Below are 576,716 nucleotides of genomic sequence, written 5' to 3'. Positions count from 1 at the left end.
TTGTCATGACAAGGGCATGGAGCATGGTGATTACAGTGTCTTGGAGCATTGTGATGACAAGTGTCATGGAGTCTTGTGATGACAAGGCCGTGGAACCTTGTGATGCCAGGGGTCATGGAGCATTGTTATGACAGGAGTAATGGAGCATTGTGATGACAAGGGCATGGAGCATTGGTCTGAAAAGTTTCATGGATTATTGTGATGAGAGTGTGCATAGAGCATTATGATGACAAGAGCAAGGTACACTTTGATACATGGATCATGGAGGATTGTAATGACAATGTCATGGAGCATTGTGATGAGAAGGGCATAGAGCATTGTGATGACAAGCGTCTTGGAGATTTGTGCTGACAAGGGCATGGAGCAATATGATGAGAGGCTTCATGGAGCATTGTGATGACAATGGCATGGAGCACTGTGATTCCAAGGGTCATGGAGCTTTGTGATGACAAAGGTCATGTAGCATTTTGATGACAAGTGAGTGGTACATTGTGACGATAAGGGCATGTAGCATTGTGATGACTGGGGTCATGGAACATTGTGATGAAAGGGTTTAGGGAGTATTGTGATGATTAGTGATGGAACATTGTGATATCAGTGGTGAGAGAGCATTTTCTTGAGAAGTGCATGGAGTATTGTGATGTACAAGTTTTATGGTGCATTGTGATGACAAAGATGTGAAGCATTTTATTGACAAGCGCATGGCGCCTTGTGATGACATCGGTCATGGAGCAGTGTGCTGACAAACTCATGGAGCATTGTGAAGACAAGGGTCATGGAGCATTGTGCTGACAAAGGTCACAGAGCTTTGTGTGACGAGGTCATGGACCATTGTGATGACAAATGTCATGAAGCATTGTGATGACTGAAGTCACGGAGCATTGTGATAACAGTGGTCTTGGAGCATTGTGATGAAAAGGGAATGGACCGTTTTGATGAAATAGGCATGGATCCTTGTAATGACAGTGTTCAAGGAGCATAGTGATGACAAGTGTCAGGGAGCTTTGTGATGACAAGTGTATTGAGCATTGTGATGACAAATGTCATGGAGCATTGTGATGAGAAGACCATTGATAATTGTGATGACGAGCGTAATGGGGCATTGTGATGACAACTGTTATGGAACATTGTGATCACAAGGGTTGGGAACATTGTGATGACAGAGGTCATGGAGCATTTTGATTTCATTGTGATGAAAATAGCATGAAGCATTATGATGATGGGCATGGATCATTGTGATGGCAGGGTTCATGGAGCATTGAGATGAAAAGGGGCAAGGAGCATTGTGATTAAAGGGATCTTGGAGCATTGTGATGAGAAGGTCATGGAGCATTGGGCTGAAAATATTCATGGAGTATTGTGATGGCAGGGATCATTGAGCATTGTGATGACAAGGGTCATGGAGTTCTGTGATGAAAAGCGTCATGGAGCATTCTGATTACAGGGGTCATGGAGCATTGGGATGACAGGGTTCATGGGGCATTGGTCTGATAAATTTCTTGGATTATTGTGATGACAGTGGGCATTGCGCATTGTGATAAAAAGGGCATGAAGCATTGTTATGACAAGGTCATAGATTATTGTGAAGACAGGTGTCAGGGAGCATTGTGGTGACATATGTCATGATCCATTGTGATGCCAATGGCATGGAGCACTGTGATGCCAAGTGTCATGGAGAAATGTGATGACAAATATAATGGAGCATTTTGATAACAAGGGCTTGGAACCTTGTGATGACAAGGGTTATGGAGCATTGTGATGACAAGGGAATGGATCATTGTGATGACAAGTGTCATGGAGCATTTTGATGACAAGAGTCCAGTATCATTGTGTTGTCAGGAGTAATAGATTGTTGTGATGACCGTGGTCATGGAGCATAGTGATGACTGGGTTCATGGGGCATTGTGAAGAGAAGGTCATGGAGCATTGGGCTGTAATATTCATGGAGAATTTTGATGACATGGGTCATGGAGCATTTTGATGACAAGGGAATAGAGCATTGTGATGAAAAGGGCATGGAGCATGTTGATGAGAAGGCAATGGAGCATTTTGAAGACATGCTTCATTAAGCATTGTGATGACAAGGGCATGGAGCATTGTGATTACAGGGGTCTTGGTGTATTGTGATGAAAAGTGCAAGGATTATTGTGATGAAAAATGCATGGAGCCTTGTCATGACAGGTTTAAAGGAGCATATTGACGACCATTGTCAGGGAGCATTGTGATGACAAGTTTATTGAGCATTGTGATGACAATGGTCATGGAGTATTGTGAATAAAATACCATGAATAATAGTGATGATGAGCGTCATGTGGCCTTGTGATGACAAGTGTTATGGAACATTTTGATCACAAGTGTTTAGAGCATTGTGATCACAGAGGTCATGGAGCATTTTGATTTCATTGTGATGACAATAGCATGAAGCATTATGATGATGGGCATGGTGCACTGTGATGACAGGGTTCATGGTGCATTGAGATGAAAAGGGGCATGGAGCATTGTGATTAGAGGTGTCTTGGAGCATTGCGATGACCAGGTCATGGAGCATTGTGATGAGAAGGCGAAGGTGCATCCTGATGACATGCGTCATGGAGCTTTGTGATGACAAAGGCATGGAGCATTGTGATTACAGGTGTCTTGGAGCATTGTGATGACAAGGGTCATGGAGCCTTGTGATGAGAAGGCCGTGGAACATTGTAATGGCAGTTTTTATGGAGCATTGTTATAACAGGGGTAATGGAGCATTTTCATGACAAGGGCATGGAGCATTGGTCTGAAAATTTTCATGGATTATTGTGATGAGAGGGGGCATGGAGCATTGTGATGACAAGGGCACGGAACACTGTGATACATGGGTCATGGAGGATTGTAATGACAAGCCTTGGAGCTTTGTGTTAAGAAGAGCATCGAGCATTGTGATGAAAAGTATCACGGAGCGTGTGATGACTAGGACATGTAACAATGTGATGAGAGGGTTCATGGAGCATTTTGATGACAATGGCATGGAGCATTGTGATGCCAAGGTCACGGAGCTTTGTGATGACAAAGGTCATGGAGGGTTTTGATGACAAGGGCATGGTGTACTGTGATGAGAAGGGCAGTGAGCATTGTGATGAAAGGGTCATGGAGCAATTTGATGAAAAGTGTCATGGGACATTTTGATGACAGGGGTTATGGAACATTGTGATGTCAGGGGTCAGGGAGCATTGTGATGAAAAGGGTCATGGAGCATTGTGATGACAGGTGTCATGGAACATTGTGATGACAGGGGTGAGCGAGTATTGTGATGACAAGTGATGGAACATTATGATATCAGTGATGGGAGAGCATTTTGATGGGAAGTGCATGGAGCATTATGACAACAAGCTTTATCGAGAACTGTGATGACAAGGTTGTGGAGCATTGTGATGACAAGCACATGTCGCATTGTTATGACACAGGTCATGGGGCATTTTGCGGACAAGTGCATGGAGCATTGTGATGACAAGTGTCATGGAGCATTGTGCTGACAAAGGCATGGAGCATAGTTATGACATGAGTAAGAGAACATTGTGAGGAAAATATCATGGAGAATTGTGGTAACAAATGTCACAGAGCCTTTTGATGACGAGGGCATGGACCATTGTGATGACAGGGGTCATGGAGCATTTTGATGACTGTGGTCATGGAGCATTGTGAAGACATGGGTCATGAAGCATTGTAAAGAGACGGTAATTGAGCATTGGGCTGAAAATGTACATGTAGTACTGTGATGACAGGGGTCATGGAGCATTGTGATGACAAGGGAATGGAGCACTGTGATGACAAGTTCCTGGAGCATTGTGATGAGAGGACCATGGAGCCTTGTGATGACAAGTGTCATGGAGCATTCTGATGAAAAGGTGCATGGAGCATTGTGATTACAGGGGTTTTGTAGCATTGTGATGACAAGGGCATATAGCATTGTGATGCGAAGGCCATGGAGCATTCTGATGACATGCGTCATGGAGCTTCGTGATGACAAGGACATGGAGCATTGTGATTACAGGAGTCTTGGAGCATTGTGATGAAAAGGGCATGGATTATTGTGATGAAAATTGCATGGAGCCTTGTCATGACAGTGTTCAAGGAGCATACTGATGAGAAGTGTCAGGGAGCATTGTGATGATAAGTGTATTGAGCCTTGTGATCACAAAGATCATGGAGCATTGTGATGAGAAGACCTTTGATAGTTGTGATGACCAGCCTCATGGGGCATTGTGATGAAAAGAGTTTTGGAACATTGTGATCAGAAGGGTTTGGAGCATTTTGATGACAGAGGTCATTGAGCATTTTGATTTCATAGTGATGACAATAGCATGAAATATTATGGTGATGGGCATGGTGCATTTTGATGACAGGGTTCATGGTGCATTGAGATGAAAATGGGCATGGAGCACTGTGATTACAGTGGTCTTGGAGTATTGTGATCACAAGGCCATGGAGCATTGTGATGAGAAGGCCATGGAGCATTCTGATGACTTGCGTCATGGAGCTTTGTGATGACAAGGGCATGGAACATTTGATTAGAGGGGTCTTGGAGCATTGTGATGACAAGGTTCATGGAGGCTTGTGATGACAAGGCCGTGGAACTTTGTGATGGCAGGGGTCATGGAGCATTGTTATGACAAGGGCACGGAACACGGTGATACATAGATCATGCAGGATTGCAATGACAAGGACATGTACCTTTGTGATGAGAAGGGCATCGAGCGTTGTGATGACAAGCCTCATGGAGATTTGTGATGACAAGTGCATGGAGCAATGTGATGAGAGTTTTCATGGAGCATTGTGATGACAATGGAATGGAGCATTGTGATGCCAAGTGTCATGGAACTTTGTTATGACAAAGGTCATGGAGCATTTTGATAACAAGTGTGTGGTGCATTGTGATGAGAAATGCAGGGAGCATTGTGATGACTTGGGTTATGGAGCATTGTGCTTACACGCGCATCGAGCATTGTGCTGAAAACGGTCATGGAGCATTGTGCTGACAATGGCATGGAGCTTTGTGATGACAAGGGTCACAGAGCACTGTGATGAATAGTTCATGGAGCATTGTGGTGACAAAGGTCACAAAGCCTTGTGTGACGAGGTCATGGAACATTGTAATGACAAATGTCATGAAGCACTGTGATGACTGTAGTCACGGAGCATTGTGATGACAGTGTACTTGGAGCATTGTGATGCCAAGGGCATGGAGCATTGTGATGAGAATGCCATGGAGCATTCAGATGACATGTGTCATGGAGCTTTGTGATGACAAGGGCAGGGAGCATTGTGATTACAGGGGTCTTGCAGCATTGTGATGAAAAGGGAAAGGATCATTGTGATGAAAAAGGCATGGAGCCTTTTCATGACATGGTTCATGGAGCATACGGATGACAAATGTCAGGGAGCATTGTGGTGATAAGTGTATTGAGGATTGTGGTGACAAAGGTCATGCAGCACTGTGATGATTAAACCATTCATAATTGTGATGATGAGCGTCATGGGGCATTGTGATGACAAGCGTTATGGAACATTCTGATCACAAGGGTTTTTAGCATTGTGATGACAGATGTCATGGAGCATTTTGATTTCATTGTGATGGCAAAAGAATGAAGCATTATGATGATCTGCATGGTGCATTGTGATGACAGGGTTCATGGAGCATTGAGATAAAAAGGGGCATGGAGCACTGTGATTACAGGGGTCTTGGAGCATTGTGATGACAAGGGCATGGAGCATTGTGATGAGAAGGCCATGGAGCATTCTGATGACATGCGTCATAGATCTTTGTGATGATACCGGCATGGAGCATTGTGATTACAGGGGTCTTGGAGCATTGTTATGACAAGGGTCATGGAGCCTTGGATGACAAGGCCGTGGAACATTGTGATGGCAGGGATCATGGAGCATTGTTATGACAGGGGTTATGGAGCATTGTGATGACAAAGGCATGGAGCATTGTGATGACAGGGGCATGGAACTTTGGTCTGACAAGTTTCATGGATTATTGTGATGACAGTGGGCATGACACATTGTGATGACAAGGGCATGGAGCATTGTGATGACAAGGTCAGGGAATATTGTGAAGACAGGTGTCAGGGAGCCTTTTGATTAAATATGTCATGGTCCATTGTGATGACAATTGCATGGAGCATTGTAATGCCAAGTGTCATGGAGGATTGTGATGACAAACGTAATGGAGCATTTTGATGACAAGGGTTTAGAGCATCGTGATGACAAGGGTTTTGGAGCATTGTGATGACAAGTGCATGGAGCATTGTTATGACAGGGGCATGGAACATTGGTCTGACAAGTTTCATGGATTATTGTGATGACAGTGGGCATGGCACATTGTGATGACAAGAACATGGAGCATTGTGGTGACAAAGGTCACAGAGCCTTGTGTGACGTGGGCATGGAACATTGTGATGACAAAAGTCATAAAGCATTGTGATGACTGGAGTCACGGAGCATTGTGATGACAGGGTTCATGGAGAATTGTGATGACAAGGCATAGAGCACTGTGATGACAGGGCCATGGAACATTGGTCTGAGAAGTTTCATGGATTATTGTGATGACAGCGGGCATGGCTCATTGTGATGACAAGGGCATGGAGCATTGTGAAAACAAGGTCATGGAGTATTGTGAAGACAGGTGTCAGGGAACATAGTGATGACATATGTCATGGTCCATTGTGATGACAAAGGTAATGGAGCATTTTGATGACTAGGGTTTGGAGCACCGTGATGACAAGGGTCATGGAGCATTGTGATGACAAGGGCATGGAGCATTGTAATGAAACTTGTGATGAGAAGTGCATCGTGCGTTGTGATGACAAGCCTCATGGAGATTTGTGATGACAAGCGCATGGTGCATTGTGATGACATGGGTCATGGAGCATTGTGCTGACAAGCGCATGGAGCATTGTGATGACAAGGGTCATGGAGGCTTGTGATGACAAGCGCATGGAGCATTGTGATGACAAGGGTCATGGAGGCTTGTGATGACAAAGCCGTTGAACATTGTGATGGCATTGGTCATGGAGCATTGTTATGATAGGGGTAATGGAGCATTGTGATGACAAGTGCATGGGGCATTGGTGTGAAAATTTTCATGGATTATTGTGATGAGAGTGGTCATGGAACATTGTGATGAAAAGGGCAGGGAACACTGTGATACATAGGTGATGCAGGATTGTAATGACAATGGCATGGAGCATTGTGATGAGAAGGGCATCGAGCATTGTGATGACAAGCGTCATGGAGATGTGGGATGAAAAGTGCATGGAGCGATGTGATGAGAGGGTTCATGGAGCATTGTGATGACAAGGGACACAGAGCATTGTGATGAAAAGTTCATGGAGCATTGTGGTGACAAAGATCACAGAGCCTTGTGTGAAGCGTTCCTGGATCATTGGTCTGAAAAGTTTCATGGATTATTGTGATGACAGTGGGCATGGAAAATTGTGATGACAAGGATATGGAGCATTGTGGTGACAAAGGTCACAGAGCCTTTTGTGACGAAGGCATGGACCATTGTGATGACAAAGGTCATGAAACATTGTGATGATGGCAGTCAGGGAGAATTGTGATGACCGGGGTCATGGAGCATTGTGATGACAAGGGCATGGAGCATTGTGAGGACAGGGGCATGGAACATTGGTCTGACATGTTTCATGGATTATTGTGATGAGAGTGGGCATGGCACATTGTGATGACAAGGGCATGGAACATTGTGGTGACAAGGTCATGGAGTATTGTGAAGACAGGTGTCAGGGAGCACTGTGATGAAATATGTCATTGTCCATTGGGATGACAATGGCATGGAGCATTGTGATACCAAGTGTCATGGAGGATTGTGATGACAAATGAAATGGAACATTTTGATGACAAATGCTTGGAACATTGTGATGAAAAGGGCCATTGAGAATTTTGATGACCACGTCGTGAAGCATTGTGATGATAAGCGCATGGAGCTTGCTATGACAGGGGTAATAGAGCATTGCGATGACAAGTGCATGGAGAATTTTGATGACAAGATCATGTAACATTGTGATGAGAAGTGTCACGGAGCATTGTGATGACAAGGACGTGGAGAATTGTAATGACATGGGACAGGGAGCATTGTAATCAACAGGGCATGGAAAATTGTGATGGCAAGACCGTGGAACATTGTGATTAAAAGACCATGGATAATTATGATGAAGAGCGTCATGGATCACTGTAATGAAAAGGGGCATGGAGCATTGTGATGACAGGTGTCATGGAGCACTGTGATGAGAAGGGTCGTGGAGCATTGTGATGACAAGGGTCATGGAGCATTGTGATGAGAAGGTCATGGAGCATTGGGCTGAAAATGTTCATGGTGTATCGTGACGACAGTGGTCAAGGAGCATTTTGATGACAAGGGAATGGAGCATTGTGATGACAAGGTCCAGGTGCACTATGATGAGAAGACCATGGAGCCTTGTGATGACAAGTCTCATGGAGCATTCTGATGAATAAGGGCATGGAGCATTGTGATTACAGGGGTCTTGGAGCATTGTGATGACAAGGGCATGGAGCATTGTGATGAGAAGGCCATGGAGCATTCTGATGACATGCATCATGGATATTTGTGACGACAAGGGCATGGAGCATTGTGATTAGAGGGGTCTAGGATCACTGTGATTACAAGGGTAATGGAGCCTTGGATGACAAGGCCTTGGAACATATTGATGGCAGGGGTCATGGAGCATTGTTATGACAGGGGTAATGGAGCATTTTTATGAGAGGGGTAATGGAGCATTGTGATGACAAGGGCATGGAACATTGGTCTGAAAATTTCATGGATTTTTGTGATGAGATTCGGCATGGAGCACTGTGATGACTAGGGCACGAAACACTGTGATACATGTGTCATGGAGGATTGTAATGACAAGGGCATGGAGCATTGTGATGAGAAGAGTATTGAGCACTGTGATGACAAGCCTCATGGAGCATTGTGGTGACAAGGGCATGGAGCAATGTGATGAGAGATTTCATGTAGCATTGTGATGAAATGGCATGGAGCATTGTGGTGATAAATGTCACAGAGCCTTGTGTGAAGACGGCATGGACAACAGTGATGACAAAGTCATGACGGATTGTGATGACTGGAGACAGGGAGCATTGTGATGACAGGGGTCATGGAGCATTGTGCTGACAAGCACATGGAGCATTTTGATGACAAGTGTCATGGAGCATTGTGCTGACAAAGCATGGAGCATTGTGATGACAAGGGACACAAAGCATTGTGATGAAAAGTTCATGGAGCATTGTGGCGACAAAGATCACAGAGCCTTGTGTGACGAGGGCATGGACCATTGGTCAGACAATTTTCATAGATTATTGTGATGACAGTGGGCATGTAGCATTGTGATGACAAGGGCATGAAGCATTTTGGTGACAAAGGTCACAGAGCCTTGTGTGACAACGGCATGGACCATTGTGATGACAAATGTCATGAAGCATTATGATGACTGGAGTCACGGAGCATTGTGATGACAGGGGTCATGGAGCCTTGTGATGACAAGTGCATGGAGCATTGTGATGACAAGGCATGGAGCATTGTGATGACAAGTTCATGGAGTATTGTGAAGACAGTTGTCAGGGAGCATTGTGATGACATATGTCATTGTCCATTGTGATGAAAATGGCATGGAACATTGTGATACCAAGTGTCATGGAGGATTGTGATGACAAAGGTAATGGAGCATTTTGAGGACAAGGTTGTGGTGCATTGTGATGAGAAAGGCAAGGAGCATTGTGATGACAGGGTCATGGAGCAAATTTATGAAAAGGGTCATGGAACATTTTGATTACAGGGTTTATGGAACATTGTGATGTCAGGGGTCATAGAGCATTTTGATGAAAAGGGTCATGGAGCATTCTGATGAAAAGTTGCATGGAGCATTGTGATTACAGGGGTTTTGAAGCAATGTGAAGACAAGGGCATGGAGCATTGTGATGAGAAGGCAATGGAGCATTCTGATGACATGCGTCATGGAGCTTTGTGATGACAAAGACATGGAGCCATGTGATTACAGGTGTCTTGGAGCATTGTGATGAAAAGGGAATGGATCATTGTGATGAAAAATGCATGGAGCCTTGTCATGACAGGGTTCAAGGAGCATACTGATGACAACTGTCAGGGAGCATTGTGATGATAAGTGTATTGAGCATTGTCATGACAAAGATCATGGAGCATTGTGATGAGAAGACTTTGCATAATTGTGATGACCAGCGTCATGGGACTTTGTGATGACAAGTGTTATGGAACATTGTGATCAGAAGGGTTTGGTGCATTGTGATGACAGAGGTCACTGAGCATTTTGATTTCATTGTGATGACAATAGCATGAAAAATTATGGTGATGGGCACGGTGCATTGTGATGACAGTGTTCATGGAGCATTGAGATGAAAAGGGGCATGGAGCACGGTGATTACAGGGGTCTTGGAGCATTGTGATGACAATGGCATGGAGCATTGTGATGAGCAGGCCATGGAGCATTCTGACGACATGCGTCATGGAGCTTTGTGATGCCAAGGTCATGGAGCATTGTGATTAGAGGGGTCTTGGAACATTGTGATGACAAGGGTCATGGAGGCTTGCGATGACAAGGCCGTGGAACCTTGTGATGGCCGGGGTCATGGATCATTGTTATGAGAGGTGTAATGGAGCATTGTGATGACAAGGGCATGGAACACTGTGATATATAGATCATGCAGTATTGTAAAGACAAGGGCATGGAGCACTGTGATGTGAAGTGCATCCAGCGTTGTGATGACAAGCCTCATGGAGATTTGTGATGACAAGCACATGGCGCATTCTGATGACATGGGTCATGGAGCATTGTGCTGACAAAGGCATCGTGCATTTTGATGACAAAGGTCACAGCGCATTGTGATGAAATATTCATGGATCATTCTGGTGACAAAGGTCACAGAGCCTTGTATGACAATGGCATGGACCATTGTGATGACAAAAGTCATGAAGCATTGTGATGACTGGAGTCACGGAGCATTCTGATGACAGGGGTCATGGAGCATTGTGATGACAGGGTTCATGGGGCATTGTGATGAGAAAGTCATGGAGCATTGGGCTGAACATATTCATGATGTATTATGATGACAGGTGTCATGGGGCATTTTGATGACATGGGAATGGACCATTGTGATGAAAAGGGCATGGAGCATGGTGAAGAGAAAGCCTTGGAGCATTCTGAAGACATGTGTCATGAAGCTTTGTGATCACAATGGCATAGAGCATTGTGATTCCAGGGGTCTTCGAGCATTGTGAGGAAAAGGGCATGGATCATTGTGTTGAAAAATGCATGGAGCCTTGTCATGACATTGTTCAAGGAGCACACTGACGTCCAGTGTCAGGGAGCATTGTGATGACAAGTGTATTGAGCATTGTGATGACAAAGGTAATGGAGTATTGTGAATAGAAGTACATGGATAATTGTGATGATGAGAGTCATGGGGCGTTGTGTTGACAAGTGCTATGGAACATTGTGATCACAAGGGTTTGGAGCATTGTGATGACAGAGGTCATGGAGCATTTGGATTCCATTTTGATGACAATAGCATGAAGCATTTTGATGTTGGGCATAGTGCACTGTGATGACACGGTTCATGGAGCATTGAGATGAAAAGGAGCATAGAGCATTGTGATTACAGGGTCCTTGGAGCATTGTGATGACAAGGGCATGGAGCATTGTGATGAGAAAGCCATGGAGCATTCTGATGACATGTGTCATGGAGCTTTGTGATGACAAGTGTATGGGGAATTGTGATTACAGTGTCTTGAAGCATTGTGATGACGAGTGTCATTGAGTCTTGTGATGACAAGGCCGTGAAACCTCGTGAAGGCAGGTGTCATGGAGCATTGTTATGACAGGGGTAATGGAGCATTGTGATGAGAAGGGCATGGAGCACTGGTCTGAAATGTTACATGGATTATTGTGATGAGAGTGGCCAGGGAGCATTGTGATGACAAGGGCACAGAACACTTTGATACATGAGTCATGGAGGATTGTAATGACATGTTCATGGAGCATTGTAATGAGAAGGGCATCGAGCATTGGGAAGACAAGTGTCATGGAGCTTTGTGATGACAAGGACATTGAGCAATGTGATGAGAGGTTTCATGGAGCATTGTGATGACAATGGCATGGAGCATTGTGATGCCAAGGGTCATGGAGCTTTGTGATGACAAAGGTCATGGGGCATTTTGATGACAAGGGCATGGTGCATTGTGATGACAAGGGCAGGGAGCATTGGTCTAACAGGGTCATGGAGCAATTTGGTGAAAAATGTCATGGGATATTTTAATGAGTGGTTATGGAAAATTGTGATATTGGGGTCATGGAGCATTGTGATGAAAAGGGTAATGGAGCATTTTGATGCCAGGGATTATGGAACATTGTGATGTCAGAAGTCATGGAGCATTTTGATGATAAGGGCATGTAGCATAGTGATGATAGGGGTCATGGAATATTGTGATGACAGTGGTGACGGAGTATTGTGAAGACTAGTGGTGGAACATTGTGATATCAGGGGTGAGAGAGCATTTTAATGAGAAGTGCATGGAGCATTGTGATGACAAGGTTTATGGAGCATTGTGATGATAAGGATGTGGAGCACTGTGATGACAAGCGCATGGTGCATTGTGATGACATGGGTCAAGGAGGATTGTGCTGAAAAGCACATGGAGCACTGTGATGACAAGTGTCATGGATCATTGTGCTGACAAAGGCATGGTGCATTGTGATGCCTAGAGTCACGGAGCATTGTGATGAAAAGGGCATGGATCATTGTGATGCAAAATTCATGGAGCCTTGTCATGACAGGTTTCAAGGAGCATACATCTGACAAGTTTCAGGGAGCATTGTGATGACAAGCGTATTGAGCATTGTGATGACAATGGTCATGGAGTATTGTGAATAGAAGGCCATGGATAATTGTGAAGATGAACGTCATGAGGCGTTGTGATGACAAGTGTTATGGAACATTGTGATCACAAGGGTTTGGAGCATTGTGATGACAGAGGTCATGGAGCATTTTGATTTCATTGTGATGACAATAGCATGAAGCATTATGTTGATGGGCATGGTGCATTGTGATGACACGGTTCATGGAGCATTGAGATGAAAAGGGGCATTGAGCATTGTGATTACAGGGGTCTAGGAAAATTGTGATGACAAGGGCATGGAGCATTGTGAATGAGAAGGCCATGGAGCATTCTGATGACATGCGTCATGGTGCTTTGTGATGACAGGGGCCATGGAGCATTGTGATGACAAGGGCATGAAGCATTGTGATGACAGGGGCATCGAACATTGGTCTGACAAGTTTCATGGATTATTGTGATGAAAAGGGGCATGGAGCATTGTGATTACAGGGGTGTTGGAGCATTGTGATGACAAGGGCATGGGGCATTGTGTAGAGAATGCCATGGAGCATTCTGATGACATGCGTCATGGAGCTTTGTGATGACAAGGACATGGAGCACTGTGATTACAGGGGTCTTGGAGCATTGTGATGACAAGGGTCATGGAGGCTTGTGATGACAAGGCCGTGGAAACTTGTGATGGCAGGGGTCATGGAGCACTGTTATGACAGGGGTAATGGAGCTTTGTGATGATAATGGTCATGGGGCATTTTGATGACAAGGGCGTGGCGCACTGTGATGAGAAGGGCAGGGCACATTGTGATGACAGCATCATGGGGCAATCTGATGAAAAGTGTCAATGAATAATTTGATCATAGGGGTTATGGAACATTCTGATGTCAGGGGTCCTGAAGCATTGTGATGAAATGGGTCATGGAACATTTTGTGACAGGGGTTATGAAACATTGTGATGTCAGTGGTCATGGAGCATTGTGATGATAAGTGCATGTAGCATTGTAATAACGGTGGTCATGGAACATTGTGATGACAGGTGTGAGCGAGAATTGTGATGACTAGTGATGGAACATTGTGATATATGTGGTGAGAGAGCATTTTGATGAGAAGTGCATGGAGCATTGTGATGACAAGTTTTATGGAGCATAGCGATGAAAAGCATGTGGAGCATTGTGATGAAAAGCGCATGGTGCAATGTGATGATATGGGTCATGGAACATTGTGCTGACAAAGGCATAGAGCATTGGGATGACAAGGTACACAGAGTATTGTGATGAAAAGTTGATGGAGCATTGTGGTGACAAAGATCACAGAGCCTTGTGTGAAGACAGCATGGATCATTGGTCTGACAAGTTTCATGGATTATTGTGATGACAGTGGGCATGGAGTAAATTGATGAAAAGGGTCATGGAACATTTTGATAACAGGGGTTATGGAACATTGTGATGTCAGGGGTCATGGAGCATTTTGATGAAAAGGGTCATGGAGCATTCTGATGAAAAGGTGCATGGAGCATTGTGATTACAGGGGTTTTGAAGCATTGTGATGACAAGGGCATGGATCATTGTGATGAGAAGGCAATGGAGCATTCTGATGACATGTGTCATTCAGCTTTGTGATGACAAGGACATGGAGCATTGTGATTACAGGGGTCTTGGAGCATTTTGATGAAAAGTGAATGGATCATTGTGATGAAAAATGCATGGAGCCTTGTCATGACAGGCTTCAAGGAGCATACAGATGACAACAGTCAGGGAGCATTGTGGTGATAAGTGTATTGAGCATTGTGATGACAAAGATCATGGAGCATTGTGATGAGAAGTCCATGGATAATTTTGATGACCAGCGTCATGCGGCATTGTGATGACAAGAGTTATGGAACATTGTGATCACAAGGGTTTGGTGCATTGTGATGACAGAGGTCATGGAGCATTTTGATTTCATTTTTATGACAATAGCATGAAGCATTATGATGATGGGCATGGTACATTGTGATGACACGGTTTATGGAGCATTGAGATGAAAAGGGCCATGGAGCATTGTGATTACAGGGGTCTAGGAGAATTGTGATGACAATGGCATGGAGCATCGAGAATGAGAAGGCCATGGTGCATACTGATGACAGGGGCATGGATCATTAGTCTGACAAGTTTCATGGATTATTGTGATGACTGTGTGCATGGCGCATTGTGATGACAAGGGCATGAAACATTCTGTTGACAAGGTCATGGAGTACTGTGAAGACAGGTGTCAGGGAGCATTGTGATGACATATGTCATTGTCCATTGTGATGACAATGGCATGGAGCATTGTGATACCAAGTGTCATGGAGGATAGTGATGACAAAGTTAATGGAGAATTTTGATGACAAGGGGTTGGGACATTGTGATGACAAGCGTCATGGAGCATTGTGATGACAAGGGCCATTGAGAATTTTGATGACAACGTCGTGAAGCATTGTGATGACAAGCGCATGGAGCCTGCTATGACAGGGGTCATAGGGCATTGCGATGACAATTCCCTGGAGAATTGTGATGAAAAGATCATGTAATATTGTGATAAGAAGTGTCATGGAGCATTGTGATGACAAGGACGTGGAGAATTGTCATGACATGGGACATGGAGCATGGTGATGACCAGGGCATGGAGCATTGTGATGGCAAGACCGTGGAGCATTGTGATGAGAAGATCACGGATAATTGTGATGACGAGCGTCATGGAGCACTGTAATGACAAGGGGCATGGATCATTGTGATTACAGGGGTCTTGGAGCATTGTGATGACAAGGGCATGGAACATTGTGATGGCAGGGGTCATGGAGCATTGTCATGACAGGGGTAATGGAGCATTGTGATGACAAGGGCATGGAACAATAGTCTGAAATTTTCATGGATTCTTGTGTTGAGTTTCGGCATGGAGCATTGTGATGACTAGGGATCGGAACACTGTGATACATGTGTTAGGGGGGATTGTAATGACAAGGGCATGGAGGATTGTGATGAGAAGAGTATCGAGCATTGTGATGACAAGCGTCATGGAGCATTCTGCTGACAAGGGCATGGAGCTATGTGATGAGAGGTTTCATGTAGCATTGTGATGAAATGGCATGGAGCATTGTGATGCCAAGGGTCATGGAGCTTTGTGATGACAAAGGTCATGGAGCATTTTGATGACAAGGTCGTGGTGCATTTTGATGAGAAGGGCAGGGAGCATTGTGATGACAGGGTCATGGAACAAATTGATGAAAAGGTTCATGGAACATTTTAATTACAGGGGTTAGGGAACATTGTGATGTCAGGGGTCATGGAGCATTTTTATGAAAAGTGTCATGGAGCATTCTGATGAAAAGGTGCATGGAGCCTTGTGATTACAGGGGTTTTGAAAAATTGTGATGACAAGGGCAAGGAGCATTTTGATGAGAATGCAAAGGAGCATTCTGATGAAATGCGTCATGGAGCTTTGTGATGAGAAGGACATGGAGCATTGTGGTGTCAAAGGTCACAGAGCATTGGGTGACGAGGGCATGGACCATTGTGATGACAAAGGTCATGAAGCATTCTGATGACTGGTGTCACGGAGCATTGTGATGACAGGGGTCATGGAGCATTGTGATGAAAAGGGCATGGAGCATGGCGATGACAGGGGCATGGAACATTGGTCTGACAAGTTTCATGGATTCTTGTGATGACAGTGGGCATGGCGCATTGTGATGACAGGGGCATGGAACATTGTGATGACAAGGTCATGGAGTATTGTGAAGAGAGGTGTCAGGGATCATTGTAATGACATATATCAATGCCCATTGTGATGAAAATGGCATGGAGCATTGTGATACTAAGTGTCATGGAGGATTGCGATGACAAAGGTAATGTAGCATTTTGATGACAAGAGCTTGGGATATTGTGATGACAAGCGTCATGGAGCATTGTGATGACAAGGGCATGGAGCATTGTGATGACAAGCACATGGAGCATTGTGATTACAGGGGTCTTGGATCATCGTGATGAAAGGGGAATGGATCATTCTGATGAATAATGCATGGAGCCTTGTCATGACATTGTTCAAGTAGCATACTGATGATAAGTGTCCGGGAGCATTGTGATGATAAGTGTATTGAGCATTGTGATGATAAAGGTCATGGAGCATTGTGATGAGAAGACCATGGATAATTGTGAGGACCAGGCTCATGGGGCATTGTGATAACAAGTGTTATGGAACATTGTGATCACAAGCGTTTGGTGCATTGTGATGACAGAGGTCATTGAGCATTTTGATTTCATTCTGATGACAATAGCATGAAATATTATGGTGATGGGCACGATGCATTGTGATGACAGTGTTCATGGAGCATTGAGATGAAAAGGGGCTTTGAGCATTGTGATTACAGGGGTGTTGGGGCACTGTGACGACAAGGGCATGTAGCACTGTGATGTGAAGGCCATAGAGCATTCTGATGACATGCGTCATGGAGCTTTGTGATGACAAGTGAATGGAGCATTGTGATTACAGGGTTCTTGGAGCATGTGATGACAAGTGCATGGAGCATTGTGATGAGAAGGCCATGGAGCATTTTGATGACATGCGTCAAGGATCTTTGTGACGACAAGGGCATAGAGCATTGTGATTACAGGGGTCTTGGAGCAATATGATGACAAGGGTCATGTAACCTTGGATGACAAGGATGTGGATCACTGTGATGGCAGGGTCATGGAGCATTGTTATGACAGGGGTATGGGAGCATTGTGATGACAAGGGCATGGAACATTGGTCTGAAAATTTCATGGATTATTGTGATGAGATTCGGCATGGAGCATTGTGATGACTAAGGCACGGAACACTGTGATAAATGTGTCATGGAGGACTGTTATGACAAGGGCATGGAGCATTGTGATGAGAAGAGTATCGAGCATTGTGATGACAAGCATCATGGAGCATTGTGCTTACAATGGCATGGGGCAATGTGATGAGATGTTTCATGTAGCATTGTGATGAAATGGCATGGAGCATTGTGATGCCAAAGGTCATGGAGCTTTGTGATGACAAAGGTCATGGAGCATTTTGATGACAAGTCGTGGTGCATTGTGATGAGAAGGGCAGGGAGCATTGTGATGACAGGGTCATGGAGCAAATTGATGAAAAGTGTCATGGAACATTTTGATAACAAGGGTTATGGAAAATTGTGATGTGAGGGTTAATGGAGCATTTTGATGAAAAGGGTCATGGAGCATTCTGATGAAAAGGTGCATGGAGCATTGTGATTAAAAGGGTTTTGAAGCATTGTCATGACAAGGGCATGGAGTATTGTGATGAGAAGGCAATGGAGCATTCTGATGACATGCGTCATGGAGTTTTGTGATGACAAGGACATGGAGCATTGTGATTACAGGGGTCTTGGAGCATTGTGATGAAAAGGGAATGGATCATTGTGATGAAAAATGCATGGAGCCTTGTCATGACAGGGTTCAAGGAGCATACTGATGATAAGAGTCCGGGAGCATTGTGATGATAAGTGTATTGAGCATTGTAATGACAAAGGTCATGGAGCATTGTGATGAGAAGACCATGGATAATTGTGAGGACCAGGCTCATGGGGCATTGTGATGACAAGTGATATGGAACATTGTGATCACAAGGGTTTGGTGCATTGTGATGACAGAGGTCATTGAGCATTTTAATTTCATTGTGATGACAATAGCATGAAATATTATGGTGATGGGCAAGGTGCATTCTGATGACAGGGTTCATGGAGCATTGAGATGAAAACTGGCATGGAGCATTGTGATTACAGTGGTGTTGGGGCATTGTGACGACAAGTGCATGGAGCATTGTGATGTAAAGGCCATGGAGCATTCTGATGACATGCGTCATGGAGCTTTGTGATGACAAGTGAATGGATCACTGTGATTACAGGGGTCTTGGAGCATTGTGATGATAAGGGTCATGGAGGCTTGTGATGACAAGGCCGTTGATACTTGTGATGACATTGGTCATGGAGCATTGTTATGACAGGGGTAATGGAGCATTGTGATGACAAGTGCATGGGGCAATTGTATGAAATTTTTCATGGATTATTGTGATGAGAGTGGGAATGGAGCATTCTGATGACAAGGGCACGGAACACTGTGATGCATAGATCATGCAGGATTGTAATATCAGTCGCATGGAGCATTGTGAGGAGAAGGGCATCGAGCATTGTGATGACAAGCGTCATGGAGATTTGGGATGGAAAGTGCAAGGAGCGTTGTGATGAGGGGGTTCATGGAGCATTGTGATGACAATGGAATGGAGCATTGTGATGCTAGGTCATGGACCTTTGTGATGATAAAGGTCATGGAGCATTTTGATGACAAGGGTGTGGTGCATTGTGATGAGAAGGGCAGGGAGCATTGTGATTACAGGGGTCTTGGAGCATGTGATGACAAGTGCATGGAGCATTGTGGTGAGAAGGCCACGGAGCATTCTGATGACATGCATCATGAATCTTTGTGACGAAAAACGCATGGAGCATTGTGATTACAGGGGTCTTGGAGAACTGTGATGACAAGGGTCATGGAGCCTTGGATGACAAGGCCGTGGAACATTGTGATGAGAAGGCCACGGAGCATTCTGATGATATGCGTCATGAATCTTTGTGACGAAAAAGGCATGGAGCATTTGATTACAGGGGTCTTGGAGAACTGTGATTACAAGGGTCATGGAGCCTTGGATGACAAGGCCGTGGAACATTGTGATGGCAGTGCTCATGGAACATTGTTATGACAGGGGTAATGGAGCATTGTGATGACAAGGGCATGGGACATTAGTCTGTAAATTTCATGGATTATTGTGATTAGATTCGGCATGGAGCATTGTGATGACTAGGTCTACGGAACACTGTGATACCTGTGTCATGGGGGATTGTAGTGACAAGGGCATGGAGCATTGTGATGAGAAGAGTATCGAGCATTGTGATGACAAGTGTCATGGAGCATTGTGCTGACAAGGGCATGGAGCAATGTGATGAGAAGTTTCATGTAGCATTGTGATGAAATGGCATGGAGCATTGTTATGCCAATCGTCATGGAGCTTTGTGATGACAAAGGTCAAGGAGAATTTTGATGACAAGGTCGTGGTGCATTGTGATGAGAAGGGAAGGGAGCATTGTGATGAAAAGGTCATGGAGCAAATTGATGAAAACTGTCATGGATCATTTTGATAACAGGGGTTATGGAACATTGTGATGTCATGGGTCATGGAGTACTTTGATGAAAAGGGTCATGGAGCATTCTGATGAAAAGGTGCATGTAGCATTGTGATTACAGGAGTTTTGAAGCATTGAGATGACAAGGGCAAGGAACATTGTGATGAGAAGGCAATGGAGCTTTCTGATGACATGCGTCATGGAGCTTTGTGATGACAAGGACATGGAGCATTGTGGGGACAAAGGTCACAGAGCCTTGTGTGACGAGGGCATGGAACATTGTGATGACAAAGGTCATGAAGCATTGTGATGACTGGAGTCACGGAGCATTGTGATGACCGTGGTCATTGAGCATTGTGATGACAAGGGCATGGAGCATTGGTCTGACATGTTTCATGGATTATTGTGATGACAGTGGGCATGGTGCATTGTGATGACAAGGGCATGGAACATTGTGATGACGAGGTTATGGAGTATTGTGAAGACATGTGTCAGGGAGCATTGTGATGACATATGTCATGGTCCATTGTGATGACAATGGCATGGAGCATTGTGATACCAAGTGTCATGGAGGATTGCGATGACAAAGGTAATGGAGCATTTTGATGACAAATGCTTGGAACATTGCGATGACAAGGATCATGGAGCATTGTGATGACAAGGGCATGGAGTATTGTGATGACAAGGGCCATTGAGAATTTTGATGACAATGTCGTGAAGCATTGTGATGACAAGCTCATGGAGCTTGCTATGACAGGGATCATAGAGCATTCCGATGACAAGTGCATGGAGAATTGTGATGGCAAGATCATGTAACATTGTGATAAGAAGTGTCATGGCGCATTGTGATGACAAGGACGTGGAGAATTGTGATGACATGGGACATGGAGCATTGTGATGACCAGGGCATGGAGCATTGTGATGGCAAGACCGTGGAGCATTGTGATGAGAAGATCACGGATAATTGTGATGACGAGCGTCATGGAGAACTTTAATGACAAGGGGTATGGAGCATTTTGAATCCAGGGTTCCTGGAGCATTGTGATGACAAGGGAATGGGGCATTTTCATGAGAAGGCCATGGAGCATTCTGATGACATGCATCATGAATCATTGTGACGACAAGGGCATGGAGCATTGTGATTACAGAGGTCTTGGAGCACTATGATGACAAGGGTCATGGAGCTTTGTATGACAAGGCCGTGGATCATTGTGATGGCAGGGGTAATGGAGCATGGTTATGACATGGGCAATGGAGGATTGTGATGACAAGGGCATCGAGCATTGGTCTGAAAACTTTCATGGATTACTGTGATGAGAGTGGGCATAGAGCATTGTGATGACAAGGGCACGGAACACTGTGATACATGGATCATGGAGGTTTGTAATGAAAAGGGAATGGAGCAATGTGAATAGAGGCTTCATGGAGCATTGTGATGACAAGGGCATGGAGCATTGTGATGACAAGGGTCATGGAGAATTTTGAATACAAAATTCCCATATCATTGTGTTGTCAGGGGTCATGGAGCTCTGTGATGACAGTGGTCATGGAGCATTGTGATGACAGGTCCTGGAGCATTGTGATAAGAAGGTCATGGAGCATTGGGCTGAAAATGTTCATGGAGTATTGTGATGACAGGGTAATGGTGCACTGTGATGACATGGTCCTGGGGAATTGTGATGAGAAAACCATGGAGCCTTGGGATGACAAGTCTCATGGAGCATTCTGATGAAAATGTGCATGGAGCATTGTGATTACAGGGGTCATGAAACATTGTGATGAAAATGGCATGGAGCATTGTGATGCCAAGGGTCATGGAGTTTGTGATGACAAAGTTCATGGAGCATTTTGATGACAAGGTCGTGGTGCATTGTGATGAGAAGGGCAGGGATCATTTTGATGACAGGGTCATGGAGCTATTTGATGAAAAGTATCATGGAATATTTTGATGACAGTGTTTATGGAACATTGTGATGTCAGGGGACATGGAGGATTGTGATGAAAAGGGTCATGGAGCAGTTTGATGACAGGGGTTATGGAACATTGTGATGTCAGTGTTCATGGAGCATTGTGATGATAAGGTCATGTAACATTGTCATGACACGGATCATGGAACATTGAGATGACAGAGGGGAGAGAGCATTTTAATGAGAAGTGCATGGAGCATTGTGATGACAAGGTTTTTGGAGCACTGTAATGACAAGGATGTGGAGCATTGTGATGACAATCGCATGGCACATTGTGATGACATGGCTTGTGGAGCATTGTGCTCACAAGCACATGGAACATTGTGATGACAAGGGTCATGGAGCATTGTGCTGACAAAGGCATGGAGCATGTTGATGACAAGGATCACAGAGCATTGTGATGAAAAGTTCATGGAGCATTGTGGTGAGAAAGGTCACAGAGCCCTGTGTGACGAGGACATAGACCATTGTGATGACAAATATCATGAAGCCTTGTGATGACTGGAGTCACAGAACATTGAGATGACAGGGGTCTTGGAGCACTGTGATGACAAGGACATGGAGCAATGTGATGAGAAGGCCATGGAGCATTCTGATGACATGCATCATGGAGCTTTGTGATTAAAGGTCATGGAGCATTGTGATTACAGTCGTCTTGGAGCATTGTGATGAAAATGGTATGGATCATTAGTGATGAAAAAGGCATGGAGCCTTGTCATGACAGGGTTCAAGGAGCATACTGATGACAAGTGTCAGGGAGCATTGTGATGACAAGTGTATTGAGCATTGTGATGACAAAGGTCATGGAGCACTGTGATGAGAAGACCATGGATAATTGTTATGATGAGCGTCATGGTGCATTGTGATGACAATGGTAATGGAACATTGTGATCACAAGGGTTTGGTGCATTTTGATGACAGAGGTCATGGAGCGTATTGATTTCATTGTGATGACAATAGCATGAAGCATTATGATGATGGACATGGTGCATTGTGATGACAGGATCATGGAGCAATTTGATGAAAAGGGTCATGGAACATTTTGATGACAGTGGTTATGGAACATTGTGATGTCAGTGGTCTTGGAGCATTGTGATGAAAACGGTGATGGAGCATTCTGATGACAGAGGATATGGAACATTTTGATGTCAGGGGTCAGGGAGCATTGTGATGATATGGCATGTGGCATTGTGATGACAGAGGTCATGGAAAATTGTGATGACAGTGGTGAGGGAGTATTGTGATGACTACTGATGGAACATTGTGATATCAGTGGTGAGAAAGCATTTTGATGAGAAGTGCATGGAGCATTGTGATGACAAGGTTTATGGAGCATTGTGATGACAAGGCTGTGGAGCATTGTGTTGACAATTGCATGGCGCATTTTGATGACATGGGTCATGGAGCATTGTGCTGAGAAGCGCATGGATCATTGTGATGACAAGGGTCATGGAGCATTGTGCTGACAAATTCATGGAACCTTGTGATGACAACGGTCACAGAGCATTGTGATGAAAAGTTCATGGAGCATTGTGGTGACAATGGTCACAGAGCCTTGTGATGACGAGGTTAAGTACCATTGTGATGACAAAGGTCATGAAGCATTGTGATGACAGGAGTCACGGAACATTGTGATGACAAGGGTATGAAGCATTCTGATGACAGGGGCATGGTGCATTGGTCTGACAAGTTTCATTGTTTATTGTGATGACAGTGGGCAAGGCGCATTCTGATGAGAAGAGCATGGAGCATTGTGATGAGAAGGTCATGGAGTACTGTGAAGACAGGGGTCTGGGGGCATTGTGATGACATATGTCATGGTCCATTGTGATCACAATGGCATGGAGTATTGTGATGCCAAGTGTCATGGAGGAATGTGATGACAAAGTTAATGAAGCATTGTGATAACAAGGGCAAGGAGTATTGTGATGACAGACATCATGGAGCGTTGTGATGACAATTGTTATGGAACATTGTGATCACAAGGGTTTGGAGCATTGTGAGGACACAGGTCATGGATCATTTTGATTTCAAGAATCACGGAGCATTGTGATGACAAGGGCATGAAACAATGTGATCCCAAGGGTCACAGAGGATTTTGATGACACTGGTAAAGGAGAATTGTGATGACAATTGCATGGAACATTGTGATGACAAGGTCATGTAGCATTTTGCTGACAAAGGCATGGAGAATTGTGATGACAAGTGTCATGGAGCTCTGTGACGACAAGTGTCAATGAGCATTTTGATTACAGGGGTCATGGAGCATTGGGATGACAAGCACATGGAACATTCTGATGACAAGTGGCATGGATCATTTTGATGACTGTGGTCATGTAGCATTGTGATGACATGGGTCATGGAGCTTTGTGATGAGAATGTCATGGAGCATTTGGCTGAAAATGTTCATGGAGTACTGTGATGACAGGGGTCATGGAGCATTGTCATGAGAAGGGAATGGAGCAATGTGATGAGAAGGTCCTGGAGCATTGTGATGAGAGGGCCATGGAGCCTTGTGATGACAAGGGTCATGGAGCATGCTGATGAAATGGTGCATGGAGCATTGAGATTGCAGGGGTTTTGAAGCATTATGATGACAAGGGCATGGAGCATTGTGATGACAAAGCAATGGAGCATTCTGATGACATGTGTCATGGAGCTTTGTGATGACAAGGACATGGAGCATTGTGATTACAGGGGTCTTGGAGCATTGTGATGAAAAGGGAATGGATCATTGTGATGAAAAATGCATGGAGCCTTGTCATGACAGGGTTGAATGAGCATACTGATGACAACTGTCAGCGAGCATTGTGATGATAAGTGTATTGAGCATTTTGATGACAAAGATCATTGACCATTGTGATAAGAAGTCCATGGATAACTGTAATGACCAGCTTCATGGGGCATTGTGATGACAAGTTGTTATGGAACATTGTGATCAGAAGCGTTTGGTGCATTGTGATGACAGTGGTCATTGAGCGTTTTGATTTCATTGTGATGACAATAGCATGAAATATTATGGTGATGGACACGGTGCATTGTGATGACAGGGTTCATGGAGCATTGAAATGAAAAGGGGCATGGAGAATTGTGATTACAGGGGTGTTGGAGCATTGTGATGACAAGGGTCATGGAGGCTTGTGATGAAAAGGCTGTGGAAACTTGTGATGGCAGGGGTCATGGATCATTGTTATGACAGGGGTAATGGAGCTTTGTGATGACAAAGGTCTTGGGGCCTTTTGATGACAAATGCGTGGAGCATTGTGATGACAAAGGTCATGGAGCATTTTGATGACAGGGTCATTGTGCATTGTGATGAGAAGCTCAGGGAGCATTGTGATGAGAGGGTCTTGGAGAAAATTGATGAAAAATGTCTTGGAACATTTTGATAAGAGGGGTTATGGAACATTGTGATGACAAGGGCATGGAGTATTGTGATGAGGAGGCAATGGAGCATTGTGATGACAAGGGCCACTGAGAATTTTGATGACAACGTTGTGAAGCATTGTGATGACAAACGCATGGAGCTTGCTATAAGATGGGTCATAGAGCATTGCAATGACAAGGGCATGGAGAATTGTGATGACAAGATCATGTAACATTGTGAAAAGAAGTGTCATGGAGCATTGTGATGACAAAGACGTGGAGAATTGTGATGACATGGGACATGGAGCATTGTGATGAGAGGGGTCATGGAGCATTGTGATGACAATGGAATGGAGCATTGTGATGCTATGGTCACGGACCTTTGTGATGATAAAGGTCATGGAGCATTTTGATGACAAGGGCGTGGTGCATTGTGATGAGAAGGGCAGGGAGCATTGTGATTACAGGGTTCTTGGAGCATGTGATGACAAGTGCATTGAGCATTGTGATGAGAAGGCCATGGAGCATTTTGATGACATGCGTCAAGGATCTTTGTGACGACAATGGCATAGAGCATTGTGATTACAGGGGTCTTGGAGCAATGTGATGACAAGGGTCATGTAACCCTGGATGACAAGGCCGTGGATCATTGTGATGGCAAGGGTCATGGAGCATTATTATGACAGGGGTAATGGAGCATTGTGATGACAAGGGCATGGAACATTGCTCTGAAAATTTCATGGATTATTGTGATGATATTCAGCATGGAGCATTGTGATGACTAAGGCACGGAACACTGTGATACATGTGTCATAGAGGATTGTAATGACAAGGGCATGGAGCATTGTGATGAGAAGAGTATCGAGCATTGTGATGACAAGCATCATGGAGCATTGTGCTGACATTGGCATGGAGCAATGTGATGAGAGGTTTCATGTAGCATTGTGATGAAATGGCATGGAGCATTGTGATGCCAAGGGTCATGGATCTTTGTGATGACAAAGGTCATGGAGCATTTTGATGACAAGGTCGTGGTGCATTGTGATGAGAAGGTCAGGGAGCATTGTGATGACAGTGTGATGGAGAAAATTGATGAAAAGTGTCATGGAACATTTTGATAACAGGGGTTATGGAACATTGTGATGTGAGGGCTAATGGAGCATTTTGATGAAAAGGGTCATGGAGCATTCTGATGAAAATGTGCATGGAGCATTGTGATTACAAGGGTTTTGAAGCATTGTGATGACAAGGGCATGGAGCATTGTGATGAAAAGCCAATGGAGCATTCTGATTACATGCGTCATGGAGCTTTGTGATGACAAGGACATGGAGCATTGTGATTACAGGGGTCTTGGAGCATTGTGATGAAAAGGGAATGGATCATTGTGATGAAAAATGCATGGAGCCTTGTCATGACAGGGTTCAAGGAGCATACTGATGACAACTGTCAGGGAGCATTGTGATGATAAGTGTATTGAGCATTGTGATGACAAAGATCATGGAGCATTGTGATGAGAAGTCTATTGATAATTGTGATGACCAGCGTCATAGGGCATTGTGATGACAAGTGTTATGGAACATTGTGATCAGAAGGGTTTGGTGCATTGTGATGACAGAGGTCATTGAGCATTTTGATTTCATTGTGATGACAATAGCATGAAATATTATGGTGATGGGCACGGTGCATTGTGATGACAGTGTTCATGGAGCATTGAGATGAAAAGGGGCATGGAGCATTTTGATTATAGGGCTGTTGGAGCATTGTGATGACAAGGGCATTGAGCATTGTGATGAGAAGGCCATGGAGCATTCAGATGACATGCGTCATGGAGCTTTGAGATGACAAGGGCATGGAGCCTTGTGATTTCAGGGGTCTTGGAGCATTGTGATGACAAGGGTCATCGAGGCTTGTGATGACAAGGCCGCGGAACCTTGTGATGGCAGGGGTCATGGATCATTGTTATGCCAGGGGTAATGGAACTTTGTGATGACAAAGGTCATGGGGCATTTTGATGACAAGGTCGTGGTGCATTGTGATGAGAAGTGCAGGGAGCATTGTGATGACAGCATCATGGAGCAATTTGATGAAAAGTGTCATGGAATATTTTGATGACAGGGGTTATGGAACATTGTGATGTCTGGGGTCATGAAGCATTGTGATGAAATGGGTCATGGAGAATTTTGTGACAGGGTTTATGGAACATTGTGATGTCAGGGGTCATGGAGCATTGTGATGATAAGGGCCTGTAGCACTGTGATGACAGGGGTCATGGAACATTGTGATGACAGGTGTGAGGGAGTATTGTGATGACTAGTGATGGAACATTGTGTTATATGTGTTGAGAGAGCATTTTGATGAGAAGTGCATGGAGCATTGTGATGACAAGTTTTATGGAGCATAGCCATGAAAATGATGTGGAGCATTGTGATGACAAGCACATGGCACATTATGATGACATAGGTCAAGGAGCATTGTTCTGACAAGCGCATGGAGCATTTTGATGACAAGTGTCATGGAGCATTGTGGTGACAAAGGCATGGAGCATTGTGATGAGTAGGGACAAAGAGCATTGTGATGAAAATTTCATGGAGCATTGTGGTGACAATGATTACAGAGCCTTGTGTGAAGAGGGCATGGATCATTGGTCTGACAAGTTTCATGGAATATTGTGATGACAGTGGGCATGGAGCATTGTGATGACAAGGGCATGGAGCATTGTGGTGACAAAGGTCATGAAGCATTGTGATGACTGGAGTCACGGAGCATTTTGATACCAAGTGTCATTGAGGATTGTGATGACAAAGGTAATGAAGCATTTTGATGACAAGGGATTGGGACGTTGTGATGACAAGTGCCATCGAGGATTATGATGACAACGTCGGGAAGCATTGTGATAAAAAGCGCATGGAGCTTGCTATGAGAGGTGTCATAGAGCATTGCGATGATAAGTGCATGGAGAATTGTGATGAAAATATCATGTAACATTGTGATAAGAAGTGTCATGGAGCATTGTGATGACAAGGACGTGGAGAATTGTGATGACATGAGACATGGAGCATTGTGATGACCGGGGCATGGAGCATTGTAATGGCAAGACCGTGGAGCATTGTGATGAGAAGATCACGGATAATTGTGATGACGAGTGTCATGGAGCACTGTAATGACAAGGGGCATGGAGCATTGTGATTGCAGGGGTCTTGGAGCATTGTGATGAAAAGGGAATGGATCATTGTGGTGAAAAATGCATGGAGCCTTGTCATGACAGGTTTCAAGGAGCATACTGATGACAACAGTCAGGGAGCATTGTGATGATAAGTGTATTGATCATTGTGATGACAAAGATCATGGAGCATTGTGATGAGAAGACCATGGATAATTGTGATGACCAGCGTCATTGGGCATTGTGATGACAAGTGTTATGGAACATTGTGATCAGAAGGGTTTGGTGCATTGTGATGACAGAGGTCATTGAGCATTTTGATTTCATTGTGATGACAATAGCATGAAATATTATGGTGAAGGACACGGTGCATTGCGATGACAGGGTTCATGGAGCATTGAGATTAAAAGGGGCATGGAGCTTTGTGATTACAGAGCTGTTGGAGAATAGTGATGACAAGGGCATGGAGCATTGTGATGAGAAGGCCACGGAGCATTCAGATGACATGCGTCATAGAGCTTTGTGATGACAAGGGCATGGAGCATTGTGATTACAGGGGCCTTCTAGCATTGTGATGACAAGGGTCATGGAGGCTTGTGATGACAAGGCCACGGAACATTTTGATGGTAGGGGTCATGGATCATTGTTATGACAGGGGTAATGGAGCTTTGTGATGTCAAATGTCATGGGGCATTTTGATGACAAGGGCGTGGTGCATTGTGATGAGAAGGGCAGGGAGCATTGTGATGACAGCGTCATGGAGCAATTTGATGAAAATGGTCATGGAATATTTTGATGACAGGGGTTATGGAACATTGTGATGTCAGGGGTCATGGAGCATTGTGATGATAAGGGCATATAGCACTATGATGACAGGGGCATGGAACATTGGTCTGACAAGTTTCATGGATTATTGTGATGATAGTCGGCATGGCACATTGTGATGAGAAGGGCATGGAACATTGTGATGACAAGGTCATGGAGTATCGTGAAGACAGGTATCAGGGAGCATTGTGATGACATATGTCATTGTCCATTGTGATGACAATGGCATGGAGCATTGTGATACCAAGTGTCATGGAGGATTGTGATGACACAGGTAATGGAGCATTTTGATGACAAGTGCTGGGAACATTGCGATGACAAGGGTCAAGGAGCATTGTGATGACAAGGGCATGGAGCATTCTGATGAAAATTTGCATGGAGCATTGGGATTACAGGGGTTTTGAAGCAATGTGATTACAAGGGCTTGGAGCATTGTGATGAGAAGGTAATGGAGCATTCTGATGACATGCTTCATGGAGCTTTGTGATGACAAGGACCTGGAGCATTGTGATTACAGGGGTCTTGGAGCATTGTGATGAAAAGGGAATGGATCATTGTGATGAAAAATGCATGGAGCCTTGTCATGACAGGGTTCAATGAGCATACTGATGACAACTCTCAGGAAGCATTGTGATGATAAGTGTATTGAGCATTGTGATGACAAAGATCATGGAGCATTGTGATGAGAAGACCATGGATAATTGTGATGACCAGCGTCATGGGGCATTGTGATGACAAGTGTTATGGAACATTTTGATCAGAAGGGTTTGGTGCATTGTGATGACAGAGGGCATTGAGCATTTTGATTTCATTGTGATGACAATAGCATGAAATATTATGGTGATGGACACGGTGTATTGTGATGACAGGGTTCATGGAGCATTGAGATGAAAAGTGTCATGGCACATTGTGATTACAGGGGTGTTGGAGCATTGTGATGTCAAGGGCATGGAGCATTGTGATGAGAAGGCCATGGAGCATTCTGGTGACATGCGTCATGGAGCTTTGTGATGACAATGGCATGGAGAATTGTGATTACAGGGGTCAGGGAATATTGAGGTGACAGGGGTGAGGGAGTATTGTGATGACTAGTGATGGAACATTGTGATATCAGTGGTGAGAAAGCATTTTGAGTAGAAGTGCCTGGAGCATTGTGATGACAAGGTTTATGGAGCATTTTGATGACAAGGATGTGGAGCATTGTGATGAAAAGTGCATGGTGCATTGTGATGACATGGGTTATGGAGCATTGTGCTGACACACACATCGAGCATTGTGATGACAAGGTTCATGGAGCATTGTGCTGACAAAGGCATGGAGCTTTGTGATGACAAGAGTCACAGAGCATTTTGATAATATTTCATGGAGCATTGTGATGACAAAGGTCACAGAGCTTTGTATGACGAGGTCATGGACCATTGTGATGACAAATATCATGAAGCATTGTGATGAATGGAGTCACGGAGCTTTGTGATATCAGTGGTCTTGGAGCATTGTGATGAAAATGGAATGGATCATTGTGATGAAAAAGGCATGGAGCCTTGTTATGACAGTGTTCAAGGAGCATACTGATGACAAGTGTCAGCGAGCATTGTGGTGACAAAGGTCATGGAGCATTGTGATGAGAAGACCTTGCATAATTGTGATGACGAGCGTCATGGGGCATGTGATGACAAGTGTTATGGAACATTGTGATCAGAAGGGTTTGGAGCATTGTGATGACAGAGGACATGGAGCATTTTGTTTTCATTGTGATGACAATAGCATGAAGCATTATGATGATGGGCATGGTTCATTGTGATGACAGTGTTCATGGAGCATTGAGATGAAAAGTGGCATGGAGAATTGTGATTACAGAGGTCTTGGTGCATTGTGTTGACAAGGGTCATGGAGCCATGTGATGACAAGGCCGTGGATCATTGTGATGGCAGGGGTCATGGAGCATTGTTATGACAGGTGTAATGGAGCATTGTGATGACAAAGGCATGGAGCAATGTGATGAGAGATTTCACTGAGCATTGTGATGACAATGGCATGGAGCATTGTGATGCTAAGTGTCATGGAACATTGTGATGACAATGGTCATGGGGCATTTTGACGACAAGGGCATAGTGCATTGATATTAGAAGGACAGGGAGCATTGTGATGACAGGTTCATGGAGCAATTTGATGAAAAGGGTCATGGAATATTTTGATGAGAGGGCTTATGGAACTTTGTGATGTCAGGGGTCATGAAGCATTGTGATGAAATGGGTCATGGAGCATTTTGTGACAGGGGTTATGGAACATTGTGATATCAGGGGTCATGGAGCATTTTGATGATAATGGCATGTAGCACTGTGATGACAGGGGTCATGGAACACTGTGATGACAGGGGTGAAGGAGTATTGTGGTGACTAGTGATGTAACATTGTGACATATGTGGTGAGAGAGCATTTTGATGAGAAGTGCATGGAGCATTAGGATGACAAGTGTTATGGAGCATAGCAATGATAAGGATGTGGAGTATTGTGATGACAAGCGCAAGGCACATTGTGATGACATGGGTCATGGAGCACTGTGCTGACAAGCACATGGAGCATTTTGATGACAAGTGTCATGGAGCATTTTTCTTACAAAGGCATGGAGCATTTTGATGACAAGTGTCACAGAGCATTGTGATGAAATATTCATGGAGCATTGTGGTGAAAAAGATCACAGAGCCTTGTGTGACGAGGGCATGGACCATAGTGATGAGATAGGTCATGAAGCATTGTGACGACTGGAGTCACGGAGCATTGTGATGAAAGGGGTCATGGAGCATTGTGATGACAAGGACATGGAGCAATGTGAAGACAGGGGCATGGAACATTGGTCTGACAAGTTTCATGGATTATTGTGATGACAGTGGTCATGGAGCATTGTGATGACAAGGGCATGGAGCATTGTGGTGACAAAGGCATGGAGCATTTTGAAGACAAGGGACACAGAGCATTGCGACGAAATATTCGTGGAGCATTGTGGTGTAAATGATCACAGAGCCTTGTTTGAAGAGGTCATGGACCACTGTGATGACTAAGGTCATGAAGCATTGTTATGACTGGAGTCACGGAGCATTGTGATGACAGGGGTCATGGAGCATTGCTCTGACAAGATTATGGATTATTGTGATGAGAGTGGGCATGGCGCATTGTGATGACAAGGTCATGGAACATTGTGATGACCAGGTCATGGATTATTGTGAAGACAGTTGTCAGGGAGCATTGTGATGACATATGTCATTGTCCATTGTGATGACAATGGCATGGAGCATTGTGATACCAAGTGTCATGGAGGATTGTGATGACAAAGGTAATGGAGCATTTTGATTAAAAGGGGTGGAACATTGTGATGACTAGGTTCATGGAGCATTGTGATGACCAGGGCATGGAGCATTGTGATGACAAGGGCCATTGAGAATTTTGATGACAACGTCGTGAAGCAATGTGATGACAAGCGCATGGAGCTTGCTATGCCAGTGGTCATAGAGCATTGCGATGACAAGTGCATGGATAATTGTGATGACAAGATCATATAACATTGTGATCAGAAGTGTCACGTAGCATTGTGATGACAAGGACGTGGAGAATTGTAATGACTTGGGATATGGAGCATTGAGATGAACAGGGCAAGGAGAATTGTGATAGCAAGACCGTGGAGCATTGTGATGAAAAGACCATTGATAATTATGACGAAGAACGTCATAAATCACTGTAATGACAAGGGGCATGGAGCATTGTGATGACAGGTGTCATGGAGCATTGTGATGAGAGGGGTCATGCAGCATTGTGATGACAAGTGTAAGGGAGCATTGTGATGAGAGGTGTCATGGAGCATTGTGATGACAAGGGTAATGGAGCATTGTGATGAGAAGGTCATGGAGCATTGGCCTGAAAATGTTCATGGAGTATTGTGATTACAGTGGTCAAGGAGCATTGTGATGACAAGGGAAAAGAGCATTTTGATGACAAGGTCCTGGAGCAGTGTGATGAGAAGACCATGGAGCCATGTGATGACAAGTCTAATGGAGCATTCTGATGAATATGGGCATGGAGCATTGTGATTAGAGGGGTCTTGGAGAATTGTGACGACAAGTTCAGGGAGCATAATGATGAGAAGGCCATGGAGCATTCTGATGACATGTGTCATGGATCTTTGTGATGACAGGGGCATGGAGCATTGTAATTACAGGGGTCTTGGAGCATTGTGATGACAACGGACATGGAGCTTTGGATGCCAAAGCGGTGGAACACTGTGATGGCAGGGGTCATGGAGCAATGTTATGACAGGGGTAATGGAGCATTGTGATGACTAGGGCACGGAAAACTGTGATACATGTGTCATGGAGTATTGTAATGACAAGGGCATGGAGCATAGTGATGAGAATAGTATCGAGCACTGTGATGACATGTGTCATGTAGCATTGTGGTGACAAGGGCATGGAGCAATATGATGAGAGGTTTCATGCAGCATTGTGATGAAATGACATGGAGCATTGTGATGCAAAGGGTCATGGAGCTTTGTGATGACAAAGGTCATGGAGCATTTTGATGACAAGGTCGTGGTGCATTGTGATGAGAAGGGCAGGGAGCATTGTGATGACAGGGTCATGGAGCAAATTGATGAAAATTGTCATGGAACATTTTGATGACAGGGGTAATGGAACATTGAGATTTCAGGGGTCATGGAGCATTTTAATGAAAAGGGTCATGGAGCATTCTGATGAAAATGTGCATGGAGCATTGAGATTACAGGGGTTTTGAAGCAATCTGATGACCAGGGCATAGAGCATTGTGATGAGAAGGCAATTGATCATTCTGATGACATGCGTCATGGAGCTCTGTGATGACAAGGACATGGAGCATTGCGATTACAGGGGTCTTGGAGCATTGTGATGAAAAGGGAATGGATCATTGTGATGAAAAATGCATGGAGCCTTTTCATGACAGGGTTCAAGGAGCATACTGATGACAACTGTCAGGGAGCATTGTGATGATAAGTGTATTGAGCATTGTGATGACAAAGATCATGGAGCATTGTGATGAGAAGACCATGGAAAATTGTGATGACCAGCGTCATGGGGCATTGTGATGACAAGTGTTATGGAACATTGTGATCAGAAGGGTTTGGTGCATTGTGATGACAGAGGTCATTGAGAATTTTAATTTCATTGTGATGACAATAGCATGACATATTATGGTGATGGGCATGGTGCATTGTGATGACAAGGTTCATGGAGCATTGAGATGAAAAGTGGCATGGAGCATTGTGATTACAGGGGTGTTGGAGCATTGTGATGACAAGGGCATGGAGCATTGTGGTGAGAAGGCCATCGAGCATTCTGATGACATGCGTCATGGAGCTTTGTGATTACAAACGCATGGAGAATTGTGATTACAGGGGTCATGGAATATTGTGATGACATGGGTGAGGGAGTATTGTGATGACTAGTGATGGAATATTGTGATGACATGGGTGAGGGAGTATTGTGATGACTAGTGATGGAACATTGTGATATCAGTGGTGAGAAGGCATTTTGAGGAGAAGTGCATGGAGCATTGTGATGACAAGATTTATGGAGCATAGCGATGACAAGGATGTGGAGCATTGTGATGAAAAGAGCATGGCACATTGTGATGACATGTGTCATGGAGCATTGTGCTGACAAGCGCATGGAGCATTTTGAAGACAAGTGTCATGGAGCATTGTGCTGACAAAGGCATGGAGCATTGTGATGACAAGGGACACAGAGCATTGTGATGAAAATTTCATGGAGCATTGTGGTGACAAAGATCACAGAGCATTGTGTGACGAGGGCATGGATCATTTTGAGGACAAAGGTCATGAATCATTGTGATGACTGGAGTCACGGAGCATTGTGATGACAGGGGTCTGGGAGCATTGTGATGACTTATGTCATTGTCCATTGTGATGACAATGGCATGGAGCATTGTGATACCAAGTGTCATGGAGGATTGTGATGACAAAGGTAATGGAGCATTTTGATGACAAGGGCTTGGAATATTGCTATGACAAGGGTCATGGAGCATTGTGATGACAAGGGCATGGAGCATTGTGATGACATGGGTTATGGAGCATTGTGCTGACATGCACATCGAGCATTGTGATGACAAAGGTCATGGAGCATTGTGCTGACAAAGGCATGGAGCTTTGTGATGACAAGGGTCAGAGAGCATTGTTATAAAAATTTCATAGAGCATTGTGGTGACAAATGTCACAGAGCTTTGTGTGATGAGGTCATGGACCATTGTGATGACAAATGTCATGAAGCATTGTGATGACTGGAGTCACGGAGCATTGTGATAACAGGGTTCTTGGAGCATTGTGATGAAAAGGGAATGGATCATTGTGATGAAAAAGGCATGGAGCCTTTTCGTGACAGTGTTCAAGGAGCATACTGATGACAAGTGTCAGCGAGCACTGTGATGCCAAGTTTATTGAGCATTGTGGTGACAAAGGTCATGGAGCATTGTGATGAGAAGACCTTGCATAATTGTGATGACGAGCGTCATGGGGCATGTGATGACAAGTGATATGGAACATTGTGATCAGAAGGGTTTGGAGCATTGTGATGACAGAGGACATTGAGCATTTTGATTTCATTGTGATGACAATAGCATGAATCATTATGATGATGGGCATGGTGCTTTGTGATGACAGTGTTCATGGAGCATTGAGATGAAAAGTGGCATGGAGAATTGTGATTACACAGGTCTTGGAGCATTGTGATGACAAGGGTCATGGAGCCTTGTAATGACAAGTCCGTGGAACATTGTGATGGCAGGGGTCATGGAGCATTGTTATGACAGGTGTAATGGAGCATTGTGATGACAAGGGCATGGAGCAATGTGATGAGAGATTTCATTGAGCATTGTGATGACAATGGCATGGAGCATTGTGAGGCCAAGGGTCATGGAGCTTTGTGATGACAAATGTCATGGGGCATTTTGATGACAAGGGCGTGGTGCATTGTGATGAGAAGGGCAGGGAGCATTGTGATGACAGTGTCATTGAGCAATTTGAATAAAAGTGTCATGGAATATTTTGATGACCGGGGATATGGAACATTGTGATGTCAGGGGTCATGAAGCATTGTGATGAAATGTGTCATGGAGCATTTTGGGACAGGGGTTATGGAACATTGTGATGTAAGGGGTCATGGAGCATTGTGATGATAGTGGTCATGGAACATTGTGATGACAGGGGTGCGTGAGTATTGTGATGACTAGTAATGGAACATTGTGATATATGTGGTGAGAGAGCATTTTGATGAGAAGTGCATGGAGCATTGTGATGACAAGTTTTATGGAGCATAGCGATGAAAAGGATGTGGAGCTTTGTGATGAAAAGAGCATGGCACATTGTGATGACATGTGTCATGGAGAATTGTGCTGACAAGAGCATGGAGCATTTTGATGACAAGTGTCATGGAGCATTGTGCTGACAAAGCCATGGAGCATTGTGATCACAAGGGAAACAGAGGATTGTGATGAAAATTTCATGGAGCATTGTGATGACAATGGCATGGAGCAATATGATGACAGGGACATGGAACATTGGTCTGACAATTTTCGTGGATTATTGTGATGACAGTGGGCATGGAGCATTGAGATGACAAGGGCATGGAGCATTGTGGGCAGAAAGGTCACAGAGCCTTGTGTGACGAGGGCATGGAACATTGTGAGGACAAAGGTCATGAAGCATTGTGATGACTGGAGTCACGGAGCATTGTGATGACAGGGGTCATGGAGCATTGTGATGACAAGGGCATGGAGCATTGTGATGACAGGGGCATGGAACATTGGTCTGACATGTTTCATGGATTATTGTGATGACAGTGGGCATGGCGCATTGTGATGACAAGGGCATGGAACATTGTGATGACAAGGTCATGGAATATTGTGAAGACAGGTGTCAGGGAGCATTGTGATGACATATGTCATTGTTCATTGTGATGACAATGGCATGGAGCATTGTGATACCAAGTGTCATGGAGGATTGTGATGACAAATGTAATGGAGCATTTTGATGACAAGGCCTTGGAACATTGCGATGACAATGGTCATGGAGCATTGTGATGAAAATATCATGGAGCATGGTGCTGAAAAAGCCATGGAGCATTCTGAAGACATTTGTCATGAAGCTGTGTGATGACAACGGCATGGAGCATTGTGATTACAGTGGTCTTGGAGCATTTTGAGGAAAGGGGCATGGATCACTGTGATGAAAAATGCATGGAGCCTTGTGATGCCAGGGTTCAAGGAGCATACTGACGACAAGTGTCAGGGAGCATTGTGATGACAAGTGTATTGAGAATTGTGATGACAAGTGTATTGAGCATTGTGATGACAAGGTCATGGAGTATTGTGAAGACAGGTGTCAAGGAGCATTGTGATGACATATGTCATGTTCCATTGCGATGACAGTGGCATGGGGAATTGTGATGCCAAGTGTCATGGAGGATTGTGATGACAAAGATAATGGGGCATTGTGATGATTAGGGCTTGGAACATTATGACGACAAGGGACATTGAGAATTTTGATGAGGAGGTCGTGAAGCATTGTGATGAGAAGGTCCTCGAGCATTGTGATGAGAAGACCATGGAGCCTTGTGAAGAGAAGTCTCATGGACCACACTGATGACAAGGGGCATGGAGCATTGTGATTACTGGGGTATTGGACCTTTGTGATGACAAGGGTCATGGAGCCTTGTGATGACAAGGCCGTGGAACATTGTCATGACAGGGGTGAGGGAGTATTGTAATGACTAGTGATGGAACATTTTGATATCAGTGGTGAAAGAGCATTTTGATGAGAAGTGCATGGAGCTTTGTGATGACAATGTTTACGGAGCATTGTGATGATGAGGTTGTGGAATATTGTGATGACAAGCGCATGGCACATTGTGATGACATGGGTAATGGAGCATTGTTCTGACAAGCGCATGGAGCATTGTGATGCCAAGGGTCATGGAGCACTCTGCTGACAAAGGCATGGAGCATTGTGATGACAAGGGTCAGAGAGCATTGTGAAGAAAATTCCTTGGAGCATTATGGTGACAAATTTCAAAGAACACTGTGATGAGGAGGGCATGGACCATTGTGATGACAAAGGTCGTGAAGCAATGTGATGACTGGAGTCACGGAGCACTGTGATGACAATGGCATGGAGCATTGTGATGACACGGGCATTGAGCATTGGTCTGACAAGTTTCATGGATTATTGTGATGATAGTGGGCATGGCACATTGTGATGACAAGGGCATGGAGCATTGTTATGACCAGGTCATGGAATATTGTGAAGACAGGTGTCAGGGAGCATTGTGATGACATATGTCATGGTGCATTGTGATGACAATGACATGGAGCATTGTGAAGCCAAGTGTCATGGAGGAATGTGATGACAACGGTAATGGAGCATTGTGATGACAAGGGCCATTGAGAATTGTGATGACAAGTTCGTGAAGCACTGTGATGAAAAGCACATGGAGCTTCCTATGACAGGGGTCATGGAGCATTGCAATGACAAGTGCATGGAGAATTGTGATGACAAGAGCATGTAACATTGTGATGAGAAGTTTCATGGAGCATTGTGATGGCAAGACCGTGGAGCACTGTGATGAGAAGACCATGGATAATTGTGATGACGAGCGTCATGGAGCATTGTGATGACAAGGGCCATTGAGAATTTTGATGCCAACGTCGTGAAGCAATGTGATGACAAGCGCATGGAGCTTGCTATGACAGGGGACATGGAGCATTGTGATGAAAAGTGCATGGAGAATTGTGATGACAGGGGTCATAGAGCATTGTGATGAAAATGGCATGGAGCATTGTGATGGAAAAGGCATGGATGTCTTCATGAAAGTGTTCAAGGAGCATTCTGACGACAAGTTTCAGTGAGTATTGTGATGACAAGTGTACTGTGCATTGTGATGACAAAGTTCATGGAGCATTGTGATGACACGGGCATGGAGTATTGTGATGACAGGTATCACAGAGCGTTGCAATGACAAGTGTTGTGGAACAATGTGATCACAAGGGTTGGAGCATTGTGATGACAGTGGTCATGGAGCATTTTGATTTCATTTTGATGACAATAGCATGAAGCATTATGATGATGGGCATGGTGCATTGTGATGACACGGTTCATGGAACATTGAGATGAAAAGGGGCATGGAGCATTGTGATTACAGGGGTCTAGGAGAATTGTGATGACAAGGGCATGGAGCATCGTGAGTGAGAAGGCCATGGAGCATTCTGATGACATGCGTCATGGAGCTTTGTGATGACAAGGACATGGAGCATTGTGATGACAAGAGTTATGGAGTCTTGTGATGATAAGGCCGTGGAACATTGTAATGGCAGGTGTCCTGGAGCATTGTTATAACAGGGGTAAGGGAGCATTTTGATGACACGGGCATGGAGCATTGGTCTGAAAAGTTTCATGGATTATTGTGATGAGAGGGGGCATGGAGCATTGTGATGACAAGGGCATGGAACACTGTGATACATGGGTCATGGCGGATTGTAATGAAAAGTGCATGGAGCATTGTGTTAAGAAGACCATCGAGCATTTTGATGAAAAGCATCATGGAGCCTGTGATGACAACTGCATGGAACAATGTGATGAGAGTTTTCATGGAGCATTTTGATGACAATGGCATGGAGCATTGTGATGCCAAGGGTCATGGAGGAATGTGATGACAAAGTTAATGGAGCATTGTGATGACAGGGGTTTGGAGCATTGTGAGGACAAGGGTCATGGAGCATTTTGATGACAAGGGCATGGAGGATTGTGATGACAAGGGCCATTGAGAATTTTGATGACAATTTCGTGAAGCATTGTGATGAAAAGCACATGGAGCTTGCTATGACAGGTGTCATGGAGCATTGCGATGACAAGTGCATGGAGAATTGTGATGACAAGAGCATGTATCATTGTGATGAGAAGTGTCATGGAGCATTGTGATGGAAAGACCGTGGAGCATTGTGATGAGAAGATCATGGATATTTGTGATGACGAGCGTCATTGAGCACTGTAATGACAAGGGGCATGGAGCATTGTGATGACAGGTGTCATGGAGCATTGTGATGACAGGGATCATGGAGCATTGTGATGACAAGGGTCTTGGAGCATTCTGATGACAAGCTTGTGGAGTACTGTGATGACAATGGCATGGAGCCTTGTGAGAAAAAGGGCATGGAGCATTGTGATGAAAAAGGCATGGAGCCTTTTCATGACAGGGTTCAAAGAGCATAGGGAGGAAAAGTGTCAGGGAGCATTGTGATGACAGGTGTATTGAGCATTGTGATGACAAAGTTGATGGAGCATTGTGATGACAAGGGCATGGAGTATTGTGATGACAGGCATCATGGAGCGTTGTGATGACAAGTGTAATGGAACATGGTGATCACAAGTGTTTGGAGCATTGTGATGACAGAGGTCATGGATCATTTTGATTTCAAGTATCATGGAGCATTGTGATGACAAGGGCATGAAGCAATGTGATCCCAAGGTTCATGGAGGATTGTGATGACACTGGTAATGGAGAATTGTGAGGACAAGTGCATGGAGCATTGTGATGTCAAGGTCATGTAGCACTTTGCTGACAAAGGCATGGAGCACCGTGATGACAAGTGTCATGGAGCTCTGTGACGACAAGCGTCAAGGACCATTGTGATTACAGGGGTCATGGAGCATGGGGATAACAAGCTCATGGAATATTCTGATGACAAGTGGCATGGATCATTTTGATGCCAGTGGTCATGTAGCATTGTGATGACATAGGTCATGGAGCATTGTGATGAGAAAGTCATGGAGCATTGGGCTGAAAATATTCATGGAGTACTGTGATGACAGGTGTCATGGAGCATTGTGATGAGAAGGGAATGGAGCAATGCGATGAGAAGGTCTTGGAGCATTGTGATGAGAGTGCCATGGAGCCTTGTGATGACAAGTGTCATGGATCATACTGATAAAAAGGTTCATGGAACATTGTGATTACAGGGGTTTTGTAGCATTGTGAAGACCAGGGCATGGAGCATTGTGATGAGAAGGCCATGGAGCATTCTGATGACATGCGTCATGGAGTTTTGTGATGACAGGGACATGGAGCATTGTGATTTGAGGGGTCTTGGAGGATTGTGATGAAAAGGGAATGGATCATTGTGATGAAAAATGCATGGAGCCTTGTCATGACAGTGTTCAAGGAGCATACTGATGATAAGTGTCCGGGAGATTTGTGATGACAAAGGTCATGGAGCATTGTGATGAGAAGACCATGGATAATTGTAATGACCAGCGTCATGGGGAATTGTGATGACAAGTGTTATGGAACATTGTGATCACAAGGATTTGGAGCATTGTGATGACAGAGGTCATGGAACATTTTGATTTCATTGTGATGACAATAGCATGAAGCATTATGATGATGGGCATGGTGCATTGTGATGACAGGTTTCATGGAGCATTGAGATGAAAAGGGGCATGGAGCATTGTGATTACAGTGGTGTTGGAGCATTGTGATGACAAGGGCATGGAGCATTGTGATGAGAGTGCCATGGAGCTTTCTGATGACATCCATCATGGAGCTTTGTGATGACAAAGAAATGGAGCATTGTGATTAGAGGGGTCTTGGAGCATTGTGATGACAAGGGTCATGGAGGCTTGTGATGACAAGGCCATGGAACCTTGTGATGGCAAGTGTCATAGAGCATTATTATGACAGGGGTAATGGAGCATTGTGATGACAAGGACATGGAGCACTGGTCTGAAATGTTTCATGGATTATTGTGATGAGAGTGGGCATGGAGCATTGTGATGACAAGGGCACGGAACACTATAATACATGGTTCATGGAGGATTGTAATGATAAGGGCATGGAGCATTCTGATGAGAAGGACATCGAGCACTGTGATGACAAGCGTCATGGAGCTTTGTGATCAGAAGTGCATGGAGCAATGTGATGAGAGGGTTAAAGAAGCATTTGATGATAATGGCATGGAGCACTGTAATGCCAATGGTCATGTAGATTTGTGATGAAAAATGTCATGGAGCATTTTGATGACAAGGCCGTGGTGCATTGTGATGAGAAGTGCAGGGAGCATTGTGATGACAGTGTCATGGAGCAATTTGATGAAAAGGTTCATGGAACATTTTGATGAGAGGGGTTATGGAAAATTTTGATGTCAGGTGTCATGGAGCATTGTGATGAAAAGAGTCATGGAGCATTTTGTGACAGGGATTACTGAACATTCTGATGTCAGGGGGCATGGAGCATTGTGATGAAACGGGTCATTGAGCATTTTGATGACAGATGTCATGGAGCATTGTGATGATAAGTGTATTGAGGATTGTGGTGACAGAGGTCATGGAGCATTGTGATGAGAAAACCATTCAAAATAGTGATGACGAGCGTCAAGGGGCATTTTGATGACAACTGTTATGGAACACTGTGATCACAAGGATTTGGAGCATTGTGATGACAGATGTCATGGAGCATTTTGATTTCATTGTGATGACAATAGCATGAAGCATTATGATGATAGGCATGGTGCATTGTGATGACAGGGTTCATGGAGCATTGAGATGAAAAGGGGCATGGAGCATTGTGATTACAGGGGTGTTGGAGCATTCTGATGACAAGGGCATGGAGCATTGTGATGAGAAGGCCATGGAGCATTCTGATGACATGCGTCATGGAGCTTTGTGATGACAAGTCATGGAGAATTGTGATTACAGGGATCATGGAATATTGTGATGACAGGTGTGAGGGAGTATTGTGATGACTAGTGATGGAACATTGTGATATCAGTGGAGAGAAAGCATTCTGAGGAGAAGTGCATGGAGCATTGTGATGACAAGGTTTATGGAGCATTTTGATGACAAGGATGTGGAGCATTGTGATGAAAAGTGCATGGTGCATTGTGATGACATGGGTTATGGAGCATTTTGCTGACACGCGCATCGAGCATTGTGATGACAAGGGTCATGGAGCATTGTGCTGACAAAGGCATGGAGCTTTGTGATGACAAGGGTCACAGAGCATTGTGATAAATATTTCATGGAGCATTGTGGTGACAAAGGTCACAGAGCTTTGTGTGACGAGGTCATGGACCATTGTGATGACAAATGTCATGAAGTATTGTGATGACTGGAGTCACGGAGCATTGTGAAAACAGGGGTCTTGGAGCATTGTGATGAAAAGGGAATGGATCATTGTGATGAAAAAGGCATGGAGCCTTGTCGTGACAGTGTTCAAGGAGCATACTGATGACAAGTGTCAGCGAGCATTGTGATGCCAAGTGTATTGAGCATTGTGGTGACAAAGGTCATGGAGCATTGTGATGAGAAGACCTGGCATAATTGTGATGACGAGCGTCATGGGGTATGTGATGACAAGTATTATGGAACATTGTGATCAGAAGGGTTTGGAGCATTGTGATGAAGAGGACATGGAGAATTTTGATTTCATTGTGATGACAATAGCATGAATCATTATGATGATGGGCATGGTGCATTGTGATGCCAGTGTTCATGGAGCATTGAGATGAAAAGTGGCATGGAGAATTGTGATTACAGAGGTCTTGGAGCATTGTGATGACAAGGGTCATGGAGCCTTGTGATGAGAGATTTCATTGAGCATTGTGATGACAATGGCATGGAGCATTGTGAGGCCAAGGGTCATGGAGCTTTGTGATGACAAATGTCATGGGGCATTTTGATGACAAGGGCGTGGTGCATTGTGATGGGAAGGGCAGAGAGCATTGTGATGACAGTGTCATTGAGCAATTTGAATAAAAGTGTCATGGAATATTTTGATGACCGGGGATATGGAACATTGTGATGTCAGGGGTCATGAAGCATTGTGATGAAATGTGTCATGGAGCATTTTGGGGCAGGGGTTATGGAACATTGTGATGTAAGGGGTCATGGAGCATTGTGGTGATAAGTGTATTGAGGATTGTGGTGACAGAGGTCATGGAGCATTGTGATGAGAAAACCATTCATAATAGTGATAATGAGCGTCAAGGGGCATTTTGATGACAAGTGTTATGGAACACTGTGATCACAAGGATTTGGAGCATTGTGATGACAGATGTCATGGAGCATTTTGATTTCATTGTGATGACAATAGCATGAAGCATTATGATGATAGGCATTGTGCATTGTGATGACAGGGTTCATGGAGCATTGAGATGAAAAGTGGCATGGAGCATTGTGATTACAGAGGTCTTGGAGCATTGTGATGACAAGGGCATGGAGCATTGTGATTACAGGTGTCTTGGGGCATTGTGATGACAAGGGTCATGGAGCCTTGTGATGACAAGGCCGTGGAACATTGTGATGGCAGGGGTCATGGAGCATTGTATGACAGGTGTAATGGAGCATTGTGATGACAAGGGCATGGAGCAATGTGATTAGAGATTTCATTGATCATTGTGATGACAAAGGCATGAAGCATTGTGATGCAAAGGGTCTTGGAGCTTTGTGATGACAAATTCATGGGCCATTAGGTGACAAGGGCGTGGTGCATTGAGATGAGAAGGGCAGGGAGCATTGTGATGACAGGGTCATGGAGAAATTTGATGAAAAGTGTCATGGAATATTTTGATAACAGGGGTTATGGAACATTGTAATGTCAGGGGTCATGAAGCATTGTGATGAAATGGGTCATGGAGCATTTTCTGACAGGGTTTATGGAACATTGTGATGTCAGTGGTCATGGTGCATTATGAAGATAAGGGCATGTAGCACTCTGATGACAGGGGTCATGGAACACTGTGATGACAGGGGTGAGGGAGTATTGTGATGACTAGTGATAGAACATTGTGATATATGTGGTGAGAGAGCATTTTGATGAGAAGTGCATGGAGAATTGTGATGACAAGGGCAAGGAGCAATGTGATGACAGGGGCATGGAACATTGGTCTGACAAGTTTCATGGATTATTGTGATGACAGTGAGCTTGGAGCATTGTGATGAAAATGGCATGCAGCATTGTGGTGACAAAGGTCACAGAGCGTTGTGTGACGAGGTCATGCACCATTGTGATGACAAAGGTAATGAAGCATTGTGATAACTGGAGTCACAGAGCACTGTGATGACAGGGGTCATGGAGCATTGTGATGACAAGGGCATGGAACATTGTGATGACAAGGTCATGGAGTATTTTGAAGACAGGTGTCAGGGAGCATTGTGATGACATATGTCATTGTCCATTGTGATGACAATGGCATGGAGCATTGTGATACCAAGTGTGCTGGAGGATTTTGATGACAAAGGTACTGGAGCATTTTGATGACAAGGGCTTGGAACATTGTGATGACAATGGTCATGGAGCATTGTGATGGCAAGGGAATGGAGCATTGTGATGACAAGGGCCATTGAGAATTTTGATGAAAACGTCGTGAAGCATTGTGATGAAAACACATGGAGCTTGCTATGACTGTGGTCATAGAGCATTGCGATGACAAGTGCATGGAGAATTGTGAAGACAAGATCATGTAACATTGTTATGAGAAGTGTTAAGGATCATTGTGATGACAAGGACATGGAGTATTGTAATGATAATGCACATGGAGCATTGTGATGGCAAGACCGTGGAGCACTGAGATGAGAAGACCATGTATAATTTTGATGATGAGCATCATGGAGCACTGTAATGACAAGGGGCATGGAGCATTGTGATGACAGGGGTTATGGAGCATTTTGATGACAAGTGTCATGGAGGATACTGATGACAAGCTTGTGAAGTATTGTGATGACAATGGCATCGAGCATTGTGATGAAAGGGGCATGGAGCCTTTTCATGACACGGTTCAAGGAGCATTCTGATGAGAAGGGACAGGGAACATTGTGATGACAAGTGTATTGAGCACTGTGATGACAAATGTCATGGAGCATTGTCATGAGAAGTCCATGGATAATTGTGATGACAGGCATCAAAGTGTGTTGTGATGGCAAGTGTTATAGAACATTGTGATCACAAGTGTTTGGAGCATTGTGATGACAGAGGTCATGGATCATTTTGATTTCAAGGACCATGGAGTATTATGATGACAAGGGCATGAAGCAATGTGAACCCAAGGTTCATGGAGGATTGTGATGACACAGGTCATGGAGCATTGTGGTGCCAATGGTCATGGAGCTTTGTGATGACAAATGTTATGGAGCATTATGATGACATGTGTTATGGAGCATTGTGAGGTCAGGGTTCATGGTGCATTGTGATGAAAAGGGTCATGGAGCATTTTGATTACATGGGTTATGGAGCATTTTGATGTCAGGGGTCATGGAGCACTGTGATGATAAGGGCATGTAGTATTGTGATGACAGAGGTCAGGGAAAATTGTGATGACAAGGGTGAGGGAGTATTGTTATGACTAGTGATGGAACATTGTGATATCAGTGGTGACGGATCATTTTGATGAGAAGTGCATGCGGCATTGTGATGACAAGCTGGTGGAGCATTTTGCTGACAAGCGCATGGAGCATTGTGATGACAAGGGTCATTGAGTATTGTGCTGAGAAAGGCATGGAGCATTGTGATGAAAAGGGTCATGGAGCATTGTGATGAAAAGTTCATGGAGCATTGTGGTGACACAGGTCACAGAGCCTTGTGATGACGAGGGCATTTACCATTGTGATGACAAAGATCATGAAGCATTGTGGTGAATGGAGTGACGGAGCATTGTGATGACAGAGGTCATGGAGCATAGGGATGTCAAGGGCATGGAGCATTGTGATGAGAAGACCATGGATAATTGTGATGACGAGCATCATGGAGCTTTATGATGAAAAGAGCCATGGAGACTTTGACATAAGATATCACTTATGAAGGAAATGTAAACATGGCTAAACATGAACTGAATTAGGAAAGAGAACAGAGTCTCACCTTTAGAAAACATACTTATGGCTGCTTAGGGGAAAAAAAGGTGGGAAGATGCACAAAACCAGAGTTGGATATTAGCACAGGTACCGTTCAATAATCCAAATACAGAATAGACAAGACCTACTCCTTCCTCAGTGAACGGGACTCAACACCCCTATTCCCCACAGAGGAATATATCTGATTAGTAAGAATCTTTTTTTCTTTTTTTTTTTTTTTTTTTTTTTGCGGTATGTGGGCCTCTCACTGATGTGGCCTCTCCCGTTGCGGAGCACAGGCTCCGAACAAGCAGGCTCAATGGCCATGGCTCATGGGCCAAGCCGCTCCGCGGCATGTGGGATCCTCCCAGACCGGGGCACGAACCCGTGTCCCCTGCATCGGCCAGTGGACTCTCAACCACTGTGCAACCAGGGAAGCCCCTGATTAGTAAGAATCTTAAAACCTATGTATCGATATGTCTCCTTAAGGGAATAAAGTCTGTCTAGACCGGCATAAACACGTCAGTGAAAATCAGCTCAACTTCATTATAAAAATGAATTTCAAAAACAAAACCAAAAAAAAAAGCGAAATTCTAACACAATTCCTTCAGGTGTTATGATAAAACCTGTAATAACCCTATCTAAAACGACAGCTGGATGAGACATAAGGCTGGTCACTTGGGACTGAGAGGACTGGTGAAATTGGGTGAGAAAATGCAGACGCTTTAAAGCAATAATGCATTCCACCAATTCCATGGGTCCCAACTCTCCAGATAGAAGGGAATATCACTACAGTTATAACATGTATGGGAAACGTAGAGAAAGTACACACTGTGAATTCTAAAGGATTCTAAAACTCAACTAATCGTCCCTCTCCTGGTGCTCCAGTTTGACATTCCAACTGCTTTACTATCAATCTCCCAAATTGGAGAGACAGCCCATTTAACCTCCTGATTCGCACTGGTTGCCAATTTGGCAGAGGATGAAAGGGAAGAGGGAGAACCAATGAGAGAGTAGCTGTTAGGCATTTGGATGGGCACATGTCACTCTAATTTCCCGGCAGGAAGAAGAATTAACCAAAGTCTCAGCCAGCCGCCGGCAACAAGTATAGGTCCTGAACCAAAATTTTGGACTTGTGGTCAGCTCACAAAAAAAGAGTTGAAAAATGGAGGTCAGGGGCACAGCAATTCACAAACTGGCAGAGTAATAAAGGACAACTCTCATCAAAAAATCTGTTGCGGGAAGGCAACGAGGCAGACTTGAAAGCGATCCAGAATAGCAGGAAACAGATTTAAAGAGGTACATTGGAATTGCCTTTAAAGCACAGGAAGAGGGGCACAACTTCGACAATGATGCACTTGGCCAAAAAGTGCGTATGCGTTTCCTCCTGAATATATTCAGGAGGAAACGCATACGCCCTGTTTGGCCAAGCAAGCAAGCGGGCAATGCAATTCGGCACTGCAAAGAAGTATCACTTCCCACCGTTCAAAAGTGACATCCGCAAAATGTGGAAAAACAAGAAAGGCAAGAAAGGCCTTGGAGAACAGGGAGCCTCATTATGCTGATGGGCAGGATGTAAATTGCAAACTGCCTCTCTGGAGGAGTGCATTGTGCTCCCTAATACAAGTAAACAACAGAGCTACAGAGCCAAGGGAACTTCCAGTCTAGCGAATATAACTTGGGAAAACTGAAAATCAATAAGAAAGAGCCACCCCAAAATTTAGGGCTGCACTGCTTAGAAGACCCTCAACCTGGATACACATTAAATATCCCAGGAAAGACAAAAATGGTTCAAGAATTCTGTTACTTACGTACGATGGAATATCCCTCATCCATGAAATCAATGTTATAAGGCCAGTAGCAGCAAAATGAGAGGATTCAGGTACGATGACTCTAAGTGAAATAAGTCACAGAGAAAAAGAAACTTATCATAAGATATCACTTATGAAGTTCCTGAAAAACATGGCTACACATGAACTGAGTTAGGAAAGAGAACAGAGTCTCAAATTTAGAAAACACTCTTCTGCCTTCTTAAGGGGGAAGGAGAGGTGGGGTGATGCATAAAACCAGAGTTTGATATTAGTACAGGTACCATTCCAAAAACCAACTATGGAATAGACAAGACCTACACCTTCCTCAGTGAAAGGGACTCAAAACCCCATATTTCCCGCAGAGGAATATACCTGACTAGTAAGAAACTTAAAACCTATTTATTGATATTTCTTCATAAGGGAATCAAGTGTGTCTAGAGTGGCATAAACATGGCAGTGAGAATCAGCTCAAACCCAATATAAAAATGAAATTCAAAAACAAAACCAAAAAAAAACAGGGAAATTCTTTAGAATTCCTTCAGGGTCTCTGATGAAACCTGGAATGACTCTATCTACAACGACAGCTGGATGTGGCATAAGGCTGGACATTTGGGACTGAGAGGATTGGTGAGATTGGGTCAGCAAATGCAGACAATTAAAGGCAATAATGCGTGGCACACATTCCAAGGGTCCCAACTCTCCAGGTTGTAGAGAATATTACTACAGCTATAACATATATGGGAAACGTAGAGAATGGACACACTGTGAATATGAAAGATTTCTAAAACTCAACTAATAGGTCCTCTCCTGCTGATCCGTTTTGAATTTCCAACTGCTTTACTATCAACCTCCCAACTTGGAGAGACAGCCCCTTTAAATTCCTGGTTCTCACAGGTTGCCAATTTGGTAGAGGATGAAAGGGAAGAGGGAGAACCAATGAGAGAGTAGCTGTTAGGCATTTGGACGGGCACATGTCACTCAAATTTCCCTTCAGGAAGAAGAATTAACCAAAGTCTCAGCCACCCGCCGGGAACCAGTATAGGTCCTGAACCAAAATTTTGGACTTCTGGTCAGCTCACAAAAAACGAGTTGAAAAATGGAGTGCAGGGGCTGAGCAATTCACAAACTAGCAGAGAAATAAAGGACAACTATCGTTCAAAAATCTGTTGACCGAAGCAACGAGGAAGACTTGAAAGCGAACCAGAATAGTAGGAAACAGATTTCAAGAGATACATTGGAATCGCCTTTAAAGCACAGGAAGAGGGGCACAACTTCAACAATGATGCACTTGGCCAAAAGAGGCGTATGCGTTTTCTCTGGAATATATTCAGGAGAAAACACATACGCCCTTTTTGGCCAAGCAAGCATGTGGACAATGCAAATCTGCTCTACAAAGAAGTATCACTTCCCACCGGTCAAAAGGGACATCCGCAATATGTGTAAAAACCAGAAAGACAAGACAGGCCTTGGAGAATGGGGAGCCTAGTTATGTTGATGGGTAGGATGTAAATTGCCTACTGCCTCTTTGGCGGAGTGCATTGTGTTCCCTAAAACAAGTAAAAAACAGAGCTTCAGAGCCAAGCGCACTTCCAGTCTAGAGAAGATACCTTGGGAAAACTGAAAATCAATAAGACAGAGCCACCCCAAAATTTAGGGCTGCACTGCTCACAAGAATCTCAACTTGGGTACACCCTAAATATCACAGGAAAGACAAAAATGGTTCAAGAAATTGTGTTACTTACATACGATGGAATATCCCTCAGTCATGAAATCATTGTTATAAGACCAGTAGCAGCAAAATGAGTGGATTCATGTACGATGATTCTAAGTGAAATAAGTCACAGAGAAAAACAAACTTATCATAAGATATCACTTATGAAGGTCCTTTAAACATGGCTACACATGAACTGAGTTAGGAAAGAGAACAGAGTCTCACATTTGGAAAACACCCTTATGCTTGCTTAAGGTGGAAGGAGAGGTGGGGTGATGCATAAAACAAGATTTTCATATTAGTACATGTACCGTTCCAAAAACCAAATACGGAATAGACAATACCTACACTTTCCTCAGTGAAAGGGACTCAAAATCCCATATTTCTCGCAGAGCAATATATCTCACTAGTAAGTATCTCAAAACCTATGTATTTATATGTCTCTGTAAGGGAATCAAATGTGTCTAGACTGGCATAAACATGGCAGTGAGAATCAGCTCAAACCCACTATAAAAAGGAATTTCAAAAACAAAAAAAAATAACATGGAAATTTTTACAATTCCTTCAGGGAATCTGATGAAACCTGGAATGACCCTATCTACAACGACACCTAGATGTGGCATAATGCTGGACACTTGGGACTGAGAGGATTGGTGACATTGTGTGAGCAAATGCAGACCCTTTAAAGCAATAATGCGTGGCACACATTCCAAGGGTCCCAACTCTCCAGGTTGAAGGGAATATTACTACAGCTATAATATGTACGGGTAACCTAGATAATGGACACACTGTGAATAAGAAAGGTTTCTAAAACTCAACTAACAGTCCCTCTCCTAGTGCTCCAGTTTGAATTTCCAACTGCTTTTCTATGAATCTTCCAACTTGGAGAGGTAGCCTCTTTAATCTCTGGGTTCAAACAGGATGCCGATTTTGCAGAGGATGAAAGGCAAGAGGGAGAACAAATGAGAGAGTAGCTGTTACGCATTTAGACGGCAAATGTCACTCTAATTTCCCGGCAGGAAGAAGAATTAACCAAAGTTCAGCCACCTGCTGGGAACCAGTTTAGGTCCTGGACCAAAATTTTGGACTTGCGGTCAGCTCACAAAATACGAGTTGAAAATGTATCTCAGGGGCTCAGCAATTCACAAACTGGCAGAGTAATGAAGGACAACTATCATCCAAAAATCTGTTGAGGGAAGGCAACGAGGTGGACTTGCAAGGGAGCCGGAATAGCAGGAACCGGATTTCAAGAGGTACATTGGAATTGCCTTCAAACCACAGGAAGAGGGGAACAACTTCGACGATGATGCACTTGGCCAAAAAGGGCGTATGCGTTTTCTCCTGAATATATTCAGGAGAAAATGCATACGCCCTTTTTGGCCAAGCAAGCAAGCGGGAAATGCAAATTTAAGTACAATATGTATCACTTCAAACCGGTCAAAAGGGACATCCGCAAAATGTGTAAAAACCAGAAAGGCAAGACAGGCCCTGGAGAACAGGGAGCCTAGTTATGCTGATGGGCAGAAGGTAAACTGACAACTGCATCTCTGGAGGAGTGCATTGTGTTCTCTCAAACAAGTAAACAACAGAGCTACAGAGCCAAGGGCACTTCCAGTGTAGGGAATATACCTTGGGAAAACTGAAAATCAATAAGACAGAGCCACCCCAAAATTTAGGGCTGCACTGCTTACAAGAACCTCAACTTGGGTACACCTTAAATATCCGAGGAAAGACAAAATTGTTTCAAGAAACTGTGTTACTTATGTACGATGGAATATCCCTCAGCCATGAAATCAATGTCATAAGGCCAGTAGCAGCAAAAAGAGTGGATTCAGGTACGATGTTTCTAAGTGAAATAAGTCACAGAAAAAAAGAAACTTATAATAAGATATCACTTATGAAGGTCCTGTAAACATGGCTACACATGAACTGAGTTAGGAAAGAGAACAGAGTCTCACATTTAGGAACGACTCTTATGACTGCTTAAGGGGGAAGGAGAGGTGGGGTGATGCATAAAACCAGAGTTTGATAGTAGTACAGGTACCGTTCCAAAAACCAAATATGGAATAGACAAGACCTACACATTCCTCACTGAAGGGACACAAAACACCATATTTCCCGCAGAGGAATATATCTGACTAGTAAGAATATTAAAACCTATGTATTGATATGTCCTGTAAGGGAACCAATTGTGACTAGACTGGCATAAACATGGCAGTGAGAATCAGCTCAAACCCACTATAAAAAGGAATTTCAAAAACAAAACACAAAAACAGGGAAATTCTTTACAATTCCTTCAAGGGCTCTAATGAAACCTGGAATGACCCTATCTACAACGACACCTGGATGTGGCATAAGGCTGGATACTTGGGACTGAGAGGATTTGCGAGATTTAGTGAGCAAATGCAGACGATTTAAAGCAATAATGTGTATCAAACATTCCAAGGGTCCCAACTCTCCAGGTTGAAGGGAATATTACTACAGCTATAACATGTACGGGAATCCTAGAGAGTGGACACATTGTGAATACGAAAGGATTCTAAAGCTCAACTAATGTCCCTCTCCTGGTGCTCCGGTTTCTATTTCCAAATGCTTTACTCTCAATCTCCCAAATTGGAGAGACAGCCCCTTTAGCCTCCTGGTTAGCACACGTTGCCAATTTGGGAGAGGATGAAAGGGAAGAGGGAGACCCAATGAGAGAGTAGCTATTAGGCATTTGGACGGGCACATGTCACTCTAATTTCCCGGCAGGAAGAAGAATTAATCAAAGTCTCAGCCACCCACTGGGAACCTGTATAGTTCCTGAACCAAAATTTTGGACTTGCGGTCAGCGCACAAAAAACGAGTTGAAAAATGGAGCTCAGGGGCACAGAAATTCACAAACTGGCAAAGTGCTAAAGGGCAAGTATCGTCCAAAAATCTGTTGAGGGAAGGCAACGAGGCGGACTTGAAAGGGAGCCAGAATAGCAGGAAACAGATTTAATGAGGTACATTGGAATCGCCTTTAAAGCACAGGAAGAGGGCACAATTTCGACCATGATGCACTTGCACAAAAAGGGCGTATGCGTTTCCTCCTGAATATAATCAGGAGGAAACGCATACGCCCTTTTTGGCCAAGTATGCAAGCGGGCAATGATATTCTGCAGTAAAAAGAAGTATCACTTCCCAGTGGTCAAAAGGGACATCTGCAAAATGCGTAAAAACCAGAAAGGCAAGACAGGCCCTGGAGGACACGGAGCCTAGTTATGCTGATGGGCAGGATGTAAATTGCCAACCGCCTCTCTGTAGGAGTGCAATGTGTTCCCTAAAACAATTAAACAACAGAGCTACAGAGCCAAGGGCACTTCCAGTCTAGGGAATATACCTTGGGAAAACTGAAAATCAATAAGCCAGAGCCACCCCAAAATTTAGGGCTGCACTGTTTACAAGAACCTCAACTTGGTTACACCTTAAATATCCCAGGAAAGACAAAATTGGTTCAAGAAATTTTGGTACTTACGTACGATGGATTATCCCTCAGCCATGAAATCAATGTCATAAGGCCAGTAGCAGCAAAATGAGTGGATTCAGGTACGATGATTGTAAGTGAAATAAGTCACAGAGAAAAAGAAACTTATCATAAGATATCACTTATGAAGGTCCTGTAAACATGGCTACACATGAACAGAGTTAGGAAAGAGAAAAGAGCCTCTCATCTAGAAAACATTCTTATGCCTGCTTAAAGGGAAAGGAGAGGAGGGGAGATGCATAAAACCAGAGTTTGATATTCGTACAGGTACCATTCCAAAAACCAAATATGGAATAGACAAGACCTACACCTTCCTCAGGGAAAGGGACTCAAAACACCATATTTCCCGCAGAGGAATATATCTGACTAGTAATAATCTTAAAACCTATATATTGATATGTCTCCATAAGGGAATCACGTGTGTCTAGACTGGCATTAACATGGCAGTGAGAATCACCTCAAACCCACCATAAAAAGGAATTTCAAAAACAAAAACAAAAACAAAAAACCCGGGAAATTCTTTACAATTCCTTCAGGGGTTCAGATGAAACCTAGAATGACAGTATCTACAACGACAGCTGGATGTGGCATAAGGCTGGACACTTGAGACTGAGAGGATTGGTGAGATTGGGTCAGCAAATGCAGACCATTTAAAGCAATAATGCGTGGCACACATTCCACGGGTCCCAACTTTCCAGGTTGAAGGGAATATTACTACAACTATAACATGTACGGGAAACCTATAAAATGGACACAGTGTGAATACGAAAGGTTTCTAGAACTCAACTAATAGTCCCTCTCCTGGTTCTCAACCTAGAATTTCCAACTGCTTTACTATTAATCTCCCAACTTGGAGAGACAGCCCCTTAAGCTCCTGGTTCGCACAGTTGCCAATTTGGCTGAGGATGAAATGGAAGAGGGAGAACCAATGAGAGGATAGCTGTTAGGCATTTGGACGGGCATATGTCACTCTAATTTCCCAGCAGGAAGAAGAATTAACCAAAGTCTCAGCCAACCGCATGGAACCAGTATAGGTCCTGAACCAAAATTTTGGATTTGCGGTCAGCTCATAAAAAAAGAAGGGGAAAAATGGAGCTCAGGGTCACAGCAATTCACAAACTGGCAGAGTAATAAAGGACAACTATAGTTGAAAAACCTGTTGAGGGAAAGCCACCAGGCTGACTTGAAAGCGAGCCAGAAATACAGGAAACAGATTTAAAGAGGTACATTGGAATCGCCTTTAAAACACAGGAAGAGGGGCACAATTTCGACAATGATGCACTTGGCCAAACAGGGCGTATGCATTTTCTCCTATTCAGGAGAAAATGAATACGCCCTATATGGCCAAGCAAGCAAGCGGGCAATGCAAATCTGCACTACAAGAAGTATCAGTACCCACCAGTCAAAACGGACATTGCAAAATGTGTAAAAACCAGAAAGGCAAGACATGCCCTGGAGAACAGGGAGCCTAGGTATGCTGATGGGCTGGATGTAAATTGCCAAATGCCTCTCTGGAGGAGTGCATTGTGTTCGCTAAAACAAGTAAAAAACAGAGCTACAGAGCCGAGGGCACTTCCTGTCTATGGAATATACCTTGGTAGAACTGAAAATCAATAAGACAGAGCCACCCCAAAATTTAGGGCTGCACTGCTTACAAGAACCTCAACTTGGGTACACCTTAAATATCCCAGGAAAGACAAAAATGGTTCAAGAAATTGTCTTACTAACGTACGATGGAATATCTCTAAGCCATGAAATCAATGTCATAGGCCAGTAGCAGCAAAATGAGTGGATTCAGGTACGATGATTCTAAGTGAAATAAGTCACAGAGAAAAAGAAACTTATCATAAGATATCACTTATGAATGTCCTGTAAACATGGCTACACATGAACTGAGTTCGGAAAAAGTACAGAGTAACGAATCTTATCATAAGATATGACTCATAGCTGGAATGTACACATGGCTACACATGAACTGAACTACAAACACAACAGAGTCACACATTTAGAAAACAATCTTCTAACTGCTTAAGGGGAAAGGCGAGGTGGGCTAATGCATAAAACCACAGTTTTAAATTAGCACAGATACCGATACTTAAACCAAGTATGTAATAGACAACACCTACTCCCAGCACAATGAACTGGACTCAACACCCCCTATTCATTGCAGAGGAATATATCTGACTTTAAGGATTTTAAAACATATGTATTCTCATGTCTCCATAAAGGAATCATGTGTGTGTATAACGGCATGAACACTGCATTGAAATTCAGCTAAACCCCCCGTATAAAAATAAATTTGAAAAGCAAAATGCAAAAACAGTGAAACAGAGAAAAATTCTTAAAAATTACGTTCAGGGCCTATAATGCAACGTGGACTGACCAACTTTACACCCACCTCTGGATGAGACAGAAGACTGGACACTTGGAGCTGACAAGATTGCTGAGGTTGTGTGAGCAAAAGAACACCACTTAGAGCAATACTTTGTGCTACCCATTCTAGTGGTCCCAACACACCAGGTTTAAGGGAATCTTCCTACAGTTAAAAATGCATGGGAAACCCAGTGGTTGGTACACTGTGTAATCGGGAAAGTTTTCTAAAAGGTACCTCATTTTTCCTTTCATCGTGCTCGGCTTCGCCATTCCATCTGCATTACTGAATATCTCCCCACTTGGAGTTTCAGTGGCTTTACCCTCCTGTTATGCACAGTTTGCAAATTGTGCAGAGGATGAACAGGAAGAGGGGAAACAAATGAGAGATTAGCTGTAGGTGTTTGGATGGGCACATGTCTCTCTAGTTTCACCTCAGGAAGAAGAATTAACCAAAGGCTCAGCCTGAAGCCCCAGAACCAGCCTAGGGCCTAAAGCCATCCTGCGGTATTGCAGCCAGCTCACAAATAGGCGAGTTGAAAAATGGAAATCAGGGGCACAGCAATTCACAAACTTGAAGAGTAACAAAGGACAACTATCATCCAGAAATATATTGAGGTAAGGCAGTGAAGAGGATTTGAATGCAAGGCAGAATTTAAGGAAACAGATTTCAAGAGGTAGATTGGAGTCGTCTTTAAAGCACATGAAAAGCGACAGAACTTCGACAATGATGTCCTTGGCCAAAAAGGGAGTATGTGTATTTTCTTGAATATATTCGGGAAAAAATGCATACGCCCTTTTTGGCCAAGCAAGCCATCAGGCATTGCAAATCCACACTACATAGAAGTGTCACTTACCTCCGGTCAAAAGGGCCATCCGCAAATAGTGTAAAAATCACAAATACAAGACAGGCCATGGAGAAAAGGGAGCCTGGTTACACCGATGGACAGAATGTAAATTGTCAACAGCCTCTCTGGAGAAATGTATGTTGTTTTCTAAAACAGAGCTACAGAGCATAGCACACTTCCACTCATGGGCGTGTATTTTGGGAAAACTAAAAATCCACAACACACAGCCACCCCAAAGTTTAGGGCTGCTCTGTTTACAAGAACCTCAACTTCAGTACACTTTAAATACCCAGGAAAGGAAAAAAAATAATGGATAAAGATATTGTGGTACTTATATACAATGGAATGTCACTCAGACATAAAATCAATGTCATAAGGCCAATAGCAGCATAATGAGTGGCTTTAGGTATGATGATGCTAATTGAAATGAGCCACAAAGAAAAAGAAACATACTGTAATATATCACTTATAGAGGGAATGTAAACATGGATACACATGAACTGAATTTCAAAAGAGAACAGAGTTACACATTTAGAAAACACACTTATGCCTCCTTAAGGGGAAATGTGACGTGGGGTGATGTGTAAAAGCAGAGTTTGAAATTAGCACAGATACCATTCCATATACCAAATATGTAGTAGACAAGACCTACTCCTTTCTCAATGAACTGGACACAAAACACCCTATTCACTGAAGAGGAATATATCTGACTGGTAATAATCTTGAAACCGATGAATTTTTATGTCTCCATAATGGAATCAAGTGTATGTAGATTGGCATAAACACAGATCAAAGGAACAGGACAGAAAGCTCAGAGATAAACCTACATACTTATGGCTATCTCATCTATGACAAAGGAGCTAAGGATATACAATGGAGAAAAGACAGTCTCTTCAGTAATTGGTGTTGTGAAAACTGGACCCCTAAACATAAAAGAATGAAATTAGAACACTCCATAACACCATACACAAAAATAAACTCTAAATTGATTAGAGATCTAAATATAAGGACACACACTATAAAACACTTAGAGGAAACCATAGGCAGAACACTCTATGACATAAATCACAGCAAGATCCTTTTTGACCCACCTCCTAGAGAAATGGAAATAAAAACAGAAATCAACAAATGGGACCTAATGAAACTTAAAAGCTTTTACACAGTACAGGAAAACATAAACAAGATGCAAAAACAACCCTCAGAATGGGAGAAAATATTTTCAAATGAAGCAATTGACAAAGGATTAATCTCCAAACTTTACAAGCACCTCATGTAGCTCAATATCACAAAAACAAACAACCCAATCCAAAATCGGGCAGAAGACCTAAATAGACATTTCTCCAAAGAAGATATACAGATTACCAAGAAACACATGAAAGGATGCTGAACATCACTAATCATTAGAGAAATGCAAATCAAAACTACCGTGAGGTATCACCTCACAGCACTCAGAGTGGCAATCATCAAAAAAAATCTAGAAAACAATAAATTCTGGAGAGGCCTTTATTGGAGAAAAGGGAACACAGTTGCACTGTGTGTGGGAACGTAAATTGATATGGGCACTAGGGAGAACAGTACGGAGGTTCCTTTAAATAACTAACAATAGAAGTACCAAACGACACAACAATCCAACTACTGGGCATTTGCCTTGTGAAAACCATAATTCAAAAAGAGTTATGTACGAAAATGTTCATTTCAGCTCTATTTACAATAGCCAGGACATGGAAGCAACCTAAGTGTCCATCGACAGATGAATGGATAAAGAAGATCTGGCACATATATACAATGGAATATTACTCAGCCATAAAAAGAAGCAAAACTGACTTATTTGTACTGAGGTGGATGGACTTAGAATCTGTCCTACACAGTGAAGTAAGTCAGAAAGGGAAAAACAAATACTGTATATTAACAGAGATATACGGAATCTAATGAAGAAAAAAAAAAAAGATTTTGAAGAACTTAGTGGCAGGACAGGATTAAGGACACAGAAGTAGAGAAAGGACTTGAGGACACCGGAAGGGTGATGGGTAAGCTGGGACGAAGTGAGAGAGTGGCATGGACATAAATACATTACCAAATGTAACACTGATAGCTACTGGGAGGCTGCCACATAGAAGAGGGAGATCAGCTCGGTGCTTTGTGACCACCTAAAGGTGTGGGATATGGAGTGTGGGAGGGAGGTTTAAGAGGGAGGGGATCTGGTGACATTTGTATATGTATAGCTGATTCACTTTGTTATACAGCAAAATCAAACACTCCATTGTAAAGCAATTATACTCCAATAAACGTGTAAAAGGAAAAAAAAAAAAAAGAAAGCCCAGGGATAAACCTACACACCTATGGTCAACTAATCTATGACAAAGGAGGCAAGACTATACAATGGAGATAAGACAGTCTCTTCAATCAGTGGTGCTGGGAAATATGGACAGCTACATGTAAAAGAATGAAATTAGAACACTCCCCAACACCATATATAAAAATATATTCAAAATGGATTAGAGACTTTAATGTAAGACTGGACAGTATAAAACACTGAGAGGAAAACCTACCAAAAATACTCTGACGTAAATCACAGCAAGATCTTTTTTGATCCACCTCCTATACTAATGAAATAAAAAAGAAAACTAAACAGCTGGGACCTAATGAAACGTAAAAGCTTTTGCAAAGCAAAGGAAACTACAAACAAGACGAAAAGACAACCCTCAGAATGGCAGAAAATATTTGCAAAAGAATCAACGGACAATTGCTTAATCTCCAATATATATAAACAGCTCATGCAGCTCAATATTAATAAAACAAACAACCCAATACAAAAATGGAAGAAGATCTAAATAGACATTTATTCCAAGAAGACATAGAGATGGCCAAGACACACATGAAAATCTGCTCAACATCTCTAATTATTAGAGAAATGGAAATCGAAACTACAATGAGGTATCACGTCACACCTGTTAAAATGGGCATCATCAGAAAATCTACAAGCAACAAATGCTGGAGAGGGTGTGGAGATAAGGAACCTTCTTCCACTATTGTTGGGAATGTAAATCAATACAATCTATATGGAGAACAGTATGGAGGTTCCTTTAAAAACTAAAAATAGAATTACCATATAATCCAGGAATCCCACTACTGGGCATATACCCAGAGAAAACCGTAAATCAAAAAGACACATTCACCACAATGTTCATTGCAGCACTATTTACAATAGCCAGGTAATGAAAGCAACCTAAGTGCCCACAGACAGACGAATGGATAAAGATGTGGTACATATATACAATGGAATATTACTCAGCCATACATAGGAATGAAATTGGGTCATTTGTAGAGACCTTGATGGATCTAGAGACTGTCATACAGAGTGAAGTAAGTCAGAAAGAGAAAAACAAATATTGTATATTAATGCATATATGTGGAACCTAGAAAAATGGTACAGGTGAACCGGTTTGCAGGGCAGAGATAGAGACACAGATGTAGAGAACAAACATATGGACACCAAGGGGGGAATGCCATGTGAGGGTGGTGGTGGGATGAATTGGGAGACTGGGATTCACATGTGCACATTTATATGTATAAAATAGATGTCCAAAAAGAACCTGCTGTATAAAAGAAATAAATAAATTTTTTAAAAAAATTAAAAATAAATAAATAACATTTATTAAAAAAAAACAGAAAAAAAGTTTTCCTCTTCATATAGACCTCTTTATATTAATGCATTATTTCCATGTTTATATTTGTGAATTTAAAAAAAGAGGAATAAATAAAACGTACCTTGAACCAAAAAGTAAAAAAGAAAAAAAAAAAAAAAACAGAACCTACCAGTTATACAGAGGAAAATTGTATCAGGGCACTTGCTCCAGTGGTAAAAATTCTTAAGTTGGTCAGAGGTGTGAAATCGTCTCCCATGCAGTCAGCAGTGCTCACCCCCACAAGGAGCATCCTCATTGCAAAGCTGGGGGACAGTGTCGAGGAGTCTGTGAGTAAATGTGAGCTGAGCCCCAGTCCTGCTGCAGCTGAACTCTTCCCACCCTTTCCAGGTAAAACACCTGAATATGTACAAGAACTTGCAAGCCTAGAGGAAGGGCTGTGGAGTCACACAAGCGACAGCACGTAGGGGGACTTGGTGCCTGCAGGCCAGCCAGGATGGTCCTGGCAACAGATGCTCTTCTGGAAGCTTTCCATTTCCCTGCCTGAGATACCCCTCCTGCCACGGCCCCCACTGCTTTTTTACTTCCACACCACTGCCTGGGGAGAAATTCCAGCGGCAGGTATGGGTGACACATCCTCTTCTTTAGCAGGTGGCAACCTGGCAACTCCTGCAGAATGTCCATGAGAGCGCCCCTCAAACTGGGCCACCCACAAAGCCACGGACCCTCACTCCCTCCCACCACCCCAGCCCTAGCACTGCTGACGGGGCTGAGAATATGGCGCCAGGCACAGCAACAGGGTCTCTTGCAGACTGGAGAGGTGTTTATATTGACCTCAACCAAGGCACACCTGGGGAGGGCTGGCAGGCAGTGTCAGGCTGCCCAAATCAGCCAATCCTCACCCCTCAGGGGCTCACAGTTGCAGAAAATGAAACTTGCTAAACGGGCCAGGCCCAAGGAACAGGTGTGGGCTCCTGAGAGTCTGGATAGACAAGGGGCTGCAGCTGCGGCTTGTTTTCTTATCATTTTATCTGGTCTATGAGTGGAAAACAACTTCACGAAGACCCTATCCTAATGAGAGGAACTCAGGAGTCAGGGAGAGGAGTGATGGTGGGTGGAGACAGTGGCCTGGTGCCCTGGCTGGAGTGGAAGTGTCTGGAAGACCAGGCAGAGAGAGGCTGCACAGAGTGATACCCAGGGTCACAGACCTGTCAGAGCTGCTGTTTGTTAGTTCAAGTCCTGCTCTGAGGTGTTCTGTGTCAGCTGTGAGCGACAGGTGAGCTGGGGGTCCTCTGCAAGGTGGGCTATGTGCACAGTTCCTTTGTGTCCATCCCTGCTGGGGTACCCGCCCAGGGGAGCTCTGTATCCTGGGAAGGGCCTGACTAGGAGAGCCCCATGGGCTGCTGGGTAGCTGCACAGGTGAGCTCCATACCCTGGGAGGGACTTAACCACGAGAGACCCGTGGGCTGTGGGGTGGGCGGCTCAGCCCAGGTGAGCTCCATATCCTGGGATTGGCCTGACCACGAGAGCCCCATGGGCTGCTGGAGACCTGGTAAAGTATATCAGGACAGTCAGTGAACCCACCGAGGATATACATCCAGTAGCTCCTATTTTCTACACCCTGCTGGTCATTCTACCATCCACCAGGCCATGGCATTCTGTATTAGACTTCAATGATACCTTCCTCTGTATTCCATTCATCTCAGAGTCACAAGAACTTTTTGCTTGTGAGTGGCAGGACACAACATGCAACAAAAGCAATAATGCTGGGCCGTCCTGCCCCAATGGTTCAAAAATCCCCACACCATCATTGGGGAAATGTCCTCTAAAGACCTAAAAGTTCTACCTCTGTAAAAGGGAACCCTCCTTCAATATGCAGATGACATTCTGATCGCCAGGCCTACTAAAGACGACTCTGAACTACCTAGCCAAGAAAGGATAGAAGGTGTCCAAGGAAAAGGCTCAAATATCCCAGCCTAAGGTGACATGCCTGGGCTTCATTCTCACAGATATTCGGAGAAACGCATCCCAGGATAGGGAAGAAGCCATTTGCAGCCTTACCTCTTCTAAAACTAGAAGACAGCTTAGGGGTTCCTGGGGAGGCCAAGGTTTTATGCATCTGGATCCCTAACTACAGTCTAATAGCTGGGCCTCTACATGAAACACTGACACGAAATGATGATGAATCTTTTGAATAGAATCCAGAAGCAGCCTTTCAACAATGGACACAGCAGTCAATTCATGCCCTTGCCCAGGAACTCCCTAATTTAGCTAAACCCTATGACCTTTACATACCCGGTCAAAGGTTAATCGCCCTTGGAGTCTTAGTGCAAAAACTGGGACCACTTGAAATGGAGCAACACAAGAATGCCCTTCAGGTTTGATAAACTATGTTCACCAAGGGCTATGCCCACTGCCCCATCAGGCCAGGATACTGGGGTATCTAAAACGCTGGAAATCAGCAGCCCGCAAGGCCAGCTCCCTACTAAGGGAAAAGGACCCCACGTGGTGATCCTAACCACCCATCATTCCCTGAAGTTACAGTGGTCGCGCTGCGGACACACTGACGTGGAGTGAGGAGGCCCTCCAACTCCAACCTCCAGAGAGACAAACGGGGGCAATGGGCTCCCAAGATGACGCGTGTGACCATCACTTGACCTGGTGTTTCTCTCAGAAAACAAGTCTGTGCCCCGAAAGAGCAGACTACTGCTTGCAGGACTTACTGCACCCAGACGGGAGCTAACAAGCTTGGCGGAGGAAACATATATCACGATTTCACCATAGAAAACCCTACAGACACCGCGGTGATGGTGGCCAGTATGACCGGCTGGACTTCTGGCTACTTCAAAAGGCCGTTGACTCAGTGGACGTCATGGTCCTGCATCACCACCGACACTGGACTGTCTGGGAGTTGAGCGAGCAGGGCTTTGACACATGGTGCTGTGTGTACATTAATTCAGGGACCTAATTAAAGAAAGCACAGACTACTGGTCAGAGCATCTAGGCTGGCAAATCCGTCAGCCTAAGGTCACCGAACAAATGTGGGGTGGGGTGAAACCTGCCACAGCAGCATCTCTGTGCATCTCTTTCCTGGAACCTTAAAGGTCATTAGAATCTATAACACTTCCAATGCTGGTGCTCAGGTGGACGAGCAGTGAGGCAGGAGGCCTTGGGACAATCAACCTTACCTGGAGGCTGCTGGGGAGAAGTTTTGCCCCTCCCCCCGTGTATGAGGGCTCCCACCTCAGCATGAAGCAGTTACAAAAGAGGGGTCTGCACCCTCTGCACCCCAAGAATGAGGAACGGGACAAAAAGCAGAGGAGGTGTTCGTCTCCGGCAACGTTCATTAAAAATTCCTGGGAGATAAAAAGAGAATCTGGGCAATAAAATAAAGTCTAACCTGTTTTTCCTTTGTGCTTTGTCTAATTTCACGTGCTCCTAGGGTTCCGCATGCAGAGTTCCCACACCCGGCACTTCAGACCCGATTTCCGAGTGCAGAATGGCTGGGTCGACACCTCAGCTAGCGGGGTCCCATGCAGACTCTGCGACATAGAGCCTGAGCTGCAGCCAACCCAGCCCTCGAGAGCTCCAACCCCTCCCTCCCGCTGACGCTGCCGGGATCCCTACACAGCAGCCCAGCCCACAGCCCGCGGGGGAGTGCACGCTCTCACCTCTCCATTCTGTTTTCAAAATATAAAGTTTCCTTTGCTTCTGAACCAAACTCAGTCTTGATCTGTTGGCTCCAATGACACTGGGCACGGGGACTCCTGTTGAGGTCCACTCTGGAGGATCAGTAACAGAAATTGAGAACATTGTAACTTCAATGAACAGATGTGTGAGCCAAACTGTAGTCAACCTAGAGCAGTGTGTAAGGCTCGGGTAAAATAAGATGTTTCTAAGACTTACATTTGATATTTCCATCACTTTATTATAAGTAAGTTTAGTGAAGATGTCTGTCTTATTTGTCAGGTCAACATTAGAGAAATGAAGTGATTTATTCCCAAGGATGTACATCGAATACTCTTGGCTGAAGCTTTAATCTTGTTTTGAATGCTTTTCCATTGAAAATGATACCTCTCTTTCAGCTTCCCCATTTCTGAGAAGTATAAAATCTTATAATTTATTATTACCAAAGGGGAAAGGTAGGAGAAGGCATAAATTAACAGTTTGGGATTAACACATACACACTGCTATGTATAAAACACATCATCAACAAGGAACTACTGTATAGCACAGGGAACTACACTGAATATTTTGCAATAACCTATAAGGGGAAATTATCTGAAAAAGAATAGATATTTTTATTGACATCATCTATCAATGACAGATAAAATGTAACCTAAACAAGGCCGATGGTGAGCACTTCTGACTCTGAAGATTTCAATCATCTAAAGTTTGGACTCTGCCTATTTCCCAAGGCTCTTAATGGACATATATGTAGCCATAGCTTAAAAATTCCTCAGTTTGGGGTTCAGGGAGGCACTGATTTGGAAAAATCCCTGGTGCTCTCCTTACACGCATGGGACCATTCCTACGGCTAAAACATGCCTGTCACACCTAGAGGATGGTACACCGTTTGATCGGAAACAGTTTGGAAAAGGCACCTCATCTCCTCATCGCCTGGTGCTCGGGTTCACCCCTCCATAATATTTCCTAACAATCTCCTCATTTGGGGATATCAGCACCGTCAACATCCTGTTGAACACAGTTTGGAATTTGTCCAGAGGATGAAGCGGAAGGATGAGAAAAATTATAGACAAGTCCTAGGTGTTCGGACAGGCACATGCCACTCTAACTTCCAATCAGGAAGACTAATTCATCAAAGGCTAGAATTGCCCACGGAAACAGAATATGGCTAGAGGAAATCCTGCAGTTTTCTGTCCAGGTTCCAAAAACACAAGTTGAAAAATGGAACTCAGGGGCACTAAAATTCATGAAACTGCAGAGTTGAAAATATCTATCATCAAAAAATGTCTTGAGGTAAGTCACAGAAAAGGACTTGTAAGCAAGGGAGAGTGGCAGGAAACAGATTTGAAGAGGTGGAAAGGACTCCCCATTAAAGCAAAGAAAAGGGGCTGAACATCGCCAATGATGCAGTTGGCCGAAAAGGGCATATGCATTTTTTCTGAATATATTCAAGTAAAGGCCATACACACTTTTTATCCAACCAAACAGGTGGGCACTGGAAATCAATACTACAAAATGTATCGCTTCACATCAGTCAGAAGGGCCATCCACATAAAGTGTAAACACCCGAAATGCAGGACAGAGTGAGGAGAGAAGGGAGCCCTGTGAGGCTGATAGTGCAAATGTAATTTGCCAACGGCCACTCTGGAGAAGTGTATTGTGTTTGCTAAAACATCGAAAAAATGAGCTACAGAGCATAGGGCACTTGCACTCATGGGCGTATACCTTGGGAAAAACAAAAATCGACAGAAAACAGGCACCCCAACGTTTACCACCTCTCTGTTAAAAAGGGCCTCAACTTGGATATAAAATAAATGTCCCTGGAAGGATAAAATGGATAAAAGAGATGGGGTACTTATGTAGAGTGGAATATTACTCATCCAGAAATCAATGAAATAAGGCCAGATGTAACAACTCTGTAGGAGATACATAAGATCATTCTAAGTGAGGTATGTCAGAAAGAAAAAGACACATATCATAAGATGTCACTTAAAGGTGGAATCAAAAATGGCTACACATGAAATAAATTACAAAACAGAAACATAGTCAAATATGTAGAAAATAGACATAAGGCTGCTAAATGGGAAAGGTGGGGAAGCGTGAGGTATTATCCAGGAGGTTGAAATTAGCAAAGATACCATTACAAGTACCATATTGAATAACTGACAAGGCCTACACGGTACCTCAAAGACCTGCACTCAGCCCACTCAAGTCACTGGAAAATAATACATATGACTGGTAAGCATCTGAAAAAGAATTTATTGTTTTCTCACAGTACATGAATCAAGTGGATGCACAGCAGCAAAAAACAGAGCTTTGAAAATCAGCTGTAACCAATATAAAAATAAATTTAAAAATATGTATAAAAACAGTGAGACAGACAAAAATTCTTACAACTTTTGTTGAAGGGCTACGATGTAACATGGATTGAACACATGTAGACCCACAGCAGGATGATATATAAGGCTGGAAGCTATGCACGCTAAGACATGTTAGAGAGGCTGGGTGAGGAAATGCAGACCTTTTAAAGTAATACTGCCTGGTACCCATTCCATGGGTCCCAAATCTGCAGGTTCAAGGGAATCTTCTGACAGCTAAAACATGCCTGGAAAACCAAGATGAACGTACACCGTGTGCTCAGGAAAGGTGTCTACAATGCACCTCATTTTTGATCTCCTGTTGCTGGGGTTCCCCATTCCAGCCACATTATTAACAATCTCCCCACTTGGAGAATCAGCACCTTTAACCTCCTGTTTCACACAGTTTGCAATTTGTGCAGAGGATAAACGGGAAAATGGGTACACAATGAGAGACTAGCTGTAGGAGTTTTGACAGGCACATGTCACTCTAATTTCCCATTAGGAAGAAGAATTAACCAAAGGCACAGCCTGCCTCCCCAGAACCAAAATAGGGCTGGAAGCAATACAATGGTTTGGCGGCCAGCTCACAAAAAATGCGAGTTGAAAAATGGAGCTCAGGAGCAGACAATTCAAAGACCTGCAAAGATGTAAATGATAACCAACATCCAAAAACATATTCAGGTAAGGCAACGAAGAGGATCTGAATGAGCGGCAGAATTGCAGGAAACAGATTTCAAAAGGTAGATTGTACTCACAGTTAAAGCATATGAAAAGCAGCAGAATTTCTAAAATGATGCAGTTGGGAAAAAGGGTGTATGCGTTTTTTTCGTGAATATCTTCAGGAAAAAAACACATACAGAGTTTTTGGCCAACCAAGCAAGCGGGAAATGCAAGTCCGCTCAACAAAGAAGTCTCAATTTCCACTGCTCAGAAAGGCCATCCAAAAAATGTGTACAAACCAGAAATGCAGGAGAGGCCATGGAGAACCCGGAGCCTGGTCACGCTGATGGGTGGGGTATAAATATCCAAGAGCCACTCTGAAGAAGTGTATGCTGTTTCCTAAAACATCTAAAATACAAAGCCCCCGAGTAAAGGGGACTTCAACTCATGGGCATATGACTTGGGAAGACTAAATACCAACAATACACAGGCACCCCAAAATTTAGGGCTGCTCTGCATACAAGTACCTCCACTTCGGTACACATAAAATATCCCAGGAAAAAGAGAAATGCATAAACAACTTGTGGTAATTTTGTACAACGGAATATCACTCAGACGTGATATCAATGCCATAAGGCCAGTAGCAGCATAATGAGTGGATTAAGATACGATGATTCTAAGTGCAATAAGTCACACAGAAAAAGAATCTAATCATAAGATATCACTTATAGAGGTAATGTCAACATCACAACACAAAAACTGAATAAGGAAAGAGAACAGAGTCTCACATTTAGAAAACACTCTTATGCCTGCTTAAGGGGAAAGTAGAGGTGGGGTGATGCATAAAACCAGAGTTTGATGTTAGCACAGGTACCATTCCATAAACCAAATACAGAATAGACAAGACCTACACTTTCCTCAGTGAACGGGCCTCAACACCCCTATTCCACACAGAGGAATATATCTGACTAGTAAACAATCTTAAAACCTATGTATTGATATATCTCTGTAAGGGAATCAATTGTATCTAGACCGGCATAAACACGTCCGTGAAAATCAGTTCAACCCCATTATAAAAATGAATTTCAAAAACAAAACAAAATAACAGCGAAATTCTTACACAATTCCTTCAGGTGTTCTGATGAAACCTGGAATGACCCTATCTGCAAAGACAGCTGGATGAGACATAAGGCTGGAATCCGGGGAATGAGAGGACTGGTGAGATTGGGAGAGAAAATGCAGACCCTTTAAAGTAGTAATGCATGCCACCATTCCATGGGTCCCAAATCTCCAGGTAGAAGGGAATATCACTACAGTTATAACATGTATGGGAAACCTAGAGAATGAACACACTGTTTTGGCGAAAGGTTTCTAAACGTCTCAATTTTTCCTCTCCTTGTGCTCCAATTTGGCATTCCAACTTCTTTACTATCAATCTCCCAACTATGGAGAGTCAACCCCTATAACCTCCTGGTTCGCACAGTTTGCTAATTGTGCAGAGGATGAAAGGGAAGAGGGAGAACCAATCAGAGAGTAGATGAAGGCATTTGGACAGGCACATGTCACTCTAATTTCCCGTTCAGGAAGAAGAATTAACTAAAGCCTCAGCCAACAGCAGGGAACCAGTATAGCCACCCCTGGAACCAGTATAGGTCCTGAAGCAATAGTGTGGATTTGCGGTCAGCTCACAAAAATGGGATTTCAAAATTGGAGCTCAGGGGCACAGAAATTCACAAACCTGCAGTTATAAAGAACTACTCAATTCCAAGAATCTGTTGAGGAAAGCCAAAGAAGTGGACTTGAAAATGAGGCAGAATTGCACAAAACATATTTCAAGAGGTAAATTAGAATCACATTTAAAGCTCAGGAAAAGCATCACAACTTCGACAATGATGCACTCGGCCAAAAAGGGCGTATGACTTTTCTCCTGAATATATTCAGGAGGAAACACATACGCCCTGTTTGGCCAAGCAAGCAAGCGGGTAATGCAATTCGGCACTGCAAAGAAGTATCACTTCCCACCGTTCAAAAGTGACATCCGCAAAATGTGGAAAAACAAGAAAGGCAAGAAAGGCCCTGGAGAACAGGGAGCCTCATTATGCTGATAGGCAGGATGAAATTTCCAACTGCCTCTCTGGAGGAGTGCATTGTGCTCCCTAAAACAGGTAAACAACAGAGGTACAGAGCCACGGTCACTTCCAGTCTAGGGAATATAACTTGGGAAAATTGAAAAATCAATAAGACAGAGCCACCCCAAAATTTAGGGCTGCACTGCTTACAAGAACCTCAACTTGGGTACACCATATATATGCCAGGAAAGACAAAAATGGTTCAAGAAATTGTGTTCCTTACGTAGGATGGAATATCCCTCAGCCATGAAATCATTGTCATAAGGCCAGTAGCAGCAAAATGAGTGGATTCAGGTAAGATGATTCTAAATGAAATAAGTCACAGAGAAAAAGATACTAATCATAAGATATCACTTATGAAGGTCCTGTAACATGGCTAAACATGAACTGAGTTAGGAAAGAGAGCAGAGTCTCATATTTAGAAAACACACTTATGACTGCTTAAGGGGGAAGGAGAGGAGGGGTGATGCATAAAACCAAAGTTTGATATTAAGTCAGGTACCGTTCCAAAAACCAAATACGTAATAGACAAGACCTACACTTTCCTTAGTGAAAGGGACTCAAAACCACATATTTTGCGCAGAGGAATATATCTGACTAGTAAGAATCTTAAAACCTATGTATTCATATGTCTCCATAAGGGAATCAAGTGTGTCTAGACTGGCATAAACATGGCAATGAGAATCACCTCAAACCCACTATGAAAAGGAATTTCAAAAACAAAACAAAAAAACAGCGAAATTCTTTGCAATTCCTTCACGGGCACTGATGAAACCTTTAATGACCCTATCTACAATGACAGCTGGATGTGGCATAAGCCTGGACACTTGGGACTGAGAGGATTGGTGAGATTGGGTGAGCAAATGCAGACCATTTAAAGCAATAATGTGTGGCACACATTCCAAGGGTCCCAACTCTCCAGGTTGAAGGGAATATTACTACAGCTATAACATGTACTGGAAACCTAGAGAATGGACACACTGTGAATATGAAAGGTTTCTAAAACTCATCAAAAATTCCCTCTCCTCGTGCTCAGGTTTGAGTTTTCAACTGCTTTACTATCAATCTCCCAACGTGGAGAGACAGCCCATTTAACCTCCTAGTTCTCACAGGTTGCCAATTTGGCAGAGGATGAAAGGGAAGATGGAGAACCAATGAGAGAATAGCTGGTACGCCTTTGGACGGGCACATGTCACTCCAATTTCCCGGCAGGAAGAAAAATTAATCAAAGTCTCAGCCAACCGCCGGGAACCAGTATTGGTCCTGAACCAAAATTTTGGACTTGCGGTCAGCTCACAAAAAACGAGTTGAAAAATGGAGCTCAGGGGCAGAGCAATTCACAAACTGGCAGAGTAATAAAGGACAAGTATTGACCAAAAATCTGTTGAGGGAAGGCAACGAGGCAGAATTGAATGCGAGCCAGAATAGCAGGAAACAGATTTCAAGAGGTACATTGGAATTGCCTTCAATGCACAGGAAGAGGGACACAATTTCGACAATGATGCACTTGACCAAAAAGGTCATATGCGTTTTCTCCTGTATATATTCAGGAGAAAATGCATACGCCCTTTTTGGCCAAGCAAGCAAGCAGGCAATGCCAATCTGCTCTGAAAAGAAGTATCACTTCTCACGGGTCAAAAGGGACATCCGCAAAATGTGTAAAAACCAGAAAGGCAAGGCAGGCCTTGGAGAACAGGGAGCCTAGTTATGCTGATTGGCGGGATGTAAATTTCCAACTGCCTGTATGGGGGAGGGCATTGTGTTCCCTAAAACAAGTAAACAACACAGCTACAGTGCCAAGGGCACATCCAGTCTAGGGAATACACCTTGGGAAAACTGAAAATCAATAAGCAGTGCCACCCCAAAATTTACTTCTGCACTGCCTACAAGAACCTCAACTTGGGTACACCTTAAATATCCCAGGAAAGACAAAATTGGTTCAAGAAATTGTACTTACGTATGATGGAATATCCCTCAGCCATGAAATCAATATCATAAGGCCAGTAGCAGCAAAATGATTGTATTCAGGTACGATGATTCTAAGTGAAATAAGTCACAGAGAAAAAGAAACTTATAATAAGATATCACTTATGAAGTTCCTGTAAACATGGCTACACAGGAACTGAGTTAGGAAAGAGAACAGAGTCTCACGTTTAGAAAACACTCTTATGCCTGCTTAAGGGGAAAGGAGAGGAGGGGTGATGCATAAAACCAGAGTTTGATATTCGTACAGCTACCGTTCCAAAACCCAAATATGGAATAGACAAGACCTACTCCTTCCTCAGTGAAAGGGACACAAAACCCCATATTTTCCGCAGAGGAATATATCTGACTAGTAATAATCTTAAAACGTATGTATTGATATGTGTCCGTAAGGGAATGAAGTGGGTCAAGACTGGCATAAACATGGCAGTGAGAATCAGCTCAAACCCAGTATAAAAAGGAATTTCAAAAACAAAACAAAAAAACAGGGAAATTCTTTACAATTCCTACAGGGGCTCTGATGAAACCTGGAATGACCCGCTCTACAAGGTCAGCTGGATGTGGCATAAGCCTGGACACCTGGGACTGAGAGGTTTGTTGATATTCAGTGAGCAAATGCAGACCATTTAAAGCAATAATGCGTGGCACACATTCCAAGGGTCCCAACTCTCCAGGTTGAAGGGAATATTACTACAGCTATAACATGTACGGGAAACCCAGAGAATGGACACACTCTGAATACAAAAGGTTTCTAGAACTCAACTAATTGTCCCTCTCCTGGTTCTCCAGCTAGAATTTCCAACTGCTTTACTATCAATCTCCCAACTTGGAGAGACAGCCCCTTTAACCTCCTGGTTCGCACAATTTGTCAATTTGGCAGAGGATGAAAGGGAAGAGGGAGAACCAATGAGAGAGTAGCTGTTAGGCATTTGGACGGGCACGTGTCACTCTAATTTCCCAGCAGGAGGAAGAATTAGCAAAACGTCAGCCACCCACCGGGAACCAGTATAGGTCTTGAACCAAAATTTTGAAGTTGCGGTCAGCTCACAAAAAAACAAGTTGAAAAATGGAGCTCAGGGTCACAGCAATTCACAAACTGGCAGAGTAATAAAGGACAACTATTGTCCAAAAACCTGTTGAGGGAAGGCAACCAGGCGGACTTGAAAGCTAGCCAGTATAGCAGGAAACAGATTTCAAGAGGTACATTGGAATCGCCTTTAAAGCAGAGGAAGTGGGAGCACAACTTCGACAATGATGCACTTGGCCAAAAAGGGCGTATGCGTTTTCTCCTGAATATATTTAGGAGAAAACGCATACGCCCTTTTTGGCCAAGCAAGCAAGCGGGCAATGCAACTCTGCACTACAAAGAAGTATCACTTCCCACCGGTCAAAAGGGATATCTGAAAAATGTGTAAAAATCAGAGAGGCAAGACAGGCCCTGGAGAACAGGAAGCCTAGTTATGCTGATGGGCAGGATGTAAACTGCCAACTGCCTCTCTGGAGTAGTGCATTGTGTTCCATCAAACAAGTAAACAACAGAGCTACAGAGCCAAGGGCACTTCCAGTCTAGGGAATATACCTTGGGAAAACTGAAAATCAATAAGACAGAGCCACCCCAAAATTTAGGGCTGCACTGCTTACAAGAACCTCAACTTGGGTACACCTTAAATATCCGAGGAAAGACAAAAATGTTTCAAGAAATAGTGTTACTTACGTATGATGGAATATCCCTCAGCCATGAAATCAATGTCATAAGGCCAGTAGCAGCAAAATGATTGGATTCAGGTACGATGATTCTAAGTGAAATAAGTCACAGAGAAGAAGAAACTTATCATAAGATATCACTTAAGAAGGTCCTGTAAACATGGCTACACATGAACTGAGTTAGGAAAGAGAACAGAGTCTCACATTTAGAAAACACTTTTATGCCTGCCTAAGGGGGAAGGAGAGGTGGAGTGATGAATAAAACCAGAGTTTGATATTAGTACAGGTACCGTTCCAAAAACCAACTATGGATTATACAAGTCCTACACCTTCGTCAGTGAAAGGGACTCAAAACCCCATATTTCCCGCAGAGGAATATATCTGACTAGTAATAATCTTAAAACCTATGTATTGATATGTCTCTGTAAGGGAATCAAGTGTGTCTAGACTGGCATAAACATGGCAGTAAGAATCAGCTCAAACCCACTATAAAAAGGAATTTCAAAACCAAACAAAAAAACAGGGAAATTCTTTACAATTCCTTCACGGGCTCTGATGAAAACTGGAATGACCCTATGTACAACGACAGCTGGATGTGGCATAAGGCTGGACACTTGGGACTGAGAGGATTGGGGATATTGGGTCAGCAAAAGCAGGCCTTTTAAAGCAATAATGCGTGGAACACATTCCAAGGGTCCCAACTCTCCAGGTTGAAGGGAATATTACTGCAGCTATAACATGTAAGGGAAACCTAGAGAATGGACACAGTGTGAATATGAAAGGTTTCTAAAACTCAACTAAGAGTCCCTCTCCTGGTGCTCCGGTTTGACTTTCCAACTGCTTTACTATCAATCTCCCAACTTGGAGAGACAGCCCCTTTAACCTCCTGGTTCTCACAGGTTGCCAATTTGGCAGAGGATGAAAGGGAAGATGGAGAACCAATGAGAGAATAGCTGGTAGGCCTGAGGACGGGCACATGTCACTCCAATTTCCCGGCAGGAAGAAAAATTAATCAAAGTCTCAGCCAACCGCCGGGAACCAGTATTGGTCCTGAACCAAAATTTTGGACTTGCGGTCAGCTCACAAAATACGAGTTGAAACATGGAGCTCAGGGGCACAGCAATTCACAAACTGGCAGAGTAATAAAGGACAAGTATCGACCAAAAATCTGTTGAGGGAAAGAAAAGAGGCAGACTTGAATGCGAGCCAGAATAGCAGGAAACAGATTTCAAGAGGTACATTGGAATTGCCTTCAATGCACAGGAAGAGGGACACAATTTTGACAATGATGCACTTGGCCAAAAAGGTCGTATGCGTTTTCTCCTGAATATATTCAGGAGAAAACGCATACGCCCTTTTTGGCCAAGCAAGCAAGAAGGCAATGCAAATCTGTACTACAAAGAAGTATCACTACCCACGGGTCAAAAGGGACATCCGCAAAATGTGTAAAAACCAGAAAGGCAAGGCAGGCCCTGGAGAACAGGGAGCCTAGTTATGTTGATGGGTGGGATGTAAATTACCAACTGCCTGTATGGGGGAGTGCATTGTGTTCCCTAAAACAAGTAAACAACACAGCTACAGTGCCAAGGGCACTTCCAGTCTAGGGAATATACCTTGGGAAAACTGAAAATCAATAAGACAGAGCCACCCCAAAATTTAGGGCTGCACTGCCTACAAGAACCTCAACTTGGGTACACCTTAAATATCCCAGGAAAGACAAAATTGGTTCAGGAAATTGTACTTACGTACGATGGAATATCCCTCAGCCATGAAATCAATGTCATAAGGCCAGTAGCAGCAAAATGATTGGATTCATGTACGATGATTCTAAGTGAAATAAGTCACAGAGAAAAAGAAACTTATAATAAGATATCCCTTATGAAGTTCCTGTAAACATGTCTGCACATGAACTGAGTTAGGAAAGAGAAGAGAGTCTCACGTTTAGAAAACACTCTTATGCCTGCTCAAGGTGGAAAGAGAAGTGGGGTGATGCATAAAACCAGAGTTTGATATTAGTACAGGTACCGTTACAGAAACAAAATACGGAATAGACAAGACCTACACCTTCTTCAGGGAATGGGACTCCAAACCACATATTTCCCTCAGAGGAATATATCTGATTAGTAATAATCTTAAACCTATGTATAGATATGTCTCCATAAGGGAATCAAGAGTGTGTAGACTGGCATAAACATGGCAGTGAGAATCAGCTCAAACCCAGTATAAAAAGGAATTTCAAAAACAAAACAAAAAACAGGGAAATTGTTTACAATTCCTTCAGGGGCTCTGATGAAACATGGAATGACCATATCTACAACAACAGCTGGATTTGGCATAAGGCTGGACACTTGGGACTGAGAGGAATGGTGAGATTCAGTGAGCAAATGCAGACCATTTAAAGCAATAATGCGTGTCACACATTCCAAGGGTCCCAACTCTCCAGGTTGAAGGGAATATTACTACAGCTATAACATGTATGGCAAACCTAGAGAATGGACACACTGTGAATATGAATGGTTTCTAAAACTCAACATATAATCCCTCACCTGCTGCTCCGGTTTGACTTTCGAACTGCTTTACTATCAATCTCCCTACTTGGAGAGACAGCCCCTTTAACCTCCTGTTTCGCACAGGTTGCCAATTTGGCAGAGGCTGAAAGAGCAGACATAGAACCAATAAAAGAGTAGCTGTTAGGCATTTAGACGGGCACATGCCACTCTAATTTCCTGGCAGGAAGAAGAATTAATCAAATTCTCAGCCACCCACTGGGAAACTGTATAGGCCCTGAACCAAAATTTTGGACTTGTGGTCAGCGCACAAAAAACGAGTTGAAAAATGGAGCTCAGGGGCACAGCAATTCACAAAATGGCAGAGGACTAAACGGCAACTATCGTCCAAAAATCTGTTGAGGGAAGGCAACGAGGCGGACTTGAAAGCGAGCCGGAATAACAGGAAACAGATTTCAAGAGGTACATTGGAATCGTCTTCAAAGCACAGGAAGAGGGGCACAACTTCGACAATGTTGCACTTGGCAAAAAAGTGTGTATGTGTTTTCCCCTGAATATATTCAGGAGAAAACACATACGCCCTTTTTGGCCAAGCAAGCAAGCGGGCAATGCACATCTGCACTAAAAAGAAGTATCACTTCCCAGCGGTCAAAAGGGACATCCGCAAAATGTGTAAAAACCAGAAAGGAAAGACAGGCCCTGGAGAACAGGGAGCCGTTTTATGCTGATGTGCGGGATGTAAATTGCCAACTCCCTCTCTGGAGGAGTGCATTGTGTTCCCTAAAACAGGTAAACACCAGAGTTACAGAGCCAAGGGCACTTCCAGTCTAGGGAATATACCTTGGGCATACTGAAAATCAATAAGACAGGGCCACCCCAAAATTTAGGGCTGCACTGCTTACACGAACCTCAACTTGGTTACACCTTAAATATCGCAGGAAAGACAAAAATGGTACAAGAAAATGTGTTACTAAAGTACGATGGAATATCCCTAAGCCATGAAATCAATGTCATAGGCCAGTAGCAGCAAAATGAGTGGATTCAGGTACGATGATTCTAAGTGAAATATGACACAGAGAAAAAGAAACTTATCATAAGATATCACTTATGAAGGTCCTGTAACATGGCTACACATGAACTGAGTTAGGAAACAGAAAAGAGTCTCACATTTAGAAAACACTCTTATGTCTGCTTAAGGGGGAAGGAGAGGTGGGGTGATGCATAAAACAAGAGTTTGATATTAGTACAGGTAACGTTCCAAAAACCAACTACAGAATAGACAAGACCTACCCTTTCGTCAGTGAAAGGGACTCAAAACCCCATATTCCTGCAGAGGAATATATCTGACTAGTAAGAATATTAAAACATTTGTATTGATATCTCTCTGTAAGGGAATCAAGTGTGTCTAGACTGGCATAAACATGGCAGTGAGAATCAGCTCAAACGCACTATAAAGAGGAATTTCAAAAACAAAATACATAAACAGGGAAATTCTTTACAATTCCTTCAGGGGCTCTGATGAAACCAAGAATGACCCAATCTACAACGACAGCTGGATGTGGCATAAGGCTGGACACTTGGGACTGAGAGGATTTGCGAGATTCAGTGAGCAAATGCAGACCATTTAAAGCAATAATGCGTGGAACACATTCCAAGGGTCCCAACTCTCCAGGTTGAAGGGAATATTACTACAGATATAACATGTACTGGAAACCTAGAGAATGGACACAGTGTGAATATGAAAGGTTTCTAAAACTCATTAAAAGTCCCTCTCCTGGTGTTCCGGTTTGAGTTTCCAACTGCTTTACTATCAATCTCCCAACTTGGAGAGACAGCCCCTTTAACCTCCTCGTTCTCACAGGTTGCCAATTTGGCAGAGGATGAAAGGGAAGATGGAGAACCAATGAGAGAATAGCTGTTAGGCATTTGGACGGGCACATGTCACTCCAATATCCCGGCAGGAAGAAGAATTAATCAAAGTCTCAGCCAACCGCCGGGAACCAGTATTGGTCCTGAACCAAAATTTTGGACTTGCAGTCAGCTCACAAAAAACCAGTTGAAAAAATGGATCTCAGGGGATCAGCAGTTCACAAACTGGCAGAGTAATAAAGGACAACTATCGACAAAAATCTGTTGAGGGAAGCAACGAGGCAGACTTGAATGCGAGCCAGAATAGCAGGAAACAGATTTCAAGAGGTACATTGGAATTGCCTTCAATGAACAGGAAAAGGGGCACAATTTCGACAATGATGCACTTGGCCAAAAAGGTCGTATGCATTTTCTCCTGAATATATTCAGGAGAAAAATGCATACGCCCATTTTGGCAAAGCAAGCAAGCAGGCAATGAAAATCTGCACTACAAAGAAGTATCACTTCCCACGGGTCAAAACGGACATCCGCAAAATGTGTAAAAACCAGAAAGGCAAGGCAGGCCCTGGAGAACAGGGAGCCTAGTTATGCTGATGGGCGGCATGTAAATTACCAACTGCCTGTATGGGGGAGGTCATTGTGTTCCCTAAAACAAGTAAACAACACAGCTACAGTGCCAAAGGCACTCCCAGTCTAGGGAATATACCTTGGGAAAACTGAAAATCAGTAAGATAGAGCAACACCAAAATTGAGGTCTGCACTGCTTACAGGAACGTCAACTTGGGTACACCTTAAATATCCCAGGAAAGACAAAAATGGTTCAAGAAATTGTGTTAATATAGTACAATGGAATAACCCTCAGACATGAAATCAATGTCATAAGGCCAGTAGCAGCAAAATGAGTGGATTCAGGCACGATGATTCTAAGTGAAATAAGTCACAGAGAAAAAGAAACTTATCATAAGATATCACTTTTGAAGGTACTGTAAACATGGCTACACATGAACTGAGTTAGGAAAGAGAACAGAGTCTCACATTTAGAAAACACTCTTATGCCTGACTAAGGGGGAAGGATAGGTGGGGTGTTGCATAAAACCAGAGTTTGATATTAGTACAGGTACCGTTCCAAAAACCAACTATGGATTATACAAGGCCTACACCTTCGCCAGTGAAAGGGACTCAAAACCCCATATTTCCCGCAGGGGAATATATCTGACTAGTAAGAATCTTAAAACCTATGTATTGATATGTCTCCGTAAGTGGATCAAGTTTGTCTAGACTTGCATAAACATGGCAGTGAGAATCAGTTCAAACCCACTATAAAAAGGAATTTAAAAACAAAACAAAAAAAGAGGGAAATTCTTTACATTTCCTTCAGGGGCTCTGATGAAACCTGGAATGACCCTATCTACAACGACAGCTGGATGTGGCATAAGGCTGGACTCTTCGGACTGAGAGGATTGGTGAGATTCGGTGAGCAAATGCAGACCCTTTATAGCAATAACGCGTGGCACACATTCCAAGGTTCCCAACTATCCAGGTTGAAGGAAATATTACTACAGCTATAACATGTACGGGAAACCTAGAGAATGTACACAAAGTGAATACGAATGATTTCTAAAACTCAACTAATAATCCCTCTGCTCGTGCTCTGGTTTGACTTTCCAACTGCTTTACTATCAATCTCCCAACTTGGAGAGATAGCCCCTTTAACCTCCTGGTTTGCATATGTTTCCAATTTGGCAGAGGATGAAAGGGAAGAGGGAGAACCAATGAGAGAATAGCTGTTAGGCATTTGGACGGGCACATGTCACACTAATTTCCAGGCAGGAAGAAGAATTAACCAAAGTCTCAGACACCCGCTGGGAACAAGTATAGGTCCTGAACCAAAATTTTGGACTTGCGGTCAGCTCACAAAAAACAAGTTGAAAAATGGAGCTCAGAGCCACAGCAATTCACAAACTGGCAGAGTAATAAAGGACAACAATCGTCCAAATATCTGTTGAGAGAATGCAATGAGGCGGACTTGAAAGCGATCCAGAATATCAGGAAACAGATTTCAAGAGGTACATTGGAATCGCCTTTAAAGCACAGGAATTGGAGCACAACTTCGACTATGATGCACTTGGCCAAAAAGGGCTTATGCGTTTTCTCGTGAATATATTCAGGAGAAAACGCATACGCCCTTTTTGGCCAAGCAAGCAAGCGGGCAATGCAAATCTGCACCACAAAGAAGTATCATTTCCCCCAGTCAAAAGGGACATCCGCAAAATATGTAAAAGCCAGAAAGGCAAGACAGGCAATGGAGAACAGGGAGCCTAGTTATGCTGATGGGCAGGATGTAAATTGCCAACTGCCTCTCTGGAGGAGTGGATTGTGTTCCCTAAAACAAGAAAACAACAGAGTTACAGAGCCAAGGGCACTTCCAGGCTAGGGAATATACATTGGGAAAACTGAAAATCAATAAGATAGAGCCGCCCTAAAATTTAGGGCTGCACTGCTTACAAGAACCTCAACTGGGTACACCTTAAATATCCCAGGAAAGACAAAAATGGTTCAAAAAATTGTGGTATTTACATACGTTGTTATATCCTTCAGCCATGAAATCAATGTCATAATGTCAGTAGCAGCAAAAAGAGTGGATTCAGGTACGATGATTCTAAGAGAAATAAGTCACAGAGAAAAAGAAATTTATCATACGATATCCCTTATGAAGGTCCTCTAAACATGGCTACACATGAACTGATTTAGGAAAGAGAACAGAGCCTCACATTTAGAAAACTCTCTTGTGCCTCCTTAAGGGGGAAGGAGAGGTGGAGTGATGCATAAAACCAGAGTTAGATATTAGTACAGATACCGTTCCAAAAACCAAATACGGAATAGACAAGACCTACACTTTCCTCAGTGAAAGGGACTCAAAACCCCATATTTCCCGCAGAAGAATATATCTGACTGGTAAGAATCTTAAAGTCTATGTATTGATATGTCTCCGTAAGGGAATCAAGTTTGTCTAGACTGGCATAAACATGGCAGTGAGAATCAGTTAAAACCCACTATAAAAAGGAATTTCAAAAACAAAACAAAAATCAGGGAAATTCTTTACAATTCATTCAGGGGCTCTGATGAAACCTGAATGACCCTTTCTACAACGACAGCTGGATGTGGCATAAGGCTGGACACTTGGGACTGAGAGGATTGGTGAGATTCGGTGAGCAATCCAGACCCTTTAAATCAATAATGCATGGCACACATTCGAAGGGTCCCAACTCTCCAGGTTGAAGGGAATACTACTACAGCTATAACATGTACGGGAAACCTAGAGAATGTACACACTGTGAATACGAAAGGTTTCTAAAACCCAACTAATAATCCCTCTCCTTGTGCTCCGGTTTGACTTTCCACCTGCTTTACTATCAATCTCCCACCTTGGAGAGACAGCCCCTTTAAGCTCCTGGTTCTCACAGTTGGCCAATTTGGCAGGGGATGAAAGGGAAGAGGGAGAACCAATGAGAGAGTAACTGTTAGGCATTTGGATGGGCACATGTCATTCTAATTTCCCAGCAGGAAGAAGAATTAACCAAAGTCTCAGACACCCGCCGGGAACCAGTATAGGTCCTGAATCAAAATTTTGGACTTGCGGTCAGCTCACAAAAAACGAGTTGAAAAATGGAGCTCAGGGCCACAGCAATTCACAAACTTGCAAAGTAATAAAGGACAACAATCGTCCCATAATCTGTTGAGGGAAAACAACGAGGCGGACTTGAAAGCGAGCCAGAATAGCAGGAAACAGATTTTAAGAGGTACATTGCAATCGACTTTAAAGCACAGGAATAGGGGCACAACTTCGACAATGTTGCACTTGGCTCAAAAAGCGCGTATGCGTTTTCTCCTGAATATATTCAGGAGAAAACGCATACGCGCTTTTTGGCCAAGCAAGCAAGCGGCCAATGCAAATCTGCACTACAATGAAGTATCACATCCCACCGGTCAAAAGGGACATCCGCAAAATGTGTAAAAACCAGAAAGGCAATATAGGCCCTGGAGAACAGGTAGCCTATTTATGCTGACGGAAAGGATGTAAATTGCCAAATGCCTCTCTGGAGGAGTGCACTGTGTTCCCTAAAACAAGGAAACAACAGAGCTACAGAGCCAAGGGCAATTACAGTCTAGGGAATATACATTGGGAATACAGAAAATCAATAAGACAGAGCCACCCGAAAATTTAAGGCTGCACTGCTTACAAGTACCTCAACTTGGGTACAACTTAAATATCCCAGGAAAGACAAAAATGTTTCAAGAAATTGTGTTACATATGTACGATGGAATATCAGTCAGCCATGAAATCAATGTCATAAGGCCAGTAGCTGCAAAATGAGTGGATTCAGGTACGATGATTCTAAGTGAAATACGTCACAGAGAAAAAGAAACTTATGATAAGATATCACTTATGAACGTCCTGTATACATGGCTACATATGAATTGAGTTAGGAAAGAGAACAGAGTTTCACATTTAGAAAACACTCTTATGCCTGCTTAAGGGGGAAGGAGAGGTCGGGTGATGCATAAAACCAGAGTTTGATATTAGTCCAGGTACTGTTCCAAAAACCAAATACGGAATAGACAAGACCTACACTTTCCTCAGTGAAAGGGACTCAAAACCCCATATTTCCCGCAGAGGAATATATGTGACTGGTAAGAATCTTAAAACCTATGTATTGATATGTCTCCGTAAGGGAATCAAGTGTTTCTAGACTGGCATAAACATGGCAGTGAGAATCAGTTCAAACCGACTATAAAAATGAATTTCAAAAACAAAACAAAAAAACAGGGTAATTCTTTACAATTCCTTCAGGGGCTCTGATGAAACCTGGAATGACCCTATCTACAATGTCAGCTGGATGTGGCATAAGGCTGGACACTTGGGACTGAGAGGATTGGTGAGATTCGGTGTGCAAATGCAGACCCCTTAAAGCAATAATGCGTGGCAAACATTCCAAGGGTCCCAACTCTCCAGGTTGAAGGGAATATTACTACAGCTATAACATGTACTGGAAACCTAGAGAATGGACACACTGTGAATACGAAAGGTTTCCTAAAACTCAACTAATAACCCCTCTCCTGGTGATCCAGGTTGACTTTCCAACTGCTTTACTATCAATCTCCCAACTTGGAGAGACAGGCCCTTTAACCTCCTGGTTCTCACATGTGGCCAATTTTGTAGAGGATGAAAGGGAAGAGGGAGAACTAATGAGAGAGTAGCTGTTAGGAATTTGGACGGGCGCATGTCATTCTAATTTCCCAGCAGGAAGAATAATTAACCAAAGTCTCAGACACCCGCTGGGAACCAGTATAGGTCCTGCACCAAAATTTTGGACTTGCGGTCAGCTCACAAAAAACGAGTTGAAAAATGGAGCTCAGGGGCACAACAATGCACAAACTGGCAGAGAAATAAAGGACAACTCTCTTCCAAAAATCTGTTGAGGGAAGGCAACGAAGCAGACTTGAAAATGAGGCAGAATTGCACAAAACATATTTCAAGTGGTAAATTGGAATCGCCTTTAAAGCACAGGAAAAGCGTAACAACTTCGACAATGATGCACTTGGCCAAAAAGGGCGTATGTATTTTCTGCTGAATATATCCAGGAGAAAATGAATACGCCCTTTTTGGCCAATCAAGCAAGCCCGCAATGCAAATCCACACTACAAAGAATTGTCACTTCCCACCGGTAAAAAGGGACATCTGAAAATCTGTAAAAACCAGAAAATAAAGACAGAGATAACAACAGCATGTTGCAATGTGATCCCAAGGGTCATGGGGGACTGTGATGACAAGGTCATGGAGCTTTTTGCTGACAAAGGCATGGAGCATTGTTTTGACAAGTGTCACGGAGCACTGTGATGACAAGCGTCACGGAGCATTGTGATTACAGGGGTCATGGAGCATTGGGATGACAAGGGCATGGATCATTGTGATGACAAGGGTTATGGAGCATTTTGATGACAAGAGTCCCGGATCACTGTGTTGTCAGGGGTCATGGAGGGTTGTGATGACAGTGGTCATGGAGCATTGTGATGACAAGGGTCATGTAGAAGTGAGAAGAGAAGGTCATGGAGCTTTGGGATGAAAATGTTCATGGAGTATTGTGATGACATGGGTCATGGAGCATTGTGATGACAACGTCCTGGAGCATTGTAATGAGAAGACCATGGAGCCTTGTGATGACAAGTCTCATGGAGCATTCTGATGAAAATGTGCATGGAGAATGTGATTACAGGGGTCTTGGAGCATTGTGATGACAAGGGCATGGAGCATTTGGAAGAGAAGACCATGGAGCATTCTGATGATATGCGTCATGGAGCTTTGTGATGACAAGGGCATGGAGCATTGTGATTACAGGGGTCTTGGAGCATTGTGATGAAAAGGGCATGGATCATTGTGATGGAAAAGGCATGGAGCCTTGTCATGTCAGGGTTCAAGGAGCATACTGATGACAAGTGTCAGGGAGCATTGTGATGACAAGTGTATTGAGCATTGTGATGACAAATTTCATGGAGCATTGTGATGAGAAGACCATGGATAATTGTGATGACGAGCATCATGGGGCGTTGTGATGACAAGTTTTATGAAACATTGTGATCACAAGGGTTTGGAACATTGTGATGACAGAGGTCATGGAGAATTTTGATTTCATTTTGATGACAATAGCATGAAGCATTATGATGATGGGCATGGTGCATTGTGATGACAGGGTTCATGGAGCATTGAGATGAAAAGGGGCATGGAGCATAGTGATTAAAGTTGTCTTGGAGCAATGTGATGACAAGGGCATGGAGCATTGTGATGAGAAGGCAATGGAGCATTCTGATGACATGTGTCATGGAGCTTTGTGATGACAAGTCATGGAGCATTTTGATGACACTGGCATTCAAAATTGGTCTAACAAGTTTCATTGATTATTGTGATGACGGTGGGCATGGTGCATTTTCATAACAAGGGCATGGAGCATTGTGATTTCAAAGTCATGGAATATTGTGAAGACAGGTGACAGGGAGTGTTGTGATGACATATGTCATGGTCCATTGCGATGACAATGTCATGGAGCATTGTGATACCAAGTGTCATGGAGGATTGTGATGAGAAAGTAATGGAGCATTGTGATGACAAGGGCTTGGAGCATCGTGATGACAAGGGTCATGGAGCACTGTGATGACAAGATCTTGGAGCATTGTGAGGAGAAGGGCCATTGAGAATTTTGATGAGAAGGTCGTGAAGCATTGTGATGAAAAGCGCACCGAGCTTGCTATGACAGGGGTCATGGAGCATTGCGATGACAAGTGCATGGAGAATTGTGATGACAAGAGCATGTAACATTGTGATGAGAAGTGTCATGGAGCATTTTGATGATAAGGACCTGTAGAATTTTGATGACCAGTGCGTGGAGCATTGTGATGGAAAGACCATGCAGCAATGTGATGAGAAGACCATGGATAATTGTGATGATGAGCGTCATGGAGCACTGTAATGACAAGGGGCATAGAGCATTGTGATGACAGGTGTCATGGGTCATTGTGATGACAAGTGTCATGGACCATAATGATGAGAAGCTTGTGGAGTACTGTGATGACAATGGCATGGAGCATTGTGAGGAAAAGGGCATGGAGCATTGTGATGAAAAATGTTTGGAGCCTTTTCATGACAGGGTTCAAGGAGCATTCTGATGACAAGTGTCAGGGAGCATTGTGATGACAAGTGTATTGAGCATTGGGATGACAAAGGTCATGGAGCATTGTGATGACAGGCATCATGGAGCGTTGTGATGACAAATGTTATGGAACATTGTGATCACAAGGGTTTTGAGCATTGTGATGACAGAAGTCATGTATCATTTTCATTTCAAGGTGCATGGAGCATTGTGATGACAAGGGCATGAAGCATTGTGAACCCAAGATTCATGGAGGGTTTTGATGACAATGGGAATGGAGTATTGTGATGACAAGCGACTGGAGCATTGTGATGACAAGGTCATGTAGCATTTTGCTGACCAATGCATGGAACATTTTGATGACAAGGGTCATGGAACACTGTGATGACAAGCGTCATGGAGCATTGTGATTACAGCGGTCACGGAGCATTGGGACGGCAAGGGCATTGATCATTGTGATGACAAGGGTCATGGAGCATTTTGATGACAAGAGTCCTGGATCATTGTGTTGTCCGGTGTCATGGAGCACTGTGATGACAGTGGTCATGGAGCCTTGTGATGAGAAGTGTCATGGAGCATTCTGATGAAAAGGGGTGTGGAGCATTGTGATTACATGGGTATTGGAGAATTGTGATGAAAATGGCATGGATGATTGTGATGCAAAATGCATGGAGCCTTGTCATGACAGGGTTCAAGGAGCATACTGATGACAAGTGTCAGGGAGCATTGTAATGACAAGTGTATTGAGCATTGTGATGACAAAGGTCATGGAGCATTGTGATGAGAAGACCATGGATAATTGTGATGATGAGCATCATGGGGCGTTGTGATGACAAGTGTTATGGAACATTGTGATCACAAGGGTTTGGAGCATTGTGTTGACAGAGGTTATGGAGCATTCTGATTTCATTGTGATGACAATAGCATGAAGCATTATGATGATGGGCATGGTTCATTGTGATTACAGAGTTCATGGAGCATTGAGATGAAAAGTGGCATGGAGCATTTTGATTACAGTTGTCTTGGAGCATTGTGATGGCAAGGGCATGGAGCATTGTGATGAGAAGGCCATGGAGCAGATTGCTGACATGCGTCATGGAGCTTTGTGATGACAATAGCATGGAGCATTGTGATTACAGGGGTCTTGGAGCATTGTGATGACAAGGGTCATGGAGCCTTGTGATGACAAGGCCGTGGAACATTGTCATGACAGCGGTGAGGGAGTATTGTGATGACTAGTGATGGAACATTTTGATATCAGTGGTGAGAGAGCATTTTGATGAGAAGTACATGGAGCATTGTGATGACAAGTTTTATGGAGCATTCTGATGACAAGTTTGTGGAAAATTTTGATAACAAGCGCATGGAGCATTTTGATAACAAGGGTCATGGAGCACTCTGCTGACAAAGGCATGGAGCAATGTGTTGGCAAGTGTCACAGAGCATTGTGAATGAAAAGTTCATGGAGCATTATGGTGACAATTTTCACAGAGCCCTGTTATGACGAGGGCATGGACCATTTTGATGCCAAAGGTCATGGAGCACTGTGATGACAATGGCATGGAGCACTGTGATGACAACGGCCATTGAGAATTTTGATGACAATGTCGTGAAGCACTGTGATGAAAAGCACTTGGAGCTTGCTATGACAGGGTTCATGGAGCATTGCGATGACAAGTGCATGGAGAATTTTGATGACAAGATCATGTAACATTGTGATGAGAAGTGTCATGGAGCATTGTGATGGCAAGACCGTGGAGCACTGTGATGAGAAGACCATGGATAATTGTGATGTCGAGCATCATGCAGCACTGTAATGACAAAGGGCATGGAGCATTGTGATGACAGGGGTCATGGAGCACTGTGATGAGAAGTTCATGGAGCATTGGGCTGAAAATATTCATTGAGTATTGTGATGGCAGAGGTCATGGATCATTGCGATGACAATGGAATGGAGCATTGTGATGACAAGGTCCTGGATCATTGTGAGGAGAAGACCATGGAGACTTGTGATGACAAGTGTCATGGAGCATTCTGATGAAAAGGGGTGTGGAGCATTGTGATTACATGGGTCTTGGAGCATTGTGATGAAAATGGCATGGGTGATTGTGATGCAAATGGCATGGATTCTTGTAATGACAGGGTTCAAGGAGCATACTGACGACAAGTGTCAGGGAGCATTGTAATGACAAGTGTATTGAGCATTGTGATGACAAAGGTCATGGAGCATTGTGATGAGAAGAACATGGATAATTGTGATGAAGAGCATCATGAGGCATTGTGATGACAAGTGTTATGGAACATTGTGATCACAAGGGTTTGGAGCATTGTGTTGACAGAGTCTATGGAACATTCTGATTTCATTGTGATGACAATAGCATGAAGCATTATGATGATGGGCATGGTTCATTGTGATTACAAAGTTCATGGAGCATTGAGATGAAAAGTGGCATGGAGCATTTTGATTACAGTTGTCTTGGAGCATTTTGATGACAAGGGTATGAAGCATTGTGATGAGACGGCCATGGAGCAGATTGATGACATGCGTCATGGAGCTTTGTGATGACAATAGAATGGAGCATTGTGATTACAGGGGTCTTGGAGCATTGTGATGACAAGGGTCATGGAGCCTTGTGATGACAAGGCCGTGGAACATTGTCATGACAGGGGTGAGGGAGTATTGTGATGACTAGTGATGGAACATTTTGATATCAGTGGTGAGAGAGCATTTTGATGAGAAGTACATGGAGCATTGTGATGACAAGTTTTATGGAGCATTCTGATGACAAGTTTGTGGAAAATTTTGATAACAAGCGCATGAAGCATTGTGATAACAAGGGTCATGGAGCACTCTGCTGACAAAGGCCTGGAGCATTGTGATGGCAAGGGTCACAGTGCATTGTGAATGAAAATTTCATGGAGCATTATGGTGACAAATTTCACAGAGCCCTGTGATGACGAGGGCATGGACCATTTTGATGGCAAAGGTCATGAAGCATTGTGATGACCGGAATCACGGAGCATTGTGATGACAAGGGCATGGAGCATTGTGATGACAGGGGCATGGAACATTGGTCTGACAAGTTTCATGGATTATTGAGATGACAGTGGGCATGGCGCATTGTGATGACAAGGGCATGCAGCATTGTTATGAGAAGGTCATGGAGTACTGTGCAGACAGGTTCAGGGAGCATTGTGATGACATATGTCTTGGTGCATTGTGATGACAATGGCACGGAGCATTGTGAAGCCAAGTGTCATGGAGGATTGTGATGACAAATGTAATGGAGCATTGTGATGACAAGGGCTTGGAGCTTTTTGATGACAATGGTCATGGAGCACTGTGATGACAAGGGCATGGAGCACTGTGATGACAACCGCCATTGAGAATTTTGATGACAATGTCGTGAAGCACTGTGATGAAAAGCACTTGGAGCTTGCTATGACAGGGGTCATGGAGCATTGGGATGACAAGTGCATGGAGAATTGTGATGACAAGATCATGTAACATTGTGATGAGAAGTGTCATGGAGCATTGTTATGGCAAAACTGTGGAGCACTGTGATGAGAAGACCATGGATAATTGTGATGTCGAGCGTCATGCAGCACTGTAGTGAAAGGGGCATGGAGCATTGTGATGACAGGGATCATGGAGCATTGTGAAGACATGGGTCATGGAGCATTGTGATGACAAGGGTCGTGGAGCATTCTGATGACAAGCTTGTGGAGTAATGTGATGACAATATCATGGAGCATTGTGATGAAAAGGGCATGGAGCATTGTGATGTAAAAGGCATGGAGGCTTTTAATGACAGCGTTCAAGGGGCATTATGACGACAAGTGTCAAGGAGCATTGTGATGACAAGTGTATTGAGCATTGTGATGACAAAGGTCATGGAGCATTGTGAAGACACGGGCATGGAGTATTATGATGACAGGCATCATGGAGCGTTGTGCTGACAAGTGTTGTGGAACAATGTGATCACAAGGGTTTGGAGCATTGTGATGACAGAGGTCATGGATCATTTTGATTTCAAGGAGCACGGAGGGTTGTGATGACAGGGATCATGGAGCATTGTGATGAGAAGATCATGGAGCATTGGGCTGAAAATATTCATGGAATATTGTGATGACAGGGGTCTTGGAGCACTGTGAAAACAAGGGCATGGAGCATTGTGATGAGAAGGCCATGGAGCATTCTGATGACATGTGTCATGGATGTTTGTGATGAAAAGGGGAATGGAGCATTGTGATTACAGGGGACTTTGAGCATTGTGATGAAAAGGGCATGGATCATTGTGATGAAAAAGGCATGGAGCCTTGTCAGGGCAGGTTTCAAGGAGCATACTCTCGACAAATGTCAGGGAGCATTATGATGACAATTGTATTGAGCATTGTGATGACAAAGTTCATGGAGCATTGTGATGAGAAGACCATGGTTAACTGTGATGAGGAGCGTCATGGGGCATTGTGATGACAAGTGTTATGGAACATTGTGATCACAAGTGTTTGGAGCATTGTGATGACAGAAGTCATGGAGCATATTGATTTCATTGTCATGACAATAGCATGAATCATTATGATGATGGGCATGGTGCATGGGATGACAGGGTTCTTGGAGCATTGAGATTAAAAGGGGCATGGAGCATTGTGATTACATGGGTCTTGGAGCATTGTGATGAAAAGGGCATGGTGCATAGTGAATGAGAAGTTCACGGAGCATTCTAATGACATGCGTCATGGAGATTTCTGATGACAATTGCATGGAGCATTGTGATTACAGGGTCTTGGAGAATTGTGATGAAAAGGGTCATGGAGTCTTGTGATGACAAGGCTGTGGATCCTTGTGATGGCAGGTGTCATGGAGAATTGTTATGACAGGGGGAATGGAGCATTGTGATGACAAGGGAATGGAGCATTGGTCTGAAAAGTTTCATGGATTATTGTGATGAGAGTGGGCATGGAGCATTGTGATGACAAGCGTCATGGAGCTTTGTGATGACAATGTCATGGAGCAATGTGATGAGAGGGTTCATGGAGCATTGTGATGACAATGGCATGGAGCATTGTGATGCCCAGGGTTATGGAGCTTTGTGATGACAAATGTCATGGAGCATTCTGATGACAAGGGTGAGGTGCATTGTGATGAGAAGGGCAGGGAGCATTGTGATGACAGGGTGATTGAGTAATTTGGTGAAAAGGGTCATGGAACATTTTGATTACAGTGGTTATGGAATATTGTGATGTCAGGGGTCATGGTGCTTTGTGATGAAAAGTGTCATGGAGCATTTTGATGACAGGGGTTATGGAATATTGTGATGTCAGGGGTCATCGAAAATTGTGATGATAAGCGCATGTAGCATTTTAATGACGGAGGTCATGGAACATTGTGATGACAGGGGTGATGGAGTATTGGAATGAATAGTGATGGAACATTGTGATATCAGTGGTGAGAGAGCATTTTGATGAGAAGTGCATGGAGCGCTGTAATGACAAGGTTTAAGCAGCATTGCGATGAAAAGGATGTGGAGCATTGTGATGACAAGCACATGTCGCGTTGTGATGACGTGGGTCATGGAATATTGTGCTGAGAAGCGCATGGAGCATTGTGATGACAAGGGTCATGGAGCATTGTGCTGAGAAAGGCATAGAGCACTGTGATGACACGCGTCATGGAGCTTTGTGATGACAAGGGCATGGAGCATTGTGATGACAAGGGTCACAGAGCATTGTGATGAAAAGTTCATGGAGCATTGTGGTGACAAACGTCACAGAGACTTGTGATGACGAGGGCATGGACCATTTTGATGAGAAAGGTCATGAACATTGTGATGACTGGAGTCACAGAGCATTGTGATGACAGGGGTCATGGAGCATTGAGATGACAAGGGCATGGAGCATTGTGATGACAGGGGCATGGAGCATTGGTCCTACAAGTTTCATGGATTATTGTGATGACAGTTGGAATAGCGTATTGCAATGACAATGGCAAGAAGCATAGTGATGACAAAGTCATGCAGTATTATGAAGACAGGTGTCAGGGAGCATTGTGAAGACCTAAGTCATGGACCATTTTGATGACAATGGCATGGAGCATTGTGATTCCAAGTGTCATGGAGGATTGTGATGACAAAGGTAATGGAGCATTGTGATGACAATGGCTTGGAGCATTGTGATGACCAAGGTCATGGAGCACTGTGCTCACAAGGTCATGGAGCATTGTGATGACAAGGTTCATGGAGCATTGTGGGGACAAATGTCACAGAGCCTTGTGATTACGAGGGCATGGACCATTGTGATGACCAAGGTCATGAAGCATTTTGATTACTGGAGTCATGGATCATTGTGAAGACAATGGCATGGAGCATTGTGATGACAGAGGCATGGAGCTTTGGTCTGACAATTTTCATGGATTATTGTGATGGCAATGGGCATGGCTCCTTGTGATGACAAGGGCATGGAGCATGCTGATGACACCATCATGAGGAATTGTGAAGACAGGTGTCAGGAAGCATTGTGATGACCTATGTCATGGACAATAGTGATGACAATGGCTTGGAGCATTGTGATGCCAAGTGTCATGGAGGATTGTGATGACAAAGGTAATGGAGCATTGTGATGACAAGGGCTTGGAGAATTGTGATGACAAGGGCCATTGAGAATTTTGATGACAAATTCGTGAAGCACTGTGATGACAAGCGCATGAGGCTTGCTATGACAGGGGTCATGGAGCATTGCAATGACAAGGGCATGGAAAATTTTGATGAAAAGAGCATGTAAAATTGTGATGAGATGTGTCAAAGAGCATTGTGATGACAAGGACGTGGAGAATACAGATGACCAGGGCATGGAGCATTGTGATGGAAAGACCTGGGAGCATTGTGATGTGTAGACCATGGATAATTGTGATGATGGGTGTCAGGGAGCACTGTAGTGACAAGGGGCATGGAGCATTGTGATAAATGGTGTCATGGAGCATTGTGATGACAGGGGTCATGGAGCATTGTGATGACAAGGTTCATGGAGCATTCGGACAACAAGCTTGTGGAGTATTATGATGACAATTGCATGGAGCATTGTGATGAAAAGGCCATTGAGCATTGTGATGACAAGGGCAAGGAGTAATGTGATGAGAGTGTTCATGGAGCATTGTGATGACAATGGAATGGAGTATTGTGATGCCAAGGGTCATGGAGCTTTGTGATGACAAAGGTCATGGAGCATTTTGATGACAAGTGCGTGGTGCATTGTGATGAGAAGTGCAGGGAGCATTGTGATGACAGGGTCATGGAGCAATTTGATGAAAAGGGTCAGGGAACATTTTGATGACAGGGGTCATGGAACATTTTGATGTCAGTGGTCATGGAGCATTGTGATGATAAGGGCATGTAGCATTTTGATGACAGGGGTCATGGAACATTGTGATGACAGGGGTGAGGGAGTATTGTGATGAGTAGTGATGGAACATTGTGATATCAGTGGTGAGAGAGCATTTAGATGAGAAGTGCATGGAGCATTGTGATAAAAAGGTTTATGGAGCATTTTGATGACAAGGTTGTGGAGCATTGTGATGACAAGTGCATGGCTCATTGTGATGACATGTGTCTTGGGACATTGTGCTGAGAAGCACATGGAGCATTGTGATGACAAGGGTCATGGAGCATTGTGCTGACAAAGTCATGGAGCATTGTGATGACAAGTGTTACAGAGCATTGTGATGAGGGGATGGACCATTGTGATGACAAAGGTCATAAAGCATTTTGATGACTGGAGTCAAGGAACATTATGATGTGAGGGGTAATGGAGAATTGTGATTAAAAGGGCATGGAACATTGTGATGACAGGGGCATGGAGCATTGGTCTGACAAGTTTCATGGACTATTGCTATGACAGTGGGCATGGAGCATTGTGATGACAGAGGTCATGGATCATTTTCATTTCAAGGACCATGGCGCATTGTGATGACAAGGGCATCAAGCAATGTGAACCCAAGTTACATCGAGGATTTTGATGACAATGGGAATGGAACATTGTGATGACAAGTTCATGAAGAAATTTGCTGACACATGCATGGAACATTTTGATGACAAGGGTTATGGAGCACTGTGATGACAAGCGTCACTGAACATTGTGATTACAGGGGTCATGGAGCATTGGGATAACAAGGGCAAGGATCATTGTGATGACAAGGGTCATGGAGCATTTTGATGACAAGAGTCCCGGATCATTGTGTTGTGAGGGGTGATGGATCGTTGTGATGACTGTGGTCATGGAGCATTGTGATGACAGGGGTCATGGAGCATTGTGATTACAAGGGCATGGTGCATTGAGAATGAGAAGGCCATGGAGCATTCTGATGACATGCGTCATGGAGCTTTGTGATGACAAGGGCATGGAGCATTGTGATTACAGGGTCTTGGAGCATTGTGATGAGAAGTGTCATGGAGCATTGTGCTGAATATATTCATGGAGTACTGTGATGACATGGGTCATGGAGCATTGTGATGAGAAGGGCATCGAGCATTTTGATGACAAGCGTCTTGAAGCTCTGTGATAACAAGGGCATGGAGCAATATGATGAGAGGCTTCTTGGAGCATTGTGATGACAATGGCATGGAGCATTGTGATGCCAAGGGTCAAGGATCTTTGTGATGACAAAGGTCATGTACATTTTGATGAAAAGGGAGTGGTACATTGTGACGATAAGGGCATGCAGCATTGTGATGACTGGGGTCATGGAACATTGTGATGAAAGGGGTGAGGGAGTATTATGATGATTAGTGATGGAACATTGTGATATCAGTGGTGAGAGATCATTTTCTTGAGAAGTGCATGGAGTATTGTGATGACAAGTTTTATGGTGCATTGTGATGACAAAGATGTGAAGCATTGTGTTGACAAGCGCATGGCACCTTGTGATGACATCGGCCATGGAGCAGTGTGCTGACAAGCTCATGGAGCATTGTGATGCCAAGGGTCACAGAGCATTGTGATGAAAAGTTCATGGAGCATTGTGGTGACAAAGGTCACAGAGATTTATGTGACGAGGTCATGGACCATTGTGATGACAAATGTCATGAAGCATTGTGATGACTGAAGTCACGGAGCATTGTGATAACAGTGGTCTTGGACCATTGTGATGAAAAGGGAATGGATCATTGTGATGAAATAGGCATGGATTCTTGTCATGACAGTGTTCAAGGAGCATACTGATGACAAGTGTCAGGGAGCATTGTGCTGACAAGCTCATGGAGCATTGTGATGACAAGTGTATTGAGCATTGTGATGACAAATGTCATGGAGCATTGTGATGAGAAGATCATTGATAATTGTGATGACGAGCGTAATGGGGCGTTGTGATGACAACTGTTATGGAACACTGTGATCACAAGGGTTGGGAACATTGTGATGACAGAGGTCATGGAGCATTTTGATTTCATTGTGATGAAAACAGCATGAAACATTATGATGATGGGCATGGTTCATTGTGATGACAGGGTTCATGGAGCATTGAGATGAAAAGGGGCAAGGAGCATTGTGATTAAAGGGATCTTGGAGCATTGTGATGAGAAGGTCATGGAACATTGGGCTGAAAATATTCATGGAGTATTGTGATGGCAGGGGTCATGGAGCATTGTGATGACAAGGGTCATGGAGATATGTGATGAAAAGCGTCATGGGTCATTCTGATTACAGGGGTCATGGAGCATTGGGATGACAGGGTTCATGGGGCATTGGTCTGATAAATTTCTTGGATTATTGTGATGACAGTGGGCATGGCGCATTGTGATAAAAAGGGCATGAAGCATTGTTATGACAAGGTCATAAATTATTGTGAAGACAGGTGTCAGGGAGCATTGTGGTGACATATGTCATGATCCATTGTGATGACAATGGCATGGAGCACTGTGATGCCAAGTGTCATGGAGAAATGTGATGACAAATATAATGGAGCATTTTGATGACAAGGGCTTGGAGCCTTGTGATGACAAGGGTTATGGAGCATTGTGATGACAAGGGAATGCATCATTGTGATGACAAGTGTCATGGAGCATTTGATGACAAGTGTCCTGTATCATTGTGTTGTCAGGGGTCATGGATCGTTGTGATGACAGTGGTCATGGAGCATAATGATGAGAGGGTTCATGGGGAATTGTGAAGAGAAGGTCATGGAGCATTGGGCTGTAAATATTCATTGAGTATTGTGATGACACGGGTCATGGAGCATTTTGATGACAAGGGAATGGAGCATTGTGATGAAAAGGGCATGGAGCATGTTGATGAGAAGGCAATGGAGCATTTTGAAGACATGCTTCATTAAGCATTGTGATGACAAGGGCATGGAGCATTGTGATTACAGGGATCTTGGAGTATTGTGATGAAAAGTGCAAGGATTATTGTGATTAAAAATGCATGGAGCCTTGTCATGACAGGTTTCAAGGAGCACATTGACGACCATTGTCAGGGAGCATTGTGATGACAAGTTTATTGACCATTGTGATGACAAAGGTCATGGAGTATTGTGAATAAAATACCATGGATAATTGTGATGATGAGCGTCATGGGGCGTTGTGATGACAAGTGTTATGGAACATTGTGATCACAAGGGTTTAGAGCATTGTGATGACAGAGGTCATGGAGCATTTTGATTTCATTGTGATGACAATATCATGAAGCATTATGATGATGGGCATGGTGCACTGTGATGACAGGGTTCATGGAGCATTGAGATGAAAAGGGGCATGGAGCATTGTGATTACAGGGGTCTTGGAGCATTGCGATGACCAGGTCATGGAGCATTGTGATGAGAAGGCGAAGGTGCATTCTAATGACATGTGTCATGGAGCTTTGTAATGACAAAGGCATGGAGCATTGTGATTACAGGTGTCTTGGAGCATTGTGATGACAAGGGTCATGGAGCCTTGTGATGAGAAGGCCGTGGAACATTGTAATGGCAGTTTTTATGGAACATTGTTATAACAGGGGTAATGGAGCATTTTCATGACAAGGGCATGGAGCATTGTTCTGAAAATTTTCATGGATTATTGTGGTGAGAGGGGGCATGGAGCATTGTGATGACAAGGACACGGAACACTGTGATACATGGGTCATGGAGGATTATAATGACAAGCCTTGGAGCTTTGTGTTAAGAAGAGCATCGAGCATTGTGATGAAAATCATCATGGAGCCTGTGATGACTAGGACATGTAACAATGTGATGAGAGGGTTCATGGAGCATTTTGATGACAATGGCATGGAGCATTGTGATGCCAAGGGTCACGGAGCTTTGTGATGACAAAGGTCATGGAGGGTTTTGATGACAAGGGCGTGGTGTACTGTGATGAGAAGGGCAGTGAGCATTGTGATGAAAGGGTCATGGAGCAATTTGATGAAAAGTGTCATGGGACATTTTGATGACAGGGGTTATGGAACATTGTGATGTCAGGGGTCAGGGAGCATTGTGATGAAAAGGGTCATGGAGCATTGTGATGACAGGGGTCATGGAACATTGTGATGACAGGTGTGATGGAGTATTGTGATGACAAGTGATGGAACATTATGATATCAATGATGGGAAAGCATTTTGATGGGAAGTGCATGGAGCATTGTGACAACAAGGTTGATCGAGAACTGTGATGACAAGGTTGTGGAGAATTGTGATGACAAGCACATGTCGCATTGTGATGACACAGGTCATGGGGCATTTTGCGGAAAAGCGCATGGAGCATTGTGCTGACAAAGGCATTCAGTATAGTTATGACATTAGTAAGAGAACATTGTGATGAAAATTTCATGGAGAATTGTGGTGACAAATGACACAGGGCCTTTTGATGACGAGGGCATGGACCATTGTGATGACAGGGGTCATGGAGCATTTTGATGACTGTGGTCATGGAGCATTGTGAAGACATGGGTCATGGAGCATTGTAATGAGACGGTCATTGAGCATTGGGCTGAAAATGTACATGTAGTATTGTAATGATAGTCATCATGGAGCATTGTGATGACAAGGTCCTGGAGCATTGTGATGAGAGGACCATGGAGCCTTGTGATGACAAGTGTCATGGAGCATTCTGATGAAAAGGTGCATGGAGCATTGTGATTAAAGGGGTTTTGTAGCATTGTGATGACAAGGGCATGGAGCATTGTGATGCGAAGGCCATGGAGCATTCTGATGACATGCGTCATGGAGCTTTGTGATGACAAGGACATGGAGCATTGTGATTACAGGAGTCTTGAAGCATTGTGATGAAAAGGGCATGGATCATTGTGATGAAAATTGCATGGAGCCTTGTCATGACAGGGTTCAAGGAGCATACTGATGAGAAGTGTCAGTGAGCATTGTGATGATAAGTGTATTGAGCATTGTGATGACAAAGATCAAGGAACATTGTGATGAGAAGACCATGGATAATTGTTATGACCAGCGTCATGGGGCATTGTGATGACAAGTGTTATGGAACATTGTGATCAGATGGGTTTGGTGCATTGTGATGACAGAGGTCATTGAGCATTTTGATTTCACTGTATGACAATAGCATGAAATATTATGGTGATGGGCACGGTGCATTGTGATGACAGGGTTCATGGAGCATTGAGATGAAAAGGGGCATGGAGCATTGTGATGACAGGGGTCATGGAGCATTGTAATGAAAAGATCATGGAGCATTGAGCTGAAAATATTCATGGAGTATTCTGATGAAATGGGTCATGGAGCATTGTGATGACAAGGTCCTGGAGCACTCTGATGAGAAGACCATGGAGCCTTGTGATGAGAAGTCTCATGGAGCATTCTGATGAAAAGGGGCATGGAGCATTGTGATTACAGGGGTCTTGGAGCATTGTGATTACAAGGGCATGGAGCATTGTGAGAGATGTCCAAGGAGCATTCTGATGACATGTGTCATGGAGCTTTGTGATGACCAGGGGAAGGAGCATTGTGATTACAGGGGTCTTGGAGCATTGTGATGAAAAAGGCATGGATCATTGTAATGAAAAAGGCATGGATCATTGTAATGAAAAAGGCATGGAGCCTTGTCATGACAGTGTTCAAGGAGCATACTGATGGCAAGAGTCAGGGAGCACTGTGATGACAAGTGTATTGAGCATTGTGATGACAAAAGTCATGGAACATTGTGATGAGAAGACCATGGATAATTGTGAAGACGAGCATAAGGGGGCGTTGTGATGACAAGTGTTATGGAACATTGTGATCACAAGGGTTTGGAGCATTGTGATGACAGAGGTCATGGAGCATTTTGATTTCATTGTGATGACAATAGCATGAAGCATTATGATGATGGGCATGGTGCAGTGTGATGACAGGGTTCATGGATCATTGAGATGAAAAGGGACATGGAGCATTGTGATTACAGGTGTCTTGGAGCATTGTGATGGCAAGGGCATGGAGCATTGTGAATGAGAAGTCCATGGAGCATTCTGATGACATGCGTCATGGAGCTTTGTGATGACAAGGGCATGGAGCAATGTGATGAGAGGCTTCATGAAGCATTGTGATGACAATGGCATGGAGCATTGTGATGCCATGGGTCATGGAGCTTTGTGATGACAAAGGTCATGGAGCATTTTGATGACAAGGGAGTGGTGCATTGTGATGATAACGGCTTGTAGCATTGTGATGATAGGGGTCATGGAACATTGTGATGACAGGTGTGAAGGAGTATGGAGATGACTAGTGATGGAACATTTTGATATCAGTGGTGAGAGAGCATTTTCATGAGAAGTGCATGGAGCATTGTGATGAAATGTTCATGGATCATTGTGGTGACAAAGGTCACAGAGACTTGTGATGATGAGGTCATGGACCATTCTGATGACAAAGCCTAGTAGCATTGTGATGACTGGAGACACGGAGCACTGTGATGACAGGTGTCATGGAGCATTGTGATGACAAGTGCATGGATCATTGTGATGACAGGGGCATGGAGCATCGGTCTGAAAAATTTCATGGATTATTGTGATGACAGTGGGCATTGCACATTGTGATGACAAGGGCATGGAGCACTGTGAAGAAAAGGTTATGGAGTATTGTCAGGTCAGGTGTCAGGGAGCATTGTGATGACCTATGTCATGGTGCATTGTGATGACAACGGCATGGAGCATTGTGATGACAAGTGTCATGGATGATTGTGATGACAAATGTAATGGAGCATTTTGATGACAATGGTCATGGATCATTGTGATGAAAAGGGCATGGAGCATTGTGATGCCAAGGGCTTTTGAGAATTTTGATGACAAGTTCGTGAAGCACTGTGAAGAAAAGCACATGGAGTTTGCTATGACAGGGGTCATGGAGCATTGCGATGACAAGTGCATGGAGAATGTGATTACAAGAGCATGTAACATTGTGATTTGAAGTGTCATGGAGCATTGTGATGGCAAGACGGTGGAGCATTGTGATGAGAAGACCATGGATAATTGTGATGACGAGCGTCATGGAGAACTGTAATGACAAGGGGCCTGGATAATTGTGATGACTGTGGTCATGGAGAATTGTGATGACAAGTGTCATGGAGCATTCTGATGACAAGCTTGTGGAGTATTGTGATGACAATGGCGTGGAGCATTGTGATGAAAAGGGCATGGAGCACTGTGATGAAAAAGGCATACAGCCTTTTCATGACAGGGTTCGAGAAGCATTCTGACGACAAGTGTCAGGGAGCATTGTGATGACAAAGGTCATGGAGCATTGTGATGACAAGGGCATGGAGTATTGTGATGACAGGCATCATGGAGCATTGTGATGACCAGTGTTATGGAACAATGTGATCACAATGGTTTGGAGCACTGTGATGACAGAGGTCATGGATCATTTTGATATCAAGGAGCATGGAGCATAGTGATGACAGGGGTCATGGAGCATTGTGATGAGAAGATCATGGAGCATTGAGCTGAAAATGTTCATGGAGTATTCTGATGAAAGGGGTCATGGAGCATTGTGATGACAAGGTCCTGGAGCATTGTGATGAGAAGGGCATGGAGCATTGTGAGAGATGTCTAAGGAGCATTCTGATGACATTCGTCTTGGAGCTTTGTGATGACCAGGGCATGGAGCATTGTGATTACAGGGGTCTTGGAGCATTGTGATGAAAAAGGCATGGATCATTATCATGAAAAAGGCATGGAGCCTTGTCATGACAGTGTTCAAGGAGCATACTGACGACAAGTGTCAGGGAGCATTGTGATGACAAGTGTATTGAGCATTGTGATGACAAAGGTCATGGAACATTGTGATGAGAAGTGCATGGATAATTGTGATGACGAGCCTCATGGGGCGTTGTGATGACAAGTGTTATGGAGCATTGTGATCACAAGGTTTTGGAGCATTGTGATGACAGAGGTCATGGAGCATTTTGATTTCATTGTGATGACAATAGCATGAAGCATTATGATGATGGGCATGGTTCGTTGTGATGACAGGGTTCATGGAGCATTGAGATGAAAAGGGGTATGGAGCATTGTGATTACTCGGGTCATGGAGCCTTGTGATGACAAGGCCGTGTAATATTGTGATGACAGGGGTGAGGGAGTATTGTGATGACTAGTGCTGGAAAATTGAGATATCATTGGTGAGAGAGCATTTTGATTCGTAGTGCATGGAGCTTTGTGAAGACAATATTTATGGAGCATTGTGATGACAAGTTTGGGGAGCATTGTGATGACAAGTGCATGGCACACTGTGATGACATGGGTCATGGAGCATTGTTCTGACAAGCGCATGGAGCATTGTGATAACAAGGGTCATGGAGCATTGTGCTGAGAAAGGCATGGAACGTTGTTATGACGAGGCTCAGAGAGCATTGGGATGAAAAGATCATGGAGAATTGTGGTGACAAAGTTCACAGAGCCTTGTGATGACGAGGGCATGGATCATTGTGATGAAAAATGTCAAGAAGTATTGTGATGACTGGAGTCACAGAGCATTGTGATGACAAGGGAATGGAGCATTGTGATGACATCGGCATGGAACATGGGTCTGGGAAGTTTCATGGATTATTGTGATGACAGTCGGCATGGCGCACTGTGATGACAAGGGCATGGAGCATAGTGATGACAAGGTCATGGAGTATTGTGAAGACAGGTGTCAGGGTTCATTGTGATGGCATATGTCATGTTCCATTGTGATGACAATGGCATGGAGAATTGTGATGCCAATTGTCATGGAGGATTGTGACGACAAAGGTAATGGAGCATTGTGATGACAAGGGCTTGGAGCATTGTGATGACAATGGTCATGGAGCATTGTGATGAAAAGGGCATGGAGCATTGTGATGACAAGGGCTTTTGAGAATTTTCATGACAAGTTCGTGAAGCACTGTGATGAAAAGCACATGAGGCTTGCTATGACAGGGGTCATGGAGCATTGAGATGAGAAGTGCATGGACAATGTGATTAAAAGAGCATGTAACATTGTGATTTCAAGGGTAATGGAGCATTGTGATTGCAAGACGGTGGAACATTGTGATTAGAAGACCATGGATAATTGTGATGACGAGCGTCATGGAGAACTGTAATGACAAGGGGAATGGAGAATTGTGATGACAGGTGTCATGGAGCTTTGTGATGACAGGGGTCATGGATCATTGTGATGACAAGGGTCATGGAGCATTCTGATGACAAGCTTGTGGAGTATTGTGATGACAATGGCGTGGAACATTGTGATGAAAAGGGCATGGAGCATTGTGGTGAAAAAGGCATAGAGACTTTCCATGACAGGGTTCGAGAAGCATTCTGACGACAAGTGTCAGGGAGCATTGTGATGACAAGTGTATTGAGCATTGTGATGACAAAGGTCATGGAGCATTGTGATGACAAGGGCATGGAGTATTGTGATGACAGGCATCATGGAGCATTGTGATGACAAGTGTTATGGAACAATGTGATCACAAGGGTTTGGAGCACTGTGATGACAGAGGTCATGGATCATTTTGATATCAAGGAGCATGGAGCACTCTGATGACAGGGGTCATGGAGCATTGTAATGAGAAGATCATGGAACATTGAGCTGAAAATGTTCGTGGAGAATTCTGATGAAATGGGTCATGGAGCATTGCGATGACAAGGTCCTGGAGCACTCTGATGAGAAGACCATGGAGCCTTGTGATGAGAAGTCTCATGGAGCATTCTGATGAAAAGGGGCATGGAGCATTTTGATTACAGGGGTCTTGGAGCATTGTGATTACAAGGGCATGGAGCATTGTGAGAGATGCCCAAGGAGCATTCTGATGACATGTGTCATGGAGCTTTGTGATGACCAGGGCAAGGAGCATTGTGATTACAGGGGTCTTGGAGCATTGTGATGAAAAAGGCATGGATCATTGTAATGAAAAAGGCATGGAGCCTTGTCATGACAGTGTTCAAGGAGCATACTGATGGCAAGAGTCAGGGAGCACTGTGATGACAAGTGTACTGAGCATTGTGATGACAAAGGTCATGGAACATTGTGATGAGAAGACCATGGATAATTGTGAAGACGAGCGTCATGGGGCGTTGTGATGACAAGTGTTATGAAACATTGTGATCACAAGGGTTTGGAGCATTGTGATGACAGAGGTCATGGAGCATTTTGATTTCATTGTGATGACAATAGCATGAAGCATTATGATGATGGGCATGGTGCAGTGTGATGACAGGGTTCATGGAGCATTGAGATGAAAAGGGACATGGAGCATTGTGATTACAGGTGTCTTGGAGCATTGTGATGGCAAGGGCATGGAGCATTGTGAATGAGAAGGCCATGGAGCATTCTGATGACATGCGTCATGGAGCTTTGTGATGACAAGGGCATGGAGCATTTGTCTGAAAATTTTCATGGATTATTGTGATGAGAGTGGGTATGGAGCATTGTGATGACAGGGGTGAAGGAGTATGGTGATGACTAGTGAGGGAACATTGTGATATCATTGGTGAGAGAGCATTTTCATGAGAAGTGCATGGAGCATTGTGATGCCAAGGGTCACAGAGCATTGTGATGCAATGTTCATGGAGCATTGTGGTGACAAAGGTCACAGAGACTTGTGATGATGAGGGCATGGACCATTCTGATGACAAAGCCTTGAAGCATTGTGATGACTGGAGACACGGATCATTGTGATGACAGGTGTCATGGAGCATTGTGATGACAAGTGCATGGATCATTGTGATGACAGGGGCATGGTGCATCGGTCTGAAAAATTTCATGGATTATTGTGATGAGAGTGGGCATTGCACATTGTGATGAGAAGGGCATGGAGCACTGTGAAGAAAAGGGTATGGAGTATTGTGAAGTCAGGTGTCAGGGAGCATTGTGATGACCTATGTCATGGTTCATTGTGATGACAACGGCATGGAGCATTGTGATGACAAGTGTCATGGATGATTGTGATGACAAATGTAAGGGAGCATTTTGATGACAATGGTCATGGATCATTGTGATGAAAAAGGCATGGAGCATTGTGATGACAAGGGCCATTGAGAATTGTGATGACAAGTTCTTGAAGCACTGTGATGAAAAGCATATGGAGTTTGCTATAACAGGTGTCATGGAGCATTGCAATGACAAGTGCATGGAGAATTGTGATGACAAGAGCATGTAACATTGTGATGAGAAGTGTCATGGAGCATTGTGATGGCAAGACCGTGGAGCACTGTGATGAGAAGACCATGGATAATTGTGATGATGAGCATCATGGAGCATTGTGATGACAAGGGCCATTGAGAATTTTGATGCCAACGTCGTTAAGCATTTTGATGACAAGCACACGGAGCTTGCTATGACAGGGGACATGGTGCATTGCGATGAAAAGTGCATGGAGCATTGTGATGACAGTGGTCATGGAGCATTGTGATGAAAAGGGCATGGAGCATTGTGATGGAAAAGGCATGGAGATCTTCATGATAGGGTTCAAGGAGCATTCTGACGAAAAAAGTCAGTGAGCATTGTGATGACAAGTGTATTGTGCATTGTGATGACAAAGTTCATGGAGCATTGTGATGACACGGGCATGGAGTATTATGATGACAGGTATCATGGAGCGTTGTAATGACAAGTGTTGTGGAACAATGTGATCACAAGGGTTTGGAGCATTGTGATGATAGAGGTCAGGGATCATTCTGATTTCAAGGAGCATGGAGCATTGTGATGAAAAGGGTCATGGAGCATTGTGATGAGAATATCATAGAGAATTGGGCTGAAAATATTCATGGAGTATTGTGATGACAGGGTTCTTGGAGCATTGTGATAACACCGACATGGAGAATTGTGATGAGATGGCCATAGTGCATTCTGATGACATCCGTCATGGAGGGTTGTGATGATAAGGGCAAGGAGCATTGTGATTACAGGGGTCTTGGAGCATTGTGATGAAAAGGGCATGGAGCCTTGTCATGACAGGGTTCGAGGAGCATACTGATGAAAAGTGTCTGGGAGCATTTTGATGACAAGTGTATTGAGCATTGTTTTAACAAATTTCATGGAACATTGTGATGAGAAGACCATGGATAACTGTGATGAGGAGCGTCATGGGGCATTGTGATGACAAGTGTTATGGAACATTGTGATCACAAAGGATTGGAGCATTGTGATGACAGAGGTCATGTAGCATTTTTATTTCATTGTGATGACAAAAGCATGAAGCATTATGATGATGGGCATGGTGCATTGTGATGACAGGGTTCATGGAGCATTGAAATGAAAAGGGGAATGGAGCATTGTGATTACAGGTGTCTTGAAGCATTGTGATGACAAGGGAATGGAGCATTGTGAATAAGAAGGCCATGGAGCATTCTGATGACATGCGCCATGGAGCTTTGTGATGACAAGTGCATGGAGCATTGTGATTACAGGGTCTTGGAGCATTGTGATCACAAGGGTCATGGAGTCTTGTGATGACAAGGCCGTTGAACCTTGTGATGGCAGGTGTCATGGAGCATTTTTATGACAGGGGTAATGGAGCATTGTGATGACAAGGGCATCAGCATTGGTCTGAAGAGTTTCACGGATTATTGTGATGAGAGTGGGCATGGAGCATTGTGATGACAAGGTCAAGGAACACTGTGTTACATGGGTCATGGAGGATTGTAATGACAAGGGCATGGAGCATTGTGATGAGAAGGGCATCGAGCATTGGTATCACAAGCGTCATGGAGCTTTGTGATGACAAGTGCATGGAGCAATTTGATGAGAGTGTTCATGGAGCATTGTGATGACAATGGCATGGAGCATTGTGATGCCAAAGGTTATGGAACTTTGTGGTGACAAATGTCATGGAGCAATTTGATGACAAGGGCATGGAGCATTATGATTAGAAGGACAGGGAGCATTGTGATGACAGGGTCATGGAGAAATTTGATGAAAAGGGTCATGGATCATTTTGATGACAGTGGTTATGGAACATTGTGATGTCAGGGGTCATCGAACATTGTGATGATAAGTGCATGTAGCATTTTGATGACAGGGGTAATGGAACATTGTGATGACAGGGGTGATGGAGTATTGGGATGACTAGTGATGGAACATTGTTATATCAGTGGTGAGAGAGCATTTTGATGATAAGTGCATGGATCACTGTGATGACAAGTTTTATGGAGCATTGTGATGACGAGGATGTGGAGCATTGTGATGACGAGGATGTGGAGCATTGTGATGACATGGGTCATGCAGCATTGTGCTGATAAGCACATGGAGCATTGTGATGAAAAGAGTCATGGAGAATTGTGATGAAAAGTTCATGGAGCATTGTGGTGACAAATGTCACCGTGACTTGGGATGACGAGGGCATGGACCATTTTCATGAGAAAGGTCATGAAGCATTGTGATGACAGGAGTCACGGAGCATTGTGATGACGGGTCATGGAGCATTGTGATGACAAGGGCATGGAGCATTGTGATGACAGGGGCATGGAGCATTGTGATGACAGGAGCATGGATCATTGGTCTTACATGTTTCATGGATTATTGCGATGACATTGGGAATGGTGTATTGTGATGACAAGGGCATGGAGCATTGTGATGACAAGGTCATGCAGTATTTGAAGACAGGTGTCTGGGAGCATTTTGAAGACATAAGTCATGGCCCATTGTGATGACAATGCCATGGAGCATTGTGAAGCTAAGTGTCATGGAGGTTTGTGATGATAAAGGTAATGGAGCTTTGTGATGACAAGGGCTTGGAGCCTTGTGTTGACAAGGGTCATGGCGCACTGTGCTGACAAGGGCATGGAGCATTGTGATGACAATGGTCATGGAACATTTACTGAGAATGGCTTGGAGCATCGTGATGACAAAGGTCCCAGACCATTATGATGAAAATTTCATGTAGCACTGTGGTGACAAATGTCACAGAGCATTGTGAAGATGGGGCATGGACCATTGTGATGACAAAGGTCATGAAGCATTGTGATGACTGGAGTCATGGAGCATTGTGATGACAGGGGTCATGGAGCATTGTGATGGCAAGGGCATGGATCATTGTGATGACAAGTGTCATGGAGCATTTTGATGACAGGGGTCACGGATCATTTTGTTGTCTGGTGTCATGGAGTGTTGTGATGACAGTGGTCATGGAGCATTGTGATGACAGGGGTCATAGTTCATTGTGATGACAGGGGTCATGGAGCATTGTGATCAGAAATTCATGGAGCATTGGGCTGAGTGTATTCATTGAGTATTGTGATGGCAGGGGTCATGGTGCATTGTGATGACAAGGTCCTGGAGCATTGTGTGGAGAAGACCATGGAGCCTTGTGATGACAAGTATCATGGAGCATTCTGATGAAAAGGGGCATGGAGCATTGTGATTACATGGGTCTTGGAGCATTGTGAAGAATAGGGCATGGATGATTGTGATGAAAGAGCATGGAGCCTTGTCATGAGAGGATTCACAGACCATACTAACGACAAGTGTCAGGGAGCATTGTGAAGACAATTGTATTGAGCATTGTGATGACAAAGGTCATGGAACACTGTGATGAGAAGACCATGGATAATTGTGATGATGAGCGTCATGGGGAGTTGTGATGACAAGTGTTATGGAACACTGTGAACACAAGGGTTTGTAGCATTGTGATGACAGAGTTAATGGTGTATTCTGATTTCATTGTGATGACAATAGCATGAAGCATTATGATGATGGGCAGGGTTCATTGTGATGACAGAGTTCATGCAGCATTTTCATGAAAGGGGCATGGAGCATTGTGATGAGAAACCATGGAGCTGTCTGATGACATGCGTCACGGTGCTTTGTGATGACAAGAGCATGGAGCATTGTGATTACAGGCGTTTTCGAGCATTGTGATGACAAGCGTCATGGAGCCTTGTGATGACAAGGCCGTGGAACATTGTCATGACAGGGATGGGGGAGTATTGTAATGGCTAGTGACGGAACATTTTGATATCTGTGGTGAAAGAGCATTTTAATGAGAAGTGCATGGAGCTTTGTGATGACAAGGTTTATGGAGCATTGGGATGACAAAGATGTGGAACATTGTGATGACAAGCGCATGGCATATTGTGATGACATGGGTCATGGAGCATTGTGCTGACAAGCACATGGAGCATTGTGATGACAAGGGACATGGAGCACTCTGCTGACAAAGGCATGGAGCATGGTGATGACAAGGGTCACAGAGCATTGTGATGATAAGTTCATGGAGCATTACGGTGAAAAAATTCACAGAGCCCTGTGATTACGAGGGCATGGGCCATTGTGATGACAAAGGTCAAGAAGCAGTGTGATGACTGGAGTTACGGAGCATTGTGATGACAAGGGCATGGAGCATTTTGATGACAAGGGCATGGAGCATTGTTATGACCAGGTCATGGATTATTGTGAAGACAGCTATCAAGGAGCATTGTCATGACATATGTCCTGGTGCATTGTGATGACAATGTCATGGAGCATTGTGAAGCCAAGTGTCATGGAGGATTGTGATGACAAAGGTAATGGAGCATTGTGATGACAAGGGATTGGAGCACTGTGGTGACAAGGGCCATTGAGAATTTTGATGACAAGGTCGTGAAGCATTGTTATGACAAGCACATGGAGCTTGCTATGGCAGGGGTCATGGAGCATTGCGATGACAAGTGCATGGAGCATTGTGATTACAGGGGTCTTGGAGCATTGTGATGACAATGTCATGGAGCATTTTGATGACAAGGGCATGGTGCATTGTGATGAGAAGGGCAGGGAGCATTGTGATGACAGGGTCATGGAGCAATTTGATGAAAAGGGTCATGGAACATTTTGATTACATGGGTTATAGAATATTGTGATGTCAGGGGTCATGGAGAAGTGTGATGAAAAAGGTCCTAGAGCATTGTGATGACAAGGGTCGCAGAGCATGGTGATGAAAAGTTCATGGAGCATTGTGGTGACAAATGTCAAAGAGACTTGTGATGACGAGGGCATGGACCATTGTGATGAGAAATGTCATGAAGCATTGTGATGACAGGAGTCACGGTGCATTATGATGACGGGTGATGGAGCATTGTGATGACAAAGGCATGGAGCATTGTTATGACAGGGGCATGGAGCATTGGTCTTACAATTTCATGGATTATTGCGATGACAGTGGGAATGACGCATTGTGATGACAAGGTCATGCAGTATTTGAAGACAGGTGTCTGGGAGCATTTTGAAGACATAAGTCATGGCCCATTGCGATGACAATGCCATGGAGCGTTGTGATGACAAAGGTAATGGAGCATTGTGATGATAAGGGCTTGGAGCCTTGTGATGACAAGGTTCATAGCGCACTGTTCTGACAATGGCATGGAGCATTGTGATGACAATGGTCATGGAGCATTGTACTGAGAAAGGCTTGGAGCATTGTGATGACAACGGTCACAGACCATTATCATGAAAATTTCATGGAGCATTGTGGTGACAAATATCACAGAGCCTTGTGAAAACGAGGGCATGGACCATTGTGATTACAAAGGTCATGAAGCATTGTGATGACTGGAGTCATGGAGCATTGTGTTGACAGGGCTCATGGAGCATTGTGATGGAAAGGGAATGGATCATTGTGATGACAAGTGTCATGGAGCATTTTGATGACAAGTGTCCCGGATCATTGTGTTGTCTGGTGTCATGGAGCGTTGTGATGACAGGGGTCATGGAGCATTGTGATTACAGGTGTCATGGAGCATTGCGATCAGAAGTTCATGGAGCATTGGACTGACAGTATTCATTGAGTATTGTGATGGCATGGGTCATGGAGCATTGTGATGACAATGGAATGGAGCATTGTGATGGCAAGGTCCTGGAGCATTGTGAGGAGAAGACCATGGAGCCTTGTGATGACAAGTATCATGGAGCATTCTGATGAAAAGGGGCATGGAGCATTGTGATTACATGGGTCTTGGAGCATTGTGAAGAATAGGGCATGGATGATTGTGATGAAAGGGCATGGAGCCTTGTCATGAGAGGGTTCAAGGAGCATACCAACGACAAGTGTCAGGGAGCATTGTGATGACAAGTGTATTGAGCATTGTGATGAAAAAGGTCATGGAGCATTGTGATGAGAAGACCATGGATAATTGTGATGATGAGCGTCATGGGGAGTTGTGATGACAAGTGTTATGGAACATTGTGAACACAATGTTTTGGAGCATTGGGATGACAGAGGTTATGGTGCATTTTGATTTCATTGTGATGACAATAGCATGAAGCATTATGATGATGGGCCTGGTTCATTGTGATGACAGAGTTCATGGAGCATTGTGATGAAAAGGGCATGGAGCATTGTGATGAGTAGGCCATGGAGGTGTCTGATGACATGTGTCATGGTGCTTTGTGATGACAATAGCATGGAGCAGTGTGATTACAGGGGTCTTGGAGCCTTGTGATGACAATGCCGTGGAACATTGTCATGACAGGAGTGTGGGAGTATTGTAATGACTAGTGACGGAACATTTTGATATCTGTGGTGAAAGAGCATTTTAATGAGAAGTGCATGGAGCTTTGTGATGACAAGGTTTATGGAGCATTGGGATGACAAAGTTGTGGAACATTGTGATGATAAGCGCATTGCATATTGTGATGACATGGGTCATGGTGCATTGTGCTGACAAGCGCATGGAGCATTGTGATGACAAGGGACATGGAGCACTCTGCTGACAAACGCATGGAGCATTGTGATGACAAGGGTCACAGAGCATTGTGATGATAAGTTCATGGAGCATTATGGGGACAAAGTTCACAGAGCCCTGTGATTACGAGGGCATGGACCACTGTGATGAAAAAGGTCAAGAAGCAGTGTGATGACTGGAGTCACGGAGAATTGTGATGACAAGGTCATGCGGAATTGTGATGACAGGGGCATGGAGCATTGGTCTGAGAAGTATCATGGATTATTGTGATGAAAGTGTACATGTCTCATTGTGATGACAAGGGCATGGAACATTGTTATGACCAGGTCATGGATTATTGTGAAGACAGGTATCAGGGAGTATTGTGATGACATATGTCCTGGTGCATTGTGATGACAATGTCATGGAGCATTGTGAAGCCAAGTGTCATGGAGGATTGTGATGACAAAGGTAATGGAGCATTGTGATGACAAGGGCTTGGACCATTGTGTTGACAAGGGCCATTGAGAATTCTGATGACAAGGTCGTGAAGCATACTTATGACAAGCGCATGGAGCTTGCTATGACATGGGTCATGGAGCATTGCGATGACAAGTGCATGGAGCATTGTCATTAGAGGGGTCTTGGAGCATTGTGATGACAAGGGCATGGAGAATGGTGATGACAATGCCATGGAGCATTCTGATGACATGCGTCCTGGAGATTTGTGATGACAAGCACATGGAGCATTGTGATTACAGTGGCATGGAACATTGGTCTGGCAAGTTTCATGGATTATTTTGATGACAGTGGGCAAGGCACATTGTGATGACAAGGGCATGGAGAATTGTGATGACAAAGTCAAGTGTATTGTGAAGACAGGTGTCAGGGAGTGTTTTATTGACATATGTCATGGTCCATTGTGATGACAATGGCATGGAGCATTGTGATGCCAAGTGTCATGGAGGATTGTGATGACAAAGGTAATGGAGCATTGTGATGACAAGGGTCATGGAGCATTTTGATGAGAAGAGCATGGAGCATTGTGATGACAAGGGCCATTGATAATTATGATGACAAGGTCGTGAAGCATTGTGATAAAAAACATATGGAGCTTGCTATGACGGGGTCCATGGAGCATTGCGATGACAGTTGCATGGAGAATTGTGATGACAACATCATGTAACATTGTGATGAAAAGTGTCATGGATCCTTGTGATGGCAATACCGTGGAGCACTGTGATGAGAAGACCATGTATAATTGTGATGACGAGCGTCATGGAGCACTGTAATGACAAGGGGCAAGGAGCATTTTGATGACAGGTGTCATGGAGAATTGTGATAGCAGGGGTCATGGAGCATTGTGATGACAGGTGTTATGGAGCATTCTGATGACAAGCTTGTGGAGTATTGTGATGACAATGGCATGGAGCATTGTGATGCAAAGGGCATGGAGCATTGTGATGAAAAAGGCATGGAACCTTTTCATGACAGGGTTCAAGGAGCATTCTGACGACAAGTGTAAGGGAGCATTGTGATGACAAGTGTATTGAGCATTGTGATGAAAAAGGTCATGGAGCATTGTGAAGACAAGGGCATGGAGTATTGTTACGACAGGCATCCTGGAGTGTTGTGAAGACAAGTGTTATGGAACAATGTGATCACAATGATTTGGAACATTGTGATGACAGAGGTCATGGAACATTTTGATTTCAAGGAGCATGGAGAATTGTAATGATAGGGGTAATGGAGCATTGTGATGAGAAGTTCATGGAGCATTGGGCTGAAAATGTTCTTGGGGTATTGTTATGACAGGGGTCATGGAGCTTTGTGATGACAAGGGAATGGAGCATTGTGATTAAAAGGTCCTGGATCATTGTGATGAGAAGACAATGGAGCCTTGTGATGACAAGTCTCATGGAGCATTCTGCTGAAAAGGAGCATGGATCATTATGATGACAGTTGTCTTGGAGCATTGAGATGACAAGGTCATGGAGCATAATGATGAGAAGGCCATGGAGCATTCTAATGACATGCATAATGGAGCTTTGTGATGACAAGGGCAAGGAGCATTGAGATTAGAGTGGTCTTGGAGCATTGTGATGAAAAGGGCATGGATCATTGTGATGAAAAATGCATGGAGCCTTGTCATGAAAGGTTTCAAGGAGCATTCTGACGACAAGTGTCATGGAGCATTGTGATGACAAGTTTATTGAGCATTGTGATGACAAAGATCATGGAGCATTGTGATGAGAAGACCATGGATAATTGTGATGACCAGAGTCATGTGGCATTGTGATGACAAGTGTTATGGAACATTGGGATCACAAGGGTTTGGTGCATTGTGATGACAGAGGTCATGGAGCATTTTAATTTCATTGTGATGACAATAGTATGAAGCATTTTGATGATGGGCATGGTGCATTGTTATGACAGGGTTCATGGAGCATTGACATGAAAAGGGGCAGGGAGCATTGTCATTACAGGAGTCTTGGAGCATTGTGATGACAAAAGTATGGAGCATCGTGAATGAGAAGGCCATGGAGCATTCTGATTACATGTGTCATGGATCTTTGTGAGACATGGGTATGGAGAATTGTGATTACATTTTCTTGGAGCATTGTGATGAAAAGTGTCTTGGAGTCTTGTGATGACAAGGTCGTGGAACCTTGTGTGGACAGGTGTCATGGAGCAGTGTTATGACAGTGGTAATAGTGCGTTGTGATGACAAGGGCATGGTGAATTGGTCTGAAAAGTTTCATGGATTATTGTGATGACAAGGGCACGGAACACTTTGATACATGGGTCATGGTGGATTGTAATGACAAGGGCATGAAGCATTGTGATGAGAAGGGCATCAAGCATTGGGATCACAAGCGTCATGGAGCTTTGTGATGACAAGGGCATGGAGCAATGTGATGAGAGGCTTCATGGAGCATTGTGATGACAATGGCATGGAGCATTGTGATGCTAAGGGTCATGGAGCTTTGTGATGACAAAGGTCATGGAGCATTTTGATGACAAGGTCGAGGTGCGTTGTGATGAGAAGGGCAGGGAGCATTGTGATAACAGGGTCTAAGAGCAATTTGATGAAAAAGTTCATGGAATATTTTGATGAGAGTGGTTATGGAAAATTGTGGTGTCAGGGGTCATGGAGCATTATGATGAAAAGGGTCATGGAGCATTTTGATGACAGGGGTCCTGGAACATTGTGATGAAAGGGGTGAGGGAGTATTGTGATGACTATTGATGGAACATTATGATATCCGTGGTGGGACAGCATTTTGATGGGAAGTGCATGGAGCATTGTGATGACAAGATTTATGGAGCACTGTGATGAAAAGTTTGTGGAGCATTGTGATGACAAGCGCATGGCGCATTGTGATGACACAGGTCATGGGGCATTGTGCGGACAAGCACATGGAGCATTGTGATGACAATGCTCATCGAGCATTGTGCTGACAAAGGTATGGAGCATAGTGATTACATGGGTAACAGAGCATTGTGATGAAAATTTCATGGAGCATTGTAGTGACAAATATCACAGAGCCTTTTGATGACGAGGGAATGGACCACTGTGTTGACAAAGGTCATAAAGCATTGTGATGACTGGAGTCATGGTGCATTGTGATGACAAGGTCCTGGAGCATTGTGATGAGAGGACGATGTAGCCTTGTGATGACAATTCTCATGGAGCATTCTGATGAAAACTGGCATAGAGCATTGTGATTACACGGGTCTTGGATCCTTGTGATGACAAGGCCATGGACCATTGTGATGGCAGGGGTCATGGAGCATTGTTATGACATGGGCAATGGAGCATTGTGATTACAAGGGCATGGAGCAATGTGATTAGAGGGGTCTTGGAGGATTGTGATGAAAAGGGCATGGATCATTGTGATGAAAAATGCATGGAGCCTTGTCATGACAGGGTTCAAGGAGCATACTGACGTCAAGTGTCAGGGAGCATTGTGATGACAAGTGTATTGAGCATTGTGATGACAAAGGTCATGGAGCATTGTGATGAGAAGACCATGGATAATTGTAATGACCAGCGTCATGGAGCATTGTGATGACAGGGATCATGGAGCATTGTATTGACAAGGGTCTTGGAGCATTCTGATGACAAGCTTGTGGAGTATTGTGATGACAATGGCATGGAGCATTGTGAGAAAAAGGGCATGGAGCATTCTGATGAAAAAGGCATAGAGCCTTTTCATGACAGGGTTCAAGGAGCATTCTGAGGAAAATTGTCAGGGAGCATTGTGATGACAGGTGTATTGAACATTGTGATGACAAAGGTCATGGAGCATTGTGATTACAAGGGCATGGAGTATTGTGATGGCAGGCATCATGGAGCGTTGTGATGACAACTGTTATGGAACATGGTGATCACAAGTGTTTGGAGCATTGTGATGACAGAGGTCATGGATCATTTTGATTTGAAGAATCATGGAGCATTGTGATGACAAGGGCATGAAGCAATGTGATCCCAAGGTTCATGGAGGATTGTGATGACACTGGTAATGGAGAATTGTGAGGACAAGTGCATGAAGCATTGTGATGACAAGGTCATGTAGCATTTTGCTGACAAAGGCATGGAGCACCGTGATGACAAGTGTCATGGAGCTCTGTGACAAAAAGCGTCAAGGACCATTGTGATTACAGGGGTCATGGAGCATGGGGATGACAAGCTCATGGAATATTCTGATGACAAGTGGCATGGATCATTTTGATGACTGTGGTCATGTAGCATTGTGATGACATGGGTCATGGAGCATTGTGATGAGAAGTTCATGGAGCATTGTGCTGAATATATTCATGGAGTACTGTGATGACATGGGTCATGGAGCATTGTGATGAGAAGGGAATGGAGCAATGCGATGAGAAGGTCCTGGAGTATTGTTATGAGAGGGCCATGGCGCCTTGTGATGACAATTGTCATGGAGCATACTGATAAAAAGGTTCATGGAGCACTGTGATTAGAGGGGTCTTGGAGGATTGTGATGAAAAGGGCATGGATCATTGTGATGAAAAATGCATGGAGCCTTGTCATGACAGGGTTCAAGGAGCATACTGACGACAAGTGTCAGGGAGCATTGTGATGACAAGTATATTGAGCATTGAGATGACAAAGGTCATGGAGCATTGTGATGAGAAGACCATGGATAATTGTAATGACCAGCGTCATGGGGCATTGTGATGACAAGTGTTATGGAACATTGGGATCACAATGGTTTGGAGAATTGTGATGACAGAGGTAATGGAGCATTTTGATTTCATTGTGATGACAACAGCATGAAGCATTATGATGATGGGCATGGTTCATTGTGATGACAGGGTTCATGGGGCATTGAGATGAAAAGGGGAATGGAGCATTGTGATGAGAAGGCCATGGAGCATTCTGATGACCTGCATCATGGAGCTTTGTGATGACAAAGACATGGAGCATTGTGATTAGATGGGTCTTGGAGCATTGTGATGACAAGGGTCATGGAGGCTTGTGATGACAAGGCCATGGAATCTTGTGATAGCAGGTGTCATGGAGCATTATAATGACAGGGGTAATCGAGCATTGTGATGACAAGGGCATGGAGCATTGGTCTGAAAAGTTTCATGGATTATTGTGATGAGAGTGGGCATGGAGCATTGTGAAGACAAGGGCACGGAACACTATGATACATAGGTCATGGAGGATTGTAATGATAAGGGCATGGAGCATTGTGATGAGAAGGGCATCGAGCATTGTGATGACAAGCGTCATGGAGCTTTGTGATAACAAGGGCATGGAGCAATGTGATGAGAGGGTTCAAGGAGCATTTTATGATAATGGCATGGAGCATTGTGATGCCAATGATCAAGGAGCTTTGTGATGACAAATGTCATGGAGCATTTTGAGGACAAGGCCGTGGTGCATTGTGATGAGAAGGGCAGGGAGCATTGTGATGACAGGGTCATGGAGCATTTGATCAAAAGGGTCATGGAACATTTTGCTGAGAGGGGTTATGGAAAATTGTGATGTCAGGTGTCATGGAGCATTGTGATGAAAAGGGTCATGGAGCATTTTGTGACAGGGATTATTGAACATTCTGATGTCAGGGGGCATGGGGCATTGTGATGAAACGGGTCATGTAGCATTTTGATGACAGGGGTCATGGAACATTGTGATGACAGGGGTGAGCGAGTATTGTGATGACTAGTGATGGAACACTGTGGTATCATTGGTGAGAGAGCATTTTTATGAGAAGTGCATGGAGCATTGTGATGACAAGGTTTATGGAGCATTTTGATGACAAGGATGTGGAGCATTGTGATGACAGGCACATGGCGCATTGTGATGACATGGGTTATGAAGCATTATGCTGACAAGCGCATGGAGCATTGTGATGACAAGGGTCATTGATCATTGTGCTGACAAACGCATGGAGCATTGTGATGACAAGGGTGACAGAGCATTGTGATGAAAAGTTCATGGAGCATTGTGGTGACAAAGGTCACAGAGCCTTCTGTGAGCAGGTCATGGACCATTGTGATGACAAATGTCATGAAGCACTGCAATGACTGTAGTCACGGAGTATTGTGATTACAGGGTTCTTGGAGCATTGTGATGCCAAGGGCATGGATCATTGTGATGAGAAGGCCATGGAGCATTCTGATGACATGTGTCATGGAGCTTTGTGATGACAAGGGCAGGGAGCATTGTGATTACAGCGGTCTTGGGGCATTGTGATGAAAAGGGAATGGATCATTGTGATAAAAAAGGCATGGAGCCTTTTCTCGACAGGGCTCAAGAAGCATACTAATGACAAGTGTCAGGGAGCATTGTAATGATAAATATATTGAGGATTGTGGTGACAAAGGTCATGGAGCATTGTGATGAGAAGACCATGGATAGTTGTGATGACCAGCGTCATGGGGCATTGTGATGACAAGTTTTATGGAACATTGTGATCAGAAGGGTTTGGTGCATTGTGATGACAGAGATCATTGAGAATTTTGATTTCATTGTGATGACAATAGCATGAAATATTATGGTGATGGGCACAGTGCATTGTGATGACAGGGTTCATGGAGCATTGTGATGTAAAGGGGCATGGAGCATTGTGATTACAGGGGTGTTGGAACATTGTGATGACAAGGGCATGGAGCATTGTGATAAGAAGGCCATGGAGAATTCTGATGACATGCGTCATGGAGCTTTGTGATGACAAGGGCATGAAGAATTGTGATTACAGGGGTCATGGAATATTGTGATGACAGGGGTGAGGGAGTATTGTGATGACTAGTGATGGAACATTGTGATATCAGTGGTGAGAAGACATTTTGAGGAGAAGTGCATGGAGCATTGTGATGACAAGGTTTATGGAGCATTTTGATGACAAGGATGTGGAGCATTGTGATGACAAGTGCATGGTGCATTGTGATGACATGGGTTATGGAGCATTGTGCTGACACGTGCAACGAGCATTGTGATGACAAGGGTCATGGAGCATTGTGCTGACAAAGGCATGGAGCTTTGTGATGACAAGGGTCACAGAGCATTGTGATAAAAATTTCATGGAGCATTGTGGTGACAAATTTCACAGAGCTTTGTGTGACCACGTCATGGACCATTGTGATGACAAATGTCATGAAGCATTGTGATGACTGGAGTCACGGATCATTGTGATAACAGGGGTCTTGGAGCATTGTGATGAAAAGGGAATGGATCATTGTGATTAAAAATCATGGAGCCTTGTCATGACAGTGATCAAGGAGCATACTGATGACAAATGTCATGGAGCATTGTGATGAGAAGACCTTGCATAATTGTGATGACGAGCGTCATGGGGTATTGTGATGACAAGTGTTATGGAACATTGTGATCAGAAGGGTTTGGAGCATTGTGATGACAGAGATCATGGAGCATTTTAATTTCATTGTGATGACAATAGCATGAATCATTATGATGATGGGCATGGTGCATTGTGATGACAGTGTTCATAGAGCATTGAGATGAAAAGGGGCATGGAGAATTGTGATTACAGAGGTCTTGGTGCATTGTGATGACAAGGGTCATGGAGCCTTGTGATGACAAGGCCGTGGAATATTGTGATGGCAGGGGTCATGGAGCATTGTTATGACAGGTGTAATGGAGTACTCTGATGACAAGGGCATGGAGCATTGTGATGAGAGATTTCATTGAGCATTGTGATGACAATGGCATGGAGCATTGCGATGCCAAGTGTCAGGGAACTTTGTGATGACAAAGGTCATGGGGCATTTTGACAACAAGGGCATGGTGCATTGAGATGAGAAGGACAGGGAGCATTGTGATGACAGTGTCCTGGAGCAATTTGTTGAAAAGTGTCAGGGAATATTTTGATGACAGGGGTTATGGAACATTGTGATGTAAAGGGTCATGAAGCATTGTGATGAAATGGGTCATGAAGCATTTTGTGACAGGGGTTATGGGACATTGTGATGTCAGGGGTCATGGAGCATTCTGATGATAAGGGCATGTACCACTGGGATGACAGGGGTCATGGAACACTGTGATGACAGGGGTGAGGGAGTATTGTGATGACTAGTGATGTATCATTTTGATATATGTGGTCAGAGAGCATTTGGATGAGAAGTGCATGGAGCATTGTGATGACAAAGTTTATGGAGCATTTTGATGACAAGGATGTGGAGCATTGTGATGACAAGTGCATGGCGTATTGTGATGACATGGGTTATGGAGCATTGTGCTGACACACGCATCGAGCATTGTGATGACAAGGGTCATGGAGCATTGTGCTGACAAAGGCATGGAGCTTTGTGATGAGAAGGGTCACAGAGCATTGTGATAACAGGGGTCTTGGAGCATTGTGATGAAAAGAGAATGGATCATTGTGATGAAAAAGGCATGGGGCCTTGTCATGACAGTGTTCAAGGAGCATACTGATGAGAAGTGTCAGCGAGCATTGTGATTCCAAGTGTATTTTTGTCTTTCCTGGGATATTTTTTATTTTTATTTTTATTTTTTTTTTTGCTTTATAACAAATTTAATCAGTTATGAATATACATATGTTCCCATATCCCCTCCCTTTTGCGTCTCCCTCCCACCCTCCCTATCCCACCCCTCCAGGCGGTCACAAAGCACCGAGCTGATCTCCCTGTGCTATGCGGCTGCTTCCCACTAGCTATCTACCTTACGTTTGGTAGTGTATATATGTCCATGCCTCTCTTTCACTTTGTCACAGCTTACCCTTCCCCCTCCCCATATCCTCAAGTCCATTCTCTAGTAGGTCTGTGTCTTTATTCCTGTCTTACCCCTATGTTCTTCATGACATTTTTTTTTTCTTAAATTCCATATATATGTGTCAGCATACGATATTTGTCTTTCTCTTTCTGACTTACTTCACTCTGTATGACAGACTCTAGGTCTATCCACCTCATTACAAATAGCTCAGTTTTATTTCTTTTTATGGCTGAGTAATATTCCATTGTATATATGTGCCACATCTTCTTTATCCATTCATCCGATGATGGACACTTAGGTTGTTTCCATCTCCGGGCTATTGTGAATAGAGCTGCAATGAACATTTTGGTACATTTCTCTTTTTGAATTATGGTTTTCTCAGGGTATATGCCCAGTAGTGGGATTGCTGGGTCATATGGTAGTTCTATTTGTAGTTTCTTAAGGAACCTCCATACCGTTCTCCACAGTGGCTGTACCAATTCACATTCCCACCAGCAGTGCAAGAGTGTTCCCTTTTTTCCACACCCTCTCCAGCATTTATTGTTTCTAGATTTTTTGATGATGGCCATTCTGACTGGTGTGAGATGATATCTCATTGTAGTTTTGATTTGCATTTCTCTAATGAGTAAAGATGTTGAGCATCCTTTCATGTGTTTGTTGGCAGTCTGTATATCTTCTGTGGAGAAATGTCTATTTAGGTCTTCTGCCCATTTTTGGATTTGGCTGTTTGTTTTTTTGTTATTGAGCTGAATGAGCTGCTTATAAATTTTGGAGATTAATCCTTTGTCAGTTGCTTCATTTGCAAATATTTTCTCCCCTTCTGAGGGTTGCCTTTTGGTCTTGTTTATGGTTTCCTTTGCTGTGCAAAAGCTTTTAAGTCTCATTAGGTCCCATGTGTTTATTTTTGTCTTTATTTCCATTTCTCTAGGAGGTGGGTTAAAAAGGATCTTGCTGTGATTTATGTCATAGAGTGTTCTGCCTATGTTTTCCTCTAAGAGTTTGATAGTGTCTGGCCTTACATTTAGGTCTTTAATCCATTTTGAGCTTATTTTTGTGTATGGTGTTAGGGAGTGATCTAATCTCATACTTTTACATGTCCCTATCCAGTTTTCCCAGCACCACTTATTGAAGAGACTGTCCTTTCTCCACTGTACATTCCTGCCTCCTTTATCAAAGATAAGGTGACCATATGTCCGTGGGTTTATCTCTGAGCTTTCTATCCTGTTCCATTGATCTATCTTTCTGTGTTTGTGCCAGTACCATACTGTCTTGATTACTGTAGCTTTGTAGTATAGTCTGAAGTCAGGGAGCCTGATTCCTCCAGCTCCATTTTTCGTTCTCAAGATTGCTTTGGCTATTCGGGGTCTTTTGTGTTTCCATACAAATTGTGAAATTTTTTGCTCTAGTTCTGTGAAAAATGCCAGTGGTAGTTTGATAGGGATTGCATTGAATCTGTAGATTGCTTTGGGTAGTAGAGTCATTTTCACAATGTTGATTCTTCCAATCCAAGAACATGGTACATCTCTCCATCTATTTGTATCATCTTTAATTTCTTTCATCAGTGTCTTATAATTTTCTGCATACAGGTCTTTTGTCTCCTTAGGTAGGTTTATTCCTAGATATTTTATTCTTTTTTTTGCAATGGTAAATGGGAGTGTTTCCTTGATTTCACTTTCAGATTTTTCATCATTAGTATATAGGAATGCCAGAGATTTCTGTGCATTAATTTTGTATCCTGCAACTTTACCAAATTCATTGATTAGCTCTAGTAGTTTTCTGGTAGCATCTTTAGGATTCTCTATGTAGAGTATCATGTCATCTGCAAACAGTGACAGCTTTACTTCTTCTTTTCCGATTTGGATTCCTTTTATTTCCTTTTCTTCTCTGATTGCTGTGGCTAAAACTTCCAAAACTATGTTGAATAAGAGTGGTGAGAGTGGGCAACCTTGTCTTGTTCCTGATCTTAGTGGAAATGGTTTCAGTTTTTCACCATTGAGGACGATGCTGGCTGTGGGTTTGTCATATATGGCCTTTATTATGTTGAGGAAAGTTCCCTCTATGCCTACTTTCTGCAGGGTTTTTATCATAAATGGGTGTTGAATTTTGTCAAAAGCTTTCTCTGCATCTATTGAGATGATCATATGGTTCTTCTCCTTCAACTTGTTAATATGGTGTATCACGTTGATTGATTTGCGTATATTGAAGAATCCCTGCATTCCGGGAATAAACCCCACTTGATCATGGTGTATGATCCTTTTAATGTGCTGTTGGATTCTGTTTGCTAGTATTTTGGTGAGGATTTTTGCATCTATGTTCATCAGTGATATTGGCCTGTAGTTTTCTTTCTTTGTGACATCCTTGTCTGGTTTTGGTATCAAGGTGATGGTGGCCTCGTAGAATGAGGTTGGGAGTGTTCCTCCCTCTGCTATCTTTTGGAAGAGTTTGAGAAGGATAGGTGTTAGCTCTTCTCTAAATGCTTGATAGAATTCGCCTGTGAAGCCATCTTGTCCTGGGCTTTTGTTTGTTGGAAGATTTTTTATCACAGTTTCAATTTCAGTGCTTGTGATTGGTCTGTTCATATTTTCTATTTCTTCCTGATTCAGTCTTGGCAGGTTGTGCATTTCTAAGAATTTGTCCATTTCTTCCAGGTTGTCCATTTTATTGGCATAGAGTTGCTTGTAATAATCTCTCATGATCTTTTGTATTTCTGCAGTGTCAGTTGTTACTTCTCCTTTTTCATTTCTAATTCTATTGATTTGAGTCTTCTCCCTTTTTTTCTTGATGAGTCTGGCTAATGGTTTATCAATTTTGTTTATCTTCTCAAAGAACCAGCTTTTAGTTTTATGGATCTTTGCTATCGTTTCCTTCATTTCTTTTTCATTTATTTCTGATCTGATTTTTATGATTTCTTTCCTTCTGCTAACTTTGGGATGTTTTTGTTCTTCTTTCTCTAATTGCTTTAGGTGCAAGGTTAGGTTGTTTATTCAAGATGTTTCCTGTTTCTTAAGGTGGGATTGTATTGCTATAAACTTCCCTCTTAGAACTGCTTTTGCTGCATCCCATAGGTTTTGGGTCATCCTGTCTCCATTGTCATTTGTTTCTAGGTATTTTTTAATTTCCTCTTTGATTTCTTCAGTGATCACTTCGTTATTAAGTAGTGTATTGTTTAGCCTCCATGTGTTTGTATTTTTTACAGCTCTTTTCCTTTAATTGATATCTAGTCTCATAGCATTGTGGTCAGAAAAGATACTTGATACAATTTCAATTTTCTTAAATTTACCAAGGCTTGATTTGTGACCCAAGATATGATCTATCCTGGAGAATGTTCCATGAGCACTTGAGAAAAATGTGTATTCTGTTGTTTTTGGATGGAATGTCCTATAAATATCAATTAAGTCCATCTTGTTTAATGTAGCATTTAAAGCTTGTGTTTCCTTATTTATTTTCATTTTGGATGATCTGTCCATTGGTGAAAGTGGGGTGTTAAAGTCCCCTACTATGATTGTGTTACTGTCGATTTCTCCTTTAATGGCTGTTAGTATTTGCCTTATGTATTGAGGTGCTCCTATGTTTGGTGCATACATATTTACAATTGTTATATCTTCTTCTTGGATCGATCCCTTGATCATTATGTAGTGTCCTTCTTTGTCTCTTCTAGTAGTCTTTATTTTAAAGTCTATTTTGTCTGATATGAGAATTGCTACTCCAGCTTTCTTTTGGTTTCCATTTGCATGGAATATCTTTTTCCGTCCCCTTACTTTCAGTCTGTATGTGTCTCTAGGTCTGAAGTGGGTCTCTTGTAGACAGCATATATATGGGTCTTGTTTTTGTATCCATTCAGCCAATCTGTGTCTTTTGGTGGGAGCATTTAGTCCATTTACATTTAAGGTAATTATCGATATGTATGTTCCTATTCCCATTTTCTTAATTGTTTTGGGTTCGTTATTGTAGGTCTTTTCCTTCTGTTGTGTTTCCTGCCTAGAGAAGTTCCTTTAGCATTTGTTGTAAAGCTGGTTTGGTGGTGCTGAACTCTCTCAGCTTTTGCTTGTCTGTAAACGTTTTAATTTCTCCATCAAATCTGAATGAGATCCTTGCTGGGTAGAGTAGTCTTGGTTGCAGGTTTTTCTCCTTCATCACTTTAATTATGTCCTGCCACTCCCTTCTGGCTTGTAGAGTTTCTGCTGAGAGATCAGCTGTTATCCTGATGGGGATTCCCTTGTGTGTTATTTGTTGTTTTTGCCTTGCTGCTTTTAATATGATTTCTTTGTGTTTAATTTTTGACAGTTTGATTAATATGTGTCTTGGCGTATTTCTCCTTGGATTTATTCTGTATGGGACTCTCTGTGCCTCCTGGACTTGATTAACTATTTCCTTTCACATATTAGGGAAGTTTTCAACTATAATCTCTTCTAATATTTTCTCAGTCCCTTTCTTTTTCTCTTCTTCTTCTGGAACCCCTATGATTCGAATGTTGGTGCGTTTAATGTTGTCCCAGAGGTCTCTGAGACTGTCCTCAATTCTTTTCATTCTTTTTTCATTATTTTGCTCTGCATTAGTTATTTCCACTATTTTATCTTCCACCTCCCTTATCCGTTCTTCTGCCTCAGTTATTCTGCTATTGATCCCATCTAGAGTATTTTTTATTTCATTTATTGTGTTTTTAATCGATGCTTGATTCATCTTTAGTTCTTCTAGGTCCTTGTTAACTGTTTCTTGCATTTTGTCTATTCTATTTCCAAGATTTTGGATCTGGGAAATAGAATCTTGGATCATCTTTACCATCATTATTCTGAATTCTTTTTCAGGTAGACTGCCTATTACCTCTTCATTTGTTAGGTCTGGTGGGTTCTTATCTTGCTCCTTCTCCTGCTGTGTGTGTTTCTGTCTTCTCATTTTGCTTATGTTACTGTGTTTGGGGTCTCCTTTTTGCAGGCTGCAGGTTCGTAGTTCCCGTTGTTTTTGGTATCTGTCCCCAGTGGCTAAGGTTGGTTTAGTGGGTTGTGTAGGCTTCCTGGTGGTGGGGACTAGTGCCTGTGTTCTGGTGGATGAGGCTGGATCTTGTCTTTCTGGTGGGCAGGTCCACGTCTGGTGGTGTGATTTGGGTTGTCTGTGGACTTTTTATGAATTTAGGCCACCTTTCTGCTAATGGGTGGCGTTGTGTTCCTGTCTTGCTAGTTGTTTGGCATAGGGTGTCCAGCACTGTAGCTTGCTGGTCGTTGAGTGAAGCTGGGTGCTGGTGTTGAGATGGAGATCTCTGGAAGATTTTCGCCGTTCGATATTATGTGGAGCTGGGAGGTCTCTTGTTGACCAGTGTCCTGAATTTGGCTCTCCCACTTCAGAGGCACAGCACTGACTCCTGGCTCCTCAATTTGGGATGATTTGTTGTCTATTCATGTATTCCACAAATGCAGAGTACATCAAGTTGATTGTGGATCTTTAATCCGCTGCTTCTGAGGCTGCTGGGAGAGGTTTCCCTTTCTCTTCTTTGTTCTCACAGCTCCTGGGTCTCAGCTTTGGATTTGGCCCCGCCTCTGCGTGTAGGTCGCCGGAGGGCGTCTGTTCTTCGCTCAGACAGGACAGGGTTAAACGAGCAGCCTCTTCGGGGACTCTGGCTCACTCAGGCGGGGCGGGAGGGAGGGGCACGGAGTGCGGGGCGAGCCTGCAGTGGCAGATGTCGGCGTGATGTTGCACTAGCCCGAGGCGCGCCGTGCGTTCTCCCAGGGAAGCCGCCCCTGGATCCCGGGACCCCGGCAGTGGCGGGCTGAACAGGCTCCCGGAAGGGCGGTGTGGACAGTGACTTGCGCTCGCACACAGGCTTCTTGGCGGCGGCAGCAGCAGCCCCAGTGTCCTACGCCCGTCTCTGGGCTCCGCGCTTTCAGCCGCGACTCGCGCCTGTCTGAGGAGCCCCTTTAAGCAGCGCTCTTAATCCCCTCTCCTCGCGCACCAGGAAACCAAGAGGGAAGAAAAAGTCTCTTGCTTCTTCGGCAGCTCCAGGGTTTTCCCGGACTCCCTCCCGTCTAGCTGTGGCGCATTAGCCCCCTTCAGGCTGAGTTCTCGCCGCCAGCCCCAGTCCTCTCCCTGTGCTCTGACCGAAGCCCGAGCCTCAGCTTCCAGCGCCGCCCGCCCCATCGGGCGAGCAGACAAGCCTCTCGGGCTGGTGAGTGCCGCTCGGCACTGCTCCTCTGTGCGGGAATCTCTCCGCTTTGCCCTACCCAGGTATGTGGGGAGTTTCTTGCCTTTTGGGAGGTCAGGGGTCTTCTGCCAGCATTCAGTATGTGTTCTGTAGGAGATGTTCCACGTGTAGCTGTATTTCTGGTGTATCCATGGGGAGGAAGGTGATCTCCGCATCTTACTCTTCCCCCATCTTACCCGGAAGTCCTAATTTCATTCTTTTATGTGTAGGGGTCAAGTTTTCGCAGCACCAATTACTGAAGAGACTGTCCTTTCTCCATTGTATATCCTTAGCTCCTTTGTCATAGATGAGATAGCCATAGGTATGTAGGTTTATTTCTGGGCTTTCTGTCCTGTTCCATTGAACTGTGTTTATGCCAATCTACATACACTTGATTCCATTATGGAGACATATAAATACATAGGTTTCAAGATTTTTACCAGTCAGATATATTCCTCTTCAGTGAATAGGGTGTTTTGTGTCCAGTTCATTGAGAAAGGAGTTGGTCTTGTCTATTAGATATTTGTTATATGGAATGGTATCTGTGCTAATTTCAAACTCTGGTTTTACGCATCACCCCACATCACCTTTCCCCTTAAGGAGGCATAAGTGTGTTTTCTAAATGTGTAACTCTGTTCTCTTTTGAAATTCAGTTTATGTGTAGCCATGTTTACATTCCCTCTATAAGTGATATATTACAATAAGTTTCTTTTTCTTTGTGGCTCATTTCACTTAGCATCATCGTACATAAAGCCACTCATTATGCTGCTATTGGCCTTATGACACTGATTTTATGTCTGAGTGACATTCCATTGTATATAAGTACCACAACATCTCTATCCATTATTTTTTCCTTTCCTGGGATATTTAAAGTGTACTGAAGTTGAGGTTCTTGTAACCAGAGCAGCCCTAAACTTTGGGGTGGCTGTGTGTTGTGGATTTTTAGTTTTCCCAAAATACACGCCCATGAGTGGAAGTGTGCTATGCTCTGTAGCTCTGTTTTAGAAAACAACATACAGTCCTCCAGAGAGGCTGTTGACAATTTACATTCTGCCAAACGGCGTAACCAGGCTCCCTTTTCTCTCTGGCCTGTCTTGTATTTGTGGTTTTTACACTATTTGCAGATGGCCCTTTTGACCGGAGGTAAGTGACACTTCTATGTAGTGTGGGTTTGCAATGCCTGATGGCTTGCTTGGCCAAAAAGGGTGTATGCATTTTTTCCCGAATATATTCAAGAAAATACACATACTCCCTTTTTGGCCAAGGACAACATTGTTGAAGTTCTGTCGCTTTTCATGTGCTTTAAAGATGACTCCAATCTACCTCTTGAAATCTGTTTCCTTCAATTCTGCCTTGCATTCAAATCCTCTTCACTGCCTTACCTCAATATATTTCTGGATGATAGTTGTCCCTTATAACTCTGCAAGTTTGTGAATTGCTGTGCCCCTGATTTCCATTTTTCAAATCGCCTATTTGTGAGCTGGCTGCAATACCACAGGATGGCTTTTGGCCCTAGTCTAGTCCCGGGGCTGCAGGCTGAGCCTTTGGTTAATTCTTCTTCCTGATGTGAAAATAGAGAGACATGTGCCCACCCAAACACCTACAGCTACTCTCTCACTTGTTTCCCCTCTTCCTGTTCATCCTCTGCACAATTTGCAAACTGTGCATAACAGGAGGGTAAATCCGTGGACACTCCAAGTGGGGAGATTTTCAGTAATGCGGATGGAATGGCGAAGCTGAACACGACGAAAGGAAAAATGAGGTACCTTTTAGAAAACTTTCCCGATTACACAGTGTACCATCCACTGCGTTTCCCATGCACGTTTTAACTGTAGGAAGATTCCCTTAAACCTGGAGAGTTGGGACCACTAGAATGGGTAGCACACAGTATTGCTCTAAGTGGTGTTCTTTTGCTCACACAACCTCAGCAATCTTGTCAGCTCCAAGTGTCCAGTCTTATGTCTCATCCAGCTGTGGGTGTAAAGGTGGTCAATCCAGGGTGCATCACAGGCCCTGAACGTAATTTTTAAGAATTTCTCTGTGTTTCGCTGTTTTTGCATTTTGCTTTTGAAATTTATTTTTATAAGGGGGTTTAGCTGAATTTCAGTGCAATGTTCATGCCGTTATACACACACATGATCCCTTTACGGAGACATGAGAATACATATGTTTTAAAATTCCTAAAGTCAGATATATTCCTCTGCAATGAATAGGGGGTGTTGAGTCCAGTTCATTGTGCCGGGAGTAGTTGTTGTCTATTACATACTTGGTTTATGTAACGGGATCTGTGCTAATTCAAAACTGTGGTATTATGCATTACCCCACCTCTCCTTTCCCCATAAGCAGGTAGAAGATTGTTTTCTAAATGTGTGACTCTGTTGTGTTTGTAATTCAGTTCATGTGTAGCCATGTGTACATTCCCGCTATGAGTCATATCTTATGATAAGATTCGTTACTCTGTTCTCTTTCCTAACTAAGTTCATGTGTAGCCATCTTTACAGGACCTTCATAAGTGATATCTTATGATAACTTTCTTTTTCTCTGTGACTTATTTCACTTAGAATCATCGTACCTGGTCCACTCATTTTGCTGTTACTGGCCTTATGACATTGATTTCATGGCTGAGGGATATTCCATCGTACGTAAGTATCACAATTTCTTGAACCGTTTTTGTCTTTCCTGAGATATTTAAGGTGTACCCAAGTTGAGGTTCTTGTAAGCAGAGCAGCCCTAAATTTTGGGGTGGCTCTGTCTTATTGATTTTCATTTCCCCCAAGATATATTCCATAGACTGGAAGTGCCCTCGGCTCTGTAGCTCTGTTTTTTACTTGTTTTAGTGAACACAATGCACTCCTCCAGAGAGGCAGTTGGCAATTTACATCCTGCCCATCAGCATAACTAGGCTCCCTGTTCTCCAGGACATGTCTTGCCTTTCTGGTTTTTACACAATTTGCGATGTCCGTTTTGACTGGTGGGTAGTGATACTTCTTTGTAGTGCAGATTTGCATTGCCCGCTTGCTTGCTTGGCCATAAAGGGCGTATGCGTTTTCTCCTGAATATATTCAGGAGAAAACGCATATGCCCTTTATGGCGAAGTGCATCATTGTCGAAGTTGTGCCCCTTTTCCTGGGCTTTAAAGGCGATTCCAATGTACCTCTTGAAATCTGTTTCCTGCAATTCTGGTTCGCTTTCAAGTATGCCTCGTTGCCTTCCCTCAACAGATTTTTGGCCGATAGTTGTCCTTTATTACTCTGCCAGTTTGTGAATTGTTGTGCCCCTGAGTTCCATTTTTCAACTCGTTTTTTGTGAGCTGACCGCAAGTCCAAAATTTTGGTTCAGGACCTATACTGGTTCCCGGCGGGTGGCTGAGACTGTTGTTAATTCTTCTTCCTGCCAGGAAAGAGAGTGTCATGTGCCCGTCAAAATGCCTAACAGCTACTCTCTCATTGGTTCTCCCTCTTCCCTTTCATCCTCTGACAAATTGTCAACCTGTGCTAACCAGGAGGTTAAAGGGTCTGTCTCTCCAAGTTGGGAGATTGATAGTAAAGCAGTTGGAAATTCAAACCGGAGCACCAGGAGAGGGACTATTTGTTGAGTTTCAGAAACATTTTGTATTCACAGTGTGTCCATTCTCTAGGTTTCCTGTACATTTTATAGCTGTAGTAATATTCCCTTCAATGTGGAGAGTTGGGACCATTGCAATGTGTGCCACACATTATTGCTTTAAATGCTCTGCATTTCCTCACAGAATCTCACCAATCCTCTCAGTCCCAAGTGTCCAACCTTATGCCACATCCAGCTGTCATTGTCGATAGGGTCATTCCAGGTTTCATCAGAGACCCTGAAGGAATTGTCAAGAATTTCCCTGTTTTTTTGTTTTGTTTTTGAAATTCCTTTTTATAGTGGGTTTGAACTGATTCTCACTGCCATGTTTATGCCAGTCTAGAAACACTTGATTCCCTTATGGAGACATATCAATACATAGGTTTTAATAATCTTACTAGTCAGATCTACTCCTCTGTGGTAAATAGGAGGTTTTGAGTCATTTTCACTAAGTAAGGTGTAGGGCTTGTCTCTTCCGTAGTTGGTTTTGGAACGGTACATGTACTAATATCAAACTCTGGTTTTATGCATCACTCCACCTCTTCTTCCCCCTTAAGCAGGCATAAGAGTGTTTTCTAAATGTGAGACTCTGTTCTCTTTCCTAACTCAGTTCATGTGTAGCCATGTTAACAGGACCTTCATAAGTGATATCTTATGATAAGTTTCTTTTTCTCTGTGACTTATTTCACTTACAATCATCGTAACTGAATCCACTCATTTTGCTGCTACTGGCCTTGTGACATTGATTTCATGGCTGAGGGATATTCCATCATACCGAAGTAACACAAATTCTTGAACCATTTTTGTCTTTCCTGGGATATTTAAGGTGTACCCAAGTTGTGGTTCTTGTAAGCAGTGCAGACCTAAATTTTGGGGTGGCTCTGTCTTATTGATTTTCAGGTTCCCCAAGGTATATTCTCTAGACTGGAAGTGCCCTTGGCTCTGTAGCTCTGTTGTTTACTTGTTTTAGGGAACACAATGCACTCCTCCAGATAGGCAGTTGGCAATTTACATCCTGCCTATCAGCATAACTAGGTTCCCTGTTCTCCAGGGCCTATCTTGCCTTTCTGGTTTTTACATATTTTGTGGATGTCCCTTTTGACTGGCAGGAAGTGATACTTCTTTGTAGTGCAGATTTGCATTGCCCGCTTGCTTGCTTGGCCAAAAATGGTGTATGCATTTTCTCCTGAATATATTCAGGAGAAAACGCATACGCCCATTTTGGACAAGTGCATCATTGTCAATGTTGTGCCCCTCTTCCTGTGCTTTAAAGGCAATTCCAATGTACCTCTTAAACTCTGTTTCCTGCTATTCTGGCTCGCTTTCAAGTCCACCTCGTTGCCTTCCCTCAATAGATTTTTGGACCATAGTTGTCCTTTATTACTCTGCCATTTGGTGAATTGCTGTGCCCCTGAGCTCCATTTATCAACTCGTTTTTTGTTAGCTGACCAGATGTCAAAAATTTTGGTTCAGGACCTATACTGGTTCCCGGCGGGTGGCTGAGACTTTGGTTAATTCTTCTTCCTGCCAGGAAATTAGAGTGACATGTGCCCGTCCATACGCCTAACAGCTACTCTCTCATTGGTTCTCCCTCTTCCCTTTCATCCTCTGCAGATTGGCAACCTGTGCGAAACAGGAGGTTAAAGGGGCTTTCTCTCCAACTTGGGAGATTGATAGTAAAGCTGTTGGAAAGTCAAACCAGAGCTCCAGGAGAGGGACAATTAGTTGAGGTTTAGAAACCTTTCGTATTCACAGTGTGTCCATTCTCTAGGTTTCCCGTACATGTTATAGCTATAGTAATATTCCCTTCAACCTGGAGAGTTGGATCCATTGGAATGTGTGCCATGCATTATTACTTTAAATGGTCTGCATTTGCTCACCAAATCTCACCAATCCTCTCATTCCCAAGTGTGCAGACTTATGCCACATCCAGCTGTCCTTGTAAATAGGGTCATTCCAGGTTTCCTCAGAGCCCCTGAAGGAAATGTAAAGAATTTCCCTTTTTTTTTTGTTTTGTTTGTGAAATTCCTTTTTATAGTGGGTTTGAGATGATTCTCACTGCCATGTTTATGCCAGTGAGGACACACTTGATTCCCTTACTGAGACATATCAATACATAGGTTTTAAGATTCTTACTAGTCAGATATATTCCTCTGCGGGAAGTATGGGGTTTTGAGTCCCTTTCAGTGAAGAGGGTGAAAGTCTTGTCTATTCCGTAGTTGTTTTTTGGAACTGTACCTGTACTAATATCAAACTCTGGTTTTATGCATCACCCAACCTCTCCTTCCCTTTAAGCAGGCATAAGAGTGTTTTCTAAATGTGAGACTCTGTTCTCTTTCTTAACTCAGTTCATGTGTAGCCATGTTAACAGGACCTTCATAAGTGATATCTTATGATATGTTTCTTTTTCTCTGTGGCTTATTTCACCTAGAATCTTCGTACCTAAAAGCACCCATTTTACTGCTTTTGGTCTTATGACATTGATTTCATGTCTGAGGGATATTCAATCGTACGTAAGTACCACAATTTCTTGAGCCATTTTTGTCTTTGCTAGGATATTTAAGGTGATCCAAAGTTGACGTTTTTGTAAGGATTGCAGCCCTAAATTTTGGGGTTGCTCAGTCTTATTGATTTTCAGGCTTCCCAAAGTATATTCCCTAGACTGGAAGAACCCTTGGCTCTGTAGCTCTGTTGTTTACTTGTTTTAGGGAACACAATGCACTCCACCAGAGAGGCAGTTGGTAATTTACATCCTGCCCATCAGCATAACTAGGCTCCCTGTTCTCTAGGGCCTGTCTTGTCTTTCTGGTTTTTACACATTTTGCGGATGTCCCTTTTGACTGGTGGAAAGTGATACTTCTTTGTAGTGCAGATTTGCATTGCCCACTTGCTTGCTTGGCCAAAAAGTTCATAATCGTTTTCTCCTGAATATATTCAGGAGAAAACGCATACGCCCTTTTTGCCTCAGTGAATCATTGTAGAAGTTGTGACCCTCTTGCTGTACTTTAAAGGCGATTCCAATGTACCTCTTGAAATCTGTTTCCTGCTATTGTGATTCGCTTTAAAGTCCGCCTTGATGCCTTCCCTCAACAGATTTTTGGACGATAGTTTTCCTTTATTACTCTGCCAGTTGGTGAATTGCTGTGCCCCTGAGCTCTATTTTTCAACTCGTTTTTTGTGAGCTGACCGCAGGTCCAACATTTTGGTTCAGGACCAATACTGGTTCTCGGCGGGTTGCTGAGACTTTGATTAATACTTCTTCCTGCCGGGAAATTAGAGTGACATGTGCCCGTCCAACTGCCTAACAGCTACTCTCTCATTGGTTCTCCCTCTTCCCTTTCATCATCTGCCAAACTGGCATCCTGTGTGAACCAGGATGTTAAATGGGCTCTTTCTCCAAGTTAGGAGATTCATAGTAAAGCAGTTGGAAAATCAGACCGGAGCACCAGGAGAGTGAATATTAGTTGAGTTTTAGAAACCTTTCATATTCACAGTGTGTCCATTCTCTAGGTTTCCCGTACATGTTACATCTGTAGTAATATTCCCTTCAACCTGGAGAGTTGGGACCAATGGAATGTGTGCCACGCATTATTGCTTTAAATGGTCTGCATTTGCTCACCGAATCTCACCAATCCTCTCAGTCCCAAGAGTCCTGCCTTATGTCACACCCAGCTTTTGTTGTAGATAGGGTCATTCCAGGTTTCATCAGAGCCCCTGAAGGAATTGTAAAGAATTTCCCTGTTTTGTTGGTTTGTTTTTGAAATTACTTTTTATAGTGGGTTTGAGCTGATTCTCACTGCCATGTTTATGCCAGTCTCGACACACTTGATTCCCATATGGAGACGTATCAATACATACGTTTTAATATTCTTACTAATCAGATATATTCCTCGGTGGGAAATATTTGGTTTTGAGTCCCTTTTACTGAGGATGGTGTCGGTCTTGTCTATTCCATATTTGGTTTTTGGAACGGTACCTGTACTAATATCAATCTCTGGTTTTATGCATCACCCCACCTCTCCTTCCCCCTTAAGCAGGTATAAGAGTGTTTTCTAAATGTGAGACACTGTTCTCTTTCCTAACTCAGTTCAAGTGTAGCCATGTTTACAGGACCTTCATAAGTGATATCTTATGATAAGTTTCTTTTTCTGTGTGACTTATTTCACTTAGAATCATCGTACCTGAATCCAATCCTTTTGCTACTACTGACCTCATCACATTGATTTCATGGCTGAGGGATATTCCATCGTACGTAAGTACCACAATTCCTTGAACCATTTTAGTCTTTCCTGGGATATTTCAGGTGTACCCAAGTTGAGGTTCTTGTAAGCAGTGCAGCCCTAAATTTTGGGGTGGGTCTGACTTATTGATTTTCAGTTTTCCCACGGTATATTACCTAGACTGGAAGTGTACTTGGCTCTGTAGCTCTGTTGTTTACTTGTTTTAGGGAACACAATGCACTCCTCCAGAGAGGCAGTTGGCAATTTACATCCCGCCCATCAGCATAACTAAGCTCCCTGTTCTCCAGGGCCTGTGTTGCCTTTCTACTTTTTACACATTTTGCAGATGTCCCTTTTGTCCAGTGGGAAGTGATACTGCTTTGTAGTGCAGATTTTCATTGCCCGGATGCTTGGTCGATCAAAAAGTGTGTATGCGTTATCTCCTGAATATATTCAGGAGATAACACATACGCCCTTTTTGGCCCATTGCATCATTGTCGAAGTTGTGCCCCTCTTCCTGTGCTTTAAAGACGATTCCAATGTACCTCTTGAAATCTGTTTCCTGCTATTCTGGCTCGCTTTCAAGTCCACCTCGTTGCCTTCCCTCAACAGATTTTTGGACGATAGTTTTCCTTTATTACTCTGCCCGTTTGTGAATTGCTGTGCCCCTGAGCTCCATTTTTCAACTCGTTTTTTGTGAGCTGACTGCAAGTCCAAAATTTTGGTTCAGGACCTATACTTGTTCCAGGCGGGTGGCTGAGACATTGATTAATTCTGCTTCCTGCCGGGAAATTAGAGTGACATGTGCCCATCCAAATGCCTAACAGCTACTCTCTCATTGGTTCTCCATCTTACCTTTCATCCTCTGCCAATTGGCAACATGTGAGAACCAGGAGTTTAAAGGGGCTGTCTCTCCAAGTTGGAAGATTAATAGTAAAGCAGTTGGAAAATCAGACCGTAGCACCAGGAGAGGGAATATTAGTTGAGTTTTAGAAACCTTTCGTATTCACAGTTTGTCCATTCTCTAGGTTTCCCATACATGTTACAGCTGTAGTAATATTCCCTTCAACCTGGAGAGTTGGGACCCGTGGAATGTGTGCCACACATTATTGCCCTAAATGGTCTGAATTTGCTCACCGAATCTCACCAATCCTCTCAGTCCCAAGTGTCCAGCCTTATGCCACATCCAGCTGTCATTGTAGATAGTGTCATTCCAGGTTTCCTCAGAGCCCCTGAAGGAATTTTAAAGAATTTCCCTGTTTTTTTGTTTTTTTATTGAAATACCTCCTTAGTGGGTTTGAGCTGATTCTCACTGCCATGTTTATGCCAGTCTAGACACACTTGATTACCTTATGGAGACATATCGATACATAGGTTTTAAGATTTATACTAGTCAGATGTATTCCTCTGCGGGAAATATGGGGGTTTGAGTTCCTTTAACTGAGGAAAGTTTAGGTCTTGTCTATTCGGTGTTTGGATTTTGGAACGGTACCTGTACTAATATCAATCTCTGGTTTTATGCATCACCACACCTCTCCTGCCCCCTTAAGAAGGCATAAGGGTGTTTTCCGAATGTGAGACTCTGTTCTCTTTCCTAACTCACTTCATGTGTAGCCATGTTTACAGTACGTTCATAAGTGATATCTTATGATAAGTTTCTTTTTCTCTGTGACTTATTTTCCTTAGAATCATCGTACCTGAATCCACTCATTTTGCTGCTACTGGCCTTATGACATTGATTTCATGGCTGAGAGATATTCCATCGTACATAAGTACCACAATTTCTTGAACCATTTTTGTCTTTCCTGGGATATTTCAGGTGTACCCAAGTTGAGGTTCTTGTAAGCAGTGCAGCCCTAAATTTTGGGGTGGCTCTGTCTTATTGATTTTCAGTTTTCCCAAGGTATATTCCCTAGACTGGAAGTGCACTTGGCTCTGTAGCTCTGTTGTTTACTTTTTTGGGGGAACACAATGCATTCTTCCAGAGAGGCAGTTGGCAATTTACATCCCGCCCATCAGCATAACTAGGCTCCCTGTTCTCCAGGGCCTGTGTTGCCTTTCTAGTTTTTACACATTTTGCAGATGTCCCTTTTGTCCAGTGGGAAGTGATACTGCTTTGTAGTGCAGATTTGCATTGCCCGCTTGCTTGCTTGGCCAAAAAGGGCATATGCATTTTCTCCTGAATATATTCTGGAGAAAACTCATATGCACTTTTTGGCCAAGTGCATCATTGTCGACAATGAGCCCCTCTTGCTGTGCTTAAAAGGCGATTCCAAAGTACCTCTTGAAATTTGTTTCATGCTATTGGGCCTCGTTTTCAAGTCCGCCTCATTGCCATCCCTCAAATGATTTTTGGACGATAGTTGTCGTTCATTACGCTGCCAGTTTTTGAATTGCTGTGCCCCAGAGCTCCATTTTTCAACTCGTTTTTTGTAAGCTGACAGCAAATCCACAGTTTTGGTTGAGGACCTGTACTGGTTCCTGGCGGGTGACTGAGACTTTGGTTAATATTTCTTCCTGACGGGAAATTAGAGTGACATGTGCCAGTCCAAATGCCTAACAGCAACTCTCTCATTGGTTCTCCATCTTACGTTTCATCCTCTGCCAATTGGCAACATGTGAGAACCAGGAGGTTAAAGGGGCTGTCTCAACAAGTTGGGAGATTGATAGTAAAGCATTTGGAAATTCAAACGGGAGCAACAGTAGAGGGATTATTAGTTGAGTTTTAAAAACCTTTCATATTCACAGTGTGTCCATTCTCTAGGTTTCCCGTAAATGTTATAGCTGTAGTAGTATTCCCTTCAACCTGCGGAGTTGGGACCATGGGAATGTGTGCCACACATTATTGCTTTAAATGTTCTGCATTTCCTCACCGAATCTCACCAATCCTCTCAGTCCCAAGTGTCCAGACTTATGCCACATCCAGCTGTCATTGTAGATAGGGTCATTACAGGTTTCATCAGAGCCCCTGAAGGAATTGTAAACAATTTCCCTGTTTTTTTGTTTTGTTTTTGAAATTCCTTTTTATATTGGGTTTGATCTGATTCTCACTGCCATGTTTATGCCAGTTAGGACACACTTGATTCCCTTACGGAGACATATCAATACATATGTTTTAATATTCTTACTAATCAGATATATTCCTCTGCGGGAAATATGGGGTTTTGAGTCCCTTTCACTGAGGAAGGTGTAGGGATTGACTCTTCCGTAGTTGGTTTTTGCAACGGTACATGTACTAATATCAAACTCTGGTTTTATGCATCACCCCACCTCTCCTTCCCCCTTAAGCAGGCATAAGTGTGTTTTCTAAATGTGAGACTCTGTTCTCTTTCGTAATTCAGTTCATGTGTAGCCATGTTTACAGGACCTTCATAAGTGATATCTTATGATAAGTTTCTTATTCTCTGTGACTTATTTCACTTAGAATCATCGTACCTGAATCCAATCATTTTGCTGCTACTGGGCTTATGACATTGATTTCATGGCTGAGAGATATTCCATCGTACGTATGTACCACAATTTCTTGAACCATTTTTGTCTTTCCTGGGATATTTCAGGTGTACCCAAGTTGAGGTTCTTGTAAGCAGTGCAGATCTAAATTTTGGGGTGGCTCTGTCTTATTGATTTTCAGTTTTCCCAAGGTATATTCCCTAGACTGGAAGTGCACTTGGCTCTGTAGCTCTGTTGTTTACTTGTTTTAGGGAACACAATGCACTCCTCCAGAGAGGCAGTTGGCATTTTACATCCCTCCCATCAGCATAACTAGGCTCCCTGTTCTCCAGGGCCTATGTTGCCTTTCTAGTTTTTACACATTTTGCGGATGCCCCTTTTGTCCGGTGGGAAGTGATACTGCTTTGTAGTGCAGATTTGCATTGTGCGCTTGATTGCTCGGCCAAAAAGGGTGTTTGCGTTTTCTCCTGAATATATTCAGGAGAAAACGCATACACACTTTTTGGCCCATTGCATCATTGTCGAATTTGTGCCCCTCTTCCTGTGCTTTAAATGTGATTCCAATTTACCTCTTGAAATCTGTTTCCTTCTATTCTGGCTCGCTTTCAAGTCCACCTTGTTGCCTTCCCTCAACAGATTTTTGGACGATAGTTTCCCTTTATTACTCTGCCCCTTTGTGAATTGCTGGGCCCCTGAGCTCCATTTTTCAACTCGATTTTTGTGAGCTGACCGCAAGTCCAAAATTTTGTTTCAGGACCTATACTGGTTCCCGGCGGGTGGCTGAGACTTTGGCTAATACTTCTTCCTGCCAGGAGATTAGAGTGACTCATGCCGGTCCAAATGCCTAACAGCTACTCTCTCATTGGTTGTCCATCTTCCCTTTCATCCTCCGCCAAATTGGCAACATGTGAGAGCCAGGAGGATAAATGGGGGGCCGTCTCTCTAAGTTGGGAGATTGATAGTAAAGCATTTGGAAATTCAAATCGGAGCACCAGGAAAGGGATTATTAGTTGAGTTTTAGAAACCTTTCGTATTCACAGTGTGTCCATTCTCTAGGTTTCCGGTACATGTTATAGCTGTAGTAATATTCCCTTCAACCTGGAGAGTTGGGACCCTTGGAATGTGTGCCACAAATTATTGCTCTAAATGGTCTGCATTTGCTCACCGAATCTCACCAATCCTCTCAGTCCCAAGTGTCCAGCCTTATGCCACATCCAGCTGTCATTGTAGATAGTGTCATTCCAGGTTTCCTCAGAGCCCCTGAAGGAATTTTAAAGAATTTCCCTGTTTTGTTATTGAAATACCTCCTTAGTGGGTTTGAGCTGATTCTCACTGCCATGTTTATGCCAGTCTAGACACACTTGATTTCCTTATGGAGACATATCGATACATAGGTTTTAAGATTTATACTAGTCAGATGTATTCCTCTGCGGGAAATATGGGGTTTTGAGTTCCTTTAACTGAGGAAAGTTTAGGTCTTGTCTATTCCGTATTTGGATTTTGGAACGGTACCTGTACTAATATCAATCTCTGGTTTTATGCATCACCACACCTCTCCTTCCCCCTTAAGAAGGCATAAGGGTGTTTTCTGAATGTGAGACTCTGTTCTCTTTCCTAACTCAGTTCATGTGTAGCCATGTTTACAGGACCTTCATAAGTGATATCTTATGATAAGTTTCTTTTTCTCTGTGACTTATTTTCCTTAGAATCATCATACCTGAATCCACTCATTTTGCTGCTACTCGCCTTATGACATTGATTTCATGGCTGAGAGATATTCCATCGTACATAAGTACCACAATTTCTTGAACCATTTTTGTCTTTCCTGGGATATTTCAGGTGTGCCCAAGTTGAGGTTCTTGTAAGCAGTGCAGCCCTAAATTTTGGGGTGGCTCTGTCTTATTGATGTTCAGTTTTCCCAAGGTATATTCCCTAGACTGGAAGTGCACTTGGCTCTGTAGCTCTGTTGTTTACATTTTGGGGGAACACAATGCATTCTTCCAGAGAGGCAGTTGGCAATTTACATCCCGCCCATCAGCATAACTAGGCTCCCTGTTCTCCAGGGCCTGTGTTGCCTTTCTAGTTTTTACACATTTTGCAGATGTCCCTTTTGTCCAGTGGGAAGTGATACTGCTTTGTAGTGCAGATTCGCATTGCCCGTTTGCTTGCTTGGCCAAAAAGGGCATATGCATTTTCTCCTGAATATATTCTGGAGAAAACTCATATGCACTCTTTGGCCAAGTGCATCATTGTCGACAATGAGCCCCGCTTGCTGTGCTTAAAAGGCGATTCCAAAGTACCTCTTGAAATTTGTTTCATGCTATTGGGCCTCGTTTTCAAGTCCGCCTCATTGCCATCCCTGAAAAGATTTTTGGATGATAGTTGTCGTTCATTACGCTGCCAGTTTTTGAATTGCTGTGCCCCAGAGCTCCATTTTTTCAACTCGTTTTTTGTAAGCTGACAGCAAATCCACAGTTTTGGTTGAGGACCTGTACTGGTTCCTGGCGGGTGACTGAGACTTTGGTTAATATTTCTTCCTGACGGGAAATTAGAGTGACATGTGCCAGTCCAAATGCCTAACAGCAACTCTCTCATTGGTTCTCCATCTTACCTTTCATCCTCTGCCAATTGGCAACATGTGAGAACCAGGAGGTTAAAGGGGCTGTCTCAACAAGTTGGGAGATTGATAATAAAGCAGTTGGAAATTAAAACTGGAGCAACAGGAGAGGGATTATTAGTTGAGTTTTAAAAACCTTTCATATTCACAGTGTGTCCATTCTCTAGGTTTCCCGTAAATGTTATAGCTGTAGTAGTATTCCCTTCAACCTGCGGAGTTGGGACCATGGGAATGTGTGCCACACATTATTGCTTTAAATGCTCTGCATTTCCTCACCGAATCTCACCAATCCTCTCAGTCCCAAGTGTCCAGACTTATGCCACATCCAGCTGTCATTGTAGATAGGGTCATTCCGGGTTTCATCAGAGCCCCTGAAGGAATTGTAAACAATTTCCCTGTTTTTTTGTTTTGTTTTTGAAATTCCTTTTTATATTGGGTTTGATCTGATTCTCACTGCCATGTTTATGCCAGTTAGGACACACTTGATTCCCTTACGGAGACATATCAATACATATGTTTTAATATTCTTACTAATCAGATATATTCCTCTGCGGGAAATATGGGGTTTTGAGTCCCTTTCACTGAGGAAAGTGTAGGGATTGACTCTTCCGTAGTTGGTTTTTGCAACGGTACATGTACTAATATCAAACTCTGGTTTTATGCATCACCCCACCTCTCCTTCCCACTTAAGCAGGCATAAGAGTGTTTTCTAAATGTGAGACTCTGTTCTCTTTCCTAACTCAGTTCATGTGTAGCCATGTTTACAGGACCTTCATAATTGATATCTTATGATAAGTTTCTTTTTCTCTGTGACTTATTTCACTTAGAATCATCGTACCTGAATCCAATCATTTTGCTGCTACTGGCCTTATGACATTGATTTCATGGCTGAGAGATATTCCATCGTACGTATGTACCACAATTTCTTGAACCATTTTTGTCTTTCCTGGGATATTTCAGGTTTACCCAAGTTGAGGTTCTTGTAAGCAGTGCAGCCCTAAATTTTGGGGTGGCTCTGTCTTATTGATTTTCAGTTTTCCCAAGGTATATTCCCTAGACTGGAAGTGCACTTGGCTCTGTAGCTCTGTTGTTTACTTGTTTTAGGGAACACAATGCACTCCTCCAGAGAGGCAGTTGGCATTTTACATCCCGCCCATCAGCATAACTAGGCTCCCTGTTCTCCAGGGCCTGTGTTGCCTTTCTAGTTTTTACACATTTTGCAGATGTCCCTTTTGTCCAGTGGGAAGTGATACTGTATTGTAGTGCAGATTCGCATTGCCCGCTAGCTTGCTTGGCCAAAAAGGGCATATGCATTTTCTCCTGAATATATTCTAGAGAAAACTCATATGCACTTTTTGGCCAAGTGCATCATTGTCGACAATGAGCCCCTCTTGCTGTGCTTAAAAGGCGATTCCAAAGTACCTCTTGAAATTTGTTTCATGCTATTGGGCCTCGTTTTCAAGTCCGCCTCATTACCATCCCTCAAAAGATTTTTGGACGATAGTTGTCGTTCATTACGCTGCCAGTTTTTGAATTGCTGTGCCCCAGAGTTCCATTTTTCAACTCGTTTTTTGTAAGCTGACAGCAAATCCACAATTTTGGTTGAGGACCTCTACTGGTTCCTGGCGGGTGACAGAGACTTTGGTTAATATTTCTTCCTGACGGGAAATTAGAGTGACATGTGCCAGTCCAAATGCCTAACAGCTACTCTCTCATTGGTTCTCCCTCTTCCCTTTCATCCTCTGCCAAATTGGCAACCTGTGCGAACCAGGAGGTTAAAGGGTCTGTCTCTCCAAGTTGGGAGATTGATAGTGAAGCCGTTGGAAACTCAAACTGGAGCACCAGGATAGGGACTATTAGGTGAGTTTTAGAATCCTTTCGTATTCACAGTGTGTCCATTCTCTACGTTTCCCATACAAGTTATAACTGTAGACATATTCCCTTTTACCTGTCGACTTGGGACCCATGGAATTGGTGGCATGTATTATTGCTTTAAACGGTCTGCATTTTCTCATCCAATCTCACCAATCCTCTCATTCCCAAGTGTCCAGCCTTATGTCTCATCCAGCTGTCATTTTAGATAGGGTCATTCCTGGTTTCATCAGAACACCTGAAGGAATTGTGTTAGAATTTCGCTGTTTTTTTGTTTTGTTTTTGAAAATCATTTATATAATGAGGTTGAGCTGATTTTCACTGACGTGTTTATGCCGGTCTAGACACATTTTATTCCCTTTTGGAGACATATCAATACATAGGTGTTAAGATTCTTACTAGTCAGATATATTCCTCTGAGGGAATAGGGCTGTTGAGTCCCGTTCACTGAGGAAGGAGTAGGTCTTTTCTCTTCTGTATTTGGATTATGCAACGGTATCTGTGCTAATATCAAACTCTGGTTTTGTTCATCTCCCAACCTCTCCTTTCCCCTTAAGCAGGCATAAGTAAGTTTTCTAAATGTGAGACTCTGTTCTCTTTCCTAATTCTGTTCATGGGTAGCCATGTTTACATTTCCTTCATCAGTGATATCTTATGTCAGAATGCTCCACGGCTCTTGTCATCATAATGCTCCATGATGCTCGTCATCACAATTATCCATGGCCTTCTCATCACAATGCTCCACCGTCTTGCCATCACATTGCTCCATGCCCTGGTCATCTCAATGCTCCATGTCCCTTGTCATCACAATTCTCCACGTCCTTATCATCACAGTGCTCCTTGACACTCCTCCTCACAATGTTATATGCTCTTGTCATCACAATTCTGCATGCACTTGTCATCACAATGCTCAAGGACCCCTGTCATAGCAAGCTCCATGCGCTTGTCATCACAATGTTTCATACCTGGTCATTAAAATTCTCAATTGCCCTTGTCATCACAATGATCCATGCCTTTGTCATCACAAAGCTCCTTTACCTTTGTCATCACAATCCTCCATGACACTTGGCATCACAATGCTCCATATCATTGCCATCACAATGGAACATGACATATGTCATCACAATGCTCCCTGACACCTATCTTAACAATAATCCATGACGTTGTCATGACAATGCTCCATGCCATTGTCATCACAATGCTCCAAGCCCTTGTCATCACAATGCTCCAAGCCCTTGTCATCACAATACTCCATGCCCTTGTCATCACAATGCTCCATGACCTCTGTCATCACAATGTTCCCTGACACCTGTCATCACAATGCTCCATGCCCCTTGTCAGTACAGTGCTCCATGATGCTCGTCATCACAATTACCCAAGGTCTTCTCATCACAATGCTTCAGGGATTTACCATCAAAATGCTCCATGCCCCTATCATCACAATGCTCCATGCCCTTGACATCCCAATGCTCCATGACCGCTGTCATCACAATGCTCCGTGACTCCATTCATCAAAATGCTTCATGATCTTTGTGATCACAATGGTCAGTGCCCTCATCATCACAAGGCTCTGTGACCTGTCACCACAATGCTCCATGAACTTTTCATCACAATGCTCCATGACCCTTGTCATCACAATTCTCCATGCCTTTCTCAGCACAATACGAAAAGACACTTGTCATCACAATGCTCCATGTGCTTGTCAACACAATGCTCCACCAGCTTGTCATCACAATGCTCCCTGCACTTCTCATCAAAATGCTCTGTCACCACTGATATCAGACTGTTTCATAAGTAGTCATCACAATACTCCCTCACCCTTCTCATCACAATGTTCCATGACCACTGTCATCACAATACTACATGCACTTATCATCACAGTGCGCCATGACCCCTGACCTCAAAATGCTCCATAACATATGTCATCAAAATGCTCCATAACATTTGTCATCACAAAGCTCAATGACCGTGGCGCAGTGGTTGAGAGTCCGCCTGCCGATGCAGGGGATACGGGTTCGTGCCCCGGTCTGGGAGGATCCCATATGCCGCGGAGCGGCTGGGCCCGTGAGCCATGGCTGCTGAGCCTGCGCATCCGGAGCCTGTGCTCCGCAACGGGAGAGGCCACAACAGTGAGAGGCCCGCGTACCACAAAAAAAAAAAAAAAAAAAAAAAAGCTCAATGACCCTTGGCATCACAATGCTCCATGTCATTGTCATCACTGTGCTCCAGGAACCTTCTCATCAGATTGCTCCATGCCCTTGTCATCACAAATGTCCGTGACGCTTGTCATCACAATGTTCGATGCTCTTCTCATAACAATGCTCCATGCCCTTGTCATTACAGTCCTCCATGAACCCTGTACCACAGTGTACCAGGCCCTTGTCATCACAGTGCTCCAGGCCCACTCTCATCACAATAATCCATGAAACTTTTCAGACCAATGCGCCATGGCCTTGTCATCACAATGCTCCATTACCACTGTCATAACAATGCTCCATGATCCCAGTCATCACAATGTTCCACAGCCTTGTCATCACAAGGCTCCATGACCCTTGTCATCACAAGGCTCCATACACATGAAATCACAATGTTCCATGTCCTTGTCATCACAAAGGTCCATGATGCATGTCTTCAGAATGCTCCATGGCTTTCTCATCACAATGCACCATTCCCTTGTCATCAGAATGCTCCACGATCCCTGTAATCACAATGCTCCATGCCCATTTTCATTAGAATGCTCTATGAGAATTTCATCAGAAGGCTCCATGGTTTTCTCATCACAGTGCTGCAGGACCTTGTCATCACAATGCTCCTTTCTCTTGTCATCAGAATGCTCCATGACTCCTGTCATCACAATACTCCATGAACATTTTCATCCCAGTGTTCCATGACATTCTCATCACAGTGCTCCTTGACACCTGTCATCACAATGCTCCATGATCAATGTCATCACAACCCTACATGACCTCTGACAACACAATGCTCTGGGACTCTTGTCATCAAAATGCTCCATGACACTTGTCATCACAATGATCCATGCCCTTGTCATCACAATGCGCCATGCCCACTGTCATCACAATAATCCATGAAACTTGTCAGATTAATGTTCCATGCCCCTGTCATCACAATGTTCCATGCCCTTGTCATCACAATGCTCCATGACACCTCTCATCACAATGCTCCGTGACTCCAGTCATCACAATGCTTCATGACCTTTGTCATCACAATGGTCCATGCCCTGGTTACACAAGGCTCTGTGATCTTTGTCACCACAATGCTCCATGCCCTTGTCATCATAATGCTCCATGCCCACTGTCATCACAATAATCCATGAAAATTGTCAGACCAATGATCCTTGCCCTCGTCACACGAGGCTCTGTGATCTTTGTCACTACAATGCTCCATGAACTTTTCTTCACACTGCTCTGTGTCCCTTGTCATCACAATGCTCCATGCCATTGTCAGCACTATGCTCCATGACACTTGTCATCACAAGGCTCCATGGCCCTCTCATCACAATGCTCCAGGACCTTCTCATCGCATTGCTCCATTCCTTTCTCATCACAATGCTCCATGACCCCTGTCATCACAGTACTACATGAAAATTTTCAGCCCAATGCTCCATGACCTTCTCATCACAATGCTCCATGACCCATGTCATCACAATGCTACATGACCACAGCCATCAAAATGATCCATGCCACTTGTCATCAGAATATTCCATACGCTTGTCATCCCCATGCTCCATGACCCCTGTAATCACAATGGCCCTTGACGCTTGTTGTCACATAGCTCCATGACACTTGTCATCACGGTGCTCCATGCCTTTGTCAGCAAAATGCTACATGACCTTGTCATCACAATGCTCCATGCACTTGTCCTCACAATTCTCCATTACCAGTGTCATCACAATCCTCCATGAACTTTGGGATCACATTGCTTCATGCCCTTGTCATCACAATGCTCCATGATTCTTGAAATAAAAATGATCCATGACCTCTCTCATCACAATGCTCCAAACACTTGTGATCACAATGTTCCATAACACTTGTCATCACAACGCTCCATAACACTTTTCATCACAATGCTCCATGATGCCTGTCATCACAATAATGCATGCCCTTTTCATCACAATGCTCCATGAACTTTGTCATCACAATGCTCAATACACTTGTCATCACAATGCTCCCTGACACTTTTCCTCAGAATGCTCCTTGAACCCTGTCTTGAAAAGGCTACATGCCTTTTTCATCAAAATGCTCCATGCCCTTTTTCTCACAATGCTCCATGCCATTGTCATCACAATACTCCACAAGCTTGTCATCAGAATGCTCCAAGACCCTTGCCATCACAATGCTCCATGACCCCTCTCATCACAATGCTCCATGACCCATGTCATCACAATGCTCCATGAAACCTGACAACACAATGATCCAGGACATTTGTCATAAAAATGCTCCATGACCCTTGTCATCACAATGATCCATTCCCTTGTCATCATAATACTCCATTACCTTTGTCATCACAATACTCCCAGCCCTTTTCATCACAATGCTCCATTATATTTGTCATCACATTTCTCCATGACACTTGGCATCACAATGCTCAATGCCATTGTCATCACAATGCACCGTGACATATGTCACCACAATGCTCCCTGACAACTTTCTTCACAATAATCAATGACCTTGTCATCACAATGCTCCATGTGCTAGTTATCACAATGTGCCATGCCCTCTGTCATCACAATAATCCATGAAACATGTCAGACCAATGCTCCATGCCCCTTTCATCCCAATTCTCCATGCCCTTGTCATCACAATGCTCCATGACCCCTGTCATCACAATGCTCCGTGACTCCAGTCATCACAATGCTTCATGACATTTGTCATCACACTGTTCCATGCCACTTTTCATCTCAATGCTGCATGAACCCTGTCATCACTATGCACCATGCCCATCATCATAATGCTTCTTGCTATTGTCATCACAATGAAATCAACATGCTCCATGACCTCTGACAACAAAATGCCCCAAACCCTTGTGATCACAATGTTCCATAACACTTGGCATCATAACGCCCCATTACACTCGTCATCACAATTATCCATGGTCTACTCATCACAATGCTCCATGACCTTTGTCATCACAAAGCTCAATACACTTGTCATCTCAATTCTCCCTGACACTTATCCTCAGTATGCTCCTTGAACCCTCTCATGACAAGGCTCCATGCATTTTTCATCGCAATGATCCATACCCTTTTCATCACAATGCTCCAAGACCCCGGTAATCACAATGTTCCATGTGCTTGTCTTCACAAAGCTCCATGACGCATGTCATCAGAAAGCTCCATGGGCTTCTCATCACCATGCTCCATGCCCTTGTCATCTCAATGCTCCAAGACCCCATTAATTACAATGCTCCATGCCGCTTTTCATCAGAATGCTCCATGAGAATTGTCATCAGAAGACTCCATGGTCTTCTCGGCACAATGCTCCAGGACCTTGTCACAACAATGCTCCATTCCCTTGTCATCACAATGCTCCATGACCCCTGTCATCACAATACTCCATGAACATTTTCAGCCCAATGATCCATGACCTTCTCATCACAATGCACCATGACCCCTGTCATCACAATGCTCCATGACCACTGTTATCCCCACGCTCCATGACCCCTCACAACACAATGATCCGGGACTCTTGTCATCAAAAATCTCCATGATACTTGTCATCACAATGATCCATGCCCTTGTCATCCCAATGGTCCATGAAACCTTTAATCAGAATATTCTGTGACGCTTGTCATTACAATGCTCCATGACCCTTCTCATCACAGTGTTCCATGACCCCTGTAATCACAATTCTCCATGAACATTTTCAGCCCAATGCTCCTTGAACGTCTCATCACAATGCTCCAAGACCTCTGTAATCACAATGCTCCATGCCCGTTTTCATCTCCGTGCTCCATGAACCCTGTCATCACAATGAACCATGCACATCATCATAATGTTTCATGCTATTTTCATTACAATGAAATCAAAATGCTCCATGACCTCTGTCATCACAATGTTCCATACCCTTGTGATCACAGTGTTCAATAAAACTTGTCATCACAATGCCACATGATGCTCGTCATCACAATTATCCATGGTCTACTCATCACAATGCTCCCTGACACTTGTCGTCATTATGCTCCTTGAACCCAGTCATGACAAGGCTCCATGACTTTTTCATCACAATGATCCATGATCTTTTCTTCACAATGTTCCAAGACCCATGTAATCACAATTCTCCATGCCCCTTTTCATCAGAATGCTCCAAGAGACTCGTCAATACAAGGCTCCAATGTTTTCTTATCACAATGCTTCAGTACCTTCTCATCACAATGCTCCATTCCCTTGTCATCACGATGCTCCGTGACCCCCGTCTTCAAAATACTCCATAAATATTTTTAGCCCAATGCTCTATGACCTTCTCATCACAATGCTCCATGAACCTGTCATCACAATGCTCCATTATCACTGTCATCACAATGCTCCATGACCCCTGACAACACAATGATCCGGGACTCTTGTCATCAAAATGATCCATGACCCTTGTCATCACGATGATCCATGCCCTTGCCATCCCAATGCTCCATGACCCCCGAAATCACAATGCTCCGTGAGGCTTGTCTTCACAGTGCTCCATGACTCCTGTCATCAAAATGCTCCATGCATTTGTCAGCAAAATGCTTCATGACATGGTCATCACAATGCTCCATGCACTTGACTTCACAATACTCCATTCCAATTGTCATCAAAATCCTCGGTGAACGTTGGGTTCACATTGCTTCATGTCCTTGTCATCACAATGCTCCATGCTCCTTGAAATGAAAATGATCCATGACATCTGTAATCACAATGCTCCAAACCCTTGTGATCACAATGTTCCATAACACTTGTCATCACAACGCTCCATGATGCCTGTCATCACAATGCTGCATGAAATTTGTCATCAAAATCCTCAATACACTTGTCATCACAATGCTCCCTGACACTTGTCGTCAGAATGCTCCTTGAACCCTGTCATGAAAAGTTTCCATGCCTTTTTCATCACAATGCTCCATGCCCTTTTCATCACAATGCTCCATGCCAGTGTCATCACAATACTCCACAAGCTTGTCATCAGAATGCTCCATGACCCCTGTCATCACAATGATCCATGACACATGTCATCAAAATGCTCCATTTCCTTTGTCATTACAGTGCTCCATGACGCTCGTCATCCCAATTATCCATGACCTACTCATCACAATGCTCCATGGTCTTGCGATCACAATTCTCAATGCCCTGGTCATTACAGTGCTCCATGTCCCTTGTCATCACAATTCTCCACGTCCTTGTCATCACAATGCTCCATGACATTTCTCGTCACAAAGTTACATGCTATTGTCATCACAATTATCCATGCACTTGTCATCACAATGCTCCATGACGCATGTCATCAGAATGCTCCAAGGCATTGTCAGCAAAATGCTACATGACCTTGTCCTCACCATGTTCCATGCCCTTGTCATCACAGTGCTCCAAGAAACCTGTAATAACAATGCTCCATGCCCCTTTTCATCAGATTGCTCCATGAGACTTGTCATCACAATGCTCCATGATCTTCTCATCACAATGCTCCATGACACCTGTATTCACAATGCTCCATGACCACTGTCACCACAGCGTGCCATGACACCTGACAATACAGTGATCCGGGACTCTTGTCATCAAAAATCTCCATGACCCTTTTCATCTCAATGATCTATACCCTTGCCTTCCCAATGCTCCATGACCCCTGTTATCACAATGATCCATGATGCTTCTAATCCCAGTGCTCCATGACCATTCTCATCACAATGCTCCATGCCTTTGTCAGCAAAATGCTACATGACCTTGTCATCACAATGCTCCATGCATTTGTCATCACAATCCTCCATTACCATTGTCATCACAATCCTCCATGAACCTTGGGTTCACATTGATTCATGCCATTGTCATCACATTTCTCATTCTCCTTGAAATCAAAATGATCCCTGACCTCTGTCATCACAATGCTCCAAACACCTGTGAACACAATGTTCCATAACACTTGCCATCACAATGCTCCATGATGTCTGATATCACAATACTCCATGCCTTGTCATCACAATGCTCCATGATCATTGTGATGACAATTCTCAATACACTTGTCATCACAATGCTTCCTGACACTTGTCGTCAGAATGCTCCTTGAAACCTGTCATGAAAAGACTCCATGCTTTTTTCATCACAATGCTCCATGCCCTTTTCATCACAATGCTGCATGCCATTGTCATCACAATACTCCACAAGCTTGTCATCAGAATGCTCCATGACCCTTGTCATCACAGTGCTCCATGACCCCTGTTATCACAATTCTCCATGACAACTGTCATCACAATGCTCCTTGCCCCTTGTCATTACAGTGCTCCATGACGCTCGTCATCACAATTATCATTGGTCTTCTCATCAAAGTGATCCACGGACTTGCCATCACAATGATCCATGACACTTCTCATCACAATGCTCCATGACCGATGTCATCACAAGGCACCATGCGCTTGTCATCGCAATGCTCCACATCCTTGTCATCACAATGCTCCATAAAACTTGTCATAACAATGCTCCATGCACTTCTCATGAAAATGGTCTCTCACCACTGATATCACAATGTTCCATCACTAGTCATCACAATACTCCCTCAGCCATGCCATCACAATGTTCCATGACCCCAGTCATAACAATGCTCCATGCCATTGTCATCACAATACTCCACAAGCTTGTCATCAGAATGCTCCATGACCCTTGTCATCACAATGCTCCATGACCCCTGTCATCACAATGCTCCATGACCCCTGTCATCACAATGCTCCATGCCCCTTGTCATTACAGAGCTCCATGACGTCCGTCATCACAATTATCCATGGTCTTCTCATCACAATGCTCCCCGGTCTTGCCATCACAATGCTCCATGCCCTGGTTATCAGTATTCTCCACGTCCTTGTCATCACAATGCTTCATGACACATCTCATCACAATGTTCCGTGCACTTTTCATCACAATTATCCATGCACTTGTCATCGCAATGCTCCATGACCCCTGTCATAGCAAGCTCCATGCACTTGTCGTCACAATGCTTCACGACCTTGTCATCAAAATTCTCAATGGCCCTTGTCATCACAATGCTCCAAGCCCTTGTCATCACAATGCAACATTACCTTTGTCATCACAAACCTCCATGACACTTGGCATCAAAAAGCTCCATGCCATTGTCATCACAATGGACCATGACATATGTCATCACAATGCTCCCTGACCCCTGTCTTCACAATTCTACATGACCTTGGCACCACAATGCTCCATGCCCTTGTCATCACAGTGCGCCATGCGCACTGTCATCACAATAATCCATGAAACTTGTCAAACAAATGATCCATGCCCCGGTCATCACAATGCTCCATGCACTTATCATCACAATGCACCATGACACCTGTCATCACAATGCTCCGTGACTCCAGTCATCACAATGATACATGACCTTTGTCATCACAATGGTTCATAGCCTCGTCATCACAAGGCTCTGTGACATTTGTCACCACAAAGCTCCATAACCATTGGCATCACAATGCTCCATGCCATTGTCATCACAATGCTCCATGAACACTCTCATCAAATTGCTCCATGCACTTGTAATCACAAAGCTCCATGACGCTTGTGATACCAATGCTCGATGCACTTCTAATCACAATGTTCCATGCCCTTGTCATTACAATCCTCCATGACCCATGTAACACAGTGCTCCGTGACCTTGTCCTCACAATGCTCCATGCCCACTCTCATCACAATAATCCATGAAACTTTTCATACCAATTCTGATACCCTTGTCATCACAATGCTCCACTACCCTGTCATAACAATGCTCCATGACACCTGACATAACAAGGTTTCACGCCCTTGTCAATATAAGTCTCCATGACCGTTGTCATAACCGTGCAACAAGACCCTGTAATCACAATGCTCAATGCACTTGTCATCACAAAGCTCCATGGCGCATGTCATCAGAATGTTCCATGGCCTTCTCATTCACAATGCTCCATGCCCTTGTCATCACAATGCTCCAATACACATTTAATCACAATGTTCCATGCCCCTTTTCATCTCAATGCTCCATGAACCCTGTCATCACAATGCACCATGCCCATAATCATAATGCTTCATGCTATTGTCATCACAATGAAATCAAAATGCTCCATGACCTCTGTCATCACAATGCTCCAAACCCTTGTGATCACAATGTTCCATAACACTTGTCATCACATGCCCCATGACGCTCCTCATCACAGTTATCCATGGTCTTCTCAGCCAAATGCTCCATGAACTTTGGTATCACAATGCTCAATACACTTGTCATCACTATTCTCCCTGACACTTGTCATCAGTATGCTCCTTGAACCCTGTCATGACAAGGCTCCATGCCCTTTTCATCAAAATGCTCGAAGACCGCTGTAATCACAATACTCCATGAATATTTTCAGCCTAATGCTCTATGATCTTCTCATCACAAGGCTCCATGACCCCTGTCATCACAATGCTCCATGACCCCTGTCATCACAATGCTCCATGCTCCTTGATATCAAAATGATCCATGACCTCTGTCATCACAATGCTCCAAACTCTTGTGATCACATTGTTCCACAACACTTGTCATCACAACGCTCCATGATGCCTGTCATCACAATACTCCATGCCCGTGTCATCACAATGCTCCATGCACTTTGTCATCACAATGCTCAATACACTTGTCATCACAATGCTCCCTGACACTTGTCATCAGAATGCTCCTTGAACCCTGTCATTAAAAGGCTCCATGCCTTTTTCATCACAATGCTCCATGCCCTTTTCATCACAATGTTCCATGCCATTGTCATCACAATACTCCACAAGCTTGTCATCAGAATGTTCCATGACCCTTGTCATCACAATGCTCCATGCACTTTGTCATCACAATGCTCAATACACTTGTCATCACAATGCTCCCTGACACTTTTCGTCAGAATGCTCCTTGAACCCTGTCATTAAAAGGCTCCATGCCTTTTTCATCACAATGCTCCATGCCCATTTCATCACAATGTTCCATGCCATTGTCATCACAATACTCCACAAGCTTGTCATCAGAATGTTCCATGACACTTGTCATTACAATGCTCCATGACACCTGTCATCACAATGCTCCATGACACCTGTCATCACAATGCTCCACGCCCCTTGTCATTACAGTGCTCCATGACGCTCGTCATCACAATTATCCATGGTCTACTCATCACAATGCTCCACGGCCTTGCCATCACAATGCTCCATGACACTTCTCAACACAATGTTACATGCTCTTGTCATCAGAATTCTCCATGCACTTGTCATCGCAATGCTCCATGACCCCTGTCATAGCAAGCTCCATATGCTTGTCATCACAATGCTTCATGACCTTGTCATCAAAATTCTCAATGGCCCTTGTCATCACAATTTTCCATGCCCTTGTCATCACAATGCACCATGACCTTTGTCTTCACAACGCTCCAAGCCCTTGTCATCACAATGCTCCATTATCTTTGTCATCACAATCCTCCATGACACTTTTTATCACATAGCTCTGTGCCATTGTCATCACAATGGACAATAACATATGTCATCACAATGCTCCCTGACACCTGTCTTCACAATACTCCATGACCTGGTCATAACAATCCTCCATGCCCTAGTCATCACAATGTGCCATTCCCACTATCATCACAATAATCCATGAAACTTGTCAGACCAATGCTCCATGCCCCTGTCATCACAATGCTCCATGCCCTTGTCATGACAATGCTCCGTGACTCCAGTCATCACAATGTTTCATGACCTTTGTCATCACAGTGGTCCATGCCCTCGCCATCACAGGGCTCTGTGAACTTTGTCTCCATAATTCTCCCTGAACTTTTCATCACAATGCTCTGTGACCCTTGTCATCACAATGCTCCATGCCTTTGTCAGCAGAGTGCTCCATGACCCTTGTCATGACAATGCTCCATGCAATTGTCCGAACAATGCTCTATGTCCCATGTCTTCACAATGTGCCATTCACTTGTCATCACAATGTTCCACAACTTTGTCATCACAATGCTCCATAAAACTTGTCATCACAAAGCTCCATGCACTTCTCATCAAAATGCTCTTTCACCACTGATATCAAAATGTTTCATCACTAGTCATTACAATACTCCCTCACCCCTGTCATGACAGTGTTCCACGGCCTTGTCATCACAAGGCTCCATGACCATTGTCATCACAATGCTCCAAGACCCCTGTAATAACAATGCTCCATGCTCTTGTCATCACAAAGCTCCATGATGCATGTCATCAGACAGCTCCGTGGCCTTCTCATCACAATGCTCCATGCCCTTTTCATCACAATGCTTCAAGACACCTGTAATCACAATGCTACATGCCCTTTTTCATCTCAATGCCCCATGAACTCTGTCATCACAATGAACCATGCCCATCATCATAATTCTTCATGCTATAGTCATCACAGTGAAATCAAAATGCTCAATGACCTCTGTCATCACGATGCTCCAAACCCTTGTGTTCACAATATTCCATAACACTTGTCATCACAACTCCCCATGACGCTCGTCATCACAATTATCCATGGTCTTCTCATCACAATGCTCCATGAAGTTTGTCATCACAATGCTCAATACACTTGTCATCACAATGCTCCCTGACACTTGTCGTCAGTATGCTCCTTGAACCATCTTATGACAAGGCTCCATGCTTTTTCATCACAATCATCCATGCTCTATTCATCTCAATGCTCCAAGACCCATGTAATCACAATGCTCCAAGTCCCTTTTCATCAGAATGCACCATGATACTTGTCCTCACAAGGCTCCATGGTCTTCTCCTCACAATGCTCCAGGACCTGGTCATCACAATGCTCCATTCCATTGGCATCACAATGCTCCATTACCCCTGCCATCACAATGCTCAATGATTATTGTAAGCCCAATGCTCCATGAACTTCTGATCACAATGCTCCATGACCCCTGTCATCACAATGCTCCATGACCCCAGTCATCACAATGCTCCATGACCACTGTCATCACGACGCTCCATGACACCAGACAACACAATGATCCGGGACTATTGTCATCAAAATGCTCCATGACACTTGTCATCACAAGGATTCCTGCCCTTGCCATCCCAATGCTCCAAGAACCCTGTAATCACAATGCTCCATGACGCTTGTCATCACAGTGCTCCATGACACTTGTCATCAAAATGTAACATGCATTTGTCATCAAAATGCTCAATACACTTGTCATCACAATGCTCCCTGACACTTGTCGTCAGAATGCCCCTTGAGCACTCTCATGAAAAGGCTCCATGCGTTTTTCATCACAATGTTCCATGCCATTTTCATCACAATGCTCCATGCCATTGTCATCACATTACTCCACAAGCTTGTCATCAGAATGCTCCATGACCCTTGTCATCACAATGCTCCATGACCCCTGTCATCACAATGCTCCACGCCATTGTCATTACAATGGACCATGATATATGTCATCACAATGCTCCCGGACCAATGTCTTCACAATTCTGCATGACCTTGTCATCACAATGCTCTATTCCCTTGTCATCACAGTGCGCCATGCGCACTGTCATCACAATAAACCATGAAACTTGTCAGACCAATGCTCCATGCCCCTGTCATCACAATGCTCCACGCACTTGTCATGACAAAGCTCCATGACCCCAGTCATCACAATGCTCCGTGACTCCCGTCATCACAATGCTTCATGACTTTTGTCATCACAATGATCCATGCCCCCGTCATCACAAGGCTCTGTGAAATTTGTCACCACAATGCTCCATGAACTTTTCATCATAGAGGTCTGTGACCCTTGTCATCACAATGCTCCATGCCTTTCTCAGCAGAATGCACCTTGACCATTTTCATCACAGTGCTCCATGCCTGTCTCAGCACAGTGCTCCATGACCCTTGTCATCACAATGCTCCATGCCCTTGTCATCACAATGCACCATGCCCACTGTCATCACAATAATTCATGAAACTTGTAAGTCCAATGACACATGCCACTGTCATCACAATGCTATATGCCCTTGTCATCACAAAGATGCATGACGCATGTCATCAGAATGCTCCATTGCATTCCCATCACAATGGTCCATGCCCTTGTCATCACAATGCTCCTAGACCAATTTAATCACAATGCTCCATGCCCCTTTTCATCTCAATGCTCCATGAACCCTGTCATCACAATGCTCCAAACCCTTGTGATCACAATGTTCCATGCCTTTCTCAGCACAATACTCAATGAGACTTGTCATCACAATGCTCCATGTGCTTGTCAACACAATGCTCCACCAGCTTGTCATCACAATGTTCCATGCACTTCTCATGAAAATGCTCTATCACCACTGATATCACAATGTGCCATCAGTAGTCATCCCAATACTCCCTCACCCTTGTCATCACAATGTTCCATGACCACTGTCATCACAAAACTACATGCCCTTATCTTCACAGTGCTCCATGACCCCTGACATCACAGTGCTCCATAACCCATATCATCAAAATGCTCCATGACCCTTTTCATCACTTAGCTCCATGACCCCTGACCTCACAATGCTGCATAACACATGCCATCAAAATGCTCCATGACCTTTGTCATCACAAAGCTCCATGACCCTTGGCATCACAATGCTCCATGCCATTGTCATCACAATGCTCTATGAACCTTCTCGTCACATTGCTCCATGCCCTTGTGAGCACAAATCTCCATGACGCTTGTCATCAAAATGCTCGATCCCCTTCTCATAACATTGCTCCATGCCCTTGTCATTACAGTTCTCCATGAACCCTGTACCACAGTATTCTGGGCCCTTGTCATCACAATGCACCATGCCCACTCTCATAACAAAAATCCATGAAACTTTTCAGACAAATTCCACATGGCCTTGTCATCACAATGCTCCATTACCCCTGTCATTACAATGCTCCATGATCCCTGTCATCACAATGTTCCACAGACTTGTCATCACAAGGCTCCATGACCCTTGTCATCACAAGGCTCCAAGACCCATGTACGCACAGTGCTCCATACCCATGTCATCACAAAGATCCATGATGCATGTCATCAGAATGCTCCATGGTTTTCTCATCGCAATGCTTCTTTCCCTTGTCATCAGAATGCTCCAAGACCCCTGTAATCACAATGCTCCATGCCCATTTACATCAGAATGCTCCATGAGACTTGTCATCACAAGGCTCCATGGTTTTCTCAACACAATGCTCCAGGACCATGTCATCACAATGCTCCATTCCCTTGTCATCACAATGCTCCATGACTGCTGTCATCACAATACTCCATGAACATTTTCAGCCCAATGTTCCATGACATTCTCATCACAATGCTCCATGACACCTGTCATCACAATGCTCCATGACCACTGTCATCACAGTGCTCCATGACCCCTGACAAAACAGTGATCTGGGACTCTTGTCATCAAAATGCTCCATGACACTTGTCATCACAATGATCCTGTCCTTGTCATCCCAATGCTCCATGAACCCGTAATCACAATGCTCCGTGACGCATGTCATCAAAATGCTCCATGACCATTGTCATCACATTGATCCATGCCCTTGTCATCCCAGTGTTCCATGGCCCCTGTAATCACAATGCTCTGTGACGCTTGTCGTCACATTGCTAAGTGACCCTTGTCATCACAATGCTCCTTGCTTTCTCAGCAAAATGCTACATGACATTGTCATCACAATGCTCCATGCGCTTGTCATCATAATTCTCCATTACCATTGTCATCAAAATCCTCCATGAACCTTGGGATCACATTGCTTCAAGCCCTTGTCATCAAAATGCAACACGTTCCTTGAAATCAAAATGATCCATGACCTCTGTCATCACAATGCTCCAAACACTTGTGATCACCATGTTCCATAACACTTGTCATCACAACACACTTTGATGCCTGTCATCACAATTATCCATGGACTTCTCATGACAATGCTCCATGAACTTTGTCATCAAAATGCTCAATACACTTATCATCACAATGCTCCCTGTCATTTCTCGTCAGAATGCTCCTTGAACCGTGTCAGGAAAAGGCTCCATGCACTTTTCATCACAATGCTCCATGCCATTGTCATCACAACACTTCACAAGCTTGTCATCAGTATCCTCCATGACCTTTGTCATCACAATGCTCCATGACACTTGTCATCACAATGCTCCACACCGATGTCATTACAGTGCTCCATGACGCTCGTCATCACAATTATCCATGGTTTTCTCATCACAATGCTCCACGGTTTGCCATCACAATGCTCCAGGACAATTCTCATCACAATGTTACATGATCTTGTCATCACCATTCTCCATGCACTTGTCATCGCAATGCTCCATGACCCGTCATAGCAAGCTCCATGTGCATTTCATCACAATGCTTCACGACCTTGTCATCAAAATTCTCAATGGCGCTTGTCATCACAATGCTCCATGCCCTTTTCATCACAATGCTCCATGCCCTTGTCATCACAATGCTCCATGACCCCTGTCATCACAATTCTCTGTGACTCCAGTCATCACAATGCTTCATGACCTTTGTCCTCACAATGGTCCATGCCCTCGTCACACAAGGCTCTGTGACCTTTGTCACCACAATGCTCCATGTCCTTTTCATCTCAATGCTCCATGCCAACTGTCATCACAGTAATCCATGAAACTTGTCAGACCAAAGTTCCATGACACTGTCATCATATTGCTCCACGCCCTTGTACTCACAATGCTCCATGACCCATGTCATCATAGTGCTCCGTGACTCCAGTCATCACAATGATTCATTACATTTCTCATCGCAGTGGTCCATGCCCTCGTCACACAAGGCTCTGTGATATTTTTCACCATAATGCTCCATGAAATTTTCATCACAGTGCTCTGTGTCCCTTGTCATCACAATGCTCCATGCCTTTGTCAGCACAATGCTCCATGACACTTGTCATCAAAATGCTCCATGCGCTTGTCAGCACAATGCTCCATGACACATGACATCACAATGTGACATGCTCTTTTCATCACAACGCTCCACATCCTTTTCATCGCTATGCTCCATAAAAATTGTCATCACAATGCTCCATGCAGTTCTCATCAAAATGCTCTCTCACCACATATATCAAAATGTTCCATCACTAGTCATCACAATACTCACTCACCCCTGTCATCACAATGTTCCATGACCACTGTCATCACAGTGCTGCATGCCCTTATCATCACAATGCTCCATGACCCCTGACATCACAATGTTCCATAACCCCTGTCCCAAAATGCTCCATGACCCATGTCATCACAATGCTTCATGACCCCTGACATCACAGTGTCCCATAACCACTGTTATCAAAATATTCCATGACCCTTTTATTCAAATTGCTCCATGACCCTGTCATCACAATGCTCCCTCCCCTTCTCATCACAATGCACCACGCCTTTGTCATCAAAATGCCCTATGATATTTGTCATCACAAAGCTATGACATTGGCATCACAATGCTCCATGCCATTGTCATCACAATGCTCAATGAAATCGCTCATCACATTGCTCCATGCCGTTTTCATCACAGTGCTGCATTACACCTGTCATAACCATGCTCCATGACCCCTGCCATCACAATGTTCCATGGCCTTGTCATCACAAGGCTCCATGACCCTTGTCATCACAATGCTCCAAGACCTCTGTAATCACAATTCTCCATGCCAATTTTCATCTCAATGCTCCATGAACACTGTCATCACAATGCACCATGCACATCATCATAATGTTTCATGCTATTGTCATCACAATGAAATCAAAATGCTCCATTTCCTCTGTCATCACAATGCTCCAAACCCTTCTGATCACAATGTTCCATAACACTTGTCATCACATGCCCCATGACGCTTGTCATCACAATTAAGCAAGGTCTTCTCATCACAATGCTCCATGACCTTTGTCACCAAAATGCTCAATACACTTGGCATCACAATGCTCGCTGACACTTGTCATCAGTGTGCTCCTTGAACACGGTCATGACAAAGCCCCATGCTTTTTTCATCACAATGATCCATTCCCTTTTCATCACAATGCTCCAAGACCCCTGTTATCACAATGCTCCGTGACTCCAGTCATCATAATGCTTCATGATATTTGTCATTACAGTGGTCCATGACCTCGTCATACAAAGCTCTGTGACCTTTGTCACCACAATGCTCCATGAAATTTTCATCACAATGCTCTGTGACCCTTGTCATCAGAAAGCTGCATGCCTTTGTCAGCACAATGCTCCATGAAATCTCTCATCACATTGCTCCATGCCGTTTTCATCACAGTGCTGCATTACACCTGTCATAACCATGCTCCATGACCCCTGCCATCACAATGTTCCATGGCCTTGTCATCACAATGCTCCAAGACCCCTGTAATCACAATGCTCCATGTCCTTGTCATCACAAAGCTCCATGACGCATGTCATCAGAATGCTCCATTGCCTTCTCATCACAATGCTCCATGCCCATGTCATCACATTGCTTCAAAACCCATGTAATCTCAATGCTCCATGCACCTTTTCATCAGAATGCTCCATGCCCTTGTCATCACAATGCTCCATGACCCTTGTCATCGCAATGTTCCAAGCCCTTGTCATCAAAATGCTCCATTACATTTGTCATCACAATCCTCCATGACACTTGGTATCACAATGCTCCATGCCAAAGTCATCACAATGGACAATGACATATGTCATCACAATGCTCCCTGACACCGGTCTTCACAATACTCCATGACCTTGTCATCACAAAGTTCCATGCCCTTGTCATCACAATGCGCCATGCCCACTGTCATCACAATAATCCATGAAACATGTCAGACCAATGTTCCATGCCCCTGTCATCACAATGCTCCATGCCCTTGTCATCACAATGCTCCATGACCCGTGTCATCACAATGCTCCGTTACTCCAGTCATCACAATGCTTCATGACCTTTCTCCTCACAATGGTCCATGCCCTCGTCACACAAGGCTCTGTGACCTTGGTCACCACAATGCTCCATGCCCTTGTCATCTCAATGCTCCATGCCCAATGTCATCACAATAATCCATGAAACTTGTCAGACCAATGTTCCATGCCCCTGTCATCACATTGCTCCATGCCCTTGTCATCACAATGCTCCATGACCCTTGTCATCACAATGCTCCGTGACTCCAGTCATCACAATGATTCATGACCTTTCACATCACAATGGTCCATGCCCTCGACACACAAGGCTCTGTGATATTTGTCACCACAATGCTCCATGAAATTTTCATCACAATGCTCTGTGTCCCTTGTCATCACAATGCTCCATGCCTTTGTCAGCACAATGCTCCATGACACTTGTCATCAAATTGCTCCATGCGCTTGTCAGCACAATGCTCCATGACCCTTGTCATCAAAATGCTCCATTACCTTTGTCATCACAATCCTCCATGACACTTGGTATCACAATGCTCCATGCCATTGTCATCACAATGGACAATGACATATGTCATCACAATGCTCCCTGACACCTGTCTTCACAATACTCCATTACCTTGTCATCACAATGTTCCATGCCCATGTCATCACAATGCGCCATGCCCACTGTCATCACAATAATCCATGAAACATGTCAGACCAATGTTCCATGCCCCTATCATCACAATGCTCCATGCCCTTGTCATCACAATGCTACATGACCCCTGTCATCACAATGCTCCGTGACTCCAGTCATCACAATGCTTCATGACCTTTCTCCTCACAATGGTCCATGCCTTCGTCACACAAGGCTCTGTGACCTTGGTCACCACAATGCTCCATGCCCTTGTCATCTCAATGCTCCATGCCCACTGTCATCACAATAATCCATGAAACTTGTCAGACCAAGGTTCCATGCCCCTGTCATCACATTACTCCATGCCCTTCTCATCACAATTCTCCATGCCCCTGTCATCACAATGCTCCGTGACTCCAGTCATCACAATGATTCATGACCTTTCTCATCACAATGGTCCATGCCCTCGTCACACAACTCTGTGTGATCTTTATCACCACAATGCTCCATGAAATTTTCATCACAATGCTCTGTGTCCCTTGTCATCACAATGCTCCATGCCATTGTCAGCACAATTCTCCATGACACTTGTCATCAAAATGCTCCATGCACTTGTCAACACAATGCTCCATGACACATGTCATCACAATGTGCCATGCTCTTTTCATCATAATGCTCCACATCCTTTTCATCACTATGCTCCATAAAACTTGTCATCACAATGCTCCATAAAACTTGTCATCACAATGCTCCATGTACTTCTCATCAAAATGTTCTCTCACCTCATATATCACAATGTTCCATCACTAGTCATCACTATACTCGCTCACCCCTGTCATCACAATTCTCCATGCCCCTGTCATCACATTGCTCCATGCCCTTGTCATCACAATGCTCCATGACCCCTGTCATCACAATGCTCTGTGACTCCAGTCATCAAAATGATTCATGACCTTTCACATCACAATGGTCCATGCCCTCGTCACACAAGGCTCTGTGATATTTGTCACCATAATGCTCCATGAAATTTTCATCTCAGTGCCCTGTGTCCCTTGTCATCACAATGCTCCATGCCTTTGTCAGCACAATGCTCCATGACACTTGTCTTCAAATGCTCCATGCGGTTGTCAGCACAATGCTCCATGACACATGTCATCACAATGTGCCATGCTCTTTTCATCACAATGCTCCACATCCTTTTCATCGCTATGCTCCATAAAACTTGTCATTACAGTGCTCCATGTACTTCTCATCAAAATGTTCTCTCACCTCATATATCACAATGTTCCATCACTAGTCATCACTATACTCGCTCACCCCTGTCATCACAATATTCCATGACCACTGTCGTCACAGTGCTACATGCCCTTATCATCACAATGCTCCATGACCCCTGACATCACAATGTTCCATAACCCCTGTCATCAAAATATTCCATGACGCTTTTATTCAAATTGCTCCATGACCCTGTCATCAAAATGCTCCCTGCCCTACTCATCACAATGCACCACGCCATTGTCTTCAAAATGCCCCATGACTTTTGTCATCACAAAGCTCCATGACCCTTGGCATCACAATGCTCCATGCCATTGTCATCACAATTCTCAATGAAAAATCTCATCACATTGCTCCATGCCCTTGTCATCACAATGCTCCATTACACCTGTCATAACAATGCTCCATGACCCCTGCCATCACAATGTTCCACGGCTTTGTCATCACAAGGCTCCATGACCCTTGTCATCACAATGCTCCAAGACCTCTGTAATCACAATTCTCCATGCCACTTTTCATCTCAATTCTCCATGAACACTGTCATCACAATGCACCATGCACATCATCATAATGATTCATGCTGTTGTCATCACAATGAAATCAAAATGCTCCATGTCCTCTGTCATCACAATGCTCCAAACCCTTCTGATCACAATGTTCCATAACATTTGTCATCACATGCCCCATGAAGCTGGTCATCACAATTATGCAGGGTCTTCTCATCACAGTGCTCCATGACCTTTGTCACCACAATGCTCAATACACTTGGCATCACAATGCTCGCTGACACTTGTCATCAGTATGCTACTTGAACAATGTCATGACAAGGCTCCATGACTTTTACCTCACAATGATCCATTCCCTTTTCATCACAATGCTCCAAGACCACTGTTATGACAATGTTCCTTGACTCCAGTCATCACAATGCTTCATGACATTTGTCATCACAATGGTCCATGACCTGGTCACACAAAGCTCTGGGACCTTTGTCACCACAATGCTCCATGAAATTTTTATCCCAATGCTCTGTGACCCTTGTCATCACAAAGCTCCATGCCTTTATCAGCACAATGCTCCATGACCCTTGTCATCACAATGCTCGATGCGCGTGTCAGCACAATGCTCCATAACCCATGTCATCACAATGCACCATGCACTTGTCATCACAATGCTCCACATCCTTGTCATCAAAATGCTCCATAAACCTTGTCATCACAATGCTCCATGCACTTCTCTTCAAAATGCCTTCTCACCACTGATATCACAATGTTCCATCACTAGTCATCACAATACTCCCTCACCCCTGTCATCACAATATTCCATGACCCCTGTAATCACAATTCTCCATGCCCTTGTCATCACAAAGCTCCATGACACATGTCATCAGAATGCTCCATGGCATTCTCATCACAATGCGCCATGCCCTTGTCATCACAATGCTCCAACACCCCTGTAATCACAATGCTCCAGGCCCCTTTTCATCTCAATGTTCCATGAACCATGTCATCACAATGCACCGTGCCCATCACCGTAATATTTCATGCTATTGTCATCACAGTGAATTCAAAATGCCCAATGACCTCTGTCATCACAATGCAACAAACCCTTCTGATCACAATGTTCCATAACACTTGTCATCACAATGCCCCATGACGCTGGTCATCACAATTATCCATGGCCTTCTCATCACAATGCTCCATGATCTTTGTCATCACAATGCTCAATACACTTATCATCACAATGCTCCCTGACAGTTGTCATGAGTATGCTCCTTGAACCCTGTCATGACAAGGCTCCATGCATTTTTCATCACAATGATCCATTCCCTTTTCATCACAATGCTCCAAGACCCCTGTAATCACAATGTTCCATGTCCTTGTCATCACAAAGCTCCATGACGCATGTCATCAGAATGCTCCATTGCCTTCTCATCACAATGCTCCATGCCCTTGTCATCACATTGCTTCAAAACCCCTGTAATCTCAATGATCCATGCAACTTTTCATCAGAATGCTCCATGCCCTTGTCATCACAATGCTCCAAGCCCTTGTCATCAAAATGCTCCTTTACCTTTATCATCACAATCCTCCATGACACTTGGTATCACAATGCTCCATGCCATTGTCATCAAAATCGACAATGACATATGCCATCACAATGTTCCCTGACACCTGTCTTCCCAATAATCCATGACCTTGTCATCACAAAGTTCCATGCCCTTGTCATCACAATGCGCCATGTACACTGTCATCACAATAATCCATGAAACATGTCAGACCAATATTCCATGCCCCTGTCATCACAATGCTCCATGCCCTTGTCATCACAATGCTCCAAGACCCCTGTCATCACAATGCTCCGTGACTCCAGTCATCACAATGCTTCATGACCTTTCTCCTCACAATGGTCCATGCCCTCCTCACACAAGGCTCTGTGATCTTGGTCACCACAATGCTCCATGCCCTTGTCATCTCAATGCTCTATGCCCACTGTCATCACAATAATCCATGAAATTTGTCAGACCAATGTTCCATGCCCCGTCATCATATTGCTCCATGCCCTTGTCATCACAATGCTCCATGACCCCTGTCATCACAGTGCTCCGTGACTCCAGTCATCACAATGATTCATTACCTTTCTCATCACAATGGTCCATGCCCTCGTCACACAAGGGTCTGTGATCATTGTCACCACAATGCTCTGTGCCCCTTGTCATCACAATGCTCCTTGCGTTTGTCAGCACAATGCTCCATGACACTTGTCATCAAAATGCTCTTTGCGCTTGTCAGCACAATGTTCCATGAGCCATGTCATCACAATGTGCCATGCTCTTTTCATCACAATGCTCCACATCCTTTTCATCGCTCTTCTCCATTAAACTTGTCATCACAATGCTCCATGCACTTCTCATCAAAATGCTCTCTCACCACATATATCACAATGTTCCATCACTAGTTATCACAATACTCGCTCACCCCTGTCATCACAATGTTCCATGACCACTGTCATCACAGTGCTACATGCCCTTATCATCACAATGCTCCATGACCCCTGACATCACAATGTTCCATAACCCCTGTCACAAAATGCTCCATGATCCATTTCATCACAAAGCTTCATGACCCCTGACATCACAATGTTCCATAAGCCCTGTCATCAAAATATTCCATGACATTTTTATTCAAATTGCTCCATGACCCTGTCATCACCATGCTCCCTGCCCTTCTCATCACAGTGCACCACGCCCTTGTCATGAAAATGCCCCATGACATTTGTCATCACAAAGCTCCATGACCCTTGGCATCTCAATGCTCCATGCCATTGTCATAACAATGCTCAATGAAATATCTCATCACATTGCTCCATACCCTTGTCATCACAATGCTCCATTAACCTGTCATAACAATGCTGCATGACCCCTGCCATCACAATGTTCCACGGCCTTGTCATAACAAGTCTCCATGACCCTTGTCATCACAATGCTCCAAGACCTCGGTAATCACAATTCTCCATGCCACTTTTCATATCAATGCTCCATGAACACTGTCATCACAATGCACCATGACCATCATCATAATGATTCATGCTATTGTCATCACAGTGAAATCAAAATGCTCCATGTCCACTGTCATCACAATGCTCCAAACCCTTCTGAACACAATGTTCCATAACACTTGTCATCACATGCCCCATGACGCTCGTCATCACAATTATGCAAGGTTTTCTCATCACAATGATCCAGGACCTTTATCACCACAGTGTTCAACACACTTGGCATCACAATGCTCGCGGACACTTCTCATCTGTATGCTCCATGAACACTGTCATGACAAGGCCCCATACATTTTTCATCACAATGATCCATTCCCTTTTCATCACAATGTTCCAAGACCCCTGTTATCACAATGCTCCGTGACTCCAGTCATCACAATGGTCCATGACCTCGTCACACAAAGCTCTGTGACCTTTGTCACCACAATTTTCCATGAAATATTTATCACTGTGCTCTGTGACCCTTGTCATCACAAAGCTCCATGCCTTTGTCAGAACAATGCTCCATGACCCTTGTCATCACAATGCTCGATGTGCGTGTCAGCACAATGCTCCATAACCCATGTCATCACAATGCACCATGCACTTGTCATCACAATGCTCCACATTCTTGTCATGAAAATGCTCCATAGACCTTGTCATCACAATGCTCCATGCACTTCTCCTCAAAATGCCTTCTCACCACAGATATCACAATGTTCCGTCACTAGTCATCACAATACTCACTCACCCCTGTCATCACAATATTCCATGACCCCTGTAATCGCAATTCTCCATGCCCTTGTCATCACAAAGCTCCATGATGCATGTCATCAGAATGCTCCATGACCTTGTCATCACAATGCGCTATGCCCACTGTCATCACAATAATCCATGAAACATGTCAGAGCAATGCTCCATGACCCTGTAATCACAATGCTCCATGCCCCTGTCATCACAATCCTCCATGCCCTTGTCATCACAATGCTCTATTTCCCCTGGCATCAAAATGCTACATGAACATTGTCCTCACAATGGTCCATGCCCTCGTCACACAAGGCTCTGTGACATTTGTCACCACAGTGCTCCATGCCCTTGTCATCTCAATGCTCCATGCCCACTGTCATCACAATAATCCATGAAACTTGTCAGACCAATGTTCCATGCCCCTGTCATCACATTGCTCCATGCCCTTCTCATCACAATTCTCCATGCCCCTGTCATCACAATGCTCCGTGACTCCAGTCATCACAATGATTCATGACCTTTCTCATCACAATGGTCCATGCCCTCGTCACACAACTCTGTGTGATCTTTATCACCACAATGCTCCATGAAATTTTCATCACAATGCTCTGTGTCCCTTGTCATCACAATGCTCCATGCCTTTGTCAGCACAATTCTCCATGACACTTGTCATCAAAATGCTCCATGCACTTGTCAACACAATGCTCCATGACACATGTCATCACAATGTGCCATGCTCTTTTCATCACAATGCTCCACATCCTTTTCATCACTATGCTCCATAAAACTTGTCATCACAATGCTCCATGCACTTCTCATCAAAATGCTCTCTCACCACATATATCACAATGTTCCATCACTAGTCATCACAATACTCGCTCACCCCTGTCATCACAATGTTCCATGACCACTGTCATCACAGTTCTACATGCCCTTATCATCACAATGCTCCATGACCCCTGACATCACAATGTTCCATAACCCATGTCACAAAATGCTCCATGACACATTTCATCACAATGCTTCATGACCCCTGACATCACAATGTTCCATCACCCCTGTCATCAAAATATTCCATGACCATTTTATTCAAATTGCTCCATGACCCTGTCATCACAATGCTCCCTGCCCTTCTCATCACAATGCACCACGCCCTTGTCATCAAAATGCCCCATTACATTTGTCATCACAAAGTTCCATGACCCTTGACATCACAATGATCCATGCCATTGTCATCACAATGCTCAATGAAATCTCTCATCACATTGCTCCATGCCCTTGTCATCACAATGCTCCATTACACCTGTCATAACAATGCTCCATGACCCCTGCCATCACAATGTTCCACGGCCTTGTCATCACAATGCTCCATGCCCTTGTCATCACAATGCTCCAACACCCCTGTAATCACAGTGCTCCATGCCCCTTTTCATCTAAATGCTCCATGGACCCTGTCATCACAATGCACCATGCCCATCACCATAATATTTCATGCTATTGTCATCACAATGAAATCAAAGTGCTCAGTGACCTCCGTCATCACAATGCACCAAACCCTTCTGATCACAATGTTCCATAACACTTGTCATCACAATGCCCCATGAGGCTGTTCATCACAATTATCCATGGTCTTCTCATCAAAATGCTCCATGATCTTTGTCATCACAATGCTCAATAAACTTATCATCACAATGCTCCCTGACAGTTGTCATCACTATGCTCCTTGAACCCTGTCATGACAAGGATCCATGCATTTTTCATCACAAAGATCCATTCCCTTTTCATCACAATGCTCCAACACCCCTGTTATCACAATGCTCTGTGACTCCAGTCATCACAAATCTCCATGACACATGTCATCAGAATGCTCCATTGCCTTCTCATCACAATGCTCCATGCCTTGTAATCATATTGCTTCAAAACCCCTGTAATCACAATGCTCCATGCCTTGTAATCACATTGCTTCAAAACCCCTGTAATCTCAATGCTCCACGCACTTTTTCATCAGAATGCTCTATGACCCATTTCATCAAAATGCTCCATTACCGCAGACATCACAATGTTCCATAAACCCTGTCATTAAAATGTTCCATGACATTTTTCATCAATTTGATCCATGACCCTGTCATCACAATGCTCCCTGCCCTTCTCATCACAATGCAGCACGCCCTTGTCATCAAAATGCTCCATGACCTTTGTCATCACAAAGCTCCATGACCCTTGGCATCACAGTACTCCATGCCATTTCATCACAATGCTTCATGAAACCTCTCATCACATTGCTCCATGCCCTTGTCACCACAATGCTCCATGACACTTGTCATCACAATGCTCGATACTATTCTCATCACAATGCTCCATGCCCTTGTCATTACAATCCTCCATGACACATGTATCACAGTGTTCCGTGCCCTAGTCATCACAATGTTCCATGCCGAATCTCATCACAATAATCCATGAAATTTTCAGACCAATGTTCCATGCCCTTGTCATCACAATGCTCCATTACCCCTGTCATAACAATGCTCCAGGACCCCTGCCATCACAATATTCCACCGCCTTGGCATCCAAGGCTCCATGACCCTTGTCATCACAATGCTCCATGCCATTGTCATCACAATGCTCCATGACACTTGTCATCACAATGTTCCAAGCACTTGTCATCAAAAGGCTCCATTACCTTTGTCATCAGAATCCTCCATGACACTTGGTATCACAATGCTCCATGACATTGTCATCACAATGGACAATGACATATGTCATCACAATGCTCCCTGACACCTGTCTTCACAATACTCCATGCCCTTGTCATCACAATGTTCCATTCCCTTGACATTACAATGTGCCATGCCAACTGTCATCACAATAATCCTTGAAATATGTCAGACCAATGTTCCATGCCCTTGTCATCACAATGGTCTATGACCCCTGTCATCACAATGCTCCGTGCCTCCAGTCATCACAATGATTCATGACCTTTGTCCTCACAATGCGCCATGCACTCATCACACAAGGCTCTGTGATCTTTTTCACCACAACGCTCCATGAAATTTTCATTACAATGCTCTGTGTCCTTTGTCATCACAATGCTCCATGCCTTTGTCAGCACAATGCTCCATGACACTTGTCATCAAAATGCTCCATGCGCTTGTCAGCACAATGCTCCAAGACCCCTATCATCACAATGTGCCATGCTCTTGTCATCAAAAAGATCCATGACCCAGGTCATCAGAATGCTCCATGGCCTTCTCATCACAATTCTCCATGCCCTTGTCATCACAATGCTCCAAGACCCCTGTAATCACAATGCTCCATGCCCCTATTCATCAGAATGCTCCATGAGACTTGTCATCACAAGACTCCATGGACTTCTCATCACACTGCTCCAGGACCATTTCATCACAATGCGCCATGTCCCCTCTCATCACAATGCTCCATGACACCTGTCATCACAATGCTCCATGCCCCTTGTCATTACAGTGATCCATGACGCTCTTCATCATAATTATCCATGGTCTTTTCATCACAATGCTCCACGGTCTTGCTATCACAATTCTCCATGCCCTGTTCATCACAATGCTCCATGTCCCATATCATAACAATTCTCCACGTCCTTGTCATCACAATGCTTCGTGACACTTCTAATCACAATATTACATGATATGGTCATCACAATTCTCCATGCACTTTTCATCGCAATGCTCTATGACCCCTGTGATAGCAAGCTCCATGCACTTGTCATCACAATGCTTCACAACGTTGTCATCAAAATTCTCAATGGCCCTTCACATCACAATGCTCCATGCCCTTGTCATCACAATGCTCCATGATGCATGTCATCACAATGTTCCAAGCCCTTGTCATCAAAATGCTCCATTACCTTTGTCATCACAATCCTCCATGACACTTGGTATCACAATGCTCCATGCCATTGTCATCACAATGGACAATGACATATGTCATCACAATGCTCCCTGACACCTGTCTTCACAATACTCCATGACCTTGTCATCACAATGTTCCATGCCCTTGTCATCACAATGCGCCATGCCCACTCTCATCACAATAATCCATAAATATTTTCAGAGCAATGCTCCATGACCCCTGTCATCACAATGCTCCGTGACTCCAGTCATCACAATTTTTCAAGACCTTTGTCATCACAGTGGTCCATGCCCTCTTCACACAAGGCTCTGTGATCTTTTTCACCACAATGCTCCATGAATATTTCATCGCAATGCTCTGTGTCCCTTGTCATCAAAATGCTCCATGCCTTTGTCACCACAATGCTCCATGCCCTTTTCATCACAACGCTCCATGCCCACTGTCATCACAATAATCCATGAAACTTTTCAGACCAATGTTACATGCCCCTGTCATCACATTGCTCCATGCCCTTGTCATCACAATGCTCCATGAACCCTGTCATCACAGTGCTCCGTGACTCCAGTGATCACAATGCTTCATGACCGTTCTCATCACAATGGTCCATGCCCTCGTCACACAAGGCTCTGTGATCATTTTCACCACAATGTTCCATGAATATTTCATCACAATGCTCTGTGTCCCTTGTCATCAAAATGCTCCATGCCATTGTCAGCACAGTGCTCCATGACACTTGTCATCAAAATGCTCCATGTGCTTGTCAGCACAATGCTCCATGACCCATGTCATCACAATGCGCCATACGCTTGTCATCACAATACTCCACATCTTTATCATTGCTATGCTCCATAACACTGGTCATCACAATGCTCCATGCACTTCTCATCCAAATGCTCTCTCACCACATATATCACGATGTTCCATCACCAGTCATGACAATACTCCCTCACCCCTGTCATCACAGTGTTCCATGACCCCTGTCATCACAGTGCTACATGCCCTTATCATCACAATGCTCCATGACCCATGACATCAGAATGTTCCATAACCCCTGTCACAAAATGCTCCATGACGCATTTCATCACAATGCTTCACGACCCTTTACATCACAATGTTCCATAACCCCTGTCATCAAAATATTCCATGACCCTTTTCAACAAATTGCTCCATGATCTTGTCATCACAATGCACCAAGACCTCTGTAATCACAATTCTCCATGCCCCTTTTCATCTCAATGCTCCATGAACACTGTCATCACAATGCACCATGCCCATCATCATAATGATTCATGCTATTGTCATCACAATGAAATTAAAATGCTCCATGACCTCTATCATCACAATGCTCCAAACCCTTCTGATCACAATGTTCCATAACACTTGTCATCACAATACCCCATGACACATGTCATCACAATTATGCAAGGTCTTCTCATCACAATGCTCCATGACCTTTGTCACCACAATGTTCAATTCACTTTTCATCACAATGCTCCCTGACACTTGTCATCAGTATGCTCCTTGAACACTGTCATGACCAGGATCCATGCCTATTTCATCACAATGATCCATTCCCTTTTCATTACAATGCTCCAAGACCACTGTTATCACAATGCTCTGTGACTTCAGTCATCACAATGCTTCATGACATTTGTCATCACAATTGTCCATGACCTGGTCACACAAAGCTCTGTGACCTTTGTCACCACAATGCTTCATGAAATATTTATCACAATGCTCTGTGAGCCTTGTCATCACAAAGCTCCATGCCTTTGTCAGCACAATGCTCCATGACCCTTGTCATCCCAATGTTTGATGCGCGTGTCAGCACAATGCTCCATAAACCATGTCATCACAATGCACCATGCATTTGTCATCACAATGCTCCACATCCTTGTCATCAAAATGCTCCATAAAACTTGTCATCACAATGCTCCATGCACTTCTCCTCAAAATTCCTTCTCACCAGTGATATCACAATGTTCCATCACTAGTCATCACAATACTCCCTCACCCCTGTCATCACAATATTCCAAGACCCCTGTAATCACAATGCTCCATGTCCTTGTCATCACAAAGCTCCATGTTGCATGTCATCAGAATGCTCCATTGCCTTCTGATCACAATGCTCCATGCCCTTGTAATCACATTGCTTCAAAACCCCTGTACTCTCAATGCTCCTTGCACCTTTTCATCAGAATGCTCCATGCCCTTGTCATCACAATGCTCCATGACCCTTGTCATCGCAATGTTCCAAGCCCTTGTCATCAAAATGCTCCATTACCTTTGTCATGACAATCCTCCATGACACTTGGTATCACAATGCTCCATGCCATTGTCATCACAATGGACAATGACATATGTCATCACAATGCTCCCTGACACCTGTCTTCACAATACTCAATGACCTTGTCATCACAAAGTTGCATGCCCTTGTCATCACAATGCTCCAACACCCCTGTAATCACAATGCTCCATGCCCATTTTCATCTCAATGCTTCATGAAACCTGTCATCACAATGCTCCAAGCCCCTCATCATAATGCTTCATGCTATTGTCATCACAATGAAATCAAAATGCTCCATGACATCTGTCACCACAATGCTCCAAATCCTTGTGATCACAGTGTTCCTTAACACTTGTCATCAAAATGCCCCATGACGGTCGTCATCACTATTATGAATGGTTTACTCATCACAATGCTCCATGACCTTTGTCACCACAATCCTCAATACATTTATCATTTCAATGCTCCCTGACAGTTGTCATTAGTATGCTTCATGAACCCTGTCGTGAAAAGGCTCCATGCCTTTTTTATCACAATGTTCCTTTCCCTTTTCTTCACAATGCTCCAAGACCCCTGTAATCACAATGCTCCCTGCCCTTGTCATAACAAAGCTCCATGACACATGTCATCAGAATGTTCCATGGCCTTCTCATCACAATGATCCATCCCCTTGGCATCACAATGCTCGAAGAACCCTGTAATCACAATACTCCGTGACTACAGTCATTGCAGTGCTTCATGACATTTGTCATCACAATGGTCCATGACCTCATCACAGAAGGCTCTGTGACCTTTGTCACCACAATGCTCCATGAACTTTTCATCACAATTCTCTGTCACCCTTGTCATCACAATGCTCAATGCGTTTGTCAGCACAATGCTCAATGACCCTTGTCATCACAATGCTCCATGCGCTTGTCAGCACAATGCTTCATAACCCATGTCTTCACAATGCGCCATGTGCTTGTCATCACAATGCTCCACATCCTTGTCATCAAAATGCTCCATAAACCTTGTCATCACAATGCTCCATGCACTTCTCATAAAAATGCTCTCTCACCAATGATATCACAGTGTTCCATCACTAGTCATCACAGTACTCCCTCACCCCTGTCATCACAATGTTCCATGACCCCTGTCATCAAAATGCTATATGCCCTTATAATCACAATGCTCCATGAGCGCTGACATCACAATGTTCCATAACACCTGTCATCAAAATGCTCCATGACCCGATTCATCACAATGCTCCATGCCCCCTGACATCAGAATGTTCAATAATCCCTGTCATAAAATGCTCCATGACCCTTTTCATCACAATGCTCCATGACACCTGACATCACAATTTTCCAAAACACCTCTCATCAAAATGTTCCATGACACTTTTGATCAAATTGCTCCATGACCCTGTCATCACAATGCTCCCTGCACTTCTCATCATAATGCACCACGGCCTTGTCATCAAAATCCTCCATGACATTTGTCATCACAAAGCTCCATGACAATTGGCATCACAATGCTCCATGATATTATCATCAAATGCTCCTTGAACCCTCTCATCACATTGTTCCATGCCCTTGTCATCACAAAGCTCCATGACCCTTGTCATCGCAATGCTCGAGGCCCTTCTCATCACAATGCTCCATGCCCTTATCATTACAATCCTCCATGACCTATGTATCATAGTGTTCCTTGCCCTTGTCATTACAATGCTCCATGCCCACTCTCATCACAATAATCCATGAAATATTTCATACCAATGCTCCATGCCCTTGTCATCACAATGCTCCATTACCCCTGTCATTATAATGCTCCATGACACCTGCCATCACAAGGTTCCATGGCCTTGTCATCACAAGCCTCCATGACCCTTGTCATCACAAGGCTCCAAGACCCCTCTAATCACAATGCTCCATGTCTTTGTCATCACAAAGCTCCATGATGCATGTCATCAGAATGCTCCATGGCCTTCTCATCACAATGCTCCATTCCGCTTTTTATCTCAATGCTCCTTGAACCCTGTCATCACAATGCACCATGCCCATCATCATAATGCTTCATGCTATTGTCATCACAATGAAATCAAAATGCTCCATGACCTCTGTCATCACAATGCTCCAAACCCTTGTGATCACAATATTCTATAACACTTGTCATCACAATGCCCCATGACGCTGGTCTTACAATTATCCATGGTCTTCTCATCACAATGCTCCATGACCTTTGTCATCACAATGCTCAATACACTTGTCATCACAATGCTCCCTGACACTTGTCGTCAGTGTGCTCCTTGAACCCTGTCATGACAAGGCTCCATGCATTTTTCATCACAATGATCCATGCCCTTTTCATCACAATCCTCCAAGACCCCCCTAATCACAATGCTCCATGTCCTTTTCATCACAAAACTCCATGACGCATGTCATCAGAATGCTCCATGGCCTTCTCATCACAATGCTCCATGCCCTGGTCTTCACAATGCTACAGAACCCCTGTAATCACAATGCTCCATGAACCTTTTTATCAGTATGCTCCATGACAATTGTCATCACAAGGCGCCGTGGCACTCTCATCACAATACTCCAGGACCTTCTCATCGTATTGCTCCATTTCCTTCTCAATACAATGCTCCATGACCCCTGTCATCACAGTACTCCATGAATATTTTCAGCCCAATGCTCCATGACCTTCTCATCACAATGCTCTATGACCCATGCCATCACAATGCTACATGACCACAGTCATCAAAATGATCCATGCCACTTGTCATCAGAATATTCCATGAGCTTGTCATCCCCATGCTCCATGACCCCTGTAATCACAATGGTCCTTGACGCTTGTCGTCACAGAGATCCATGACACTTGTCATCACGGTGCTCCATGCCTTTGTCAGCAAAATGCTACATGACCTTGTCATCAAAATGCTCCATGCACTTATCCTCACAATTCTCCATTACCAGTGTCATCACAATCCTCCATGAACCTTGGGATCACATTGCTTCATGCCCTTGTCATCACAGTGCTCCATGATTCTTCAAATCAAAATGATCCATGACCTCTGTCATCACAATGCTCCAAACACTTGTGATCACCATGTTCCATAACAGTTGTCATCACAACGCTCCATGATGCCTGCCATCACAATACTCCATTCCCTTGTAATCACAATGCCCCATGACCTGTGTCATCACAATGTGCCATGCGCTTGTCATCACAATGCTCAACAACCTTTTCATCACAGTGCTCCATAAATCTTGTCATCACAATGCTCCATGCACTTCCCATCAAAATGCTGTCCCACCACGGATATCATAATGTTCCATCAATAGTCATCACAATACTCCCTCACCCCTTTCATCACAATGTTCCAGGAAACCTGTCATCAAAATGCTCCATGACCCTTTTCATCATAATGTTCCATGACCCCTGACATCGCAATGTTCCATAACCCCTTTCATCAAAATATCCCATGACACTTTTCATCAAATTGCTCCATGACCATTTCATCACAATGCTCTCTGCCCTTCTCATCACAGTGCACCACACCCTTGTCATCAAAATGCTCTATGACCTTTGTCATCACAAAGCTCCATGACTCTTGGCATCACAATGCTCCATGCCATTGTCATCAAAATGCTCCATGAACACTCTCATCACATTGTTCCATGCAATTGTCATCACAGGCTCCATGATGCTTTTCATCACAATGCTCGATGCTCTTCTTAACACAATGCTCCATGCGCTTTTCATTAAAATCCGCCATGACCCATGTATCACAGTGTTCCGTGCCCTTGTCATCACAATGCTCCATGCACCCTCTCATCACAATAAGCCATGAAACTTTTCAGACCAATGCTCCATGCCCTTGTCATCAAAATGCTCCATTACCCGTTATAACAATGCTCCATGACACCTGTCATTACAATGTTCCACGGCCTTGTCATCACAAGGTTCCATAACCCATGTCATCACAATGCTCCATGTCCTTGTCATCACAAAGCTCCATGACGCATGTCATCAGAATGCTCCATGGCCTTCTCATTCACGATGCTCCATGCCCTCATCATCACAATTCTCCTAGACCCCTGTAATCACAATGCTCCATGCCCCTTTTCATCTCAATGCTCCATGAACCGTGTCATCACAATGCACCATGCCCATCATCATAATGCTTCATGCAATTGTCATCAAAATGAAATCAATATGCTCCACGAGCTCTGTCATCACAATGCTCCAAACCCTTGTGATCACAATGTTCCATAACACTTGTCATCACAACGCCCCATGACGCTCATCATAACAATTATCCATGGACTTCTATTCACAATACTCCATGACCTTTGTCATCACAATGCTCAATACAGTTGACATCACAATGCTCCCTGACACTTGTCGTCAGTATGCTCCTTGAACCCTGTCATGACAAGGCTCCATGTCTTCTTAATCACAATGATCCATGCCCTTTTCCTCACAATGCTCCAAGACCCCTGTAATCACAATGCTCCATGCCCTTGTCATCACAAAGCTTCATGAAACATGACTTCCGAATTCTCCATGGCCTTCTCATCACCATGCTCCATGCCCTTTTCATCACAATGCTCCATTCCCTTGTCATCAAAATGCCATATGAGACCTGTCATCACAATACTCGATGAACATTTTCAGCCCAATGCTCCATGACCTTCTCATCACAATGCCCCATGAAACCTGTCATCACAATGCTCCATGACCCCTGTCATCCCAATGCTCCGTGACTCCAGTCATCAAAATGCTTCATGACCTTTGTCATCAGAATGGTCCATGCCCTTGTCACACAAGGCTCTGTGACTTTTGTCACCACAATGCTCCCTGAAATATTCATCACAATGCTCTGTGACCCTTGTCATCAAAATGCACCATGCCTTTGCCAGCACAATGATCCATGACACTTGTCATCACAATGCTCCATGCGCTTTTCAGCACAATACTTTTTGACCCATGTCATCACAATGCTCCAAATCCTTGTCACCACAATGCTCCATAAACCGTGTCATCACAATGTTCCATGCACTTCTCATCAAAATGCTCTCTCACCACAGATATCACAATGTTCCATCACTAGTCTTCACAATACTCCCTCACCCCTGTCATCAAAATGTAACATGACCCCTATTATCACAATGCTACATGCACTTATCATTAAATGCTCCATGACCCTGGACATCACAATGTTCCATAAACCCTGTCATCAAAATACTCCAAAACCCTTTTCATCACAATGCTCCATGACCCCTGACACCACAATTTTCCATAACCACTCTCATCAAAATATTCCATGACCTTTTTCATCAAATTGCTCTATGACCCTGTTATCACAATGCTCCCTGCCCTTCTCATCACAACGCACCTCGACCTTGTCATCAACATGCTCCATGACATTTGTCATCACAAAGCTCCGTGACCCTTAGCATCACAATGCTCCATGCCATTGTCATCACAATGTTCCATGAAGCCTCTCATCACATTGCTCCATGCCCTTGTCATCACAAAGCTCCATGACGCTTGTGATCCCAATGCTTGATGCCCTTCTCATCACAATGCTTCATGCCCTTGTCATTAAATTCCACCATGACCCATGTATCAAAGAGTTCCGTGCCCTTGTCATCACAGTATTCCATGAAAGTTTTCAGACCAATTCACCATGCCCTTGTCATCACAACGCACCATTACCACTGTCATAACACTGCTCCATGACACCTGCCCACACAAGGTTCCACGACCTTGTCATCACAAGACTCCATGACACTTTTCATCACAATGCTCCGAGACAATGTAATCACAATTCTCCATACCCATGTCTCACAAAGATCCATGACACATGTAATCAGAATGCACCATGGCCTTCTCATTCACGATGCTCCATACCTTTGTCATCACAGTGCTCCAAGACTCCAGTAATGACAATGCTCCCTGCCCCTTTTCATCTCAATGCTCCATGAACCCGGTCATAACAATGCACCATGCCCATCATCAAAATGCTTCATACTATTGTCATCACAATGAAATTAAAATACTCCATGACCTCTGTCATCACAATGCTCCAAACCCTTGTGATCACAATTTTCCATAACACTTGTCATCACAAGGCCCCATGACTCTGGTCATCACAATTATCCATGGTCTTCTCATCACAATGCTCCATGATCTTTGTCATCACAATGCTCAATACACTTATCATCACAATGCTCTCTGACAGTTGTCATCAGTATGCTCCTTGAACCCTGTCATGACAAGGCTCCATGCCTTTTTCATGATAATGATCCATGCCTTTTTAATCACAATGCTTCAAGACCCCTCTAATCACAATGTTCCATGCCCTGGTCATCACAAAGCTCCATGACGCATGTCATCAGAATGCTCCTTGGACATCTCTCACAATGCTCCATGCCCTTGTAATCACAATGCTACAAGAACCCTGTAATCACAATGATCCATGCCCCTTTTCATCAGAATGCTCCATGAGACTTCTCATCACAAGGCTCCATGGTCTTCTCATCACAATGCTCCATGACCCCTGTCATCACTATGCTCCATGCTCCTTGATATCAAAATGATCCATGACCTCTGTCATCACAGTGCTCCAAATCCTTGTGATCACATTGCTCCATAACACTTGTCATCACAACGCTCCATGATGCCTGTCATCACAATACACCATGCCCTTGTCATCACAATGCTCCAAGACCTTTGTCATCACAATGCTCAATACACTTATCATCACAATGCTCCCTGACACTTGTCGTCAGAATGCTTCTCGAAACCTGTCATGCAAGGCTCTATGCCTTTTTCTTCAAAAGGCTCCATGCCCTTTTCTTCACAATGCTCCATGCCATTGTCATTACAGTACTCCACAAGCTTGTCATCAGAATGCTCCATGACACTTCTCATCACAATTCTCCATGACCCCTGTCATCACAATGCTCCAGGCAACTTGTCATTACAGTTCTCCATGATGCTTGTCATCACAATTATCTATGGCCTTCTCATTCACAATGCTCCATGCCCTTGCCATCATAATGCTCCAAGACACCTGTATTCACAATGCTCCATGTCCCTTTTCTTCTCAATGATCCATGAACCCTGTCATCACACTGCACCATGCCCATCATCATAATGCTTCATGCTATTGTCATCACAATGAAATCAAAATGCTCCATGACCTCTGTCATCACAATGCTCCAAACCCTTGTGATCACAATGTTCCATAACACTTGTCATCACAACGCCCCATGACGCTCGTCTTCACAATTATCCATGGCCTTCTCATCACAATGCTCCATGACCTTTGTCATCACAATGCTCAATACACTTATCATCACAATGCTCCCTGACACTTGTCGTCAGAATGCTTCTCGAAACCTGTCATGCAAGGCTCTATGCCTTTTTCTTCAAAAGGCTCCATGCCCTTTTCTTCACAATGCTCCATGCCATTGTCATTACAGTACTCCACAAGCTTGTCATCAGAATGCTCCATGACACTTCTCATCACAATTCTCCATGACCCCTGTCATCACAATGCTCCAGGCAACTTGTCATTACAGTTCTCCATGATGCTTGTCATCACAATTATCTATGGCCTTCTCATTCACAATGCTCCATGCCCTTGCCATCACAATGCTCCAAGACACCTGTATTCACAATGCTCCATGTCCCTTTTCTTCTCAATGATCCATGAACCCTGTCATCACACTGCACCATGCCCATCATCATAATGCTTAATGTTATTGTCATCACAATGAAATCAAAATGCTCCATGACCTCTGTCATCACAATGCTCCAAACCCTTGTGATCACAATGTTCCATAACACTTGTCATCACAACGCCCCATGACGCTCATCTTCACAATTATCCATGGTCTTCTCATCACAATGTTCCATGACCTTTGTCATCACAATGCTCAATGCACTTGTCATCACAATGCTCCCTGACTCTTGCGATCAGTATGCTCCTTGAACACTGTCATGACAAGGCTCCATGCCTTTTTCATTACAATGATCCATGCTTTTTTCATCACAATGGGCCAAGACCCCTGTAATCACAATGCTCCTTGCCCTGGTCATCACAAAGCTCCATGACACATGTCATCAGAATGCTCCTTGGACATCTCTCACAATGCTCCATGCCCTTGTAATCACAATACTCCAAGACCCCTGTAATCACAATGTTCCATGCCCCTTTTCATCAGAATGCTCCATGAGACTTCTCATCACAAGGCTCCACGGTCTTCTCATCAGAGTGCTCCAGGACCTTGTCATCACAGTGCTCCATGACCCATTTCATCAGAATACTCCATGAACATTTTCAGCTCAATGCTCCATGATCTTCTCATTACAATGCTCCATGACCCCTGTCATCACAATGCTCCATGCTCCTTGATATCAAAATGATCCATGACCTCTGTCATCACAGTGCTCCAAACCCTTGTGATCACATTGTTCCATAACACTTTTCATCACAACGCTCCATGATGCCTGTCATCACAATATTCCATGCCCTTGTCATCACAATACTCCATGCCCTTTTCATCACAATGCTCAATACACTTGTCATCACAATGCTCCCTGACACTTGTTGTCAGAATGCTTCTCGAACCCTGTCATGGAAAGGTTCTATGCCTTTTTCATCACAATGCTCCATGCCCTTTTCATCACAATGCTCCATGCCATTGTCATCACATTACTCCACAAGCTTGTCAGCAGAATGCTCCATGACCCTTGTCATCACAATGCTTCAAGACCCCTCTAATCACAATGCTCCTTGCCCTGGTCATCACAAAGCTCCATGACACATGTCATCAAAATGCTCCTTGGACATCTCTCACAATGCTCCATGCCCTTGTAATCACAGTGCTCCAAGACCCCTGTAATCACAATGCTCCATGCCCCTTTTCATCAGAATGCTCCATGAGACTTCTCATTACATGGCTCCATGGTCTTCTCATCAGAGTGCTCCAAGACCTTGTCATCAAAATGCTCCATGACCCATTTCATCAGAATACTCCATGAATATTTTCAGCTCAATGCTCCATGATCTTCTGATTACAATGCTCCATGACCCCTGTCATCACAATGCTCCATGCTCCTTGATATCAAAATGATCCATGACCTCTGTCATCACAGTGCTCCAAACCCTTGTGATCACATTGTTCCATAACACTTGTCATCACACCGCTGCATGATGCCTGTCATCACTATACTCCATGCCCTTGTCATCACAATGCTCCATGACCTTTGTCATCACAATGCTCAATACACTTGTCATCACAATGCTCCCTGACACTTGTCGTCAGAATGCTTTTTGAAACCTGTCATGGAAAGGCTCTATGCCTTTTTCAATACAATGCTCCATGCCCTTTTCATCACAATGCTCCATGCCATTGTCATCACAATACTCCACAAGCTTGTCATCAGAATGCTCCATGACCCTTGTCATCACAATGCTCCATGACCCCTGTCATCACAAAGCTCCATGACACCTGTCATCACAATTCTCCATGCCCCTTGTCATTACAGTTCTCCATGACGCTCGTCATTACAATTATACATGGTCTTCTAATCACAATGATCCACAGTCTTGCAATCACAATGCTCCATGACCCTTGAAATCACAATGTTACATGCTCTTGTAATCACATTCTCCATGCACTTGTCATTGCAATTCTCCATGACCCCTCGCATAGCAAGCCTCATGTGCTATTCACCACAGTGCTTCACGAAGTTGTCATCAAAATTCTCAAAAGCCCTTGTCATCACAATGCTCAATGCCCTTTTCATCACAATGCTCCATGACCATTGTCATCACAATGCTCCAAGCCCTTGTCATCACGATGATCCATTACATTTGTCGTCACAATCCTCCATGACAGTTGGCATCACAATTCTCCATGCCATTGTCATCACAAAGGAACATGACATATGCCATCACAGTGAACCCTGACACCTGTCTTCACAATACTCCATGACCTTGTCATCACTATGCTCCATGCCCTTGTCATCACAATGTGCCATGCCAGCTGTCATCACAATGCTGTGTGACTCCATTCATCACAATACTTCATGACATTTTTCATCAAAATGATCCATGCCCCCGTCATCACAAGGCTCTGTGAACTTTGTCACCACAATTCTCCATGATCTTTTCATCCCAATGCTCTCTGAGCCTTGTCATAACAACGCTCCATGCCTTTGTCAGCATAATGCCCCATGACCCTTGTTATCACAGTGCTCCATGCGCTTGTCAGAAAAATGCTCCATGACCCATGTCATCACAGTGTACCATGCACTTGTCATCACAATGCTCCCCAAACTTGTCATCACAATGCTCCATAAAAATTGTCATCACAAAGCTCCATGCACTTCGAATCAAAATGCTCTCTCACCACTGATATCTCAATTTTCCATCACTAGTCATCAAAATATTCCCTCACCGATGTCATCACAATGTTACACGGCCTTGTCATCACAAGGCTCCATGACCCGAGTAATCACAATGCTCCATACCCCTTTTCATCTCAATGCTCCATGAACCCTGTCATCACAACGAACCATGCCCATCATCATAATGCTTCATGCTATTGTCATCACAAAGAAATCAAAATGCTCCATGACCTCTGTCATCACAATGCTCCCAAACCTTGTGATCACAATGTTCCATAACACTTGTCATCACAACGCCCCATAAGGCTCGTCCTCACAATTATCCATGCACTTCTCATCACAATGTTCCATGACTTTTGTCATCACAATGCTCAATACACTTGTCATCACAATGCTCCCTGACACTTGTCATCAGTATGCTCCTTGAACCCAGTCATGACAAGGCTCCATGCCTTTTTCATGATAATGATCCATGCCTTTTTCATCACAATGCTCCAAGAACCCTGTAATCACAATGCTCCATGCCCTGGTCATCACAAAGCTCCATGACGAATGTCATCAGAATGCTCCTTAGACATCTCTCACAATGCTCCATGCCCTTTTCATCACAATGCTCCAAGACCCCTGTAATCACAATGCCCCATGCCCCTTTTCATCAGAATGCTCCATGAGACTTCTCATCACAAGGCTCCATGGTCTTCTCATCACAATGCTCCAGGACCTTGTCATCACAATGATCCATGACCCCTTTCATCAGAATACTCCATGAACATTTTCAGCTCAATGATCCATGATATTCTCATCACAATGCTCCATGACCCATGTCATCACTATGCTCCATGCTCCTTGATATCAAAATGATCCATGACCTCTGTCATCACTGTGCTCCAAACACTTGTGATCACATTGTTCCATAACACTTGTCATCACAACGCTCCATGATGCCTGTCATCACAATAATCCATGCCCTTGTCATCACAATGCTCCATGACCATTGTCATCACAATGCTCAATACACTTGTCATCACAATGCTCCCTGACACTTGCCGTCAGAATGCTTCTCGAACCCTGTCTTGAAAAGGCTGTATGCCTTTTTCATCAAAATGCTCCATGCCCTTTCATCATAATGCTCCACGCCATTGTCATCACAATACTCCCCAAGCTTGTCATCAGAATGCTCCATGACACTTGTCATCACAATTCTCCATGACCCCTGTCATCACAATGCTCCAGGCCCCTTGTCATTACCGTTCTCCATGACGCTCGTCAGCACAATTATTCATGGTCTTCTCATCACAATGCTCCACCGTCTTGCCATCACAATGCTCCATGACACTTCAAATCACAATGTTACATGCTCTTGTAATCACATTCTCCATGAACTTGTCATCGCAATGCTCCATGACCCCTGTCATAGCAAGCTCCATGTGCTTTTCATCACAGTGCTTCACGAACTTGTCATCAAAATTCTCAAAAGCCCTTGTCATCACAATGCTCCATGCCCTTTTCATCACAATGCTCCATGACCATTGTCATCAAAATGCTCCATTACATTTGTCATCACAATCATCCATGACACTTGTCATCACAATGCTCCATGCCGTTGTCATCACAATGCACCATGACATAGGTCATCACAATGCTCCCTGACACCTGACTTCACAATACTCCATAACCTTTTCTTCACAGTGCTCCATGCCCTTGTCATCACAATGTGCAATGCCCACTGTCATCACAATAATCCATGACATTTTTCAGACCGATGCTCCATGCCCCTGTCATCACAATGATCCATGCACTTCTCATCACAATGCTCCATGACACCTGTCATCACAATGCTCCGTGTCTCCGGTCATCACAATGCTTCAAGACTTTGTCATCAGAATGGTCCATGCCCTCATCATCACAAATCTCTGTGACCTTTGTCACAACAATGCTCCATGAACATTTCATCACAATGCTCTGTGACCCTTGGCATCACAATGCTCCATGCACTTCTCGTGAAAATGCTCTCTCACCACTGATATCACAATGTTCCATCACTAGTCATCACCATACTCCTTCACCCCTGTCATCACAATGTTCCATGACCCCTATCATCACAATGCTACATGCCGTTATCATCACAATGCACCACGCTCTTGTCATCAAAATGCTCCATGAATTTTGTCATCAAAAGCTCCATGACCCTTGGCTTCACAATGCTCCATGCCATTGTCATCACAATGCTTCATGAAGCCTCTCATCACATTGCTCCATGCACTTGTCATCGCAAAGCTCCATGACGCTTGTCATCACAATGCTCGATGCCCTTCTCATCACAATGCTCCATGACCTTGTCATTACAATCCTCCATGACCCATGTATCACAGTGTTCCATGTCCTTTTCATCACAATGCTCCATGCCCACTCTCATCACAATAATACATGAAAATTTTCAGACAAATGCTCCATGCCCTTGTCATCACAAAGTTCCATGACACATGTCATCAGAATGCTCCATGGATTTCTCATTCACAATGGTCCATGCCCTTGCCATCACAATGCTCCAAGACACATGTAATCACAATGCTCCATGTCCCTTTTCATCTCAATGATCCATGAACCCTGTCATCACACTGCACCATGCCCATCATCATAATGCTTCATGCTATTGTCATCACAATGAAATCAAAATGCTCCATGACCTCTGTCATCACAATGCTCCAAACCCTTGTGATCACAATGTTCCATAACACTTGTCATCACAACGCCCCATGACGCTCGTCTTCACAATTATCCATGGTCTTCTCATCACAATGTTCCATGACCTTTGTCATCACAATGCTCAATACACTTGTCATCACAATGCTCCCTGACTCTTGCCATCAGTATGCTCCTTAAACACTGTCATGAAAAGGCTCCATGCCTTTTTCATTACAATGATCCATGCCTTTTTCATCACAATGCTCCAAGACCCCTGTAATCACAATGCTCCTTGCCCTGGTCATCACAAAGCTCCATGACACATGTCATCAGAATGCTCCTTGGAAATCTCTCACAATTCTCCATGCCCTTGTAATCACAATGCTCCAAGACCCATGTAATCACAATGCTCCATGCCCCTTTTCATCAGAATGCTCCATGAGACTTCTCATCACAAGGCTCCATGGTCTTCTCATCAGAATGCTCCAGGACCTTGTCATCACAATGCTCCATGACCCATTTCATCAGGATACTCCATGAATATTTTTAGCTCAATGCTCCATGATCTTCTCATTACAATGCTCCATGACCCCTGTCATCACAATGCTCCATGCTCCTTGATATCAAAATGATCCATGACCTCTGTCATCACAGTGCTCCAAACCCTTGTGATCACGTTGTTCCATAACACTTGTCATCACAACGCTCCATGATGCTTGCCATCACAATATTCCATGCCCTTGTCATCACAATGCTCCATGACCTTTGTCATCACAATGCTCAATACACTTGTCATCACAATGCTGCCTGACACTTGTCGTCAGAATGCTTCTCGAAAACTGTCATGCAAAGGCTCTATGCCTTTTTCATCACAAGGCTCCATGCCATTTTCATCACAATACTCCACAAGCTTGTCATCACAATGCTCCATGACCCTTGTCATCACAATTCTCCATGACCCCAGTCATCAAAAAGCTCCATGACACCTGTCATCACAATTCTCCATGCCCCTTGTCATTACAGTTCTCCATGGCGCTCGTCATCACAATTATCCATGGTCTTCTAATCACAATGTTCCACCGTCTTGCAATCACAATGCTCCATGACCCTTGAAATCACAATGTTACATGCTCTTGTAATCACATTCTCCATGCACTTGTCATCGCAATGCTCCATGACCCATGTCATAGCAAGCCTCATGTGCTTTTCATCACAGTGCTTCACGAACTTCTCATCAAAATTCTCAAAAGCCCTTGTCATCACAATGCTCCATGCCCTTTTCATCACAATGCTCCATGACCATTGTCATCACAATGCTCCAAGCCCTTGTCATCACGAAGCTCAATGACTTATGTCACCAGAATGCTCCATGGCCTTCTCATCACAATGCTCCATGCCCTTGTCATCGCAGTGCTCCAAGACCCCTGTATTCACAATGTTCCATGCCCCTTTTCATCTCAGTGCTCCATGAACTCTGCCATTCCAATGCACCATGCCCAACATCATAATGCTTAATGCTATTGTCATCACAATGAAATCAAAATGCTACATGACCTCTGTCATCACAATGCTCCAAACCCTTGTGATCACAATGTTCCATAACACTTGTCATCACAATTCCCCATGATGCTCCTCATGACAATTATCCATGGTCTTCTCATCACAATGCTCCGTGACCTTTGTCATCACAATGCTCAATACACTTGTCATCTCAATGCTCCCTGCCATTTGTCGTCAGTATGCTTCTTGAACCCTGTCATGACAAGGCTCCATGGCTTTTTCATCAAAACGATCCATGCGCTTTTCATCACAATGCTCCAAGACCCCAGTAATCACAGTGCTCCAAGCCCCTGTCATCACAATGCTCCATGACCCATGTCATCAGAATGCTCCATGGCCATCTCAACACCATGCTCCATGCACATGTCAACACACTGCTCCCTGACACTTGTCTTCAGAATGCTCCATGAACACTGTCATGAAAAGGCTCCATGCCTTTTTCATCACAATGCTCCATGACTTTTCATCACTATGCTCCATGTCATTGTCATCACAATACTCCACAAGCTTGTCATCAGAATGCTCCATGACCCATGTCATCGCAATGCTCCATGACACCTGTCATCACAATGCTCCATGCCCATTGTCATTACAGTCCTCCATGATGATCGTCATCACAATTATCCATGGTCTTCTCATCACAATGCTGCACAGTCTGGCCATCACAATGCTCCCTGCCCTGGCCATCACATTGCTTCTTATCCCTTGTTATCACAATTCTCCACGTCCTTGTCATCACAATACTCCATGACACTTCTCATCACAATGTTACATGCTCTTGTCTTCACAATTCTCCATGCACTTTTCATTGCAATGCTCCATGTCCCCTGTCATAGCAAGCTCCGTGCGCTTGTCATCACAATGCTTCACGACGTAGGCATCAAAATTCTTAATGGCCCTTGTCATCACAATCCTCCATGACATTTGGCATCACAATGCTCCACGCCATTGTCATCAAAATGCACCATGACATATGTCATTGCAGTGCTCCCTGACACCTGTCTTCACAATACTACATGACCTTGTCATAAAAATGTTCCATGCGCTTGTCATCACAATGTGCCATGCCCACCCTCATAGCTATAATCCATGAAACTTGTCTGACCAATTCTCAATGCCCCGGGCATCACAATGCCTCATGCCCCTGTAATCACAATGCTCCATGAACCCTCACATCATAATGCTCCGTGACTCCAGTCATCACAATGCTTTATGACCTTTGTCATGAAAATGGTCCATTCCCTCGTCATGACAATGCTCTGTAACACTTGTCATCACAATGCTCCATGCCTTTGTCAGCACAATGCTCCAAGAACCTTGTCATCAAAATCCTACATGCGCTTCTCAGCACAATGCTCCAAGACACATGTCATCACAATGTGCCATGCACTTGTCATGACAATGCTCCACAACCTTGTCATCACAATGCTCCATAAAAGTTGTCATCACAATGCTCCATGCACTTCTCATCTAAATGCTCTCTCACCACTGATATCACAATGTTCCATCACTAGTCATCACAATACTCCCTCACCCCTGTCATCACAATGTTCCATAACCCCTGTCATCCAAATGCTACATGCCCTTATCATCACAATGCTCCATGACCACTGACATCACAATGTTCCATAACCGCTCTCATCAAAATGTTCCCTGACCCTTTTCATCACATTGTTCCATGACCCTTTCATCACAATGCTCCCTGCCCTACTCATCACAATGCACCACACTCTTGTCATCAAAATGCTCCATGACCCTTGTCAACATCAAGCTCCATGACCCTTGTCATCACAATGCTCCATGCCCTTGTCAGCACAGTGCTCCATGAACCTTGTCATCACAATGCTCCAAGTCCTTGTCATCACAATTCTCCATTACATTTGTCATCACAAACCTCCATGACAATTGGCATCACAATGCTCCATGGCATTGTCATCACAATGGGCCATGACTTATGTCTTCACAGTGCTCCCAGACACCTGTCTTCACAATACTGCATGACCTTGTCATCACAATGTTCCATGCCCTTGTCATCACAATGCGCCATTCCCACTCTCATCGCAATAATGCATGAATCTTGTAAGACCAATGCTCCATGCCCCTGTCATCACAATGCTCCTTGCCCTTGTCATCACAATGCTCCATGAGCCGTCATCACAATGCTCCGTGACTCCTGTCATCACAATGCTTCTTGACGTTACTCATCACAATGGTCCATGCCCTCGTCATCACAAGTCTCTGTGACTTTTGTCACCACCATGCTCCATGAACTTTTCATCACAATGCTCTGTGACCCTTGTCATCACAATGCTCTATGCGTTTCTCAGCACAATGAACCATGACTCTTGTCATCACAATGCTCCATGAGCTTTTTAGCACAATGCTCCATGACCCATGTCATCACAATGCACCATGTTCTTGTCATCACAATGCTCCACATTCTTGTCATCACAATGCTGCATAAACTTTGTCATCACAGTGCTCCATGCACTTCTCATCAAAATGCTCTCTCACCACTAATATCACAATATTCCATCACTAGTCATCCCAATACTCCATCACCCCTGTCATCACAATGTTTCATGACACCTGTCATCAAAATGCTACATGCACTTATCATCACAATGTTACATGCTCTTGTCATCACAATTCTCCATGCACTTATCATCGCAATGCTCCATGACACCTGTCATAGCAAGCTCCATGTGCTTTTCATCACAGTGCTTCACAACCTTGTCATCTAAATTCTCAATGGCCCTTGTCATCACAATGCTCCATGCCCTTGTCATTTCAATGCTCCATGACAATTGTCATCACAATGCTGCAAGCCCTTGTCATCACAATGCTCCAAGACATCTGTAATCACAATGCTCCATGCCCTTGTCATCAGAAAGCTCCATGACGCATGTCATCAGAATGCTCCATGGCTTTCCCATCACAATGCTCCATGCACTTGTCATCACAATGCTCCAAGACACCTGTATTCACAATGCTCCATGTCCCTTTTCTTCTCAATGCTCCGTGAACCCTGTCATCACAATGCACCATGCACATCATCATACTGCTTCAAGCTATTGTCATCACAATGAAATCAAAATGCTCCATGACCTCTGTCATCACAATGCTCCAAACCGTTGTGATCACAATGTTCCATTACACTTGTCATCACAACGCCCCATGTCTCCCATCATCACAATTATCCATGGTCTTCTCATCACAATGCTCCATTACCTTTGTCATCACAATGCTCAATACACTTGTCATCATAATGCTCCCTGACACTTGTCATCAGTATGTTCCTTGAACCTTGTCATGACAAGGCTCCATGCCTTTTTCATCACAATGATCCATGCCCTTTTCATCACAATGCGCCATGCCAATGTCATCACAATACTCCACAAGATTATCAACAGAATGCTCCATGAACCTTGCCATCACAATGCTCCATGTCCCCTGTCATCACATTGTTCCATGACCCCTGTCAACACAATGCTCCATGACACCGGTGTTCAGAATGCTCCATGACCCTTGTCATTACAGTGCTCCATGATGCTTGTCATCACAGTTATTCATGGTGTTCTCATCACAGTGTTCCACGGTCTTGCCATCACAATGCTCCATTCCCTGGTAATAACAATGCTCCATGTCCCTTGTCATCACAATTCTCCATGTCCTTGTCATCACAGTGCTCCATGACACTTCTCATCACAATGTTACATGCTCTTCTCATCACAATTCTCCATGAATTTGTCTTCGCAATGCCCCATGACCCCTGTCATAGCAAGCTCCATGCCTTTGTCATCAAAATGCTTCAAAACCTTGTCATAAAAATTCTCAATGTCCGTTGTCATCACAATGCTCCATGCCCTTGTCATCACAATGTTCCATGACCCTTGTTATCACAATGCTCCAAGCCGTTGTCATCACAATGCTCCATTACCTTTGTCGTCACAATCCTCCATTACACTTGGCATCACAATGCTCCATGCCATTGTCATCTCAATGGACCATGACATATGTCATCACAATGCTCCCTGTCACCTGTCTTCAGAGTATTCCATGACCTTGTCATCACAATGCTCCATGCACTTGTCATCACAATGCGCCATGCCCACTGTCATCACAATAATCCATGAAACTTGTCAGTCCAATGTTCCATGCCACTGTCATCACAATGCTATATGCCCTTGTCATCACAAAGCTGCATGACGCATGTCATCAGAATGCTCCATTGCATTCTCATCAAAATGGTCCATGCCCTTGTCATCACAATGCTCCTAGACCACTTTAATCACAAAGCTCCATGCCCCTTTTCATCTCAATGCTCCATGAACCCTGTCATCACAATGCTCCAAACCGTTGTGATCACAATGTTCCATTACACTTGTCATCACAACACCCCATGACGCTCGTCATCACAATTATCCATGGTTTTCTCATCACGATGCTCCATGACCTTTGTCATCACAATGCTCAATACACTTGTCATCACAATGCTCCCTGATACTTGTCGTCACTATGCTCCTTGAACCCTGTCATGACAAGGCTCCATGCAATTTCCGTCACAATGATCCATGCCCTTTTCATCACCATGCTCCAAGACCCCTGAAATCACAATGCTGCATGCCATTGCCATCACAAAGCTCCATGACACATGTCATCAGAATGCTCCATGGCCTTCTCATCACAATGCTCCATGATGCCTGTCATCACAATGCTCCATGAGCATTGTTATCACAATGCTCAATACACTTGTCATCACAATGCTCCCTGACACTTGACGTCAGAATGCTCCTTGATCCCTGTCATCAAAAGGTTCCATGTCTTTTTCATCACAATGCTCCATGCCTTTTTCATCACAATGTTCCATGCCATTGTCATCACAATACTCCACAAGCTTGTCATCAGAATGCTCCATGACCCTTGTCATCACAAAGATCCATGACACCGATCATCACAATTCTCCATGCCCCGTATCACTACAGTGCTCGATGACACTCGTCAACAAAATGCTCCATGGTCTTGAGATCACAATGCTCCACGGTCTTGCCATCACAATGCTCCATGCCCTGGACATCACAATGCTCCCTGTCCCTTGTCATCACTATGCTCCATGACACTTCTCATCACCATGTTGCATGCTCTTGTCATCACCATCCTCCATGACACATGGCATCACAATGCTCCATGCCATTGGCATCAAAATGGACCATGACATATGCCATTACAATGCTCCCTGACACCTGTCTTCACAATACTCCATGACCTTGTCATCACAATGCTCCATGCCCTTGTCATCACAATGCTCCATGCCCTTGTCTTCACAATGCGCCATGCCGTCACTCATCACAATGCTCCATGCCCTTGTCATCACAATGTTCCATGCCCTTGTCTTCACAATGCGCCATGCTGTCACTCATCACAATAATCCTTGAAAGTTGTCAGACCAGTTCTCCATGCACCTATCATCACAATGCTCCATGCCATTGTCATCACAATGCACCATGAACCCTGTCATTACAATGCTCCGTGACTCCAGTCATCACAATGCTTCGTGACCTTTGTCATCACAATGGTCCATGCCCTCGTCATCACACGTCTCTGTGACATTTGTCACCACAATGCTCCATGAACTTTTCATCACAATGCTCCGTGACACTTGTCATAATATTGCTCCATGCCTTTGTCAGCACAATGCTCCATGACCCATGTAATCACAATGAGCCATGCGCTTGTCATCACAATGCTCCACAAACTTGTCATCACAATGGTCCTTAAAACTTGTCATCACAATGCTCCATGCATTTCTCATCAAAATGCTCTGTCACCACTGATATCACAATGTTCCATCACTAGTCATCACAATACTCCCTCACCCCTGTCATCACAATATTCCATGACCCCTGTAATCACAATTCTCCATGCCCTTGTCATCACGAAGCTCCATGACGCAAGTCATCAGAATGCTCCACGGCCTTCTCATCACAATGCTCCATGCCCTTGTCATCACAATGCTCCAACACCCCTGTAATCACAATGCTCCATGCCCCTTTTCATCTCAATGCTCCATGAACTCTGTCATCACAATTCACCGTGCCCATCACCATAATATTTCATGCTATTGTCATCACAATGAAATCAAAATGCTCAATGACCTCTGTCATCACAATGCACCAAACCCTTCTGATCACAATGTTCCATAACACTTGTCACCACAATGCCCCATGACGCTGGTCCTCACAATTATCCATGGTCTTCTCATCACAATGCTCCATGATCTTTGTTATCACAATGCTCAATACACTTATCATCACAATGCTCCCTGACAGTTGTCATCAGTATGCTCCTTTAACCCTGTCATGACAAGGCTCCATGCATTTTTCATCACAATGATGCATTCCCTTTTCATCACAATGCTCCAAGACCCCTGTAATCACAATGCTCCATGTCCTTGTCATCACAAAGCTCCATGTCCCATGTCATCAGAATGTTCCATTGCCTTCTCATCACAATGCTCCATGCCCTAGTCATCCCATTGCTTCAAAACCACTGTAATCTCAATGATCCATGCACCTTTTCATCAGAATGCTCCATGCCCTTGTCATCACAATGCTCCATGACCCTTGTCATCGCAATGTTCCAAGCCCTTGTCATCAAAATGCTCCATTACCTTTGTCATCACAATCCTCCATGACACTTGGTATCACAATGCTCCATGCCATTGTCTTCACAATGGACAATGACATATGTCATCACAATGCTCCCTGACAACTGTCTTCACAATACTCCATGACCTTTTCTTCACAGTGCTCCATGCCCTTGTCATAACAATGTGCAATGCCCACTGTCATCACAATAATCCATGAAATTTTTCAGACCGATGCTCCATGCCCCTGTCATCACAATGCTCCATGCACTTGTCATCACAATGCTCCATGACTCCTGTCATCACAATGGTCCATGACTCCAGTCATCACAATGCCTCAAGAGTAAATGCATACGCCCTTTTTGGCCAAGTGCATCATTGTCGAAGTTGTGCCCCTCTTCCTGTGCTTTAAATGTGATTCCAATGTACATCTTGAAATATGTTTGCTGCTATTCTGGCTCGCTTTAAAGTCTGCCTCGTTGCCTTCCCTCAACAGATTTTTGGACGATAGTTGTCCTTTATTACTCTGCCAGTTTGTGAATTGCTGTGACCCTGAGCTCCATTTTTCAACTCGTTTTTTGTGAGCTCATGGCAGGTCCAAAACTTTGGTTCAGGAACTGTACTCTTTCCTGGCGGGTGGCTGAGACTTTGGCTAATTCTTCTACCTGCCGGGAAATTACAGTGACATGTGCTCGTCCAAATGCCTAACAGCTACTCTCTCATTGGTTGTCCCTCTTCCCTTTCATCCTCTGCCAAATTTGCAACCTGTGCGAACCAGGAGGTTAAAGGGGCTGTCTCTCGAAGTTGGGACAATGATAGTAAAGCAGTTGGAAAGTCAAAGTGGAGCACCAGAAGAGGGACTATTAGTTGAGTTTTAGAAACCTTTCGTATTCACAATGTGTCCATACTCTAGGTTTCACATACATGTTATAGCTGTAGTAATATTCCCTTCAACCTGGAAAGTTGGGACCTTGGAATGTGTGCCATGCATTATTGCTTTAAATGGTCTGCATTTGCTCACCGAATCTCACCAATACTCTCAATCCCAAGTGTCCAGCCTTATGCCACATCCCGCTGTCATTGTAGATACGTTCATTCCAGGTTTCATCAGAGCCCCTGAAGGAATTGTAAAGAATTTCCCTGTTTTTTTGTTTTGTTTTTCAAATTCATTTTTATACTGGGTTTGAGCTGATTCTCACTGCCATGTTTATGCCAGTCTAGACACACTTGATTCCCTTACGGAGACATATCAATACATAGGTTTTAAGATTCTTACTAGTCAGATGTATTCCTCTGCAGGAAATATGGGGTTTTGAGACCCTTTCACTGAGGAAAGTGTAGGTCTTGCCTTTTCCGTAGTTGGTTTTTGGAACGGTACCTGTACTAATATCACACTCTGGTTTTATTCATCACCCCACCGCTCCTTCCCCCTTAAGCAGGCATAAGAGTGTTTTTTAAATGTGAGATTCTGTTCTCTTTCGTAACTCAGTTCATGTGTATCCATGATTACAGGACCGTCATAAGTGATATCTTATGATAAGTTTCTTCTTCTCTGTGACTTATTTCACTTCGAATCATAGTACCTGAATCCACTCATTTTGCTGCTACTGGCCTTATGACATTGATTTCATGGCTGAGTGGTATTCCATTGTACGTAAGTACCACAATTTCTTGAACCATTTTTGTCTTTCCTGGGATATTTCAGGTGTACCCAAGTTGAGGTTCTTGTAAGCAGTGCAGATTCAATTTTGTGTTTGCTCTGTCTTATTGATTTTCAGTTTTCCCAAGGTATCTTCCCTAGACTGGAAGTGACTTTGGCTCTGTAGCTCTGTTGTTTACTTGTTTTAGGGAACACAATGCACTCCTCCAAAGAAGCAGTTGTCATTTTACATCCTGCCATTCAGCATAACTATGCTCCCTGTTTTCCAGGGCCTTTCTTGCCATTCTGGTTTTTACACATTTTGCGGATGTCCCTTTTTACCGGTGGGAAGTGATACTTTTTTTAGTGCAGATTTGCATTGCTCGCTTGCTTGCTTGGCCAAAAAGTGCGTATGGGTTTTCTCCTGAATATATTCAGGAGAAAACGCATACACCCTTTTTTGCCAAGTGTATCATTGACGAAGTTGTGCCCCTCTTCCTGTGCTTTAAATGCAATTCCAATGTACCTTTTGAAATCTGTTTCCTGCTATTCTGGCTCGCTTTCAAGGTCGCCTCGTTGCCTTCCCTGAACAGATTTTCGGACGATAGTTGTCCTGTATTACTCTGCCAGTTTGTGAATTGCTATGCACCTGAGATCCATTTTTCAACTCTTTTTTTGTGAGCTGACCGCAAGTCCAAAATTTTAGTTCAGGACCTATATTGGTTCCCGGCGGTTTGCTGAGACTTTGGTTAATTCTTGTTCGTGCCGGGAAATTAGAGTGACATGTGCCCGTCCAAATGCCTAACAGCTACTCTCTCATTGGTTCTCCCTCTTCCCTTACATCCTCTGCCAAATTGGCAACCTGTGCGAACCAGGAGGTTAAAGGGGCTGTCTCTCCAAGTTGGGACATTGATAGTAAAGCATTTGGAAAGTCAATCCAGAGCACCAGGAGAGGGACTATTAGTTGAGTTTTAGAAACCTTTCGTATTCACACTGTGTTCATTCTCTAGGTTTCCCATACATGTTATAGCAGTAGTAATATTTCCTTCAACCTGGAGAGTTTGGACCCTTGGAACGTGTGCCACACATTATTGCTTTAAATGGTCTGCATTGGCTCACCGAATCTCATCAATCCTCTCAGTCCCAAGTGTCCAGCCTTATGACACATCCAGCTGTCATTGTAGATAAGGTCATTCCAGGTTTCATCAGAGCCCCTGTAGGAATTGTAAAGAATTTCCCTGTTTTTTGTTTTGTTTTTGAAATTCCTTTTTATAGTGCATTTGAGCTGATTCTGAATGCCATGTTTATGCCTGTCTAGACACACTTGATTCCCTTACAGAGACATATAAATACATTGGTTTTAAGATTCTTTCTAGTCATATATATTCCTCTGTGGGTAATATGGCGTTTTGAGTCCCGTTCACTGAGGAAGGAGTAGGTCTTGTCTATTCTGTATTTGGATTATGGAATGGTACCTGTGCTAATATCAATGTCTGGTTTTATGCATCAACGCACCTCTCCTTTCCCCTTAAGCAGGCATAAGTATGTTTTCTATATGTGAGACTCTGTTCTATTTACTAATTCAGTTCATGTGTACCCATGTTTACATTTGCTTCATTAATGATATCTTATGTCAGAATGCTCCATGGCTTTTGTCATCATAATGCTCCATGATGCTTGTCACCACGATTATCCATGGTCCTATCATCACAATGCTCCACGGTCGTGCCATCACATTGCTCCATGTCCCTTGTCATCACAATTCTCCACCTCTTTGTCATCACAATATTCCATGACATTTCTCATCACAATGTTACATGCTCTTGTCATCACAATTCTCCGTGCACTTGTCATCGCAATGCTCCCTGAACCCTGTCATAGCAAGCTCCATATTCTTGTCATCACCATGCTTTATGACATTGTTATAAAAATTCTTAATGTCCCTTGACATCACAATGATCCCTGCCATTTTCATCACAATTCTCCATGACACTTTTCATCACAATGCTCCAAGACCTTGTCATCACAATGCTCCATGACCCTTGTCATCACAATGCTCCAAGACCTCTGTAATCACAATTCTCCATGCCACATTTCATGTCAATGCTCCATGAACAGTGTCATCACAATGCACCATGCCCATCATCATAATGATTCATGCTATTGTCATCACAATGAAATCAAAATGCTCCATGTCCTCTGTCATCAAAAGGCTCCAAACCTTTCTGATCACAATGTTCCATAACAGTTGTCATCACATGCCCCATGACGCCTGTCATCACAATTATGCAAGGTCTTCTCATCACAATGCTCCATGACCTTTGTCACCACAATGCTCAATAAACTTGGCATCACAATGCTCGCTGACCCTTGTCATCAGTATGCTCCTTGAACACTGTCCTGAAAAGGCTCCATGCCTTTTTCATCAAAATGATTCATTCCCTTTTCATCACAATGCTCCGTGACTCAAGTCATCACAGTGCTTCATGACACTTATCATCAAAATGGTCCATAACGTCGTCACACAAGGCTCTGTAACCTTTCGCACCACAATGCTCCATGAACTTTTCATCAAAATGCTCTGTGATCCTTGTCATCACGATGTTCCATGCCTTTGTCAGCACAATGTTCCATGACCCTTGTCATCACAATGCTCGATGTGCATGTCAGAACAATGCTCCATAACCCATGTCATCACAATGCACCATGCACTTGTCATCACAATGCTCCACATCCTTGTCATCAAAATGCTCCATAAACCTTGGCATCACAATGCTCCATGCACTTCTCCTCAAAATACCTTCTCACCACTGATATCACAATGTTCCATCACTAGTCATCACAATACTCCCTCACCCCTGTCATCACAATATTCCATGACCCCTGTAATCACAATTCTCCATGTCCTTGTCATCACAAATTTCCATGACGCATGTCATCAGAATGCTCCATGGCCTTCTCATCACAATGCTCCATGCCCTTGTCATCAAAATGCTCCAAAACCCCTGTAATCACAATGCTCCATGCCTCTTTTCATCTCAATGCTCCATGAACCCTGTAATCACAATTCACCGTGCCCATCACCGTAATATTTCAAGCTATTCTCATCACAATGAAATCAAAATGCTCAATGACCTCTGTCATCACAATGCAGCAAACCCTTCTGATCACAATGTTCCATAACACTTGTCATCACAATGCCCCATGACGCTGGTCATTACTATTATCCATGGTCTTCTCATCACAATGCTCCATGATCTTTGTCATCACAATGCTCAATACACTTATCATCACAATGCTCCCTGACAGTTGTCATCAGTATGCTCCTTGAACCCTGTCATGACAAGGCTCCATGAATTTTTCATCACAATGATACATTCCCTTTTCATCACAATGCTCCAAGACCCCTGTAATCACAATGCTCCAGGTACTTTTCATCCCAAAGCTCCATGACGCATGTAATCAGATGCTCCATTGCCTTCTCATCACAATGCTCCATGCCCTTGTAATCACATTGCTTCAAAACCCCTGTAATCTCAATGCTGCATGCACCTTTTCATCAGAATGCTCCATGCACTTGTCATCACAATGCTCCATGACCCTTGTCATCGCAATGTTCCAAGCCCTTGTCATCTCAATGCTCCATGCCCACTGTCATCACAATAATCCATGAAAATTGTCAGACTAATGTTCCATGCCCCTGTCATCATATTGCTCCATGCTCTTTTCATCACAATGCTCCATGAACCCTGACATCACAATGCTCCGTGACTCCAGTCATCACAATGTTTCAAGACCTTTGTCATCACAATGGTCCATGCCCTCATCACACAAGGCTCTGTGATCTTTGTCACCACAATTCTCCATGAAATTTTCATCACATTGCTCTGTGTCCCTTGTCATCACAATGCTCCATGCCTTTGTCAGCACAATGCTCCATGACACTTGTCATCAAAATGCTCCATGCGCTTGTCAGCACAATGCTCCATGACACATGTCATCACAATGTGCCATTCTCTTTTCCTCACAATGCTCCACATCCTTTTCATCGCTATGCTCCATAAAACTTGTCATCACAATGCTCCATGCACTTCTCATCAGAATGCTCTCTCACCACATATAACACAATGTTCCATCACTAGTTATCACAATACTAGCTCACCCCTGTCATCACAGTGTTCCAAGACCACTGTCATCACAGTGCTACATGCCCTTATCATCACAATGCTCCATGACCCCTGTCACAAAATGCTCCATGACCCATTTCATCACAATGATTCATGACCCTTTAAATCACAATGTTCCATAACCCCTGTCATCAAATTATTCCATGACCCTTTTCAACAAATTGCTCCATGACCCTGTCATCACAATGCTCCCTGTCCTTCTCATCTCAATGTGCCATGTCCTTGTCGTCAAAATTCCCCATGACCTTTGTCATCACAATGTTCCCTGACACTTGGCATCACAATGCTCCATGCCATTGTCATCACAATACACCATTACACCTGTCATAACAATGCTCCATGACCCCTGCCATCACAATGTTCCACGGCCTTGTCATCACAAGGCTCCATGACCCTTGTCATCACAATGCTCCAAGACCTCTGTAATCACAATTCTCCATGCCCCTTTTCATCTCAGTGCTCCATGAACGCTGTCATCACAATGCACCATGCCCATCATCATAATGATTCATGCTATTGTCATCACAATGAAATTAAAATGATCCATGACCTCTGTCATCACAATGCTCCAAACCCTTCTGATCACAATGTTCCATAACCCTTGTCATCACAATACCCCTTGATGCTTGTCATCACAATTATGCAAGGTCTTCTCATCACAATGCTCCATGACCTTTGTCACCACAATGCTCAATACACTTTTCATCACCATGCTCCCTGACACTTGTCATCAGTATGCTCCTTGAACACTGTCATGACAAGGATCATTGCCTATTTCATCACAATGATCCATTCCCTTTTCATTACAATTCTCCAAGACCACTGTAATCACAATGTTCTGTGACTTCAGTCATCACAATGCTTCATGACATTTGTCATCAAAATGGTCCATGACCTCGTCACACAAAGCTCTGTGAACTTTGTCACCACAATGCTCCATGAAATTTTTATCACAATGCTCTGTGACACTTGTCATCACAAAGCTCCATGCCTTTGTCAGCACAATGCTCCATGACCCTTGTCATCACAATGCTCGATGCGTGTGTCAGCACAATGCTCCATAACCCATGTCATCACAATGCACCATGCATTTGTCATCTCAATGCTCCACATCCTTGTCAACAAAATGACCCATAAACCTTGTCATCACTGTGCTCCAAGAACTTCTCCTCAAAATTCCTTCTCACCACTGATATCACAATGTACCATCACTAGTCATCACAATACTCCCTCAACCCTGTCATCACAATATTCCATGACCCCTGTAATCACAATTCTCCATACCCTTGTCATCACAAAGCTCCATGACGCATGTCTTTAGAATGCTCCATTGCCTTCTCATCACAACGCTCGCTGCCCTTGTCATCACAATGCTCCAACACCCCTGCAATCACAATGCTCCATGCCCGTTTTCATCTCAATGCTCCATGAACCCTGTCATCACAATGCACCGTGCCCATCACCATAATATTTCATGCTATTGCCATCACAATGAAATCAAAATGCTCAATGACCTCTGTCATCACAATGCACCAAACCCTTGTGATCACAATGTTCCATAACACTTGTCATCACAATGCCCCATGACGCTGGTCAACATAATTATCCATGGTCTTCTCATCACAATGCTCCATGATCTTTGTCATCACAATGCTCAATACACTTATCATCAGAATGCTCCCTGACTGTAGTCATCAGTAGGCTCCTTGAACCCTGTCATGACAAGGCTCCATGCATTTTTCATCACAATGATCCATTCCCTTTTCATCACAATGCTCCAAGACCCCTGTAATCACAATGCTCCATGTCCTTGTCATCACAAACTCCATGACGCATATCATCAGAATGCTCAATACACCTGTCATCACAATGCTCCCAGACACTTTTCCTCAGAATGCTCCTTGAACCCTGTCATTAAAAGGCTCTATGCCTTTTTCATCACAATGCTCCATGCCCTTTTTCTCACAATGCTCCATGCCATTGTCATCACAATACTCCACAAGCTTGTCATCAGAATGCTCCAAGACCCTTGTCAATACAATGCTCCATGATTCCTGTCATCACAATGCTCCATGACGCTGGTCATTACAATTATCCATGGTCTTCTCATCACAATGCTCCATGACCTTTGTCATCACAATGCTCAATACTCTTGTCATCACAATGCTCCCTGACACTTGTCATCAGTATGCTCCTTGAACCCTGTCATGACAAGGCTCCATGCATTTTTCATCACAATGATCCATGCCCTTTTCATCACAATCCTCCAAGACAACTCTAATCACATTGCTCCATGCCCTTGTAATCACAATGGTCCATTGCCCATGTCATAACAATGCTCCATGACCCCTGCCATCACAATGTTCCACGGCCTTGTCATCACAAGGTTCCAAGACCCCTGTAATCACAATGCTCTATGCCAGTTTTCATCAGAATGCTCCATGAGAATTGTCATCACAAGGCTACATCGTCCTCTCATCACAGTGCTCCAGGATCTTGTCATCACAATGCTCCGTGACTCCAGTCATCACAATGCTTTATGACCTTTGTCAACACAGTGGTCCATTCCCTCGTCATCAAAAGGCTCTGTGATATTTGTCACCACAATGCTCCATGAAATTTTCATCACAATGCTCTGTTACCCATGTCATCACTATGCTCCATACCTTTGTCAGCACAATGCTCCATGACCAGTGTCATCACAATGCTCCATGCGCTTGTCCGCACAATGCCCCATGACCTGTGTCATCACAATGTGCCATGCGCTTGTCATCACAATGCTCCACAACCTTTTCATCACAGTGCTCCATAAATCTTGTCATCACAATGCTCCATGCACTTCCCATCAAAATGCTGTCCCACCACGGATATCATAATGTTCCATCAATAGTCATCACAATACTCCCTCACCCCTTTCATCACAATGTTCCAGGACCCCTGTCATCAAAATGCTCCATGACCCTTTTCATCATAATGATCCATGACCCCTGACATCACAATGTTCCATAACCCCTTTCATCAAAATATCCCATGACACTTTTCATCAAATTGCTCCATGACCATTTCATTACAATGCTCTCTGCCCTTCTCATCACAGTGCACCCCGCCCTTGTCATCAAAATGCTCTATGACCTTTGTCATCACAAAGCTCCATGACCCTTGGCATCACAATGCTCCATGCCATTGTCATCAAAATGCTCCATGAACACTCTCATCACATTGTTCCATGCAATTGTCATCACAGGCTCCATGATGCTTTTCATCACAATGATCGATGCTCTTCTTAACACAATGCTCCATGCGCTTTCAATTAAAATCCGCCATGACCCATGTATCACAGTGTTCCGTGCCCTTGTCATCACAATGCTCCATGCCCCCTCTCATCACAATAAGCCATGAAACATTTCAGACCAATGCTCCAAGCCCTTGTCATCAAAATGCTCCATTACCCTTTATAACAATGCTCCATGACACCTGCCATTACAATGTTCCACGGCCTTGTCATCACAAGGCTCCATAACCCATGTCATCACAATGTTCCATGTCCTTGTCATCACAAAGCTCCATGACGCATGTCATCAGAAAGCTCCATGGCCTTCTCATTCACGATGCTGCATGCCCTTGTCATCACAATTCTCCTAGACCCCTGTAATCACAATGCTCCATGCCCCTTTTCATCTCAATGCTCCATGAACCGTGTCATCGCAATGCACCATGCCCATCATCATAATGCTTCATGCTATTGTCATCAAAATGAAATCAAAATGCTCCATGACCTCTGTCATCACAATGCTCCAAACCCTTGTGATCACATTGTTCCATAACACTTGTCATCACAACGCCCCATAACGCTCATCATCACAGTTATCCATGGCCTTCTATTCACAATACTCCATGACCTTTGTCATCACAATGCTCAATACACTTGTCATCACAATGCTCCCTGACACTTGTCGTCAGTATGCTCCTTGAAACCTGTCATGACAAGTCTCCATGCCTTTTTAATCACAATGATCCATGCCCTTTTCCTGACAATGATCCAAGACCCCTGTAATCACAATGCTCCATGCCCTTGTCATCACAAAGCTTCATGACATATGTATTCAGAATGATCCATGGCCTTCTCATCACCATGCTCCATGCCCTTTTCATCACAATGCTCCTTTCCCTTGTCATCAAATTGCCCCATGACCCCTGTCATCACAATACTCCTTGAATATTTTCAGTCCAATGCTCCATGACCTTCTCATCACAATGCCCCATGAATCCTGTCATCACAATGCTCCATAACCCCTGTCATCACAATGCTCCGTGACTCCAGTCATCACAATGCTTCATGACATTTGTCATCAGAATGTTCTTTGCCCTTGTCACACAAGGCTCTGTATCATTTGTCACCACAATGCTCCATGAACATTTCATCACAATGCTCTCTGACCCTTGTCATCACAATGCACCATGCATTTGTCAGCACAATGATCCATGAAACTTGTCATCACAATGCTCCATGCGCTTGTCATCACAATGCTCCTTGACACATGGCATCACAATGTACCATGCACTTGTCATCACAATGCTCCATGCGCTTTTCGGCACAATGCTTTTTGACCCATGTCATCACAATGCTCCACAACCTTGTCAACACAATGCTCCATAAACCGTGTCATCACAATGCTCCATGCACTTCTCATCAACATGCTCTCTCACCACTGATATCACAATGTTCCGTCACTAGTCTTCACAATACTCCCTCACCCCTGTCATCACAATGTTCCATGACCCCTATCATCAAAATGCTACATGCACTTATCATTAAATGCTCCATGACCCATGACATCACAATGTTCCATAAACCCTGTCATCAAAATACTCCAATACCCTTTTCATCACAATGCTCCATGAACCCTGACACCACAATTTTCCATAACAACTCTCATCAAAATATTCCATGACCTTTTTCATCAAATTGCTCTATGACCCTGTTATCACAATGCTCCCTGCCCTTCTCATCACAACGCACCTCGACCTTATCATTAAAATGTTCCATGTCCTTTGCCATCACAAAGATCATTGAACCTTAGCATCACAATGCTCCATGCCATTGTCATCACAATGCTCCATGAAGCCTCTCATCACATTGCTCCATGCCCTTGTCATCACATTGCTTCAAAACCCTTGTAATCTCAATGCTCCATGCACCTTTTCATCAGAATGCTCCATGACCCTTTTCATCAAAATGCTCCATTACCCCAGACATCACAATGTTCCATAAACACTGTCATCAAAATGTTCCATGACACTTTTCATAAATTTGCTCCATGACCCTGTCATCACAATGCTCCCTGCACTTTTAATCACAATGCACCACGACCTTGTCATCAAAATACTCCATGACCATTGTCATCACAAAGCCCCATGACCCTTGGCATCACAATACTCCATGCCATTTCATCACAATGCTACATGAAACCTCTCATCATATTGCTCCATGCCCTTGTCACCACAATGCTCCATGACGCTTGTCATCACAATGCTCGATACACTTCTCATCACAATGCTCCATGCCCTTGTCATTACAATGCTCCATGACACATGTATCACAGTGTTCCGGGCCCTAGTCATCACAATGTTCCATGCCGAATCTCATCACAATAATCCATGAAATTTTCAGACCAATGTTCCATGCCCTTGTCATCAGAATGCTCCATTACCCCTGTCATAACAATGCTCCATGATCCCTGACATCACAATATTCCACCGCCTTGGCATCCAAGGCTCCATGACCCGTGTCATCACAATGCTCCATGACCCCTGTAATCACAATGTTCCATGTCCCTATTCATCAGAAAGCTCCATGAGACTTGTCATCACAAGTCTCCATGGTCTTCTCATCACACTGCTCCAGGATCTTGTCATCACAATGCTCCATTCCCTTGTCATCACAATGCTCCTTGACCACTGTCATCACAATACTCCATGAACATTTTCAGGCCAATGCTCCATGACCTTCTCATCACAATGCTCCATGACGCTTGTCTTGAAAATGCTCCATGACCCCTCTCATCACAATGCTTCATGACACCTGTCATCACAATGCTCCATGCCCCTTGTCATTACAGTGATCCATGATGCTCTTCATCATAATTATCCATGTTTTTTTCATCACAATGCTCCACGGTCTTGCCATCACAATTCTCCATGCACTGTTCATCACAATGCTCCATGTCCCATGTCATTACAATTCTCCACGTCCTTGTCATCACAATGCTTCGTGACACTTCTCATCACAATGTTACATGGTCTTGTCATCACAATTCTCCATGCACTTGTCATTGCAATGCTCTATGACCACTGTCATAGCAAGCTCCATGCGCTTGTCATCACAATGCTTCACGACGTTGTCATCAAAATTCTCATTGGCCCTTGTCATCAGAATGCTCCATGCCCTTGTCATCACAATGCTCCATGACCCTTGTCATCACAATGTTCCAAGCACTTGTCATCAAAATGCTCCATTACCTTTGTCATCACAATCTTCCATGTCACTTGGTATCACAATGCTCCATGCCATTGTCATCACAATGGACAATGACATAAGTCATCACAATGCTCCCTGACATCAGTCTTCTCAATAATCCATGACCTTCTCATCAAAATGTTCCATGCCCTTGTCATCACAAGGCGCAATGACCACTCTCATCACAATAATCCATAAATCTTGTCAGAGCAATGCTCCATGACCCCTGTCATCACAATGCTCCGTGACTCCAGTCATCACAATGATTCAGGACCTATCTCATCACAATGGTCAATGTCCTCGTCACACAAGGCTCTGTGATCTTTTTCACCACAATGCTCCATGAATATTTCATAACAGTGCTCTGTGTCCCTTGTCATCAAAATGCACCATGCATTGGTCAGCACAATGCTCCCTGAAACTTGTAATCAAAATGCTCCATGCGCTTGTCAGCACAATGCTCCATGACCCATGTCATGAAAATGTGCCATGCGCTTTTCATCACAATACTCCACATCCTTATCATTGTTATGCTCCATGACACTGTCATCACAATGCTCCATGTACTTCTCATCAAAATGCTCTCTGACCACATATATCACAATGTTACATCACTAGTCATCACAATACTCCCTCACCCCTGTCATCACAGTGTTCCATGACCCCTGTCATCACAGTGCTACATGCCCTTATCATCACAATGCTCCATGACCCCTGACATCACAATGTTCCATAACCCCTGTCATCAAAATGTTCCATGACACTTTTCATCAATTTGCTCCATGACCCTGTCATCACAATGCTCCCTACCCTTCTCATCACAATGCACCACAACCTTGTCATCAAAATGCTCCATGACCTTTGTCATCACAAAGCTCCATGACACCTGCCATCACAATGTTCCACCGCCTTGGCATCCAAGGCTCCATGACCCTTGTAATCACAATTCTCCAGGACCCCTGTAATCACAGAGCTCCATTCCTTTCTCATCAGAAAGATCCATGACACATGTCATCAGATTGCTACATGGCCTACTCATCACAATGCTCCATATCCTTGTCATCACAATGCTCCAAGCCCCTGTAATCACAATGCTCCATGCCCCTATTCATCAGAATTCTCCATGAGACTTGTCATCACAAGGCTCCATGGTCTTCTCATCACACTGCTCCATGGTCTTGTCATCACAATGCTCCATTCCCTTGTCATCACAATGCTTCTTGACCACTGTCATCACAATACTCCATGAACATTTTCAGGCCAATGCTCCATGACCTTCTCATCACAATGCTCCATGACCCTTGTCATCACAATGTTCCATGACCCCTCTCATCACAATGCTCGATGACACCTGTCATCACAATGCTCCATGCCCCTTGTCATTACAGTGATCCATGACGCTCTTCATCATAATTATCCATGGTCTTTTCATCACAATGCTGCACGGTCTTGCTATCACAATTCTCCATGCCCTGTTCATCAAAATGCTCCATGTCCCATGTCATTACAATTCTCCTCGTCCTTGTCATCACAATGCTTCTTGACACTTCTCATCACAATGTTACATGATCTTGTCATCACAATTCTCCATGCACTTTCATCGCAATGCTCTATGACCCCCATCATAGCAAGCTCCATGCGCTTGTCATCACAATGCTTCACGACTTTGTCATCAAAATTCTCAAAGGCCCTTGTCATCACAATGCTCCATGCCCTTGTCATCACAATGCTCCATGACCCTTGTCATCACAATGTTCCAAGCACTTGTCATCAAAATGCTCCATGACCCTTTTCATCACAATGTTCCAAGCACTTGTCATCAAAATGATCCATTAGCTTTGGCATCACAATCCTCCATGACACTTGGTATCACAATGTTCCATGCCATTGTCATCACAATGGACAATGACATACGTCATCACAATGCACCCTGACACCTGTCTTCACAATACTCCATGACCTTGTCATCACAATGTTCCATGCCCTTGTCATCACAATGCGCAATGCCCACTCTCATCACAATAATCCATAAATCTTGTAAGAGCAATGCTCCATGATCCCTGTCATCACAATGCTCAGTGACTCCAGTCATCACAATGCTTCATGCCTTTTGTCATCACAATGGTCCATGCCCTCATCACAAAAAGCTCTGTGACCTTTGTCACCACAATGCTCCATGAAATTTTTATCACAATGCTCTGTGACCCTTGTCATCACAAACCTCCATGCCTTTGTGAGCACAATGCTCCATGACCCTTGTCATCACAATGCTCGATGCGTGTGTCAGCACAATGCTCCATAACCCATGTCATCACAATGCGCCATGAACTTGTCATCACAATGCTCCACATCCTTGTCATCAAAATGCTCCATAAACCTTGTCATCACAATGCTCCATGCACTTCTCCTCAAAATGCTTTCTCACCACGGATATCACAAGGTTCCATCACAGGTCATCACAATACTCCCTCACCCCTGTCATCACAATATTCCATGACCCCTGTAATCACAATTCTCCATGCCCTTGTCATCACAAAGCTCCATGACGCATGTCATCAGAATGCTCCATGGCCTTCTCATCACAATGCTCCATGCCCTTGTCATCACAATGCTCCAACACCCCTGTAATCACAATGCTCCTTGCACCTTTTCATCCCAATGCTCCATGAACCCTGTCATCACAATGCACCGTGCGCATCACCATAATATTTCATGCTATTGTCATCACAATGAAATCAAAATGCTCAATGACCTCTGTCATCACAATGCACCAAACCCTTCTGATCACAATGTTCCATAACACTTGTCATCACAATGCCCCATGACGCTGGTCATCACAATTATCCATGGCCTTCTCATCACAATGCTCCATGATCTTTGTCATCACAATGCTCAATACACTTATCATCACAATGCTCCCTTACAGTTGTCATCAGTATGCTCCTTGAACCCTGTCATGACAAGGCTCCATGCATTTTGCATCACAATGATCCATTCCCTTTTCATCACAATGCTCCAAGAACAATGTAATCACAATGCTCCATGTCCTTGTCATCACAAAGCTCCATGACGCATGTCATCAGAATGCTCCATTGCCTTCTCATCACAATGCTCCATGCCTTGTAATCACATTGCTTCAAAACCCCTGTAATCTCAATGCTCCATGACCTTCTCATCACAATGCTCCATGACCCTTGTCATCACAATGCTCCATGACCCCTCTCATCACAATGCTCCATGACACCTGTCATCACAATGCTCCATGCCCCTTGTCATTACAGTGATCCATGACGCTCTTCATCATAATTATCCATGGTCTTTTCATCACAATGCTGCACGGTCTTGCTATCACAATTCTCCATGCCCTGTTCATCTCAATGCTCCATGTCCCATGTCATTACAATTATCCACGTCCTTGTCATCACAATGCTTCGTGACACTTCTCATCACAATGTTACATGATCTTGTCATCACAATTCTCCATGCACTTGTCATCGCAATGCTCTATGACCCCTGGCATAGCAAGCTCCATGCGCTTGTCATCACAATGCTTCACGACGTTGTCATCAAAATTCTCAATGGCCCTTGTCATCACAATGCTCCATGCCCTTGTCATCACAATGCTCCATGCCCACTGTCATCACAATAATCCATGAAACTTGTCAGACCAATGTTCCATGCAACTGTCATCACATTGCTCCATGCCCTTGTTATCACAATGCTCCATTACCCCTTGCATCACCATGCTCCGTGACTCCAGTCATCACAATGCTTCATGACCTATCTCATCACAATGGTCCATGCCCTCGTCACACAAGTCTCTGTGATCATTTTCACCACAATGCTGCATGAATATTTCATCACAATGCTCTGTGTCCCTTGTCATCAAAATGCTCCATGCATTTGTCAGCACAATGCTCCATGACACTTGTCATCAAAATGCTCCATGCGCTTGGCAGCACAATGCTCCATGACACATGTCATCACAATGTGCCATGCTCTTTTCATTACAATGTTCCACATTATTTTCATCGCTATGCTCCATAAAACTTGTCATCACAATGCTCCATGCACTTCTCATCAAAATGCTCTCTCACCACATATATCACAATGTTCCATCACTAGTCATCACAATACTCCCTCACCACTGTCATCACCATGTTCCATGCCCTTGTCATCACAATGCTCCAAGACCCATGTAATCACAATGCTCCATGCCCCTATTCATCAGAATGCTCCATGAGACTTGTCATCACAAGGCTCCATGGTATTCTCATCACACTGCTCCAGGACCTTGTCATCACAATGCTCCATTCCCTTGTCATCACAATGCTCCTTGACCACTGTCATAACAATACTACATGAACATTTTCAGGCCAATGCTCCATGACCTTCTCATCACAATGCTCCATGACCCTTGTCATCACAATGCTCCATGACCCCTCTCATCACAATGCTCCATGACACCTGTCATCACAATGCTCCATGCCCCTTGTCATTACAGTGATCCATGGTGCTCTTCATCATAATTATCCATGGTCTTTTCATCACAATGCTCCACGGTCTTGCTATCACAATTCTCCATGCCCTGTTCATCACAATGCTCCATGTCCCATGTCATTAAAATTCTCCACGTCCTTGTCATCACAATGCTTCGTGACACTTCTAATCACAATATTACATGATCTTGTCATCACAATTCTCCATGCACTTTTCATCGCAATGCTCTATGACCCCTGTGATAGCAAGCTCCATGTGCTTGTCATCACAATGCTTCACGACGTTGTCATCAAAATTCCCAATGGCACTTGTCATCACAATGCTCCATGCCCTTGTCATCACAATGCTCCATGATGCATGTCATCACAATGTTCCAAGCCCTTGTCATCAAAATGCTCCATTACCTTTGTCATCACAATCCTCCGTGACACTTGGTATCACAATGCTCCATGCCATTGTCATCACAATGGACAATGTCATATGTCATCACAATGCTCCCTGACACCTGTCTTCACAATACTGCATGACCTTGTCATCACAATGTTCCATGCCCTTGTCATCACAATTCGCAATGCCCACTCTCATCAGAATAATCCATAAATCTTGTCAGAGCTATGCTCCATGACACCTGTCATCACAATGCTCCGTGACACCAGTCATCACAATGCTTCAAGACCTTTGTCATCACAGTGGTCCATGCCCTATTCACACAAGGCTCTGTGATATTTTTCACCACAATGCTCCATGAATATTTCATCGCAATGCTCTGTGTCCCTTGTATTCAAAATGCTCCATGCCTTTGTCACCACAATGCTCCATGCCCTTTTCATCACAATGCTCCATGCCCACTGTCATCACAATAATCCATGAAACTTGTCAGACCAATGTTCCATGCCCCTGTCATCACATTGCTCCATGCCCTTGTCATCACAATGCTCCATGACCCCTGTCATCACAGTGCTCCGTGACTCCAGTCATCACAATGCTTCATGACCGTTCTCATCACAATGGTCCATGCTCTCGTCACACAAGGCTCTGTGATCTTTTTCACCACAATGCTCCATGAATATTTCATCACAATGCTCTGTGTCCCTTGTCATCAAAATGCTCCATGCCTTTGTCAGCACAGTGCTCCATGACGCATGTCATCACAATGCGCCATGCGCTTCTCATCACAATACTACACATCTTTATCATTGCTATGCTCCATAAAACAGGTCATCACAATGCTCCATGCACTTCTCATCCAAATGCTCTCTCACCACATATGTCACAATGCTACATCACTAGTCATCACAATACTCCCTCACCCCTGTCATCACAGTGTTCCATGACCCCTGTCATCACAGTGCTACATGCCCTTATCATCACAATGCTCCATGACACCTGACATCACAATGTTCCATAACCCCTGTCACAAAATGCTCCATGACCCATTTCATCACAATGCTTCATGACCCTTTACATCACAATGTTCCATAACCCCTGTCATCAAATTATTCCATGACCCTTTTCAACAAATTGCTCCATGACCCTGTCATCACAATGCTCCCTGTCCTTCTCATCTCAATGTGCCATGCCCTTGTCGTCAAAATGCCCCATGACCTTTGTCATCACAATGTTCCCTGACACTTGGCATCACAATGCTCCATGCCATTGTCATCACAATACTCCATTACACCTGTCATAACCATGCTCCATGATCCCTGCCATCACAATGTTCCACGGCCTTGTCATCACAAGGCTCCATGACCCTTGTCATCACAATGCTCCAAGACCTCTGTAATCACAATTCTCCATGCCCCTTTTCATCTCAGTGCTCCATGAACGCTGTCATCACAATGCACCATGCCCATCATCATAATGCTTCATGCTATTGTCATCAAAATGAAATCAAAATGCTCCATGACCTCTGTCATCACAATGCTCCAAACCCTTGTGATCACATTGTTCCATAACACTTTTCATCACAACGCCCCATGACGCTCATCATCACAATTATCCATGGCCTTCTATTCACAATACTCCATGACCTTTGTCATCACAATGCTCAATACACTTGTCATCACAATGCTCCCTGACACTTGTCGTCAGTATGCTCCTTGAAACCTGTCATGACAAGGCTCCATGCCTTTTTAATCACAATGATCCATGCCCTTTTCCTGACAATGCTCCAGGACCCCTGTAATCACAGTGCTCCATGCCATTGTCATCACAAAGCTTCATGACATATGTATTCAGAATGCTCCATGGCCTTCTCATCACCATGCTCCATGCCCTTTTCATCACAATGCTCCTTTCCCTTGTCATCAAATTGCCCCATGACCCCTGTCATCACAATACTCCTTGAATATTTTCAGTCCAATGTGCCATGACCTTCTCATCACAATGCCCCATGAATCCTGTCATCACAATGCTCCATGACCCCTGTCATCACAGTGCTCCGTGACTCCAGTCATCACAATGCTTCATGACATTTGTCATCAGAATGGTCCTTGCCCTTGTCACACAAGGCTCTGTGTCATTTGTCACCACAATGCTCCATGAACATTTCATCACAATGCTCTCTGACCCTTGTCATCACAATGCACCATGCATTTGTCAGCACAGTGATACATGAAACTTGTCATCACAATGCTCCATGCGCTTGTCATCACAATGCTCCTTGACACATGGCATCACAATGTACCATGCACTTGTCATCACAATGCTCCATGCGCTTTTCGGCACAATGCTTTTTGAGCCATGTCATCACAATGCTCCACATCCTTGTCAACACAATGCTCCATAAACCGTGTCATCACAATGCTCCATGCACTTCTCATCAACATGCTCTCTCACCACTGATATCACAATGTTCCGTCACTAGTCTTCACAATACTCCCTCACCCCTGTCATCACAATGTTCCATGACCCCTATCATCACAATGCTACATGCACTTATCATTAAATGCTCCATGACCCATGACATCACAATGTTCCATAAACCCTGTCATCAAAATACTCCAATACCCTTTTCATCACAATGCTCCAGGACCCCTGACACCACAATTTTCCATAACCACTCTCATCAAAATATTCCATGACCTTTTTCATCAAATTGCTCTATGACCCTGTTATCACAATGCTCCCTGCCCTTCTCATCACAACGCACCTCGACCTTATCATTAAAATGCTAAATGACCTTTGTCATCACAAAGATCCATGAAACTTAGCATCACAATGCTCCATGCCATTGTCATCATATTGCTTCAAAACCCTTGTAATCTCAATGCTACATGACCCCTGTCATCACAATGCTCCTTGAATCCAGTCATCACAATTCTTCATGACCATTGTTCTCACAATGGTCCATGCCCTCGTCACACAAGGCTCTGTGACCTTTGTCACCACAATGCTCCATGTCCTTGTCATCTCAATGCCCCATGCCCACTGTCATCACAATAATCCATGAAACTTGTCAGACCAATGCCCCATGCCCCTGTCATCACAATGCTCCATGCCCTTGTCATCACAATGCTCCATGACCCCTGTCATCACAATGCTCCTTGACTCCAGTCATCACAATTCTTCATGACCATTGTTCTCACAATGGTCCATGCCCTCGTCACACAAGGCTCTGTGATCTTTGTCACCACAATGCTCCATGAAATTTTCAACACAATGCTCTGTGTCCCTTGTCATCACAATGCTCCATGCCTTTGTCAGCACAATGATCCATGACACTTGTCATCAAAATGCTCCATGCGCTTGTCAGCACAATGCTCCATGACACATGTCATCACAGTGTGCCATGCTCTTTTCATTACAATGCTCCACATCATTTTCATCGCTATGCTCAATAAAACTTGTCATCATAATGCTCAATGCATTTCTCATCAAAATGTTCTCTCACCACATATATCACAATGTTGATTCACTAGTCATCACAATACTCCCTCACCACTGTCATCACCATGTTCCATGCCCTTGTCATCACAATGCTCCAAGACCCATGTAATCACAATGCTCCATGCCCCTATTCATCAGAATGCTCCATGAGACTTGTCATCACAAGGCTCCATGGTATTCTCATCACACTGCTCCAGGACCTTGTCATCACAATGCTCCATTCCCTTGTCATCACAATGCTCCTTGACCACTGTCATAACTATACTCCATGAACATTTTCAGGCCAATGCTCCATGACCTTCTCAACACAATGCTCCATGACCCTTGTCATCACAATGCTCCATGACCCCTCTCATCACAATGCTCCATGACACCTGTCATCACAATGCTCCATGCCCCTTGTCATTACAGTGATCCATGGTGCTCTTCATCATAATTATCCATGGTCTTTTCATCACAATGCTCCACGGTCATGCTATCACAATTCTCCATGCCCTTTTCATCACAATGCTCCATGTCCCATGTCATTAAAATTCTCCACGTCCTTGTCATCACAATGCTTCGTGACACTTCTAATCACAATATTACATGATCTTGTCATCACAATTCTCCATGCACTTTTCATCGCAATGCTCTATGGCCCCTGTGATAGCAAGCTCCATGCGCTTGTCATCACAATGCTTCACGACGTTGTCATCAAAATTCCCAATGGCACTTGTCATCACAATGCTCCATGCCCTTGTCATCACAATGCTCCATGATGCATGTCATCACAATGTTCCAAGCCCTTGTCATCAAAATGCTCCATTACCTTTGTCATCACAATCCTCCATGACACTTGGTATCACAATGCTCCATGCCATTGTCATCACAGTGGACAATGTCATATGTCATCACAATGCTCCCTGACGCCTGTCTTCACAATACTCCATGACCTTGTCATCACAATGTTCCATGCCCTTGTCATCACAATGTGCAATGCCCACTCTCATCAGAATAATCCATAAATCTTGTCAGAGCAATGCTCCATGACACCTGTCATCACAATGCTCCGTGACACCAGTCATCACAATGCTTCAAGACCTTTGTCATCACAGTGGTCCATGCCCTCTTCACACAAGGCTCTGTGATCTTTTTCACCACAATGCTCCATGAATGTTTCATAACAGTGCTCTGTGTCCCTTGTCATCAAAATGCACCATGCATTTGTCACCACAATGCTCCATGCCCTTTTCATCACAATGCTCCATGCCCACTGTCATCACAATAATCCATGAAACTTGTCAGACCAATGTTCCATGCCCCTGTCATCACATTGCTCCATGCCCCTTGTCATTACAGTGATCCATGATGCTCTTCATCATAATTATCCATGGTTTTTTCATCACAATGCTCCACGGTCTTGCCATCACAATTCTCCATTCCCTGTTCATCACAATGCTCCATGTCCCATGTCATTACAATTCTCCTCGTCCTTGTCATCACAATTCTTCGTGACACTTCCCATCACAATGTTACATGATCTTGTCATCACAATTCTCCATGCACTTGTCATTGCAATGCTCTATGACCACTGTCATAGCAAGCTCCATGCGCTTGTCATCACAATGCTTCATGACGTTGTCATCAAAATTCTCAATGGCCCTTTTCATCACAATGCTCCATGCCCTTGTCATCACAATGCTCCATGACCCTTGTCATCACAATGTTCCAAGCACTTGTCATCAAAATGCTCCATTACCTTTGTCATCACAATCTTCCATGACACTTGGTATCACAATGCTCCATGCCATTGTCATCACAATGGACAATGACATATGTCATCACAATGCTCCCTGACATCAGTCTCCTCAATAATCCATGACCTTCTCATCAAAATGTTCCATGCCCTTGTCATCACAAGGCGCAATGCCCACTCTTATCTCAATAATCCATAAATCTTGTTAGAGCAATGCTTCATGACCCATGTCATCACAATGCTCCGTGACTCCAGTCATCACAATGATTCAGGACCTATCTCATCACAATGGTCAATGTCCTCGTCACACAAGGCTCTGTGATCTTTTTCACCACAATGCTCCATGAATGTTTCATAACAGTGCTCTGTGTCCCTTGTCATCAAAATGCACCATGCATTTGTCAGCACAATGCTCCCTGAAACTTGTCATCAAAATGCTCCATGCGTTTGTCAGCACAATGCTCCATGACCCATATCATGAAAATGCACCATGCACTTTTCATCACAATACTCCACATCCTTATCATTGTTATGCTCCATGACACTGTCATCACAATGCTCCATGTATTTCTCATCAAAATGCTCTCTGACCACATATATCACAATGTTACATCACTAGTCATCACAATACTCCCTCACCCCTGTCATCACAGTGTTCCATAACCCCTGTCATCACAGTGCTACATGCCCTTATCATCACAATGCTCCATGACCACTGACATCACAATGTTCCATAACCCCTGTCATCAAAATATTCCATGACACTTTTCATCAATTTGCTCCATGACCCTGTCATCACAATGCTCCCTGCCCTTCTCATCACAATGCACCACAACCTTGTCATCAAAATGCTCCATGACCTTTGTCATCACAAATCTCCATGACCCCTGCCATCACAATGTTCCACCGCCTTGGCATCCAAGGCTCCATGACCCTTGTAATCACAATGCTCCAGGACCCCTGTAATCACAGAGCTCCATGCCTTTGTCATCACAAAGATCCATGACACATGTAATCAGAATGTTCCATGGCCTTCTCATCACAATGCTCCATATCCTTGTCATCACAATGCTCCAAGCCCCTGTAATCACAATGCTCCATGCCCCTATTCATCAGAATGCTCCATGAGACTTGTCATCACAAGGCTCCATGGACTTCTCATCACACTGCTCCAGGATCTTGTCATCACAATGCTCCATTCCCTTGTCATCACAATGCTCCTTGACCACTGTCATCACAAAACTCCATGAACATTTTCAGGCCAATGATCCATGACCTTCTCATCACAATGCTCCATGACCCTTGTCATCACAATGTTCCATGACCCCTCTCATCACAATGCTCGATGACACCTGTCATCACAATGCTCCATGCCCCTTGTCATTACAGTGATCCATGACGCTCTTCATCATAATTATCCATGGTCTTTACATCACAATGCTGCACGGTCTTGCTATCACAATTCTCCATGCCCTGTTCATCACAATGCTCCATGTCCCATGTCATTACAATTCTCCTCGTCCTTGTCATCACAATGCTTCTTGACACTTGTCATCACAATGTTACATGATCTTGTCATCACAATGCTTCTTGACACTTCTCATCACAATGTTACATGATCTTGTCATCACAATTCTCCATGCACTTTCATCGCAATGCTCTATGACCCCCATCATAGCAAGCTCCATGCGCTTGTCATCACAATGCTTCACGACTTTGTCATCAAAATTCTCAATGGCCCTTGTCATCACAATGCTCCATGCCCTTGTAATCACAATGCTCCAAGACCCTTGTCATCACAAAGTTCCAAGCACTTGTCATCAAAATGCTCCATGACCCTTTTCATCACAATGTTCCAAGCACTTGTCATCAAAATGCTCCATTAGCTTTGGCATCACAATCCTCCATGACACTGGGTATCACAATGCTCCATGCCATTGTCATCACAATGGACAATGACATACGTCATCACAATGCTCCCTGTCACCTGTCTTCACAATTACTCCATGACCTTGTCATCACAATGTTCCATGCCCTTGTCATCACAATGCGCCATGCCCACTCTCATCACAATAATCCATAAATCTTGTCAGAGCAATGCTCCATGATCCCTGTCATCACAATGCTCAGTGACTCCAGTCATCACAATGCTTCATGACTTTTGTCATCACAATGGTCCATGACCTCGTCACAAAAAGCTCTGTGACCTTTGTCACCACAATGCTCCATGAAATTTTTATCACAATGCTCTGTGACCCTTGTCATCACAAACCTCCATGCCTTTGTGAGCACAATGCTCCATGACCCTTGTCATCACAATGCTCGATGCGTGTGTCAGCACAATGCTCCATAACCCATGTCATCACAATGCACCATGAACTTGTCATCACAATGCTCCACATCCTTGTCATCAAAATGCTCCATAAACCTTGTCATCACAATGCTCCATGCACTTCTCCTCAAAATGCTTTCTCACCACTGATATCACAATGTTCCATCACTAGTCATCACAATACTCCCTCACCCCTGTCATCACAATATTCCATGACCCCTGTAATCACAATTCTCCATGCCCTTGTCATCACAAAGCTCCATGACACATGTCATCAGAATGCTCCATGGCCTTCTCATCACAATGCTCCATGCCCTTGTCATTACAATGCTCCAACACCCCTGTAATCACAATGCTCCTTGCACCTTTTCATCCCAATGCTCCATGAACCCTGTCATCACAATGCACCCTGCGCATCACCATAATATTTCATGCTATTGTCATCATAATGAAATCAAAATGCTCAATGACCTCTGTCATCACAATGCACCAAACCCTTCTGATCACAATGTTCCATAACACTTGTCATCACAATGCCCTATGACGCTGGTCATCACAATTATCCATGGCCGTCTCATCACAATGCTCCATGATATTTGTCATCACAATGGTCAGTACACTTATCATCACAATGCTCCCTTACAGTTGTCATCAGTATGCTCCTTGAACCCTGTCATGACAAGGCTCCATGCATTTTTCATCACAATGATCCATTCCCTTTTCATCACAATGATCCAAGACCCTTGTAATCACAATGCTCCATGTCCTTGCCATTACAAAGCTCCATGATGCATGTCATCAGAATGCTCCATTGCCTCCTCATCACAATGCTCCATGCCTTGTAATCACATTGCTTCAAAACCCCTGTAATCACAATGCTCCATGCACCTTTTCATCACAATGCTCCATGCCTTGTAATCACATTGCTTCAAAACCCCTGTAATCTCAATGCTCCATGCACCTTTTCATCAGAATGCTCCATGACCCTTTTCATCAAAATGCTCCATGACCCCTGGCATCAAAATGTTCCATAACCCCTGTCATCAAAATGTTCCATGACACTTTTCATCAATTTGCTCCATGACCGTGTCATCACAATGCTCCCTGCCCTTCTCATCACAATGCACCACAACCTTGTCATCAAAATGCTCCATGACCTTTGTCATCACAAAGCTCCATGACCCTTGGCATCACAATGCTCCATGCCATTTCATCACAGTGCTACATGAAAGCTCTCTTCACATTGCTCCATGCACTTGTCACCACAATGCTCCATGACACTTGTCATCACAATGCTCGATACTCTTCTCATCACAACGCTCCATGCCCTTGCCATTACACACCTCGATGACACATGTATCACAGTATTCCGTGCCCTAGTCATCACAATGTTCCATGCTGAATCTCATCACAATAATCCATGAAAATTTCAGACCAATGTTCCATGCCCTTGTCATCACAATGCTCCATTACCCCTGTCATAACAATGCTTCTTGACCCCTGCCATCACAATGTTCCACCACCTTGGCATCCAAGGCTCCATGACCCTTGTAATCACAATGCTCCAAGACCCCTGTAATCACAATGCTCCAAGACACCTGTAATCACAATGCTCCATGCCCCTATTCATCAGAATGCTCCATGAGACTTGTCATCACAAGGCTCCATGGTCTTCTCATCACACTGCTCCAGGACCTTGTCATCACAATGCTCCATTCCCTTGTCATCACAATGCTCCTTGACCTCTGTCATCACAATACTCCATGAACATTTTCAGGCCAATGCTCCATGACCTTCTCATCACAATGCTCCAAGACCCTTGTCATCACAATGCTCAATGACCACTATCATAACAATGCTCCATGCCCTTGTCATCACAATGCTCCATGACCCTTGTCATCAAAATGTTCCAAGCACTTGTCATCAAAATTCTCCATTACCTTTGTCATCACAATCCTCTATGAAACTTGGTATCACAATGCTCCATGCCATTGTCATCACAATGGACAATGACATATGTCATCACAATGCTCCCTGAAACATGTCTTCACAATACTCCATGACCTTGTCATCACAATGTTCCATGCCCTTGTCATCACAATGTGCCATGCCCACTCTCATCACAATAATCCATAAATCTTGTCAGAGCAATGCTCCATGATCCCTGTCATCACAATGCTCAGTGACTCCAGTCATCACAATGCTTCATGACTTTTGTCATCACAATGGTCCATGACCTCGTCACAAAAAGCTCTGTGACCTTTGTCACCACAATGCTCCATGAAATTTTTATCACAATGCTCTGTGACCCTTGTCATCACAAACCTCCATGCCTTTGTGAGCACAATGCTCCATGACCCTTGTCATCACAATGCTCGATGCGTGTGTCAGCACAATGCTCCATAACCCATGTCATCACAATGCGCCATGAACTTGTCATCACAATGCTCCACATCCTTGTCATCAAAATGCTCCATAAACCTTGTCATCACAATGCTCCATGCACTTCTCCTCAAAATGCTTTCTCACCACTGATATCACAATGTTCCATCACTAGTCATCACAATACTCCCTCACCCCTGTCATCACAATATTCCATGACCCCTGTAATCACAATTCTCCATGCCCTTGTCATCACAAAGCTCCATGACACATGTCATCAGAATGCTCCATGGCCTTCTCATCATAATGCTCCATGCCCTTGTCATCACAATGCTCCAACACCCCTGTAATCACAATGCTCCTTGCACCTTTTCATCCCAATGCTCCATGAACCCTGTCATCACAATGCACCCTGCGCATCACCATAATATTTCATGCTATTGTCATCATAATGAAATCAAAATGCTCAATGACCTCTGTCATCACAATGCACCAAACCCTTCTGATCACAATGTTCCATAACACTTGTCATCACATTGCCCCATGACGCTGGTCATCACAATTATCCATGGTCTTCTCATCACAATGGTCCATGATATTGGTCATCACAATGCTCAATACACTTATCATCACAATGCTCCCTGACAGTTGTCATCAGTATGCTCCTTGAACCCTGTCATGACAAGGCTCCATGCATTTTTCATCACAATGATCCATTCCCTTTTCATCACAATGCTCCAAGACCCCTGTAATCACAATGCTCCATGTCCTTGTCATCACAAAGCTCCATGACGCATGTCATCAGAATGCTCCATTGCCTTCTCATCACAATGCTCCATGCCTTGTAATCACATTGCTTCAAAACCACTGTAATCTCAATGCTCCATGACCTTCTCATCACAATGCTCCATGACCCCTGTCATCACAATGCTCCATGACCCCTCTCATCACAAGGCTCCATGACACCTGTCATCACAATGCTCCATGCCCCTTGTCATTACAGTGATCCATGACGCTCTTCATCATAATTATCCATGGTCTTTTCATCACAATGCTGCACGGTCTTGCTATCACAATTCTCCATGCCCTGTTCATCACAATGCTCCATGTCCCATGTCATTACAATTATCCACGTCCTTGTCATCACAATGCTTCGTGACACTTCTCATCACAATGTTACATGATCTTGTCATCACAATTCTCCATGCACTTGTCATCGCAATGCTCTATGACCCCTGTCATAGCAAGCTCCATGAGCTTGTCATCACAATGCTTCACGACGTTGTCATCAAAATTCTCAATGGCCCTGGTCATCAGAATGCTCCATGCCCTTGTCATCACAATGCTCCATGCCCACTGTCATCACAATAATCCATGAAACTTGTCAGACCAATGTTCCATGCACCTGTCATCACATTGCTCCATGCCCTTGTCATCACAATGCTCCATTACCCCTTTCATCACAATGCTCCGTGACTCCAGTCATCACAATGCTTCATGACCTATCTCATCACAATGGTCCATGCCCTCGTCACACAAGTCTCTGTGATCTCTTTCACCACAATGCTGCATGAATATTTCATCACAATGCTCTGTGTCCCTTGTCATCAAAATGCTCCATGCATTTTTCAGCACAATGCCCCATGACACTTGTCATCAAAATGCTCCATGCGCTTTTCAGCACAATGCTCCATGACCCATGTCATGAAAATGTGCCATGCGCTTGTCGTCACAATACTCCACATCCTTACCATTGCTATGCTCCATAACACTTGTCATCACAATGCTCCATGCACTTCTCATCAAAATGCTCTCTGACCACATATATCAAAATGTTACATCACTAGTCATCACAATACTCCCTCACCCCTGTCATCACAGTGTTCCATGACCCCTGTCATCACAGTGCTACATGCCCTTATCATCACAATGCTCCATGACCCCTGACATCACAATGTTCCATTACCCCTGTCACAAAATGCTCCATGACTCATTTCATCACAATGCTTCATGACACCTGACATAACAATGTTCCATAACCCCTGTCATCAAAATATTCCATGACCATTTTCATCCAATTGCTCCATGACCCTGTCATCACAATGCTCCCTGTCCTTCTCATCTCAATGCACCATGCCCTTGTCATCAAAATGCCCCATGACCTTTGTCATCACAAAGCTCCGTGACCCTTTGAATCACAATGCTCCATGCCATTGTCATCACAATGTTCAATGAAATCTCTCATCACATTGCTCCATGCCCTTGTCATAACAATGCTCCATTACACCTGTCATAACAATGCTCCATGACCCCTGCCATCAAAATTTTCCACGGCCTTGTCATCACAAGGCTCCATGACCCTTGTCATCAAAATGCACCATTCCCATCATCATGATGATTCATGCTATTGTCATCACAATGAAATCAAAATGCTCCATGTCCTCTGTCATTACAATGCTCCAAACCTTTCTGATCACAATGCTCCATAACCCATGTCATCACAATGCACCATGCACTTGTCACCACAATGCTCCACATCCTTGTCATCAAAATGCTCCATAAACCTTGTCATCACAATGCTCCATGCACTTCTCCTCAAAATGCCTTCTCACCACAGATATCACAATGTTCCATCACTAGTCATCACAATACTCCCTCACCCCTGTCATCACAATATTCCATGAGCCCTGTAATCACAATTCTCCAGGCCCTTGTCATCACAAAGCTCCATGACACATGTCATCAGAATGCTCCATGGACTTCTCATCACAATGCTCCATGCCCTTGTCATCACAATGCTCCAAGACCCCTGTAATCACAATGTTCCATGCCCCTATTCATCAGAATGCTCCATGAGACTTGCCATCACAAGGCTCCATGTTCTTCTCATCACACTGCTCCAGGACCTTTTCATCACAATGCTCCATTCCCTTGTAATCACAATGCCCCATGACGCTGGTCATCACAATTATCCATGGTCTTCTCATCACAATGCTCCATGATCTTGGTCATCACAATGCTCAATACACTTATCATCACAATGCTCCCTGACAGTTGTCATCAGTATGCTCCTTGGACCCTGTCCTGACAAGGCTCCATGCATTTTTCATTACAATGATCCATTCCGTTTTCATCACAGTGCTCTAAGACCACTGTAATCACAATGCTCCATGTCCTTGTCATCACAAAGCTCCATGACGCATGTCATCAGAATGCTCCATTGCCTTCTCATCACAATGCTCCATGCCCTTGTAATCACATTGCTTCAAAACACCTGTAATCTCAATGCTCCATGCACCTTGTCATCACAATGCTCCATGCCCTTGTCATCACAATGCTCCATGACCCTTGTCATCGCAATGTTCCAAGCCCTTGACCTCAAAATGCTCCATTACCTTTGTCATCACAATCTTCCATGACACTTGGTATCACAATGCTGCATGCCATTGTCATCACAATGGACAATGACATATGTCATCACAATGCTCCCTGACACCTGTCTTCACAATACTCCATGATCTTGTCATCACAATGTTCCATGCCCTTGTCATCACAATGCGCCATGCCCACTATCATCACAATAATCCATGAAACATGTCAGACCAATGCTCCATGCCCCTGTCATCACAATGCTCCATGCCCTTGTCATCACAATGCTCCATGACCCCTGTCATCACAATGCTCCTTGACTCCAGTCATCACAATTCTTCATGACCATTGTTCTCACAATGGTCCATGCCCTCGTCACACAAGGCTCTGTGACCTTTGTCACCACAATGCTCCATGCCCTTGTCATCTCAATGCACCATGCCCACTGTCATCAATATAATCCATGAAACTTGTCAGACCAATGTTCCATGCCACTGTCATCACATTGCTCCATCCCCATGTCATCACAATGCTCCATGACCCCTGTCATCACAGTGCTCCTTGACTCCAGTCATTACAATGATTCATGAGCTTTCTCATCACAATGGTCCATGCCCTCGTCACACAACTCTGTGTGATCTTTATCACCACAATGCTCCATGAAATTTTCAACACAATGCTCCTTGTCCCTTGTCATCACAATGCTCCTTGACCCCAGTCATCACAATTCTTCATGACCATTGTTCTCACAATGGTCCATGCCCTCGTCACACAAGGCTCTGTGACCTTTGTCACCACAATGCTCCATGCCCTTGTCATCACAATGTGCCATGCCCGCTGTCATCACAATAATCCATGAAACATGTCAGACCAATGCTCCATGCCCCTGTCATCACAATGCTCCATGCCCTTGTCATCACAATGCTCCTTGACTCCAGTCATCACAATTCTTCATGACCATTGTTCTCACAATGGTCCATGCCCTCGTCACACAAGGCTCTGTGACCTTTGTCACCACAATGCTCCATGCCCTTGTCATCTCAATGCTCCATGCCCAATGTCATCACAATAATCCGTGAAACTTGTCAGACCAATGTTCCATGCCCCTGTCATCACATTGCTCAATGCCCTTGTCATCACAATGCTCCATGACCCCTGTCATCACAGTGCTCCGTGACTGCAGTCATTACAATGATTCATGAGCTTTCTCATCACAATGGTCCATGCCCTCGTCACAGAAGGCTCTGTGATCTTTGTCACCACAATGCTCCATGAAATTTTCAACACAATGCTCTGTGTCCCTTGTCATCACAATGCTCCATGCCTTTGTCAGCACAATGCTCCATGACACATGTCATCACAATGTGCCATGCTCTTTTCATTACAATGCCCCACATCATTTTCATCGCTATGCTCCATAAAACTTGTCATCACAATGCTCCATGCACTTCTCATCAAAATGCTCTCTCACCACATATATCACAATGTTCATTCACTAGTCATCACAATACTCCCTCACCACTGTCATCACCATGTTCCATGCCCTTGTCATCACAATGCTCCAAGACCCATGTAATCACAATGCTCCAAGCCCCTATTCATCAGAATGCTCCATGAGACTTGTCATCACAAGGCTCCATGGTATTCTCATCACACAGCTCCAGGACCTTGTCACCACAATGCTCCATTCCCTTGTCATCACAATGCTCCTTGACCACTGTCATAACAATACTCCATGAACATTTTCAGGCCAATGCTCCATGACCTTCTCATCACAATGCTCCATGACCCTTGTCATCACAATGCTCCATGACCCCTCTCATCACAATGCTCCATGACACCTGTCATCACAATGCTCCATGCCCCTTGTCATTACAGTGATCCATGGTGCTCTTCATCATAATCATCCATGGTCTTTTCATCACAATGCTCCACGGTCTTGTTATCACAATTCTCCATGCCCTGTTCATCACAATGCTCCATGTCCCATGTCATTAAAATTCTCCACGTCCTTGTCATCACAATGCTTCGTGACACTTCTAATCACAATATTACATGATCTTGTCATCACAATTCTCCATGCACTTTTCATCGCAATGCTCTATGACCCCTGTGATAGCAAGCTCCATGCGCTTGTCATCACAATGCTTCACGACGTTGTCATCAAAATTCCCAATGGCACTTGTCATCACAATGATCCATGCCCTTGTCATCACAATGCTCCATGATGCATGTCATCACAATGTTCCAAGCCCTTGTCATCAAAATGCTCCATTACCTTTGTCATCACAATCCTCCATGACACTTGGTATCACAATGCTCCATGCCATTGTCATCACAATGGACAATGTCATATGTCATCACAATGCTCCCTGACACCTGTCTTCACAATACTGCATGACCTTGTCATCACAATGTTCCATGCCCTTGTCATCACAATGTGCAATGCCCACTCTCATCAGAATAATCTATAAATCTTGTCAGAGCTATGCTCCATGACACCTGTCATCACAATGCTCCGTGACACCAGTCATCACAATGCTTCAAGACCTTTGTCATCACAGTGGTCCATGCCCCCTTCACACAAGGCTCTGTGATCTTTTTCACCACAATGCTCCATGAATATTTCATCGCAATGCTCTGTGTCCCTTGTCATCAAAATGCTCCATGCCTTTGTCACCACAATGCTCCATGCCCTTTTCATCACAATGCTCCATGCCCACTGTCATCACAATAATCCATGAAACTTGTCAGACCAATGTTCCATGCCCCTGTCATCACATTGCTCCATGCCCTTGTCATCATAATGCTCCATGACCCCTGTCATCACAGTGCTCCGTGACTCCAGTCATCACAATGCTTCATGACCGTTCTCATCACAATGGTCCATGCTCTCGTCACACAAGGCTCTGTGATCTTTTTCACCACAATGCTCCATGAATATTTCATCACAATGCTCTGTGTCCCTTGTCATCAAAATGCTCCATGCCTTAGTCAGCACAGTGCTCCATGACCCATGTCATCACAATGTGCCATGCGCTTCTCATCACAATACTACACATCTTTATCATTGCTATGCTCCATAAAACAGGTCATCACAATGATCCATGCACTTCTCATCCAAATGCTCTCTCACCACATATGTCACAATGCTACAACACTGGTCATCACAAAACTCCCTCACCCCTGTCATCACAGTGTTCCATGACCCCTGTCATCACAGTGCTACATGCCCTTATCATCACAATGCTCCATGACACCTGACATCACAATGTTCCATAACCCCTGTCACAAAATGCTCCATGACCCATTTCATCACAATGCTTCATGACCCTTTACATCACAATGTTCCATAACCCCTGTCATCAAATTATTCCATGACCCTTTTCAACAAATTGCTCCATGACCCTGTCATCACAATGCTCCCTGTCCTTCTCATCTCAATGTGCCATGCCCTTGTCGTCAAAATGCTCCATGACCTTTGTCATCACAATGTTCCCTGACACTTGGCATCACAATGCTCCATGCCATTGTCATCACAATACTCCATTACACCTGTCATAACAATGCTCCATGACCCCTGCCATCACAATGTTCCACGGCCTTGTCATCACAAGGCTCCATGACCCTTGTCATCACAATGCTCCAAGACCTCTGTAATCACAATTCTCCATGCCCCTTTTCATCTCAGTGCTCCATAAACGCTGTCATCACAATGCACCATGCCCATCATCATAATGATTCATGCTATTGTCATCACAATGAAATTAAAATGCTCCATGACCTCTGTCATCACAATGCTCCAAACCCTTCTGATCACAATGTTCCATAACACTTGTCATCACAATACCCCATGACGCTTGTCATCACAATTATATAAGGTCTTCTCATCACAATGCTCCATGACCTTTGTCACCACAATGCTCAATACACTTTTCATCACAATGCTCCCTGACACTTGTCATCAGTATGCTCCTTGAACACTGTCATGACAAGGATCCTTGATTATTTCATCACAATGATCCATTGCCTTTTCATTACAATTCTCCAAGAGCACTGTAATCACAATGCTCTGTGACTTCAGTCATCACAATGCTTCATGACATTTGTCATCAAAATGGTCCATGACCTCGTCACACAAAGCTCTGTGAACTTTGTCACCACAATGCTCCATGAAATTTTTATCACAATGCTCTCTGATCATTGTCACCACAAAGCTCCATGCCTTTGTCAGCACAATGCTCCATGACCCTTGTCATCACAATGCTCGATGCGTGTGTCAGCACAATGCTCCATAACCCATGTCATCACAATGCACCATGCATTTGTCATCTCAATGCTCCACATCCTTGTCATCAAAATGCCCCATAAACCTTGTCATCACTGTGCTCCATGAACTTCTCCTCAAAATTCCTTCTCACCACTGATATCACAATGTACCATCACTAGTCATCACAATACTCCCTCACCCCTGTCATCACAATATTCCATGACCCCTGTAATCACAATTCTCCATGCCCTTGTCATCACAAAGCTCCATGACGCATGTCTTTAGAATGCTCCATTGCCTTCTCATCACAACGCTCCCTGCCCTTGTCATCACAATGCTCCAACACCCCTGTAATCACAATGCTCCATGCCCCTTTTCATCTCAATGCTCCATGAACCCTGTCATCACAATGCACCGTGCCCATCACCATAATATTTCATGCTATTGTCATCACAATGAAATCAAAATGCTCAATGACCTCTGTCATCACAATGCACCAAACCCTTCTGATCACAATGTTCCATAACACTTGTCATCACAATGCCCCATGACGCTGGTCATCATAATTATCCATGGTCTTCTCATCACAATGCTCCATGATCTTTGTCATCACAATGCTCAATACACTTATCATCACAATGCTCCCTGACAGTTGTCATCAGTATGCTCCTTGAACCCTCTCATGACAAGGCTCCATGCATTTTTCATCACAATGATCCATTCCCTTTTCATCACAATGCTCCAAGAACCCTGTAATCACAATGCTCCATGTCCTAGTCATCACAAAGCTCCATGACGCATGTCATCAGAATGCTCCATTGCCTTCTCATCACAATGCTCCATGCCCTTGTAATCACAATGCTCCATGAACTTTGTCATCACAATTCTCAATACACCTGTTATCACAATGCTCCCAGACACTTTTCCTCAGAATGCTCCTTGAACCCTGTCATGAAAAGGCTCTATGCCTTTTTCATCACAATGCTCCATGCCCTTTTTCTCACAATGATCCATGCCACTGTCATCACAATACTCCACAAGCTTGTCATCAGAATGCTCCAAGACCCTTGTCAATACAATGCTCCATGATTCCTCTCATCACAATGCTCCATGACGCTGGTCATTACAATTATCCATGGTCTTATCATCACAATGCTCCATGACCTTTGTCATCACAATGCTCAATACTCTTGTCATCACAATGCTCCCTGACACTTGTCATCAGTATGCTCCTTGAACCCTGTCATGACAAGGCTCCATGCATTTTTCATCATAATGATCCATGCCCTTTTCATCACAATCCTCCAAGACACCTCTAATCACATTGCTCCATGCCCTTGTAATCACAATGGTCCATTGCCCATGTCATAACAATGCTCCATGACCCCTGCCATCACAATGTTCCACGGCCTTGTCATCACAAGGTTCCAAGACCCCTGTAATCACAATGCTCTATGCCAGTTTTCATCAGAATGCTCCCTGAGAATTGTCATCACAAGGCTACTTCGTCCTCTCATCACAGTGCTCCAGGATCTTGTCATCACAATGCTCCGTGACTCCAGTCATCACAATGCTTTATGACCTTTGTCAACACAGTGGTCCATTCCCTCGTCATCAAAAGGCTCTGTGATATTTGTCACCACAATGCTCCATGAAATTTTCATCACAATGCTCTGTTACCCATGTCATCACTATGCTCCATACCTTTGTCAGCACAATGCTCCATGACCAGTGTCATCACAATGCTCCATGCGCTTGTCCGCACAATGCCCCATGACCTGTGTCATCACAATGCGCCATGCGCTTGTCATCACAATGCTCCACAACCTTTTCATCACAGTGCTCCATAAATCTTGTCATCAAAATGCTCCATGCACTTCCCATCAAAATGCTGTCCCACCACGGATATCATAATGTTCTATCAATAGTCATCACAATACTCCCTCACCCCTTTCATCACAATGTTCCAGGACCCCTGTCATCAAAATGCTCCATGACCCTTTTCATCATAATGCTCCATGACCCCTGACATCACAATGTTCCATAACGCCTTTCATCAAAATATCCCATGACACTTTTCATCAAATTGCGCCATGACCATTTCATTACAATGCTCTCTGCCCTTCTCATCACAGTGCACCCCGCCCTTGTCATCAAATGCTCTATGACCTTTGTCATCACAAAGCTCCATGACCCTTGGCATCACAATGCTCCATGCCATTGTCATCAAAATGCTCCATGAACACTCTCATCACCTTGTTCCATGCAATTGTCATCACAGGCACCATGATGCTTTTCATCACAATGCTCGATGCTCTTCTTAACACAATGCTCCATGCGCTTTCAATTAAAATCCGCCATGACCCATGTATCACAGTGTTCCGTGCCCTTGTCATCACAATGCTCCATGCCCCCTCTCATCACAATAAGCCATGAAACATTTCAGACCAATGCTCCAAGCCCTTGTCATAAAAATGCGCCATTACCCTTTATAACAATGCTCCATGACACCTGCCATAACAATGTTCCACGGAATTGTCATCACAAGGCTCCATAACCCATGTCATCACAATGCTCCTTGCCCTGGTCATCACAAAGCTCCATGACCCATTTCATCAGAATACTCCATGAACATTTTCAGCTCAATGCTCCATGATCTTCTCATTACAATGCTCCATGACACCTGTCATCACAATGCTCCATGCTCCTTGATATCAAAATGATCCATGACCTCTGTCATCACAGTGTTCCAAACCCTTGTGATCACATTGTTCCATAACACTTGTCATCACAACGCTCCATGATGCCTGTCATCACAATACTCCATGCCCTTGTCATCACAATGCTCCATGACCTTTGTCATCACAATGCTCAATACACTTGTCATCACAATGCTCCCTGACACTTGTCATCAGAATGCTTCTCAAACCCTGTCATGGAAAGGCTCTATGCCTTTTTCATCACAATGCTCCATGCCCTTTTCATCACAATGCTCCCTGCCATTGTCATCACAATACTCCACAATATTGTCATCAGAATGCTCCATGACCCTTGTCATCACAATGCTCCATGACCCCTGTCATCACAAAGCTCCATGACACCTGTCATCACAATTCTCCATGCCCCTTGTCATTACAGTTCTCCATGACGCTCGTCATCACAATTATCCATGGTCTTCTAATCACAGTGTTCCACCGTCTTGCTATCACAGTGCTCCGTGACCCTTGAAATCACAATATTACATGCACTTGTAATCACATTGTCCATGCACTTGTCATCGCAATGCTCCATGACCCCTGTCATAGCAAGCCTCATGTGTTTTCATCACAGTGCTTCACGAACTTGTCATCAAAATTCTCAAAAGCCCTAGTCATCACAATGCTCCAGGCCCTTTTCATCACAATGCTCCATGACCATTGTCATCACAGTGCTCCAAGCCCTTGTCATCACAGTGCTCCATTACCTTTGTCGTCACAATCCTCCATTACAATTGGCATCACAATTCTCCATGCCATTGTCATCACAATGGAACATGACATATGCCATCACAATGAACCCTGACACCTGTCTTCACAATACTCCATGACCTTGTCATCACTATGCTCCATGCCCTTGTCATCACAATGCGCCATGCCGACTGTCATCACAATAATCCATGAAACTTGCCAGACCAATGTTCCATGCCGCTGTCATCACAATGCTCCATTCCCTTGTCATCACAATGCTCTGTGACTCCAGTCATCACAATACTTCATGACATTTTTCATCACAATGATCCATGCCCTTGTCCTCACAAGGCTCTCTGAACTTTGTCACCACAATTCTCCATGATCTTTTCATCCCAATGCTCTCTGAGCCTTGTCATAACAACGCTCCATGCATTTGTCAGCACAGTGCTCCATGACCCTTGTTATCACAATGCTCCATGCGCTTGTCAGAACAATGCTCCATGACCCATGTCATCACAGTGTGCCATGCACTTGTCATCACAATGCTCCCCAAAGTTGTCATCACAATGCTCCATAAACATTGTCATCACAAAGCTCCATGCACTTCGAATCAAATTGCTCTCTCACCACTGATATCTCAATTTTCCATCACTAGTCATCACAATACTCCCTCACCCCTGTCATCAAAATGTTACACGGCCTTTTCATCACAAGGCTCCATGACCCGAGTAATCACAATGCTCCATACCCCTTTTCATCTCAATGCTCCATGAACCCTGTCATCACAACGAACCATGCCCATCATCATAATGCTTCATGCTATTGTCATCACAATGAAATCAAAATGCTCCATGACCTCTGTCATCACAATGCTCCCAACCCTTGTGATCACAATGCTCCATAACACTTGCCATCACAACGCCCCATGAGGCTCGTCATCACAATTATCCATGCACTTCTCTTCACAATGTGCCATGACCTTTGTCATCACAATGCTCAATACACTTGTCATCACAATGCTCCCTGACACTTGTCGTCAGTATGCTCCTTGAACCCTGTTATGACAAGGTTCCATGTCTTTTTCATGATAATGATCCATGCCTTTTTCATCACAATGCTCCAAGACCCCTGTAATCACAATGCTCCATGCCCTGGTCATCACAAAGCTCCATGACGAATGTCTTCAGAATGCTCCTTAGACATCTCTCACAGTGCTCCAAGCCATTTTCATCACAATGCTCCAAGACACCTGTAATCACAATGCACCATGCCCCTTTTCATCAGAAAGCTCCATGAGACTTCTCATCACAAGGCTCCATGGTCTTCTCATCACAATGCTCCAGGACCTTGTCATCACAATGCTCCTTGACCCCTTTCATCAGAATACTCCCTGAACATTTTCAGCTCAATGCTCCATGATCTTCTCATCACAATGCTCCATGACCCCTGTCATCACTATGCTCCATGCTCCTTGATATCAAAATGATCCATGACCTCTGTCATCACAGTGCTCCAATCCCTTGTGATCACGTTGTTCCATAACACTTGTCATCACAACGCTCCATGCCCCGTGTCATTACAGTTCTCGATGACACTCGTCATCAAAATGCTCCATGGTCTTGCCATCACAATGCTCCACGACCTGGACATCACAATGCTCCATGTCCCTTGTCATCACAATGCTCCATGCGCTTCTCAGCACAATGCTCCATGACCCATGACATCACAATGTGCCAAGCGTTTCTCATCACAATGCTCCACAACCTTGTCATCACAATGCTCCATAAACCTTGTTATCACAATGCACCATGCACTTCTCATCCAAATGCTCTCTCACCACTGATATCACAATGTTCCATCACTAGTCATCACAATACGCCCTCACCCCTGTCATCACAATGTTCCATGACCCCTGTAATCACAATGCTCCATTCCCTTGCCATCACAATGCTCCATTACACTTGTCATCACAATGCTCCATGACCAGTATCATCACAGCACTCCATGACTGCAGACAACACAATGTTCTGGGACTCTTGTCATCAAAATGCTCCATGACACTTGTCATCAAAATGATCCATGTGCTTGTCATCCCAATGCTCCATGACACCTGTAATCAGAATGCTCCCTGACGCTTGTCATCCCAGTGCTCCATGACCCTTGACATCACAATGTTCCATGACATTGTCATCACAGTGGTCCAAGAACCCTCTCATCACATTGCTCCATGCCCTTGTCATCACAAAGCTTCATGACGCTTGTCATCACAATGCTCGATGCTCTTCTCATCACAGTGCTCCATGCCCTTGTAATCACATTGCTTCAAAACCCCTGTAATCTCAATGCTCCATGCACCTTTTCATCAGAATGCTCCATGCCCTTGTCAACACAATGCTCCATGATGCTTGTCATCACAATGTTCCAAGCAATTGCCATCAAAATGCTCCATTACCTTTGTCATCACAATCCTCCATGACACTTGGTGTCACAATGCTCCATGCCATTGTCATCACAATGGACAATGACATATGTCATCACAATGCTCCCTGTAACCTGTCTTCACAATACTCCATGACCTTGTCATCATTATGTTCCATGCCCTTGTCATCACAACAATCCATGAAATATGTCAAACCAATGTTCCATGCCCCTGTCATCACAATGCTCCATGCTCTTGTCATCACAATGCTCCAAGACCCCTGTCATCACAATGCTCCGTGACTCCAGTCATCACAATGCTTCATGACATTTTTCCTCACATTGGTCCATGCCCTCGTCACACAATGCTCTGTGACCTTTGTCACCACAATGCTCCATGCCTTTGTCATCTCAATGCTCCATGCCCACTGTCAGCACAATAATCCATGAAACTTGTCAGACCAATTTTCCATGTCCCTGTCATCACACTGCTCCATGCCCTTGTCATCACAATGCTCCATGACCCCTGTCATCACAGTGCCCCGTGTCTCCAATCATCACAATGATTCATGGCCATTGTCATCACAATGTTCAGTGAAATCTCTCATCACATTGCTCCATGCCCTTGTCATCACAATGCTCCATTACACCTGTCATAACAATGCTCCATGACCCCTGCCATCACAATGTTCCACGGCCTTGTCATCACAAGGCTCCATGACCCTTGTCATCACAATGCTCCAAGACCTCTGTAATCACAATTCTCCTTGCTCCTTTTCATCTCAATGCTCCATGAACACTGTCATCACAATGCACCATGCCCATCATCATAATGATTCATGCTATTGTAATCACAATGAAATTAAATGTTCCATGACCTCTGTCATCACAATGCTCCAAACCCTTCTGAACACAATGTTCCATAACACTTGTCATCACAATACCCCATGACGCTTGTCATCACAATTATGTAAGGTCTTCTCATCACAATGCTCCATGACCTTTGTCACCACAATGCTCAATACACTTTTCATCACAATGCTCCCTGACACTTGTCATCAGTATGCTCCTTGAACACTGTCATGACAAGGATCCATGACTGTTTCATCACAATGATCCATTCCCTTTTCATCACAATGTTCCAAGTCCCCTGTAATTAAAATGATCTGTGACTTCCGTCATCACAATGCTTCATGACATTTGTCATCACAATGGTCCATGACCTGGTCACACAAAGCTCTGTGACCTTTGTCACCACAATGCTCCATGAAATTTTTATCACAATGCTCTGTGACCCTTGTCATCACAAAGCTCCATGCCTTTGTCAGCACAATGCTCCATGACCCTGTCATCACAATGCTCGATGCGCGTGTCAGCACAATGCTCCATAACCCACATCATAACAATGCACCATGCACTTGTCATCAAAATGCTCCACATACTTGTCATCAAAATGCTCCATAAACCTTGTCATCACAATGCTCCATGCACTTCTCCTCAAAATGCCTTCTCACCACTGATATCACAATGTTGCTTCACTAGTCATCACAATACTCCCTCACCCCTGTCATCACAATATTCCATGACCCCTGTAATCACAATTCTCCATGACCTTGTCCTCACAAAGATCCATGACGTAAGTCATTAGAATGCTCCATTGCCTTCTCATCACAATGATCCATGCCCTTGTCATCACAATGCTCCAACACCCCTGTAATCACAATGCTCCATGCTCATTTTTATCTCAATGCTCCATGAACCCTGTCATCACAATGCACCGTGCCCATCACCATAATATTTCATGCTATTGTCATCACAATGAAATCAAAATGCTCAATGACCTCTGTCATCACAATGCACCAAACCCTTCTGATCACAATATTCCATAACACTTGTCATCACAATGCCCCATGACGCTGGTCATCACAGTTATCCATGGTCTTCTCATCATAATGCTCCATGATCTTTGTCATCACAATGCTCAATACACTTATCATCACAATGCTCCCTGACAGTTGTCATCAGTATGCTCCTTGAACCCTGTCATGACAAGGCTCCATGCATTTTTCATCACAATGGTCCATTCCCTTTTCATCACAATTCTCCAAGACCGCTGTAATCACAATGCTCCATGTCCTTGTCATCACAAAGCTCCATGACGCATGTCATCAGAATGCTCCATTGCCTTCTCATCACAATGCTCCATGCCCTTGTAATCACATTGCTTCAAAACCCCTGTAATCTCAATGCTCCATGCACCTTTTCATCAGAATGATGCATGCCCTTGTCATCACAATGCTCGATGCGTGTGTCAGCACAATGCTCCATAACCCATGTCATCACGATGCACCATGCACTTGTCATCACAATGCTCCACATCCTTGTCATCAAAATGCTCCATGACCCTTGTCATCACAATGCTCCATGATCCCTGTCATCACAATGCTCCGTGACACCTGTCATCACAATGCTCCATGCCCCTTGTCATTACAGTGCTTCATGACGCTCGTCATCAAAATTATCCATGGTCTTCTCATCACAATGCTCTACGTTCTTGCATCACAATGCTCCAAGACACTTCTCATCACAATGTTACATTCTCTTGTCATCAGAGTTCTCCATGCACTTGTCATCGCAATGCTCCATGACCCCTGTCATAGCAAGCTCCATGTGCTTTTCATCACAATGCTTTAGGAACTTGTCATCAAAATTCTCAATGGCCCTTGTCATCACAATCCTCCATGCCCTTGTCATCAAAATGCTCCATGACCCTTGTCATCACAATGCTCCAAACCCCTGTCATCACAATGCTCCATCAACTTTGTCATCACATTCCTCCATGTCACTTGGCATCACAATACTCCATGCAATTCTCATCACAATGGACCATGACATATGTCATCACATGCCCCCAGACACCTGTCTTCACAGTACTCCATGACCTTCTCATCACAATGCTCCATGCTCTTCTCATCAGAATGCACCTTGCCCACTGTCATCACAATAAACAATGAAACTTGTCAGACCAATGCACCATGCCCCTGTCATCAGAATGCTCTATACCCTTGTCATCACAATGTTCCGTGACTCCAGTCATCACAATGCTTCATGACCTTTGTCATCACAATGATACTTAACCTCGTCATCACAAGGCTCTGTGACCATTGTCACCACAATGCTCTATGAACTTTTCATCACAATGCTCTGTGACCGTTGTCATCACAAGGTTCCATTAATTTGTCAGCACAATGCTCCATGACCCTTGTCATCACAATGCTCCATGCACTTCTCATCAAAATGCTTTCTCACCACTGTTATCACAATGTTCCGTCAGTAGTCATCACAATACTCCCTCACCACTGTCATCACAATTTTCCATGACCTCAGTCATCACAATGCCACATGCCATATCATCACAGTGCTCCAAGACCCCTGTCATCTCAATGTTCTGTGACTCCAGTCATCATAAGGCTTCATGACATTTGTCATCACAATGGTCCATGTTCTCGTCACACAGGGCTCTGTGACCTTTCTAACCACAATGCTCCATGAACTTTTCATCACAATGCTCTGTGATCCTTGTCATCACCATGCTCCATGCCTTTGTCAGCACAATGCTCCATGACCCTTTTCATCACAATGCTCCATGCGCTTGTGAGCACAATGCTCCACAACCCATGTTATCACAATGCGCCATGTGATTGTCATCACAGTGCTCCACATCCTTGTCATTACAGTGCTCCAAAAACCTTGTCATCACAATGCTCCATGCACTTCTCATTAAAATGCTCTCTCCCCCCTGCCATCACAATGTTCCATGATCCGTGTCATGACAATGCTACATGACCTTATCATCAAAATGCTCTATGAACCCTGACATCACAATGTTCCATAACCCCTGTCATCAAAATTCTCCATGACCCTTTTCATCAAAATGCTCCATTACCCCTCACATCACAATGTTCCATAACCACTGTCATCAAAATATTCCATGATACTTTTCATCAAATTGCTCCATGACACTGTCATCAAAATGCTCCCTGCCCTTCTCATCACAATGCACCACGACCTTGTCATCAAAATGCTCCATGAACTTTGTCATCACAAACTCCACGACCCTTGGCATCACAATTCTCCATGCCATTTTCATCACAAAGTTTCATGACCCCTGTAATCACAATGCTCCATGAGACTTGTCATCAAAATGCTCCATGAGACTTGTCATCACAAGGCTCCATGGTTTTCTCATCACAATGCCCCACGACCTTGTCATCACAGTGCACCATTACCCTGTCATCACAATGCTCCATGTCCCATGTCATCACAATTCTCCATGTATTTATCATCACAATGCTCCTTGACACTTCTTATCACAATGTTACATGATCTTGTCATCACAATTCTCCATGCACTTGTCATCACAATGCTCTATGAACCCTGTCATAGCAAGCTCCAGGCGCCTGTCATCACAATGCTTCACGACGTTGTCATCAAAATTCTCAATGGCCCTTGTCATCACAATGCTCCATGCCCTTGTCATCACAATGCTCGATGACGCTTGTCATCCAATGTCCCAAGCACTTTTCATCAAAATGCTCCATTACCTTTGTCATCACAATCATCCATGACACTTGGTAACACAATGCTCCATGCCATTGTCATCACAATGGACAATGACATGTCATCACAGTGCTCCCTGACACCTGTCTTCACAATAATCCTTGACCTTGTCATCACAATGTTACATGCCCTTGTCATCACAATGCGCAATGCCCACAGTCATCACAATAATCCATGAAACTTGTCAGTCCAATTATCCATGCCCCTGTCATCACAATGCTTCATGCCCTTGTCATCACAAAGCTCCATGACGCATGTCATCAGAATGCTCCATGGACTTCTCATTCACGATGCTCCATGCCCTTGTCATCACAATTCTCCTAGACCCCTGTAATCACAATGCTCCATGGCCCTTTTCATCTCAATGCTCCATGAACCGTGTCATCACAATGCACCATGCCCATCATCATAATGCTTCATGCTATTGTCATAAAAATGAAATCAAAATGCTCCATGACCTCTGTAATCACAAAGCACCAAACCCTTGTGATCACAATGTTCCATAACACTTGTCATCACAATGCCCCATGACGCTGGTCATCACAATTATCCATGGATTTCTCATCACAATGCTCCATGATCTTTGTCATCACAATGCTCAATACACTTATCATCACAATGCTCCCTGACTGTTGTCATCTGTATGCTCCTTGAACCCTGTCATGACAAGTCTCCATGCATTTTTCATCACAATGATCCATTCCCTTTCCATCACAATGCTCCAAGACCCCTGTAATCACAATGCTCCATGTCCTTGTCATCACAAAACACCATGACACATGGCATCAGAATGCTCCATTGCCTTCTCATCACAATGCTCCATGGCCTTGCCATCACAATGCTTCAAAACCCCTGTAATCACAATGCTCCATGCACCTTTTCATCAGAATGCTCCATGACACATTTCATCAAAATGCTCCATGACCCCTGACATCACAATGTTCCATAACCCCTGTCACAAAATGCTCCATGACCCATTTCATCACAATGCTTCATGACCCCTGACATCACAATGTTCCATAACACCTGTCATCAAAATATTCCATGACCCTTTTCTTCAACTTGCTCCATGACCCTGTCATCACAATGCTCCCTGTCCTTCTCATCACAATGCACCATGCCCTTGTCATCAAAATGCCCCATGACCATTGTCATCACAAAGCTACATGCCATTGTCATCACAATGCTCAATGAAATATTTCATCACATTGCTCCATGCCCTTGTCGTCACAATGCTCCTTTACACCTGTCATAACAATGCTCCATGACCCCTGCCATCACAATGTTCCACGCCCTTGTCATCACAAGGCTCCATGACCCTTGTCATCACAATGCTCCAAGACCTCTGTAATCACTATTCTCCATGCCACTTTTCATCTCAATGCTCCATGAACACTGTCATCACAATGCACCATGCCCATTATCATAATGATTCATGCTATTGTCATCAAAACGTAAGGTAGATAGATAGTGGGAAGCAGCCGCAGAGCACAGGGAGATCAGCTCGGTGCTTTGTGACCGCCTGGAGGGGTGGGATGGGGAGGGTGGGAGGGAGGGAGATGCATGAGGGAAGGGATGTGGGAACAGATGTATATGTATGACTGATTCACTTTGTTATAAAGCAGAAACTAATAAAAAAAAAATAAAAAATAAAAAAATAAAAAAAAAAAATGAAATTAAAATGCTCCATGACCTCTGTCAACACAATGCTCCAAACCCTTCTGATCACAATATTCCATAACACTTGTCATCACAATACCCCATGACGCTCGTCATCACAATTATGCAAGGTCGTCTCATCACAATGCTCCAGGACCTTCTAATCACATTGCTACATTCCCTTCTCATGACTATGCTCCATGACCCCTGTCATCACAGTACTCCATGAACATTTTCAGCCAAATGCTCCATGACCTTCTCATCACAAAGCTCCATGACCCATGTCATCACAATGTTACATGACCACTGTCATCAAAATGATCCATGCCACTTGTCATCAGAATGTTCCATGTGCTTGTCATCCCAATGCTCCATGATCCCTGTAATCAAAATGCTCCTTGACGCTTGTAATCACAGAGCTCCATGACACTTGTCATCACAATTTTCCATGCCTTTGTCAGCAAAATGCTACATGATCTTGTCATCACAATGCTCCATGCAATTGTCATCACAATTCTCCTTTACCAGTATCATCACAATCCTCCGTGACCCTTGGGATCACATTGTTTCATGCCCTTGTCATCACAATGCTCCGTGATTCTTGAAATCAAAATGATCCATGACCTGTGTCATCACAATGCACCAAACCCTTGTGATCACAATGTTCCATAACAATTGTCATGACAACGCTCCATGATGCCTGTCATCACAATACTCCATGCCCTGGTCATCAAAATGCTCCATGAACTTTGTCATCACAATGCTCAATACACTTGTCATCACAATGCTCCCTGACACTTTTCGTCAGAATGCTCCTTGAACCCTGTCATGAAAAGGCTCCATGCCTTTTTCATCACATGCTCCATGCCCTTTTCCTCACAATGCTCCATGCCATGTCATCACAATGGACAATGACATATGTCATCACAATGCTCCCTGACACCTGTCTTCACAATTCTGCATGACGTTGTTATCACAATGCTCCATGCCATTGTCATCACAAGGAGACATGCCCATTGCCATCACAATAATGCATGAAACTTGTCAGAACAAAGCTCCATGCCCCTGTCATCACAATGCTCCATGCCATTGTCATCACAATGATCCATGACTCCAGTCATCAAAATGCTTCATGACCTTGTTCATCACAATGGTCCATGCCCTCGTCATCACAAGGCTCTGTGACATTTGTCAGAACAATGCTCCATGAAATTTTCATCAAAATGCTTTGTCACTCTTGTCATCACAATGCTCCATGCCTTTCTCAGCACAATGCTCCATGAAAATTGTCATCAGAATGCTCCATGCCCTTGTCAGCACAGTGCTCCATGACCTTTGTCATCACAATGCTCCAAACCCTTGTCATCACAATGCTCCATTACCTTTGTCATCACAATCCTCCATGACACTTGGAATCACAATGCTCCATGCCATTGTCATCACAATGGGCCATGACTTATGTCTTCACAATGCTCCCTGACACCTGTCTTCATAATGCTGCATGACTTTGTCATCACAATGCTCCGTGCCATTGTCATCACAATGCGCCATTCCCAGTGTCATCACAAAAATCCTTGAAACTTGTAAGACCAATGCTCCATGCCCCTGTCATCACAATGCTCCATGCCCTTGTCATCACAATACTCCATGACCCCTGTCATCACAATGCTCTGTGACTCCAGTCATCACAATGCTTCATGAACTTTCTCATCAAAATGGTCCATGCCCTCGTCATCACAAGTCTCTGTGACCTTTGTCACCACAATGCTCCATGAACTTTTCATCACAATGCTCTGTGACCCTTGTCATCACAATTCTCTATGCCTTTCTCAGCACAATGCTCCATGACCCTTGTCATCACAAATCTCCATGCGCTTCTCAGCACAATACTCCATGACCCACGTCATCACAACGCGCCATGTGCCTGTCATCACAATGCTCCACATCCTTTGCATCACAATGCTGCTTAAAGCTTGTCATTACAGCGCTCCATGCACTTCTCATCAAAATGCTCTCTCACCACTGATATCACAATGTTCCATCACTATTCATTTCAATACTCCATCAGCCCTGTCATCACAATGTTCCATGGCCCCTGTCATTAAAATGCTACATGCACTTAACATCACAATGTTCGATGACCCCTGACATCACAATATTCCATAACCTCTGTCATCAAAATGCTCCATGACACTTTTCATCACAAAGCTCCATGACCACTGATATCACAATATTCCATAACCACTGTAATCTAAATATTCCAGGACCCTTTTCACCAAATTACTCAATAACACTGTCATCACAATGCTTCCTGCCCTTCTCATCACAATGCACGTCACCCTTGTCATCAGAATGCTCCATAACATTTGTCATCACAAAGCTCCATAACACTGGGCATCACAATGCTCCATGCCATTGTCATCACAATTCTCCATGAACCATCTCATCACATTGCTCCATGCCGTTTTCATCACAAAGCTCCATGACGCTTGTCATCACAATGCTCCATGCCCACTCTCATCACAATAATCCATGAAACTTTTCAGACCAATGCTCCATGCCCTTGTCATCACAATGCTCCATTCCCCCTGTCATAACACTGATCCATGACACCTGCCATCACAAGGATCCACAGCCTTGTCATCACAAGACTCCATGACCCTTTTCATCACAATGCTCCAAGACCCTGTAATCAAATGCTCCATGCAATTGTCATCAGAAAGCTCCATGACGCATGTCATCAGAATGCTCCGTGGACTTCTCATTCACTATGCTCCATGCCCTTGTCATCACAATGCTCCACGACCCATGTAATCACAATGCTCCATGCCCCTTTTAATCTCAGTGCTCCAAGAACCCTGTCATCCCATGCACCATGCCCATCATCATAATGATTCATGCTATTGTCATCACAATGAAATCAATATGCTCCATGACTTCTGTCATCACAATGCTCCATGCCCCTGTCATCACACTGCTCCATTACCTTTGTCATCACAATCCTCCATGACACGTGGCATCACAATGCTCCATGCCATTGTCATCTCAATGGACCTTGACATATGTCATCACAATGCTCCCTGTCATCTGTCTCCACAATAATCCATGACCTTGTAATCACAATGCTCCATGCCCTTTTCATCACAATGCGCCATGCCCACTGTCATCACTATAATCCATGAAACTTGTTAGACCAATTTTCCATGCCACTGTCATCAAAATGCTCCATATCCTTGTCATCACAAAGCTCCATGACGCATGTCATCAGAATGCTCCATTGCCTTCTCATCACAATGCTCCATGCCCTTGTCATCACAATGCTCCAAGACCACTTTAATCACAATGCTCCATGCCCCTTTTCATCTCAATGCTCCATGAACCCTGTCATCACAATGCACCATGCCCATCATCATAATGCTTCTTGCTATTGTCATCACAATGAAATCAAAATGCTCCATGACCTCTGTCATCACAATGCTCCAAACCGTTGTTATCACAATGTTCCATAACACTTGTCATCACAACACCCCATGACGCTAGTCATCACAATTTTACAGGGGTTTCTCATCACAATGCTCCATGACCTTTGTCATCACAATGCTCAATACACTTGTCATCACAATGCTCCCTGACACTTGTTATCAGTATGTTCCTTGAACCCTGTCATGACAAGGCTCCATGCCTTTTCCATCACAATGATTCATGCCCTTTTCATCACAATGCTCCAAGACCCCTGTAATCACAATGCTCCATGCCCTTGTCATCACAAAGCTCCATGATGCATGTCATCAGAACGCTCTATGGTCTTCTCATCCAAATGCTCCATGCCCTTGTCATCCCAATGCTCCAAGACCCTTGTAATCACAATGCTCCTTGCCCCTTTTCATCAGAATGCTCCATGAGACTTGTCATCACAAGGCTCCATGGTCTTCTCACCACAGTGCTCCAGCACCTTGTCATCACAGTGCTCCATGACTCCTGTCTTCACAATACTCCATGAACATTTTCAGCCCAAAGATCCATGACCTTCTCATCTCACTTCTCCATGACCCTTGTCATCACAATGCTCCATGACATCTGTCATCACAACCCTCCATGACCCCTGACAACACAGTGATACGGGACTCTTGTCATCAAAATGCTCCATAACCATTGTCATCACAATGGTCCATGCCCTTTTCATCCCAATGCTCCATGATCCATGTAATCACAATGCTCCGTGAGGTTTGTCATCACAGTGCTCCGTGACCCTTGTCATCACAATGCTCCATGCCTTTGTCAGCACAATGCTACATGGCCTTGTCATCACAATCCTCCATGACCCCTGGGATCACATTGCAACATGCTCTTGTCATCTCTGTCTTTATTTTCTGTTTTTTACAGATTTTCGGATGTCCCTTTTGACCGGTGAGAAGTGACAATTTTTTGTAGGGTGGATTTGTATTGCGGGGTTCCTTGATTGGCCAGAAAGGGCGTATGCCTTTTCTCCTGAATATATTCAGCAGAAAATGCATACGCCCTTTTTGGCCAAGTGCATCATTGTCGAAGTTGTTACGCTTTTCCTGTGGTTTAAAGGCGATTCCAGTTTAACTCTTGAAATATGTTTTCTGCAATTCGGCCTCATTTTCAAGTCTGCTTCATTGCCTTCCCTCAACAGATTTTTGCAAGAGAGTTGTCCTTTATAACTCTGCCGGTTTGTGAATTGCTGTGCCCCTGAGCTCCAATTTTCAACTCGTGTTTTTGTGAGCTGACGACAAATCTACAATTTTGCTACAGGACCTATACTGGTTCAGGGGGTGCAAGATGACGCTTTGGTTAATTCTTCCTTCCGGACGGGAAATTAGAGTGACATGTGTCCGTCCAAATGCCTACAGCTACTCTCTGATTTGTTCTCCCTCTTTCCTTTCATCCACTGCACAATTTGCAAACTGTGCGAACCAGTAGCTTATAGGGGCTGACTCTCCAAGTTGGGAGATTGATAGTAAAGCAGTTGGAATGCCAAACTGGAGCACAAGGAGAGGAAAAATTAGGAGCCTTTCAGAAATCTTTTGCCATCACAGGGTGTCCATTCTCTACGTTTCCCATACATGTTATAACTGTATTGATATTCCCTTCTACCTGGAGAGTTGGGACCCATGGAATGGATGGCATGCATTACTGCTTTAAAGGATCTGCATTTTCTCACCCAATCTCACAAGTCCTCTCAGCCACAAGTGTCCAGCCTTATGTCTCATCTAGCTGTCTTTGCAGATAGGGTCGTTCCAGGTTTCATCAGAGCCCCTGAAGGAATTGTAAACAATTTCCCTGTTTTTTTGTTTTGTTTTTGAAATTCCTTTTTATAGTGGGTTTGAGCTGATTCTCACTGCCATGTTTATGCCAGTCTAGAGACGCTTGATTCCCTTACGGAGATATATCAATATATAGGTTTTAAGATTCTTACTAATCAGATATATTCCTCTGCGGGAAATATGGGGTTTTGAGTCCCTTTCACTGAGGAAGATGTAGGTCTTGACTATTCCGTAGTTGGTTTTTGGAACAGTACCTTTACTAATATCAAACTCTGATTTTATGCATCACCCCACCTCTCTTTCTACCTTGAGCAGGCATAAGAGTTTTTTCTAAATGTTAGACTCTGCTCTCTTTCCTAACTCAGTTCATGTGTAGCCATGTTAACAGGACCTTCATAAGTGATATCTTATGATAAGTTTCTTTTTCTCTGTGACATATTTCACTTAGAATCATCGTACCTGAATCCACTCATTTTGCCCCTACTGGCCTTATGACATTGATTTCATGACTGAGGGCTATTCCATCATACGTAAGTAACACAATTTCTTGAACCATTTTTGTCTTTCCTGGGATATTTAAGGTGTACCCAAGGTGAGGTTCTTGTAAACAGTGCAGCCATAACTTTTGGTGTAGCTCTGTCTTATTGATTTTCAGTTTTCCCAAGGTATATTCCCTAGACTGAAGTGCCTTTGGCTCTGTAGCTCTGTTGTTTACTTGTTTTAGGGAACACAATGCACTCCTCCAGCGAGGCAGTTGGCAATTTACATCCTACCCATCAGCATAACTAGGCTCCCTGTTCTCCAGGGCCTGTCTTGCCTTTCTGGTTTTTACACATTTTGCAGATGTTCCTTTTGACCCTTGGGAAGTGATACTTCTTTGTAGTGCTGATTTGCATTGCCCGCTTGCTTCCTTGGCCAAAAAGGGCGTATGCCTTTTCTCCTGAATATATTCAGGACAAAACGCATACGCCCTTTTAGGCCAAGTGCATCATTGTCGAAGTTGTGCCACTCTTCCTGTGCTTTAAAGGTGATTCCAGTGTACCCCTTGAAATCTGTTTCTTGCTATTCTGGCTCGCTTTCAAGTACGCCTCGTTGCCTTCCCTTAACAGATTTTTGGATGATAGTTGTCCTTTATTACTCTGCCAGTTTGTGAATTGCTTTGCCCCTGAGCTCCATTTTCAACTTGCTTTTTGTGAGCTGACCCCAAGTCCAAAATTTTGTATCAGGACCAATACTGGTTCCCGGTGGGTGGCTGAGACTTTGGTTAATTCTTCTTCCTGACGAGAAATTAGAGTGGCATGTGCCCGTCCAAATGCCTAACAGCTACTCTCTCATTGGTTCTCCCTCTTCTCTTTAATCCTCTGCCAAATTGGCAACCTGTGCGAACCAGGAGGTTAAAGGGGCTGTCTCTCCAAGTTGGGAGATTGATAGTAAATCAGTTGGAAAGTCAAACCGGAGCACCAGGAAGGGGACTATTAGTTGAGTTTTAGAAACCTTTCGTATTCACAGTGTGTCCATTCTCTATGTTTCCCGTACATGTTATAGCTGTAGTAATATTCACTTCAACCTGGAGAGTTGGGACCCTTGGAATGTGTGCCACGCATTATTGCTTTAAAATGTCTGCATTTGCTCACCGAATCTCACCAATCCTCTCAGTCCCAAGTGCCCAGCCTTATGCCACATCCAGCTGTCGTTGTAGATAGGGTCATTCTAGGTTTCATCAGAGCCCATGAAGGAATTGTAAAGAATTTCCCAGTTTTTTTTTTTTTTTGGTAGTTTTTGAAATTCCTTTTTATAGTGGGTTTGTGCTGATTTTCACTGCCATGTTAATGCGAGTCTAGACACACTTGTTTCCCTTATGGAGACATATCAATATACAGGCTTTAAGATTATTACTAGTCAGATATATTCCGCTGCTGGAAATATGTGGTTTTGAGTCCCTTTCACTGACGAAGGTGTAGGACGTGTATAATCTGTACTTGGTTTTTGGAACGGTACCTGTACTAATGTCAAACTCTGGTTTTATGCATCACCCCACCTCTCCTTCCCCCTTAGGCAGGCATAAGAATGTTTTCTATATGTGAGACTCTGTTGTCTTTCCTACCTCAGTTCATGTGTAACCATGTTTAGAGGACCTCCATAAGGGATATCTTATGATAAGTTACTTTTTCTCTGTGACTTATTTCACTTAGAATCATCGTACCTGAATCCACTCATTTTGCTGCTACTGGCCTTATGACATTGATTTCATGTCTGAGGGATATTCCAACGTACTATAGTAACACAATTTCTTGAACCAATTTTGTCTTTCCTTAGATATTTAAGGTGTACCCAAGTTGAGGTTCTTGTAAGCAGTGCAGCGCTAAATTTTGGGGTGGCTCTGTCTTATTGATTTTCAGTTTTCCCAAGGTATATTCCCTAGACTGGAAGTGCCCTTGGCTCCTTAGCTATTTTTTTACTTGTTTTAGGGAACACAATGCACTCCTCCAGAGCTGGAGTTGGCAATTTAAATCCTGCCCATCAGCATAACAAGGCTCCCTGTTATCTTGGGCCTGTCTTGCCTTTCCGGTTTTTACACATTTTGCGGATGTCCCTTTTGACAGGTGGGAAGTGATACTTCTTTTTAGTGGAGATTTGCATTGCTGGCTTGCTTGCTTGGCCAAAAAGGGCGTATGCTTTTTCTCTTGAATATATTCAGGAGAAAACGCATAAACTCTTTTTGGCCAAGTGCATCATTTTCGAAGTTGTGCCCCCCTTCCTGTGTTAAAGGCGATTCCAATGTACCTCTTGAAATTTGTTTCCTGCTATTCTGGCTCCCTTTCAAGTTCACCTCGTTGCCTTCCCTCAACAGATTTTTGGAGGATAGTTGCCCCTTAATACTCTGCCAATTTGTGAATTGCTGTGCCCCTGAGCTCCATTTTTCAACTCGTTTTTTGTGAGCTGACTGCAAGTCCAAAATTTTGCTTCAGGATCTATACTGCTTACCGGCGTGTGGCTGAGACTTTGGTTAATTCTTCTTTCTGCCGGGAAATTAGAGTGACATGTGCCCATCCAGATGCCTAATAGCTACTCTCTCATTGGTTCTCCATCTTTCCTTTCATCCTCTGCCTAATTTGAAACCTGTGAGAACCAGGAGGTTAAAGGGGCTGTCTCTCCAAGTTGGGGATTTGATAGTAAAGCACTTGGAAATTCAAACCGAAGCACCAGGGGAGGGACTATTAGTTGAGTTTTAGAAACCATTCGTATTCACAGTGTGTCCATTCTCTTGCTTTCCCATACATGTTATAGCTGTAGTAATATTCACTTCAACCTGGAGTGTTGGGATCCTTGGAATGTGTGCCACGCATTATTGCTTTAAATGGTCTGCTTTTGCTGACCCAATCTCACCAATCCTCTCAGTCCCAAGTGTACAGCCTTATGCCACATACAGCTGTCGTTGTAGACAGGGTCATTGCAGGTTTCATCAGAGCCCCTGAAGGAATTTTTAAGAATTCCCCTATTTTTTTGTTTGGTTTTTGAAATTCATTTTTATAGTGGGTTTGAGCTGATTCTCACTGCCATGTTTATGCCAGTCTAGACACACTTGATTCCCTTACGGAGACATATCAATACATAGGTTTTAAGATTCTTACTAGTCAGATATATTCCTCTGCTGGAAATATGGGGTTTTGAGTCCCTTTCACTGACGAAGGTGTAGGACTTGTTTAATCCGTAGTTGGTATTTGGAACGGTACCTGTACTAATATCAAACTCTGGTTTTATGCATCACCCCACCTCTCCTTCCCCCTTAGGCAGGCATAAGAGTGTTTTCTAAATGTGATACTCTGTTCTCTTTCCTAACTCAGTTCATGTGTAGCCATGTTTACAGGACCTTCATAAGTGATATCTTATGATATGTTTCTTTTTCTATGTGACTTATTTCACTTAGAATCATCGTACCTGAATCCACTCATTTTGCTGCTACTGGCCTTATGACTTTGATTTCATGGCTGAGGGATATTCCATCGTACTTTATTAACACAATTTCTTGAACAATTTTTGTCTTTGCTGGGATATTTAAGGTGTACCCAAGTTGAGGTTCTTGTAAGCAGTGCAGCCCTAAATTTTGGGGTGACTCTATCTTATTGATTTTCAGTTTTCCCAAGGTATATTCCCTAGACAGGAAGTGCCCTTGGCTGTGTAGCTCTGGTTTTTACCTGTTTTAGGAAAAAAAATGCACTCCTCCAGAGAGGCAGTTGGCAATTTACATCCCCCCCATCAGCATAACAAGGTTCCCTGTTCTCTTGGGCCTGTCTTGCCTTTCTGGTTTTTACACATTTTGCGGATGTCCCTTTTGACCGGTGGGAAGTGATACTTCTTTGTAGTGCAGATTTGTATTGCCGGATTGCTTGCTTGGCCAAAAAGGGCGTATGCCTTTTCTCCTTCAGGAGAAAAGGCATACGCCCTTTTCGGCCAAGTGCATCATGGTCGAAGTTGTGCCCCTCTTCCTGTGCTTTGAAGGCGATTCCAATGTACCTCTTGAAATCTGTTTCCTGCTATTCCGGCTCGCATTCATGTCCACCTCGTTGCCTTCCCCCACAGATTTTTGGACGATATTTGCCCTTTAGTACTCTGCCGGGTTGTGAATTGCTGTGCCCCTGAGCTCCATTTTTCAACTCATTTTTTGTGAGCTGACAACAAGTCCAAAATTTTGGTTCGGGACCTATACTGGTTCCCGGCGGTTGGCTGAGACTTTGGTTAATTCTTCTTCCTGCCGGGAAATTAGAGTGACATGTGCCCGTCCAAATGCCTAACAGCTACTCTTTTATTGGTTTTACCTCTGCCCTTTCAGCCTCTGCCAAATTGGCAACCTGTGAGAACCAGGAGGTCAAAGGGGCTTCCTCTCCAAGTAGGGATATTGATAGTAAAGCAGTTCGAAAGTCAAACCGGAGCAGCAGGTGACGGATTATAATTTGAGTTTTAGAAAGCTTTCATATTCACATTGTGTCCATTCTCTAGGTTTGCCGTACATGTTATAGCTGTACTAGTATTCCCTTCAAACTGGAGAGTTGGGAACCTTGGAATGTGTGACACACATTATTGCTTTAAATGGTCTGCATTTGCTCACCGAACCTCACCAATCCCCTCAGTCCCAAGTGTCCAGCCTTATGCCAAATCCAGCTGTTGTTGTAGATATGGTTATTCCATGTTTCATCAGAGCCCCTGAAGGAATTGTAAAAAATTTCCCCGTTTTTTGTTTTGTTTATGAAATTCCTTTTTAGGGCTTCCCTGGTGGCGCAGTGGTTGAGAGTCCGCCTGCCGATGCAGGGGACATGGGTTCGTGCCCCGGTCCGGGAAAATCCCACATGCCGCGGAGAGGCTAGGCCCGTGAGCCATGGCCACTGAGCCTGCGCGTCTGGAGCCTGTGCTCCGCAACGGGAGAGGCCACAACAGTGAGAGGCCCGCATACCGCAAAAAAAAAAAAAAAAAAAAAAAAAAAAAAAAAAAAAAAAAAAAAAAAAAAAAAGAAATTCCTTTTTATACTGGGTTTGAGCTGATTCTCCCTGCCATGTTTCTGCCAGTCTAGACACTCTTGATTCCCTTATGGAGACATATCAATACATAGGTTTTAAGATTATTACAAATAAGATATATTCCTCTGCGGGAAATATGGGGTTTGGAGTCCCTTTCCCTGAAGAAGGTGTATGTCTTGTATAATCCGTAGTTGGTTTCTAGAACGGTACCTGTACTAATATCAAACTCTGGTTTTATGCATTACCCCTCCTATCCTTCCCCCTTAAGCAGGGATATGAGTGTTTTCTAAATGTAAGACACTATTCTCTTTCCTAACTCAGTTCATGTGTAGCCATGTTTACAGGACCTTCATAAGTGATATCTTATGATAAGTTTATTTTTCTCTGTGACTTATTTCACTTAGAATCATCGTACCTGAATAGACTCATTTTGCTACTACTGGCCTTATGACATTGATTTCGTGGCTGAGGGATATTCCATCGTACGTAAGTACCACAATTTCTTGAAACATTTCTGTCTTTCCTGGGATATTTAAGGTGCACCCAAGTTGAGGTTCTTGTAAGCAGTGCAGCCCTGAATTTTGGGGTGGCTCTGTCTTATTGATTTTCAGTTTTCCCAAGGTATCTTCCCTAGACTGGTAGTGCCCTTGGCTCTGTAGCTCTGCTGTTTACATGTTTTAGGTAACACAATGCAGTCCTCCAGAGAGGCAGTTTGCAATTTACATCCTACCCATCAGCATAACTAGGCTCCCTATTCTCCAGGGCCTGTCTTGCCTTTCTGGTTTTTACACATTTTGCGGATATCCCTTTTGACTGGTGGGAAGTGATACTTCTTTGTAGTGCAGATTTGCATTGCCCGCTTGCTTGCTTGGCCAAAAAGGGCGTATGCGTTTTCTCCTAAATATATTCAGGGGAAAACGCATACGCCCGTTTTGGCCAAGTGCATCATTGTCGAAGTTGTGCCCCTCTTCCTGTCCTTTAAAGGAAATTCCAATGTACCTCTTGAAATTTGTTTCCTGCTATTCTGGCTCGCTTTCAAGTCCGCCTCGTTGCCTTCCCTCAACAGATTTTTTGTCGATAGATGTCCTTTTTTACTCTGCCAGATTGTGAATTGTTGTGTCCCTGAGATCCATTTTTCAACTTGTTTTTTGTGAGCTGACCGCAACGCCACAATTTTGGTTCTGGACCTATACTGGTTCCTGGCGGATGGCTGAGACTTTGGTTAATTCTTCTTCCTGTCGGGAAATTAGAATGACATGTGCCCGTCAAAATGTCTAACAGCTACTCTCTCATTGCTTCTCCCTCTTCCATTTCATCCTTTGCCAAATTGGCAACTTCTGCGAACCAGGAGGTTAAAGGGGCTGTCTCTCCAAGTTGGGAGATTGATAGTAAAGAAGTAGGAAATTCAAACTGGAGCACCAGGAGAGGGACTATTAGGTGAGTTTTGGAAACCTTTCGTATTCACAGTGTGTCCATTCTCTAGGTTTCCCGTACATGTTATAGCTGTAGTAATATTCCCTTCAACCTTGAGAGTTGGGACCCTTGGAATGTGTGCCACGCATTATTGCTTTAAATGGTCTGAATTTGCTCACTGAATCTCACCAGACTTCTCAGTCTCAAGTGTCCAGGCTTATGCCACATCCAGCTGTCCTTGTACTGAGGGCCATTCCAGGTTTCATCAGAGCCCCTGAAGGAATTGTAAAGAATTTCCCTGTTTTTTTGTTTTGTTTTTGAAATTCCTTTTTATAGGGGCTTTGAGCTGATTCTCACTGCCATGTTTATGCCAGTCTAGACCCACTTGATTCCCTTATGGAGACATATCAATACATAGGTTTTAAGATTCTTACTAGTCAGATATATTCCTCTGCAGGAAATATGGGGTTTTGAGTCCGTTTCATTGAGGAAGGTTTAGGTCTTCTCTATTCCATATTTGGTTTTTTGAACGGTAGCTGTACGAATATCAAACTCTGGTTTTATGCATCACCCCTCCTCTCCTTTCCCCTTAAGCAGGCATAAGAGTGTTTTCTAAATGTGAGACTCTGTTCTCTTTCCTAATTCAGTTCATGTGTAGCCATGTTTACAGGACCTTCATTAGTGATATCTTATGATAAGTTTCTTTTTCTCTGTGGCTTATTTCACTTAGAATCATCGTACCGGAATAAACTCATTTTGCTGCTACTGGCCTTATGACATTGATTTCATGGCTGAGGGATATTACATCGTAAGTAAGTACCACAATTTCTTGAACCATTTTTGTCTTTCCTGGGATATTTAAGGTGTACCCACGTTGAGGTTCTTGTAAGCAGTGCAGCCCTAAATTTTGGGGTGGATCTGTCTTACTGATATTCACTTTTCACAAGGTATATTACCTAGACAAGAAGTGCCCTTGGCTCTGTAGCTCTGTAGTATAATTGTTTTAGGGAACACAATGCACTCCTCCAGAGAGGCAGTTGGCAATTTACATCCTGCCCATCAGCATAACTAGGCTCCCTGTTCTCCAGGGCCTGTCTTGCCTTCCTGGTTTTTACATATTTTGCGGATGTCCCTTTTGCCCGCTGGGAAGTGATACTTCTTTGTACTACAAAATTGCATTGCCTGCTTGCTTGCTTGGCCAAAAAGGGCGTATGCGTTTCATCCTGAATATATTCCGGAGGAAACACATACACACTTTTTGGGCAAGTGCATCATTGTCGAAATTGTGCCCCTCTTCCTGTGCTTTAAAGGCGATTCCAATGTACCTCTTGAAATCTGTTTCCTGCTCTTCTGGCTCGCTTTGAAGTCTGCCTCGTTGCCTTCCCTCAACAGATTTTTGGATGATAGTTGCCCTTTATTACTCTGCTAGTTTGTGAATTGCTGTGCCCCTGAGCTCAATTTTTCAACTCGTTTTTTGTGAGCTCACCGCAAGTGCAAAATTTTGCTTCAGGATCTATACTGGTTCCCAGCGGGTGGCTGAGACTTTGGTAAATTCTTCTTTCTCCCTGGAAATTAGAGTGACATATGCCCGTCCAAATGCCTAACAGCTACTCTGTCATTGGTTCTCCCTCTTCCCTTTCATCGTCTGCCAAATTGGCAAGTTCTTCGAACGAGGATGTTAAAGGGGCTGTCACTCCATGTTGGGAGATTGATAGTAAAGCAGTTGGAAATTCAAACCGGAGCACCAGGAGAGGGACTATTACTTGAGTTTTAGAAACCTTTCGTATTCACAGTGTGTCCATTCTCTAGGTTTCCCATACATGTTATAGCTGTAGTAATATTCCCTTCAACCTGTAGAGTTGGGACCCTTGGAATGTGTGCCACGCATTATTGCTTTAAATGGTCTGCATTTGCTCACTGAATCTCACCAAACCTCTCAGTCCCAAGTGTCCAGGCTTATGCCACATCCAGCTGTCCTTGTACAGAGGGCCATTGCAAGTTTCATCAGAGACCCTGTTGGAATTGTAAAGAATTTCCCTGTTTATTTGTTTTGTTTTTCAAATTCCGTTTTATAGTCTGTTTGAGCTGATTCTCAGTGCCATATTTATGCCTGTCTAGACCCTCTTGATTCCCTTACGGAGACATATCAATACATAGGTTTTAAGATTCTTACTAGTCAGATATAATCCTCTGTGGGATATATGTGGTTTTGAGTCCCATTCACTGAGGAAGTTGTAGGACTTGTATAATCCGTAGTTGGTTTTTGGAATGGTACCTGTACTAATATCAAACTCTGCTTTTATGCATCACCCCACCTCTTCTTCCCCCTTAAGCAGGCATAAGAGTGTTTTCTAAATGTGAGACTCTGTTCTCTTTCCTATCTCAGTTCATGTGTAGCCATGTTTACAGGACCTTCATAAGTGATATCTTATGATAAGTTTCTTTTCCTCTGTGACTTATTTCACTTAGATTCATCGTACCTGAATCCACTAAATTTGCTGCTACTGGCCTTATGACATTGATTTCATGGCTGAGGGATATTCTATCCTACGAAATAACACAAATTCTTGAAACATTTTTGTCTTTCCTAGGATATTTAAGGTGTACCCAAGTTGATGTTCTTCTAAGCAGTACAGCCCTAAATTTTGGGGTGGCTCTGTCTTATTGATTTTCAGTTTTCCCAAGGTATATTCCCTAGACTGGAAGTGTCCTTGGCTCTGTAGCTCTGTTGTTTACTTGTTTGAGGGAATACAATGCACTCCTCCAGAGAGGCAGTTGGCAATTTACATCCCGCCCATCAGCATAACAAGGCTCCCTGTTCTCCAGGGCCTGTCTTGCCTTTCTGGTTTTTACACATTTTGCGGATGTCCCTTTTGACCTGTGGGAAGTGATACTTCTTTGTACTGAAGAAATGCATTGCCCGCTTACTTGCTGGGCCAAAAAGGGCTTATGCATTTCCTCCTGAATATATTCCGCAGGAAAAGCATACACCCTTTTTGGGCAAGTGCATCATTGTCGAAATTGTGCCTCTTTTCCTGTGCTTTAAAGGCGATTCCAATGTACCTCTTGAAATCTGTTTCCTGCTATTCTGGCTCGCTTTCAAGTCCACCTCGGTGCCTTCCCTCCGCAGATTTTTGGACGATAGTTGCCCTTTATTACTCTGCCAATTTGTTAATTGCTGTGCCCCTGAGCTCCATTTTTCAACTCGTTTTTGTGAGCTGACCGCACGTCCAAAATTTTGCTTCAGGATTTATACTGGTTCCCAGCGGGTGGATGAGACTTTGGTTAATTCTTCTTTCTGCTGGGAAATTAGAGTGACATGTGCCCGTCCAAATAAATAACAGCTACTGTCTCATTGGCTCTCCATCTTTCCTTTCATCCTCTGCCTAATTTGCAACCTGTGCGAACCAGGAGGTTAAAGGGGCTGTCTCTCCACGTTGGGAGATTGATAGTAAAGCAGTTGGAAATTCAAACCGGAGCACAAGGAGAGGGACTATTAGTTGAGTTTTAGAAACCTTTCTTATTCACAGTGTGTCCATTCTCTAGGATTCCCGTACATGTTATATCTGTAGTAATATTCCCTTCACCCTGGAGAGTTGGGACCCTTGGAATGTGTGCCACGCATTTTGCTTTAAATGGTCTGCATTTGCTCACTGAATCTCTCCAAACTTCTCCGTCCCAAGTGTCCAGGCTTATGCTACATCCAGCTGTCCTTGTACAGAGGGGCATTTCATGTTTCATCAGAGCCCCTGTAGGAATTGTAAAGAATTTCCCTGTTTTTTTTTTTTGTTTGTTTTTTTATGAAATTCCTTTTTATAGTGGGTTTGAGCTGATTCTCACTGCCATGTTTATGCCAGTCTAGACCCACTTCATTCCCTTATGGAGACATATCAATACATAGGTTTTAAGATTCTTACTAGTCAGATATATTCCTCTGTTGGAAATATGGGGTTTTGAGTCCCTTTCACTGAGGAAGGTGTAGGTCTTTTCTATTCCATATTTGGTTTTTGGAACGGTAGCTGTACGAATATCAAACTCTGGTTTTATGCATCACCCCTTCTCTCCTTTCCCCTTAAGCAGGCATAAGAGTGTTTTCTAAATGTGAGACTCTGTTCTCTTTCCTAACTCAGTTCATGTGTAGCCATGTTTACAGGACGTTCATAAGTGATATCTTATGATAAGTTTCTTTTTCTCTGTGACTTATTTCACTTAGAATCATCATACCTGAATAAACTCATTTTGCTGCTACTGGCCTTATGACACTGATTTCATGGCTGAGGGATATTGCATCTTACGTAAGTACCACAATTTCTTGAACCAATTTTGTCTTTCCTGGTATATTTAAGGTGTACCCAAGTTGAGGTTCTTGTAAGCAGTGCAGCCATAAATATTGGGGTGGCTCTGTCTTATTGATTTTCAGTTTTCCCATGGTATATTCCCTAGTCTGGAAGTGCCCTTGGCTCTGTAGCTCTGCTGTTTACCTGTTTTAGGGAACACAATGCACTCCTTCTGAGAGGGACTTGGCAATTTACAACCCGCCCGTCAGCAGAACAAGGCTCCCTGTTCTCCAGTGCCTGTCTTGCCTTTCTGGTTTTTACACATTTTGCGGATGTCCCTTTTGACCGGTTGGAAGTGATACTACCTTGTAGTGCCGATTTGCATTGCCTGTTTGCTTGCTTGGCCAAAAAGGGCGTATGCGTTTTCTCCTGAATATGTTCAGGAGAAAACGCATACGCCCTTTTTGGCCAAGTGCATCATTGTCGAAATTGTGCCCCTCTTCCTGTGCTTTGAAGGCGATTCCAATGTACCTCTTGAAATCTGTTTCCTCCTATTCCAGCTCGCTTTCAAGTCCGCCTCGTTGCCTTCCCTCAACAGATTTTTGGACGATATTTGCCCTTTAGTACTCTGCCAGTTTGTGAATTGCTGTGCCCCTGAGCTCCATTTTTCAACTCATTATTTGTGAGCTGACAGCAAATCCACAATTTTGGTTGAGGACCTATACTGGTTCCTGGCGGGTGGCTGAGACTTTGGTTAATTTTTCTTCCTGACGGGAAATTAGAGTGACATGTGCCAGTCCAAATGCCTAACAGCTACTCTCTCATTGGTTCTCCCTCTTCCCTTTCATCCTCTGCCAAATTGGCAACCTGTGCGAACCAGGAGGTTAAAGGGTCTGTCTCTACAAGTTGGGAGCTTGATAGTAAAGCAGTTGGAAACTCAAACCGGAGCACCAGGATAGGGACTATTAGTTGAGTTATAGAATCCTTTCGTATTCACAGTGTGTCCATTCTCTACGTTTCCCATACATGTTATAACTGTAGTGATATTCCCTTTTACCTGTCGAGTTGGGACCCATGGAATTGGTGGCATGCATTATTGCTTTATACGGTCCGCATTTTCTCATCCAATCTCACCAATCCTCTCAGTCCCAAGTGTCCAGCCTTATGTCTTATCCAGCTGTCATTTTAGATGGGGTCATTCCAGGTTTCATCAGAACACCTGAAGGAATTGTGTTAGAATTTCGCTATTTTATTGTTTTGTTTTTGAAATTCAATTATATAATGAGGTTGAGCTGATTTTCACTGACGTGTATATGCCGGTCTAGACACACTTGATTCCCTTACGGAGACATATCAATACGTAGGTATTAAGATTCTTACTAGTCAGATATATGCCTCTGCGGGAAAAGAGCTGTTGAGTCCCGTTCACTGAGGAAGGAGTAGGTCTTGTCTATTCTGTATTTGGATTATGCAACGGTACCTGTGCTAATATCAAACTCTGGTTTTGTTCATCTCCCCACCTCTCCTTTCCCCTTAAGCAGGCATAAGAATGTTTTCTAAATGTGAGACTCTGTTCTCTTTCCTAATTCAGTTCATGTGTAGCCATGTTTACATTTCCTTCATAAGTGATATCTTATGTCAGAATGCTCCACGGCTCTTGTCATCATAATGTTCCATGATGCTCGTCATCACAATTATCCATGGCCTTCTCATCACAATGTTCCACCGTCTTGCCATCACATTGCTCCATGCCGTGGTCATCACAATGCTCCATGTCACTTGTCATCACAATTCTCCACCTCTTTGTCATCACAATGCTCGAGGATACTTCTCATCACAATGTTACATGCTCTTGTCATCACAATTCTCCATGCACTTGTCATCGCAATTCTCCCTGACCCATGTCATAGCAAGCTCCATATGCTTGTCATCACAATGCTTCATGACATTGTTATAAAAATTCTCAATATCCCTTGTTATGACAATGCTGCATGCCAATATCATCACAATGCTCCCTGACACTTGTCATCACAATACTCCAAGCCCTTTTCATCACAATGCTCCATGCCCTTGTCATCACAATGATCCATGACCTCTGTCATCACAATGATCCCTGACACCTGTCATCACAATGCTCCATGCCCCTTGTCAGTACAGTGCTCCATGATGCTCGTCATCACAATTACCCAAGGTCTTCCCATCACAATGCTTCAGCGTTTTACCATCACAATTCTCCATGCCCTGGTCATCTCAATGCTCCATGTCCCTTGTCATCACAATTCTCCACGTCCTTGTCATCACAATGATCCTTGACAATACTCCTCACAATGTTATATGCTCTTGTCATCACAATTCTGCATGCACTTGTCATCACAACCCTCCAGGACACCTGTCATAGCAAGCTCCATGCGCTTGTCATCACAATGATTCAAGACCTGGTCAGTAAAATTCTCAATGGCCCTTGTCATCATAATGATTCTGGCCCTTGTCACCACAATGCTTCTTTACCTTAGTCATCACAATCCTCCATGACACTTGGCATCACAATGCTCCATGTCATTAGGCATCACAATGGAACATGACATATGTCATCAAAATGCTCCCTGACACCTGTCTTAACAATAATCTATGACGTTGTCATCACAATGCTCCATGCCCTTGTCATCACAATGCTCCATGACCTCTGTCATCACAATGTTCCCTGACACCTGCCATCACAATGCTCCATGCCCCTTGTCAGTACAGTGCTCCATGATGCTCAGCATCACAATTACCCAAGGTCTTCTCATCACAATGCTTCAGGGTTTTACCATCAAAATGCTCCAGGCACCTGTCATCACAATGCTCCATGCCCTTGACATCCCAATGCTCCATGGCCGCTATCATCACAATGCTCCGTGACTCCATTCATCACAAAGCTTCATGATCTTTGTCATCACAATGGTCAATGCCCTCGTCATCACAAGGCTCTGTGACCACTGTCACCACAATGCTCCATGAAATTTTCATCACAATGCTCCATGACCCTTGTCATCACAATGCTCCATGCCTTTCTCAGCACAATACACAAAGACACTTGTCATCACAATGCTCCATGCGCTTGTCCACACAATGCTCCACCAGCTTTTCATCACAATGCTCCAAGCACTTCTCATCAAAATGCTCTGTCACCACTGATATCACAATGTTCCATAACTAGTCATCACAATACTCCCTCACCCTTTTCATCACAATGTTCCATGACCCCTGTCATCACAGTACTACATGCACTTTTCATCACAGTGTTCCATGATCCCTGACCTCACAATGCTCCATAACACATGTCATCAAAATGCTCCATAACTTTTGTCATCACAAAGCTCAATGACCATTGGCATCACAATGCTCCATGTCATTGTCATCACAATGCTCCAGGAACCTTCTAATCACATTGCTCCATGCCCTTGTCATCACAAATCTCCATGACGCTTGTCATCACAATGCTCGATGCCTTTCTCATAACAAAGCTCCATGCCCTTGTCATTACAGTCCTCCATGAACCCTGTACCACAGTGTTCCAGGCCCTTGTCATCACAATGCTCCAGGCCCACTCTCATGACAATAATCCATGAAATATTTCAGACCAATGCCCCATGGCCTTGTCATCACAATGCTCCATTACCCCTGTCATAACAATGCTCCATGATCCCAGTCATGACAATGTTCCACAGCCTTGTCATCATAAGGCTCCATGACCCTTGTCATCACAAGGCACCATACACATGAAATCACAATGCTCCATGCCCTTGTCATCACAAAGCTCCATGATGCATGTCTTCAGAATGCTCCATGGCCTTCTCATCACAATGCACAATTCCCTTGTCATCAGAATGCTCCACGACCCCTGTAATCAAAATGCTCCGTGCCCATTTTCATTAGAATGCTCCATGAGAATGTCATCACAAGGCTCCATGGATTTCTCATCACAGTGCTCCAGGACCTTGTCATCACAATGCTCCTTTCTCTTGTCATCACAATGCTCCATGACTCCTGTCATCACAATATTGCATGAACATTTTCAGCCCAGTGTTCCATGACATTCTCAACACAGTGCTCCTTGACCCCTGTCATCACAATGCTCCATGACCAATGTCATCACAACCCTCCATGACCCCTGATAACACAATGATCCGGGACTCTTGTCATCAAAATGTTCCATGACACTTGTCATCACAATGATCCATGCCCTTGTCATCCCAATGCTCCATGACCCCGTAATCACAATGCTCCGTGACGCTTGTCATCACAGTGCTCCATGACACTTGTCATCACAATGCTCCATGCCTTTGTCATCAAAATGCTCCATGACTTTGTCATCACAATACCCCATGCCCTTCTCATCAAAATGCACCACCACCTTGTCATCAAAATGCTCCATTACCTTTGTCATCACAAAGCTCCATGACCATTGGCATCACAATGCTCCATGCTCCTTTAAATCAAAATGGTCCATGACCCCTCTCATCACAATGCTCCAAACCTTTGTGATCACAATGTTCCATAACACTTGTCATCACAATGCTCCATGATGCCTGTCATCACAATACACCATGCACTTGTCATCACAATGCTCCATGATCTTTGTCATCACAATTCTCAATACACTTGTCATCACAATGCTCCCTAAACCTTGTCTTCAGAATGCTCCTTGAACCCTGTCATGAAAAGGCTCCATGCGTTTTTCATCACAATGCTCCATGCCCTTTTCATCACAATGCTCCATGCCATTGTCATCACAATACTCCAAAGCTTGTCATCAGAATGATCCATGACACTTGTCATCACAATACTCCATGACCTCTGTCATCACAATTCTCCATAACACCTGTCATCACAATGCTCCATGCCCCTTGTCATTACAGTGCTCCATGACACTCGTCTTCAGAATTATCCATGGTCTTCTCATCACAATGCTCCACGGTCTTGCCATCACCATGCTGCATGACCTTGGCATCTCAATGCTCCATGCCCACTGTCATCACAATAATCCATGAAACTTGTCAGACCAATGCTCCATGCCCCTGTCATCACAATGTTCCATGCCCTTTTCATCACAATGCTCCAAGAACCCTGTAATCACAATGCTCTATGCTCCTTTTCATCAGAATGCTCCATGAGACTTTTCATCACAAGGGTCCATGGTCTTCTCATCACAATGCTCCAGAACCTTGTCATCACAATTCTACATTCCCTTGTAATCACAATGTTCTATGACACCTGTCATCACAATACTCCATGAACATTTTCAGCCCAATGCTCCATGACCTTCTCAAGACACTGTTTCATGACCCATGTCATCACAATGCTCCATGACCACTGGCATCAAAATGCTCGATGATAATTGTCATCACAATGATCCATGCCCTTGTCATTCCAGTGTTCCATGGACCCTGTAATCACAATGCTCTGTGACGCTTGTCATCACATTGCTCCGTGACCCTTGTCATCACAATGCTCCATGCCTTTGTCAGCAAAATGCTACATTACCTTGTCATCACAATGCTCCATTCGCTTGTCATCATAATTCTCCATTACCATTGTCATCAAAATTCTCCATGAACCTTGGGATAACATTGCTTCATGCCCTTGTCAACAAAATGCTCCATCCTCCTTGAAATCAAAATGATCCATGACCTCTGTCATCACAATGATCCAAACACTTGTGATCACAATGTTCCATAACACTTGTCATCACAACACACTTTGATGCCTGTCATCACAATTATCCATGGACTTCTCATGACAATGCTCCATGACATTTGTCATCACAATGCTCAATACACTTGTCATCACAATGCTCCCTGTCACTTCTCATCAGAATGCTCCTTGAACCGTGTCATGAAAAGGCTCCATGCCCCTTTAATCACAATGCTCGATGCCATTGTCATCACAATACTTCACAAGCTTGTCATCAGTATCCTCCATGACCCTTGTCATCACAATGTTCCATGACCCCTGTCATCACAATGCCTCCATGCCCCTTGTCATTACAGTGCTCCATGATGCTCGTCATCACAATTATCCATGGTCTTCTCATCACAATGCTCCATGCCCTTGTCATTACAAAGCTCCATGACGCTTGTCATCACAATGCTCGATGCACTTCTCATCACAATGCTCCATGACCTTGTCATTACAATCCTCCATGACCCATGTATCACAGTGTTCCATGTCCTTTTTATCACAATGCTCCATGCCCACTCTCATCACAATAATCCATGAAAATTTTCAGACAAATTGTCACTTTTCATCACAATGCTCCATGACCCTGTCATCACAATGCTCCGTGACTCCAGTCATCACAATGCTTTATGACATTTGTCATCACAATCCTCCATGAACCTTGGGATCACATTGCTTCATGCCCTTGTCATCACAATGCTCCATGATTCTTGAAATCAAAATGATCCATGAACTCTCTCATCACAATTCTCCAAACACTTGTGATCACAATGTTCCATAACACTTGTCATCACAACGCTCCATAACACTTGTCATCACAATGCTCCATGATACCTGTCATCACAATACTCCATGCCCTTGTCATCACAATGCTCCATGAACATTGTCATCACAATGCTCAATACACTTGTCATCACAATGCTCCCTGACACTTTTCCTCAGAATGCTCCTTGAACCCTGTCTTGAAAAGGCTCCATGCCTTTTTCATCACAATGCTCCATGCCCTTCTTCTCACAATGCTCCATGCCATTGTCATCACAATACTAAACAACCTTGTCATCAGAATGCTCCAAGACCCTTGTCATCACCATGCTCCATGACCCCTCTCATCATAATGCTCCATGACCCATGTCATCACAATGCTCCATGAACCCTGACAACACAATGATCCGGGACTTTTGTCATCAAAATGCTCCATGATCCTTGTCATCACAATGATCCATTCCCTTGTCATCACAATGCTCCATTACCCTTGTCATCATAATGCTACAAGCCCTTGTCATCACAATGCTCCATTACATTTGTCATCACATTTCTCCATGACACTTGGCATCACAATGCTCAATGCCATTGTCATCACTATGCACCGTGACATATGTCACCACAATGCTCCCTGACACCTTTCTTCACAATAATCAATGACCTTGTCATCACAATGCTCCATGCGCTTGTTATCACAATGTGCCATGCCCTCTGTCATCACAATAATCCATTAAACATGTCAGACCAATGCTCCATGCCCCTTTCATCCCAGTTCTCCATGTCCTTGTCATCACAATGCTCCATGACCCCTGTCATCACAATGCTCCGTGACTCCAGTCATCACAATGCTTCATGACATTTGTCATCACAATGTTCCATGCCACTTTTCATCTCAATGCTGCATGAACCCTGTCATCACAATGCACCATGCCCATCATCATAATGCTTCATGCTATTGTCATCCAATGAAATCAAAATGCTCCATGACCTCTGACACCAAAATGCCCCAAACCCTTGTGATCACAATGTTCCATAACACTTGGAATCACAACGCCCCATTACGCTCATCAACACAGTTATCCATGGTCTTCTCATCACAATGTTCCATGACCCTTGTCATCGCAATGCTCAATACACTTGTCATCTCAATGCTCCCTGACACTTGTCCTCAGTGTGCTCCTTGAACCCTGTCATGACAAGGCTCCATGCATTTTTCATCACAATGATCCATGCCCTTTTCATCACAATGCTCCAAGACCCCGGTAATCACAATGCTCCATGTGCTTGTCTTCACAAAGCTCCATGACGCAAGTCATCAGAATGCTCCATGGCCTTCTCATCACCATGCTCCATGCCCTTGTCATCTCAGTGCTCCAAGACCCCTGTAATTACAAAGATCCATGCTGCTTTTCATCAGAATGCTCCATGAGACTTGTCATCACAAGACTCCATGGTCTTCTCAACACAATACTCCAGGACCTTGTCATCACAATGCTCCATTCCCTTGTCATCACAGTTCTCCATGACCCCTGTCATCACAATATTCCATGAATATTTTCAGCCCAATGATCCATGACCTTCTCATCACAATGCACCATGACCCTTGTCATCACAATGCTCCATGACAACTCTCATCCCTGCGCTCCATGACCCCTCACAACACAATGATCCGGGACTCTTGTCATCAAAAATCTCCATGACACTTGTCATCACAGTGATACATGCCCTTGTCATCCCAATGCTCCATGACACGTTTAATCAGAATGTTCCGTGACGCTTGTCATCACAATGCTCCATGACCCTTGTCATCACAGTGCTCCATGACCCCTGTAATCACAATTCTCCATGAACATTTTCAGCCCAATGCTCCATGACCTTCTCATCACAATGCTCCAAGACCCCTGTAATCACAATGCTCCATGCCCCTTTTCATCTCCGTGCTCCGTGAACCCTGTCATTACAATGAACCATGCCCATCATCATAATGTTTCATGCTATTTTCATTACAATGAAATCAAAATGCTCCATGACCTCTGTCATCACAATGTTCCAAACCCTTGTGATTACAGTGTTCCATAAATCTTGTCATCACAACGCCCCATGACGCTCGTCATCACAATTATCCATGGTCTTCTCATCACAATGCTCCATGACCTTTGTCATCACAATGTTCAATACACTTGTCATCACAATGCTCCCTGACACTTGTCGTCATTATGCTCCTTGAACCCTGTCATGACAAGGCTCCATGCATTTTTCATCACAATGATCCATGCCCTTTTCTTCACACTGTTCCAAGACCCATGTAATCACAATTCTCCATGCTCCTTTTCATCAGAATGCTCCATGAGACTCGTCAATACAAGGCTCCAATGTTTTCTCATCACATTGCTTCAGTACCTTCTCATCACAATGCTCCATTCCCTTGTCATCAAAATGCTCCATGACCCCCGCCTTCACAATACTCCATGAACATTTTTAGCCCAATGCTCTATGACCTTCTCATCACAATGCTCCATGAACCCTGTCATCACAAAGCTCCATTACCACTGTCATCACAATGTTCCATGACCACTGACAACACAATGATCCGGGATTCTTGTCATCAAAATGCTCCATGACCCTTGTCATCACGATGATCCATCCCCTTGCCATCCCAATGCTCTATGACCCCTCTAATCACAATGCTCCGTGACGCTTCTCATCACAGTGCTCCATGACACTTGTCAACAAAATGCTCCATGATTTTGTCAGCAAAATGCTTCATGACATTGTCTTCACAATGCTCCATGCACTTGTCATCACAATACTCCATTCCCATTGTCATCAAAATCCTCGGTGAACATTGGGTTCACATTGCTTCATGCCCTTGTCAACACAATGCTCCATGGTCCTTGAAATGAAAATGATCCATGACCTCTGTCATCACAATGCTCCAAACCCTTGTGATCACAATGTTCCATAACACTTGTCATCACAACGCTCCATGATGCCTGTCATCACAATGCTGCATGAAATTTGTCATCAAAATGCTCAATGCACTTGTCATCACAATGCTCCCTGACACTTGTCGTCAGAATGCTCCTTGAACCCTGTCATGAAAAGGTTCCATGCCTTTTTCATCACAATGCTCCATGCCCTTTTCATCACAATGCTCCACAAGCTTGTCATCAGAATGCTCCATGACCCCTGTCATCACAATGATCCATGACACCTGTCATCAAAATGCTCCATTTCCCTTGTCATTACAATGCTCCATGACGCTCGTCATCCCAATTATCCATGATGATCTCATCACAATGCTCCACGGTCTTGTGATCACAATGCTCAATGCCCTGGTCATCATAGTGCTCCATGTCCCTTGTCATCACAATTCTCCACGTCCTTGTCATCACAATACTCCATGACACTTTTTGTCACAAAGTTACATGCTATTGTCATCACAATTATCCGTGCACTTGTCTTCACAATGCTCCATGACACCTGTCATAGCAAGTTCCATGTGCTTGTCATCACAATGCTTCACGAGGTTGGCATCAAAATTCTCAATGGCCCTAGTCATCACAATGCTCCATGCCCTTGTCATCACAATGCTCCATGACACTTCTCATCACAATGGTCCAAGCGCTTGTCATCACAATGCTCCATTACCTTTTTCATCACAATCCTCCATGACACTTGTCATCACAATGCTCCAAGCCATTGTCATCACAATGCACCATGACATAGGTCATCACAATGCTCCCTGACACCTGACTTCACAATACTCCATGACCTTTTCTTCACAGTGCTCCATGCCCTTGTCATCACAATGTACAATGCCCACAGTCATCACAATAATCCATGAAAATTTTCAGAACAATACTCCATTCCCGTCATCACAATGCTCCATGCACTTGTCATCACAATGCTCCATGACACCTGTCATTACAATTTTCCTTGACTCCAGTCATCACAATGCTTCAAGACTTTGTCATCACAATGGTCCATGCCCTCATCATCACAAGTCTCTGTGACCTTTGTCACCACAATGTTCCATGAACTTTTCATCACAATGTTCTGTGACCCTTGGCATCACAATGTTCCATGCCTTTCTCAGCACAATCCACAAAGACACTTGTCATCACAATGTTCCATGCCTTTCTCAGCACAATACACAAAGACACTTGTCATCACAATGCTCCATGCGCTTGTCCACACAATGCTCCACCAGCTTTTCATCACAATGCTCCAAGCCCTTCTCATCAAAATGCTCTGTCACCACTGATATCACAATGTTCCATAACTAGTCATCACAATACTCCCTCACCCTTCTCATCACAATGTTCCATGACCCCTGTCATCACAGTACTACATGCACTTACCGTCACAGTGTTCCATGACCCCTGACCTCACAATGCTCCATAACACATGTCATCAAAATGCTCCATAACTTTTGTCATCACAAAGCTCAATGACCCTTGGCATCACAATGCTCCATGTCATTGTCATCACAATGCTCCAGGAACCTTCTCATCACATTGCTCCATGCCCTTGTCATCACAAATCTCCATGACGCTTGTCATCACAATGCTCGATGCCTTTCTCATAACAAAGCTCCATGCCCTTGTCATTACAGTCCTCCATGAACCCTGTACCACAGTGTTCCAGGCCCTTGTCATCACAATGCTCCAGGCCCACTCTCATGACAATAATCCATGAAATATTTCAGACCAATGCCCCATGGCCTTGTCATCACAATGCTCCATTACCCCTGTCATAACAATGCTCCATGATCCCAGTCATGACAATGTTCCACAGCCTTGTCATCACAAGGCTCCATGACCCTTGTCATCACAAGGCCCCATACACATGAAATCACAATGCTCCATGCCCTTGTCATCACAAAGCTCCATGATGCATGTCTTCAGAATGCTCCATGGCCTTCTCATCACAATGCACAATTCCCTTGTCATCAGAATGCTCCACGACCCCTGTAATCAAAATGCTCCGTGCCCATTTTCATTAGAATGCTCCATGAGAATGTCATCACAAGGCTCCATGGATTTCTCATCACAGTGCTCCAGGACCTTGTCATCACAATGCTCCTTTCTCTTGTCATCACAATGCTCCATGACTCCTGTCATCACAATACTGCATGAACATTTTCAGCCCAGTGTTCCATGACATTCTCAACACAGTGCTCCTTGACCCCTGTCATCACAATGCTCCATGACCAATGTCATCACAACCCTCCATGACCCCTGATAACACAATGATCCGGGACTCTTGTCATCAAAATGTTCCATGACACTTGTCATCACAATGATCCATGCCCTTGTCATCCCAATGCTCCATGACCCCGTAATCACAATGCTCCGTGACGCTTGTCATCACAGTGCTCCATGACACTTGTCATCACAATGCTCCATGCCTTTGTCATCAAAATGCTCCATGACTTTGTCATCACAATACCCCATGCCTTTCTCATCACAATGCACCACCACCTTGTCATCAAAATGCTCCATTACCTTTGTCATCACAAAGCTCCATGACCATTGGCATCACAATGCTCCATGCTCCTTTAAATCAAAATGGTCCATGACCACTCTCATCACAATGCTCCAAACCTTTGTGATCACAATGTTCCATAACACTTGTCATCACAACGCTCCATGATGCCTGTCATCACAATACACCATGCACTTGTCATCACAATGCTCCATGACCTTTGTCATCACAATTCTCAATACACTTGTCATCACAATGCTCCCTAACCCTTGTCTTCAGAATGCTCCTTGAACCCTGTCATGAAAAGGCTCCATGTGTTTTTCATCACAATGCTCCATGCCCTTTTCATCACAATGCTCCATGCCATTGTCATCACAATACTCCACAAGCTTGTCATCAGAATGATCCATGACACTTGTCATCACAATACTCCATGACCTCTGTCATCACAATTCTCCATAACACCTGTCATCACAATGCTCCCTTTCACTTCTCATCAGAATGCTCCTTGAACCGTGTCATGAAAAGGCTCCATGCCCCTTTAATCACAATGCTCGATGGCATTGTCATCACAATACTTCACAAGCTTGTCATCAGTATCCTCCATGACCCTTGTCATCACAATGTTCCATGACCCCTGTCATCACAATGCTCCATGCCCCTTGTCATTACAGTGCTCCATGATGCTCGTCATCACAATTATCCATGGTCTTCTCATCACAATGCTCCACGGTCTTGCCATCACAATGCTCCATGTCCCTTGTCATTACAATACTCCACGTCCTTGTCATCACAATGATCCTTAACACTTCTCATCACAATGTTACATGATCTTGTCATCACACTTCTCCATGCACTTGTCATCACAATGCTCTATGACCACAGTCATAGCAAGCTCCATGTGCTTTTCATCACAATGCTTCACGATGCTGTTATCAAAATTCTCAATGGCCCTTGTCATCACAATGCTCCATGCCCTTGTCATCACAATGTTCCAAGCCCTTGTCATCAAAATGCTCCATTACCTTTGTCATCACAATCCTCCATGACACTTGGTATCACAATGCTCCATGCCATTGTCATCACAATGGACAATGACATATGTCATCACAATGCTCCCTGACACCTGTCTTCACAATACTCCATGACCTTGACATCACAATGTTCCATGCCTTTGTCATCACAATGCGCCATGCCCACTCTCATCACAATAATCCATGAAACTTGTCAGACCAATGTTCCATGCCCCGGTCATCACAATGCTCCGTGACTCCAGTCATCACAATGCTTCATGACCTTTGTCATCACAATCCTCCATGAACCTTGGGATCACATTGCTTCATGCCCTTGTCATCACAATGCTCCATGATTCTTGAAATCAAAATGATCCATGAACTCTCTCATCACAATGCTCCAAACACTTGTGATCACAATGTTCCATAACACTTGTCATCACAACGCTCCATAACACTTGTCATCACAATGCTCCATGATACCTGTCATCACAATACTCCATGCCCTTGTCATCACAATGCTCCATGAACATTGTCATCACAATGCTCAATACACTTGTCATCACAATGCTCCCTGACACTTTTCCTCAGAATGCTCCTTGAACCCTGTCTTGAAAAGGCTCCATGCCTTTTTCATCACAATGCTCCATGCCCTTCTTCTCACAATGCTCCATGCCATTGTCATCACAATACTAAACAACCTTGTCATCAGAATGCTCCAAGACCCTTGTCATCACCATGCTCCATGACCCCTCTCATCATAATGCTCCATGACCCATGTCATCACAATGCTCCATGAACCCTGACAACACAATGATCCGGGACTTTTGTCATCAAAATGCTCCATGATCCTTGTCATCACAATGATCCATTCCCTTGTCATCACAATGCTCCATTACCCTTGTCATCATAATGCTACAAGCCCTTGTCATCACAATGCTCCATTACATTTGTCATCACATTTCTCCATGACACTTGGCATCACAATGCTCAATGCCATTGTCATCACTATGCACCGTGACATATGTCACCACAATGCTCCCTGACACCTTTCTTCACAATAATCAATGACCTTGTCATCACAATGCTCCATGCGCTTGTTATCACAATGTGCCATGCCCTCTGTCATCACAATAATCCATTAAACATGTCAGACCAATGCTCCATGCACCTTTCATCCCAATTCTCCATGTCCTTGTCATAACAATGCTCCATGACCCCTGTCATCACAATGCTCCGTGACTCCAGTCATCACAATGCTTCATGACATTTGTCATCACAATGTTCCATGACACTTTTCATCTCAATGCTGCATGAACCCTGTCATCACAATGCACCATGCCCATCATCATAATGCTTCATGCTATTGTCATCACAATGAAATCAAAATGCTCCATGACCTCTGACACCAAAATGCCCCAAACCCTTGTGATCACAATGTTCCATAACACTTGGAATCACAACGCCCCATTACGCTCATCAACACAGTTATCCATGGTCTTCTCATCACAATGCTCCATGACCCTTGTCATCACAATGCTCAATACACTTGTCATCTCAATGCTCCCTGACACTTGTCCTCAGTGTGCTCCTTGAACCCTGTCATGACAAGGCTCCATGCATTTTTCATCACAATGATCCATGCCCTTTTCATCACAATCCTCCAAGACCCCGGTAATCACAATGCTCCATGTGCTTGTCTTCACAAAGCTCCATGACGCATATCATCAGAATGCTCCATGGCCTTCTCATCACCATGCTCCATGCCCTTGTCATCTCAGTGCTCCAAGACCCCTGTAATTACAAAGATCCATGCTGCTTTTCATCAGAATGCTCCATGAGACTTGTCATCACAAGACTCCATGGTCTTCTCAACACAATGCTCCAGGACCTTGTCATCACAATGCTCCATTCCCTTGTCATCACAGTGCTCCATGACCCCTGTCATCACAATACTCCATGGACATTTTCAGCCCAATGATCCATGACCTTCTCATCACAATGCACCATGACCCATGTCATCACAATGCTCCATGACAACTCTCATCCCCGCGCTCCATGACCCCTCACAACACAATGATCCGGGACTCTTGTCATCAAAAATCTCCATGACACTTGTCATCACAGTGATACATGCCCTTGTCATCCCAATGCTCCATGACACCTTTAATCAGAATGTTCCGTGACGCTTGTCATCACAATGCTCCATGACCCTTGTCATCACAGTGCTCCATGACCCCTGTAATCACAATTCTCCATGAACATTTTCAGCCCAATGCTCCATGACCTTCTCATCACAATGCCCCAGGACCCCTGTAATCACAATGCTCCATGCTCCTTTTCATCTCCATGCTCTGTGAACCCTGTCATTACAATGAACCATGCCCATCATCATAATGTTTCATGCTATTTTCATTACAATGAAATCAAAATGCTCCATGACCTCTGTCATCACAATGTTCCAAACCCTTGTGATTACAGTGTTCCATAAAACTTGTCATCACAACGCCCCATGACGCCCGTCATCACAATTATCCATGGTCTTCTCATCACAATGCTCCATGACCTTTGTCATCACAATGTTCAATACACTTGTCATCACAATGCTCCCTGACACTTGTCGTCATTATGCTCCTTGAACCCTGTCATGACAAGGCTCCATGACTTTTTCATCACAATGATCCATGCCCTTTTCTTCACAATGTTCCAAGACCCATGTAATCACAATTCTCCATGCTCCTTTTCATCAGAATGCTCCATGAGACTCGTCAATACAAGGCTCCAATGTTTTCTCATCACAATGCTTCAGTACCTTCTCATCACAATGCTCCATTCCCTTGTCATCAAAATGCTCCATGACCCCCGCCTTCACAATACTCCATGAACATTTTTAGCCCAATGCTCTATGACCTTCTCATCACAATGCTCCATGAACCCTGTCATCACAAAGCTCCATTACCACTGTCATCACAATGCTCCATGACCCCTGACAACACAATGATCCGGGATTCTTGTCATCAAAATGCTCCATGACCCTTGTCATCACGATGATCCATCCCCTTGCCATCCCAATGCTCTATGACCCCTCTAATCACAATGTTCCGTGACGCTTCTCATCACAGTGCTCCATGACTCTTGTCATCAAAATGTTCCATGATTTGTCAGCAAAATGCTTCATGACATTGTCTTCACAATGCTCCATGCACTTGTCATCACAATACTCCATTCCCATTGTCATCAAAATCCTCGGTGAACATTGGGTTCACATTGCTTCATGCCCTTGTCAACACAATGCTCCATGGTCCTTGAAATGAAAATGATCCATGACCTCTGTCATCTCAATGCTCCAAACCCTTGTGATCACAATGTTCCATAACACTTGTCATCACAACGCTCCATGATGCCTGTCATCACAATGCTGCATGAAATTTGTCATCAAAATGCTCAATACACTTGTCATCACAATGCTCCCTGACACTTGTCGTCAGAATGCTCCTTGAACCCTGTCATGAAAAGGTTCCATGCCTTTTTCATCACAATGCTCCATGCCCTTTTCATCACAGTGCTCCACAAGCTTGTCATCAGAATGCTCCATGACCCCTGTCATCACAATGATCCATGACACCTGTCATCAAAATGCTCCATTTCCCTTGTCATTACAATGCTCCATGACGCTCGTCATCCCAATTATCCATGATGATCTCATCACAATGCTCCACGGTCTTGCGATCACAATGCTCAATGCCCTGGTCATCACAGTGCTCCATGTCCCTTGTCATCACAAAACTCCATGACACTTTTCGTCAAAAAGTTACATGCTATTGTCATCACAATTATCCATGCACTTGTCATCACAATGCTCCATGACACCTGTCATAGCAAGTTCCATGTGCTTGTCATCACAATGCTTCACGACGTTTGCATCAAAATTCTCAATGGCCCTAGTCATCACAATGCTCCATGCCCTTGTCATCACAATGCTCCATGACACTTCTCATCACAATGGTCCAAGCGCTTGTCATCACAATGCTCCATTACCTTTTTCATCACAATCCTCCATGACACTGGTCATCACAATGCTCCAAGCCAATGTCATCACAATGCACCATGACATAGGTCATCACAATGCTCCCTGACACCTGACTTCACAATACTCCATGACCTTTTCTTCAGTGCTCCATGCCCTTGACATCACAATGTACAATGCCCACAGTCATCACAATAATCCATGAAAATTTTCAGACCAATGCTCCATTCCCATCATCACAATGCTCCATGCCCTTGTCATCACAAAGCTCCATGACATCTGTCATCACAATGGTCCTAGACTCCGGTCATCACAATGCTTCAAGGCTTTGTCATCACAATGGACCATGCCCTCATCATCACAAGTCTCTGTGACATTTGTCACCACAATGCTCCATGAACTTTTCATCAAATGCTCTGTGACCATTGGCATCACAATGCTCCATGCCTTTGTCAGCACAATACACAAAGACACTTGTCATCACAATGCTCCATGCCTTTCTCAGCACAATACACAAAGACACTTGTCATCACAATGCTCCATGCCTTTCTCAGCACAATACACAAAGACACTTGTCATCACAATGCTCCATGCGCTTGTCAATACAAAGCTCCATGACGCTTGTCATCACAATGCTCGATGCACTTCTCATCACAATGCTCCATGACCTTGTCATTACAATCCTCCATGACCCATGTATCACAGTGTTCCGTGCCCTTTTCATCACAATGCTCCATGCCCACTCTCATCACAATAATCCATGAAAATTTTCAGACAAATTCTCCATGCCCTTGTCATCACAAAGCTCCATGACACATGTCCGCAGTATGCTCCATGGCCTTCCCATTCACAATGCTCCATGCCCTTGTGATCACAATGCTCCAAGACACCTGTAATAACAATGCTCCATGCCCTTTTTCATCTCAATGCCCCATGAACCCTGTCATCACAATACACCATGCCCATCATCATAATGCTTCATGCTATTGTCATCACAATGAAATCAAAATGTTCCATGACCTCTGTCATCACAATGCTCCAAACCCTTGTGATCACAATGCTCCATAACACTTGTCATCACAACGCCCCATGACGCTCCTCATCACAATTATCCATGGTCTTCTCATCACAATGCTCCATAACATTTGTCATCACAATGCTCAATACACTTGTCATCACAATGCTCCCTGACTCTTGCCATCAGTATGCTCCTTGAACACTGTCATGACAAGGTTCCATGCCTTTTTCATCACAATGATCCATGCCGTTTTCATCACAATGCTCCAAGACCCATGTAATCATTATGCTCCTTGCCCTCGTCATCACAAAGCTTCTTGAGGCATGTCATCAGAATGCTCCTTAGACATCTCTCACAATGCTCCATGCCCTTGTAATCACAATGCACCAAGACCCCTGTAATCACAATGCTCCATGCCCCTTTTCATCAGAATGCTCATGAGACTTCTCATCACAAGGCTCCATGGTCTTCTCATCACAATGCTCCATGCCATTGTCATCTCAATAGTCCACAAGCTTGTCATCAGAATGCTCCATGACCCCTGTCATCACAATGCTCAATGACCCCTGTCATCACAATGCTCCATGCCCCTTGTCATTACAATTCTCCATGACGCTCGTCATCACAATTATCCATGGTCTTCTCATCACAATGCTCCACCGTCTTGCAATCACAATGCTCCATGACACTTCAAATCACAAGGTTACATGTTCTTGTAATCACATTCTTGATGCACTTGTCATCGCAATGCTCCATGACCCCTGTCATAGCAAGCTCCATGTGCTTTTCATCATAGTGCTTAACGAACTTGTCATTAAAATTCTCAAAAGCCATTGTAATCACAATGCTCCATGCTCTTTTCATCACAATTCTCCATGACCATTGCCATCACAATTCTCCAAGCCCTTGTCATCACATTGCTCCATTTCCTTTGTCTTCACAATCCTCCATGACAATTGGCATCACAATCCTCCATGCCATTGTCATCACAATGGAACATGACATATGCCATCACAATGCTCCCTGACACCTGTCTTCACAATATTCCATGACCTTGTCATCACAATGCTCCATGACCTTGTCATCACAATGTGCCATGCCGACTGTCATCACAATAATCCATGAAAATTGTCAGACCAATGCTCCATGCCCCTATCATCACAATGCTCCATTCCCTTGCAATCACAATGCTCTGTGACTCCAGTCATCACAATGCTTCATGACCTTTGTCATCACAATGGTCTATGCCCTCGTCATCACAAGGCTCTGTGAACTTTGTCACCAAAATGCTCCATGAACTTTTCATCCCAATGCTCTCTGAGCCTTTTCATCACAATGCTCCATGCGTTTATCAGCACAATGCTCTATGACCCTTGTCATCAAAATGCTCCATGCGCTTGTCAACACAATGCTCCATGACCCATGTCATCACAGTGCGCCATGCACTTGTCATCACAATGCTCCCCAAACTTGTCATCACAATACTCCATAAACATTGTCATGAAAAAGCTCCATGCACTTCGCATCAAAATGCTCTCTCACCACTGATATCACAATTTTCCATCCCTAGTCATCACAATACACCCCCACACATGTCATCACAATGTTCCACGGCCTTGTCATCACAAGGCTCCATGACCCGAGTAATCACAACGCTCCATACCCCTTTTCATCTCAATGCTCCATGAACCCTGTCATCACAACAAAACATGCCTTTCATCATAATGCTTCATGCTATTTTCATCACAATGAAATCAAAATGCTCCATGACTTCTGTCATCACAATGCTCCAAACCCTTGTGATCACAATGCTCCATAACACTTGTCATCACAATGCCCCATGACGCTCGTCATCACAATTATCCATGGTCTTCTCATCACAATGCTCCATAACATTTGTCATCACAATGCTCAATACACTTGACATCACAATGCTCCCTGACTCTTGCCATCAGTATGCTCCTTGAACCCTATCATGACAAGGCTCCATGCCTTTTTCATCAAAATGCTCCATGCCCTTTTCCTCACAATGCTCCAAGAACCCTGTAATCACAATGCTCCATGCCCTGGTCATCACAAAGCTCCATGACGCATGTCATCAGAATGCTCCTTGGACATCTCTCACAATGCTCCATGCCCTTGTAATCACAATGCTCCAAGACCCCTGTAATCACAATGCTCCATGCCCCTTTTCATCAGAATGCTCCATGAGACTTCTCATCACAAGGCTCCATGGTCTTCTCATCAGAGTGCTCCAGGACCTTGTCATCACAATGCTCCATGACCCCTTTCATCAGAATACTCCATGAACATTTGCAGCTCAATGCTCCATGATCTTCTCATCACAATGCTCCATGACCCGTGTCATCACAATGCTCCATGCTCCTTGATATCAAAATGATCCATGACCTCTGTCATCACAGTGCTCCAAACCATTGTGATCACATTGTTCCATAACACTTGTCATCACAATGCTCCATGATGCCTGTCATCACAATATTCCATGCCCTTGTCATCACAATGATCCATGACCTTTGTCATCACAATGCTCAATACACTTGTCATCACAATGCTCCCTGACACTTGTCGTCAGAATGCTTCTCGAACCCTTTCATGAAAAGGCTCTATGCCTTTTTCATCAAAATGTTCCATGCCCTTTTCATCACAATACTCCATGCCATTGTCATCAAAATACTCCACAAGCTTGTCATCAGAATGCTCCATGACCCTTGTCATCACAATGCTCCATGACATCTGTCATCACAATGCTCCAGGCCCCTTATCATTAGAGTTCTCCATGACGCTCGTCATCACAATTATCCATGGTCTTCTCATCACTATGCTCCACCGTCTTGCCATCACAATGCTCCATGACATTTCAAATCTCAATGTTACATGCTCTTGTAATCAAATTCTCCATGCACTTGTCATCGCAATGCTCCATGACCCCTGTCATAACAAGCTCCATGTGCTTTTCATCACTGTGCTTCAAGAACTTGTCATCAAAATTCTCAAAAGCCCTTGTCATCACAATGCTCCATGCCCTTTTCATCACAATGCTCCATGACCATTGTCATCACAAGGCTCCATTACATTTGTCATCACAATGCTCCATGACGTTGTCATCCCAATGCACCATGACATAGGCCATCACAATGCTCCGTGACACCTGACTTCACATACTCCATGACCTTTTCTTCATAGTGCTCCATGCCCTTGTCATCAAAATGTGCAATGCCCACTGTCATCACAATAATCCATGAAATTTATCAGACCAATGCTCCATGCCCCTGTCATCACAATGCTCCATGACACCTGTCATCACAATGCTCCGTGACTCCAGTCATCACAATGCCTCAAGGCTTTGTCATCACAGTGCTCCATGTCTTTGTCAGCACAATGTTCCATGACACTTTTCATCACAATGCTCCATGAGCTTGTCAGCACAATGCTCCATGACCGATGTGATCACAATGCGCCATGCGATTGTCATCACAATGCTCCACATCCTTGTCATCACAATGCTCCATAAACATTGTCATCACAATGCTCCATGCACTTCTCATGAAAATGCTCTCTCACCACTGATATCACAATGTTCCATCACTAGTCATCACAATACTCCCTCACCCCTGTCATCACAATGTTCCATGACCCCTATCATGACAACGCTACATGCCGTTATCATCACAATGCACCACTCACTTGTCTTCAAAATGCTCCATGACCTTTGTCATCACAAAGCTCCATGACCCTTGGCATCACAGTGCTCCATGCCATTGTCATCACAATGCTTCATGAAGACTCTCATAACATTGCTCCATGCCCTTGTCATCACAAAGCTCCATGACGCTTGTCATCACAATGTTCGATGCCCTTCTCATCACAATACTGCATGACCTTTTCATTACAATTCTCCATGACCCATGTATCACAGTGTTCCGTGTACTTGTCATCACAATGTTCCATGCCCACTCTCATCACAATAATCTATGAAAATTTTCAGACAAATGCTCCATGCCCTTGTCATCACAAAGCTCCATGACGCATGTCATCAGAATGCTCCATGGCCTTCTCATTCACAATGCTCCATGCCCTTGTCATCATAATGCTCCAAGACACCTGTAATCACAATGCTCCATGTCCCTTTTCATCTCAATGCTCCATGAATCCTGTCATCACAGTGCACCATGCCCATCATCATAATGCTTCATTCTATTGTCATCACAATGGAATCAAAATGCTCCATGACCCCTGTCATCACAATGCTCCAAACCCTTGTGATCACAATGTTACCTAACACTTCTCATCACAACGCCCCGTGACGCTCCTCATCACAATTATCCATGGTCTTCTCATCACAATGCTCCATAACATTTGTCATCACAGTGCTCAATACACTTGTCATCACAATGCTCCCTAACTCTTGCCATCAGTATGCTCCTTGAACACTGTCATGACAAGGCTCAATGCCTTTTTCATCACAATGATCCATGCCAATTTCATCACAATGCTCCAAGACCCCTGTAATCACAATGCTCCTTGCCCTGGTCATCACAATGCTCCATGACGCACGTCATCAGAATGCTCCTTGGACATCTCTCACAATGCTCCATGCCCTTGTAATCACAAAGCTCCAAGACCCCTGTAATCACAATGCTCCATGCCCCTTTTCATCAGAATGCTCCATGAGACTTCTCATCAGAAGGCTCCATGGTCTTCTCATCAGAGTGCTCCAGGACTTTGTCATCACAATGCTCCATGACCCCTTTCATCAGAATACTCCATGAACATTTTCAGCTCAAAGTTCCATGATCTTCTCATCACAATGCTCCATGACCCGTGTCATCACAATGCTCCATGCTCCTTGATATCAAAATGATCCATGACCTCTGTCATCACAGTGCTCCAAATCCTTTGGATAACATTGTTCTATAACACTTGTCATCACAACGCTCCATGATGCCTGTCATCACAATACTCCATGCTCTTGTCATCACAATGCTCCATGACCTTTGTCATCACAATGCTCAATACACTTGTCATCACAATGCTCCCTGACACTTGTCGTCAGAATGATTCTCGAAACGTGTCATGAAAAGGCTCTATACCTTTTTCATCACAATGCTCCATGCACTTTTCATCACAATGCTCCATGCCATTGTCATCACAATAGTCCACAAGCTTGTCATCACAATGCTCCATGACCGCTGTCATCACAATGCTCCATGACACCTGTCATCACAATGCTCCAAGCCCCTTGTCATTACAGTTCTCCATGACGCTCGTCATCACAATTATCCATGGTCTTCTCATCACAATGCTCCACCGTCTTGCCATCACAATGCTCCATGACATTTCAAATCTCAATGTTACATGCTCTTGTAATCACATTCTCCATGCACTTGTCATCGCAATGATCCATGACCCCTGTCAAAGCAAGCTCCATATGTTTTTCATCACAGTGCTTCACAAACTTGTCATCAAAATTCTCAAAAGCGCTTGTCATCACATTGCTCCAAGCCCTTGTCATCACAATGCTCCATTACCTTTGTCTTCACAATCCTCCAAGACAATTGGCATCACAATTCTCCATGCCATTTTCATCACAATGGAACATGACATAGGCCATCACAATGCAACCTGTCACCTGTCTTCACAATACTCCATGACCTTGTCATCACAATGCGCCATGCCAACTGTCATCACACTAATCCATGAAACTTTTCAGACCAATGCTCCATGCCCCGGTCATCACAATGCTCCATTCCCTTGTCATCACAATGCTCTGTGACTCCAGTCATCACAATGCTTCATGACCTTTGTCATCACAATGGTCCATGCCCTCGTCATCACAAGGCTCTGTGAAATTTGTCACCACAATGCTCCATGAACTTCTCATCCCAATGCTCTCTCCACCTTGTCATCACAATGCTCCATGCGCTTGTCAGCACAATGCTCCATGACCCATGTCATCAGAGTGCAACATGCACTTGTCATCACAATGCTCCCTAAACTTGCATCACAATACTCCATAAACATTGCATCACAAAGCTCCATGCACTTCCCATCAAAATGCTCTCTCACCACTGATATCACAATTTTCCATCACTAGTCATCACAATACTCCCTCACCCCGTCATCACAATGTTCAACGGCCTTGTCTTCACAAGGCTCCATGACCCGAGTAATCACAATGCTCCATACCCCTTTTCATTTCAATGCTCCATGAACCCTGTCATCACAACGAACCATGCCCTTCATCATAATGCTTCATGCTTTTGTCATCACAATGAAATAAAAATGCTCCATAACGTCTGTCATCACAATGCTCCAAACCCTTGTGGTCACAATGCATCATAACACTTGTCATCACAACGCCCCATGAGGCTCGTAATCACAATTATCCATGCACTTCTCATCACAATGTTCCATGACTTTTGTCATCCAAATGCTCAATACACTTGTCATCACAATGTTCCCTGACACTTCTCGTCAGTATGCTCCTTGAACCCTGTCATGACAAGGCTCCATGACTTTTTCATGATAATGATCCATGCACTTTTCATCACAATGCTCCATGCCACTGTCATCACAATACTCCACAAGCTTGTCATCAGAATGCTCCATGACCATTGTCATCACAATGCTCCATGCCCTTTTCATCACAATGCTCCATGACCATTGTCATCACAATGCTCCATTACCTTTGTCATCACAATCCTCCATGACACTTGTCATCACAGTGCTCCATGCCGTTGTCATCACAGTTCACCATGACATAGGTCAACACAATGCTCCCTGACACCTGACTTCACAATACTCCATGACCTTTTCTTCACAGTGCTCCATGCTCTTGTCATCACAATGTGCAATGCCGACTGTCATCACAATAATCCATGAAATTTTTCAGACTGATGCTCCATGCTCCTGTCATCACAGTGCTCCATGCACTTGTCATCACAATGCTCCATGACACCTGTCATCACAATATTCCGTGACTCCAGTCATCACAATGCTTCAAGACTTTGTCATCACAATGGTCCATGCCCTCATTATCACAAGTCTCTGTGACCTTTGTCACCACAATGCTCCATGAACTTTTCATCACAATGCTCTGTGACCCTTGGCATCACAATGCTCCATGTCTTTGTCAGCACAATATTCCATGACACTTGTCATCACAAAGCTCCATGAGCTTGTCAGCACAGTGCTCCATGACCGATGTGATCACAATACGCCATGCGGTTGTCATCACAATGCTCCACATCCTTGTCATCACAATGCTCCTTAAACATTGTCATCACAATGCTCCATGCACTTCTCATGAAAATGCTCTCTCACCACTGATATCACAATGTTCCATCACTAGTCATCACAATTCTCCCTCACCCCGGTCATCACAATGGTCCATGACCCCTATCATCACAACGCTACATGCCGTTATCATCACAATGCACCACTCACTTGTCATCAAAATGCTCCATGACCTTTGTCATCACAAAGCTCCATGCCATTGGCTTCACAATGCTTCATGAAGCCTCTCATCCCATTGCTCCATGCCCTTGTCATCGCAAAGCTTCATGACGCTTGTCATCACAATGCTTGATGCCCTTCTCATCACAATGCTCCATGACCTTGTCATTAAAGTCCTCCATGACCCATGTATCACAGTGTTCCGTGTCCTTGTCATCACAATGCTCCATGCCCATTCTCATCACAATAATCCATGAAAATTTTCAGAAAAATGTTCCATGCCCTTGTCATCACAAAGCTCCAAGACGCATGTCATCAGAATGCTCCATGGCCTTCTCATTCACAATGCTCCATGCCCTTGTCATGACAATGCTCCAAGACACCTGTAATCACAATGCTCCATGTCCCTTTTCATCGCAATACTCCATACTCAATGAACCATGCCCATCATCATAATGCTTCATTCTATTGTCATCACAATGAAATCAAAATGCTCCATGACCTCTGTCATCACAATGCCCCAAACCCTTGTGATCACAATGTTCCATAACACTTGTCATCACAACGCCCCATGACGCTCATCATCACAATTATCCATGGCCTTCTCATCACAATGCTCCACAGTCTTGCCATCACAAAGCTCCATGACACTTCAAATCACAATTTTACATGCTCTTGTAATCACATTCTCCATGCACTTGTCATCACAATGCTCCATGACCCCTGTCATAGCAAGCTCCATGTGCTTTTCATCACTGTGCTTCACGAACATGTCATCAAAATTCTCAAAGCCCTTGTCATCACAATGCTCCATGCCCTTTTCATCACAATGTTCCATAAACATTGTCATCACAATGCTCAATACACTTGTCATCACAATGCTCCCTGACTCTTGCCATCAGTATGCTCCTTGAACACTGTCATGACAAGGCTCCATGCCTTTCTCATCACAATGATCCATACCGTTTTAATCACAATGCTCCAAGACCCCTGTAATCACAATGCTCCATGTCCCTTTTCATTAGAATGCTCCATGAGACTTCTCATCACAAGGCTCCATGGCCTTCACAACAGAGTGCTCCAGGAACTTGTCATCACAATGCTCTATGACCCCTTTCATCAGAATACTCCATGAACATTTTCAGCTCAATGCTCCATGATCTTCTCATCACAATGCTCCATGACCCCTGTCATCACAATGCTCCATGTTCCTTGATATCAAAATGATCCATGACCTCTGTCATCACAGTGCTCCAATCCCTTGTGATCACATTGTTCCATAACACTTGATATCACAACGCTCCATGATGCCTGTCATCACAATACTCCATGCCCTGGTCATCACAATGCTCCATGACCTTTGTCATCAAAATGCTCAATACACTTGTCATCACAATGTTCCCTGACACTTGTCATCAGAATACTTCTCGAACCCTCTCATGAAAAGGCTCTATGCCTTTTTCATCACAATGCTCCATGCCATTGTCATCACAATACTCCACAAGCTTGTCATCAGAATGCTCCGTGACCCTTGTCCTCACAATGCTCCATGACACCTGTCATCACAATGCTCCATGACACCTGTCATCACAATGCTCCATACCCCTTGTCATTACAGTTCTCCATGATGCTCGTCATCACAATTATCCATGGTCTTCTCATCACAATGCTCCACCATCTTGCCATCACAATGCTCCATGACACTTCAAATCACAATGTTACATGCTCTTGTAATCACATTCTCCATACACTTGTCATCACAATGCTCCATGACCCCTGTCATAGCAAGCTCCATGTGCTTTTCATCACTGTGCTTCACGAACTTGTCATCAAAATTCTCAAAGCCCTTGTCATCACAATGCTCCATGCGCTTTTCATCACAATGTTCCATAACCATTGTCATCACAATGCTCCAAGCCCTTGTCATCACAATGCTCCATTACCTTGTTCTTCACAATCCTCCATGACAATTGGCATCAACATCCTCCATGCCATTGTCATCACAATGGAACATGACATATGCCATCACAATGCACCCTGACACCTGTCTTCACAATACTCCATGACCTTGTCATCACAATGCTCCATGCCCTTGTCATCACAATGCGCCATGCCGACTGTCATCACAATAATCCATGAAACTTGTCAGACCATTGCTCCATGCCCCTGTCATCACAATGCTCCATTCCTTTGTCATCACAATGCTCTGTGACTCGAGTCATCACAATGTTTCATGACCTTTGTCATCACAATGGTCCATGCCCTCGTCATCACAAGGCTCTGTGAACTTTGTCACCAAAATGCTCCATGAAAATTTCATCCCAATGTTCTCTGAGCATTGTCATCACAATGCTCCATGACTTTGTCAGCAAAATACTCCATGACACTTGTCATCACAATGCTCCAAGTGCTTGTCAGCACAATGCTCCATGACCCATGTCATCACAGTGTGCCATGCACTTGTCATCACAATTCTCCCCAAACTTGTCATCACAATACTCCATAAACATTGTCATCACAAAGCTCCATGCACTTCGCATCAAAATGCTCTCTCACCACTGATATCACAATTTTCCATCACTAGTCATCACAATACTCCCTCACCCCTGTCATCACAATGTTCCACGGCCTTGTCAGCAAAAGGCTCCATGACCCGAGTAAGCACAATTCTCCATACCCCTTTTCATCTCAATGCTCCATGAACCCTGTCATCACAATGAACCATGCCCATCATCATAATGCTTCATGCTATTGTCATCACAATGAAATCAAAATGCTCCATGACCTCTGTCATCACAATGCTCCAAACCCTTGTGATCACAATGCTCCATAGCACTTGTCATAACAACGCCCCATGAGCCTCGTCATCACAATTATCCATGCACTTCTCATCACAATGTTCCATGACCTTTGTCATCACAATGCTCAATACACTTGTCATCACAATGCTCCCTGACACTTGTCGTCAGTGTGCTCCTTGAACCCTGTCATGGCAAGGCTCCATGCCTTTTTCATCACAATGATCCATGCCCTTTTCATCACAATGCTCCAAGAACCCTGTAATCACAATGCTCCATGCCCCTTTTCATCTCAATGCTCCATGAACCCTCTCATCACAACGAACCATGCCCATCATCATAATGCTTCATTATATTGTCATCACAATGAAATCAAAATGCTCCATGACCTCTGTCATCACAATGCTCCAAACCCTTGTGATCACAATGCTCCATAACCCTTGTCATCACAACGCCCCATCACGCTCGTTATCACAATTATCCATGGACTTCTCATCACAATGCTCCATCACCTTTGTCATCACAATGCTCAATACACTTGTCATCACAATGCTCCCTGACACTTGTCTTCAGTATGCTCCTTGAACCCTGTCATGACATGTCTCCATGGGCTTCTCATCACAATGCTCCAGGACCTTGTCATCACAATGCTCCATTCCCTTGTCATCAAAATGCTCCATTACCCCTGCCATTACAATAATCCATGAACATTTTCTGCCCAATGCTCTATGACCTTCTCATCACAGTGTTCCATGACCGCTGGCATCACAACGCTCCATGACCACTGGCAACACAATGATCCGGGACTTTTCATCAAACTGCTCCATGACCCTTGTCATCAAAATGATCCATGCCCTTGCCATCCCAATGCTCAATGAACTCTGTAATCACGATGATCCGTGACGCTTGTCATCACAGTGCTCCATGACACTTGTCATCAAAATGCTCCATGCATTTGTCAGCAAAATGCTACATGACATTGTCATCACAATGCTGCATGCGCTTGTCATCAAAATACTCCATTCCCATTGTCATCAAAATCCTCGGTGAACCTTGGGTTCACATTGCTTCATGCCATGTCATAACAATGCTCCATGATCCTTGAAATGAAAATGATCCATGACCTATGTCATCACAATGCTCCAAACCCTTGTGATCACAATGTTCCATAGCACTTGTCGTCTCAATGCTCCATGATACATGTCATCACAATGCTCCATGACCATTGTCATCACAATGCTCAATACACTTGTCATCACAATGCTCCCTGACACTTGACGTCAGATTGCTCCTTGATCCCTGTCATGAAAAGTTTGCATGCCTTTTTCATCACAATGCTCCATGCCTTTTTCATCACAATGCTCCATGTCATTGTCATCACAATACTCCACAAGCTTGTCATTTGAATGCTCCTTGACCCTTGTCATCACAATGATCCATGACACCTGTCATCACAATTCTCGATAGCCCATGTCATTACAGCGCTCGTTGACACTCGTTATCAAAATGCTCCATGGTCTTGCGATTACAGTGCTCCACGATCTTGCCATCACAATGCTCCATGACCTGGAAATCACAATGCTCCATGTCCCTTGTCATCACAATGCTCCAATCGCTTCTAAGCACAATGCTCCATGACCCATGACATCACAATGTGCCAAGCGCTCTCATCACAATGCTCCACAACCTTGTCATCACAATGCTCCATAAACATTGTCATCACAATGCTCAATGCACTTCTCATCAAAATGCTCTCTCACCACTGATATCACAATGTTCCATCACTAGTCATCACAATACTCCCTCACCCCTGTCATCACAATGTTCCATGACCCCTGTAATCACAATGCTCCATGCCCTTGTCATCACAAAGCTCCATGATGCATGTCATCAAAATGCTCCATGGCCTTCTCATCACAATGCTCCATGTCCTTGCCATCACAGTGCTCCATGACCCCTCACATCATAATGCTCCGTGACTCCAGTCATCACAATGCTTTATGAACTTTGTAATCACAATGGTCCATTCTCTCGTCATGACAATGCTCTGCAACACTTGTCATCACAATGCTCCATGCCTTTGTCTGCACAAGGCTCCATGACTGTTGTCATCACAATCCTACATGCGCTTTTCAGCACAGTGCTCAAAGACACATGTCATCACAATGTGCCATGCACTTGTCATGACAATGCTCCACAACCTTGTCATCACAATGCTCCATAAAAGTTGTCATCACAAGGCTACATGCGTTTCTCATCTAAATGCTCTCTCACCACGGATATCACAGTGTTCCATCACTAGTCATCACAATACTCCCTCAGCCCTGTCATCACAATGTTCCATGACCCCTGTCATCAAAATGCTACATGCCCTTATCATCAAAATCCTCCATGACCACTGACATTACAATGTTCCATAACCCCTGTCATCAAAATGTTCCCTGACCCTTTTCATCAAAGTGTTCCATGACCCTTTCATCACAATGCTCCCTCCCCTACTCATCACAATTCACCACACTCTTGTCATCAAAATGCTCCATGACCTTTGGCATCACCAAGCTCCATGACCCTAGGCATCACAATGCTCCATGCCATTGTCATCACAGTGCTCCATGAACACTCTCATCACATTCCTCCTTGCCCTTGTCATCACAAAGCTCCATGACGCTTGTCATCACAATGCTCGTTGCCTTTCTCATCACAACGCTCCATGCCTTGTCATTACAATCCTAAATGACCCATGTATCACCGTGTTCCGTGCCCTTGTCATCACAATGCTCCATGCCCACTGTCATCACAATAATCCATGAAATATTTCAAACCAATGCTCCATGCCCTTGTCATCACAATGCTCCATTAGCCCTGTCATAACAATGCTCCATGACCCCTGCCATCACAATATTCCACAGCATTGTCATCACAAGGCTCCATGTACCTTGTCGTCACAATGCTCCAAGACCACTGTAATCACAATGCTCCATGCCCCTTTTCATCTCAGTTCTCCATGAACACTGTCATCACAATGCACCATGCCCATCATCATAATGCTTCATGCTATTGTCATCACAATGAAATCAAAATGTTCCATGACCTTTGTCATCACAATGCTCCAAAGCCTTCTGATCACAGTGTTCCATAACACTTGTCATCACAATGCCCCATTACGCTCCTCATCACAATTATCCATTGTCTTCTCATCACAATGCTACATGACCTTTGTCAACACCATGCTCAATACACTTGTCATCACAATGCTCCCTGACACTAGTCTTCAGTATGCTCCTTGAAACCTGTCATGACAAGGCTGCATGCCTTTTCCTCACAATGATCCATGCACTTTTCATTACAATGCTCCAAGGCCACTGTAATCACAATGCTCCATGCCCTTGTCATCACAAAGCTCCATGACGCATGTCATCAGAATGCTCCATGGCATTGTCAGCAAAATGCTACATGACCTTGTTATCACCATGCTCCATGCCCTTGTCATCACAGTGCTCCAAGAAACCTGTAATCACAATGCTCCATGCCCCTTTTCATCAGATTGCTCCATGAGACTTGTCATCACAATGCTCCATCGTCTTCTCATCAGAATGCTCCAGGACCTTGTCATCACAATGCACCATGACACCTGTCATCACAATACTCCATGAATATTTTCAGCCCAAAGCTCCATGACTTTCTCATCTCACTTCTCCAGAACCCTTGTCCTCAGAATGCTCAATGACCACTGTCATCACAACGCTCCATGACCCCTGACAACACAATGATCCGGGACTCTTGTCATAAAAATACTCCATAATCCTTGTCATCACAATGATCCATGCCCTTGTCATCCCAATGCTCCATGACCCCTGTAATCGCAATGCTCCATGAAACTTGTCATCACAGTGCTCCGTTACACTTGTCATCACAATGCTCCATGCCTTTTTCAACAAAATGCTACATGACCTTGTCATCACAATCCTCCATGACCCTTGGGATCACATTGCTTCATGCCCTTGTCATCTCTGTCTTTCTTTTCTGGTTTTTACAGATTTTCGGATGTCCCTTTTGACCGGTGGGAAATTAAAATTCTTTGTAGTGCGGATTTGCATTGTGCACTTACTTGATTGGCCAAAAAGAGTGTATGAGTTTTCTCCTGAATATATTCAGCAGAAAATGCATACGCCCTTTTGGCCAAGTACATCATTGTCGAAGTTGTTACGCTTTTCAGGTGCTTTAAAGGTGATTCCAATTTACCTCTTGAAATATGTTTTGTGCAATTCTGCCTCATTTTCAAGTCCACTTCGTTGCCTTCCCTCAACAGATTTTTGGAAGTGAGTTGTCCTTTATAACTCTGAAGGTTTGTGAATTGATCGGCCCCGAACTCCAATTTTCAACTCACGTTTTTGTGAGCTGACCACAAATCCACAATTTTGCTTCAGGACCTATACTGGTTCCGGGGGTGCAGGCTGACGCTTTGGTAAATTCTTCTTCCAGACGGGAAATTATACTGACATATGCCCGTCCAAATGCCTACAGCTACTCTCTGATTGGTTCTCCCTCTTCCCTTTCATCCTCTGCACAATTTGCAAACTGTGCAAAGCAGCAGGTTATAGGGGCTGACTCTCCAAGGTGGGAGATTGATAGTAAAGCAGTTGGATTGCCAAACTGGAGCACAAGGAGAGGAAAATTTTGGAGACTTTTAGAAATCTTACGCCATCAGAGGGTGTCCATTCTCTAGGTTTCCCATACATGTTATAACTGTAGTGATATTCCCTTCTACCTGGAGAGTTGGGACCCATGGAATGGGTGGCATGCAATACTGCTTTAAAGGCTCTGCATTTTCTCACCCAATCTCACCAGTCCTCTCATTCCCAAGTGTCCAGCCTTACGTCTCATCTAGCTGTCTTTGCAGATAGGGTCATTCCAGGTTTCATCAGAACCCCTGAATGCATTGTGTAAGAATTTCGCTGTTTTTTGTTTTGTTTTGTTTTGTTTTTGAAATTCATTTTTATAATGGGTTTGAACTGATTTTCACCTACGTGTTTATGCCGGTCTAGACACACTTGATTCCCTTATGGAGATATATCAATATATAGGTTTTAAGATTCTTACTAGTCAGATATATTCCTCTGCGGGGAATAGGTGTGTTGAGTCCCGTTCACTGAGGAAGGTGTAGGTTTTGTCTATTCTCTATTTGGTTTATGGAATGGTACCTGTGCTAATATCAAACTCTGGCTTTATGCATCAGCCCACCTCTCCTTCCCCCTTAAGCAGGCATAAGAGTATTTTCTCAATGTGAGACTCTGTTCTCTTTCCTAACTCAGTTCATGTGTAGCCATGTTTACAGGACCTTCCTAAGTGATATCTTATGATAAGTTTCTTTTCCTGTGTTACTTATTTCACTTAGAATCATCGTACCTAAATCCACTCATTATGCTGCTACTGGGCTTATGACATTGATTTTATGTCTGAGTGATATTCTTTTAAACAAAATTACCACAAGTTCTTTACGCAATTTTCTCTTTCCTGGAATATTTAAGGTGTACTGAAGTTGAGGTTCTTGTTTGCAGATCAGCCTTAAAATTTGGGGTGCCTGTGTCTTTTTGATATTTAGTCTTCCCAAGTTATATGCCCATGAGTGGAAGTGCCCTATGCTCGGTAGCTTTGTATTTAAATATTTTAGGAAACAGCATACACTTCTTCAGAGTGGCTCTTGGATATTTATACCCCACCCATCAGCGTGAGTAGCTCCCTGTTCTCCATGGCCTCTCCTGCATTTCTGGTTTGTACACATTTTTTGGATGGCCTTTCTGAGCAGTGGAAATTGAGACGTCTTTGTTGTGCGGATTTGCATTTCCCACTTGCTTGCTTGGCCAAAAACTCTGTATGTGTTTTTTTCTTGAAGATATTCACGAAAAAAACGCATACACCCTTTTGCCCAACTGCATCATTTTAGAAATTCTCCTGCTTTTCATATGCTTTAAATGTGAGTCCAATCTAGGTTTTGAAATCTGTTTCCTGCAATTCTGCCTCTCATTCACATCCTCTTCGTTGCCTTACCTGAATATATTTTTGGACGTTGGTTATCATTTTTATCTTTGCAGGTCTTTGAATTATCTGCTCCTGTGCTCCATTTGCAACTCGCATTTTTTTGTGAGCTTGCCGCCAAACCATTGTATTGCTTCTGGCCCTATTCTGGTTCTGCGGAGGCAGGCTGAGCCTCTGGTTAATTCTTATTCGTAATGGGAAATTAGAGTGACATGCGCCTGTCAAAACTCCTACAGCTAGTCTCTCATTGGTTCCCCCTCTTCCCGTTTATCCTCTGCACAAATTGCAAACTGTGTGAAACAGGAAGTTAAAGGTGCTGATTCTCCAAGTGGGGAGATTGTTAGTAATTTGGCTGGAATGGTGAACCCCAGCACCAGGAGATCAAAAATGAGGTGCATTTTCGACACCTTTCCTGATCACACGGTGTACATTCATCTCGGTTTCCCAGGCATGTTTTCGCTGTCGGAAGATTCCCTTGAACCTGCAGTTTTGGGACCCATGGAATGGGAATCAGCCAGTATTCGTTTAAAAGGTCTGCATTTTCTCACCCAGCCTCTCTAACATCTCTTAGCGTGCATAGCTTCCTGCCTTATATATCATCCTGCTGTGGGTCTACATGCATTCAATCCATGTTACATCGTAGCCCTTCAACAAAAGTTGTAAGAATTTTTGTCTGTCTCACTGTTTTTATAAATATTTATAAATTTATTTTTATATTGGTTACAGCTGATATTCAAAGCTCTGTTTTTTGCTGCTGTACATCCTCTTGATTCATATACTGTGAGACATCAATAAATTCTTTATCAGATTCTTACCAGTCATATGTGTTATTTTCCAGTGACTTGAGTGGGCTGAGTGCAGTTCTTTGATGTACCGTGTAGGCCTTGTCTGTTATTCAATTTGGTCCTTGGAATGGTGTCTTTGCTAATTTCAACCACCTGGATAATACCTCACCCTTCCCCACCTTTCCCATTTAGCAGCCTTATGTCTATTTTCTACATATTTGACTATGTTTCTGTTTTGTAATTTATTTCATGTGTAGCCATTTTTGATTCCACCTTTAAGTGACATCTTATGATATGTGTCTTTTTCTTTCTGACATACGTCACTTAGAATGATCGTATGTAACTCCTCCAGAGTTGTTACAACTGGCCTTATTCCATTGATTTCTGCATGAGTAATATTTCACTCTACATAAGTACCCCATCTCTTTTATCAATTTTATCCTCCCAGGGACATTTAGGTTATATCCAAGTTGATGCCCTTTTTAACAGAGAGGTGGTAAACGTTGAGGTGCCTGTTTTCTGTCAATTTTTGTTTTTGCCAAGGTATACGCCCATGAGTGCAAGTGCCCTATGCTCTGTAGCTCATTTTTTAGATGTTTTAGCAAACACAATACACTTCTCCAGAGTGACCGTTGGCAAATTAAATTTCCACTATCAGCCTCACAGGGCTCCCTTTTCTCCTCACCCTGTATTGCATTTCGGGTGTTTACACTTTATGTGGATGGCCCTTCTGACTGATGTGAAGTGATACATTTTGTAGTATTGATTTCCAGTGCCCACCTGTTTGGTTGGATAAAAAGTGTGTATGGCCTTTACTTGAATATATTCAGAAAAAATGCATACGCCCTTTTTGGCCAACTGCATCATTGGCGATGTTCAGCCCCTTTTCTTTTGCTTTAATGGGGAGTCCTTTCCACCTCTTCAAATCTGTTTCCTGCCACTCTCCCTTGCTTACAAGTCCTTTTCTTTGACTTACCTCAAGACATTTTTTGACGATAGATATTTTCAACTCTGCAGTTTCATGAATTTTAGTGCCCCTGAGTTCCATTTTTCAACTTGTGTTTTTGGAAACTGGACACAAAACAGCGGGATTTCCTCTAGCCCTATTCTATTTCTGTGGGCAATTCTAGCCTTTGATGAATTTGTCTTCCGGATTGGAAATTAGAGTGGCATGTGCCTGTCTGAACACCTAAGACTTGTCTCTAATTTTTTCTCATCCTTCCGCTTCATCCTCTGGACAAATTCCAAACAGTGTGCAACAGGATGTTGACGGTGCTGATATCCCCAAGTGAGGAAATTGTTAGGAAAGATGCTGGAGGAGTGAATCCGAGCACCAGGCGATGAGGAGATGAGGTGCATTTTCCATACTCTTTCGGATCAAATGGTGTACCATCCTCTAGGTGTGACAGGCATGTTTGAGCCGTAGGAATAGTTCCGTGCATGTAAGGTGAACACCAGGGTTTTTTCCAAATTAGTGACTCCCCGAACCCCAAACTGGGGAATGTTTAAGCTACGGCTACACATATGTCCATTATGGGGCTTGGAAAATAGGCAGAGTCCAAACTTTAGATGATTGAAATCTTCGGGATCAGAAGTGCTCACCATCGGCCTTGCTTAGGTTACATTTTATCTGTCATTGATAGATGATGTCAATAAAAATATCTATTCTTTTTCAGATTATTTCCCCTTATAGGATATAGCAAAATATTCAGTGTAGTTCCCTGTGCTACACAGTAGTTCCTTGTTGATGATCTGTTTTATACATAGCAGTGTGTATGTGTTAATCCCAAACTGTTAATTTATGCCTTCTCCTACCTTTACCCTTTGGTAATAATAAATTATAAGATTTTATACTTCTCAGAAATGGGGAATCTGAAAGAGAGGTATCATTTTCAATGGAAAAACATTCAAAACAAGTTTGAAGCTTCAGCCAACAGTATTCAATGTACATCCTTGGGAATAAATCACTTCATTTCTCTAATGTTGACCTGACAAATACGACAGACGTTTTCATTGAACTTGCTTATAATAAAGTGATGGAAATATTAAATATAAGTCTTAGAAACATCTTATTTTACCCGAGCCTTATACACTGCTCTATGTTAACTACTGTTTGGCTCACACATCTGTTCATTGAAGTTACAATGTTCTCAATTTCTGTTACTGATCCTCTAGAGTGGACCACAACAGGAGTCCCCATGCCCAGTGTCATTGGAGCCAACAGATCAAGACTGAGTTTGGTTCAGAAGCAAAGGAAACTTTATATTTTGAAAACGGAATGGAGACGTGAGAGCGTGCACTGCCCCGCGGGCTGTGGGCTGGGCTGCTGTGTAGGGATCCCGGCAGCGTCACCGGGAGGGAGGAGATGGAGCTCTCGAGGGCTGGGTTGGCTGCAGCTCAGGCTCTATGTCGCAGAGTCTGCATGGGACCCCGCTAGCTGAGGTGTCGACCCAGCCATTCTGCACTAGGGAATCGGGTCTGAAGTGCCGGGTGTGGGACCTCTGCATGCGGAACCCTAGGAGCATGTGAAATTAGACAAAGCACAAAGGAAAAACAGGTTAGACTTTATTTTATTGCCCAGATTCTCTTTTTATCTCCCAGGAATTTTTAATGAACGTTGCCGGAGATGTACACCTCCTCTGCTTTTGTCCCGTTCCTCATTCTTGTGGTGCTGAGGGTGAAGACCCATCTTTTTTAACTGCTTCATGCTGAGGTGGGAGCCCTCATACACGGGGGGAGGGGCAAAACTTCTCCCCAGCAGCCTCCAGGTGAGGTTGATTGTCCCAAGGCCTCCTGCATCACTGCTTGTCCACCTGAGCACCAGCATTGGAAGTGTTATAGATTTGAATGACCTTTAAGGGTCCAGGAAAGAGATGCACAGAGATGCTGCTGTGGCAGGTCTCACCCCACCCCACATTTGTTCGGCGAACTTAGGCTGACGGGTTTTGCCAGCCTAGATGCTCTGACCAGTAGTCTGTGCTTTCTTTAATTAGGTCCCTGAATTAATGTACAAACAGCACCATGTGTCAGAGCACTGCCCGCTCAACTCCGAGACAGTCCAGGTTCGATGGTGATCCAGGACCATGACGTCCACTGAGTCAACAGCCTTTTGAAGTAGCCAGCAGTCCAGCCGGTCATATTGGCCACCATCACCACGGTGTCTGTAGGGTTTTCTATGGTGAAATCGTGAATATACGATTCCCCCACCAAGCTTATTAGCTCCCCTCTGGGTGCAGTAAGTCCTCCAAGCAGTAGTCTGCTCTTTCGGGGTACAGACTTGTTTTCTGAGAGAAACTCCAGGTCAAGTGATGGTCACACGTGTCTTCTTGGGGGCCCATTGCCCCCGTTTGTCTCTCTGGAGTTTGGAGTTGGAGGGCCTCCTCACTTGAGGTCAGTGTGTCCACAGAGCGACCCCTGCAACTTCAGGACATGATGGGTGGTTAGGATCACCACATGGGGTCCTTTTTCCTTAGGAGGGAGCTGACCTTGCGGGCTGCTGATTTCCAGGTTTTTAGATACCCCAGTATCCTGGTCTGATGGGACAGTGGGCAAAGCCCTTGGTGACCATAGTTTATCATACCTGAAGGGCATTCTTGTGTTGCTCCATTTCAAGTCGTCCCAGTTTTTTCACTAAGGCTCCAAGGGTGATTAACCTTGACCGGGTATGTAAAGGTCAAAGGGTTTAGCTAAATTTGGGAGTTCCTGGGCAAGGGCCTGAATTGACTGCTCTTTCCATTCTTGAAATGCTGTTTCTGGATTCTATCCTAAAGGATCTTCACCTTTTCGTGTCAGTGTTTCATGTAGAGGCCCAGCTATTAGACTGTAGTTAGGGATCCAGATGCAGAAAACCTGGGCCTCCCCAGGAACCCCTAAGCTGTCTTCTAGTTTTAGAAGAGGTAAGGCTGCAAATGGCTTTTTCCCTATCCTGGGATGCGTTTCTCCTAATATCTGTGAGAATGAAGCCCAGGCATGTCACCTTAGCCTGGGATATTTGAGCCTTTTTCTTGGACACCTTCTATCCTTTCTTGGCTAGGTAGTTCAGAGTCGCCTTTAGTAGACCTGACAATCAGAATGTCATCTGCATATTGAAGGAGGGTTCCCTTTTAGAGAGGTAGAACTTCTAGGTCTTTAGAGGACATTTCCCCAATGATGGTGTGGGGATTTTTGAACCATTGGGGCAGGATGGCCCAGCATTATTGCTTTTGTTGCATGTTATGTCCTGCCACTCACAAGCCAAAAATTCTTGTGACTCTGAGATGAGTGGAATACAGAAGAAGGCATCATTGAAGTCTAATACAGAATGCCATGGTCTGGTGGATGGTAGAATGACCAGCAGGGTGTAGGAAATAGGAGCTACTGGATGTATATCCTCGGTGGCTTCACTGACTGTCCTAATATCCTTTACCAGGTCTCCAGCAGCCCATGGGGCTCTCGTGGTCAGGGCAATCCCAGGATATGGAAAACACCTGGGCTGCACGACCCACCCCCCCCCCCACAGCCCACGGGGCTCTCGTGGTCAAGTCCCTCCCAGAGTATGGAGCTCATCTGTGCAGGTACACAGCAGCCCATGGGGCTCTCATAGTCAGGCCCTTACCAGGATATGGAGCTCCCCTGGGCAGGTACCCCAGCAGGGCTGGACCCACAGGAACCATGCACATAGCCCACCTTGAAGAGAACACCCTGGTCACCTGTCGCTCACAGCTGACACAGAACACATCAGAGCAGGACTTGAACTAACAAACAACAGCTCTGACAGTTCTGTGTCCCTGGGTATCACTCTGTGTGGCCTCTCTGCCTACTCTTCCAGACACTTCCACTGAAGCCAGTGCACCAGGACTCTGTCTCCACCCACCATCACTCCTCTCACTGACTCCTGGGTTCCTCTCATTAGGATAGGGTCTTCTTGAAGTTGTTTTCCACTCATGGACCAGATAAAATGATAAGAAAACAAGCCGCAGCTGCAGCCCCTTGTCTATCCTGACTCTCAAGAGCCCACACCTGTTCCTTGGGCCTGGCCCGTTTAGCAAGGTTCATTTTCTGCAACTGTGAGCCCCTGAGGGGTGAGGATTGGCTGATTTGGGCAGCCTGACACTGCCTGCCAGCCCTCCCCAGGTGTGCCTGGGTTGAGGTCAATATAAAGACCTCTCCAGTCAGCAAGAGCTCCTGTAGCTGTGCCTGACGCCATATTCTCTGCCCCATCAGCAGTGTCGGGGCTGGGGTGGTGGGAGGGAGTGAGGGGCCGTGGCTTTGTGGGTGGCCCAGTGTGAGTGGGGCTCTGCTGGACTTCCTGCAGGAGTTGCCAGGCTGCCACCTGCTAAAGAAGAGGAAGTGTAACCCATACCTGCCGCTGGAATTTCTCCCCAGGCAGAGGTGAGGAAGTAAAAAAGCAGTGGGGGCCGTGGCAGGAGGGGTATCTCAGGCAGGGAAATGGAAACCTTCCAGGAGAGCATCTGGGGCCAGGACCATCCTGGCTGGCCTACAGGCACCAAGTCGTCCTGCGTGCAGTCGCTGGTGTGGCTCCACAGCCCTTCCTCTAGGCTTGCAAGTTCTTGTACATATTCAGGTGTTTTACCTGGAAATGGTGGGAAGAGTTCAGCTGCAGCAGGACTGCGGCTCAGCTCACATTTACTTACAGACGCCTCGACACAGTCCCCCAGCTTTGCAAGAGGTTGCTCCTTGTGGGGGGGAGCACTGCTGACTGCATGGGAGATTATTTCCCACCTCTGACCAACTTAAGAATTTTCTACCACTGGAGCAAGTGCCCTGATACGATTTTCCTGTTTATAACTGGTGGTTTCTGTTTTTTTTTTTTTTTTTCCTTTTTTCTCTTTGGTTCAAGGTAGATTTTATTTATTCCTCTTTTTTTTAATTTAGAGATATAAACATAGAAATAATGCATTAATATAACGACGTCTATACGAAGGGAAAAACTTTTTTTCTGTTTTATTTTATTAAATATTATTTATTTATTTTTAATTTTTTTTTAAATTTATTTATTTCTTTTATACTGCAGGTTCTTATTGGATATCAATTTTATACATATAAGTGTGCACATGTGAATCCCAGTCTCCCAATTCATCCCACCACCACCCTCACATGACGTTCCCCCCTTGGTGTCCATATGTTTGTTCTCTACATCTGTGTCTCTATCTCTGCCCTGCAAACCGGTTCACCTGTACCATTTTTCTAGGTTCCACATATATGCATTAATATACAATATTTGTTTTTCTCTTTCTGACTTACTTCACTCTGTATGACAGTCTCTAGATCCATCAAGGTCTCTACAAATGACCTAATTTCATTCCTATGTATGGCTGAGTAATATTCCATTGTATGTATATACCACATATTTATCCATTCGTCTGTCTGAGGGCACTTAGGTTGCTTTCAATACCTGGCTATTGTAAATAGTGCTGCAATGAACATTATGGTGAATGTGTCTTTTTGATTTATGGTTTTCTCTGGGTATATGTCCAGTAGTGGGATTGCTGGATTATATGGTAATTCTATTTTTAGATTTTAAGGAACCTCCATACTGTTCTCCATAGAGACTGTATCGATTTACATTCCCAACAATAGTGGAAGAAGGTTCCTTTTCTCCAAACCCTCTCCATCATTTGTTGTTTGTAGATTTTCTGATGATGCCCATTCTAACAGGTGTGACGTGATACCTCATTGTAGTTTCGATTTCCATTTCTCTAATAATTAGTGATGTTGAGCAGATTTTCATGTGAGTCTTGGCCATCTCCATGTCTTCTTGGAAGAAATGTCTATTTAGATCTTCCATTTTTGTATTGGGTTGTTTGTTTTATTAATATTGAGCTGCATGAGCTGTTTATATATATTGGAGATTAATCATTTGTCCATTGATTGGTTTGCAAATATTTTCTGCCATTCTGAGGGTGGTCTTTTCGTCTTGTTTGTAGTTTCCTTTGCTTTGCAAAAGCTTTTACATTTCACTAGGTCCCATCTGTTTCGTTTCTTTTTTTTATTTCAATACTATAGGAGGTGGATCAAAAAGATCTTGCTGTGATTTACGTCAGAGTATTCTTCGTAAGTTTTCCTCTCAATGTTTTATACTGTCCAGTCTTACATTAAGGTCTCTAATCCATTTTGAATATATTTTTATGGATTGTGTTGGGGAATGTTCTAATTTCATTCTTTTACATGTAGCTGTCCATAATTCCCAGCACCACTGATTGAAGAGACTGTCTTATCTCCATTGTATAGTCTTGCCTCCTTTGTCATAGATTAGTTGACCATAGGTGTGTAGGTTTATCCCTGGGCTTTCTTTTTTTTTTTTTTTTCCTTTTACACATTTATTGGAGTATAATTGCTTTACAATGGAGTGTTTGTTTCTGCTGTCTAACAAAGTGAATCAGCTATACATATACAAATGTCACCAGATCCCCTCCCTCTTGCAGCTCCCTCCCACACTCCATATCCCACCCCTTTATGTGGTCACAAAGCACCGAGCTGATCTCCCTCTTCTATGTGGCAGCATCCCAGTAGCTATCAGTGTTACATTTGGTAATGTATTTATGTCCATGCCACTCTCTCACTTCGTCCCATCTTACCCATCCCCCTTCCGGTGTCCTCAAGTCCTTTCTCTATGTCTGTGTCCTTAATCCTGTCCTGCCACTAAGTTCTTCAAAATCTTTTTTTTTCTTCATTAGATTCCGTATATCTCTGTTAACATACAGTATTTGTTTTTCCCTTTCTGACTTACTTCACTGTGTAGGACAGATTCTAAGTCCATCCACCTCAGTACAAATAAGTCAGTATTGCTTCTTTTTATGGCTGAGTAATATTCCATTGCATATATGTGCCAGATCTTCTTTGTCCATTCATCTGTCGATGGACACTTACTTTGCTTCCTTGTCCTGGCTATTGTAAATAGAGCTGAAATGAACATTTTCGTACATAACCCTTTTTGAATTATGGTGTTCGCAAGCATATGCCCAGTAGTTGGATTCTTGTGTCGTTTGGTACTTCTATTGTTAGTTATTTAAAGGAACATCCGTACTGTTCGCCCTAGTGCCCATATCAATTTACATTCCCACCCACAGTGCAAGTGTGTTCCCTTTTCTCCAATAAAGGCCTCTCCAGCATTTATTGTTTTGTAGATTTTTTTTGATGATGCCGCTCTGACTGCTGTGAGGTGATACCTCACGGTAGTTTTGATGTGCATTTCTCTAATGATTAGTGATGTTCAGCATCCTTTCATGTGTTTCTTGGTAATCTGTATATCTTCTTTGGAGAAATGTCTATTTAGGTCTTCTGCCCGTTTTTGAATTGGGTTGTTTGTTTTTGTGATATTGAGCTACATGAGCTGCTTGTAAAGTTTGGAGATTAATCCTTTTTCAATTGCTTCATTTGAAAATATTTCTCCCATTCTGAGGGTTGTTTTTGCATCTTGTTTATGTTTTCCTGTACTGTGTAAAAGCTTTTAAGTTTCATTATGTCCCATTTGTTGATTTCTGTTTTTATTTCCATTTCTCTAGGAGGTGGGCCAAAAAGGATCTTGCTGTGATTTATGTCATAGAGTGTTCTGCCTATGGTTTCCTCTAAGTGTTTTATAGTGTCTGGTCTTATATTTAGATCTATAATCAATTTAGAGTTTATTTTTTGTATGGTGTTATGGAGTGTTCTAATTTCATTCTTTTATGTGTAGGGGTCCAGTTTTCGCAGCACCAATTACTGAAGAGACTGTCTTTTCTCCATTGTATATCCTTAGCTCGTTTGTCATAGATGAGATAGCCCTAGGTATGTAGGTGTATCTCTGGGCTTTCTGTCCTGTTCCATTGAACTGTGTTTATGCCAATCTACATACACTTGATTCCATTATGGAGACATATAAGTACATAGGTTTCAAGATTTTTACGAGTCACATATATTCCTCTTCAGTGAATAGGGTGTTTTGTGTCCAGTTCATTGGGAAAGGAGTAGGTCTTGTCTATTAGATATTTGGTATATGGAATGGTATCTGTGCTAATTTCAAACTCTGCTTGTACGCATCACCCCACGTCACCTTTCCCCTTAAGGAGGCATAAGTGTGTTTTCTAAATGTGTAACTCTGTTCTCTTTTGAAATTCAGTTCATGTGTAGCCATGTTTACATTCCCTCTATAAGTGATATATTACAATAAGTTTCTTTTTCTTTGTGGCTCCTTTCACTTAGCATCATCGTACCTAAAGCTACTCATTATGCTGCTATTGGCCTTATGACATTGATTTTATGTCTGAGTGACATTCCATTGTATATAAGTACCACAACATCTTTATCCATTATTTTTTTTCCTTTCCTGGTGTATTTAAAGTGTACAGAAGTTGAGGTTCTTGTAAACAGAGCAGCCCTAAACTTTGGGTTGGCTGTGTGTTGTGGATTTTTAGTTTTCCCAAAATACACGACCATGAGTGGAAGTGTGCTAAGCTCTGTACCTCTGTTTTAGAAAACAACATACAGTTCTCCAGAGAGGCTGTTGACAATTTACATTCTGTCCATCGGCGTAACCAGGCTCCCTTTTCTCCATGGCCTGTCCTGTATTTGTGGTTTTTACACTATTTGCAGATGGCCCTTTTGACCGGAGGTAAGTGACACTTCTATGTAGTGAGGATTTGCAATGCCTGATGGCTTGCTTGTCTAAAAAGGGCGTATGTATTTTTTCCCGAATATATTCAAGAAAATACTCATACTACCTTTTCGGCCAAGGACATCATTGTCGAAGTTCTGTCGCTTTTCATGTGCTTTAAAGACGACTCCAATCTACCTCTTGAAATATGTTTCCTTAAATTCTGCCTTGCATTCAAATCCTCTTCACTGCCTTACCTCAATATATTTCTGGATGATAGTTGCCCCTTATAACTCTGCAAGTTTGTGAATTGCTGTGCCCCTGATTTCCATTTTTCAACTCGCTTATTTGTGAGCTGGCTGCAATACCGCAGGATGGCTTTAGGCCCTAGTCTTGTTCCGGTGCTGCAGGCTGAGCCTTTGTTTAATTCTTCTTCCTGAGGTGAAACTAGAGAGACATGTGCCCATCCAAACACCTACAGCTAAACTCTCATTTGTTTCCCCTCTTCCTGTTCATCCTCTGCACAATTTGAAAACTGTGCACAACAGGAGGGTAAATCCGCTGACACTCCAAGTGGGGAGATTTTCAGTAATGCGGATGGAATGGTGAAGCCGAGCACGACGAAAGGAAAAATGAGGTACCTTTTAGAAAACTTTCCCGATTACACAGTGTACCAACCACTGGGTTTCCCAGGCATTTTTAACTGTAGGAAGATTCCCTTAAACCTGGAGAGTTGGGACCACTAGAATGGGTAGCACAAACTATTGCTCTAAGTGGTGTTCTTTTGCTCACACAACCTCAGCAATCTTGTCAGCTCCAAGTGTCCAGTCTTATGTCTCATACAGAGGTGGGTGTAAAGTTAGTCAATCCACGTTGCATCACAGGCCCTGAACGTAATTTTTAAGAATTTCTCTCTGTTTCGCTGTTTTTGCATTTTGCTTTTGAAATTTATTTTTATACGGGGGGTTTAGCTGAATTTCAGTGCAGTGTTCATGCCGTTATACACACACATGATTCCTTTATGGAGACATGAGAATACATATGTTTTAAAATTCTTAAAGTCAGATATATTCCTCTGCAATGAATAGGGGGTGTTGAGTCCAGTTCATTTTGCTGGGAGTAGGTGTTGTCTATTACATACTTGGTTTATGTATCGGTATCTGTGCTAATTTAAAACTGTGGTTTTATGCATTACCCCACCTCGCCTTTCCCCTTAAGCAGGTAGAAGATTGTTTTCTAAATGTGTGACTCTGTTGTGTTTGTAATTCAGTTCATGTGTAGCCATGTGTACATTCCTGCTATGAGTCATATCTTATGATAAGATTCGATACTCTGTACTCTTTCCTAACTCAGTTCATGTGTAGCCATGTTTACAGGACCCACATAAGTGATATTTTATGATAAGTTTCTTTTTCTCTGTGACTTGTTTCACTTAGAATCATCGTACCTGAATCCACTCATTTTGCTGCTACTGGCCTTATGACATTGATTTCATGGCTGAGGGATATTCCATCGTACGTAAGTACCACAATTTCTTGAACCATTTTTGTCTTTCCTGAGATATTTAAGGTGTACCCAAGTTGAGGTTCTTGTAAGCAGAGCAGCCCTAAATTTTGGGGTGGCTCTGTCTTATTGATTTTCAGTTCTCCCATGGTATATTCCCTAGACTGGAAGTGCCCTTGGCTCTGTAGCTCTGTTGTTTACTTGTTTTAGGGAACACAATGCACTCCTCCAGAGAGGCAGTTGGCAATTTACATCCTGCCCATCAGCATAACTAGGCTCCCAGTTCTCCAGGGCCTGTCTTGCCTTTCTGGTTTTTACACATTTTGCGGATGTCCCTTTTGACCAGTGGGAAGTGATACTTCTTTTTAGTGGAGATTTGCATTGCCTGCTTGCTTCCTTGGCCAAAAAGGGCGTATGCTTTTTCTCCTGAATATATTCAGGAGAAAACCCATACGCCCTTTTTGGCCCATTGCATCATTGTCGAAGTTGTGCCCCTCTTCCTGTGATTTAAAGGTGATTCCAATGTACCTCATTAAATCTGTTTCCTGCATTTCTGGCTCGCTTTCAAGTCCGCCTCGTTGCCTTCCCTCAACAGATTTTTGGACGATAGTTGTCCTTTATTACTCTGCCAGTTTGTGAATTGCTGTGCCCCTGAGTTCCATTTTTCAACTCGTTTTTTGTGAGCTGACCGCAAGTCCAAAATTGTGCTTCAGGACCTATACTGGTTCCTGGCGGGTGGCTGAGACTTTGGTTAATTCTTCTTACTGCCGGGAAATTAGAGTGATATGTGCCCGTCCAAATGCCTAACAGCTACTCTCTCATTGGTTCACCCTCTTCCCTTTCATCCTCTGCCAAATTGGCAACATGTGCGAAACAGGAGGTTCAAGGGGCTGCCTCTCCAAGTTGGGAGATTGATTGTAAAGCAGTTGGAAATTCAAACCGGAGCACCAGGATAGGGACAATTAATTGAGTCTTAGAAACGTTTCGTATTCACTGTGTGTCCATTCTCTAGGTTTCCCGTACATGTTATAGCTGTAGTAATATTCCCTTCAATCTGGAGATTTTGGTCCCTAGGAATGTGTGCCACACATTATTGCTTTAAATGGTCTGCATTTGCTCACCGAATCTCACCAATCCTCTCAGTCCCACGGGACGAGCCTTATGCCACATCCAGCTGTCGTTGTAGATAGGGTCATTCCAGGTTTCATCAGAGCCCCGGAAGGAATTGTAAAGAATTTCCTTGTTTTTTTGTTTTGTCTTTGAATTTCCTTTTTATACTGAGTTTGAGCCGAATCTCACTGCCATGTTTATGCCTCTCTAGACACACTTGATTCCCTTACGGTGACATATCAATACATAGGTTTTAAGATTCTTACTAGTCAGATATACTCCTCTGCGGGAAATATGGGGTTTTAAGTCTCTTTCACTGAGGAAGGTGTAGGTCTTGTCTATTCCTTAGTTGGTTTTTGGAACGGTACCTGTACTAATATCAAACTCTGGTTTTATTCATCATGCTACCTCTCCTTCCCCCTTAAGCAGGCATAAGAGTGTTTTCTAAATGTGAGACTCTGTTCTCTTTCCTAACTCGGTTCATGTGTAGCCATGTTTACAGTACCTTCTTAAGTGATATCTTATGATAAGTTTCTTTTCCTCTGTGACTTATTTCACTTAGAATCTTCGTACCTTAATCCACTCATTTTGCTGCTAGTGGTCTTATGACATTGATTTCATGGCTGAGGGATATTCCATCCTACGTAAGTACCGCAATTACTTGAACCATTTTTGTCTTTCCCGGGACATTTATGGTGTACCGAAGTTGAGGTTCTTGTAAGCAGAGTAGCCCTAAATTTTGGGGTGGCTCTGTCTTATTGATTTTCATATCTCCCAAGATATATTCCATAGACTGGAAGTGCCCTCAGCTCTGTAGCTCTGTTGTTTACTTGTTTTAGTGAACACAATGCACTCCTCCAGAGAGGCAGTTGGCATTTACATCCTTCCCATCACCATAACTAGGCTCCCTGCTCTCCAGGGCATGTCTTGCCTTTCTGGTTTTTACACATTTTGTGATGTCCGTTTTGACTGGTGGGTAGTGATACTTCTTTGTACTGCAGATTTGCATTGCCCGCTTGTTTGCTTGGCCAAAAAGTGTGTATGCGTTTTCTCCTGAATATATTCAGGAGAAAACGCTCACGCCCTGTTTGGCCAAGTGCATCATTGTCGAAGTTGTGCCCCTCTACCTGTGCTTTAAAGGCGATTCCAATGTACCTCTTGAAATCTGTTTACTGCTATTCTGGTCTGCTTTCAAGTCCACCACGTTGCCTTCCCTCAACAGATTTTTGGACGATAGTTGTCATTTACTACTCTGCCAGTTTGTCAATTGCAGTGTCCCTGAGATGCATTTTTCAACTCGTTTATTGTGAGCTGACCGCAAGTCCAAAATTTTGGTTTAGGACCTATACTGGTTCCCGGCGGGTGGCTGAGACTTTGGTTAATTCTTCTTCCCACCGGGAAATTTGAGTGTCATGTGCCCGTCCAAATGCCTAACAGCTACTCTCTCATTGGTTCTCCCTCTTCCCTTTCATCCTCTGCCAAATTGGCAACCTGTGCTAACAAGCAGGTTAAAGGGTCTGTCTCTCCCAGTTGGGAGATTGATAGTAAAGGAGTTGGAAATTCAAACCAGAGCACCAGGAGAGGGACTATTGTTGAGTTTCAGAAACCTTTCGTATTCACAGTGTGTCCATTCTCTAGGTTTCCTTTACATGTTATAGCTGTAGTAAAATTCACTTCAACCTAGAGAGTTGGGACCATTGCAATGTGTGCCACGCATTATTGATTTAAATGGTGTGCATTTGCTCACCAAAACTCACCAATCCTCTCAGTCCCAAGTGTCCAGCCTTATGCCACATACAGCTGTCATTGTAGATAGGGTTATTCCAGGTTTCATCAGAGATCCTGAAGGAATTGTAAAGCATTTCCCTGTTTTTTTGTTTTATTTTTGAAATTCCTTTTTATAGTGTGTTTGAGCTGTTTCTCAATGCCATGTTTATGGCAGTCTAGGCACACTTTATTCCCTAATGGAGACATATCAATACATAGGTTTTAATATTGTTACTAATCAGATATATTCCTCTGCAGGAAATATGGGGTTTGAGTCCCTTTCACTGCGGAAAGTGTAGGTCTTGTCTATACCACATTTGGTTTTTGGAACGGTACATGTACTAATATCAAACTCTGGTTTTATGCATCACCCCACCTCTCCTTCCCCCTTAAGCAGGCATAAGAATGTTTTCTAAACGTGAGACTCTGTTCTCTTTCCTAACTCAGTTCATGTGTAGCCATGTTTACAAGACCTTCATAAGTGATATCTTATGATAAGTTTCTATTTCTCTGTGACTTATTTCACTTAGAACCATCGTACCTGAATCCACTCATTTTGCTTCTACTGACCTTATGACATTGATTTCATGACTGAGGGATATTCCATCGTACGGAAATACCACAAATTTTTGAACCATTTTTGTCTTTCCTGGGATATTTCAGGTGTACCCAAGTTGAGGTTCTTGTAAGCAGTGCAGCCCTAAATTTTGAGGTGGCTCTTTCTTATTCATTTTCAGTTTTCCCAAGGAATATTCCCTAGACTAGAAGTGCACTTGGCTCTGTAGCTCTGTTGTTTACTTGTTTTAGGGAACACAATGCACTCCTCCAGAGAGGGAGTTGGCAATTTACATCCCGCCCATCAGCATAACTAGGCTCCCTGTTCTCCAGGGCCTGTCTTGCCTTTCTAGTTTTTACACATTTTGCGGATATCCCTTTTGTCCGGTGGGAAGTGATACTGCTTTGTAGTGCAGATTTGCATGGCCCGCATGCTTGCTCGGCCAAAAAGGGTGTATGCATTTTCTCCTGAATATATTCAGGAGAAAACGCATACACACTTTTTGTCCCATTGCATCATTGTCGAACTTGTGCCCCTCTTCCTGTGATTTAAAGGCGGTTCCATATACCTCTTGAAATCTGTTTCCTGCTATTCTGGCTCGCTTTCAACTCCACCTCGTTGCCTTCCCTCAACAGATTTTTGGACGATAGTTTTCCTTTATTACTCTGCCCGTTTGTGAATTGCTGTGCCCCTGATCTCCATTTTTGAACTCGTTTTTTGTGAGCTGACCGCAAGTCCAAAATTTTCGTTCAGGACCTATACTCGTTCCCGGCGGGTGGCTGAGACTTTGGCTAATACTTCTTCCTGCCAGGAAATTAGAGTGACTAATGCCGGTCCAAATGCCTAACAGCTACTCTCTCATTGGTTGTCCATCTTCCCTTTCATCCTCCTCCAAATTGGCAACATGTGAGAACCAGGAGGTTAAAGGGGGGGCTGTCTCTCCAAGTTGGGAGATTGATAGTAAAGCAGTTGGAAATTCAAACCAGAGCAACAGGAGAGGGATTATTAGTTGAGTTTTAAAAACCTTTCGTATTCACAGTGTGTCCATTCTCTAGGTTTACCGTAAATGTTATAGCTGTAGTAGTATTCCCTTCAACCTGGAGATTTGGGACCATTGGAATGTGTGCCACACATTATTGCTTTAAATGGTCTGCATTTGCTCACCGAATCTCACCAATCCTCTTAGTCCCAAGTGTCCACACTTATGCCACATCCAGCTGTCATTGTAAATAGGGTCATTACAGGTTTCATCAGAGCCCCTGATGGAACTGTAAACAATTTCCCTGTTTTTTTGTTTTGTTTTTGAAATTCCTTTTTATATTGGGTTTGATCTGATTCTCACTGCCATGTTTATGCCAGTTAGGACACACTTGATTCCCTTATGGAGACATATCAATACATAGGTTTTAAGATTCTTACTAATCAGATATATTCCTCTGTGCAAAATATGGGGTTTTGAGTCCCTTTCACTGAGGAAGGTGTAGGGATTGGCTCTTCCGTAGTTGGTTTTTGGAACGGTACCTGTACTAATATCAAACTCTTGTTTTATGCATCACCCCACCTCTCCTTCCCCCTTAAGCAGGCATAAGAGTGTTTTCTAAATGTGAGACTCTGTTCTCTTTCCTAACTCAGTTCATGTGTAGCCATGTTTACAGGACCTTCATAAGTGATATCTTATGATATGTTTCTTTTTCTCTGTGACTTATTTCACTTAGATTCATCCTAATTGAATCCACTCATTTTGCTGCTACTGGCCTTATGACATTGATTTCGTGGCTGAGGGATATTCCATCGTACTTAAGTACCACAATTTCTAAAACCATTTTTGTCTTTCCTGGGATATTTAATGTGTACCCAAGTTGAGGTTCTTGTAAGCAGTGCAGCCCTAAATTTTGGGGTGGCTCTGTCATATTGATTTTCAGTTTTCCCAAGGTATCTTCTCTAAACTGGAAGTGCCCTTGGCTCTGTAGCTCTGTAGTTTACTTGTTTTAGGGAACACAATGCACTCCTCCAGAGAGGCAGTTGGCAATTTACATACGGCCCATCAGCATAACTAGGCTCCCTGTTCTCCAGGGCCTGTCTTGCCTTTCTTGTTTTTACACATTTTGCGGATGTCCCTTTTGACCGGTGGGAAGTGATACTTCTTTGTAGTGCATATTTGCATTGCCCGGTTGCTTGCTTGGCCAAAAAGGGCGTATGCGTTTTCTCCTGAATATATTCAGGAGAAAACGCATACGCCCTTTTTGGCCAAGTGCATCATTGTCGAATTTGTGCCCCTCTTCCGGTGTTTTAAGGCAATTCCTATGTACCTCTTGAAATCATTTTCCTGCTATTCTGGCTCTCTTTCAAGTACGCCTCGTTCCCTTCCCTCAACAGATTTTTGGACGATAGTTGTCCTTTATTACTCTGCCAGTTTGTGAATTGCTTTGCCCCTCAGCTCCATTTTCAACTTGTTTTTTGTGAGCTGACCACAAGTACAAAATTTTGGTTCAGGACCTATATTGGTTCCCGGTGGGTGGCTGAGACTTTGGTTATTTCTTCTTACTGCCGGGAAATTAGAGTGACATGTGACCATTCAAATGCCTAACAGCTACTCTCTCATTGGTTCTACCTCTTCCCCTTCAGCCTCTGCCATGTTGGCAACCTGTGCGAACCAGGAGGTTAAAGGGGCTGTCTCTCCAAGTTGGGAGATTGATAGTAAAGCAGTTGGAAAGTCAAACCGGAGCACCAGGTGAGGGATTATTAGTTGAGTTTTAGAAACCTTTCGTATTCACAGTGTGTCCATTCTTTAGGTTTCCCGTACAAGTTATAGCTGTAGTAATATTCCCTTCAACCTGGAGATTTGGGACCCTTGGAATGTGTGACACGCATTATTGCTGTAAGTTGTCTGCATTTGCTAATGGAATCTCACCAATCCTCTCAGTCCCAAGTGTCCAGCCTTATGCCACATCCAGCTGTCGTTGTAGATAGGGTCATTCCAGGTTTCATCAGAGCCCGTGAAGGAATTGTAAAGAATTTCCTTGTTTTTTGTTTTCTTTTTGAAATTCCTTTTTATAGTGGGTTTGAGCTGATTCTCACTGCCATGTTTATGCCAGTCTACACACTCTTGATTCCATTGCGGAGACATATCAATACATAGTTTTTAAGATTTTTACCAATCAGATAAATTCCTCTGCGGGAAATATGGTGTTTGGAGTTCCGTTCACTGAAGAAGGTTTAGGTCTTGTCTAACCCATAGTTGATTTTTGGAACAGTACCTGCACAAATATCAAACTCTGGTTTTATGCATCACCCCACCTATCCTTCCCCCTTAAGCAGGCATAAGAGTGTTTTTTAAAACTAAGACACTGCTCTCTTTCATAACTCAGTTCATGTGTAGCCATGTTTACAGGACCTACATAAGTGATATCTTATGATAAGTTTCTTTTTCTCTGTGACTTATTTCATTTAGAATCATCGTACCTGAATCCACTCATTTTGCTGCTACTGGCCTTATGACATTGATTTTGTGGCTGAGGGATATTCCATCGGATGTAAGTACCACAATTTCTTGAACCATTTTTGTCTTTCATGGGATATTTAAGGTGTATCCAAGTTGAGGTTCTTGTAAGCTGTGCAGCCATAAATTTTGTGTTGGCTCTGTCTTATTGATTTTCAGTTTGCCCAAGGTATCTCCACTAGACTGGAAGTGCCCCTGGCTCTGTAGCTCTGTTGTTTACTTGTTTTAGGGAACACAATGCACTCCCAAATAGAGGCAGTTGGCAATTTACATCCTGCCCATCAGCATAACTAGGCTCCCTCTTCTGCAGGGCCAGTCTTGTCTTTATGGTTTTTAAACATTTTGTGGATGTCCCTATTGACCGGTGGGGAGTGATACTTCTTTGTAGTGCAGATTTGCATTGCCCGCTTGCTTGCTTGGCCAAAAAGGGCATATGCGTTTTCTCCTGAATATATTCAGGAGAAAATGCATACGCCTTTTTTGGCCAAGTGCATCATTGTCGAAGTTGTGCCCCTCTTCCTGTGCTTTAAAGCCGATTCCAATGTACCTCTTGAAATCTGTTTCCTGCTATTCTGGCTCGCTTTGAATTCCGCCTCGTTGCCTTCCCTCAACAGATTTTTGGACGACAGTTGTCCTTTATTACTCTGCCAGTTTGTGAATTACTGTGCCCCTGAGCTCCATTTTTCTACTCGTTTCTTGTGAGCTGACAGCAAGTCCAAAATTTTGGTTCAGGACCTATACTTGTTCCCGGCGGGTGGCTGAGACTTTGGTTAATTCTTCTTCCTGCCGGGAAATTAGAGTGACATGTGCCCGTCCAAATGCCTAACAGCTACGCTCTCATTGGTTCTCCCTCTTCCCTTTCATCCTCTGCCAAATTGGCAACCTGTGCGAACCAGGAGGTTAAAGGGGCTGTCTCTCCAAGTAGGGAGATTGATAGTAAAGCAGTTGGAAAATCAAACCGGAGCACCAGGAGAGGGACTATTAGTTGAGATTTAGAAACCTTTCGTATTCACAGTGTGTCCATTCTCTAGGATTCCCGTACATGTTATAGCTGTAGTAATATTCTCTTCAACCTGGAGAGTTGGGACCCTTGGAATGTGTGCCACGCATTATTGCTTTAAATGTTCTGCATTTGCTCACCGAATCTCACCAAACCTCTCAGTCCCACGTGTCCAGCCTTATGCCACATCCAGCTGTCATTTTAGATAGGTGCATTCCAGGTTTCATTAGAGCCGCTGAAGGAATTGTAAAGAATTTCCCTGTTTTTCTTGTTTTGTTTTTGAAATTCGATTTTATAGTGTGTTTCAACTGATTCTCACTGCCATGATTATGCGAGTCTAGACACACTTGATTCCCTTACGGAAACATATCAATACATAGGTTTTAAGATTCTTACTAGTCAGATATATTCCTCTGCGGGAAATATGGGGTTTTGAATCCCTTTCACTGAGGCAGGTGTAGGTCTTGTCTATTCCGTAGTTGGTTTTTGGAACGGTACCTGTACTAATATCAAACTCTGGTTTTATGCATCACACAACCTCTCTTTCCCCCTTGAGCAGGCATAAAAGTTTTTTCTAAATGTGAGACTCTGTTCTTTCCTAACTCAGTTCATGTGTAACCATGTTTACAGGACCTTCATAAGTGATATCTTATTATAAGTTTCTTTTTCTCTGTGACTTATTTCACTTAGAATCATCGTACCTGAATCCACTCATTTTGCTGCTACTGGCCTTATGACATTGATTTCGTGGCTGAGGGATATTCCATCGTACTTAAGTACCACAATTTCTAAAACCATTTTTGTCTTTCCTGGGATATTTAATGTGTACCCAAGTTGAGGTTCTTGTAAGCAGTGCAGCCCTAAATTTTGGAGTGGCTCTGTCTTATTGATTTTCAGTTTTCCCAAGGTATCTTCTCTAAACTGGAAGTGCCCTTGGCTCTGTAGCTCTGTAGTTTACTTGTTTTAGGGAACACAATGCACTCCTCCAGAGAGGAAGTTGGCAATTTACATCCTGCCCATCAGCATAACTAGGCTCCCTGTTCTCCAGGGCCTGTCTAGCCTTTCTGGTTTTTACACATTTTGTGGATGTCCCTTTTGACCGGTGGGAAGTGATACTTCTTTGTAGTGCAGATTTGCATTGCCCGCTTGCTTTCTTGGACAAAAAGGGCATATGCGTTTTCTACTGAATATATTCAGGAGAAAAAACATATGCCCTTTTTGGCCAAGTGCATCATTGTCTAATTTGTGCCACTCTTCCTGTGATTTAAAGGCGATTCCAACGTACCTCTTGAAATCTGTTTCTTGCTATTCTGGCTCGCATTCAAGTCCGCCTCGTTGTCTTCCGTAAACAGATTTTTGGACGATAGTTGTCCTTTATTACTCTTCCAGTTTGTGAATTGCTGTGCCCCTGAGCTGCATTTTTCAACTCGTTTTTTGTGAGCTGACCGCAAGTCCACAATTTGGGTTCAGGACCTATACTGGTTCCCGGCGGGTGGCTGAGACTTTGCTTAATTCTTCTTCCTCCAGGAAATTAGAGTGACATGTGCCCGTCCAAATGCCTAACAGCTACTCTTTCATTGGTTCTAACTCTGCCCTTTCAGCCTCTGCCAAATTGGCAACCTGTGCGAACCAGGAGGTTAAAGGGGCTGTCTCTCCAAGTAGGGAGATTGATAGTAAAGCAGTTCGAAAGTCAAACCGGAGCAGCAGGTGAGGGATTATAAGTTGAGTTTTAGAAACATTTCATATTCACAGTGTGTCCATTCTCTAGGTTTGCCTTACATGTTATAGCTGTAGTAATATTCCCTTCAACCTGGAGAGTTGGGACCCTTGGAATGTGTGACACGCATTATTGCTTTAAATGGTCTGCATTTGCTCACCGAATCTCACCAATCCTCTCAGTCCCAAGTGTCCAGCCTTATGCCAAACCCAGCTGTTGTTGTAGATATGGTCATTCCATGTTTCATCAGAGCCCCTGAAGGAATTGTAAAGAATTTCCCTGTTTTTTGTTTTGTTTTTGAAATTCCTTTTTATACTGTGTTTGAGCTGTTTCTCACTGCCATGTTTATGCCAGTCTACATACTCTTGATTCCCTTATGGAGACATATCAATACATAGGTTTTAAGATTATTACTAATCAGATATATTCCTCTGCTGGAAATATGGGGTTTGGAGTCCCGTTCCCTGAAGAAGGTGTAGGTCTTGTCTAATCCGTAGTTGGTTTCTGGAACAGTACCTGTACTAATATCAAACTCTGGTTTTATGCATCACTCCACCTATCCTTCCCCCTTAAGCAGGGATATGAGTGTTTTGTAAATGTAAGACACTGTTCTATTTCCTAACTCAGTTCTTGTGTAGCCATGTTTACAGGACCTTCAGAAGTGATATCTTATGATAAGTTTCTTTTTCTCTGTGACTTATTTCACTTAGATTCATCGGACCTGAATCCACTCATTTTGCTGCTACTGGCCTTATGACATTGATTTCGTGGCTGAGGGATATTCCATCGTACGTAAGTACCACAATTTCTTGAACCATTTTTGTCTTTCCTGGGATATTTCAGGTGCACCCAAGTTGAGGTTCTTGTAAGCAGTGCAGCCCTGAATTTTGGGGTGGCTCTGTCTTATTGATTTTCAGTTTTGCCAAGGTATCTTCTCTAGACTGGAAGTGCCCTTGGCTCTGTAGCTCTGTTGTTTACTTGTTTTAGGGAACAAAATGCACTCCTCCAGAGAGGCAGTTGGCAATTTACATCCTGCCCATCAGCATACCTAGGCTCCCTGTTCTTCAGCGCCTGTCTTGTCTTTTTGGTTTTTACAGATTTTGGGGATGTCCCTTTTGACCGGTGGGAAGTGATACTTCTTTGTAGTGCAGATTTGAATTGCCCGGTTGCTTGCTTGGCCAAAAAGGGCGTATGCGTTTTCACCTGAATATATTCAGGAGAAAACGCTTACGCCCTTTTTGGCCAAATGTATCAATGTCGAAGTTGTGCCCCTCTTCCGGTGTTTTAAAGGCAATTCCAATGTACCTTTTGAAATCTGTTTCCTGCTATTCTGGCACTCTTTCAAGTCCGCCTCGTTGCCTTCACTCAACAGGTTTTTGGTCGACAGTTGTCCTTTATTACTCTGCAAGTTTGTGAATTGCTTTGCCCCTGAGCTCCATTTTCAACTTGTTTTCTGTGAGCTGACCAGAAGTACAAAATTTTGGTTCAGGACCTATATTGGTTCCCGGTGGGTGGCTGAGACTTTGGTTAATTCTTCTTACTGCCGGGAAATTAGAGTGACATGTGACCATCCAAATGCCTAACAGCTACTCTCTCATTAGTTCTACCTCTTCCCTTTCAGCCTCTGCCATGTTGGCAACCTGTGTGAACCAGGAGGTTAAAGGGGCTGTCTCTCCAAGTTGGGAGATTGATAGTAAAGCAGTTGGAAAGTCAAACCGGAGCACCAGGTGAGGGATTATTAGTTGAGTTTTAGAAACCTTTCGTATTTACAGTGTGTCCATTCTCTAGGTTTCCCGTACATGTTATAGCTGTAGTAATATTCCCTTCAACCTGGAGATTTGGGATCCTTGGAATGTGTGACACGCATTATTGCTGTAAGTTGTCTGTATTTGCTCATGGAATCTCACCAATCCTCTCAGTCCCAAGTGTCCAGCCTTATGCCACATCCATCTGTCGTTGTAGATAGGGTCATTCCAGGTTTCATCAGAGCCCGTGAAGGAATTGTAAAGAATTTCCCTGTTTTTTGTTTTCTTTTTGAAATTCCTTTTTATAGTGGGTTTGAGCTGATTCTCACTGCCATGTTTATGCCAGTCTACACACTCTTGATTCCCTTGCGGAGACATATCAATACATAGGTTTTAAGATTATTACCAATCAGATATATTCCTCTGCGGGAAATATGGTGTTTGGAGTCCCGTTCACTCAAGAAGGTGTAGGTCTTGTCTAACCCGTAGTTGATTTTTGGAACGGTACCTGCACTAATATCAGACTCTGGTTTTATGCATCACCCCACCTATCCTTCCCCCTTAAGCAGGCATAAGAGTGTTTTTTAAAACTAAGACACTGCTCTCTTTCGTAACTCAGTTCATGTGTAGCCATGTTTACAGGACCTTCATAAGTGATATCTTATGATAAGTTTCTTTTTCTCTGTGACTTATTTCACTTAGAATCATCGTACCTGAATCCACTCATTTTGCTGCTACTGGCCTTATGACATTGATTTCGTGGCTGAGGGATATTCCATCGGATGTAAGTACCACAATTTCTTGAACCATTTTTGTCTTTCATGGGATATTTAAGGTGTATCCAAGTTGAGGTTCTTGTAAGCTGTGCAACCATAAATTTTGTGGTGGCTCTGTCTTATTTATGTTCAGTTTTCCCAAGGTATCTCCGTTAGACTGGAAGTGCCCCTGGCTCTGTAGCTCTGTTGTTTACTTGTTTTAGAGAACACAATGCACTCCTCCATAGAGGCAGTTGGCAATTTACATCCTGCCCATCAGCATAACTAGGCTCCCTCTTCTGAAGGGCCAGTCTTGTCTTTATGGTTTTTAAACATTTTGTGGATGTCCCTATTGACCCGTGGGGAGTGATACTTCTTTGTAGTGCAGATTTGCATTGCCCGCTTGCTTGCTTGGCCAAAAAGGGCATATGCGTTTTCTCCTGAATATATTCAGGAGAAAATGCATACGCCTTTTTTGGCCAAGTGCATCATTGTCGAAGTTGTGCCCCTCTTCCTGTGCTTTAAAGCCGATTCCAATGTACCTCTTGAAATCTGTTTCCTGCTATTCTGGCTCGCTTTGAAGTCCGCCTCGTTGCCTTCCCTCAACAGATTTTTGGACGACAGTTGTCCTTTATTACTCTGCCAGTTTGTGAATTACTGTGCCCCTGAGCTCCATTTTTCTACTCGTTTCTTGTGAGCTGACCGCAAGTGCAAAATTTTGGTTCAGGACCTATACTTGTTCCCGGTGGGTGGCTGAGACTTTGGTTAATTCTTCTTCCTGCCGGGAAATTAGAGTGACATGTGCCCGTCCAAATGCCTAACAGCTACTCTCTCATTGGTTCTCCCTCTTCCCTTTCATCCTCTGCCAAATTGGCAACCTGTGCGAACCAGGAGGTTAAAGGGGCTGTCTCTCCAAGTAGGGAGATTGATAGTAAAGCAGTTGGAAAGTCAAACCGGAGCACCAGGAGAGGGACTATTAGTTGAGATTTAGAAACATTTCGTATTCACGGTGTGTCATTCTCTAGGTTTCCCGTACATGTTATAGCTGTAGTAATATTCCCTTCAACCTGGAGAGTTGGGACCCTTGGAATGTGTGCCACGCATTATTGCTTTAAATGTTCTGCATTTGCTCACCAAATCTCACCAAACCTCTCAGTCCCACGTGTCCAGCCTTATGCCACATCCTGCTGTCGTTTTAGATAGGTGCATTCCAGGTTTCATTAGAGCCCCTGAAGGAATTGTAAAGAATTTCCCTGTTCTTTTGTTTTGTTTTTGAAATTCGTTTTCATAGTGTGTTTCAACTGATTCTCACTGCCATGATTATGCGAGTGTAGACACACTTGATTCCCTTACGGAAACATATCAATACATAGGTTTTAAGATTCTTACTAGTCAGATATATTCCTCTGCGGGAAATATGGGGTTTTGAAATCCTTTCACTGAGGCAGGTGTAGGTCTTGTCTATTCCGTAGTTGGTTTTTGGAACGGTACCTGTACTAATATCAAACTCTGGTTTTAGGCATCACCCAACCTCTCTTTCCCCCTTGAGCAGGCATAAGAGTTTTTTTCTAAATGTGAGACTCTGTTCTCTTTCCTAACTCAGTTCATGTGTAGCCATGTTTACAGGACCTTCATAAGTGATATCTTATGATAAGTTTCTTTTTCTCTGTGACTTATTTCACTTAGAATCATCGTACCTGAATCCACTCATTTTGCTGCTACTGGCCTTATGACATTGATTTCGTGGCTGAGGGATATTCCATCGTACTTAAGTACCACAATTTCTAAAACCATTTTTGTCTTTCCTGGGATATTTAATGTGTACCCAAGTTGAGGTTCTTGTAAGCAGTGCAGCCCTAAATTTTGGGGTGGCTCTGTCTTATTGATTTTCAGTTTTCCCAAGGTATCTTCTCTAAACTGGAAGTGCCCCTGGCTCTGTAGCTCTGTAGTTTACTTGTTTTAGGGAACACAATGCACTCCTCCAGAGAGGCAGTTGGCAATTTACATCCTGCACATCAGCATAACTAGGCTCCCTGTTCTCCAGGGCCTGTCTTGCCTTTCTGGTTTTTACACATTTTGCGGATGTCCCTTTTGACCGGTGGGAAGTGATACTTCTTTGTAGTGCAGATTTGCATTGCCCGCTTGCTTGCTTGGCCAAAAACGGCGTATGCGTTTTCTACTGAATATATTCAGGAGAAAACACATATGCCCTTTTTGGCCAAGTGCATCATTGTCGAAGTTGTGCCGCTCTTCCTGTGATTTAAAGGCGATTCCAACGTACCTCTTGAAATCTGTTTCTTGCTATTCTGGCTCGCATTCAAGTCCGCCTCGTTGTCTTCCGTAAACAGATTTTTGGACGATAGTTGTCCTTTATTACTCTTCCAGTTTGTGAATTGCTGTGCCCCTGAGCTGCATTTTTCAACTCGTTTTTTGTGAGCTGACCGCAAGTCCACAATTTGGGTTCAGGACCTATACTGGTTCCCGACGGGTGGCTGAGACTTTGGTTAATTCTTCTTCCTCCGGGAAATTAGAGTGACATGTGCCCGTCCAAATGCCTAACAGCTACTCTTTTATTGGTTCTAACTCTGCCCTTGCAGCCTCTGCCAAATTGGCAACCTGTGAGAACCAGGAGGTTAAAGGGGCTGTCTCTCCAAGTAGGGAGATTGATAGTAAAGCAGTTTGAAAGTCAAACCGGAGCAGCAGGTGAGGGATTATAAGTTGAGTTTTAGAAACATTTCATATTCACAGTGTGTCCATTCTCTAGGTTTGCCGTACATGTTATAGCTGTAGTAATATTCCCTTCAACCTGGAGAGTTGGGACCCTTGGAATGTGTGACACGCATTATTGCTTTAAATGGTCTGCATTTGCTCACTGAATCTCACCAATCCTCTCAGTCCCAAGTGTCCAGCCTTATGCCAAACCCAGCTGTTGTTGTAGATATGGTCATTCCATGTTTCCTCAGAGCCCCTGAAGGAATTGTAAAGAATTTCCCTGTTTTTTGGTTTGTTTGTGAAATTCCTTTTTATACTGGGTTTGAGCTGATTCTCACTGCCATGTTTATGCCAGTCTACACACTCTTGATTCCCTTATGGAAACATATCAATACATAGGTTTTAAGATTATTACTAATCATATATATTTCTCTGCTGGAAATATGGGGTTTGGAGTCCCGTTCCCTGAAGAAGGTGTAGGTCTTGTCTAATCCGTAGTTGGTTTCTGGAACGGTACCTGTACTAATATCAAACTCTGGTTTTATGCATCACCCCACCTATCCTTCCCCCTTAAGCAGGGATATGAGTGTTTTCTAAATGTAAGACGCTGTTCTATTTCCTAACTCAGTTCATGTGTAGCCATGTTTACAGGACCTTCAGAAGTGATATCTTATGATAAGTTTCTTCTTCTCTGTGACTTATTTCACTTAGATTCATCGTACCTGAATCCACACATTTTGCTGCTACTGGCCTTATGACATTGATTTCGTGGCTGAGGGATATTCCATCGTATGTAAGTACCACAATTTCTTGAACCATTTTTGTCTTTCCTGGGATATTTCAGGTGTACCCAAGTTGAGGTTCTTGTAAGCAGTGCAGCCCTGAATTTTGGGGTGGCTCTGTCTTATTGATTTTCAGTTTTCCCAAGGTATCTACTCTAGACTGGAAGTGCCCTTGGCTCTGTAGCTCTGTTGTTTACTTGTTTTAGGGAACAAAATGCACTCCTCCAGAGAGGCAGTTGGCAATTTACATCCTGCCCATCAGCATACCTAGGCTCCCTGTTCTTCAGGGCCTGTCTTGTCTTTCTGGTTTTTACAGATTTTGCGGATGTCCCTTTTGACCGGTGGGAAGTGATACTTCTTTGTAGTGCAGATTTGCATTACCCGGTTGCTTGCTTGGCCAAAAAGGGCGTATGCGTTTTCTCCTGAATATATTCAGGAGAAAACGCATACGCCCTTTTTGGCCAAATGTATCATTGTCTAAGTTGTGCCCCTCTTCCGGTGTTTTAAAGGCAATTCCAATGTACCTTTTGAAATCTGTTTCCTGCTAATCTGGCACTCTTTCAAGTCTGCCTCGTTGCCTTCCCTCAATAGGTTTTTGGACGATAGATGTCCTTTATTACTCTGCCAGTTTGTGAATTGCTTTGCCCCTGAGCTCCATTTTCACCTTGTTTTCTGTGAGCTGACCAGAAGTACAAAATTTTGGTTCAGGACCTATATTGGTTCCCGGTGGGTGGCTGAGACTTTGGTTAATTCTTCTTACTGCCGGGAAATTAGAGTGACATGTGACCATCCAAATGCCTAGCAGCTACTCTCTCATTGGTTCTACCTCTTCCCTTTCAGCCTCTGCCATGTTGGCAACCTGTTTGAACCAGGAGGTTAAAGGGGCTGTCTCTCCAAGTTGGGAGATTGATAGTAAAGCAGTTGGAAAGTCAAACCGGAGCACCAGGTGAGGGATTATTAGTTGAGTTTTAGAAACCTTTCGTATTCACAGTGTGTCCATTCTCTAGGTTTCCCGTACATGTTATAGCTGTAGTAATATTCCCTTCAACCTGGAGATTTGGGACCCTTGGAATGTGTGACACGCATTATTGCTGTAAGTTGTCTGCATTTGCTCACGGAATCTCACCAATCCTCTCAGTCCCAAGTGGCCAGCCTTATGCCACATCCAGCTGTCGTTGTAGATATGGTCATTCCAAGTTTCATCAGAGCCCCGGAAGGAATTGTAAAGAATTTCCCTGTTTTATTGTTTTGTTTTTAAAATTCCTTTTTATAGTAGGTTTGAGCTGATTCTCACAACCATGTTTATGCCAGTCTAGACACATTTGATTCCCTTACGGAGACATATCAATACATAGGTTTTAAGATACTTACTAGTGAGATATATTGCTCTTCGCGAAATATGGGATTTTGAGTCCCTTTCACTGAGGAATGTGTAGGCATTGTCTAATCCGTATTTGGTTTTTGGAACGGTATCTGTACTAATATCAAAATCTTGTTTTATGCATCACTCCACCTCTCCTTCCCTCTTAAGGAGGCATAAGGGTGTTTTCCAAATGTGAGACTCTGTTCTCTTTCCTAATTCAGTTCATGTGTAGCCATGTTTACAGGACGTTCATAAGTGATATCTTATGATAAGTTTGTTTTTCTCTGTGACTTATTTCACTTAGAATCATCGTACATGAATCCACTCATTTTGCTGCTACTGGCCTTATGACATTTATTTCATGACTGAGGGATATTCCATTGTATGTAAGTAACACAATTTCTTGAACCATTTTTGTCTCTCCTGGGATATTTAAGGTGTACCCAAGTTGAGGTTCTTGTGAGCTGTGCAGCCCTAAATTTTGGGGTGGCTCTGTCTTATTGATTTTCAGTTTTCCCAAGGTATCTTCTCTAGACTGGAAGTGCCCTTGGCTGTGCAGCTCTGTTGTTTACTTGTTTTAGGGAACACAATGCACTCCGCCAGAGAGGCAGTAGGCAATTTACATCCTGCCCATCAGCATAACTATGGTCCCCGTTCTCCAAGGCCTGTCTTGTCTTTCTGGTTTTTACACGTTTTGCGGATGTCCCTTTTGACCGGTGGGAAGTGATACTTCTTTCTAGAACAGATTTGCATTGCCCACTTGCTTGCTTGGCCAAAAAGGGCGTATGTGTTTTCTCCTGAATATATTCCAGAGAAAACGCATACGCCCTTTTTGGCCAAGTGCATCATAGTCGAAGTTGTGTCCCTCTTCCTGTGCTTTAAATGTGATTCCAATGTACCTCTTGAAATCTGTTTCCTGCTATTCTGGTTCGATTTCTAGTCTGCCTCATTGCTTCGGTCAACAGATTTTTGGACGATAGTTGTCCTTTATTACTCTGCCAGTTTGTGAATTGCTCTGCCCCTGATCTCCACTTTTCAACTCGTTTTTTGTGAGCTGACCACAAGTCCAAAATTTTGGTTCAGGACCTATACTGGTTCCTGCCGGGTGGCTGAGACTTTGGTTAATTCTTCTTCCTGCCGGGAAATTAGAGTGACATTTGCCCGTCCAAATGCCTAACAGCTACTCTCTCATTCGTTCTCCCTCTTCCCTTTCATCCTCTACCAAATTGGCAACCTGTGTGAACCAGGAGTTTAAAGGGACTGTCTCTCCAAGTTGGGAGATTGATAGTTAAGCAGTTGGAAATTCAAAAAGGATCAGCAGGAGAGGGACAATTAGTTGAGTTTTATAAATCTTTCGTATTCACAGTGTGTCCATTCTCTAGGTTTCCCATACATGTTATAGCTGTAGTAATATTCCCTTCAACCTGGAGATTTGGGACCCTTGGAATGTGTGACACGCATTATTGCTTTCAATAGTCTGCATTTGTTGACCCAATCTCACTAATCCTCTCAGTCCCAAGTGTCCAACCTTATGCCACATCCAGCTGTCGTTGTAGATAGAGTCATTTGAGGTTTCATCAGAGACCCTGAAGGAATTGTAAAGAACTTCCCTGTTTTTTTGTTTTGTTTTTGAAATTCATTTTTATAGTGGGTTTGAGCTGATTCTCACTGCCATGTTTATGCAAGTCTAGACACACTTGATTCCCTTACGAAGAAATATCAATAAATAGGTTTTAAGATTCTTACTAGTCAGATATATTCCTCTGCGGGAAATATGGGGTTTTGAGTCCTTTTCACTGAGGAAGGTATAGGTCTTGTCTATTCCGTAGTTGGTTTTTGGAATGGTACCTGTACTAATATCAAACTCTGGTTTTATGCATTACCCCACCTCTCCTTCCCACTTAAGCAGGCATAAGACTGTTTCCTAAATGTGAGACTCTGTTCTCTTTCCTAACTCAGTTCATGTGTAGCCATGTTTTTCAGGACCTTCATATGTGATATCTTATGATAAGTTTCTTTTTCTCTGTGACTTATTTCACTTAGAATCATCGTACCTGAATCCACTCATTTTGCTGCTACTGGCCTTATGACATTGATTTCATGGCTCTGGGATATTCCATCGTACATAAGTAACACAATTTCTTGAACCATTTCTGTCTTTCCTGGGATATATATGTTGTACCCAAGTTGAGGTTATTGTAAGCAGTGCAGCCCTAAATTTTGGTGTGGCTCTGTCTTATTGATTTTCAGTTTTCCCAAGTTATATTCCCTAGACTGGAAGTGCCCTTGGCTCTGTACCTCTGTTGTTTACCTGTTTTAGGGAGCACAATGCACTTCTTCAGAGAGGCAGTTGGAAATTTACATCCTGCCCATCAGCATAATGAGGCTCCCTGTTCTCCAGTGCCTTTCTTGCCTTTCTTGTTTTTCCACATTTTGCGGATGTCACTTTTGAACGGTGGGAAGTGATACTTCTTTGCAGTGCTGAATTGCATTGCCCGCTTGCTTGCTTGGCCAAACAGGGCATATGCGTTTCCTCCTGAATATATTCAGGAGGAAACGCATATGCCCTGTTTGGCCAAGTGCAGCATTGTCGAAGTTGTGACCCTCTTCCTGTGCTTTAAAGGCGATTCCAATGTACCTCTTGAAATCTGTTTCCTGCTATTCTGGCTTGCTTTCAAGTCTGCCTCGTTGCCTTCCTTCAACAGATTTTTGGACGATAGTTGTCGTTTATTACTCTGCCAGTTTGTGAATTGCTTTGCCCCTGAGCTCCATTTTCACCTTGTTTTCTGTGAGCTGACCACAAGTACAAAATTTTGGTTCAGGACCTATATTGGTTCCCGGTGGGTGGCTGAGACTTTGGTTAATTCTTCTTACTGCCGGGAAATTAGAGTGACATATGACCATCCAAATGCCTAGCAGCTACTCTCTCATTGGTTCTACCTCTTTTCTTTCAGCCTCTGCCATGTTGGCAACCTGTGTGAACCAGGAGGTTAAAGGGGCTGTCTCTCCAAGTTGGGAGATTGATAGTAAAGCAGTTGGAAAGTCAAACCGGAGCACCAGGTGAGGGATTATTAGTTGAGTTTTAGAAACCTTTCGTATTCACAGTGTGTCCATTCTCTAGGTTTCCCGTACATGTTATAGCTGTAGTAATATTCCCTTCAACCTGGAGATTTGGGACCCTTGGAATGTGTGACACGCATTATTGCTGTAAGTTGTCTGCATTTGCTCACGGAATCTCACCAATCCTCTCAGTCCCAAGTGGCCAGCCTTATGCCACATCCAGCTGTCGTTGTAGATATGGTCATTCCAAGTTTCATCAGAGCCCCGGAAGGAATTGTAAAGAATTTCCCTGTTTTATTGTTTTGTTTTTAAAATTCCTTTTTATAGTAGGTTTGAGCTGATTCTCACAACCATGTTTATGCCAGTCTAGACACATTTGATTCCCTTACGGAGACATATCAATACATAGGTTTTAAGATACTTACTAGTGAGATATATTGCTCTTCGCGAAATATGGGATTTTGAGTCCCTTTCACTGAGGAATGTGTAGGCATTGTCTAATCCGTATTTGGTTTTTGGAACGGTATCTGTACTAATATCAAAATCTTGTTTTATGCATCACTCCACCTCTCCTTCCCTCTTAAGGAGGCATAAGGGTGTTTTCCAAATGTGAGACTCTGTTCTCTTTCCTAATTCAGTTCATGTGTAGCCATGTTTACAGGACGTTCATAAGTGATATCTTATGATAAGTTTGTTTTTCTCTGTGACTTATTTCACTTAGAATCATCGTACATGAATCCACTCATTTTGCTGCTACTGGCCTTATGACATTTATTTCATGACTGAGGGATATTCCATTGTATGTAAGTAACACAATTTCTTGAACCATTTTTGTCTCTCCTGGGATATTTAAGGTGTACCCAAGTTGAGGTTCTTGTGAGCTGTGCAGCCCTAAATTTTGGGGTGGCTCTGTCTTATTGATTTTCAGTTTTCCCAAGGTATCTTCTCTAGACTGGAAGTGCCCTTGGCTGTGCAGCTCTGTTGTTTACTTGTTTTAGGGAACACAATGCACTCCGCCAGAGAGGCAGTAGGCAATTTACATCCTGCCCATCAGCATAACTATGGTCCCCGTTCTCCAAGGCCTGTCTTGTCTTTCTGGTTTTTACACGTTTTGCGGATGTCCCTTTTGACCGGTGGGAAGTGATACTTCTTTCTAGAACAGATTTGCATTGCCCACTTGCTTGCTTGGCCAAAAAGGGTGTATGTGTTTTCTCCTGAATATATTCCAGAGAAAACGCATACGCCCTTTTTGGCCAAGTGCATCATAGTCGAAGTTGTGTCCCTCTTCCTGTGCTTTAAATGTGATTCCAATGTACCTCTTGAAATCTGTTTCCTGCTATTCTGGTTCGCTTTCTAGTCTGCCTCGTTGCTTCGGTCAACAGATTTTTGGACGATAGTTGTCCTTTATTACTCTGCCAGTTTGTGAATTGCTCTGCCCCTGATCTCCACTTTTCAACTCGTTTTTTGTGAGCTGACCACAAGTCCAAAATTTTGGTTCAGGACCTATACTGGTTCCTGCCGGGTGGCTGAGACTTTGGTTAATTCTTCTTCCTGCCGGGAAATTAGAGTGACATTTGCCCGTCCAAATGCCTAACAGCTACTCTCTCATTCGTTCTCCCTCTTCCCTTTCATCCTCTACCAAATTGGCAACCTGTGCGAACCAGGAGTTTAAAGGGACTGTCTCTCCAAGTTGGGAGATTGATAGTTAAGCAGTTGGAAATTCAAAACGGATCAGCAGGAGAGGGACAATTAGTTGAGTTTTATAAATCTTTCGTATTCACAGTGTGTCCATTCTCTAGGTTTCCCATACATGTTATAGCTGTAGTAATATTCCCTTCAACCTGGAGATTTGGGACCCTTGGAATGTGTGACACGCATTATTGCTTTCAATAGTCTGCATTTGTTGACCCAATCTCACTAATCCTCTCAGTCCCAAGTGTCCAACCTTATGCCACATCCAGCTGTCGTTGTAGATAGAGTCATTTGAGGTTTCATCAGAGACCCTGAAGGAATTGTAAAGAATTTCCCTGTTTTTTTTGTTTTGTTTTTGAAATTCATTTTTATAGTGGGTTTGAGCTGATTCTCACTGCCATGTTTATGCAAGTCTAGACACACTTGATTCCCTTACGAAGAAATATCAATAAATAGGTTTTAAGATTCTTACTAGTCAGATATATTCCTCTGCGGGAAATATGGGGTTTTGAGTCCCTTTCACTGAGGAAGGTATAGGTCTTGTCTATTCCGTAGTTGGTTTTTGGAATGGTACCTGTACTAATATCAAACTCTGGTTTTATGCATTACCCCACCTCTCCTTCCCACTTAAGCAGGCATAAGACTGTTTCCTAAATGTGAGACTCTGTTCTCTTTCCTAACTCAGTTCATGTGTAGCCATGTTTTTCAGGACCTTCATATGTGATATCTTATGATAAGTTTCTTTTTCTCTGTGACTTATTTCACTTAGAATCATCGTACCTGAATCCACTCATTTTGCTGCTACTGGCCTTATGACATTGATTTCATGGCTCTGGGATATTACATCGTACATAAGTAACACAATTTCTTGAACCATTTCTGTCTTTCCTGGGATATATATGTTGTACCCAAGTTGAGGTTATTGTAAGCAGTGCAGCCCTAAATTTTGGTGTGGCTCTGTCTTACTGATTTTCAGTTTTCCCAAGTTATATTCCCTAGACTGGAAGTGCCCTTGGCTCTGTACCTCTGTTGTTTACCTGTTTTAGGGAGCACAATGCACTTCTTCAGAGAGGCAGTTGGAAATTTACATCCTGCCCATCAGCATAATGAGGCTCCCTGTTCTCCAGTGCCATTCTTGCCTTTCTTGTTTTTCCACATTTTGCGGATGTCACTTTTGAACGGTGGGAAGTGATACTTCTTTGCAGTGCTGAATTGCATTGCCCGCTTGCTTGCTTGGCCAAACAGGGCGTATGCATTTCCTCCTGAATATATTCAGGAGGAAACGCATATGCCCTGTTTGGCCAAGTGCAGCATTGTCGAAGTTGTGACCCTCTTCCTGTGCTTTAAAGGCGATTCCAATGTACCTCTTGAAATCTGTTTCCTGCTATTCTGGCTTGCTTTCAAGTCTGCCTCGTTGCCTTCCTTCAACAGATTTTTGGACGATAGTTGTCCTTTATTACTCTGCCAGTTGGTGAATTGCTGTGCCCCTGAGCTCCATTTTTCAACTCTTTTTTTGTGAGCTGACCACAAGTCCAAAATTGTGGTTCAGGACCTATACTGGTTGCCGGAGGCTGGCTGAGACTTGGGTTAATTCTTCTTCCTGCCGGGAAATTAGAGTGACATGTGCCCGTCCAAATGCCTAGCAGCTACTCTCTCATTGGTTCTCCCTCTTCCCTTTCATCCTCTGCCAAATTGTCAACCTGTGTGAACCAGGAGGTTAAAGGGGCTGTCTCTCCAATTTGGGAGATTTATAGTAAAGCAGTTGGAATGTCAAACTAGAGCACCAGGAGAGGGACTATTAGTTGAGTTTTAGAATCCTTTAGAATTCACAGTGTGTACTTTCTCTACGTTTCCCATACATGTTATAACTGTAGTGATATTCCCTTCTACCTGGGGAGTTGGGACCCATGGAATTGGTGGAATGCATTATTGCTTTAAAGCGTATGCATTTTCTCACCGAATTTCACCAATCCTCTCAGTCCCAAGTGACCAGCCTTATGTCTCATCCAGCTGTCGTTTTGGATAGGGTCATTACAGATTTTATCATAACACCTGAAGGAATTCTGTTAGAATTTCGCTGGGTTTTTTTGTTTTGTTTTTGAAATTCATTTTTATAATGAGGTTGAGCTGATTTTCACTGACGTGTTTATGCCGGTCTAGACAGTCTTGATTCCCTTACGGAGACATATCGATACATAGGTTTTAAGATTCTTACTAATCAGGGGCTTCCCTGGTGGCGCAGTGGTTGAGAGTCCGCCTGCCACTGTAGGGGACACGGGTTTGTGACCCGGTCTGGGAGGATCCCACATGCCGCGTAGCGGCCTGGCCCATGATCCATGGCCATTGAGCCTGCGTGTCCGGAGCCTGTGCTCCGCAACCGGAGAGGCCACAACAGTGAGAGGCCCACATACCGCAGAAAAAAAAAAAAAAAAAGAAAAGATTCTTACTAATCCGATATATTCCTCTGCGGGGAATAGGGGTGTTGAGTCCTGTTCACTGAGGAAGGAGTAGGTCTTGTCTATTCTGTATTTGGATTATTGAACGGTACCTGTGCTAATATCCAACTCTGGTTTTGTGCATCTTCCCACCTTTCTTTCCCCTAAGCAGCCATAAGTATGTGTTCTAAATGTGAGACACTGTTCTCTTTCCTAATTCAGTTCATGTTTAGCCATATTTACATTTCCTTCATAAGTGATATCTTATGTCAGAAGGCTCCATGGCTCTTTTCATCATAAAGATCCATGATGCTCGTCATCACAATTATCCATGGTCTTCTCATCACAATGCTCCACGGTCTTGCCATCACATTGCTCAATGTCCTGATCATCACAATGCTCCTTTATCTTTGTCATCACAATCCTCCATTACTCTTGGCATCACAATGCTCCATGTCATTGGCATCACAATGGACCGTGACATATGTCATCACATTGTTCCCTGACACCTGTCTTCACAATAATCCATGACGTTGTCATCACAATGTTCCATGCTCTTTTCATCACAATGCACCATGCCCACTGTCATCACAATAATCTTTGAAATTTGTGAGATCAATGCTCCATGCCCCTGTCATCACAATGCTCCATGCCCTTGAGATCCCAATGCTCCATGACTCCTGTCATCACAGTGCTCTGTGACTCCATTCACCACAATGCTTCATGATCTTTGTCATCACAATGTTCAATGCCCTTGTCATCACAAGGCTCTGTGACCTGTGTCCCCACAATGCTCCATGAACTTTTCATCACAATGCTCCATGACCCTTGTCATCACAATGCTCCATGCCTTACTCAGCACAATACTCAATGACCCTTGTCATCACAATGCTCCATGCGCTTGCAGGAAAATGCTCCACCAGCTTGTCATCACAATGCTGCATGCACTTCTCATCAAAATGATCTCTCACCACTGATATCACAAGGTTACATCACTATTCATCACAATACTCCCTCACCCCTGTCATCACAATGTTCCATGACTCCTGTCATCACAATGCTACATGCACTTATCATCACAATGTTCAATGACCCCTGACATCACAATGTTCCATTACCCCTGTCATCAAAATGCTCCAGGACCCCTGACATCACAACGTTCCATAACCACTTTCATCAAAATGTTCCATGACAATTTTCATCAAATTTCTCCATGACCCTGTCATCACAATGCTCCCCGCCCTTCACAACAGAGTGCACCACACACTTGTCATTAAAATGCTCCATGACCTTTGTCATCACAAAGCTCCATGACCCTTGGCATCACAATGCTGCATGCCATTTTCATCACAATGCTCCATGAACCCTCTCATCACATTGCTCCATGGCCTTGTCATCACAAAGCTCCATGACGCTTGTCCTCACAATGCTCGATGTCCTTCTTATCACAATGATCCATGCGCTTGTCATTACAATCCTGCATGACCCATGTATCTCAGTATTCCGTGCCCTTGTCATCACAATGCTCCTTCCCCCTCTCATCACAATAATCCATGAAATTTTTGAGATGAATGCTCCATGCCCTTGTCATCAAAATGCTCCATTACCCCTGTCATAACAATGCTCCATGACCCCTGCCATCACAATGTTCCACAGCATTGTCATCACAAGGCTCCATGACCCTTGTCATCACAATGCTCCACGGCCCCTGTAATCACAATGCTCCATGCCCTTGTCATCACAATGCTCCTTGACTGCTGTTATCACAATGCTCCATGCCCCTTTTCATCTCAATGCTCCATGAACCCTGTCATCAAAATGCACCATGCCCATCATCATAATGCTTCATGCTATTGTCATAACAATGAAATCAAAATGCTCTATGACCTCTGTCATCACAATGTTCCCAATCCTTCTGATCAAAATGTTCCATAACACTTTTCATCACAACGCCCCATGACGCTCGTAATCACAATTATCCATGTTCTTCTCATCACAATGCTCCATGACCTTTGTCATCACAATGCTCAATACCCTTGACATCACAATGCTCCCTGACACTTGTCATCAGTATGCTCCTTGAACCCTGTCATGACAAGTCTCCATGCCTTTTTCATCACAATGATCCATGCCCTTTTCATCACAGTGCTCCAAGACCCATGTAATCACAATGCTCCATACCCTTGTCATCACAGTGCTCCGTGATGCATGTCATCAGAACGCTCCATGTCCTTCTCATCCCAATGGCCCATGCCCTTGTCATCACAATGCTCCAAGACCCCTGTAATCACAATGCTCCATGCCCCTTTTCATCAGAATGCTCCATGAGACTTGTCATCACAAGGCTCCATGGTCTTCTTATCACAATGCTCCAGTTCCTTGTCATCACAATGCTCCATGACCCCTGTCATCACAATACACCATGAACATTTTGAGCCCAGTGCTCCATGACCTTCTCATCACAATGCTCCATGACCCCTGCCATCACAATGCTCCAGGACCAATGTCATCACAACGCTCCATGAACCCTGACAACACAATGATCCGGGACTCTTGTGATTAAAATGCTCCATGACCCTAGTCATCACAATGATCCATGCCCTTGTCATCCCAATGCTCCATGACCACTCTAATCACAATGCTCCTTGAGGCTTGTCATCACAGTGCTCCATGAAACTTGTCATCACAATGCTCCATGCCTTTGTCAGCAAATGCTACATAATCTTGTCATCACAATGCTCCATGCACTTGTCATCACAATCCTCCATGACCCTTGGGATCACATTGTTTCATGCCCTTGTCATCTCTCTCTTGCCTTTGTGGGTTTTACAGATTTTCAGATATCACTTTTTACCGGTTGGAAGTGACAATTCTTTGTAGTGTGGATTTGCATTGTGTGCTTGCTTGACTGGCCAAAAAAGGGCGTATGCTTTTTCTCCTGAATATATTCAGGAGAAAAGTCATACGCCCTTTTTGGCCAAGTGCATCATTGTCGAAGTTGTGATGCTTTTCCTGAGCTTTAAAGGCGATTCTAATTTACCTCTTGAAATATGTTTTGTGCAATTCTGCCTCATTTTCAAGTCCACTTCTTTGCCTTTCCTCAACAGATTTTTGGAATTGAGTAGTTCTTTATAACTGCAGGTTTGTGAATTTCTGTGCCCCTGAGCTCCAATTTTGAAATCCCATTTTTGTGAGCTGTCTGCAAATCCACAATACTGCTTCAGGACCTATACTGGTTCCAGGGGTGGCTATACTGGTTCCCTGCTGTTCGCTGAGGCTTTGGTTAATTTTTCTTCCTGAATGGGAAATTAGAGTGACATGTGCCCGTCCAAATGCCTTCATCTACTCTCTGATTGGTTCTCCGTCTTCCCTTTCATCCTCTGCACAATTAGCAAACTGTGCGAACCAGGAGGTTATAGGGGTTGACTCTCCAAAGTTGGGAGATTGATAGTAAAGCAGTTGGAATGCCAAATTGGAGCACAAGGAGAGGAAAAATTAGGAGACTTTTAGAAACCTTTCGCCAAAACAGTGTGTTCATTCTCTAGGTTTCCCATACATGTTATAACTGTAGTGATATTCCCTTCTACCTGGAGATTTGGGACCCATGGAATGGTGGCATGCATTACTACTTTAAAGGGTCTGCATTTTCTCTCCCAATCTCACCAGTCCTCTCATTCCCCGGTGTCCAGCCTTATGTCTCATCCAGCTGTCTTTGTAGATAGGGTCATTCAGGTTTCATCAGAACCCCTGAAGGAATTGTGTAAGAATTTCGCTGTTATTTTGTTTTGTTTTTGAAATTCATTTTTAAAATGGGGTTGAACTGATTTTCACGGACGTGTTTAAGCCGATCTAGACACAATTGATTCACTTACAGAGACATATCATTACATAGGTTTTAAGATTTTTTACTAGTCCGATATATTCCTCTGCGTGGAATAGGGGTGTTGAGTCCCGTTCACTGAGGAAAGTGTAGGTCTTGTCTATTCTGTATTTGGTTTATGGAATGGTACCTGTGCTAACATCAAACTCTGGTTTTATGCATCACCCAACCTCTACTTTCCCCTTAAGCAGGCATAAGAGTGTTTTCTAAATGTGAGACTCTGTTCTCTTTCCTAATTCAGTTCATGTGTTGTGATGTTGACATTACCTCTATAAGTGATATCTTATGATTAGATTATTTTTCTGTGTGACTTATTGCACTTAGAATCATAGTACCTTAATCCACTCATTATGCTGCTACAGTCCTTATGGCATTGATATCACGTCTCAGTGATATTCCGTTTTACAAAATTACCACAAGTTCTTTATGCATTTCTCTTTTTCCTGGCATATTTTATGTGTACCGAAGTGGAGGTTCTTGTATGCAGAGCAGCCCTAAATATTGGGGTGCCTGTGTCTTGTTGATATTTAGTCTTCCCAAGTCATATGCCCATGAGTTGAAGGCCCCTTTGCTCGGGGGCTTTGTATTTTACATGTTTTAGGAAACAGCATACACTTCTTCAGAGTGGCTCTTGGATATTTATACCCCACCCATCAGCTTGACCAGGCTCCGTGTTCTCCATGGCCTCTCCTGCATTTCTGGTTTGTACACATTTTTTGGATGGCCTTTCTGAGCAGTGGAAATTGAGGCTTCTTTGTTGAGCAGACTTGCATTTCCCGCTTGCTTGGTTGGCCAAAAACTCTGTATGTGTTTTTTCCCTGAATATATTCACGAAAAAAACGCATACACCCTTTTGCCCAACTGCATCATTTTAGAAATTCTGCTGCTTTTCATATGCATTAAATGTGAGTACAATCTACCTTTTGAAATCTGTTTCCTGCAATTCTGCCGCTCATTCAGATCCTCTTCGTTGCCTTACCTGAATATATTTTTGAATGTTGGTTATCATTTATATCTTTGCAGGTCTTTGAATTGTGTGCTCCTGAGCTCCATTTTTCAACTCGCATTTTTTGTGAGCTGGCAGCCAAACCATTGTATTGCTTCCGGCCCTATTCTGGTTCTGGGGAGGCAGGCTGTGCCTTTGGTTAATTCTTCTTCGTAATGGGAAATTAGAGTGACATGTGCCTGTCAAAACTCCTACAGCTAGTCTCTCATTGTTTCCCCCTCTTCCCGTTTATCCTCTGCACAAATTGCAAACTGTGTGAAACAGGAGGTTAAAGGTGCTGATTCTCCAAGTGGGGAGATTGTTAGTAATGTGGCTGGAATGGCGAACCCCAGCACCAGGAGATCAAAAATGAGGTGCATTTTAGACACCTTTCCTGATCACACGGTGTACGTTCATCTTGGTTTTCCAGGCATGTTTTCACTGTCAGAAGATTCCCTTGAACCTGCAGATTTGGGACCCATGGAATGGGTACCAGGCAGTATTACTTTAAAAGGTCTGCATTTCCTCACCCAGACTCTCTAACATGTCTTAGCGTGCATAGCTTCCAGCCTTATATATCATCCTGCTGTGGGTCTACATGTGTTCAATCCATGTTACATCGTAGCCATTCAACAAAAGTTGTAAGAATTTTTGTCTGTCTCACTGTTTTTATACATATTTTTAAATTTATTTTTATATTGGTTACAGCTGATTTTCAAAGCTCTGTTTTTTGCTGCTGTGCATCCACTTCATTCATGTACTGTGAGACAACAATAAATTCTTTTTCAGATGCTTACCAGTTATATGTATTATTTTCCAGTGACTTGAGTGGGCTGAGTGCAGTTCTTTGAGGTACCGTGTAGGCCTTGTCAGTTATACAATTTGGTACTTGGAATGGTATCTTTGCTAATTTCAACCTCCTGGATAATACCTCACCCTTCCCCACCTTTCCCATTTAGCAGCCTTATGTCTATTTTCTACATATTTGACTATGTTTCTGTTTTGTAATTTATTTCATGTGTAGCCATTTTTGATTCCACCTTTAAGTGACATCTTATGATATGTGTCTTTTTCTTTCTGACATACGTCACTTAGAATGATCGTATGTATCTCCTCCAGAGTTGTTACAACTGGCCTTATTTCATTGATTTCTGGATGAGTAATATTCCACTCTACATAAGTACCCCATCTCTTTTATCCATTTTATCCTTCCAGGGACATTTACTTTATATCCAAGTTGAGGCCCTTTTTAACACCGAGGTGGTAAACGTTGGGGTGCCTGTTTTCTGTCGATTTTTGTTTTTCCCAAGGTATACATCCATGAGTGCAAGTGCCCTATGCTCTGTAGCTCATTTTTTAGATGTTTTAGCTAACACAATACACTTCTCCAGAGTGGCCGTTGGCAAATTACATTTCCACTATCAGCCTCACAGGGCTCCCTTTTCTCCTCACCCTGTCCTGCATTTCGGGTGTTTACACTTTATGTGGATGGCCCTTCTGACTGATGTGAAGTTATACATTTTGTAGTATTGATTTCCAGTGCCCACCTGTTTGGTTGGATAAAAAGTGTGTATGGCCTTTACGTGAATATATTCAGAAAAAATGCATACGCCCTTTTTGGCCAACTGCATCATTTGCGATGTTCAGCCCCTTTTCTTGTGCTTTAATTGGGAGTCCTTTCCACCTCTTCAAATCTGTTTCCTGCCACTCTCCCTTGCTTACAAGTCCTTTTCTGTGACTTACCTCAAGACATTTTTTGACGATAGATATTTTCAACTCTGCAGTTTCATGAATTTTAGTGCCCCTGAGATCCATTTTTCAACTTGTGTTTTTGGAAACTGGACACAAAACAGCGGGATTTCCTCTAGCCCTATTATGTTTCCGTGGGAAATTCTAGCCTTTGATGAATTTGTCTTCCGGATTGGAAATTAGAGTGGCATGTGCCTGTCCGAACACCTAGGACTTGTCTCTAAATTTTTCTCATCCTTCCGCTTCATCCTCTGGACAAATTCCAAACTGTGTTCAACAGGATGTTGACGGTGCTGATATCCCCAAGTGAGGAGATTGTTAGGAAAGATGCTGGAGGGGTGAACCCGAGCACCAGGCGATGAGACGATGAGGTGCCTTTTCCAAACTGTTTCTGATCAAACGGTGTACCATCCTCTAGGTGTGACATGCATGTTTTAGCCGTAGGAATGTTCCCGTGCATGTAAGGAGAACACCAGGGAGTTTTCCAAATCAGTGTCTCCCTGCACCCCAAACTGGGGAATTTTTAAGCTATGGCTAAATATATGTCCACTAAGGGCCTTGGGAAATAGGCAGAGTCCAAACCTTAGATGATTGAAATCTTCAGAGTCAAAAGTGCTCACCATCGGCCTTGCTTAGGTTACATTTTATCTGTCATTGATAGATGATGTCAATAAAAATATCTATTCTTTTTCAGATTATTTCCCCTTATAGGTTATTGTAAAATATTCAGTGTAGTTCCCTGTGCTATACAGTAGTTCCTTGTTGATGATCTGTTTTATACATAGCAGTGTGTATGTGTTAATCCCAAACTGTTAATTTATCCCTTCTCCTACCTTTCCCCTTTGGTAATAATAAATTATAAGATTTTATACTTCTCAGAAATGGGGAAGCTGCAAGAGAGGTATCATTTTCAATGGAAAAGCATTCAAAACAAGATTAAAGCTTCAGCCAAGATTATTCGGTGTACATCCTTGGGAATAAATCACTTCATTTCTCTAATGTTGACCTGACAAATAAGACAGACGTCTTCACTAAACTTGCTTATAATAAAGTGATGGAAATATCAGATGTAAGTCTTAGATACATCTTATTTTACCCGAGCCTTATACACTGCTCTAGGTTGACTACAGTTTGGCTCACACATCTGTTCATTGAAGTTACAACGTTCTCAATTTCTGTTACTGATCCTCCAGAGTGGACCCCAACAGGAGTCCCCATGCCCAGTGTCATTGGAGCCAACAGATCAAGACTGAGTTTGGTTCAGAAGCAAAGGAAACTTTATATTTTGAAAACAGAATGAAGAGGTGAGAGCGTGCACTCCCCCGCGGGCTGTGGGCTGGGCTGCTGTGTAGGGATCCCAGCAGCGTCATCGGGAGGGAGGGGATGGAGCTCTCGAGGGCTGGGTTGGCTGCAGCTCAGGCTCTATGTCGCAGAGTCTGCATGGGACCCCGCTAGCTGAGGTGTCGACCCAGCCATTCTGCACTAGGAAATCGGTCTGAAGTGCCGCGTGTGGGACCTCTGCATGCGGAACCCTAGGAGCACGTGAAATTAGACAAAGCACAAAGGAAAAACCGGTTAGACTTTAATTTATTGCCCAGATTCTCTTTTTATCTCCCAGGAATTTTTAATGAACGTTGCCGGAGACGAACACCTCCTCTGCTTTTTGTCCCGTTCCTCATACTTTGGGTGCTGAGGGTGCAGACACCTCTTTTGTAACTGCTTCATGCTGAGGTGGGAGCCCTCATACCCGGCGGGAGGGGCAAAACTTCTCCCCAGCAGCCTCCAGGTGAGGTTGATTGTCCCAAGGCCTCCTGCCTCACTGCTCGTCCACCTGAGCACCAGCATTGGAAGTGTTATAGATTTGATTGACCTTTAAGGGTCCAGGAAATAGATGCACAGAGATGCTGCTGTGGCAGGTTTCACCCCACCCCACATTTGTTCGGTGAACTTAGGCTGACGGATTTGCCAGCCTAGATGCTCTGACCAGTAGTCTGTGATTCCTTTAATTAGGTCCCTGAATTAATGTACAAACAGCACCATGTGTCAAAGCCCTGCGCGCTCAACTCCCAGACAGTCCAGGTTCGGTGGTGATCCAGGACCATGACGTCCACTGAGTCAACTGCCTTTTGAAGTAGGCAGCAGTCCAGCCGGTCATATTGGCCACCATCACCGCGGTGACTGTAGGGTTTTCTATGGTGAAATCGTGATATACGTTTCCTCCGCCAAGCTTGTTAGTGCCCGTCTGGGTGCAGTAAGTCCTGCAAGCAGTAGTCTGCTCGTTCGGGGCACAGACTTGTTTTCTGAGAGAAACTCCAGGTCAAGTGATGGTCACACGAGTCATCTTGGGGGCCCATTTCCCCCATTTGTCTCTCTGCAGGTTGGAGTTGGAGGGCCTCCTCACTCGAGGTCAGTGTGTCCGCAGCGCGACCCCTGCATCTTCAGGGCATGATGGGTAGTTAGGATCACCACGTGGGTTCCTTTTCCCTTAGGAGGTAGGTGGCCTTGCGGGATGCTGATTTCCAGCTTTTTAGATACCCCAGTATCCTGGCCTGATGGGGCAGTGGGCAAAGCCCTTGCTGACCATAGTTTATCATACCTGAAGGGCATTCTTGTGTTGCTCCATTTCAAGTGGTCCCAGTTTTTGCACTAAGGCTCCAAGGGCGATTAACCTTTGACCTGGTATGTAAAGGTCAAAGGGTTTAGCTAAATTAGGGAGTTCCTGGGCAAGGGCCTGAATTGACTGCTCTTTCCATTCTTGAAAGTCTGCTTCTGGATTCTATTCAAAAGAATCATCATCATTTCGTGTCAGTGTTTCATATAGAGGCCCAGCTATTAGACTGTAGTTAGGGATCCAGATGCATAAAACCTTGGCCTCCCCAGGAACCCCTAAGCTGTCTTCTAGTTTTAGAAGAGGTAAGGCTGCAAATGGCTTCTTCCCTTTTCTGGGATGCGTTTCTCCGAATATCTGTGAGAATGAAGCCCAGGCATGTCACCTTAGCCTGGGATATTTGAGCCTTTTTCTTGGACACCTTCTATCCTTTCTTGGCTAGGTAGTTCAGAGGCGTCTTTAGTAGACCTGACAATCAGAATGTCATCTGCATATTGAAGGAGGGTTCCCTTTTAGAGAGGTAGATCTTTTAGGTCTTTAGAGGACATTTCCCCAATGATGGTGTGGGGATTTTTGAACCATTGGGGCAGGACAGCCCAGCATTATTGCTTTTGTTGCATGTTGTGTCCTGCCACTCACAAGCCAAAAGTTATTGTGACTCTGAGATGAATGGAATACAGAAGAAGTCATCATTGAAGTCTAATACAGAATGTCATGGCCTGGTGGATGGTAGAATGACCAGCAGGGTGTAGGAAATAGGAGCTACTGGATGTATATCCTCGGTGGCTTCACTGACTGTCCTGATATACTTTACCAGGTCTCCAGCAGCCCATGGGGCTCTCGTGGTCACGCCAATCCCAGGATATGGAGCTTAACTGGGCTGCGCCACCCACCCCACAGCCCACGGGGCTCTCGTGGTCAAGTCCCTCCCAGGGTATGGAGCTCACCTGTGCAGCTACCCAGCAGCCCATGGGGCTCTCCTAGTCAGGCCCTTCCCAGGATACAGAGCTCCCCTGGGCCGGTACCAGAGCAGGGCTGGACACACAGGAACTGTGCACATAGCCCACCTTGCAGAGAACCCCCAGCTCAACTGTCGCTCACAGCTGACACAGAACACCTCAGAGAAGGACTTGAACTAACAAACAGCAGCTCTGAGAGGTCTGTGACCCTGGGTATCACTCTGTGCAGCCTTTCTCTGCCTGGTCTTCCAGACACTTCCACTGCAGCCAGGGCACCAGGCCTCTGTCTCCACCCACCATCACTCCTCTCCCTGACTCCTGGGTTCCTCTCGTTAGGATAGGGTCTTCTTGAAGTTGTTTTCCACTCATGGACCAGATAAAATGATAAGAAAATAAGCCGCAGTTGCAGCCCCTTGTCTATCCTAACTCTCAAGAGCCCACACCTGTTTCTTGGGCCTGGCCTATTTAGCAAGTTTCATTTTCTGCAACTGTGAGCCCCTGAGGGGTGAGGATTGGCTGATTTAGGCAGCCTGACACTGCCTGCCAGCCCTCCCCAGGTGTTCCTGGGTTGAGGTCAATATAAACACCTCTCCAGTCAGCAAGAGACCCTGTTGCTGTGCCTGGCGCCATATTCTCTGCCCCGTCAGCAGTGTCGGGGCTGGGGTGGTGGGAGGGAGTGAGGGGCCGTGGCTTTGTGGGTGGCCCAGTTTGAGGGGGGCTCTGATGGACTTTCTGCAGGAATTGCCAGGCTGCCACCTGCTAAAGAAGAGGATGTGTCACCCATACCTGCCGCTGGAATTTCTCCCCAGGCAGTGGTGAGGAAGTAAAAAAGCAGTGGGGGCCGTGGCAGGAGGGGTATCTCAAGCAGGGAAATGGAAAGCTTCCAGAAGAGCATCTGGGGCCAGGACCATCCTGGCTGGGTGCAGGCACCAAGTCGGCCTACGTGCTGTCACTTGTGTGACTCCACAGCCCTTCCTCTAGGCTTGCAAGTTCTTGTACATATTCAGGTGTTTTACCTGGAAAGGGTGGGAAGAGTTCGGCTGCAGCAGGACTGGGTCTCAGCTCACATTTACTCACAGACTCCTCAACACAGTGCCCCAGCTTTGCAATGAGGATGCTCCTTGTGGGGGGGAGCGCTGCTGACTTCATGGGAGACGATTTCACACCTCTGACCAACTTAAGAGTTTTTACCACTGGAGCAAGTCCCCTGATACAATTTTCCTCTGTATAACTAGTAGGTTCTCTTTTTTTTTTTTTTCTTTTTTTATTTTTGGTTCAAGGTAGATTTTATTTATTCCTCTTTTTTTAATTTACAGATATAAACATGGAAATAATGCATTAATATAAAGAGGTCTATATGAAGGGAAAAACTTTTTTTCTGTTTTTTTAATTAAATGTTATTTATTTATTTTTAATTTTTTTTAAATTTATTTCTTTCTTTTATACAGCAGGTTCTTATTGGATATCTATTTTATACATATAAGTGTGCACATGTGAATCCCAGTCTCCCAATTCATCCCACCACCACCCTCCCATGGCATTCCCCCCTTGGTGTCCATATGTTTGTTCTCTACATCTGTGTCTCTATCTCTGCCCTGCAATCCGGTTCACCTGTACCATTTTTCTAGGTTCCACATATATGCATTAATATACAATATTTGTTTTACTCTTTTTGACTTACTTCCATCTGTATGACAGTCTCTAGATCCATCAAGGTCTCTACAAATGACCCAATTTCATTCCTATGTATGGCTGAGTAATATTCCATTGTATATATGTACCACATCTTTATCCATTCGTCTGTCTGTGGGCACTTAGGTTGCTTTCATTACCTGCCTATTGTAAATAGTGCTGCAATGAACATTGTGGTGAATGTGTCTCTTTGATTTATCGTTTTCTCTGGGTATATGCCCAGTAGTGGCATTGCTGGATTATATGGTAATTCTATTTTTAGTTTTTAAAGGAACCTCCATACTCTTCTCAATAGAGATTGTATTGATTTACATTCCCAACAATAGTGGAAGAAGGTTCCTTATCTCCACACCCTCTCCAGCATTTGTTGTTTGTAGATTTTCTGATGATGCCCATTCTAACAGGTGTGACGTGATACCTCATTGTAGTTTCGATTCCCATTTCTCTAATAATTAGAGATGTTGAGCAGATTTTCATGTGTGTCTTGGCCATCTCTATGTCTTCTTGGAATAAATGTTTATTTAGATCTTCTTCCATTTTTGTATTGGGTTGTTTGTTTTATTAATATTGAGCTGCATGAGCTGTTTATATATATTGGAGATTAAGCAATTGTCCATTGATTCGTTTGCAAATATTTTCTGCCATTCTGAGGTTTGTCTTTTCGTCTTGTTTGTAGTTTCCTTTGCTTTGCAAAAGCTTTTACGTTTCATTAGGACCCAGCTATTTAGTTTTCTTTTTTATTTCATTAGTATAGGAGGTGGATCAAAAAAGATCTTGCTGTGATTTACGTCAGAGTATTCTTCGTAAGATTTCCTCTCAGAGTTTTATACTGTCCAGTCTTACATTAAGTCTCTAATCCATTTTGAATATATTTTTATGTATGGTGTTGGGGAGTGTTCTAATTTCATTCTTTTACATGTAGCTGTCCATATTTCCCAGCACCACTGATTGAAGAGACTGTCTTATCTCCATTGTATAGTCTTGTCTCCTTTGTCATAGATTAGTTGACCATAGGTGTGTAGGTTTATCCCTGGGCTTCCTTTTTTTTTTTTTTTTCCTTTTACACGTTTATTAGAGTATAATTGCTTTAAAATGGAGTGTTTGTTTCTGCTGTATAACAAAGTGAATCAGCTATACATATACAAATGTCACCAGATCCCCTCCCTCTTGCATCTCCCTCCCACAATCTATATCCCAGCCCTTTAGGTGTTCACAAAGCACCGAGCTGATCTACCTCTTCTATGTGGCAGCATCCCAGTAGCTATCAGTGTTACATTTGGTAATGTATTTATGTCCATGCCACTCTCTCACTTCGTCCCAGCCTACCCATCCCCCTTCCGGTGTCCTCAAGTCCTTTCTCTACTTCTGTGTCCTTAATCCTGTCCTGCCACTAAGTTCTTCAAAATCTTTTTTTTTTTCTTCATTAGATTCCGTATATCTCTGTTAACATACAGTATTTGTTTTTCCCTTTCTGACTTACTTCACTGTGTAGGACAGATTCTAAGTCCATCCACCTCAGTACAAATAAGTCAGTTTTGCTTCTTTATATGGCTGAGTAATATTCCATTGTATATATGTGCCAGATCTTCTTTATCCATTCATCTGTCGATGGACACGTAGGTTGCTTCCATGTCCTGGCTATTGTAAATAGAGCTGAAATGAACATTTTCGTACAAAACTCTTTTTGAATTATGGTTTTCGCTAGGCAAATGCACAGTAGTTGGATTGTTGTGTCGTTTGGTACATCTATTGTTAGTTATTTAAAGGAACCTCCGTACTGTTCTCCCTAGTGCCCATATCAATTTACATTCCCACCCACAGTGCAAGTGTGTTCCCTTTTCTCCAATAAAGGCCTCTACAGCATTTATTGTTTTGTAGGTTTTTTTTGATGATTGCCACTCTGACTGCTGTGAGGTGATACCTCACGGTAGTTTTGATTTGCATTTCTCTAATGATTAGTGATGTTCAGCATCCTTTCATGTGTTTCTTTGTAATCTGTATATCTTCTTTGAAAAAATGTCTATTTAGGTCTTCTGCCCGTTTTTCAATTGGGTTGTTTGTTTTTGTGATATTGAGCTACATGAGGTGCATGTAAAGTTTGGAGATTAATCCTTTGTCAATTCCTTCATTTAAAAATATTTTCTCCCATTCTGAGGGTTGTTTTTGCATCTTGTTTATGTTTTCCTATACTGTGTAAAAGCTTTTAAGTTTCATTAGGTCCCATTTGTTGATTTCTGTTTTGATTTCCATTTCTCTAGGAGGTGGGTCAAAAAGGATCTTGTTGTGATTTATGTCATAGAGTGTTCTGCCTATGGTTTCCTCTAAGTGTTTTATAGTGTCTGGTCTTATATTTAGATCTCTAATCAATTTAGAGTTTATTTTTGTGTATGGTGTTATGGAGTGTCCTAATTTCATTCTTTTATGTGTAGGGGTCCAGTTTTCCCAGCACCAATTACTGAAGAGACTGTCTTTTCTCCATTGTATATCCTTAGCTCCTTTGTCATAGATGAGATAGCAATAGGTATGTAGGTTTATCTCTGAGCTTTCTGTCCTGTTCCGTTGATCTGTGTTTATGCCAATCTACATACACTTGATTCCATTATGGAGACATATAAATTCATAGGTTTCAAGATTATTAGCAGTCAGATATATTCCTCTTCAAGTGAATAGGGTGTTTTGTGTCCAGTTCATTGAGAAAGGAGTAGGTCTTGTCTATTACATATATGGTATATGGAATGGTATCTGTGCTAATTTCAAACTCTGCTTTTACACATCACCCCACGTCACCTTTCCCCTTAAGGAGGCATAAGTGTGTTTTCTAAATGTGTAACTCTGTTCTCTTTTGAAATTCAGTTCATGTGTATCCATGTTTACATTCCCTCTATAAGTGATATATTACAATAAGTTTCTTTTTCTTTGTGGCTCATTTCACTTAGCATCATTGTACCTAAAGCCACTCATTATGCTGCTATTGGCCTTATGACATTGATTTTATGTCTGAGTGACATTCCATTGTATATAAGTACCACAACATCTTTATCCATTATTTTTTTTCCTTTCCTGGTGTATTTAAAGTGTACCGAAGTTGAGGTTCTTGTAAACAGAGCAGCCATAAACTTTGGGGTGGCAGTGTGTTGTGGATTTTTAGTTTTCCCAAAATACACGCCCATGAGTGGAAGTGTGCTATGCTCTGTACTTCTGTTTTAGAAAACAACATACAGTTCTCCAGAGAGGCTGTTGACAATTTACATTCTGTCCATCGGCGTAACCAGGCTCCCTTTTCTCCATGGCCTGTCTTGTATTTGTGGTTTTTACACTATTTCCGGATGGCCCTTTTGACCGGTGGTAAGTGACACTTCTAAGTAGTGTGGATTTGCAATGCCTGATGGCTTGCTTGGCCAAAAAGGGCGTATGCATTTTTTCCTGAATATATTCAAGAAAATACACATACTCCCTTTTTGGCCAAGGACATCATTGTCGAAGTTCTGTCGCTTTTCATGTGCTTTAAAGACGACTCCAATCTACCTCTTGAAATCTGTTTCCTTAAATTCTGCCTTGCATTCAAATCCTCTTCACTGCCTTACCTCAATACATTTCTGGATGATAGTTGTCCCTTATAACTGCAAGTTTGTGAATTGCTGTGCCCCTGATTTCCATTTTTCAAATCGCCTATTTGTGAGCCGGCTGCAATACCGCAGGATGGCTTTAGGCCCTAGTCTGGTTCCGGGGCTGCAGGCTGAGCCTTTGTTTAATTCTTCTTCCTGAGGTGAAACTAGAGAGACATGTGCCCATCCAAACACCTACAGCTAATCTCACATTTGTTTCCCCTCTTCCTGTTCATCCTCTGCACAATTTGCAAACTGTGCATAACAGGAGGGTAAAGCCGCTGAAACTCCAAGTGGGGAGATTTTCAGTAATGCAGATGGAATGGCGAAGCCCAGCACGATGAAAGGAAAAATGAGGTAGCTTTTAGAAAACATTCCCGATTACACAGTGTACTAACCACTGGGTTTCCCATGCATTTTTAACTGTAGGAAGATTCCCTTAAACCTGGAGAGTTGAGACCACTAGAATGGGTAGCACAAAGTATTGCTCTAAGTGGTGTTCTTTTGCTCACACAACCTCAGCAATCTTGTCAGCTCCAAATGTCCAGTCTTATGTCTCATCCAGAGGTGGGTGTAAAGTTGGTCGATCCACATTGCATCACAGGCCCTGAACGTAATTTTTAAGAATTTCTCTCTGTTTCGCTGTTTTTACATTTTGCTTTTGAAATTTATTTTTATACGGGGGGTTTAGCTGAATTTCAGTGCAGTGTTCATGCCGTTTAACACACACATGATTCCTTTATGGAGACATGAGAATACATATGTTTTAAAATTCTTAAAGTCAGATATATTCCTCTGCAGTGAATAGGGGGTGTTGAGTCCAGTTCATTGTGCTGGAAGTAGGTGTTGTCTATTACATACTTGGTTTATGTATCGGTATCTGTGCTAATTTAAAACTGTGGTTTTATGCATTACCCCACCTCGCCTTTCCCCTTAAGCAGGTAGAAGATTGTTTTCTAAATGTGTGACTCTGTTGTGTTTGTAATTCAGTTCATGTGTAGCCATGTGTACATTCCCGCTATGAGTCATATCTTATGATAAGATTCATTACTCTGTACTCTTTCCTAACTCAGTTCATGTGTAGCCATGTTTACAGGACCTTCATAAGTGATATCTTATGATAAGTTTCTTTTTCTCTGTGAATTATTTCACATAGAATCTTCGTACCTGAATCCACTCATTTTGCTGCTACTGGCCTTATGACATTGATTTCATGGCTGAGGGATATTCCATCGTACGTAAGTACCAGAATTTCTTGAACCATTTTTGTCTTTCCTGGGACATTTATGTTGTACCCAATTTGAGCTTCTTGTAAGCAGAGCAGCCCTAAATTTTGGGGTGGCTCTGTCTTATTGATTTTCATTTCTCCCAAGATATATTTCATAGACTGGAAGTGCCCTCCGCTCTGTAGCTCTGTTTTTTACTTGTTTTAGCGAAAAGAATGCACTCCTCCAGAGAGGCAGTTGGCAATTTACATCCTGCCCATCAGCATAACTAGGCTCCCTGTTCTCCAGGGCATGTCTTGCCTTTCTGGTTTTTACACATTTTGCGATGTCCGTTTTGACTGGTGGGTAGTGATACTTCTTTGTAGTGCAGATTTGCATTGCCTGCTTGCTCTCTTGGCTATAAAGGGCGTATGCGTTTTCTCCTGAATATATTCAGGAGAAAACGCCTACGCCCTTTTTGGCCAAGTGCATCATTGTCGAAGTTGTGACCCTCTTCCTGTGCTTTAAAGGCGATTCCAATGTACCTCTTGAAATCTGTTTCCTGCTATTCTGGTTCGCTTTCAAGTCCGCCTCGTTGCCTTCCCTCAACAGATTTTTTGACGATAGTTGTCATTTATTACTCTGCAGTTTGTGAATTGCAGTGCCCCTGAGTTCCATTTTTCAACTCGTTTTTTGTGAGCTGACCGCAAGTCCAAAATTTTGGTTCAGGACATATACTGATTCCCGGCGGGTGGCTGAGACTTTGGTTAATTCTTCTTCCTGCCGGGAAATTTGAGTGTCATTTGCCCATCCAAATGCCTAACAGCTACTCTCTCATTGGTTCTCCCTCTTCCCTTTCATCCTCTGCCAAATTGGCAACCTGTGCTAACAAGCAGGTTAAAGGGTCTGTCTCTCTAAGTTGGGAGATTGACAGTAAACCAGTTGGAAATTCAAACCGAAGCACCAGGAGAGGGACTATTGTTGAGTTTCAGACACCTTTCGTATTCACAGTGTTTCCATTCTCTACGTTTCCTGTACATATTATAGCTGTAGTAATATTCCCTTCAACCTAGAGAGTTGGGACGATTGAAATGTGTGCCACACATTATTGATTTAAATGGTCTGCATTTGCTCAACGAAACTCACCAATCCTCTCAGTCCCAAGTGTCCAGCCTTATGCCACATACAGCTGTCGTTGTAGATAGGGTCATTCCAGGTTTCATCAGAGACCCTGAAGGAATTGTAAAGCATTTCCCTGTTTTTTTGGTTTGTTTTTGAAGTTCCTTTTTATAGTGGGTTTGAGCTGATTCTCACTGCCATGTTTATGCCACTCTAGACACACTTTATTCCCTAATGGAGACATATCAATACATAGGTTTTAAGATTGTTACTAATCAGATATATTCCTCTGCGGGAAATATGGGGTTTGAGTCCCTTTCACTGCAGAAAGTGTAGGTCTTGACTATTCCTAATTTGGTTTTTGAAACGGTACATGTACTACTATCAGACTCTGGTTTTATTCATCACCCCACCTCTCCTTCCCCCTTAAGCAGGCATAAGAGTGTTTTCTAAATGGGAGACTCGGTTCTCCTTCCTAAATCAGTTCATGTGTAGCCATGTTTACCGGAACTTCATAAGTGATATCTTATGATAAGTTTCTTTTTCTCTGTGACTTATTTCACTTAGAATCATCGTACCTGTATCCACTCATTTTGCTGCTACTGGCCTTATGACATTGATTTCATGGCTGAGGGATATTCCATCTTACGTAAGTAACACTATTTCTTGAACTATTTTTGTCTTTCTTGGGATATTTAAGGTGTACCCAAGTTGAGGTTCTTGTAAGCAGTGCAGCCCTAAATTTTGGGGTGGCTCTGTCTTATTGATTTTCAGGATTCCCAATGTATATTCCCTAGACTGGAAGTGCCCTTGGCTCTGTAGCTCTGTCGTTTACTTGTTTTAGGGAACACAATGCACTCCTCCAGAGAGGCAGTTGGCAATTTACATCCTGCCCATCAGCATAACTAGGCTCCCTGTTCTCCAGGGCCGGTCTTGCCTTTCTGGATTTTACACATTTTGTGGATGTCCCTTTTGACCGGTGGGAAGTGATACTCCTTTGTAGTGCAGATTTGCATTGCTCGCTTTCTTGCTTGGCCAAAATGGGCTTATGCGTTTTCTCCTGACTATATTAAGGAGAAAACACATGCGCCCTGTTTGGCCAAGTGCATCATTGTCGAATTTGTGCCCCTCTTCCTGTGATTTAAAGGCGATTCCAATGTACCTCATTAAATCTGTTTCCTGCATTGCTGGTTCGCTTTCAAGTACGCCTCGTTGCCTTCCCTCAACAGATTTTTGGACGATAGCTGTCCTTTATTTCTCTGCCAGTTTCTGAATTGCTGTGCCCCTGAGTTCCATTTTTCAACTCGTTTTTTGTGAGCTGACCGCAAGTCCAAAATTGGGCTTCAGGACCTATACTGGTTCCCGGCGGGTGGCTGAGACTTTGGTTAATTCTTCTTCCTGCTGGGATATTAGAGTGACATGTGCCCTTCCAAATGCCTAACAGCTACTCTCTGATTGGTTTTCCCTCTTCCCTTTCATCCTCTGCAAATTTGGCCACGTGTTAGAACCAGGAGTTTAAAGGGGCTGTCTCTCCATGTTGGGAGATTGATAGTAAAGCAGTTGGAAATTCAAACTGGAGCACTAGGAGAGGGACTATTAGTTGAGTTTTAGAAACCTTTCGTATTCACAGTGTGTCCATTCTCTAGGTTTCCCTTACATGTTATACCTGTAGTAATATTCCCTTCAACCAGAAGAGTTGGGACCCTTGGAATGTGTGCCACACATTATTGCTTTAAATGGTCTGCATTTGCTGACCCAATCTCACAAATTCTCTCAGTCGCAAGTGTCCAGACTTATGCCACATCCAGCCGTCATTGTAGATAGGGTCATTCCAGGTTTCATCAGAGCCCCTGAAGGAATTGTAAAGAATTTCCCTGTTTTTGTTTGCTTTTTGAAATTCTTTTTATAGTGTGTTTGAGCTGATTCTCACTGCCATGTTTATGCCAGTCTAGACACACTTGATTCCCTTACAGAGACATATCAATACATAGGTTTTATTAATCTTACTAGTCAGATATATTCCTCTTTGGGAAATATGTGGTTTTGAGTCCCCTTCACTGAGGAATTTGTAGGGCTTGTCTCTTCTGTAGTTGGTTTTTGGAACGGTACATGTACTAATATCAAACTCTGGTTTTATGCATCACCCCACCTCTCCTTCCCCCTTAAGCAGACATAAGAGTGTTTTCTAAATGTGAGACTCTGTTCTCTTGCCTAACTCCGTTCATGTGTAGCCATGCTCACAGGGCCTTCATAAGTGATATCTTATGATAAGTTTCTTTTTCTCTTTGACTTATTTCTCTTAGAATCATCGAACCTGAATCCACTCATTTTGCTGCTACTGGTCTTATGACATTGATTTCATGTCTGAGGGATAATCCATCGTACGTAAGTACCACAATTTATTGAACCATTTTTGTCTTTCCTGGGATATTTCAGGTGTACCCAAGTTGAGGTTCTTGTAAGCAGTGCAGCCCTAAATTTTGGGGTTGCTCTGTCTTATTGATTTTCAATTTTCCCAAGGTATATTCCCTAGGCTGGAAATGGCCTTGGCTCTGTAGCTCTGTTGTTTACTTGTTTTAGGGAACATAATGCACTCCTCGAGAGAGGCAGTAGGCAATTTACATCCGGCCCTTCAGCATACCTAGGCTCCCTGTTCTCCAGGGCCTGTCTTGCCTTTCTGGTTTTTACACATTTTGCGGATGTCCCTTTTGACCGGTGGGATGTGATACTTCTTTGTAGAACAGATTTGCATTGGCCACTTGCTTGCTTGGCCAAAAAGGGCGTATGTGTTTTCTCCTGAATATATTCCAGATAAAACCCATACGCCCTTTTTGGCCAAGTGCATCATTGTCGAAGTTGTGCCCCTCTTCCTGTGCTTTAAAGGCAATTCCAATGTACCTCTTGAAATCTGTTTCCTGCTATTCTGGTTCGCTTTCTAGTCTGCCTCGTTGCTTCGGTCAACAGATTTTTGGACGATAGTTGTCCTTTATTACTCTGCCAGTTTGTGAATTGCTGTGCCCTTGAGCTCCATTTTTCAACTCGTTTTTTGTGAGCTGACCCAAGTCGAAAATATTGGTTCAGGACCTATACTGGTTCCCGGCGGGTGGCTGAGTCTTTGGTTAATTCTTCTTCCTGCAAGGAAATTAGAGTGACATGTGCCCGTCCAAATGCCTAACAGCTACTCTCTCATTGGTTCTCCCTCTTCCCTTTCATCCTCTGCCAAATTGGCAACCTGTGCGAACCAGGAGGTTAAAGGGGCTGTCTCTCCAAGTTGGGAGATTGATAGTAAAGCAGTTGGAAAGTAAAACTGGAGCACCAGGAGAGGGACTATTAGTTGAGTTTTAGAAACCTTTCATATTCACAGTGTGTCCATTCTCTAGGTTTCCCGTACATGTTATAGCTGTAGTAATATTGCCTTCAAATTGGAGAGTTGGGACCCTTGGAATGTGTGCCACACATTATTGCTCTAAATGGTCTGCATTTGCTCATGGAATCTCACCAATCCTCTCAGTCCCAAGTGTCCAGCCTTATGCCACATCCAGCTGTCATTCCAGGTTTCATCAGAGCCCCTGAAGGAATTTTAAATAATTTCCCTGTTTTTTTTTTGTTTTGTTATTGAAATACCTCCTTAGTGGTTTTGAGCTGATTCTCACTGCCATGTTTATGCCAGTCTAAACACACTTGATTACCTTATGGAGACATATCGATACAAAGGTTTTAAGATTTATACTAGTCAGATGTATTCCTCTGCGGGAAATATGGGGTTTTGAGTTCCTTTAACTGAGGCAAGTTTAGGTCTTGTCTATTCCGTGTTTGGATTTTGGAACGGTACCTGTACTAATATCAATCTCTGGTTTTATGCATCACCACACCTCTCCTTCCCCCTTAAGAAGGCATAAGGGTGTTTTCTGAATGTGAGACTCTGTTCTCTTTCCTAACTCACTTCATGTGTAGCCATGTTTACAGGACCTTCATAAGTGGTATCTTATGATAAGTTTCTTTTTCTCTGTGACTTATTTTCCTTAGAATCATCATACCTGAATCCACTCATTTTGCTGCTACAGGCCATATGACATTGATTTCATGGCTGAGAGATATTCCATCGTACGTAAGTACCACAATTTCTTAAACCATTTTTGTCTTTCCTGGAATATTTCAAGTGTACCCAAGTTGAGGTTCTTGTAAGCAGTGCAGCCCTAAATTTTGGGGTGGCTCTGTCTTATTGATTTTCAGTTTTCCCAATGTATATTCCCTAGACTGGAAGTGCCCTTGGCTCTGTAGCTCTGTTGTTTACTTTTTTGGGGGAACACAATGCATTCTTCCAGAGAGGCAGTTGGCAATTTACATCCCGCCATCAGCATAACTAGGCTCCCTGTTCTCCAGGGCCTGTTTTGCCTTTCTAGTTTTTACACATTTTGCAGATGTCCCTTTTGTGCAGTGGGAAGTGATACTGCTTTGTAGTGCAGATTTGCATTGTCCGCTTGCTTGCTTGGCCAAAAAAGGCATATGCATTTTCTCCTGAATATATTCTGGAGAAAACTCATATGCACTTTTTGGCCAAGTGCATCATTGTCGACAATGAGCCCCTCTTGCTGTGCTTAAAAGGCGATTCCAAAGTACCTCTTGAAATTTGTTTCATGCTATTGTGCCTTGTTTTAAAGTCCGCCTCATTGCCATACCTCAAAAGATTTTAGGACGATAGTTGTCGTTCATTACGCTGCCAGTTTTTGAATTGCTGTGCCCCAGAGCTCCATTTTTCAACTCGTTTTTTTTAAGCTGACAGCAAATCCACTTTTGGTTGAGGACCTATACTGGTTCCTGGCGGGTGACTGAGACTTTGGTTAATATTTCTTCCTGATGGGAAATTAGATTGACATGTGCCCGTCCAAATGCCTTACAGCTACTCTCTCATTGGTTCTCCCTCTTCCCTTTCATCCTCTGTCAAATTGGCAACCTGTGCGAACCAGGAGGTTAAAGGGTTTGTCTCTCCAAGTTGGGAGATTGATAGTAAAGCCGTTGGAAACTCAAAGTAGAGCACCAGGATAGGGACTATTAGTTGAGTTTTAGAATCCTTTCGTATTCACAGTGTGCCCATTCTCTACGTTTCACATACATGTTATAACTGTAGTGATATTCCCTTTTACCTGTCGAGTTGGGACCCATGGAATTGGTGGCATGCATTATTGCTTTAAACGGTCTGCATTTTCTCATCCAATCTCACCAATCCTCTCAGTCTCAAGTGTCCAGCCTTATGTCTCATCCAGCTGTCATTTTAGATAGGGTCATTGCAGGTTTCATCAGAACACCTGAAGGAATTGTGTTAGAATTTCGCTGTTTTTTGTTTTGTTTTTGAAATTTATTTATATAATGAGGTTGAGCTGATTTTCACTGACCTGTTTATGCCGGTCTAGACACACTTGATTCCCTTATGGAGACATATCAATACGTAGGTGTTAAGATTCTTACTAGTCAGATATATTCCTCTGCGGGAATTGGGCTGTTGAGTCCCGTTCACTGAGGAAGGAGTAGGTCTTGTCTCTTCTGTATTTGGATTATGCAATGGTACCTGTGCTAATATCAAACTCTGGTTTTGTTCATCTCCCCACCTCTCCTTTCCCCTTAAGCAGGCATATGTAAGTTTTCTAAATGTGAGACTCTGTTCTCTTTCCTAATTCTGTTCATGTGTAGCCATGTTTACATTTCCTTCATAAGTGATATCTTATGCCAGAATGCTCCACGGCTCTTGTCATCATAATGCTCCTTGATGCTCGTCATCACAATTATCCATGGCCTTCTCATCACGATGCTCCACCGTCTTGACATCACATTTCTCCATGCCCTGTTCATCACAATGCTCCATGTCCCTTTTCATCACAATTCTGCACCTCTTTGTCATCACAATGCTCGATGACACTTCTCATCACAATGTTAAATGCTTTTGTCATCACAATTCTCCATGCACTTGTCATCGCAATGCTCCCTGACCCATGTCATAGCAAGCTCCATATGCTTGTCATCACAAAGCTTCATGACATTGTTATAAAAATTCTCAATGTCCCTTGTCATCACAATGCTGCATGCCAATGTCATCACAATGCTCCATGACACTTGTCATCACAATGTTCCAAGCCCTTGTCATCACAATGCTCCTTGCCCTTGTCATCACAATGCTCCATGACATCTGTCATCACAATGTTCCCTGAAACCTGTCATCACAATGCTCCATGCCCCTTGTCAGTACAGTGCTCCATGATGCTCGTCATCACAATTACCCAAGGTCTTCTCATCACAATGCTTCAGGGTTTTACCGTCACAATGCTCCATGCCCTAGTCGTCTCAATGCTCCATGTCCCTTGTCATCACAATTCTCCACGTCCTTATCATCACAATGCTTCTTGACACTTCTCCTCACAATGTTATATGCGCTTGTCATCACAATTCTGCGTGCACTTGTCATCACAATGCTCCAGGACCCCTGTCATAGCAAGCTCCATGCGCTTGTCATCACAATGTTTCAAGACCTGGTCATTAAAATTCTCAATGGCCCTTGTCATCACAATGATCCATGCCCTTATCATCACAAAGCTCCTTTACCTTTGTCATCACAATCCTCCATGACACTTGGCATCACAATGCTCCATGTCATTGGCATCACAATGGAACATGACATATGTCATCACAATGCTCCCTGACACCTATCTTAAAAATAATCCATGATGTTGTCATCACAATGCTCCATGCCATTGTCATCACAATGCTCCATGACACTTGTCATCAAAATGCTCCAAGCCCTTGTCATCACAATACTCTATGCCTTTGTCATCATAATGCTCCATGACCTCTGTCATCACAATGATCACTGACACCTGTCATCACAATGCTCCATTCCCCTTGTCAGTACAGTGCTCCATGATGCTCGTCATCACAATTACCCAAGGTCTTCTCATCACAATGCTTCAGGGTTTTACCATCAAATTGCTCCATGCCCCTGTCATCACAATGCTCCATGCCCTTGACATCACAATGCTCCATGGCCGCTGTCATCACAATGCTCCGTGACTCCATTCATCAAAATGCTTCATTATCTTTGTGATCACAATGGTCAGTGCCCTCGTCATCACAAGGCTCTGTGACCTGTCACCACAATGCTCCATGAACTTTGAATCACAATGCTCCATAACCCTTGTCATCACAATGCTCCATGCCTTTCTCAGCACAATACGCAAAGACACTTGTCATCACAATGTTCCATGCACTTGTCAACACAATGCTCCACCAGGTTCTCATCACAATGCTCCCTGCACTTCTCATCAAAATGCTCTGTCACCACTGATATCACACTGTTCCATAACTAGTCATCACAATACTCCCTCACCCTTCTCATCACAATGTTCCATGACCCCTGTCATCACAATACTACATGCACTTATCATCACAGTGCTCCATGACCCCTGACCTCAAAATGCTCCATAACACATGTCATCAAAATGCTCCATAACTTTTGTCATCACAAAGCTCAATGACCCTTGGCATCACAATGCTCCAGGAAACTTCTCATCACATTGCTCCATGCCCTTGTCATCACAAATGTCCATGACGCTTGTCATCACAATGTTCGATGCCCTTCTCATAACAATGCTCCATGCCCTTGGCATTACAGTCCTCCATGAACCCTGTACCACAGTGTTCCAGGCCCTTGTCATCACAGTGCTCCAGGCCCACTCTCATCACAATAATCCATGAAACTTTTCAGACCAATGCCCCATGGCCTTGTCATCACAATGCTCCCTTACCACTGTCATAACAATTCTCCATGATCCCAGTCATCACAATGTTCCACAGCCTTGTCATCACAAGGCTCCATGACCCTTGTCATCACAAGGCTCCATACACATTAAATCACAATGCTCCATGTCCTTGTCATCACAAAGCTCCATGATGCATGTCTTCGGAATGCTCCATGGCTTTCTCATCACAATGCACCATTCCCTTGTCATCAGAATGCTCCACGACCCCTGTAATCACAATGCTCCATGCCACTTTTCATCAGAATGCTCGATGAGACTTCTCATCACAAGAGTCCATGGTCTTCTCATCACAATGCTCCATGCCATTGTCATCACAATACTCCACAAGCTTGTCATCAGAATGCTCCATGACCCTTGTCATCACAATGCTCCATGACCCCTGTCATCACAATGCTCCATGCCCCTTGTCATTACAGTTCTCCATCACGCTCGTCATCACAATTATCCATTGTCTTCTCATCACAATGCTCCACCGTCTTGCCATCACAATGCTCCATGACACTTCAAATCACAAAGTAACATGCTCTTGTAATCACTTTCTCCATGCACTTGTCATCGCAATGCTCCATGACCCCTGTCATAGCAAGCTCCATTTGCTTTTCATCACAGTGCTTCACGAACTTGTCATCAAAATTCTCAAAAGCGCTTTTCATCACAGTGCTCCATGACCATTGTCATCACAATGCTCCAAGCCCTTGTCATCAGAATGCTCCATTACCTTTGTCTTCACAATGCTCCATGACACTTGGCATCACAATTTTCCATGCCATTTTCATCACAATGGAACAAGACATATGCCATCACAATGAACCCTGACACCTGTCTTCACAATACTCCATGACCTTGTCATCACATTGCTCCATGCCCTTGTCATCACAATGCGCCATGCCAACTGGCATCACAATAATCCATGAAACTTGTCACACCAATGCTCCATGCCCGTCATCACAATGCTCCATTCCCTTGTCATCACAATTCTCTGTGACTCCAGTCATCACAATGCTTCATGAACTTTGTCATCACAATGGTCCATGCCCTCATCATCACAAGGTTCTGTGAACATTGTCACCAAAATGCTACATGAATTTTTCATCCCAATGCTCTCTGAGCCTTGTCATCACAATGCTGCATGCCTTTGTCAGCACAATGCTCCATGACCCTTGTCATCACAATGCTCCATGCGCTTGTCAGCACAATGCTCCATGACCCATGTCATAACAGTGCGCCATGCACTTGTCATCACAATGCTCCCCAAACTTGTCATTACAATACTCCATAAACATTATCATCACAAAACTCCATGCACTTTGAATCAAAATGCTCTCTCACCACTGATATCACAATTTTCCATCACTAGTCATCACAATACTCCCTCACCCCTGTCATCACAATGTTCCATGGCCTCGTCATCACAATGTTCCATGACCCAAGTAATCACAATGCTCCATACCCCTTTTCATCTAAATGCTCCATGAACTCTGTCATCACAACGAACCATGCCCATCATCATAATGCTTCATGCTATTCTCTTCACAATGAAATCAAAATGCTCCATGACCTCTGTCATCACAATGCTCCAAACCCATGTGATCACAATGCTCCATAACACTTGTTATCACAACGCCCCATGAGGCTCGTCATCACAATTATCCATGAACTTCTCATCACAATGTTCCATGACATTTGTCATCACAATGCTCAATACACTTGTCATCACAATGCTCCCTGACACTTGTCGTTAGTATGCTCCTTGAACCCTGTCATGACAAGGCTACATGCCTTTTTCATCACAATGATCCATTCCCTTTTCATCACAATGCTCCAAGACCCCTGTAATCACAATGCTCCATGCCCTGGTCTTTACAAAGCTCCATGACGCATGTCATCAGAATGCTCCTTGGACATCTCTCACAATGCTCCATGCCCTTGTAATCACAATGCTCCAAGACCCCTGTAATCACAATGCTCCATGCCCCTTTTCATCAGAATGCTACATGAGACTTCTCATCACAAGGCTCCATGGTCTTCTCATCAGAGTGCTCCAAGAGCTTGTCATCACAATGCTCCATGAACCCTTTCATCAGAATCCTCCATGAACATTTTCAGTTCAATGCTCCATGATATTCTCATCACAATGCTCCATGACCCCTGTCATCACAATGCTCCATGCTCCTTGATATCAAAATGATCCATGACCTCTGTCATCACAATGCTCCAAACCCTTGTGATCACATTGTTCCATAACACTTGTCATCACAACGCTCCATGATGCCTGTCATCACAATACTCCATGCCCTTTTCATCACAATGCTCCATGACCTTTGTCATCACAATGCTCAATACACTTTTCATCAGAATGCTTCTCGAAACCTGTCATGAAAAGGATCTATGCCTTTTTCATCACAATGCTCCATGCCCTTTTCATCACAATGCTCCATGCCATTGTCATCACAGTACTCCACAAGCTTGTCATCAGAATGCTCCATGACACTTGTCATCACAATTCTGCATGACCCCTGTCATCAAAATGCTCTTTGACACCTGTCATCACAATGCTCCAGGCCCCTTGTCATTACAGTTCTCCATGACGCTCGTCATCACAATTATCCATGGTCTTCTCATCACAATGCTCCACGGTCATGCCATCACAATGCTCCATGACACTTCAAATCACAATGTTACATGCTCTTGTAATCACATTCTCCATGCACTTGTCATCGCCATGCTCCATGACCGCTGTCATAGCAAGCTCCATGTGCTTTTCATCACAGTGCTTCACGAACTTGTCATCAAAATTCTCAAAAGCCCTTGTCATCACAATGCTCCATGCCCTTTTCATCACAATGCTCCATGACCATTGTCATCACAATGCTCCATTACCTTTGTCATCACAATCATCCATGAAACTTGTCATCACAATGCTCAATGCCATTGTCATTAAAATGCACCATGACATAGGTCATCACAATGCTCCCGGACACCTGACTTCACAATAATCCATGACCTTTTCTTCATAGTGCTCCATGATCTTGTCATCACAATGTGCAATGCCCACTGTCATCACAATAATCCATGAAATTTTTCAGACCGATGCTCCATGCCCCTGTCATCACAATGCTCCATGCAGTTGTCATCACAATGCTCCATGACACCTGTCATCACAATGCTCCGTGACTCCAGTCATAACAATGCCTCAAGACATTGTCATCACAATGGTCCATGCCCTCATCATCACAAGTCTCTGTGACCTTTGTCACCACAATGCTCCATGAACTTTTAATCACAATGCTCTGTGACCCTTGGCATCACAATGCTCCATGCCATTGTCAGCACAAGGTTCCATGACACTTGTCATCACAATGCTCCATGAGCTTGTCAGCACAGTGCTCCATGACCAATGTGATCACAATGAGCCATGCGGTTGTCATCACAATGCTCCACATCCTTGTCATCACAATGCTCCATAAACATTGACATCACAATGCTCCATGCACTTCTCATGAAAATGCTCTCTCACCACTGATATCACAATGTTCCATCACTAGTCATCACAATACTCCCTCACCCCTGTCATCACAATGTTCCATGACCCCTATCATCACAATGCTACATGCAATTATCATCACAATGCACCACTCCCTTGTCATCAAAATGCTCCATGACCTTTGTCATCACAAAGCTCCATGACCCTTGGCATCACAATGCTCCATGCCATTGTCATCACAATGCTTCATGAAGCCTCTCATCACATTGCTCCATGCCCTTGTCATCAAAAAGCTCCATGACCCTTGTCATCACAATGCTCGATGCTCTTCTCATCACAATGTTCCATGTCCTTGTCCTTACAATCCTCCATGACCCAGGTATCATATTGTTCCGTGTCCTTGTCATCACAATGCTCCATGCCCACTCTCATCACAATAATCCATGAAAATTTTCAGACAAATGCTCCATGGCCTTGTCATCAAAAAGCTCCATGACGCATGTCATCAGAATGCTCCATGGCCTTCTCATCACAATGCTCCATGCCCTTGTCATCACAATGCTCCAACACCCCTGTAATCACAATGCTCCATGCCCCTTTTCATCTCAATGCTCCATGAACCCTGTCATCACAATGCACCGTGCCCATCACCATAATATTTCATGCTATTTTCATCACAATGAAATCAAAATTTTCCATGACCTTTGTCATCACAATGCTCCAAACCCTTCTGATCACAGTGTTCCATAACACTTGTCATCACAATGCCCCATGAGGCTCCTCATCACAATTATCCATTGTCTTCTCATCACAATGCTCCATGACCTTTGTCAACACAATGTTCAATACACTTGTCATCACAAAGCTCCCTGACACTGGTCTTCAGTATGCTCCTTGAAACCTGTCATGACAGGGATGCATGCCTTTTCTTCACAATGATCCATGCACTTTTCATTACAATTCTCCAAGACCCCTGTCAGCACAATTCTCCATGCCCTTGTCATCACAATGCTTCATGAGCCGGCATCACAATGCTCCGTGAGTCCTGTCATCACAATGCTTCATGACGTTTCTCATCACAATGGTCCATGGCCTCGTCATCACAAGTCTCTGTGACTTTTGTCACCACAATGCTCCATGAACATTTCATCACAATGCTCTCTGACCCTTGTCATCACAATGCTCTATGCGTTTCTAAGTACAATTCTCTATGACTCTTGTCATCACAATGCTCCATGAGCTTCTCAGCACAATTCTCCATGACCCATGTCATCAAAATGTGCCATGTGCTTGTCATCACAATGCTCCACATCCTTGTCATCAAAATGCTGCATAAACCTTGTCATCACAGTGCTCCATGCACTTCTCATCAATATGCTCTCTCACCACTGATATCACAATGTTCCATCACTAGTTATCCCAATACTCCATCACCCCTGTCATCACAATGTTCCATGGCCCCTGTCATCAAAATGCTACATGCACTTATCATCATAATATTTGATGACCCCTGACATCACAATGTTCCATAACCCCTGTCATCAAAATGCTCCATGACCCTTTTCATCACACTGCTACATGACCCCTGACATCACAGTATTCTATAACCCCTGTAATCAAAATATTCCGTGACACTTTTCATCAAATTGCTCCATGACCCTGTCATCAAAATGCTCCCTGCCCTTCCCTTCACAATGCACCATGCCCTTGTCATCAAACTGCTCCATGACATTTGTCATCGCAAAGCTCCATAACCCTTGGCATCACAATGCCATTGTCATCACAATGCTCCATGAACACTCTCATCAAATTGCTCCATGCACTTGTCATCACAAAGCTCCATGACGATTGTGATACCAATGCTCGATGCCCATCTCATCACAATGCTCCATGCCCACTCTCATCACAATAATCCATGAAACTTTTCAGACCAATGCTGATGCCCTTGTCATCACAATGCTCCGTTACCCCTGTCATAACAATGCTCCATGAAACCTGCCATCACAAGGTTCCACGGCCTTGTCATCACAAGACTCCATGACCCTTCTCATCACAATGCTCCAAGACCCTGTAATCACAATGCTCCATGCACTTGTCATCACAAAACTCCATGACGCATGTCATCAGAATGCTTCATGGCCTTCTTATTCACAATGCTCCATGCCCGTGTCATCACAATGCTCCAAGACACCTTTAGTCACAGTGCTCCATGCCCCTTTTCATCTCAATGCTCCATGAACCCTGTCATCACAATGCACCATGCCCATCATCATAATGCTTCCTGCTATTGTTATCACAATGAAATCAAAATGCTCCATGACCTCTGTCATCACAATACTCCAAACCATTGTGATCATAATGTTCCATAACACTTGTCATCACAATGCCCCATGATGCTCCTCATCACAGTTATCCATGGTCTTCTCATCACACTGCTCCATGAACTTTGTTATCACAATGCTCAATACAGTTGTCATCACAATGCTCCCTGACACTTGTCATCAGTATGCTCCTTGAACACTGTCATGACAAGGCTCCATGCCATTTTCATCACAATGCTCCAAGACCCCTGTAATCACAATGCTCCTTGCCCTTGTCATCAAAATACTCCACAAGCTTGTCATCAGAATGTTCCATGACCCTTGTCATCACAATGCTCCATGACGCCTGTCATCACAAAGCCCCATGACACATGTCATCACAATGCTCCATGACCCCTGTCATCACAATGCCCCATGACACATGTCATCACCATGCTCCATGAATATTTTCAGCCCAATGCTCTTTTATCTTCTCATCACAGTGCTCTCTGACCCATGTCATCACAATGATCCATGCTCCTTGAAATTAAAATGATCCATGACCTCTGTAATCACAATGCTCCAAACCATTGTGATCAAATTGTTCCAAAACACTTGCCATCACAACGCTCCATGATGCCTGTCATCACAATAATCCATGCCCGTGTCACCACAATGCTCCATGAACTTTGTCATCACAATGCTCAATACACTTGTCATCACAATGCTCCCTGACACTTGTCGTCAGAATGCTCCTTGAACCCTGTCATGAAAATGCTCCATGCCTTTTTCATCACAATGTTCCATGCCATTGTCATCACAATACTCCACAAGCTTGTCATCAGAATGTTCCATGACCCTTGTCATCACAATGCTCCTTGACCCATGTCATCACAATGCTCCGTGACACCTGTCATCACAATGCTACATGCCCCTTGTCATTACAGTGCTCCATGACGCTCGTCATCACAATTATCCATGGTCTTCTCATCACAATGCTCCACGGTCTTGCCATCACAATTCTCCATGACACTTCTCATCACAATGTTACATGCCCTTGTAATCACAATTCTCCATGCACTTGTCATTGCAATGCTCCATGACACCTGTCATACAAAACTCCATGTGCTTTTCATCACAGTGCTTCACGACCTTGTTATCTAAATTCTCAATTGCCCTTGTCATCACAATGCTCCATGCCCTTGTCATCACAATGCTCCATGACCATTGTCATCACAATGCTCCAAGCCCATGTCATCACAATGCTCCAAGACACCTGTAATCACAATGCTCCATGTCCTTTTCAAAAGAAAGCTCCATGACGCATGTCATCAGAATGCTCCCTGGCTTTCCCATCACAATGATCCATGCCCTTGTCATCACAATGCTCCAAGCCACCTGTAATCACAATGCTCCATGCCCCTTTTCATCTCAATGCTCTGTGAACCCTGTCATCACAATGCACCATGCCCATCATCATACTGCTTCATGCTATTGTCATCACACAATGAAATCAAAATGCTCCATGACCTCTGTCATCCAATGCTCCAAACCGTTGTGATCACAATGTTCATAACACTTGTCATCACAACGCCCCATGACTCTCGTCATCACAATGATCCATGGTCTTCTCATCACAATGCTCCATGACCTTTGTCATCACAATACTCAATACACTTGTCATCACAATGCTCCCTGACACTTGTCATCAGTATGCTCCTTGAACCCTGTCATGACAAGTCTCCATGCCTTTTACATCACAATGATCCATGCCCTTTTCATCACAACGCTCCATGCCAATATCATCACAATACTCCACAAGCTTATCATCAGAATGCTCCATGAAACTTGTCATCTCAATGCTCCATGACCCCTGTCATCACAATGTTCCATGACCCCTGTCAACACAATGCTCCATGACACCTGTCTTCAGAATGCTCCATGACCCTTGTCATTACAGTGCTCCATGATGCTCGTCATCACAGTTATTCATGGTCTTCTCATCACAGTGCTCCACGGTCTTGCCATCACAATGCTCCATTCCCTGGTAATACCAATGCTCCATGTCCCTTGTCATCACAATTCTCCATGTCCTTGTCATCACAATGCTCCATGACACTTCTCATCACAATGTTACATGATCTTGTCATCACAATTCTCCATGAACTTGTCTTCGCAATGCCCTATGAACCGTGTCATAGCAAGCTCCATGCCTTTGTCATCAAAATGCTTCATGACTTTGTCATAAAAGTTCGCAATATCCGTTGTCATCACAATGCTCCATGCCCTTGTCATCACAATGTTCCATGACCCTTGTTATCACAATGCTCCAAGCCATTGTCATCACAATGCTCCATTACCTTTGTCATCACAATCCTCCATTACACATGGCATCACCATGCTCCATGACATTGTCATCTCAATGGACCATGACATATGTCATCACAATGCTCCCTGTCACCTGTCTTCACAGTATTCCATGACCTTGTCATCACAGTGCTCCATGCCCTTGTCATCACAATGCACCATGCCCACTGTCATCACAATAATCCATGAAACTTGTAAGTCCAATGTTACATGACACTGTCATCACAATGCTATATGCCCTTGTCATCACAAAGCTGAATGACGCATGTCATCAGAATGCTCCATTGCATTCTCATCACAATGGTCCATGCCCTTGTCATCACAATGCTCCTAGACCACTTTAATCAAAATGCTCCATGCCCCTTTTCATCTCAATGCTCCATGAAACCTGTCATCACAATGCTCCAAACCCTTGTGGTCACAATGTTCCATAACACTTGTCATCACAACGCCCCATGACGCTCGTCATCACAATTATCCATGGTTTTCATATCACGATGCTCCATGAACTTTGTCATCACAATGCTCCCTGACACTTGTCGTCAGTATGCTCCTGGAACCCTGTCATGACAAGGCTCCATGCATTTTCCGTCACAATGATCCATGCCCTTTTCATCACCATGCTCCAAGACCCCTGAAATCACAATGCTGCATGCCCTTGTCATCACAAAGCTCCATGACGCATGTCATCAGAATGCTCCATGGCCTTCTCATCACAATGCTGCATGCCCTTGTCATCACAATGCTCCAAGACACCTGTAATCACAAGGCTCCATGCCCTTTTCATCTCAATGCTCCATGAACACTGTCATCACAATGCACCCTGCCCATCATCATAATGCTTCATGCTATTGACATCACAATGAAATCATAATGCTCCATGTTCTCTGTCATCACAATGCTGCAATCCCTTGTTATCACAATGTTCCATAACACTTGTCATCACAACTCCCCATGACGCTCGTTTTCACAATTATCCATTGTCTTCTCATCAAAATGCTCCATGACCTTTGTCATCACAATGCTCAATACACTTGTCATCACTATGCTCCCTCACACTTGTCGTCAATATGCTCCTTGAACCCTGTCATGACAATGCTCCATGCCTTTTTCATCACAATGATCCATGCCCTTTTCTTCACAGTGCTCCTAGAACCCTGTAATCACAATGCTCCATGCCCTTGTCATCACAAAGCTCCATGATGCATGTCATCAGAACGCTCCATGTTTTTCTCAGCAGAATGTTCCATGCCCATGTCATCACAATGCTCCATGACCCCTGTCATCACAGTACTCCATGAATATTTTCAGCCCAAAGCTCCATGAATTTCTCATCTCACTTCTCCAGAACCCTTGTCATCACAACGCTCCATGACCCCTGACAACACAATGATCCGGGACTCTTGTCATTAAAATTCTCCATAATCCTTGTCATCACAATGATCCATGCCCTTGTCATCCCAATGCTCCATTACCCCTGTAATCACAATGCTCTGTGACACTTGTCATCACAGTGCTCCATGACCCTTGTCATCAAAATGCTCCATGCATTTTTCAGCAAAATGCTACATGACCTTGTCATCACAATCCTCCATGACCCTTGGGATCACATTGCTTCATGCCCTTGTCATGTCTGTCTTTCTTTTCTGGTTTTTACAGATTTTCGGAAGTCCATTTTGACCGGTGGGAATTGACAATTCTTTGTAGTGCGGATTTGCATTATGCACTTACTTGATTGGCCAAAAAGAGCGTATGTGTTTTCTCCTGAATATATTCAGCAGAAAATGCGTACGCTCTTTTTGGCCAAGTGCATCATTGTCAAAGTTGTTACGCTTTTCCTGTGCTTCAAAGGCGATTCCAATTTACCTCGTGAAATATGTTTTGTGCAATTCTGCCTCATTTTCAAGTCCACTTTGTTGCCTTCCCTCAACTGATTTTTGGAAGTGAGTTGTCCTTTATTACTCTGCAGGTTTGTGAATTGATCTGCCCCGAACTCCAATTTTCAACTCACGTTTTTGTGAGCTGCCCGCAAATCCACAATTTTGCTTCAGGACATATACTGGTTCCGGGGGTGCAGGCTGACGCTTTGGTTAATTCTTCTTCCAGACGGGAAATTAGACTGACATATGTCCGTCCAAATGTCTACAGCTACTCTCTGATTGGTTCTCCCTCTTCCCTTTCATCCTCTGCACAATTTGCAAACTGTGCAAAGCAGCAGGTTATAGGGGCTGACTCTCCAAGGTGGGAGATTGATAGTAAAGCAGTTGGATTGCCAAACTGGAGCACAAGGAGAGGAAAAATTAGGAGCCTTTTACAAATCTTATGCCATCACAGGGTGTCCATTCTCTAGGTTTCCCATACATGTTATAACTGTAGTTATATTCCCTTCTACCTGGAGAGTTGGGACCCATGGAATGGGTGGCATGCATTACTGCTTTAAAGGGTCTGCATTTTCTCACCCAATCTCACCAGTCCTCTCATTCCCAAGTGTCCAGCCTTATGTCTCATCTAGCTGTCTTTGAAGATAGCGTCATTCCAGGTTTCATCAGAACCCCTGAATGCATTGTGTAAGAATTTCGCTGTTTTTTTTTTGTTTTATTTTTTTTTGAAATTCATTTTTATAATGGGTTTGAGCTGATTTTCACCGACGTGTTTATGCTGGTCTATACACACTTGATTCCCTTATGGAGACATATCAATATATAGGTTTTAAGATTCTTACTAGTCAGATATATTCCTCTGCGGGGAATAGGTGTGTTGAGTCCCGTTCACTGAGGAAGGTGTAGGTTTTGTCTATTCTGTATTTGGTTTATGGAATTGTACCTGTGCTAATATCAAACTCTGGATTTATGCATCAGCCCACCTCTCCTTCCCGCTTAAGCAGGCATAAGAGTGTTTTCTCAATGTGAGTCTCTGTTCTCTTTCCTAACTCAGTTCATGTGTAGCCATGTTTACAGGACCTTCCTAAGTGATATCTTATGATAAGTTTCTTTTTCTGTGTGACTTATTTCACTTAGAACTATCGTACCTAAATCCACTCATTATGCTGCTACTGGCCTTATGACATTGATTTTACGTCTGAGTCATATTCTTTTGAACAAAATTACCACAAGTTCTTTACGCAATTTTCTCTTTCCTGGAATATTTAAAGTGTACTGAAGTTGAGTACCAAAGGCTGAGCCTTTGGTTGAGTACTGAAGTTTGCAGAGCAGCCTTAAACTTTGGGGTGCCTGTGTCTTGTTGATATTTAGTCTTCACAAGTTATATGCCCATGAGTGGAAATGCCCTATGCTCGGTAGCTTTGTATTTAAATGTTTTAGGAAACAGCATACACTTCTTCAGAGTGGCTCTTGGATAATTATACCCCACCCATCAGCGTGAGTAGCTCCCTGTTCTCCATGGCCTCTCCTGCATTTCTGGTTTGTACACATTTTTGGATGGCCTTTCTGAGCAATGGAAATTGAGACTTCTTTGTTGTGCGGATTTGCATTTCCTGCTTGCTTGCTTGGCCAAAAACTCTGTATGTGTTTTTTTCCTGAAGATATTCACGAAAAAACGCATACACCGTTTTGCCCAAATGCATCATTTTAGAAAATCTGCTGCTTTTCATATGCTTTAAATGTGAGTCCAATCTACCTTTTGAAATCTGTTTCCTGCAATTCTGCCTCTCATGCAGATCCTCTTCGTTGCCGTTCCTGAATATATTTTTGGACGTTGGTTATCATTTTTATCTTTGCAGGTCTTTGAATTATTTGCTCCTGAGCTCCATTTTAAAACTCGCATTTTTTTGTGAGCTGGACGCCAAACCTTTGTATTGCTTCCGGCCCTATTCTGGTTCTGGGGAGGCATGCTGAGCCTTTGGTTAATTCTTCTTCCTAATGGTAAATTAGAGTGACATGTGCCTGTCAAAACTCCTACAGCTAGTCTCTCATTGTTTCCCCCTCTTCCCGTTTATCCTCTGCACAAATTGCAAACTGTGTGAAACAGGAGGTTAAAGGTGCTGATTCTCCAAGTGGGGAGATTGTTAGTGATTTGGCTGGAATTGTGAACCCCAGCACCAGGAGATCAAAAATGAGGTGCATTTTCGACACCTTTCCTCATCACACAGTGTACATTCGTCTCAGTTTCCCAGGCATGTTTTTGCTTTCGGAAGATTCCCTTGAACCTGCAGATTTGGGACCCATGGAATGGGTACCAGGCAGTATTACTTTAAAAGATCTGCATTTCCTCACCCAGCCTCTCTAACATCTCTTAGCGTGCATAGCTTCCAGCCTTATATATCATCCTGCTGTGGGTCTACATGTGTTCAATCCATGTTACATCGTAGCCCTTCAACAAAAGTTGTAAGAATTTTTGTCTGTCTCACTGTTTTTATACATATTTTTAAATTTATTTTTATATTGGTTACAGCTGATTTTCAAAGCTCTGTTTTTTGCTGCTGTGCATGCACTTGATTCATGTACTGTGAGACAACAATAAATTCTTTTTCAGATGCTTACCAGTCATAAGTATTATTTTCCAGTGACTTGAGTGGGCTGAGTGCAGTTCTTTGAGGTGCCGTGTAGGCCTTGTCAGTTATTCAATTTGGTACTTGGAATGGTATCTTTGCTAATTTCAACCTCCTGGATAATACCTCACCCTTCCCCACCTTTCCCATTTAGCAGCCTTATGTCTATTTTCTACATATTTGACTATGTTTCTGTTTTGTAATTTATTTCATGTGTAGCCATTTTTGATTCCACCTTTAAGTGACATCTTATGATATGTGTCTTTTTCTTTCTGACATACGTCACTTAGAATGAGCGTATGCATCTCCTCCAGAGTTGTTACAACTGGCCTTATTTCATTGATTTCTGGATGAGTAATATTCCACTCTACATAAGTACCCCATCTCTTTTATCCATTTTATCCTTCCAGGGACATTTATTTTTTATCCAAGTTGCGGCCCTTTTTAACAGAGAGGTGGTAAACGTTGGGGTGCCTGTTTTCTGTCGATTTTTGTTTTTCCCAAGGTATACGCCCATGAGTGCAAGTGCCCTATGCTTTGTAGCTCATTTTTTAGATGTTTTAGCAAACACAATACACTTCTCCAGAGTGGCCGTTGGCAAATTACATTTCCACTATCAGCCTCACAGGGCTCCCTTTTCTCCTCACCCTGTCCTGCATTTCGGGTGTTTACACTTTATGTGGATGGCCCTTCTGACTGATGTGAAGTGATACATTTTGTAGTATTGATTTCCAGTGCCCACCTGTTTGGTTGGATAAAAAGTGTTTATGGCCTTTACTTGAATATATTCAGAAAAAATGCATACGCCCTTTTTGGCCAACTGCATCATTGGCGATGTTCAGCCCCTTTTCTTGTGCTTTAATGGGGAGTCCTTTATACCTCTTCAAATCTGTTTCCTGCCACTCTCCCTTGCTTACAAGTCCTTTTCTGTGACTTACCTCAAGACATTTTTTGACGATAGATATTTTCAACTCTGCAGTTTCATGAATTTTAGTGCCCCTGAGTTCCATTTTTCAACTTGTGTTTTTGGAAACTGGACACAGAACAGCGGCATTTCCACTAGCCCTATTCTGTTTCCATGGGCATTTCTAGCCTTTGATGAATTTGCCTTCCGGATTGGAAATTAGAGTGGCATGTGCCTGTCTGAACACCTAAGACTTGTCTCTAAATTTTTCTCATCCTTCCACTTCATCCTCTGGACAAATTCCAAACTGTGTGCAAAAGGATGTTGACGGTGCTGATATCTCCAAGTGAGGAGATTGTTAGGAAAGATGCTGGAGGGGTGAACCCGAGCACCAGGTGATGAGGAGATGAGGTGCCTTTTCCAAACTCTTTCCGATCAAACGGTGTACCATCCTCTAGGTGTGACAGGCATGTTTTAGCCGTAGATAGAGTCCCGTGCATATAAGGGGAACACCAGGGTTTTTTTCAAAATTAGTGCCTCCCCGAACCCCAAACTGGGGAATGTTTAAGCTACGGCTACACATATGTCCATTAAGGGCCTTGGAAAATAGGCAGAGTCCAAAAATTAGATGATTGAAATCTTCGGGATCAGAAGTGCTCACCATCGGCCTTGCTTAGGTTACATTTTATCTGTCATTGATAGATGATGTCAATAAAAATATCTATTCTTTTACAGATTATTTCCCCTTATAGGTTACTGCAAAATATTCCGTGTAGTTCCCTGTGCTATACAGTAGTTCGTTGTTGATGAACTGTTTTATACATAGAAGTGGTTATGTGTTAATCCCAAACTGTTAATTTATCCCTTCTCCTACCTTTCCCCTTTGGTAATAATAAATTATAAGATTTTATACTTCTCAGAAATGGGGAAGCTGAAAGAGAGGTATCATTTTCAATGGAAAAGCATTCAAAACAAGATTGAAGCTTCAGCCAAGAGTATTCGATGTACATCCTTGGGAATAAATCACTTCATTTCTCTAATGTTGACCTGACAAATAAGACAGATGTCTTCACTGAACTTGCTTATAATAAAGTGATGGAAATATCAAATGTAAGTCTTAGAAACATCTTATTTTACCCGAGCCTTATAAACTGCTCTATGTTAACTACAGTTTGGCTCACACATCTGTTCATTGAAGTTACAATGTTCTCAATTTCTGTTACTGATCCTCCAGAGTGGACCCCAACAGGAGTCCCCATGCCGAGTGTCAATGGAGCCAACAGATCAAGACTGAGTTTGGTTCAGAAGCAAAGGAAACTTTATATTTTGAAAACAGAATGGAGAGGTGAGAGCGTGCACTACACCGTGGGCTGTGGGCTGGGCTTCTGTGTAGGTGTACCGGCAGGGTCATCGGGAGGGAGGGGATGGAGCTCTCGAGGGCTGGGTTGGCTGCAGCTCAGGCTCTATGTTGCGGAGTCTGCATGGGACCCCACTAGCTGAGGTGTCCACCCAGCCATTCTGCACTAGGAAATCGGGTCTGAAGTGCCGGGTGTGGGACCTCTACATGTGGAACCCTAGGAGCACATGAAATTAGACAAAGCACAAAGGAAAAACAGGTTAGTCTTTATTTTATTGCCCAGATTCTCTTTTTATCTCCCAGGAATTTTTAATGAACGTTGCCGGAGATGAACACCTCCTCTGCTTTTTGTCCCGTTCCTCATTCTTGTGGTGCTGAGGGTGCAGACCACTCTTTTGTAACTGCTTCATGCTGAGCTGGAAGCCCTCATACACGGGGGAGGGGCAAAATTTCTCCCCAGCAGCCTCCAGGTGAGGTTGATGGTCCCAAGGCCTCCTGCCTCACTGCTCGTCCACCTGAGCACCAGCATTGGAAGTGTTATAGATTCGATTGACCTTTAAGGGTCCAGGAAAGAGATGCACAGAGATGCTGCGGTGGCAGGTTTCACCCCAACCCACATTTGTTTGGCGACCTTAGGCAGACGGTTTTTGCCAGCCTAGATGCACTGACCAGTAGTCTGTGCTTTCTTTACTTAGGTCCTGAATTAATGTACAAACAGCACCATGTGTCAGAGCCCTGCCCGCTCAACTCCCATACAGTCCAGGGTCGGTGGTGATTCAGGACCATGACGTCCACTGAGTCAACGGCCTTTTGAAGTAGCCAGCAGTCCAGCCGGTCATATTGGACACCATCACCGCAGTGTCTGTAGGGTTTTCTATGGTGAAATTGTGAATATACGATTCCTCCGCCAAGCTTATTAGCTCCCCTCTGGGTGCAGTAAGTCCTCCAAGGAGTAGTCTGCTCTTTCGGGGTACAGACTTGTTTTCTGAGAGAAACTCCAGGTCAAGTGATGGGCACAAGTGTCTTCTTGGGGGCCCATTGCCCCCGTTTGTCTCTCTGGAGTTTGGAGTTGGAGGGCCTCCTCACTCGAGGTCAGTGTGTCCACAGAGCGACCCCTGCAACTTCAGGGCATGATGGGTGGTTAGGATCACCACGTGGGGTCCTTTTCCCTTAGGAGGGAGCTGGCCTTGCGGGCTGCTGATTTCCAGCTTTTTAGATACCCCAGTATCCTGGCCTGATGGGGCGGTGAGCAAAGCCCTTGGTGACCATAGTTTGTCATACCTGAAGGGCATTCTTGTGTTGCTCCATTTCAAGTGGTCCCAGTTTTTGTACTAAGCCTCCAAGGGTGATTAACCTTTGACCGGGTATGTAAAGGTCAAAGGGTTTAGCTAAATTAGGGAGTTCCTGGGCAAGGTCCTGAATTGACTGCTCTTTCCATTCTTGAAAGGCTGTTTCTGGATTCCATCCTAAAGGATCATCATCTTTTCGTGTCAGTGTTTCATGTAGAGGCCCAGCTATTAGACTGTAGTTAGGGATCCAGATGCATAAAACCTTGGCCTCCCCAGGAACCCCTAAGCTGTCTTCTAGTTTTAGAAGAGGTAAGGCTGCAAATGGCTTCTTCCCTATCCTGGGATGCGTTTCTCCAAATATCTGTGAGAATGAAGCCCAGGCATGTCACCTTAGTCTTGGATATTTGAGACTTTTTCTTGGACACCTTCTATCCTTTCTTGGCTAGGTAGTTCAGAGGCGTCTTTAGTAGACCTGACAATCAGAATGTCATCTGCATATTGAAGGAGGGTTCCCTTTTACAGAGGTAGAACTTTTAGGTCTTTAGAGGACATTTCCCCAATGATGGTGTGGGGATTTTTGAACCATTGGTGCAGCATGGCCCAGCATTATTGCTTTTGTTGCATGTTGTGTCCTGCCACTCACAAGCCAAAAATTCTTGTGACTCTGAGATGATTGGAATACAGAGGAAGGCATCATTGAAGTCTAATACAGAATGCCATGGCCTGGTGGATGGTAGAATGACCAGCAGGGTTTAGGAAATAGGAGCTACTGGATGTATATCCTCGGTGGCTTCACTGACTGTCCTGATATCCTTTACCAGGTCTCCAGCAGCCCATGGGGCTCTCGTGGTCAGGCCAATCCCAGGATATGGAGCTCACCTGGGCTGCACCCCCCAAACCACAGCCCACGGGGCTCTTGTGGTCAACTCTCTCCCATAGTATGGAGCTCATCTGTGCAGCTACACAGCAGCCCATGGGGCTCTCATAGTCAGGCCCTTACCAGGATACGGAGCTCCCCTGGGCACGTACCCCAGCAGGGCTGGACACACAGGAACCGTGCACATAGCCCAAATTGCAGAGAACCCCCAGCTCACCTGTCGCTCACAGCTGACATAGAACACCTCAGAGCAGGGCTTGAACTAACAAACAACAGCTCTGACAGTTCTGTGTCCCTGGGTATCACTCTGTGTGGCCTCTCTCTGCCTTGTCTTCCAGACACTTCCACTGCAGCCAGGGCACCAGGCCTCTGTCTCCACCCACCATCACTCCTCTCGCTGACTCCTGGGTTCCTCTCATTAGGAGAGGGTCTTCTTGAAGTTGTTTTCCACTCATGGACCAGATAAAATGATAAGAAAACAAGCCGCAGCTGCAGCCCCTTGTCTATCCAGACTCTCAAGAGCCCACACCTGTTCCTTGGGCCAGGCCCGTTTAGCAAGGTTCATTTTCTGAAACTGTGAGCCCCTGAGGGGTGAGGATTGGCTGATTTGGGCAGCCTGACACTGCCTGCCAGCCCTCCCCAGGTGTGCCTGTGTTGAGATCAATATAAAGACCTCTCCAGTCAGCAAGAGCTCCTGTAGCTGTGTCTGACGCCATATTCTCTGCCCCATCAGCAGTGTCGGGGCTGGGGTGGTGGGAGGGAGTGAGGGGCCGTGGCTTTTTGGGTGGCCCAGTGTGAGTGGGGCTCTGCTGGACTTTCTGCAGGAGTTGCCAGGCTGCCACCTGCTAAAGAAGAGGATGTGTCACCCATACCTGCCGCTGGAATTTCTCCCCAGGCAGGGGTGAGGAAGTAAAAAAGCAGTGGGGGCCGTGGCAGGAGGGGTATCTCATGCAGGGAAATGGAAAGCTTCCAGAAGAGCATTTGGGGCCAGGACCATCCTGGCTGGCCTACAGGCACCATGTCGGCCTGCGTGCAGTCACTGCTGTGGCTCCACAGCCCTTCTTCTAGGCTTGCAAGTTCTTGTACATATTCAGGTGTTTTACCTGGAAAGTGTGGGAAGAGTTCAGCTGCAGCAGGACTGGGGCTCAGCTCATATTTACTTACAGACGCCTCGACACAGTCCCCAAGCTTTGCAATGAGGATGCTCCTTGGGGGGGATCGCAGCTGACTGCATGGGAGATTACTTCACACCACTGACCAACTTAGGAATTTTTTACCACTGGAGCAAGTGCCCTTATATGATTTTCCTCTGTATAACTGGTGGTTTCTGTTTTTTTTTTTTTTTTTTCCCTTTTTTCTTTTTGGTACCAGGTAGATTTTATTTATTCCTCTTTTTTTTAATTTAGAGATATAATCATAGAAATAATGCATTAATATAAAGACGTCTATATGAAGGGAAAAACTTTTTTTCCGTTTTATTTTATTAAATGTTATTTATTTATTTTTAATTTTTTTAAATTTATTTATTTCTTTTATACAGCAGGTTCTTATTGGATATCTATTTTATACATATAAGTGTGCACATGTGAATCCCAGTCTCCCAATTCATCCCACCACCACCCTCACATGACGTTCACCCCTTGGTGTCCATATGTTTGTTCTCTACATCTGTGTCTCTATCTCTACCCTGCAAACCGGTTCATCTGTACCATTTTTCTAGGTTCCACATATATGCATTAATATACAATATTTGTTTTTTCTCTTTCTGACTTACTTCACTCTGTATGACAGTCTCTAGATCCATCAAGGTCTCTACAAATGACCTAATTTCATTCCTATGTATGGCTGAGTAATATTCCATTGTATGTATGTACCACATCTTTATCCATTCGTCTGTCTGTGGGCACTTAGGTTGCTTTCATTACCTGGCTATTGTAAATAGTGCTGCAATGAACATTATGGTGAATGTGTCTTTTTGATTTATGGTTTTCTCTGGGTATATGTCCAGTAGTGGGATTGCTGGATTATATGGTAATTCTATTTTTAGTTTTTTAAGGAACCTCCATACTGTTCTCCATAGAGACTGTATCGATTTACATTCCCAACAATAGTGGAAGAAGGTTCCTTTTCTCCACACCGTCTCCAGCATTTGTTGTTTGTAGATTTTCTGATGATGCCCATTCTAACAGGTGTGAGGTGATACCTCATTGTAGTTTCGATTTCCATTTCTCTAATAAGTAGTGATGTTGAGCAGATTTTCATGTGCATCTTGGCCATCTCTATTTCTTCTTGGAAGAAATGTCTATTTAGATATTCTTCCATTTTTATATTGAGTTGTTTGCTTTATTAATATTGAGCTGCATGAGCTGTTTATATATATTGGAGATTAAGCATTTGTCCATTGATTCGTTTGCAAGTATTTTCTGCCATTCTGAGGGTTGTCTTTTCGTCTTGTTTGTAGTTTCCTTTGCTTTGCAAAAGCTTTTACGTTTCACTAGGTCCCTTCTGTTTCGTTTCTTTTTTTTATTTCATTAGTATAGGGGGTGGATCAAAAAAGATCTTGCTGTGATTTACGTCAGAGTATTCTTCGTAAGTTTTCCTCTCAGAGTTTTATACTGTCCAGTCTTACATTAAGGTCTCTAATCCATTTTGAATATATTTTTATGTATGGTGTTGGGGAGTGTTCTAATTTCATTCTTTTACATGTAGCTGTCCATATTTCCCAGCACCACTGATTGAAGAGACTCTCATTTCTCCATTGTAAAGTCTTGCCTCCTTTGTCATAGATTAGTTGAGCATAGGTGTGTAGGTTTATCCCTGGGCTTTCTTTTTTTTTTCCTTTTACACGTTTATTGGAGTATAATTGTTTTACAATGGAGTGTTAGTTTCTGCTGTCTAACAAAGTGAATCAGCTATACATATACAAATATCACCAGATCCACTCCCTCTTGCATCTCCCTCCCACACTCCATATCCCAACCCTTTAGGTGGTCACAAAGCACCGAGCTCATCTCCCTGTTCTATGAGGCTGCTTCCCAGTAGCTATCGGTATTACATTTGGTAATGTATTTATGTCCATGCCACTCTCTCACTTCTTTCCATCTTACCCATCCCCCTTCTGTTGTCCTCAAATCTTTTCTCTATGTCTGTGTCCTTAATCCTGTCCTGCCACTAGGTTCTTCAAAACTTTTTTTCCTTCGTTAGATTCCGTATATCTCTGTTAACATACAGTATTTGTTTTTCTCTTTCTGACTTACTTCACTGTGTAGGACAGATTCTAAGTCCATCCACCTCAGTACAAATAACTCAGTTTTGCTTCTTTTTTATGGCTGAGTAATATTCCATTGTATATATATGCCAGATCTTCTTTATCCATTCATCTGTTGATGGACACTTAGGTTGCTTCCTTGTCCTGGCTATTGTAAATAGAGCTGCAATGAACATTTTTTTACATAACTCTTTTTGAATTATGGTTTTCGCAAGGCTAATGCCCAATAGTTGGATAGTTGTGTCGTATGGTACTTCTATTGTTAGTTATTTAAAGGAACCTCCTTACTGTTCTCCCTAGTGGCCATATCAATTTACATTCCCACCCAGAGTGCAAGTGTGTTCCCTTTTCTCCAATAAAGGCCTCTCCAGCATTTAGTGTTTTGTAGAATTTTTTGATGATTGCCACTCTGACTGCTGTGAGGTGATACCTCACAGTAGTTTTGATTTGCATTTCTCTAATGATTAGTGATGTTCAGCATCCTTTCATGTGTTTCTTGTCAATCTGTATATCTTCTTTGGAGAAATGTCTATTTAGGTCTTCTGCCCATTTTTGGATTGGGTTGTTTGTTTTTGTGATATTGAGCTACATGAGGTGCTTGTAAAGTTTGGAGATTAATCCTTTGTCAATTGCTTCATTTGAAAATATTTTCTCCCATTCTGAGGGTTGTTTTTGCATCTTGTTTATGTTTTCCTGTACTGTGTAAAAGCTTTTAAGTTTCATTAGGTCCCATTTGTTGATTTCTGTTTTTATTTCCATTTCTCTAGGAGGTGGGTCAAAAAGGATCTTGCTGTGATTTATGTCATAGAGTGTTCTGCCTATGGTTTGCTCTAAGTGTTTTATAGTGTCTGGACTTATATTTAGATCTCTAATCAATTTAGAGTTTATTTTTGTGTATGGTGTTATGGAGTGTCCTAATTTCATTCTTTTATGTGTAGGGGTCCAGTTTTCCCAGCACCAATTACTGAAGAGTCTGTCTTTTCTCCATTGTATATCCTTAGCTCCTTTGTCATAAATGAGATAGCCAAACGTATGTAGGTTCATCTCTGGGCTTTCTCTCCTGTTCCATTGATCTGTGTTTATGCCAATCTACTTACACTTGATTCCATTATGGAGACATATAAATACAGAGGTTACAAGATTATTACCAGTCAGATATATTCTTCTTCATTGAATAGGGTGTTTTGTGTCCAGTTCAGTGAGAAAGGAGTAGGTCTTGTCTATTACATATTTGGTATATGGTATGGTATCTGTGCTAATTTCAAACTCTGCTTTTGCACATCACCCCACGTCAACTTTCCCCTTAAGGAGGCATAAGTGTGTTTTCTAAATGTGTAACTCTTTTCTCTTTTGAAATTCAGTTCATGTGTATCCATGTTTACATTCCCTCTATAAGTGATATATTACAATAAGTTTATTTTTCTTTGTGGCTCATTTCACTTAGCATCATCGTACCTAAAGCCACTCATTATGCTGCTATTGGCCTTATGACATTGATTTTATGTCTGAGTGACATTCCATTGTACACAAATACCACAACATCTTTATCCATTTTGTTTTCCTTTCCTGGGATATTTAAAGTGTACCGAAGTCGAGATTCTTGTAAACAGAGCAGCCCTAAATTTTGGGCTGTCTGTGTGTTGTGGATTTTTAGTTTTCCCAAAATACACGCCCATGAGTGGAAGTGTTCTATGCTCTGTAGCTCTGTTTTAGAAAACAACATACAGTTCTCCAGAGAGGCTGTTGGCAATTTACATCCTGTCCATCACATAACCAGGCTCCCTTTTCTCCATGGCCTGTCCTGCATTTGTGGTTTTTACACTATTTGCTGATGGCCCTTTTGACCGATGGTAAGTGACACTTCTATGTAGTGTGGATTTGCAATGCCTGATGGCTTGCTTGGCCAAAAAGGGTGTATGCATTTTTTTCCCGAATATATTCAAGAAAATACACATACTCCCTTTTCGGCCAAGGGCAACATTGTCGAAGTGCTGTCGCTTTTCATGTGCTTTAAATACGACTCCAATCTACCTCTTGAAATCTGTTTCCTTCAATTCTGCCTTGCTTTCAAATCCTCTTCACTGCCTTACCTCAATATATTTCTGGATGATAGCTGTCCTTTATAACTCTGCAAGTTTGTGAATTGCTGTGCCCCTGATTTCCATTTTTCAACTCACTTATTTGTGAGCTGGCTGCAATACCGCAGGATGGCTTTAGGCCCTAGTCTGCTTCCGGGGCTGCAGGCTGAGCCTTTGTTTAATTCTTCTTCCTAATGGAAACTAGAGTGACATGTGCCCATCCAAACACCTACAGCTAATCTCTCATTTGTTTCCCCTCTTCCTGTTCATCCTCTGCACAATTTGCAAACTGTGCATAACAGGAAGGTAAAGGCGCTGACACTCCAAGTGGGGAGATTTTCATTATTGCAGATGGAATCGCTAAGCAGAACACGAGGAAAGGAAAAATGAGGTTCATTTTAGAAAACTTTCCCGATTACACAGTGTACCATCCAACGGGTTTCCCAAGCATGTTTTAACTGTAGGAAGATTCCCTTAAACCTGGAGAGTTGGGGGCCACTAGAATGGGTAGCACACAGTATTGCTCTAAGTGGTGTTCTTTTGCTCACACAACCTCAGCAATCTTGTCAGCCCCAAATGTCCAGTCTTATGTCTCCTCCAGCTGTGGGTGTAAAGGTGGTCAATGCAGGTTGCATCACAGGCCCTGAAAGTAATTTTTAAGATTTTCTCTCTGTTTTGCTGTTTTGCATTTTGCTTTTGTAATTTATTTTTATAAGGGTGTTTAGCTGAATTTCAGTGCTATGCATTCCATTATACACACACATGATTCCTTTATGGAGACATGAGAATACATATGTTTTAGGATTATTACAAGTCAGATATATTCTTTTGCAATGAATAGGGGCTGTTGAGTCCAGTTCATTGTGCCGTAAGTAGGTGTAGTCTATTACATACTTGGTTTATGGAACGGTATCTGTGCTAATTTAGGACTCTGGATTTATGCATCAACCCACCTCTCCTTCCCCCTTAAGCAGGCATAAGAGTGTTTTCTAAATGTGAGACTCTGTTCTCTTTCCTAACTCACTTCACGTGTAGCCATGTTACAGGACCTTCATAAGTGATATCTTATGATAAGTCTCTTTTTCTCTGTGACTTATTTCACTTAGAATCATTCTACCTGAATCCACTCATTTTGCTGCTACTGGCCTTATGACATTGATTTCATTGCTGAAGGATATTACATCGTAAGTAAATACCACAATTTCTTGAACCATTTTTGTCTTTCCTGGGATATTTCAGGTGTACACTAGTTGAGGTTCTTGTAAGCAGTGCAGCCCTAAATTTTGGCGTGGCTCTCTCTTATTGATTTTCTGTTTTGCCAAGGTATATTCCCTAGACTGGAAGTGCCGTTGGCTCTGTAGCTCTGTTGATTACTTGTTTTAGGGAACACAATGCACTACTCCAGAGAGGAGGTTGGCAATTTACATCCTGCCCATCAGCATAAATAGGCTCCCTGTTCTCCATGGCCTGTCTTGCCTTTCTGGATTTTACACATTTTGCAGAAGTCCCTTTTGACCAGTGGGAAGTGATAATGCTTTGTAGTGCAGATTTGCATTGCCTGCTTGCTTGCTTGGCCAAAAAGGACGTATGCATTTTCTCCTGAATATATTCAGGAGAAAATGCATACCCCCTTTTGGCCCATTGCATCATTGTCTAAGTTGTGCCGCTCTTTCTGTGCTTTAAAGGCAATTCCAATGTACCTCTTAAAATCAGTTTCCTGCTATTCTGGCTCGCTTTCAAGTCCGCCTCGTTGCCTTCCCTGAACAGATTTTTGGACGATAGTTTTCCTTTATTACTTTGCCCGTATGTGAATTGCTGTGAACCTGAGCTCCATTTTTCAATTCGTTTTTTGTGAGCTGACCGCAAGTCCAAAATTTTGGTTCAGGACCTATACTCGTTCCCGGTGGGTGGCTGAGACTTTGATTAATTCTTCTTCCTGCCGGGAAATTAGAGTGACATGTGCCCGTCCAAATGCCTAACAGTTACTCTAGCATTGGTTCTCCATCATACCTTTCATCCTCTGCTAATTGGCAACATGTGAGAACCAGGAGATTAAAGGGGCTGTCTCTCCAAGTTGGGAGATTGATAGCAAAGCAGTTGGAAATTCAAACCGGAGCACCAGGAGAGGGACAATTAGTTGAGTTTTAAAAACCTTTTGTATTCACAGTGTGTCCATTCTCTAGGTTTCCCGTACATGTTATAGCTGTAGTAGTATTCCCTTTACCTGGAGAGTTGGGACCATTGGAATGTGTTCCACGCATTATTGCTTTAAATGGTCTGCATTTGCTCACCCAATCTCACCAATCCTCTCAGCCCCAACTGTCCAGCCTTACGCCACATCCAGCTGTCATTGTAGATAGGGTCATTATAGATTTCATCAGAGCCTCTGAAGGAATTGTAAAGAATTTCCCTGTTTTTTATTTTGTTTTTTTTTTTTTTTTTTTTTTTTTTTTTTTTTTTTGCGGTACGCGGGCCTCTCACTGTTGTGGCCACTCCCGTTGCAGAGCACAGGCTCCGGACGCGCAGGCTCAGCGGCCATGGCTCACGGGCCCAGCCGCTCCGCGGCATGTGGGATCCTCCCAGACCGGGGCACGAACCCGTATCCCCTGCATCGGCAGGCGGACTCTCAACCACTGCGCCACCAGGGAAGCCCTATTTTGTTTTGTTTTTGAAATTCCTTTTTATAGTGGGTTTGAGCTGATTCTCACTGCCATGTTTCTGCCAGTCTAGACACACTTGATTCCCTGCTGGAGACATATCAATACATAGGTTATAAGATTCTTACTAGTCAGATATATCTCTCCGCGGGAAATATGGGGTTTTGAATCCCTTTCACTGAGGAAGGTGTAGGGATTGTCTCTTCCGTAGTTGGTTTTTGGAACAGTACCTGTACTAATATCAAACTCTGGTTTTATGCATCACGCCACCTCTCCTTCCCCCTTAAGCAGGCATAAGAGTGTTTTCTAAATGTGAGACTCTGTTCTCTTTCCTAACTCAGTTCATGTGTAGCCATGTTTACAGGACCTTCATAAGTGATATCTTATGATAAGTTTCTTTTTCTCTGTGACTTATTTCACTTAGAATCATCGTACCTGAATCCACTCATTTTGCTGCTACTGTCCTTATGACATTGATTTCATGGCTGAGGGATATTCCATCGTACGTAAGTACCACAATTTCTTGAACCATTTTTGTCTTTCCTGGGATATTTCAGGTGTACCCAAGTTCAGGTTCTTGTAAGCAGTTCAGCCCTAAATTTTGAAGTGGCTGTTTCTTATTGATTTTCAGTTTTGCCAAGGTATATTCCCTAGACTGGAAGTGCCCTTGCCTCTGTAGCTCTGTTGTTTACTTGTTTTAGGGAACACAATGCACTCCTCCAGAGAGGCAGTTGGCAATTTACATCCCGCCCATCAACAAAACTAGGCTCCCTCTTCTCCAGGGCCTGTCTTGCCTTTCTGGTTTTTACACATATTGAGGATGTCCCTTTTGACGGGTGGGAAGTGATACTTCTTTTTAGTGCAGATTGGCATTGCCCGCTTGCTTCCTTGGCCAAAAATGGCGTATGCGTTTTCTCCTGAATATATTCAGGAGAAAATGCATAAGCCCTTTTTGGCCAAGTGCATCATTTTCGAAGTTGTGCCCCTCTTCCTGTGCTTTAAAGATGATTCCAATGTACCTCTTGTAATCTGTTTCCTGATATTCTGCCTTGCATTCAAGTCCGCCTTGTTGCCTTCCCTCAACAGATTTTTGGACGATTGTTGTTCTTTATTACTCTGCCAGTTTGTGAATTACTTTGCCCCTGAGATCCATTTTTCAACTCGTTTTTTTGAGAGCTGACCACAAGTCCAAAATTTTGGTTCAGTACCTATACTGGTTCCCGGTGGGTGGCTGAGACTTTGGTTAATTCTTCTTCCTGCTGGGAAATTAGAGTGACATGTGCCCGTCCAAATGCGTAACAGCTACTCTCTCATTGGTTCTCCCTCTTCCCTTTCATCCTCTGCCAAATTGGCAACCTTTGCGAACCAGGAGGTTACAGGGGCTATCTCTCCAAGTTGGGAGATTGATAGTAAAGCAGTTGGAAAATCAGACCGGAGCACCAGGAGAGGGAATATTAGTTGAATTTTAGAAACCTTTCATATTCACAGTGTGTCCACTCTCTATGTTTCCCATAAATGTTACAGCTGTAGTAATATTCCCTTCAACCTGGAGAGTTGGGACACGTGGAATGTGTGCCACGCTTTATTGCTTTAAATGGTCTGTATTTGCTCACCGAATCACACCAATCCTCTCAGTCCCAAGTGTCCTGCCTTATGCCACATCCAGCTGTCTTTGTAGATGGGGTCATTCCAGGTTTCATCAGATGCCCTGAAGGAATAGTAAAGAATTTCCCTGTTTGAGCTGATTCTCACTGCCATGATTCTGCCAGTGTAGACACACTTGTTTCCCTGATGGAGACATATCAATACATAGGTTTTAAGATTCTTACTAGTCAGATATATTCCTCTGTGGGAAACATGCGGTTTTGAGACCCTTTCACTGAGGAAGGTGTAGGGTTTGTCTCTTCCGTAGTTGGATTTTGGAATGGTACATGTACTAATATCAAACTCTGGTTTTATGCATCACCCCCCCTCTCCTTCTCCCTTAATCAGGGATAAGTGTGTTTTCTAAATGTGAGACTCTGTTGTCTTTCCTAACTCAGTTCATGTGTAGCCATGTTGACAGGACCTTCATAAGTGATATCTTATGTTAAGTTTCTATTTCTCTGTGACTTATTTCACTTAGAATCATCGTTCCTGAATCCACTCATTTTGCTGCTACTGGCCTTATGACATTCATTTCATGGCTGAGGGATATTCCATCGTACGTAATAACACAATTTCTTCAACCATTTTTGTCTTTCCTGGGATATTTCAGGTGTACCCAAGTTGAGGTTCTTGTAAGCAGTGCATCACTAAATTTTGGGGTGGCTCTGTCTTATTGATTTTCAGTTTTTGCAAGGTATATTCCTTAGACTGGATGTGCACTTGGCTCTGTAGATCTGTTGTTTACTTGTTTTAGGGAACACAATGCACTCCTCCAGAGAGGCAGTTGGCAATTTACATCCCTCCTATCAGCATAGCTAGGCTCCCTGTTCTCTAGGGCCTGTCTTGCCTTTCTGGTTTTTACACATTTTGCGGATGTCCCTTTTGACCGGTGGGAAGTGATACTTCTTTGTAGTGCAGATTTGCATTGCCCGGTTGCTTGCTTGGCCAAAAAGGGCGTAAGCGTTTTCTCCTGAATATATTCAGGAGAAAACGCATACGCCCTTTTTGGACAAGTACATCACTGTCGAAGTTGTGCCCCTCTTCCTGTGCTTTACAGGCGATTCCAATGTACCTCTTGATATCTGTTTCCTGCTCTTCAGGCTCGCTTTCAAGTCTGCGTCATTGCCTTCCATCAACAGATTTTTGGACTATAGTTTTCCTTCATTACTCTGTCAGATTGTGAATTGCTGTGCCCCAGACCTCCATTTTTCTACTAGTATTTTTGAGCTGACCGCAAGTCCAAAATTTTGGTTCAGGAAATATACTGGTTCCCCACGAGTGGCTGATCCTTTGGTTAATTATTTTTCCTGACAGGAAATTGGAGTGACTTGTGCACGTCCCAATGCCTAACACCTTCTCTCTCATTGGTTCTCCCTCTTCCCTTTCATCCTCTGCAAAATTGGCAACCTGTTCGAACCAGGAGGTTAAAGGGGCTGTCTCTCCAAGTTGGGAGATTGGTAGTATAGCATTTGGAAAATCAAAGTGGAACACCAAGAGAGGGACAATTAGTTGAGTTTTAGAAAACATTCGTATTCACAGTCTGTCCATTCTCTAGGTTTCCCGTACATGCTATAGCTGTAGTAATATTCCCTTCAACCTGGAGATTTGGGGACCATGGAATGGGTGCAACACATTATTGCTTTAAAGGGACTGCATTTCGTCACCAAATCTAATCAATCCTCTCAGTCCCAAGTGTCCAGCCTTATGCCACATCCAGCTTTCCTTGTAGATAGGGTCATTCCAGGTTTCATCAGAGCGCCTGAAGGAATTATAAAGAATTTCCTTGTGTTTTTGTTTTGTTTTTGAAATTACTTTTTATAGTGGGTTTGAGCTGATTCTCACTGCCAAGTTTCTGCCAGTCTAGACACACTTGATTCCCTGATGGAGACATATCAATACATAGGTTTTAAGATTTTTACTAGTCAGATATTTTCCTCTGCGGGAAATATGGGGTTTTGAGTCCCTTTCACTTAGGAATTTGTAGGTTTTTTCTACCCCGTAGTTGGTTTTTGGAATGGTACATGTACTAATATCAAACTCTGGTTTTATGCATCACCCCACCTCTCCTTCCCCCTTAAGCAGGCATAAGAGATTTTTCTCAATGTGAGAGTCTGTTGTCTTTCCTAACTCACTTCATGTGTAGCCATGTTGACAGGACCTTCATAAGTGATATCTTATGATAAGTTTCTTTTTCTCTGTGACTTATTTCACTTAGAATCATCGTACCTGAATCCACTCATTTTGCTGCTACTGGCCTTATGACATTGATTTCATGGCTGAGGGATATTCCGTCATACATAAATACCACAATTTCTTAAACCATTTTTGAATTTCCTGGGATATTTCAGGTGTACCCAAGTTGAGGTTCTTGTAAGCAGTGCAGCCCTATATTTTGGGGTGGCTCTGTCTTATTGACTTTCAGTTTTCCCAAGCTATATTCCCTAGACTGGAAGCGCCCTTGGTTCTGTAGCTCTGTTGTTTACTTGTTTTAGGGAACACAATGCACTCCTCCAGAGAGGCAGTTGGCAATTTACATCCCGCCCATCAGCATAACTAGGCTCCCTTTTCTCCAGGGCCTGTGTTGCCTTTCTAGTTTTTACACATTTTGCGGATGTCTCCTTTGTCTGGTGGAAAGTGATACTGCTTTGTAGTGCAGATTTGCATTGCCTGCTTGCTTGCTCGGCCAAAAAGGGCGTATGCGTTTTCTCATGAATATATTCAGGGGAAAACGCATACGCCCTTTTTGGCCCATTGCATCATTGTCGAAGTTGTGCCCCTCTTCCTGTGCTTTAAAGGCATTTTCAGTGTACCTCTTGAAATCTGTTTCCTGCTATTCTGGCTCGCTTTCAAGTCCACATCGTTGCCTTCCGTCAACAGATTGTTGGAGGATAGTTTTCCTTTATTTCTCTGCCCGTTTGTGAATTACTGTGCCCCTGAGCTCCATTTTTTATTCGTTTTTTGTTAGCTGACCGCAAGTCCAAAATTTTGGTTCAGGACCTATACTGGTTCCCGGCGGGTGGCTGAGACTTTGATTAATTCTTCTTCCTGCCGGGAAATTAGAGTGACATGTGCCAGGCCAAATGCCTAACAGCTACTCTCTCATTTGTTCTCCATCTTACCTTTCATCCTCTGCCAATTGGCAACATGTGAGAACCAGGAGATTAAAGGGGCTGTCTCTCCAAGTTGGGAGATTGATAGTAAAGGAGTTGGAAATTCAAAATGGAGCACCAAGAGAGGGACAATTAGTTGAGTTTTAAAAACCTTTTGTATTCACTGTGTCCATTCTCTAGGTTTCCCGTACATGTTATAGCTGTAGTAGTATTCCCTTCAATCTGGAGAGTTGGGACCTTTGGAATGTGTGCCACACATTATTGCTTTAAATGGTCTGCATTTGCTCACCGAATCTCACCAATCCTCTCAGTCCCAAGTGTCCAGACTTATGCCATATCCAGCTGTCATTGTAGATAGGGTCATTATAGATTTCATCACAACCCCTGAAGGAATTGTAAAGAATTTCCCTGTTTTTTTGTTTTGTTTTTGAAATTCCTTTTTATAGTGGGTTTGAGCTGATTCTCACTGCCAAGTTTCTGCCAGTCTAGACACACTTGATTCCCTGATGGAGACATATGAATACATAGGTTTTAAGATTTTTACTAGTCAGATATTTTCCTCTGCGGGAAATATGGGGTTTTGAGTCCCTTTCACTTAGGAATTTGTAGGTCTTTTCTACCCCGTAGTTGGTTTTTGGAATGGTACATGTACTAATATCAAACTCTGGTTTTATGCATCACCCCACCTCTCCTTCCCCCTTAAGCAGGCATAAGAGTGTTTTCTAAATGTGAGACTCTGTTGTCTTTCCTAACTCAGTTCATGTGTAGCCATGTTTACAGGACCTTCATAAGTGATATCTTATGATAAGTTTCTTTTTCTCTGTGACTTATTTCACTTAGAATCATCGTACCTGAATCCACTCATTTTGATGCTACTGGCCTTATGACTTTGATTTCATGGCTGAGGGATATTCCATCGTACGTAAGTACCACAATTTCTTGAACCATTTTTGTCTCTCCTGGGATATTTCAGGTGTACCCAAGTTGAGGTTCTTGTAAGCAGTGCAGCCCTAAATTTTGAGGTGGCTCTCACTTATTGATTTTCAGTTTTCCCAAGGTATATTCCCTAGACTGGAAGTGCCCGTGTCTCTGTAGCTCTGTTGTTTACTTGTTTTAGGGAACACAATGCACTCCCCCAGAGAGGTAGTTGGCAATTTACATTCCGCCCATCGGCATAACTAGGCTCCCTCTTCTCCAGGGCCTGTCTTGCCTTTCTGGTATTTACATATTTTGCGGATGTCCCTTTTGTCTTGTGGGAAGTGATACTGCTTTGTAGTGCAGATTTGCATTGCCCGCTTGCTTGCTTGGCCAAACAGGGCATATGCGTTTTATCCTGAATATATTCAGGAGAAAATGCATACGCCCTGTTTGGTCAAGTGCATCATTTTCGAAGTTCTGCCCCCTTCCTGTGCTTTAAAGGCGATTCCAATGTACCTCTTGAAATCTGTTTCCTGCTCTTGTGGCTCACTTTCAAGTCTGCCTCGTTTCCTTCCCTCAACAGATTTTTGGATGATAGTTTTCCTTTATTACTCTGCCCGTTTGTGAATCGCTGTGCCCCTGAGCTCCATTTTTCAACTCCTTTTTTGTGAGCTGACCGCAAGTCCAAAATTTTGGTTCAGGACCTATACTGGTTCCCGGCGGGTGGCTGAGACTTGGGTTAGTTCTTCTTCCTCCCGGGAAATTAGAGTGACATGTGCCCGTCCAAATGCCTAACAGCTACTCTCTCATTGATTCTCCCTCTTCCCTTTCATCCTCTGCCAAATTGGCAACCTGTGCGAACCAGGAGGTTAAAGGGGCTGTGTCTCCATGTTGGGAGATTGATAGTAAAGCAGTTGGAACGTCAAACTGGAGCACCAGGAGAGGGACTATTAGTTGAGTTTTAGAAACCTTTCGTATTCACATTGTGTCCTTTCTCTATGTTTTCCGTACATGTTATAGCTGTAGTAATATTCCCTTCAACCTGCAGATTTGGGACCCTTGGAATGTGTGCCACGCATTATTGCTTTAAATGGGCTGCATTTCCTCACCGAATCTCACCAATCCTCTCAGTCCCAACTGTCCAGCCTTATGCCATATCCAACTGTTGTTGTAGATAAGGTCATTCCGGGTTTCATCAGAGACCCTGAAGGAATTGTAAAGGATTTCCCTGATTTTTTGTTTTGTTTGTGAAATTCCTTTTTAGAATGGGTTTGAGCTGATTCTCACTGCCATGTTTATTTGAGTCTAGACACACTTGATTCCCTTACGGAGACATATCAATACATAGGTTTTAAGATTTTTACTAGTCAGATATTTTCCTCTGCGGGAAGTATGGGGTTTTGAGTCCCTTTCATTTAGGAAGTTGTAGGTCTTTTCTACGCCGTAGTTGGTTTTTGGAATGGTACATGTACTTATATCAAACTCTGGTTTTATGCATCACCCCACCTCTCCTTCCCCCTTAAGCAGGCATAAGAGATTTTTCTCAATGTGAGAGTCTGTTCTCTTTCCTAACTCAGTTCATGTGTAGCCATGTTTACAGGACCTTCATAAGTGATATCTTATGATAAGTTTCTTTTCCTCTGTGACTTATTTCACTTAGAATCATCGTACCTGAATCCACTCATTTTGCTGCTACTGGCCTTATGATATTGATTTCATGGCTGAGGGATATTCCATCATACGTAAATACCACAATTTCTTGAACCGTTTTTGTCTTTCCTGGGATATTTCAGGTGTACCCAAGTTGAGGTTCTTGTAAGCAGTGCAGCCCTAAATTTTGGGGTGGCTCTGTCTTATTGACTTTCAGTTTTCCCAAGGTATATTCCCTAGACTGGAAGTGCCCTTGGCTCTGTAGCTCTGTTGTTTACTTGTTTTAGGGAACACAATGCACTCCTCCAGAGAGGCAGTTGGCAATTTACATCCCACCCATCAGCATAACTAGGCTCCCTTTTCTCCAGGGCCTGTGTAGCCTTTCTAGTTTTTACACATTTTGCGGATGTCTCTTTGTACGGTGGGAAGTGATACTGCTTTGTAGTGCAGATATGCATTGACTGCTTGCTTGCTCGGCCAAAAAGGGCGTATGCGTTTTCTCCTGAATATATTCAGGAGAAAACGCCTACGCCCTTTTTTGCCCATTGCATCATTGTCGAAATTGTGCTCCTCTTCCTGTGCTTTAAAGGCAATTCCAATGTACCTCTTGAAATCTGTTTCCTGCTATTCTGGCTGGCTTTCAAGTCCACCTCATTGCCTTCTCTCAACAGATTTTTGGACGATAGTTTTCCTTTTTTACTCTGCCCGTTTGTGAATTGCTTTGCCCCTGAGCTCCATTTTTAAATTCGTTTTTTGTGAGCTGACCACAAGTCCAAAATTTTGGTTCAGGACCTATACTGGTTCCCTGCGGGAGGCTGAGACTTCGATTAATTCTTCTTCCTGCCGGGAAATTAGAGTGACTTGTGCCCATGCAAATGTCTAACAGCTAATCTCTCATTGGTTCTCCATATTATCTTTCATCCTCTGCCAATTGGCAACATGTGAGAACGAGGAGGTTAAAGGGGATGTCTCTCCAAGTTGGGAGATTGATAGTAAAGAAGTTGGAAATTCAAACCGGAGCACCAGGAGAGGGACAATTAGTTGAGTTTTGAAAACCTTTTGTATTCACAGTGTGTTCATTCCCTAGGTTTCCCGTTCATGTTATATCTGTAGTAGTATTCCCTTCAGTCTGGAGAGTTGGGAGCTTTGGAATGTGTGCCACGCATTATTGCCTTAAATGGTCTGAATTTGGTCACTGAATCTCACCAATCCTCTCAGTCCCAAGTGTCCAGACTTATGCCATATCCAGCTGTCATTGTAGATAGGGTCATTATAGATTTCATCAGAGCCCCTGAAGGAATTGTAAAGAATTTCCCTGTTTTTTGTTTTGTTTTTGAAGTTCCTTTTTATAGTGGGTTTGAGCTGATTCTCACTGCCATGTTTCTGCCAGTCTAGACACACTTGATTCCCTGATGGAGACATATCAATACATAGGTTTTAAGATTCTTACTAGTCAGATATATTCCTCTGCGGGAAATATGTGGTTTTGCGTCCTATTCTCTGAGGAAGGTGTAGGGATTGACTCTTCCATAGTTGGTTTTTGGAACGGTACCTGTACTAATATCAATCTCTGGTTTTATGCATCACACCACCTCTCCTTCCCCCTTAACCAGGCATAAGTGTGTTTTCTAAATGTGAGACTCTGTTCTCTTTCCTAACTCAGTTCATGTGTAGCCATGTTTACAGGACCTTCATAAGTGATATCTTATGATAAGTTTCTTTTTCTCTGTGACTTATTTCACTTAGAATCATCGTACCTGAAGCCACTCATTTTGCTGCTACTGGCCATATGTCATTGATTTCATGGCTGAGGGATATTCCATCATACATAAGTACCACAATTTTTTGAAACATTTTTGTCTTTCCTGGGATATTTCACCTTTACCCAAGTTGAGGTTCTTGTAAGCAGTGCAGCCCTAAATTTTGAGGTGGCTCTGTCTTATTTATTTTCAGTTTTCCCAAGGTATATTCCCTAGACTGGAAGTGCCCGTGCCTCTGTAGCTCTGTTGTTTACTTGTTTTAGGGAACACAATGCACTCCTCCAGAGAGGCAGTTGGCAATTTACATTCCGCCCATCAAAATAACTAGGCGCCCCCTTCTCCAGGGCCTGTCTTGCCTTTCTGGTGTTTACATATTTTGCAGATGTCCCTTTCGTCTGGTGGGAAGTGATACTGCTTTGTAGTGCAGATTTGCATTGCCCGCTTGCTTGCTTGGCCAAAAAGGGCATATGCATTTTCTCCTGAATATATTCAGGAGAAAACGCATACATCCTGTTTGGCCAAGTGCATCATTGTCGAAGTTGTGCCGCACTTCCGGTGCTTTAAAGGTGATTCCAATGTATCTCTTGAAATCTGTTTCCTGCTATTCTGGCTCGCTTTCAAGTCTGCCTCGTTGACTTGCCTCAACAGATTTTTGGACGATAGTTTTCCTTTATTACTCTGCCCGTTTGTGAATTGCTGTGCCCCTGAGCTCCATTTTTCTTCTTGTTTTTTGTGAGCTGACCGCAAGTCCAAAATTTTGGTTCAGGACCTATACTGGTTCCCTGCGGGTGGCTGAGACTTTGATTAATTCTTCTTCCTGCTGGGAAATTAGAGTGACATGTGCCGGTCCAAATGCCTAACAGCTACTCTCTCATTGGTTCTCCATCTTACATTTCATCCTCTGCCAATTGGCAACATGTGAGAATCAGGAGGTTAAAGGGGCTGTCTCTCCATGTTGGGAGATTGATAGTAAAGCAGTTGGAAATTCAAACCGGAGCACCAGGAGAGGGACTATTAGTTGAGTTTTAAAAACCTTTTGTATTCACAGTGTGTCCATTCTCTAGGTTTCCCGTACATGTTATAGCTGTAGTAATATTCCCTTCAACCTGGAGAGTTGGGACCCTTGGAATGCGTCCCACGCATTATTGCTTTAAATGGTCTGCATTTGCTCACCGAATCACACCAATCCTCTCAGTCCCAAGTGTCCTGCCTTATGCCACATCCAGTTGTCATTGTAGAAAGGGTCCTTCCAGGTTTCATCAGAGCCCCTGAATGAATTGTATAGAATTTCCCGGTTTTTTTGTTTTCTTTTTGAAATTCCTTTTTATAGTGGGTTTGATATGATTCTCAGTGACATGTTTCTGCCAGTCTAGACACACTTGATTCCCTGATGCAGATATATCAATACATAAGTTTTAAGATCCTTACTAGTCAGATATATTCCTCTGCGGGAAATATGGGGTTTTGAGTCCTTTTCACTGAGGAAGGTGTAGGGATTTACTCTTCCGTAGTCGGTTTTTGGAATGGTACCTGTACTAATATCAAACTCTGGTTTTATGCATCACGCCACCTGTCCTTCCCTCTTAAGCAGGCATAAGAGTGTTTTCTAAATGTGAGACTCTGTTGTCTTTCCTAACTCAGTTCATGTGTAGCCATGTTTACAGGACCTTCATAAGTGATGTCTTATGATAAGTTTCTTTTTCTCTGTGACTTATTTCACTTAGAATCATCGTATCTGAAGCCCCTCATTTTGCAGCTACTGGCCTTATGACTTTGATTTCATGGCTGAGGGATATTCCATCATACGTAAATACCACAATTTCTTGAACCGTTTTTGTCTTTCCTTTGATACTTCAGGTGTACCCAAGTTGAGGTTCTTGTAAGCAGTGCAGCTCTAAATGGTGGGGTGGCTCTGTCTTATTGATTTTCAGTTTTCCAAGGTATATTCCTTAGACTGGAAGTGCCCTTGGCTCTGTAGCTCTGTTGTTTACTTGTTGTAGGGAACACAATGCACTCCTCCAGGGAGGCAGTTGGCAATTTACATCCTGCCCATCAGCATAACTAGGCTCCCAGTACTCCAGTGCTTGTCTTGCCTTTCTGGTGTTTACACATTTTGCGGATGTCCCTTTTGACCGGTGGGAAGTGATACTTCTTTGTAGTGCAGATTTGCATTGCCCGCTTCCTTGCTTGGCCAAAAAGGACGTATGTGTTTTCTCCTGAATATATTCAGGAGAAAATGCATACGTCCTTTTTCGCCAAGTGAATCATTGTCGTAGTTTTGCCCCTCTTCCTGTGCTTTAAAGGCAATTCCAATGTACCTCTTCAAATCTGATTCCTGCTATTCTGGCTCTATTTCAAGTCTGCCCCTTTGCCTTCTCTCACCACATTTTTGGACGATTGTTGTCCTTTATTACTCTATCATTTTATGAATTGCTGTGCCCTGAGCTCCATTATTCAACTCGTTTTTGTGAGCTGACGTCAAGTCCAAAATTTCGGTTCAGGAACTATACTAGTTCCCCGTGGGTGGCTGATACTTTGGTTAATTCTTCTCCCTGCCGGGAAATTAGAGTGACATGTGCCCATCCAAATGCCTAACAGCTACTCTCTCATTGGTTCTCCCTCTTCCCTTTCATCCTCTGCCAATTTGGCAACCTGTGCGAACCAGGAGTTTAAAGGGGCTGTCTCTCCAAGTTGGGAGATTGATAGTAAAGCAGTTGGAAACTCAAACCGGAGCACCAGGATAGGGACTATTAGTTGAGTTTTAGAATCCTTTCGTATTCACAGTGTGTGTATTCTCTACGTTCCCATACATGTTTTAACTGTAGTGATATTCCCTTTTACCTGGCGAGTTGTGACCCATGGAATTGGTGGCATGTATTATTGCTTTAAACAGTCTGCATTTTCTCGTTCAATCTCACAAATCTTCTCAGTCAAAAGTGTCCAGCCTTATGTCTCATCCAGCTGTCGTTTTAGATAGGGTCATTCCAGGTTTCACCAGAACACCTGAAGGAATTGTGTTAGGATTTCACTGTTTTTTTGTTTTGTTTTTGAAAATCATTTATATAATGAGGTTGAGCTGATTTTCACTGACGTGTTTATGCCCGTCTAGACACACTTGATTCCCTTACGGATACATATCAATACATAGGTATTAAGATTCTTACTAGTCAGATATATTCCTCTGCGGGAATAGGGCTGTTGAGTCCCGTTCACTGAGGAAGGAGTAGCTCTTGTCTATTCTGTATTTGGATTATGCAACGGTACCTGTGCTAATATCAAACTCTGGTTTTGTGCATCTCCCCACCTCTCCTTTCCCCTTAAGCAGGCATAAGTGTGATTTCTAAATGTGAGACTCTGTTCTCTTTCCTAATTCAGTTCATGTGTAGCCATGATTACATTTCCTTCATAAGTGATATCTTATGTCAAAATGCTCCACGGCTCTTGTCATCATAATGCTCCATGATGCTCGTCATCACAATTATCCATGGCCTTCTCATCACAATGCTCCACCGTCTTGCCATCACATTGCTCCATGTCCTGGTCATCACAATGCTCCATGTCCCTTGTCATCACAATTCTCCACCTCTTTGTCATCACAATGCTCCCTGAGACTTCTCATCACAAAGTTAAATGCTCTTGTCATCACAATTCTCCATGCAATTGTCATCTCAATGCTCCCTGACCCTTCTCATAGCAAGCTCCATATGCTTGTCATCACAATGCTTCATGACATTGTTATAAAAATTCTCAATGTCCCTTGTCATGACAGTGCTCCATGCCAATGTCATCACAATGCTCCATGACATTTGTCATCAAAATGCTCCAGGCCCTTGTAATCACAATGCTTCAGGCCCTTGTCATCACAATGCTCCATGACCTCTGTCATCACAATGTTCCCTGACAACTGTCATCACAATGCTCCATGCCCTGGTTATCTCAATGCTCCATAACCCTTGTCATCACAATTATCCACATCCTTGTCATCACGATGCTCCTTGACACTTCTCCTCACAATTTGATATGCTCTTGTCATCACAATTCTGCATGCACTTGTCATCACAATGCTCCAGGACCCCTGTCATAGCAAGCTCCATGCACTTGTCATCACAATGTTTCAAGAGCTGGTCATTATAATTCTCTATGGGCTTGTCATCACAATGATCCATGATCTTGTCATCACAATGCTCCTATACCTTTGTTATCACAATCCTCCATGACACTTGGCATCACAATGCTCCATTTCATTGGCATCACAATGGAACATGAAATATGTCATCACAATGCTCCCTGACACCTGTCTTAACAATAATCCATGATGTTTTCATCACAATGCTCCATGCCATTGTCATCACAATGCTCCATGACACTTGTCATCACAATGCTCCAAGTCCTTGTCAACACAATGCTCCATGCCCTTGTCATCACAATGATCCATGACCTCTGTCATCACAATGTTCCCTGACACGTGTCATCACAGTGCTCCATGCCACTTGTCAGTACAGTGCTCCATGATGCTCGTCATCACAATTACCCAAGTTTTTCTCATCACAATGTTTCAGGGATATACCATCAAAATGCTCCATGCCCCTGTCATCACAATGCTCCAATGCCCTTGACATCCCAATGCTCCATGACCGCTGTCATCACAATGCTCCGTGACTCCATTCATCACAATGCTTCATGATCTTTGTCATCACAGTGGTCAATGCCCTCATCATCACAAGGCTTTGTGACCCCTGTCACCACAATGCTCCATGAACTTTGCATCACAATGCTCCATGACCCTTGTCATCACAATGCTCCATGCCTTTCTCAGCACAATACGCAAAGACACTTGTCATCACAATGCTCCATGCGCTTGTCAACACAATGCTCCACCAGCTTGTCATCACAATGCTCCATGCACTTCTCATCAAAATGCTCTGTCAACACTGATATCACAATGTTCCATAACTACTCATCACAATAGTCCCTCACCCTTCTCATCACAATGTTCCATGACCCCTGTCATCACAATACTACATGCCCTTATCATCACAGTGCTCCATGACCCCTGACCTCACAATGCTCCATAACACATGTCATCAAAATGCTCCATAACTTTTGTCATCACAAAGCTCAATGACCCTTGGCATCACAATGCTCCATGTCATTGTCATCACAATGCTCCAGGAACCTTCTCATCACATTGCTCCATGCCCTTGTCATCACAAATGTCCATGACGCTTGTCATCACAATGTTCGATGCCCTTCTCATAAAAATGCTCCATGCCCTTGTCATTACAGTCCCCCATGAACCCTGTACCGCAGTGTTCCAGGCCCTTGTCATCACAATGCTCCAGGCCCACTCTCATCACAATAATCCATGATATTTTTCAGACCAGTGCCGCATGGCCTTGTCATCACAATGCTCCATTACCCCTGTCATAACAATGCTCCATGATCCCAGTCATCACAATGTTCCACAGCCTTGTCATCACCAGGCTCCATGACCCTTGTCATCACAAGGCTCCATACACATGAAATCACAATGCTCCATGCCCTTGTCATCACAAAGCTCCATGATGCATGTCTTCAGAATGAGCCATGGCCTTCTCATCACAATGCACCATTCCCTTGTCATCAGAATGCTCCACGACCACTGTAATCACAATGCTCCATGCCCATTTTCATTAGAATGCTCCATGAGAATATCATCTCAAGGCTCCATGGTTTTCTCATCACAATGCTCCAGGACCTTGTTATCACAATGCTCCTTTCTCTTGACATCACAATGCTCCATGACTCCTGTCATCACAATACTCCATGAACATTTTCAGCCCAGTGTTCCATGACATTCTCATCACAATACTCCATGACACCTGTCATCACAATGCTCCATGACCAATGTCATCACAACCCTCCCAGACACCCGACAACACAATGATCCGGGACTCTTGTCATCACAATGCTCCATTACACTTGTCATCACAATGATCCATGCCCTTGTCATCCCAATGCTCCAGGACCCCGTAATAACAATGCTCCGTGACGCTTGTCATCACAGTGCTCCATGACACTTGTCATCACAATGCTCCATGCCTTTGTCATCAAAATGCTCCATTGCCTTGTCATCACAATGCTCCATGCCCTTCTCATCACAATGCACCACAAACTTGTCATCAAAATGCTCCATGACCTTTGTCCTCACAAAGCTCCATGACCCCTGTCATCACAATGCTCCAAACCTTTGTGATCACAAAGTTCCATAACACTTGTAATCAAAACGCTCCATGATGCCTGTCATCACAATACACCATGCCCTTGTCATCACAATGCTCCATGATATTTGTCATCACAATTCTCAATACACTTGTCATCACAATGCTCCCTAACCCTTGTCTTAAGAATGCTCCTTGAACATTGTCATGAAAAGGCTCCATGCGTTTTTCATCAGAATGCTCCATGCCCTTTACATCACAATGCTCCATGCCATTGTCAGCATAATACTCCACAAGCTTGTCATCAGAATGATCCATGACCCTTGTCATCACAATGCTCCATGACCTCTGTCATCACAATTCTCCATAACACCTGTCATCATAATGCTCCATGCCCATTGTCATTACAGTGCTCCATGACACTCATCTTCACAATTATCCATGGTCTTCTCATCACAATGCTCCACGGTCTTGCCATCACAATGCTGCATGCCCTGGTCATCACAGTGCTCCATGTCTTTGGTGATCACAATTCTCCACGTCCTTGGCATCACTATGCTCCATGACACTTCTACTCACAGTGTTATATGCATTGTCATCACAATTCTCTATGCACTTTTAATCGCAATGCTCCATGACCCCTGTCATAGCAAGCTCAATGTGGTTGTCATCACAATGCTTCATGAATTATCATCAAAATTATCAATGGCCCTTGTCATCACAATGGTCCATGCCCTCGTCATCACAATGTTCCAAGACCTTGTCATCAAAATGCTCCATTACCTTTGTCATCACAATCCTCCATGACACTTGGTATCACAATGCTCCATGCCATTGTCATCACAATGAACAATGGCATATGTCATCACAATGCTCCCTGAAACCTGTCTTCACAATATTCCATGACCTTGTCATCACAATGTTCCATGCCCTTGTCATCACAATGCGCCATGCCCACGGTCATCACAATAATCCATGAAACATGTCAGACCAATGTTCCATGCCCCTGTCATCACAATGCTCCATGCCCTTGTCATCACAAAGCTCCATGAACCCTGTCATCAAAATGCTCCGTGACTCCAGTCATCACAATGCTTCATGAACTTTGTCCTCACAATGGTCCATGCCCTCGTCACACATGGCTCTGTGACTTTGTCACCAAAATGCTCCATGCCCGTATCATCTCAATGCTCCATGCCCACTGTCATCACAATAATCCATGAAATTTGTCAGACCAATGTTCCATGCCCCTGTCATCACATTGCTCCATGCCCTTGTCATCACAATGCTCCATGCCATTGTCATCACAATGCTCAATGAAAACTCTCATCACATTGCTCCATGCCCTTGTCATCACAATGCTCCATTACACCTGTCATAACAATGCTCCATGACCACTGCCATCACAATGTTCCACGGACTTGTCATCACAAGGCTGCATGACCCTTGTCATCACAATGCTCCAAGACCTCTGTAATCACAGTTCTCCATGCCACTTTTCCTCTCAATGCTCCATGAACACTGTCATCAAAATGCACCATGCCCTTCATCATAATGATTCATGCTATTGTCATCACAATGAAATTAAAATGCTCCATGTCCTCTGTCATCACAATGCTCCAAACCCTTCTGATCACAATGTTCCATAACACTTGTCATCACATGCCCCATGATGCTCGTCATCACAATTATGCAAGGTCTTCTCATCACAATGTTCCATGATCATTGTCATCAAAATGCTCAATACACTTATCATCACAATGCTACCTAACAGTTGTCATCAGTATGCTCCTTGAACCCTGTCATGACAAGGCTCAATGCATTTTTCATCACAATGATCCATTCCCTTTTCATCACAATGCTCCAAGATCCCTGTAATCACAATGCTCCATGTCCTTGTCATCACAAAGCACCATGACACATGCCATCAGAATGCTCCATTGCCTTCTCATCACAATGTTCCATGCCCTTATAATCACATTGCTTCAAAACCCCTGTAATCTCAATGCTCCATGCACCTTATCATCAGAATGCTCCATTCCCTTATCATCACAATGTTCCAAGACCCCTGTTATCACAATGCTCCGTGACTCCAGTCATCACAATGCTTCATGACATTTGTCATCACAATGGTCCATGACCCCGTCACACAAAGCTCTGTGACCTTTGTCACCACAATGCTCCATGAAATTTTTATCACAATGCTCTGTGACCCTTGTCATCACAAAGCTCCATGCCTTTGTCAGCACAATGCTCCAAGACCCTTGTCATCACAATGCCCGATGCGTGTGTCCGCAAAATGCTCCATAACCCATGTCATCACAATGCACCATGCACTTGTCATCACAATGCTCCACATCCTTGTCATCAAAATGCTCCATAAACCTTGTCATCACAATGCTCCATGCACTTCTCCTCAAAATGCTTTCTCACCACTGATATCACAATGTTCCATCACTAGTCATCAAAATACACCCTCACCCCTGTCATCACAATATTCCACGACCCCTGTAATCACAATTCTCCATGCCCTTGTCATCACAAAGCTCCATGACGCATGTCATCAGAATGCTCCATGGCCTTCTCATCACAATGCTCCATGTCCTTGTCATCACAATGCTCCAACACCCCTGTAATCACAATGCTCCATGCCCTTTTTCATCTCAATGCTCCATGAACCCTGTCATCACAATGCACCGTGCCCATCACCATAATATTTCATGCTATTGTCATCACAATGAAATCAAAATGCTCAATGACCTCTGTCATCACAATGCACCAAACCCTTTTGAACACAATGTTCCATAACACTTGTCATCACAATGCCAAATGACGCTGCTCATCACAATTATCCATGGTCGTCTCATCACAATGCTCCATGATCTTTGTCATCACAAAGCTCAATTCACTTATCATCTCAATGCTACCTGGCAGTTTTCATCAGTATGCTCCTTGAACCCTGTCATGACAAGGCTCCATGCATTTTTCATCACAATGATCCATTCTCTTTTCATCAAAATGCTCCAAGACCCCTGTAATCACAATGCTCCATGTCCTTGTCATCACAAAGCTCCATGACACATGTCATCAGAATGCTCCATTGCCTTCTCATCACAATGCTCCATGCCCTTGTAATCACATTGCTTCAAAACCCCTGTAATATCAATGCTCCATGCACCTTTTCATCAGAATGATCCATGCCCTTGTCATCACAATGTTCCATGACCCTTTTCATCGCAATGTTCCAAGCCCTTGTCATCAAAATGCTCCATTACCTTTATCATCACAATCCTCCATGACACTTCGTATCACAGTGCTCCATGCCATTGTATTCCCAATGGACAATGACATATGTCATCACAATGCTCCCTGACACCTGTCTTCACAATACTACATGACCTTGTCATCACAATGCGCCATGCACACTGTCATCATAATAATCCATGAAACATGTCAGACCAATGTTCCATGCCCCTGTCATCACAATGTTCCATGCCCTTGTCATCACAATGCTCCAAGACCCCTCTCATCACAATGCTCCGTGACTCCAGTCATCACAATGATTCTTGACCTTTGTCCTCACAATGGTCCACGCCCTCGTCACACAGGGATCTGTGACCTTTGTCACCACAATGCTCCATGCCCTTTTCATCTCAATGCTCCATGCCCACTGTCATCACAATAATCCATGAAAATTGTCAGACCAATGTTCCATGCCCCTGTCATCACATTGTTCCAAGCCCTTGTCGTCAAAATGCTCCATGACCCCTGTCATTACAATGCTCCATGACTCCAGTCATCACAAAGATTCATGACCTTTGTCCTCACAATGGTCCATGCCCTCTTCACACACGGCTCTGTGATATTTGTCACCACAATGCTCCATGAAATTTTTATCACAATACTCTGTGACCCTTGTCATCACAATGCTCCATGCCTTTGTCAGCACAATGCTCCTTGACATTTGTCATCAGTATGCACCTTGAACCCTGTCATGACAAGGCTCCATGCCTTTTTCATCACAGTGATCCATGGACTTTTCATCACAATGCTCCAAACCCCTGTAATAACAATGCTCCATGCCCTTGTCATCACAAAGCTTCATGACGCATGTCATCAGAATGCTCCATGGCTTTCTCAGCACAATGCTCCATGCCCTTGTCATCACAATGCTCCAAGGTTCCTGTAATCACAATGCTCCATGCCCCTTTTCATCAGAATGCTCCATGACACTTGTCATCACAAGGTTCTATGGTCTTCTCATCACAAGGCTCCATTACTTTTGTCATCACAATCCTCTATGACACTTGGCATCACAATGCTCCATGCCGTTTTCATCACAATGCACCACGATATATGTCATCACAATGCTCCCTGACAGCTGTCTTTACAATATTACATGACCTTGTCATAACAGTGCTCCATGCCCTTGTCATCACAAAGATCCATGACCCTTGTCATCGCAATGTTCCAAGCCCTTGTCATCAAAATGCTCCATTACATTTCTCATCACAATCCTCCATGACACTTGGTATCACAATGCTCCATGCCATTGTCATCACAATGGACAATGACATATGTCATCACAAAGCTCCCTGACACCTGTCTTCACAGTACTCCATGACCTTGTCATTACAATGTTCCATGCCCTTGTCATCAAAATGCGTCATGCCCACTGTCATCACACAATTCTATGAAATATGTCAGACCAATGTTCCATGCCCCTGTCATCACAATGCTCCATGCCCTTGTCATCACAATGCTCCATGCTCTTGTCATCCCAATGCTCCATGACCCCTGTCATCACAATGCTCCGTGACTCCAGTCATCACACTGCTTGATGACCTTTGTCCTCACAATGGTCCATATCCTCGTCACACAAGGCTCTGTGACCTTTGTCACCACAATGCTCCATGCCCTTGTCATCTCAATGCTCCATGCCCAATGTCATCACAATAATCCATGAAACTTGTCAGACCAATGTTCCATGCCCCTGTCATCACATTGCTCCATGCCCTTGTCATCACAATGCTCCATGACCCCTGTCATCAAAATGCTCCGTGACTCCAGTCATCACAATGATTCATGACATTTGTCCTCACAATGGTCCATGCCTTCGTCACACAGGGCTCTGTGATCTTTGTCACCCCAATGCTCCATGAAATTTTCATCACAATGCTCTGTGTCCCTTGTCATCACAATGCTCCATGACACTTGTCATCAAAATGCTCCATGCGCTTGTCAGCACAATGCTCCATGACACATGTCATCACAATGTGCATTGCTCTTTTCATCACAATGGTCCACATCCTTTTCATCGCTATGCTCCATAAAACTTGTCATCACAATGCTCCATGCACTTCTCATCAAAATGCTCTCTCACCACATATATCACAATGTTCCATCACTAGTCATCACAATACTCGCTCACCCCTGTCATCAAAATGTTCCATGACCACTGTCATCACAGTGCTACATGCCCTTATCATCACAATGCTCCATGACCCCTGACATCACAATGTTTCATAACCCCTGTTACAAAATGCTCAATGACCCGTTTCATCACAATGCTTCATGACCCCTGACATCACAATGTTCCATAACCACTGTCATCATAATATTCCATGACACTTATATTCAAATAGCTCCATGACCCTGTCATCACAATGCTCCCTGCCCTTCTCATCACAATGCACCACGCCCTTGTCATCAAAATGCCCCATGACATTTGTCATCACAAAGCCCCATGACCCTTGGCCTCACAATGCTCCATGCCATTGTCATCACAATGCTCAATGAAATCTCTCATCACATTGCTCCATGCCCTTGTCATCACAATGCTCCATTACACCTGTCATAACAATGGTCCATGACCCCTGCCATCACAATGTTCCACGGCCTTGTCATCACAATGCTCCATGACCCTTGTCATCACAATGCTCCAAAACCTCTTTAATCACAAGTCTCCATGCCACTTTTCATCTGAATGCTCCATGAACACTGTCATCAAAATGCACCATGCCCATCATCATAATGATTCATGCTATTGTCATCACAATGAAATCAAAATGCTCCAAGTCCTCTGTAATCACAATGCTCCAAACCCTTTTGATCACAATGTTCCATAACACTTGTCATCACATGCCCCATGACGCTCGTCATCACAATGATGCAAGGTCTTCTCATCACAATGCTCCATGACCTTTGTCACCACAATGCTCAATACACTTGGCATCACAATGCTCGCTGACACTTGTCATCAGTATGCTCCTTGAACACTGTCATGACAAGGCTCCATGCCTATTTCATCACAATGATCCATTCCCTTTTCATCACAATGCTCCAAGACCCCTGTTATCACAATGCTCCGTGACTCCAGTCATCACAATGCTTCATGACATTTGTCATCACAATGGTCCATGACCTCGTCACAGAAAGCTCTGTGACCTTTGTCACCACAATGCTCCAGGAAAATTTTATCACAATGCTCTGTGACCCTTGTCATCACAAAGCTCCATGCCTTTGTCAGCACAATGCTCCAAGACCCTTGTCATCACAGTGCTCGATGCGCGTGTCAGCACAATGCTCCATAACCCATGTCATCACAATGCACCATGCACTTTTCAGCACAATGCTCCACATCCTTGTCATCAAAATGCTCCATAAACCTTGTCATCACAATGCTCCATGCACTTCTCCTAAAAATGCTTTCTCACCACTGATATCACAATGTTCCATCACTAGTCATCACAATACTCCCTCACCCCTGTCATCACAATATTCCATGACCCCTGTAATCACAATTCTCAATGCCCTTGTCATCACAAAGCTCCATGACGCATGTCATCAGAATGCTCCATGGCCTTCTCATCACAATGTTCCATGCCCTTGTCATCACAATGCTCCAACACCCCTGTAATCACAATGCTCCATGCCACTTTTCATCTCAATGCTCCATGAACCCTGTCATCAAAATGCACCGTGCCCATCACCATAATATTTCATGCTATTGTCATCACAATGAAATCAAAATGCTCAATGACCTCTGTCATCACAATGCACCAAACCCTTCTGATCACAATGTTCCATAACACTTGTCATCACAATGCCACATGACGCTGCTCATCACAATTATCCATGGTCGTGTCATCACAATGCTCCATGATCATTGTCATCACAATGCTCAATAGACTTATCATCACAATGCTACCTAACAGTTGTCATCAGTATGCTCCTGGAACCCTGTCATGACAAGGCTCCATGCATTTTTCCTCACAATGATCCATTCCCTTTTCATCACAATGCTCCAAGACCCCTGTAATCACAATGCTCCATGTCCTTGTCATCACGAAGCTCCATGACACATGACATAAGAATGCTCCATTGCCTTCTAATCACAATGCTCCATGCCCTTGTAATCACATTGCCTCAAAACCCCTGTAATCTCAATGCTCCATGCATCTTTTCATCAGAATGCTCCTTGTTCTTGTCATCACAATGCTCCATTACCCTTGTCATCGCAATGTTCCAAGCCCTTGTCATCAAATGCTCCATTACCTTTGTCATCACAATCCGCCAAGACACTTGGTATCACAAACCTCTATGCCATTGTCATCACAATGGACAATGACATATGTCATCACAATGCTCCCTGACACCTGTCTTCTCAGTATTCCATGACCTTGTCGTCACAATGTTCCATTCCCTTGTCATCAAAATGCGCCATGCCCACTGTCATCACAATATTCCATGAAACATGTCAGACCTATGTTCCATGCCCCTGTCATCACAATGCTCCCTGCCCATGTAATCACAATGCTCCATGACCCCTGTCATCACAATGCTCCGTGACTCCAGTCATCACAATGCTTCATGATCTTTGTCCTCACAATGATCCATGCCCTCGTCACACAAGGCTCTGTGACCTTTGTCAACACAATGCTAAATGCCCGGGTCATCTCAGTGTTCCATGCCCATTGTCATCACAATAATCCATGAAACTTCTCATACCAATGTTCCATGCCCCTGTAATCACATTGCTCCATGCCCTTGTCCTCACAATGTTCCATGACCCCTGTCATCACAATGCTCCGTGACTCCAGTCATCACAATCATTCATGACTTTTGTCCTCACAATGGTCCATGCCTCGTCACACAAGGCTCTGTGATCTTTCGCCGCAATGCTCCATGAAATTTTCATCACAATGCTCTGTGTCCCTTGTCATCACAATGCTCCATGCCTTTGTCAGCACAATGCTCCATGACACTTGTCATCAAAATGCTCCATGCGCTTGTCAGCACAATGCTCCTTGACACATGTCATCACAATGTTCCATGCTCTTTTCATCACAATGCTCCATATCCTTTTCATCGCTATGCTCCATAAAACTTGTCATCACAATGCTCCATGCTCTTCTCATCAAAATGCTCTCTCACCACATATATCACAATGTTCCATCACTAGTCATCACAATACTCGCTCACCCCTGTCATCACAATATTCCATGACCACTGTCATCACAGTGCTACATGCCCTTATCATCACAATGCTCCATGACCCCTGACATCACAATGTTCCATAACCCCTGTCACAAAATGCTCCATGTCCCATTTCATCACAATGCTTCATGACCCCTGACATCACAATGTTCCATAAACCCTGTCATCAAAATATTCCATGAACCTTTATTCAAATTGCTCCATGACCCTGTCATCACAATGCTCCCCGCCCTTCTCATCACAATGCACCATGCCCTTGTCATCAAAATGCCCCATGACATTTGTCATCACAAAGCTCCCTGACCCTTGGCATAACAATGCTCCATGCCATTGTCATCACAATGCTCAATGAAATCTCTCATCAGATTGCTCTATGCCCTTGTCATCACAATGCTCCATTACACCTCTCATAACAATGCTCCATGACCCCTGCCATCACAATGTTCCACGGCCTTGGCATCACAAGGCTCCATGACCCTTGTCATCACAATGCTCCAAGACATTTTTAATCACAATTCTCCATGTCACTTTTCATCTCGATGCTCCATGAACACTGTCATCACAATGCATCATGCCCATCATCATAATGATTCATGCTATTGTCATCACAATGAAATCAAAATGCTCCATGTCCTCTGTCAATACAATGCTACAAACCCTTCTGATCACAATGTTCCATAACATTTGTCATCACATGCCCCATGACGCTCGTCATCACAATTATGCAAGGTCTTCTCATCACAATACTCCATGACCTTTGTCACCACAATGCTGAATACACTTGGCATCACAATGCTCGCTGACACTTGTCATCAGTATGCTCCTTGAACACTGTCATGACAAGGCTCCATGCCTTTTTCATCACAATGATCCATTCCCTTTTCATCACAATGCTCCATGACCCCTGTTATCACAATGCTCCGTGACTCCAGTAATCACAATGCTTCATGACATTTGTCATCACAATGGTCCATGACCTCGTCACACAAAGCTCTGTGACCTTTGTCACCACAATGCTCGATGAAATTTTTATCACAATGCTCTGTGACCCTTGTCATCACAAAGCTCCATGCCTTTGTCAGCAAAATGCTCCAAGACCCTTGTCATCACAATGATCGATGCGCGTGTCAGCACAATGCTCCATAACCCATGTCATCACAATGCACCATGCACTTGTCATCACAATGCTGCACATCCTTGTCATCAAAATGCTCCATAGACCTTGTCATCACAATGCTCCATGCACTTCTCCTCAAAATGCCTTCTCACCACTGATATCACAATGTTCCATCACTAGTCATCACAATACACCCTCACCCCTGTCATCACAATATTCCATGACCCCTGTAATCACAATTCTCCATGCCCTTGTCATCACAAAGCTCCATGACGCATGTCATCAGAATGCTCCATGGCCTTCTCATTACAATGCTCCATGCCCTTGTCAACACAATGCTCCAACACCCCTGTAATCACAATGCTCCATGCCCCTTTTCATCTCAATGCTCCATGAACCCTGTCATCACAATTCACCATGCCCATCACCATAATATATCATGTTATTGTCATCACAATGAAATCAAAATGCCCAATGACCTCTGTCATCACAATGCACCAAACCCTTCTGATCACAATGTTCCATAACACTTGTCATCACAATGCCCCATGACGCTGGTCATCACAATTATCCATGGTCTTCTCATCACAATGCTCCATGATCTTTGTCATCACAATGCTCAATACACTTATCATCACAATGCTCCTTGACACTTGTCAACAGTATGCTACTTGAACCGTGTCATGACATGGCTCCATGCATTTTTCATCACAATGATCCATTCCTTTTTCATCACAATGCTCCAAGACGCCTGTAATCACAATGCTCCATGTCCTTGTCATCACAAAGCTCCATGACGCATGTCATAAGAATTCTCCATTGCCTTCTTATCACAATGATCCATGCCCTTGTCATCACATTGCTCCAAAACCCCGGTAATCTCAATGCTCCATGCACATTTTCATCAGAATGCTCCATGCCCTTGTCATCACAATGCTCCATGACCCTTGTCATCGCAATGTTCCAAGCCCTTGTCATCAAAATGCTCCATTACCTTTGTCATCACAATCCTCCATGACACTTGGTATCACAATGCTCCATGCCATTGTCATCACAATGGACCATGACATATGTCATCACAATGCTCCCTGACCCCGGTCTTAACAATTCTCCATGACCTTGTCATCACAATTTTCCATGCCCTTGTCATCACAATGCACCATGCCCACTGTCATCACAATAATCCATGAAACTTGTCAGACCAATGCTCCATGCCCCTGTCATCACAATGCTCCATGCCCTTTTCATCACAATGCTCCAAGAACCCTGTAATCACAATGCTCTATGCCCCTTTTCATCAGAATGCTCCATGAGACTTTTCATCACAAGGGTCCATGGTCTTCTCATCACAATGCTCCATTACCTTGTCATCACAATGTTCTATGACACCTGTCATCTCAATACTCCATGAACATTTTCAGCCCAATGCTCCATGACCTTCTCATCACAATGTTTCTTGACCCATGTCATCACAATGCTCCATGACCACTGGCATCAAAATGCTCCATGATCATTGTCATCACAATGATCCATGCCCTTGTCATCCCAGTGTTCCATGGCCCCTGTAATCACAATGCTCTGTGACGCTTGTCATCACATTGGTCCGTGACCCTTGTCATTACAATGCTCCATGCCTTTGTCAGCAAAATGCTACATTACCTTGTCATCACAATGCTCCATGCGGTTGTCATAATAATTCTCCATTACCATTGTCATCAAAATCCTCCATGAACTTTGGGATTATATTGCTTCATGCCCTTATCATCAAAATGCTCCATGCTCCTTGAAATCAAAATGATCCATGACCTCTGTCATCACACTGCTCCAAACACTTGTGATCACCATGTTCTATAACACTTGTCATCACAACACACTTTGATGCCTGTCATCACAGTTATCCATGGACTTCTCATGACAAGGCTCCATGACATTTGTCATCACAATGCTCAATACACTTGTCATCACAATGCTTCCTGTCACTTCTCATTAGAATGCTCCTTGAACCGTGTCATGAAAAGGCTCCATGCCCCTTTCATCACAATGCTCGAAGCCATTGTCATCACAATACTTCACAATGTTGTCATCAGTATCCTCCATGACCCTTGTCAACACAATGCTCCATGACCCCTGTCATCACAATGCTCCATGCCCCTTGTCATTACAGTGATCCATGATGCTCGTCATCACAATTATCCATGGTCTTCTCATCACAATGCTCTACGGTCTTGCCATCACAATGCTCCATGTGCTTAGTCATTACAATACTCCACGTCCTTGTCATCACAATGATCCTTAACACTTCTCATAACAATGTTACATGATCTTGTCTTCACAATCCTCCATGCACTTGTCATCGCAATGCTCTATGACCACAGTCATAGCAAGCTCCATGTGCTTTTCATCTCAATGCTACACGACGTTTTCATCAAAATTCTCAGTGGCCCTTTTCATCAAAATGCACCATTCCCTTGCCATCACAATGCTCCATGACTATTGTCATCACAATGTTCCAAGCCCTTGTCATCAAAATGCTCCATTACCTTTGTCATCACAATGCTCCATGACACTTGGTATCACAATGCTCCATGCCATTGTCATCACAATGGACCATGACATATGTCATCACAATGCTCCCTGACACCGGTCTTCACAATTCTCCATGACCTTGTCATCACAATGTTCCATGCCCTTGTCATCACAATGCACCATGCCCACTGTCATCACAATAATCCATGAAACTTGTCAGACCAATGCTCCATGCCCCTGTCATCACAATGCTCCATGCCCTTTTCATCACAATGCTCCAAGAACCCAGTAATCACAATGCTCTATGCCCCTTTTCATCAGAATGCTCCATGAGACTTTTCATCACAAGGGTCCATGGTCTTCTCATCACAATGCTCCATTACCTTGTCATCACAATGTTCTTTGACACCTGTCATCTCAATACTCCATGAATATTTTCAGCCCAATGCTCCATGACCTTCTCATCACAATGTTTCATGACCCATGTCATCACAATGCTCCATGACCACTGGCATCAAAATGCTCCATGATCATTGTCATCACAATGATCGATGCCCTTGTCATCCCAGTGTTCCATGGCCCCTGTAATCACAATGCTCTGTGACGCTTGTCATCACATTGGTCCGTGACCCTTGTCATTACAATGCTCCATGCCTTTGTCAGCAAAATGCTACATTACCTTGTCATCACAATGCTCCATGCGGTTGTCATAATAATTCTCCATTACCATTGTCATCAAAATCCTCCATGAACTTTGGGATCACATTGCTTCATGCCCTTGTCATCAAAATGCTCCATGCTCCTTGAAATCAAAATGATCCATGACCTCTGTCATCACACTGCTCCAAACACTTGTGATCACAATGTTCTATAACACTTGTCATCACAACACACTTTGATGCCTGTCATCACAATTATCCATGGACTTCTCATGACAAGGCTCCATGACATTTGTCATCACAATGCTCAATACACTTGTCATCACAATGCTCCCTGTCACTTCTCATTAGAATGCTCCTTGAACCGTGTCATGAAAAGGCTCCATGCCCCTTTCATCACAATGCTCGAAGCCATTGTCATCACAATACTTCACAATGTTGTCATCAGTATCCTCCATGACCCTTGTCAACACAATGCTCCATGACCCCTGTCATCACAATGCTCCATGCCCCTTGTCATTACAGTGCTCCATGATGCTCGTCATCACAATTATCCATGGTCTTCTCATCACAATGCTCTACGGTCTTGCCATCACAATGCTCCATGTGCCTTGTCATTACAATACTCCACGTCCTTGTCATCACAATGATCCTTAACACTTCTCATAACAATGTTACATGATCTTGTCTTCACAATTCTCCATGCACTTGTCATCGCAATGCTCTATGACCACAGTCATAGCAAGCTCCATGTGCTTTTCATCACAGTGCTTCACGACGTTTTCATCAAAATTCTCAGTGGCCCTTTTCATCACAATGCTCCGTTCCCTTGCCATCACAATGCTCCATGACTATTGTCATCACAATGTTCCAAGCCCTTGTCATCAAAATGCTCCATTACCTTTGTCATCACAATCCTCCATGACACTTGGTATCACAATGCTCCATGCCATTGTCATCACAATGGACAATGACATATGTCATCACAATGCTCCCTGACACCTGTCTTCACAATACTCCATGACCTTGTCATCACAATGTTCCATGCCCTTGTCATCACAATACTCCATGACCCCTGTCATCACAGTGCTCCGTGACTCCAGTTATCACAATGCTTCATGACCTTTGTCATCACAATGGTGCATGACCTCGTCACACAACGCTCTGTGACCTCTGTCACCAAAATGCTGCATGCCATTTTCATCACAATTCTCCAAGCTCACTGTCATCACAATAATCCATGAAACTTGTCAGACCAATGTTCCATGCCCCTGTCATCATATTGCTCCATGCCCCTGTCATCACAGTGCTACATGCCCTTATCTTCACAATGCACCATGACCACTGACATCACAATGTTCCATAAACTCTGTCAGAAAATGATCCATGACCCATTTCGTCACAATGCTTCATGACCCCTGACATTACAATGTTCCATAACCCCTGTCATCAAGATATTCCATGACACTTTTCATCAAATTTCTCCATGACCCTGTCATCACAATGCTCCCTGCCCTTCTCATCTCAATGCACTACGCACTTGTCACCTAATGCCCCCTGACTTTATCATCACAAAGCTCCAAGACCCTTTGCATCACAATGCTCCATGGCATTGTCATCACAATGATCAATGAAATCTCTCATCACATTGCTCCATGCCCTTGTCATCACAATGCTCCATTACACCTGTCATAACAATGCTCCATGAGCCCTGCCATCACAATGTTCCACGGCCTTGTCATCACAAGGCTCCATGACCCTTGTCATCACAATGCTCCAAGACCCCTGTAATCACAATGCTCCATGCCCTTGTCGTCACAAAGATCCATGACGCATGTCATCAGAATGCTCCATGGCCTTCTCCTCACAATGCTCCATGTCCTTGTCATCACAATGCTCCAAGACACCTGTAATCACAATGCTCCATACCCCTTTTCATCTCAATGCTCCAGGAACCCTGTCATCACAAAGCACCATGCCCATCATCATAATGCTTCATGCTATTGTCATCACAATGAAATCAAAATGCTCCATGACATTTGTCACCACAATGCTCCAAATCCTTGTGATCACAGTGTTCCATAAAACTTGTCATCAAAATGCCCCATGACGCTCGTCATCACTATTATGAATGGTTTTCTCATCACAATGCTCCGTGACCTTTGTCACCAGAATCCTCAATACACTTATCATCACAATGTTCCCTGACACTTGTCATTAGTATGCTTCACGAACACTGTCGTGAAAAGGCTCCATGCTTTTTTTATCACAATGATCCATTCCCTTTTCATCACAATGCTCCAAGACCCCTGTAATCACAATGCTCCCAGCCCTTGTCATCACAAAGCTCCATGACACATGTCATCAGAATGTTCCATGGCCTTCTCATCAAAATAATTCATGCCCTTGGCATCACAATGCTCCAAGACCCCTGTAATCACAATGCTCCATGTCCTTGTCATCACAAAGCTCCATGACGCATGTCATCAGAATGCTCCATTGCCTTCTTATCACAATGTTCCATGCCCTTGTTATCATATTGCTCCAAAACCCCTGTAATCTCAATGCTCCATGCACCTTTTCATCAGAATGATCCATGCCCTTGTCATCAAAATGCTCCATGACACTTGTCATCGCAGTGTTCCAAGCCCTTGTCATCAAAATGCTCCATTACCTTTTTCATCACAGTCCTCCATGACACTTGGTATCACAATGCTGCATGCCATTGTCATCACAATGGACAATGACATATGTCATCACAATGATCCCTGACACCTGTCTTCACAATGCTCCACAGCCTTGTCATCACAATGCTCCATAAACCTTGTCATCACAATGCTCCATAAACCTTTTCATCACAATGCTCCATGCACTTCTCATCAAAATGCTTTCTCACCAATGATATCACAATGTTCCATCAGTAGTCATAACAATACTCCCTCACCACTGTCATCACAATTTTCCATGACCTCTGTCATCACAATGCCACATGCCATATCATCACAATGCTCCATGACCCCTGACATAAAAATGTTCCATATCCTCTGTCATCAGAATGCTCCATCACCCTTTTCATCACAATGCTCCAAGACCCCTGACATCACAATATTCCATAACCACTGTCATCAAAATGTTCCATGACCCTTTTCATCAAATTGCTCCATGACCCTGTCATCACAATGCACCATGTCCATCATCATAATGCTTCATGCTATTGTCATCACAATGAAATCAATATGCTCCATGACCTCTGTCATCAAAATGCACCAAACCCTTGTGATCACAATGTTCCATAACCATTGTCATCACAATGCACCATGACGCTCATCATCACAATTATCCATGGTCTTCTCATCACAGTGCTCCATGACCTTTGTCATCACAACGCTCAATACACTTGTCATCACAATGCTCCCTGACACTTGTCATCAGTATGCTCCTTGAACCCTGTCATGACAATGCTCCATGCCTTTTTCATCACAATGATCCATACCATTTTCATCACAATGCTCCAAGACCCCTGTAATCACAATGCTCCATGACCTTTAATCACAAAGCTCCATGATGCATGTCATCAGAATGCTCCATGGCCTTCTCATCACATTGCTCCATGTCCTTGTCATCACAGTGCTCCAAGACCCCTGTCATCTCAATGTTTTCTGACTCCAATCATCACAAGTCTTCATGACATTTGTCATCACAATGGTCCATGTCCTCGTCACACAGGGCTCTGTGACCATTCTCACCACAATGCTCCATGAACTTTTCATCACAATGCTCTGTGATCCTTGTCATCACCATGCTCCATGCCTTTGTCAGCACAATGCTCCATGACCGTTGTCATCACAATGCTCCATGCGCTTGTGAGCACAATGCTCCACAACCCATGTCATCACAATGCGCCATGCGCTTGTCATCACAGTGCTCCACATCCTTGTCCTTACAGTGCTCCAAAAACATTGTCATCACAATGCTCCATGCATTTCTCATTAAAATGCTCTCTCCCCCGTCATCACAATGTTCCATAATCCGTGTCATGACAATGCTACATGACCTTATCATCACAATGCTCCATGAACCCTGACATCACAATGTCCCATAACCCCTGTCATCAAAATGCTCCATGAACCTTTTCATCACAATGCTCCATGAACCCTGACATCACAGTGTTCCATAACCACTGTCATCAATATATTCCATGATACTTTTCATCAAATTGCTCCATGACCCTGTAATCAAAATGCAACCTGCCCTTCTCATCACAATGCACCACGACCTTGTCATCAAAATGCCCCATGAACTTTGTCATCACAAACTCCATGACCTTTGGCATCACAATGCTCCCTGCCATTTTCATCACAATGTTTCATGACCCCTGTAATCACAATGCTCCATGCACATTTTCATCAGAATGCTCCATGAGACTTTTCATCACAAGGCTCCATGGTTTTCTCATCACAATGCCCCAGGAACTTGTCATCACAGTGCCCCATTACCCTGTCATCACAATACTCCATGAACATTTTCACCCCAATGCTCCATGACCTTCTTATCACAATGCTCCTTGAATCTGTCATCACAATGCTCCATGTACACTGTCATCACAGAGCTCCATGACCCCTGACAACACAATGATATGGGAATCTTGTATTCAAAATGATCCATGACCCTTTTCATCACAATGCTCCATGCCCATGTCATCACAATGCTCCATGAAGCCTCTCATCACATTTCCCCATGCCCTTGTCATTACAAACATCCATGATCCATGTATCACTGTGTCCCGTGCCCTTGTCATCACAATGCTTTATGCCCACTCTCATCACAGTAATCCATGAAAGTTTTCAGACCAATGCTCGATGCCCTTGTCATCACAATCCTCCATTGCCCATGTCATAACCATGCTCCATGAACCCTGCCATCACAATTTTCTACGGTCTTGTCATCACAAGGATCCAATACCCCTGTAATCACAATGCTCCATGCCCCTTTTCATCAGGATGCTCCATGAGAATTGTCACCAAAAGGCTCCATGGTCCTCTCATTACAATGCTCCAGTACCTTGTCATCACACTGGTCCATGCCCTTTTAATCAAAAGGCTCTGTGAAATTTATCACCACAATGCTCCATGAAAATTTCATCACTATGCTCTTTTACCCATGTCTTCACTATGCTCCATGCCTTTGTCAGCACAATGCTCCATGACGCTTGTCATCACAATGCTCGATACTCTTCTCATCACAATGCTTCATGCCCTTGTCATTACAATCCTCCATGACACATGTATCAAGTGTTCCGTGCCCTAGTCATCACAATGCTCCATGCCGAATCTCATCACAATAATCCATGAAATTTTCAGACCAATGTTCCATGCCCTTGTCATCACAATGCTCCATTACCCCTGTCATAACAATGCTCCATGACCCCTGCCATCACAATGTTCCACGGCCTTGTCATCCAAAGCTCCATGACCCTTGTCATCATAGTGCTCCAAGACCTCTGTAATCACAATGCTCCATGCCCTTGTCGTCACAATGATTCATGACGCATGTCATCAGAATGCTCCATGGCCTTCTCATGAAAATGCTCCATTCCCTTGTCATCACAATGCTCCAGGAACCCTGGATTCACAATGTCCCATGCCCCTTGTCATTACAGTGCTCCATGACGCTCATCATCACAATTAACCGTGATCTTCTCATCACAATGCTCCACGGTCTTGCCATTACAATGCTCCATGCCCTGGTCATCACAATGCTCCATGTCCCATGTCATCACAATTCTCCACGTCCTTGTCATCACAATGCTCCATGACACTTCTTATCACAATGTTACCTGATCTTGTCATCACAATTCTCCATGCACTTGTCATCGGAATGCTCTATGATCCCTGTCATAGCAAGTTCCATGAGCTTGTCATCACAATGCTTCACAACATTGTCATCAAAATTCTCAATGGCCCTTGTCATCACAATGCTCCATGCACTTGTCATCACAATGCTCCATAACCCTTGTCATCACAATGTTCCAAGCCCTGTCATCAAAATGCTCCATTACCTTTGTCATCACAATCCTCCTTTACACTTGGTATCACAATGCTCCATGCCATTGTCATCACAATGGACAATGACATATGTCATCACAATGCTCCCTGACACATGTCTTCACAATACTCCATAACCTTGTCATCACAATGTTCCATTCCCTTGTCATCACAATGCACCATGCCCAGTGTCATCACAATAATCCATGAAACATGTAAGACCAATGTTCCATGCCCCTGTCATCACAATGCTCCATGCCCTTGTCATCACAGTGCTCCATGACACCGGTCATCACAATGCTTCATGACCTTTGTCATCACAATGTTCCATGCCCTCGTCACACAAGGCTCTGTGACCTTTGTCACCACAATGCTCCATGTCCTTGTCATCACAAGGCTCCATGGTGCATGACATCAGAATGCTCCATTGCCTTCTCATCACAATGCTCCTTGCCCTTGTCATCACAATGCTTCAAAAACCCTTTAAAAACAATGCTCCATGAACCTTTTCATCAGAATGCTCCATGACCCTTTTCATCAAAATTCTCCATGACCCATGACATCACAATGTTCCATAACCCCTGTCATCAAAATGATCCATAACACTTTTCATCAATTTCCTCCATGACCTTGTCATCACAATGCTCCCTGCCCTTCTCATCACAATGCACCACGACATTGTCATCAAAATGCTCCATGAATTTTCATCACAAAGCTCCATGACCCATTGCATCACAATGCTCCATGCCATTTCATCACAATGCTACATGAAACCTCTCATCACATTGCTCCATGCCCTTGTCAGCACAATGCTCCATGACGCTTGTCATCCCAATGCTCTATACTCTTCTCATCACAATGCTTCATGCCCTTGTCACTACAATCCCCCATGACACAGGTATCACAGTGTTCCGTGCCCTAGTCATCACAATGCTCCATGCCGAATCTCATCACAATAATCCATGAAATTTTCAGACCAATGTCCCATGCCCTTGTCATCACAATGCTCCATTACCCCTGTCATAGAAATGCTCCATGACCCCTGCCATCACAATGTTCCACGCCCTTGTCATCAAGGGCTCCATGACCCTTGTCATCACAGTGCTCCAATACCCATGTAATCACAATGCTCCATGCCCTTGTCGTCACAAAGATTCATGACGCATGTCATCAGAATGCTCCATGGCCTTCTCATCACAATGATCCATGCCCTTGTCATCACAATGCTCCAAGACCCCTGTAATCACAATGATCCATGCCCCTTGTCAATACAGCGCTCCATGACGCTCGTCATCACAATTAGCCGTGATCTTCTCATCACAATGCTTCACGATCTTGCCATCACAATGCTCCATGCTCTGGTCATCACAATGCTCCATGTCCCATGTCATCACAATTCTACACGTCCTTGTCATCACAATGCTCCATGACACGTCTTATCACAATGTTACATGATATTTTCATCACAATTCTCCATGCACTTGTCATCGCAATGCTCTATGACCCCTGTCATAGCAAGCTCCATGCGCTTGTCATCACAATGCTTCAAGACCTTGTAATCAAAATTCTCAATGGCACATGTCATCGCAATGCTCCATGATCCCTGTCATCACAATGTCCAAATCCCTTGTCATCAAAATGCTCCATTACCTTTGTCATCACAATCCTCCATGACACTTGGTATCACAATGCTCCATGCCATTGTCATCACAATGCTCCGTGACTCCAGTCATCACAATGCTTCATGACCTTTGTCACCACAATGCTCCATGCCCTTGTCATCACAATGCTCCATGCCCTTGTCATCACAATGCTCCATGCCCACTGTCATCACAATATTCCATGAAACTTGTCAGACCAATGATCCATGCCCTCTTCACACAAGGCTCTGTAAGCTTAGTCACCACAATGCTCCATGAAATTTTCATCACAATGCTCTTTGTCCCTAGTCATCACGATGCTCCATGCCTTTGTCAGCACAATGCTCCATGACACTTGTCATCAAAATGCTCCATGCGCTTGTCAGCACAATGCTCCTTGACCTATGTCATCACAATGTGCCATACGCTTGTCATCACAATGCTCCACATCCTTTTCATCGCTATGCTCCATAAAACTTGTCATCACAATGCTCCATGCACTTCTCATCAAAATGCTCTCTCAACACATATAACACAATGTTCCATCACTAGTCATCACAATACTCCCTCACCCCTGTCATCACAATGTTCCATGAACCCTGTCATCACAGTGCTACAGGCCCTTATCATCACAATGCTCCATGACCCCTGACATCACAATGTTCCATAACCCATGTCACAAAATGCTCCATGACCCATTTCATCACAATGCTTCATGACCCCTGACATCACAATGTTCCATAACCCCTGTCATCAAAATATTCCATGACACTTTTCATCAAATTGCTCCAAAACGCTGTCATCACAATGCTCACTTCACTTCTCATCAAAATGCACCACACCCTTGTCATCAAAATGCCCATGACCTTTGTCAGCACAAAGCTCCATTACCCCAGTCATAACAATGATCCATGACCGCTGCCATCACAAGGTTCCACGGCCTTGTCATCACAAGCCTCCATGACCCTTGTCATAAAAATGCTCCAAAACTCCTGTAATCACAATGCTCCATTCCCTTGTCATCACAAAGCTCAATGACGCATGTCATCTGAATGCTCCATGGCATTCTCATCACAATGCTCTGTGACGCTTGTCATCACAAAGCTCCATGCCTTTGTCAGCAAAATGCTCCAAGACCCTTGTCATCACAATGATCGATGCGCGTGTCAGCACAATGTTCCATAACCCATGTCATCACAATGCACCATGCACTTGTCATCACAATGCTCCACATCCTTGTCATCAAAATGCTCCATAGACCTTGTCATCACAATGCTCCATGCACTTCTCCTCAAAATGCCTTCTCACCACTGATATCACAATGTTGCTTCACTAGTCATCACAATACTCCCTCACCCCTGTCATCACAATATTCCATGACCCCTGTAATCACAATTCTCCATGCGCTTGTCATCACAAAGCTCCATGATGCATGTCATCAGAATGCTCCATGGCCTTCTCATCACAATGCTCCATGCCCTTGTCAACACAATGCTCCAACAACCCTGTAATCACAATGCTCCATGCCCATTTTCATCTCAATGCCCCATGAACCCTGTCATCACAATTCACCATGCCCATCACCATAATATTTCATGTTATTGTCATCACAATGAAATCAAAATGCCCAATGACCTCTGTCATCACAATGCACCAAACCCTTCTGATCACAATGTTCCATAACACTTGTCATCACAATGCCACATGACGCTGGTCATCACAATTATCCATGGACTTCTCATCACAATGCTCCATGATCTTTGTCATCACAATGCTCAATACACTTATCATCACAATGCTCCCTGACAGTTGTCATCAGTATGCTCCTTGAACCCTGTCATGACAAGGCTCCATGCATTTTTCATCACAATTATCCATTCCCTTTTCATCACAATGCTCCAAGACCCCTGTAATCACAATGCTCCATGTCCTTGTCATCACAAACCTTCATGACGCATGTCATCAGAATTCTCCATTGCCTTCTTATCACAATGCTCCATGCCCTTGTCATCACAATGCTCCATGACCCTTGTCATCACAGTGCTCCATGACTCCAGTCATTACAATGATTCATGACCATTCTCATCACAATGGTCCATGCCCTCGTCACACAAGGCTCTGTGATATTTGTCACCACAATGCTCCATGAAATTTTCATCACAATGCTCTGTGTCCCTTGTCATCACAATGCTCCATGCCTTTGTCAGCACAATGCTCCATGCGCTTGTCAGCACAATGTTCCATGACACATGTCATCACAATGTTCCATGCTCTTTTCATCACAATGCTCCACATCCTTTTCATCGCTATGCTCCATAAAATTGTCATTACAATGCTCCATGAACTTCTCATCAAAATGCTCTCTCACTACTTATATCACAATGTTCCTTCACAAGTCATCAATATACTCGCTCACCCCTGTCATCACAATGTTCAATGACCACTGTCATCACATTGCTACATGCCCTTATCATCACAATGCTCCATGACCCCTGACATCACAATGTTCCATAACCCCTATCACAAAATGCTCCATGACCAATTTCATCACAATGCTTCATGACCCCTGTCATCACAATGTTCCATAACCCCTGTCATCAAAATATTCCATGACCCTTTATTCAAATTGCTCCATGACCCTGTCATCACAATGGTCCCTGCCCTTCTGATCACAATGAACCACGCACTTGTCATCAAAATACCCCATGACATTTGTCATCACAAAGCTCCATGACCCTTGGCATCACAATGCTCCATGCCATTGTCATCACAATGCTCAATGAAATCTCTCATCACATTGCACTATGCCCTTGTCATCACAATGCTCCATTACCCCTGTCATCACAATGCTCCGTGACTCCAGTCATCACAAAGATTCATGAACTTTGTCCTCACAATGGTCCATGCCCTCTTCACAAAAGGCTCCGTGATATTTGTCACCACAATGCTCCATGAAATTTTTATCACAATGCTCTGTGACCCTTGTCATCATAATGCTCCATGACTTTGTCAGCACAATGCTCCTTGACATTTGTCATCAGTATGCAACTTGAACCCTGTCATGACAAGGCTCCATGCCTTTTTCATCACAGTGATCCATGGACTTTTCATCACAATGCTCCAAACCCCTGTAATAACAATGCTCCATGCCCTTCTCATCACAAAGCTTCATGACGCAGGTCATCGGAATGCTCCATATCTTTCTCAGCACAGTGCTCCATGCCCTTGTCATCACAATGCTCCAAGGCTCCTGAAATCACAATGCTCCATGCCCCTTTTCATCAGAATGCTCCATGACACTTGTCATCACAAGGTTCTATGGTCTTCTCATCACAATGCTCCATTACTTTTATCATCATAATCCTCTATGACACTTGGCATCACAATGCTCCATGCCGTTTTCATCACAATGCACCACGACATATGTCATCACAATGCTCCCTGACACCTGTCTTTACAATATTACATGACCTTGTAATAACAGTGCTCCATGCCCTTGTCATCACAATGGACACTGACATATGTCATCACAATGCTGCCTGACACCTCTCTTCTCAATATTCCATGACCTTGTCATCACAATATTCCATGCCCTTTTCATCAAAATGCGTCATGCCCACTGTCATCACAATATTCCATGAAACATGTCAGACCAATGTTCCATGCCCCTGTCATCACAATGCTCCATGCCCTTGTCATCACAATGCTCCATGACCCCTGTCATCACAATGCTCCATGACTCCAGTCATCACAATGCTTCATGACCTTTGTCCTCACAATGGTCCATGCCCTCGTCACACAGGGCTCTGTGATCTTTGTCACCACAATGCTCCATGAAATTTTCATCACAATGCTCTGTTTCCCTTGTCATCACAATGCTCCATGACACTTGTCATAAAAATGCTCCATGCGCTTGTCAGCACAATGCTCCATGACACATGTCATCACAATGTGCCATGCTATTTTCATCACAATGCTCCACATCCTTTTCATTGCTATGCTCCATAAAACTTGTCATCAAAAAGCTCCAAGCTCTTCTCATCAAAATGCTCTCTCAACACATATATCACAATGTTCCATCACTAGTCATCACAATACTCCCTCAACGCTGTCATCACAATGTTCCATGACCACTGTAATCACAGTGCTACATGCGCTTATCATCACAATGCTCCATGACCACTGACATCACAATGTTCCATAACCCCTGTCACAAAATGCTACATGACCCATTTCATCACAATGCTTCATGACCCCTGACATCACAATGTTCCATAACCACTGTCATCAAAATATTCCATGACCGTTTTATTTAAATTGCTCCATGACCCTGTCATCACAAGGCTCGCTGCCCTTCTCATCACAATGCACCACGCCCTTGTCATCAAAATGCCCCATGACATTTGTCATCACAAGGCTCCATGACCCTTGTCATCACAATGCTCCAAGACCTCTGTAATCACAATTCTCCATGCCACTTTTCATCTCAATGCTCCATGAACACTGTCATCACAATGCACAATGCCCATCATCATAATGATTCATGCTATTGTCATCACAATGAAATCAAAATGCTCCATGTCCTCTGTCATCACAATACTCCAAAACCTTCTGTCACAATGTTCCATAACACTTGTCATCACATGCCCCATGACGCTCGTCATCACAATGATGCAAGGTCTTCTCATCACAATGCTCCATGATCTTTGTCACCACAATGCTCAATACACTTGGCATCACAATGTTCGCTGACACTTGTAACCAGTATGCTCCTTGAACACTGTCATGCCAAGGCTCCATGCCTTTTTCATCACAATGATCCATTCCCTTTTCATCACATTGCTCCAAGACCCCTGTTATCACAAAGCTCCGTGACTCCAGTCATCACAATGATTCATGACATTTGTCATCACAATGGTACATGACCTCGTCACACAAAGCTCTGTGACCTCTGTCACCACAATGCTCCATGAAATTTTTATCACAATGCTCTGTGACCCTTGTCATCACAAAGCTCCATGCCTTGGTCGGCACAATGCTCCATGACCCTTGTCATCACAATGCTCGATGCGCGTGTCAGCAAAATGCTCCATAAACCATGTCATCACAATGCTCCACATCCTTGTCATCAAAATGCTCCATAAACCTTGTCACCACAATTCTCCATGCACTTCTCCTCAAAATGCTTTCTCACCACTGATATCACAATGTTCCCTCACTAGTCATCACAATACTCCCTCACCCCTGTCACCACAATATTCCATGACCCCTGTAATCACAATTCTCCATGCCCTTGTCATCACAAAGCTCCATGGTGCATGTCATCAGAATGCTCCATGGCCTTCTCATCACAATGCTCCATGCCCTTGTCATCACAATGCTCCAAAACCCCTGTAATCACAATGTTCCATGCCCCTTTTCATCTCAATGCTCCATGAACCCTGTCATCACAATGCACCGTGCCCATCACCATAATATTTCATGCTATTGTCATCACAATGAAATCAAAATGCTCAATGACCTCTGTCATCACAATGCACAAAACCCTTCTGATCACAATGTTCCTTAACACTTGTCTTCACAATGCCATATGCCGCTGGTCATGACAATTATCCATGCCCTTGTCATCACAATGCTCCATTACCCCTGTCATAACAATGCTCCATGACCCCTGCCATCAAAATGTTCCACCGCCTTGGCATCCAAGGCTCCATGACACTTTTCATCACAATGCGCCAAGACCCCTGTAATCACAATGCTGCATGCCCTTGTCATCACAAAGATCCATGACGCATGTCTTCAGAATGCCACATGGCCTTCTCATCACAATGCTCCATGCCCTTGTCATCACAATGCTCCAAAACCCCTGTAATCACAATGCTCCATGCCACTATTCATCAGAATGCTCCATGACACTTGTCATCACAAGGCTCCATGACCCCTTTCATCACAATGCTCCGTGACTCCAGTCATCACAATGCTCCGTGACTCCAGTCATCACAATGCTTCATGACCTATCTCATCACAATGGTCCATGCACTCATCACAAAAGGCTCTGTGATCTTTTTCACCACAATGCTCCATGAATATTTCATCACAATGCTCTGTGTCCCTTGTCATCAAAATGTTCCATGCCTTTGTCAGCACAATGCTCCATGACACTTGTCATCAAAATGCTCCATGTGCTTGTCACCTCAATGCTCCATGACCCATGTCATCACAATGCGCCATGCGCTTGTCATCACAATACTCCACATCCTTATCATTGGTATGCTCCATAACACTTGTCATCACAAGGCTCCATGCACTTCTCATCAAAATGCTCTCTCACCACATATATCACAATATTACATCACTAATCATCACAATACTCCCTCACCCCTGTCATCACAGTGTTCCATGACCCCTGTCATCACAGTGCTACATGCCCTTATCATCACAATGCTCCATGACCCCTGACATCACAATGTTCCATAACCCCTGTCACAAAATGCTCCATGACCCATTTCATCACAATGCTTCATGACCCCTGACATCACAATGTTCCATAATCCCTGTCATCAAAATATTCCATGACCCTTTTCATCAACTTGCTCCATGACCCTGTCATCACAATGCTCCCTGTCATTCTCATCACAATGCACCATGCACTTGTCGTCAAATTGCTCCATGACCTTTGTCATCACAAAGTTCCATGACACTTGGCATCACAAAGCTCCATGCCATTGTCATCACAATGCTCAATGAAATCTCTCATCACATTGCTCCATGCCCTTGTCATCACAATGCTCCATTACACCTGTCATAACAATGCTCCATGACCCCTGCCATCACAATGTTCCACGGCCTTGTCATCACATGGCTCTATGACCCTTGTCAAGACAATGCACCAAGACCTCTGTAATCACAATTCTCCATGCCCCTTTTCATCTCAATGCTCCATGAACACTGTCATCAAAATGCACCATGACCATCACCATAATGATTCATGCTATTGTCATCACAATGAAATTAAAATGCTCCATGACCTCTGTCATCACAATGCTCCAAACCCTTCTGATCACAATGTTCCATAACACTTGTCATCACATGCCCCATGACGCTCGTCATCACAATGATGCAAGGTCTTCTCATCACAATGCTCCATGACCTTTGTCACCACAAAGCTCAATACACTTGGCATCACAATGCTCGCTGACACTTGTCATCAGTATGCTCCTTGAACACTGTCATGACAAGGCTCCATGCCTTTTTCATCACAATGATCCATTCCCTTTTCATCACAATGCTCCAAGACCCCTGTTATCACAAAGCTCCGTGACTCCAGTCATCACAATGCTTCATGACATTTTTCATCACAATGGTCCGTGACTTCGTCATAGAAAGCTCTGTGACCATTGTCACCACAATGCTCCATGAAATTTTTATCACAATGCTCTGTGACACTTGTCATCACAAAGCTCCATGACCCTTGTCATCGAAATGTTCCAAGCCCTTGTCATCAAAATGCTCCATTACCTTTGTCATCACAATCCTCCATGACACTTGGTATCACAATGCTCCATGCCATAGTCATCACAATGGACAATGACATATGTCATCACAATGCTCCCTGACACCTGTCTTCACAATACTCCATGACCTTGTCATCACAATGTTCCATGCCCTTGTCATCACAATGCGCCATGCCCACTGTCATCACAATAATCCATGAAACATATCAGACCAATGTTCCATGCCCCTGTCAGAACAATGCTCCATGCCCTTGTCATCACAATGCTCCATGACCCCTGTCATCACAATGCTCCATGACTCCAGTCATCACCATGCTTCATGACATCTGTCCTCACAATGGTCCATGCCCTCGTCACACAAGGCTCTGTGACCTTTGTCACCACAATGCTCCATGCCCTTGTTATCTCAATGCTCCATGCCCACTGTCATCACAATAATCCATGAAACTTGTGAGACCAATGTTCCATGCCCCTGTCATCACAATGCTCCATGCCCTTGTCATCACAATGCTCCATGACCCCTGTCATCACAATGCTCCTTGACTCCAGTCATCACAAAGATTTATGACCTTTGTCCTCACAATGGTCCATGCCCTCATCACACAAGGCTCTGTGATCTTTGTCAGCACAATGCTCCATGAAATTTTCATCACAATTCTCTGTGTCCCTTGTCATCAAAATGCTCCATGCCTTTGTCAGCACAATGCTCCATGACACTTGTCATCAAAATGCTCCATGCGCTTGTCAGCACAATGCTCCATGACACATGTCATCACAATGTGCCATGCTCTTTTCATCACAATACTCCACATCCTTATCATTGGTATGCTCCATAACACTTGTCATCACAATGCTCCATGCACTTCTCATCAAAATGCTCTCTCACCACATATATCACAATGTTACATCACTAGTCATCACAATACTCCCTCACCCCTGTCATCACAGTGTTCCATGAACCCTGTCATCACAGTGCTACATGCCCTTATCATCACAATGCTCCATGACCCCTGACATCACAATGTTCCATAACCCCTTTTACAAAATGCTCCATGACCCATTTCATCACAATGCTTCATGAACCCTGACATCACAATGTTCCATAATCCCTGTCATCAAAATATTCCATGACAATTTTCATCAACTTGCTCCATGATCCTGTCATCACAATGCTCCCTGTCTTTCTCATCTCAATGCACCATGCCCTTGTCGTCAAAATGCCCCATGACCTTTGTCATCACAAAGTTCTATGACACTTGGCATCACAAAGCTCCATACCATTGTCATCACCATGATCAATGAAATCTCTCATCACATTGCTCCATGCCCTTGTCATCACAATGCTCCATTACACCTGTCATAACAATGCTCCATTACCCCTGCCATCAAAATGTTCCACGGCCTTGTCATCACATGGCTCTATGACCCTTGTCAAAACAATGCACCAAGACCTCTGTAATCACAATTCTCCATGCCCCTTTTCATCTCAATGCTCCATGAACACTGTCATCACAATGCACCATGACCATCACCATAATGATTCATGCTATTGTCATCACAATGAAATTAAAATGCTCCATGACCTCTGTCATTACAATGCTCCAAACCCTTCTGATCACAATGTTCCATAACAGTAGTCATCACATGCCCCATGACGCTCGTCATCACAATGATGCAAGGTCTTCTCATCACAATGCTCCATCACCTTTGTCACCACAATGCTCAATACACTTGGCATCACAATGCTCGCTGACACTTGTCATCAGTATGCTCCTTGAACACTGTCATGACAAGGCTCCATGCCTTTTTCATCACAATGATCCATTCCCTTTTCATCACAATGCTCCAAGACCCCTGTTATCACAAAGCTCCGTGACTCCAGTCATCACAATGCTTCATGACATTTGTCATCACAATGGTCCATGACTTCGTCATACAAAGCTCTGTGACCTTTGTCACCACAATGCTCCATGAAATTTTTATCACAATGCTCTGTGACCCTGGTCATCACAAAGCTCCATGCCTTTGTCAGCACAATGCTCCATGACCCTTGTCATCACCATGCTCGATGCGCGTTTCAGCACAATGCTCCATAACCCATGTCATCACAATGCACCATGCACTTGTCATCACAATGCTCCACATCCTTGTCATCAAAATGCTCCATAAAACTTGTCATCACAATGATCCATGCATTTCTCCTCAAAATGCTTTCTCACCACTGATATCACAATGTTCCATCACTAGTCATCACAATACTCCCTCACCCCTGTCACCACAATATTCCATGACCCATGTAATCACAATTCACCATGGCCCTGTCATCACAGTGCTCCATGACGCATGTCATCAGAATGCTCCATGGCCTCCTCATCACAATGCTCCATGCCCTTCTCATCACAATGCTCCAACACCCCTGTAATCACAATGCTCCATGCCCCTATTCATCTCAATGACCCATGAACCCTGTCATCACAATGCACTGTGACCATCAACATAATATTTCATGCTATTGTCATCAAAATGAAATCAAAATGCTCAATGACCTCTGTCATCACAATGCACCAAACCCTTCCGATCACAATGTTCCATAACACTTGTCATCACAATGCCCCATGACGCTGGTCATCACAATTATCCATGGTCTTCTCATCACAATGCTCCATGATCTTTGTCATCACAATGCTCAATACACTTATCATCACAATGCTCCCTGAGAGTTGTCATTAGTATGCTCCTTGAACCCTGTCATGACAAGGCTCCATGCATTTTTCCTCACAATGATACATTCCCTTTTCATCACAATGCTCCAAGACCCTGTAATCACAATGCTCCATGTCCTTGTCATCACAAAGCTCCATGACGCATGTCATCAGAATGCTCCTTTGACTTCTCATCACAATGCTCCATGCCCTTGTCATCACATTGCTTCAAAACCCCTGTAATCTCAATGCTCCATGCAATTTTTCATCAGAATGCTCCATGCCCTTTTCATCACAATGCTCCATGACCCTTGTCATCGAAATGTTCCAAGCCCTTGTCATCAAAATGCTCCATTAACTTTGTCATCACAATCCTCCATGACACTTGGTATCACAATGCTCCATGTCATAGTCATCACAATGGACAATGACATATGTCATCACAATGCTCCCTGACACCTGTCTTCACAATACTCCATGACCTTGTCATCACAATGTTCCATGCCCTTGTCATCACAATGCGCCATGCCCACTGTCATCACAATAATCCATGAAACATGTCAGACCAATGTTCCATGCCCCTGTCAGAACAATGCTCCATGCCCTTGTCATCACAATGCTCCATGACCCCTGTCATCACAATGCTCCGTGACTCCAGTGATCACCATGCTTCATGATATCTGTCCTCACAATGGTCCATGCCCTCGTCAAACAAGTCTCTGTGACCTTTGTCACCACAATGCTCAATGCCCTTTTTATCTCAATGCTCCATGCCCACTGTCATCACAATAATCCATGAAACTTTTCAGACCAATGTTCCATGCCCCTGTCATCACAATGCTCCATGCCCTTGTCATCACAATGCTCCATGACCCCTGTCATCACAATGCTCCATGACTCCAGTCATCACAAAGATTCATGACCTTTGTCCTCACAATGGTCCATGCCCTCGTCACACAAGGCTCTGTGATCTTTGTCACCACAATGCTCCATGAAATTTTCATCACAATGCTCTGTGTCCCTTGTCATCAAAATGCTCCATGCATTTGTCAGCACAATGCTCCACGACACTTGTCATCAAAATGCTCCATGCGCTTGTCAGCACAATGCTCCATGACACTTGTCATCACAATGTGCCATGCTCTTTTCATCAAAATGCTCCACATCCTTTTCATCGCTATGCTCCATAACAGTTGTCAACACAATTCTCCATGCACTTCTCATCAAAATGCTCTCTAACAATATATATCACAATGTTCCATCACTAGTCATCACAATACTCGCTCACCCCTGTCATCACAATGTTCCATGACCACTGTCATCACAGTGCTCCATGCCCTTATCATCACAATGCTCCATGACCTATGACATCACAATGTTCCATAACCCCTGTCACAAAATGCTCCATGACCCATTTCATCACACTGCTTAATGACCCCTGACATCACAATGTTCCATAACCCCTGTCATCAAAATATTCCATGACCCTTTTCATCAAATTGATCCATGACCCTGTCATCACAATGCTCCCTGCCTTTCTCATCACAATGCACAACGCCCTTGTCATCAAAACGCCCCATGACATTTGTCATCACAAAGCTCCATGACCCTTGGCATAACAATGCTCCATGCCATTGTCATCACAATGCTCAATGAAATCTCTCAGAACATTTCTCCATACCCTTTTCATCAAAATGCTCCATTACACCTGTCATAACAATGCTCCATGACCCCTGCCATCACAATATTCCACGGCCTTGTCATCACAAGGCTCCACGACCCTTGTCATCACAGTGCTCCAAGACCTCTGTAATCACAATTCTCCATGCCACTTTTCATCTCAGTGCTCCATGAACACTGTCATCACAATGCACCAGGCCCATCATCATAATGATTCATGTTATTGTCATCACAGTGAAATCAAAATGCTCCATGTCCTCTGTCATCACAATGCTCCAAACCCTTCTGATCACAATGTTCCATAACACTTGTCATCACTTGCCCCATGACGCTCGTCAACACAATTATGCAAGGTCTTCTCATCACAATGCTGATGACCTTTGTCACCACAATGCTCAGTACACTTGTCATCACAATGCTCGCTGACACTTGTCATCAGTATGCTCCTTGAACACTGTCATGACAAGGCTCCATGACTTTTTCATCACAATGATCCATTCCCTTTTCATCACAATGCTCCAAGACCGCTGTTATCACAATGCTCCGTGACTCCAGTCATCACAATGCTTCATGACATTTGTCATCACAATGGTCCATGACCTCATCACACAAAGCTCTATGACTTTGTCACCACAATGCTCCATGAAATTTTTATCACAATGCTCCGTGAACCTTGTCATCACAATGATCGATGCGTGTGTCAGCACAATGCTCCATTACCCATGTCATCAAAATGCACCATGCACTTGTCATCACAATGCTCCACATCATTGTCATCAAAATACTCCATAAACCTTGTCATCACAATGCTCCATGCATTTCTCCTAAAAATGCCTTCTCACCACTGATATCACAATGTTCCATCACTAGTCATCACAATACTCCCTCACCCCTGTCATCACAATGTTCCACGACCACTGTCATCACAGTGCTCCATGCCCTTATCATCACAATGCTCCATGACCCCTGACATCACAATGTTCCATAACCCCTTTCACAAAATGCTCTATGACCCATTTCTTCACAATGCTTCATGACCCCTGACATCACAATGTTCCATAATCCCTGTCATCAAAATATTCCATGACACTTTTCATCAACTAGCTCCATGACCCTGTCATCACAATGCTCCCTGTCTTTCTCATCTCAATGCACCATGCTCTTGTCGTCAAAATGCCCCATGACCTTTGTCATCACAAAGCTCCATGACACTTGGCATCACAATGCTCCATGCCTTTGTCATCACAATGCTCAATGAAATCTCTCATCACATTGCTCCATGCCCTTGTCATCACAATGCTCCTTTACACCTGTCATAACAATGCTCCATTACCCCTGCCATCACAAGGTTCCAGGGCCTTGTCATAACATGGATCCATGACCCTTGTCAACACAATGCACCAAGACCTCTGTAATCACAATTCTCCATGCCCCTTTTCATCTCAATGCTCCATGAACACTGTCATCACAATGCACCATGACCATCACCATAATGATTCATGCTATTGTCATCACAATGAAATTAAAATGCTCCATGTCCTCTGTCATCACAATGCTCCAAACCTTTCTGACCACAGTGTTCCATAACACTTGTCATCACATGCCCCATGACGCTCGTCATCACAATGATGCAAGGTCTTCTCATCACAATGCTCCATGACCTTTGTCACCACAATGCTCAATACACTTGGCATCACAATGCTCGCTGACACTTGTCATCAGTATGCTCCTTGAACACTGTCATGACAAGGCTCCATGACATTTTCATCACAATGATCCATTCCCTTTTCCTCACAATGCTCCAAGACCCCTGTTATCACAAAGCTCCGTGACTCCAGTCATCACAATGCTTCATGACATTTGTCATCACAATGGTCCATGACTTCGTCATACAAAGTTCTGTGACCACTGTCACCACAATGCTCCATGAAATTTTTATCACAATGCTCTGTGACCCTTGTCATCACAAAGCTCCATGCCTTTGTCAGCACAATGATCCATGACCCTTGTCATCACAATGCTCGATGCGTGTGTCAGCACAATGCTCCCTAACCCATGTCATCACAATGCACCATGCACTTGTCATCACAATGCTCCACATCCTTGTCATCAAAATGCTCCATAAACCTTGTCATCACAATGCTCCATGCACTTCTCCTCAAAATGCTTTCTCACCACTGATATCACAATGTTCCCTCACTAGTCATCACAATACTCCCTCACCCCTGTCACCACCATATTCCATGACCCCTGTAATCACAATTCTATATGCCCTTGTCATCACAATGCTCCATGACGCATGTCATCATAATGTTCCATGGCCTCCTCATCACAATACTCCATGCCCTTGTCATCACAATGCTCCAACACCCCTGTAATCACAATGCTCCATGCCCCTTTACATCTCAATGCTCCCTGAACCCTGTCATCACAATGCACCGTGCCCATCAACATAATATTTCATGCTATTGGCATCACAATGAAATCAAAATGCTCAATGACCTCTGTCATCACAATGCACAAATCCCTTCTGATCACAATGTTCCATAACACTAGTCATCACAATGCCCCATGACGCTTGTCATCACAATTATCCATGGTCTTCTCATCACAATGCTCCATGATCTTTGTCATCACAATGCTCAATACACTTATCATCACAATACTCCCTGACAGTTGTCATCAGTATGCTCCTTGAACCCTGTCATGAAAAGGCTCCATGCATTTTTCCTCACAATGATCCATTCCCTTTTCATCACAATGCTCCAAGATCCTGTAATCACAATGCTCCATGTCCTTGTCATCACAAAGCTCCATGACGCATGTCATCAGAATGCTCCATTGCCTTCTCATCACAATGCTCCATTCCCTTGTAATCACATTGCTTCAAAACCCCTGTAATCTCAATGCTCCATGCACCTTTTCATCAGAATGCTCCACGCCCTTGTCATCACAATGCTCCATGACCATTGTCTTCGAAATGTTCCAAGCCCTTGTCATCAAAATGCTCCATTACCTTTGTCATCACAATCCTCCATGACACTTGGTATCACAATGCTCGGTGCCATTGTCATCACAATGGACAATAACATATGTCATAACAATGCTCCCTGACGCCTGTCTTCACAATACTCCATGACCTTGTCATCACAATGTTCCATGCCCCTGTCATCACAATGCTCCATGCCCTTGTAATCACATTGCTTCAAAACCCCTGTAATCTCAATGCTCCATGCACCTTTTCATCAGAATGCTCCATGATCCTTTTCATCAAAATGCTCCATGACCCCTGACATCGCAATGTTCCATAACCCCTGTCATCAAAATGTTCCATGACACTTTTCATCAATTTGCTCCATGACCCTGTCATCACAATGCTCCCTTCCCTTCTCATCACAATGCACCACGACCTTGTCATCAAAATGCTCCATGACCTTTGTAATCACAAAGCTCTATGACCCTTTGCATCACAATGCTCCATGCCATTTAATCACAATGCTACATGAAACCTCTCATCATATTGCTCCATGCCCTTGTCACCACAGTGCTCCATGACACTTGCCATCACAATGCTCGATATTCTTCTCATGACAATGCTCCATGCCCTTGTCATTACAATCCTCCATGACTCATGTATCACAGTGTTACATGCCCTAGTCATCACAATGTTCCATGCCGAATCTCATCACAATAATACATGAAATTTTCAGACCAATGTTCCATGCCCTTGTCATCACAATGCTCCATTACCCCTGTCACAACAATGCTCCATGACCCCTGCCATCACAATGATCCACCGCCTTGGCATCCAAGGCTCCATGACCCTTGCCATCACAATGCTCCAAGACCCCTGTAATCACAATTTTCCATGCCCTTGTCGTCACAAAGATTCATGACGCATGTCATCAGAATGCTCCGAGGCCTTCTCATCACAATGCTCCATGCCCTTGTCGTCACAATACTCCCAGAACCCTGTAATCACAATGCTCCATGCCCCTTGTCATTACAGTGCTCCATGACGCTCGTCATCATAATTATCCGTGATCTTCTCATCACAATGCTCCACGGTCTTGCCATCACAATGCTCCATGCCCTGGTCATCAGAATGGCTCCATGTCCCATGTCATCACAATTCTCCAAGTCCTTGTCATCACAATGCTCCTTGACACTTCTTATCACAATGTTACATGATATTTTCATCACAATTCTCCATGCACTTGTCATTGCAATGCTCTATGACCCCTGTAATCACAATGCTCCATGTCCTTCTCATCACAAAGCTCCATGACGCATGTCATCAGAATGCTCCATTGCCTCCTCATCACAATACTCCATGACCTTGTCATCACAATGTTCCATAACCCCTCTTATCAAAATGTTCCATGACACTTTTCATCAATTTGCTCCAAGACACACTCATCACAATGCTCCCTGACCTTCTCATCACAATGCACAACGACCTTGTCATCAAAATGCTCCATGACCTTTGTCATCACAATGCACCACGCGTTTGTCATCAAAATGCCCCAAGAACATTGTCATCACAAAGCTCCATTACCCCTGTCATAAGAATGATCCATGACCCCTGCAATCACAAGGTTCCACGGCCTTGTCATCACAAGCCTCCATGACCCTTGTCATCACAATGCTCCAAGACCCCTGTAATCACAATGCTCCATGCCCTTGTCATCACAATGCTCCATGACGCATGTCATCAGAATGCTCCATGGCCTTCTCATCACCATGCTCCTTGCCCTTGTCATCACAATGCTCCAACAGCCCTGTAATCACAATGCTCCATGCGCCTTTTCATCTCAATGCTCCATGAACCCTGTCATCACAATGCACCGTGTCCATCACCATAATATTTCATGCTATTGTCATCACAATGAAATCAAAACGCTCAATGGCCACTGTCATCACAATGCACCAAACCCTTCTGATCACAATGTTCCATAACAACTTGTCATCAGAATGCCCCATGAGGCTGGTCATCACAATTATCCATGGACTTCTTATCACAATGCTCCATGATCTTTGTCATCACAATGCTCAATACACTTATCATCACAATGCTCCCTGAGAGTTGTCATCAGTATGCTCCTTGAACCCTGTCATGAAAAGGCTCCATGCATTTTTCCTCACAATGATACATTCCCTTTTCATCACAATGCTCCAAGACCCTGTAATCACAATGCTCAATGTCCTTGTCATCACAAAGCTCCATGACGCATGTCATCAGAATGCTCCTTTGACTTCTCATCACAATGCTCCATGCCCTTGTCATCACATTGCTTCAAAACCCCTGTAATCTCAATGCTCCATGCAATTTTTCATCAGAATGCTCCATGCCCTTTTCATCACAATGCTCCATGACCCTTGTCATCGAAATGTTCCAAGCCCTTGTCATCAAAATGCTCCATTAACTTTGTCATCACAATCCTCCATGACACTTGGTATCACAATGCTCCATGCCATAGTCATCACAATGGACAATGACATATGTCATCACAATGCTCCCTGACACCTGTCTTCACAATACTACATGACCTTGTCATCACAATGTTCCATGCCCTTGTCATCACAATGCGCCATGCCCACTGTCATCACAATAATCCATGAAACATGTCAGACCAATGTTCCATGCCCCTGTCAGAACAATGCTCCATGCCCTTGTCATCACAATGCTCCAGGACCCCTGTCATCACAATGCTCCGTGACTCCAGTGATCACCATGCTTCATGACATCTGTCCTCACAATGGTCCATGCCCTCGTCAAAAAAGTCTCTGTGACCTTTGTCACCACAATGCTCCATGCCCTTTTTATCTCAATGCTCCATGCCCACTGTCATCACAATAATCCATGAAACTTTTCAGACCAATGTTCCATGCCCCTGTCATCACAATGCTCCATGCCCTTGTCATCACAATGCTCCATGACCCCTGTCATCACAATGCTCCATGACTCCAGTCATCACAAAGATTCATGACCTTTGTCCTCACAATAGTCCATGCCCTCGTCACACAAGGCTCTGTGATCTTTGTCACCACAATGCTCCATGAAATTTTCATCACAATGCTCTGTGTTCCTTGTCATTAAAATGCTCCATGCCTTTGTCAGCACAATGCTCCATGACACTTGTCATCAAAATGCTCCATGCGCTTGTCAGCACAATGCTCCATGACACATGTCATCACAATGTGCCATGCTCTTTTCATCAAAATGCTCCACATCCTTTTCATCGCTATGCTCCATAACAGTTGTCATCACAATTCTCCATGCACTTCTCATCAAAATGCTCTCTAACAATATATATCACAATGTTCCATCACTAGTCATCACAATACTCGCTCACCCCTGTCATCACAATGTTCCATGACCACTGTCATCACAGTGCTCCATGCCCTTATCATCACAATGCTCCATGACCTATGACATCACAATGTTCCATAACCCCGGTCACAAAATGCTCCATGACCCATTTCATCACACTGCTTCATGACCCCTGACATCACAATGTTCCATAACCCCTGTCATCAAAATATTCCATGACACTTTTCATCAAATTGCTCCAAAACGCTGTCATCACAATGCTCCCTTCACTTCTCATCAAAATGCACCACACCCTTGTCATCAAAACGCCCCATGACATTTGTCATCACAAAGCTCCATGACCCTTGGCATCACAATGCTCCATGCCATTGTCATCACAATGCTCAATGAAATCTCTCATCACATTTCTCCATACCCTTTTCATCACAATGCTCCATTACACCTGTCATAACAATGCTCCATGACCCCTGCCATCACAATATTCCACGGACTTGTCATCACAAGGCTCCACGACCCTTGTCATCACAGTGCTCCAAGACCTCTGTAATCACAATTCTCCATGCCACTTTTCATCTCAGTGCTCCATGAACACTGTCATCACAATGCACCAGGCCCATCATCATAATGATTCATGCTATTGTCATCACAGTGAAATCAAAATGCTCCATGTCCTCTGTCATCACAATGCTCCAAACCCTTCTGATCACAATGTTCCATAACACTTGTCATCACTTGGCCCATGACGCTCGTCATCACAATTATGCAAGGTCTTCTCATCACAATGCTCCATGACCTTTGTCACCACAATGCTCAGTACACTTGTCATCACAATGCTCGATGACACTTGTCATCAGTATGCTCCTTGAACACTGTCATGACAAGGCTCCATGCCTTTTTCATCACAATGATCCATTCCCTTTTCATCACAATGCTCCAAGACCGCTGTTATCACAATGCTCCGTGACTCCAGTCATCACAATGCTTCATGACATTTGTCATCACAATTGTCCATGACCTCATTACACAAAGCTCTATGACTTTGTCACCACAATGCTCCATGAAATTTTTATCACAATGCTCCATGAACCTTGTCATCACAATGCTCGATGCGCGTGTCAGCACAATGCTCCATTAACCATGTCATCACAATGCACCATGCACTTGTCATCACAATGCTCCACATCATTGTCATCAAAATGCTCCATAAACCTTGTCATCACAATGCTCCATGCATTTCTCCTCAAAATGCCTTCTCACCACTGATATCACAATGTTCCATCACTAGTCATCACAATACTCCCTCACCCCTGTCATCACAATATTCCATGACACCTGTAATCACAATTCTCCATGCCCTTGTCATCACAAAGCTCCATGACTCATGTCATCAGAATGCTCCATGGCCTTCTCATCACAATTCTCCATGCCCTTGTCATCACAATGCTCCATGAATCTAGTCATCACAATGTTCCAAGCCCTTGTCATCAAAATGCTCCATTACCTTTGTCATCACAATCCTCCATGACACTTGGTATCACAATGCTCCATGACATTGTCATCACAATGGACAATGACATATGTCATCACAATGCTCCCTGACACCTGTCTTCACAATATTCCATGACCTTGTCATCACAATGTTCCATGCCCTTGTCATCACAATGCGCCTTGCCCAGTCTCATCACAATAATCCATAATCTTGTCAGAGCAATGCTCCATGACCCCTGTCATCACAATGCTCCGTGACTCCATTCATCAAAATGCTTCATGACCTTTGTCATCACAGTGGTCCATGTCCTCTACAAACAAGGATCTGCGATCTTTTACACCACAATGCTCCATGAATATTTCATCACAATGCTCTGTGTCCCTTGTCATGAAAATGCTCCATGACTTTGTCACCACAATGCTCCATGCCCTTGTCATCACAATGCTCCATGCCCACTGTCATCACAATAATCCATGAAACTTGTCAGACCATTGTTCCATGCCCCTGTCTTCACATTGCTCCATGCCCTTGTCATCACAATGCTCCATGACCATTTTCATCACAATGCTCCGTGACTCCAGTCATCACAATGCTTCATAACCTATCTCATCACTATGGTCCATGCCCTCGTCACACAAGGCTCTGTGATCTTTTTCATCACAATGCTCCATGAATATTTCATCACAATGCTCTGTGTCCCTTGTCATCAAAATGCTCCATGTCTTTGTGAGCACAATGCTCCATGACACTTGTCATCAAAATGATCCATGTGCTTGTCAGCACAATGCTCCTTGCCCCATTACATCACAATGCACAATGCGCTTGTCATCACTATACTCCACATCCTTATCATTGCTATGCTCCATAACATTTGTCATCACAATGCTCCATGCACTTCTCATCAAAATGCTCTCTCACCACATATATCACAATGTTACATCACTAGTCATCAAAATACTCCCTCACCCCTGTCATCACAGTGTTCCATGACCCCTGTCATCACAGTGCTACATGCCCTTATCATCACAATGCTCCATGACCCCTGACATCACAATGTTCCATAACCCCTTTCACAAAATGCTCTATGACCCATTTCTTCACAATGCTTCATGACCCCTGACATCACAATGTTCCATAATCCCTGTCATCAAAATATTCCATGACACTTTTCATCAACTAGCTCCATGACCCTGTCATCACAATGCTCCCTGTCTTTCTCATCTCAATGCACCATGCTCTTGTCGTCAAATGCCCCATGACCTTTGTCATCACAAAGCTCCATGACACTTGGCATCACAATGCTCCATGCCATTGTCATCACAATGCTCAATGAAATCTCTCATCACATTGCTCCATGCCCTTGTCATCACAATGCTCCTTTACACCTGTCATAACAATGCTCCATTACCCCTGCCATCACAATGTTCCATGACCTTGTCATAACATGGATCCATGACCCTTGTCAACACAATGCACCAAGACCTCTGTAATCACAATTCTCCATGCCCCTTTTCATCTCAATGCTCCATTAACACTGTCATCACAATGCACCATGACCATCACCATAATGATTCATGCTATTGTCATCACAATGAAATCAAAATGCTCCATGTCCTCTGTCATCACAATGCTCCAAACCCTTCTGACCACAGTGTTCCATAACACTTGTCATCACATGCCCCATGACGCTCGTCATCACAATGATGCAAGGTCTTCTCATCACAATGCTCCATGACCTTTGTCACCACAATGCTCAATACACTTGGCATCACAATGCTCGCTGACACTTGTCATCAGTATGCTCCTTGAACACTGTAATGACAAGGCTCCATGACTTTTTCATCACAATGATCCATTCCCTTTTCATCACAATGCTCCAAGACCCCTGTTATCACAAATCTCCGTGACTCCAGTCATCACACTGCTTCATGACATTTGTCATCACAATGGTCCATGACTTCGTCATACAAAGCTCTGTGACCACTGTCACCACAATGCTCCATGAAATTTTTATCACAATGCTCTGTGACCCTTGTCATCACAAAGCTCCATGCCTTTGTCAGCACAATGCTCCATGACCCTTGTCATCACAATGCTCGATGCATGTGTCAGCACAATGCTCCCTAACCCATGTCATCACAATGCACCATGCACTTGTCATCACAATGCTCCACATCCTTGTCATCAAAATGCTCCATAAACCTTGTCATCACAATGATCCATGCACTTCTCCTCAAAATGCTTTCTCACCACTGATATCACAATGTTCCATCACTAGTCATCACAATACTCCCTCACCCCTGTCACCACCATATTCCATGACCCCTGTAATCACAATTCTATATGCCCTTGTCATCACAATGCTCCATGACGCATGTCATCATAATGTTCCATGGCCTCCTCATCACAATGCTCCATGCCCTTGTCATCACAATGCTCCAACACCCCTGTAATCACAATGCTCCATGCCCCTTTACATCTCAATGCTCCATGAACCCTGTCATCACAATGCACCATGCCCATCACCATAATATTTCATGCTATTGTCATCACAATGAAATCAAAATGCTCAATGACCTCTGTCATCACAATGCACAAATCCCTTCTGATCACAATGTTCCATAACACTAGTCATCACAATGCCCCATGACGCTGGTCATCACAATTATCCATGGTCTTCTCATCACAATGCTCCATGATCTTTGTCATCACAATACTCAATACACTTATCATCACAATACTCCCTGACAGTTGTCATCAGTATGCTCCTTGAACCCTGTCATGAAAAGGCTCCATGCATTTTTCCTCACAATGATCCATTCCCTTTTCATCACAATGCTCCAAGACCCTGTAATCACAATGCTCCATGTCCTTGTCATCACAAAGCTCCATGACACATGTCATCAGAATGCTCCATTGCCTTCTCATCACAATGCTCCATTCCCTTGTAATCACATTGCTTCAAAACCCCTGTAATCTCAATGCTCCATGCACATTTTCATCAGAATGCTCCACGCCCTTGTCATCACAATGCTCCATGACCATTGTCATCGAAATGTTCCAAGCCCTTGTCATCAAAATGCTCCATTACCTTTGTCATCACAATCCTCCATGACACTTGGTATCACAATGGTCGGTGCCATTGTCATCACAATGGACAATAACATATGTCATAACTATGCTCCCTGACGCCTGTCTTCACAATACTCCATGACCTTGTCATCACAATGTTCCATGCCCCTGTCATCACAATGCTCCATGCCCTTGTAATCACATTGCTTCAAAACCCCTGTAATCTCAATGCTCCATGCACCTTTTCATCAGAATGCTCCATGATCCTTTTCATCAAAATGCTCCATGACCCCTGACATCGCAATGTTCCATAACCCCTGTCATCAAAATGTTCCATGACACTTTTCATCAATTTGCTCCATGACCCTGTCATCACAATGCTCCCTTCCCTTCTCATCACAATGCACCACGACCTTGTCATCAAAATGCTCCATGACCTTTGTAATCACAAAGCTCTATGACCCTTTGCATCACAATGCTCCATACCATTTAATCACAATGCTACATGAAACCTCTCATCATATTGCTCCATGCCCTTGTCACCACAGTGCTCCATGACACTTGCCATCACAATGCTCGATACTCTTCTCATGACAATGCTCCATGCCCTTGTCATTACAATCCTCCATGACTCATGTATCACAGTGTTACATGCCCTAGTCATCACAATGTTCCATGCCGAATCTCATCACAATAATCCATGAAATTTTCAGACCAATGTTCCATGCCCTTGTCATCACAATGCTCCATTACCCCTGTCACAACAATGCTCCATGACCGCTGCCATCACAATGATCCACCGCCTTGGCATCCAAGGCTCCATGACCCTTGCCATCACAATGCTCCAAGACCCCTGTAATCACAATTTTCCATGCTCTTGTCGTCACAAAGATTCATGACGCATGTCATCAGAATGCTCCGAGGCCTTCTCATCACAATGCTCCATGCCCTTGTCATCACAATGCTCCCAGAACCCTGTAATCACAATGCTCCATGCCCCTTGTCATTACAGTGCTCCATGACGCTCGTCATCATAATTATCCGTGATCTTCTCATCACAATGCTCCACGGTCTTGCCATCACAATGCTCCATGCCCTGGTCATCAGAATGGCTCCATGTCCCATGTCATCACAATTCTCCAAGTCCTTGTCATCACAATGCTCCTTGACACTTCTTATCACAATGTTACATGATATTTTCATCACAATTCTCCATGCACTTGTCATTGCAATGCTCTATGACCCCTGTAATCACAATGCTCCATGTCCTTCTCATCACAAAGCTCCATGACGCATGTCATCAGAATGCTCCATTGCCTCCTCATCACAATACTCCATGCCCTTGTCATCACAATGTTCCATAACCCCTCTTATCAAAATGTTCCATGACACTTTTCATCAATTTGCTCCAAGACACTCTCATCACAATGCTCCCTGACCTTCTCATCACAATGCACAACGACCTTGTCATCAAAATGCTCCATGACCTTTGTCATCACAATGCACCACGCGTTTGTCATCAAAATGCCCCAAGAACATTGTCATCACAAAGCTCCATTACCCCTGTCATAAGAATGATCCATGACCCCTGCCATCACAAGGTTCCACGGCCTTGTCATCACAAGCCTCCATGACCCTTGTCATCACAATGCTCCAAGACCCCTGTAATCACAATGCTCCATGCCCTTGTCATCACAATGCTCCATGACGCATGTCATCAGAATGCTCCATGGCCTTCTCATCACCATGCTCCTTGCCCTTGTCATCACAATGCTCCAAAAGCCCTGTAATCACAATGCTCCATGCGCCTTTTCATCTCAATGCTCCATGAACCCTGTCATCACAATGCACCGTGTCCATCACCATAATATTTCATGCTATTGTCATCACAATGAAATCAAAACGCTCAATGGCCACTGTCATCACAATGCAACAAACCCTTCTGATCACAATGTTCCATAACAACTTGTAATCAGAATGCCCCATGAGGCTGGTCATCACAATTATCCATGGATTTCTTATCACAATGCTCCATGATCTTTGTCATCACAATGCTCAATACATTTATCGTCACAATGCTCCCTGACTGTAGTCATCAGTATGCTCCTTGAACCCTGTCATGACAAGGCTCCATGCAATTTTCATCACAATGATCCATTCCCTTTTCATCGCAATGCTCCAAGACCCCTGTAATCACAATGCTCCATGTCCTTGTCATCACAAAGCTCCATGACACATGTCATCAGAATGCTCCATTGCTTTCTCATCACAATACTCCATGCCCTTGTCATCACAATGCTTCAAAACCCCTGCAATCTCAATGCTCCATGCACCATTTCATCAGTAGGCTCCATGACCCTTGTCATCACAAGGCTCCATGGCCCTTCTCATCACAATGCTCCAGGACCTTCTCATCACATTGCTCCATTCCCTTCTCATGACAATGCTCCATGACCCCTGTCATCACAGTACTCCATGAATAATTTCAGCCAAATGCTCCATGACATTCTCAGCACAAAGCTCCATGACCCATGTCATCACAATGCTACATGACCACAGTCATCAAAATGATCCATGCCACTTGTCATCAGAATGTTCCATGTGCTTGTCACCCCAATGCTCCATGACCCCTGTAAACAAAATGCTCCTTGACGCTTGTCGTCACATTGCTCCATGACACTTGTCATCACAATTCTCCTTTACCAGTGTCATCACAATCCTCCGTGACCCCTGGGATCACATTGTTTCATGCCCTTGTCATCACAATGCTCCGCGATTCTTGAAATAAAAATGATCCATGACCTGTGTCATCACAATGCTCCAAACTCTTGTGATCACAATGTTCCATAACAATTGTCATCACAACGCTCCATGATGCCTGTCATCACAATACTCCATGCCCTTGTCATCAAAATGCTCCATGAACTTTGTCATCACAATGCTCAATACACTTGTCATCACAATGCTCCCTGACACTTGTCGTCAGAATGCTCCTTGAACCCTGTCATGAAAAGGCTCCATGCCTTTTTCATCACAATGCTCCATGCCCTTTTCCTCACAATGCTCCATGCCATTGTCATCACAGTACTCCACAAGCTTGTCTTCAGAATGCTCCATGACCCTTGTCATCACAATGCTCCATGATCCCTGTCATGACAATCCTCCATGACACCTGTCATCACAATGCTCCATGCCCCTTGTCTTTACAGTGCTCCATGATGCTCGTCATCAAAATTATCCATGGTCTTCTCATCACAATGCTCCACGGTCTTGCCATCACGATGCTCCAAGACACTTCTCATCACAATGTTACATGCCCTTGTCATCACAGTTCCCCATGCACTTGTCATCGCAATGCTCCATGACCCCTGTCATAGCAAGCTCCATGTGCTTTTCATCACAATGCTTCAGGAAGTTGTCATCAAAATTCTCAATGGCCCTTGTCATCACAATCCTCCATGCCCTTGTCATCAAAATGCTCCATGACCCTTGTCATCACAAAGCTCCAAACCCCTGTCATCACAATGCTCCGTTAACTTTGTCATCACATTCCTCAATGACACTTGGCATCACAATACTCCATGCCATTGTCATCATAATGGACCACGACATATGTCATCACATGCCCCCAGACCACTGTCTTCACAGTACTCCATGACCTTCTCATCACAATGCTCCATGCTCTTCTCATCATAATGTGCCTTGCCCACTGTCATCACAATAAACAATGAAACATGTCAGACCAATGCACCATGTCCCTGTCATCAGAATGCTCCACATGCTTGTCATCACAATGTTCCGTGACTCCAGTCATCACAATGCTTCATGACCTTTGTCATCACAGTGGTACTTAACCTCGTCATCACAAGGCTCTGTGACCATTGTCACCACAATGCTCCATGAACTTTTCATCACAATGCTCTGTGACCGTTGTCATCACAAGGTTCCATGAATTTGTCAGCACAATGCTCCATGACCCTTGTCATCACAATGCACCATGCGGTTCTCAGCACAATGCTCCATGACCCATGTCACCAAAATGCGCCATGCAATTGTCAACACAATGCTCCACAGCCTTGTCATCACAATGCTCCATAAAGCTTGTCATCACAATGCTCCATAAACTTTGTCATCACAATGCTCCATGCATTTCTCATCAAAATGCTTTCTCACCACTGATATCACAATGTTCCATCAGTAGTCATCACAATACTCCTTCTCGACTGTCATCACCGTTTTCCATGACCTCTGTCATCACAATGCCACATGCCATATCATCACAATGCTCCATGACCCCTGACATCAAAATGTTCCATATCCTCTGTCATCAGAATGCTCCATCACCCTTTTCATCACAATGCTCCAAGACCCCTGACATCACAATGTTCCATAACCACTGTCATCAAAATATTCCATGACCCTTTTCATCAAATTGCTCCATGACCCTGTCATCACAATGCACCATGTCCATCATCATAATGCTTCATGCTATTGTCATCAAAATTAAAACAATATGCTCCATGACCTCTGTCATCAAAATGCACCAAACCCTTGTGATCACAATGTTCCATAACCATTGTCATCACAATGCACCATGACGCTCATCATCACAATTATCCATGGTCTTCTCATCACAGTGCTCCATGACCTTTGTCATCACAACGCTCAATACACTTGTCATCACAATGCTCCCTGACACTTGTCATCAGTATGCTCCTTGAACCCTGTCATGACAATGCTCCATGCCTTTTTCATCACAATGATCCATACCATTTTCATCACAATGCTCCAAAGCCCCTGTAATCACAATGCTCCATGACCTTTAATCACAAAGCTCCATGATGCATGTCATCAGAATGCTCCATGGCCTTCTCATCACATTGCTCCATGTCCTTGTCATCACAGTGCTCCAAGACCCCTGTCATCTCAATGTTCTGTGACTCCAATCATCACAAGTCTTCATGACATTTGTCATCACAATGGTCCATGTCCTCGTCACACAGGGCTCTGTGACCTTTCTCACCACAATGCTCCATGAACTTTTCATCACAATGCTCTGTGATCCTTGTCATCACCATGCTCCATGCCTTTGTCAGCACAATGCTCCATAACCGTTGTCATCACAATGCTCCATGCGCTTGTGAGCACAATGCTCCACAATCCATGTCATCACAATGCACCATGCGCTTGTCATCACAGTGCTCCACATCCTTGTCTTTACAGTGCTCCAAAAACCTTGTCATCACAATGCTCCATGCACTTCTCATTAAAATGCTCTCTCCCCCCTGTCATCACAATGTTCCATGATCCGTGTCATGACAATGCTACATGACCTTATCATCACAATGCTCCATGAACCCTGACATCACAATGTCCCATAACCCCTGTCATCAAAATGCTCCATGACCCTTTTCATCACAATCCTCCATGACCCCTGACATCACAATGTTCCATAACCACTGTCATCAAAATATTCCATGATACTTTTCATCAAATTGCTCCATGACCCTGTCATCAAAATGCTCCCTGCCCTTCTCATCACAATGCGCCACGACCTTGTCATCAAAATGCCCGATGAACTTTGTCATCACAAACTCCATGACCCTTGGCATCACAGTGCTCCATGCCATTTTCATCACAATGTTTCATGACCCCTGTAATCACAATGCTCCATGCACATTTTCATCAGAATGCTCCATGAGACTTGTCTTCACAAGGCTCCATGGTTTTCTCATCACAATGCCCCAGGACCTTGTCATCACAGTGCCCCATTACCCTGTCATCACAATACTCCATGAACATTTTCAGCCCAATTCTCCATGACCTTCTTATCACAATGCTCCATGACCCTGTCATCACAATGCTCCATGACCACTGTCATCACAGAGCTCCATGACCCCTGACAACACAATGATATGGGAACCTTGTATTCAAAATGCTCCATGACCCTTGTCATCACAATGCTCCATGCCCTTGTCATCACAATGCTCCATGAAGCCTCTCATCACATTGCCCCATGCCCTTGTCATTACAAACATCCATGATCCATGTATCACTGTGTTCCGTGCCCTTGTCATCACAATGCTCTATGCCCACTCTCATCACAGTAATCCATGAAAGTTTTCAGACCAATGCTCGATGACCTTGTCATCACAATCCTCCATTGCCCAGGTCATAACCATGCTCCATGAACCCTGCCATCACAATGTTCTACGTCTTGTCATCACAAGGTTCCAATACCCCTGTAATCACAATGCTCCATGCCCCTTTTCATCAGAATGCTCCATGAGAATTGTCACCAAAAGGATCCATGGTCCTCTCATCACAATGCTCCAGTACCTTGTCATCACACTGGTCCATGCCCACTTAATCAAAAGGCTCTGTGAAAATTGTCACCACAATGCTCCATGAAAATTTCATCACAATGCTATTTTACCCATGTCTTCACTATGCTCCATGCCTTTGTCAGCACAATGCTCCCTGACACTTGTCATCACAATGCTCGATACTCTTCTCATCACAATGCTCCATGCCCTTGTCATTACAATCCTCCATGACACATGTATCAAGTGTTCCGTGCCCTAGTCATCACAATGCTCCATGCCGAATCTCATCACAATAATCCATGAAATTTTCAGACCAATGTTCCATGCACATGTCATCATAATGCTCCATTACCCCTGTCATAACAATGCTCCATGACCCCTGCCATCACAATGTTCCACGGCCTTTTCATCCAAGGCTCCATGACCCTTGTCATCATAGTGCTCCAAGACCTCTGTAATCACAATGCTCCATGCCCTTGTCGTCACAATGATTCATGACGCAAGTCATCAGAATGCTCCATGGACTTCTCATGAAAATGCTCTATTCCCTTGTCATCACAATGCTCCAGGAACCCTGGATTCACAATGTTCCATGCCACTTGTCATTACAGTGCTCCATGACGCTCGTCATCACAATTAACCGTGATCTTCTCATCACAATGCTCCACGGTCTTGCCATCACAATGCTCCATGTACCATGCCATCACAATTCTCCACGTCCTTGTCATCACAATGCTCCATGACTTTTCTTATCACAATGTTACCTGGTCTTGTCATCACAATTCTCCATGCACTTGTCATCGGAATGCTCTATGATCCCGGTCATAGCAAGTTCCATGAGCTTGTCATCACAATGCTTCACGACATTGTCATCAAAATTCTCAATGGCCCTTGTCATCACAATGCTCCATGCCCATGTCATCACAATGCTCCATAACCCTTGTCATCACAATGTTCCAAGACCTTGTCATCAAAATGCTCCATTACCTTTGTCATCAAAATCCTCCATTACACTTGGTATCACAATGCTCCATGCCATTGTCATCAGAATGGACAATGACATATGTCATCACAATGCTCCCTGACACCTGTCTTCACAATACTCCATGACCTAGTCATCACAATGCGCCATGCACACTGTCATCATAATAATCCATGAAACGTGTCAGACCAATGTTCCATGCCCCTGTCATCACAATACTCCATGCCCTTGTCATCACAATGCTCCATGACCCCGGTCATCACAATGCTCCGTGACTCCAGTCATCACAATGTTCCATGCCCTCACCACACAAGGCTCTGTGACCTTTGTCACCACAATTCTCCATGTCCTTGTCATCACAAACCTCCGTAACGCATGTCATCAGAATGCTCCATTGCCTTCTCATCACAATGCTCCTTGCCCTTGTCATCACAATGCTTCAAAAACCCTGTAAAAACAATGATCCATGCACCTTTTCATCAGAATACTCCATGACCCTTTTCATCAAAATGCTCCATGACCTTTGCCATCACAAAGCTCCATGACCCTTGGCATCACAATGTTCCATGCCATTTCATCACAATGCTACATGAAATCTCTCATCACATTGCTCCATGCCCTTGTCAGCACAATGCTCCATGACGCTTGTCATCCCAATGCGCGATACTCTTCTCATCACAATGCTTCATGCTCTTGTCACTACAATCCCCCATGACACAGGTATCACAGTGTTCCGTGCCCTAGTCATCACAATGCTCCATGCTGAATCTCATCACAATAATCCATGAAATTTTCAGACTAATGTCCCATGCCCTTGTCATCACAATGTTCCATTACCCCTGTCATAGAAATGCTGCATGACCCCTTCCATCACAATGTTCCACTGCCTTGTCATCCAAGGCTCCATGACCCTTGTCATCACAGTGCTCTAATACCCATGTAATCACAATGCTCCATGCCCTTGTCATCACAAAGATTCATGACGCATGTCATCAGAATGCTCCGTGGCCTTCTCATCACAATGATCCATGCCCTTGTCATCACAATGCTCCAAGACCCCTGTAATCACAGTGCTCCATGCCCCTTGTCATTACAGTGCTCCATGACGATCGTCATCACAATTATCCGTGATCTTCTCATCACAATGCTCCACGGTCTTGCCATCACAATGCTCCATGCTCTGGTCATCATGATGCTCCATGTCCCATGTCATCACAATTCTCCACGTCCTTGTCATCACAATGCTCCATGACACTTCTCATCACAATGTTACATGATATGTTCATCACAATTTTCCATGCACATGTCATCACAATGCTCTATGACCCCTGTCACAGCAAGCTCCATGCGCTTGTCATCACAATGCTTCACGACGTTGTCATCAAAATTCTCAATGGTACTTGTCATCGCAATGCTCCATGATCCCTGTCATCACAATGTCCCAAGCCCTTGTCATCAAAATGCTCCATTACCTTTGTCATCACAATCCTCCATGACACTTGGTATCACAATGCTCCATGCCATTGTCATCACAATGCTCCGTGACTCAAGTCATCACAATGCTTCATGACCTTTGTCACCACAATGCTCCATGGCCTTGTCATCACAAGGCTCCATGCCCACTGTCATCAAAATATTCCATGAAACTTGTCAGACCAATGATCCATGCCCTCTTCACACAAGGCTCTGTAATCTTTGTCACCACAATGCTCCATGAACTTTTCATCACAATGCTCTTTGTCCCTAATCATCACAATGCTCCATGACCCCTGACATCACAATGTTCCATAACCCTTGTCATCAAAATATTCCATGACCCTTTTCAGCAAATTGCTCCATGACTCTGTCATCACAATGCTCCGTGCCCTTCTCATCACAATGCACCACGCCCTTGTCATCAAAATGCTCCATTACCTTTGTCATCACAATCCACCATGACACTTTGTATCACAATGCTCCATGCCATTGTCATCACAATGCTCCGTGACTCCAGTCATCACAATGCTTCATGACCTTTGTCAGCACAATACTCCATGCCCTTGTCAGCACAATGCTCCATGACGCTTGTCATCACAATGCTCGATACTCTTCTCATGACAATGCTCCATGCCCTTGTCATTACAATCCTCCATGACACATGTATCACAGTGTTCCGTGCCCTAGTCATCACAATGCTCCATGCCGAATCTCATCACAATACTCCATGAAATTTTCAGACCAATGTTCCATGCCCTTGTCATCACAATGCTCCATTACACCTGTCATAACAATGCTCCAGGACACCTGCCATCAAAATGTTCCACCACCTTGGAATCCAAGGCTCCATGACCCTTGTTATCACAATGCTCCAAGACCCCTGTAATCACAATGCTCCATGCGCCTGTCATCACAAAAATCCATGACACATGTCATCAGAATGCTCCATGGCCTTCTCATCACTATGCTCCATGACCTTGTCATCACAATGCTCCAAGACCCCTGTAATCACAATGCTCCATGCCCCAATTCATCAGAATGCTCCATGAGACTTGTCATCACAAGGCTCCATGGTCTTCTCATCCCACTGCTCCAGGGCCTTGTAATCAAAATGCTCTATTCCCTTGTCATCACAATGCTCCTTGACCACTGTAATAACAATACACCATGAACATTTTCAGGCCAATGCTCCATGACCGTCTCATCACAATTCTCCATTACCCTTGTTATCACAATGCTCCATGACCGCTCTCATCACAATGCTCCACGACACCTGTCATCACAATGCTCCATGCCCCTTGTCATTACAGTGCTCTATGATGCTCGTCATCATAATTATCCGTGATCTTCTCATCACAATGCTCCACGGTCTTGCCATCACAATGCTCCATGCCCTGATCATCACAGTGTGCCATGCCCACTGTCATCACAGGAATCCATGAAACTTGTCCGACCAATGTTCCATGCAACTTTCATCACAATGCTCAATTCCCTTGTCATCACAATGTTCCATGACCCCAGTCATCACAATGCTTCATGACCTTTGTCATCACAATGGTCCATGCCCTCGTCACACAGGGCTCTGTGACCTTTGTCTCCACAATGTTCCATGTCCTTGTCATCACAAAGCTCCATGACACATGTCATCAGAATGCTCCATTGCCTTTTCATCAAAATGCTCCTTGCCCTTGTCATCACAATTTTTCAAAACCCCTGTAATCACAATATCCATGCACCTTTTCATCAGAATGCTACATGACACTTTTCATCAAAATGCTTCTTGACCCCTGATATCACAATGTTCCATAACCCCTGTCATAAAAATGTTCCATGACACTTTTCATCAATTTGTTCCATGACCCTGTCATCACAATGCTCCCTGCCTTTCTCATCAAAATGCACCACGACCTTGTCATCAAAATGTTCCATGACCTTTGTCATCACAAAGCTCCATGACCCTTGGCATCACAATGCTCCATGCCATTTCATTACAATGGACAATGACATATGTCATCACAATGCTCCCTGACACTTGTCTTCACAATACTCCATGACCTTGTCATCAAAATATTCTATGCCCTTGTCATCACAATGCGCCATGCCCACTCTCATCACAATAATCCATAATCTTGTCAGAGCAATGCTCCATGACTCCTGTCATCACAATGCTCCGTGACTCCAGTCATCACAATGTTTCATGACCTTTGTCATCACAGTGGTCCATATCCTTTTCAAACAATGGTCTGTGATCTTTTACACCACAATGCTCCATGAAGATTTCATCACACTGCCCTGTGTCGCTTGTCATGAAAATGCTCCATGCTTTTGTCAACACAATGCTCCATGCCCTTGTCATCACAATGCTCCATGCCCACTGTCATCACAATAATCCATGAAACTTGTCAGACCAATGTTCCATTCCCCTGTCATCACATTGCTCCATGCCCTTGTCATCACAATGCTCCATGACCACTTTCATCACAATGCTCCGTGACTCCAGTCATCACAATGCTTCATGACCTTTTTCCTCACAATGGTCCATGCCCTCGTCACACAAGGCTCTCTGACCTTTGTCACCACAATGCTCCATGCCCTTGTCATCTCAATGCTCCATGCCCACTGTCATCACAATAATCCATGAAACTTTTCAGACAAAATGTTCCATGCCCCTGTCATCACATTGCTCCATGCCCTTGTCATCACAATGCTCCATGACCCCTGTCATCACAATGCACCGTGACTCCAGTCATCACAAAGATTCATGACCTTTGTCCTCACAATGATCCATGCCCTCGTCACACAAGGCTCAGTGATCATTGTCACCACAATGCTCCATGAAATTTTCATCACAATGCTCTGTGACCCTTGACATCACAATGCTCCATGCCTTTTTCAGCACAATGCTCCATGACACTTGTCATCAAAATGCTCCATGCGCTTGTCAGCACAATGCTCCATGACCCATGTCATCACAATGTGCCATGCTCTTTTCATCACAATGCTCCACATCCTTTTCATCACTATGCTCCATAAAACTTGTCATCACAATGCTCCATGCACTTCTCATCAAAATGCTCTCTCACCACATATATCACAATGTTCCATCACTAGTCATAACAATACTCCCTCACCCCTGTCATCACAATGTTCCATGACCACTGTCATCACAGTGCTCCATGCCCTTATCATCACAATGCTTCATGATCCACGACATCACAATGTTGCATAACCCCTGTCATCAAAATATTCCATGACCATTTTATTCAAATTGCTCCATAACCCTGTCATCACAATGCTCCCGGCCCTTCTCATCACAATTCACTACGCACTTGTCATCAAAATGCACCATTACATTTTTCATCACAAAGCTCCATGAACCTTGGCATCACAATGCTCCATGCCATTGTCATCACAATGCTCAATGAAATCTCTCATCACATTGCTCCATGCCCTTGTCATCACAATGCTCCATTACACCTGTCATAACAATGCTCCATGACCCCTGCCATGACAATGTTCCACGGCCTTGTCATCACAAGGCTCCATGACCCTTGTCATCACAATGCTCCAAGACCTCTGTAATCACAATTCTCCATGCCACTTTTCATCTCAATGCTCCATGAACACTGTCATCACAATGCACCATGCCCATCATCATAATGATTCATGCTATTGTCATCACAATGAAATCAAAATGCTCCATGTCCTCTGTCATCACAATGCTCCAGAACCTTCTTATCACAATGTTCCATAACACTTGTCATTACTTGCCCCATGACGCTCGTCATCACAATTATGCAAGGTCTTCTCATCACAATGCTCCATGACATTTGTCAACACAATGCTCAATACACTTGGCATCACAATGCTCGCTGACACTTGTCATCAGTATGCTCCTTGAACACTGTCAAGACAAGGCTCCATGCCTTTTTCATCACAATGATCAATTCCCTTTTCATCACAATGCTCCAAGACCCCTGTTATCACAATGCTCCGTGACTCCAGTCATCACAATGCTTCATGACATTTGTCATGACAATGGTCCAGACCTCATCACACAAAGCTCTATGACCTTTGTCACAACAATGCTCCATGAAATATTTATCACAATGCTCTGTGACCCTTGTCATCACAAATCTCCATGCCTTTGTCAGCACAATGCTCCATGACCCTTGTCATCACAATGCTCAATGCGTGTGTCAGCACAATGCTCCATAACCCATGTCATCACAATGCACCATGCACTTGGCGTCACAATGCTCCACATCCTTATCATCAAAATGCTCCATAAACCTTGTCATCACAATGTTCCATGCACTTCTCCTCAAAATGCCTTCTCACCACAGATATCACAGTGTTCCATCACTAGTCATCACAATACTCGCTCACCCCTGTCATCACAATATTCCATGACCCCTGTAATCACAATTCTCCATGCCCTTGTCATCACAAAGCTCCATGACGCATGTCATCAGAATGCTCCATGGCCTTCTCATCACAATGCTCCATGCCCTTGTCATCACAATGCTCCAACACCCCAGTAATCACAGTTCTCCATGCCCCTTTTCATCTCAATGCTCCATGAAACCTGTGATCACAATGCACCGTGCCCATCACCATAATATTTCATGCTATTGTCATCACAATGCCCCCTGACGCTGGTCATCACAATTTTCGATGGTCTTCTAATCACAATGCTCCATGACCTTTGTCATCACAATGCTCAATACACTTATCATCACAGTGCTCCCTGACAGTTGTCATCAGTATGCTCCTTGAACCCTGTCATGACAAGGCTCCATGCATTTTTCATCACAATGATCCATGCCCTTTTCATCACAATGCCCCAAGACTCCTGTAATCACAATGCTCCATGTCCTTGTCATCACAAAACTCCATGACGCATGTCATCAGAATGCTCCATTGCCTTCCTATCACAATGCTCCAAGCCCTTGTAATCACATTGCTTCAAAACCCCTGTAATCTCAAAGCTCCATGCACCTTTTCATCAGAATGCTCCACGAACCTTTTCATCAAAATGCTCCATGACCCCTGACATCGCAATGTTCCATAAACCCTGTCATCAAAATGTTCCATCACACTTTTCATCAATTTGCTCCATGACCCTGTCATCACAATGCTCCCTGCCCTTCTCATCACAATGCACCACGACCTTGTCATCAAAATGCTCCATTCCCTTGTCATCACAATGCTCCTTGACCACTGTCATCACAATACTCCATGAACATTTTCAGGCCAATGCTCCATGACCGCCTCATCACAATGCTCCATTACCCTTGTCATCACAATGCTCCATGACCCCTCTCATCACAATGCTCCATGCCCCTTGTCATTTCAGTGATCCATGACGCTCTTCATCATAATTATCCATGGTCTTTTCATCACAATGCTCCAATGACTCCAGTCATCACAATGCTTCATGACCTATCTCATCACTATTGTCCATGTCCTCATCACACAAGGCTCTGTGATCTTTTTCACCACAATGCTCCATGAATATTTCATCACAATGCTCTGTGTCCCTTGTCATCAAAATGCTCCATGCCTTTGTCAGCACAATGCTCCATGACACTTGTCATCAAAATGCTCGATGCCCTGTTGATCACAGTGCTCCATGTCCCAAGTCATTACAATTCTCCACGTCCTTGTCATCACAATGCTTCATGACATTTCTCATCACAATGTTACATGATCTTGTCATCACAATTCTCCATGCACTTGTCATCGCAATGCTCTATGACCACTGCCATAGCAATCTCCATGTGCTTGTCAGCACAATGCTTCACGACGTTGTCATCAAAATCCTCAATGGCCCTTGTCATCACAATTCTCCATGCCCTTGTCATCACAATGCTCCATGACCCTTGTCATCACAATGTTCCAAGCCCTTGTCATCAAAATGCTCCATTACCTTTGTCATCACAATCCTCCAAGACACTTGGTATCACAATGCTCCATGCCATTGTCATCACAATGCACAATGACATATGTCATCACAATGCTCCCTGACACCTGTCTTCACAATACTCCATGACCTTGTCATCACAATGTTCCATGCCCTTGTCATCACAATGCGCCATGCCCACTCTCATCACAATAATCCATAAACTTGTCAGAGCAATGCTCCATGACCCCTGTCATCACAATGCTCCGTGACTCCAGTCATCACAATGTTTCATGACCTTTGTCATCACAGTGGTCCATATCCGCTTGAAACAAGGCTCTGTGATCTTTTACACCACAATGCTCCATGAATATTTCATCACAATGCTCTGTGTCCCTTGTCATCAAAATGCTCCATGCCTTTGTCACCACAATGCTCCATGCCCTTGTCATCACAATGCTCCATGACCACTGTCATCACAAAAATCCATGAAACTTGTCAGACCAATGTTCCATTCCCCTGTCTTCACATTGCTACATGCCCTTGTCATCACAATGCTCCATGACCCCTTTCATCACAATGCTCCGTGACTCCAGTCATCACAATGCTTCATGACCTATCTCATCACTATTGTCCATGCCCTCGTCACACAAGGCTCTGTGATCTTTTTCACCACAATGCTCCATGAATATTTCATCACAATGCTCTGTGTCCCTTGTCATCAAAATGCTCCATTCCTTTGTCAGCACAATGCTCCATGACACTTGTCATCAAAATGCTCCATGCGCTTGTCAGCACAATGCTCCATGACCCATGTCATCACAATGTGCCATGCGCTTGTCATCACAATACTCCACATCCTTATCATTGCTATGTTCCATAACACTTGTCATCACAATGCTCCATGCACTTCTCATCAAAATGCTCTCTCACCACATATATCACAATGTTACATCACTAGTCATCACAATACTCCCTCACCCCTGTCATCACAGTGTTCCATGACCCCTTTCATCACAGTGCTACATGCCCTTATCATCACAATGCTCCATGACCACTGACATCACAATGTTCCATAACCCCTGTCACAAAATATTCCATGACCCTTTTCATCAAATTGCTCCATGACCCTGTCATCACAATGCACCCTGTCCTTCTCATCTCAATGCACCATGCCCTTGTCGTCAAAATGCCCCATGACCTTTGTCATCACAAAGCTCCATGACACTTGTCATCACAGTGCTCGATGCCTTTCTCATCACTATGCTCCATGCGCTTGTCATTACAATCCTGCATGATCTATGTATCACAGTGTTCCGTGCCCTTGTCATCACAATGCTCCATGCCCACTCTCATCACAATAATCCATGAAAATTTTCAGACAAATGCCCCATGCCCTTGTCATCACAATGCTCCATTACCCTTCTCATAACAATGCTCCATGACCCCTGCCATCACAATGTTCCACGGCCTTGTCATCACAAGCCTCCATGACCCTTGTCATCAAAATGCTCCAAGACACCTGTAATCAAAATGCTCCATGCCCTTGTCATCACAAAGCTCCATGACGCATGTCATCAAAATGCTCCATGGCCTTCTCATCACAATGCTCCATGCCCTTGTCATCACAATGCTCCTACACCCCTGTAAACAAAATGCTCCATGCCCCTTTTCATCTCAATGCTCCATGAACCCTGTCATCACAATGCACCGCGCCCATCACCATAATATTTCATGCTATTTTCATCACAATGAAATCAAAATGCTCAATGACCTGTGTCATCACAATGCACCAAACCCTTCTGATCACAACGTTCCATAACACTTGTCAACACAATGCCCCATGACGCTGATCATCACAATGATCCATGCCCTTTTCATAACAATGCTCCAATACCCCTGTAATCACAATGCTCCATGTCCTTATCATCTCAAAACTCCATGACGCATGTCATCAGAATGCTCCATTGTCTTCTTATGACAATGCTCCTTGCCCTTGTCATCGCAATGCTTCAAAACCCCTGTAATCACAATGTTCCATGTACCTTTTCATCAGAATGCTCCATGACACTTTTCATCAAAATGCTCCATGACCCCTGACATCACAATGTTCCATAAGCCCTGTCATAAAAATGTTCCATGATACTTTTCATCAGTTTGCTCCATGACCCTGTCATCACAATGCTCCCTGCCCTTCTTATCATAATGCATCACGAACTTGTCATAAAAATGCTCCATGAACTTTGTCATCACAAAGCTCCATGACCCTTGGCAACACAATGCTCCATGCCATTTCATCACAATGCTACATGAAACCCCTCTTCACATTGCTCCATGCCCTTGTCAGCACAACGCTCCATGACGCTTGTCATCACAATGCTCGATACTCTTCTCATCAGAATGCTCCATGCCCTTGTCATTACAATCCTCCATGACACGTGTATCACAGTGTTCCATGCCCTAGTCATCACAATGCTGCATGCCGAATCTCATCAAAATAATCCATGAAATTTTCAGACCAATGTTCCATGCCCTTGTCATCACAATGCTCCATTTCCCCTGTCATAACAATGCTCCATGACACCTGCCATCACAATGTTCCACGGCCTTGTTATCCAAGGCTCCATGTCCCTTGTCATCACAATGCTCCAAGACCCCTGAAATCACAATGCTCCATGCACTTGTCGTCACAAAGATCCATGACCCATGTCATCAGAATGCTCCATGGACTTCTCATCACAATGCTCCATGCCCTTGTAATCACAATTCTCCAAGACCACTGTAATCACAATGCTCCATGCACCTATTCATCAGAATGCTCCATGAGAGTTGTCATCACAAGACTCCATGGTTTTCTCATCACACTGCTCCAGGACCTTGTCATCACAATGCTCCTTTCCCTTGTAATCGCAATGCTCCTTGACCCCTGTCATCACAATACTCCATGAAAAATTTCAGCCCAATGCTCCATGACCTCCTCATCACAATGCTCCATGACCCTTGTCATCACATTGCTCCATGACTCCTCTCATCACAATGCTCCATGACACCTGTCATCACAATGCTCCATGCCCCTTGTCATTGCAGTGATCCATGACGCTCTTCATCATAATTATCTATGGTCCTTTCATCACAATGCTCCACGGTCTTGCCATCACAATTCTCCAAGCCCTATTCATCACAATGCTCCATGTCCGATGTAATTACAATTCTCCACGTCCTTGTCATCACAATGCTCCGTGACACTTCTCATCACAATGTTACATGACCTTGTCATCACAATTCTCCATGCACTTGTCATCGCAATGCTCCATGTCCCCTGTCATAGCAAGCTCCATGCGCTTGTCATCACAATACTTCACGATGTTGTCATCAAAATTCTCAATGGCCCTTGTCATCACAATGCTCCATGCCCTTGTCATCACAATGCTCCATGACCCTTGTCATCACAATGTCCCAAGCCCTTGTCATCAAAATGCTCCATTACCTTTGTCATCGCAATCCTCCATGACACTTGGTATAACAATGCTCCATGCTATTGTCATCACAATGGACAATGACATATGTCATCACAATGCTCCCTGACACCTGTCTTCACAATATTCCATGACCTTGTCATCACAATGTTCCATGCCCTTGTCATCACAATGTGCCATGCCCACTGTCATCACAATAATCCAGGAAACTTGTCAGACCAATGTTCCATGCCCCTGTCAGCAAAATGCTCCATGCCCTTGTCATCACAATGCTCCATGACCCCTGTCATCACAATGTTCCGTGACTACAGTCATCAAAATGCTTCATATCCTTTGTCATCACAATTGTCCATGCCCTCGTCACACAAGTCTCTGTGACCTTTGTCACCACAATGCCCCATGCCCTTGTCATCACAATGCTCCATGCCCACTGGCATCACAATAACCCATGAAACTTGTCAGACCAGTGGTCCATGCCCTTGTCACACAAGGCTCTGTGATCTTTGTCACAACGATGCTCCATTAAACTTTCATCACAATGCTCTGTGTCCCTTGTCATCACAATACTCCATGCCTTTGTCAGCAAAATGCTCCATGAAAATTGTCATCAAAATGCTCCATGCGCATTTCAGCAGATTGCTCCATGACCCCTGTCATCACAATGCTCTGTGACTCCAGTCATCACAATGCTCCATGACATTTGTCATCACAGTGGTCCATGCCCTCTTCACACAAGGCTCTGTGACCTTTGTCACCACAATGCTCCATGCCCTTGTCATCACAATGCTCCATGCCAAATGTCATCACAATAATCCATTAAACTTGTCAGACCAATGTTCCATGACCCTGTCATCACATTGCTCCATGCCCTTGTCATCACAATGCTCCATGACCCATTTCATCACAGTGCTCCGTGACTCCAGTCATCACAATGCTTCATGATCTATCTCATCACAATGGTCCATGCCCTCGTCACACAAGGCTCTGTGATCTTTTTCACCACAATGATCCATGAATATTTCATCACAGTGCTCTGTGTCCCTTGTCATCAAAATGTTCCATGCCTTTGTCAGCACAATGCTCCATGACACTTGTCATCAAAATGCTCCATGTGATTGTCAGCACAATGCTCCATGACCCATGTCATCACAAAGCGCCATGCGCCTGTCATCATAATACTGCACATCCTTATCATTGCTATGCTCCATAACATTTTTCATCAAAATGCTCCATGCACTTCTCATCAAAATGCTCTCTCACCACATATATCACAATGTTACATCACTAGTCATCACATTACTCCCTCACCCCTGTCATCACAGTTTTCCATGGCCCCTGTCATCACAGTGCTACATGCCCTTATCATCACAATGCTCCATGAACCCTGACATCACAATGTTCCATAACCCCTGTCACAAAATGCTCCATGACCCATTTCATCACAATGCTTCATGACCCCTGACATCACAATGTTCCATAACCACTGTCATCAAAATATTCCATGACCCTTTTCATCAACTTGCTCCATGACCCTGTCATCACAATGCTCCCTGTCCTTCTCATCTCAATGCACCATGCCCTTGTCGTCAAAATGCCCCATGACCTTTGTCATCACAAAGCTCCATGCCCTTGTCATCACAATGCTCAATGTAATCTCTCATCACATTGCTCCATGCCCTTGTCATCACAATGCTCCAAGACCTCTGTAATCACAATTCTCCATGCCACTTTTCATCTCAATGCTCCATGAAGCCTGTCATCACAATGCACCATGCCCATTATCATAATGATTCATGCTATTGTCATCAAAATGAAATTAAAATGCTCCATGACCTCTGTCATCACAATGCTCCAAACCCTTCTGATCACAATGTTCCATAACACTTGTCATTACAATACCCCATGACGCTCGTCATCACAATTATGCAAGGTCGTCTCATCACAATGCTCCATGACCTTTGTCACCACGATGCTCAATACACATGTCATCACAATGCTCCCTGACATTTGTCATCAGTATGCTCCTTGAACACTGTCATGACAAGGATCCATGCCTATTTCATCACAATGATCCATTCCGTTTTCATCACAATGCTCCAAGACCCCTGTAATCACAATGCTCTGTGACTTCAGTCATCACAAACCTTCATGACATTTGTCATCACAGTGGTCCATGACCTCGTCACACAAATCTCTGTGACCTTTGTCACCACAATGTTCCATGAAATTTTAATCCCAATGCTCTCTGATCCATGTCATCACAAAGCTCCTTGGCTTTGTCAGCACAATGCTCCGTGACCCTTGTCATCACAATGCTCGATGCGCGTGTCAGCACAATGCTCCATAACCCATGTCATCACAATGCGCCATGCACTTGTCATCACAATGCTCCACATCCTTGTCATCAAAATGCTCCGTAAACCTTGTCATCGCAATGCTCCATGCACTTCTCCTCAAAATGCTCTCTCACCACTGATATCACAATGTTCCATCACTAGTCATCACAATACTCCCTCACCGCTGTCATTACAATGTTCCATGACCCCTGTCATCACAATGCTACATGCCCTTATCATCACAAAGCTCCATGACCACTGATATCACAATGTTCTATAGCCCCTGTCATCAAAATATTCCATGACACTTTTCATCAAATTGCTCCATGACGCTGTCATCACAATGCTCCCTGCCCTTCTCATCACAATGCACCACGCCTTTGTCATCAAAATGCCCCATGACCTTTGTCATCACAAAGCTCCATTACCCCTGTCATAACAATGATCCATGACCCCTGCCATCACAAGGTTCCGCGGCCTTGTCATCACAAGCCTCCATGACCCTTGTCATCACAATGCTCCAAGACCCCTGTAATCACAATGCTCCATGCACTTGTCATCACAAAGCTAGATGAGGCATGTCATCTGAATGCTCCATGGCCTTCTCATCACAATGCTCCATGCCCTTGTCATCACAATGCTCCAACAGCCTTGTAATCACAATGCTCTATGCCCCTTTTAATCTCAATGCTCCATGAAACCTGTCATCACAATGCACCGTGTCCATCACCATAATATTTCATGCTATTGTCATCACAATGAAATCAAACTGCTCAATGACCTCTGTCATCACAATGCACTAAAACCTTCTGATCACAATGTTCCATAACAAATGTCATCACAATGCCCCATGAGGCTGGTCATCACAATTATGCAAGGCCTTCTCATCACAATGCTCCATGACCTTTGTCACCACGATGCTCAATACACATGTCATCACAATGCTCCCTGACATTTGTCATCAGTATGCTCCTTGAACACTGTCATGACAAGGATCCATGCCTATTTCATCACAATGATCCATTCCCTTTTCATCACAATGCTCCAAGACCCCTCTAATCACAATGCTCTGTGACTTCAGTCATCACAAACCTTCATGACATTTGTCATCACAGTGGTTCATGACCTCGTCACACAAATCTCTGTGACCTTTGTCACCACAATGTTCCATGAAATTTTAATCCCAATGCTCTCTGATCCATGTCATCACAAAGCTCCTTGGCTTTGTCAGCACAATGCTCCGTGACCCTTGTCATCACAATGCTCGATGCGCGTGTCAGCACAATGCTCCATAACCCATGTCATCACAATGCGCCATGCACTTGTCATCACAATGCTCCACATCCTTGTCATCAAAATGCTCCGTAAACCTTGTCATCGCAATGCTCCATGCACTTCTCCTCAAAATGCTCTCTCACCACTGATATCACAGTGTTCCATCACTAGTCATCACAATACTCCCTCACAGCTGTCATTACAATGTTCCATGACCCCTGTCATCACAATGCTACATGCCCTTATCATCACAAAGCTCCATGACCACTCATATCACAATGTTCTATAACCCCTGTCATCAAAATATTCCATGACACTTTTCATCAAATTGCTCCATGACGCTGTCATCACAATGCTCCCTGCCCTTCTCATCACAATGCACCACGCCTTTGTCATCAAAATGCCCCATGACCTTTGTCATCACAAAGCTCCATTACCCCTGTCATAACAATGATCCATGACCCCTGCCATCACAAGGTTCCGCGGCCTTGTCATCACAAGCCTCCATGACCCTTGTCATCACAATGCTCCAAGACCCCTGTAATCACAATGCTCCATGCACTTGTCATCACAAAGCTCCATGAGGCATGTCATCTGAATGCTCCATGGCCTTCTCATCACAATGCTCCATGCCCTTGTCATCACAATGCTCCAACAGCCTTGTAATCACAATGCTCTATGCCCCTTTTAATCTCAATGCTCCATGAAACCTGTCATCACAATGCACCGTGTCCATCACCATAATATTTCATGCTATTGTCATCACAATGAAATCAAACTGCTCAATGACCTCTGTCATCACAATGCACCAAACCCTTCTGATCACAATGTTCCATAACAAATGTCATCACAATGCCCCATGAGGCTGGTCATCACAATTATCCATGGACTTCTCATCACAATGCTCCATGATCTTTGTCATCACAATGCTCAATACACTTATCATCACAATGCTCCCGGACACTTATCATCAGTATGCTCCTTGAACAGTGCCATGACAAGGCTCCATGCAATTTTCATCACAATGATCCATTCCCTTTTCATCACAATGCTCCAAGACCCCTGTAATCACAATGCTCCATGTCCTTGTCATCACAAAGCTCCATGACGCATGTCATCAGAATGCTCCATTGCCTTCTCATCACAATGATCCATGCGCTTGTCATCACAATGCTTCAAAACACTTATAATCACAATGCTCCATGCACCTTTTCATCAGAATGCTCCATGACCCTTTTCATCAAAATGCTCCATGACCCCTGACATCACAATGTTCCATAACCCCTGTCATCAAAATGTTCCATGACACTTTTCATCAATTTTGCTCCATGACGCTGACATCACAATGCTCCCTGCCCTTCTCATCACAATGCACCATGACCTTGTCATCAAAATGCTCCATGACCTTTGTCATCACAAAGCTCCATGACCCTTGGCATCACAATGCTCCATGCCATTTCATCACAATGCTACATGAAACCTCTCATCACATTACTCCATGCCCTTGTCAGCACAATGCTCCATGACGCTTGTCATCACAATGCTCGATACTCTTCTCATCACAATGCTCCTTGCCCTTGTCATTACAATCCTCCATGACAATGTAAGACAGTGTTCCATGTCCTAGTCATCACAATGTTCAATGCCGAAACTCATCACAATAATCCATGAAATTTTCAGACCAACGTTCCATGCCCTTGTCATCACAATGCTCCATGCCCTTGTCATCACAATGCTCCATGACCCTTGTCATCACAATGTCCCAAGCCCTTGTCATCAAAATGCTCCATTACCTTTGTCATCACAATCCTCCATGACACTTGGTATAACAATGCTCCATGCTATTGTCATCACAATGGACAATGACATATGTCATCACAATGCTCCCTGACACCTGTCTTCACAATATTCCATGACCTTGTCATCACAATGTTCCATGCCCTTGTCGTCACAATGTGCCATGCCCACTGTCATCACAATAATCCAGGAAACTTGTCAGACCAATGTTCCATGCCCCTGTCAGCAAAATGCTCCATGCCCTTGTCATCACAATGCTCCATGACCCCTGTCATCACAATGCTCCGTGACTACAGTCATCAAAATGCTTCATATCCTTTGTCATCACAATTGTCCATGCCCTCGTCACACAAGTCTCTGTGACCTTTGTCACCACAATGCTCCATGCCCTTGTCATCACAATGCTCCATGCCCACTGGCATCACAATAACCCATGAAACTTGTCAGACCAGTGGTCCATGCCCTTGTCACACAAGGCTCTGTGATCTTTGTCACAACGATGCTCCATTAACCTTTCATCACAATGCTCTGTGTCCCTTGTCATCACAATACTCCATGCCTTTGTCAGCAAAATGCTCCATGAAAATTGTCATCAAAATGCTCCATGCGCATTTCAGCAGATTGCTCCATGACCCCTGTCATCACAATGCTCTGTGACTCCAGTCATCACAATGCTCCATGACATTTGTCATCACAGTGGTCCATGCCCTCTTCACACAAGGCTCTGTGACCTTTGTCACCACAATGCTCCATGCCCTTGTCATCACAATGCTCCATGCCAACTGTCATCACAATAATCCATTAAACTTGTCAGACCAATGTTCCATGACCCTGTCATCACATTGCTCCATGCCCTTGTCATCACAATGCTCCATGACCCATTTCATCACAATGCTCCGTGACTCCAGTCATCACAATGCTTCATGATCTATCTCATCACTATGGTCCATGCCCTCGTCACACAAGGCTCTGTGATCTTTTTCACCACAATGATCCATGAATATTTCATCACAGTGCTCTGTGTCCCTTGTCATCAAAATGTTCCATGCCTTTGTCAGCACAATGCTCCATGACACTTGTCATCAAAATGCTCCATGTGATTGTCAGCACAATGCTCCATGACCCATGTCATCACAAAGCGCCATGCGCCTGTCATCACAATACTGCACATCCTTATCATTGCTATGCTCCATAACATTTTTCATCAAAATGCTCCATGCACTTCTCATCAAAATGCTCTCTCACCACATATATCAGAATGTTACATCACTAGTCATCACAATACTCCCTCACCCCTGTCATCACAGTGTTCCATGACCCCTGTCATCACAGTGCTACATGCCCTTATCATCACAATGCTCCATGAACCCTGACATCACAATGTTCCATAACCCCTGTCACAAAATGCTCCATGACCCATTTCATCACAATGCTTCATGACCCCTGACATCACAATGTTCCATAACCACTGTCATCAAAATATTCCATGACCCTTTTCATCAACTTGCTCCATGACCCTGTCATCACAATGCTCCCTGTCCTTCTCATCTCAATGCACCATGCCCTTGTCGTCAAAATGCCCCATGACCTTTGTCATCACAAAGCTCCATGCCATTGTCATCACAATGCTCAATGAAATATCTCATCACATTGCTCCATGCCCTTGTCATCACAATGCTCCAAGATCTCTGTAATCACAGTTCTCCATGCCACTTTTCATCTCAATGCTCCATGAAGCCTGTCATCACAATGCACCATGTCCATTATCATAATGATTCATGCTATTGTCATCAAAATGAAATTAAAATGCTCCATGACCTCTGTCATCACAATGCTCCAAACCCTCTGATCACAATGTTCCATAACACTTGTCATTACAATACCCCATGACGCTCGTCATCACAATTATGCAAGGTCGTCTCATCACAATGCTCCATGACCTTTGTCACCACGATGCTCAATAAACATGTCATCACAATGCTCCCTGACACTTGTCATCAGTATGCTCCTTGAACACTGTCATGACAAGGATCCATGCCTATTTCATCACAATGATCCATTCCCTTTTCATCACAATGCTCCAAGACCCCTGTAATCACAATGCTCTGTGACTTCAGTCATCACAAACCTTCATGACATTTGTCATCACAGTGGTCCATGACCTCGTCACACAAATCTCTGTGACCTTTGTCACCACAATGTTCCATGAAATTTTAATCCCAATGCTCTCTGATCCATGTCATCACAAAGCTCCTTGGCTTTGTCAGCACAATGCTCCGTGACCATTGTCATCACAATGCTCGATGCGCGTGTCAGCACAATGCTCCATAACACATGTCATCACAATGTGCCATGCACTTGTCATCACAATACTCCACATCCTTGTCATCAAAATGCTCCATAAATCTTGTCATCGCAATGTTCCATGCACTTCTCCTCAAAATGCTCTCTCACCACTGATATCACAATGTTCCATCACTAGTCATCACAATACTCCCTCACCGCTGTCATTACAATGTTCCATGACCCCTGTCATAACAATGCTACATGCCCTTATCATCACAATACTCCCTCACAGCTGTCATTACAATGTTCCATGACCCCTGTCATCACAATGCTACATGCCCTTATCATCACAAAGCTCCATGACCACTCATATCACAATGTTCTATAACCCCTGTCATCAAAATATTCCATGACACTTTTCATCAAATTGCTCCATGACGCTGTCATCACAATGCTCCCTGCCCTTCTCATCACAATGCACCACGCCTTTGTCATCAAAATGCCCCATGACCTTTGTCATCACAAAGCTCCATTACCCCTGTCATAACAATGATCCATGACCCCTGCCATCACAAGGTTCCGCGGCCTTGTCATCACAAGCCTCCATGACCCTTGTCATCACAATGCTCCAAGACCCCTGTAATCACAATGCTCCATGCACTTGTCATCACAAAGCTCCATGAGGCATGTCATCTGAATGCTCCATGGCCTTCTCATCACAATGCTCCATGCCCTTGTCATCACAATGTTCCAACAGCCCTGTAATCACAATGCTCTATGCCCCTTTTAATCTCAATGCTCCATGAAACCTGTCATCACAATGCACCGTGTCCATCACCATAATATTTCATGCTATTGTCATCACAATGAAATCAAACTGCTCAATGACCTCTGTCATCACAATGCACCAAACCCTTCTGATCACAATGTTCCATAACAAATGTCATCACAATGCCCCATGAGGCTGGTCATCACAATTATCCATGGAATTCTCATCACAATGCTCCATGATCTTTGTCATCACAATGCTCAATACACTTATCATCACAATGCTCCCGGACACTTATCATCAGTATGCTCCTTGAACAGTGTCATGACAAGGCTCCATGCAATTTTCATCACAATGATCCATTCCCTTTTCATCACAATGCTCCAAGACCCCTGTAATCACAATGCTCCATGTCCTTGTCATCACAAAGCTCCATGACGCATGTCATCAGAATGCTCCATTGCCTTCTCATCACAATGATCCATGCGCTTGTCATCACAATGCTTCAAAACACTTATAATCACAATGCTCCATGCACCTTTTCATCAGAATGCTCCATGACCCTTTTCATCAAAATGCTCCATGACCCCTGACATCACAATGTTCCATAACCCCTGTCATCAAAATGTTCCATGACACTTTTCATCAATTTTGCTCCATGACGCTGACATCACAATGCTCCCTGCCCTTCTCATCACAATGCACCATGACCTTGTCATCAAAATGCTCCATGACCTTTGTCATCACAAAGCTCCATGACCCTTGGCATCACAATGCTCCATGCCATTTCATCACAATGCTACATGAAACCTCTCATCACATTACTCCATGCCCTTGTCAGCACAATGCTCCATGACGCTTGTCATCACAATGCTCGATACTCTTCTCATCACAATGCTCCTTGCCCTTGTCATTACAATCCTCCATGACAATGTAAGACAGTGTTCCATGTCCTAGTCATCACAATGTTCAATGCCGAAACTCATCACAATAATCCATGAAATTTTCAGACCAACGTTCCATGCCCTTGTCATCACAATGCTCCATGCCCTTGTCATCACAATGCTCCATGACCCTTGTCATCACAATGTCCCAAGCCCTTGTCATCAAAATGCTCCATTACCTTTGTCATCACAATCCTCCATGACACTTGGTATAACAATGCTCCATGCTATTGTCATCACAATGGACAATGACATATGTCATCACAATGCTCCCTGACACCTGTCTTCACAATATTCCATGACCTTGTCATCACAATGTTCCATGCCCTTGTCGTCACAATGTGCCATGCCCACTGTCATCACAATAATCCAGGAAACTTGTCAGACCAATGTTCCATGCCCCTGTCAGCAAAATGCTCCATGCCCTTGTCATCACAATGCTCCATGACCCCTGTCATCACAATGCTCCGTGACTACAGTCATCAAAATGCTTCATATCCTTTGTCATCACAATTGTCCATGCCCTCGTCACACAAGTCTCTGTGACCTTTGTCACCACAATGCTCCATGCCCTTGTCATCACAATGCTCCATGCCCACTGGCATCACAATAACCCATGAAACTTGTCAGACCAGTGGTCCATGCCCTTGTCACACAAGGCTCTGTGATCTTTGTCACAACGATGCTCCATTAACCTTTCATCACAATGCTCTGTGTCCCTTGTCATCACAATACTCCATGCCTTTGTCAGCAAAATGCTCCATGAAAATTGTCATCAAAATGCTCCATGCGCATTTCAGCAGATTGCTCCATGACCCCTGTCATCACAATGCTCTGTGACTCCAGTCATCACAATGCTCCATGACATTTGTCATCACAGTGGTCCATGCCCTCTTCACACAAGGCTCTGTGACCTTTGTCACCACAATGCTCCATGCCCTTGTCATCACAATGCTCCATGCCAAATGTCATCACAATAATCCATTAAACTTGTCAGACCAATGTTCCATGACCCTGTCATCACATTGCTCCATGCCCTTGTCATCACAATGCTCCATGACCCATTTCATCACAGTGCTCCGTGACTCCAGTCATCACAATGCTTCATGATCTATCTCATCACAATGGTCCATGCCCTCGTCACACAAGGCTCTGTGATCTTTTTCACCACAATGATCCATGAATATTTCATCACAGTGCTCTGTGTCCCTTGTCATCAAAATGTTCCATGCCTTTGTCAGCGCAATGCTCCATGACACTTGTCATCAAAATGCTCCATGTGATTGTCAGCACAATGCTCCATGACCCATGTCATCACAAAGCGCCATGCGCCTGTCATCATAATACTGCACATCCTTATCATTGCTATGCTCCATAACATTTTTCATCAAAATGCTCCATGCACTTCTCATCAAAATGCTCTCTCACCACATATATCACAATGTTACATCACTAGTCATCACATTACTCCCTCACCCCTGTCATCACAGTTTTCCATGGCCCCTGTCATCACAGTGCTACATGCCCTTATCATCACAATGCTCCATGAACCCTGACATCACAATGTTCCATAACCCCTGTCACAAAATGCTCCATGACCCATTTCATCACAATGCTTCATGACCCCTGACATCACAATGTTCCATAACCACTGTCATCAAAATATTCCATGACCCTTTTCATCAACTTGCTCCATGACCCTGTCATCACAATGCTCCCTGTCCTTCTCATCTCAATGCACCATGCCCTTGTCGTCAAAATGCCCCATGACCTTTGTCATCACAAAGCTCCATGCCCTTGTCATCACAATGCTCAATGTAATCTCTCATCACATTGCTCCATGCCCTTGTCATCACAATGCTCCAAGACCTCTGTAATCACAATTCTCCATGCCACTTTTCATCTCAATGCTCCATGAAGCCTGTCATCACAATGCACCATGCCCATTATCATAATGATTCATGCTATTGTCATCAAAATGAAATTAAAATGCTCCATGACCTCTGTCATCACAATGCTCCAAACCCTTCTGATCACAATGTTCCATAACACTTGTCATTACAATACCCCATGACGCTCGTCATCACAATTATGCAAGGTCGTCTCATCACAATGCTCCATGACCTTTGTCACCACGATGCTCAATACACATGTCATCACAATGCTCCCTGACATTTGTCATCAGTATGCTCCTTGAACACTGTCATGACAAGGATCCATGCCTATTTCATCACAATGATCCATTCCGTTTTCATCACAATGCTCCAAGACCCCTGTAATCACAATGCTCTGTGACTTCAGTCATCACAAACCTTCATGACATTTGTCATCACAGTGGTCCATGACCTCGTCACACAAATCTCTGTGACCTTTGTCACCACAATGTTCCATGAAATTTTAATCCCAATGCTCTCTGATCCATGTCATCACAAAGCTCCTTGGCTTTGTCAGCACAATGCTCCGTGACCCTTGTCATCACAATGCTCGATGCGCGTGTCAGCACAATGCTCCATAACCCATGTCATCACAATGCGCCATGCACTTGTCATCACAATGCTCCACATCCTTGTCATCAAAATGCTCCGTAAACCTTGTCATCGCAATGCTCCATGCACTTCTCCTCAAAATGCTCTCTCACCACTGATATCACAATGTTCCATCACTAGTCATCACAATACTCCCTCACCGCTGTCATTACAATGTTCCATGACCCCTGTCATCACAATGCTACATGCCCTTATCATCACAAAGCTCCATGACCACTGATATCACAATGTTCTATAGCCCCTGTCATCAAAATATTCCATGACACTTTTCATCAAATTGCTCCATGACGCTGTCATCACAATGCTCCCTGCCCTTCTCATCACAATGCACCACGCCTTTGTCATCAAAATGCCCCATGACCTTTGTCATCACAAAGCTCCATTACCCCTGTCATAACAATGATCCATGACCCCTGCCATCACAAGGTTCCGCGGCCTTGTCATCACAAGCCTCCATGACCCTTGTCATCACAATGCTCCAAGACCCCTGTAATCACAATGCTCCATGCACTTGTCATCACAAAGCTAGATGAGGCATGTCATCTGAATGCTCCATGGCCTTCTCATCACAATGCTCCATGCCCTTGTCATCACAATGCTCCAACAGCCTTGTAATCACAATGCTCTATGCCCCTTTTAATCTCAATGCTCCATGAAACCTGTCATCACAATGCACCGTGTCCATCACCATAATATTTCATGCTATTGTCATCACAATGAAATCAAACTGCTCAATGACCTCTGTCATCACAATGCACTAAAACCTTCTGATCACAATGTTCCATAACAAATGTCATCACAATGCCCCATGAGGCTGGTCATCACAATTATGCAAGGCCTTCTCATCACAATGCTCCATGACCTTTGTCACCACGATGCTCAATACACATGTCATCACAATGCTCCCTGACATTTGTCATCAGTATGCTCCTTGAACACTGTCATGACAAGGATCCATGCCTATTTCATCACAATGATCCATTCCCTTTTCATCACAATGCTCCAAGACCCCTCTAATCACAATGCTCTGTGACTTCAGTCATCACAAACCTTCATGACATTTGTCATCACAGTGGTTCATGACCTCGTCACACAAATCTCTGTGACCTTTGTCACCACAATGTTCCATGAAATTTTAATCCCAATGCTCTCTGATCCATGTCATCACAAAGCTCCTTGGCTTTGTCAGCACAATGCTCCGTGACCCTTGTCATCACAATGCTCGATGCGCGTGTCAGCACAATGCTCCATAACCCATGTCATCACAATGCGCCATGCACTTGTCATCACAATGCTCCACATCCTTGTCATCAAAATGCTCCGTAAACCTTGTCATCGCAATGCTCCATGCACTTCTCCTCAAAATGCTCTCTCACCACTGATATCACAGTGTTCCATCACTAGTCATCACAATACTCCCTCACAGCTGTCATTACAATGTTCCATGACCCCTGTCATCACAATGCTACATGCCCTTATCATCACAAAGCTCCATGACCACTCATATCACAATGTTCTATAACCCCTGTCATCAAAATATTCCATGACACTTTTCATCAAATTGCTCCATGACGCTGTCATCACAATGCTCCCTGCCCTTCTCATCACAATGCACCACGCCTTTGTCATCAAAATGCCCCATGACCTTTGTCATCACAAAGCTCCATTACCCCTGTCATAACAATGATCCATGACCCCTGCCATCACAAGGTTCCGCGGCCTTGTCATCACAAGCCTCCATGACCCTTGTCATCACAATGCTCCAAGACCCCTGTAATCACAATGCTCCATGCACTTGTCATCACAAAGCTCCATGAGGCATGTCATCTGAATGCTCCATGGCCTTCTCATCACAATGCTCCATGCCCTTGTCATCACAATGCTCCAACAGCCTTGTAATCACAATGCTCTATGCCCCTTTTAATCTCAATGCTCCATGAAACCTGTCATCACAATGCACCGTGTCCATCACCATAATATTTCATGCTATTGTCATCACAATGAAATCAAACTGCTCAATGACCTCTGTCATCACAATGCACCAAACCCTTCTGATCACAATGTTCCATAACAAATGTCATCACAATGCCCCATGAGGCTGGTCATCACAATTATCCATGGACTTCTCATCACAATGCTCCATGATCTTTGTCATCACAATGCTCAATACACTTATCATCACAATGCTCCCGGACACTTATCATCAGTATGCTCCTTGAACAGTGCCATGACAAGGCTCCATGCAATTTTCATCACAATGATCCATTCCCTTTTCATCACAATGCTCCAAGACCCCTGTAATCACAATGCTCCATGTCCTTGTCATCACAAAGCTCCATGACGCATGTCATCAGAATGCTCCATTGCCTTCTCATCACAATGATCCATGCGCTTGTCATCACAATGCTTCAAAACACTTATAATCACAATGCTCCATGCACCTTTTCATCAGAATGCTCCATGACCCTTTTCATCAAAATGCTCCATGACCCCTGACATCACAATGTTCCATAACCCCTGTCATCAAAATGTTCCATGACACTTTTCATCAATTTTGCTCCATGACGCTGACATCACAATGCTCCCTGCCCTTCTCATCACAATGCACCATGACCTTGTCATCAAAATGCTCCATGACCTTTGTCATCACAAAGCTCCATGACCCTTGGCATCACAATGCTCCATGCCATTTCATCACAATGCTACATGAAACCTCTCATCACATTACTCCATGCCCTTGTCAGCACAATGCTCCATGACGCTTGTCATCACAATGCTCGATACTCTTCTCATCACAATGCTCCTTGCCCTTGTCATTACAATCCTCCATGACAATGTAAGACAGTGTTCCATGTCCTAGTCATCACAATGTTCAATGCCGAAACTCATCACAATAATCCATGAAATTTTCAGACCAACGTTCCATGCCCTTGTCATCACAATGCTCCATGCCCTTGTCATCACAATGCTCCATGACCCTTGTCATCACAATGTCCCAAGCCCTTGTCATCAAAATGCTCCATTACCTTTGTCATCACAATCCTCCATGACACTTGGTATAACAATGCTCCATGCTATTGTCATCACAATGGACAATGACATATGTCATCACAATGCTCCCTGACACCTGTCTTCACAATATTCCATGACCTTGTCATCACAATGTTCCATGCCCTTGTCGTCACAATGTGCCATGCCCACTGTCATCACAATAATCCAGGAAACTTGTCAGACCAATGTTCCATGCCCCTGTCAGCAAAATGCTCCATGCCCTTGTCATCACAATGCTCCATGACCCCTGTCATCACAATGCTCCGTGACTACAGTCATCAAAATGCTTCATATCCTTTGTCATCACAATTGTCCATGCCCTCGTCACACAAGTCTCTGTGACCTTTGTCACCACAATGCTCCATGCCCTTGTCATCACAATGCTCCATGCCCACTGGCATCACAATAACCCATGAAACTTGTCAGACCAGTGGTCCATGCCCTTGTCACACAAGGCTCTGTGATCTTTGTCACAACGATGCTCCATTAACCTTTCATCACAATGCTCTGTGTCCCTTGTCATCACAATACTCCATGCCTTTGTCAGCAAAATGCTCCATGAAAATTGTCATCAAAATGCTCCATGCGCATTTCAGCAGATTGCTCCATGACCCCTGTCATCACAATGCTCTGTGACTCCAGTCATCACAATGCTCCATGACATTTGTCATCACAGTGGTCCATGCCCTCTTCACACAAGGCTCTGTGACCTTTGTCACCACAATGCTCCATGCCCTTGTCATCACAATGCTCCATGCCAACTGTCATCACAATAATCCATTAAACTTGTCAGACCAATGTTCCATGACCCTGTCATCACATTGCTCCATGCCCTTGTCATCACAATGCTCCATGACCCATTTCATCACAATGCTCCGTGACTCCAGTCATCACAATGCTTCATGATCTATCTCATCACTATGGTCCATGCCCTCGTCACACAAGGCTCTGTGATCTTTTTCACCACAATGATCCATGAATATTTCATCACAGTGCTCTGTGTCCCTTGTCATCAAAATGTTCCATGCCTTTGTCAGCACAATGCTCCATGACACTTGTCATCAAAATGCTCCATGTGATTGTCAGCACAATGCTCCATGACCCATGTCATCACAAAGCGCCATGCGCCTGTCATCACAATACTGCACATCCTTATCATTGCTATGCTCCATAACATTTTTCATCAAAATGCTCCATGCACTTCTCATCAAAATGCTCTCTCACCACATATATCAGAATGTTACATCACTAGTCATCACAATACTCCCTCACCCCTGTCATCACAGTGTTCCATGACCCCTGTCATCACAGTGCTACATGCCCTTATCATCACAATGCTCCATGAACCCTGACATCACAATGTTCCATAACCCCTGTCACAAAATGCTCCATGACCCATTTCATCACAATGCTTCATGACCCCTGACATCACAATGTTCCATAACCACTGTCATCAAAATATTCCATGACCCTTTTCATCAACTTGCTCCATGACCCTGTCATCACAATGCTCCCTGTCCTTCTCATCTCAATGCACCATGCCCTTGTCGTCAAAATGCCCCATGACCTTTGTCATCACAAAGCTCCATGCCATTGTCATCACAATGCTCAATGAAATATCTCATCACATTGCTCCATGCCCTTGTCATCACAATGCTCCAAGATCTCTGTAATCACAGTTCTCCATGCCACTTTTCATCTCAATGCTCCATGAAGCCTGTCATCACAATGCACCATGTCCATTATCATAATGATTCATGCTATTGTCATCAAAATGAAATTAAAATGCTCCATGACCTCTGTCATCACAATGCTCCAAACCCTCTGATCACAATGTTCCATAACACTTGTCATTACAATACCCCATGACGCTCGTCATCACAATTATGCAAGGTCGTCTCATCACAATGCTCCATGACCTTTGTCACCACGATGCTCAATAAACATGTCATCACAATGCTCCCTGACACTTGTCATCAGTATGCTCCTTGAACACTGTCATGACAAGGATCCATGCCTATTTCATCACAATGATCCATTCCCTTTTCATCACAATGCTCCAAGACCCCTGTAATCACAATGCTCTGTGACTTCAGTCATCACAAACCTTCATGACATTTGTCATCACAGTGGTCCATGACCTCGTCACACAAATCTCTGTGACCTTTGTCACCACAATGTTCCATGAAATTTTAATCCCAATGCTCTCTGATCCATGTCATCACAAAGCTCCTTGGCTTTGTCAGCACAATGCTCCGTGACCATTGTCATCACAATGCTCGATGCGCGTGTCAGCACAATGCTCCATAACACATGTCATCACAATGTGCCATGCACTTGTCATCACAATACTCCACATCCTTGTCATCAAAATGCTCCATAAATCTTGTCATCGCAATGTTCCATGCACTTCTCCTCAAAATGCTCTCTCACCACTGATATCACAATGTTCCATCACTAGTCATCACAATACTCCCTCACCGCTGTCATTACAATGTTCCATGACCCCTGTCATAACAATGCTACATGCCCTTATCATCACAATACTCCCTCACAGCTGTCATTACAATGTTCCATGACCCCTGTCATCACAATGCTACATGCCCTTATCATCACAAAGCTCCATGACCACTCATATCACAATGTTCTATAACCCCTGTCATCAAAATATTCCATGACACTTTTCATCAAATTGCTCCATGACGCTGTCATCACAATGCTCCCTGCCCTTCTCATCACAATGCACCACGCCTTTGTCATCAAAATGCCCCATGACCTTTGTCATCACAAAGCTCCATTACCCCTGTCATAACAATGATCCATGACCCCTGCCATCACAAGGTTCCGCGGCCTTGTCATCACAAGCCTCCATGACCCTTGTCATCACAATGCTCCAAGACCCCTGTAATCACAATGCTCCATGCACTTGTCATCACAAAGCTCCATGAGGCATGTCATCTGAATGCTCCATGGCCTTCTCATCACAATGCTCCATGCCCTTGTCATCACAATGTTCCAACAGCCCTGTAATCACAATGCTCTATGCCCCTTTTAATCTCAATGCTCCATGAAACCTGTCATCACAATGCACCGTGTCCATCACCATAATATTTCATGCTATTGTCATCACAATGAAATCAAACTGCTCAATGACCTCTGTCATCACAATGCACCAAACCCTTCTGATCACAATGTTCCATAACAAATGTCATCACAATGCCCCATGAGGCTGGTCATCACAATTATCCATGGAATTCTCATCACAATGCTCCATGATCTTTGTCATCACAATGCTCAATACACTTATCATCACAATGCTCCCGGACACTTATCATCAGTATGCTCCTTGAACAGTGTCATGACAAGGCTCCATGCAATTTTCATCACAATGATCCATTCCCTTTTCATCACAATGCTCCAAGACCCCTGTAATCACAATGCTCCATGTCCTTGTCATCACAAAGCTCCATGACGCATGTCATCAGAATGCTCCATTGCCTTCTCATCACAATGATCCATGCGCTTGTCATCACAATGCTTCAAAACACTTATAATCACAATGCTCCATGCACCTTTTCATCAGAATGCTCCATGACCCTTTTCATCAAAATGCTCCATGACCCCTGACATCACAATGTTCCATAACCCCTGTCATCAAAATGTTCCATGACACTTTTCATCAATTTTGCTCCATGACGCTGACATCACAATGCTCCCTGCCCTTCTCATCACAATGCACCATGACCTTGTCATCAAAATGCTCCATGACCTTTGTCATCACAAAGCTCCATGACCCTTGGCATCACAATGCTCCATGCCATTTCATCACAATGCTACATGAAACCTCTCATCACATTACTCCATGCCCTTGTCAGCACAATGCTCCATGACGCTTGTCATCACAATGCTCGATACTCTTCTCATCACAATGCTCCTTGCCCTTGTCATTACAATCCTCCATGACAATGTAAGACAGTGTTCCATGTCCTAGTCATCACAATGTTCAATGCCGAAACTCATCACAATAATCCATGAAATTTTCAGACCAACGTTCCATGCCCTTGTCATCACAATGCTCCATGCCCTTGTCATCACAATGCTCCATGACCCTTGTCATCACAATGTCCCAAGCCCTTGTCATCAAAATGCTCCATTACCTTTGTCATCACAATCCTCCATGACACTTGGTATAACAATGCTCCATGCTATTGTCATCACAATGGACAATGACATATGTCATCACAATGCTCCCTGACACCTGTCTTCACAATATTCCATGACCTTGTCATCACAATGTTCCATGCCCTTGTCGTCACAATGTGCCATGCCCACTGTCATCACAATAATCCAGGAAACTTGTCAGACCAATGTTCCATGCCCCTGTCAGCAAAATGCTCCATGCCCTTGTCATCACAATGCTCCATGACCCCTGTCATCACAATGCTCCGTGACTACAGTCATCAAAATGCTTCATATCCTTTGTCATCACAATTGTCCATGCCCTCGTCACACAAGTCTCTGTGACCTTTGTCACCACAATGCTCCATGCCCTTGTCATCACAATGCTCCATGCCCACTGGCATCACAATAACCCATGAAACTTGTCAGACCAGTGGTCCATGCCCTTGTCACACAAGGCTCTGTGATCTTTGTCACAACGATGCTCCATTAACCTTTCATCACAATGCTCTGTGTCCCTTGTCATCACAATACTCCATGCCTTTGTCAGCAAAATGCTCCATGAAAATTGTCATCAAAATGCTCCATGCGCATTTCAGCAGATTGCTCCATGACCCCTGTCATCACAATGCTCTGTGACTCCAGTCATCACAATGCTCCATGACATTTGTCATCACAGTGGTCCATGCCCTCTTCACACAAGGCTCTGTGACCTTTGTCACCACAATGCTCCATGCCCTTGTCATCACAATGCTCCATGCCAACTGTCATCACAATAATCCATTAAACTTGTCAGACCAATGTTCCATGACCCTGTCATCACATTGCTCCATGCCCTTGTCATCACAATGCTCCATGACCCATTTCATCACAATGCTCCGTGACTCCAGTCATCACAATGCTTCATGATCTATCTCATCACTATGGTCCATGCCCTCGTCACACAAGGCTCTGTGATCTTTTTCACCACAATGATCCATGAATATTTCATCACAGTGCTCTGTGTCCCTTGTCATCAAAATGTTCCATGCCTTTGTCAGCACAATGCTCCATGACACTTGTCATCAAAATGCTCCATGTGATTGTCAGCACAATGCTCCATGACCCATGTCATCACAAAGCGCCATGCGCCTGTCATCACAATACTGCACATCCTTATCATTGCTATGCTCCATAACATTTTTCATCAAAATGCTCCATGCACTTCTCATCAAAATGCTCTCTCACCACATATATCAGAATGTTACATCACTAGTCATCACAATACTCCCTCACCCCTGTCATCACAGTGTTCCATGACCCCTGTCATCACAGTGCTACATGCCCTTATCATCACAATGCTCCATGAACCCTGACATCACAATGTTCCATAACCCCTGTCACAAAATGCTCCATGACCCATTTCATCACAATGCTTCATGACCCCTGACATCACAATGTTCCATAACCACTGTCATCAAAATATTCCATGACCCTTTTCATCAACTTGCTCCATGACCCTGTCATCACAATGCTCCCTGTCCTTCTCATCTCAATGCACCATGCCCTTGTCGTCAAAATGCCCCATGACCTTTGTCATCACAAAGCTCCATGCCATTGTCATCACAATGCTCAATGAAATATCTCATCACATTGCTCCATGCCCTTGTCATCACAATGCTCCAAGATCTCTGTAATCACAGTTCTCCATGCCACTTTTCATCTCAATGCTCCATGAAGCCTGTCATCACAATGCACCATGTCCATTATCATAATGATTCATGCTATTGTCATCAAAATGAAATTAAAATGCTCCATGACCTCTGTCATCACAATGCTCCAAACCCTCTGATCACAATGTTCCATAACACTTGTCATTACAATACCCCATGACGCTCGTCATCACAATTATGCAAGGTCGTCTCATCACAATGCTCCATGACCTTTGTCACCACGATGCTCAATAAACATGTCATCACAATGCTCCCTGACACTTGTCATCAGTATGCTCCTTGAACACTGTCATGACAAGGATCCATGCCTATTTCATCACAATGATCCATTCCCTTTTCATCACAATGCTCCAAGACCCCTGTAATCACAATGCTCTGTGACTTCAGTCATCACAAACCTTCATGACATTTGTCATCACAGTGGTCCATGACCTCGTCACACAAATCTCTGTGACCTTTGTCACCACAATGTTCCATGAAATTTTAATCCCAATGCTCTCTGATCCATGTCATCACAAAGCTCCTTGGCTTTGTCAGCACAATGCTCCGTGACCATTGTCATCACAATGCTCGATGCGCGTGTCAGCACAATGCTCCATAACACATGTCATCACAATGTGCCATGCACTTGTCATCACAATACTCCACATCCTTGTCATCAAAATGCTCCATAAATCTTGTCATCGCAATGTTCCATGCACTTCTCCTCAAAATGCTCTCTCACCACTGATATCACAATGTTCCATCACTAGTCATCACAATACTCCCTCACCGCTGTCATTACAATGTTCCATGACCCCTGTCATAACAATGCTACATGCCCTTATCATCACAATACTCCCTCACAGCTGTCATTACAATGTTCCATGACCCCTGTCATCACAATGCTACATGCCCTTATCATCACAAAGCTCCATGACCACTCATATCACAATGTTCTATAACCCCTGTCATCAAAATATTCCATGACACTTTTCATCAAATTGCTCCATGACGCTGTCATCACAATGCTCCCTGCCCTTCTCATCACAATGCACCACGCCTTTGTCATCAAAATGCCCCATGACCTTTGTCATCACAAAGCTCCATTACCCCTGTCATAACAATGATCCATGACCCCTGCCATCACAAGGTTCCGCGGCCTTGTCATCACAAGCCTCCATGACCCTTGTCATCACAATGCTCCAAGACCCCTGTAATCACAATGCTCCATGCACTTGTCATCACAAAGCTCCATGAGGCATGTCATCTGAATGCTCCATGGCCTTCTCATCACAATGCTCCATGCCCTTGTCATCACAATGCTCCAACAGCCCTGTAATCACAATGCTCTATGCCCCTTTTAATCTCAATGCTCCATGAAACCTGTCATCACAATGCACCGTGTCCATCACCATAATATTTCATGCTATTGTCATCACAATGAAATCAAACTGCTCAATGACCTCTGTCATCACAATGCACCAAACCCTTCTGATCACAATGTTCCATAACAAATGTCATCACAATGCCCCATGAGGCTGGTCATCACAATTATCCATGGAATTCTCATCACAATGCTCCATGATCTTTGTCATCACAATGCTCAATACACTTATCATCACAATGCTCCCGGACACTTATCATCAGTATGCTCCTTGAACAGTGTCATGACAAGGCTCCATGCAATTTTCATCACAATGATCCATTCCCTTTTCATCACAATGCTCCAAGACCCCTGTAATCACAATGCTCCATGTCCTTGTCATCACAAAGCTCCATGACGCATGTCATCAGAATGCTCCATTGCCTTCTCATCACAATGATCCATGCGCTTGTCATCACAATGCTTCAAAACACTTATAATCACAATGCTCCATGCACCTTTTCATCAGAATGCTCCATGACCCTTTTCATCAAAATGCTCCATGACCCCTGACATCACAATGTTCCATAACCCCTGTCATCAAAATGTTCCATGACACTTTTCATCAATTTTGCTCCATGACGCTGACATCACAATGCTCCCTGCCCTTCTCATCACAATGCACCATGACCTTGTCATCAAAATGCTCCATGACCTTTGTCATCACAAAGCTCCATGACCCTTGGCATCACAATGCTCCATGCCATTTCATCACAATGCTACATGAAACCTCTCATCACATTACTCCATGCCCTTGTCAGCACAATGCTCCATGACGCTTGTCATCACAATGCTCGATACTCTTCTCATCACAATGCTCCTTGCCCTTGTCATTACAATCCTCCATGACAATGTAAGACAGTGTTCCATGTCCTAGTCATCACAATGTTCAATGCCGAAACTCATCACAATAATCCATGAAATTTTCAGACCAACGTTCCATGCCCTTGTCATCACAATGCTCCATGCCCTTGTCATCACAATGCTCCATGACCCTTGTCATCACAATGTCCCAAGCCCTTGTCATCAAAATGCTCCATTACCTTTGTCATCACAATCCTCCATGACACTTGGTATAACAATGCTCCATGCTATTGTCATCACAATGGACAATGACATATGTCATCACAATGCTCCCTGACACCTGTCTTCACAATATTCCATGACCTTGTCATCACAATGTTCCATGCCCTTGTCGTCACAATGTGCCATGCCCACTGTCATCACAATAATCCAGGAAACTTGTCAGACCAATGTTCCATGCCCCTGTCAGCAAAATGCTCCATGCCCTTGTCATCACAATGCTCCATGACCCCTGTCATCACAATGCTCCGTGACTACAGTCATCAAAATGCTTCATATCCTTTGTCATCACAATTGTCCATGCCCTCGTCACACAAGTCTCTGTGACCTTTGTCACCACAATGCTCCATGCCCTTGTCATCACAATGCTCCATGCCCACTGGCATCACAATAACCCATGAAACTTGTCAGACCAGTGGTCCATGCCCTTGTCACACAAGGCTCTGTGATCTTTGTCACAACGATGCTCCATTAACCTTTCATCACAATGCTCTGTGTCCCTTGTCATCACAATACTCCATGCCTTTGTCAGCAAAATGCTCCATGAAAATTGTCATCAAAATGCTCCATGCGCATTTCAGCAGATTGCTCCATGACCCCTGTCATCACAATGCTCTGTGACTCCAGTCATCACAATGCTCCATGACATTTGTCATCACAGTGGTCCATGCCCTCTTCACACAAGGCTCTGTGACCTTTGTCACCACAATGCTCCATGCCCTTGTCATCACAATGCTCCATGCCAACTGTCATCACAATAATCCATTAAACTTGTCAGACCAATGTTCCATGACCCTGTCATCACATTGCACCATGCCCTTGTCATCACAATGCTCCATGACCCATTTCATCACAATGCTCCGTGACTCCAGTCATCACAATGCTTCATGATCTATCTCATCACTATGGTCCATGCCCTCGTCACACAAGGCTCTGTGATCTTTTTCACCACAATGATCCATGAATATTTCATCACAGTGCTCTGTGTCCCTTGTCATCAAAATGTTCCATGCCTTTGTCAGCACAATGCTCCATGACACTTGTCATCAAAATGCTCCATGTGATTGTCAGCACAATGCTCCATGACACATGTCATCACAAAGCGCCATGCGCCTGTCATCACAATACTGCACATCCTTATCATTGCTATGCTCCATAACATTTTTCATCAAAATGCTCCATGCACTTCTCATCAAAATGCTCTCTCACCACATATATCAGAATGTTACATCACTAGTCATCACAATACTCCCTCACCCCTGTCATCACAGTGTTCCATGACCCCTGTCATCACAGTGCTACATGCCCTTATCATCACAATGCTCCATGAACCCTGACATCACAATGTTCCATAACCCCTGTCACAAAATGCTCCATGACCCATTTCATCACAATGCTTCATGACCCCTGACATCACAATGTTCCATAACCACTGTCATCAAAATATTCCATGACCCTTTTCATCAACTTGCTCCATGACCCTGTCATCACAATGCTCCCTGTCCTTCTCATCTCAATGCACCATGCCCTTGTTGTCAAAATGCCCCATGACCTTTGTCATCACAAAGCCCCATGCCATTGTCATCACAATGCTCAATGAAATATCTCATCACATTGCTCCATGCCCTTGTCATCACAATGCTCCAAGACCTCTGTAATCACAATTCTCCATGCCACTTTTCATCTCAATGCTCCATGAAGCCTGTCATCACAATGCACCATGTCCATTATCATAATGATTCATGCTATTGTCATCAAAATGAAATTAAAATGCTCCATGACCTCTGTCATCACAATGCTCCAAACCCTTCTGATCACAATGTTCCATAACACTTGTCATTACAATACCCCATGACGCTCGTCATCACAATTATGCAAGGTCGTCTCATCACAATGCTCCATGACCTTTGTCACCACGATGCTCAATACACATGTCATCACAATGCTCCCTGACACTTGTCATCAGTATGCTCCTTGAACACTGTCATGACAAGGATCCATGCCTATTTCATCACAATGATCCATTCCCTTTTCATCACAATGCTCCAAGACCCCTGTAATCACAATGCTCTGTGACTTCAGTCATCACAAACCTTCATGACATTTGTCATCACAGTGGTCCATGACCTCGTCACACAAATCTCTGTGACCTTTGTCACCACAATGTTCCATGAAATTTTAATCCCAATGCTCTCTGATCCATGTCATCACAAAGCTCCTTGGCTTTGTCAGCACAATGCTCCGTGACCCTTGTCATCACAATGATCGATGCGCGTGTCAGCACAATGCTCCATAACACATGTCATCACAATGCGCCATGCACTTGTCATCACAATACTCCACATCCTTGTAATCAAAATGCTCCATAAATCTTGTCATCGCAATGCTCCATGCACTTCTCCTCAAAATGCTCTCTCACCACTGATATCACAATGTTCCATCACTAGTCATCACAATACTCCCTCACCGCTGTCATTACAATGTTCCATGACCCCTGTCATCACAATGCTACATGCCCTTATCATCACAATGCTCGATGACAACTGACATCACAATGTTCCATAACCCCTGTAATCAAAATGCTCCATGACCCTTTTCATCACAAAGCTCCATGACCACTGACATCACAATGTTCTATAACCCCTGTCATCAAAATATTCCATGACACTTTTCATCAAATTGCTCCATGACGCTGTCATCACAATGCTCCCTGCCCTTCTCATCACAATGCACCACGCCTTTGTCATCAAAATGCCCCATGACCTTTGTCATCACAAAGCTCCATTACCCCTGTCATAACAATGATCCATGACCCCTGCCATCACAAGGTTCCGCGGCCTTGTCATCACAAGCCTCCATGACCCTTGTCATCACAATGTTCCAAGACCCCTGTAATCACAATGCTCCATGCACTTGTCATCACAAAGCTCCATGAGGCATGTCATCTGAATGCTCCATGGCCTTCTCATCACAATGCTCCATGCCCTTGTCATCACAATGCTTCAACAGCCCTGTAATCACAATGCTCTATGCCCCTTTTAATCTCAATGCTCCATGAAACCTGTCATCACAATGCACCGTGTCCATCACCATAATATTTCATGCTATTGTCATCACAATGAAATCAAACTGCTCAATGACCTCTGTCATCACAATGCACCAAACCCTTCTGATCACAATGTTCCATAACAAATGTCATCACAATGCCCCATGAGGCTGGTCATCACAATTATCCATGGAATTCTCATCACAATGCTCCATGATCTTTGTCATCACAATGCTCAATACACTTATCATCACAATGCTCCCGGACACTTATCATCAGTATGCTCCTTGAACAGTGTCATGACAAGGCTCCATGCAATTTTCATCACAATGATCCATTCCCTTTTCATCACAATGCTCCAAGACCCCTGTAATCACAATGCTCCATGTCCTTGTCATCACAAAGCTCCATGACGCATGTCATCAGAATGCTCCATTGCCTTCTCATCACAATGATCCATGCGCTTGTCATCACAATGCTTCAAAACACTTATAATCACAATGCTCCATGCACCTTTTCATCAGAATGCTCCATGACCCTTTTCATCAAAATGCTCCATGACCCCTGACATCACAATGTTCCATAACCCCTGTCATCAAAATGTTCCATGACACTTTTCATCAATTTTGCTCCATGACGCTGACATCACAATGCTCCCTGCCCTTCTCATCACAATGCACCATGACCTTGTCATCAAAATGCTCCATGACCTTTGTCATCACAAAGCTCCATGACCCTTGGCATCACAATGCTCCATGCCATTTCATCACAATGCTACATGAAACCTCTCATCACATTACTCCATGCCCTTGTCAGCAAAATGCTCCATGGCGCTTGTCATCACAATGCTCGATACTCTTCTCATCACAATGCTCCTTGCCCTTGTCATTACAATCCTCCATGACAATGTAAGACAGTGTTCCATGTCCTAGTCATCACAATGTTCAATGCCGAAACTCATCACAATAATCCATGAAATTTTCAGACCAACGTTCCATGCCCTTGTCATCACAATGCTCCATGCCCTTGTCATCACAATGCTCCATGACCCTTGTCATCACAATGTCCCAAGCCCTTGTCATCAAAATGCTCCATTACCTTTGTCATCACAATCCTCCATGACACTTGGTATAACAATGCTCCATGCTATTGTCATCACAATGGACAATGACATATGTCATCACAATGCTCCCTGACACCTGTCTTCACAATATTCCATGACCTTGTCATCACAATGTTCCATGCCCTTGTCATCACAATGTGCCATGCCCACTGTCATCACAATAATCCAGGAAACTTGTCAGACCAATGTTCCATGCCCCTGTCAGCAAAATGCTCCATGCCCTTGTCATCAAAATGCTCCATGACCCCTGTCATCACAATGCTCCGTGACTACAGTCATCAAAATGCTTCATATCCTTTGTCATCACAATTGTCCATGCCCTCGTCACACAAGTCTCTGTGACCTTTGTCACCACAATGCTCCATGCCCATGTCATCACAATGCTCCATGCCCACTGGCATCACAATAACCCATGAAACTTGTCAGACCAGTGGTCCATGCCCTTGTCACACAAGGCTCTGTGATCTTTGTCACAACGATGCTCCATTAACCTTTCATCACAATGCTCTGTGTCCCTTGTCATCACAATACTCCATGCCTTTGTCAGCAAAATGCTCCATGAAAATTGTCATCAAAATGCTCCATGCGCATTTCAGCAGATTGCTCGATGACCCCTGTCATCACAATGCTCTGTGACTCCAGTCATCACAATGCTCCATGACATTTGTCATCACAGTGGTCCATGCCCTCTTCACACAAGGCTCTGTGACCTTTGTCACCACAATGCTCCATGCCCTTGTCATCACAATGCTCCATGCCAACTGTCATCACAATAATCCATTAAACTTGTCAGACCAATGTTCCATGACCCTGTCATCACATTGCTCCATGCCCTTGTCATCACAATGCTCCATGACCCATTTCATCACAATGCTCCGTGACTCCAGTCATCACAATGCTTCATGATCTATCTCATCACTATGGTCCATGCCCTCGTCACACAAGGCTCTGTGATCTTTTTCACCACAATGATCCATGAATATTTCATCACAGTGCTCTGTGTCCCTTGTCATCAAAATGTTCCATGCCTTTGTCAGCACAATGCTCCATGACACTTGTCATCAAAATGCTCCATGTGATTGTCAGCACAATGCTCCATGACCCATGTCATCACAAAGCGCCATGCGCCTGTCATCACAATACTGCACATCCTTATCATTGCTATGCTCCATAACATTTTTCATCAAAATGCTCCATGCACTTCTCATCAAAATGCTCTCTCACCACATATATCAGAATGTTACATCACTAGTCATCACAATACTCCCTCACCCCTGTCATCACAGTGTTCCATGACCCCTGTCATCACAGTGCTACATGCCCTTATCATCACAATGCTCCATGAACCCTGACATCACAATGTTCCATAACCCCTGTCACAAAATGCTCCATGACCCATTTCATCACAATGCTTCATGACCCCTGACATCACAATGTTCCATAACCACTGTCATCAAAATATTCCATGACCCTTTTCATCAACTTGCTCCATGACCCTGTCATCACAATGCTCCCTGTCCTTCTCATCTCAATGCACCATGCCCTTGTCGTCAAAATGCCCCATGACCTTTGTCATCACAAAGCTCCATGCCATTGTCATCACAATGCTCAATGAAATATCTCATCACATTGCTCCATGCCCTTGTCATCACAATGCTCCAAGACCTCTGTAATCACAATTCTCCATGCCACTTTTCATCTCAATGCTCCATGAAGCCTGTCATCACAATGCACCATGTCCATTATCATAACGATTCATGCTATTGTCATCAAAATGAAATTAAAATGCTCCATGACCTCTGTCATCACAATGCTCCAAACCCTTCTGATCACAATGTTCCATAACACTTGTCATTACAATACCCCATGACGCTCGTCATCACAATTATGCAAGGTCGTCTCATCACAATGCTCCATGACCTTTGTCACCACGATGCTCAATACACATGTCATCACAATGCTCCCCGACACTTGTCATCAGTATGCTCCTTGAACACTGTCATGACAAGGATCCATGCCTATTTCATCACAATGATCCATTCCCTTTTCATCACAATGCTCCAAGACCCCTGTAATCACAATGCTCTGTGACTTCAGTCATCACAAACCTTCATGACATTTGTCATCACAGTGGTCCATGACCTCGTCACACAAATCTCTGTGACCTTTGTCACCACAATGTTCCATGAAATTTTAATCCCAATGCTCTCTGGTCCATGTCATCACAAAGCTCCTTGGCTTTGTCAGCACAATGCTCCGTGACCCTTGTCATCACAATGCTCGATGCGCGTGTCAGCACAATGCTCCATAACACATGTCATCACAATGCGCCATGCACTTGTCATCACAATACTCCACATCCTTGTAATCAAAATGCTCCATAAATCTTGTCATCGCAATGCTCCATGAACTTCTCCTCAAAATGCTCTCTCACCACTGATATCACAATGTTCCATCACTAGTCATCACAATACTCCCTCACCGCTGTCATTACAATGTTCCATGACCCCTGTCATCACAATGCTACATGCCCTTATCATCACAATGCTCGATGACACCTGACATCACAATGTTCCATAACCCCTGTAATCAAAATGCTCCATGACCCTTTTCATCACAAAGCTCCATGACCACTGACATCACAATGTTCTATAACCCCTGTCATCAAAATATTCCATGACACTTTTCATCAAATTGCTCCATGACGCTGTCATCACAATGCTCCCTGCCCTTCTCATCACAATGCACCACGCCTTTGTCATCAAAATGCCCCATGACCTTTGTCATCACAAAGCTCCATTACCCCTGTCATAACAATGATCCATGACCCCTGCCATCACAAGGTTCCGCGGCCTTGTCATCACAAGCCTCCATGACCCTTGTCATCACAATGCTCCAAGACCCCTGTAATCACAATGCTCCATGCACTTGTCATCACAAAGCTCCATGAGGCATGTCATCTGAATGCTCCATGGCCTTCTCATCACAATGCTCCATGCCCTTGTCATCACAATGCTCCAACAGCCCTGTAATCACAATGCTCTATGCCCCTTTTAATCTCAATGCTCCATGAAACCTGTCATCACAATGCACCGTGTCCATCACCATAATATTTCATGCTATTGTCATCACAATGAAATCAAACTGCTCAATGACCTCTGTCATCACAATGCACCAAACCCTTCTGATCACAATGTTCCATAACAAATGTCATCACAATGCCCCATGAGGCTGGTCATCACAATTATCCATGGACTTCTCATCACAATGCTCCATGATCTTTGTCATCACAATGCTCAATACACTTATCATCACAATGCTCCCGGACACTTATCATCAGTATGCTCCTTGAACAGTGTCATGACAAGGCTCCATGCAATTTTCATCACAATGATTCATTCCCTTTTCATCACAATGCTCCAAGACCCCTGTAATCACAATGCTCCATGTCCTTGTCATCACAAAGCTCCATGACGCATGTCATCAGAATGCTCCATTGCCTTCTCATCACAATGATCCGTGCGCTTGTCATCACAATGCTTCAAAACACCAATAATCACAATTCTCCATGCACCTTTTCATCAGAATGCTCCATGACCCTTTTCATCAAAATGCTCCATGACCCCTGACATCACAATGTTCCATAACCCCTGTCATCAAAATGTTCCATGACACTTTTCATCAACTTTGCTCCATGACCCTGACATCACAATGCTCCCTGCCCTTCTCATCACAATGCACCATGACCTTGTCATCAAAATGCTCCATGACCTTTGTCATCACAAAGCTCCATGACCCTTGGCATCACAATGCTCCATGCCATTTCATCACAATGCTACATGAAACCTCTCATCACATTACTCCATGCCCTTGTTAGCACAATGCTCCATGACGCTTGTCATCACAATGCTCGATACTCTTCTCATCACAATGCTCCTTGCCCTTGTCATTACAATCCTCCATGACAATGTAAGACAGTGTTCCATGTCCCAGTCATCACAATGTTCAATGCCGAAACTCATCACAATAATCCATGAAATTTTCAGACCAACGTTCCATGCCCTTGTCATCACAATGCTCCATGCCCTTGTCATCACAATGCTCCATGACCCTTGTCATCACAATGTCCCAAGCCCTTGTCATCAAAATGCTCCATTACCTTTGTCATCACAATCCTCCATGACACTTGGTATAACAATGCTCCATGCTATTGTCATCACAATGGACAATGACATATGTCATCACAATGCTCCCTGACACCTGTCTTCACAATATTCCATGACCTTGTCATCACAGTGTTCCATGCCCTTGTCGTCACAATGTGCCATGCCCACTGTCATCACAATAATCCAGGAAACTTGTCAGACCAATGTTCCATGCCCCTGTCAGCAAAATGCTCCATGCCCTTGTCATCACAATGCTCCATGTCCACTGTCATCACAATGCTCCGTGACTACAGTCATCAAAATGCTTCATATCCTTTGTCATCACAATTGTCCATGCCCTCGTCACACAAGTCTCTGTGACCTTTGTCACCACAATGCTCCATGCCCTTGTCATCACAATGCTCCATGCCCACTGGCATCACAATAACCCATGAAACTTGTCAGACCAGTGGTCCATGCCCTTGTCACACAAGGCTCTGTGATCTTTGTCACAACGATGCTCCATTAACCTTTCATCACAATGCTCTGTGTCCCTTGTCATCACAATACTCCATGCCTTTGTCAGCAAAATGCTCCATGAAAATTGTCATCAAAATGCTCCATGCGCATTTCAGCAGATTGCTCGATGACCCCTGTCATCACAATGCTCTGTGACTCCAGTCATCACAATGCTCCATGACATTTGTCATCACAGTGGTCCATGCCCTCTTCACACAAGGCTCTGTGACCTTTGTCACCACAATGCTCCATGCCCTTGTCATCACAATGCTCCATGCCAACTGTCATCACAATAATCCGTTAAACCTGTCAGACCAATGTTCCATGACCCTGTCATCACATTGCTCCATGCCCTTGTCATCACAATGCTCCATGACCCATTTCATCACAATGCTCCGTGACTCCAGTCATCACAATGCTTCATGATCTATCTCATCACTATGGTCCATGCCCTCGTCACACAAGGCTCTGTGATCTTTTTCACCACAATGATCCATGAATATTTCATCACAGTGCTCTGTGTCCCTTGTCATCAAAATGTTCCATGCCTTTGTCAGCACAATGCTCCATGACACTTGTCATCAAAATGCTCCATGTGATTGTCAGCACAATGCTCCATGACCCATGTCATCACAAAGCGCCATGCGCCTGTCATCACAATACTGCACATCCTTATCATTGCTATGCTCCATAACATTTTTCATCAAAATGCTCCATGCACTTCTCATCAAAATGCTCTCTCACCACAGATATCACAATGTTACATCACTAGTCATCACATTACTCCCTCACCCCTGTCATCACAGTTTTCCATGACCCCTGTCATCACAGTGCTACATGCCCTTATCATCACAATGCTCCATGAACCCTGACATCACAATGTTCCATAACCCCTGTCACAAAATGCTCCATGACCCATTTCATCACAATGCTTCATGACCCCTGACATCACAATGTTCCATAACCACTGTCATCAAAATATTCCATGACCCTTTTCATCAACTTGCTCCATGACCCTGTCATCACAATGCTCCCTGTCCTTCTCATCTCAATGCACCATGCCCTTGTCGTCAAAATGCCCCATGACCTTTGTCATCACAAAGCTCCATGCCATTGTCATCACAATGCTCAATGAAATATCCCATCACATTGCTCCATGCCCTTGTCATCACAATGCTCCAAGACCTCTGTAATCACAGTTCTCCATGCCACTTTTCATCTCAATGCTCCATGAAGCCTGTCATCACAATGCACCATGCCCATTATCATAATGATTCATGCTATTGTCATCAAAATGAAATTAAAATGCTCCATGACCTCTGTCATCACAATGCTCCAAACCCTTCTGATCACAATGTTCCATAACACTTGTCATTACAATACCCCATGACGCTCGTCATCACAATTATGCAAGGTCGTCTCATCACAATGCTCCATGACCTTTGTCACCACGATGCTCAATACACATGTCATCACAATGCTCCCTGACATTTGTCATCAGTATGCTCCTTGAACACTGTCATGACAAGGATCCATGCCTATTTCATCACAATGATCCATTCCGTTTTCATCACAATGCTCCAAGACCCCTGTAATCACAATGCTCTGTGACTTCAGTCATCACAAACCTTCATGACATTTGTCATCACAGTGGTCCATGACCTCGTCACACAAATCTCTGTGACCTTTGTCACCACAATATTCCATGAAATTTTAATCCCAATGCTCTCTGATCCATGTCATCACAAAGCTCCTTGGCTTTGTCAGCACAATGCTCCGTGACCCTTGTCATCACAATGCTCGATGCGCGTGTCAGCACAATGCTCCATAACCCATGTCATCACAATGCGCCATGCACTTGTCATCACAATGCTCCACATCCTTGTCATCAAAATGCTCCGTAAACCTTGTCATCGCAATGCTCCATGCACTTCTCCTCAAAATGCTCTCTCACCACTGATATCACAATGTTCCATCACTAGTCATCACAATACTCCCTCACCGCTGTCATTACAATGTTCCATGACCCCTGTCATCACAATGCTACATGCCCTTATCATCACAATGCTCCATGACACCTGACATCACAATGTTCCATAACCCCTGTAATCAAAATGCTCCATGACACTTTTCATCACAAAGCTCCATGACGCTGTCATCACAATGCTCCCTGCCCTTCTCATCACAATGCACCACGCCTTTGTCATCAAAATGCCCCATGACCTTTGTCATCACAAAGCTCCATTACACCTGTCATAACAATGATCCATGACCCCTGCCATCACAAGGTTCCGCGGCCTTGTCATCACAAGCCTCCATGACCCTTGTCATCACAATGCTCCAAGACCCCTGTAATCACAATGCTCCATGCACTTGTCATCACAAAGCTCCATGAGGCATGTCATCTGAATGCTCCATGGCCTTCTCATCACAATGCTCCATGCCCTTGTCATCACAATGCTCCAACAGCCCTGTAATCACAATGCTCTATGCCCCTTATAATCTCAATTCTCCATGAAACCTGTCATCACAATGCACCGTGTCCATCACCATAATATTTCATGCTATTGTCATCACAATGAAATCAAACTGCTCAATGACCTCTGTCATCACAATGCACCAAACCCTTCTGATCACAATGTTCCATAACAAATGTCATCACAATGCCCCATGAGGCTGGTCATCACAATTATCCATGGACTTCTCATCACAATGCTCCATGATCTTTGTCATCACAATGCTCAATACACTTATCATCACAATGCTCCCGGACACTTATCATCAGTATGCTACTTGAACAGTGTCATGACAAGGCTCCATGCAATTTTCATCACAATGATCCATTCCCTTTTCATCACAATGCTCCAAGACCCCTGTAATCACAATGCTCCATGTCCTTGTCATCACAAAGCTCCATGACGCATGTCATCAGAATGCTCCATTGCCTTCTCATCACAATGATCCGTGCGCTTGTCATCACAATGCTTCAAAACACCTATAATCACAATGCTCCATGCACCTTTTCATCAGAATGCTCCATGACCCTTTTCATCAAAATGCTCCATGACCCCTGACATCACAATGTTCCATAACCCCTGTCATCAAAATGTTCCATGACACTTTTCATCAATTTTGCTCCATGACGCTGACATCACAATGCTCCCTGCCCTTCTCATCACAATGCACCATGACCTTGTCATCAAAATGCTCCATGACCTTTGTCATCACAAAGCTCCATGACCCTTGGCATCACAATGCTCCATGCCATTTCATCACAATGCTACATGAAACCTCTCATCACATTACTCCATGCCCTTGTCAGCACAATGCTCCATGACGCTTGTCATCACAATGCTCGATACTCTTCTCATCACAATGCTCCTTGCCCTTGTCATTACAATCCTCCATGACAATGTAAGACAGTGTTCCATGTCCTAGTCATCACAATGTTCAATGCCGAAACTCATCACAATAATCCATGAAATTTTCAGACCAAAGTTCCATGCCCTTGTCATCACAATGCTCCATGCCCTTGTCATCACAATGCTCCATGACCCTTGTCATCACAATGTCCCAAGCCCTTGTCATCAAAATGCTCCATTACCTTTGTCATCACAATCCTCCATGACACTTGGTATAACAATGCTCCATGCTATTGTCATCACAATGGACAATGACATATGTCATCACAATGCTCCCTGACACCTGTCTTCACAATATTCCATGACCTTGTCATCACAATGTTCCATGCCCTTGTCATCACAATGTGCCATGCCCACTGTCATCACAATAATCCAGGAAACTTGTCAGACCAATGTTCCATGCCCCTGTCAGCAAAATGCTCCATGCCCTTGTCATCACAATGCTCCATGACCCCTGTCATCACAATGCTCCGTGACTACAGTCATCAAAATGCTTCATATCCTTTGTCATCACAATTGTCCATGCCCTCGTCACACAAGTCTCTGTGACCTTTGTCACCACAATGCTCCATGCCCTTGTCATCACAATGCTCCATGCCCACTGGCATCACAATAACCCATGAGACTTGTCAGACCAGTGGTCCATGCCCTTGTCACACAAGGCTCTGTGATCTTTGTCACAACGATGCTCCATTAACCTTTCATCACAATGCTCTGTGTCCCTTGTCATCACAATACTCCATGCCTTTGTCAGCAAAATGCTCCATGAAAATTGTCATCAAAATGCTCCATGCGCATTTCAGCAGATTGCTCCATGACCCCTGTCATCACAATGCTCTGTGACTCCAGTCATCACAATGCTCCATGACATTTGTCATCACAGTGGTCCATGCCCTCTTCACACAAGGCTCTGTGACCTTTGTCACCACAATGCTCCATGCCCTTGTCATCACAATGCTCCATGCCAACTGTCATCACAATAATCCGTTAAACCTGTCAGACCAATGTTCCATGACCCTGTCATCACATTGCTCCATGCCCTTGTCATCACAATGCTCCATGACCCATTTCATCACAATGCTCCGTGACTCCAGTCATCACAATGCTTCATGATCTATCTCATCACTATGGTCCATGCCCTCGTCACACAAGGCTCTGTGATCTTTTTCACCACAATGATCCATGAATATTTCATCACAGTGCTCTGTGTCCCTTGTCATCAAAATGTTCCATGCCTTTGTCAGCACAATGCTCCATGACACTTGTCATCAAAATGCTCCATGTGATTGTCAGCACAATGCTCCATGACCCATGTCATCACAAAGCGCCATGCGCCTGTCATCACAATACTGCACATCCTTATCATTGCTATGCTCCATAACATTTTTCATCAAAATGCTCCATGCACTTCTCATCAAAATGCTCTCTCACCACATATATCACAATGTTACATCACTAGTCATCACAATACTCCCTCACCCCTGTCATCACAGTGTTCCATGACCCCTGTCATCACAGTGCTACATGCCCTTATCATCACAATGCTCCATGAACCCTGACATCACAATGTTCCATAACCCCTGTCACAAAATGCTCCATGACCCATTTCATCACAATGCTTCATGACCCCTGACATCACAATGTTCCATAACCACTGTCATCAAAATATTCCATGACCCTTTTCATCAACTTGCTCCATGACCCTGTCATCACAATGCTCCCTGTCCTTCTCATCTCAATGCACCATGCCCTTGTCGTCAAAATGCCCCATGACCTTTGTCATCACAAAGCTCCATGCCATTGTCATCACAATGCTCAATGAAATATCTCATCACATTGCTCCATGCCCTTGTCATCACAATGCTCCAAGACCTCTGTAATCACAATTCTCCATGCCACTTTTCATCTCAATGCTCCATGAAGCCTGTCATCACAATGCACCATGCCCATTATCATAATGATTCATGCTATTGTCATAAAAATGAAATTAAAATGCTCCATGACCTCTGTCATCACAATGCTCCAAACCCTTCTGATCACAATGTTCCATAACACTTGTCATTAAAATACCCCATGACGCTCGTCATCACAATTATGCAAGGTCGTCTCATCACAATGCTCCATGACCTTTGTCACCACGATGCTCAATACACATGTCATCACAATGCTCCCTGACACTTGTCATCAGTATGCTCCTTGAACACTGTCATGACAAGGATCCATGCCTATTTCATCACAATGATCCATTCCCTTTTCATCACAATGCTCCAAGACCCCTGTAATCACAATGCTCTGTGACTTCAGTCATCACAAACCTTCATGACATTTGTCATCACAGTGGTCCATGACCTCGTCACACAAATCTCGGTGACCTTTGTCACCACAATGTTCCATGAAATTTTAATCCCAATGCTCTCTGATCCATGTCATCACAAAGCTCCTTGGCTTTGTCAGCACAATGCTCCGTGACCCTTGTCATCACAATGCTCGATGCGCGTGTCAGCACAATGCTCCATAACACATGTCATCACAATGCGCCATGCACTTGTCATCACAATACTCCACATCCTTGTCATCAAAATGCTCCATAAACCTTGTCATCGCAATGCTCCATGCACTTCTCCTCAAAATGCTCTCTCACCACTGATATCACAATGTTCCATCACTAGTCATCACAATACTCCCTCACCGCTGTCATTACAATGTTCCATGACCCCTGTCATCACAATGCTACATGCCCTTATCATCACAATGCTCGATGACACCTGACATCACAATGTTCCATAACCCCTGTAATCAAAATGCTCCATGACCCTTTTCATCACAAAGCTCCATGACCACTGACATCACAATGTTCTATAACCCCTGTCATCAAAATATTCCATGACACTTTTCATCAAATTGCTCCATGACGCTGTCATCACAATGCTCCCTGCCCTTCTCATCACAATGCACCATGCCTTTGTCATCAAAATGCCCCATGAACTTTGTCATCACAAAGCTCCATTACCCCTGTCATAACAATGATCCATGACCCCTGCCATCACAAGGTTCCGCGGCCTTGTCATCACAAGCCTCCATGACCCTTGTCATCACAATGCTCCAAGACCCCTGTAATCACAATGCTCCATGCACTTGTCATCACAAAGCTCCATGAGGCATGTCATCTGAATGCTCCATGGCCTTCTCATCACAATGCTCCATGCCCTTGTCATCACAATGCTCCAACAGCCCTGTAATCACAATGCTCTATGCCCCTTTTAATCTCAATGCTCCATGAAACCTGTCATCACAATGCACCGTGTCCATCACCATAATATTTCATGCTATTGTCATCACAATGAAATCAAACTGCTCAATGACCTCTGTCATCACAATGCACCAAACCCTTCTGATCACAATGTTCCATAACAAATGTCATCACAATGCCCCATGAGGCTGGTCATCACAATTATCCATGGACTTCTCATCACAATGCTCCATGATCTTTGTCATCACAATGCTCAATACACTTATCATCACAATGCTCCCGGAAACTTATCATCAGTATGCTCCTTGAACAGTGTCATGACAAGGCTCCATGCAATTTTCATCACAATGATTCATTCCCTTTTCATCACAATGCTCCAAGACCCCTGTCATCACAATGCTCCATGTCCTTGTCATCACAAAGCTCCATGACGCATGTCATCAGAATGCTCCATTGCCTTCTCATCACAATGATCCGTGCGCTTGTCATCACAATGCTTCAAAACACCAATAATCACAATGCTCCATGCACCTTTTCATCAGAATGCTCCATGACCCTTTTCATCAAAATGCTCCATGACCCCTGACATCACAATGTTCCATAACCCCTGTCATCAAAATGTTCCATGACACTTTTCATCAATTTTGCTCCATGACCCTGACATCACAATGCTCCCTGCCCTTCTCATCACAATGCACCATGACCTTGTCATCAAAATGCTCCATGACCTTTGTCATCACAAAGCTCCATGACCCTTGGCATCACAATGCTCCATGCCATTTCATCACAATGCTACATGAAACCTCTCATCACATTACTCCATGCCCTTGTTAGCACAATGCTCCATGACGCTTGTCATCACAATGCTCGATACTCTTCTCATCACAATGCTCCTTGCCCTTGTCATTACAATCCTCCATGACAATGTAAGACAGTGTTCCACGTCCCAGTCATCACAATGTTCAATGCCGAAACTCATCACAATAATCCATGAAATTTTCAGACCAACGTTCCATGCCCTTGTCATCACAATGCTCCATGCCCTTGTCATCACAATGCTCCATGACCCTTGTCATCACAATGTCCCAAGCCCTTGTCATCAAAATGCTCCATTACCTTTGTCATCACAATCCTCCATGACACTTGGTATAACAATGCTCCATGCTATTGTCATCACAATGGACAATGACATATGTCATCACAATGCTCCCTGACACCTGTCTTCACAATATTCCATGACCTTGTCATCACAATGTTCCATGCCCTTGTCATCACAATGTGCCATGCCCACTGTCATCACAATAATCCAGGAAACTTGTCAGACCAATGTTCCATGCCCCTGTCAGCAAAATGCTCCATGCCCTTGTCATCACAATGCTCCATGACCCCTGTCATCACAATGCTCCGTGACTACAGTCATCAAAATGCTTCATATCCTTTGTCATCACAATTGTCCATGCCCTCGTCACACAAGTCACTGTGACCTTTGTCACCACAATGCTCCATGCCCTTGTCATCACAATGCTCCATGCCCACTGGCATCACAATAACCCATGAAACTTGTCAGACCAGTGGTCCATGCCCTTGTCACACAAGGCTCTGTGATCTTTGTCACAACGATGCTCCATTAACCTTTCATCACAATGCTCTGTGTCCCTTGTCATCACAATACTCCATGCCTTTGTCAGCAAAATGCTCCATGAAAATTGTCATCAAAATGCTCCATGCGCATTTCAGCAGATTGCTCCATGACCCCTGTCATCACAATGCTCTGTGACTCCAGTCATCACAATGCTCCATGACATTTGTCATCACAGTGGTCCATGCCCTCTTCACACAAGGCTCTGTGACCTTTGTCACCACAATGCTCCATGCCCTTGTCATCACAATGCTCCATGCCAACTGTCATCACAATAATCCGTTAAACCTGTCAGACCAATGTTCCATGACCCTGTCATCACATTGCTCCATGCCCTTGTCATCACAATGCTCCATGACCCATTTCATCACAATGCTCCGTGACTCCAGTCATCACAATGCTTCATGATCTATCTCATCACTATGGTCCATGCCCTCGTCACACAAGGCTCTGTGATCTTTTTCACCACAATGATCCATGAATATTTCATCACAGTGCTCTGTGTCCCTTGTCATCAAAATGTTCCATGCCTTTGTCAGCACAATGCTCCATGACACTTGTCATCAAAATGCTCCATGTGATTGTCAGCACAATGCTCCATGACCCATGTCATCACAAAGCGCCATGCGCCTGTCATCACAATACTGCACATCCTTATCATTGCTATGCTCCATAACATTTTTCATCAAAATGCTCCATGCACTTCTCATCAAAATGCTCTCTCACCACATATATCACAATGTTACATCACTAGTCATCACAATACTCCCTCACCCCTGTCATCACAGTTTTCCATGACCCCTGTCATCACAGTGCTACATGCCCTTATCATCACAATGCTCCATGAACCCTGACATCACAATGTTCCATAACCCCTGTCACAAAATGCTCCATGACCCATTTCATCACAATGCTTCATGACCCCTGACATCACAATGTTCCATAACCACTGTCATCAAAATATTCCATGACCCTTTTCATCAACTTGCTCCATGACCCTGTCATCACAATGCTCCCTGTCCTTCTCATCTCAATGCACCATGCCCTTGTCGTCAAAATGCCCCATGACCTTTGTCATCACAAAGCTCCATGCCATTGTCATCACAATGCTCAATGAAATATCCCATCACATTGCTCCATGCCCTTGTCATCACAATGCTCCAAGACCTCTGTAATCACAGTTCTCCATGCCACTTTTCATCTCAATGCTCCATGAAGCCTGTCATCACAATGCACCATGCCCATTATCATAATGATTCATGCTATTGTCATCAAAATGAAATTAAAATGCTCCATGACCTCTGTCATCACAATGCTCCAAACCCTTCTGATCACAATGTTCCATAACACTTGTCATTACAATACCCCATGACGCTCGTCATCACAATTATGCAAGGTCGTCTCATCACAATGCTCCATGACCTTTGTCACCACGATGCTCAATACACATGTCATCACAATGCTCCCTGACATTTGTCATCAGTATGCTCCTTGAACACTGTCATGACAAGGATCCATGCCTATTTCATCACAATGATCCATTCCGTTTTCATCACAATGCTCCAAGACCCCTGTAATCACAATGCTCTGTGACTTCAGTCATCACAAACCTTCATGACATTTGTCATCACAGTGGTCCATGACCTCGTCACACAAATCTCTGTGACCTTTGTCACCACAATATTCCATGAAATTTTAATCCCAATGCTCTCTGATCCATGTCATCACAAAGCTCCTTGGCTTTGTCAGCACAATGCTCCGTGACCCTTGTCATCACAATGCTCGATGCGCGTGTCAGCACAATGCTCCATAACCCATGTCATCACAATGCGCCATGCACTTGTCATCACAATGCTCCACATCCTTGTCATCAAAATGCTCCGTAAACCTTGTCATCGCAATGCTCCATGCACTTCTCCTCAAAATGCTCTCTCACCACTGATATCACAATGTTCCATCACTAGTCATCACAATACTCCCTCACCGCTGTCATTACAATGTTCCATGACCCCTGTCATCACAATGCTACATGCCCTTATCATCACAATGCTCCATGACACCTGACATCACAATGTTCCATAACCCCTGTAATCAAAATGCTCCATGACACTTTTCATCACAAAGCTCCATGACGCTGTCATCACAATGCTCCCTGCCCTTCTCATCACAATGCACCACGCCTTTGTCATCAAAATGCCCCATGACCTTTGTCATCACAAAGCTCCATTACACCTGTCATAACAATGATCCATGACCCCTGCCATCACAAGGTTCCGCGGCCTTGTCATCACAAGCCTCCATGACCCTTGTCATCACAATGCTCCAAGACCCCTGTAATCACAATGCTCCATGCACTTGTCATCACAAAGCTCCATGAGGCATGTCATCTGAATGCTCCATGGCCTTCTCATCACAATGCTCCATGCCCTTGTCATCACAATGCTCCAACAGCCCTGTAATCACAATGCTCTATGCCCCTTATAATCTCAATGCTCCATGAAACCTGTCATCACAATGCACCGTGTCCATCACCATAATATTTCATGCTATTGTCATCACAATGAAATCAAACTGCTCAATGACCTCTGTCATCACAATGCACCAAACCCTTCTGATCACAATGTTCCATAACAAATGTCATCACAATGCCCCATGAGGCTGGTCATCACAATTATCCATGGACTTCTCATCACAATGCTCCATGATCTTTGTCATCACAATGCTCAATACACTTATCATCACAATGCTCCCGGACACTTATCATCAGTATGCTACTTGAACAGTGTCATGACAAGGCTCCATGCAATTTTCATCACAATGATCCATTCCCTTTTCATCACAATGCTCCAAGACCCCTGTAATCACAATGCTCCATGTCCTTGTCATCACAAAGCTCCATGACGCATGTCATCAGAATGCTCCATTGCCTTCTCATCACAATGATCCGTGCGCTTGTCATCACAATGCTTCAAAACACCTATAATCACAATGCTCCATGCACCTTTTCATCAGAATGCTCCATGACCCTTTTCATCAAAATGCTCCATGACCCCTGACATCACAATGTTCCATAACCCCTGTCATCAAAATGTTCCATGACACTTTTCATCAATTTTGCTCCATGACGCTGACATCACAATGCTCCCTGCCCTTCTCATCACAATGCACCATGACCTTGTCATCAAAATGCTCCATGACCTTTGTCATCACAAAGCTCCATGACCCTTGGCATCACAATGCTCCATGCCATTTCATCACAATGCTACATGAAACCTCTCATCACATTACTCCATGCCCTTGTCAGCACAATGCTCCATGACGCTTGTCATCACAATGCTCGATACTCTTCTCATCACAATGCTCCTTGCCCTTGTCATTACAATCCTCCATGACAATGTAAGACAGTGTTCCATGTCCTAGTCATCACAATGTTCAATGCCGAAACTCATCACAATAATCCATGAAATTTTCAGACCAAAGTTCCATGCCCTTGTCATCACAATGCTCCATGCCCTTGTCATCACAATGCTCCATGACCCTTGTCATCACAATGTCCCAAGCCCTTGTCATCAAAATGCTCCATTACCTTTGTCATCACAATCCTCCATGACACTTGGTATAACAATGCTCCATGCTATTGTCATCACAATGGACAATGACATATGTCATCACAATGCTCCCTGACACCTGTCTTCACAATATTCCATGACCTTGTCATCACAATGTTCCATGCCCTTGTCATCACAATGTGCCATGCCCACTGTCATCACAATAATCCAGGAAACTTGTCAGACCAATGTTCCATGCCCCTGTCAGCAAAATGCTCCATGCCCTTGTCATCACAATGCTCCATGACCCCTGTCATCACAATGCTCCGTGACTACAGTCATCAAAATGCTTCATATCCTTTGTCATCACAATTGTCCATGCCCTCGTCACACAAGTCTCTGTGACCTTTGTCACCACAATGCTCCATGCCCTTGTCATCACAATGCTCCATGCCCACTGGCATCACAATAACCCATGAGACTTGTCAGACCAGTGGTCCATGCCCTTGTCACACAAGGCTCTGTGATCTTTGTCACAACGATGCTCCATTAACCTTTCATCACAATGCTCTGTGTCCCTTGTCATCACAATACTCCATGCCTTTGTCAGCAAAATGCTCCATGAAAATTGTCATCAAAATGCTCCATGCGCATTTCAGCAGATTGCTCCATGACCCCTGTCATCACAATGCTCTGTGACTCCAGTCATCACAATGCTCCATGACATTTGTCATCACAGTGGTCCATGCCCTCTTCACACAAGGCTCTGTGACCTTTGTCACCACAATGCTCCATGCCCTTGTCATCACAATGCTCCATGCCAACTGTCATCACAATAATCCGTTAAACCTGTCAGACCAATGTTCCATGACCCTGTCATCACATTGCTCCATGCCCTTGTCATCACAATGCTCCATGACCCATTTCATCACAATGCTCCGTGACTCCAGTCATCACAATGCTTCATGATCTATCTCATCACTATGGTCCATGCCCTCGTCACACAAGGCTCTGTGATCTTTTTCACCACAATGATCCATGAATATTTCATCACAGTGCTCTGTGTCCCTTGTCATCAAAATGTTCCATGCCTTTGTCAGCACAATGCTCCATGACACTTGTCATCAAAATGCTCCATGTGATTGTCAGCACAATGCTCCATGACCCATGTCATCACAAAGCGCCATGCGCCTGTCATCACAATACTGCACATCCTTATCATTGCTATGCTCCATAACATTTTTCATCAAAATGCTCCATGCACTTCTCATCAAAATGCTCTCTCACCACATATATCAGAATGTTACATCACTAGTCATCACAATACTCCCTCACCCCTGTCATCACAGTGTTCCATGACCCCTGTCATCACAGTGCTACATGCCCTTATCATCACAATGCTCCATGAACCCTGACATCACAATGTTCCATAACCCCTGTCACAAAATGCTCCATGACCCATTTCATCACAATGCTTCATGACCCCTGACATCACAATGTTCCATAACCACTGTCATCAAAATATTCCATGACCCTTTTCATCAACTTGCTCCATGACCCTGTCATCACAATGCTCCCTGTCCTTCTCATCTCAATGCACCATGCCCTTGTCGTCAAAATGCCCCATGACCTTTGTCATCACAAAGCTCCATGCCATTGTCATCACAATGCTCAATGAAATATCTCATCACATTGCTCCATGCCCTTGTCATCACAATGCTCCAAGACCTCTGTAATCACAATTCTCCATGCCACTTTTCATCTCAATGCTCCATGAAGCCTGTCATCACAATGCACCATGCCCATTATCATAATGATTCATGCTATTGTCATCAAAATGAAATTAAAATGCTCCATGACCTCTGTCATCACAATGCTCCAAACCCTTCTGATCACAATGTTCCATAACACTTGTCATTAAAATACCCCATGACGCTCGTCATCACAATTATGCAAGGTCGTCTCATCACAATGCTCCATGACCTTTGTCACCACGATGCTCAATACACATGTCATCACAATGCTCCCTGACACTTGTCATCAGTATGCTCCTTGAACACTGTCATGACAAGGATCCATGCCTATTTCATCACAATGATCCATTCCCTTTTCATCACAATGCTCCAAGACCCCTGTAATCACAATGCTCTGTGACTTCAGTCATCACAAACCTTCATGACATTTGTCATCACAGTGGTCCATGACCTCGTCACACAAATCTCTGTGACCTTTGTCACCACAATGTTCCATGAAATTTTAATCCCAATGCTCTCTGATCCATGTCATCACAAAGCTCCTTGGCTTTGTCAGCACAATGCTCCGTGACCCTTGTCATCACAATGCTCGATGCGCGTGTCAGCACAATGCTCCATAACACATGTCATCACAATGCACCATGCACTTGTCATCACAATACTCCACATCCTTGTCATCAAAATGCTCCATAAACCTTGTCATCGCAATGCTCCATGCACTTCTCCTCAAAATGCTCTCTCACCACTGATATCACAATGTTCCATCACTAGTCATCACAATACTCCCTCACCGCTGTCATTACAATGTTCCATGACCCCTGTCATCACAATGCTACATGCCCTTATCATCACAATGCTCGATGACACCTGACATCACAATGTTCCATAACCCCTGTAATCAAAATGCTCCATGACCCTTTTCATCACAAAGCTCCATGACCACTGACATCACAATGTTCTATAACCCCTGTCATCAAAATATTCCATGACACTTTTCATCAAATTGCTCCATGACGCTGTCATCACAATGCTCCCTGCCCTTCTCATCACAATGCACCATGCCTTTGTCATCAAAATGCCCCATGAACTTTGTCATCACAAAGCTCCATTACCCCTGTCATAACAATGATCCATGACCCCTGCCATCACAAGGTTCCGCGGCCTTGTCATCACAAGCCTCCATGACCCTTGTCATCACAATGCTCCAAGACCCCTGTAATCACAATGCTCCATGCACTTGTCATCACAAAGCTCCATGAGGCATGTCATCTGAATGCTCCATGGCCTTCTCATCACAATGCTCCATGCCCTTGTCATCACAATGCTCCAACAGCCCTGTAATCACAATGCTCTATGCCCCTTTTAATCTCAATGCTCCATGAAACCTGTCATCACAATGCACCGTGTCCATCACCATAATATTTCATGCTATTGTCATCACAATGAAATCAAACTGCTCAATGACCTCTGTCATCACAATGCACCAAACCCTTCTGATCACAATGTTCCATAACAAATGTCATCACAATGCCCCATGAGGCTGGTCATCACAATTATCCATGGACTTCTCATCACAATGCTCCATGATCTTTGTCATCACAATGCTCAATACACTTATCATCACAATGCTCCCGGAAACTTATCATCAGTATGCTCCTTGAACAGTGTCATGACAAGGCTCCATGCAATTTTCATCACAATGATTCATTCCCTTTTCATCACAATGCTCCAAGACCCCTGTAATCACAATGCTCCATGTCCTTGTCATCACAAAGCTCCATGACGCATGTCATCAGAATGCTCCATTGCCTTCTCATCACAATGATCCGTGCGCTTGTCATCACAATGCTTCAAAACACCAATAATCACAATGCTCCATGCACCTTTTCATCAGAATGCTCCATGACCCTTTTCATCAAAATGCTCCATGACCCCTGACATCACAATGTTCCATAACCCCTGTCATCAAAATGTTCCATGACACTTTTCATCAATTTTGCTCCATGACCCTGACATCACAATGCTCCCTGCCCTTCTCATCACAATGCACCATGACCTTGTCATCAAAATGCTCCATGACCTTTGTCATCACAAAGCTCCATGACCCTTGGCATCACAATGCTCCATGCCATTTCATCACAATGCTACATGAAACCTCTCATCACATTACTCCATGCCCTTGTTAGCACAATGCTCCATGACGCTTGTCATCACAATGCTCGATACTCTTCTCATCACAATGCTCCTTGCCCTTGTCATTACAATCCTCCATGACAATGTAAGACAGTGTTCCACGTCCCAGTCATCACAATGTTCAATGCCGAAACTCATCACAATAATCCATGAAATTTTCAGACCAACGTTCCATGCCCTTGTCATCACAATGCTCCATGCCCTTGTCATCACAATGCTCCATGACCCTTGTCATCACAATGTCCCAAGCCCTTGTCATCAAAATGCTCCATTACCTTTGTCATCACAATCCTCCATGACACTTGGTATAACAATGCTCCATGCTATTGTCATCACAATGGACAATGACATATGTCATCACAATGCTCCCTGACACCTGTCTTCACAATATTCCATGACCTTGTCATCACAATGTTCCATGCCCTTGTCATCACAATGTGCCATGCCCACTGTCATCACAATAATCCAGGAAACTTGTCAGACCAATGTTCCATGCCCCTGTCAGCAAAATGCTCCATGCCCTTGTCATCACAATGCTCCATGACCCCTGTCATCACAATGCTCCGTGACTACAGTCATCAAAATGCTTCATATCCTTTGTCATCACAATTGTCCATGCCCTCGTCACACAAGTCTCTGTGACCTTTGTCACCACAATGCTCCATGCCCTTGTCATCACAATGCTCCATGCCCACTGGCATCACAATAACCCATGAAACTTGTCAGACCAGTGGTCCATGCCCTTGTCACACAAGGCTCTGTGATCTTTGTCACAACGATGCTCCATTAACCTTTCATCACAATGCTCTGTGTCCCTTGTCATCACAATACTCCATGCCTTTGTCAGCAAAATGCTCCATGAAAATTGTCATCAAAATGCTCCATGCGCATTTCAGCAGATTGCTCCATGACCCCTGTCATCACAATGCTCTGTGACTCCAGTCATCACAATGCTCCATGACATTTGTCATCACAGTGGTCCATGCCCTCTTCACACAAGGCTCTGTGACCTTTGTCACCACAATGCTCCATGCCCTTGTCATCACAATGCTCCATGCCAACTGTCATCACAATAATCCGTTAAACCTGTCAGACCAATGTTCCATGACCCTGTCATCACATTGCTCCATGCCCTTGTCATCACAATGCTCCATGACCCATTTCATCACAATGCTCCGTGACTCCAGTCATCACAATGCTTCATGATCTATCTCATCACTATGGTCCATGCCCTCGTCACACAAGGCTCTGTGATCTTTTTCACCACAATGATCCATGAATATTTCATCACAGTGCTCTGTGTCCCTTGTCATCAAAATGTTCCATGCCTTTGTCAGCACAATGCTCCATGACACTTGTCATCAAAATGCTCCATGTGATTGTCAGCACAATGCTCCATGACCCATGTCATCACAAAGCGCCATGCGCCTGTCATCACAATACTGCACATCCTTATCATTGCTATGCTCCATAACATTTTTCATCAAAATGCTCCATGCACTTCTCATCAAAATGCTCTCTCACCACATATATCACAATGTTACATCACTAGTCATCACATTACTCCCTCACCCCTGTCATCACAGTTTTCCATGACCCCTGTCATCACAGTGCTACATGCCCTTATCATCACAATGCTCCATGAACCCTGACATCACAATGTTCCATAACCCCTGTCACAAAATGCTCCATGACCCATTTCATCACAATGCTTCATGACCCCTGACATCACAATGTTCCATAACCACTGTCATCAAAATATTCCATGACCCTTTTCATCAACTTGCTCCATGACCCTGTCATCACAATGCTCCCTGTCCTTCTCATCTCAATGCACCATGCCCTTGTCGTCAAAATGCCCCATGACCTTTGTCATCACAAAGCTCCATGCCATTGTCATCACAATGCTCAATGTAATATCTCATCACATTGCTCCATGCCCTTGTCATCACAATGCTCCAAGACCTCTGTAATCACAGTTCTCCATGCCACTTTTCATCTCAATGCTCCATGAAGCCTGTCATCACAATGCACCATGCCCATTATCATAATGATTCATGCTATTGTCATCAAAATGAAATTAAAATGCTCCATGACCTCTGTCATCACAATGCTCCAAACCCTTCTGATCACAATGTTCCATAACACTTGTCATTACAATACCCCATGACGCTCGTCATCACAATTTTGCAAGGTCGTCTCATCACAATGCTCCATGACCTTTGTCAACACGATGCTCAATACACATTTCATCACAATGCTCCCTGACATTTGTCATCAGTATGCTCCTTGAACACTGTCATGACAAGGATCCATGCCTATTTCATCACAATGATCCATTCCCTTTTCATCACAATGCTCCAAGACCACTGTTATCACAATGCTCCGTGACTTCAGTCATCACAATTCTTCATGACATTTGTCATCACAGTGGTCCATGACCTCGTCAAACAAAGCTCTGTGACCTTTGTCACCACAATGCTCTATGAACTTTTAATCACAATGCTCTGTGACCCTTGGCATCACAATGCTCCATGAGATTGTCAGCACACTGCTCCATTACCCATGTCATCACAAGGTGCCATGCGCTTGTCAACACAATGCTTCACATCTTTGTCATCACAATGCACTATAAAACTTGTCATCACAATACTCCATGCACTTCTCAAGAAAATGCTCTCTCACCACTGATATCACAATGTTCCATCACTAATCATCACAATACTCCCTAACCCCTTTCATCACAATGTTCCATGACCCCAGTCATAACAATGCTACATGCACTTTTCGTCACAATGTCCACTCCCTTGTCATCAAAATGTCACATGACCTTTGTCATCACAAAGCTAAAAGACACTAGTCATCACAATGCACGATGCCCTTCTCATCACAGTGCTCCATGCCCTTGTGATTACAATCCTCCATGACCCATGTATCTAAGTGTACCTTGCCCTTTTCATCATAATGTTCCATGCACACTCTCATCACAATAATCCATGAAACTTTTCAGACCAATGCTCCATGCCCTTGTCATCACAATGCTCCATTACTCCTGTCATAACAATGCTCCATGACCCCTGCCATCACAAGGTTCCACGGCCTTTTCATCACAAGACTCCATGACACCTGTCATCACAATGCTCCAAGACCCTGTAATCACAGTGCTCCATGCCTTTGTCTTCACAAAGCTCCATGACGCATGTCATCAGAATGCTTCATGGCCTTCTCATTCACAATGCACCATGCCCTTGTCATCACAATGCTCCATGACCCCTGTCATCACAATGCTCCATGACCACAGTCATCACAACGATCCATCACCCCTGACAACACAATGGTCCGGGACTCTTGTCATCAAAATGCTCCATGACCCTTGTCATCACAATGATCCATGCCCTTGTTTTCCCAATGCTCCATGACCCCTGTAATCACAATGTTCAGTGACGCTTGTCATCACAGTGTTCCATAACCCTTGTCATCAAAATGTTCCATGCATTTGTCAGCAAAATGCTTCATGAACTTGTCATCACAATGCTCCATTCCCATTGTCATCAAAATCCACGATGAAACTTGGGTTCACATTGCTTGATGCCCTTGTCATCACAATGCGCCATTGTCCTTGAAATGAAAATGATCCATGACCTCTGTCATCAAATGCTCCATGCCCACTGTCATAGCAATAATCCATGAAACTTGTCAGACCAATGCTCCATGCCCCTGTCATCACAATGCTCCATGCCCTTGTAATCACAATGCTCCATTGCCCCTCACATCATAATGTTCCTTGACTCCAGTTATCAAAATGCTTTATGACCTTTGTCAACACAATGGTCCATCCCCTCGTCATCACAATGCTCTGTAACACTTGTCATCACAATGCTCCATGCCTTTGTCAGCACAATGCTCCATGACCCTTGTCATCACAATGCTCCAAGACCACTGTAATCACAATGCTCCATGCCCTTGTCATCACAATGCTCCAAGAGCCCTGTAATCACAATTCTACATGCCCCATGTCATTACAGTGCTCCATGACACTCGTCATCAAAATTATCCGTGATCTTCTCATCACAATGCTCCACGGTCTTGCCATCACAATGCTCCATGCCCTGGTCATCACAATGCTCCATGTCCCATGTCATCACAATTTTCCACGTCCTTGTCATTACAATGCTCCATGACACTTCTTATCACAATGTTACATGATCTTTTCATTACAATTCTCCAGGCACTTGTCATCGCAATGCTCTATGACCCCTGTCATAGCAGGCTACATGCGCTTGTCATGAAAATGCTTCACGACATTGTAATCAAAATTCTCAATGGCCCTTGTCATCAAAATGCTCCATGACCCTTGTCATCACAAGGGCCTAAGCCCTTGTCATCAAAATGCTCCATTACCTTTGTCATCACAATCCTCCATGACACTTGGTATCACAATGCTCCATTCCATTGTCATCACAATGGACAATGATATATGACATCACAATGATCCCTGACATCTGTCTTCACAGTACTCCATGACCTTGTCATCACAATGTTCCATGCCCTTGTCATCACAATGTGCCATGCCCACTGTCATCACAATAATCCATGAAACTAGTCAGACCAATGTTCCATGCCCCTGTCATCAAAATGCTCCATGCCCCTGTCATCACACTGCTCCATGGCCCTGTCATCACAAAGATCCATGACACATGTCATCAGAATGCTCCATGGCCTTCTCATCACTATGCTCCATGACCTTGTCATCATAATGCTCCAAGACCCCTGTAATCACAATGCTCCCTGCCCCTATTCATCAAAATGCTCCATGAGACTTGTCATCACAAGGATCCATGGTCTTCTCATCACACTGCTCCAGGACCTTGCCATCAAAATGCTCCATTCCCTTGTCATCACAATGCTCCTTGACCACTGTAATCACAATACTCCATGAACATTTTCAGGCCAATGCTCCATGACCGTCTCATCACAATGCTCCATTACCCTTGTCATCATAAAGCTACATGACCCCTATATCACAATGCTCCTTGACACCTGTCATCACAATGCTCCATGCCCCTTGTCATTACAGTGATCCATGACGCTCTTCTTCATAATTATCCATGGTCTTTTCATCACAATGCTCCACGGTCTTGCTATCACAATTCTCCATGCCCTGTTCATCACAGTGCTCCATGTCCCAAGTCATTACAATTATCCACGTCCTTGTCATCAAAATGCTTCGTGACACTTCTCATCACAATGTTACCTGATCTTGTCATCACAATTCTCCATGCACTTGTCATCGCCATGCTCTATGACCACTGTCATAGCAAGCTCCATGCGCTTGTCATCACAATGCTTCATGACGTTGTCATCAAAATTCTCAATGGCCCTTGTCATCACAATTCTCCATGCCCTTGTCATCACAATGCTCCATGACCCTTGTCATCACAATGTTCCAAGCCCTTGTCATCACAATGCTCCATGACACTTCTCATCACAATGTCCCAAGCCCTTGTCATCAAAATGCTCCATTACCTTTGTCATCACAATCCTCCATGACACTTGGTATCACAATGCTCCATGCCATTGTCATCACAATGGACAATGACATGTCATCACAGTGCTCTCTGACACCTGTCTTCACAATACTCCATGACCTTTTCATCACAATATTCCATGCCCTTGTCATCACAGTACGCCATGCCCACAGTCATCACAATAATCCATGAAACTTGTCAGACCAATGATCCATGAGCCTGTCATCAGAATGCTCCATGGCCTTCTCATTCACGATGCTCCATGCACTTGTCATCACAATTCTCCTAGACCGCTGTAATCACAATGCTCCATGGCCCTTTTCATCTCAATGCTCCATGAACCGTGTCATCACAATGCACCATGCCCATCATCATAATGATTCATGCTATTGTCATAAAAATGAAATCAAAATGCTCCATGACCTTTGTCATCACAAAGCTCCATGACCCTTGGCATCAAAATGCTCCATGCCATTGTCATCACAATGCATCATGAAGCATCTCATCACATTGCTCCATGCCCTTGTCATCACAATGATCCATGACCTTGTCATTACAATCCTCCATGACACATGTATCTCAGTGTTCCGTGTCCTTGTCATCACAATGCTCCATGCCCACTCTCATCACAATAATCCATGAAAATTTTCAGACCAATGCCCCATGCACTTGTCATCACAATGCTCCATTACACCTGTCATAACAATGCTCCATTACCAATGCCATCACAAGGATCAACTCCCTTGTCATCACAAGCCTCCATGACCCTTGTCATCACAATGCTCCAAGACCCCTGTAATAACAATGCTCCATTCACTAGTCATCACAAAGCTCCATGACGCATGTCATCAGAAAGCTCCATGGCCTTCACATCACAATGCTCCATGCCTTTGTCGTCAAAATGCCCCAACACCCATGTAATCACAATGCTCCATGCCCCTTTTCATCTCAATGCTCCATGAAACCTGTCATCACAATGCACCGTGCCCATCACCATAATATTTCATTCTATTTTCATCACAATGAAATCAAAATGCTCAATGACCTCTGTCATCACAATGCACCAACCCCATCTGATCACAATGTTCCATAACACTTGTCATCACAATGCCCCATGAGCCTGGTCTTCACAATTATCCATTGTTTTCTCATCACAATGCTCCATGACCTTTGTCATCACAATGCTCAATACACTTATCATCACAATGCTCCCGGACACTTATCATCAGTATGCTCCTTGAACAGTGTCATGACAAGGCTCCATGCATTTTTCATCACAATGATCCATTCCTTTTTCATCACAATGCTCCAAGACCCCTGTAATCACAATGCTCCATGTCCTTGTCATCACAAAGCTCCATGACGCATGTCATCAGAATGCTCCATTGCCTTCTCATCACAATGATCCATGCCCTTGTCATCACAATGCTTCAAAACCCCAGTAATCACAATGCTGCATGCACCATTTCATCAGAATGCTCCATGACCCTTTTCATCAAAATGTTCCATGACCCCTGACATCACAATGTTCCATAACCCCTGTCATCAAAATGTTCCATGACACTTTTCATCAATTTTGCTCCATGACACTGTCATCACAATGCTCCCTGCCCTTCTCATCACAATGCACCACGACCTTGTCATCAAAATGCTCCATGACTTTGTCATCACAAAGCTTCATGACCCTTGGCATCACAATGCACCATGCCATTTCATCACAATGCTACATGAAACCTCTCATCGCATTGCTCCATGCCCTTTTCAGCACAATGCTCCATGACGCTTGTCATCACAATGCTTGATACTCTTCTCATCACAATGCTCCATGCCCTTGTCATTACAATTCTCCATGACACATGTATGACAGTGTTCCGTGCCCTAGTCATCACAATGTTCCATGCCGAAACTCATCACAATAATCCATGAAATTTTCAGACCAACGTTCCATGCCCTTGTCATCACAATTCTCCATTACCCCTGTCATTAACAATGCTCCAAGACACATGCCATCACAATGTTCCACGGCCTTGTCATCCAAGGCTCCATGACCCTTGTCATCACAGTGCTCCAAGACCTCTGTAATCACAATGCTCCATGCCCTTGCTTTCACAATGATTCATGACGCATATCATCAGAATGCTCCATGGCCTTCTCATCACAATGCTCCATTCCCTTGTCATCACAGTGCTCCAAGACCCCTGTAATTACAATTCTACATGCCCCTTGTCATTACAGTGCTCCATGACACTCGTCATCACAATTATCCGTGATCTTCTCATCACAATGCTCCACGGTCTTGCCATCACAATGCTCCATGCCCTGGTCATCACAATGCTCCATGTCCCATGTCATCATAATTCTCCACTTCCTTGTCATCACAATGCTCCATGACACTTCTTATCACAATGTTACATGATCTTGTCATCACAATTCTCCATGCAATTGTCATCAAAATGCTCTATGACCCCTGTCATAGCAAGCTCCATGCGCTTGTCATCACAATGCTTCACGACGTTGTCATCAAAATACTCAATAGCCCTTGTCATCACAATGCTCCATGCCCTTGTCATCACAATGCTCCATGACGCTTGTCATCACAATGTCCCAAGCCCTTGTCATCAAAATGCTCCCATACCTTTGTCATCACAATCCTCCATGACACTTGGTATCACAATGCTCCATTCCATTGTCATCACAATGGACAATGACATATGTCATCACAATTATCCCTGACACCTGTCTTCACAGTACTCCATGACCTTGTCATCACAATGTTCCATGCCCTTGTCATCACAATGTGCCATGCCCACTGTCATCACAATAATCCATGTAACTAGTCAGACCAATGTTCCATGCCCCTGTCATCAAAATGCTCCATGCCCCTGTCATCACAAAGATCCATGACACATGTCATCAGAATGCTCCATGGCCTTCTCTTCACAGTTCTCCATGACACCAGTCATCACAATTCTCCATGCCCCTTGTCATTACAGTGATCCATGACGCTCTTCATCATAATTATCCATTGTCTTTTCATCACAATGCTCCACGGTCTTGCCATCACAATTCTCCATGCCCTGTTCATCACAGTGCTCCATGTCCCAAGTCATTGGAATTCTACACGTCCCTGTCATCACAATTCTTCGTGACACTTCTCATCACAATGTTACATGATCTTGTCATCACAATTCTCCATGCACTTGTCATCGCAATGCTCTATGACCACTGTCATAGCAAGCTCCATGCGCTTGTCATCACAATGCTTCATGACGTTGTCATCAAAATTCTCAATGACCCTTGTCATCACAATTCTCCATGCCCTTGTCATCACAATGCTCCATGACCCTTGGCATCACAATGTTCCAAGCCCTTGTCATCAAAATGCTCCATGACGCTTCTCATCACCATGTCCCAAGCCCTTGTCATCAAAATGCTCCATTACCTTTGTCATCACAATCCTCCATGACACTTGGTATCACAATGCTCCATGCCATTGTCATCACAATGGACAATGACATGTCATCACAGTGCTACCTGACACCTCTCTGCACAATACTCCATGACCTTGTCATGAAAATGCTCCATGCCCTTGTCATCACAATGGTCCAAGACACCTGTAATCACAATGCTCCATGCCCCTTTTCATCTCAATGCTACATGAACCGTGTCATCACAATGCACCATGCCCATCAACATAATGCTTCATGCTATTGTCATCAAAATGAAATCAATATGCTCCATGTCCTCTGTCAGCACAATGCTCCAAACACTTGTGATCACAATGTTCCATAACACTTGTCATCACAACGCCCAATGATGCTCATCATCACAGTTATCCTTGGGCTTCTATTCACTGTACTCCATTACCTTTGTCATCACAATGCTCAATACACTTGTCATCACAATGCTCCCTGACACTTGTCATCAGTATGCTCCTTGAACCCTGTCATGACAAGGCTCCATGCATTTTTCAACACAAGGATCCAGGCCCTTTTCCTCACAATGCTCCAAGACCCCTGGAATCACATTGCTCCACGCCATTGTCATCACAAAGCTTCATGACACATGTCTTCAGTATGCTCCATGCCCTTTTCATCACAATGCTCCATTCCCATGTCATCAAAATACCCCATGACCCCTGTCATCACAATACTCCATGAATATTTTCAGCCCAATGCTCCATGACCTTCTCATCAAAATGCCCCATGAACACTGCCATCACAATGCTCCATGACCACTCTCATCACAATGTTCCGTGACTACAGTCATCACAATGCTTCATGACTTTTGTCATCTCAATGGTCCATGCCATTTTCACACAAGGCTCTGTGACATTTGTCACCACAATGCTCCATGAACATTTCATCACAATACTCTGTGACACTTGTCATCAAAATGCACCATGCCTCTTTCAGCACAGTGCTCCATGACCCATGTCATCACAATGCACCATGCGCTTGTCATCACAAATCTCCATGAGGCTTGTCATCACAACGCTTGATGCACTTCTCATCACAATGCTCCATGACCTTGTCATTACATTCCTTCATGATCTATGTATCACAGTGTTCCGTGCCCTTTTCATTACAATGCTCCATGCCCTTGTCATCACAATGCTCCATGACCCTTGTCATTATGGTGCTCCAAACCCTTGTCATCAAAATGCTCCATTACCTTTGTCATCACAATCCTCCATGACTGTTGGCATCACAATGCTCCATGCCATTGTCATCACAATGGACAATGACATATGTCATCACTATGTTCCCTGACACCTGTCTTCACAATACTCCATGACCTTGTCATCCCAATGCTCCATGCCCTTGTCATCACAATGAGCCATGCCCACTGTCATCACAATTATCCATGAAACTTGTCAGACCAATGTTCCATGGCCCTGTAATCACAGTGATCTATGCCCTTGTCATCACAATGCTCCATGAACCCTGTCATCACAATGCTCCGTGACTCCAGTCATCACAATGCTTTATGACATTTGTCATCACAATGTTCCATGCCCACGTCACACAAGGCTCTGTGACCTTTGTAACCACAATGCTCCATGTTCTTGTCATCACAATGTGCCATGCCCACTGTCATCACAATAATCAATGAAACTTGTCAGACCAATGTTCCATGCCCCTGTCATCACAATGCTCCATGCCCTTGTCATCACAATGCGCCAAGACACTTGTCATCACGATGCTCTAAACCCTTGTCATCAAAAGGCTCCATTATGTTTGTCATCACAATCCTCCATGACACTTGGCATCACAATGCTCCATGCAATTGTCATCGCAATTGGCCAAGACATATTTCATCAAAATGCTCCCTGACACCTGTCTTCACAATACTCCCTGACCTTGTCATCACAATGCTCCATGCCCTTGTCATCACAATGTGTCATGTCCACTGTCATCACAATAATCCAAGAAACTTGTCAGACCAAAGTTCCAGGCCCCTGTCATTACAATGCTCCATGGCTTTGTCATCACAATGCTCCATAACCCCTGTCATAACAATGCTCCATGATCCCTGCCATCAAAATGTTCCACGGCCTTGTCATCCAAGGCTCCATGACCCTTGTCATAACAATGCTCCAAGACCCCTGTAATACAATGCTCTATGCCCGTGTCATCACAAAGATCTATGACGCATGTCATTAGAATGCTCCATGGCCTTCTCATCACAATGCTCCATGCCCTTGTCATCACAATGCTCCAAGACCCCTGTAATCAGAGCGCTCCATGCCCCTTTTTATCTCAATGCTCCATGAACCCTGTCATCACAATGCTTAATGAAGCATGTCTTCAAAATGCTCCATTGCCTTCTCATCAACATTCTCCATGACCTTTTCATCACAATGCTCCATTCCCTTGTCATCAAAATGCTCCATGACCCGTGTCATCACAATACTCCATGAATATTTACAGCCCAATGCTCCATGACCTTCTCTTCACAATGCCCCATGAACCCAGTCATCACTATGCTCCATGACCACTGTCATCACAACGATCCATGACCCCTGACAACACAATGATCCTGGACTCTTGTCATCAAAATGCTCCATGACACTTGTCATCACAATGATCCATTCCCTTGTCATCACAATGCTCCATAACCCTTGTCATCACAAGGCTCCAAGCCCTTGTCATCACAATGCTCCATTATATTTGTCATCACATTTCTCCATGACACTTGGCATCACAGTGCTCCATGCCATTGTCATCACAATGGATCATGACATATGTCACCACAATGCTCCCTGACACCTGTCTTCACAATAATCTATGACCTTGTCATAACAATGCTTCATGCCCTTTTTATCACAATGCGCCATGCCCACTGTCATCACAATAATCCAAGAAATTTATCAGACCAATGCCCCATGAACCCTGTCATCCCAATGCTCCATGACCCCTGTAATAAGAATGCTCCATGACGCTTTTCATCACAGAGCTCCATGACCCTTGTCATCACAATGCTCCATGACCCCTGCCATCACAATACTCCATGAATATTTTCAGCCCAATGCTCCATGACCTTCTCATCACAATGCTCCAAGATCCCTTTAATCACAATGCTCCTTGCCCCTTTTCATCTCAATGCTCCATGAACCCTGTCATCACAATGATCCATGCCCATCATCATAATGCTTCATGCTATTTTCATCACAATGAAATCAAAATGCTCCATGACCTCCGTCATCACAATGTTCCAAACCCTTGTGATCACAATGTTCCATAACAGTTGTCATCACAACGCCCCATTACGCTCGTCATCACAATTATCAATGGTCTTCTCATCACAATGCTCCATGACATTTGTCATCACAATGCTCAATACACTTGTCATCACAATGCTCCATGAGCTTGTCAGCACACTGCTCCATGACCGATGTCATCACAAGGTGCCATGCGCTTGTCAACACAATGCTTCACATCTTTGTCATCACAATGCACCATAAAACTTGTCATCACAATACTCCATGCACTTCTCAAGAAAATGCTCTCTCACCACTGATATCACAATGTTCCATCACTAATCATCACAATACTCCCTAACCCGTTTCATCACAATGTTCCATGACCCCAGTCATCACAATGCTACATGCCATTATCATCACAATGTACCACTCCCTTGTCATCAAAATGCTACATGACCTTTGTCATCACAAAGCTCCATGACCCTTGGCATCACAGTGCTCCATGCCATTGTCATCACAATGCTCCATGAAGCCTCTCATCATATTGCTCCATGCCCTTGTCATCACAAAGCTCCAAGACGCTTGTCATCACAATGCTCGATGCCCTTCTCATCACAATGCTCCATGCCCTTGTCATTACAATCCTCCATGACCCATGTATCTAAGTGTACCCTCCCCTTGTCATCATAATGCTCCATGCACACTCTCATCACAATAATCCATGAAACTTTTCAGACCAATGCTCCATGCCCTTGTCATCACAATGCTCCATTACTCCTGTCATAACAATGCTCCATGACCCCTGCCATCACAAGGTTCCACGGCCTTGTCATCACAAGACTCCATGACACTTGTCATCACAGTGGTCCAAGACCCTGTAATCACAATGCTCCATGCCCTTGTCATCAGAAAGCTCCATGACGCATGTCATCAGAATGCTTCATGGCCTTCTCATTCACAATGCACCATGCCCTTGTCATCACAATGCTCCATGACCCCTGTCATCACAATGCTCCATGACCACATTCATCACAACGATCCATCACCCCTGACAACACAATGATCCGGGACTCTTGTCATCAAAATGCTCCATGACCCTTGTCATCACAATGATCCATGCCCTTGTTATCCCAATGCTCCATGACCCCTGTAATCACAATGTTCAGTGACGCTTGTCATCACAGTGTTCCATAACCCTTGTCATCAAAATGTTCCATGCATTTGTCAGCAAAATGCTTCATGAACTTGTCATCACAATGCTCCATTCCCATTGTCATCAAAATCCTCGATGAAACTTGGGTTCACATTGCTTGATGCCCTTGTCATCACAATGCGCCATTGTCCTTGAAATGAAAATGATCCATGACCTCTGTCATCACAATGCTCCATGCCCACTGTCATAGCAATAATCCATGAAATTTGTCAGACGAATGCTCCATGCCCCTGTCATCACAATGCTCCATGCCCTTGTAATCACAATGCTCCATTGCCCCTCACATCATAATGTTCCTTGACTCCAGTCATCACAATGCTTTATGACCTTTGTCAACACAATGGTCCATCCCCTCGTCATCACAATGCTCTGTAACACTTGTCATCACAATGCTCCATGCCTTTGTCAGCACAATGCTCCATGACCCTTGTCATCACAATGCTCCACAACCTTGTCATCACAGTTATCGATAAACCTTGTTGTCACAATGCTCCATGCACTTCCCATCAAAATGCTCTCCCATCACTGATATCATAATGTTCCATCACTTGTCATCACAATACTCCCTCACCCCTGTCATCACAATGTTCCATGACACCTGTCATCACAATGCTCCATGACCCTTTTCATCACAATGCTCCCTGACCCCTGACATCACAATGTTCCATAACCCCTGTCATCAAAATGTCCCATGACACTTTTCATCAAATTGCTCCATGACCCTTTCATCACAATGCTCACTGCCCTTCTCATCACAGTACACCACGCCCTTGTCATGAAAACCCTCCATGACCTTTGTCATCACAAAGCTCCGTGACCCTTGGCATCACAATGCTCCATGACATTGTCATCAAAATGCTCCATGAACCCTCTCATCACATTGTTACATGTCCTTGTCATCACAGGCTCCATGATGCTTTTCATCACAAAGCTCGATGCTCTTCTTAACACAAAGCTCCAAGGCTTGTCATTACAATCCTCCATGACCCATGTATCACAGTGTTCCGTGCCCTTGTCATCACAATGCTCCATGCCCCCTCTCATCACAATAATCCATGAAAATTTTCAGACCAATGCTCCATGCCCTTGTCATGAAAATGCTCCATTACCCCTGTTATAACAATGCTCCATAAAAACTGCCATTACAATGTTCCACGGCCTTCTCATCACAAGGCTCCATGACCCTTGTCATCACAATGCTCCAAGACACCTGTAATCACAATGCTCCATGCCTTTGTCATCACAAAGCTCCATGACGCATGTCATCAAAATGTGCCTTCACCTTCTCATCACAATGCTCCATGACCCGGTCATCGCAATGCTCCAAGACACCTGTAATCACAATGTTCCATGCCCCTTTTCATCTCAATGCTCCATGAACCCTGTCATCACAGTGCACCATGCCCATCATCATAATGCTTCATGCTATTGTCATCACAATGAAATCAAAATGCTACATGACCTCTGTCATCACAATGCTCTAAACCCTTGTGATAACAATGTTCCATAACACTAGTCATCACAACGCCCCATGACGCTCATCATCACAATTATCCATGGTATTTTATTCACAATACTCCATGACCTTTGTCATCACAATGCTCAATAAACTTGTCATCACAATGCTCCCTGACAATGGTCGTCAATATGCTCCTTGAAACCTGTCATGACAAGGCTCCATGGATTTTTCATCACAATAATCCTTGCACTTTTCATCACAATGCTCCAAGACCCCTGTAATCACAATGCTCCATGCCCTTGTCATCACAATGCTTAATGAAGCATGTCTTCAAAATGCTCCATTGCCTTCTCATCAACATTCTCCATGACCTTTTCATCACAATGCTCCATTCCCTTGTCATCAAAATGCTCCATGACCCGTGTCATCACAATACTCCATGAATATTTACAGCCCAATGCTCCATGACCTTCTCTTCACAATGCCCCATGAACCCAGTCATCACTATGCTCCATGACCACTGTCATCACAACGATCCATGACCCCTGACAACACAATGATCCTGGACTCTTGTCATCAAAATGCTCCATGACACTTGTCATCACAATGATCCATTCCCTTGTCATCACAATGCTCCATAACCCTTGTCATCACAAGGCTCCAAGCCCTTGTCATCACAATGCTCCATTATATTTGTCATCACATTTCTCCATGACACTTGGCATCACAGTGCTCCATGCCATTGTCATCACAATGGATCATGACATATGTCACCACAATGCTCCCTGACACCTGTCTTCACAATAATCTATGACCTTGTCATAACAATGCTTCATGCCCTTTTTATCACAATGCGCCATGCCCACTGTCATCACAATAATCCAAGAAATTTATCAGACCAATGCCCCATGAACCCTGTCATCCCAATGCTCCATGACCCCTGTAATCAGAATGCTCCATGACGCTTTTCATCACAGAGCTCCATGACCCTTGTCATCACAATGCTCCATAACCCCTGCCATCACAATACTCCATGAATATTTTCAGCCCAATGCTCCATGACCTTCTCATCACAATGCTCCAAGATCCCTTTAATCACAATGCTCCTTGCCCCTTTTCATCTCAATGCTCTATGAACCCTGTCATCACAATGATCCATGCCCATCATCATAATGCTTCATGCTATTTTCATCACAATGAAATCAAAATGCTCCATGACCTCCGTCATCACAATGTTCCAAACCCTTGTGATCACAATGTTCCATAACAGTTGTCATCACAACGCCCCATTACACTCGTCATCACAATTATCAATGGTCTTCTCATCACAATGCTCCATGACATTTGTCATCACAATGCTCAATACACTTGTCATCACAATGCTCCATGAGCTTGTCAGCACACTGATCCATGACCGATGACATTACAAGGTGCCATGCGCTTGTCAACACAATGCTTCACATCTTTGTCATCACAATGCACAATAAAACTTGTCATCACAATACTCCATGCACTTCTCAAGAAAATGCTCTCTCACCACTGATATCACAATGTTCCATCACTAATCATCACAATACTCCCTAACCCATTTCATCACAATGTTCCATGACCCCAGTCATCACAATGCTACATGCCCTTATTGTCACAATGTACCACTCCCTTGTCATCAAAATGCTACATGACTTTGGCATCACAAAGCTCCATGACCCTTGGCATCACAATGCTCCATGAAGCCTCTCATCATATTGCTCCATGCCCTTGTCATCACAAAGCTCCAAGACGCTTGTCATCACAATGCTCGATGCCCTTCTCATCACAATGCTCCATGCCCTTGTCATTACAATCCTCCATGACCCATGTATCTAAGTGTACCCTCCCCTTGTCATCATAATGCTCCATGCACACTCTCATCACAATAATCCATGAAACTTTTCAGACCAATGCTCCATGCCCTTGTCATCACAATGCTCCATTACTCCTGTCATAACAATGTTCCATGACCCCTGCCATCAAAAGGTTCCACGGCCTTGTCATCACAAGACTCAATGACACTTGTCATCACAATGCTCCAAGACCCTGTAATCACAATGCTCCATGCCCTTGTCATCACAAAGCTCCATGACACATGTCATCAGAATGCTTCACGGCCTTCTCATTCACAATGCACCATGCCCTTGTCATAACAATGCTCCATGACCCCTGTCATCACAATGCTCCATGACAACAGTCATCACAACGATCCATCACCCCTGACAACACAATGATCCGGGACTCTTGTCATCAAAATGCTCCATGACCCTTGTCATCACAATGATCCATGCCCTTGTTATCCCAATGCTCCATGACCCCTGTAATCACAATGTTCAGTGACGCTTGTCATCACAGTGTTCCATAACCCTTGTCATCAAAATGTTCCATGCATTTGTCAGCAAAATGCTTCATGAACTTGTCATCACAATGCTCCATTCCCATTGTCATCAAAATCCTCGATGAAACTTGGGTTCACATTGCTTGATGCCCTTGTCATCACAATGCACCATGGTCCTTGAAATGAAAATGATCCATGACCTCTGTCATCACAATGCTCCATGCCCACTGTCATAGCAATAATCCATGAAACTTGTCAGACCAATGCTCCATGCCCCTGTCATCACAATGCTCCATGCCCTTGTAATCACAATGCTCCATTGCCCCTCACATCATAATGATCTTTGACTCCAGTCATCACAATGCTTTATGACCTTTGTCAACACAATGGTCCATCCCCTCGTCATCACAATGCTATGTAACACTTGTCATCACAATGCTCCATGCCTTTTTCAGCACAATGCTCCATGACCCTTGTCATCACAATGATCCACAACCTTGTCATCACAGTTCTCGATAAACCTTGTTGTCACAATGCTCCATGCACTTCCCATCAAAATGCTCTCCCATCACTGATATCATAATGTTCCATCACTTGTCATCACAATACTCCCTCACCCCTGTCATCACAGTGTTCCATGACCCCTGTCATCACAATGCTCCATGACCCTTTTCATCACAATGCTCCCTGACCCTTTTCATCACAATGCTCCCTGACCCCTGACATCAAAATGTTCCATAACCCCTGTCATCAAAATGTCCCATGACACTTTTCATCAAATTGCTCCATGACCCTTTCATCACAATGCTCACTGCCCTTCTCATCACAGTTCACCACGCCCTTGTCATCAAAACCCTCCATGACCTTTGTCATCACAAAGCTCCGTGACCCTTGGCATCACAATGCTCCATGCCATTGTCATCAAAATGCTCCATGAACCCTCTCATCACATTGTTACATGTCCTTGTCATCACAGGCTCCATGATGCTTTTCATCACAATGCCCGATGCTCTTCTTAACACAAAGCTCCAAGGCTTGTCATTACAATCCTCCATGACCCATGTATCACAGTGTTCCGTGCCCTTGTCATCACAATGCTCCATGCCCCCTCTCATCACAATAATCCATGAAAATTTTCAGACCAATGCTCCATGCCCTTGTCATGAAAATGCTCCATTACCCCTGTTATAACAATGCTCCATAAAAACTGCCATTACAATGTTCCACGGCCTTCTCATCACAAGGCTCCATGACCCTTGTCATCACAGTGCTCCAAGACACCTGTAATCACAATGCTCCATGCCTTTGTCATCACAAAGCTCCATGACGCATGTCATCAAAATGCGCCTTCACCTTCTCATCACAATGCTCCATGACCTGGTCATCGCAATGCTCAAAGACACCTGTAATCACAATGCTCCATGCCCCTTTTCATCTCAATGCTCCATGAACCCTGTCATCACAGTGCACCATGCCCATCATCATAATGCTTCATGCTATTGTCATCACAATGAAATCAAAATGCTCCATGACCTCTGTCATCACAATGCTCTAAACCCTTGTGATCACAATCTTCCATAACACTTGTCATCACAACGCCCCATGACGCTCATCATCACAATTATCCATGGTATTTTATTCACAATACTCCATGACCTTTGTCATCACAATGCTCAATAAACTTGTCATCACAATGCTCCCAGACAATGGTCGTCAATATGCTCCTTGAAACCTGTCATGACAAGGCTCCATGGATTTTTCATCACAATAATCCTTGCACTTTTCATCACAATGCTCCAAGACCCCTGTAATCACAATGCTCCATGCCCTTGTCATCACAATGCTTAATGAAGCATGTCTTCAAAATGCTCCATTGCCTTCTCATCAACATTCTCCATGACCTTTTCATCACAATGCTCCATTCCCTTGTCATCAAAATGCTCCATGACCCGTGTCATCACAATACTCCATGAATATTTACAGCCCAATGCTCCATGACCTTCTCTTCACAATGCCCCATGAACCCAGTCATCACTATGCTCCATGACCACTGTCATCACAACGATCCATGACCCCTGACAACACAATGATCCTGGACTCTTGTCATCAAAATGCTCCATGACACTTGTCATCACAATGATCCATTCCCTTGTCATCACAATGCTCCATAACCCTTGTCATCACAAGGCTCCAAGCCCTTGTCATCACAATGCTCCATTATATTTGTCATCACATTTCTCCATGACACTTGGCATCACAGTGCTCCATGCCATTGTCATCACAATGGATCATGACATATGTCACCACAATGCTCCCTGACACCTGTCTTCACAATAATCTATGACCTTGTCATAACAATGCTTCATGCCCTTTTTATCACAATGCGCCATGCCCACTGTCATCACAATAATCCAAGAAATTTATCAGACCAATGCCCCATGAACCCTGTCATCCCAATGCTCCATGACCCCTGTAATCAGAATGCTCCATGACGCTTTTCATCACAGAGCTCCATGACCCTTGTCATCCCAATGCTCCATGACCCCTGCCATCATAATACTCCATGAATATTTTCAGCCCAATGCTCCATGACCTTCTCATCACAATGCTCCAAGATCCCTTTAATCACAATGCTCCTTGCCCCTTTTCATCTCAATGCTCCATGAACCCTGTCATCACAATGATCCATGCCCATCATCATAATGCTTCATGCTATTTTCATCACAATGAAATCAAAATGCTCCATGACCTCCGTCATCACAATGTTCCAAACCCTTGTGATCACAATGTTCCATAACAGTTGTCATCACAACGCCCCATTACGCTCGTCATCACAATTATCAATGGTCTTCTCATCACAATGCTCCATGACATTTGTCATCACAATGCTCAATACACTTGTCATCACAATGCTCCATGAGCTTCTCAGCACACTGCTCCATGACCGATGTCATCACAAGGTGCCATGCGCTTGTCAACACAATGCTTCACATCTTTGTCATCACAATGCACCATAAAACTTGTCATCACAATACTCCATGCACTTCTCAAGAAAATGCTCTCTCACCACTGATATCACAATGTTCCATCACTAATCATCACAATACTCCCTAACCCATTTCATCACAATGTTCCATGACCCCAGTCATCACAATGCTACATGCCGTTATCGTCACAAGGTACCACTCCCTTGTCATCAAAATGCTACATGACCTTTGTCATCACAAAGCTCCATGACCCTTGGCATCACAGTGCTCCATGCCATTGTCATCACAATGCTCCATGAAGCCTCTCATCATATTGCTCCATGCCCTTGTCATCACAAAGCTCCAAGACGCTTGTCATCACAATGCTCGATGCCCTTCTCATCACAATGCTCCATGCCCTTGTCATTACAATCCTCCATGACCCATGTATCTAAGTGTACCCTGCCCTTGTCATCATAATGCTCCATGCACACTCTCATCACAATAATCCATGAAACTTTTCAGACCAATGCTCCATGCCCTTGTCATCACAATGCTCCATTACTCCTGTCATAACAATGCTCCATGACCACTGCCATCACAAGGTTCCATGGCCTTGTCATCACAAGACTCCATGACACTTGTCATCACAGTGCTGCAAGACCCTGTAATCACAATGCTCCATGCCCTTGTCATCACAATGCTCCATGACCCCTGTCATCACAATGCTCCATGATCACAGTCATCACAAAGATCCATCACCCCTGACAACACAATGATCCGGGACTCTTGTCATCAAAATGCTCCATGACCCTTGTCATCACAATGATCCATGCCCTTGTTATCCCAATGCTCCATGACCCCTGTAATCACAATGTTCAGTGACGCTTGTCATCACAGTGTTCCATAACCCTTGTCATCAAAATGTTCCATGCATTTGTCAGCAAAATGCTTCATGAACTTGTCATCACAATGCTCCATTCCCATTGTCATCAAAATCCTCGATGAAACTTGGGTTCACATTGCTTGATGCCCTTGTCATCACAATGCACCATGGTCCTTCAAATGAAAATGATCCATGACCTCTGTCATCACAATACGCCATGCCCACTGTCATAGCAATAATCCATGAAACTTGTCAGACCAATGCTCCATGCCCCTGTCATCACAATGCTCCATGCCCTTGTAATCACAATGCTCCATTGCCCCTCACATCATAATGTTCCTTGACTCCAGTCATCACAATGCATTATGACCTTTGTCAACACAATGGTCCATCCCCGCGTCATCACAATGCTCTGTAACACTTGTCATCACAATGCTCCATGCCTTTGTCAGCACCATGCTCCATGACCCTTGTCATCACAATGCTCCATGTGCTTCTCAACACAATGCTCAGAGACACATGTCATCACAATGTGCCATGCACTTGTCATCACAGGGCTCCACAACCTTGTCATCAAAATGCTCCATAAACCTTTTTATCACAATGCTCCTTGCACTTCTCATCTAAATGCTCTCTCACCACTGATATCACAATGTTCCATCACTAGTCATCACAATACTCCCTCACCCCTGTCATCACAATGTTCCATGACTCCTGTCATCAAAATGCTACATGCCCTTATCATCACAATGCTCCATGACCACTGACATCACAATGTTCCATGACCCCTGTCATCAAAATGTTTCCTGACCCTTTTCATCAAATTGCTCCATGACCCTGTCATCACAATGCTCCCTGCCCTTCTCATCACAATGCACCACGCACTTGTCATCAAAATGCTCCATGACCTTTGTCATCACAAAGCTCCATGACCCTTGGCATCACAATACTCCATGCCATTGTCATCACAATGCTCCATGAACACTCTCATCACATTGCTCCTTGCCCTTGTCATCACAATGCTCAATGGCCTTTTCATCACAATGCTCCACGCAATTGTCATCATAATACTCCACAAGCTTGTTGTCCGAATGCTCCATGACCCTTGTCATCACAATGCTCCAAGACCCCTGTAATTACAATGCTCCATGCCCTTGTCATCACAAAGCTCCATGAGGCATGTCATCTGAATGCTCCATGGCCTTGTCATCACAATGCTCCATGCCCTTGTCATCACAATGCTCCAACAGCCCTGTAATCACAATGTTCCATGCCACTTTTCATCTCAATGCTCCATGAACCCTGTCATCACAATGCACCGTGCCCATCACCATAATATTTCATGCTATTGCCATCACAATGAAATCAAAATGCTCCATGACATCTGTCATCACAATGTTAAAAACCCTTGTGATCACAATGTTCCATAATACTTGTCATCACAATGCCCCATGATGCTCGTCATCACAATTATGAATGGTTTAATCATCACAATGCTCCATGACCTTTGTCACCACAATCCTCAATACACTTATCACCACAATGCTCCCTGACACTTGTCATCAGTATGCTCCATGAACCCTGTCATGAAAAGGCTCCATGCCTTTTTCATCACAATGATCCTTTCCCTTTTCATCACAATGCTGCAAGACCCGTGTAATCACAATGCTCCCTGCCCTTGTCATCACAAAGCTCCATGACACATGTCATCTGAATGCTCAATGGCTTTCTCATCACAATGCTCCATGCCCTTGGCATCACAATGCTCCAAGTACACTGTCATCACAATGCTCCGTGACTACAGTCATCACAGTGCTTCATGACATTTGTCATCACAATGTTCCATGACCTCGTCACACAAGGTTTTGTGACCTTTGTCACCACAATGCTCCATGAACTATTCATCACAGTGCTCTGTGACCCTTGTCATCACAAAGCTCCATGCCATTGTCAACACAATGCTCCATGACCATTGTCAGCACAATGCTCAATGCGCGTGTAAGCACAATGCTCCATAACCCATGTCATCACAATGCTCCCTGCACTTCTCATCACAATGCACAACGCACTTGTGATCAAAATGCTCCATGACCTTTGTCATCACAAAGTTCCATGACACTTGGCATCACAATGCTCCATTCCATTGTCATCACAATGCTCCATGAACACTCTCATCACATTGCTCCATGCATTTGTCATCACAAATCTCCATGAGGCTGGTCATCACAACGCTAGATGCCCTTCTCATCACAATGCTACATGACATTGTTATTACAATCCTGCATGATCTATGTATCACCGTGTTCCGTGCCCTTGTCATAACAATGCTCCATGACCACTGCCATCACAAAGTTCCACGGCCATGTCATCACAAGCCTCCATGAACCTTGTCATCACAATGCTCCAAGACCCCTCTAATCAAAAGCTCCATGCCCTTGTCATCACAAAGCTACATGACGCAAGTCACCAGAATGCTCCATGGCCTTCTCATCACAATGCTCCATGCCCTTGTGATCACAATGCTCCAAGACCACTGTAATCACAGTGCTCCATGCCCCTTTTCATCTCAATGCTCCATGAACCCTGTCATCACAATGCACCGTGTCCATCACCATAATATTTCATGCTATTGTCATAACAATGAAATCAAAATGCTCAATGACCTCTGTCATCACAATGCTCCAAACCCTTGTGATCACAATGTTCCATAACTCTTGTCATCACAATGCCCCATGAGGCTGGTCATCACAATTATCAATGGTCTTCTCATCACAATGCTCCTTGATCTTTGTCATCACAGTGCTCAATACACTTATCATCACAATGCTCCCTGACACTTCTCATCAGTATGCTCTTTGAACCCTGTCATGACAAGGCTCCATGCAATTTTCATCACAATGATCCATGCCCTTATCATCACAATGCTTCAAGACCCCTGTAATCACAATGCTCCATGACCTTTGTCATCACAAAGGTCCATGACCCTTGGCATCACAATACTCCATGCCATTGTCATCACAATGCTCCATGACCACTCTCATCACATTACTCCTTGCCCTTGTCATCACAATGCTCAATGGCATTTTCATCACAATGCTCCATGCAATTGTCATCATAATACTCCACAAGCTTGTTGTCCGAATGCTCCATGAACCTTGTCATCACAATGCTCCATGACCCCTGTCATCACAATACTCCATGAATATTTACAGCCCAATGCTCCACGACCTTCACTTCACAATGCCCCATGAACTCTGTCATCACTGTGCTCCATGACCACTGTCATCACAACGATCCATGACCCCTGACAACACAATGATCCTGGACTCTTGTCATCAAAATGCTCCATGACACTTGTCATCACAATGATCCATTCCCTTGTCATCACAATGCTCCATAACCCTTGTCATCACAAGGCTCCAAGCCCTTGTCATCACAATGCTCCATTATATTTGTCATCACATTTCTCCATGACACTTGGCATCACAGTGCTCCATGCCATTGTCATCACAATGGATCATGACATATGTCACCACAATGCTCCCTGACACCTGTCTTCACAATAATCTATGACCTTGTCATAACATGCTTCATGCCCTTTTTATCACAATGCGCCATGCCCACTGTCATCACAATAATCCAAGAAATTTATCAGACCAATGCCCCATGAACCCTGTCATCCCAATGCTCCATGACCCCTGTAATCAGAATGCTCCATGACGCTTTTCATCACAGAGCTCCATGACCCTTGTCATCACAATGCTCCATGACCCCTGCCATCGCAATACTCCATGAATATTTTCAGCCCAATGCTCCATGACCTTCTCATCACAATGCTCCAAGATCCCTTTAATCACAATGCTCCTTGCCCCTTTTCATCTCAATGCTCCATGAACCCTGTCATCACAATGATCCATGCCCATCATCATAATGCTTCATGCTATTTTCATCACAATGAAATCAAAATGCTCCATGACCTCCGTCATCACAATGTTCCAAACCCTTGTGATCACAATGTTCCATAACAGTTGTCATCACAACGCCCCATTACGCTCGTCATCACAATTATCAATGGTCTTCTCATCACAATGCTCCATGACATTTGTCATCACAATGCTCAATACACTTGTCATCACAATGCTCCATGAGCTTGTCAGCACACTGCTCCATGACCGATGTCATCACAAGGTGCCATGCGCTTGTCAACACAATGCTTCACATCTTTGTCATCACAATGCACCATAAAACTTGTCATCACAATACTCCATGCACTTCTCAAGAAAATGCTCTCTCACCACTGATATCACAATGTTCCATCACTAATCATCACAATACTCCCTAACCCGTTTCATCACAATGTTCCATGACCCCAGTCATCACAATGCTACATGCCATTATCATCACAATGTACCATTCCCTTGTCATCAAAATGCTACATGACCTTTGTCATCACAAAGCTCCATGACCCTTGGCATCACAGTGCTCCATGCCATTGTCATCACAATGCTCCATGAAGCCTCTCATCATATTGCTCCATGCCCTTGTCATCACAAAGCTCCAAGACTCTTGTCATCACAATGCTCGATGCCCTTCTCATCACAATGCTCCATGCCCTTGTCATTACAATCCTCCATGACCCATGTATCTAAGTGTACCCTCCCCTTGTCATCATAATGCTCCATTCACACTCTCATCACAATAATCCATGAAACTTTTCAGACCAATGCTCCATGCCCTTGTCATCACAATGCTCCATTACTCCTGTCATAACAATGCTCCATGACCCCTGCCATCACAAGGTTCCACGGCCTTGTCATCACAAGACTCCATGACACTTGTCATCACAGTGCTCCAAGACCCTGTAATCACAATGCTCCATGCCCTTGTCATCACAAAGCTCCATGACGCATGTCATCAGAATGCTTCATGGCCTTCTCATTCACAATGCACCATGCCCTTGTCATCACAATGCTCCATGACCCCTGTCATCACAATGCTCCATGACAACAGTCATCACAACGATCCATCACCCCTGACAACACAATGATCCGGGACTCTTGTCATCAAAATGCTCCATGACCCTTGTCATCACAATGATCCATGCCCTTGTTATCCCAATGCTCCATGACCCCTGTAATCACAATGTTCAGTGACGCTTGTCATCACAGTGTTCCATAACCCTTGTCATCAAAATGTTCCATGCATTTGTCAGCAAAATGCTTCATGAACTTGTCATCACAATGCTCCATTCCCATTGTCATAAAAAACCTCGATGAAACTTGGGTTCACAATGCTTGATGCCCTTGTCATCACAATGTGCCATGGTCCTTGAAATGAAAATGACCCATGACCTCTGTCATCACAACGCTCCATGACCACTGTCATAGCAATAATCCATGAAACTTGTCAGACCAATGCTCCATTCCCCTGTCATCACAATGCTCCATGCCCTTGTCATCACAATGCTCCATTGTCCCTCACATCATAATGTTCCTTGACTCCAGTCATCACAATGATTTATGACCTTTGTCAACACAATGGTCCATCCCCTCGTCATCACAATGCTCTGTAAAACTTGTCATTACAATGCTCCATGCCTTTGTCAGCAAAATGCTCCATGACCCTTGTCATCACAATGCTCCATGTGCTTCTCAACACAATGCTCCGAAACACATGTCATCACAATGTGCCATGCACTTGTCATCACAATGGTCCACAACCTTGTCATCAAAATGCTCCATAAACCTTTTTATCACAATGCTCCATGCACTTCTCATCTAAATGCTCTCTCACCACAGATATCACAATGTTCCATCACTAGTCATCACAATACTCCCTCACCCCTGTCATCACAATGTTCCATGACCCCTGTCATTAAAATGCTACATGCCCTTATCATCACAATGCTCCATGACCACTGACATCACAATGTTCCATGACCCCTGTCATCAAAATGTTCCCTGACCCTTTTCATCAAATTGCTCCATGACCCTGTCATCACAATGCTCCCTGCCCTTCTCATCACAATGCACCACGCACTTGTCATCAAAATGCTCCATGACCTTTGTCATCACAAAGCTCCATGACCCTTGGCATCACAATACTCCATGCCATTGTCATCACAATTCTCCATGAACACTCTCATCACTTTGCTCCTTGCCCTTGTCATCACAATGCTCAATGGCCTTTTCATCGCAAAGCTCCATGCAGTTGTCATCATAATACTCCACAAGCTTGTCCTCCGAATGCTCCATGAACCTTGTCATCAAAATGTTCCATGACCCCTGTCATCACAATGATCCATGACACCAGTTATCTCAATGTTCCATGCCCCTTGTCACTAGAGTGCTCCATGACGCCCGTCATCACAATTATCCATGGTCTACACATCACAATGCTCCCCAGTCTTGCCATCACAATGCTCCATGCCCTGGTCATCAGTATTCTCCACGTCCTTGTCATCACAACGCTCTTTGACACATCTCATCACAATTTTATATGCACTTTTCATCAAAATTCTCCATGCCCTTGTCATTGCAATGCTCCATGAACCCTGTCATAGCAAGCTTCATGCGCTTGTCATCACAATGCTTCACGAATTTGTCATCAAAATTGTCAATGGCCCTTGTCATCACAAAGCTCCAAGCCCTTGTCATCACAATGCTCCATTACATTTGTCATCACAATCCTCCATGACACTTGGCATCACAATGCTCCATGCCATTGTCATCACAATTGTCCATGACATAGGTCATCACAATGCTCCCTGACACCTGTCTTCACAATTCTGCAAGACGTTGTCATCACCATGCTCCATGCCCTTGTCATAACAAGGAGCCATGCCCATTGCCATCACAATAATCCATGAAACTTGTCAAAACAAAGATCCATGCCCCTGTCATCACAATGCTCCATGCCATTGTCATCACAATGATCCATGACTCCACTCATCAAAATGCTTCATGACCTTGGTCATCACCATGGTCCATGCCATCGTCATCACAAGGCTTTATGACATTTGTCACCACAATGCTCCATGAACTTTTCATCAAAATGCTTTGTGACACTTGTCATAACAATGCTCCATGCCTTTCTCAGCACAATGCTCCATGAATCTTGTCATCACAATGCTCCATGCCCTTGTCAGCACAGTGCTCCATGACCTTTGTCATCACAATGCTCCAAGCCCTTGTCATCACAATGCTCCATTACCTTGGTCATCACAATCCTCCATGACACTTGGAATCACAATACTCCATGCCATTGTCATCACAATGGGCCATGACTTAGGTCTTCACAATGCTCCCTGACACCTGTCTTCATAATACTGCATGACTTTGTCATCACAATGCTCCATACCATTGTCATCACAATGTGCCATTCCCACTGTCATCACAATAATCCATGAAACTTGTAAGACCAATGCTCCATGCCACTGTCATCACAATGCTCCATGCCCTTGTCATCACAATGCTCCATGACTCCTGTCATCACAATGCTCTGTGACTCCGGTCATCACAATGCTTCATGACCTTTCTCATTAAAATGGTCCATGCCCTCGTCATCACAAGTCTCTGTGACCTTTGTCACCACAATGCTCCATGACCTTTTCATCACAATGCTCTGTGACCCTTGTCATCACAATTCTCTATGCCTTTCTCAGCACAATGCTCCAAGATCCTTGTCATCACAATGCTCCATGCGCTTCTCAGCACAATACTCCATGACCCACGTCATCACAACGCGCCATGTGCCTGTCATCACAATGCTCCACAGCCTTTTCATCACAATGCTGCTTAAACCTTGTCATTACAGCGCTCCATGCACTTCTCATCAAAATGCTCTCTCACCACTGATGTCACAATGTTCCATCACTATTCATTCCAATACTCCATCACCCCTGTCATCACAATGTTCCATGACCCCTGTCATTAAAATGCTACATGCACTTATCATCACAATGTTCGATGACCCCTGACATCACAATATTCCATAACCCCTGTAATCAAAATGCTCCATGACACATTTCATCACAAAGCTCCATGACCCCTGACATCACAATATTCCATAACCACTGTAATCAACATGTTCCATGACCCTTTTCAGCAAATTACTCAATGACCCTGTCATCACAATGCTCCCTGCGCTTCTCATCACAATGCACGTCACCCTTGTCATCAGAATGCTCCATGACATTTGTCATCACAAAGCTCCATAACCCTGGGCATCACAATGCTCCATGCCATTGTCATCACAATGCTCCATGAACCCTCTCATCACATTGCTCCATGCCGTTGTCATCACAAAGCTCCATGACGCTTGTCATCACAATGCTCCATGCCCACTCTCATCACAATAATCCATGAAACTTTTCAGACCAATGCTCCATGCCCTTGTCATCACAATGCTCCATTCCCCCTGTCATAACAATGCTCCATGACACCTGCCATCACAAGTATCCACAGCCTTGTCATCACAAGACTCCATGACCCTTTTCATCACAATGCTCCAAGACCCTGTAATCACAATGCTCCATGCAATTGTCATCAGAAAGCTCCATGACACATGTCATCAGAATGCTCCATGGACTTCTCATTCACTATGCTCCATGCCCTTGTCATCACAATGCTCCAAGACCCATGTAATCACAATGCTCCATGCCCCTTTTAATCTCAATGCTCCAAGAACCCTGTCATCCCATGCACCATGCCTATCATCATAATGATTCATGCTATTGTCATCACAACGAAATCAATATGCTCCATGACTTCTCTCATCACAATGCTCCAAACACTTGTGATCACAATGTTCCATAACACTTGTCATCACAATGCCCCATGACGCTCCTCATCACAGTTAACCATGGTCTTCTCATCACAATGCCCCATGAACTTTGTCATCACAATGCTCAATACACTTGTCATCACAATGCTCCCTGACATTTGTCCAGAGTATGCTCCTTGAACCCTGCCCTGACAAGGCTCCATGCCTTTTTCATCACAATGATCCATGCCCTTTTCATCACAATGCTCAAAGACCCCTGTAATCACAATGCTCCATTCCCCTTTTCATCACAAACATCCATGACACATGTCATCAGAATGCTCCATGGCCTTCTCATCACAATGCTCCATGCCCTTGTTATCACAGTGCTCCAAGACACCTGTCATCACAATACTCCATGAACATTTTCAGCCCAATGCTCCATGATCTTCTCATCACAATTCTCCATGATCCCTGTCATCACAACGCTCCGTGCTCCTTGAAATCAAAATGATCCATGACCTCTGTCATCACAATGCTCCAAACCCTTGTGATCACATTGTTCCACAACACTTGTCATCACAACGCTCCATGATGCCTGTCATCACAATACTCCATGCCCGTGTCATCACAATGCTCCATGACCTTTGTCATCACAATGCTCAATACACTTGTCATCACAATGCTCCCTGACACTTGTCGTCAGAATGCTCCTTGAACGCTGTCATGAAAAGCCTCCATGCCTTTTACATCACAATGCTCCATGCCATTGTCATCACATTACTCCACAAGCTTGTCATCAGAATGCTCCACGACCCTTGTCATCACAATGCTCCATGCCCCTTGTCATTACAGTGCTGCATGACACTCGACATCACAATTATCCATGGTCTTCTCATCATAGTGCTCCACGGTCTTGCCATCACAATGCTCCATGACACTTCTCATCACAATGTTACATGATCTTGTCATCACAATTCTCCAAGCCCTTGTCATCACAATGCTCCAGTACCTTTGTCATCACAATCCTCCATGATACTTGGCTTCACAATGCTCCATGCCATTGTCATCAGAATGCACCAAGACATATATCATCACAATGATCCCAGACACCTGTCTGCACAGTACTCCATGACATTCTCATAACAATGCTGCATGCCCTTGTCATCACAATGCGCCATGCCCACTGTCATCTCAATAATCCATGAAACTTGTCAGACCAATGCTCCATGCCCCAGTCATCACAATGCTCCATGCCCTTGTCATCACAATGCTCCGTGATTCCAGTCATCACAATGCTTCATGACCTTTGGCGTCCAAATGGTCCATGCCCTCGCCATCACAGGGCTCTGTGAAATTTTTCACCATAATGCTCCATGAACTTTTCATTCACAATGCTCTGTGACCCTTGCTTTCACAATGCTCCATGCCTTTGTCAGCAGAGTGCTCCATGACCCTTGTTATCACAATGCTCCACGCACTTGTATAAAAATTTTCCACAAACTTGTCATCAGAATGCTCCATAAAACTTGTCATCACAATGCTCCATGTACTTTTCATCAAAATGTTCTCTCACCACTGATATCAAAATGTTCCATCACTAGTCATCACAATACTCCCTCACCCCTGTCATGACAATGTTCCATGGCCTTGTCATTACAAGGCTCCATGACCCTTGTCATCACAATGCTCCAAGACCCCTGTAATCACAATGCTCCATGCTATTGTCATCACAAAGCTCCATGACGCATGTCATCAATCTGCTCCATGGCCTTCTCATCACAATGCTCCATGCCCTTGTCATCACAATGGTCCAAGACAACTGTAATCAAAATGCTCCATGCCACTTTTCATCTCAATGCTCCATGAACTCTGTAATCACAATGAACCATGCCCATCATCATGGAGACTTATCAATACAAAGGTTTTAAGATTCTTACTAGTCAGATATATTCCTCTGCGAGAAATATGGGGTTTTGAGTCCATTTCACTGAGGAAAGTGTAGGTCTTGTCTATTCAGTATTTGGTTTTTGGAACGGTAACTGTACTAATATCAAACTCTGGTTTTATGCATCACCCCACCTCTCCTTCCCCGTTAAGCAGGCACAAGAGTGTTTTCTAAATGTGAGACTCTGTTCTCTTTCCTAACTCAGTTTATGTGTTGCCATGTTTACAGGACCTTCATAAGTGATATCTTATGATAAGATTCTTTTTCTCTGTGACTTATTTCACTTAGAATCATCGTACCTGAATACACTCATTTTGCTGCTACTGGCCTTATTACATTGATTTCATGGCTGAGGGATATTCCATCGTACGTAAGTAACACAATTTCTTGAACCATTTTTGTCTTTCCTAGGATATTTAAGGTGTACCCAATTTGAGGTTCTTGTAAGCAGTGCAGCACTAAATTTTGCGGTGGCTCTGTCTTATTGATTTTCAGTATTCCCACGGTATATTCCCTATAATGGAAGTGTCCTTGGCTCTGTTGTTCTGTTGTTTCCTTGTTTTAGGGAACACAATGCACTCCTCCAGAGAGGCAGTTGGCAATTTACATCCTGCCCATCAGCATAACTAGGCTCCCTGTTCTCCAGGGCCTGTCTGGCCTTTCTGGTTTTTACACATTTTGCGGATGTCCCTTTTGACCGGTGGGAAGTGATACTTCATTGTAGTTCAGATTTGCGTTGCCCGCTTGCTTGCTTGGCCAAAAAGGACGTATGCGTTTTGTCCTTAATATATTCAGGAGAAACCACATATGTCCTTTCTGGCCAAGTGCATCATTGTCGAAGTTGTGCCCCTCTTCCTGTGCTTTAAAGGTGATTCCAATGTACCTCTTGAAATCTGTTTCCTGCTATTCTGGCTCGCTTTCAAGTCCGCCTCGTTGCCTTCCCTCAACAGATTTTTGGACGATTATTGTCCTTTACTTTTCTGACAGTTTGTGCATTGCTGTGCCCCTAAGCTCCATTTTTCAACTCGTTTTTTGTGAGTTGACCGCAAGTCCAAATTTTGGTTCAGGTCCTATACTGGTTCCCGGCGGGTGGCTGAGTCTTTGTTTATTTCTTCTTCCTTCCGGGGAATTTGAGTGACATGTGCCCATCCAAATGCCTAACAGCTACTCTCTCATTGGTTCTCCCTCTTCCCTTTCATCCTCTGCCAAATTGGCAACCTGTGAGAACCAGGAGGTTAAAGGGGCTGTCTTTCCAAGTTGGGAGATTGGTAGTAAATCTGTTGGAAAGTCAAACCGGAGCACCAGGAGAGGGGGTATTAGTTGAGTTTTAGAAATCTTTCATATTCACAGTGTGTCCATTCTCTAGGGTTCCCGTACATGTTATTGCTGTAATAATATTCCCTTCAACCTGGAGAATTGGGACCCTTGGAATGTGGGCCACTCGTTATTGCTTTAAAGGGTCTGCATTTGCTCACCGAATCTCACCAATCCTCTCAGTCCCAAGTATCCAGTCTTTTGCCACATCCAGCTGTCATTGTAGATAGGCTCATTCCAGGTTTCATCGGAGCCCCTGAAGGAATTGTAAAGAATTTCCCTGTTTTTTTGTTTTGTTTTTGAAATTCCTTTTTATAGTGGGTTTGAACTGATTCTCACTGCCATGTTTATGCCAGTCTAGACACACTTGATTCCCTTACGGAGACATATCTAATACATAGGTTTTAAGATTCTTACAAGTCAGATATATTCCTCTGTGGGAAATATGGCGTTTTGAGTCCCTTTCACTGAGGAAAGTGTAGGTATTTTCTATTCTGTAGTTGTTTTTGGAACGGTACCTGTACTAATATCAAACTCTGGTTTTATGCATCACCCTACCTCTCCTTCCCCGTTAAGCAGGCATAAGAGTGTTTTCTAAATGGGAGACTCTGTTCTCTTTCCTAACTCAGTTCATGTGTAGCCATGTTTACAGGACCTTCATAAGTGATATCTTATGATAAGTTTCTTTTTCTCTGTAACTTATTTCACTTAGAATCATCGTAACTGAATCCACTCATTTTGAAACTACTGGCCTTATGACATTGATTTCATAGCTGACTGATATTCCATCGTACATAAGTAACACAATTTCTTGAACCATTTTTGTCTTTCCTGGGATATTTAAGGTGTACCCAAGTTGAGGTTCTTGTAAGCAGTGCAGCCCTAAATTTTGGGGTGGCTCTGTCTTATTGATTTTCAGTTTTCCCAAGGTATATTCCCTAGACTGTAATGGCCCTTGGCTCTGTAGCTCTGTTGTTTACTTGTTTTAGGGAACACAATGCACTCCTCCAGAGAGGCAGTTGGCAATTTACATCCTTTCCTTCAGCATAACTAGGCTCCCTGTTCTCCAGGGCCTATCTTGCCTTTCTGGTTTTTACACATTTTGCGGATATCCCTTTTGACCGGTGGGAAATGATACTTAATTGTAGTGCAGATTTGCATTGCCAGCTTCCTTGCTTGGCCAAAAATGGCGTATTCGTTTTCTCCTGAATATATTCAGGAGAAAACACATACGCCATTCTGGGCCAAGTGCATAATTGTCGAAGTTGTGCCCCTCTTCCTGTGCTTTAAAAGCAAATCCAAAGTACCTCTTGAAATCTGTTTCCTGCTATTCTGGCTCTCTTTTAAGTCCACCTCGTTGCCTTCCCTCAACAGATTTTCGGAAGATTGTTGTCCTTTATTACTCTGCCAGTTTGTGCAATGCTGAGCCCCTGAGCTCCATTTTTCAACTCGTTTTGTGTGAGCTGACCGCAAGTCCAAAATTTTGCTTCAGGACCTAAACTGGTTCCCGGCGGGTGTCTGAGACTTTGGTTAATTCTTCTTCCTGCCGGGAAATGAGAATGACATGTGCCGTCTAAATGCCTAACAGCTACTCTCTCATTGGTTCTCCCTCTTCCCTTTCATTCTCTACCAAATTGGCCTCCTGTGAGAACCAGGAGGTTAAATGGGCTGTCTCTCCAAGTTAGGAGATTGATAGTAAAGCAGTTGGAAAGTCAAACCGGAGCACCAGGAGAGGGATTATTAGTTGAGTTTTTGAAACCTTTCGTATTCACAGAGTGTCCATTGTCTAGGTTTCCCGTACCTGTTATAGCTGTAGTAATATTCCCTTCATCCTGGATAGTTGGGACCCTTGGAATGTGTGCCTCGCATTTTTGCTTTAAAGGGTCTGCATTTGCTCACCGAATCTCACCAATCCTCTCAGTCCCAAGTATCCAGCCTTATGCCACATCCAGCTGTCGTTGTAGATATGGTCATTCCAGGTTTCATCAGAGCCCCTGAAGGAATTGTAAAGAATTTCCCTGTTTTTTTGCTTTGTTTTTGAAATTCCTTTTTATAGTGGGTTTGAGCTGATTCTCACTGCCATGTTTATGGCAGTCAAGACACACTTCATTCCCTTACGGAGACATATCAATACATAGGTTTTAAGTTTCTTACTAGTCAGATATATACCTCTGCGGGAAATATGGGGTTTTGAGTCCCTTTCACTGAGGAAAGTGTAGGTCTTTTCTATTCCAGAGTTGGTTTTTGGAACGGTACATATACTACTATCAAACTCTGCTTTTATGCATCACCCCACCTCTCATTCCCCCTTAAGCAGGCAAAAGAGTGTTTTCTAAATGTGAGACTCTGTTCTCTTTCCTAACTCAGTTCATGTGTAGCCATGTTAACAGGACCTTCATAAGTGATATCTTATGATAAGTTTCTTTTTCTCTGTGACTTATTTCACTTAGAATCATCGTACCTGAATCCACTCATTTTGCTGCTACTGGCCTTATGACATTGATTTCATGGCTGACTGATATTCCATCGTACCTAAATAACACAATTTCTTGAACCATGTTTGTCTTTCCTGGGATATTTAAGGTGTACCCAAGTTGAGGTTCTTGTTAGCAGTGCAGCCCGAAAATTTGGTGTGGCTCTATCTTATTGATTTTCAGTTTTCCCATGGTATATTCCCTAGACTGGAAGTGCCCTTGGCTCTGTAGCTCTGTTGTTTACTTGTTTTAGGGAACACAATGCACTCCTCCAGAGAGGCAGTTGGCAATTTACATCCTGCCCATCAGCATAAGTAGGCTCCAGGTTCTCCATTGCCTGTCTTGCCTTTCTGGCTTTTACACATTTTGCGGATGTCCCTTTTGACCGCTGGGAAATGATACTTCATTGTAGTTCAGATTTGCATTGCCCGCTTGCTTGCTTGGCCAAAAAGGACATATGCGTTTTCTCGTGAATATATGCAGGAGAAAACGCATACGACATTTTCGGCCAAGTGCATCATTGTCGAAATTGTGCCCCTCTTCCTGTGCTTTAAAGGCGATTCCAATGTACCTCTTGAAATCTGTTTCTTGCTATTCAGGCTCGATTTGAAGTCTGCCTCGTTGCCTTCCCTCAACAGATATTTGGACGTTTGTTGTCCTTTATTACTCTGCCAGTTTGTGAATTGCTGTGCCCCTGAGCTCCATTTTTCAACTCGTTTTTTGTGAGCTGACCGCAAGTCCAAAATTTTGGTTTAGAAACTATACTGGTTCCAGGTGGGTGGCTGAGAATTTGTTTAATTCTTCTTCCTGCCGGGAAATTAGAGTGACATGTGCCCATCCAAATGCCTAACAGCTACTCTCTCATTGGTTCTCCCTCTTCCCTTTCATCCTCTGCCAAATTGGCAACCTGTTCGAACCAGGAGGTTAAAGGGGCTGTCTCTCCAAGTGGGGAGATTGATAGTAAAGCAGTTGGAAATTCAAACCAGAGCACCAGGAGAGGGACTATTAGTTGAGTTTTAGAAACCTTTTATATTCACACTGTGTCCATTCTCTAGGTTTCCCGTACATGTTATAACTGTAGTAATATTCCCTACAACCTGGAGAGTTGGGACCCTTGGAATGTGTGCCACGCATTATTGCTTTAAATGGTCTGCATTTGCTCAACAATCCTCTCCGTTCGAAGTGTCCAGCCTAATGCCACATCCAGCTGTCATTGTAGATAGTGTCATTCCAGGATTCATCAGAGCCCCTGAAGGAATTGTAAAGAATTTCCCTGTTTTTTTGTTTTGTTTTTGAAATTCCTTTTTATAGTGGGTTTGAGCTGATTCTAACTGCCAGGTTTATGCGAGTCTAGACACACTTGATTCCCATATGGAGACTTATCAATAAATAGGTTTTAAGATTCTTACTAGTCAGATATATTACTCTGTGAGAAATATGGGGTTTTGAGTCCATTTCACTGAGGAAAGTGTAGGTCTTGTCTATTCCATATTTGGTTTTTGGAACGGTACGTGTACTAATATCAAACTCTGGTTTTATGCATCACCACACCTCTCCTTCCCCCTTAAGCAGGCTTAAGAGTGTTTTCTATATGTGAGACTCTGTTCTTTTTCCTAACTCAGTTCATGTGTAGCCATGTTTACAGGACCTTCATAAGTGATATCTTATGATAAGTTTCTTTTTCTCTGTGACTTATTTCACTTAGAATCATCGTACCTGAATACACTCATTTTGCTGCTACTGGCCATATAACATTGATTTCATAGCTGACGGATATTCCATCGTACGTACGTAACAAAATTTCTTCAACCATTTTTGTCTTTCCTAGGATATTTAAGTTGTACCCAAGTTGAGGTTCTTGTAAACAGTGCAGCACTAAATTTTGAGGTGGCTCTGTCTTATTGATTTTCAATTTTCCCAAGGTATACTCCCTAGACTGGTAGTTCCCTTGGCTCTGTAGCTCTGTTGTTTCCTTGTTTTAGGGAACACAGTGCACTCCTCCAGAGAGGCAGTTGGCAATTTACATCCTGTCCATTAGCATAACTAGACTCCCTGTTCTCCAGGGCCTATCTTGCCTTTCTGGATTTTACACATTTTGCAGATGTCCCTTTTGACCGGTGGGAAGTGATACTTCTTTGTAGTGCAGATTTGCATTGCCCGCTTGCTTGCTTGGCCAAAAAGGGGGTATGTGTTTTCTCCTGAATATATTCAGGAGAAAACCCATAAGCCCTTTTTTGCCAGGTGCATCATTGTCGAAGTTGTGCCCCTATTCATGTGCTTTAAAGGCGATTCCAATGTACCTCTTGAAATCTGTTTCCTGCTATTCTGGCTCGCTTTCAAGTCCTCCTCGTTGCCTTCCCTCAACAGATTTTCGGACGATTGTTGTCCTTTACTACTCTGCCAGTTTGTGCATTGCTGTGCTCCTGAGCTCCATTTTTCAACTCGTTTTTTGTGAGCTGACCGCAAGTCCAAAATTTGGGTTCAGGACCTATACTGGTTCCCGGCGGGTGTCTGAGACTTTGGTTAATTCTTCTTCCTGCCGGGAAATTAGAATGGCATGTGCCCGTCCAAATGCCTAACAGCTACTCTCTCATTGGTTCTCCCTCTTCCCTTTCATCCTCTAAAATATTGGCCACCTGTGAGAACCAGGAGGTAAAACGGGCTGTCTCTCCAAGTTGGGAGATTGATAGTAAAGCAGTTGGAAAGTCAAACCGGAGCACCAGGAGAGGGATTATTAGTTGCGTTTTAGAAAACTTTTGTATTCACAGTGTTTCCATTCTCTAGGTTTCCCGTACATGTTATAGCTGTAGTAATATTCCCTTCAACCTGGAGAGTTGGGAACCTTGGAATGTGTGCCACGCCTTATTTCTTTAAATGGTCTGCATTTGCTCACCGAATCTCACCAATACTCTCATTCCCAAGTGTCCAGCCTTATGTCACATCTAGCTGTCGTTGTAGATAGGGTCATTCCAGGTTTCATCAGAGCCCCTGAAGGAATTGTAAAGAATTTCCCTGTTTTTTTGTTTTATTTTTGAAATTCCTTTTTACAGTGGGTGTGAACTGATTCTCACTGCCATGTTTATGCCAGTCTAGACAAACTTGATTCCCTTACGGAGACATATCAATACATAGGTTTTAAGATTCTTATCAGTCAGATATATTCCTCTCCGGGAAATATGGGGTTTTGAGTCCCTTTCACTGAGGAAAGTGTAGGTCTTGTCTATTCCGTATTTCGTTTATGGAACGGTAAGTGTACTAATATCAAACTCTGGTTTTATGCATCACCCCACCTCTCCTTCTCCCTTAAGCACGCATAAGAGTGTTTTCTAAATGTTAGACCCTGTTCTCTTTCCTGACTCAGTTCATGTGTAGCTATATTTACAGGACCTTCATAAGTGATATCTTATGATAAGTTTCTTTTTCTCTGTGACTTATTTCACTTAGAATCATCGTACCTGAATACACTCATTTTGAACCTACTGGCCTTATGACATTGATTGCATGGCAGACTGATATTCCATCGTACGTAAGTAACACAATTTCTTGAACCATTTTTGTCTTTCCTGGGATATTTAAGGTGTACCCAAGTTGAGGTTATTGTAAGCAGTGCTCCCCTAAATTTTGTGGTGGCTCTGTCTTATTGATATTCAGTTTTCCCAAGGTATATTCCCTAGACTGGAAGTGCCCTTGGCTCTGTTGCTCTGTTGTTTCCTTGTTTTAGGGAACACAATGCACTCCTCCAGAGAGGCAGTTGGCAATTTACATCCTGCCCATCAGCATAAATAGGCTCCCGGTTCTCCATTGCCTGTCTTGCCTTTGTGGCTTTTACACATTTTGCGGATGTCCCTTTTGACCGCTGGGAAATGATACTTCATTGTAGTTCAGATTTGCATTGCCCGCTTGCTTGCTTGGCCAAAAAGGACATATGCGTTTTCTCGTGAATATATGCAGGAGAAAACGCATACGACATTTTCGGCCAAGTGCATCATTGTCGAAATTGTGCCCCTCTTCCTGTGCTTTAAAGGCGATTCCAATGTACCTCTTGAAATCTGTTTCTTGCTATTCAGGCTCGATTTGAAGTCTGCCTCGTTGCCTTCCCTCAACAGATATTTGGACGTTTGTTGTCCTTTATTACTCTGCCAGTTTGTGAATTGCTGTGCCCCTGAGCTCCATTTTTCAACTCGTTTTTTGTGAGCTGACCACAAGTCCAAAATTTTGGTTTAGAAACTATACTGGTTCCAGGTGGGTGGCTGAGAATTTGTTTAATTCTTCTTCCTGCCGGGAAATTAGAGTGACATGTGCCCATCCAAATGCCTAACAGCTACTCTCTCATTGGTTCTCCCTCTTCCCTTTCATCCTCTGCCAAATTGGCAACCTGTTCGAACCAGGAGGTTAAAGGGGCTGTCTCTCCAAGTGGGGAGATTGATAGTAAAGCAGTTGGAAATTCAAACCAGAGCACCAGGAGAGGGACTATTAGTTGAGTTTTAGAAACCTTTTATATTCACACTGTGTCCATTCTCTAGGTTTCCCGTACATGTTATAACTGTAGTAATATTCCCTACAACCTGGAGAGTTGGGACCCTTGGAATGTGTGCCACGCATTATTGCTTTAAATGGTCTGCATTTGCTCAACAATCCTCTCCGTTCGAAGTGTCCAGCCTAATGCCACATCCAGCTGTCATTGTAGATAGTGTCATTCCAGGATTCATCAGAGCCCCTGAAGGAATTGTAAAGAATTTCCCTGTTTTTTTGTTTTGTTTTTGAAATTCCTTTTTATAGTGGGTTTGAGCTGATTCTAACTGCCAGGTTTATGCGAGTCTAGACACACTTGATTCCCATATGGAGACTTATCAATAAATAGGTTTTAAGATTCTTACTAGTCAGATATATTACTCTGTGAGAAATATGGGGTTTTGAGTCCATTTCACTGAGGAAAGTGTAGGTCTTGTCTATTCCATATTTGGTTTTTGGAACGGTACGTGTACTAATATCAAACTCTGGTTTTATGCATCACCACACCTCTCCTTCCCCCTTAAGCAGGCTTAAGAGTGTTTTCTATATGTGAGACTCTGTTCTTTTTCCTAACTCAGTTCATGTGTAGCCATGTTTACAGGACCTTCATAAGTGATATCTTATGATAAGTTTCTTTTTCTCTGTGACTTATTTCACTTAGAATCATCGTACCTGAATACACTCATTTTGCTGCTACTGGCCATATAACATTGATTTCATAGCTGACGGATATTCCATCGTACGTACGTAACAAAATTTCTTCAACCATTTTTGTCTTTCCTAGGATATTTAAGTTGTACCCAAGTTGAGGTTCTTGTAAACAGTGCAGCACTAAATTTTGAGGTGGCTCTGTCTTATTGATTTTCAATTTTCCCAAGGTATACTCCCTAGACTGGTAGTTCCCTTGGCTCTGTAGCTCTGTTGTTTCCTTGTTTTAGGGAACACAGTGCACTCCTCCAGAGAGGCAGTTGGCAATTTACATCCTGTCCATTAGCATAACTAGACTCCCTGTTCTCCAGGGCCTATCTTGCCTTTCTGGATTTTACACATTTTGCAGATGTCCCTTTTGACCGGTGGGAAGTGATACTTCTTTGTAGTGCAGATTTGCATTGCCCGCTTGCTTGCTTGGCCAAAAAGGGGGTATGTGTTTTCTCCTGAATATATTCAGGAGAAAACCCATAAGCCCTTTTTTGCCAGGTGCATCATTGTCGAAGTTGTGCCCCTATTCATGTGCTTTAAAGGCGATTCCAATGTACCTCTTGAAATCTGTTTCCTGCTATTCTGGCTCGCTTTCAAGTCCTCCTCGTTGCCTTCCCTCAACAGATTTTCGGACGATTGTTGTCCTTTACTACTCTGCCAGTTTGTGCATTGCTGTGCTCCTGAGCTCCATTTTTCAACTCGTTTTTTGTGAGCTGACCGCAAGTCCAAAATTTGGGTTCAGGACCTATACTGGTTCCCGGCGGGTGTCTGAGACTTTGGTTAATTCTTCTTCCTGCCGGGAAATTAGAATGGCATGTGCCCGTCCAAATGCCTAACAGCTACTCTCTCATTGGTTCTCCCTCTTCCCTTTCATCCTCTAAAATATTGGCCACCTGTGAGAACCAGGAGGTAAAACGGGCTGTCTCTCCAAGTTGGGAGATTGATAGTAAAGCAGTTGGAAAGTCAAACCGGAGCACCAGGAGAGGGATTATTAGTTGCGTTTTAGAAAACTTTTGTATTCACAGTGTTTCCATTCTCTAGGTTTCCCGTACATGTTATAGCTGTAGTAATATTCCCTTCAACCTGGAGAGTTGGGAACCTTGGAATGTGTGCCACGCCTTATTTCTTTAAATGGTCTGCATTTGCTCACCGAATCTCACCAATACTCTCATTCCCAAGTGTCCAGCCTTATGTCACATCTAGCTGTCGTTGTAGATAGGGTCATTCCAGGTTTCATCAGAGCCCCTGAAGGAATTGTAAAGAATTTCCCTGTTTTTTTGTTTTATTTTTGAAATTCCTTTTTACAGTGGGTGTGAACTGATTCTCACTGCCATGTTTATGCCAGTCTAGACAAACTTGATTCCCTTACGGAGACATATCAATACATAGGTTTTAAGATTCTTATCAGTCAGATATATTCCTCTCCGGGAAATATGGGGTTTTGAGTCCCTTTCACTGAGGAAAGTGTAGGTCTTGTCTATTCCGTATTTCGTTTATGGAACGGTAAGTGTACTAATATCAAACTCTGGTTTTATGCATCACCCCACCTCTCCTTCTCCCTTAAGCACGCATAAGAGTGTTTTCTAAATGTTAGACCCTGTTCTCTTTCCTGACTCAGTTCATGTGTAGCTATATTTACAGGACCTTCATAAGTGATATCTTATGATAAGTTTCTTTTTCTCTGTGACTTATTTCACTTAGAATCATCGTACCTGAATACACTCATTTTGAACCTACTGGCCTTATGACATTGATTGCATGGCAGACTGATATTCCATCGTACGTAAGTAACACAATTTCTTGAACCATTTTTGTCTTTCCTGGGATATTTAAGGTGTACCCAAGTTGAGGTTATTGTAAGCAGTGCTCCCCTAAATTTTGTGGTGGCTCTGTCTTATTGATATTCAGTTTTCCCAAGGTATATTCCCTAGACTGGAAGTGCCCTTGGCTCTGTTGCTCTGTTGTTTCCTTGTTTTAGGGAACACAATGCACTCCTCCAGAGAGGCAGTTGGCAATTTACATCCTGCCCATCAGCATAAATAGGCTCCCGGTTCTCCATTGCCTGTCTTGCCTTTCTGGCTTTTACACATTTTGCGGATGTCCCTTTTGACCGCTGGGAAATGATACTTCATTGTAGTTCAGATTTGCATTGCCCGCTTGCTTGCTTGGCCAAAAAGGACTTATGCGTTTTCTCCTGAATATATGCAGAAGAAAACGCATACGACCTTTTTGGCCAAGTGCATCATTGTCGAAGTTGTGCCCCTCTTCCTGTGCTTTAAAGGTGATTCCAATGTACCTCTTGAAATCTGTTTCCTGCTATTCTGGCTCGATTTGAAGTCTGCCTCGTTGCCTTCCCTCAACAGATATTTGGACGTTTGTTGTCCTTTATTACTCTGCCAGTTTGTGAATTGCTGTGCCCCTGAGCTCCATTTTTCTACTCGTTTTTTGTGAGCTGACCGCAAGTCCAAAATTTTGGTTTAGAAACTATACTGGTTCCAGGTGGGTGGCTGAGACTTTGTTTAATTCTTCTTCCTGCCGGGAAATTAGAGTGACATGTGCCCATCCAAATGCCTAAGAGCTACTCTCTCATTGGTTCTCCCTCTTCCCTTTCATCCTCTGCCAAATTGGCAACCTGTTCGAACCAGGAGGTTAAAGGGGCTGTCTCTCCAAGTGGGGAGATTGATAGTAAAGCAGTTGGAAATTCAAACCAGAGCACCAGGAGAGGGACTATTAGTTGAGTTTTAGAAACCTTTTATATTCACACTGTGTCCATTCTCTAGGTTTCCCGTACATGTTATAACTGTAGTAATATTCCCTACAACCTGGAGAGTTGGGACCCTTGGAATGTGTGCCACGCATTATTGCTTTAAATGGTCTGCATTTGCTCACCAATCCTCTCAGTCCGAAGTGTCCAGCCTAATGCCACATCCAGCTGTCATTGTAGATAGTGTCATTCCAGGATTCATCAGAGCCCCTGAAGGAATTGTAAAGAATTTCCCTGTTTTTTTGTTTTGTTTTTGAAATTCCTTTTTATAGTGGGTTTGAGCTGATTCTAACTGCCAGGTTTATGCCAGTCTAGACACACTTGATTCCCATATGGAGACTTATCAATACATAGCTTTTAAGATCCTTACTAGTCAGATATATTACTCTGCGAGAAATATGGGGTTTTGAGTCCATTTCACTGAGGAAAGTGTAGGTCTTGTCTATTCCGTATTTGGTTTTTGGAACGGTACGTGTACTAATATCAAACTCTGGTTTTATGCATCACCCCACCTCTTCTTCCCCCTTAAGCAGGCATAAGAGTGTTTTCTATATGTGAGACTCTGTTCTCTTTCCTAACTCAGTTCATGTGTAGCCATGTTTACAGGACCTTCATAAGTGATATCTTATGATAAGTTTCTTTTTCTCTGTGACTTATTTCACTTAGAATCATCGTACCTGAATACACTCACTTTGCTGCTACTGGCCATATAACATTGATTTCATAGCTGATGGATATTCCATCGTACGTACGTAACAAAATTTCTTCAACCATTTTTGTCTTTCCTAGGATATTTAAGTTGTACCCAAGTTGAGGTTCTTGTAAGCAGTGCAGCACTAAATTTTGAGGTGGCTCTGTCTTATTGATTATCAATTTTCCCAAGGTATACTCCCTAGACTGGTAGTTCCCTTGGCTCTGTAGCTCTGTTGTTTCCTTGTTTTAGGGAACACAGTGCACTCCTCCAGAGAGGCAGTTGGCAATTTACATCCTGTCCATCAGCATAACTAGACTCCCTGTTCTCCAGGGCCTATCTTGCCTTTCTGGATTTTACACATTTTGCAGATGTCCCTTTTGACCGGTGGGAAGTGATACTTCTTTGTAGTGCAGATTTGCATTGCCCGCTTGCTTGCTTGGCCAAAAAGGGGGTATGTGTTTTCTCCTGAATATATTCAGGAAAAAACGCATAAGCCCTTTTTTGCCAGGTGCATCATTGTCGAAGTTGTGCCCCTATTCCTGTGCTTAAAGGTGATTCCAATGTACCTCTTGAAATCTGTTTCCTGCTATTCTGGCTCGCTTTCAAGTCCGCCTCGTTGCCTTCCCTCAACAGATTTTCGGACGATTGTTGTCCTTTACTACTCTGCCAGTTTGTGCATTGCTGTGCTCCTGAGCTCCATTTTTCAACTCGTTTTTTGTGAGCTGACCGCAAGTCCAAAATTTGGGTTCAGGACCTATACTGGTTCCCGGCGGGTGTCTGAGACTTTGGTTAATTCTTCTTCCTGCCGGGAAAATAGAATGGCATGTGCCCGTCCAAATGCCTAACAGCTACTCTCTCATTGGTTCTCCCTCTTCCCTTTCGTCCTCTAAAATATTGGCCACCTGTGAGAACCAGGAGGTTAAACGGGCTGTCTCTCCAAGTTGGGAGATTGATAGTAAAGCAGTTGGAAAGTCAAACCGGAGCACCAGGAGAGGGATTATTAGTTGCGTTTTAGAAAACTTTTGTATTCACTGTGTTTCCATTCTCTAGGTTTCCCGTACATGTTATAGCTGTAGTAATATTCCCTTCAACCTGGAGAGTTGGGAACCTTGGAATGTGTGCCACACCTTATTTCTTTAAATGGTCTGCATTTGCTCACCGAATCTCACCAATCCTCTCATTCCAAAGTGTCCAGCCTTATGTCACATCTAGCTGTCATTGTAGATAGGGTCATTCCAGGTTTCATCAGAGCCCCTGAAGGAATTGTAAAGAATTTCCCTGTTTTTTTGTTTTATTTTTGAAATTCCTTTTTATAGTGGGTGTGAACTGATTCTCACTGCCATGTTTATGCCAGTCTAGACAAACTTGATTCCCTTATGGAGACATATCAATACATAGGTTTTAAGATTCTTATCAGTCAAATATATTCCTCTCCGGGAAATATGGGGTTTTGAGTCCCTTTCACTGAGGAAAGTGTAGGTCTTGTCTATTCCGTATTTCGTTTATGGAACGGTACGTGTACTAATATCAAACTCTGGTTTTATGCATCACCCCACCTCTCCTTCTCCCTTAAGCACGCATAAGAGTGTTTTCTAAATGTTAGACCCTGTTCTCTTTCCTAACTCAGTTCATGTGTAGCTATGTTTACAGGACCTTCATAATTGATATCTTATGATAAGTTTTTTTTTCTCTGTGACTTATTTCACTTAGAATCATCGTACCTGAATACACTCATTTTGAACCTACTGGCCTTATGACATTGATTGCATGGCTGACTGATATTCCATCGTACGTAAGTAACACAATTTCTTGAACCATTTTTGTCTTTCCTGGGATATTTAAGGTGTACCCAAGTTGAGGTTATTGTAAGCAGTGCTCCCTTAAATTTTGTGGTGGCTCTGTCTTATTGATATTCAGTTTTCCCAAGGTATATTCCCTAGACTGGAAGTGCCCTTGGCTCTGTTGCTCTGTTGTTTCATTGTTTTAGGGAACACAATGCACTCCTCCAGAGAGGCAGTTGGCAATTTACATCCTGCCCATCAGCATAAATAGGCTCCCGGTTCTCCATTGCCTGTCTTGCCTTTCTGGCTTTTACACATTTTGCGGATGTCCCTTTTGACCACTGGGAAATGATACTTCATTGTAGTTCAGATTTGCATTGCCCGCTTGCTTGCTTGGCCAAAAAGGACTTATGCGTTTTCTCCTGAATATATGCAGAAGAAAACGCATACGACCTTTTTGGCCAAGTGCATCATTGTCGAAGTTGTGCCCCTCTTCCTGTGCTTTAAAGGTGATTCCAATGTACCTCTTGAAATCTGTTTCCTGCTATTCTGGCTCGATTTGAAGTCTGCCTCGTTGCCTTCCCTCAACAGATATTTGGACGTTTGTTGTCCTTTATTACTCTGCCAGTTTGTGAATTGCTGTGCCCCTGAGCTCCATTTTTCAACTCGTTTTTTGTGAGCTGACCGCAAGTCCAAAATTTTGGTTTAGAAACTATACTGGTTCCAGGTGGGTGGCTGAGACTTTGTTTAATTCTTCTTCCTGCCGGGAAATTAGAGTGACATGTGCCCATCCAAATGCCTAACAGCTACTCTCTCATTGGTTCTCCCTCTTCCCTTTCATCCTCTGCCAAATTGGCAACCTGTTCGAACCTGGAGGTTAAAGGGGCTGTCTCTCCAAGTTGGGAGATTGATAGTAAATCAGTTGGAAATTCAAACCAGAGCACCAGGAGAGGGACTATTAGTTGAGTTTTAGAAACCTTTTATATTCACACTGTGTCCATTCTCTAGGTTTCCCGTACATGTTATAACTGTAGTAATATTCCCTACAACCTGGAGAGTTGGGACCCTTGGAATGTGTGCCACGCATTATTGCTTTAAATGGTCTGCATTTGCTCACCAATCCTCTCAGTCCGAAGTGTCCAGCCTAATGCCACATCCAGCTGTCATTGTAGATAGTGTCATTCCAGGATTCATCAGAGTCCCTGAAGGAATTGTAAAGAATTTCCCTGTTTTTTTGGTTTGTTTTTGAAATTCCTTTTTATAGTGGGTTTGAGCTGATTCTAACTGCCAGGTTTATGCCAGTCTAGACACACTTGATTCCCATATGGAGACTTATCAATACATAGCTTTTAAAATCCTTACTAGTCAGATATATTACTCTGCGAGAAATATGGGGTTTTGAGTCCCTTTCACTGAGGAAAGTGTAGGTCTTTTCTATTCCATTGTTGGTTTTTGGAACGGTACGTGTACTAATATCAAACTCTGGTTTTATGCATCACCCCACCTCTCCTTCCCCCTTAAGCAGGCATAAGAGTGTTTTCTCAATGTGAGACTCTGTTCTCTTTCCTAACTCAGTTCATGTGTAGCCATGTTTACAGGACCTTCATAAGTGATATCTTATGATAAGTTTCTTCTTCTCTGTGACTTATTTCACTTAGTATCATCGTACCTGAATCCACTCATTTTGCTGCTACTGGCCTTATGACATTGATTTCATGGCTGAGGTATATTCCATCGTACGTAAGTAACACAATTTCTTGAAGCATTTTTGTCTTTCCTGGGATATTTAAGGTGTACCCAAGTTGAGGTTCTTCTAAGCAGTGCAGCCCTCAATTTTGGGGTGGCTCTATCTTACTGATTTTCAGTTTTCCCAAGGTATATTCCCTAGACTGGAAGTGCCCTTGGCTCTGTAGCTCTGTTGTTTTCTTGTTTTAGGGAACACAATGCACTCCTCCAGAGAGGCAGTTGGCAATTTACATCCTGCCCGTCATCATAACTAGGCTCCCTGTTCTCCAGGGCCTGTCTTGCCTTTCTGGTTTTTACACATTTTGCGGATGTCCCTTTTGACCGGTGGGATGTGATACTTCATTGTAGTTCAGATTTGCGTTGCCCGCTTGCTTGCTTGGCCAAAAAGGGCGTATGCGTTTTCTCCTAAATATATTCAGGAGAAAACACATACGCTCTTGCTGGCTAAGTGCATCATTTTTGAAGTTGTGCACCTCTTCCTGTGCTTTAAAGGCGATTCCAATGTACCTCTTGAAATCTGTTTCCTGCTATTCAGGCTCGCTTTCAAGTCTGCCTCATTGCCTTCCCTCAAAAGATTTTTGGACGATTGTTGTCCTTTATTTCTCTGACAGTTTGTGCATTGTTGTGACACTAAGATACATTTTTCAACCCGTTTTTTGTGAGCTGACCGCAAGTCCAAAATTTTGGTTCAGGACCTATACTGGTTCCCGGCGCGTGGCTGAGACTTTGGTTAATTCTTCTTCCTTCCGGGAAATTAGAGTGACATGTGCCCGTCCAAATGCCTAACAGCTACTCTCTCATTGGTTCTCCCTCTTCCATTTCATCCTCTGCCAAATTGTCAACCTGTGCGCACCAGGAGGTTAAAGGGGCTGTCTTTCCAAGTTGGGAGATTGATAGTAAAGGAGTTGGAAAGTCAAACCGGAGCACCAGGAGAGAGACTATTAGTTGAGTTTTAGAAACCTTTCATATTCACAGTGTGTTCATTCTCTAGGTTTCCCGTACATGTTATAGCTGTAGTAATATTCCCTTCAACCTGGAGAATTTGGACCCTTTGAATGTGTGCCACACATTATTGCTTTAAATGGTCTGCATTTGCTCACCGAATCTCACCAATCCTCTCAGTCCCAAATGTCCAGCCTTATGCCACATCCAGCTGTCATTGTACATAGGGTCATTCCAGGTTTTATCAGAGCCCCTGAAGGAATTGTAAAGAATTTCCCAAATTTTCTGTTTTGTTTTTGAAATTCCTTTTTATAGTGGGTTTGAGCTGTTTCTCACTGCCATTTTTATGGCAGTCAAGACAAACTGGATTCCCTTACGGAGACATATCAATACATAGGTTTTAAGATTCTTATCAGTCAGATATATTCCTCTGCGGGAAATATGGGTTTTTGTGTCCCTTTCACTGAGGAAAGTGTAGGTCTTGTCTATTCCGTATTTGGTTTTTGGAACGGTACCTGTACTAACATCAAACTCTGGTTTTATGCATCACCCCACCTCTCCTTCCTCCTTAATCAGGCATAAGTCTTTTTTCTAAATGTTAGACTCTGTTCTCTTTCCTAACTCAGTTCATGTGTAGCCATGTATACAGGACCTTCATAAGTGATATCTTATGATAAGTTTCTTTTTCCCTGTGACTTATTTCACTTAGAATCATCGTACCTGAATACACTCATTTTGAAGCTACTGGCCCTATGACATTGATTTCATGGCTGAATGATATTCCATCGTACGTAAGTAACACAATTTCTTGAACCAATTTTGTCTTTCCTGGGATATATAAGGTGTACCCATGTTGACGTTCCTGTAAGCAGTGCTGCCCTAAATTTTGCTCTGGCACTGTCTTATTGATTTTCAGTTTTCCCAAGGTATATTCCCTAGACTGGAAGTGCCCTTGGCTCTGTTGCTCTGTTGTTTCCTTGTTTTAGGGAACACAATGCACTCCTCCAGAGAGGCAGTTGGCAATTTACATGCTGCCCATCATCATAATTAGGCTCCCTGTTCTCCAGGGCCTGTCTTGCCTTTCTGGTTTTTACACATTTTGCGGATGTCCCTTTTGAATGCTGGGAAGTGATACTTCATTGTAGTTCAGATTTGCGTTGCCCGCTTGCTTGCTTGGCCAAAAAGGACGTATGCGTTTCCTCCTGATTATATTCAGGAGGAAACGCATACGCCCTTTTTGGCCAAATGCATCATTGTCGAAGTTGTGGCCCTCTTCCTGTGCTTTAAAGGCGATTCCAATATACCTCTTGAAATATGTTTCCTGCTATTCTGGCTCGCTTTCAAGTCCGCCTCGTTGCCTTCCCTCAACACATTTTTGGACGATTGTTGTCCTTTATTACTCTGCTATTTTGGGCATTGTTGTGCCCCTGAGCTCCATTTTTCAACTCGTTTTTTGTGAGCTGAGCGCAAGTCCAAAATTTTGGTTCAGGACCTATACTGGTTCCCGGCGGGTGTCTGAGACTTTGTTAATTCTTCTTCCTGCCGGAAAATTAGAATGACATGTGCCGTCCAAATGCCCTACAGCTACTCTCTCATTGGTTCTCCCTCTTCCCTTTCATTCTCTACCAATTGGCCACCTGTGTGAACCAGGAGGTTAAAGGGGCTGTCTCTCCAAGTTGGGTGATTGATAGTAAAGCAGTTGGAAAGTCAAACCGGAGCACCAGGAGAGGGATTATTAGTTGAGTTTTAGAAAACTTTCCTATTCACAGTGTGTCCATTCTCTAGGTTTCCCGAACATGTTATAGCTGTAGTAATAATCCCTTCATTCTGTAGAGTTGGGACCCTTGGAAAGTGTGCCAAGCATTATTGCTTTAAAGGGTCTGCATTTGCTGACCGAATCTCACCAATCCTCTCAGTCCCAAGTGTCCAGCCATATGCCACATCCAGCTGTCATTTTAGATAGTGTCATTCCAGGTTTCATCAGAGCCCCTGAAGGAATTGGAAAGAATTTCTCTGTTTTTTTGTTTTGTTTTTGAAATTCCTTTTAATAGTGGGTTTGAGCTGATTCTCACTGCCAGGTTTATGGCAGTCAAGACACACTTCATTCCCTTACGGAGACATATCAATACATAGGTTTTAATTTTTTACTAGTCAGATATATACTTCTGCGGGAAATATGGGGTTTTGAGTCCCTTTCACCGAGGAAAGTGTAGGTCTTTTCTATTCCATTGTTGGTTTTTGGAACGGTACGTGTACTAATATCAAACTCTGGTTTTATGCATCACCCCACCTCTTCTTCCCACTTAAGCAGGCATAAGAGTGTTTTCTAAATGTGAGACTCTGTTCTCTTTCCTAACTCAGTTCATGTGTAGCCATGTTTACAGGACCTTCATAAGTGATATCTTATGATAAGTTTCTTCTTCTCTGTGACTTATTTCACTTAGTATCATCGTACCTGAATCCACTCATTTTGCTGCTACTGGCCTTATGACATTGATTTCATGGCTGACTGATATTCCATCGTACGTAAGTAACACAATTTCTTGAAGCATTTTTGTCTTTCCTGGGATATTTAAGGTGTACCCAAGTTGAGGTTCTTCTAAGCAGTGCAGCCCTCAATTTTGGGGTGGCTCTATCTTACTGATTTTCAGTTTTCCCAAGGTATATTCCCTAGACTGGAAGTGCCCTTGGCTCTGTAGCTCTGTTGTTTTCTTGTTTTAGGGAACACAATGCACTCCTCCAGAGAGGCAGTTGGCAATTTACATCCTGCCCGTCATCATAACTAGGCTCCCTGTTCTCCAGGGCCTGTCTTGCCTTTCTGGTTTTTACACATTTTGCGGATGTCCCTTTTGACCGGTGGGATGTGATACTTCATTGTAGTTCAGATTTGCGTTGCCCGCTTGCTTGCTTGGCCAAAAAGGGCGTATGCGTTTTCTCCTAAATATATTCAGGAGAAAACACATACGCTCTTGCTGGCTAAGTGCATCATTTTTGAAGTTGTGCACCTCTTCCTGTGCTTTAAAGGCGATTCCAATGTACCTCTTGAAATCTGTTTCCTGCTATTCAGGCTCGCTTTCAAGTCTGCCTCATTGCCTTCCCTCAAAAGATTTTTGGACGATTGTTGTCCTTTATTTCTCTGACAGTTTGTGCATTGTTGTGACACTAAGATACATTTTTCAACCCGTTTTTTGTGAGCTGACCGCAAGTCCAAAATTTTGGTTCAGGACCTATACTGGTTCCCGGCGCGTGGCTGAGACTTTGGTTAATTCTTCTTCCTTCTGGGAAATTAGAGTGACATGTGCCCGTCCAAATGCCTAACAGCTACTCTCTCATTGGTTCTCCCTCTTCCATTTCATCCTCTGCCAAATTGTCAACCTGTGCGCACCAGGAGGTTAAAGGGGCTGTCTTTCCAAGTTGGGAGATTGATAGTAAAGGAGTTGGAAAGTCAAACCGGAGCACCAGGAGAGAGACTATTAGTTGAGTTTTAGAAACCTTTCATATTCACAGTGTGTTCATTCTCTAGGTTTCCCGTACATGTTATAGCTGTAGTAATATTCCCTTCAACCTGGAGAATTTGGACCCTTTGAATGTGTGCCACACATTATTGCTTTAAATGGTCTGCATTTGCTCACCGAATCTCAGCAATCCTCTCAGTCCCAAATGTCCAGCCTTATGCCACATCCAGCTGTCATTGTACATAGGGTCATTCCAGGTTTTATCAGAGCCCCTGAAGGAATTGTAAAGAATTTCCCAAATTTTCTGTTTTGTTTTTGAAATTCCTTTTTATAGTGGGTTTGAGCTGTTTCTCACTGCCATTTTTATGGCAGTCAAGACAAACTGGATTCCCTTACGGAGACATATCAATACATAGGTTTTAAGATTCTTATCAGTCAGATATATTCCTCTGCGGGAAATATGGGTTTTTGTGTCCCTTTCACTGAGGAAAGTGTAGGTCTTGTCTATTCCGTATTTGGTTTTTGGAACGGTACCTGTACTAACATCAAACTCTGGTTTTATGCATCACCCCACCTCTCCTTCCTCCTTAATCAGGCATAAGTCTTTTTTCTAAATGTTAGACTCTGTTCTCTTTCCTAACTCAGTTCATGTGTAGCCATGTATACAGGACCTTCATAAGTGATATCTTATGATAAGTTTCTTTTTCCCTGTGACTTATTTCACTTAGAATCATCGTACCTGAATACACTCATTTTGAAGCTACTGGCCCTATGACATTGATTTCATGGCTGAATGATATTCCATCGTACGTAAGTAACACAATTTCTTGAACCAATTTTGTCTTTCCTGGGATATATAAGGTGTACCCATGTTGACGTTCCTGTAAGCAGTGCTGCCCTAAATTTTGCTCTGGCACTGTCTTATTGATTTTCAGTTTTCCCAAGGTATATTCCCTAGACTGGAAGTGCCCTTGGCTCTGTTGCTCTGTTGTTTCCTTGTTTTAGGGAACACAATGCACTCCTCCAGAGAGGCAGTTGGCAATTTACATGCTGCCCATCATCATAATTAGGCTCCCTGTTCTCCAGGGCCTGTCTTGCCTTTCTGGTTTTTACACATTTTGCGGATGTCCCTTTTGAATGCTGGGAAGTGATACTTCATTGTAGTTCAGATTTGCGTTGCCCGCTTGCTTGCTTGGCCAAAAAGGACGTATGCGTTTCCTCCTGATTATATTCAGGAGGAAACGCATACGCCCTTTTTGGCCAAATGCATCATTGTCGAAGTTGTGGCCCTCTTCCTGTGCTTTAAAGGCGATTCCAATATACCTCTTGAAATATGTTTCCTGCTATTCTGGCTCGCTTTCAAGTCCGCCTCGTTGCCTTCCCTCAACACATTTTTGGACGATTGTTGTCCTTTATTACTCTGCTATTTTGGGCATTGTTGTGCCCCTGAGCTCCATTTTTCAACTCGTTTTTTGTGAGCTGAGCGCAAGTCCAAAATTTTGGTTCAGGACCTATACTGGTTCCCGGCGGGTGTCTGAGACTTTGTTAATTCTTCTTCCTGCCGGGAAATTAGAGTGACATGTGCCCGTCCAAATGCCTAACAGCTACTCTCTCATTGGTTCTCCCTCTTCCCTTTCATCCTCTGCCAAATTGGCAACCTGTTCGAACCAGGAGGTTAAAGGGGATGCCTCTCCAAGTTGGGAGATTGATAGTAATGCAGTTGGAAATTCAAACCAGAGCACCAGGAGAGGGATTATTAGTTGAGTTTTAGAAACCTTTTATATTCACACTGTGTCCATTCTCTACGTTTCCCGTACCTGTTATAACTGTAGTAATATTCCCTACAACCTGGAGAGTTGGGACCCTTGGAATATGTGCCACGCATTATTGCTTTAAATGGTCTGCATTTGCTCACTAATCCTCTCAGTCCCAAGTGTCCAGCCTAATGCCACATCAAGCTGTCATTATAGATAGTGTCATTCCAGATTTCATCAGAGCACCTGAAGGAATTGTAAAGAATTTCCCGGTTTTTTTGTTTTGTTTTTGAAATTCCTTTTTATAGTGGGTTTGAGCTGATTCTAACTGCCATGTTTATGCCTGTCTAGACACACTTGATTCCCTTATGGAGACTTATCAATACATAGGTTTTAAGTTTCTTACTAGTCACATATATACCTCTGCGGGAAATATGTGGTTTTGAGTCCCTTTCACTGGGGAAAATATAGGTGTTTTCTATTCCATAGTTGATTTTTGGAACGGTACATGTACTAATATCAAACGCTGGTTTTATGCATCACTCCACCTCTCCTTCCCCCTTAAGCAGGCATAAGAGTGTTTTCTGCATGTGAAACTCTGTTCTCTTTCCTAACTCAGTTCATGTGTAGCCATGTTTACAGGACCTTCATAAGTGATATCTTATGATAAGTTTCTTTTTCTCTGTGACTTATTTCACTTAGTATCATCGTACCTGAATCCACTCATTTTGCTGCTACTGGCCTTATGACATTGATTTCATGGCTGACTGATATTCCATCTTATGTAAGTAACAAAATTTCTTGATCCATTTTTGTCTTTCCTGGGATATTTAACGTGTACCTAAGTTGAGGTTCTTGTTAGCAGTGCAGCCATAAATTTTGCGGTGGCTCTCTCTTATTGATTTTCAGTTTTCCCAAGGTATACTCCCTAGCCTGGTAGTGCCCTTGGCTCTGTTGCTCTGTTGTTTCCTTGTTTTAGGGAACAGAGTGCACTCCTACAGAGAGGCAGTTGGCAATTTACTATCTGTCCATCAGCATAAATAGGCTCCCTGTTCTCCAGGGCCTATCTTGCCTTTCTGGATTTTACAACTTTTCGGATGTCCCTTTTGACCGGTGCGAAGTGATACTTCATTTTAGTGCAGATTTGCATTGCCCGCTTGCTTGCTTGGCCAAAAAGCGCGTATGCATTTTCTCCTGAATATATTCAGGGGAAAAGGCATAAGCCCTTTTTGGTCAATTGCATCATTGTCGAAGTTGTGCCCCTATTCCTGTGCTTAAAGGCGATTCCAATGTACCTCTTGAAATCTGTTTCCTGCTATTCAGGCTCGCTTTCAAGTCTGCCTCATTGCCTTCCCTCAAAAGATTTTTGGACGATTGTTGTCCTTTATTTCTCTGACAGTTTGTGCATTGTTGTGACACTAAGATACATTTTTCAACCCGTTTTTTTGTGAGCTGACCGCAAGTCCAAAATTTTGGTTCAGGACCTATACTGGTTCCCGGCGCGTGGCTGAAACTTTGGTTAATTCTTCTTCCTTCCGGGAAATTAGAGTGACATGTGCCCGTCCAAATGCCTAACAGCTACTCTCTCATTGGTTCTCCCTCTTCCATTTCATCCGCTGCCAAATTGTCAACCTGTGCGCACCAGGAGGTTAAAGGGGCTGTCTTTCCAAGTTGGGAGATTGATAGTAAAAGAGTTGGAAAGTCAAACCGGAGCACCAGGAGAGAGACTATTAGTTGAGTTTTAGAAACCTTTCATATTCACTGTGTGTTCATTCTCTAGGTTTCCCGTACATGTTATAGCTGTAGTAATATTCCCTTCAACCTGGAGAATTGGGACCCTTGGAATGTGTGCCACACATTATTGCTTTAAATGGTCTGCATTTGCTCACCGAATCTCACCAATCCTCTCAGTCCCAAATGTCCAGCCTTATGCCACATCCAGCTGTCATTGTACATAGGGTCATTCCAGGTTTTATCAGAGCCCCTGAAGGAATTGTAAAGAATTTCCCAAATTTTCTGTTTTGTTTTTGAAATTCCTTTTTATAGTGGGTTTGAGCTGTTTCTCACTGCCATTTTTATGGCAGTCAAGACAAACTGGATTCCCTTACGGAGACCTATCAATACATAGGTTTTAAGATTCTTCTCAGTCAGATATATTCCTCTGCGGGAAATATTGGTTTTTGTGTCCCTTTCACTGAGGAAAGTGTAGGTCTTGTCTATTCCGTATTTGGTTTTTGGAACGGTACCTGTACTAACATCAAACTCTGGTTTTATGCATCACCCCACCTCTCCTTCCCCCTTAATCAGGCATAAGACTTTTTTCTAAATGTTAGACTCTGTTCTCTTTCCTAACTCAGTTCATGTGTAGCCATGTATACAGGACCTTCATAAGTGATATCTTATGATAAGTTTCTTTTTCTCTGTGACTTATTTCACTTAGAATCATCGTACCTGAATACACTCATTTTGAAGCTACTGGCCCTATGACAGTGATTTCATGGCTGAATGATATTCCATCGTACGTAAGTAACACAATTTCTTGAACCAATTTTGTCTTTCCTGGGATATATAAGGTGTACCCATGTTGACGTTCCTGTAAGCAGTGCTGCCCTAAATTTTGCTCTGGCACTGTCTTATTGATTTTCAGTTTTCCCAAGGTATATTCCCTAGACTGGAAGTGCCCTTGGCTCTGTTGCTCTGTTGTTTCATTGTTTTAGGGAACACAATGCACTCCTCCAGAGAGGAAGTTGGCAATTTACATGCTGCCCATCATCATAATTAGGCTCCCTGTTCTCCAGGGCCTGTCTTGCCTTTCTGGTTTTTACACATTTTCCGGATGTCCCTTTTGAACGGTGGGAAGTGATACTTCATTGTAGTTCAGATTTGCGTTGCCCGCTTGCTTGCTTGGCCAAAAAGGACGTATGCGTTTTCTCCTTAATATATTCAGGAGAAAACACATACACTCTTGATGGCCAAGTGCATCATTGTCGAAGTTGTGCCCCTCTTCCTGTGCTTTAAAGGCGATTCCACTGTACCTCTTGAAATCTGTTTCCTGCTATTCTGGCTCGCTTTCAAGTCCGCCTCGTTGCCTTCCCTCAACAGATTTTCGGACGATTGTTGTCCTTTATTAATCTGCCAGTTTGTGCATTGTTGTGCCCCTGAGCTCCATTTTTCAACTCGTTTTTTGTGAGCTGACCGCAAGTCCAAAATTTTGGTTCAGGACCTATACTGTTTCCCGGCGGGTGTCTGAGACTTTGGTTAATTCTTCTTCCTGCCGGAAAATTAGAATGACATGTGCCGTCCAAATGCCTAACAGCTACTCTCTCATTGGTTCTCCCTCTTACCTTTAATTCTCTACCAAATTGGCCACCTGTGCGAACCAGGAGGTTAAAGGGGCTGTCTCTCCAAGTTGGGTGATTGATAGTAAAGCAGTTGGAAAGTCAAACCGGAGCACCAGGAGAGGGATTATTAGTTGAGTTTTAGAAAACTTTCCTATTCACAGTGTGTCCATTCTCTAGTTTTCCCGTGCATGTTATAGCTGTAGTAATATTCCCTTCATCCTGTAGAGTTGGGACCCTTGGAATGTGTGCCACGCATTATTGCTTTAAATGGTCTGCATTTGCTCACCGAATCTCACCAATCCTCTCAGTCCCAAGTGTCCAGCCTTATGCCACATCCAGCTGTCGTTGTAGATAGGGTCATTCCATGTTTCTTCAGAGCCCCTGAAGGAATTGTAAAGAATTTCCCTGTTTTTTTGTTTTCTTTTTAAAATTCGTTTTTATAATGAGTTTTAGCTGATTCTCACTGCCATGTTTATGCCAGCCTAGACACACTTGATTCCCTTATGGAGACATATCAATACATAGATTTTAAGATTCTTACCAGTCAGATATATTCCTCTGTGGGAAATATGGCATTTTGAGTCCCTTTCACTGAGGAAAGTGTAGGTCTTGTCTATTCCGTATTTGGTTTTTGGAACGGTACCTGTACTAATATCAAACTCTGGTTTTATGCATCACCCCACCTCTCCTTCCCCCTTAAGCAGGCACAAGAGTGTTTTCTAAATGTGAGGCTCTGTTCTCTTTCCTAACTCAGTTCATGTGTAGCCATGTTTAGAGGACCTTCATAAGTGATATCTTATGATAAATTTATTTTTCTCTGTGACATATTTCACTTAGAATCATCGTACCTGAATCCACTCATTTTGCTGCTACTGGCCTTATGACATTGATTTCATGGCTGAGGGATATTACATCGCGAGTAAATACCACAATTTTTTGAACCATGTTTGTCTTTCCTGGGATATTTAAGGTGTACCCAAGTTGAGGTTCTTGTAAGCAGTGCAGCCCTAAATTTTGGGATGTCTCTATCTTATTGATTTTCAGTTTTTCCAAGGTATATTCCCTAGACTGGAACTGCCCTTGGCTCTGTAGCTCTGTTGTTTACTTGTTTTAGGGAACACAATGCACTCCTCCAGAGAGGCAGTTGGTAATTTACATCCTGCCAATCAGCATAACTAGGCTACCAGTTCTCCATTGCCTATCTTGCCTTTCTGGCTTTTACACATTTTGCGGATGTCCCTTTTGACTGCTGGGATATGATACTTCATTGTAGTTGAGATTTGCATTGCCCGCTTGCTTGCTTGGCCAAAAAGGACGTATGCGTTTCCTCCTGATTATATTCAGGAGGAAACGCATACGCCCTTTTTGGCCAAATGCATCATTGTCGAAGTTGTGGCCCTCTTCCTGTGCTTTAAAGGCGATTCCAATGTAACTCTTGAAATCTGTTTCCTGCTATTCTGGCTCGCTTTGAAGTCTGCTTCGTTGCCTTCCCTCAACAGATATTTGGACGATTGTTTTCTTTATTACTCTGCCAGTTTGTGAATTGATGTGCCCCTGAGCTCCATTTTTCAACTCGTTTTTTGTGAGCTGACCGCAAGTCCAAAATTTTGGTTCAGCACCTATACTGGTTCCCGGTGGGTGGCTGAGACTTTGTTTAATTCTTCTTCCTGCCGGGAAATTAGAGTGACATGTGCCCGTCCAAATGACTAACAGCTACTCTCTCATTGGTTCTCCCTCTTCCCTTTCATCCTCTGCCAAATTGGCAACCTGTTCGAACCAGGAGGTTAAAGGGGATGCCTCTCCAAGTTGGGAGATTGATAGTAAAGCAGTTGGAAATTCAAACCAGAGCACCAGGAGAGGGATTATTAGTTGAGTTTTAGAAACCTTTTATATTCACACTGTGTCCATTCTCTACGTTTCCCGTACCTGTTATAACTGTAGTAATATTCCCTACAACCTGGAGAGTTGGGACCCTTGGAATTTGTGCCACGCATTATTGCTTTAAATGGTCTGCATTTGCTCACTAATCCTCTCAGTCCCGAGTGTCCAGCCTAAAGCCACATCAAGCTGTCATTATAGATAGTGTCATTCCAGGTTTCATCAGAGCACCTGAAGGAATTGTAAAGAATTTCCCTGTTTTTTTTGTTTTGTTTTTGAATTTCTTTTTATAGTGGGTTTGAGCTGATTCTAACTGCCATGTTTATGCCTGTCTAGACACACTTGATTCCCTTATGGAGACTTATCAATACATAGGTTTTAAGTTTCTTACGAGTCACATATATACCTCTGCGGGAAATATGTGGTTTTGAGCCCCTTTCACTGGGGAAAGTATAGGTGTTTTCTATTCCTTAGTTGGTTTTTGGAACGGTACATGTACTAATATCAAACGCTGGTTTTATGCATCACTCCACCTCTCCTTCCCCCTTAAGCAGGCATAAGAGTGTTTTCTGCATGTGAAACTCTGTTCTCTTTCCTAACTCAGTTCATGTGTAGCCATGTTTACAGGACCTTCATAAGTGATATCTTATGATAAGTTTCTTTTTCTCTGTGACTTATTTCACTTAGAATCATCGTACCTGAATCCACTCATTTTGCTGCTACTGGCCTTATGACATTGATTTCATGGCTGACTGATATTCCATCTTATGTAAGTAACAAAATTTCTTGATCCATTTTTGTCTTTCCTGGGATATTTAACGTGTACCCAAGTTGAGGTTCTAGTTAGCAGTGCAGCCATAAATTTTGCGGTGGCTCTGTCTTATTGATTTTCAGTTTTCCCAAGGTATACTCCCTAGACTGGTAGTGCCCTTGGCTCTGTAGCTCTGTTGTTTCCTTGTTTTAGGGAACACAGTGCACTCCTCCAGAGAGGCAGTTGGCAATTTACTACCTGTCCATCAGCATAAATAGGCTCCCTGTTCTCCAGGGCCTATCTTGCCTTTCTGGATTTTACAACTTTTCGGATGTTCCTTTTGACCGGTGGGAAGTGATACTTCATTGTAGTGCAGATTTGCATTGCCCGCTTGCTTGCTTGGCCAAAAAGCGCGTATGCATTTTCTCCTGAATATATTCAGGAGAAAAGGCATAAGCCCTTTTTGGCCAATTGCATCATTGTCGAAGTTGTGCCCCTATTCCTGTGCTTAAAGGCGATTCCAATGTACCTCTTGAAATCTGTTTCCTGCTATTCAGGCTCGCTTTCAAGTCTGCCTCATTGCCTTCCCTCAAAAGATTTTTGGACGATTGTTGTCCTTTATTTCTCTGACAGTTTGTGCATTGTTGTGACACTAAGATACATTTTTCAACCCGTTTTTTGTGAGCTGACCGCAAGTCCAAAATTTTGGTTCAGGACCTATACTGGTTCCCGGCGTGTGGCTGAGACTTTGGTTAATTCTTCTTCCTTCTGGGAAATTAGAGTGACATGTGCCCGTCCAAATGCCTAACAGCTACTCTCTCATTGGTTCTCCCTCTTCCATTTCATCCTCTGCCAAATTGTCAACCTGTGCGCATCAGGAGGTTAAAGGGGCTGTCTTTCCAAGTTGGGAGATTGATAGTAAAGGAGTTGGAAAGTCAAACCGGAGCACCAGAAGAGAGACTATTAGTTGAGTTTTAGAAACCTTTCATATTCACTGTGTGTTCATTCTCTAGGTTTCCCGTACATGTTATAGCTGTAGTAATATTCCCTTCAACCTGGAGAATTGGGACCCTTGGAATGTGTGCCACACATTATTGCTTTAAATGGTCTGCATTTGCTCACCGAATCTCACCAATCCTCTCAGTCCCAAATGTCCAGCCTTATGCCACATCCAGCTGTCATTGTACATAGGGTCATTCCAGGTTTCTTCAGAGCCCCTGAAGGAATTGTAAAGAATTTCCCTGTTTTTTCGTTTTCTTTTAAAAATTCGTTTTTATAATGGGTTTTAGCTGATTCTCACTGCCATGTTTATGCCAGCCTAGACACACTTGATTCCCTTATGGAGACATATCAATACATAGATTTTAAGATTCTTACCAGTCAGATATATTCCTCTGTGGGAAATATGGCATTTTGAGTCCCTTTCACTGAGGAAAGTGTAGGTCTTGTCTATTCCGTATTTGGTTTTTGGAACGGTACCTGTACTAATATCAAACTCTGGTTTTATGCATCACCCCACCTCTCCTTCCCCCTTAAGCAGGCACAAGAGTGTTTTCTAAATGTGAGGCTCTGTTCTCTTTCCTAACTCAGTTCATGTGTAGCCATGTTTAGAGGACCTTCATAAGTGATATCTTATGATAAATTTATTTTTCTCTGTGACATATTTCACTTAGAATCATCGTACCTGAATCCACTCATTTTGCTGCTACTGGCCTTATGACATTGATTTCATGGCTGAGGGATATTACATCGCGAGTAAATACCACAATTTTTTGAACCATGTTTGTCTTTCCTGGGATATTTAAGGTGTACCCAAGTTGAGGTTCTTGTAAGCAGTGCAGCCCTAAATTTTGGGATGTCTCTATCTTATTGATTTTCAGTTTTTCCAAGGTATATTCCCTAGACTGGAACTGCCCTTGGCTCTGTAGCTCTGTTGTTTACTTGTTTTAGGGAACACAATGCACTCCTCCAGAGAGGCAGTTGGTAATTTACATCCTGCCAATCAGCATAACTAGGCTACCAGTTCTCCATTGCCTATCTTGCCTTTCTGGCTTTTACACATTTTGTGGATGTCCCTTTTGACTGCTGGGATATGATACTTCATTGTAGTTGAGATTTGCATTGCCCGCTTGCTTGCTTGGCCAAAAAGGACATATGCGTTTCCTCCTGATTATATTCAGGAGGAAACGCATACGCCCTTTTTGGCCAAATGCATCATTGTCGAAGTTGTGGCCCTCTTCCTGTGCTTTAAAGGCGATTCCAATGTACCTCTTGAAATCTGGTTCCTGCTATTCTGGCTCGCTTTCAAGTCCGCCTCGTTGCCTTCCCTCAACACATTTTTGGACGATTGTTGTCCTTTATTACTCTGCTATTTTGGGCATTGTTGTGCCCCTGAGCTCCATTTTTCAACTCGTTTTTTGTGAGCTGAGCGCAAGTCCAAAATTTTGGTTCAGGACCTATACTGGTTCCCGGCGGGTGTCTGAGACTTTGTTAATTCTTCTTCCTGCCGGAAAATTAGAATGACATGAGCCGTCCAAATGCCCTACTGCTACTCTCTCATTGGTTCTCCCTCTTCCCTTTCATTCTCTACCAATTGGCCACCTGTGTGAACCAGGAGTTTAAAGGGGCTGTCTCTCCAAGTTGGGTGATTGATAGTAAAGCAGTTGGAAAGTCAAACCGGAGCACCAGGAGAGGGATTATTAGTTGAGTTTTAGAAAACTTTCCTATTCACAGTGTGTCCATTCTCTAGGTTTCCCGTACATGTTATAGCTGTAGTAATAGTCACTTCATTCTGTAGAGTGGGGACCCTTGGAATGTGTGCCAAGCATTATTGCTTTAAAGGGTCTGCATTTGCTGACCGAATCTCACCAATCCTCTCAGTCCCAAGTGTCCAGCCTTATGCCACATCCAGCTGTCATTTTAGATAGTGTCATTCCAGGTTTCATCAGAGCCCCTGAAGGAATTGTAAAGAATTTCCTTGTTTTATTGTTTTGTTTTTGAAATTCGTTTTTATAATGGGTTTTAGCTGATTCCACTGCCACGTTTATGCCAGTCTAGACACACTTGATTCCCTTACGGAGACATATCAATACATAGATTTTAAGATTCTTACCAGTCAGATATATTCCTCTGTGGGAAATATGGCGTTTTGAGTCCCTTTCACTGAGGAAAGTGTAGGTCTTGTCTATTCCGTATTTGGTTTTTGGAACGGTACCTGTACTAATATCAAACTCTGGTTTTATGCATCACCCCACCTCTCCTTCCCCCTTAAGCAGGCACAAGAGTGTTTTCTAAATGTGAGGCACTGTTCTCTTTCCTAACTCAGTTCATGTGTAGCCATGTTTAGAGGACCTTCATAAGTGATATCTTATGATAAATTTGTTTTTCTCTGTGACTTATTTCACTTAGAATCATCGTACCAGAATCCACTCATTTTGCTGCTACTGGCCTTATGACATTGATTTCATGGCTGAGCGATATTACATCGCATGTAAATACCTCAATTTTTTGAACCATTTTTGTCTTTCCTGAGATATTTAAGGTGTACCCAAGTTGAGGTTCTTGTAAGCAGTGCAGCCCTAAATTTTGGGATGGCTCTATCTTATTGATTTTCAGTTTCTCCAAGGTATATTCCCTTGACTGGAAGTGCCCTTGGCTCTGTAGCTCTGTTGTTTACTTGTTTTAGGGAACACAATGGATTCCTCCAGAGAGGCAGTTGGTAATTTACATCCTGCCAATCAGCATAACTATGCTCCCTGTTCTCCATTGCCTGTCTTGCCTTTCCGGCTTTTAAACATTTTGCGGATGTCCCTTTTGACTGCTGGGAAATGATACTTCATTGTAGTTGAGATTTGCATTGCCCGCTTGCTTGCTTGGCCAAAAAGGGCGTATGCGTTTCCTCCTGATAATATTCAGGAGGAAACGCATACGCCCTTTTTGGCCAAATGCATCATTGTCGAAGTTGTGCCCCTCTTCCTGTGCTTTAAACGCGATTCCAATGTACCTCTTGAAATCTGTTTCCTGCTATTCTGGCTCGCTTTGAAGTCTGCCTCGTTGCCTTCCCTCAACAGATATTTGGACGATTGTTTTCCTTTATTACTTTGCCAGTTTGTGAATTGCTGTGCCCCTGAGCTCCATTTTTCAACTCGTTTTTTGTGAGCTGACCGCAAGTCCAAAATTGTTCTTCAGGACCTATACTGGTTCCCGGCGGGTGGCTAAGACTTTGTTTAATTCTTCTTCCTGGCGGGAAATTAGAGTGACATGTGCCCGTCCAAATGACTAACAGCTACTCTCTCATTGGTTCTCCCTCTTCCCTTTCATCCTCTGCCAAATTGGCAACCTGTTCGAACCAGGAGATTAAAGGGGCTGTCTCTCCATGTTGGGAGATTGATAGTAAAGCAGTTGGAAATTCAAACCAGGGCACCAGGAGAGGGACTATTAGTTGAGTTTTAGAAACCTTTTGTATTCACACTGTGTCCATTCTCTACGTTTCCCGTACATGTTATAACTGTAAAAATATTCCCTACAACCTGGAGAGTTGGGACCCTTGGAATGTGTGCCACACATTATTGCTTCAAATGGTCTGCATTTGCTCACCAATCCTCTCAGTCCCAAGTGTCCAGCTTAATGCCACATCCAGCTGTCATTGTAGATAGTGTCATTCCAGGTTTCATCAGAGCCTCTGAAGGAATTATAAAGAATTTCCCTGTTTTTTTGTTTTATTTTTGAATTTCCTTTTTATAGTGGGTTTGAGCTGGTTCTAACTGCCATGTTTATGCCAGTCTAGACACACTTGATTCCCTTATGGAGACTTATCAATACATAGGTTTTAAGATTCTTACTATTCAGATATATTACTCTGTGAGAAATATGGGGTTTTGAGTCCATTTCACTGAGGAAAGTGTAGGTCGTGTCTATTCCCTATTTGGTTTTTGTAACGGTAAATGTACTAATATCAAACTCTGGTTTTATGCATCACCCCACCTCTCCTTCCCCCTTAAGCAGACATAAGAGTTTTTTCAAATGTGAGACTCTGTTCTCTTTCCTAACTCAGTTCATGTGTAGCCATGTTTACAGGACCTTCATAAGTGATATCTTATGATAAGTTTCTTTTTCTCTGTGACTTATTTCACTTAGAATCATCGTACCTGAATACACTCATTTTGCTGCTACTGGCCTTATAACATTGATTTCATGGCTGAGGTATATTCCATCGTACGTAAGTAACACAATTTCTTGAACCATTTTTGTCTTTCCTAGGATATATAAGTTGTACCCAAGTTGAGGTTCTTGTAAGCAGTGTAGCAGTAAATTTTGAGGTGGCTCTGTCTTATTGATTTTCAGTATGCCCAAGGTATATTCCCTAGACTGGAAGTGACCTTGGCTCTGTTGCTCTGTTGTTTCCTTGTTTTAGGGAACACAATGCACTCCTCAAGAGAGGCAGTTGTTCATTTACATCCTGCCCATCAGCATAACTAGGCTCCCTCTTCTCCATTGCCTGTCTTGCCTTTCTGGCTTTTACATATTTTGTGGATGTCCCTTTTGACCGGTGGGAAGTGATACTTCATTGTAGTTCAGATTTGCATTGCCCGCTTGCTTGCTTGGCCAAAAAGAACGTATGCTTTTTCTCCTGAATATATTCAGGAGAAAACACCTACGGCATTTCTGGCCAAGTGCATCATTGTTGAAGTTGTGCCCCTCTTCCTGTGCTTTAAATGCGATTCCAATGTACCTCTTGAAATCTGGTTCCTGCTATTCTGGCTCGCTTTCAAGTCTGCCTCGTTGCCTTCCCTCAAAAGATTTTTGGACGATTGTTGTCCTTTATTTCTCTGACAATTTGTGCATTGTTGTGACCCTAAGATACATTTTTCAACTCGTTTTTTGTGAGCTGACCGCAAGTCCAAAATTTTGGTTGAGGACCTATACTGGTTCCCGGCGCGTGAATGAGACTTTGGTTAATTCTTCTTCCTTCCGGGAAATTAGAGTGACATGTGCCCGTCCAAATGCCTAACAGCTACTCTCTCATTGGTTCTCCCTCTTCCATTTCATCCTCTGCCAATTTGGCAACCTGTGCGCACCAGGAGGTTAAAGGGGCCGTCTTTCCAAGTTGGGAGATTGATAGTAAAGGATTTCGAATGTCAAACCGGAACACCAGGAGAGAGACTATTAGTTGAGTTTTAGAAACCTTTCATATTCACAGTGTGTTCATTCTCTAGGTTTCCCGTACATGTTATAGCTGTAGTAATATTCCCTTCAACCTGGAGAATTGGGACCCTTGGAATGTGTGCCACACATTATTGCTTTAAATGGTCTGCATTTGCTCACCGAATCTCACCAATCCTCTCAGTCCCAAGTTTCCAGCCTTATGCCACATCCAGCTGTCGTTTTAGATATGGTCATTCCAGGATTCATCAGAGCCTCTGAAGGATTTGTAAAGAATTTCCCTGTTTTTCTGTTTTGTTTTTGAAATTCCTTTTTATAGTGGGTTTGAGCTGATTCTCACTGCCATGTTTATGGCAGTCAAGACATACTTGATTCCCTTACGGAGACTTATCATTACATAGGTTTTAAGATTCTTATCAGTCAGATATATTCCTCTGCGGGAAATATGGGGTTTTGAGTCCCTTTCACTGAGGAAAGTGTAGGTCTTGTCTATTCCGTATTTGGTTTTTGGAACGGTACCTGTACTAATATCAAACTCTGGTTTTATGCATCACCCCACCTCTCCTTCCCCCTTAATCAGGCATAAGATTTTTCCTAAATGTTAGACTCTGTTCTCTTTCCTAACTCAGTTCATGTGTAGCCATGTATACAGGACCTTCATAAATGATATCTTATGATAAGTTTCTTTTTCTCTGTGACTTATTTCACTTAGAATCATTGTACCTGAATACACTCATTTTGAAGCTACTGGCCCTATGACATTGATTTCATGGCTGAATGATATTCCATCGTACGTAAGCAACACAATTACTTGAACCATTTTTGTCTTTCCTGGGATATTTAAGGTGTACCCATGTTGACGTTCTTGTAAGCAGTGCTGCCCTAAATTTTGCGGTGGCACTGTCTTATTGATTTTCAGTTTTCCCAAGGTATATTCCCTAGACTGGAAGTGCCCTTGGATCTGTTGCTCTGTTGTTTCCTTGTTTTAGGGAACACAATGCACTCCTCCGGAGAGGCAGTTGGCAGTTTACATGCTGCCCATCATCATAACTAGGCTCCCTGTTCTCCAGGGCCTGTCTTGCCTTTCTGGTTTTTACACATTTTGCGGATGTCGCTTTTGACCGCTGGGAAGTGATACTTCATTGTAGTTCAGATTTGCGTTGCCCAATTACTTGCTTGGCCAAAAAGGACGTACGTGTTTTCTCGTTAATATATTCAGGAGAAAACACATACACTCTTGCTGGCCAAGTGCATCATTGTCGAAGTTGTGCCCCTCTTCCTGTGCTTTAAAGGCGATTCCACTGTACCTCTTGAAATCTGTTTCCTGCTATTCTGGCTCGCTTTCAAGTCCGCCTCATTGCCTTCCCTCAACAGATTTTCTGACGATTGTTGTCCTTTATTAATCTGCCAGTTTGTGCATTGTTGTGCCACTGAGCTCCATTTTTCAACTCGTTTTTTGTGAGCTGAGCTCAAGTCCAAAATTTTGGTTCAGGACGTATACTGTTTCCCGACGGGTGTCTGAGACTTTGGTTAATTCTTCTTCCTGCTGGAAAATTAGAATGACATGTGCTGTCCAAATGCCTAACAGCTACTCTCTCATTGGTTCTCCCTCTTCCCTTTCATTCTCTACCAAATTGGCCACCTGTGCGAACCAGGAGTTTAAAGGGGCTGTCTCTCCAAGTTGGGAGATTGATAGTAAAGCAGTTGGAAAGTCAAACCGGAGCACCAGGAGAGGGATTATTAGTTGAGTTTTAGAAACCTTTCGTATTCACAGTGTGTCCATTCTCTAGGTTTCCCATACATGTTATAGCTGTAGTAATATTCCCTTCATCCTGTAGAGTTGGGACCCTTGGAATGTGTGCCACGCATTATTGCTTTAAAGTGTCTGCATTTGCTCACCGAGTCTCACCATTCCTCTCAGTCCCAAGTGTCCAACCTTATGCCACATCCAGCTGTCGTAGATAGGGTCATTCCAGGTTTCATCAGAGACCCTGAAGGAATTGTAAAGAATTTCCCTGTTTTTTTGTTTTATTTTTGAAATTCCTTTTTACAGTGGGTGTGAACTGATTCTCACTGCCATGTTTATGCCAGTCTAGACAAACTTGATTCCCTTATGGAGACATATCAATACATAGGTTTTAAGATTCTTATCACTCAGATATATTCCTCTCCGGGAAATATGGGGTTTTGAGTCCCTTTCACTGAGGAAAGTGTAGGTCTTGTCTATTCCGTATTTGGTTTTTGGAACGGTACCTGTACTAATATCAAACTCTGGTTTTATGCATCACCCCACCTCTCCTTCCCCCTTAAGCAGACATAAGACTGTTTTCTAAATGTGAGACTCTGTTCTCTTTCCTAACTCTATTCATGTGTAGCCATGATTAGAGGACCTTCATAAGTGATATCTTATGATAAGTTTCTTTTTCTCTGTGACTTATTTCACTTAGAATCATTGTACCTGAATACACTCATTTTGCTGCTACTGGCCTTATGACATTGATTTCATGGCTGAGGTATATTCCATCGTATGTAAGTAACACAATTTCTTGAACCATTTTTGTCTTTCCTGGGATATTTAAGGTGTACCCAAGTTGAGGTTCTTGTTAGCAGTGCAGCCATAAATTTTGCGGTGGTTCTGTCTTATTGATTTTCAGTATTCCCAAGTTATATTCCCTAGACTGGAAGTGCCCTTGGCTCTGTTGCTCTGTTGTTTCCTTGTTTTAGGGAACACAATGCACTCCTCCAGAGAGGCAGTTGGCAATTTACATCCTGCCCATTAGCATAACTAGGCTCCCTCTTCTCCACTGCCTGTCTTACCTTTCTGGCTTTTACACATTTTGCGGATGTCCCTTTTGACCGGTGGGAAGTGATACTTCATTGTAGTTCAGATTTGCATTGCCCACTTGCTTGCTTGGCCAAAAAGAACGTGTGCGTTTTCTCCTGAATATATTCAGGAGAAAACACATACGGCATTTCTTGCCAAGTGCATCATTGTTGAAGTTGTGCCCCTCTTCCTGTGCTTTAAATGCGATTCCAATGTACCTCTTGAAAACTGTTTCCTGCTATTCAGGCTCGCTTTCAAGTCTGCCTCGTTGCCTTCCCTCAAAAGATTTTCCGACGATTGTTGTCCTTTATTTCTCTGACAGTTTGTGCATTGTTGTGACCCTAAGATACATTTTTCAACTCGTTTTTTGTGAGCTGACCGCAAGTCCAAAATTTTGGTTCAGGACCTATACTGGATCCTGGCTCGTGGCTGAGACTTTGGTTAATTCTTCTTCCTTCCGGGAAATTAGAGTGACGTGTGCCCGTCCAAATGCCTAACAGCTACTCTCTCATTGGTTCTCCCTCTTCCCTTTCATCCTCTGCCAAATTGGCAACCTGTGCGCACCAGGAGGTTAAAGGGGCTGTCTTTCAAAGTTGGGAGATTGATAGTAAAGTAGTTGGAAAGTCAAACCGGAACACCAGGAGAGAGACTATTAGTTGAGTTTTAGAAACCTTTCATATTCACAGTGTGTTCATTATCTAGGTTTCCCATACATGTTATAGCTTTAGTAATATTCCCTTCAACCTGGAGAATTGGGACCATTGGAATGTGTGCCACGCATTATTGCTTTAAATGGTCTGCATTTGCTCACCGAATCTCACCATTCCTCTCAGTCCAAGTGTCCAGCCTTATGCCACATCCAGCTGTCATTGTAGATAGGGTCATTCCAGGTTTCATCAGAGCCCCTGAAGGAATGGTAAAGAATTTCCCTGCTTTTTTGTTTTGTTTTTGAAATTCCTTTTTATAGTGGCTTTGAGCTGATTCTCACTGCCATGTTTATGGCAGTCAAGACAAACCTGATTCCCTTATGGAGACATATCAATACATAGGTTTTAAGATTCTTATCAGTCAGATATATTCCTCTGCCGGAAATATGGGTTTTTGAGTCCCTTTCACTGAGGAAAGTGTAGGTCTTGTCTATTCCGTATTTGGCTTTTGGAACGGTAACTGTACTAATATCAAACTCTGGTTTTATGCATCACCCCACCTCTCCTTCCCCCTTAATCTGGCATAAGACATTTTTCTAAATGTTAGACTCTGTTCTCTTTCCTAACTCAGTTCATGTGTAGCCATGTATACAGGACCTTCATAAGTGATATCTTATGATAAGTTTCTTTTTCTCTGTGACTTATTTCACTTAGAATCATCATACTTGAATACACTCATTTTGAAGCTACTGGCCCTATGACATTGAATTCATGGCGGAATGATATTCCATCTTACGTAAGTAACACAATTTCTTGAACCATTTTCGTCTTTCCTGGGATATTTAAGGTGTACCCAAGTTGACGTTCTTGTAAGCAGTGCTGCCCTAAATTTTGCGGTGGCACTGTCTTATTGATTTTCAGTTTTCCCAAGGTATATTCCATAGTCTGGAAGTGCCCTTGGCTCTGTTGCTCTGTTGTTTCCTTGTTTTAGGGAACACAATGCACTCCTCCAGAGACGCAGTTGGCAATTTACATGCTGCCCATCATCATAACTAGGCTCCCTGTTCTCCAGGGTCTGTCTTGTCTTTCTGGTTTTTATACATTTTGCGGATCCCGCTTTTGACCGGTGGGAAGTGATACTTCATTGTAGTTCAGATTTGCGTTGCCCGCTTGCTTGCTTGGCCAAAAAGGACGTATGCGTTTTCTCCTTAATATATTCATGAGAAAACAAATACACTCTTGCTGGCCAAGTGCATCATTGTCGAAGTTGTGCCCCTCTTCCTGTGCTTTAAAGGCGATTCCAATGTACCTCTTGAAATCTGTATCCTGCTATTCTGGCTCGCTTTGAATTCTGCCTCATTGCCTTCCCTCAACAAATATTTGGAAGATTGTTTTCCTTTATTACTCTGCCAGTTTGTGAATTGCTGTGCCCCTGAGCTCCATTTTTCAACTCGTTTTTTGTGAGCTGAACGCATGTCCAAAATTTTTGTTCAGCAACTGTACTGGTTCCCGGCAGGTGGCTGAGACTTTGTTTAATTCTTCTTCCTGCCGGGAAATTAGAGTGACATATGCCCGTCCAAATGCCTAACAGCTTCTCTCTCATTGGTTCTCCCTCTTCCCTTTCATCCTCTGCCAAATTGGCAAGCTCTGCGAACAAGGAGGTTAAAGGGGCTGTCTTTCAATGTTGGGAGATTGATAGTAAAGCAGTTGGAAATTCAAACTGGAGCACCAGGAGAGGGACTATTAGTTGAGTTTTAGAAACATTTCATATTCACAGTGTGTCCATTCTCTATGTTTCCGGTACATGTTATAGATGTAGTAATATTCCCTTCAACCTGGAGAGTTGTGACCCTTGGAATGTGTGCCACACATTATTGCTTTAAATGGTCTGCATTTGCTCACCGAATCTCACCAATCCTCTCAGTGCCAAGTGTCCAAACTTATGCCACATCCAGCTGTCATTGTAGGTAGGGTCATTCCAGGTTTCATCACAGTCCCTGAAGGAATTGTAAAGAATTTCTCTGTTTTATTGTTTTGTTTTTGAAATTCCTTTTTATAGTGGGTTTGAGCTGATTCTCACTGCCATGTTTATGGCAGTCAAGACACACTTCATTCACTTACGGAGACATATCAATACATAGGTTTTAAGTTTCTTACTACTCAGATATATAACTCTGCGGGAAATATGGGGTTTTGAGTCCCTTTCACTGAGGAAAGTATAGGTCTTTTCTATTCCATAATTGGTTTTTGGAACGGTACATATACTAATATCAAACGCTGGTTTTATGCATCACTCCACCTCTCCTTCCCCCTTAAGGAGGCATAAGCGTTTTTTCTGCATGTGAGACTCTGTTCTCTTTCCTAACTCAGTTCATGTGTAGCCATGTTTAATGTACCTTCATAAGTGATATCTTATGATAAGTTTCTTTTTCTCTGTGACTTATTTCACTTAGAATCATCGTATCTGAATCCACTCATTTTGCTGCTACCTGCCTTATGACATTGATTTCATGGCTGAGGGATATTCCATCGTACGTAAGTAACACAATTTCTTGAACCATTTTTGTCTTTCCTGGGATATTTAAGGTGTACCCAAGTTGTGGTTCTTGCAAGCAACTCAGCCCTAAATTTTGGGGTGTCTCTGTCTTATTGATTTTCAGTTTTCCCAAGGTATATTCCCTAGACTGGAAGTGCCCTTGGCTCTGTTGCTCTGTTGTTTCCTTGGTTTAGGGAACAAAATGCACTCCTCCAGAGAGGCAGTTGGCAATTTACATCCTGCCCATCATCATAACTAGGCTCCCTGTTCTCCAGGGCCTGTCTTGCCTTTCTGGTTTTTACACATTTTGCGGATGTCCCTTTTGACCGGTGGGAAGTGATACTTCATTGTAGTTCAGATTTGCGTTGCCCGCTTGCTTGCTTGGCCAAAATGGACGTACGCATTTTCTCCTTAATATATTCAGGAGAAAACACATACACTCTTGATGGCCCAGTGCATCAT

The sequence above is a fragment of the Hyperoodon ampullatus genome, assembly GCF_949752795.1.
Source record: "Hyperoodon ampullatus genome assembly, contig: SUPER_X_unloc_1, whole genome shotgun sequence".
Lineage (NCBI taxonomy): Eukaryota > Metazoa > Chordata > Mammalia > Artiodactyla > Ziphiidae > Hyperoodon > Hyperoodon ampullatus.
The sequence above is the reverse complement of the archived record's forward strand: the minus strand, read 5'-3'. Positions refer to the sequence as shown.